The sequence below is a fragment of the Equus caballus genome, chromosome 20 (assembly GCF_041296265.1).
Source record: "Equus caballus isolate H_3958 breed thoroughbred chromosome 20, TB-T2T, whole genome shotgun sequence".
NCBI lineage: Eukaryota > Metazoa > Chordata > Mammalia > Perissodactyla > Equidae > Equus > Equus caballus.
The window spans coordinates 21,486,273-22,062,988 of NC_091703.1; the positions used below are offsets into that span (position 1 = coordinate 21,486,273).

Below are 576,716 nucleotides of genomic sequence, written 5' to 3' on the forward strand. Positions count from 1 at the left end.
CTCGTATTATGCTTCAAATCTACGTGGCCCGGGCAAACACTCGTTTTCTGCTTGTTCTCATGAGAAAGTTGAGAGGAAAGGAAAAATGAGTTGGCATTGGTAGGAAGTGCTAACTCAAGGTGCTGGTCGCTGGTTAGAAGGGGAGCGAAAGTGGTTAATATTTATTAGAAACGCAGGGTGCTTATCTCTTAGGTTAAGTAAAAATAAATCTTAGATTTCATTTTACCCCAGAATCCTACTTTGATATTTTACAAGTAAGAAATCCTTCCATATATTATTTTTCAATACAACCCCCAAAAGGGAAGTTAGTTCCAATACCACTTCATCAGCCCAAAAGGATCAAGTACGAGTGAAGTTTGTCTGCTTGATTGAGAAGTAAATTAGCCTCGGGTGGAGGATTCCTTTCCATAAAGGGTGGAAGCGAAAAGCCTGGGGCCTTTCAGCTGACAAAGGCCAATAACAACAGATTTCCCAGGGTTTCTTCCCTGTCTGCTAAAGCAACGAAGACAGGGTTTTTTCCCTCTTTATTTTATTTGAACTGAACACTTGTCAGGTCAGACCAGTTCCTACAATCATACTTTCTATAACCGAGGCAAGGCAAAATCTAGCAAATCAGTGCAAATCCAGATTTGTTAAACTAATTTTCCTTCAGCTTTTTTCCCTTCTCTGCCATAGGAATGTATTAAGCAATAGGACAGAATCTTATTTCCCTCTAAACCCCATACCATTTCATGGCTGTGAGTTTTATGTTGGGCAGGTGTGTGAGAGCAGGAGAAAAGAAATGAGTTAGCAAATATTACATCTCAAATAGAATTCTATTATTTAGTGGGAAATAAATAAAATATTTACCTTAATTCACAATTTGAAATGTCTAACATCATTGCTCCTAAAGACAATTAGTCTATTATTCTGAAACAGGATTTTTTTTTCTTTGCAAAATTATCTTGGTTTACTGTTAATATGGCTTAAAGAGTAGCATTAAGAATTACTTCATGTACTGCAAAGCCAGCAGAGGGAACACTGAGTTCTGATTTAGTAGGGGCCACCAAATATCTGGTATTTGGGGAAAAAATGTCAGTAATGGAGAAGTGGTTACGAAGCATACGAAGTTAGGTAGTGAGAACACAGAAATCTTTTCTCGTTATTTGGTATTCAGAGGCCTAATACATTCCAGCCTGCACGTACTTAGTTGGTGAGGAGGCTGACTTTAATCAAAGGCCATTTGTCACATGGTTTCTTACATTTTAAGAGCACTACTGACACAGAAGAACAAACCTACTTCAGAAGTCTAAGCATTCATATAGACTATAATAATCTTATAAAGTCAGTGGAAATTACTAATACCATATTTCTTCAATTCTAAGAAGTTTTTCTTGTCATTTTCAACATCTCTGAACTAGGGAGATGTCTTACAATCAGGGGGATGTCACTGTTTCATTGGCAGTTTTTCTTCCTGAGTGACATGTAACAATGGTGTGTCTTAAAATCTATTTGATTTGTTGAAATACAGAAAATACATCTAACAATAGAAATAGGCCAGTGGCTATTTTTTTAGTACACACTTTTAAAAATCTGTGCTTTAAGCACAAACAAAATTACCATGACTTCTTTGATTAACTTCCACTTTTCCCCTATCATATTCAGTGGTGGAAGCATAAATGGCTTTTAGAAATATAATCAATTATATTGATACTCAGCTTGACTGAATTATCACAAACTACACCCTCAAATCATTAGTTGGTATAACTCCCAAAATAAATATAGTATTTATGTTTTTTTATTCTAGTGAAAATATTGATTTTATAAATAATAGACCTCTTAAGAGCAATTTTTATGTCAGATTGAGACACTGAGGGGTGTGTTCTGCTGTTTCAGTTCCAAGAAAATAAAATGCATGATAACACACCCAACTCTGTTATAGGCAAAAAGGGGGTCTGTGGGTTTTTTGTTTGTTTGTTTTTAAGATTTGTTTCCCCTTCTAAAAGAAAAAGTATATAACTTGGGTAGCTAATGGTCAAAAAATATTTGCTTTTACCCACAAAAACTTTCTGGCTTGTGGTTGATCCTTGGAGATCCAGTCAGATGTCTCCAATGAGTGCTCTTTCCAGTAAAATTCTAAATCTGACAACCTGGGCCTCTCGCCAGCCTACATACTTTAAACGTTTGACAAGATAAATAGAAATCTACTGCGTAGCACTAGCCTGATATGAATGGAAAGCTGACTTTATGTTGGGTTGGCCCTACCGAAGCACCTATCATTGGCCTATAGAAAGTTTACTAGTTATGGTGTTAGGGAAGAGCAATTTTTACTCGAATTCTGATTTTCACACCTTGGAACAAAGGTAATTTTTGTGGCCAAATTAACGTGTATTCTGACTACCTAGACACCTTTTTCTTTGCCACATTCTTCATCATGCTCTTCACAAAATTCCTATCTTTAAAAATCATTGGGACAACAGGGCTGGCACTACCATCCCACGATGGTTCACATCCAAGATCTGTGATAATTTTTTCACATCAGTGGCCATCCTCAATTTGAGTCTCTTGAACAACATGCTGCTTCTTCTAGAAGGAGTGCCTGGCATTTGAATTATCAAGGGAAAGATAATAGCATTCATTGAGGGCTTAATATACATTAAACTCACTGAACCCTCACAGGAACCCTATTTAAGTAGCTCCTGGTGTTCCCATATCACAGATGAGGAAAACCCCAGGGTTACAAAACCAGGAAGGACTAGCAGCCAGGGCTAATATAAACCAGAGCTTCCATTCTCCTCTGCTCCCGATTACCACCTCCTTCTACAGTTTTTTTTGCCTTAGCCTTTTAGTTCCATTTGATTCAAGTAACAAATATACAGAAGAAAATATACATAAAGGAAAGGAGGAGGAGGGTTTTGAGGGGAGAAGGATGGAGAGTGAAGCAATCTTTAATTCTGAAAACGTGGGAAACAAATATTTAGAGGGTCCAATCGATTCCCATCCTTTACCCACATCATCCTATACAAAACTCTATGGAAATTCTCCCATTGAGTTAATTATGGAACACACTGCCTAATGTGTTCCAGTGGAAAGCTCCTCTGTTTGGGCTATCCAGGATTTACAGGGGAGTTTAAATCATGAAATAACCATAGTTAACCCCTGTTTGGTTAGGAGAGCAAGTAATTATTGCAAAAATTCCTCTTCTCTGCCTTCCACAAACAGCACAAAAATTGCTCTGAAGGGATTTGCACAATACATCAACATCTGTGCTGTACCTAGAGTTGTTAAAATAATTGTGATGACAGGTGTCTAGGTACCACTTTCTTAATGGTTTTCAATATCCACTGATTTACTGTTGTGGCTTTCCCTCCCCCTTTTACATCCTTGGCTTTATGAAGGAGCCGAGGAACAGATTTTGCACCAGAGGCTGATTCTTTATTCCAATACTGAAAAGAACTAATAAAAATAATCACTTGGCTTTTAAGCAGAAAGCTTCCATTTACAGTATTTCACCCATACCCCCCCCTTCCAAGCCCCTTGTTATCTAACATAATGGTTAGAATACATTTCCGTCTCTCCCCTTAATAATTTCATGCATTAACATCCTCTTCACACCACACACACACACCCGCGCGCGCACGCACACACACACACAGCAAAAGGAAAAAAGAGGCAGCAGAAATCTCAGCTGTACTCCTAGCCCTTTTAAAAAGTTTGCTCTGTAAATTGGAATGAGGTCAGACATGGAGCTTCTCATTGCACGCGGAGATTATTATTGCATCGGGTTCCAAGCCAATGGGAAGCCCGGGGGAGGGGCTTGGCACGAGGAAGCGTTGGTTACAGCGGCTGATTGGCCGCGGCCAAGACTGTGGAAGGATAAAGAGGCGCGAGGCGGCATTGGGGTCTGCTCTAAGCTGCAGCAAGAGAAACAGTGTGTGAGGGGAAGCGGCCTGCTTCGCTCCCGGGTCGCTAGTTCTTGCACGCTCTTTAAGACTCTGCATTGGAGGAACTCTGCCATTACGAGCTCCCTTCTTGCAGAAGGGAGGGGAAAACATACATTTATTCATGCCAGTCTGTTGCATGAAGGCTTTTTGGCTTCCTACCTTGCAACAAAATAATTGCACAAACTCCTTAGTACCGATTCCGCCCACAGAGAGTCCTGGAGCCAGAGTCTTTTTTGCTTTGCATTGTAGCAAAGGGACTAAGTGATAGAGACTATGTCGCTTTCCTGAGCTCCTGAGAGCGCTGGTGAACTGGAATCAACTGCTTCAGGGGAAGAAAAAAAAAAAAAAAAAGACTTGCCTGGGAGGCGGCGAGAAACTTGCTTTGGAAGCTCAGCAAGCAGCATTCAAGAAACTCCTCTCCACTTCAACACGGTGACCAGACTCAGCCGAGAGACAGAGCAAACTACGGAACGGTGAGAGAGAGAGAGAGAGAGAAAGAGAGCGAGCGAGAGGGAGGGAGAGACTCTCCAGCCTGGGAACTATAACTCCTCTGCAAGAGGCGGAGTACTCCTTGCCCGCATCTTTTGGAGACTTTTCTCTCGTCGCCCGCCTCCGCCCCGGCGAGGAGTGGAGGGGCCCGCTGGGCCGCCGCGCGCGTCCTCCCGCCCGGCGTGTACTTGGCCCGGGGAACCCGGAGGGCCCGGCGATCGCGCCGCGGCCGCCGCGAGGGTGTGAGCGCGCGTGGGCGCCCGCCGAGCCGGGGCCATGGTGCAGCAAACCAACAACGCCGAGAACACGGAAGCGCTGCTGGCCGGCGAGAGCTCGGACTCGGGCGCCGGCCTCGAGCTGGGCATCGCCTCCTCCCCCACGCCCGGCTCCACCGCCTCCACGGGCGGCAAGGCCGACGACCCGAGCTGGTGCAAGACGCCGAGCGGGCACATCAAGCGGCCCATGAACGCCTTCATGGTGTGGTCGCAGATCGAGCGGCGCAAGATCATGGAGCAGTCGCCCGACATGCACAACGCCGAGATCTCCAAGCGGCTGGGCAAACGCTGGAAGCTGCTCAAAGACAGCGACAAGATCCCTTTCATTCGGGAGGCGGAGCGGCTGCGCCTCAAGCACATGGCTGACTACCCCGACTACAAGTACCGGCCCAGGAAGAAGGTGAAGTCCGGCAACGCCAACGCCAGCTCCTCGGCCGCCGCCCCCAAGCCGGGGGAGAAGGGCGACAAGGTCGGTGGCAGCGGCGGGGGCGGCCACGGGGGCGGCGGCGGCGGCGGGAGCAGCAGCGCGGGGGGAGGAGGCGGCGGCGCGAGCGGCGGCGGCGCCAACTCCAAACCGGCGCAGAAAAAGAGCTGCGGCTCCAAGGCGGCGGGCGGCGCGGGCGGCGGGCTCAGCAAACCGCACGCCAAGCTCATCCTGGCGGGCGGCGGCGGCGGGAAAGCGGCGGCCGGCGCCGCCTCCTCGTCCTTCGGGGCCGAGCAGGCGGGGGCCGCCGCCCTGCTGCCCCTGGGCGCCGCCGCCGCCGCCGCCGACCACCACGCGCTGTACAAGGCGCGGACTCCCGGCGCCTCGGCCTCGGCCTCCACCGCGGCCGCGGCCTCCGCCGCCCTCGCCGCCCCGGGCAAGCACCTGGCCGAGAAGAAGGTGAAGCGCGTCTACCTGTTCGGCGGCCTGGGCGCATCGTCGTCGCCCGTCGGCGGTGTGGGCGCGAGCGCTGACCCCAGCGACCCCCTGGGCTTGTACGAGGACGGCGGCGCGGGCTGCTCGCCGGACGGGCCGAGCCTGAGTGGCCGCAGCAGCGCCGCCTCGTCGCCGGCCGCCGGCCGCTCGCCCGCCGATCACCGCAGCTACGCCAGCCTGCGCGCCGCCTCGCCCGCCCCGTCCAGCGCGCCCTCACACGCGTCCTCCTCGGCCTCGTCCCACTCGTCGTCGTCGTCCTCCTCCTCGGGCTCCTCGTCCTCCGATGATGAGTTCGAAGACGACCTGCTCGACCTGAACCCCAGCTCAAACTTTGAGAGCATGTCCCTGGGCAGTTTCAGCTCATCGTCGGCGCTGGACCGGGACCTGGATTTTAACTTCGAGCCCGGCTCCGGCTCGCACTTCGAGTTCCCGGACTACTGCACGCCCGAGGTGAGCGAGATGATCTCGGGAGACTGGCTCGAGTCCAGCATCTCCAACCTGGTCTTCACCTACTGATGGGCGCGCGGGCTGGGAGAAGAGGGCCAGGGGGTGGGGGCAAGAGAGGAAAAACAAAAAAGTGGACAGAGAGAGAGTGGAAAGAGAAAAGGGAAAATGAAAAAAAAAAAAGAAAAGGAAAAAAAAAAGTGAGCAGAGCCGGCTTGGGCCGCATCCCGGGCGTCGGAGAGGAGCGCAGTGGCGCGTTTGCATCCGCGCTCCCATCCCCCCACCTCCCCGGCCGCGGGGACGCGGGGACGCGGGGGAGGCAGCGGTAGACGGGGGCGACCTTTCATTGTTGTTACTGGTGGTGGTGTTGATGGCGAAAAAGCGACTTCGAGTTTCCTCCCCTTTGCTTGAAGAGAGCCCCCCCCACCCCCGTTTTCCAACGAGCTTCCGGACTTGTCTGCACCCCCAGCAAGAAGCCGAGCTGGTAATTTTCTAGAGACTGAAGGAATCTCGTTCCTCTCTCATCGCCCCCTTGGTGTTTTTGTTTTGTTTTATTTTATTTCTTTTCTTGGTCAAGAGAGAAGGAAGGAAGAAAAAAAAAATCCAACGCGCCCCTGGGGATTTTGTTCTCAGCACCCCCGTCCTCCCCCGCTTTTTTTTCCCCCGAAGAAGACTGAAGGCTCCGGGGAGTGGAGTGTGACCGACGGCAGAGGTTTGGGGGTCGTGCAGGTTCGAGCGCCGGGACTGAGAGACTCCACGCTGGTGAATTCCCCATTTGGGGTTTTTTTTTTTTCTTTTACTTTTTCTTCCCTTTTTTTTTTTTTTTTTTTTTTCTTTCTTTCTGGCTCCTGCAGCCGGAGGAGGAGATGTTGAGTGACCGGCGCTAGGAAATGACCTGAGAACCTAGTTGGAAGCCACACCAGCGAGGGCGAGGGGCGGGGGAGAGAAGGACACGAACTGGCCTGGAAGGGGCTCCTAATAAAACTGAAATGGATTTGCACGTTCGGGAGAAGGTGGCGGCGACTCCGGGGCCTCCACCTCCTGCAGATATGAAATCAGTGAGGTGCGACTTCACAGGCCCGCAGGCGTGGAGGAGAGGAGACTTTGATGTGGTACCGGGGCAGTGGAGGGCGAGTGGTTTCGGGGAAAAAAAAAAAAAGATTTTTTTCTTCTCTTAATCGGAATCGTGATGGTGTTGGATTATTTCACTGGTGGGGTTAATATAGCATGTTATCCTGTCTATCTTTTAAAGATTTCTGTATAAGACTGTTGAGCAGTTTTTAAAATAGTGTAGGATAATATAAAAAGCAGATAGATGGCGCTATGTTTGATTCCTACAAACAAAATTATCACCAGCTTTTTTTCATTCTTAACTCTTTAAGGGATTCAAACGCAACTCAAATCTGTGCTGGACTTTAAAAAACAATTCAGGACCAAATTTTTTCTCAGTGTGTATGTGTTTATTCCTTATAGGTGTAAATGAGAAGACGTGTTTTTTTCCCCTCACCGATGCTCCATCCTCGTATTTTTTTTCCTTGTAAATGTAATCAGATGCCATTTTATATGTGGACGTATTTATACTGGCCAAACATTTTTTTTCTTACTTTGTCCCTGTTTTTCTTTCCTTTCTTTTGCTTTTTTTTTCTTTTTTTCTGCTTCCTTCCTTTCTTCCTTCCTTCTGTTATCTTCTTTATCTTTATTTTCTTTTTTTTTTTTTTTTTGGTAGTTGTTGTTACCCACGCCATTTTACGTCTCCTTCACTGAAGGGCTAGAGTTTTAACTTTTAATTTTTTATATTTAAATGTAGACTTTTGACACTTTTAAAAAACAAAAAAAGACAAGAGAGATGAAAACGTTTGATTATTTTCTCAGTGTATTTTTGTAAAAAATATATAAAGGGGGTGTTAATCGGTGTAAATCGCTGTTTGGATTTCCTGATTTTTATAATAGGGCGGCTGGTTAATATCTCACAGTTTAAAAAATCAGCCCCTAATTTCTCCATGTTTACACTTCAATCTGCAGGCTTCTTAAAGTGACAGTATCCCTTAATCTGCCACCAGTGTCCACCCTTCGACCCCAGTCTTATAAACAGGGGAGGGAATTAGCCAAACACTGTATGCTTTTAAGACAGACAAATTTTTTAAACAAAATACTATCCTGTCCAGAGGCTTTAAAACTGGTGCATTTACAGCAAAAAGGGATCCTGTAGCTTTAATTTGTAAACCACATCTTTTTTGCACTTTTTTTATAAGCAAAAACGTGCCGTTTAAACCACTGGATCTATCTAAATGCCGATTTGAGTTCGCGACACTATGTACTGCGTTTTTCATTCTTGTATTTGACTATTTAATCCTTTCTACTTGTCGCTAAATATAATTGTTTTAGTCTTATGGCATGACGATAGCATATGTGTTCAGGTTTATAGCTGTTGTGTTTAAAGATTGAAAAAAGTGGAAAACATCTTTGTACATTTAAGTCTGTATTATAATAAGCAAAAAGATTGTGTGTATGTATGTTTAATATAACATGACAGGCACTAGGACGTCTGCCTTTTAAGGCAGTTCCGTTAAGGGTTTTTGTTTTTAAACTTTTTTTTGCCATCCATCCTGTGCAATATGCCGTGTAGAATATTTGTCTTAAAATTGAAGGCCACAAAAACAATGTTTGGGGGAGGAAAAAAAGAAAAAATCATGCCAGCTAATCATGTCAAGTTCACTGCCTGTCAGATTGTTGATATATACCTTCTGTAAATAACTTTTTTTGAGAAGGAAATAAAATCAGCTGGAACTGAACCCTAAATCTTGACTTTTGTCATTATTATGCCCGAAGCTTGACATTGGGAGTGCCCTACCTGAGTAGAAACTACACCATCTGCCTTAGCTTTGAAACGAGTCAGTTCTTAGAGGAGCCTGTTACTTGCCATCTTCTTGGGGAGTGCTAAGTTCCTCTCCGCCAGATTTGGCAGGCCCTGACCCTGAAATGATGGCGTCAGCTGAATGTGTGTCAACTCTACACGCTTTCTAGGAATTTTCTGAGTTTACCATATTTAAATAAATGCCCTTTGTCTTCAATTTTTGGGGGAGGGGCAACGTGCACAAAATTCCTTACAGATGAAACTGGCTGGCTCATCTGTTTTTTAACTTGATGTTCCTGAAGCAGCTTTCTCTTTGAGTTGGCCGTCGTGAACCACCTAGCAGTGGCTAGAATTGTTTTCTCCGGATTAAGAACAAATGAGCCTGTGAAATTGTCAGTATATAGTGGAGAAGGCCATTACCAATTAGGAAGTGTAAAAGTTGAATAAATTTTTTGCTCAAAAGCAGAAAGGTGTACGTGATGTTAAAATCTTGGTTTTGTGCCATGCCCAGCATGGTTATTCATGTAAGTAAAATTGGACAAAAGGAATGGCCTGGAGAAGTTGCCTGGGCGAGGGCTAAGAGGAAAGCTCTCCCACCCCCTCCCGCTCTGTGAGCACATGTTCAGCTAGTGGAGACTGACACGTTTTATAAGCATCAGGTACAACAGCATTATGGAAACCTGCATGCAAGGAGAAAAAGTACTTTGGATTTCCTGAGGCCCATTAGTATTTGGTTTGGAGCCTGCCACTTAGCACTATTTCCTGTTTATGTTGAGGATTAATAATTGCCATTAACTAACAAAACCCGCCTTCGCTTTCCAAATGTTTGTTAATTAAAAATGTGTGCTTTATATGTCTGCTGCATTTTCAGCACAGGAGAGGAGGGGTTAATAAACAGAAGTGTTTGGAAATAACCCTTTAATCATGGAGATTGCTTGTAGGTAAGGGGTTATCCTTCATCCTGAAATGTACAGCTGGAAGAAGAGATTTTTGGAGCTTATAGTCCAAAACAAGCAATTTTTTTGTTCAATGAAAAGCAATAATTCTCCCCTCGAAAATAATATAACTATGGTGTTTGAGGATCGTTTAGTCTTTTAAAGATGATTCGAGCTAGTAGTTTACAAATTTTTCTTTCATGTGTTCTGCTAATATATTTAGTTGTAGGTGCATTTGTGTTCTACAATTGTAATATCTTTTTTAAAGATCTTAAAGCAACATGGTGTCTTAAGTCTCTTCAAAAACCTTTGCAGTAGAAAGAAGTATACAGTGCTTAAATTTAATTTTTGTTCATTGTAGTGATAATATTGTTTAGTTTTTTCAGATCCAAAGTATCAGAACTTTGACATAAATGAAGGCTATGTAATGCATTTTTTAAAATTTATTTTGTAGGGTTCTATTAGAACTATGGTTATTTTCCTTTGAAGGATGCTTTAAATATTTTCTTCAAGAACTTTGATAACGTTGCTTTAAAAATAAAAGCTTAATATGTGTGTCCTTCCTCATAGGTGATAGAGTAAATTAAGAAACATTTTTGTGCTTTCCTCTGAATCAGTTTTCATTCATAAGGAATACTTGTGTGTTAGGGGGTACAAGGCATAATAAATCTGAGAAACCAAACAATTTAGTATGACTTTTTCTTTCAGATAATCTGAATTATTTTTTTCCTATTGATCCAAATTTTCTTTTAAGAATATCAAGCAATTTTTCTTGAAACACACTGCTTCCGGCCCTGGGCTCCATCAGAAACATGAATCAGTACTACTTGCTTAAGCGAGTTTTGTCAATTGCTAGTTGAATACCTGTAGTGCCAAGAAAAAATAAAAGAGCATGTGGTGAGCTGAGTGCCTCAAAGGGCTTCCTGGATTTGTGCTCACCCTGCTGTGGGGGGCAGGGGTGCTGGAGGCATTAAGGGATTCTGAGGAAAGTGAGAAAGAGGGTTGAGAAGTAGTCATCCAACCTTTTACCAAGTATTTCCTGTTTAGAGGGTACCCACGAATTAGAAAACGTGGTTTGTGGAATGCTAGGGGTCAGAATGTTTACTCATAAATTTAAAACAATTTAAGGATCCCAAGGAGATATTTGGAAAGATCTGTATGTCCAGAAAAACTGACACCTGCTAGGAATACAAATCCATTTTCCCCATTTGGATTTCTCAGGTGGAAGTATGTATGCTTTTATTTTTCTTTCTGGTGGTTTTTATTTTATGCCCTTCTTTCTTCCTTTGAGGCCTATACAATACCTCTCAACCATTTTTCCTAAGGTTTACTCCTGCCTCTGTTCATCCTGGGAAATTATCTCCATCCACGTTTCTCGATCTCCGCTCTGGCTCTCATCTGAAAGCTAAAGTGGAGGGGCGTCTACAAGGTCTGCGTGGTGTTTCAGCCGGGGCTGAAATCTACCAGATTCCCCTTGGCCCAGGATAAAAAGTGCAAAATTCACATACTGCCATTCAAGGCCTTGCGCAAAATGCTTTTCACCCACCTTTGCAGTGCTCCAAAACTCCAGTAGCCAAACTGGGCTCTCCCATTAGAATGGGATTCTTGGAGGACAGGAACTAGGCCTTTAAATATTTCTTGTATCCCCAAATTTGCCTTCCCTGGTTCCTTGCATGTAATAAATGCTTAATTCTTGTTTGTTGACTTGACATTTACATTGTTTCAATGGAGCCTTAAGAGCTTCCAAAATGCTTTTGCATCTGATAGCTGCCTGCTGGAGCAGCTGTGGTAGCAGGGGCCCTGGACTTAGTGAAAACCTGCGTTGGAATGCTGGCTCTGAGACCAACTAGCTGAAGGACCTTGGTGGTCAAATTTCTTAGCCTCTTTAAGCGTCACTGTTGTAAACCGTTAAATAGAAAGAATGCAATGTAACATAAAGCTATTGTGAGAATCAAGTGAAATCACACACATAGCACACCTGGCATAATGCCTGGCTCCTGTATGGGCTCATTAAATGCTAGTCCCTCACCTTAGGGCTGTTATAAAAAGATAACATGTACAAGCCTAGTCCCGTGCCAGCAACATAGAAGACATTAAATTCTTAAAAATAAATCTCTAATCAGCGTCTCCCCATCTGGTACGTGAACCTCCGCCACCACCCCCACATCAGGATTATCTGAAAATTCTTGTTAAGGGCAGAAATTATAAAGATTATCAGACTCTAGGGGTGGGGTCCTTATAAGCCCCCCATATCTTTCCCATACTCACTAAAGTTTGAGGATCGCTGCCCCCACAGGATTTTAGCATATTCTCCCAGTCAATATGCAGCAAGGGGTTATCACTCCCTTTTGTTACATGGTGAAATTGAGTTGAGAGTGGTTCAGTGACTGAGGTCACGAGGTCAGAAGTGAGAAGGCACTGGAACCCCATCTCTTGAGCCCTCCTTCTGATTTCCATAAATAGATGTCTTAACTGCTTCAGTAATAGCGGAAAAAGCTTAACCAAGGCCTTAGGCCTGTAGACCAGGATTGGCACTGACTTCCCCAAAGCTCCGACTCCCTATCCATTTCCCAAGGACGCCTTCCTACCATCCTGGTTGAAAGAGTCTAAATGATCAGCTGGGTTGAATATTTATATCTAGTCCAGTTCAACAAATGTGCTCAGATAAAAGATGAACTCAGGGACTGAGTTTTGGAAAAAGTAACTGAGGCAGGAGAGCATAGAAACAGTATAAATATAGTGAGTGGAACATCTGCTTGGTTGTCTAAAAGGCAGAGATTCTAGCAAGTGAGAAAATTGGAAATTATTCAGACAGCACACGCAGCCTTTATAGAGAGTGCTACAACCTACCCATTATATCCTAATGAGATTGACCGTTGGCTACAGTTAACTTGAAGGGTTTTATGGTTTCCTGCAAGTGTTGTTTTCCTTCTCAATGTTAAAAGAAGAAGAAAAAAAAAAGCTTCGCATCGCCAAACGGTATTTCCCAGGGGGCTGTTTGGCCAGGCTGCTGCCTTTGGGTTTGTGCCTTAGTTAACAATGCACCTCCACGTGTGTATGTGAGTGGATACAGGTGATAGTAAATTTAGCCCATTTTATTTTCTTCTGACAGTTTCCATCCAGGGCAACTGGTTTATGGAGTATCGACAAACAGGCCAGGCACCTTCATGGAGGGCCTTCCTTAACCCTGCAGATTTTTTCTTTAAGGACAAAATTGTAACTGAAATTTGGGCACCAGTAAACAAAACTGCTTTGCATCACACATAAGACATTCAAATGATGTTCCATTTGAGTTTGGATTTTTTTTTAAGGGTAGGACATAAGAAACAAATGACATATCATATTTATCATCATTTAGCCTACTCGATTCTGAAGATGTTTTCCCAAATACATAATTCTTTGGACGAGTCTTTAAACACATAACGAATGTGCTGTTTCCTGACAATCTGCAGTTGAAAGGCAGGAGGCAAATGAAAACACTGTCTATTATCCTCAGTAGGCGCGTTGGGTAGTGAATGCCCGGGCGTGCCGCCTGATGATTGGCTGAAGTGGATGGTGCATGTAACTGCTTTTACAAGAGCTCAGCAGCCAAACCCTGTTTAACGATCAATTAGCCCCCCTTGTATGTGTAGTTAATTGCCACTCTCTTAGTAGAGCTTGTCCTAACTTCCCCCCTCCGACACCTAAAACCTGTGAAAATAGTCTCTTCTGGAACTCATGACCTTCAGTCTTGGCCTCTGCTTTCTCCCTCCCCTTTCCCACACTCCCGATGTGGACCTTTTATCTCACTTGTTTGCCAGTCCCCTGAGACTTTGAATAATTTATTTGAAGTTCCTGGGAAGTTGTGGGGCTGTAGCCTCAAAACACATTGCGCTTTGTTCCTCCCCCCACCCCGGGCAGAAGTAGATCCAGAAGCCTGTCTTTGAAAGACCTGGTGCTGAGGACATTTGGGAATTGGCTAACAGTTTTAATTTAATTTTGGATGAACACCCAATGAATCCAAGAGTCCGAGGGGAAAAAGAAAAACTGGGACGGGGGAGGAAGGTGTTGCTGAAGGTGAAAAGCACTTTGCATTTCTCAGATAGTGTCACCTAAAGACTAGCGCCAAATGGCCTCTCAAGATGCTAATAGGTGTTCTGTGAACAAAGAGCCTGTGGTCAAGTAAGTTAAAGAAACGCTGGTCAAGAAGATGTCCAATTTTTATTGTGGTAGCAATGTATTTTTATATGTGCAAACGTGTGAGAGTTTTTCTTGAGTGGCTCCTAGAAGTGGAATTGCTAGGTCTGCGTGTTAGAAACCTAGACTTGTGACAGAGTTCCTACCCTGGAGTGGGTTAGGTGTAAAGTGGGTGTTGGGGAGAAGAATTAGTGATAGGTCTAAGTGCCCTAAGATTACAAATTAAACTAAACTTTGGAACACTCATTTAACCCCCCAGGAAAGGGTAAAGAGAGTATTTTAGCATGTCAGTAGGGACATCTGCAAATCATTCTGAGATGATTTTTCTGTCCCAAGTCTCTGATAACATACCAAAAAACAGGACAATTGCAGAAATAGCCTTGACTGCCACATGGTGACAAAATGTATGGATTTTAGCACTCCAGAAATGAACATGAGGGCTAAGATCAACTCTCTTTGGTCCTTTTCTACTATGAGAACTCACCACACCGATTCCCATTACTGTGGTATTGGTTTTACTCTTGTTACTCTGTGATTGCAAGAAACAGAGACTCAAGTAACCTGAAATCAGGGAGCTTTATTGCAAAAATGCATGACTATAAGGGAACTAGAAATTTCATGAGCATTCTGGGAGAAATATCATTCAAGATCCACAGTTCTAGTGAGCTGGTTAATTGGTTGCCAATCAAGACCGTGCAGATATTAATATTGATTAGGTGTTCTCTTGGTTTTCCTCTGTGTCTTGACTTTCTCCCAATACCAAATTCTTGATTATTTTCTCCATATTTTACCCTTAAGATTCCCTTTTAAGACAGAACTTTGCGTACCCACCTACTTCATCAATCAATTGCCGGGCAAGAAATTGGTGGCTTCTGGGTTATATGCCCACTTCTGGGGCACTCACTGAGTACCTACTCACAGATTAGTTGAGTGTATTCTTCACTTTCCCATCCCTGTCTTTTGCCTTTGCTCCTGGGGTCTGAAAGCCCTCCTACTTCCTCTTGCATTCTTTCTTTGACCTCCCTGTCCTCCGAGAGGGCAAGCCCAAGGTCCATGGAACGTCTATGCTTCCTCCTCTACAATCCACAATATCATCACTCAAAACAGTTTAGCTTTTATCTATTTAATATACTGAATTTTTTCCTATCCCCCTTATTTTGGCAGTAAGGCCTAGAGATATAAACAGCAGGGATTAAGTAAGAGAGTGCCTAATATTGTGGGCCAGACGAAGCCCCAATCATCCAGAGCAGAACTGACCCTAGCGTAATCAATATTCTCCTCCTCACCCCAACCTCCAAGTCCAAATAAGCAGAAGACTGGAGAAAGGGAAGGAAGTCAAAGAGTCTTGAAACATCCTTGAAGGGAGCAGAGCAGATCCTCGCCCCGTTCCAAAACCAAGCGATGAGAGTGTTCTGAGGGATTCTCCAAGAGATTAGGGTGCCTATCAGAAGGGGAGATCGGCATTCTGTTGGGTCATCTGCTTAGGCAGCTGAGTTGTTCTGTTGGAAAGAGAAAGAGGGAGAGAGAGGAGGGCTGGAGGGAGTTTGTTTACTATCTGCCTTCTACCATTTGACACAGAAAGGATGAGTTTCCGCGGGTCAAGTGCGTTGAAGTAGGAATCCAGAAGGCTGTGGGGAGTACTTTGGGAAGCAGAAATTATAGTGGTAAGGAAGAATTCGAGCTGGAGACCTCCAAGACAGGGCGAACGAGGCAATCAGAAGAACTCACATATGTGCCGTTGGGAAAACCAGCATTTTGATGCCCGCCTGTCAGAAGGCCATCAGCGACTAGTAGGTATTTGCTGGAGAATCAACACAAGGGGACAGAGAACTTGCTCCGTCCCCCAACACACTGGAGGAGCTAAGCTTTGGAGCGGCATGGGGAGAAAGTATGTTTCCGCTCCAAGCTACTCCAAGTTTCAGGGTAAATTTTAAAACTGTGTTGACTTTTTAACATTTCAAAGTGACCAGAAAGTTATGGACTCATACCACAAGGTCATTAGATGCTCTGTTTTGTTTTTCTCCTGTACCACGATGTCAATCTTATCACACTATATTCAACTGGTGGAACATCCATGTGGCAAAGTGGCCAAAGATCTTTTGGGAGGAGCATAAGGCTACTTTATGTATGAGTAAAAAAGGGACTCCATCCTATCTAGTCATCATAAAGCCCAAGATTCACGACTCCCTTTCTTTCTTTAGACGGATATGCTCAGAGAAAATCCACATGTAAACACACAACCAGAACAGTTCCTCTTTCATCTATTTTACATAAAAAATTTTGCTTAAAAAAATGAAAAAAGGGGCTGGCCCCGTGGCCGAGTGGTTAAGTTCGAGCGCTCCGCTGCAGGCGGTCCAGTGTTTTGTTGGTTCGAATCCTGGGCGCGGACATGGCACTGCTCATCAAACCACGCTGAGGCAGCGTCCCACATGCCACAACTAGAAGGACCCACAACGAAGAATATACAACTATGTACTGGGGGGCTTTGGGGAGAAAAAGGAAAAAAATAAAAATCTTTAAAAAAAAAAATGAAAAAAAATTCCCACTCGTTTAGGATGTGATCAGAGAGCCGCTGATCATAGAATTTAAATTTTGTAGATTACAAAGAAACTTTAGAGGCCCTTTGACCCATTTCCCTAGATTGACTATATCAAATCTCCCAACCCTCAAGTAACCTTGGAAAGCAGTCCATGCTCCCAAATTAACTATTATTATCAAAATTGTTATTAAGATCCCTGTCCCCTCAAAACAAAATAAAACCCAGTGTCTTTCCTTTGGGACTACTGGTAGGTAGGTGTTAAAAGAACATCAATAGGATTGAAACTTTTTAATGCAATGATTCTCAGTGTCAACTACTAGACATATTTACATTTTAAAAAGAAGATGCTAGTTGAGTTCAATAAAGCTGTTCATTTGTGGAAGGGTGGGTAGTTTGGCAAAATGAAGTGAGAACACTTAGGAAATGTAGGAGGAGCGTTCTTGAGGTGTAGATTAGTAATTGGTCGCCATTTTGGCAGGCTGGCTGGTAGCAGGCCTTGGGAATCTGACGCAGGGTGGATTCCTCTAAACTGTTTCAACTTCTTCCAGTTAATTCCCCTTCCAAACCCACATGTTCTCTAAAGAGTGGGAGGGTGTTGAGGGCGGTGTTCAAATGTTGCAGGTTCAAATACCTATTGCTAACAAAATTGGCTTAAAGACCTTCTCAGTAAACCACAAGCATTTTATGAATGAAACCTAGCCCCAAATATTTAGGGAGTAGAGAAATCCAAGATGTGCCCATCTGTAAGAAGACAGACTTTGCAGACTAGAGCTGCCCATTGTTTTCCCCTTTTTGCTCCCATTAACAGAGGGCTTAATGGTGGAACATTTTCAAGCAAACGTGACAAAAGAAAATTGAAACTGTTCGTTTCTAGTTCTCCCTAACATAAGTGGCTGGAGCCCACTGTGGTTTTCGAACCTGTACACACACACCGTACAGTCAGGGGAGGCCCTCCTCCCAGAGCATTTCCCACCTCTTGGTTCCTGCTTGGCTCCGGGCCTTGGGAGGGAGCTCTTTCTCTCTATCTCTGTGACATCTCAGATTCAACTTGGTCCATCTGGAAGTAATATTACCCAAGAGTTTATACCCTGAGCCCAGCTCTCCACAAGTGACTACATGTTTCCTGAAACCAACCATTGGCAGCTGTTACATAGGCATTTTCTGCTTTTTAGATACCTATAATTACACCAATTATGCCAATCATTGATGTTTATAAAGGATTTAAAATTCTACACACCCAGAAGAGTCTATCAGAAAGCAGCATCTGAGACAGAGTGACACCCCACAGAGGGGCCTATTCGGCCATCGCAGTTGCTGCTGAGAGCCCCTTAAATTGAGCATCAGCAGAATAAGTGAGGCATCTTATGAGCCTATAAGTCTTAGGCAAGTTAATCCTGTCACTGAAATAAAATTCTGTTTGGTTAAGCACCACAGAACTCAGTCTGACTTTTATTTTCAAAGGAAGAACAATGTGCCTGAGTTAATGAAATTAGATTTTTTTTAACTCGAAGCCTGTGAACCACATCATAAGGATGAGAGGTTGGCATTCCTCTGTCCCAGGCTCCACCTTGAGATACAATAAAAGAGTGGACGAGGACCATCCAGTCAGCATGCTGATCCGGAGAGCAAAGAGCTGTCCTGGCAGTGCCAGGCTGAGCCCTACTGGAGCCTGAGGCAAAGGGAAAAATTGGGTACTACTGATTCCGTACTTAAAATTTTGATACTTTGTTCATCATGGATTATTTTTTGTGTTAATTTTGCTTTTTTAAACATATTGCTTTAAGGTAAGATTTATCTTGATTACTGAGTTTTTTTGGCTCCCCCTTAAATTTTGCGCCCAGGATGAGTGCCTCACCTGCCTCACCCCAGCCCTGGTCCTGGATTCCCGGGTACAAGTTTGGTGCATGGTTTGCCAGCTCAGTGACTGGTCCTTATATCTGAGTCCTTTTTATATGCCTGCATTTTATGTATTTGCCATTTGCCCAGCAGCTGGCTGGGCAGAATTTAAGTATTTTTCGTTGAGTTCCTGAAATATTAGAACAATTAGCCTGAATTGTTAGCATGTTTAAGGATTGTCTAGGGTACTTGTTAAAAATGTGGCTTTCCAGTCTTTATGCCCAGAAACTTGGATTTACTGTGCCAAGGTGGAATTTGGATCTCTGCGTATTTGTGCTTTTAAATAGAAATATTTCTGACGCTGGTGGCTTACACACCACACTTGAGAAATTCATTGCAGATATGTTTAAAAGCCTCTATTTCAGTATATAAATGTCGAATCATTATGTTGTACACCTGAAACTAATATTGTATGTCAACCATACTTCAATAAAAAATTAATCAATTAATTAATTTTTAAAAATAAATAAGTAGAAGTCTCTATTTTAGGGGATAGTTATATTTTGCGGGTTATACCCTGTTCCACTAGGGGCAAAGGGGATTATGGAAGAAGGGCAGCTGCCTATGGAATAGCCCGGAAGAGTAATAATAACAAAGTTGCTCTCCAAGCCAGCCCTGTAAGGATCAAAGACCCAGAGTCAGAAACTCCTGTTATAAAAGGCTGGTGGCAATCTCCAGCAGGTAGGATTTTTCTGATAATTCAGCAGACAGCAAATAAAACAACACATGTGTAAGCACTTGATAGCTAAAAGCAGCTCTCAGATGGGAGGAGTTGTTATTACATTTATTCATTGTTTTCAGAGACACTTCAGATGTTCCACAGAACGTTATATCCCTGTATAAATCCCCATTCAGCCGAATTCTCTAAATTTAATAGGATTATCCCCTCATGGAATGCTTGCACAGTATTTCTCAAATTGAGGTCTGAGGACCACCTATTTATTATGCAATTCACAGATAAAAAATGTTATCTGGAGCTCCCCAAAAATGCTTCGACGGCCTCAGGCACTTGCGGAAAGTCACAGCGTTATCTCAATCAAGATGGGAGGAACTTAATAAGAACGGAAGCTGACCCAGTTACTATGGGCAGGTTCTGTCTACTGCCCCTAGTCCTTACGGAGCTGGCAGTGACTTTAGCACAATCAACAGAGGCAGAATATGAACTGGGGAAGTAGCACACCAGGAACAGAGCGCTTGAGCACTACACTATCGCTAGCAGTGCTAAAGCTCATGCTCCTGTAAGCTCAAGTCTCTTCCTGTCCAGGCTAACATTCCCACCCAGCTGCATCAATGTTTCTTCCCTGGACAGCTTTTCAGTGACCCCCCATCTCGGTTCTCTGTTGGACATTTCATATTTGTGAATGGCCTTCAAAGGCTGGGGAGCCCACCACTCAGCATAGAGCCTACATGTGTCTGGCAAGTCCCAAACCTTCCTAAAGTCGCCCCATCTTCTTAAGGTTGGTCATTCTTCCGCAGTTTTAGAGCTTCCTGCCCTCCACAGGGTGGACTTTCTCTTATGTGGCTTGCCAGGCCTCAACATCCTTATCTGCTGCTTGTGGGACCCACCATTTATCCCACTAGAATTTTATTTTATAGTGGTTTTGGCCGGCATCGAATGATTTTGATCCTTTTTCTTCACTGGTTGAAGAAGCGTTGACCTCTCCAACTTGATTCCATTTTACTGGCCCATGCTGGTTTTTGGGTGAGGCATGCTCTGTGTTTGGGATTTTCTGTTATCTTTCTGGAACAAGATTGGCCCAGGGCAGCTGGTTAGGCGAGTCCTACAATGAGGGAAAAGGAACTCAGAGCTTCCTGTGAAAGGCAGGCAGCTTAAGAGGTTTCCGCCCCAGCCTGCTGTGTGCTCTGCCACAGAGAAGGGGCTTCTAGTTCTGGTCGTTTCTGCTTGACTTCTTCAGCAGAGGGAGAGCTTTTTAACCGCCTGACTTTTTTGGGGGGCGGGAGGGAGGTGGGGAGCAGGGAGTACACGGGCCCGGATGAGTGGTGTCGGGGAGGTTGGAAAGAAAGCCAAGTCTAGGAATTATCAGAAAGGTATGGATGGATTTCTTAATTTTATCTTTGGAAATTAACAGGGTGAAATTAAAGGGCAAATCTAGCTTCTCTGCTCACATTGTCTACACACGCATGCACACCCACACTCTCACACACATGCACACACATGCACTCACTCAGCCCCTTACATCATCCTGTTTCTACCACCGTTCTCTGGTTGCATTGCCAGAAGAGGAAGGTGATATTCTGAAAGACATTTGATCCATCTAATGGAAGAGGAAGAAAACAGGGAGATGAGATCAGGAGAATTTCTGGGAAAGTGTGAAACACAAGGGACAAAAGAGTGAGTCATCAGGCCAGAAGCAATCGTGAGAGATCATCTGGCTCAGTGCTTCCCAGTATTTTTAGGGATATTTGTAAATTTCTAAATTGGTTAACAATTACTTGCTTTGCTGCAATAGGGGGTGGGAGTGGTGTATTTAGTTAGTTATTTACCTCTGACAATGAACGTTTGTGTAGAGATTGAGGTAGGGCATTATATTTTGGCTTAGGCATCTGAAATGAGCCTTTGAAAAAAATATATCAGATTGATAATGAAAAGGAGAAACAAAGGTAAAATAAGGTGGCAAACACTGGTTCCCCTTTTTCCTTGTTGTAGCTTCCCTTTCCAACTGTTGTGGCTGAAAAGGGCAGATACTCAATTCCCAGCCTCCTTTGTGGCCAGAAACTGCCATGTGTCCCACAAGGTGACCTTAGGGAAAGGCTGCAGGGGAAGGTGGGTGTCTGAGAATGATTTTCCTGCCGGATAATGGGTGAGAGGCCTTTGATGAGTGCCTGTTCCTGTTTCCTTCCTGTTTGGTGCAGCTGCAGTGGCTTATCCTGTGCCTGTGAGGGAAAGCCCGAGAGAACCATGGAGATCTGACCCAGAGCCAAGACATGGTGGACTGTGGAACCAGTTCAAGAACAGCCCCACTGAACTTGTTGTTACATGCGGGAAACAACTTTATGTTGACCAAGCCACTTACATTTTTTATTTATTTACTTTTTTGAGCAAGACCAGCCATGAGCCAACATCTGCCGCCAATCCTCCTCTTTTTGCTGAGGAAGATTGGCCCTGAGCTAACATCTGTGCCCACCTTCCTCTATTTTATATGTGGGACGCCTGCCACAGCATGGCTTGATGAGCAGTGTGAGGGCCACACCTGGGATCTGAACCAGTGAACCCAGGGCCGCTAAAGCAGAGCTCTCGAACTTAATCGCTATGCCACCAGCCAGCCCCTGACCAAGCCACTTTTAGTCCAGTGGTCTGTTACTTGCAAACACAAGCTTACCTAATAAAGACCATTTTCATGCAGTTATTGATTGGCTTGCTCAAAAGCAAGTAAAATTACTACTAAATTATTACCACCACTAATGGTGTCAACAATAAAATTTCTTAAGCACTTTATATACTTGTGCTTTATATTTGTTTCATTGGCCCTGAGCTAACATCTGTGCCCACTTTCCTCTATTTTACATGTGGGACGCCTGCCACAGCATGGCTTGATGAGCAGTGTGAGGGCCCTTTGAGATTGTTGTTATTGTCCCCATTTTATAGATAAGAAAATAATGTCCAGGGGCCGGCCCAGTAGCGCAGTGGTTAAGTGCGCACGTTCCATCCGATTCGGCCGCCTGGGGTTCACTGGTTCAGATCCTGGGTGCTGACATGGCACCACTCGGCAAGCCATGCTGTGGTAGGCGTCCCACATATAAAGTAGAGGAGGATGGGTGTGGATGTTAGCTCAGGGCCAGTCTTCCTCAGCAGAAAGAGGAGGATTGGCAGCAGATATTAGCTCAGGGCTAATCTTTCTCAAAAAAGAAAAGAAAAGAAAAGAATGTCCAGAAAGTTCAAGTAATTTGCTCCAAGTCTAATAAGAAGTAGAACTGAACCTAGGCAGTGTAATTCCACAACTGACCCTCTTTTCCATTAGGCATAAGACAAAAATTTAAAATATGGCATATTTTTAAGGTAATTTTTGGAATGTGGTTAGTTATGTGTGTTGTTCATACCTAATAGCATTCACTTCACCATCACATTTACATTGATCAACATGTCCATTTTTACAATTATTTTGAATAGCAATTTAATTAAAATTCATTTGCAAGATTTTTCAATATCTGAAGTAATAAAAGTGCCAGGAATGAACTCACAAAACAAAAGGCACTTTTGAAGAATCATCAACTCTCGGGTTTGAAGGAGATTTGGAGAATGTCATGTGACTTTGTGAAATGTGCTGAAATCAGAAGTTACCTTAAATATAATATCCATATCTACCAGATTAATAGCCCCTATTTTAAAAAGAAAGAAAGAAAGAAACCAGCACACAGTGATTTTATTAAATTTAGTTTGACACCATGGGATTGCTGAATTATTTTCTCAATGATCACCATTGGTCAAACAGAATGAAAATCTTGAATTTTTCTGGAGTCAGTGTAAAGCACTTTGGCTTGAGGTTAATCTTACTCCTTCCCTTCCCTCTCGAAAAAGAAGGATGTTTAGGGGCCCGCACAGTGGTGCAGCGGTTAAGTTTGCACATTCCGCTTTGGCGGCCCTGGATTTACCAGTTCGGATCCTGGGTGTGCACCTACGAACTGCTTGGCAACCATGCTGTGGTAGGCATCCCGTATATAAAGTAGAGGAAGATGGTCACAGATGTTAGCTCAGGGCCAGTCTTCCTCAGAAAAAAGAGCAGGATTGGCAGATGTTAGCTCAGGGCTAATCTTTCACAAAAAGAAGGATGTCTGCCTTCCTCTGCCTGTTGCCATGATTACGTGAAGATGCCCTCGTGTCATCTATAAGCCTTTTAGGTCTCTGGGAGGTACTGCTCTGGGGCCCCAGAGCCTCAAGCCCAGGTAGACAAGCAGGGCGAACTCTCACTAACACCCGCATTTGGGTCCCTGGTTGCTCTCAGCCCCTGCGCTTCTCTTTCTAGAGTAAAGTCTCTTGATGGTGAAGTTGGAAAAAGAATGGAAGGGAAATCGTTCTGAGTTGTCTCTAGGTCGAGCGATGGGCCCGTCCCTGTCTTTTTGTGCTTCACTTCTGAGCCACAGGCCTTTCTGCTTTCAGGGATATGCTTCCGAGGCCTCTGGGCGTAAAACTTTCTGAAGCTGTTTCAGGTCGGTGCCCTTCTCTCGTCCTCCTTGGTCGTGTCCCTGCTTTCATCTTCAGCTCGTGCCCTTTTAAAATCTGAGCACAGGCAGAGCTTCGCATGCAGCTTGCTTGCAGCCGCCTGTGCCTTTTCTTCCTCACGTAAGTTCCAATAACACAGTCACAAATGATTCCAATTTTGAGAGTCCTCTGTTCTCTTTCACTGTTTCTCATTTTCAATTTTACCTATCTGTGAATATTTCGAAATCCACTTTCCAAAACTCTGAAAGAGTATGTTGGACTCTACTTGGCTTTTCCTTTCTCTGTGGGATAATTATTGTTCGGTGGGTCTCCTTCCCACCCGCTCCCCACGTTTCTTGTCATTTCCACTGTACCGTACTAAAGAATTATTTTCCTGACCAGAATTAAGACCAGAAAGAGCAACCAAATTCCACTTTAGAAGGAAAATTCTAATTTATTCAAATTCCAGTGTAGAAGGGAAATTCACCTATTTTAAAATTAATTAAAATCTCTAAACGGAGGGAAAAAGCTATTCTTTATTCTTTTTTGTGTGTGTGTGAGAAAGATTAGCCCTGAGCTAACATCTGTTGCCAATCTTCCTCTTTTTGCTTGAGGAAGATTGTCCCTGAGCTAACGTCTGTGCCAGTCTTCCTCTCTTTTATGTGGGGTGCCACCACAGCGTGGCTTGATGAGCGTTGCTAGGTCCACCTCCGGATCTGAGCCTGCAAATGCAGCTGCCGAAGCAGAGCACAAGAACTCAGCCACTATGCCACCAGGCCACCCCCTATTCTTTATTCTTAAGTCAATTCTATATTCACCTCCTTACAGAAGTTAATATAACATATTCCTCTTAGGGTATTACAATTTACAATGGAGGATCAAAAATCATGCATAGTTGTGTTGATTTAATTAAAATATTTTGAAATACATTTTTTTCTATTTTTTTCTTCTTTTAAAATTCCATGGACACAAAACTTTAAAACTTGATGTGTCTTATTATTAGCTATAACTGATTCTCTTAAAAATGCCATAACTTAATTGCACTGTGGCCAAAAATCATGGTTTTTTTTAAGAATCCTAAATTGATTGTTTCCTGCTAATTTTTTTTTTAAATGAAGGCTGTTTTCAACCATAATTTTTTATCAAAATAGCTTTTGCTACTTTTGTGTTGGAACAGAGTAGCCGTTTCCAGACTTTTTCTTTTTTTTTTTGGTGAGAAAGATTGGGCCTGAGCTGATATCTGTGGCCAATATTCCTCTTTTTGCTTAAGGAAGATTGTTACTGAGCTGACATCTGTGCCCATCTTCCTCTATTTTGTATGTGGGATGCCACCACAGCATGGCTTCATGAGCAATATGTAAGTCCACACCTGGGATCCAAACTAGCGAACCCCCAGCTGCCAAAGTGGAGCATACGAACTATGCCACCAGGCCAACACCTGGACTTTTAAGAAAGATCCATTTTGACCAAATGATACATCTAAATGGTGTGACTGAAACCTCCTTTGTTAAGTTATAAATTAAATTCTTACTCTTCAAGAACCAAATGTACAGTCTTGCAGTGTATAACGTACTCTGTGTGTGTGCGTGTAAAATCAGTTATCTTGATTGAAAGGAAACACACACCCTATCTAAAAATGGCTTTAATTATTAGGGTCACTATCTCATCCAACAAACCATCAAGTGAGCAGTTGCCAGTTGATTGAACAGCTCCACTGTGTCGTCAGGGACCCGTACTCCTTCCTTCTTACTGCTCTGCAATCACTGGACCAAATTGATGGAGGAGCGAGGAGGGAGAGTCTCTCCTCTTGTCTGTCCTCTTTCTCTCTGTTCTCTCTCTCTCTCCAGGGAGGAAAAAGTTCCCTAAAAACACCGCTGACACACACATACGTATTTTTTAGGTCTTATGTACATGTATTTACGATATTATTGAAATTTACAAACATAGTCTACAATTTTAGTAGTGTCATAGAACATGATTAAGGCAAGAACAGTTAATTCTACTTGCCCTCATTATTTAAAAAATTAGATAAGTAAGCTGAGAAAGAAGAAGAAATCTTTGAAACAACACAGGAGGTGAGGATCATTATTACTCTGATTTATGCACGTGTGTTGATAAATCACATTCTCTGAAAGAAAACTCTACCAGTAACAAGCTAATATAATACGATTAACTCTGTATTAGGCGTTAATTCTAACCTCCAGCACCAATATTTAAAAAACAGTTAATTCTCTTAAAATAATTTTCTAAGATGGACTTACATATGGAAGATAACAGAACACTTCAGGACTTAGCTTTAAATGAGTCCCTGTGCTGTGTCTGCAAATTATCAGGATTGAAATCATGTCCTAGATTTCTTCTAAGCGTTTTCCGTATATTCAAACTATGTTAACTGGTTTGAGTTAACCATAACTTTTGCGTGTAAGCCCGGCTTCAGCCTGACACTGCAGCAAACCCATTTTACAGATGGGCCTGTTGGTACGTGAAAGTGAATAGATTATGAAAGCTGTGATTAAGGAAAGGGCATGGACAAGGACTTTGTTTATTTAATTGCCAACTGAATGAAAGTGCTTGAAAACGTTGAAACTTTATAATTGGCACAAAGCCCTGAGCAAATAAGAGTTATGGATGATTTCTTTGTTTCACTCAGGAAATTCTATCAGATGAGAACTTTAGTCTTGCTTCCATTCCCACACGCCACTGACCCAGCTCTCACCTTGGGAGTCAATGTCGTCTTTGTTGCTAAGTCCATTGTGTGCCCTTGAATCTTGGTCTGACTGGCCCTCCCTGAAGTATGGGACACTGCTCATCACGCTCTCCTGGAAGCTCTCCTCCTTCAGCTTGTATGACACCAGATTCTCCCGGATTTGTGTTGCTCCATGTCTGCTTCTCTTGGGCTCTTCTGCTGTTGACCACGCCTTACATATTGGTGGTCTATGGCTCTATCTTTTACTCCCCCTCACTCCTCTGGTGAGTAAGAGCATCCAGCTAACATGCTCGTATTACTTCCATGGCTTTAAAAAGGATATGCAAACTGTTGGCTCACGGACTCTGTGTTTAAGTGCCCTGGCCTCTCTCCTGCACTGCAGCCCCACTAGACAGCTCCATGCTGGATGTCTCACATCGATTTCAAACTCACGCGTCTAGACATGAACTGCTGGGCTTCCCCTCAAGACTGCTCTTTCTCTAAGGATCGCTCTTTCTGATGGATGACCCTACTGTCAACTCACTGGTGCAGGTTGTTAAAGGGGACACTTTTCATTCTTTCTTCAGCTTTCTTTCCCCCTCTATCCAGGGATTTACTAAATCTTCTCCACTCTGCCTTCTCAAGGTCTCTGGAATTTACCTTTCAACTCCATTCCTGCTGCCACTGCTGTAGAGAAGGACCTTGTCATTTTCTAGCCTTGGATGTTGTGGCAGCCATTTAACTGTTCTCCAATCTAGTCTTACTGTGCTTCAGTCTGTTCATCACACTGTCCCTAGCATGATCTATTTAAAACGTAAGTCCATTCATTTCACTCCCCTGGTTGAAATGCTTTAATGCCTCTGCATCACCTTCCGAGGGTTCAAATGCTGTAGCCTGGCTTGTAGTACTCCTGGGAACTGGTCGTGATTTAGCTTCCTGGTGTCATTTATTCCCTCCCGTCCTTCCTCCTTTACTCCCAACCTCTGTAGTGTGCACTCCAGCAGCACTAAAATATTTTGGCCATTTCTTAATATATGCTTACTGAATGCAGCACGAATGGGGCAAATAGTTAAGATACTAAATAAGTTCAGTAATTTTTTTAGAGAAAAAGGAAAAAATGAAAGATACTTGCAAATGACTGTTCGAGGTATATTTTGGTAGGGAAGATGGATATTTTGATTATAATAGAAACATTATTTTGCTTTTTTGTTTGTTTAATTGAAGACTCTTTGTTGAGGGGAAATGACCTGGACGTTGGTGGCAAACAAGTTTGTCTTTAAACATCAGCCAAGGCTTCTCTAGTTATTTGCTCTTGGATGAGTTACTTAGACTTTGGAAACTCATTTTCCTCATCTGCAAAATGAGGATTATATTCACCTGAGAAGTGTGTTGTGAAGGTTTAAGAGACTTAGATAAAAAGTGTCTGCATATGGTAAGTGTTCAGTAAATATTGATTATCTTTCCCTTCTTTGAGTAGTTTATTAGCCTAATAGGTTAACAGATGAAGTCATTTTCAGATGAGGGAAACACATCATTTGGCCTTCAGATAATATAAATTTATAGAATCTAAATATATGAAAATTAAGTCTAGTTCAATTCTTTAATTATGGTCACTCTACAAATTATGGAATAAACTCATTTTATAGTAATTAATATTATATAAATTATCTTTTTGTGTAATAATATACAAGCGTGTACAATTTTCCTGATTATCTATTCTAATAACTAGTCTATTATATTGACTAGTACATTAACAAAAGTGGCCTCATTTCACTCCTTTCTTGAAAGTATTTTTAAATATACTAAATAATGTATAAGTGTGCAGAGTTAAAATAAGTCCAAATGATAATCCATGTATTGAAAATTCCTATGTGGCAAGTCATACTTTTTATAATTTATTTCTTTGCTATTGCAAATGGCATAAAGCACTACTCGCAATTCTGGAGAATAAATCACATTAATGTGGAAAACTGGATTAAAAGGGACACTATAATTCAGATAGTTACTAAAATAAATTTTCAGATAAAAGAGCCAAATCTAGGCAGTAAATTGGGCAATTTAACATTTTTTAAGTATTCTACAAACATTCAAAATGGCTTTTTAAAGTTTTCCTCAAGTCAACTCTGTCCTTTTTTAGGGTAAATAATGGCTTGATTTGAAAGTCTTGGCACAGGGACTAAGGCTTGTATGCCTAATCCCCCTCAGTTTATGGGTTCTTTCACCCACGGATCTCTAGCAGGTTAAACTGGCTACATACTGGCTTCTTTTCACAAGGTATGAGCAATTACTTTAAATTGCTCGGGTTTATTAAGTGGAATCCAGAACAGCTCCTATGCCTACCTGACGTTTAGTTAACGGGCATGATGGTACCTCCAGAAGATTAATGGAACTTTGATAAAGGGGTAGTTTAATTGGTGAAGTAGCACATCTGGATTTCATTGGGAAAGGGGTGAAAAGAATCCATGTATCTGAATGCAATTTAATGTAATTACATTGTAATTTTGGTTCTTGCCAAAAGGCAATGTGCCATTTGAAGTGTGAACTTGAGGATAATTCATATAAGTAATTGAAATCTATCAACAAATATCGAGTACCTACTGTGTTTAAGGCTCTTGGTTAAGTATTAGAACAAATACAAAGACACATAGGACTTAGTATCTATTCTCAAGAAATATGCAGCATAGTAAAGAAATTAATTGAGCAGTGGGTATACATGCATGACAATGTCTTGGACGCTTCTATCTATTTTGATTTTATATTTTAGTAATCGAGTTTTCACTGATCTCTTTGTGTAGGGCATTACATTGGTGACACCAAGAAGTGTTAAATGTGATTTATTATTTCACTTAGAATTTGCTTAGGGAAATAGGGCATTGAAGTGAAAAGAAATAAGTGAAAGGCAGCATATGATAAGGTCAAATATTAATAACCCTTATATTTGCATAACGCTTTAAAAGTGCTTTCATATATGTCCTATATTAAAATTATTCTTCTTGGTCCTACTTTCCCCTTAAGCTACAGATCTACCTCCCCTTTTTCAGTCATTGTCTCTCAGGTTGCCTGAAAGTGTAATTTGTACTCATGTCCCTGCTCCTTCGCTTTTCTTTAACCTCTCCATCCACTGTAATACAATTTTGCCTTTCCGAAGCTTTTCTCCCATTAGTCAAATTTAATGACCTCTTTCAGTTCTCTTACCACTGGATCTCTCTGTCATGGTTGACACCAGAAACTAGTCTCTCATTTTTGAAACCCTCTGCTCCTCTGACTTCTCTGATACCACCTTCTGCTGCTTCTCCTTTGTGTCTTTCAGATGAGCTGGAAGGAACTGCCTAGTGCCGTCTTCTCCAAAGTGGTAGGTATGCCCTGGTAACCCCTGAGATGATCAGATGACTTTACAGTATATGGTACAGAGGTGGGGGTAGCTGCCCAGGGAGACCTCGAAGGAAAGGGGAGGAAAAGTAGAGTTGCACAATGAGAGTTTTAGGAAAATAAGAATGGAGACAGGAGAAGGTAGAGGTTTCTCTGTCTGACACCAGGGCTTCAATGGCGGCCCCTTGGCATACCCTCAAACACCAGCTCCAGACCCTCCTCTCCGGTTGCTCTGAGAATCTGTATCTTGAGTAGACTGATATCTAGGGCTTGAGGAAGGCCCAGGCTATACCAAGGCCCAACAGTGGGAGTTTGGGATTAAGTGGCTAGGGAAGATGGGGAGCTGTGCATTGGGTTTCAATTCAGCAGTAGCCAAAAGAAAGAATGGGGTGACAAGTAGCTCTGGAACCAGACCTTGAGCTTAAATTTGGCTCTGCCACTAACTAGCTATGAAACCAGAGGAAACTTGCTCATACCAAAACCAAGGTGTCTTTCCTGCTTCTTCTCCCTCACCCTGAATCTTCCCCCTACACAGCAAGTCCAATTGACTCTATCCCCAAATCCATCCCCTTCTCTCCACTACCACTCTGGTCCAGGCTGCCATCACTTCTTGCTAGGCCAAAATACAAGCTTTTAATTTAGTGTCTCTTCTTTCTTTGGCCTTTATACATTATTCTTCACACAACACCCTGAAGGATATTTTTGAAATGGAATCAGATTATGTCGCTCCCCTAATTAAAACCCTTCAACCTGGCTCTGTGGTGCAATGGATAGTGCATTGGACTTCTAGACAAAACCCTTCAAATGTTTTCCATTGCAGAGGAAAACTTCCAAACTCCTCAACATAGGCTTTATGCGACATTGACTATAGTGTTCCCATCGCTCAGTAGATTCTAGCCATATATTCTTTGTTTTCCCTGAACATGCCAAGTTTATTCTTATCTTAAGGGCTTTGCAATAGCTGTTTCTTATGTCTAGAATGCTCCTTCCCAGTCTTCATAAGGCCAATTCCTTCTCTTCATTCAGATCTCGATTCAAATGTCCCTTCTCAGACAAGACTTCCTTACCCAACCCCTGCTCCTCTCTCCACTTCCCTCCCTCCCCCAACACATCTCTGGTACATAACTTACTTTCTTCATAGCTTATCACTATCAGAAATTATCTTGTTTTTTCTCTTCTCTCCCTCCAACCATCACTAGGACACAAATAACCTGTGTCTCTTCTGTTTGTCTCTGCTATCTCAATGCATAGAATGATGCCTGGCACACAGTAAGCAGTCAAATATTTGTTGACTATTGAAAGAATGAGGTTAGTATATCTCTTTGAGCCCAGAGTTTCTATTGATGGAAAATTAAGTGAGATTTTATAAATACCACACATATATATGATATATAATATCATTTAATATATAATATATAATCTAATTTCATATATCTATTCTAAAATCTCGTTATATATAATATATACATAAACTAAGATTATATAACATACAGATGCCAGATCTATATCTGTATCTATTTCTAACTGGCACTTAGCAACATGCCTGGCCCGTATTAAGAGCGAAATAAATGGGAGATGTTATATTTTCCATGCAAAAGATGTGAAAACTCAGGATCCTGGGAGCAAATTCTGAAACTTACATTCATTCTGCTGACAATGTTTATTGATATACTTGTAGTTTCCTCACAAATTTCAGCTGAAGAACTTGCCGAAAACATTTTCAAAATTATGAAGAGGCACTTGACAACAGATTTACACAAAAGTGTTCTCTGATGGTAATGATTCAGGGAAAAGAAACACTTTTGTAAATCACTTTTCTGGATTTTACCAAATAATGATCCATTCAGAAGATTTGGGAGTTCTCTTCAGAAGGCCACTGGGAAAAATGAAATTTGTTGAACAGATACCTACATCACTTTGAGTAGGAATTAATTCTCAGTATCCTACCTTTCCTGAGGCTGTTAAATATCTTTTGGATATTCTAGTCATTTTTGTCTTGAACTAGAAACATTGAGCTGAATATTCATTTTCAATTGATTGTTAAGAATAAAATGTTTTTTAAAGCCCCAGTTACATCAATGAACATATCATCCAGATAGAAAGTCAACAAGGAAACAGTGATCTTAAATGAAACACTACACCAGATGGACTTAATAGATATATATAGAACATTCCATCCCAAAACAGCAGAATACACATTCTTCTCAAGAGCACATGGAACATTCTCACAGATAGACCATATATTGGGAAACAAGGCAAACCTTAATAAATTGAAGAAGATTGAAATCATATCAAGCATCTTTTCCAACCACAGTGCTTTGAAAATAGAGATCAACTACAAGAAAAAATCTGAGAAAGTCACAAATACACGGCAACTAAACAACATGCTACTGAACAACCATTGGATCAATGAAGAAATCAAGGGAGCGTTCAAAAAATACCTGGAGACAAATGAAAATGAAAACACAATATACCAACTCTTATGGGATGCAGCAAAAGTAGTACTAAGAGGGAAATTTATAGCAATACAGGCTTACCTCAAGCAATAAGAAAAATCACAAATAAGTAATTTTTTTTTTGAGGAAGATTAGCCTTGAGCTAACTACTGCCAATCCTCCTCTTTTTGCTGAGGAAGACTGGCCCTGAGCTAACATCTGTGCCCATCTTCCTCTACTTTATACGTGGGATGCCTACCACAGCATGGCTTTTGCCAAGCGGTGCCATGTCCACACCCGGAATCTGAGCCTGTGAACCCTGGGTTGCCAAGAAGCAGAATGTGTGAACTTAACCCCTGTGCCACCAGGCCGGCCCCTAAATGCTGAAGTTTTAAAAATTTACTCTCAGTTTCAGAACTGACTTCATTGCATTGTGGTAACAGTTCATAGACTGACAGTTGTTCCAGGGACCACATTTTGAGTAACTTTGGCTTAGAGAAAGGGTCCAGACTGGAGAAAGGTCAGTATTTAAGGGTAGAACAGAGGAAGGGTGATTGCAGTGTCTCCTTTTTTCAAATTCTTACTTCCAGATACTACTAATTCCTATCATTTTTTCCTCTCCATTCCTATTGCCTTAGTTCAAGCCCTCCCTTATGAACTGAGTATAAATGTATTATTTTGTAAAACTGTTTTCTCTCATCAAGTTGTTAAAAAAAAATAGGAGGCCTATAAACGTTTACTAAGAAATCATCTGATGACTGTTGAAGATATTGTCCTGTATATACTTCAAAATCTCTTAGAAGATGGATCTGTGAAAATTTTCCTTTGGAATTTGGTACCAGGAAAATATTTTCTTGTTAAGAATTGATATGCTTCCTCCTGTTCCTTCAATCAGACAATGAGGGTTACATAACACATCCTGTGACATACCTCACAGCGTTTTTTGCCAGGAAAATCAGGCATAGATTTAATATAAAATCAAGAGAATTATTCTGGTAGTCAGGATTCTTTTTCCTTTTACATAGGTTTTAGTTTTCTATTGTATGAATCCCCAAACTCAGAAAAGAAATAGCCATTGGAAAATTAAGGATATGATTACTTTTTCAGTATTTTATTTCTATCCAAGTAAAGGTGAAAGAAGTTAAATCTTAAGAAAACCAAAGAATAAATAGACAGTGAACCTTAAATAACCCACTATTCTTCCTATTTTTGCATATTTCTGAGGTCTTCTAAAAGTTCTAGATAAAGCCTACAGAGCTAGAGATTTGAGTGTTTGTTTTTTTAAATTGTGTCTATTTCATTGGCATGGAATTTAACTTGTCCTCTGAGGTTGAAACAGTTAACAAGAGGCTTCATGATAGAGCTGGTTCTGCATGTATTTTCCGGTTGCAGTTGGTAGGCAGGCTGTTGGAAGTGGACCTAGATTTGCTCAGGATATGAAGAAGGCATGATTCATCTATTTTGAAAGGGCTGTCTGTCCCAGTTCCGGGAGAGATGCCGTTGTTTGCCTGCTCCCCTAAGGAGGAAGGCAGACACGAAGTGGATTGTATGACACCACGATTACTAGTCTTAGATAAGGAGTTGAAACTGCAGCGTCAACCTAAGGGCATCCAAGCAGAAGTGCTGGGGAACGGGATTGGAAATACCCAGAAACAAAGTCCTTGCCTAAACTCAGTGGAAACCTGTGTTCCTCCAGGTACATTCCTTTGTTTTGTTTTGTTTTCCCAAATGAGTTTAACTCCCCACACACTCTTGGGCAGGTCCAACAGCTCTTTAGCTTTTCAGTATTTTCTTTGTACCAGCTGGTCAGGAAGAGATATCATTCCAGGGCTATCTTGTATGGTGGTGGGGGAGGAACCAGTGAATTGAAGGTGAATTAGGGTGTCAACAGGGTTGGAGCTGTGAGATGATATACTCCATGATAAAGTGTAGAAAAGGAAGAAATATCATGGTTTTGGTGGCAATGATGGGTTTACTGGAATTTGAACTGAGATTTGAATTTTTCACTCGTTGTGAACACTGACTTGGAGTCAGGAGCACATTACAACATCAATTTCATCATTCTTTATTCGTGATTGGGGTCTAGGAAGTCCTTACTGTGCTACTCAGTTGACTTAGCGCAGAAGAGATGAGAGGGAAAACAGATTTCTGAGATATTTACACTAGGAAAAAGTGCTGACTGCTTGCTCATCTAACAAACAACAGTAATGCATGTAAGACATTTATAGAAAAAGTTATTCACAGATCATCAATAGGCATTATATTACATGTGAGTCAATGCTGCATGGAATGTCCATTTTTATTGGGAAGAGCTTTAGTACAGAAACTGTGACTAAATCAGTGGTTTACCTGTGAAGGAGGAATGGGATAACTTCTAGTAGCTGCCTTTAGTGGAAGAAATTCTTTTCCAGCTGTGTTAGGAATGTTCTGGAATAGAGCTGCAACAACATGCCAAGAAGTCTTGGCTAATAGACGAAACATTCTGTTACATATTACAAAAACTATGAGAAAAAGCAATGGGCTTATTGATGTATCAATATTCTTTGTTGCAAAGAACAACAACAACAAAACAAAATACAATCCAACCTTGGCAGAGAAGTTAAGCAAAGTATAAATAGAAAAGGGCATGGTAGTTATATTAGTAAGTGATCAGATTTCACAAATAAGAGGAACACATCTTATGGACTAGAATATCTCCCATACTTTGGCAATAATCTGAAAAGCACTTCATTTAAATACTTGCTGTAACTCCAGAATATTTATATTACCAAACTTCATTTGACTAGAGTTGATGCTTCTACTGTTATAATCTAATTTTATAGAATTATGAGATTTGAGTGCTTAAAATTAGCAAGAAAATAATAATAGTCCCGTCTGACCATAATGAGAACTTTTTGTAATTCATATTAATATCCTTCACTTATTCTACATTCAAACTAAACAATTCCTGTGGGGTTCACTTTTTAAGATAACCAATTTATACCTTGACATTAGCTTGACCGCACAGGTATTCTAGTGTAATATTTAGTCATTGAGAAATTAGAAGTCCCAGAAGAAATTGTTTTCTTTTTTCATATTTCATGTTCTCTATAGACAGTTTTCCACTCAGATGAAATACTTCCAAAGCATAAGAGAAAGTAAGAACTTTCTTTATAAATGAATTCCAGTGTTTCCAGTGAAACTTTTTACACACTTCAAAACTTTTCCTTTTCGTGGCAGGCATGTAGCCTAGGATTGGAGTATATAAGTAATCAACCTCACAACCAGTAGGAATCAGATTGCAAACGTTTTTGATATTCACTTGACAAATTTTTTTCTAGAATCTTCTGCTGCTACAGCAACATGGTTTTCTAGACCCTTAATATCTTCATAAAATTGCTGGAACCCCTATTCCATGTCCCTTACTAAATAATGCATCAAATTTTTGACTTCTTGGAGGACTTAGGTTATCATGGTCTGGTCCTGGGCTCCTCTTTCTGCTGACTTACTTTAGATTTGAAACTGTCCGTTCTTATGTTTTCCCTGGTCTGCTTTATGGTGCGCCAGATAGAGAACACATTTCTTTTTCTTTTTTTTTAAGTTCTACTAAAAGAAGAAAATCACTCCCAGGCATTACCTTGTGTAAAAGTTTTTTTTTTTTTTTTTTTTTTTTTTTTTAAAGATTGGCTCCTGAGCTAACAACTGTTGCCAGTCTTCCTTTTTTTTTTTTTCTCCCCAAATCCCCCCAGTATATAGTTGTATATTTTAGTTGTGGGTCCTTTTAGTTATGGCATGTGGGACACTGCCTCACCTTGGCCTGATGAGTGGTGCCATGTCCGTGCCCAGGATCCGAACCGGCAAAACCCTGGGCCGCAGAAGCGGAGCGCGCAAACTTAATCACTCGGCCACGGGGCTCAGCCCCCTGAGAAGTTTTTGCTGAATATTTTGTGACTGGCAGAGAGACTTAATCAAGAAAGTGCAAATGTCTTAGAATGGAATGTTAAGAACACCTGGTCTCTGGGCCCGCCCCGTGGCCTGGCCGAGTGGTTAAGTTCACACCTCCGCTTCTGCGGCCCTGGGTTTCACAGGTTCGGATCTTGGGCACAGACATGGCACCACTCATCAGGCCATGCTGAGGCGGCGTCACACAAAACACAACCAGAGGGACCTACAACTAGAATATACAACTATATACTGTGTGGCTTTGGGGAGAAGAAGAAGAAGAGAAAAGAAAAAGATTGGCAACAGATGTTAGCTCAGGTGCCAATCTTTCAAAAAAAAAAGCTATGCTTTTAATTTAAAAAAAAAAACAAAAAAGACCGCCTGCTCCAAAGATCCTTTGACTCCTTCTAGATATGGGGTTTGGCCTCAAGCAATATTGCTGGCCCTTCCTTTTCCCTTTCTTCAGTCTCATTTTCTCAGACCAGAATACTCTATTTCAAACACAGAAGTGTTAAGCTACCTTTTCCATTGCCTGGGGTTGTGTTGACCCCAGCCCTGCCTCCCCACTAGGAGTTTAGCAACACACCTTCCTAAACAAAGACAGGGCCTTCCCTACAGCCATTCATCCTCTTGTATTAACAGTAGTAGATGCCAAGATCAAATTCCACGCCCTCTGATTTATTTATTTTTCATTGTTTGATGTAGGATTTCCAGTACAATGTTGAAAAGAAACTGTGAAATCAGCATCTCATCTTTTTTTCTGATAATTGGGAAAAAGCTTCTGACCTTTCACCATTAGGTATGACGTTAGCTACAGTTTTTGTTCTTTTAAGATGCCCTCTATTATATCAAGGAAGGGCCGAGCCATTCCCAGTGTGCGAAATTATTTATCATGACTGAATCTAGAATATTGGCAATCGTTTTCTTGAAATTATTAAGAAGATCTGATAACTATTCCCCTTTAACTTATTATTTTGTTAAATAACTTTAATAGATTTTTCTAATACTCCTGTACCTTTGGGGTACACCACACTGTTTATGATGTGTCACTTTTTAAAAGACAGTGGTAAATTAAGTCTTCTAATATTTCATTAGGGTTTGGGTCTATGTTAATAAATGAGATTAAACTATAGTTTTCCTTTCATACATTGTCCATTTTCAATTTTGGTATTAAGGCAATACTAGTTTCAGAAAATGAAGTGGAGAACTTGCTCACTTTTTCCAATTCTGGAATAGTTTAAGAAAGATAGGGCTTATCTTTTTTTTTAATTTAGTAAAAACTCACTATAAAATCATTTGACTCTAATGACTCTTTTTATTTTCCCTGAGGAAGATTTGCCCTGAGCTAACATCTGTGCCAATCTTCATCTATTCTGTATGTGGGTTGCCACCATGGCATGGCTGACAAATGTTGTAGGTCTGGGCCCAGGATCCAAACTCAAGAACCCGGACCACTGCAGCAGAGTGTGCCAAACTTAACACTGTGCCCCAGGACCAGCCCTCTGATGCCTTTTTGTGGATAGATTTATGTTTAGTGATTTATTTTTTTAAAATGATACAGGTAAATTTAGATTTTTACTTTTTTCTTGATGCAATTTTGACATTTTGTGTTTTTAAATGATTTTAAATTTTATATTTTCAAATTCATTGGAAGAAAGTTGTTCCTAATATTTTCTCGTGATAAACATAAGACATATATAGATACATATAAATATCCTATCTTCTCTCTTTTTTCTCAGTGTCAATAGAGTCGAGATTTTTCTATGTTGATCATCTCTGTAATGTCTTTGTTTTCCATTGTATTAATTTCTCTCTCTTTTTTTTTTTTACAGAGGTAAACAATTTTTCTGGTACCATTTGTGGCAAAGACTTTTCTTTCCCTATTTAATTGTTTTGATGCCTTGGTGGCTCTAAGTGCAGATCTTTCTCTGGATTTTTTATTTTCTTCCATTTATCTGGTTGTCTGTCTTTACATTAATCCTACAGTCTTGATTACCATAGCTTTAGAGTCAGTCTTGAAATCAGAGAGCGTAAGTTCTGCCTTTAACATTTAACATTCATATTTTACTTAAAATCTGCTTATTTACATTTATCAACCCATAGAACTTGCTCTGCTAACTCTTGCTATTTGAATCTTGCTCCTTCCATCAAGTAACATTTCCTTGTTATTAAAAGTTGGTGAGTGGCTAACTCTCAAGGTCTTTGTAGGTCTGAAATGTCTTTATGTTGGCCTCACTCTCGAATGATGGTTAAACTAAGTATAGAATTCTATGTTATTTTCACTGAGCACTTTGATCATGTTATTGTAGCATCCTTTGGCTATGTTTTTTGCCAATGAGAAGTTTGCTATTCCTCTTGTTGTCATTCCTTTTCATGTACATGTGTGTATATTTCTAGCATTCTCTCTGGGTGTATTAATACTTTTCTTTTGGTTTTCTCAGTTTCCTTATGTTGTATCTGGACTTATTTTTATTTATCTTGAGGACTTGATTCTTTAATCTGTTCATTCATGTCTTTAATCAACACTAATTCTCAGGAACTTATAAGCATTTATTTATATAAATATATAATTACATAGAAAATATATTAATACATTTATAAATATACAATTTATATACATAAATTGCCTCTCCCATTTTCTCTTTATGCTTTCTTCCTGAAAATTATTTAATGTATGGTTGTTCTTCTCATCCTAGCCTCTAAATCTTTTAATTTCTCTTTCATATATTTTATCTTTATCTTCCTGTTTCATTCCAGGATATTTCCTTTGATCTCTTTCTTCCAGCTTACAATGTCTACCTTTAGCTGTGTTCCAGTCGCTCCTTAATTCAGTGTAGTGTCATTGACCACCCATCTCCCTGGGACCTTTCAGTGTTTTTTGGCTGACTTCCAACTGCCAATATTGGATTTTTTTTTCTGGAATAGCAGGCTGAAATTGTTGGAAAATAAACACCCTTTCCACCAGCCCACTTAAAATGCCTCTCAAGAGTGCTAAATAATTATCCAACTCTCTTGTCCCTCAGGTGGGATAATTCTCAGACTTGTCTTTTGCACCACACCTTAGTGGTTTTCCATGTAATTGAGCTTGAGTAGCCCACTGTGAAAGCTGGCTTAACAGCATGCCCTTAACTGGCTGCCTTTCCCTCCCCGTATCACTTTCCTACTTTCCTGTCGTTCTGTGTACTTCTCTAATAAACTACTAGCTCTTGCATTCTTGTCTAAGAGTTAGCTTCTGGGAGAATTCAGACTAATGCATCCAACCATAATCTTTCATTTTTAAAAGTTCTGTATGATTATTTTTCAAATCAGCCTATTCTTTTCTTACTGTTCTATTTGCTCTTTATGGTTTCAGTTCCTTCTTTTATCATTTTATTTGAGACACACTAGATTTATAGTATGTTTTTATTTGTGAGCTCATGTTCAGCAAGGAGTGCATTGTTTGTGGGAGTCCAGTGTGTGTGGTTTGTGAGCATCTGGAAAGAGTGCTTGTGATTGCTTATGCCACAGTCCCAAGGTTTTCAATGATTTGGCTGGCACTCATTTTATGTTAATTTCTCAGCTTGGAATTCCTGCCTCATATGGAATTGAATGTTTGGGTTTCACATGTTGATGTCCTAACCCCAATGCGATGATATTTGGAAGTAGTGTCTTTGGGAGATGATTACATCATGAGGGTGGAGCCCTCATGACTGGGATTAGTGCCCTTATAAGAAAAGACACGAGAGCTTGCTTTCTCACTCTTTCTCTGCCATGTGGCACACAGAGAGAAGTTGGCCACCTGTAAACCAGAAAGCAGGTCCTTACCAGACACTGAACTTAATCTTGGACTTCCCAGCCTCCAGACCTGGGAGAAATAAATGTTTGTTGTTTGAGCCACCCAAACAACTGTTTTTGTTATAGCAGCCTAAAATGACTAAGACAATGGGTAATAGAAATGTGAACTCTATCCACATATCGTGCAGTCTTGGCGTTTTAGTTTCTCATAAGACATTTGGATGCACCAGACCTGTAGGCTGGTGAAAAACTTCTCTACTGTGTCCCTTGGTGGGAGGGTGGACTGTCACTGGCTCCTCTTTCACATATGGGTGGCTATATGCAAGGATCTCAGCTATAGCTACAGTATTGCACGGCAAAGATCGGGTGTGTCGTAGCACAAAAAGGCCCTATTGACTAGGGTCTCAGTGGTGTCTGCTGCTCCTCTGAGTCTCTCTGTCCTTAAGTTATGTTTTTCTTACTCTGTTTGAAGTTCTCTCTTTCTCTCTGGCACTTTGGAGCTTCCCTTTTGTTCTTTCACCTGTGTGTGTGTGTGTGTGTGTGTGTATGTGTGTGTGTGTGTATGTGTGTGTGTGTGTGTGTGTGTGTGTGTGTGTATGTGTGTTTGTGTATGTGTGTGTGTATGTGTGTTTGTGTATGTGTGTGTGTGTATGTGTGTGTGTATGTGTGTGTGTGTGTGTGTGTGTGTATGTGTGTGTGTGTGTGTAAGGTTTCTGTTGGTAATGGTGATGAGAGAGGAAGGTCCACGTCAGCTCAGTCCCCTGTCGGCCATGTGTTGGAATTTTGAAAGCACCTCTTTGAACAGGTTGCCCATCGCAGGTACTGCAGAGTGATTTCCATGGTGTCTTGTGCAGGGTGACTGCGTATTCCACTGAGCTGTGAAAGGCTGCCATGCAGACATAGATGTTTGGATTATAATGAGGGGGAAAAAAGAATGTGTTTAAAATCTTATAATTTTTTTAAAAATTCTTTTGAAGACTGGCCCTGAGCTAACATCTGTGCCCGTCCTCCTCTACTTTATATGTGGGACACCTGCCACAGCATGGCTTGACAAGCACTGCGTAGGTCTGCACCCGGGATCCAAACTGGTGAACCCTGGGCTGCCAAAGCAGAATGTGCAAACTTAACTGCTGCGCCACCAGGCCCGGGCCCTAAAACATATATGTTTTCAAAACTCAAAACTCACATTTCTTAACATACTTTATGCCCCACATTCTACACTATACTCTATGTGCTAATATTATTTTGTATCACCAGCGTCTTTTTGAAGCCAGCGTATCTAAATTATGACAGTGTTATTCCTCTGGAACAGATCGGGTCCCAGGCCGTCCTGTGGATAAGTCTTCCGTTATAAATTCCAGAGACTCAGGGATTGTTTCAACCTAGAATCTGTGAGTTGTTGATCAGCCATATTGAAGTAAATCTTGAAAAACGCCAACACAGGGTGTAGAACAAAATTAAATGTTAGTAAATGGTATCATTTGCTAGAATGGGGCAGTTGAAATACGTCAAGCCTGAGGATAGAGGCGAAGCAACATATATGAGTGGTACTTAATTGGAGTCTCTCAGATCACTTCCAAATTTTCTAATTCATCATCCATTCCTCTAACTTGCCTACATTTTTTATCACACAGATTGCAGTCTGGAGCTCAAAGTTCAACTGCCCATTTCACAGAAAAGAAAAAGATTGACTAGCGTCCTGTTGGTTTATACTTTACAATGGTTTTAGTGATCTCAGTATATAAAGGAAAAATAGATGGGAATTCAAGTGAGTTCTATCTGGGTTTGAATTCTAGTTTTTCTCCTTACTAAGCTGTGAGCTCGAACAAATTGTTTAGCCTCTTTAAGAAACGGGCCTGATTGATAATGCCTACCTTTCTGGGCTAATGTAAGAATTAAATGAACTCATGAACAGTAAGAAAGCACAATTGTCTGGCACGTAATAAGTTCATAAACACTTTTCTTGTCTCATTTTTTCAACATAGTTCTTAGCTTTTTTATACATTTAGATATTATTATAAAATCTGTCCAAAAGAAGAATTTTATTCTGAATTTATTTCAGCAAACCTTTACTAGGTACCTATTATCTGTTAGCACATGCTACACAAGAGTAAATATACAGGTTCTCAAGGATTAGACTGTGCCTGAAATTGATTTGTCACTATTTAATGTATTAGCCTTCATAAATGAACTTGTGTTTCAAGTGGATTTGTATTGATTTCCCCATAGTGTTTCACTTTGTCCTCTATGTGACCCAGGTCATGTGCACTTCAGAGTGGACAGGACCGAAGTCACAGCAGAGTCTCACTATGGCGAGAGCAAGCCCAGGGCCTGCCTGAGGTGCTGGTGGTCAAGGACATGAGATTTGCTTCCTAGCAGGGTACACTGATGGGCCAAGCTAAGGAGTGAATTCTGATGCTACATTCTCTCTTCTGTCCAAAAAATCAAGGCAAGCAAACAACATTTTTTAAGTTGAGGTATTAAAAAAAAATTACTAGCCTAGGACAAAAATAACTCATTACCTGGATAAAAAGCAACTTTTCAAGGAAGGGAAAATGAGAAGCCTGTAGGAAAGGAAGTTTAAACCAGTACATGATGGGTAAAAATGTCATGTGTGTGGCCAAAGACCGATAGATGGAACCTTCAAAAGTAGAAGTTGAATGGAGAGTTATTGTTTAATAGGTACAGAGTTTCTCATTGGGATGATGAAAAAATTCTGAAAATGGATAGTGGTGATGGTTGCACGATCACGTGAATGTATCTAATGCCGTTGAATTTTGTATACTTGAAAATGGTTAAAATGAGGGGCTGACCTGGTGGCGTAGTGGTTAAGTTCATACATTCCACTTCCGCAGCCCAGGGTCTGCCAGTTCAGATCCCGGTAGTGGACCCATGCACCACTTATCAAGCCATGCTGTGGCAGGCGTCTCATATATAAAGTAGAGGAAGATGGGCACCAAAGTTAGCTCAGGGCCAATCTTCCTCAGCAAAAAGAGGAGGATTGGCAGCAGATGTTAGCTCAGGGCTAATCTTTCTCAAAAAAAAAAAAAGGTTAAAATGATAAATTTTATGTTATCTCTGTTTTACCACCATAATAAGTAAATAAATAAAAAGCACAAGGGAGATACATTCCTCCTCCCCCCAAAAAAGTGGATGTTGGCTGGTTGAATCTGGAGGTTCTCTAGGAAAACATCTCACTTCCTTATTTCTAAGGCTAAAATGCTAAGGAACTGTACTTCTGTTTTTTAACTTGTGAACTTGCACATGGATATATATTTATGCTTCCTGTGACCTGCTCTACTTAAGAGAAGTCGGAAGCTTTCTATATAAAGTATTATTATGTAGAGGTGATAATAATGTGTTTTCTGACTCAAAGCCATTCTCTAATAATCATGTAGCACTTCATATTTCTCAAAGTGCTTTTATATCTATTCGCTCAATTGATCTACAGAACTCAGAATTACCTTTGTTTTACGAATTTGAGAGAATGGAAACGCAAAGACGTGAAGGCCTCATTATGGTCTCCGTATGAACAGGAGTAGAACCTGTGTCTCCTGGGTCCTGAGTTAACATTCTTTAGATACATGACATTCAGACTTTCATTTTACAAGCATGGCACTAAACCTTTCGGGTAAAACATGAAAACAGCCATCAATCACATGAATGTGTGCTTTCTCTGGAAGTAAGCAGTGATAATAAGTATGACCAAAACCAAGATAATTGAAAATTTTACTCCCTATCCAAATGTTTTGGCATCATAGAGTCATACCTTGAATATAAAAAGAATTTAATACAGAGGTTCGCCTGGTGGCACAGCAGTTGGGTTCGAGGGTTCCATCTTGGCGGCCTGGGGTTTGCCGGTTTGGATCCTGAGCGCGGACCTATGCATCACTTGTCAAGCCATGCTGTGTCAGGTGTCCCATGTATAAAGTAGAGGAAGGTGGGCACGGATGTTAGCTCAGGGCCAGTCTTCCTCAGCAAAAAGAGGAGGATTGGTGGCAGATGTTAGCTCAGGGCTAATCTTCCTCAAAACAAACACAAAAACAAACAACAACAGAAAAGAATTTAATGCCATGACTAGAAGGACCTGCAACTAAGATATACAACTATGTATGGGGGGGGGGCGGGGGGGAGACAAAGCAGAAAAAAAAAAGTTTAATACAAATGTTGGATCAAACTAATTTTAAAACAGGCCATATTTGCGTTATATCTAGCAAAGGCAAAAGGATAGTCTGACAAACTAGGTACCATTGGGTTAATCAGTCATAAATCACCTTTACTTAAACTTATCACCTTATCAGGGCATTCAATTTCCATACTTGTAAAAAGAGACAGAAAATTACTTATGCCCTGATTCATGTGCTACATTTTACATAAATGTAAAGATAAAACTGAATTTTTGAAATAACTTTGTTGGGTAGAAAAACTACATTAATAAAGCAGAGACAAGATTACACACACTAACACATTCACCTTCTCACCTTGAGTAAGGTGCTAGAGAAGAGCAGCAAATTGGGCTTTACCTTTCTGAGGACTGAAGCAAAGAGCGAACTTGCTTAATAACCAGATTTATCTAGAAGATTAAAGCCAAACTATAAATAAAACACTTTTTCTGAACCTAAAACCTGAGAAATATTTCTCCCATAGATTCACATAAAGAGGACATGGTAGGGGGCCGGCCCTGTGGCGTAGTGGTTAAGTTTGCGCGCTCTGCTCGGGCAGCCCTGAGTTCACAGGTTCTGATCCCAGGCTTGGACTTAGCACCACTCATCAGGCTACAATGTGGCAGCATCTCATATAAAGTAGAGGAAGATTGGCGGAGATGTTAGCTCAGGGACAGTCTTCCTCAAGCAAGAGGAAGATTGATAACAGGTGTTAGCTCAGGGTCAATCTTCTCCACATACACACACACACAGAAAGGACATGGTATGATATACTGAAAAATGTCCTTGCCAACATCACTACAATAGACACAAAAATAGCTTTCAGGTCTCTGGGTCTTTGATATCCTTCGGTAGAGGCCAGTGGCATAACACCAAGGCACATTCTACAAGGGTTCACTGAGAATCTGGGTTCCGAAGTCTCAAATTCACATGTAGTAAAAATAATAGAAATATAATACTATTTGAGCTCAAACTCAAAGTATATCTAAAATGCTTAAAACATATATCTTCCCGAACTTCATCAAATCCCAAGTGTATGCAGATTAAATACTAGTATATATCAGAAACAGTAAGGGAGGGGAGTGGGAAAGAAGCAATAGTCTTACCGATTAAAGCATTACACAGTGGGTGGGACATTCTTGTGAGCAGATTACCCTTAGACAGATATGCTTTGGAGAAAAAGGTTATAATGGATTGGATGGCAGTATAATTCAGTGGATAAGTAAGCAGGTGAAATATGAAGGTAATTAGATAATGAATTGATATCAAAGGAGAGGGAGATTTTTAATGTCCTTTCTCAGGGCTCTCATCAGGACATATTAATCCCTTATGAAATCAATGATTTAGTCGAAGGTGCAGAATTTGTGATTGGTGGATCCATCATATTAGATCTAAGTGCCAAAAAAAAAAAGGAACCTTGACAGATTGGAGTGATAATTCTAGCAAGACCAACGTCAACAGAAATGAAATAAGGTCATATATTTTTCATATGGTAGAAGGGGAAATACTGCCTTGATATTTTTCCCAACCTTCCTATGTCATTGTTCCAAGTAAACAAACATTGTGTGCCTGTTGTGTGCCCGGCACTGTGCTAGGACCTAAAAATGCAATGATCAATGAGGCACATGATCTAGTAGGGAAGACGTGTATAAACAATGCCAGATGCATGTAAGTGTTGGAATAGAGATGTGAATCAGGTAAACAGTTGTATGAAGCATGGGGAGTGTTCAGTTCCTTGAGTGCTGAAGATCAAGGAAGGCTCCAATGAGAAGGAGAACCCAAGTTAAAGAATAGATATGCTTAGGCCTGAAGGAGGGCTGGAGGGTAGGGATGGCACAGACAGAGAAAGGCACAGGAGAGGCATGTTCAGAGAGCTGTAAGTTATTTAGTATGGATGGAGATATATATGTGTGAGCAGGGTGGATGGTAAGAAATGATGTAAGTGAGGTAGAAAAGGCCAGATCACAAAGGAAACTGAGTTTGGACTCTGGCAATGGAGGGAGCCATTAGTAATTTTCTTAAGGAAATAAATAATGTGATCACAATGGCATTTTTATAAAGGTCACAATGGGAACCGTGCTTCAAATTGCTTGGACATGGTGCAAGGGTGATAATGGAAGAGGAGACCAGTTTGGAGACTGTATTAGTGTGCTTGGGCTGCCCTAACAAATTAACACAGACTGACTGGCCGTCTTTTTTTTTTTTTTTTTAAGATTGGCACCTGGGCTAACAAGTGTGGCCAATCTTTTTTTTTTTTTTCTGCTTTATCTCCCCCAACCCCCCCTGTACACAGTTGTATATCTTAGTTGCAGGTCCTTCTAGTTGTGGGATGTGGGACGCCGCCTCAACGTGGCCTGACGAGCGGTGCCATGTCCGTGCCCAGGATCTGAACCCTGGGCCGCTGCAGCGGAGTGCGCGAACTTAACCACTCGGCCACGGAGCCTGCCCCTAGACTGGCCGTCTTAAACAACAGAACGTGTATTATCTCACAGTTCTGGAGGCCGTGATTCCTAGATTAGGGGGCTGGCTGATTCCATTTCTGGTGAAGATTCTCTCCCTGGCTTGCAGATTTAGCCTCTTTCCCACTGTGTCCTCCCATGGCCTTTCCTCTGTGCCTGCACCGAGAAAGAGAGAGCAAGAGGCCTCTTCTGTCTCTTCTTATAAGAACACTAATCCTGTCCAATCAGGACCCCACCCTTATGACCTCATTCAACCTTGATTACTGCCTTAGAGGTCCCGTCCCCAAATAAATTCACACTGGGAGTTATAGCTTCAATGTATGAATTTTGAGGTGACACAAACATTCGGTCCATAACAGATACTAGCACAGTTGTTCAGTTAAAAGATGATAAGGGAGGCTGGCCCAGTGTTACAACAGTTAAGTATGCACGTTCCTCTTTGACCGCCCAGGGTTCATGGTTCGGATCCTGGGTGCTGACCTATGCACCGCTTGGCAAGCCATGCTGTGGCAGGCATCCCACATATAAAGTAGAGGAAGATGGGCACGGATGTTAGCTCAGGGCCAGTCTTCCTCAGCAAAAAAGAGGACTGGCAGCAGATGTTAGCTCAGGGCTAATTTTCCGTAAAAAAAAAAAAAAAAGAAAGAAAGAAACTACCTTAAAAAAAAAAAAAAAGATGATGAGGGCCTGAACTGAGTAGTGCCATGGGGCAGGAGGGGAGGGATGTCAGAGATGCTAAGGAAATAAGATCGACAGTTCTTTGTGACTGTTTAGGTGTTTAGATGTGGAATGAAGGGAGAGGGGAAAAACATCGGGTAACTCACATTTTTTGTTGTCCTTCCCTTTATCAGTGTGTTAGAGTTCTCCAGAGAAACAGAACCAATAGAATATCCTATTGAATCTGCTTCTCTGGAGGACCCCGATATATATATGTATATATAGGATTTCTCCTGGCACTACTCGGCCTCCACAATCACCTGAGCCAGTTGATCTGCCCACTGCAAGCTGGAGAGCCAAGAAAGCTGGTTGTGTAATTCAGTTTGTATCCAAAGTCCTGAGAGCCAGGAGTGCTTATGTCTGAGGGCAGGAGAAGATGGATGTCCCAGCTCAGCAGAGAGCAAATTCTCTTTTCCTCTGCCTTTTGGTTCTACTCAGCGCTCAGCTGATTGGGTGATGCCCACCCACACTGGTGAGCGCCATCTGCTTCATTCAGTCTGCCTATTCAAATGCGAAGCTCTTCCGGAATCACCCTCACAGAGACATTTGGAAATTATGCTGACCAGCTATCTGGGCATCCTTTAGCCCAGTCGGGTTGACACAGAAGCAGCCATCACAACTGGCTAGATGATAGCATTGCTAAGAAGAATGATCGTGGGGGAGAGTTTCTGACTTTGAGGAAAAGCTGGTAAAATCAGTTTAAGATATAAGTGTGAGGTATCTGTGGGACTTGGAGGGGGAAACCTCGGTGAGCAGTTGGATTTATAGGTGTTTGGTTCAAGGAAGAACCATCTGGGCTGGAGGTACAAGGATGGGGGTCATCAGCACCCAGGGCCATAGTGGATAGTCAGCAGGATAGGCAGGTGTAGACCAAGAAGAGAAGAGAACCAAGGATTAATTCTTGGGAAGAAACTGGGCACATAGGTACCAAAAACCCTTGCTAGAACTCTTTATTTTAACTTTGAAGAAAAACATACAAATACTTTTGGTTTCATAATTTATATTTTTCCACATCAGACTCTCACCTTATTCTTAGTAATTTTGTGAGCACATCCCCACCTTTATTGCTGACTCAAAGTGATATTTTTGCTAATAAATGAGAGAATCCTCTGGAAGGTGCTGTAACGAGTAAAAGATTGTACTTAGCTGTAAATTTAACCTCTGTAACTCCAGCTGCAGAACGAAGCCATTTATTACAGGGAAAAATTGCTGGCTCTGAAGGAGAAGACGAATCGTTGCCTCTTTGCTCTAGTTTAAATAGGATGATGGCTCCAGCATAGTTCCTTAAAGAGGGGAGTCTGTTCTGTGGAGGCCACTGGCAGCCTTTTATGAGGCAACTGTGATCCGGGCTGTTATGGGGACCAAGTGGTTCCTCTTGCAGTGAGAGGAGGGCTCTTATCAGAGTTCATGCCTGTGCTCCGGATCTAGGGATCTGGCCTCAGCCCTTTTTATGAGGGCTAAGCTTGCCAGCAAATAAAAAGCAAACTAAATAAATAATGAGAGAAGAAAATACTACAAAACTGAAGGAAATCTCTTATGAGCTAGCAGAAACTGAAATGAAAAATGAGTATTGAAACTGAGTGTACGGAGCCTACTATCCTAAAGCAGGTGCTGACTCATGCACAGTTAAAAGATGGCTTCTTCCAAATCATGATGGAGAAAGTATAATCAGTGTTACTATTGACGTACAGGGCAATCAAATAGAAAGCATGGGATGGAAAGCAGGTGGCTGGGGAAAAAGCTACCTTGTGTATCCCTTATGATTTTAATTGCATCTATTAGTGATAGGCTTCCTGGATGAAGTCAAAGCTATAATAAAAATGTCTCTCTGAGAAACTTCTCTGACTAGGATGACCTTGATTTTTTTTTTTTTTTAAGCCTAGAGGAGAAAGTCTAATAATACCTTTCTTCACAAAGCAAAATATTCATCAGTTCTATTCTTGTTTAAGGCTGTTATCATCTCAAATAAGTATTTCCACAGGAAATGAAAAACAATGGCAAAGTTACATGAATTTTGAAGCATAAACATATTGCAAAATTGAAAGAAAACAGGTAAGACCGTTTCCATTAAATTGCACTGCTTTGGGGCTAAAGATTTTACCTAAGTTAGATATAAGGGATAAGTGCTAAGAAATAGAAAATTAGGAATTAAAACCAAAAATTATGCCATCTGACACAGAACAGGATGAGATTTTTTCCTGGAGTTAAAGATATTGCTGTTACATAATCATGTTAGCCTGAAGGCCTGCTTGATACATAGAATCGTCCAAGAACATGAGTTGTAATTAGAAGTTGTGATGCACATTTTATGTTAAAACGTACCACCCACCTAATTAATGCAGAAGGTTTCACAGAAAGCCCTATAACGGATGGAACCCTGATTCCACAGGGAAGCATGTATTATAACAGCACAAATGGAGGAAGGGTTAGGTGACAGCAACTGGGTGAGCAAAAGCAGAATATGCAAAGGTGCTGGGGAGAGAAGAAAATAAACCTCAATAGAGGACGTTTAAATTTGTTTTTAAAAAATATTATGCTGTTTTAGAATATTCTAGAATAATGGCTTGGAAATGATCCTTGGTTCAGAGGGAAAGAAAGAAAGGAGTTGCAATGCGTGAAGAAATGCCAGCAGAGGCTGATGCATTGTCTTGGAGAGATGGAGAGTGGAATTTGTCAGGATGTCTCTTGTACTAATGCGGAAAAGTGCTGCATGCAACACACGTGGAGATTCAGTGACAAGAGATTTAGACCAGTGTGTTCCTAACCATCAGGTAACGTATTTCCCTCAAAATTATCCTTCAGAAAAGGAGTTTGCCTGGGGGCCAGCCCGGTGGCGCAGTGGTTAAGTGCCCAGGTTCTGCTTTGGCAGCCTGGAGTGCACCGGTTCGGATCCTGGGTGCAGACATGGCACCACTCAGTAATCCATGCTGTGGTAGGTGTCCCACATATAAAGTAGAGGAAGATGGGCATGGATGTTAGTTCAAGGCCAGTCTTCCTCAGCAAAGAGAGAGAGGCAGTAGCTAGCTCAGAGCTAATCTTCCTTAAAAAAAACAAAATTAAAAAAAAAAAGAAAAGGAGTTTGCCTTACACAAAAGTCTTTATGATATAAACTTTCAATTTCTCAATTATTTTATTTGGAACAACAAATTGTACTTAGGAAGCCCCATTAGCCTCAATCTCTGGGCCGCAAGTTTTGAATGCTTATGGAGGTCACCTACTGGACTAGAAATAAAGGAGACTAAAAATATTTTATACAGACAATTGTTTTTTAATAATTTATTTCCTAGGGATATGATTTCATAATCACCAAGCTTTGCTATCTCTGTAAACAAATCTTTTAAAGATAAAGCAAGTGTCATGTTGTGGCTAGCTCAACTAGTCATCCATAGGAAGGATGAATAATTTTGCTAATGTTATGTGAATGACTACTTGTGAGTTGGGATAAAATTTCCAATGTCCGTATCATGTGCTCAAGAAGAGCTAGGTTTTAAACAATTTAAATAGAAATAAAGATGATGAGCTCTGATGAAGGGATCTAAATGAATAATAATGGTTATAGGACTGACAAAGATGTGTGTGAAGGGAAAATAAAATTGTTTCATGAACTGTGAACGGCAAAAAAAAGAAAAATATTTCTAAATTATTATTTCTAAATTTATTAAAGTGACTAGAACTGTCTAACCATATTAAATAAGTGGATATATGATCTAAAAGTGTGTATATTGAAGTTGGCTAAAAAACTTTTTTTTTTTTTGAGGAAAATTAGCTCTGAGCTAACATCTGCTGCCAATCCTCCTCTTTCTGCTGAGGAAGACTGGCCCTGAGCTAACATCCGTGCCCATCTTCCTCCACTTTATATGTGGGACGCCTGCCACGGCATGGCTTGCCAAACAGTGCCATGTCCGCACCTGGGATCAGAACCGGTAAACCCTGGGCCACCGAAGTGGAATGTGGGAACTTAACAGCTGTGCCACTGGGCGTGCCCTGAAAAACTTTTTAAACAATCTTCTTATTGGGAAAATGGGGAATTACTTGTATTATTCAGTCACATACAGTACGTGGAGCAGAAAGAGTTTCTCAAACGCCATTGTAGCCTGGATGCAATACTCTTCAGTCCAATACACTGGACAATACATTAGATTCCTTGCTCTTTCTGAACCTTCTGATGGTCTCCTGTCGCCTGTATATATTGATATAAAGACTGGAACACTTGATTTGGAAATCTAGTTTCTGGTATAACTTCTATCGTACAATGGTCGCGAGAGTTTAGGTAGCTTTTGTTCTCAATGTCCGTCATCCTTAAGGAAGAGTATTTACTGAGGTTCCACACTTTGATATCCGATAAGAAAAGCTGAGCATCAAAATGAAATTTACCATCTACCGTTTTACTACTTTAACGTTCTTTACACCTATTAGAAATAATAAGCACTCAGTACACGACAGCTGTTTTATTATTGTTAGCTTTACATGCTAAGCACTTTCCAGTGTTGATGACATTTTGTCCACGCAATGCCATGATGCCGGCAGTGTTATGTTATTTTACACGTGGGAACTGAGGTCAAACAGGTGAAGTAACTTGGTCACAGTCACACAGCTCGTGAGTGGCAGAGCCAGGTGATACAAACCAAGCTGAGGATTCCAAAACACATTCTTGATGAGAAATTCCACTCCCTCCTGAAAGGGTAGAGGTGTGCGATGGGACTATTGAGGGAGGACACTTAACCCAACTTGGGGCTTCTAGAAGGACATCCAAGAGGAGCTGATGGTGTCAGAAGGAGCTGAAAGGTGAGTAAGAATGAGAAATAGGAAAAAGTAAGATAAATGTCTTCAGAAAGAACAGCCTAAGAGCATGGAAGCCTGAGACAGCATTGCTACAAGCGGTTTAGGACTATCAGAGTGTGCATTGTGAGTCAGACTGATGGGAAATACAGACTGAGAGGGGGGAGGAGGCCTTATGGGAAGGACCTTAGATGCTAACTGTGGAGCTTGGATTTTACCCCAGAAAATGGCAATAATTAGAAATAATAACAGTAGCAACAACGAGTACAAGCAAAACCGATAATCCACAGGGCTTAGAAATAAAACAGGATTTCAATTTTCCAGATGTATTTTGGGAAAGGAAAAAGATGGGCTGTTAGCTATTCTTAACAACGTTTTTTACAAGAGATTGATTATTGCTTGGATATTGAGAAAGTGAAAAACATTTCAGAGCAAGCAAGTCTCTTTGGTAATGTTTCTGACCAGGGAAATTGTTAGGCAAACTATGAAGTATTTGAAATTGAATGGTAGCCAATATTTGGTGTAGCGTCTGGATTCAGGACTTTAATTTAGCATCTCATTCAATCCACAGAATAACCCCATGAAGTAGGTGAGGACTTCTCAGTTTTATTAGGTAAATAAAACCAATAAAACTTCACCAAAGGTGAAGTGACTTGTCCAAAGAAATCTAGTTTAAAAGGTAGTAAGATAAAGACTCACTGAGCTGACAGTGTTGGATAAAGGGGCCCTAAAAGTTGGTAAGCCAATGACAAAGATTAGGGAGAGTTAACTGTCTGTGGGCAGAGGCAAAAATGAAGTGTATCAGATTCAACAAAATCCTATCCTCTTCCTGGTAATTTGTTGGTAGGCTTTTTTTGTTGTTCTTTTGTTCTTTGCGAAAGATTAGCCCTGAGCTAATATCTGCTGCCTCTTTTGCTGAGGAAGACTGGCCCTGAGCTAACATCCGTGCCCATCTTCCTCCACTTTATAGGTGGGATGCCTACCACAGGATGGCTTGCCAAGCGGTGCCATGTCCACACCTGGGATCCAAACCGTCGAACCCCGGGCCACCAAGTAGAACGTGCGAACTTAACTGCTGTGCCACCGGGCCGGCCCCCTTTTTTTTTTTAACAAGAAGATAAACTAATCTTTCATAAAGACAGCGATTTACCCAGCACAGTACCATTAAACTTGAAGTCTGGCTAGAAAATACTGTGGGAAGCTCACATGAGCAACTGTATAAACTTTCCAAGATCTAAAATCCATAAGGAAATCAAAGGTGAAACTCTGCAAAGATAAAGGACTGAGCATCTGAACAAGTGAGCATCAACCAAGTTATGCTGTGATTACAAACAACCCTAAAATCTCAGCAGCTTAAGACAAGAAAGGGTTATTTTTTGCTCACACAAAATGACCACTGAGGTTTGTCTGGGGGCTCCCTCAGGTACCCAGGCTAAATCAGGACCCTATCCAGCACTGTAGCAAATGGAAAGAAAGGGAGTACAGGAAATCACACACTGCCTTTTGAAGCTTCCACCTGAAAGAAACACATATAATTTCTGCTCCATGTTATTGGCGAGAACAAATCACATGGCCGCATCTGATTCAAGGGGAGTGGGGAATTACATTCCTACCACGTGCCCTGAGGGAGAACAACAAAAATCTGGTATACAGCATTAAGGCCTACCACAGGAAGAACTTAAGAAAAACAGCAGTGAAAGCAACCTAAGAAAGAAAGTTCTGGAACTAGGGATGGCTTTATGGACTTATAATTATGCAGATACTTGATGACTTATTCATAATGGTGGCTAAGAGGAGAGTAAGATTTAATATCTAATTTCATAAAAAGTGTTGCAATTGTTGGCCAATTTATGCTGGGAGATGTTTGCTGAAAAACTCCATGGGATGTCTCACTGGAAATATTACTCACTAGGTCACATGGAGACATAGTTTGGGATGCGTTTATCATCCTCCTTCACTCTCACTGGAGGCTCAATCAAAGCCTTCTGTGTTACTGCTAGCTCATTTTTTTAAAAGGTGATTCTAATAGAATTTCCTGTTGCGTTGCTTTCTGCTCGCATTAGACTTAAGGAACTTCTTTTCTTATGAAACTATGTATAAACATTTCACGCACAAGATACCATTCTACATATCGCCACTTCTATACTTTATTCAGTAAACATCTAATTTTAAGCTATTACAAAGAAAATGAACTAGATAAACACCTTTCATTACCGAAATAACCTCTTTTCCGGGGAAAATCCGATCATGTCGCTTCATTCTCCAAATAGAACGGATTCCTCCCTTTAGAAAGCACATAGACAAGCGGTCTCTTAGGTTGAGTTGCCCCAGAAGCTGACCCTGAGACCAGGACTGAGGGCAGACACTGTAGTCTGTATGGGTAGTGATACGGAGGAAGGAGAATAAGACGGGTAAGGAAGGAAGCTAACATAGGGTGCCTTAAAGAGCAAGTTACTGCTGTGGGCAACTGACTCAAAGTTGGGGGCCCCTGGGAGACAGTGAGGAACACAGCTCATATAGTCCTAGCTGCAGTGGGGAAGCTGGGATATTTTTAAACTGATTCCCATCCTTGATTTCTTGAGGGCTATTCTGACGGACGCTAACCGCCTGGCACTTCTAGGCTGCAGGCCTGCACTGGCAAAGTAGGGTTCAGGGAAAGCCCTTGAACAGAGAAGCAGAGAGGGGAGACTTGCAGGAAGATGCCCGCTGGCCTGCCAGTGGGAAGGACAGAGGGGTGGAGCCCCAAATGGAGTTCCAGCACTGTTAGTACAGAGAGCATACTTCGTTTCTAAGCCCATTTGCTCTGATATATCCGTCTTTGAGCCTAGATGTTAATTAATTTTTTTAACATTAAAAAATATGGTAGGCCAGCCCGGTGGCGCAGGGGTTACGTTCGCAGGTTCCACTTTGGGGGCCAGGGTTCGCTGGCTCAGATCCCAGGTGCGGACATGGCACCACTTGGCAAGCCATGCTGGGTAGGCCTCCCACCTATAAAGTGGAGGAAGATGGGCACGGATGTTAGCTCAGGGCCAGTCTTCCTCAGCAAAAAGGAGGAGGATTGGCAGCAGATGTTAGCTCAGGGCTAATCTTCCTCAAAAAAAAAAAAAAGGTGGCATCTGAGAAAAAATGGCATCCTTTTACAAGGTAGCCACAGCTAGGTCATACAGAGTGGCCCAAGAGTGAAGCTTGGGGAGCTCTGACTAGTTAAGGACCAAGATTTTTGGGAGAAATCCCTTTGTTCCAAGCAGGCTGGGAAAGGGAGCTACCTCAAACAGCTGTGATAGGAGTGTTTCATAACGCAGAGGGAAAGCCTCCTTAAAGCCATATTGACTTTTCAGCTCGCAAACAGGCCTTACTCCTCATTCCTTGAGAGAAGAGAGAAACAAGCTGGACGTATTTTCAGAGGTTTGGGAATGTTTTAATAGATTCGACTAGAACGCTATAACAATAAGCGGAGCATTGGGTATTATTTAGAAGTTATCAACTCATTTGATTTACCCTATAACACGAGTATTTTCCAGAGGCAGTAGAACAGAATTGTCTGGCAGTGCTAACTTTTCCCTATTTTCCAAGCAGATCCCTGAGGATAGCAGAAAGTAAAGGTTTGTCTGGGGGAGGGTAGACTTCTCCTAAAAAGAGAATTCTGGAAGTCATCATAATTAAACAAAGAGGAAAATGTGCCAGACAGGAGTGGGTGGGGGCTGTTTTCTCTTTTGGTTGGTGGTGGTGCGTTCAAGATCCTTAACCTAAGATGAGGCTTCTGAGCCTCCAGCAGGCGAGCAGCTGCCCCAGAGACCCAGGGCTCCAGGAGGAGGCGGCGCAGGTGGCCAGGCTCCCCGCAGGTGAGGAGGTCGATGCGCCAGGAGGCCGGCCGGACCTGGCCCCCGGTCCTGACTCTGCGGCCTCGTTGGCATCGGAGGGCGGGATGGGGCGCGCACGAACCCGGCTCGACGGGCGCGGCTCACCCGGGCGCTCGTTCCTGCGCCCTCGGCCTCACGCGCAGTCCCGGCCGCCGCCCTCCGCCTGCCCAACGCCCGCTTCTCTCTTTGCACCTCGTCCCTTCGACCCACTGCCCCGCCCTGCACGCGTCCAAACTAAAGAAAAGCGTTTCGTTCTCTTAGAGAGCCCGGGAAGGCGTGTGCTCTTCTCGCCCTTGCACCGTGGGTCGCCCCGCGCGCGGGCTGGGACCGGCGGCGCAAGGAGTGGCGCTTATCGTCCGGAAGGGGACGGGGAAGAGGGCATCTCTGGTCCCGGGATGCGATTGTCCTCATTTCTTCTTCTCTTCCCCGCGCCGCGCGCGCTAACTCTGGGGGAAGTTGGTTGCAAAGTTTCCGAGAGCTACGTGGGCTCGTGCAAGCGCGGCACAGGGCGGGGTGCGGACGCCGGGAGGCGAGGACAGAAGCGCTCCTCGCGGCGTCTTTGTTCTGCTCTGGGGGAGAGACCCGGCACGGAGTCGCCGGGCCAGTACGGGGACCGCCAGCCGCGACATTCCGGACTCAGCAGGGGCTCTTTGCTCCTTCCCCATCTCCTTCCTCAGACATCCCCCCACCCCCAACCCAACCCCGACACTGCTCTCAAGTCCCCAAGCCTCCTTCTACGCCATCCGTTTACCCCCAAACTTCACCTCAAAGATCCCAAGTCTGGGATGAGCAAAGAAAGAGGATAGAGGTGAAGGTGCGCGACAGGCCGGATACCTCCTGTCGGGTGGGAGTTTGCTTTGGAATGTTTGGGGTTTTCTTTCCTTTGCCCTAGAAACTGCTTCCCCATGCGGGCCCCCGTTCTCTCCCATTTCCCCCACCTCTCGGCTTTCCTCCTCTTTAATTCTAGTGAGATCCAGAAGGAAAATGAACGCTGCTGTGAGTCACTCAGAGAGCTAATGCTGTGGCCCGCAGTTAGGATGAGGGTCTGGGGTAGGGGGAGGTGAGGATGGAGTCCCTAATTCTTAAGGTTAAGGAACGACTGGTAAAGGACCTGGAGAAGGTTCCTGGTCCGAGACACCTGATTTGCCCAAGTCAAGGCAGTGGGGGGAGGGACGGAAAGAGGGGATGCTTGGCTTGTCCAGCCGCACCAGGGGGTAGAGGATGGGGAGGCGGCCAGGGACCCAGAGTCAGATCTTTGGGGCGAGGACAAGGCAGTGGTGTGGAGAAGGGAACGAGTGAGGAGAGCTTAGCTCCAGGGTCAGAGGGAGCGCACTCATCCAGAGCCTTGCCGTCGCGGTTTGAGGTTGGGGAAGTCCGGGGTCTGAGCGGTGGGCGCGATGCTCGAGGTGGGAATCTGCCCTCGGAGACCTGGACCGAGTAGCGCAGCGCCTGCTGCAACAGGTAGCCCCGAGGGGTGAAGGCCCAGGCTGGACCCCGAGCTGGGCTTTGTCCCGCGGATTAGAGGGCTCTCCCAAGGGACCGCGTGAGTGGGGATGGGCGGGGGAAGAGAGTTTTGTAACACTTGAAGCCCCTTTGAGTTGTTGTGGCGCGTAGAGTCAAGGGGAGTGAATCCGAGAGGAGGAACGAGGATGGAGAGCCCAGGGTGCGCCCCACCTCTGATTGTGTAAGCGCCTTTATCTTCTGGGGTTGACCCCCTACCCTTCGCATTTTGTCTCTTGGGATGATGAGAAACTGACAGAAACTCGATGCCAAAGTGGATTGTTCACACTGATTGGCAGGGAAAGTGCAGACAAAGAGGTGCATCTCCCGGAAACAATGATTTTGGAGATTCCCCCGCGTAGACGTGTGCGCGTTGGGGAGTGGGGCGGTAAAAGGGTGGTGGGTGTGGAGGGGACCGGGACAGGCATCTCCTGGGGAAAGTTTCGAGTGAGGCAGTGGGAGGAGAGGGTCGGGGCAGAGTTGCGATGAACTGGGGATTGAGCAGCCCCGGCTCGCCTCCGAGGTTCCCGAGCCGGGCGGGAGATGCGGGGAGAGGGAGGGGGCGGGGAGGGGAGGGGAGGGAGAGAGGAAGAAGGGGTGAGAGGGAGAAACCTGCCGCCGCTCGCCGCCTCTTTGTCTGCTCCGGGACTTGGAACAAAAGGGGGAACTCTGATGAACTCTCTCTCCTCCCCTCTCCCCCGGACGCCCGCCCGGGTATCTCCCTCTCCCAACTTTGCCGCCGCGACTTTCTCCGCTGTCAGGCCACACAAAAGTGTCCTAGCGCCTCGCAGACTGCAACGAGGGGCATGTCTCTTAAAAGTGCGACGAAGTGGAGAAGAAGGTGAGTGGGGATTGTTGTCTTGTTTACCTCTCTCCCCCTTAACTCGCCCCGCTCCCCGCCCTTCGGAGGACGGAGTAGTCCGGGGGCGAAGTTTGGCTGGTAAGTTGTGCCTCCTTTCCCTCCCTGTTCCCTTCTCTTTTGTTCTTTAACGAACTTGCATAGATTGTTTTATTTGTTTATTTGTAACAGGCAAAAGCCAAGCAGGCATTTCTCTCAAGTGCCTCATTATATGAGGAGCCGGGGGGATGGGAGAAGGGTCTCTCAAGGGGGCATTGCCTCACTTTCTCCCAAATGCGCGCATACCGCAGGAAAACGTGCTGAAAGGGATGGGGACACGTCCAGGCTCACCCCCACCCCAGCCCTGACTTTGGTCATGCAAAGAAAGGGATATGGAGGTGGGGGTCGTTTCCTCGCCGTCTTATAACTTAACTGCGGAGCGCTCTGCAGATCCAATGCACAATACCAAAAGCTGCAACAATAGAATGCAGAAGAGGTTTGGGTTGTAAGGGATTGGACTCTTGTGTTTGTGGTCAAGGGGGTTAGAGCAAACAGGTAAGACTTCAGAAAGTTTTCTTTGAGGCTGGGGTAGGGTGGAGGAAGCCACAGGTTCCCGACTGTCAGAGATGCAGGGATGGAGAGATGGGGCCTGGACCACTAGTTAGAGTCGGCCATCCCGTCCGCCCCTTTCAGTTTCATGACCCACCCAGAATAACCTAAGCTGTCCTTGCGATCCATCATCACTTCTCTCGCTTTACCCTCTCCTCTTCATTTCAATGTGTTTGAATAGAAAAGAGAATGTGAGTCCCAGAAGCTTCTCAGACTCAGGAGTCCGCCCCGCCTTTTGTGTTTTAACCTTTTGTTTCTATCTGCCACGCCCGCCCAAAAGAGGGATGGCTGTTGCTGCTTCTGCGGGGTGGAGAGGCAGCGCAGTTCCCTCCGTGTTTATGGGCCAAGGGAGACTCCCTAACTTTGTTCCCCAAGTAGCTTCACTTCGCAGTTTCTAGATTGGTTCTTGCTCTTATGAGGCGACCACTCCACGACTAGTAAATATCTCCACTTTATATGAAATTTCTTTCAGCTCTTTTCCACTTTACCACGAAAGTTGTTTCTCCGTCCTGTCACTTGGTTATTGAAAGACAATTAGGGACAGAAGTTGGAAGTTCGTTGAAAGTGGGCAAATGTAGGATGTTTAGCTGTTAGGATGTGTTTAAATATTAAGAATGTCTGGAACAGGCTTCTTGAATTCAACAATGCAAATGTAGGTCATTATTTTCAGGTATGTTCTATGGGATCAGTCCAAATACCAAGGTAATTTATCACAGTCTCTTCTTTTTTCTTCTGTCTCCCCTGGAGAGCTAGAGGCATTCCTCACACCCTTGGACTTAAATGAAACATCAAACTGAATGTATTGCTAGTAACTGGAGGAATCATCCAAACACAGTCTATTTCAACTTCTTAAAGTTATGATTTTATACAGTAGTAGCCATTATTTAGAATTTGCAGCTAGAAATGATTCAAGTACCAGAACTATATAGTTTTGAATTTTCATGTCAAAGACAAATATATTAATGCTATGGTTACCTTTCTTTAGAAACTTTAGAATGACTTGGAAGTTAACATTCATTAATTTCAATTGTATAGGTATAATTATTATTATCAGCATCTAGAAAGCGTCGTGCGGTGCGTTGACCTTCGCCATACTGCATTGTTCTTACTGGATCTTTCTATCAGTGAACATTATGGAAGTACCAGTGCAACATCAAGTCATTCCTGGATGAAAAGTTATCAGACTTGTTCTTTTGGAGTTACTTAAAAGTTAAAATGTCAGGATTTTTGATGATGCCTTCTCTAAATGGATTACTACAATTTGATCACTGGGAATTCTCCGCCTTAAAGAAGGTATGTTTCTTTTTAAATAGACTACAAGCACTTCTTTTGGGGGCTGGTGCTTATGCCATTAGAGAATTGTCTAGTTGTTTTGACCTGTTGCCTGATCAAAGTGATTTATGACTTTGGATTTCCTTGTTTTGAACTGGTTTTTGTAGGTTCATTTTCATTTGGAATGATGATTTGGGTACTTCTGATGAAGTTTTCTTAATTTTACAAAGTGTCCTTCAACATCAGCACATGTAATGAATGTGGATTGTGTAGTCACTAAGGAAAGTTATGGAACAATAATGGGTCCAATAAATGTCCTATTTTATTTATGATTGATTTTGTTTTTAAATATCGCAGTGATTCTTTCTATACTAGCAGAACTTTCATGGTTTGCATTTTTTTTTTCACTTTTGACATTTTATTTTGGTAAACGAAATCCACAAGTGGCCAGAAATAAATGAATTCCTAATAACTGGAAGTCAATATAAAGTACAAGTTCTAGCAGAATGAAAACTTGACTATTTAATAACAAGAGAGGCTGTAAATTTACTTAATCTTTATGGTATACATCAAGTTTTTATGGTGGTCATTAAGAGTCTTATATTCCTTCTTTTAAGTCTTACAATTCAGTTTTGTTCATCTCTGTGAGAAAGCAGTTAAAAGTTCACATAAATACTGTTGGTAATATAAAAAGTATTTTGATACCGTATTTACTTTCCTTTTTAAGCAGTTGTTTGCCATGAAAAGTGAGCGTTTTCTTTGTTTAAAATAGATTGCTTTAAAATGACTTAAGTTGTAGGATTTGATCCTCAAAATGATTCAAGTTCAGGGTGGTTTTAATCCTAGAGTTGGAGGATATCGTTGATATATCACTGTAATTGAGAAATGTTAAGGTCTGGTCAAAGAAGATAATTGGGAATTGCAAATGTTTTTATCCTGCTATAAGCAAAATATTATGATTTGCTTCTTTCTAGTTGTATAAACTTAGACAAGCTACTTAACTTTCCTGGACTTTAATTTATCATCTATAAAATGAAGGTTTGGTTAAAGAAACTAAGAAATCTTTTAGCGTGAAGACTTTGTGATTTGTTGATTGTTCTTCTAATTAAGGTGCATCCTCTCTTGTGAAGTTTATGTTTGAATTGTTGAACAATAGAGTTAGTGACATGGAAACCTTCATGTGTATTAATAACCGTGATTTTGTATGAATGTTAGCTCAGGGAACATTAGTTCAGGAAACATGCTTTAAATTTTCTGTAAAGTATACTTTCGGCCGAGTGTCCTGTATGGAAATGTCAGATTTCCTCGAATGTTTTCAACAAAAGTTTATCTGCCGGAATATTTTTGAGGGGGTAGAGAGTGCCGTATTATTTTCCAAGTGTTTTACCTACAAATGTCTGAAGTGAATATGTTTGAATTTGTCCTGATGGCCACCCAGAGTTGGGCTCAGAGGTTTAGAAACAGACTTTGACGTGAAACTGACCTGAATTTGAATCCCAGACCAGGCAAAGACTCATGGTGGTACCTTGGCCAGGTTACTTGATTTTCTTGCGTCTTTGTTTCCTCAATTGTAAGTGGGGATCATAACACTTATCCCATTGGGTTGTTGTAGGAAATATATTTTTAAAAAGCATATACATAAGAAAAAGCATAACAGAGTGCTAAGCATCTCTAAACATGTAATGAAAGTACTACTTTTACTGTTTACAATGAATTAGTGATGTTTTGATACTTCCAACTTTCTTCGTTGACTGCCTTACAAGTTTCAAGCCACATTAACCAAAAACGTTCACTTTGGATAGAAGTTTTCACATATTTAAATACATTTTTTTGCTAAAAATGTGTTCTATTCAATTCTTTTATCCAATTAAGTGTGGATTAATTCACTTTGACAAACATTTATTGAGTCTTACTATGTGTAAGCATGTTGCCGAAGGTCATGGCTTCTTCTTGGAACATGTGGCCCTTCCATTTCCTTACAGAAAGTTCTATAAATTGAGACAATAGCAAGTTTCTAGAATTGATTTACTCAAATTCTCTGTTTTCAGTGCTATCAGTGATGACTAGACAGATATAGTTTTAAAAATTTTGTTCATTCACTTTGTAGCTATGATATAGAGTGATGGTTCAGTGGTTTCTTGATGAAGACATCAAGAACTATAGCACATTTTCTGATGTTAGTTTTTATAGAATGGTCTTTATTTAAGTAAAAAACTTACAGTTAGTATAAAGAACACTTAGAAAAATACCATATCATTGTGAAATGAAGTTTAACGTCTTGGATTTTCATTTTCGAGATCTGTAATTTAGCAAGATACATTGTCTTCTCTGAGTTATTATTTAGTTTGAGGAAGATTATATTCATTTACCCTTAGGAAATTTCTGATGGGAATGTGAAGGTATTGCTTCTTCTCATTTGTAATTTACCAGCAGATAGTTGCCTAGAAATGATAATGTTAAGAAGAAAAGTATGGAATAAATCACTATTAAAATGGGGGAAGATTTTTTCAGATATATCTAAAACTTTCTATTTGTAGACAACATTTTTTTAATCAGTAGATTATATATCATTAGTATAGCAACTACTAATAGAATAATTTATAGTTACAGAGTTTAAAATGATAAATTCCTTTAAATTTTTCTATATGATGTTAATTCTTAAAATATAACCAAATATATTTAATAACTTTACTAAAAGTATCAAGTGTTATACTCTGGGTTATTTAAAACTGTTCGTTGATGTAGATTAGCTTGAATAACTGAAACCAGAACGATTACCAAGGTATTCACAATAAACTTACATGGGAAGAAATCTACATATTAAGCTGTGCCTTCTAAAAGTGGTGAATGTAATACGTAGTAAACATCTTATAAGTAAATAAAAAACATTTATTTAACTTTGAACTTTATACTAAGTCTAGAAGGTGATCACCTGAGTATTTTGACTATGATGTCTGCTTATTTATTTGCTATGAGTTTCTTTAGGTATATAAGGTGCTCCCAGATTTACTTGGATTTCTTCTTTGGCCTCAAATTTGCTGATTTTTAAATGCCAGTCATTTCTAAGAACTTCAATGGTATTTCTGCCCATTATTGTTGAAGATACAGGTGTTTAGAAATATATTTATCATGAAACTATGAGGCCTACTTTGTTCGTTCACTCCTTCTTCACTCATTCTTTTAAGTAATGTTTATTTTAGTGCCTTCTGCGTGCCAGACATTGTTCTAAACACTAAGGATACAAAGGAAATAAAAACCCCTGCACTCTTGGAGCCTTTACTAGTGACAGTAAAATATATGTTAAAAGGTGGCAACTTTTATGGAGAAAAATCAACCAGGAAAAGAAGATAGGGAATAGGAGGGAAGGGGGTTGCAATTTTCAATGGGATGGCCAGGGATGCCCTCATGGAGAAGGTGACATTGGAGGAATGATATGAAGGAAGTGAAGGAGTGAGCTATGCAATATTGGGTGGAAGAGCATTCATGCAAAGGCATGGCAAGTGCTTGGTGTATCCAGAGAAAGCAAGGAAGGCATAGTGGCTGGAGTGGAGTGGGTAAAGGGGCCAGTGGTAGGAGATGAGGCTGGAGAGGAAATAGGAACATGGTGAGCAGATCACATGGATCCTTAATGGCCATTGTGAGGACTTGGGACTTTTCAGTGAGGGAGATGGGATACCATTGAAGAAAGAGTTTTAAACAATGATTGATCTGATATAACCAATGTAACAGGATGACTCTGGGGTGGGTTGAGACCAGATAAAAGGTCTGCAATGGAGGAAGCTGGGAGACCATTTAGGAAACTATTTCAGGTATCAAGTGAGAGGTGATGGCTTGGACAAGGGTAAAAGTAGCATGGAGGTAGGAAGAAGGGCTTGAATTCTGAAGACGTTTTCCTGGCGGATATTTTGGTGGAACGCATAGGAAATAGGAGAGAAAGAGTTTTTGACCTGAGCACCTGAATGGCCCGAATGCCCATTAACTGAGAGAAAGTGTGGGCTTGGGGTAGGGGAGATCAGGAGCTCAGCTTGGACAGGTTAATTTTAAGATACTTTTTAAGCATCTAGGCAGTTTGATCCACAAGTCTGGTTTTCAGGGAAGAAATCTAGAGGTACAAATTTGTGAGTTGAGAGAAATTAGATGCTATTTAAAGCCATGAGACTGGATGAGATCCCCAAGGGAGTGAGTATAGACAGAAAAAGAGGTCTACATGCTGAGCCTTGGGGCCCTCCAGATTGGGAAGTGGGGGAGATGAGAAGGGGCTGCCACTGGGGCGGAAGCCCAGTAATGAGAGTGTGTCCAGGAGAAGACAAGCTCATCTGTGTCATGAACTGCTGAGAGATTGAGAAGATGACAGTTGAGAGTAGACCTTTGGGTTTAGGCATTTGGGTCATCAGTGCTCATTGGTAGTCTTGGCTAGAGCAGTTTTGGTAAATGGTGAGAGATCACATCTTTTTCTTAATTTGTGTGGTCCATTACATACCTTTAAAAAAATCTTATCTCTTCTAACTAAAATTTGTCGGTACTTATTTTTTTGAGGAAGATTAGCCCTGAGCTAACATCTGCTGCCAATCCTCCTCTTTTTGCTGAGGAAGACTGGCCCTGAGCTAACATCCATGCCCATCTTCCTCTACTTTATAGGTGGGAGGCCTATCACAGCATGGCTTGCCAAGTGGTGCCATGTCCACACCTGGGATCCGAACCGGGGAACCCCAGGCCGCCGAAGCAGAATGTGGAAACTTAACTGCTGTGCTACTGGGCCGGCCCCAAAATTTGTCAATACTTTATAATTGATAAAATGCTTTCACGTATGTTACCTTAGTTAAGTCTCATAGTAGTCTTAGTGAGATGGGATGATAACATCTATGTTTATCTTACAGAAGAAGACATTGAGATTCAGAAGTTAAGTGATTTGCCCACAGTCACCCAAGTATAAGAGAGAACTGTCTTTGAACTTCGAACTCCTTGCTATTCACAATAGGGGAGATAGTAGTGATAAAAAAATTCCACTATAATGTGACAGAGGTGCTAACAGTGGGATGTACAAAGTATAGAATTAAATCAGGAGAGGGAATGATTATCTTTTGGGGTCAGAGAAGACTTTCCTGAGTTGGGATTTGAAAGACGCATAGTATTTTAGCATGGAGTCAAAGGGAGGAACATTCTAGGCTTGGAAAATATGCTATGCAAAAACATGGAGGGATGAAACATGGGATGATAACTGGAGTGTATTTGAGATGCTTAAGCTATTTGGTTCATGCTAAACATGAAGGAGAGTGGATGAGAGGCTGGAGTGATAACAGGTGCTAGTTTAAGCTTGGATTGAAATATGGTTTTAAAAACAACTACTGGGGCCGGCCCCATGGCTGAGTGGTTAAGCTTGCACGCTCCACTTCGGTGGCCCAGGGTTTTGCCGGTTCGAATCCTGGGCGTGGACATGGCACGGCTCATCAAGCCATGCTGAGGCGGCGTCCCACATGCCACAACTGGAAGTACCCACAACTAAAAATATACAACTATGTACCGGGGGAGTTTGGGGAGAAAAAGGAAAAATAAAATCTTTAAAAAAACAAAACAAAACAAAACAAAAACAACTACTAGGTGCCATCTTAAAGGTACCTCATGTCACATTAGATAGTTCTGTGCACCCTAGTTAGAAATGCCTGAACATATATACGTCACAACAAATGCATTGTCTTAGTCACTTTGGGCTGCTGTAACCAACCATAGACCGGGTAGCTTATAGACAACAGAAATTTGTTTCTGACAGTTCTGGAGGCTGAGCAGTCCGAGATCAAGGCACTGGCAGATTCAGTGTCTGGCGAGGGTTGGCTTCCTGATCCATAGATGGCTGTCTTCTTGCTGTGTCCTCACATGGTGGAAAGGGAAGGGAGCTCTCAGGGAGCTCTTTTCTAAGGGCACTAGTCCCATTCGCTAGTCCCATTCGCTGTCTTCACTCTCATGACCTAATCACTGCCCAAAGGCCCAGCCCCAAATACTGTCACATTGGGGATTAGGTTTCAACATCTGAATTTTGGGGGGATACAAGCATTCAGTCTATAGCAGGCATATTTTCAAAATTCTATTCTTCTTTCAAAATTAAATGTATATGTGACTCATATACCACTGAAGAGGCTCTGGTGACTCTGTTTCTAGTCTGTGTCAATCAGGATGCTTTTGGCTTCAACTACGAAAATACTTAACCAGAAGTGGCTTTTTAGTAAGGATTTTTATTTTACGTTTTGGTTTTCACATTAAAGAAATTTGGAGTAGGACTATCCAGGACTGGCTAATTTGGCCACTCAGCAGTGTCATAGTTCTTGATTAGCAGACTTTCTCCTTCTGGTCCCGAGATAGCTCCTGTGGCTTCAAGCATTATGTCCCCATTTGGGAACCTAAGATAGGAAGGGTTGAATTCTTGCCATTCGTGTATATATATATATTATATTTTAAGTGTGCCCTCGTCAATGATTTTTTTTGGTAAATGTGCAGCACTGTGCACACATTACTGTTTTTAGAACTTCTTATCACTCTTAAAATACCCCCGTGCCCATTTGCAGTCAATTTCTGTTCCCACCCACTGGTCTCACACAGCCACTAATGTACTTTCTTTCTGTCTATAGATTTGCCTTTTCTGGACATTTCACACATAAATGGAATTATACGATTAGTGGTCCTTTTGTCTGGCTTCTTTCATTTACTGTCAAGTTGTTGGGGTTCAGCCATGTTGTAGCATGCATCGGTAGCTCATTCTTTTTATTGCTGAGAGGTGTTCCACTGTATGGATGTACCAGATTTTGTTTTTCTGTTCACCAAATGATAGACATGTGGGTTGTTTCCATTTTTTGGCTCTCATGAATAATGCTGCTATGAACATTTATGCGTAAATTTTTGTGTATATTATGTTTTCATTTCTCTTGGGTGGGTAGGTAGGAGTTGAATTGCTGCATTGCATGCTAAATTTCTATTAAACTTTTTAAGAAACTGCCAAATTGTTTTCCAAAGTGGTGATACCATCTTACAGGTTTGAGCGTTCCACCAGCGATGTATGAAGGTTCAATTTCTCCACATCCTGGCCTTTTATAGCTTTTTAAGAGTGAGGAAAACTTTCAAGGAAGTCCACGAGAAGATTTCCCAGGGTAGCTACAGAAACCCATGACAAAAACTAGTCACTAACAAGGGGAATGTGATTACTCTGAGAGGCTTAGACTGATCAACTAGTACTCTGGGCCTGGGAAGGGGCCCGTAATGCCAACTGGTGCCAGGTGTCAGAACAAAATGGAAGGGGCGTGATTCTTGCATAGGTAACCAACAGAGTCAGCCGTATGTCCGTGTGTCAGGTTAAGGACGTATTATTGATTTAAACATAAAAAGTAGAGCCAAGTGCTGTGTTTATATAACAGTTATGATTTAAAAGGTAGCCGCAAACTTGAACAGAAATAATCCATTCTATTAGAATTCAGGTTATTCTCTGCTTATCACATTAAGAATTTCTGAAAATTAACCTGTCCAAACTAATAGCAAAACAAGAAGCGCCCTGGTGAGTGACTCTGGGCAGTTGCTAAGCCCCAGCATTCCTTTCCTATGAAGCACCGTGCGACTTTTTTGGCATCCCAGTAACAGTTTTTTATAATCTTGGTTAAGTGTAAGTTAACAGCCACCAAATCCTTGGCTTAGGATCTAGAAAGATATTTAGACTATGTTAAGGGTTGGACACTTGGCAGCAACTTGAAAAAAATTATTTGAGCTTGGATGGGGAAAGAAAAGAAAGCAAGACTATATTTTCATAGCCCTACCTTATTTTTTATGAACTCTTTTAAAATATTTTTTTATTGTGAGGTATAACATACATAAGAGGTAAACCAACTATACGTGTAGGATATTGATGCTGCTCTCTGTGGCAAAATCCAGAACATGTGGGTCATCATGTTTATTTCAGTGGAATGATGGACTTTCAAGTGATTCCTGCTTAAAAGTTCCTGAAAATCTGAAGCAAACATTTTGGTAATTAGAACGCATCAATAAATAATTCTGATAATGTAGGCATAGCTGCAGAGAATTGTGGGAGGGAATTATGTTTGAAATTGACTTCTATGACACTCGTGCTCTTGAAATTATTTTCTGGTTTCTTTCTTCAAATCTTAGAGTAGGTACCAGTATAAACTATGATACCAAGAACTTGGTAATTATAGTTTTAATACTAACATTTTGAATTATACTGTGACTTTAAAAAAATCCAAACAACTCTGGTAGTTCTCTCTTTATTTTGCAGATGAAGAAAGCAAAGAAGAGAAATGTAAGTTTCTTAATTATGGGTCTTACTCGCTATGAAGTATACATTTTAAAATTTATAGTTCAGTGTTCTATTTCTCGAAGTCATAACTATCACAGAAAACTCAGACATTTGTGCAGCTGTATCTTATACATCCTCTTGTTTGAGTCTCGCTCGAATCCTATGTTGTAGTCCTTAGTAACATTCTCATTTTACAGGTGAAGAAATTGGGGTTCAGAGAACATTCTAGCCCAATTAATCAAACTAGTAGATGGAAAAATGCGAATCTAATTAATTAGGGACCAGCACTGTAAATGAGGACAAGAGAGAATATCCCCTCGAGAAGTCCTATTCAACTTGATAATGTTTCACACTGATGTGATTGACTCTTATTCTGCAAATACTGTGAATGTATTTTGAGACCCAAACATTAATCAGGCTTAAAAAGAGGACAATCTGCTTGCTGGTGTTTTTATATTCCTGAGCGATTGTGTTGCCAGCAGCAGTGGAGAAGCCAGCGTGATGGTAAAACTAGTCAGTGTTCAAGAGCTTTACCTGTCAGATTTTAGTGGGATGGTGTCATTATCTGTAATGAACTTCCCAAAGATGATACATAACAATATTCATAGGATCCCAGTTCTGTAGCAAAAGAAAAATGGTTTTTGCATCATCTTTTCATCTCCTTTCTTCTTCAAGTCAGACGTCCAAGGGACAGCTTTGGGCAGGCTTACAATTCTAAACACCCTGAATAGAAGACCTCCCAATGGCTACACCTTGCTTTGTGCCTGAGCTTAGGTCTCTATGTCTCTTCTCTCGTATATATGACAAGGGACTCTGCAATGACATCTCTTTTTATTTTTTGGGGAAGATTAGCCCTGAGCTAACATCTGCTGCCAATCCTCCTCTTTTTGCTGAGGAAGACTGGCCCTGAGCTAACATCCATGCCCATCTTCCTCTACTTTATATGTGGGATGCCTGCCACAGCATGGCTTGCCAAATGATGCCACGTCTGCACCCGGGATCTGAACTGGTGAACCCCGGGATCTGAGCTGGTGAACCCCGGGCCCCTGAAGCGGAATGTGTGCGCTTAACTGCTGCGCCACCAGGCCGGCCCCTGACATCTCCTTGTTCGTAGTTCTAGTCCTGTACTGGGCTGTCTCCTTCGGCGGGCAGCTGCTCTGGACTGTGATGAGCCTCTAGGGACCCTTCTTGTCCTTTTCAATGGGCCTAGGCCTGGTCCATGCCTTCCATGCCCCGTCCCAGGATTGGTCTTACTAGCCTTCTGGATATTACCGCTCTGATACGGGGATAGAATCTCTTCTCTAAAAGCTTAGAGCAGAACTGAGCCAAGCTGTACATGCTTCGCTTCCTTTCCCCTGGGTCTGGGTAAACCCTGTTTGAGCCACACCTTCCGATGGTGTGAGTGTCTTTAGTTGGGAGACTTCCTAAGCCCCTGCTTTTCAATATTGGCCTGGGAGGAAGAAGAAAACTTGAACCGTCCTCAATACTCCACACCAGAAGTTCCATTGCCTACACTTTTTGTGGTCCTGTTTTGTGTCCTTGAGGCTCATTTTGGCCTCATCCTGCATCTTCACAGCTCCTGTTTGTGTTGAAGGGGTGAACCTTAGATACTAGAATGCATTAGAATGTATAACTGAGACACTTTTACATTCTTTCATTGGGATGCAGGGAAGATATAGAAGAAAGTTGTCTGAAAACTCAGGAAACCCAAGGGTGGGTGGTTATCAGCTCTCTGTCCTTGGGGGTGACCCCATGTTTCTATTCCTCGTTCTGTTTTGCCCCCACCGCAAATTGACATTCTGGAGAGCTGCCCTTTCCCTTTTGCTCCCTTCCTCTGGAAATACATCACATGGCAGTAGCACACCAAGGATGCTAGTTCCCAATGGTGGATCAGTGTGGAATGGAGAGCCCATTAGGGGTTGGCACAATTATTTATGTGACTACCTTGCTGAAATACTTCTTACTGTATTTGGCCTCAGTGATTAGAATAAAGAGGTGGTGACATAACAACAAATTACTAGCATATGTTTTCCGCTTCTTTTTATTTTTTGCAGATTAGTATAGTCCCAAGAATAAATAAAATTCACTATTGTCACCCTGTCTTTGGGTAAATAAACCTTGGTTCTGTCGTAATAAATTTTTAGCATTTGTCTCAGCGTGGGAATTTGGGTGAAAGTTCATGGAATGTTTTTCTTCAGAAATTTCTGTTGAATTCTGCTGGACTCTGAAGCCAAATTCAAAATTCTCACTTGACTATGATGATTAAACTACTAGACCTAAATGTATTGTGTAGGTTTCTAGCCAAATGGCTGTAAGAGTATATTGGAGATACAAGCAAACAAGAGCAAGAAGCATCACGTTACCCTTATCGTAACTCCAAGGCCTGGCTCTGGCGGGGCTTCCTCTGTTCCCAGGCTTTGTGTGTTTTGTCACTGGCCTAAACTCTGCCTGGTCCTATGCTGCTACTGCTTCTTGTCCTCGGTTCTTACCTTCTTTCTACCTCAATCCTCAGCACTGGCCAGTTTCAGTGGATCCTGGCTAACCCCATGGTCTCAGGTTCTGCCTCCTGTTCTTATGAAATAATTTTGGATGCTAACATGATGCTAAAAAAAAAAGTCATCCAACGTATTTCCATAATCTGAACTCTTCATTTACCATCGCTTCTGCCCTTCTCCAGGGCATTGCATTTATTCGGATGCCAAAAATGACATCCGTGAAGCATGGTGAAATACAGCACCTCTCAATCATCTAGGAAGGATTAAGCCGTGCTGAGTACCATTTTTGTGTCAAAGGTATTTTCGTGTTCTGATTCTTTGAAAACTGGTGATAGTTAAATAATATATGTGGTGATTCTTTATTAACCAGACTATTTGGTGAATCCACATAAGGAATTGTGACGAACTAAGTAAAACAGGTTAGCCTTGCTGGGAGACCTTCTGCAGTGATGAATAAGAAGAGTAGGGCGTTTTATTTTGAGTTGCTTAAACCCAGAATGAGCAATATTTAATTCTGGGCCTAATTTATAAGCAGCTGTTGATTGCAACTCTGTTGTTCGTAAAATTGAATGCTTCGGAGAGGGTAACTAGACGCCTGGGTGCAGGGAAGGAGGGAGAATTTTAATGGTATCCTTTCGTGTATCTTCTAAATTTTGAACTATGTGACTGTATTTTTACCCAGTCCTAACAGGAGCATGAAAGGAAAGAAGGAAGGAAGGGAGGGAGGAAATAAACTGTTAATTATAGGAAACAATACACCAATTAAGTAATATTTCTCTGTCATATGCTTATATAAAGCGCTTTGCAGAGCTCTCAGGAGATAAAAGCATATAGTAAAAGGAACTCTTCAGAGATTCCTATATGCTGGTCTTCAGGGATATGATTTCTAAACCTGTCAACAACCCCATGAAGTAGGCATTGTTTCCACATTTTGCAAGTGAGGAAGTGGAAGGTGTTGATGGTAGAGCTGGGAGTTGGACCCAGGAGTGTCTGACTCCAAACACTTGTCATGCTGCCTATCTCAGTCAGCTTGGGCTGCTGTCACAAAATACTGCAGACAGTGTGGCTTAAACAACAAATACTTGTTTCACACCGTTCTGGAGACTGAAAGTCCAGTATCAAGGTGTGGGCAGATTCCGTGTAAGGTAAGGGCCCTCTTCCTGGTTTGCGGACAGCTCCCTTCTTGCTGTATCCTCACTTGGTGGAGAGAGAGCTCTGGTCTCCCCATTCCCTTGTAAGAGCATCAGTCGCATCATGGGGGCTCCACCCTCATGACCTCATTCAAACCCAGTTACCTCCCAAAGGCCCTACCTCCAAATGCCATCACATCGAGATTAGGGCTTCAACATATGAATTTTGGGGGAGACACATTCAGGACAGTACTGCCTCTCCAAGAAAGATGTGGCCTAAGGGATCTGTAAATATTCTGTAGCATCAACTCACTGATCAGAACTGGCCCTGAGCCAAATCGTCATGTAGGGGAAATTTGACTGCTACTGTCTACACTTCCCATCCTCTCTATCAGCTTTTCTCCCTGTGCTGTGTTCTTTCCTTCCCTTTGTCCTCTTCCCTTTTCTTGGTCATCCAGAGCAATTGAGTCTCTCAAGATGTTATTCCATCCGTCCATCCATCCATCCATCCATCCACCCACCCATCCATCATGCATCCACTCATTCAAATGTCATTGAGTACCTATTATGTGTCAGGACTGGACTAGGTACTGGGGATACAAAGTTAAGCAAAACTGGACATGGTTCCTGCCATCACGTAGCTTAAGAGGAAAAGAGGCATCTGTATATTAAGAAGGTTTGGGGAACGCTATACTCTATGTGTAGGTCCCTTTTGGAGGCTCACTAGGCCTCTACGTAAACACCCTGAGATGTCTGGTGGTTAGAGTTTCACTTTTTCTTTTTGGTGAGGAAGATTGGCCCTGAGCTAACATCTGTTGCCAATCTTCCTCATTTTGCTTGAAGAAGAGCAGGCCTGAGCTAACATCTATGCCGTTATTCCTCTATTTTGTATATGGGTTGCTGCCACAGCATGGCTTGATGAGTGGTGTAGGTCCGGGCCTGAGATCCGAGCCCGCAAACCTGAGCTGCCTAAGTGGAATGTGCCAAACTTAACCACTATGCCACTGGGCTGGCCCCTCACATTTTTTTTTTTTAATTTCTTGAATATGGAGTCATGATCCCCTCTGGTTTTTTATTTTGTTTGTTTTTGTCTTTTAAAACTCGCAGACCATTCATTAACAAAACTCCACAGAAGTAATCTTTTGACAAACATGTACTTTGGAAACAATGACTCTGAAGGTTTCTTTCATGAAGACTCAGTCACTTCACAATTTAATGTATAATCCACTACAAAATAATATCTGAATTTAAGTGGTGGGCTTTAGTCCAAAGAAGAAATGTGAGGAATTTTAGGCACTGTGACGTGTCCTGTAGTGTAATAATTTGGGGCAGCAGAAACCTTTCTGTGTCTCTGAGGTCACAGAAGGCAGTTGCTCACCACAGCTGTGAAAAGACTGGCCCCAAGACAGACAACAACAACAATAAAAACGAGAGCCAGCCCTGATGGCCTAGTGGTTAAGTGGCACTCTCACTGCTTCAGCGGCCTGGGGTTGTTTCCCAGTTGTGGAAACAAACTACCCATCTGTCAGTGGCCATGCTGTGGCAGCGGCTCACATAGAAGAACTAGAAGAACCTACAACTAGGATGTACAACCACGCACCAGGGCTTTGGGGAAGGGAAAAAAAAGAGGAAGATTGGCAACAGATGTTAGCTTACGGTGAGTCTTTCCCTGCAAAACAATAACAACAACAAAAAACAAAAATAGCAATGAAAAAACTTTACAAGATCATAATGGGGTGGAACAGAAACCCAGAGGAGTGCCGTAAAATAAAGATGATGTACGCAGGAGAGCATGAAGAGCAGCCAGAAGGACAAAAACTGTAGGGCTGAGAGTGGCCCTGCAGAAGCTCACAAAATCATTAGAGAACAGCTGAGAGAAGATAAGCAGAGCCTCGTCCCCTCCGAGGGGAACCATCCCAGTTTAGGCAACATGGACCGCATTCCCTAAACTCAGGCAGAAAGTTTTTTGATGCTACACAGTTTAGCGCCTACTTAGGCTGCTTTGCTGGGTTTTCAGTCATTTCAGTTCCATTGATGGTAGCGCTGTCTCCCCATAGAGGCCGGGTGGCTGTGGGCTGGATAATGGCCCCCCAAAGAGATCAGGTCCTAATATCTGGAAACTGTAAGTGTTACCATATAAGGAAGATGGTCTTTGTGGATGTGATGAAGTTAAGCATCTTGACGTGCAGAGATTATCCTGGGTTCTCTGGGTGGGCCCTAAATCCACTCACCAGTGTCCTTATAAGAGAGAGGCAGAAGGAGAGCATCCCCACAGATGACAGCAGAAGGTGATGTGAAGACGATGGCAGAGATCGGAGTGATGGGGCCACATGCCAAGGAATGCGAGCAGCCACTGCAAGGTAGAAGAGACAAGGAGCAGACTCTTTCCCAGAGTCTCAGAAGGGAACGTGGCCCTGTCTACACCTTGATTTTGGATATTTGGCTTCCAGAATCTTTTTTTTTTTTTTTGCTGAGGAAGCCTGGCCCTGAGCTAACATCCGTGCCCATCTTGCTCCACTTTATATGTGGGACGCCTGCCACAGCATGGCTGGCCAAGCAGTGCCATGTCTGCACCTGGGATCCCAACCGGCGAACCCTGGGCCACCGAGAAGCAGAACATGCGCACTTATCCTCTGCGCCACCGGGCTGGCCCCTTCCAGAATCTTGAGAGAATAAATTGCTTTTGTTTTAGGCCATGGAGTTTGTGAAAATTTGTTACAACAGCTCTAGGACGCCAATACAGGTTGTAAACTCTCTGAGGGCTGGGCAGTCTCCTCTCTGCACTTGACTTCTACTCAGAGTTCTGTACGTAACAGGCACTCAAATACTCGAGTACTTGAACTGACTTCTTCACTGGTTCAGAATTCAGAGCCTGAAGACTTGTATTTAAAATTTTATTGGAAGAGAAGTGAGACCAGCAAGATCTGAGTATTCATTTGCAAAAGAAGAAATTAATGCCCCTGAGGCTTAGTTTTTTATGGGTTTATTGCATCTTGAAGCTTGGATTTACATTGCCTTTTAATGGAGCAGTTCCTTTGCTAGGCTGGAATATTAATAACACCACCAAGAAGACTTCATCTAGCAGAACAAGAAAAGCGAGTCTTTCCAGGCAATGGTTTGATGTCTTAATTAGATAACTACCTTGGTGCTTGCTTTCTCTTCTTTTGCACTGACTATATCTAAACGACAGTGTTCTGGGATTTCTGGATCAAACACAAAATGTCTTCTGCTCAAGTCTTCCATGAAATGTAATTTTGAAACTATGAGCTTGGTTCTTACTCAAGCAGAACCCTGAGTGTATTTACTGGAACTTCAGCGAAATGGGAACCGCAGTATCATGTTCTTGGGGAAATATAAACAGTTTGTTTTTGCAGTTTCTTTTCTTTTCTGTCATTCTGCAGAAAAGAATCTGGAATCTTGGCCCAGTAGACTGGCCTGGTGGTGAATATTATTCTTGCCAATATTATGGCATTTCTTATGGGCATTTTGTTTTTCTTCTAGGATCGCAGTTACGTGTAAAGCTAAGTAGGAGTTAAAATAAATTGCTAGAACATTTTACCAAATATTATGAAACTAATGGCAAAGGAAAGGGAAATTACGTACCATACAGCATTGTGGCCACTGTGTTGATTTTGTTTTTGTTGTTTATATGGAGCATAGGTAGTGGTTTCTTTCCAGATTTGCTGTGAGATTTTTTTTTAAGCATTCTTGATGCCACATAGAAATATGAATACACTATGAGACTGCAAGCTTTTGCAGATATTTACAGTAGTACAGCTAAAGTGAAATCGCAGATATTCCCCATCTTGGCTGTGCAGGTGGGTGGGGTGAGGATTAGGTTTGGAAAAGACCATTTTCCCCATTGAATTGAACTTGTATTTGCACGATTACCTTTTCTTCTGATTCAGGTTGAATTGACATCAGGCAGTTTTAACTTTAAGTCAACCCACCTTACATGTCCAATTAAAGAAATCCTTGCATTTTTGTTGGCAACATCCCCTTCTCTCTCTGCCATGTTTTTTTAAGATTTTATTTTTCCTTTTTCTCCTCAAAGCCTGCTGTACATAGTTGTGTATTTTTAGTTGTGGGTCCTTCCAGTTGTGGCATGTGGGATGCTGCCCCAGCATGGCCTGATGAGCAGTGCCATGTCCACACCCAGGATCCGAACCAGGGAAACCCTGGGCGGCCGAAGTGGAGCAGGCGAACTCAATCACCTGGCCACGGGGCCGGTCCCCCTGCCATGTTTTAAATATGCTCCAAATATGGAGTTTTTACTACTAATAGCTACAGCCTTATCACCAAAGTATTAAGCGGTGTGATTGGGACTTTGCCTAAAAGCTTCCTTATGAAATTCCCTAGAGACGGGCGCATGTTCCAGACGTTGCATTATTTTCCTTGGGACATAGCAGTTGGTCAATAAATAATTATTTGACCAAATGAATTAATGATTGAATAATGATTAAAATGCACAAGTTTTTGTGTCAGCAGAGCCTTAACCAACAATTGAGGTGTCCTGGGCTTACATATCAACCTTGTAACTCATATGTGGTGAAGATGAGCACAGAAGAGTGTTCTTAACAGTTTAGCCAATGCTGTCCAAGAGAAATATAATGTAAGCCGCAAATGTCAGCCATGTAATTGAAAATTTTCTAACAGCCATATTAAAAAAGGAAAAAGAAACAAATGAAATAACTTTTAGTAATATATTTTAACTTAATATATTGAAAATGTAATTTCACCATGTAATCAAAATAAAAATTATTGAGATATTTTACAGTCTTTAGTCTTTGCAATCCTGTGTGTATTTTGTACTTATAGTACATCTCAATTTGGCCTAGCCTTATTTCAAGTACTTAAAAGCCACATATTGCTTGTGGCTACCATATTGGATGGCGCATGTTTGCACCATCTGGAGGCTCCTATTTTAAGTAATTATTCTTGCTAACTAGATGTAAAATTCGGATTTTATAAACTATTGAGTGGGATACGTGTAGAGTCCTGTCAATGAACTGATACAAAAATTGTATCAGCTGTGGAACCGAAACAAAATTTACAAAATAAAAGAAAATCATCATTTAGAGATGGTATAAAATATGTAATGCCCTCTAAACTTTACGATCCGTGGCCAGGCTTCCAGTGCTATGAAATTTGGATTTTCTCCTCTGCTATTGTGGGGCAAGTTACTTATCGTCTCTTAAGCCTTAGCTTCCTCTTCTGTAAAATGGGGTTAATATTTCCCTCAAGGTGTAGCGATAGCATTTGCAAAGGGTTTAATGCCAAAGCACTGAGTACTCATTGTTAGCTGGAATTAGTATTTATTTAGTATTTCCTTTTGCACATGAAACTTCGGAGAAAAATAGGTGATTTCTCTCCAATATATGGCAAAGTCAACTCCCCATGTAGCAAGAACTTGATGTGATTATTTGATGAAAATGAGATAATTGACACTTTGTTTAAATCAGTTCAACATGGGCTGCTCCAGGTAGCTCCTGTACAGGGGGCTGTGGAGGATGCCAAGAAAATACCAGACTGTATTTCCAGTAGGTAGGAACACTTGGGAGCCCTTAGTTAACTTTCTTGAGCTATTGAACTGAATTTGGAGACTCCATTATGCATTTCCAGTAAACATACACCAATATCAAGCCAAAACCTGTTATCTAGTGGGGAAAGGTAATCCTGGTAGAGAATTGATTACAGATACATCTAGACTGTTCCTTCTACATAAGGCCTATTTCTCCCTTTGCTCTTTACTGATTTTATAAATTTTTGGAATATGAAATTTATGATAGGAAAATGTTTTTAGCCATTGTTTGTTTACCTTGCTTTGGGTAAAGGTGAAACAAATAAAAAGAAGTCACTGGAGATATTAGCTAAAATTTCTTTTAGAATCTTACCAGAGCTCATCTAAGCTTGGTCAAGTACTTGTTTTCTTGTTTTTAAATGATATAAATATGTTTGGAGTATAGGACTTCCTCTGGCACTTACTAAGAGTTTTTGTATGACTTTGGGACCTTTATTTGGGTGTAGTCGTTGATTCCAATTCTAAGTAGGATGACCTTCATTGCAAAGGGTAGGTGATCCCCAGAGGTCTGTTCTTGGGAATCTACAGTCAGTTTGCTATTGTTGATTGACTAATAATTAAGCAGTCTTCTGATCTTCCTTTAATTGTGGAAAGACACTCATCAAAGGGAGAATTTATAATTTCAACAATATTGACCAACCGTGACAGACTTAGGGAGATTGTGACTATTGAGGCTGGTGTTGATTAAGATTCTTCTATTTTCAATTTTTTAAAAAGCGTTTGGTTAGTATCCAACCTTGACCCTCACGCAATTGGATTTTGGAAAAGAATGGTTAACTCTGTGGTTGAAAACACGTTACAGGGCCGCTCCCGCCCGTAGCAGGAGACCGGGTTTGGACTAGCAGAGTAGAGACGTTATTCATTGATCGATGAATGTTTTGGAGCATCAGCTCTACACCACCTTCTCGAAGGGAAGGAGAGGAGGGTTCTGATGGCATGTGAAGGAGGTGGGGGTGGGGTGCGGGGTGTCTGCACGTCAGCACTTGAAGCAGGGGCAGTTGGAGCATGCGCACATCTTCCCTTCTTGCACTCGGCGCCTTTTGCACAGGTTTCCTTTTGCGCATGGCACCCCATCTCCATTTTGGACCTTTCTGGTTTGGCCTGGTCTGTGGTTTAGCCGTCTGGCAATATTATGCCTTGGTTCCTATAAGCGTGCACAACTTAAAGCATTAGACAGGAAAACATTTTTAAAGACTTCTGTGGGTGCCAAACAACTCTAAAATGTCTTAGTAAAAGCAACATACCTTTGCTAAATATTGTATTTTTCCAATAAATACATAAATATGCTTTTTTTGCTTTTCGTATGTAAATTGAAAAAATATACGCAAAAATACACAAAACTTGCCCTTGCATTTTTTCTGTTGCACAACATGGATAACTGTAATAGTGGAAAAACGGCAATTCTTAGCGTTTCTTGTAAAATGTTGCTGTTAAAATAGTTGATTACTAATGGTGGTGACTCTAGATTACTATGAATGCAGTGGTTTGGCTTTTTTTTCTCTGAATCATTGGCTGTAAAAACTATCTATTTGGCTTGTTTTTGATTAGGTGGAAGTTGGCAAGCCTAATGTATTTTCTTTGAGGGCAGTCAGTCTGGGGTCCCTCTTGCATTTGACTTCTTTTCTGATCTTTTCTTTGACATAGCCCACCTTAACGGAAATGTTGGAAACTCTTCTCTAAGAGAGATTTTGTGCTTCCCTTTATCCGGTGTAGAATGCTCACAGAGAGGGAACCATCTCTGCAGAACTTCTGGAACGAATTGTATCCCTGTGGTATTGAAGGCGTGCATGAGATAGGTGCACATTTTCCCTCCTGTGGAAATAAGATAATCACTCTGCAGTTTTCTTACGAGTCAGGAAGCAGTTACAAAGCTCGAGATAGCATATCCAACTTCAGAAAAATGAGGTAGTTTATTTGGGGGGAAAAGAAGAAGAAAAGAGCGGGTGACTTGAAAATAGAAACGTTTGTTTTTCTGTTTCTGCATTCAGATCTCGTTTCTCTTTTATTTTGTTTGTAAAGAAACATAGGTGTGAACCACTTCATCTTGTGATTGTGCTTTTTAAAACCTTTGTTTCAGCTTTGTTATGACAATGGTTGAGAAGAGAAGCCTCTCGTAGTCAAAAGAGCCAAGAGGCAGGTCTAGCTGATATTTTTCAAACCTAGGAAATATTTATTACATGAAATATTGCTCAGCTGATGGGTTAGCAGGAAATCCTGGGATAAGATAATTTCCTTCATGATAATAATAAACTATCTCAATTACTTTTCTAGAGGGCTTTTTGTTTTCATTTTCTGATTACTGATGCTGGATTCACTTTTTATATTAAATGATGATGTTGAATACTAACGTTTCTTTTCTAACTTAGGGATAGTTAGTTTATTTCATGAGTTAACAGAGTTCCGTTGTCAACAATAACTGTGAGTGTAGAGCCCTGGATGTCAGTCTTTATTGAGCTAATAAAATTTTATATACTTGCTCTTAAAAACTTGGTTTGAAGGCCTTGACAGTAGGGTGGATAAATTTATTTAACACAGATATCAAATATCTTTCTTTGAAATGAGGCAAGGGCCGATTTACTTAGTGGCTATGATCTGTGAAAGCATTTAAGTTGATGTTTTTTAACATTGCTTGACACTCTCAGAGATGGTTCTTTCTGGAACATGTCCTTGGATTCCGAGAGATGTGAGAAGGGTTCCTTCTACCAAAGTTGAGTTTTTCCCAAGGAGTAAGTTACAAGGCTTGAGAAAAGCCTTGCCCTACTGTTCAGACGGTGCTCCCTACTTGCCTTTATGATTCAAGTGGTCATCCGTGGGAAAGTGGGATCGGTTTAAGGAGTATTTTCTATTGGTTGAATTGAAATTTCCCTGAAAGGCTTGATTCCTCTACAATTTATGACGGAAGAATTGGTCAGGTACCCACATTTTTGAGCACCAGAGACTTAGGGTAACATAGCTTAACAAATGTTGAATACTCTATAAATATTATGTGTATTCTGATATGCTAAGGTTTTCATAGTTACCACTGCATGCAGAAAAAGTAAAGCAATCAATCTGTATTAATTATTAGAGTTTCTTGCAGGCGTGGAAGAACCACTGAAAGGCATGGTATTGCCTTCAGGCAGATCCTGCCTTCTAGAAGACAGCTCTTAGCCCCCTAATACTGTTGTCATCTGGTTTAGACAATCTGTGTTCCTGAAATAGAAATTCTGTACCAGGAGCGCTGGATTAATTTTGATTACTGTTTGGTCATACATAATTTAATTTTGTATTTAATTAAAAAAACCCACATTGCTAAAGTTAAGTCTATGCAAGTATCCAGAATAACATGGTGATGTTATCCCTACCCTTCCCTTTCAAGAAAGGACAATATGGGTGTGGGCTATAGGCCAGTGTTTGAAAGTAATTGTGTGTACATTAACTGCTTCAAACACTGAAAGCTTTTATCCCTCAGGCAATTCGGATTCTTCTGGGTTATACTGCGTGGTCTCTAGGAATGTCTGATATCCTCTAATTCTGCAGATGGTGGCCACTGAATATTAAAAGTATATGCCTGCAAACATTTTAAAATGCTGCTGTGTAGACTCCTCTTTTGTCAATGCAACCTGAGTGTGTGGACCCACAAGTGTCCCCCGTTCATTACAGGGCTTGACATTTCTAGGACTAACCCAGGAAGAGTCCCTTGTGACTCACTTCCTCCCATGCTGAAATGCCACGCTTCTGTTTTATAGCACTAAAGATCAAGCCCAACAGAGGAATCCCTGTTCTCAGCACCAGTATTTTTTGCCTCCATCAACTTGCTGATACAGCATTTGTATAATAAAAATGGACCTCTGCACCTCTTTAAAGTGCTTTAAATTTAGACAAATTTACGTTTTATCAAAAGGTTAATCCTGACAAATTATTGTAAATTATTTCTGGAAGGTCTCCTACGGGTGCAGTTGAATTAATTCTGTACTATGCATAGCCAGATGTATATTTTAGGAAAGATTTACTGCATTTTCTGTGGTTAAAAGAACTAGGAGACAAGTGATGCTCACAGTGGGAGCGGGATCTTTGCCCTACTGTACAGATAAATGACGTTCATGAAAGGTTAAGTTAGAGCTTTAATGTTCCTCATTGCAACACCCTACTTTCTAGTGACATCCATTCTTTTTTTCTGTCTTTGTGACTTTTTTCCCTTTTTGTTTTCTTTTTTTAGTGGGAAGGTAAAACCCCTATTCATTTATCTTCTGGGAAGAAGTATTCTTTGTGTTTTCATTACAGGTATTTCACTTACCCATTGTTTCTAGAAGCAGGAGGACTTTTTCATTTTTTTGGTTCCTGGGTTCCAGATACAGAAAGGATGAAACCAAAGTGGACCTTGAAAGAGGGATATAAATTAGCCTTTCAAACAAAGTAGTAAGCATATACCTGTAGGAGATGGCTTGATAAATGGAACAGATAAATTAAGTAGGTGCACACCCTACCTTAGAGCAGCTTACGCTCTGAGACCCATACACATGACAGGGTGGAACAGCATCTCCTGAATAAGTGCATTGATGTTTCCGAACTTTCCGAAATGAATGGTGTATTAGTTTGCTAGTAAGGGCTGCCGTATCTAAGTACTGCAGACTAGGTGGCTGAAATGACACAAATTTATTTTCTCATAGTTCTGGAGGCTGGAAGTCCAAGATCAGGGTGTCGGTAGGGTTGGTTCCTTCTGAGGGCTATGAGGGAAGGGTCTGTTCCAGGCCTCTCTCCTTGGCTTGTAGATGGATGTCTTCTCCCTGTGTCTCTTCACGTTGTGTTCTCTCTGTGGATGTCTGTGTCCAAATGTCCTTTTCTTTTAAAGACATCAGTCATACTGGGTCAGGGCCCATCCTAATGACCCTTTTAACTTAATTACCTCTTTAAAGACCCTGTCTCCAAACACAGTCGCGTTCTGAGTTAGGACTTCAACATGAATTTTGAGGGGACATGATAACAAATGGTTGCCCTTACTGCTTGATACTAACACTCATACTTCTTTTCTCATTTCTCTTGTTCTTTCAAGTATCTAAGGAGTCAGAATTTTAAATGTTTTGAAGTTTCTCTTAGATCATTCTGTGCTAATGATCTGGAAATTGCTCTCAGAGTTTCTCAGCAAATTTTGAAGTTCTATTAGAGCCCTCATCAATGGGTCAAATTTGATGACTTCTCATTTCTTATTTTCTGGTAGTCATTGGTCTGGTATTGAGTAAAACAGTGAATAAAAATAGGAAAAAGAGGGGCTGGCCCTGTGGCTGAGTGGTTAAGTTTGCGCGCTCCGCTGCAGGCGGCCCAGTGTTTCATTGGTTCGAATCCTGGGCACTGACATGGCACTGCTCATCAAACCACGCTGAGGCAGCGTCCTACATGCCACACCTGGAAGGACCCACAATGAAGAGTATATGACTATGTACTGGGGGGCTTTGGGGAGAAAAAGGAAAAAATAAAATCTTTAAAAAAAAATAGGAAAAAGAAAACGTTTGAAGGAGAAAATTTTGGATCAGTCCGTATAAAGAACATCATCATCATCAAACGTTTATTGAATACCTGCCATATGAGCTATTTGAGATAGTTCTGAGGCCAATGGAGTGATTTATTTGTATGTCTGCTGAGTTAAGAATTCTTGGGAGAAAAAGAAGTCGTGAAAATATCATCTCTTGGGTATATTCTTTTCATAAACTTTTTATTAAATATAATATACATAAAAAAGCACACCAGTCTTATGTGTATAATTCAAAGAATCATCACAAAGTGAACTCTTTTTTTTTTGTATGCTTTTTGATGAGGAAGATTGGCCCTGAGCTAACATCTATTGTCAGTCTTCCTCTTTATTTTTCCTCCCCAAAACCCCAGCACCTAGTTGTATAGCCTAGTTCTAAGTCCTTCGAGGAGTTCTATGTGGGGCGCCGCCTCAGCATGGCTTGACGAGTGCTTTGTAGGTCTGTGCCCAGGATCTGAACTGACAAACCCCAGGCCGCCAAGGTGGAGCACACAAACTTAACTGCTACACCACTGTGCCGGCCCCATGAACTCTTTAAGTTAAGAATGTTGATAGCTCCCTTTCTGTTTTTCTCAATTACTGTTCCGTCTGAGGATAACTACTGTCAAGACTTTTATTATCATAGTTTTATGCTGTTTTCTCTTAATAGAAATGCAGTCTTACACTTTGTACGCTATTGCATTTGGCTGCTTTTGCTCAACATTTTGTTGGTGAGAGTCAGCCGTGTTGCTGAGTGTAGCGGTAGTTTCTTTTTTTTTTTCAATTATTTTATTGAGGTCATATTGGTTTACAAGATTGTGTAAACAATGGTTTCTTTATTCTCACTGCTGTACAGATTTCCATTGATTGAATGTGCCACACCATGTTTATCCTTTCTACTGTTGGTGGACATTTGGGTCATTTCCAGGTTTTGACTGTCACCAGTAGTTCTGCTATGAACATTCGTGTAAATGTGTCTTGTTGAACACGTGTGCATTCTTTTGTAGGATGAAGTTGCTGGGTTCCAGGGCATATATTAACCTTTGGTAGATACCATCAAACAGTTTTCTAAAAGCTCTTATACCAGTTTACACTTCCACCAGTAGTATAGGAGAGTTCTGGTTGTTACCACAGCTTTGTTAGTACTCGATACTATCGTAAGTTTTTAGATTTTAGCCGTTCTCTTGGGTGAGTAGTGGAATCTCATTGTGATTTTATTTTAAATTTCCCTGATGACCAATGAGTTTGAAAATCTTTTCATCTGTTTTGATCATTCAAATATCTTCATTTGTGAAGCTGTTTAAAGTAATCAGGGCCGGCAAACCATCCCTCACAGTTCCCCAAAACTCTTCTAAGCCTTAAGTAGATAAATAACGGATTGATCTTTCTGCACATTTTGGTTCCTTATTGCTAGGGTGAAGGGGTTGGTTTGCATGGGGCAGTCTAGGTGTATACTATTAACGGAATCCTCATTCGCTTTTGGAAGGGTCCCAGTTTGACAATAAATTTATGGTCACCCTATTTGTATCTATCATCTCTTCTCCATTATTTAAAGCTCTTCTATCTGAAATCACTTGTTTATTTATTCTATCTTTGCTGACCTCTTAACTCTATGCCAGGTTGTGGGATAAGCACTGAGGAATAAAGACACGTAAGATACCCCTGCCCTTAATATCCTAAGTATTGTGGAAGAAGTAAATTACAGAAGAACTCTTTTATCTGCTTTAATCATAGCTCAACATTCCAATGGAGCTAGATTTCTGCAAGAAGAATATCTGTGTTAATGATTTGTTATACCCAATAGCTTGTGTTAAGGATTTACAATATGTTTTATGCTACTAATAGTGACTTAGCAGTTACTATATTTGTTCTGAATCACAGAGAAAATTCATTGTGTTTTCCTCTAGCTTTGTGAAGGCAATAGTTTAAAAAATATCCCTGTTGGCACTCTATTTGTCTCAAGATCTTAACCTGTGTTGTATATGTATGACCAGAGAATTCTGTCATCAGTAGTTTCATAGAACTCATGTTGTGGGCACTATCCTTAAACCTTTGAGTTATGATAAGAGAAACTTGTCTTAATGAGTTGAACTAAATGTCTTTTTTAAAAAGTCATTCTGGTCCCAAGACCTCTTTCAGTTGGATCCAGCTGTGTTAAAAAGCAGTCTGATACAGCCTCACACCCAGCAGAGAGTACTGCTTTGATTTAAATGTGACCTGTTGTCACATCTGCCCAGGTGCTCAGCTCACTCTGTGCTCAGTCCCCTGCGTGACTGAACCATAAACACTCTCTTGGAATTGGCTGTTTGCTTGTCCATCACCTGAATTAGACTGTAATCAACCCCAAATTCCCAGCAGCTGGCATGATGCCCAATGCAGGTTAGCTGTTCTGGTCAGTAAATGCCTTTTGAATGAAGGAGGATAAGCAAAAAACATTGGAACCCAAAGTTTTCTCATTCATTCTTTCTTTCCACATGTAATTACCGAGAAACTGTCATGTGCCTGGTCCAGGGCTAGGTACTGGGGCTTGGTCAATGTGGCCCAAAACAGACACACCAACTGCTCCAATAGGCTTAGAGTTGGGGGGTGAGGAGCAGGCAATAACTAAGGAAGAAGGCAAGATAGTGTTTAGTTACAAGTGGAGATGAGTGCTTTGAGGCAAAGGAGCACGTGACAAATAAGCCTGAACGAGGCTTCCCAAGAAGGTGGCACTTGAGATCTGGAGGATGAACAGGAATTAACGAGAGCTAGGAGGTGGGGCCCATGGGAAAGCATCTCAGGCTCAGTGAATGGCCTGTGCAAAGGCTCTGTGGTAGGAGGGAACAGTATGTGCTGGACCATAGAGGTTTCCAGAAAAGATAAACCTGGGAGACAGGCTGCGGTTAGACTATTCATGGTCTGGAAGGCTTCATTGAGATGCTGTTCTTTAAGAGCAATGGTTTTGCCTTTTAAAGATTGTGTGGTAAGGTATAAAAGTGCTGTGATCAGATTTGCACTTTAAAAGGATCACCCTGTGGGGGCTGGCCCCGTGGCCGAGTGGTTAAGTTCGCGCGCTCCGCTGCAGGCGGCCCAGTGTTTCGTTAGTTCGAATCCTGGGCGCGGACATGGCACTGCTCATCAGACCACGCTGAGGCAGCGTCCCACATGCCACAACTAGAAGAACCCACAAGGAAGAATACACAACTATGTACCGGGGGGCTTTGGGGAGAAAAAGGAAAAAATAAAATCTTTAAAAAAAAAAAATAAATAAATAAATAAAAAAAAAATAAAAAAAAAAAAAAAAAAAAAAGGATCACCCTGTGTTAGGAACTAGCTCATTATTTTGCAAATGTAAATAAAGGGAAAGAATCAAATATTTATCCTGACTTTGTTGTATAATTTATATCACAAAGCAACTGAATAGTACATGAAGAGAAGTTTCTCTATGGAACTGTTTCAGCTAACACGTGAACAGGAGTGGTAGGATACCACCATTTTGCAATCCTGAATGAATTATGTGTCTAGGCAATAATTATCAATAGCTTATAACATTACAAAAAAGAGATACGAGCAGATTTTATATGATTCCTGGAAGTATATAATACCAGTATTTGGTAGACTTGTTGAAAAATCAAACCTGGATCTGACCAAGCTTCTAGACCTGCCTGGCATCTTTTCAGAAAACATGAAGGATAGAGGAATATGCTACCCATGTCACCGTGGAGATACAATAAGTAAAATCCAGATCTGGGAACTCGACAGCACAAACAACCCGGATTATTTCAACAAAGAAATTGTAAGGAGGAAAAAAGAGAGATGGAGGGGAACCTATATATTAAAAGGTTTGTGTAAACGTATAGATCCTATTTTGGATTTCGATCTGAACACACAACCGTAAAACAAAACAAAAAACGTTGATGAGACAATTGGGACAATTTGAACACTGGTTGGATATTTGATGACATTAAGGGATTATTGTGAATTATTCTTGTGTAATAACGTTATTTTGTTTATGTTTAAAGAACAACGGAAAGAATCCCCATCTTTTAGAGACACATACTGAAATATTAATGAAAAGAATGATGTGATGTCTGGGATTTGCTTCTTAGGGGGAATAAAACTGGATGAATGTTGAAGCTGGGTGATGGGTCAATGGGAGCTCATTTTACTTTTCTTTCTACTTTTGCTTATGCTCCATGTTTTGGAAAAAAAGAGAGATCACCCTGGGTTTGACTTTTCTCCTCACCCCCAAAATCTTCAGTATGTTCCACTTGAAATTTTATCAGCTGTTCATATTTTAATGTATTAATATATTAAAATATTTTGATTTTAACATCTTGATAGATTGGTATGTTTTAATGCCCATTAGAATGACTAATCTTTTGGAAAATTAATACTGTTGATTGTGGAAAACTTGGAAATTTAGGAGAAACCCAGTGAAGACGATAAATAACATTGATAATCCCATTACCCTGGAGAGAGCTATAGTTAATAATTTTGGGTATCTGGTCTCATTAAGGATGCATACATATTGAATATAACTTTAACCATAAAATTATTAGGTTACACTATGAGTTCCTTGGTTTTTTTCACAGTCCATTGTGAAGATTTTCCCCAAGGCATTAGGGATTTTTTTTATAAACAAATTTTAGTGGCCATTTAGTATTACATCATATAGACATTATTGGCAAAATTTATTTAATTAGCTCTCTCTTGTTGAACATTTAGGGGTTTTTTTGTTTCTTAAAATTTTTACTGTGTAAATGATGCTGTAGTGAATAGCCTTATAGATATAACTGTGCACACTCTGATCATTTCCTTAGAGTAAATTCTTATAATTGAAGAGCTGGGTCAATGAGCATACATTTTTATAGCAATTGATACATAGCCCTTCAAAATGTTGACACTGATTTGCACTCCCACAAGCTATGTATGTGAATGCTTGTTTTTTCTGTGCCCTCATCAACTCTGAATATTTTCTATAATTTTTTTTGGCCAGTTTATTGATGAAAAATGATATTAAATTGCTTTAATTTGCATTTCTCTGATTTACCATTGAACTTGAACATTTTTTCCTGTTTATTTCTACGTTAGTCTTTCAGTTACCAGACATGTTCTTTGTACATTTTTCTATTTGGGCATTCATTTTATTATTGATTACTCATATTCTTTGAATATTAAGCACAGTATCACTTTGTTAGTCATGTTATAATAATTTTCCCTACGTGTTTTTAAATTCAGCATATGGACTTTTCTGGTATAGACTTTTCATATTTTTATATGCTCAGCTTGAGTAATCTTTTTGTTCATGGATTCTCTCTTTTGTATTATAAAGTCCTTTTCCATTTCAAAACTGCTGTATTTGCCTTTTTCCCCCTATTGTTTCACTTCTTTTACATTTGACTCTAATTCACACAGACCTTATTTTGCTATATTGTTCAGAATAGGGATCTAACATTATTTTTCTAGTAGTGACCAATTTTCCCGGAAATCGAACAATTCTTCTCTCTGATGTGAATTACTCCCTCTCTCATATGTTAAGATCTTTTCTCTGTGGGTTTTCTATGCTCTTTCAATGCCATGCTACCTAATCTTGTGCCAGAATAACAGTGTTTTAAGCCTTGCAACTTCATGGATTGTTTTAATATATAGCATCAGTACTCTTTTTTTTCACTTTTATTCCATTAAAAAGAAATGTCTTGGCTTTTCCCCTACATTGAATCTTCCAGATGGCTTTCTCACTCTTGTTAAGGTGTAATAAGAATTTTCTTGTGATTTTGAATGGGTGACATTTAACCTATTTAGGAGAGATTTGATATTTTTACATTATTCATTTTCTCATCCAGTAATTAATCATGTATCACCTTTTAACGATATTCTTTTATGTTTTTCAGATAAAGTTTTGTATAGGCCCTGCATCTTTCTTGTTAATTCCTAGACATTTTATGCTTGGTGATGTTATTGTGATTGGGATCACTAAAATGGAACAGTGTTATTGAGAGAGAATTTACATACCATTTTTTGGCTTACTTTCAAAGCTGATCTAACTACTAGGCACAAAGCATATATACTACCTTACTGTTACTTTTGGTTTTATTTTGCCTTTTTAAAGGTGATTCTGCCCACCTACCGTTGCATAGTGTTTTTCGAGACAGGAAGCAGGATTATGTAATTTTTTTTTAAAAGATTTTATTTTTTCTTTTTCTCCCCAAAGCCCCCCGGTACATAGCTGTGTATTTTTAGTTGTGGGTCCCTCTAGTTGTGGCATGTGGGATGCCGCCTCAGCATGGCTTGATGAGCAGTGCCGTGTCTGCGCCCAGGATCCGAACCTGGGAAACGCTGGGTCGCCCAAGTGGAGCGCACGAACTTAACCACTTGGCCATGGGGCAGGTCCCTTATGTAATTTGTGGATCTCTGAATTAGGTGTAAGAAATATTAAACTCTGGACTCTGCTTTGTCATCAACTGGCTGTGTGATCTTAGGCAAGTTACTTAACATTTCTGGACTTCGTTTTTCTCTAAGGTTCTTTCTACCTCTGTAATTCTGAATATATAATAGGCCCTCAAAATATTTCAGCCTCACAATTTGCGTTCTAGAGAGAGGGTGGTCAGAAGTGAAATGGTAGCAAATGAAATGTTACAGATGTGAAACTTTGAAATACGTTCCTGCTCTTTCTGGTGTAGGCTCAGTTTGGCGTTTTAATTGCTCAGAACGTTGGCTCTGTGTCTTAGTCCATCAAGCGTGATTAAGAATAAAGCATGACCTCACTCTGAAGGGATGTGCCACTCCTCTATTTTAGATGCTAGTTCCAACACTTCTGAGAGGGGAGAACACATTTTTATTTTAAGCTTTATTTTTATAACAAGTGACCCAACTTTAGTATTTTGAACCTGGTCGCGTTTTCACACAGGCTGTTTCCTTTCTACGGACGCAAGAAAACAGTTCACTTAAATTGAAATCTGAAATGCTTATTGATTATGGAAAAAAGTGGAAAATTAATGACTGTGGGAATCCATGCCACAGTCAAATTGGGCAGGGAGTCTGCTCCTGGGGGGGTGCTCAGGATTACACACTTGTCAGTTGTTCTTCAGTTTCTATCACTGAATGAATATCTGACAACACTGTGTTCTCAGAAGTAACTGAACTTGCAGAAATAGCTCATGAAGTCATTTTCTATTTAAATGGCCTGCACTTTTTCGAATAAATACTCTTTAACTAGGACGATATTAATATATGTCTTTGACAGCAACTGCATTGAGAAGACAGCCTTTGCAAAACACTTTTGTCACCCATCCAAGTACGGGTCTTTTATGGCAGATTGTTGTGTATCTGAAGGAGCTATTGTGTCAACAATGAGCATCATAATGAGTCTAAAAATCTGACTCAATGGGACAAATGTATTTTAATGGCATGCATTTTACTTTAAAAGGATGTACCAAAATAGAGTGAGAGTCTGAAAGCAGGGCATTATTTTATAATGAAAGACTAATATATGGGTAGTTTCAGCTAAAGTAAAATGTAACTGGGAATGAAAATCGACTTAGGGGGGATAGAATCACTCTCATCAGCAAACCACAAATGCTATAGGAGAGTCGTCTGCAGCGGTACCGGAGTGAAGATTAAAAGGGGTACCAACACCTAGGAGCATCCTTTACTGACGTTCGCCCCAGTGAGATGCGGGATTAAGTGGGGCGTAAGACTCCCTCCTACGACACTCAAGACACCTAAACAGCTTATTCTGGCCTTGCAAAATCACATCTACTAAAATGCCACACCAGCAGTCCTGGAATCACTTGTTTCTTTCACTGCTAAAATTTTACTTATTAAGCATGCTGTAATATTGCAGGAGAAAGAGAGGAGTTTGGAGATTGAGATAAATTTTCTAACATGTTTAGGATCATGCATCAAGGGTATGTTTTTAGAATTGGGGACCAAACTTGCATGTAAAAGGTGGATGTTATATAATAATAATTTTCTTTGGTGTTGACATCACTCTACTTCTGGAATTGATTTTAATGACTGTGTTTTATTTGTGTTTTTGATAAGAAGCTTTGCATTTTATGGGAGTATAGGGTAGTATAATTTCTATATCTGTATTTTTCAATTTATTGGAATCCCTACCCCAAGATTATGGAAACCCTGTTTGTGTGTACTTGTATACCAAAAAATTAGGCATGTGGTGTTAACCTGGGGATTATTTTTTTATTACTGTCTGTGATGATCCACATGGTTTTTTTGTATTACATCTGCTGGCTAAAAACAGCAGCAACTCTATTCCATCAGAGGCCTTTTAGGAGACAGAACCCCTCTGGCAAGATAGAATAGAGGAAACCGAAAGAAGAACGTGAGTACTACAGTGTCACTTAAGATATTTATTTTCTGGGCGGGGTTTCCTGTTGACTCCGAGTCCCGGTTTAGGTCCCTGACTATCTCCTCTTTTGTGCTGAGACTGCTGCAGTGTTGTTGAGGTTTCTTTTGCAAATTGCTTACTTCACAAATGCTGGCTATGATTCTTTTCTCCTCCCTTTAGAAGCCTCCTTTTAGCTACTGGTAGCCTTGCATAAGGCAGGGGTGCCTTTTTAGAAATACTGTGTGATTTGCAACCTGGGAACAGATAAATAACTACAAGAATTAGAATAAGCTTATTAGAATAATTCTAATAAGAATTAGAGTAAGTGAGCACGGCCATCGTGGATACATAGACTTATTTGCATAGTGGTCTCCAGAGGAAAGTGCTTTACCCTGAAATGCAATGCTGGGGGCCCTTTGGCATGAAGCATCTACATAGTTTACACTTTTAATATGGAACAGGAGCTGAATGGTGGTGAGCTACACACTTATTTCCCAGTCTTCTTGGTTGAGGAGAATGTGATCCACCTTGAATAGAGTAATATGGTCCAGCTACTTTGGTGCAAGAGGTACATGCTCTTAGAGTGCTGCTATCACTCCAACCATGTTATAAACTATTTAAGAAAATGCACTGTGTCCTCTCTACCTCTGCATTATCTTGAAACAGTGCCTTCCATTGCAGCTCACATGCCTGTGGCTGAATGAATTGAGCAGACACTCAAATGCTTGTGGGATGAGGGAAAAAAATGAAAGAACCATTCCCTCCATTCCAAGTTCCTGAACTCTTTGCTCATCTGTGTTCTGTTATTTCCTCCCATTGAAAAGAACCCTGGAATATACAGATGATACAAAGAAGACATTCTTGTCAATTGGCACAAGAGAAAGAAGGGCAGAGGTTAAAGAGAGAACAGGGAAAGTCAAGCTTTGGGGCTGAAGAGGCGTCCCCAGGCTGGTAAGGTGGATGGGGAGCTCTCTAGCAGGGCATGCCCCCATCAGGGTGGGGGCTGGCCTGGGAGGTCATGTCTAGTTCCATGCAAAGTCCCAGCTTCTCTTGACAGAATTCCAGACCATATTTCAATGAACAGAAGGGAGTCTTTTGTTCTTTGGCAGATACATTCCAGAGTGTAGCATGGAGAGGTCAGACTTGTGAATGATGGAGGGGTCCTTTTAAGGAGAAAGCATCTTTGTTGTAAATGGAATGGGGCAAGGGTGAAAAGGTGAGACGAGGCAGATGTTGAGTTTTTTTAATTTTAATTTTGATTTTTTCCTTCCCAAAGCCCCAGTGCATGGTTGTATATTCTAGTTGTAGGTCCTTCTTGTTCTTCTATGTGAGCTGCCGCCACAGCATGGCTACTGACACATGGGTGGTGTGGTTCCATGACTGGCAACCGAACCTGGGCCACCAAAGCAGAGCATGCCTAACTTTAGCCACTAGGCCATCAGGGCTGGTTCTAGATGTCCTATTTTGTGTACTGAGTATCCCACTATTATAAACATCACTGGCATATAGTGAGCGGTTAATACCTAGTTGTTGAGTGAATGCCTGATGACAATCTTTGAGACATTATTTGCTAGTTTCACTAAAAAAGTATTAGACTTTTTCCGCATTATCTGGAGTACCTCACTAGAGAGAGAAAATTCTCTTTCCAGAGTGAAGCTTACCTCCAGAAAAGAGTCTGTCTTATAGAAAATGTACTGAAGTCACTTTCCATACTTGGCATTTTCTTTTTGCACTTAAATGAATTTCAGAGTGCCTTTAGAAGCTGCTGGTAAAGAGGATTCTAGCAGGGTGAACGAAAGGCTGGCGGTGCCCATGTCTAGGTTAGACGAGGATAGAAAAGTGCTCTAGTCATAGTCTAAAACTATAACTCTCCTCAGTTAAAACTACTTATTAGCACCAGAAACTCTTTTCTATATTTTAAAAATATGGAAACCTATAATTTGCCACACTAAATTTGCTTGTGTTGATATTGGCATCAGTTAATCTCTTTTTCCAGTACATTGCACACCGACACATTTGTAGCCCAGGATGATGGCAGAGGCAGTATTTCCAGCCTGGAGACATAATAAAGAGAGGAAGTGCTCCTTCAGGAAGACCATGGGTAACACCTGCTCCAGCAGTTCCTTTGGAATCTTCTGTCTTTACCTCTTCAGTTGTTCAACCTTAAATAAATTTGTTCAACAACAGAGATCTGAGCACGTTATGGTAAAATTGGAGGCAGGACAATGGGAAACATTTATTCACAATTCAGCAGACATTGATGGAGCCCCAGTTATGTGTTCGACACTCTCTTGGGTTTGGGGGTTGGGGGTATAAATAAGGCAGCCACCCTCCCCTTAGGGTGCTCGCAAAACTGACTTCTTCTTCTCCAAGGGAAGTAAGCTTATGAAAAGACACTAAATTTACAAATTACTTGTTTTTTGCCAGTCTCTGTGTTACGCACTTACTCCACTTACAGCTTAGAACAACCCTGTGAGAAAGATCGTATAGACGTGGAAACTCCGCCTTTGAGGGTTTGGGTAAGCTGCCCAAGGGCCCACAGCTAGAGTCAAAATTAGCCCAGGTCACTTTGACTCTAACAGATGCTCTTTGGTCCAAACCAGCTTGCCTCCATCAGCATTTCCTATACGATGCTGGTGGAATCGATCATGCCGTGCTCTAAGAGAGGGGAAGAGCTGAAATGGCAGAATTTTAAAATTCTGTAAAACAAAAATCCAGCCCTACCACCGTTTCCTGCTTCTTCCTTGAATGGTTGGATACGTACTTGCCTGGGCCAGGATGCTCTCTCTTCATGTAGGGCCTGCTTGGAAAAAAAAAAATCTTTGTTTTCTTGAGTCTTTGGTCAACCGTCAGTAATTTTTCATAAATACTAACAATTAGCCTTGTGTCAAGAAAGGATACTTCTTTTATTCTGGGAAGAAAACCTTGAAACTTAAAGCTAAGTTTTCTTTAAATCATTAAAAAGAAATGAGCTAATTTTCAGTAATCATACTTCCTAAAGGTATTGCTTTTCTTTTAAGAATTCCAAGTTTGATGTCATCTCGATTTCTTGCATTTTTCTAATGCAGTGTGTAGCTATAAGCTTTGATAAATTGCATGTTTTGACAAATTAATGAAATGGCAAGAATCACTAGCAGAAAACATGTACCAAGAGAGTATTTCCTATTTCTGCTACTTTCCAGATGTGTCTAAAGTCTTCATCCCCCATCTTTGGGTGCAAAGTTAGAGAACAGAGGGCTGCTTCATTTATAATGTAGTAATACTTCTGTGCCTTCCCCTCGAGGGCATGGCATTCTATGTTTAATGTTAGTTACTCCTTTAAATATACACTATTTTATTTAAGCGTTTAAAAAATTGTGGCTCCATTGTACACTTTGATTGTTTCATTGGCAATAAAAAGGAAACCGTCTTGCTCGCACACAATTGCAAGACACAGTTGAGTATGTGTATTATTGCAGAACAGAATGGATTCAGCACATAAGTTTTTAGCTGCAACATACTCTAGAATGTGGAATTCCCTTATGATTGAAAGGACGTGGAATATTCTTTTGAGGACTGCCTCACATATTTAATGTATAGCTTGTTTTGTCTAGGGACTGCTGCTCGGAACTCTGCCATCTGTAGTGGGTGGCAACGAAATCTCAGTCTTGAAGAATTCATCTGTTAATTTTCTTTCTTTCTCTGACTTGATGACACCATTGTGGTTACTTCTCCTCCCTCCCCAATCAATAGCATCTCATTTTCCATTATTACGTCTTAAGTATATTGCCGTGGTTGCAAGCTGTTACATTTTCATTTTGGAAATGTGATGGCTGGAAAAATCCGTCTGGAAAAAGTAGTAGGAATTCAAGTTCTCCAAATGGGGTGGTCTTTCAGATGAATTAGTGCTTCGATGGAGGAGCAGCTCCACCTGCCTTCTCAGTGTTCGTTTACCCAGCCATGTCATGATTTTATAGAGGAAGACTCTGCAGTTTGGGGATGAAGTCACCTGCCCACGTGGGTTGGATGGAGCTCCCAGAGTCTTGGGTCCTGACTCGACTCTTCCCTTTTGCTTCTTTTAAACTTTACATTTGGAAGAATATCAAAAGATTTTAGAAGCAGAGTCTTATTTCTATTTGGATATCAGGAAAGATGTGTTTGACCATCAATAAAAATCATCTAGAATGTTTTAGGCTGTTCTTCTTGACCTAAATGTTGGAGTGGCAGGCCTTATACAAGGACTGGACTTGAGGTCCCAAATTGGTCTTTTGGCACATGGGACAATTCTGGAGGGTAACTTCCTATGTTTCTGTGGGCTGGTATTTTTAATGCATTGGTTGATCTCAATGGACATGACTTTTTTTGGGGGGGGGATGGAGGGATGTTCTTGTCTTTTACCAATGCATTTCAAATTTAGAAAAAAAAGAATAGCCCGTGTTTGAAAGGTTGTGTGGGAACCTTTCTTGGGAAGAAATGGAAATGTTGGGGCCGGCCTGGTGGTGCAGCGATTAAGTGCGCATGTTCCACTTCGGTGGCCTGGGGTTCACTGGTTCGGATCTGGGTGTGACATGGCACTGCTTGTCAAGCCATGCTGTGGCAGGTGTCCCACATATAAAGTGGAGGAAGATGGGCCCGGATGTTAGCTCAGGGCCACTCTTCCTCAGCAAAAAGGAGGAGGATTGGCAGCAGATGTTAGCTCAGGGCTAATCTTCCTCAAAAAAAAAAAAAAAGTAAAAGAAATGAAAATGTTTAAGGAATGTCTCCTAAATTGGAGGAAGAGTGTGGTTTAGGATTGCTTTGGACTCATGGGATTGTGCGAATTTGGGGTTGGACGGCAGCTGAATCTAGTCTGGCAATGCCAATGAGGAAACCCACCATGGGGACCACTTTCTGCATAATGGTTTGGGCTCTGGGTGTTGGTGGGGGGCTGGGCAGAGGGTGTGCTGAGCTTCTCCTTCCTCTCATATTCCCACTGGCCTCCATCTTGGGGCCAATGGAAGGTAGTGGTGGCTCTGGGCTGGTGCACATAGTGGAGAGGAATGGAAACAATTCAGCTCTTGGGCCACTAACTGCATTCTTTCAGGGAGGTGTGTCTGTGCGGTTTGAGTTAAAATGCAAATCAGAGTTTACTTCCTTTTACAAGATGCAATATTATGCTCCCTTTCACAACAAAGAAAACTCCTTAGGTGGAGCTTTTGCCCCAAAGCAATGGATTGAACTGATTTTAGTGGTAAGAATAGGGCCAATCTTGTAGACATCCATTATTTCTTTCTCTCTCTCTTCCTCCCTTGCCCCACCCTCTTCAAGTCTATTCTATTAACCTATTGATTTTGCCTTCCATGTGTTTTCTTGTGGGTTTCCACCCCTAGGACGCTCCCAGGGCTTTCTCATTGTGTAACCCAAAACCACGCCCCTTACCCTTCCGGCTTATCCTGACTACTCCTGTTGAACTGTCTTAAAAATCCTCCCCAGGCCTGTGGCCTTAGGCAGTTACCTCATCTCTCAGTACCTCCAGTGTCTGTAAAATGAGCCTAATCATGGTACTTACCTCTTGGGTCCTTGTGGGTTTTAGATGCGTTAATGTATGTAAAGCACTTCAAAACAGGCCAGGCACACACAGTAGGAGCTTTACCAGTGTTCGCCATTTTTGTTGTTATTGTTCCTGCTCGTTTCCCCACCCACACAACTGAAGAACTCTCACGTGACTGGCGTCAGTTACGGGGCATTGCCCACCGTGGCCTGCAGTGGCCTCCCTTGCTCTGCACCTTCCCTGCCTTCTCCTACCCGCTGTGAGGCCCTCCTCCCTCTTTGAACTGCTCCATCTTGAGTTCTTTCCTGTCACCTTCCTTCCTGCATGGCTGGAATTAATCCCCAACCAGTGTCACCATCTTCTGGATTTAAACTACTCACCTCGCCACTTTTCTTCTCCCTCTCTTGCCTCCTGGTCTTCTACCCATTCTTCCCTCTCTTTCTTTCACCTTTTTCTTTCACCTTCCACCTCCCCACACACCTACTCCTGTATTTTATTATTGAAACAGCTTAAACTATGGGAGGAAGGGCTCACTTTATTGTATTCTTAGAGGTCTAGCACATAGCAAGAGTGTGTGATCAGAAAGACTGGAAATTACCATCAGCAAGAATAGCAGGCTGAAAGGACCCTAAAGGCATGTCACCCAGACAGGTGTGTAAAGCAGAGGGAGACAAAATTCATGAAAACCAAGTTGCTTAGCATAGTTCAATGGCAGAGAGGCAATAGTTAGAGCAAGAGGATAAACAGAGGCATTTAAGGTGAAAATCTGCAGCCCTTAGATTTTGCCTAATGATGTCAATAGAGACTTCCTCTTCATTTTAGAGGAAAACCATATTCTGAATTCTAGAAACTTGTACCTAGTTCTTTTGACATGTGCACGTGTATATGTAAGTGTGCCTAGATGCACACTCATATTTTAAAATAGATTAACTTACTATGAACTTGCCACATTTAAATAGTGTATATTGTTAACCTTAGGGAGATATTTTAATGCCACATATTTAAATGTTCTTGTGAAACAAAATACATCATTTTTGAGTAAGCTTTTTTCCTTTGTGGCTTTTCAATTCACTTTGCTCCAATTTCCCTGTAAATCTTGCTAATAATGAAGGTGAATTAAACAAGGCCCTGGCATTCTGATAGATTTGTTCAAGATCTGGTTCACAGCTTTTGTCTTCAAGTGGTTTTGTGTGATAAAGCCTTACCTGCTTAAAAAAAATTTTTTTTTCACCTCATCTCATCATTGACGAGACATTGAGGCTTGCAGTTGCCTAATATCCAGATTTGAAAATGTGAAAAATAAGGCTACAGTAGCATTCCCTTTTAACACGTTGGGTAATATTGCTTTCTTTTTGAAGTGAGCGGAGGCCTCACCAGGAAGGGTGGGTATTTCTCTGTGACGCCCGGAGAGAGTTGCTAGGGTCCAAGAACAGAGCCTTAGAAATCAGCTTGCTGGCCTCCTCAGATACTATGAGAGGGCTCGGGGTAAACACTCGTCTTCCCCTTTTCCAGCTGTCACCTTCCTTTCTGCCTGCAATGCCCATTGATGTTGAGTTGGTGAGAGTGGATAAATAATTTATATCACAGTATCAGCTGCGTCAGAAACCCGTAAAGATTTCTTTAAGGGTTTTGAGCTAAAATCTTTCTGAATTAAGCCCTAAATTATTAATCATGTGAAACTAGGGTATGTTTCTTGCCTGTGGTGTGTATGCTGCTATATTTTTGAAACTGAATGATTTGTGTATCCCGTTACCACTTGTTCCTCTTTTTTGGTCTAATGCAGACAGCATGGAGGAAATGGAACGTTCTAGGCATTTTTACAACCACTGCTAGATGTCTCATGGCTCTGGTGCATTCAGTACACAAAATAAAAGTAGTTAGTCTCTTGGTCCTCAGTTTTCTAATCTATAAAATCAGTAGATGCATTGAAGATTCTTTATAGGTTTAAATTCTGTAATTCTTTCTCTTAGAACTTGTGTGGGATTTATAATATTTACAGAAACTGAAGTTTAAGCCGCTACAAAGAGGCAGAAATCTGGTTATCAGTCACAGGGTTGTTTTTTCAGCCTAGTTCCTGCCAATTCAAGTCTTGTTATAACCACAATGTGGCAAGATATGATGTCCCATTATTATTTCTTTCACTTGAGACTGCTTCAGCTAGACAGATCTATCATAGCAGTTGTTGCACTCGCGAGTTTTCCCATATCCATCAGAAGAAGAAAATCCATCACACTTTTGACTACTTTTTCCTCTCCAAGAAAATGATCTTTAAGAGAATGACATGTAATATAGACTTTACTATTCTTAAGGCATTGGAGAAACTGCATCTGAAATAAAATCAATACATGATGCAGTAGTTTATTTACATTTAAAATATTGAATGGCAAAGCATTTTATCAAAGGCTTTAGGACCAAATACATACCCCAGACTTACGTAAAATAAAAGGATAGAATGTAGTAGAAATACGGGTGTAGCTGCTGTGTATAATACCTAGTTGTGGTTCAGTTACTCTCTATATATCAGCTACACTAACAGAATGAGGTAGATTCATGAGAAGTTAAGAAATGTGGACGTTAGGGGGGCCTGCCAGGTTGTGCAGCGGTTAAGTTCTCACGTTCCATTTTGGCGGCCCGGGGTTTGCCGGTTTGGATCCCGGGTGTGGACATGGCACCGCTTGTCAAGCCATGCTGTGATAGGCGTCCCACGTATAAAGTAGAGGAAGATGGGCATGGATGTTAGCTCAGGGCCAGTCTTCCTCAGCAAAAAGAGGAGGATTGGCAGCAGATGTTAGCTCAGGGCTAATCTTCCTCAAAAAAAAAAAAAAAAAAGAAAGAAATTTGGACGTTAGGGTTGGTATGTTTAGAGATTTGGTGGGTTTTTTTTTTAAGCTCCATCCCATAATCTCAATTTAAGTTATAATGATGGTTACCAGGCAATTTACAGGAACAAAAGCACAGTCTTACCCTTCATATTTCTAGTTTCATTTTGAACTCTTTTTTTTTGTACGTATAGGTATAAATTATGTGCGGCTCTTGTGTCTTTTTAGAGATTTCCTTTTTTTAAAAAAATGTTCTGTAGCAGTTTATATAGCATGGAAATTACTGGTCCTTAAAATTTAACATAATTGGCCAATAAAACCAAATAGCCACTTAGTCTTTTTGTTGGTGTAAATTACTTTATACATTTCTTAATTTCTTCCATGTTATCATTTTACTTTTGAGAACTGAAATCTGTACAACAATCAGTTTCATTAAGATTTTAAAATTTTACTGAATCGTTTTGCAATATTATGTGTATTAAATCATTATATTGTACATCTTAAGTTTACAGTGTTGTGTGTTAATATATCTCAATAAATGTGGAAAAAATAAATAAAATTTTACCATGAAATTATATATTAGATATTCTTAATTAATAAAATTTTAAACACAGTTTTGTTTTTTTTTTTGTGAGGAAGATTGATCCTGAGCTAACATCTATGCCAATCTTCCTCTATTTTGTATGTGGGACACCACCACACATGCTTTGATGAGTGGTGTGCAGGTCTGCACCCAGGATCCAAACCCACAAACCCTAGGCTGCTGAAGTGGAGCACGCGAACTCAACCACTATGCCACCAGGTCAGCCCCCATAATTTTATTTGTGTTTTCTAGTTTTCTAATTTTCTTAGGTGTGTATAGTCTTCCCCCACAAAATCCAGTTTATGGATTCATTTATTTATTCTAATCCTTTTTGGTTTCCCATTTACTTTTTGATGTGATCTTTAATCTTTCGTTCTCCTCTAGCTTTCCTGTTGTTTTCCAGTGGCCGCCATTCTGACATAAGGTGGGATCACATTCACTGGTCCACTTGATGTCCACTGGCTTGTAGCCCTGCCCTGGGAACACAAGGCCCTTACCCTCCTCCATGGTGCTCTTTCTCTTTCATTCTCCTGAGGAAGGGTGTAAGAACTCACAGGGTTTTATGTCTGCCTGGCTGCTTTTTGCACATCCACTATCGCCTGCCTTCAGCTATAGGTGCCGTCGCTGCCCATGGTCTCATGGTCTCCAGCTGCCATCACTGTGTTGGCTTCAAAAAGGGGCTGCTCTCCCTTTCACCACTTCAGTCAAGCTTGGAAATAGATGCTTCCCATAGTTCCTCAAAAATTTCTAAATCGAGCCTACATTTAACATGACTTTATTAAAGTTTAGGGTCATGGGAGAGAATTATAGCACAGAGAATAACTTACAACTAGCCACGAGATATGATTATTTTGGGGATTCATAGGCTCAGGTCATCCACAAGGCTTGATTTTGGGGTTGATGTGTCCCCAGACTCAGCTGCCTTCCATGGGGGTGGAAGCCAGTATTCGCCACCTTTCGTGGACACCTGTGAGTGAATCCAGACCCCTGAAAAAGTCTGGGCCAAAGTCTTAATTCTAGTGAGAATTAAGAATCTTTTTCTAGAGAAAAAAGGAGTTTCTCCCTCAGCCTAAATTTATTTCTCCTTTCATGATCTACGTCTTCTAAGCATGACTGATGGAAAGAATACTCATTTCCATCAAAAGGTATGTCACAGTTACCCGGAGTATTATTAGCATAACCTACAGCTCCAGCCAGTCAACTACATAATACAGCGGTCCATATGTTTTTACCTTCGTGTACACAAACTTTGAGTGATCTGTGTACCCCATGAAGCTGTGCGTAAAATTTTGTGAGTATGTGCCTTCGTTCTGGGGAGCAGAACCACAACCTTCATTACCTTGTTAAATGTAATGGTCTTGCATCTCCCCAGAAGGTCAAGAACCACTTCAATAGTCCAACATCCAGTCACTGCTTCAAGTCTGGATAATTAGGTAGGACATCCGCAGTTTCAGCTAAGTAGGGCTTCAATTATAGCCCTTCCTCCATCAGCACATAAGGATCTTCTCTCCAGACATCTGTGTCTGTTTCTGATTTCCTACAAACAATTGCTTAAAGGCAGATATCTCTACAGAATAGTTTGTAGGAACCATATGTCCAACCATTCTTGGACAAGAAGCACTGCTCCGGACTTACAGAGTCTGCAGTTCTGTCTAGTCTTTACAGCCACGGCCTTGTATTAATCTCCATTTCATAAGAGGTCTTTGCAGAAACTACCTATTTGGCTGGTCTTCCCAGGACAAAGACGTGGTCTCCTACAGAGGACTACTGAGGGATAGGATTTTGGAGATCTTAAAGTCAAGATTTAGCTAGGTCTGAATTCTTATAACCACGTGTACTTCCTTCTCCCAGCAGTCTTTGCAAGATGGAAACTTCTGGGAGGTACCTGTCCTACGACTAGGAGCCCAGTGGAGCAATGATGGCAGCCGGAAGGTTTTCTCTCTCCTGCTGTGTCTTGCTTCAGATATGTCGTCTTGTGTCCTGTGACACTTGGAACTCAGGCATCTATCCTGGCTTGATGTGGGAATCCCCACTTCCCTCACAGTTCCCTTGGACTCTGGCAAAGTCCCTCTTTTCTGAAATTGCAGTGCAGCTTGATCTGCATTACAATGAGCCCAGTTTATGACGCCTGGCAATGCATTTACTACGCGCTGTTTCTCTTTTTGTGTGTGGGACTCCTTTGCTCTTCTAAGCAATGCATGGCTGTTCATTCCAGTCTGGGCTTAGGGTTAGGTGTAGGAGTGAGATAAAGTCATTTGCAATAGGATTATAGCTTTGAAAATTGGGGACCAAGGCAAAATTGTCACCAGGCCTACTGTGATAAAAAGAATGTTCAAGGAAGGTTTTTTACAGGGCCTCTCATCCCGCCTCTGCCATCCACCTTAAACATAACATTTTAGTTTGAAATAACTTTTGCCTTTATCTGCTCTTTTTCTATCTTGTGTGGCTCTCCTGGTAAAGGTGGGTTCTGGGGCTTCAAAAACAATCCTCTGGATTGTTTCTAATAGTATTATTAGGTGTGGAAAAAGGAAACCCGAGGGATGGGAATTTGGGTCACCAACCTGGCAGGCTGTTCATTTTCTCAGGATAATGTAGCCATTGATGAAGGTTAGGGACGATGTCTCACTTCCGTCCCTCACCTTGTAGCTCAAGAAGCAGATTGCAAAATGCTGTTTCTGAATTCAGCCACAGCCAGTGGAAGGGGAGAAGATTTTTCCAGATTCTGATCGTGCCTGCTTCCTGTCTTTGTTCCCTGTGATAAGATTTCTCCCTCTATTGGTGTGTTTTCATAAGTACTTTATAGGAAGCTGGGAGTGAAAAGTCTCAGACACTGTACTGTTATATCATTTCACCTCAAATTCTGAAATTTTTATAAAGGATGATTTCACAGATTTACAATTTGTGATCATTTAGACATTGATAGGGAATTCTAACCAATTTAAAATAATGTCTTTCCTACTGACTTTAAGAGTTTGAAATTTAACATAAAGGACGTATAAAATTAGGAAGTGCCCAAAAGAGTTTAAGATTAAAGAATCTCTCAGTTTAACATTAACTTTTAAGTGTCTCAGTTGTTTTATTGTAAAGGATTTGCTAGTCCTCTTTAGTGTTATGAAATGTTCCATTTTGAACTGGATTAAAATAATTATTTTACAGCAGTATTAACACCTTAGTTTAAAACACAGAGTATGTAAAGAAATGTTGTTTCATGATAATCTAATTACATAGTCTCCCCTCACCTGTTTACTTTAAATTAGTAGCATTGTAATCTATGTTCCAAAAGAGGAGACAGTTTGCAGAGTTTGCAGGGCTAGGTGGCAATTCTGCCCCCAGCTCTTGTGGCTGGTGAGGTTTCCACTAACTGCTGAGATAGCTCCAGGTGGCAGGACCAGCGCTGTGCTCAACACTGCAGCCAGAGGCTGAGTCTGTGTTGCTTTAACATTTCACCAATTGGGCCTGTGCTATTTATCTTTGTTGCAGTGGGTCTTTTTTTCTTCCCCTGAGGAAGATTGGCCCTGAGCTAACGTCTATGCCCATCTTCCTCTATTTTGTATGTGGGATGCTGCCACAGCATGGCTTGATGAGTGGTGCATAGGTCCACTCCTGGGATCTGAACCTGTGAAGCCTGGGCCACTGAAGCAGAGTGTGCCAACTTAACCACTGCACCACTGGGCTGGCCCCTGCAATGATCTTTTTCATGGTGTTTTTCTGAGCTGTTTGTGCCTAGCTTTGACCCTTTAGATTCTTCTTTCCCATCTCCCTGGCATCCTTTCGTGTATAGTTGTTTTTCATATTCTTTCTTTCTTTTTTTTTTTAATAATTTTATTTTATTTTTTTAAGATTTTATTTTTTTCCCTTTTCTCCCCAAAGTCCCCTGGTACATAGTTGTATATTCTTCATTGTGGGTCCTTCTAGTTGTGGCATGTGGGACGCTGCCTCAGCGTGGTTTGATGAGCAGTGCCATGTCCGCGCCCAGGATTCAAACCAACGGAACACTGGGCCGCCTGCAGCGGAGCCCGTGAACTTAACCACTCGGCCACGGGGCCAGCCCCTTGTATTCTTTCTTTTCCTTGAATACATAGAGGATGGTGTCTCAGGTTGCAATAACAAAATATCATAGACTAGGTGGCTTGCACAACAGAAATTTATTTCTCACGGTTCTGGAGGCTGGGAAATCCAAGATCAAGGTATGGGCAGATTTGATGTCTGATAAGGGCCTGCTTCGTGGTTCATAGACGGCTGTCTTCTCCCATGGTGGAAGGAGCTCGCTGGGGTTTCCTATAATTTTGAGGGCACTAATGCATTGATGAGGAATGTCATGCACCCTCATGACATAATCATCTCCCAAAGGCCCCACCTCCTAATACCATCACATTGGGGGATTAAGTTTCAACATATGAATTTTGAGGCGAGACAAACATTCTGTCTATAGCAGATGGGCTACTATATTGTGTTATTAGACCTCTCTGACGAAGCTCAGACTAGTGCAAAGAGTCAGAGAGCTAGCACCAAACGGGGACTTCGATGTCATCCACTTGTACCCAGTCATTTCACAAACGCAAAGACTGAGGCCTAGAAAGTTTTGGTGATTTCTACCAGGTAACGCAGCTGGTGGTAACAGGGCTGGGACTCCTGGGAATTGCTTTCACTAAGTATGACACCGAACCGTGTCTCCCTTCTTCCACTCTGAGTTTTTTCTTTGTCTGGATGTGTAATCATGCGTGGATTCATGTGGCCCATCTAAGCGCACCAAGCAGGAACGTTCACCCTCTCTATAAGTTTATGAGCTATAATATGGATTCTTGTTTGTCTTTTGTGGGTTTTTCTTATTTTTAATACACGTGTTGCAGCATACATTGGGAGTCTGTTGAACATTTTCACATGTAAACTAGTGAATAATTCATATTGTGAATATTCATATTCACTAGTACAAGTGCCATTCCTGTGCCTTATGGTGTACAAACCATAGGAGTTTGAGGGCTTGCCAACCAACGTACCAGTAACTTTATTTTGAAATTTGTTTTGTTTGGAGTTAACAAAAGGTAAAAACAATAAATGGCCCTTTCTGAAAGCTTGGCTAAGGTCCCAGAATTTGCACACGCCTTTGCAATATGCTCATACTATATAGCACATCTGGTATCTTCAGCCTGTTTTCTTGGCTTCTTCAACTGACCAAGTTACAGACTAAAGGAAGAGGACTCTTTTCTACTACTAGGGGGTTGTATCATGGTAAATATTTTTTAATAATTTAAGAAAACTATGGTAAAATACACATAACATAAAATTTACCATCGTAACCATTTTTAAGTGTAGAGTTCAGTGGCAGTAGCTTTAGTCACTTTGTCGTCAGCCATCGCCGCTATCCATCTCCAGATCTCTTTTCATCTTGCAAAACCGAAACTCTGGTGGCAGAATATTTTGTATATACAAATAAATCTATAAAGCTGAAATAGGGAATTCTTATGGTAGAAGGCGCAATAGTGACATATCACTAATTTGATTTGTAGTCTCCATTTCTTTGACATTTCACCATCTTCAACTAACATTTATATGGTGTTTTATTATAAATATTCTCACTTAATATTCAAAACTCATGCAACGTAGACATTAATATTGCATTTTATAAATGAAGAAATTCAAGTGGTCATAGAGGAGAGGTTATGAAGGAGTCAGAATTACAGTTTCGTACTGGTGCCCTTAAATCCTTTCTGTTGCTGTTTTTCCACTTCAAAAGACTCTGACTAATATTTTCTTTCTTTATTTATCTATCCTCTCTCTTTATTGGGGGGGAAGGGGTAGGTGTTGAGAAGGTGGATTCTGGAGTTTTCTTTTAAATGATGGGTCTTGCCCTAACAATAGACAGTCTTGTTCGTGACCTTGGGCGTCTCATCCGATCAGGGATGATTATGCTTCGCCTAAACACTTAGTAGATGCGGCAGATGTCTGTTCAAATATTACTTTAAAAAATGCCTGGAATTGTATTGAAATTGCCTCCATTATTCACTAATTAAATTGTAGATTGCTTCTCCTGGGGATTCTGCACTGGGCTGAGTTTCTTCAATTGTTTGCTTTGGACAATGACAAAATAAATCTTTTGCATTGTAGCTTAGTGAAAAATCCTGCTGAATGGGCTAAATAAGTCCATAGTCATCCTCTGACAGACTTATCTTTTTGAAAAAAACAATCGATTCTATTTTTTTGGCAAGACAAGGCATGGGCAGATAGTGAGCTTTTCTTTGTCTTTATTTGCGTATTTGGTTTCTGGTGCTTAAAATACCTAGAGGGGTCTCAGATACAATGGAGGCCCCTGTGTTCTATTGAACGTGTCAGCTCCCTTGGTCTGCGTGGCTTTTACCAAGGACAGCACAATGGAACTCAGATATTTGAAAACCACGTGTGTTTCTCACATGGCTGCCACAATTTAAATCTTGAATCAGTCTTTTCAAGAGGTTAGATGTAGCAACCAGTTTGCCCCCAGGCCTTCGTCTGCTGTCCTTATCAGTGGTTGTTGCCTTGCTATAGTGTTTACAGAACATTCTCCCCTGTGCTATTTTCATTTACAGAGTGGGGAAGAAAAAAGAAAACTGGGAGAAAGAATGAGCCAGAAGAGTCTGATATTCCTCCAGACCAGGGGCTTGTCACAATATGCCCTTGATATTTTTGAACAAGAATACTTGCTTGCTCTTAAACTGTAAATTATTTCCATTCCCCTAAAAAAATGCACAGCAATTTCATGCTAATGTTCACTCCTATCCACAGATATTTAAGACTTTGCTATCAGAATACAGAAATAGCTGACAATTGTGGGCACTGGCTTTGGGGTAGCCAGTGTCTCTGCTAAGCCTTTCATATAGATTATCAGATTTAATTACAACCTGGCGAAGAAGGTGGTTTTTGCCCCATTTTACAGATGAGGAACGTGAGGTTCAGAGAGGTTGCTCAAAGGTCACACCAATAATAAATGGCAGATCTGGGATTATGTCCATTCTGTGATATAAATGCTCAGGATTTTGAAAAAGCAACATTTTTAATTTTTGTTTTGTTTTTTCAGTAAGGAAGATTCGCCCTGAGCTAGCATCCACTGCCGGTCTTCCTCTTTTTCTTTTGTATGTGAGCCATCACCACAGCATGGCCGCTGGCAGCTGGGTAGTGTAGGTCTGTGACTAGGAACCGAACCCGGGCTGCTGAAGCGGAGCGCCCTGAACATAACCACTAGCCACCAGAGCTGGCTTGCAACATTAGTTTTTACAGGCTTGTCACTGATATTAATGTTCTTTAGGCTTGAGAACCCATGTGGGAGCAACTCAAGCATATGGATGTTAAAGACAATCTTTGGTAAAATGTTAAGGATGTAGTTCCTCTCAACCATGTGCTACCCCTGGCAGAATGGAAGTGGGAGCTGTAGAGCTACCACAATATTGGATGGGAAACAGTGCTTTTCCAATCAAGTGCCTCCGAGTGACCCTAGACAGTTGGTGAGAAAGAGTTTGTCACTAACGTAAGTAATCAGAAAGAAGTGTCGGATATGTTTGAAACAACCCAGAGATTCCCATGTGGAGCTGTTGAGAAGAGCTCAAGGAGTGTGAAGAAAGGAAAGTTGATTGGTGTCCAGGATAAAATAAGGGCCGCATCTTAGCACCACAGATGGAAACTACAGCAGCAAATAATAGAGAACCAGAAGAGAGACATTTCCATCTGCCTTTCTTCAGAAAAAGATGTGGAAGAAGTAGAGAATGAGAGCAAATAAGTCACCCCTGGTTACGTCAGAGCAAAATGCAGGACAGATTGAAAATGGACTCTTCACATACATATTCCTGTTTTGATACACCCTGTGCCATACAAATTGTGTTGGAGGTAAAGACCTATTTTAGCCTTATATATTTAATTTATTTAAAAAACCTAAACGTTTCTTTTCACAGGATATCATACCACTTCATTGTTAGGTGTAAATTCTCCTAGTTAATTTTTGGAGTGAAATGTAGCTTTTTGTTCTTAATGTCGTTAGTTTTAAGAGATTGTATGACAGACACACTCATGTTGTTCTCTAGCTGTGTTGTAGTATTTGAGAAACGCTGAGGTTGTTGAGTAACCTTTTATAGGGGAGTGATGAAATTCAAGACTGTAGGGTTGTTTATAGGTTACTAGGAACAAAATGTTGCTCCTTATTTCTGAATGTCAAGTCACCGTGACCTACTGTTTTTTTTTTTTTGCTTATCTTTTCCATGATTCAAGTTTTTCAGGCATAAATCATTTGGGGGCTTTTTCCCTTTTTCTTTGCTACCTCTTCTCCTAGCATCTCTGTTCTGGTACTCGCCTGCTAACGTGGATCTTTTAATCATAGTTTAAATGAAGACGCATGGGAAAAGATCTTGACGTATTTCATTAGACAAATGGATATTGTGTCATATTTGTATACAAAAATATTTTCTTCACTGAAACTAGTAGGATTTCGTTTATTTAGGAGTGTGTGTGTGTGTTTCACAGGCCCCTATGAGAATTTCTTGAAAGCAATGGAACTTTGCCCCAAGAAAAAATCCATATATTCACGTGCACATAAGATTTTTTCGTACAGTTTCAAATGGTGGATTCATCCCTGAACTCCTGGCTATGAATCCTTTGTTCTGAAATATCAGAAGTCATTTTGAATATACTTGGCTTTGAGCACTGACTATTTGTGTGGTCCCCAGAGAAAGGTAGCCTTTTGAGGTTGAGTGAGACTCAAGAGCAGATTTGGACATTTCTAGATTTCAAGCAAATGCACTCTGGTACACACTATATAAGGTAGAGAGAGAACTTGAGTTTGCGAGTGTGTATCATGGGGATGTTGGATTGGTGAGAAATGGGACCAGAGAAATATTAGAAAGCATAATTAGTGGCTTAGTTTTTTAAATTTTAACTTGAAACATACACTGAAGAAGAAGATTTACAATAACAAGTGTAATGAAGACAAATAAAAGTAAATACAGCTACATTAGACCTTGAGAATGAAGGAGAGAGATCCTTGAAGGCAGGGGCAGTGTCCCAGTAATGTAGGTCCGGGGAGCTCCTATGTGTGAGTAAATGATTGGCTCTGGAAGTGGACGAGGCCAGTCCTCATGAGATATGTTCTGGGAGGAGATGCGTTTTGCGTCAGAGCTTCATCTTGAAGCTTACTGAATTTAAACTATTTTTCCCCAAGACGTCTCAACCGTAAGCCGTCTAGCCTTGGAGGAAGACCCGGAAGAGCTGTGAGACCTCCCTACCCTCCTTTCCCCTCCCGGTGGGGGCACCTTCACTCTCCAGCTTCTGAATCGCTGTTGAAAGAAATACAGCTAAACAAACCGTGCAAACCTGGGCCTACAAGAGCCAAGATCGTCATCTTAGACCACACTTACCGTCCTACTAGCAATGTGTAATCAAAGGCCACAAAACAAAAAACTTGTCTTCATCCTCCTCCAACAATCCTTCAGTTATACCACTCACATGACAGCTATAAATAATGCCTTATAGTTGTCTTAGTTCGTTTACCAGACTGGAAAGCTCTTAAATTAAGGTCAGGGATCTTTTCTAACACAACTCAGTTGTCCTTTACTACCAAGGCAAGCCAAGCATATTGCTGGTATTTAGCAAATAGTTGCTGAGCAAATATTAAAAAGGCCGGACAGCTAGTGTCACTTAAAATCTCTAAACATTCTCTTTTGAATTGCTTTCAACTCCTGATCAAGTTGGAAGAACAGTTCAAGGTTATGTTGTCAGAGGCTGAGCCATTTGCTTGTCATCGTGACAATTAGTCTGGTAACTTAGCCTGAATCTACATAGCAAGTAAATCGTAGTACTTGCATTTTGGTTTTCTCTAGATGTTTATGATGCATAGAATCGTGATGGATGGAGTTACAGTCGTATTCTGATCATTTTATTGCATGGCCTCAGTTGCAGGCAGAGATGAAGCAGGTTCAGTCATTAAATAACCGTTCATTGACTACCATGTGCTAGGTTTTATTTTATATACCAAAGATATAAACATGAATAAGATGTGGTGTCTGCTTATAAGCAGCTCTCAGCTTGGTAGGGGAGAGGATACCTGAGTAGTAATTGCAGTATCTAATGTGTTAAGAGGTAAGGAAACGGACAGAGGAGGGACTAATTGATTCTGCTTAGGGATGGGGAGAGTGCCAGGCACAAGGAGAGGGTAAGGAATGAGACTAGAATGGTGACATTCCAAGCAAAGGGAAGAGCCTGTGCAGAGCACAGAGGAAGGTGTGGAGATCCGTGGGTAGTATGCCTGGAGTATAGGACGCAAGGGCCGGGAATGGCTGGGGATGGCATGGAGATGTGGTGTGTAGAGACTCTACAAGGGTTGTTAATCCCCCCAGACAGAGTGGCTTGGATTTTCTCCTGTAAGCATTGGGTGTTTTTGAAGGGGTGAAGGCAGATTCTGACTACCAGTTTTTTTTCTAGTAAATATCTACACCCAGATCTCAGTTCTTGCCTGGGGGAGATAGTAAATACGGACCAAAAGTGGCCCGAGGAGCTATTTCATCACATTCCAGCAAATTATCAGGGAAGCTTAAACAAAATTCAGTATAGGGCCGGGTGACGGCCAAAATAGCACAGAATCATTGGAGAAAGATCCTCTACGATATAGCTTTCTTTATTTGTTTGTTTAGAATTAAGAGAACTAGGGGTGAACTTGGAGAGTTTCTCATTTTAGCATTTTGACTTGGGGTTCCGAGCAAGACTAATGGTGTCCTCAGTGTTGTCCTTTCTAAACTGGCTTTATGTAGGGCTGACGTCAGAAGAGTGGTGGCCAGTGGTGTAAATAAAAATAGGAACAACAGCAAACAATTAGAATACTGAATCTGGGTCACCTTGCGCTTGGTGAGGTAAGAAAACTACTTAGACTCAGCACCTGTATGACCTGCATAACTGGATTTACATGTTCTGGCCCCCTCTTCAGTGGCTGACCAGTAGTTTTAATTAAAAAACCCTCCACTTCATCATATACCTAGTAGCATTGTCTCCCCATTCGTTCCTTTATCCAGTAACAAATATTTATTAAACACCTACTAAATGCTCCTCTTGTTGGTTAAATTTCAGGAAACTTTTAAAAGAGAGACCCTCTTTGCAGCCCATTTCTAGAAAAACACTTGCCATGGAGACTTCCGGGACTGTTTGAGTGAAGACTTCATCAATCAATATTTATTTGAACACTTAACGAAGAGCCAGGCCCTCTGCTAGGCTCTGGCTTTGGGAATTTGATGCCGAACTCTACATGGCTCAGCCATTGTCTTCATGGAGCATCCATTCTAGGGGGATATAGACAAATAGGAATAGCAGTGGAGTGTTGTATGAGAAATGCTCTGACAGGGTAAACACAGGGCGCCACAGGAGAGTCTAGGTGGGTTATCTATCCCAGACTTAGACGAAAGACTTCTTGAAGAAAGTGGTGTCTAAGCAGAGACTTGATGAAGAGCAAGAGTAAGTCAAAGGAAGGGAGTGAGGGAAGATGGCACAGGGTGGGTGTTACAGGCGTTCACAGGAGTATGTGCCAAAGCCCAAGGTGAGTGTCTTCGTGTTAAAAATGAAAGGCAGTTTAACCTGGCTGAATTGTGGAGTGTGAGGTGGAAGCAGAGAAGTTGGGCTGGGGCATTGTGCAGAGCCTCAACACGCTTTGACCTCCCTTCAGGGGTTCGGAATTCATTTTAATATCCGTAGGAGACTTGCTTCCTAGAAAGATCAGACTGGCTGGTGTGTGAAGAATGGATTGGGTGAGGCAGACTTGAAGGCAGATCAGTGAGGAGGTTTCTGCTGTAATCTGGCTGGGAGCTAACAGCAGCCCTAACTAGGGGAGTGGCTGTAGGAATGCAGGAAAATGGCTGGCGTCGGAAGATATTTAGGAGGTGGATTCTAAATGGGACATGGCAACTGACTGGAGGTGGGGGTCTTGGGCAGCTGGTAAGAAGAGGATGCTCTTCCTTTGGTTGGAAAACACAACCCTTATCTATGGAGGTGGCATTATTTTCAGTGTAATCCAAAAAGTATTAAAATAAACTGTTTGGTCTAAGAAATCTTTATAGCTCTGCTAGGTCAGCCAGTATATAGATGTGTCCGAGAGGGGAAAGGAGCAAATTGAGAAGGGGGAACACATTCCACTTTTGATTTTTCTCTCCCTGCTTTCGAATTTCAAGGCCAGTGGCATATGCCTCATTGGTTCGAGGGAGACCGTGATCCTGTAGTCTTTTTCATTGTCAGAGAACCAGAGAGATGTAAATTTCCTTGGAGAAGGTGATTTTTTGCAGCCTTTGAATAAAAGCACTTCTAGTTCCACCTTTAGCTGAAAATCAATGATGTCTGGTGTTTATCAGAAGCCACTCAACACTCTTATGTCCAGGTCACCAGCACTCATATTTTATGCCTGTCACTTTGAGCCAAATAATCTCCAATGGTCCCCAACTGTTAGGGTCTCAAGCCTTTCTGTTCTCTTGGATCTTCAGATATTTTTAATTAAAAAAAAAAAAAATCTCTTCTAGAAAAGTATGTTTGATTTATTGCTGAATTAATAGGTTTTTCTCCTTTTGAACATGTCATCCAAGTCATTAATGAAAAAATGTAGTCTATGATGCTGCAGAACTTGTCCTTTTTATTTTAATATGTTTTAGATAGAAAATATCAAAATCGTCTGCACTTGGCTAAAAGATCATATAGCTGGAATTTTAATTTGATTATCTTTCCCAATTTCCGAGGCTTTCATAGGCAAGTACTTTGTCTGAACAGCTGTGCTCCTGCAAATCTCAGTAACAAATGAACCAGGAATGATTTTGTGTAGCAAGTCAGATGAAAGAAACTTCCTAAGGAAGACAGATAATTAAAAGAATGAAGAAAGAAAAACTAGCAAAAATTTGAGCAACTATTTTTTTTAAATAAAGCAATTTGCTCTAATAATTCTTTTCTAACACTAATCTTAAAATATGCTGTCATTAATAGAGAAAGCTCCTTATTTCCTTTTAGATTTTAATATTGGGTGGAAATAAAATTGAAACTAAAGTCAGCAGGAAAGGAGAAATGCTAAAAACTGAGAAGCATAAAAATAAGAATGGAGCAGTGTAGTCAACTTCTATTATCTGTCATTTTCTGTCATCTATATGTGTGTTATCCTTCTGCTGGGATGGGGGATGGAAGGGGAGAGGGAGGGACTGTGAAATATGGCTGCCGCCAACCACAAAAAGATCAAATTAACATGTGAAAAGATATTTGAAAGAGCTGTGGGATAGAAAGGCTTCTGGCTTTCAACATCTTACCTACTGGATGGATTTGAAAGCATAAAATAAAGCTAAACTAAATTCAGGGGAACATTGATTCACCCAACTGAGTAAACAACTTGCTGAATTTGCTAATCTAATTAATCAAACTCTATTTCTCCTTTCCAAAGTAGATTCACAGGCAGTAAGATAAATTAAATCAACTTTTTTTCCCCCCCTACTTGCTAAAAATAAGCTTTCTTTCCCTGGGTGAATCAGTCATTTAAATTCCCAAGGCTGTACTCCCGCGGTCCACTGGCAGGAAGCAATTGTTTGGACGTAAAATCGTTTCTTTGCAGATTGCAGAGTCTGGGTTCTGAGTATCATCTCTTAGCTCTACCACCTAAACTGATGAATAAAATAAATGTTAACTGAAGTTATTTTTAGAAATAAATGGCCAGTGGATGACGTTGATTTGCAGATACTGGGGCCTGTGACTTATATTTGGATCTTTTATGAAGCTTACAACTAGAATGATGGTAGGAAATAATGGCTTTGGGAAGAAATCCTGGAAAATTAAGGATATTTAAAGTTTGAAAACTATTGTAATGGTGAAAATTTAGACACTGAAATAGTAATACTGTTCAGTTCAGTAGTCTGTAGATCTGGTACTTAATGTCGAGTTTACCTAACTTTAAACCGCTAGAGTCAGATTTAGTTTTGGATTGCACGTAAATACATAGAATAATTTTATACGTACACACATTCACATAAATACAATATACAAAGAAAAGTGAAGAACAGTAAAGAGGGAAGAAAATGAATCAAAAGATTGCAAAGTGGTGAATGAAATCTTTGTGCAAATAAGGCAAAATATAATATAAGGATATCCTAGAAAACAAGTTAAGTGTGAGTCAAGACTGTATCACTAGGTTTTCCATGTTTTAAAAGCACAGTACAAGGATGCAGAAATAGGAGGACTGCACATTGGAACTGAGAAAGCAAACACTGTTTATATTAAAGTTCTGCTCACACTTGCTGCCTTTCCTTGCCTTTGTCATGAGTGGGCACACTTCCAAGGAAGAATCTAAATGCAAAGTGCTTCCAGCTGACTTCTTACTGCCTCTAATCTTAGTCACCTTTCTGGTGCCCTTACCTTGAGGATCAAAGAATCTCCAGGATTGCCCTTCTCCACATTTCCTTTCCTGATGGACCTATTCCCATTCTTTCCAGTCTTGTTCACCCTAGGACATTACGCTCAAAACTCATTTACATGCTCAACTAATCTGAATGAAAACGTAAAGGAAGATCAGGGCATGATCAAATTAAGTTCTTAAGATACTTGAGGAGTTGGGTATCAGTTTAATGGATGAAACAGTTCTTGGAACTGCTTCTCTTGTGACGTAAGTCTTAGTATTGCTGTCATTTCTTAACGCTCTCTTCTACTTCCATTTCCAAGTGTTGGCTCAACGTTGTCTTGTCACTTACAGACTACATATTTTGCTTTCTGGAAACTCATGCCCACCTCTTTGAATTTGGGTCTGAGTTGCTTTCCTCACAGTCTGACTGGGAGAGTTGTTAAACATGACAGTGCCCTTCTGAGGTGAGCTGTGAAATGTCATGTAAGTTATTATTATTTTTTACTAGATGTGATGGATTTCCATGTGTAGTAGGGATGGCTTAGGCAAATCTCTAAAGTTTGCTTCTAAACCCTGTGAATCCCAGAGCTGTTGCTGTTGGGCATTGCAGTATGGCCTACCTCAATTAGTGAAGGCAAAGTAGTCATTTTATTTAATATTTTAAATGTACCATCTCCATACTGTTCTGTGGGCAGATATACTGAGGATTAAATGAAACATTTCAAACTTGGTTATCATGGATTTGGCTGCATAGATGGCCAGACTAGATTGGTTTCTAAGAATTCATTTTGTAATTTATCAAATTATTCCTAACATCCCAGTTGGGAGAATGATTTGGCCAGATGCAAGTGAGGAAGATAAACATTACCTTGTTTTAATTGTGACAGCCGAGTCATCCTTAAATATGCAGCACTTTTCCCGTGACATCTTCCCCAACCCCCTACCCACTGCTCAGCCATTAGTTACTATCTGAGTTGATCCATGTGAAGCATTAAGTATGAGGTCTTAGGACCATAGGACCACATAAGCGTGCTGACAAATGTTAGCTATCGCTATTATTATTTTAATATTTATAATAAAAATATTTTTTATATTTATACTTATTTTTATTTTATAACAAAAATTTATTTTTATGTCCTCTATGCTCTTTTGTGACAATCTGTACATCATACATGCATTCAAGCAGCCATCAAAAATGTATTTCTTGCCTACTGTATTTCAGGCACTGGCACTCGATGCTAGTGATACAGGGATGACTAAGACAAAGTCTCTTTCCTTCTGAAAAAGTTGGTTCACCTGTTATAATAATGTATTATGCTGTAGTATATTTATTTATGTCTTCCAGATTGTGAGTACATTTAAGGTCAAAACCATGGGAGCTAAAAAATTCATGTCAACTCACCCTAAAATAGTTTAGAATTAGAAAGATAAATCACAAAGTACTTTGCATTGGTAAAACTACTGTTATTTAAAAAATAATTTTTTTTTTTTTTGAGGAAGATTCGCCCTGAGCTAACATCTGCCACCAATCCTCCTCTTCTTGCTGAGGAAGACTGGCCCTGAGCTAACATCCGTGCCCATCGTCCTCTATTTTATATGTCGGACACCTGTCACTGCATGGCTTGCCAAGCAGTACTAGGTCCACACCTGGGATCTGAACTGGTGAACCCCAGGCTGCTGAAGCGAAACGTTCAAACTTAACTGCTGTGCCACTGGGCTGGGCCTATTTCTAAATTTTTATTAGCACTTAGAACAGTATCTGACATATAGAAAACTTTTAATAAACCCAACTATTATTGTCAGGTCATTTATTTTCAGTGTTTCTCTCTGAATGACTTTTCATTGACAACTACTATTTAGTGATGAGGCCCAGAAACGATAGCATGGTCATGCTAAAAGTTCGACCGTTGCTGAGTTTTTTCCCCTCTGTTTTATTGAGATATAATTGACATATAACATTGTACAAGTTTAAGGTATACAACATAATGATTTGATATTTGTACATATTGTGAAATGATTACCACTGTAAGTTTAGTTAACATCCGTCACCTCACATAGTTACAAACGTTTTTCTTGTGACAAACTACTTTTAAAATACTCTATTCACTTCTGGACACATGAGGAATACTGACAACTGCAACACACTGACATTCCTATTTATCGGTTAGGAGACTGTAGTATAGCGGTAACAAGTATTGTGATCCCCACCACAATTACTCCCTACTAACAATACCTAGCGCTGTTTAGAGCTCCCTCATCTCTTGACTCGTTTGAACCTTAGAAGACTTCTATGAGATATGGAGCGCAGCAGATTCTTCTGTGTTTTATGGATGTGGGCAGCCTTCCCAGGTAATAGAAGTAATTTCCCTAAGATCATGTAAGTCAGTCTAGCACAGCGGCTCAAACGCAAGTTTCTTCAGTGCAAATTTAGTGTGTCCACCACTAGACCTTTATGGCTGGGATGTTACGTGGATGGTTGAAGAACATGGGATTATTTCAACGTGGAAAAGAAAAGATGTGTGGGAAAGATGATCGCTGTCTTTAAAGGTTTGAAAGCCTACCCAGCCTCGCTGGGTAATAATTAGTCTTACTCTGAAACTTCTCAGGGTAAAACTTTGAATGTCTGTTGCTTCTGTCTCCTTTTGTATTGGCTCAATAAAGAAGTTTTTTTCTGATATGCAGGGCCAGAGATGAGCAGGCTCTACCATGCCCTTGTGCCCTGGCCTCCCACCTATTTGCCTCATTTCATTAAGTTCTTCCCCACTCCGTTCATGACTCATTGGTCTTCTCTTCTGCCTTCACCTTTGCATTGCTAGGCCGTCTGCCTAGAATGCCATTTCTCTCCCCGCCCCCGTATTTCTTGGTTGAATCTCATGCATCCCTTAGGACTCAGTCGTAATGTTGCTCACCCAGAGAACACTTCCCCGAAAGAATGAATGTTGTGGGACAACCTCGCTAAATGAGTTGGAGTCCCTAATTGCTAGCAACAGAAATGGACCCTAAGCAGGAATGAAACTTATTGAAAGGGTATTGCAAAGTTCTTGGGAGGGCTGAAGAACTAGGCACATAGGTAAGTTTTCAGGAACAGTGTCCAAAACCTTGCCAGAGAACTAGCCTAAAAGTACTTGCTGCCACCTGTGCTGCACCATTGAGCACTAGATGCTGTGGTTTGCACTAGGAAATCTGCTTTGGTGTACCTGCTGCCAGGAGTAGTGCTGTTCTGCCCTGGGAACTCCTCCTTGCAGCCAGTGTTGGCCCCTAAGCTGGTCACTTCTGTTGCCATCCTGACTAGTAGAAGCAAATCAAATCCAAACCAGTAGGTAGCGTCTGTCCTCAAGTTGCTCAGATGTGAATCTCAGTTTTGCCAGGTGACTCTAATGGGTGGTGCCTAAGTCACCCTAGCTGCAAAGGAAGCTGGAGAACTGAGTTTTTTATGTTCTATATTGGGAAAGTGGTTCTCAAAAAGCCCAAATTACCCAGCTACATGAGGGCATTCAAAAGGTGCTGGCCTGCCGGAAACACAACAAACATCTTCTATGCTGAGACCTAAGTTCTCATCTATATTGTAGACCAATGATACCTACCTCACAGGATTGTTGTAAGGATTAAGTAAGGTAATTTATGTGAAACTGCTTAATAAACTGTCTAGAGATATATAAATATAAAATATTATTATTCTTTTACTATGATTTATATCTTTGGCCAAAGCATAAAGTCAAGTGCTTACCTACGTTGATTAATTTCCAATTCACTTTAGAGGTCCTTAAAATACGAAGGATATTCTACTTCCCCAAAAGGCATTTTAAGTGTTCGGGAGAAATTGAAAAAACAAACTAGTTCTTACATCAAAGAGCTACTCTTATAAATTTATATCATCGCCTTATTTTTATTTTTTAATGGAAACATACAAAATGATGCCAAGCAGAGAAACTGTAGTTTTAAAAATTTGTGTGGGTTTTCAGCTACTTTTGACTCATTTCTGAATTTTAAGTCTTTGCTCTAATCTAGTTTGTACTCTGCTTTCACCATGAATACGGCCCTCTTGTTCCAAAACAGACAATGGCCTTATTCAACCCTCAATGCTCTCTACATTTGGTTTTTCTGCTGTGGCCCTTCGGTGACTCTATTAGAGGGATTATTATCTTAGAAAAAATGTAGACGTGACAGCTGAGTTTTTAGCAGAAGTAACAGCAGTTGTGTAAAAGAGGGTGTTAACGTAAATGGTTGTAGCAGTCGCCAAATTTGCATTAACGCTGACGGAGTGGGAATTATGCACACAGTCAGGGAATGATTCTGGCCTTCAGAGGTAAACTTCCTCAGAGGAGAGGTCAATATCAGTGTAATTTCAGAGGACAAAGAACCCTGCAGGGCTGTTTTCCCATTTGAGAGAAATATTTCTTTGTATAACATATCAGAATTTCGAGTTATGCTACTTGATTAGCTTTCCTTTTTTGTAAATATTAAATTAAAATAATATATCGCTAGAGAAAGTAAACTAGTGTCCCAGCTTTGTAATGCTGAATATTGGGTTATAATTCTCGGAGTGTTCGATTTCTGCCATCTTAAAGTTCTATTTTATTCAAGAACGGGCAGAATTCCGAGATAAATGTTTTGAGACACCTTACCTAAGTGGTGCTTTTGTAGTAGATTGAACTGCCTCCTGGATTTCCACATTTCTCGTGTGAATTTGGAGGAATTTCCTCTCAATATCTTCTTCTTCCTCCACATCTCCTCAACCCTCTTTTCCTCCTCCACACCCATGCACGCATGCACTCACTCATTTATGCTTAGCCTAAAGTAGACATTTGTTTCAGGACTTTGCAAGTCTGGAAACCTTACACTGTGTTTTGGTAAAGGTCTTAGCTTGGAAGTGGAGGCTGCCTTGTAAATAGCCTGCAGTAAATAGTGTGCACTGGGGTCAAGAGAGCGCTCTAGTAAATAGTAAATTTTGGCGATGCAAAATTTATTTTGCGTATCTGATATGGATAAGTATTTGTGTGATCTGTGAATATTTTCCAGCTATAAAAATTCTAATTTCATCTCTTGAAATACATACCGTGCTTCAGGGGGCTGTTGGTTGGGAAAAGGGGAGGAGATAGGTTGAGGAGCACATGGAATCTTCTGTGCTGAAGCTTTAGCTTTAATTGGTGATGTTGAAAGTAACTTGAAACCTCCCTTAGTCTGCAAAGGAGTTCTCAGGTGACTGTGTGGGTGTATTGTGATTGCATTTTATTGTATTGACTCACTAAATTCTTAGATTACGCTCTACCATGTGATATTGAGGAACCATAAAATTCTTCGGGAACCTGCTCAGTAGTGACTTGTAAAGAATTATCTTGTTAATAAACTCAGCATCATTTAGAATTCAAGTTTAATTAAAATGGAAAAGTAAATGATTATGTAAAGATTTTTCCTCATTTAAGCTTATATCCTTTTATCGTCTCTTTGCCTTTTCTCTAAATTCAAAGGTAGATTTTATTTTAAACCCATCTTTTGCAAGGTGAATTTTTACAGACTCTTGTAAAACCCGTGCTGTTGTTAGCTTTTGATTTAAAGATTTTTTTTCTTTTTAATTAGAAAGGTTGAGAGGAAGTTCTGAAGTAGAGTCTGAGGGAGGTAAAAATGAAAAGCAGATCTGTGTTATCCAGGGATTTCAGTTTTTAAGGATGCTGTTTAAAGATAATGATTGTTTATGGACACTTTAAAGATGTTTTCTCATAAGAGTTGCCAGATAACAGATTAGTTATCTGAGAGTGGTTTGAAAGGCCTTTTGAAATTGCCTAGGTGACAATACCACCTTATGGTACTTATAAAGCTCCTTTGAAGTTGGCTTTTTATATTGGAAAACCAGAAAATATTTTTCTTTTCTTCTTTTATTAAACAGAAAGTAATACATGGACCCCAGGTTTAGTAAAATGCTGTAGAAGAAAGACACTGGTTATTTTTGTGATGGTCTTGATTTTTTTCATTTTTCAGCCTTCATAGATTATAGGATTTTTCTGAACTCAGATTCTTCCCATAATGTGTATGCTGCCTTTTGTAAATACATAGTTACCAAGTGCACCCTGTCAGGCCTCAAAATTTGAGGACCTCTTCCCTTTTCCCACCTTTGTTTCTTCCTCAGACATTGTTTGGTGCAAAGTCTGTTGTGCTGCTCCAGCTTGGTTGTTAAGAGAGCTCTGGATGGAGATAAACGTTGTAGGGCATGGGACATTCCTGCACAACCTTTGTTAGACACAGTCACACTAAAAGAACAGAGTAAATGGAATGGGCTGTCAGGGGTCAAGGCTAGAAACTCGCAGAGGCTGATCCTGCTGTTGGGTTCGCGGGCGTTTATGGGAGCCCTCTTCAGTCCAAGCTTCTCTGAGCTCACAAAGGCGGTTCACGGTCCAATGCTTTGCAAAAGCTATTTGAGCAGGCGCTTTTCTTCCCAACTAGCTTTTAAGTGCTCCTGGGGCCCTCAAGCCTATTCACTTAGGCCTCTCAGATTATGAATACATAAACCGTAATGATTTTGGAGTCCTAAAGGAAGACATGCTAACTAGAACATCATCAAAACATGATTCCACTAATCGAATGAACAAATACATTTTAAAGTGTCACGGATTCACTCCATTCTAGTAGTGAGTATATTGGTAAGTTTTCGCAACACTTGAAGAATATTTATTCTGCTGTAGCGTTGATGGGGTGATTGATATTGATTCTAAATTTGCATTCAAATAGTGGAACCGGTCTTGTATGATAGACATCACTTCTGAGAGCAGGAGCAATGATTGTAGTTTTTATGGTTTGACAAAATATACAATACAAGGCATTTGATGCATACGCAAATAGGTGATTTCAAGCCTATTGGAGCTTCCATCTTCCCAAATTCAGAAATTATGTAGTTTATGAAGTGAATTCTACCCCTTTTCAGCTTTGTCTTTCCAAATAAAAATTGTTATTATGATTATTATAAACATATTGAGTCTCTTATTATATTTTAAATACTTCAGTTGTTTTAGGCAATGCTTGATATAACCTGAATCCAATTCTAAATTCCTTTGTGAGAAAATAGAAACAAGCATATGAAATTTGTTATAATAGGATTTAACCTGTAGTGTTCTGATTCTTGCTCTTCCCTTCAATTTTTATTACGTTTTTAATTGCCCACCGGATGATTTATTTTAGAATTGGCCTACTTTTTTTTTTTGGCTTCAGTGCCTGTGGGCAAATGTAAATTTGCAGCTGAATTAGCAAACCAGGGATCTCTGAATAAGTTAATAACTACAGTGGGGAATCAAGTAACTGTTGTCTCTCCTTTTCTAGATTGGCTGTGTATGTAGGTGGCAGAGCTAGGACTAGAGATAAGAGGGTTTATGGGGACATGAGTGACCTCGCATTGTTTTCTTAAAATAAAAGGAATGTATGTTTATTGTAGAAAATACAGACAAGTAAAAAGAAAGGAAAATTCATTATTCTTCCCTTAGCGATAGTTAACGTGAACATTTTGATATTGTTTATTTGTCTTTTACTTTTCTGAAATATTTTACGTGTAAAAAGTGTACATATATTTCTGTAATAAAGAAGAATAAAATACCTACCTGTGTATCCGCCATCCAGCTTCATAGAACAGTATTCATCTTCTTTCATCCCCCGTCATGCCTCGTCGCTTGTGCCCCAGATGAATTTTTTTCCTTTTCAGTTAAAATTTGTCTTTCAAAATAAAAAATGTTCTTATTGTGATTATTACACACACACTTTGTCTCCATGTATTTTAAATAATTCAGTATCCTAGATTGTGTTTATCATTTTCTTGTGTTCATTCCTATTTTCACCACACGTGTCCCCATATAATAATCGCTTTATTTCGTATGTTTTAACTGTTTAAATAAGTGGAATCGTACCACATTTCTTCTATTGCAACTTACTTTTTTCGATTAACATTATATGTTTTGTGATGTGCGTGGCGGTAGTACATTTATTTTTACTACTGTGTAGTATTACTTTGTTTGAGTGTACTACCATAGCTCTATTTCATGTCAGTGGTCCTTTGGGTTTTAGTTGTATAGCAGATTCTATCAGAGCCACCCACAACCCTTGGATCTTTCTTGGCACTCTCACCAACTTTCAGATTCTGTTATCTGCATCTATGCCTGCGGCCTCTTCCTTGGCTCCAGCTGTGGAAAGCTGTTTGGCCAATGCACAGGGCAGCCGGCTAGAGCTGCCCAGTGGAGCAGCTCCCAAACAATGACTCCTGAGCGTTGGGGTGTAAATACCTCAGCTCCCTCAGATGATTCCAGTTCTCGTCATTTCCCCATGAGATGATATGCCAGTCACCCATATAGTGACTGGTTTAAGAATATACCCTTTACTGACTGTCTTTCCTTCCATGTGTTACTCCACATTTCTACCAGTTTTCCTGTTTATTTTTCCTTCTAAGGGACCTTAATGCTTACCTCAGGGTCTGCTTCTGAGAGACGCTAAACTAAGACAGGTTTTTACGGTTTTGGTAATTGCACATAGCGTTGCTGTGGACGTTCTTGAACATGTGTCTTGGTTCACAGAGCAAGTGTTTCTCTGGGCTATATTCCCAAGGAGAATGACTGGTTGTAGGGTATGCATATATTCAACATTGTTAGATGATGCCAATTGCTTTCCGAAGAGTGCTCATGAGTAGTGAATAAATATTCCTATTATGTAACATCCTTGCTAACTTACCATTGGTATTATGGTGAGCATAAAGTAGTTTCTCATGGTTTTAATTTGCATTCCTGAATAGTTAATGAGATTGTGCATCTTTACATATATTCTTGGCCATTTGTTTTTCCTCTTCTGTAAAACACGTTTGTATCTTTTGTCACTTTTGCTATTGGCCTGTAATTTTTTTTGCAGGAGCTCTTTATGTATTCTAGGTACTGGTATTTATGTGCTGTAAAGTTTGTGGCTTGTCAGGTCACTTTCTTATAAACATCTTTTTTTTTGAGGAAGATTAGCCTTGAGCTAACATCTGTGCACATCTTCCTCTCTTTTATATGTGGGACATCTGCCACAGCATGGCTTCATAAGCAGTGTTAGGTCCCTGCCTGGGATCCAAACTGGCGAACTCCAGGCTGCTGAAGCAGAGTGCAAGAACTTAATTGCCATGCCGCTGTGCTGGCCCCAACTTATGAACGCTTTTGATGAACAAACTTATTAATTTAAAGTAAATGAATTCAGATTGGAGTGTTGTCTTTCACGATTAAGCATGATGTTATTTGTAGGTTTCCTTAGATGCTCTTTTAATTCGAATGTGTAGATCATTTGTATTTCATATAATTATCAGTATGATTTGGTTTAAATCTACCATCTTATTTTTAAATTTTTATATATTTATTTTCTGTTTTCTTATTTTCTTTCTCCTTCCGACCCTTCTTCTTCCTTCTCTTTCCTTCTCCTCTGCTTCTTCTTTTCTTGGTGTATTTAATACTTCATCCATAGAAGCAGAAATCCAATACTTTAAAATTTTAACAGCATTTCTATCATGTGGACAATTGAAGGATTCCCTTCTATCCTGGAATTGCCAGCTCTATAGTGGATATCTGGGATAAAGTGTTTCTGATAGAATGGGTTTGGATATCGCTGATACAGTGAAAAATATGGAGTGTGAATTTGTGATATTGAGCTACATTCATTGGGTGACATTGTTTGTCTGTAAGGTGGCTCTTGAAATGCCGGAGAACCAGAGAAATACGCTAGAAAACATCAAATAATTGAACACAATACTTACCTTGGAAGACCGAGTGAGACAGATGATGGGCAGTACGTAAAGAGCGGAATTTAAAGAGACATCTGTGTGGCTCGTCAGGTCCATCCAAAATCCTGTGCAGGAGACCCAACGCCATGGCTCACTTCATTCGTCAATGAAGGCAGGCTCCTTGCTCAACTTTTCTCTATTAATCTGCCAATAAGTTCAGCAAAACGCTCTTTATTTTTTAAAAATGTAATTAAAACGACCCGAGAAAGCTTCATCAGTCACCCGAAGTCTTGCTTTTTTTAAACAGCTTGGTGGAGAGGAGTTTTCACAGTGTTTATAAAATGAGGTTGGGTGAGGTCACTGAAGTGGTGTTTGTTTTTCCTGTAGCTATTTCAGTGGCAGTTTGTACGGCTTGATATGCTTTGTTTGGGAATGTGCGATACCATGAAGCATACAATTTTTTGGTCTGTACTTCCTGAAGCCAGATCTTACTCTGTGTATAGATAGTGGGGTATTTAATAGTTCCTGTGATTTTAATAATAGAATTCTAATGTGTGAGACCTGAAATAGGTCTTTAGACATCATCCAACTCCCTCACTTTACAGAAAAAGAAATGGGCGTGGAGGAATTAAAGAACCCATTTCAGTCATACCAACTAGGAAATTTAGGTAGATCATGTGAAGTAGAGATTCACCCCCAAAATGTATTAGAGGTTGGTTACTGATTTGACAAAACTATTCACAAAAATTTTTCTTTTTACTACCAGTTCTCTTAATTCAGAAAGTGACTAAAGTTTCCAGAATGAGGAAGACAGGCTAAATTTCAGGAGAATGTCTATTTCTCAAGAGACACACTCAGTAGAAAGTGGTGGGAAGGGGGTTGGGGTCGTAAATCTAAGCTTAGGAATATTATCTTCAATCTCATAATATTCTGAAGGGCAGATCTCATGGATGTATGTCTTGGGTAGTCTTGTGAGGGTTTGCTTAAGAAAGAGGGGTAGCTTAAAAGTGGTAAATTTTATATTATGCATAGTTTACCACAGGAAAAAAGAAACGAAACGCAAATTTTAAAAAAGTGGGCTGTGTTGGGGTCAGCCTAGTGGCATACTGGTTAAGTTCGTACACTCTGCTTTGGCTGCCTGGGGTTCATGGGTTTGGATCCTGGGTGCAGACCTACACACCACTTATCAAGCTGTGCTGTGGTGGTGTCTCACGTACAAAATAAGGGAAGGTTGGCACAGATGTTAGCTCAGTGACAATCTTCCTCAAGCAAAAAGAGGAAGATTGGCAACAGATGTTAGCTCAGGGCCAATCTTCCTCACCCAAAAAACCACAAAACAAAACCAGGAGGCTGTGAATTCACACCATTTTTTCTAGTTTTTTGGGTAAGAGAGAAGGTCAGTTCTAATGTGTATAATTTCTGTGACTTTCCTGAGGGCCACCACCAACTCTTGAGGATGACAGGTCTCTTTTTTGAAGGTAGAGCTGAGGAAATCATCAACCAAAGTTGTGAAAATAAAAATTGGTCTGCCTGCTGGAGGCTACCCAACCCTCTTCTTCTTTCTGCCATGTCAAATGACCTCATTCCTTTGCTCTGGCCGTGCTACTCTGAGTGACTCATGATTCCACACAGGCTTGAAAGGATGCTGTTTATTCAGTATCTGTTATGTGTGAGGCAAGGTGCTAGAAATTGCAAATACATTATCACAGTTATACAACACAATCGTGTGCTGGAGGTAGTATTGTTCCTATTTAATTTACAGGAAATGTGAGGCTCTGAGAGGTAAAATAAACTATCCAAGCTCACACAGGTAGCAATTTAGAGTTAGAATTCAGCCCTAGGTCTCTGTTGTTGTAAGTTCTTGATCTTTTCACTATAACGTAATTGCTTCAAATTTCTTATCCCATCCAAGTTAAGTGGAGGCAAGAATTTAGTACCTCAGACTTAGTATATATTTTTGCAGGGCTAATAAGTATAAGAAATAGGATTTTGTTTGGCGTGAAGTGAGTATTTCATTCATTCATTAGATTTTTAATGAGAGTCCACTTTGTGAGGTTAGGTCTGAATAAGACAGACAGGGTCCCTGCTTGCAGGGGAAAATAAATTATTCCATAGCTGTGTGAGCCCACTTCATCTGTAGGCAAAAATTTGTTTGAAACCTAATTAAGGACAAAAGTAGTGCTTTTAACTATTTCTCTGCTACTTTAGTTACTACCAGCTGTCGTCTGGTTTAGCAAGAGCAAAACAGACTAATTCAGCAATATGTCTTTCTTTGGAGAACTCCAAAAATATGTATATTAAAAATAAACGCAGAGGCCAGCCCAGTGGTGGTTAAGTTTGTGTGCTCTGCTTCTGTCACCGATGAAGATGGATGGTACTATTTTCGATAATAAAAAGTAATAATTGAAGGGCTGGCCCCATGGCCTAATGGTTCAGTTTGGTGCACTTTGCTTTGGCGGCCTGGGTTCAGTTCCTGGGCACAGACCTACGCCACTCATTTGTGGCCATGCTGTGGTGGTGACCCACATACAAAATAGAGAAAGATTGGCACAGATGTTAGCTCAGGGCAGATCTTCTCAGGGAAAAAAAAAATTGAGAAAAATATCAGATGCTACTCTGCAGAGATTTAAAATAGGGCGGTATGGGGGCCTGCACTGTGGTCAAGTGGTTAAGTTTGTGTGCTCTGCTTGGGCAGCCCAGGGTTTCTCCCGTTCAGATCCTGGGTGTGGACATGGCACCGCTCATTAGGCCATGCTGAGGCAGCATCCCACATAGCACAACCGGAGGCACTCACAACTAGAATATACAGCTATGTACTGGGGGGCTTTGGGGAGAAGAAGAAAAAAAAAAATAAATAGAATAGGGCGATGTGGGGATGCTGGGGTGGGTGCTGCTGACTGGCAGGTTGGTGAGGGGTCTCTGAGAGGCCTCATCTAAGCTGAGGCCTGAATTACAAGATGGAGCCTCTCCTGTGAAGATCAGGAGGAAGGACATTTGAGGTGGGGGCAACAGGCAGAGCAGAGGCCTCAAGACAGGAGGGATTTGGGGTGAGGAACCCCAAGACAGCCAGCGTGACTGCCGAGGAGAGGGAGGTGGGGGGGCAGGTGCAGGTCGGGTCACTAGGGCCCAGTAGGGGTGAGGGGGAAGGATTTGATTCAGAGTGCGCCAGAAGATGCAGGGGTGATCACGATGTCCGTGCTCCTAAAGGTCAGGTTAGGGGCTGTCCGTGAAGCCGTGAGGAGCTGTAGCAGTGTCCTGGTCCCAGGAGCTATTTATGAAGTGTACCTCGGAAAATTCAGTTCTTCCCAGTTCCACGCTGGCACAAGTCTTTCCTCACCATGTGATGCCCTTCTTTGCTTTTCCGACAAATGCCTGGCCAGGAAGTCTTTGCCTTGTCAGAAGTACTTGATCCTGACCCTTGCCTTGTTCTGCACTTCCCGAACACCCTTGCTACTGTGTTCCTGCAGTGATTCTTGGGATATTTCTCTGTCAATGTTATACCAGTTTTTAATTTTCCCAATCACACTTCTTAAATGTAGGGGTCGTTTTTGCTTCCTTATTCGCTCTCAGTGTCCTAGACACAGTAGCTCATAGATGTGTTGAATGACAGTGAGCTTTTGCGTTCTGGTGCTGTGACCATGATGAATGAGAGCCAAATAGGAATGGATCATGGCATAAGAGTTGACTGAGTGGTGGGGAAGGGGGAAGAGGGTAGTACTACCAGGATGAAAGTTAGCTACATGCCCAGGTCTGAGTTTTTTTAAAACCAGGAATAGCATTGTCTGCCAGGAAACCAAGGGCTGAGCCAGAAAAACCTTTAAGGTCTTTGAGAATTCTTAGTACCTATGGCTTTACGATGGTCATAGAGCAGTTTAGCTGGCTCAAACCCTTGGGGAATGTGGCAAAGTAAACATAAAAGTCTAGATTTTAGTACCTTTTGGCGTGTCAGTAACTCAGAACTGCTTCTTTGAGCATTTGATGCCCCGTTAACCAATAATTTCTTTCGTCTGGTTACCTAGATTCTCTTTAACCCCTGGCTGGGTAAGCTTTTAGTAAATGCATTACATTCAGCCGCTTCCTTCTATTTAGAAGCATTGACTGAGGAGGATGGAATTGGTGAGTTTTTAAATTTCAGAGAACACAGTTTGTATGTTGTATTTGTCAACCATCCTTCAGCATATTTGGTGAAGATGGGCAAATTAAATTTGCCTTTTCCAATATCCTTTGAATTTTTAATGAGCTGCTATATGTCTTGTCATTTTTTTCTCCCCATAGCTCTTGTTTTCAGCGTAACTGTGACCTATAATGCTTTTTTCTACCAAAGTAATTTATTTCTTTTACTTTGCAAGATGGCTTCTCTTTTTCTGTGTGCAAGTTCCCGATTTAGTACAATATAGGGTGGATAAGACACTTCTTTTTTTTTAACTGAAAAGCTATGGAATCTGGTATATCCAGTGATAAAACTGTGACATCGTTATCTAAGCAGGAACATGTTACCACAAAGACACGGGTTTTTTTCCTTTGGAAAAGTTTTCAAATATGTCCCTCCTTTAAAAATCACCATTGTGTTATCCAAATGTGAGGATGAGTGATTTTTCAGAAAGAAAAAATGTGTTCCAAATAGATCTTAGTTGATTTCTTTAATCATAAATTATATTACGGGCCTTAAAAAAAAACCAAAACAAGGTGAAGGTTTTTACTAAACGTTGTATGAAAATACAATTACAAGCTACTGTGTCAGTTAGGAATTAGAGGTGCTTAGACTCGTGGATTAGTCCCTAGCTCTGTGCACACACTAAGTCCGAATGCTAAATTTCATTTTAAACATAATTAAGGGCAGACGTAGACCTTCTCACCACTGAACTGCTGGCTTTTGACAGCATCAGCTGTGGTTGAGTTTAGCAGGATCAGATAATAGACTAATTTAGCAAAAGATTGATTGTTTTTGAGAACCCTAAAAGTACAGGTAGTAAGAAATATTTTACTCTGGTCAAAGTTTTCTCCGTTTACACGAACACTCTAATGTGGTTCTGCAAAACATCTTGGTTGGTTTTACCTTGGTTTTAAACCCCAGAAGAAAAAGTCCAGTCCCTACTAAAGCCAGGATGAACTAGTTGATGAGTTAAGTGTCTTTGTAAACAGCCCCACGCTTTAGAGATTAAGAACACAGCAGTGTCAGCTGTGTGATCGGCATAGCTTGGGATCCTGGACTAGACAGGAAATTGTCACTTTCTCTTTGTCCAGCTGTCTGCCATATGCCACCTATTGAACACAGTGGTTTATGTTGAGAAAACATGAATAATTCAGTGCCAGATACAGCTCCAATGCCTGGAAATTCAACTATATATACAGGTCCTAATAGTAACTTCATAATTACGTGAGAAGATCAAATTAACATATTAACCCTATGTGCATGAAGATAGAGCCATTTAGAATTTCATTTATTAATAACGTGATAATTTTATGAAAATATTGCATCTTTGACAAAGAAAAGCGTATACATCTGTCATTAAATTGATCGACATGCAAACTCAGTATATGGGGTTTTTATAGAATTCTGAGGGTCAGTGTCTGAGTGATTGGTGACTTTGCAGCAAACGCATACAAAAAAGTCACATCTGGACTTAGGATTTTTTTAATTTGAGGATCTAAGGGAGACTATTTAAAAGGAGGTTGCGTGGTGCTAAATTAAGCCTCATTTTTATAATACGCATTCTCATATTCTTGATAGGAACATTGTATATTGCCAACATGTCTCTTATTGCACATTCATTTACGTCATCTCTTTTTTGTTTTGGTGAGGAAGATTGGCCTTGAGCTAACATCTGTTGCCAGTCTTCCTCTTTTTGCTTAAGGAAGATTGTTGCTGTACTGTCTGTGCCAGTCTTCCTCTATTTTGTATGTAGGACTCCACCACAGCATGGCTTGATGAGCTGTGTGCAGGTCTGCGCCTGGGATCCAAACCAGTGAACCCCGGGCCGTCAAAGCGGAGTGCACATACTTAACCACTACGCAACCAGGCTGGCTCCATTTACATCATATCTTTATCTGTTAGTCTGTACTCCCAGAATGTAGCTGTTGACTTACTTCTTAGGTTTTAGTTAAGATCTCTTCATATAGTATCCTCATTGCACAGCTTTGAAAAAGTTGGAACCTGCCCCCCTCACCACCCTCTGTCAAGATTTCTTTGAATTTCCAGGGATCTTCTTGCCATTTCTTGTTTTTAGCTCCTTTTCCAACTGAACTCTTAATCTCATTCATATCTTCCCCTACCTAACTGTCCCATCGGTCTGCACAGACTCAAACATGAGCTTCAGGCTCTTTTTCATGATTTTCACACACAAAAAAATCACACAGTGCATTATGAGTGTGGAGATTTTAATGAAAATTTGGTGATACTAAGAGAGTTCAGAATCATAGTCATACCAGTAATTTCAAACTTATAGTAAACAGCCCTGTTCTTGAATATCTTACTGGTCATCCTTTCTCCATAGACTACAGGATTTTGCAAATTGTTGATTCCTCTCTCTCTCTCCTCTTTCTTCTGATCTCTCTCCATTCTTCTCAAATTTCCATAAGATTTTTACAGAGAGTGAGGTTTAGCTATGCTTTATCCTTTCTCTCTTGTCTCCCCTGGCCCTCGAGTGGCTCATAAAGATATTTTTTCTTTCTAAATGGAATTCCTTCCCAAAGAGAGACTCTGGAATCAGCTGTTATAATAATACTTATTTTCCCCACAACAAATACAATTGTTATGCAGAATATTGCCAAATTCTGAGCCCACTTGCTATCTTTCTCCCTGTGTTTTTCTAATATGTAGCGTATCTGTGGCTTTTTTTGTTTACTGTTACAGCAGGCATTGATTCCTTGGACCATCTGTGCCAAGGCAGAAAGGCACTGGTACTCACCACCCCAGGGGCAAAGGAGGAGAGTCACCCTGGTCGCTTCTCTTGCTTTTCCGCTTTATGGCACGCGTAAAATGTCTGTAAGGCACACATGTAGGAGTGAATGGGTAAGGTTGCACGCAGCCACAGATGACTGGCCCAGAGCCTCCAGCTGTTCTCAGGGCTCTGGCCACCCAGCCACCCCAGGACTGAGGAGATCAATATGGAAGCACATCTGTAAATGTCACATGGCCACCTGTTGGGAAGCTCTGGAAGACCGTAGCCTCACTCAAGCCAAGGAAAACCAAAGCAGCTCCTCATCTGCTTGGGCCAGAAGTCCCTCTTTGGGATTTGTGATACTTTACAGAGCAATATAGTTCTTTTATACATAGTTAAATATATATTGCATTGAGTTGTATTACCTTCAACTGTGGAACTGTAAAAATACAGAACCAAAAGTCTCCCCTACAATGTTAGTATTACTGGATTATATTTGATTGTTTTATTTCCAAATGTACTATATTAAGATGCAACATATAACTATCGTTTGCGTTTATTGTTATTTTAACATTCTAATCATTGCTTCTTTTAATTACCTGGATAATTCAAGGGGGCTTTGGAACATCTGTGGGAAAATCACCTGAAGACATGAATGGTTAATTCCAAAGCTCGTTTTCAAAAGGCACAGTGCACAGCCATTCATTTTTTCATTCAGTCATTCATTCAAGAAGTGTTGGCTGATTGCCTGGTGTGTGGTAAGGAGAGAAAGGAAAAAAGTATGTCACCGTTGCTCCTTCCAGGAACTGTGGCACCTGGAGCTGAATGGAGAGACAGTTCTTGGATATTTGAAGCATTAAAGTTATAGATAAAAGAGTTTATCGTTAAGTGCCAAAATAATAGATAACAACAATCAGTGAAACAGGAAGTCCTCAAAAAGGATGATCAGGGTGAAAGCGCATTGTTAGGGAGTAGGGTATAATTTAAGCTGGTCCTTGAAAGATGAGTAGGATTCAGAATAGCTGGAAGTGAGTTAGCACGAAAACTTTGGATTCCGGCAGAGTACAGCTTAGTATAAGAAAGGGCTTGTTTTAAAAAAAAAATATCTCCCAGAAGATAGGTAAATGTTGGAACTAAGGGTTTTTTTAAAGTAAAATTTGATTTATTTTAATGAAAGAGAAGATGAAATCAGGAAGAAATGATCAAGGATGTTGGCATAATTCTAGTGTAAAACGATCCAGCATAATTTATTCACTAAATATTGGCAAAGGATTGTGTGTTAGCTGTTCAGATGGGTGGTTATTGTTTCGGTAATGAAGAATAAGTGTCTCAAAATTGTTGCCTACTAAGAGAGCAAAAATAGGAATAATATGCATTTTTAAGACCCTGTAAATATTTTCTTTGTTCATAGCCAACACCTTTATTGGTGGGAAACACTTCTGCTATTTTTGTGGCAATTTATCTTGTTAGACATGCTGTAAGTACAGATTGATGACAAGAGAAGTAAGGGTTGTCCATTCCTCTTCTCACCTCAACTTAGAGGAACCTGCTTCGAGGTCATTTCCCTTTTCTCCTCAGGATTGCTTTAGGGCCTGCAATAGAAATGACATAAAACTGTGATTTTTGAGTTCCTTTGGGCCAGGGAGCCAGGACTATCTTAAATCCCTAGAAAGAAGCATGACTAAATTCTTGTTGGTTCTTTCTTGAATGTGCTACTCTGAATAAATTCTTCTCATGAGTTTTGAAAATTAGTCAGTATGGGAAAGTTGCCCAAGAATTTTAGTGCAGAGGGGCCAGAAAGGGAAAAAAAACACAGAAAAGCCTAGCTATTTTACTTTCGTTCTTTTAATCAATAGAATAAATCAAAAATGGAGAGGATTTTTTTGCCAGTTGGAAAAAAATGGACTCATACCTGCTAAGCAGGTTAAAGTTGTTTGTAAAGGCTTGCAATCTGAAACTTTAAGTTGTTCATACAAGAACCAGTTATTCAATTTATAAAGCAGCCACTTAAAGCATTCATTCATTCATTGATTCGTTCGCTCTTTAAATGTTTTACACCTGCTTACCAGGTAAGGTACCCTGTATGTGGGGGGGGAGGGGTGGTCATACTTCTTCTTGTGCCACTTATATTTTTTTCCCATGTCCATGTACTGTGAGCATCTTTCCAAGCCAAAACATCCAGATCTTCCTCATTCTTATCAATGGCATCACAGTATTTGATGGAACGGAATGGATATATCATAATTTATTCAAGGAGTTTCCTTTGAAAAAATGCAGCAAAACGTATCAGTTCTCGTAATTAAATTAGAGTTAGAGAGGGCATTTAATATTTGATTTATTTGATTTATTTAAAGAATGCTGCAAGCCCTAAGGGGTCTGTGTGTGCGAATTAGATATGGCATGTAACATTTTTCAAATAGGAAATCTGAAGCTAAAATCACCCCTAAAGGACAAAATAATTCTGTCTTTACAGGTCCACAAAGAGCGTCAAGACAAAGCATTATATGGGCTGTGCTAAAGTCTTCTGCAGCTTGGCTGGCCTCCATTCTCTTTAAGGAGGAATCTGCCTTTGATTGCTCTGTCGCCCTTCATCTCTGTGCATATTCAATCATGGCGGGGCTTTTGCTCCCTAACAGCTCTTCATACTCACGGAGGGACCCCCTCCCTCCTTAGCCTCTCTGAGTGGGCAGGCATCCTGCTTATCTTTGGGTGTCCTCAAGATCTATGGAAGCCTGCCCACTAGGGCATCTTCTATTGAAGACGTATTTTGCTGTTTTATTGCGAGTAGAATCAGAGCCACTGTTCTATAAGGTTTGGTTCAAGACATGGTCCCGTTTTCAGAGAACATTCGATCCTTGCTTTCTTCCACCGCTGAACATCTTGATATTTTGGTCTGCCTGAATCTAAGGATACCAATTTATTTTACCTACATGGATCAAAAAGTTCAAATTCACTTATTCAAATCTACGTAAACATCATTATATAAAAGTAATTTGAAGGTTGTTTTTCAAGTGAAAAAGAACAATATATCATATCTTTATTTTCTGCCCCAAAGTTGAAATGAGTAAGTGTTTTAACAAAATGGATTTATTAGGAAATCAAATGCGAGCATTGCCAAGAAGGAAATGTGGTGTGTATTATCTCTTTAGGAGTTTACCAAAGATAGTCCTTTTGTAATTTGAGAAATAAAGCCTTCCAGAGATATACAGACTTAATTTTACCTTTTGAATTATTTTAGTGGGAGAAGGTTCTTTTTTGTTTAAAACTCAGGCGAAATCTGATCCTTTTGTGTCTGAAGTCCATTTGGCTTCATTTTGTTGGACATCACTGAACAATACAGTGCAACCTTGTACAGAATGACTCTTGTTCCTTAAAAAAATTAAAATGGGTCACTGAGAAGATAAAAAATTTAATTTCTTTTAAATAGAAGAACCTGAGAAACTGTGAAGTGCTTACCCAAAGTGAGATATTTCCATGCATTTGTAGCTAAGTAATTTAGAGTAGATTGGTTTATTTCTAAATGTAAAATGAATCCCCACCAAGATGTACGTGTGAAAATAATGAAAAATTATAAGCCATGCCCATAGACAAGAGTCAGCAAAAACAGATTGTGGAAAGACTCTGGAGCTAATCTTAGTCATGATAGACAGTGGAGAAAATTTGAGGGTTGTGTACACTCAGAAAAACCCTGTGTGGACAACAGTTCATAATAAGGCAGCCTGATGGAAAGCATTTGTCTTAATATTATCTTATAGCACTTAGAGGTATATCTTATACCTGCACGTGTCTCAGAGAAACTCTAGCCTCACAGCAATTTTGGTTCAGCTCACACAATGTCCTTTTGTTTTCCTGAGGCATACTCATTGCACAAGGATGATGCAACTGATTACAGAATCAGTTAATTTGAAAGAGATACAGCATAAGTCCTGTGAATCATGAAATGTTTTTATTACTTTTTTTAGATGCTCATTTCCTTTAGTCATGGTCCTGTGGGAAACTTAAGCAATAATGTAATTTTGATTTTCTTTCCTTGCCCATGAGAAAGCAATCTTCAATTTATTGTTTTTATTTAGTAAATTCTGGTGTTTTTAAGGATGTGTTGTTCATGCGTTGATAATTTATCAAGCACCTACTAAGTGTCTAGCATCAAATTAGGTATTAAGCTGACATTATTGTCCTTTCTTTCAAATTGTCTTAGTTACTAATTAAAAAGAAATGGATATTAAGGTGGATTAGGATGGAGATTTTTGTTTTCTTTACCAGTTGTTTGCTGATTATATTAATGTGGACTAAACAGTTAGTTTTTGCTGTCCCTATGCCATCCACCCTTCAGACTTTTAAAGGTCCTACTGCAGATTTAAAATTAATAGATCCCTCAGTACAGCCTAAACTCATGGATTGGTGGCACTTCAGAAGAGTGTTGGCTTCTAATGAGCAGCCCAGATTTGTATGGCAGTGTCATTTTCAGAGATAGACTCAGAGTTGGGATTTAATTTTGCACTGAAAATCTGCTTTGAAACTTTGCCCCAGGCCGGCTCCGCCCTTATCCCCGGGTCGCGTCAGAATTATCGCTTTTTCTCTGCTTGGGATTCATAAAGGTAAGAAGGGCAAGCTTGGTCTGTTTTGCATGCAGCTGTTTTTACATTATCTTTTACCTTCCATGTGAAATCACTTTTCCCCTCTTACTCCACCTGCCTTGAAGAGACAGGACAAGCAGAGGGAATGTGAAGATGAATTCAAGGGCGGCAATAAAATCCTTAGCCACCAGATTTTTTTGCGTGAAGTTACAAGTTCATAGTAACTGCTCAACATTCAAACTTGAATGGAGAAGCCAGTCTTGATTCTTCAGTAGTGTGATCAGTCAATTAAGCTTGTATTAGGCATCTTGTCTTAATATTTCCCTTCTCTCAGCTTCTCCTCAACCCCAGAGATCACGTCTCTGCATGTGTCAAACTTCCTTTTCTCTCCTTGTATTTCATTCTTCCGGGATCTGTAAAGTGTCCAAGTTCTCAGAGCTCACTTAAAAATGGATCGAGTCCAGAGGGACCAGTGCCGACTTCTCATTCATCTATCAGAGTTCCAAATTTACAGGCTTGTACCTACCAAGAGAGGTGAGAGAGGAGGAAAAAGAGAGTGAGGTCTCCATCTCCAGGAAGGGAGGCGTTGCCTCTGTTTGTGGCAGGACTGTTCCCTTCAGGTTCGCTCTCTCCAAGGTGAATCCTGAGCTGAGCTGTACAGGGCTGAATCAGCTGGAATCCAGAGGAGTGAGACAAGAGTTTGGCTAGGACCCTGTGACTTAGCTTTGTGGTCAAGGAAGAATATGTAAATTCACTGATTTCCCAGGCATTTCAGCCCTAAAGGAAGAGGATTAGGGCAATCCAAGAGTCTTGACCTTACTGTGAGGCTGAATTATAACTAGAGCCTGTTTTAACGAGCACAGCTTGAGTTTCATACTTGAAATAAAGCTTGAATCAAAATACTCTCCACTCTTCCCATATTCTGATGGGAAATTTATTAAATGTTAAAGTCTAATCTGAAAGCAAACATAGCTTTAAATAAAACCTTGCAATGTCATTTAACAGTGTTTATAACTTGAATGACGAGTGTCTGGGTCTAATAACCCAGATAGGAAAAGGAATTCCACGGCCCTCCTTCCCAATCGGGACCTGTCTGGGAGCGTTTATTTGTACTGAGTTTTCCAGTCTGAAAGTCTGTGTCATTGTTTAGATTCTGCCTGAATAAACAGGCAGAACGATAAACTTCCTCTTCAGGTGAGGTTTGTATCTTTGAACCAGACCATAGCCTCTAAGCCATGGCTTTCCTGTCCAGAGGCTGCATCGTCAGGTCTGCAGATGTTTTGGGGAGGTCCTACTGTGTGCCCAGACTTGTCCTGTGTACTCATAGGCATAATGATGATGACAATGATACACAGCCCCTAACGAAGTTATAGTCATTTGGGGAAAGTGAATCGGACACACGTGAAATAAGATGCTCATTTAGGAAAATCCTCAAGTAAATATAGTCAAATGGCATGATGTCACATGTCAAATTCAGCTCAAGCAGATATTATGCACTTAGTAATCAGGAAGAGGAAAAAAGAGTGTTGGCTTAGTTATTGGAGGAAGGTTTGATGAAATAAATTGGATTTGATAGGGTCTGTGCAGAATGTGTTCAATTTGGGGTGCCAGATTTTAAAAGAGTAACCAGTAAAATTAGCCTAGAGCGTCCCATTTGGGTACCATGCATGGCTTACGAGCGTGCTAGGCATCCACCCCCACAGTCCTGGCTGGGACCTGAACCTAGGGTCTGAGTCGGCCCTGCCCCAAACCCTTATTTATTTTTCCGATTTGCTGTGCAGATATTATCATTTCTCTGTGTGCATGACATGAATAATATTAGGCAGCACTGAATTAGAGGGTGTTTTGGATGGAAAAACTTCTAGAAACCAGGTCCCATGAGGAATAGTTGAAGGGCCTTGGCAAATGAGCTTGGAGCTATGAAGATTATGGACAAACATAACAGTGGTTTTCAAACATTGCAAAGACCATTTTGTTCCAGAACAAGGTGATTTGTTATAGATCAATCTAGGGTGCAGAATTGGGCCTATTGGGTGGATGTACCAGTGAGCATACAAGAGTTCAGCTCAAATAAGAGTTTTCTCACAGTTAAAATGTCTGACAGAGCCCTGTTTGTCAGAACGGTGAATTCCTCATCCGGAAGGTGTGAAGGAGAAGTTGGATGTCTATATGGCTGGCTGTGTAGATAGGTGGCAGGGTTGGACTAAGGGACTCCAAGATTGCTTTTAACTCTAATATCTTGATCCCTGGGTGTGTATTTAGGAAACCCAGGCAAATAGAAAGCATGGCGGCTTTCTAGGCAGAGTTCACTATAGCATGGACAAACATGTCAAGGGAACAAGGAGAACTGGAGATGTCCCTGGTCAGCTGTGTGATGACAAATGACGAAAGCATGAGATCGATGGTAGAGAACTTTAAATATTCTGATAGTCAATGGGGAACCATCTTGCTTCCTGTCCTGTGGTAGGATATGATAAAACCATATCCTTTGAGAAAGCTTTGCTTTCTATCCTGTCCTAGAGGCATGTAGGTCAGTAAGAGAGAGAGAAAGGGAGGGAGAGAGGGAGAGAGAGAGAGAGATTGATTGATTTGATTGATTACACTTAGGGAGAACACCCGGGAACTTTCCCCAGTTCTCCATCACCTTACGTATGCTATGGTGACGGTAATGGAAACAGAGAAAAAGGGGCGAAAGCAGAATTACTGGAAGGACGAATATGGGATTCCTTGAAAATGGCTCTGAAACAGGATTCTCCAAATTATTAATTGGAAGTTATGTGGCTGATTTTTTAGATCAGCAGAGCACAATCAAGTGTTTACATTTTGGTCCGCCATTCAAGCTGACCAGTGACCTGAGACAAGTCATTAAAATTCCTCGTGTTCTAATTCCCTGGTCAGGTCATCCTAGCAAGAGAGAATAGTTACAAAACATTCCGATTCCTGGATGAAAGGTTCCTTGTTATAATCATATCATGCTACAATTATTCTTGTTATTGGGGCTATTATTCTCAGTTGCAACAATGATGCAAATTTATATTTCCTACCTTAGGGATATTTTTGTCTTGCAGCTGGATTCTGAAAGTGGCTTTCCTGTGAGATGTTCTTTGAAAGACTGGCACATCTTTCAAATATTTGTTTTAATATTGGTTCATCGAGGGAATGTGAGTATTATGTAATATTGAAGATTATCACTCCTATTTCCCCCCCTCAATCTAGTATCTAGAATATATTGAAAATCCTTCAGCCTCATCTATTTACAAGAAACCGTAATGATTTAGATTGGTGCTTTCCTGGGATACCGATTTTTTTTTTCTGTGGAATTCTCTGAACAGGGCCTTCCTGAAAAGAATACATTAAGACTGTCAGAATGATTCTATTCAGCACAGTAAGCTTTGCAGAAGCCCTTTGTTGAGGAAAAAAATGCATTATTCTGAAAGTCCTTCTGATCTTCAGGAAAACTGAAAATATCAAATGTTCCTCCAGCATTTGAGCTGCCCTACAGGAAAATCTCAGAAATTTTTATTTTCTGGATTAAAATCATTCAGAGCGTGTGGTATTTTGAAACATGAGAAGAGAAATGTTTTGAGGTAAAATTAACTTTTAACATATGCATTTACAGAGAGGAAGACTCTCTGTGCCCTTGAAGAGAAGAAACCCTACTGCCCCCCTTTCTCGTTTCCATTTAATATTTTTTGCACTTGACCATTTCGCTGGGTGAAGTGATGTGTCTGGCATAATGATCCTGGGAAATAATTACTTAATGTGTGTCAGGAAGACAGGGTTCAGATATTTATTGAGCTCTGGTCGGCTGTGTCCTGAACAAGACCGCGCTATTTCAGGATTGCAGAAACAACTCCAATGCATTGGAAAAAGAAGAAAGGAAGGCATTCCTTAGAAAGAGTTGGTTTCATGGTTTCGAAATCCATTTCGTGCTTGCACTGGCCAACGGTGCTTGAGTGAGAGAGCACTCACTTTGATTTACAGGGGCTTGTAAAATGTGCTGCTCTCTGTACCCAAAGCCACAGACCTGCTGTTAATAGGACACACACCCGGAGTTTTTCTGGTGGTAAAATTTATAAAACCAAACAATGAGCTCTTCAGGAAGTTCCTCAAAGATGGGACGGAGTCTGTTAACTTTCATTTGTTCAATGTCTACCACGGGGCCACATGTTGGCAAGCCTTCACAAATGTCTTTGTTGTTCCCGAGGATGAGTGAAACTGGGACTAGAGTGAGGAGCAGAGGGGTTTGCCTCCCGTGATAGATAGGAGGCGAGCTCACAAACGGGGAGGAAAAAGATAGATGGGCAGGTCAAGGACAAATTTTGGCAGACGCTACTGCTGTTCTTCAAGAAAAAGGAAAAATGGCTCAGATTATCTTGCAGGAGTGTCCTGGCCTTCTGCTGGAAAGCTTGTCCCTGCTTTGAAGGTGTCTGAGCTCCCTGTCATTGGAGGGCAAAAGGTCGTTTGCAGCTGAATTCTGTCTTGGCGTTGCTGCCTGCCTTCCCTGCGGAATCTTTTCTTTCAGTCCCTCCCCCTTCCTTCCCATCCTCTCTCCCTTTCTTCCTTCCTCAACTACTTCTTTAGAGATCCCACTCTTTTCCTCCCTGTGTTTGGAGACCATTTCAGGGGCCGGTGGAAGGACTTCAAATCAGCATTTTCATATGTGAGAAAGTTGAGGCTTGCTCATGTACAGAGAGGGAAAACCTATATTTTCTAATGTGCATATTGCATTTTCTCACACATATTGCAGAAGAGCATGTCACTAGGCCACCCTATCTATAGATTGAATAGAAACTTTAGAAGTATTGCAGTTTATTATTATTGTTTAAAATGTGTTCACTGAAAGCGATTTTGTTGAGAAAATTTCTCGGTTTGGGGAAAAAGATGGAGAGGAGAATCCAGGATGCAATTGTGATATTGTTGAGTTATTCTTGAAGTAGCAAGAAAAATGAAGAAAAAGGTTTCTCAGTCTATTGGAGCTGAACTGAAATTCTACCCTGCACAAATGTGCTTGTGAAAAGTTTAATTTGGAATTGAAAAACCTATATGTTGCTAAATTAATAGTTAATCTAATCCTAGTTTTAGCAGAAAAGATGGCTTATAATGAAAGGAAGAAAAGATAGACAAAGTATATACTTTGTTATACTTTAAAAAAGATTTTGCGTGCCTGGGGCTGGCCCAGTGGTATAGTGGTTAAATTCACACGCTCTGCTTTGGCAGCCTGGGGTTCGTGGGTTGGGATCCCAGGTGCAGGTCTGTGAACCCCTCATTGGGCCATGCTGTGGCAGCATCCCACATACAAAATAGAGGACAATTGGCACAGATGTTAGCTCAGGGCTGATCTTCCTCACCAAAAAAAAAAGTGACTCAATATTCCAGCTTGCCCAGGACACTCCCACCGTATACCTGCTGTCCTGGCATAATTATGAAAAGCACCCCTTTCACTCTCTGGGTTTGTTCCTGAGTTACCTCGGGTATTAGTGGAGAGAGGCAGGTTCAGCTGGGTTGTTACTTTAAACCCAATACTGTTGTGTTGGGAAGAGAAACCACTGTTGTGAGTAACTGAGTACCAAGGGGTCTGTATTAATAGGTTTCTGATCTGGGAAGTGGATATCACTTACTCATTTAATAGATATTCATTCACTTCCTATTTGGTGTCAGATACAGTTGTAGGTACTGGGAATATAGAAGTGAAGAAGACAAAGTCACTGGCCTACAGAAGCTTATGTTTTGGCAGGAGAGATTGGCAATAATGAAAAAGATGGTATAATTTAGTGTCAGGTAACAATAAATGCTGTAAAGAAATAAAGCAGAGTGTGGGGATAAAGGGCTGTTACCAGAAGTGCTGTTTTAGATAGGGTGACAAGGGACAACTTCCAATGAAGCGACATTAGATCCCACCCAGCAGGGAAGGCCTCCTCAAATCCCCTCAGGTGCTCCTAGAGTATCCTGGAACCTTACAAGGAAAGGACAGTGATTAGCACAATGCTATGACAATTAGTTTTATGTGTGTTGTCTTCAGTTGCTATGAACTTGCTTTCCACATCTTATCTCCAGTCCCAACAATCCATCACCATGGATTTTCTAACTGGTGTATTACCCACATCACGTTTCCAGTCAGTGTAAAAGTTCTAAGAGGTGTGGAGAGAGGTGGGCATTTTTGAACATGGTGCAGCATTGCTCCAGCTTGTTTCCTGGGCTGTGTCCTGTCCATCCTGTGGCTCTGTAGGGAGGCATTCTGGGAAATTCTTCCGATGGCCCAGGTCCTCGTTTGGAGCTTCCTGCCATCTGAGAGGTTTGCCACATTTCCTGAACCTTAGAGAGTGAAGGGAGATGGGCTCCTCTATCCAAAACCTTCAGACATAAGTGTTTGCCAAGTGCTTTGCAATCTGCCTTTCCATAATTCCTCTCATTATCTCTGTGATGGGATTTATCATGCCGGGACTGCACTTGAGTGAATAAATGGAGGGACAGATGGAGGTGGCAGAATGGAGGCGAAGAGCAAGAAATGACATTGAGCTGTGAGCTCTTCACAGGGATGGTCCGTCTCTGGGCTTCCTGTGGGGACAAGCATGTGATTGGCACATGGTATTAGTTTTCAGTCAAAACTGTGGCAGGAATAATCTACACAAGGTGAAGGTGAGCTGCTGCTTGTCTGAAAAGTGTTGAATACAATTATACTTTAAATTAAGAGATCCTGCCGTTGAAGGGAATACTGTTTCAAATCCTTTTGCATGGCAAATTTCCTTGATGTGGATTTCATAAAGAATTTTGAAGAAATTGCGTTTAAAAATTTTTAGTAAATAAAGGAAGCATGAGTGGTGAGGCGGCCATTATATGGTGGGTCAGTACGCTCTGCACTAGGGTTTGAATTGCTGACAACATTTTGGATGCTGTAGCTGATTGCTGCTTTGTCTGTCCCTGTGTCCAGCCAGCCAGCCAGCCAGCCAGCCGCTCACCCACCTGCCCATTCAAGTTGGTCATGCAGGAAGAGCTTCTATTACTAGTAGTGTGATTACTCATCTCACGTGGACTCACTTTTCTTTTCTATAGAATAATGGATTTGTCTAGATTATTTAATGGGGCACGTTAATTCTAGAATTCAGAGGTTCTCATAGTTTGGTTACGTTTAAGGCGTTGGGAAGAATACAAACATGGATAAACACGGGTCCTGTCTCCAAAGAGCACACAGTCTGGTACGTGTGCTGACATACGGAGGGATGGCAATAATATAATTAGAGAGTGACCAGGAACTAATCACAGCTCCGTGAAGTTGGGAGAATTGAGAGACGGGGGTGATTATTTCTGGCTGCAGGTGTTAAGGAGGGCTTGGGTGGGGGGAACGTGGCATGGATGTTAGAGGGGAGGGAAGTAACACTTACTAAATTGATGAGCTTCAGTTGATTATTTTCCTCGTCTCATTTAAGGTTCACAACAGTAAGATAGGCTTTATTATCCCCATTGAGCAGATGAAGAAACTGAGGCAGGGAATGAGATTAAGGGACTTGCCCACAGCCACCAGGCTGGTTAGCGGCAGAGCTGTGATCCAGGAGGAGGTCTGTGAACACCATTTCATCCTTCTGTCTTAAAGGTTGAGTCAGTAGAGAGATGAGGATGGCAGGACGTTTGGGTGAATAAAAGACCATCGGAGCTGGCATGTGTAGGCAGAAGTGCCCTGCAGCCCTGAGAAACAGCAGGGACCGGGGCATGGAGCACCGTGTGCTCAAATGGTAACGGTAGAAACCGAGCCTGGGAAGACAGCTCAGGGGCTGACAGGAGAGGCTCCCTCACGTCTGGCTACAGGATCTCGTCTGTATTTGGTCCAACTGGAGATTTGGTGCAGGGACCCGACGTGATTAGAGGATGTTTATGACTGTAAGACCTCCTTAGGATTCTAAAGTACTTTCATGCCGCTAAGCTCTTCAGTGTGATGCGGAGGAAACTCCCTCCCCCAGTGTCTCCTGCAGGCTAAGCCCTTGAGCACTTTCATCCAGGGGTTTTTGTCCTAAAGAACACCCGGGCCCTGGCTCCACCGTCCTGCCATTCTGAACATCGGCACTTTACAAATCCCTGCTCCGTTCTTGGGATTTTGAGAAGCAAACTCTTTAATCTCCCCCCTCTCTGCTCTTCCCTTGATTTTAACCTATTTTCTGCTGTTTCAAGACTTCCTTTGCTCAATAAATGAATCATTAGATGTTCTTTGGCTTTGCTTGTGAAAAATATACCATAATCTTTAGATTCAAAGAGTGTAATAACTACACTAGAAAAATACATCCTAGTTACATGATGAATTCCTCCTTTTCCTTTTTATGCATGGTATCCTGGGGTGGCCTGCTGGAGAAAAAAATACTATTTGATTCTCCCTGGGTGGTCAGACAGGACTTGTAAAGACTCTTGTTTGTTTTGTGTTAAGGCTTCAAAGGCACCCAGGCTTCCTTACATAAAGATGTACTAAGAAAATAGGGATTTTTTTGAAGTTGCTATGTATAAAGGGAAATTCAGAGCAACCGTCTTCCTTTGGAACTACAAGCTAATGTGATTAGAGGGTCCCTTTTCACCAGGCATCTTTGTTGTTTCTATCCCTGGTCATTACCACCAGTCTTAGGGGGAAATTTGTGCTTACAAAACCCATCTCCACCTGTGTTTTCTTTAAATCATCACACCAACGTGTACTTTAATTTTAAAAACCACATTTATTGTGCATATTTAGATTTTTTTAAGAACTAAGAAATCTGAGTGGAGTGTGTATGTGTGTGTGTGTATATAATTCCGAACACTCTGGAAAGGTGTGCTGTGCTATTTCAGGCCACGTGCTCTGCTCATTCCAATTAGTAAGGCCCTCCTGCTGTTGTGTGGGAGTAAAGTTTGGATTGGGGTTAGGGCTGGCTAAACGTAGGATACTTTTTAATGCTGTCTTTGCAGAGCTTCCTCATTAGCACCTTGAGGTCAGTGGGAACTGGGAAGCTGGTGTCCTGTGCACAGTTGGTATTTTCTGCTGTGCATGGTGTGTGTCAGCCATTTTATTTACTCGCGCTTATTTTCTCCATTTCATAAAATTAATTGTACTTAATGGGGGAGGTTGATAGTGCTGAATTATTTTAAGCCTGGAGGGAGCAGAGCAGCTGTGTCCTAGATCAGACCACTGATCTATCTAATAGGTTGTCTTGCCACCTTGATTCACTGGACGAATGTGCATAGCCAATTATGTGAATCCCTGTATGGAGAGAAATATGACCTTGAGCCCCGAGAACAAGATAGTCGCTTTATGCAATGTGTTCACCCACTGAAGCTGCTTCGCTGACTTGGCCTAACAGAACGTGGTATATTTCTAATTCCTAGAAAATTATTTCTCCTTAAAGAAAAAAAATAGCCACTATGTGAAATAGTGGAATCTTTTATGACTTGTCAAGAACTTTGCTTTTGGAACCAGGTACTTAGAAAGTAAGAAGTTTGGGGGTATAGCTTCTAAAAATTTTAAAGGAGAGCAAAACCTCCAAGCTTCTTCCTTGTATTCAGACATAATCTGCTGTTATAAACTGTTTTTTTTTTTTTTTTTTTAGGAAGATTAGCCCTGAGCTAACTACTGCCAATCCTCCTCTTTTTGCTGGGGAAGACTGGCCCTGAGCTAACATCCTTGCCCATCTTCCTCCACTTTATATGTGGGATGCCTGCCACAGCATGGCATGCCAAGTGGTGCCATGTCCGCACCCGGGATCCGAACCAGCGAACCCTGGGCCACCGAGTATCGGAACATGCAAACTTAACTGCTGCGCTACTGGGCCGCTCCCTAAACTGTTTTTTTAAAGCGAAGAATATTAGAGAAAGGAAAATATAAATTTTTAAGTAAACACATTAGAAATGTTATAAGCTAATTTTGCTGGGTATTCTGTCGGGCAATTATTTTGTAATCAAATATGTTTTCCCAAAATATCAGATTTTTTAAAAAGATAAGTCTGGGCTCAGAAAACAAATGTAACCCTTGTTATAATCCTTCATGTCTTTTTAAGTCTTGGAGTCAAAGTTCACCTTGGCTTTGACCTGACTGCCAGCAACAGGATGACGCTCAGTAAATGGCCCATGGTGTGGCGGGAGGACTTCTCCCTCGGGGGTCACCTGGCTCCCGGTCTTGATCTATGGCTCTGCTCCTTCTAGTTCCATGACCTTGGGCAAGTGACTGCACATCCTCAGCCACCGTGGCTTGTCCGTAGCCTTCTGTTGTACCAAGACTAGCCTTACAAAAGGCTTTTAGAGGTTAAAGGAAATAAGTGATAGAAAATAACTGTCTAGGATCTGGCATATATATTCGTGTTCGCTCCCTTTCTTTTCTTCGGATTGCATCCCAGGGCTAGTGTTTTTTCAATGTAGTAATATACTGTCAGCTTTGGGAGTCACTATGGAGAACATCTAAAACCCTTCATTTTCCACGTAATGAAATCTAGACCCGGCAAGGGAGAGGGACCTGCTCGCAGTGCCCTGGAATGGCAGCAGCAGAGCTGGTACTAAAACGGTGCCTCAGTGGAGGCTTCCAGTTTTACTCTGGGTAGGAGGGGAGCTTAGCATTCTGTACTGAGTCCCTGGCCTGGCTCCAGCGCAGTCACACCCAAGACTAGTCTTTTTTTTTCCTCCCCAAAGCCTCAGTACACAGTTGTGTATCCTAGTTGTAAGTCATTCTTGTTCTATATGAGACGCCACCACCACATGGCTTGATGAGTGGTGTGTAGGTCTGAGCCCAGTATCCGAACTGGTGAACCCCGGGCCACCAAAGTGGAGCATGTGAACTTAACCACTTGGCCAGTGGGCCGGCCAGCTGCCCAAGTCTAGTCTTAAGGGTATAGTTTAATCAACAATTAACTTTCCGCATTTTCCTCTAGGAACCTTCAGTAGACAGAAATGAGCACTGAAACCTTACTCTGCTGTGTCCTCCTTGCATTTAGTCTTCCAACTTTTGACTCAGTTTCCCTTTCTCTCCTAGTACTCTCAGGTGACCACAGAAGTGTTAACACCCAGCGTGTTCAGGTAAGAGACTTTCTGGATGGGGAAGATTTCCAGAGAAAGGATTGTATTGACTCTCTATGGCTACAGTCTGTCACTTCCTCTTTTCTGGGCTGCCCCAAAGATCCTAAAGGCCACTGCTCCCTGGGGTCTTCTCCATTTTGCTTTTGTTTTAGTTTCTTGTTCATGTTGTTATTTCATCATATTTTGGGTTTTGTTTTCATGTATTCGTACATGCATGTTGTAATGATATAAAACATGCATGGGGATGGGAAGTCCTACCTTCAGGACAGGGGTTGCCCGTGTGCTGGGAGGAGGGAGTCTGCGTGTGCGGCAGTTGTCAACTCTATCTGTAGTGTTTTAAAATTTTTTTCGATGTGTATCTCTTAAAGATAAGAACTCGTTGTTTCTTAAAACATAAATACAATACTATTTTCACCCCTAAAACAACGATTAACAATAATTCCTTTACATCAAATATTTAGTCAATGTTCAATATTCCCATTGTAGAGACAGATACTATGAAAACAAATCTCTTAGGGAAGTAATTTACAAAACGATGATTGTCGTTACCGCTGCTGATGGCATATTTGAAAGTTGTTGAGAGAGATCCCAAGAGTTCTCATCACAGGGAAAAAACATTTGTTTTTCTCTTTTTCTTTTTTTGGGTACCTATATGAGATGATGGATGCTAACTAAACTTCTTGTGGTAATCATTACATAGTGTAAGTCAGATCATTTTGCTGTACACCTTAAACTTACATGGTGCTGTATGTTAATTATATCTCAATAAAACTGGGGGGAAAATAAAAAAAATAAGAATCTCTTTTGGGTATTTCGAATGTTTGGAGGTGCCGGAAGTTTAGAGCAGTGGTTCTCCAGGTGTGGTCCTGAGACCAGCAGCGTTGCATCACCTGGAAACTTGTTTGAAATGCAAATAGTTGGACTCTACCTCAGATGGACTGAATCAGAGACTCTGGGCGGGGCTCGGGGGTGGGGGGGGGGGCGTGTGTAACAAGCCCTCAGGTGATTCTAATGCATGGTGGAATTAAGAGAACCGCTGGTCTAAAGGAAACCAAAATTTGATGCCCTCTACCCACCCTGTTTTACATTTGTCTTTGTGTTTAACACAGCAACACATCCCAAGACACTCAAAATACGTCAGATGGTGCACTCACGCCTGGATCACTGTGATATCATAAGCAATATGCATTTTGGTCTTTGTCCTTGGCTCCTGGCTAGAGCTCCTAACACCCTTGTTATTTCCTAAGAGCAATTGCGAGCATCTTTTGTTCTAGTGTGTGGTTAATGTCCCCAGCTCCTGAAACAGCTCTGGAGGGATAAAGGTGAAAGGGCCAGCCTTGATATTCAAAACAAGCCCCTTTCAACCACACCTGAGGTTTTGTTAATGAGGTGATTTTTGGAAAGCCCCTAAATATGGAGGCTGGTTGCCAAGGGAACCTCCTGGTTAGAGAACTGGCACTTTTAGCCCAACGCCCTGGCCTCCAGGGAGGGGAGAGGGGCTGGAGTTTGAGTTAATCAGCAGTGGCCAGCGATTTAATCAGTGATTTGATCATGCCTACGTAATGAAGCTACCGTAAAAACCTTATAAGAAGGGGTTTGGAGAGATCCTGACTTGAATATGTGGCGGTACTGGGAGGTTGGCACGTCTGGAGAGAGATGGAAGCTCCACGCATCTTGCCCTATGCATCTCTTCCATCTGGCTGTTCTTGTGTTGTATCCTTTATAATAAAACGGTAATCTGGTAAGTGATCTGTTTTTCTATGTTCTGTGAGCTGTTCTCGTAAATAAACCCCTGATTTGTAGCCAGTTGGTCAGAAGTGCAGTTGGCAACCCGGACTTGCAGTTGGCATCTGAAGTGGGGAGCAATCATGTGGGACTGAGCCCCTAACTAGTGAGGTCTGTGTTAACTTTAGGCAGTGTCAGAACGGAATTAAATTGTAGGACACCCACTCCACTCAATGTCTGTCAAGAATTGGAGGATTGCTTAGTGTGCAAAACCCCCACACATTTGCTGTCAGAAGTGGTGTGTGAGTAGAGTAAAACAGAGTTTGTGCTTTTTAATCACAGAATCACTTTCATTGCTTTCTGCTTCCTGTCCCGAGGCTGCTTCCCCCTCTAGGTGTGGAGAGCATGAGTCGCCTGCTCCCACCTTAAGGAGTGTGCGTGGTGGCAGCGGCTGGAAGTAATGACCAGGACTTTCTGAGACAGGCCAGACTGAGTGAAATTAGAGGTCTAATTTCTTTGATACAGTGGATTTGATAGAGAAACTAGTTTCTTTTTCAAAGAGCATACTTCTAAAGCTGTGGTTCTCAACTATACGCCGCACAGTGGAATCACCTGGAAGGTTTTAAACAACACTGGTCACCTGGCCTGACCCTAAGAGATTCCAGTTTCTAACTGAGTAGGGTTAGGGGCGAGGTGAGTGGGGTGTGTCCCAGCATCAGCGTGGCTTCAAGGCCCTCCAGGTGATTCTAGTTGCCGTCATGGCTCAGAACCATAGTAAAGACTTGTGTTTGGTTTGGGGTTCAGATGAGAAAGAAGATGAAAATATCCTGCATGAATGCTCTCTTGGGGGTCTTTCCACTCTCATGAGTAGGTGCTTTTCAAACCGGGGTTCTTAAATTTGAAGCGACCTGATTTGGGGGGGGGGGTTCCGCCATTTCTTGTTTTTTTGTTAGTTGTTTTGTTTTCATCTGGTGCTGACCCATTGCACAATATTTCTGGCCAGTTGGCTCTAGATAAGGAGATTTGACTATGGCTTGTCTACTCATCTATATGTGTGTTTGGAGAATGTGTTTCTATAGCATGCAAATGACACCCCTCTCACTTCTGTAGTGCTCTTGATGGAAGGGGCTATATAGGTTCAGGACAGGAACTCAGACTGATACGACATTTTGCAGTGTGAGGCATTTTAATTTTTCTAAGACTTATCAATGGGACCAGAGCCTTTCCCGCAGTCCTGAAATTATGGAGAGGAAAGATTGAGTTGTCTGTCTTGGTTGAGTGTTGAAATAGTCCATGGAAAAAGGAAAGGGAAACGGGTTCTACCACTGATTTTCTTGGCAGGGTTTATCACTTTTCCCTTCCCCAAGTTTCTGGCAAGTGCGATTAGAAAGAGACTTGCAGGGTTTGCTCACACCAGCTTCCCAAGACATCTTTTGCTTGCTCGCTGCTGACTAGCAGTAGTTAATTTGCTATCTCGCGTACGTGTTATCCAAAAATCACAGAACTCATTAGAAATAAACAGCATGAACTTGGTCGGTCACATTTGGAGGATTAGCCAGATGTAAATCAGAGTTGTGCTTGGGAGGTTGGTGTGCTTCATTTAAAAATAAATAGAACTCTAGCCTTGAGTAGAAACAGATTTTTTTTTTTTTTTTAATATCTTACTGGAAAACAAATTTTATTTTTCCAACAAAAAATATGGGGAGGAGGTAAGCTTTTCTTGACGCCAGTGCTTATTTCATTTCTTGCCTTTCTCCTTGCTGATGGCAGATGTGGCAGAAGTAAAGACCTGATTTCATTTTCCAAAATGGGGGAAAAAAATTAATTCAGGGATTTATTTATTCTTGATTGACAGCAGACGTTTAAAACCGGTCGACTATTTAATGTGACTTTTAGAAAAATAAATGTACATCTATGTATTTCTCCAACCATTTGGTGGACTCATCACGACACAGCTTATTGAGGTGTCGGCCTTGAGGATTTCTGATTTAGACTTTTTCAAAAAATGTTTCTCCCTAAGAGAAATTGAAAGAGCTCTTTTTCATGTGATTATGCTATATGATTTATGTGATTAGAAAATTTCTGTTTTCTGTTGACATGCAAGCTGGCTGCCAGCATTACCAAATATTCACATGCCACCTGTTTTTAATTCCAGCAAAACTTATAATCAGAATGAGGTAAAAAATACCTTAGCTTTGAAGAATCAAAAATAATTCAAATCTGTTGAAACTTTTTGTGTTTATCCTTCCAGATCGTACCAAATTGGATGAGTACGCAATGCCAAGGGGTTGATGCTACCAAGCGGGGATTCTGTTTCGTGCAGACACGTGAATTGAGTTAAAGATCTGCTCGAGACGTTCATCCTGGTTTCTAGCGCTCCCCAAATTTAGCGATTATATATCATACTACCTTAAATGACTATTTGTAACCTGCCATCGTAAAACATCTGCTTTATGAAAACCAGGACAGGACTTTCAGCTGTCCTGTCCGTCTTTCTGCCCATGAAATCATTCATTCATTCATCCATTCATTTTCTATTCCTCTTCAATGCTGAGATCAAATTTACAATGGATACCTCTACTGTTTTCTAGGGACAAAGATAATTTGCCCAGTTAGCTTTTTTTAATTTTTAATTTTTTTTTGAGTCCATAGTAGTTTACATCTTTGTGACATTTCACCTGTACATTATTTCTTGTCTGTCACCATATACGTGTTCTGCTTCACCCCCTGTGCGCATCCCCCACCCCCTTCCCCTGATAACCACTGAACTGTTTTCTTTGTCCGTGTGTTTATCTTCCACATGAGTGAAATGGTCAGGTGTTTGTCTTTCTCTGTCTGGCTTATTTCACTTAGTATAATACCCTCCAGGTCCATCCATGTTGTTGCAAAAGGGTTGATTTTGTCTTTTTTATGGCTGAGTAGTATTCCATTGTATATATATATACCACATCTTCTTTATCTAATCATCAGTTGATGGGCACTTGGATTTCTTCCATGTCTTGGTTATTGTGAATAGTGCTGCAGTGAAATAGGGGTACGTATGTTACTTTGGATGTTGCCCAGTTAGCTTTTATTGAGTGTTTGAGAAGACATCAATGGTCAGATCTGGAGCAGATTGAACTTTCAGAATTCACGGCTGAAGTGCTCCTTTTTGAAATCTCTGTCACTGAAGGTGGGTCATGAGCGATGTGGAAGTAATGGAAAATATTTCACTGATCTTCCTTACTTCCGAAGAACTGCTCTCCCCTTGCAAGCTCTTGCATAACAAGGCACTATAAAATTTCAGTAAGGCAGACTGCAGGGAAGGGTAGAGAGAGACAAAATGAAGTACCAGCAGCAAACAGTCCCATCTGTATTCACGTCATGTCCATTCGACCTGAGAAACGGATGTTGAAGTGGCAGGACCAGACTGCCTCTTCGTTCCTGTGATCTAATTAAATGTATTTTCACTTAAAAAGGATAACAATGTTAGATCTTAATGGGATTAACCTAACTGAAATTTATTAGGCTTTGCTTTGACAGTAAAGATTATGGATGGCTCAAGTTCCATTTTGAGATTGTAGCTTGGATCCTGTAATTTTCGCTCTTGCCTCTCTGCTGAAGATACCCGAGTTGTCAAACAAAACGTGTGTGTGTTGTATGACTGTGACTTGGAATACAAGTAGAGTTTGAATATTTTTCCCTTTAATTTTCTGCGAGGATTAACGTTTACTCTTTTCATACTAAAGTGAAGTCTCTAGCTAAAACAAAGGTAAGACTTTTTAAAAAAAGACAATTAACGCAGTGTTTCTAAGTGTTTCTTAGAGTTTCTCTTGCCCAGAATTATCTAGATGAACTCTTTAGTCCAAGTTCACTCATAACTACCTGCTCCTTCTTTTCTTTTGTGTATGTTGCGGGAGCTCAATAATATATATGTTTTTAATTGCAAAACACACATAAATTTACCATTTTAACCATGTGAAGTGTACAGTTCAGTGGCATTAAGTACTCGTGTTACTGTGCAGCCATCACCACCATCCACCTCCAGAACTTTTTCATCTTCTCAAATTGAAACTGTGTCCCCATTAAACACTAACTCCCCATTTTCCCTCTCCCTAGGCCCTGGCCATCACTGTGCTACTTTGTGTTTCTATGAATTTGACTACTCTAGATAACTCAGATAGGTGGAAGCATTCAGTGTTCGTCTTTTTTTGACTGGCTTATTTCACTTAGCATAACATTCTCAAGGTTTATTCATGTGGGAGCATGTATCAGAATTTCCTTCCTTGTTAAGTACTGAATAATACTCCATTGTATGGATATACCACATTTTGTTTATCCGTTCATTTGTCAGTGGCATGAATGGATTTCTTAGACCTTTTGGCTATCGCGAATAATGCTACTAAGGACATGGGGGTTATAGATACCTGTTTGAATCCCTCAATATTTTTGAATTGCTTCCCCCTGAGAAGTGTCTTTCTGATTATTTGATACATCCTGGTGCTGATTTTGAGACTTATTTAGTGTCTTAAAATATTATTTATAACAAAGTCTTTTATATAGCATAATTGGCATTAGTATGTTGGGTGTGGATTATGAAGGTCCCCAAAAGCATATGGGACAGGTAAACAAACACATGGCAGTGAAAACCCTCTTAGAACACACCTGACCTGATATCATGGCCCACTTTCACTGGTAGAGACCCTCTGAGATAGATCTTTATAATAAATCAGACTTAAAAAAAAGTCTACGTTTTAGAGTCTTCATTAAAAAGAAATGTTGCGCCTGACATCTGGAAAAATCAAACTGTAAAAGCGACTTGCAGAATTCGCATCCTCTGGTTAACTCAGATCCTCAAAACAGAAGATGATTTGAGGTCTGGGATGTGTATCTCCTTCTCAGAGAGTCAGGCTTCTCTTTTGGAAAGGAGAGTGACAGCTCCTAACAGCTGGCACATACCACCAGAAGATATACATCCTATCCTCACCTTCTTGATGTTTTCGATTTTTTCTCTATCTTCTAGAACCACCTTGAGATTATAATTAGGTACGGTAAGCTTAACAAGACAGAGACCAGCTCCTTCTTGTAGTTAATATTATTTATTGAGCATGTAGCATATGTCAGCGTTAGTATGCTATTATTAGCTAACATTTATTCAGCTGTCATGTATTGGGCACTGTTCTAAGCTCTTTATATGTGTCGTAATTTATTTCATTTTCCCAGCATCTCAGTGTGTTTGATACCAGCATAACTTCATTTCACAAATCAGGAAAACGAGACAAAGGAGTTAACAAGGACACAGTTAGGAATTGGTGGAGTCAGGCCCTGAGTGCAGTGTGTGGCTTCAGACCATGGATCTGTGACTGCTGTGCCATTTACGATTGGTCTAACTTATGAGCTGTGTGGGCAACGTTCTGTGGAGGACAAATTCTTTTTGAGGAGAATAACAGCTTTTAAAGTTAAAAGTTCTGTTTCTGTCTAGAAACCCATGCTGTATTAAATGATCATGGAGTAGTTTAGAAGTTCACTAAAGGACCAAGATTTCTTTTGAATACAGTGCGCTTTATTTCACTTTTAAAAGTAAACATGTCACCCCATGGCCTAGTGGTTAAGTTCAACGTGCTCCACTTTGGGGGCCTGGGTTCAGTTTCTGGGAGCTGACCTGTACCACTTGTCTGAGGCCGTGCTGTGGTGGCGACCCACATACAAAATAGAGGCAGATTGGCACAGATATTAGCTCGGGGAAAATGTTCCTCAAGTGAAAAGAGGAAGATTGGTGATAGATGTTAGCTCAGGGTGAACCTTCATCAGCAAATAAATAAATTAATTAATTTTAAAAAGTAAACACATTTCATAGAAAAAGAAATTTAAAAAGGCCATGCTTTGGAATTTTTAAAAAGAATTTGACTTAGTTTTATAGAAGGTGTAATTAGGGGCTGGCCTGGTGGCATAGCGGTTAAGTGTGCACATTCCACTTCGGCGGCCTGGGGTTCGCATCCTGGGTGTGGACATGGCACCGCTTGGCAAGCCATGCTGTGGTAGGTGTCCCACATATAAAGTAGGGGAAGATGGGCATGGATGTTAGCTCAGGGCCAGTCTTCCTCAGCAAAAAGAGGAGGATTGGCAGTGGTTAGCTCAGGACAAATCTTCCTTAAAAAAAAAAGTGTAATTACTCCTATGAATTTATATTTTGCAGAGAATTTACTAGAAGTGTTAGGAATCAGCCTCAATCAGAAATTTGGTATTAGAAGTTTGTAAGGAATATCTACTTGTGACCATTTATAATTAAGAGAGGTTCCTCTTAATATAAGATATTGGGGCTTTCTAAAGTATTTGTAGCCACTTTGGTTTACAAACATCTATGTACCATTGCTTATATCTGTTAGCAAGTAAATATGAGTCTTTTGAATGAGAGGTCTTGATTTTACTGTAGGCTCATGGTGAGGTTTAAAGAGTTCATTACAGCTGAAGTAACATTAGTTGAGCAATAGTCATAATTGCCAGGCATTTTGATAGATGCTGGCGATTTAAAGGCAGTTAAGAAATAATTGTTGTTTTTAAGGTATGCTTAACTTAGTATGAGATACAGAAGTAAGACGGGAGAATTATTTATTCTGTTGAGGAAAGAGGTTTGGGGAGAACTGGGTAGGAGCTTGGTTTCGAGGGTTGAATAGGAGTTTTCCATGCAGACAAAGTAGGGTGAGGGAGGGTGAGTGGCTTCAGGCAGAGGGAAAACTATGTTCAAAGGCACTAAGAAGCAGCGTGGTATGTTCAGCAAACCTTAAATAGGAAGGGAGTTGATTATTGTGTAAAGACCATGGGTGTAGCAAAATTTTTTTGTTTTGTTTTTTCAATATATTTCCAATTCTCCTCCTTCTGCTGTGCTTTTTAATCTCCATTTTTTTAATGCTTTTTTTGGGTAAGGAAGATTGGCCCTGAGCCAACATCTGTGGCCGTTCTTCCTCCTTCCTCCCCCCTCCAAAGCCCCAGTACATAGTTATATATCCTAGTTGCAAGTCAGTCTAGCTCTTCTATGTGGGATGCTACCACAGCATGGCCTGATGAGCGGTGTGTAGGTCCATGCCCAGGATCCGAACTGGCGATCCCCGGGCTGCTGAAGCAGAGTGCGTGAACTTAACCCCTCGGCCATGGGGCTGGCCCTAGACAAAAGTTTTTAAAGCTACCCTTGAGTCTTGCTTTTACCCTCTGTAAAAAGAGATAGCAGCCACTTTGGTTTCTGTTTTGAGGATTAAAAATAATGTATGTAAATTGTTCAGTAAAGAACCTGACGTATAGGTTTCTACGTGGATATTATTTATTATGTTACTAACATTTTTTCACTTTTGTCTTTTTATTGTTTTGGTTAATATTTCATTTCATGGTTCAAAATGCAAAAAGTATAAAAAATCTCCCATCTTGCTGCCTCCTCTATCAAGTTCCTCCTTTTCAGCCCCCACAGGAAACCACTGTTCTTATTTTCTTATGTCTCCCTCCATAGTCCCTTTATGTTCTGCAAGGAAATGTGGGTACCAAGTTGGTACTTCCTGCTTTTACACAAAAGGTAGCATATTATATACATTGTGCAATACCTTCCTTTTTGTCACTTAACTGTACATCTTAGAGATCTTTCCATATCAGTTTATAGGGAGCTTCCTTATCCTTTTTTTTTTTTAAGTACTACTTTTATTTTGATATAGCTTGACTCATGAATTGCAATAACAGAACTCCCCTGTGTCCTTCCCCCAGCTTCCCTCAATGATAATGTTACCTAAGTATAGAACAATGTCAAAACCAGGAAATTGACATTGGTCCAGTCCTATTAACTCAGGTAGAGACCGTATCTGGAATTGACCCGTTTTTACGTGAATTTTTTTGGGGGGGAGGGAGGTGAATATTCCTATGAAATTTTATCATCCTTGTATATTCAGGTAACCATCACCACACTCAGGGTACAGAACTGTTCCTCGCCACAAAGAATTCCCTTTGGCTGCTACTTCTTAATGGTCGCACCCTTTCTCCAGTCCTAACTACTGGCAACTCTGATTAATCCACATTTCATGTGTGCAGACTTTATGAAAACTCAGCCATATATTATACCTTCCTCAAGGGTAGGAAACCTATTTTCAATTTTGTTTTTTTATTCCCTCCAGGCCTGAACACTTAATGGGTACTTAATAATGACTTGTTGGAGCACAAGAGTGAAAACCAAAACAAAGCCAAGCCAAACAGAAAATTCAGAGTTGGAAAACAGATGAGTCAGGAAAATTTGCTTTACCAAAGAACAAAGTTCAGACTTTCTTAAATGGGAACTCCTCAATGTGAATTAAGTGATAATTTATCATTTCTTTCTGGACTCAGTCAATGTGAAAGTGCTAATGATCAGAAACATAGCTTTTCGAAACTATTCCTTGTCACTTTGCAAGCATTTTTATTTTTTTTAGCCTGAAATTCTGCATTTCTTTTTTTTTTTTCTAGAAGATTGGCAACAGACGTTAGTACAGGGCCAATCTTCCTCTTTTTTTTTTTTTCCTCTCACCAAAGCCCCAGTACATAGTTGTATATCCTAGATCTAAGGCATTCTAGTTCTTCTGTTTGGGATGCTGCCACAGCATGGCTTGATGAGTGATGTGTAGGTCTGTGCTCAGGACCCGAACCTGCGAACCCCGGGCCACTGAAGCAGAGTGCGCAAACTTAACCGCTATGCCACCTGGCTGGCCCCAGCATTTTCATTTTTATAAGTGTTTTTCCCTTTAAAGACCTGTCATAGTGGTATGATAAGGTTTATTATCCCTAGTTGACAGAGGAGAAAACCGAGGCTGTGAGAGGGAAGAAAGCTAACAGTTATTGAGATTAATGGGACATTTCATTTAGTCCTTCCAACAACCCTGAGCTTGACATTGCTGTTCTCATTTTACAGAAGAGAACATGGGTGCTCAGAGGTCCATCTCTGGTTAGTTTATTTTGGAGGCAAGATTCCAAACGCCACACTCTCCCCACTGCTCTGTAATGAATGCTTTACTTAGGTTAAAAGTCAAAAGAGAATTCAGATTCCCTTTTTTTAAATGGTGATGCGAGTGGTATTTCAGTACATTACTCACTTATAAAAGATACTGTAATAGTTTCTAGAAATGGTTAAGAACTTTGGAATCAGCCATCCTTCTGTCTAAATCCCAGCTCCGTCATCCTCTAGCTTGGCTGACCGTGGCCATGTTGCTTTATTTATTGAAGCTTTAGTACTCATCTAGTCATTCCTCCATTGGGTTGAGGGAGTTAAATGAAATAAAATATACAAAGCAAGGAGCACGACGCCTGGTACGTACGAATTATTTAGTAAAAGCAGCTGTTATTACATCTGAGTCTTCATTGCATGGACTTCCCACTTTTAATAGAAACTTTAAGTAAATGCTAAGACCGTGTTATGTGCAAAACAACCTACTCTTGATGGAATTAATGTAGCTACACAGTGATTTAATTTTTTAAACTTATTTAGAATGTCGTTTGGCCTAGGCAAGTTTCTTCATTTATCATTCAAGTATTTTCAAATCTAAGGCTGCCATTTTTTCCCCAAAGTTCTTGATTTTTGGTCTGTGAATGGGTACACTTTCCAGAATGAAGCCTTTGTATTCATAATGTAACACAACTTTTTGTGGTTTACATCCTTCTAAGATTCTGGTAATCTTATCCCTATATATATCCACAGACATATTTATTACCTGAGAAACAGTCAAGCGGAGAGGCAGGCAGCTGATATGGATGGGTGTGGTGAGGGGGTGAGGGCTGCTGGTTGTATACAGCTTTTGTAACAATAAAAGATAATTGAGTGCAATCAACAGCACTGCCGTTGCAGTCACATCCTTGGAATTGTTCAGGGAATGTGTTTAGCTCTGCTTAGCTGGATGTTTGTTTGTTTAGGGCGAAACTGACGTCGAGGTATCTGTGAGAAGCCTTTGTATCACGGTGACAGACTGCAGAGAGCTCTTTCCTGTGTTACAGATTGCTAGGAAATTGGATAGGACCTCCTGAGAAATGCTATCCCACGCCTTCCCTCAAGAGAAGTCTGTGACATACATTAGAAAGGCGGTGGGGGTGGGGTGGAGAGCCAGTGGCTCCGCCGGAGTGAGCTGCAATTCCCATATGGTGTGTAATGTCTTCTCTACTTAGGGACGCTCTGCGCATAGCAACATGGAGTATACTTGGCACACCGTGGAAAATGTACTAATGTTCCCTTGAGAGCCTCTTGGACCTCTCCAGAAAAAAAATGATGATAAAGGAGAGCTTGCTTGACAGTTCCCATCAAAAGTCTAAATGATATATTTTAATACTGAATTAGTGAGGTTGAAATCAGATGGGGATAGAACAGTGGTTCTCAACTCTAGATGTATGTTAGCGGGTTTTTTTTTTTTTAACCTTCCGTATGATTCTACCCTCCGGCGGGGGTTAAGAGTCACTGGGACAAAGAGAAATGACAAAAGGGAAGGAAAAAACCTCCCAAAACCCACCCTACATTGGATGGATGGGTGTCCATATTTCTCAGGGACGCCACTGGCCTCTCCCATTGGCTGAAATTTCTTTCTCATTCTGAAAATGGGTCCGCCGGGGGGGATGTCCCGTTGACTGTGGCCTCGCCAACTGCATTTCCTCGTGTGTGGGATGCAACTGCTCCCCTTGTCTCTGGAGTGAGGAGCGTGATGTTTCCCTACTTATCCTTGGAACCCCTATTTAAAGCCTCAGGCCTCAGACAGGAATGTATGGTCCATTCTATGGGTTATTGTGTTTAAATCTTAATAATTTGTCTCTTCCATATAAGAGCAATAACTGCACAGCGTGGACAGAAACCCCGTGAGGAAACCATGTGTTTCACATTTACTCCGAATAAGTCATTCCCTCTCTTGAGCTCTCGAAGGTCATAATTTGGAAATCATTCTTTTCCTGTGAAAACCGGAAAGCTCATTTTTTTCCCTGTTCTTTTGATAGGAGCTGTAATAAAAGTTCCCATAGGCAAGGGCTTTTGATTTGATAGGATGCAGTGGCTGTCTTTTGAGGGAAGTCCTGGAAAATGCATTGCTGCTTTTTTTTTTTTTTTTTTCTCTCAGTTGCATGTGTCTTTTCTCCTCTGAGCTTCATGTCCAAGCATGATGTCCCCCATATGTCTTCGGGACATCCCAGGTCCTTTTGCAAATGGACACTACAGAAGAAACAAAAACTGGTTGGAGTGCATAAAGGATCTTTCAGGAACGTCCTAAAGGGGCTGTTTGAGAGGCACTAAATTCTAAAGTATTTGCTGACATTTATGGTCCAGCTTCAAATTATTAAATGTCCTTCTGATCACGTGATGCCATGTTTTGCATGGTGTGACATATCTGTCCTCTTTTAAATGCGTAGGAATTGGCCACACTCTCATTTCGCTGGTGGGTTTGCAGAAGCCTTATCGCAGGACAGCCAGAATGATTGATGAGTGCTTTTCAGGTAGAGAAATGCTGCCAGCTGGGTGTGTATTTTTTCTTACCTAGAGTTTTGCTTCTTAATTTTCTGTTTCAGTTGAGAATAATCCCTTTTCGTGCTAGTAGCCATAATCATATTATAAGAGACTTGAAAATTGTCATTTCCCAGTAGTATTTCTCACAGTGTAAGCATTTTTATTTAATGTAAGATTGCTTTCCTATTTTTTTTTTCCTACGCTGTGGGAGATACAGACCAACATTTAGATTTCCTAGTTTTAATTGGAAGAACTCAGGTCACGTTGTGGTCAAGTGAAGTTAGAGTGATGAGGGGAATCTGGACTCCATCTGAAATGGCAGCAATATGAGATGTGATGTACCTTGGCAGTTTTTAAAAAGTAAGGCAAATTGTGCCTGAGAATCTGATGGCTTTGGTAAATATGGGATCTAGTGAGGCAGTATTCATTTCTGCCTCTCCCCCTGTATTCATTTGATCCTGTTTGTTTTTTTCTGTCTTCTGAAATGTACTCTAGAGACAGCCATTCTTGAAAGAACCGCATGCCTCTCCCTGGCTGGACAGGCCCAGAGAGGGAGATAAGCAAGCCATTCGTAGATACTTATTTTCAAGTTCGTTCTTGCAAGAAGGCCAAGAGGGTAGAGGGTAGCTCTGTCTCTGGAAATGTAAACATGTAGCTGTACTTTTTTTGCAAACCTGAAACTACATTTGAATGTAGTAAATTCTTAGGTTACTCTGAGCTGTGGAGCAAATGCCCTGGGGTCCTTTAATAATAGTATTTAACTTTGTATGTCTAGAACTGGTTTCATCTCACCCTTCTCTCCTGAAGTATTTGGAGTGGTACATTCTTCACAGGAGAACTTGTATCTTTTCTGGGCTTAGGATGTAAATTCTTTCATTGGGTCCTTCCCCATTCGATACTAGGTATTTAAGAAGTTCTCGGCGTGTTGGGAGAATGTGATATTGCTCAACTAATTATTTGGTTGTGCTGTTTGGATTTATAGATCTTGCAGATAACTGTAAATAGTTTGTGGTCAGATATAGGCAGAGTGAATCACTATTTTAAACTAACAAAAATAGTGACTTTAAATGGAGGTTTCTGATTGGCTGCCTAAGGCTGTTACAGCTATGTCAATAATTTTAGAAAAGATGAATCACAAGTATTATTCATTTTTATTTAGCAGTTTAATCCTATGGATAAGCAGTATTGGACATTCCAAGCAGGAATCTTGTGGCTTGTCCCATAAAGGCCAGGTGACTCCACCTCTACAGGAAGACATGGAAACACGTAGTACTCGCCTCTTTTGGAATCTGTGTGTGTGTGTGTGTGTGTGTGTGTGTGTTTTGTCTTTCTTTTTTGGGTTTGTGTCTCCTGATGCTTTAGAGGCTCATTGAGATACAAGAATGTTATATTCTGGTTTCTTTGCAGAAAGACAGCAGAGTTCATATTAAGTTAAGAAGTATTCTTGCTTGGTTGCAGATAATTCCTTACAGGTGATGGTGGAGGTGAGGGAACATTAACCAGGGCAGGGAAAGGAGGAGTGGATGTGTGTGGAGAGATATATTTCCTGTTTCCCACAACTGGATTCAGTTCTACCATCAAAACTAAAGTTAATCGGTTTTCTTCCTGGGATGGTCCATTTGACTGACAAACCCTCAATCAGATGTTAAATCCCACTGCCTAGGCCTTAGATTGGGGAATGAAAGTTCATAATATTTGGGTGTTTCCAACTGTCACCTGATTCTCTCCTGTCCACAACCTCCATTTATGCTCAGATCGTCATGGAAATGGAGAGGGAAGAGTCAGAAGAAAAGATCAGATTTTCAATTTCTATTTTACTAATTAGGAATTAGTAGTTGGCTTAATTAGATTTTACCTTATTCTCTCAATTTGAAGAAAAACACAGGGTGTGTGTAGAAGTTATAAACAAATAGTGTGACCTAAATTGTAGCAAGGGTACGTGACATCTATTTGAGACTAGGTGTATTTTAAAAATACAATTTTTGTAGCAACAATTGTGATGTTAATTATATATTTTTACTAGGCTGAAACTGTAAAAATGTTATTTTATGCCTTTCAAAGAAATATATATTTTTTTTAAATTTGTAGAATTCAGATGGGCCTTCAAGGCAATTAATGTGAGTTAGGTTCTATCAAATGTGCATCTAGAGATGTTTGATAACTTTAGTGCCCATGATACCCCAACTCACGCTACGTTTTTAAAATCAGTGATGGGCAACATGTTATAACATTGATCTTAGATGAATGCTACCTAAACCTGGTATATATATATTTTTTCCCAGCAGTTAACTGAGCCATGACATCAACATCAGTTCACATCACTTTGGTTACAGTTCAGTCATTTTGAGAAAGGTTTCAGAGCCTTTTTAAATGAAAAGTTCATGTAAACATACCATCTCCCCTAATATTGAACCATTTCATACCAGGAATGTCAGTTTTGAAGCTAAAAGACTGTTCCACAGTAATTCCCACGGCATTAAAAAAGAATCAGTTTACGAAAAAGAACTAAAAAACTCTGAAGAATTGAAAAAAAAAAAAAAGGGGGGGGCCAACTGGGTACTAAGGAGCAATTTGGGATTATGTTGATCCTCCCAGGCTGGCAGTCTCCGGGCAGCAGAGTTCACACAGCTGGATCAGAGTTCCACCCTGTAGTTTCTCTTTCCACTTGGACAGAAATGGAGGTGTTGGGCCTATAATCTGGTCCTTGCCCAAAGCCAAGTTAGTGTTATGCAGTGTTTCTGTTTTGAACACATTTGTCCTTATTTTCCCTTTTCTCTGTTTGCCCACTAGAAGGGAAAAAAATCATCAGAGGTACTGCTGGGGTGGAGCCACACTGATTGCAATGCCCCAGAGTTTTCTAGGTTAACAAATTAGAGCTTTTCAGCCGGCTGAGTAGGGGTGGGCTGCAGCTGCTCTGTCCTGCCTTTCTCGAGTTCCCTTCCCACTGCAGAAGAGAAAGGAGAAGCCTGGTTGCTGAGCTTGGAGGACATGCTAGTTGGGGAGCATGAGGACAGTTGACAGCCGCTGTGTCTTTTTGTGGGGAGAGGATTTACAGTGTATTCTTGGACCGTGTGGGATGAAAAATCCCCACCTTTTTAGTTGGCTACTTTTGTGACATTGCTGTGTGTGCCTCCGAGCTCGGCAGTCCTGGGCTGGAGAGGATGGTGTGGATTAAGATTCGGGTGAGGATGGATGGGGAGGAGGTTGCAGCCTCTTGGGCTCCATCAGAAGTGGAGTCAGCATCCAGGGAGGCCGAGACAAACCCTTTGGCCGGTGTCCTTAAGCTCTCCGGGTGAATTAGAAAGGATCTTGGTCAATTGTGTGGGAGTTGAGAAAACAATGAGCCAGCTTGATTTGCCTTGGAGGAATAAAATTTCTCATGCTGCCTCCTCCTGCTTCTCTCTGCTGGGGGTGTGGAAGAAGCAGCGAGGGGAAGTGGGAGGTTTTCTGCTGGAGTTTATTGAAAAAACAGCTGCCCTATTCTATCCATTTCCCTCCCTCGCTAACCTTCGTCGCGCCCCATCCTTTCTGTGGCAGGATATAACTATGCTGTAAACTTTGGCAGTGGTGAAGCATGTTAATACATTTTGAAACAAGAACTTTTTTTGGCATGGAGCTGTTAGGTTAAAGCTGGAAGAAAAAGGATAAATAAAATTTGATATAGTCATTCTAGAAATGGTTTGTATTTGTCCAGAAGAGAGTCAGAGTTCAGTGGGTTTGTGTCTAAAAGAGCCAAACTGAGATAAGGTAACGAGCCAGTATTCCAAACTGGCAAGTGCGTGCCAGAACTTGAAAGGAGGTTTGCAGCTCCGCCTTTATTATCATAACCTCTTGAACAGAATATGCCATTTGAAACGACAGTAAATGCTGCTCAGTGGATAAGTTTATGACCTAGTTTTTAACCAAGAGCACTTCTGAGATTGAACGGTGCAGAGAAGAGCAAAGGAGCTTGGTCACCATTGGCGAGAAGTTCTGTGCAAATCAGGAGCTGGGGGCTAATTAGAACCCCGAGACATTAAGGAGCAGCTGTTTGATGGTGTGAACTTTTGCACAGAGGTTTTCAAGAGGCTAATTCTCCTTGGAAGTCTGTTTGCAAAGTGGTTCTTTCCTGGCGGTTGCTTCATTCTTCTTCGCAGGCCTATTTTCACTGAGTGGGAGCGTTTTGTGCCAAACCTAGCAATGACCTTATGGCGCCCGGAGCTGCCGCAGAGCCTGACCCAGCACTGAATGTGGAGGGAGGGTCTTTTTTCAGCTCTGTTGGCTCTGGGGTCGGCCCACACCGCAGAGCTGCAGTTGAGGAACAGAAAGGAAGGGGGATGTCCACAGAATGTTTCTTCTGCCTTTCCCTCTCGTAAACTGCATGCTCAGCCCCCTCGTCCCTCCTGCCTTCTCTGAACTCGTACACTCACTACCCGTCCCCTTCTGCATTCTGTTAAATCTGAACTCACTTTCTTGTTCCATCCATTTAACATGGGAGAAGATGTTTTTCAGGGGAGATTTTGAGAAATGAATTGAAGTGTGTCTAAAGTTCACCAATGGTGTAGATCTTAGGGTATGGTTAGCACATTTTTGCAGCCCCCTCGCCCCCCAGTTCTTCCTTTGTCTTTTCCTGCCTCCCTCCTTCCTTCACAGTTGTTTCTCTTTCTATCCTCCCACTTGCATTTGCTTTTACAGTGGAACTACTAAAGTAAACATACTTAGACATGTTTTAGAAAGTAAAATCCCTCTCTAAAATGTACCATTAAGGGCACCATGCAGAGTCTGGGATCCATGAGAAATTGTAGGCTTAAAAGGGCCAAAGTTAACATCAATTATTAATTCTTAATAAAAGTTACTTAAGTGATTAAGATTACAGAATACACTTTTCCTATCGCACTTCTTTTTTGCACATCTTATAGGCAAAAGATATACCTTTTCAAAGATATATACGCACACAGTTTTATCTTGTATCATTCAGATGCATGAAATCTCCAAGCAAAAAGCTCTTTAAATGGGAAAAATATGACAACAGCCCTATCATACACCCATAGAGAAATACTTATATAAGTGAAAGTGTATGAGCGAATATTAAACATTAAAGCTGTTGAGGCATTTTATGTACATCTAAGTTTAATTTACATTAGAAAATGTAAAAGGAATATAAGATTGTATATACAATATTATCTATGTAAAAATACACTTTTGAATGTTGGGAAGAAACCATACCAGAACATTAATAGTAGTTCAGTTTTGCACAAGGAGCTAGCAAATCTTTTACAATTAGAACACCTACCTTTTGCTGGCATACTTTAATGAATAAGCATGAGAATGGCTCTTTTTGTGTCTTTTTTTTCTGATACGGTTCAGATGAGAGACTAATTGTAAAACTTCAAAAAAGTTATTGTTGGAAAGCCTTGCAAATATGAATCCACTTAAATCTTATGTGTGACTCACACCATTTGGGACAAGCCTGGGGTGGATGAGCTACGCCCAGATCTCTAGGAAGAGGACAGAACATTCCTTACCTTCCGTGGTAGGCTCCCATCCTTCTCCTCCGTGCTCACTTGATTCGTTTTCTTTGGCTACAAGCCTATGTTCTTCCTCCCAGTTCACACCATGTTTGTTTTTTCCTTCTGGGATCTTGCCCGCCCTCCCTCTTTTTTGTTGTTACCGTGCATTCCCTTTCCACCATGGTGGAGATGATCCCTAAATTACTTTATTGAGAATGACTCATAATCAGGGAGCAACAAGTCGCCATTAAAGCTAATAGTGCTTCTTAGGGACCCCATCTGTGGCAATAAAATTTGCAACTAGGCATGAGCAATTTCAATTTGCAACACAGTGTTTTAATTGTTCAGAGATGTCTATAAAAGTATAGTGTGGCAAATTAAAATTGCTTAGGAACTGCTGAGATTTTTCTGACCAAAAAGGGTGCTCCCTAGAAAGCACTTTTCGGCGTGGACACGCAAGTGTTGGCTCAAGCATTTGCGGTCTGAGATGGTCAAGCTGTACTTGACATGCGCGTTTCTCAAACTGCCGGCTTTCATCTTGTTTGAGAGAATATTTAAGCCAGAAGTAGCACCACCCAGGTTGGTGAATTGAGTAGAGCCTTTCGTTATTGATGCATTTTAGCCTTGAACCCAGCCTCTTGACATACCACCTAAGGAAAATGAAATGAAAACTTTTTGAATGAATTCTCCCCATCCCCCCACTTGTAATCCTAAAAACGTGCATATTAGAAATTAGAATCTTATGATGATAGTCTTCCCCATCCCCCCACTTGTAATCCTAAAAACGTGCATATTAGAAATTAGAATCTTATGATGAAAATCTCTCTGCTTTTTCTGTTTTCCCAATTTCCAAAGGTTAAGGTTGAGGGGGAAGTCACCAGGTTGTCATGCTTTTCACTCATAACATGCAGTGGTACAAATTTTCGAGTAGATACTCCTATTTCTTGCCTATGTCTACACTGCTTTCCTTCTTCCTCATCTTTCTTGGTATCACCCCCCAACTTAGCCTCTTCCTAAATCCTTTCAAGGGTGAATGTCAGATATCTGAGATTATTGCTCACTTGTAATGCCTTTCGTTAGGAGTACTGCTTTGTAAGGATGAAATGCTGTAACAAAGACCATCACTAGTTAAGCTTGGACATATCAATTATACCCCAAATATTTGCCCTTAGTGGGTAATCAGTGAATGTTTTAGGCTGAATAAAAACATTCTGGGTAGAACCTACAGTACTTTATACCTAGAAGGGAATTTAAGAAGCACTGAATTGTTAACTAGATGAATTGCATAGATAACCATCCTCTGAAACCTAACAGAAGTAGCTGGTTGGGGAGTGAGTTTTGGAGCCACTCTGCCTCATTCTGTAGATTGTGCGTGGCATATAAACACACTATGGTATATATATTTGGGGGTGGGGGGGAGGGGTAATACTGTCTGTCTGAAATGAAAATGTAAAATGGGAAGGAGACATTAAGACTAACCTTTGTTATCGCTAGTAATTCTCATGTAGAAACACAGCTTAGAGAATCTATGATGGAAGCATCGCAACCTCTGCACCCACAGAGAACAGATTGCTAGAGGAGGTAGTGAACTACACACTTTGAAATCAAACTTCCTAAGCTCCAACCTTGGCCCTGTGAGTTGCTGACCTTTCTGTCCCTTAGTTGCGTCATCTGTAAAATGGGGATACCTCATAGAGTTGTAAATTCTCGACTCTGAAGGCAGTCCGGGTAACTCATGCCTGGCTGAGCTTTGGATCTTGGAGCTGGCCTGTTGACCTGGAGGAATACCAGAGACCATTCCTTGATCCAAGGTTCGGTCTTTCCACTGTCTGTCTTGGACCAGTCATTTTAACCTCTCTGACTTCAGGGCCTTCCCTTGTGGAAAGAAATGATGGTGCTCTGTGATCCTTTCCCTTAAACCTCTCTGACCCAAACCATAGGCTGCAGCTGGCTCTGTGGAGGTTATGGGATTCCTTGTGACGAATGCCAACACCTGGAGGTCAGCTAGTGCCATTTCTCCATCCCAGGTCGCTCTTGATACATGACCTCCCTGTGGAACGAGTGAGGTGGGTGTATAGGGGCACACTGGGTGTCTTTGCTGTGTTGAGCGCTTGTCCTTAACTGCCACCATTAACAACCCAGACAGTGATGGGCAGTCTGTTAACTTCCTTGGTTCCAAATCGCCCTCTTCCTTCTTGTATTCTCCTTGTGTGACTTTATTACTTGCAAAACACAGATGAGATTTCTGGAGGAAAAACAATTCATTGTAACATAAAAAAAAAAAAAAAAAAAAAGGCACTCAGACGGCTGTTTGTGCTTGTTTTACAGCAGGAGAATCTAGCCCCCTCCCTGATCCTTCTTTCCGGTCCCCTGTGGGCCCTTGAACCTGCTCTTTCCTCAGACTCCCCCAGGTTGGACTTAATTATGAACACCAGTGTTGGAGGGTTCGGAGTGGGTCTGCATGCTCAAGCAGGGCAGAGGACAAAGCTCAGTCTGTCCCCTCTTTCTGGGTCTGAAGGGCAGCCCTGGAGCAATGCACCTTACGTTCGAGCTGCGTGTGAGCTCTGCTTAGTTTCTGGGGAAAGTCACTGTTCGTGAGGACACAGAAAAGAGAAACTTACTTGTGTCTACCCAGTTTGTCTTGATCTTTCCATAGGCACCATTCTCCTGTCACATCTTGACGTGCCGGTGACAAGGTAATTGAACTTGAGGATTTCCTCAATCCACCTGAATTCTAGCCCCTTCTTTCAGATCCGATTTTCTAACTTAAAAACCACAGCAGAGGTTTACACTTCTTTGGGAAGGAATTACAATGATATCGTTGATGTTTAGGATCTTGTTTGAATCTGTATCTGTATCTGAGGGCTGGTTTCCTTTCAAAAAGGAAGATCCTATATTTTTTTCTCAAACTTTTACTCCAGTACCTGAGACTAGTGACTTAGGCATAGTTGATGGTCAGTGTGTCAAATGAATAAACACCTTCCCTAAATTTTGTCTCACCCTCTATTTTATACCCTTTGCCATCACCATAATTCTTGAAAATTTGAATTTGCTCTTTTTTTTTGCACATGACACATTTTCTCTTGGTCACGTTGCACACATTCGTCCCTCTGCCTAGGCTGCCCTCCTTCCCTGTCCAGTAATTGATATTTGCTGTTACTGACAAAGTCTGCCTCGAAACCTCAACCTTCCAATAAGCCTTCAGTGAGTGGCCCCCTCTACCTAGTCATCTTCTTCACTTCTTACCTCCGTCATCGACAGACACTACGAGACGGACTTATTTTTTTGGGGCACCCGGAAGCCCGAGTTTATCCTTAGATAATGAGTGTGCCTTTCTATGATGGAAGAATCGGGAGTGTGGAGCTTGAGTGTGTGTGAGAAGGGACAGCTCGTCCTTTCTGGATGGAACACCCCTGGGCTGCCAGATTAAAGTATGTTAATGTCGTGTTGGTGGCCATCCTGACTCTCTGCTAGCATTCATGGACTCACGTGTACCTGAGATGAGGCTCATTTCAAGATGACTCTTTCACAGCCCTTCGCTCTTCTCTGACACCAGTCATTAAGAGATTAGGTTTCTTGAAATATCAGCATTTGTTGGCCCCCTGGCTGAATAAAGCTCTGCAGCCTGAGGAGGGAAGGGATTGTGGAGTAGATCTTCGGCAGTGAAGAAACGCTGAGTTTTAAAAATAAACATTCATAGTGCAATGCACTCTCTTACCTACTGTGAACAGGCATATGCCTTTCAAAAACTTAATTGCAGTCAAGGCCATTTAGAGGGTTTGTGGAGAGGGAGGAGTTAGGCTGGGGGAAACTGACTTATTTCTCATCCTAGTTGGTAACCATCACACGGCATCATTGGAATATGCCAATGCTGATTGTATCTAAACCTCTTCTGTGGAAGGAACTGCTCAGATTACTTCAAGACTTAGACAGTTTTTGGATCCATGTTTTTAGAGCGGAAGGTTGCAGGATTCTTCGTGAAGCAGGCTGTTCTCTGGCTGTTCAGCCACAGAGACTGCTAGACTACAAAATACAGTTTGTGGTACTGAAGTGCCTACTAATATCAGGAGGAGGAATGAAATGAGGCTGAGGTTTCAAACTGGTAGTAACATCTAGAAGCACACTGTGTGAAAATAACTGTAGAAAGGGGAGGACGTGACCGCTTATGTCATCCTGAGTGGGGTTGTTAGAACCTGAAACTGGCACGTCTAGTTTTGTTTGGTGGATAGAATAAAATCCTGCATTTATGGTATTTTTATGCCCTTTTATTAAAAAAAATTCTTAGTATAGGGGACAGGAGAAGAGGGCAAAGTTGTGTATCTGAGGGCCATCTCCAAATCCATCTGCTTGCTTAGTGAATTGGGTACTATTTAGTGAAGCTGGGTAGTACTGCGTTAACTCAAATGATTCGGCTGGTTCTGTTGACTAGAGAAAGAATAAAACTTTCTATTTGACTCTCTGGTAGCCTACTGAGTCTTGCAGCTTGCCGCCAGCTCTGGGAACCCAGTAAAATTGATGGTCAAGCAAAATAAAAGATGAAAGTTCAATTCCTCGCAGTCTGAGTGGGAAAATCGGGAAGCTGTACTTGGCCTTTGGGTTGAAGTTGCGCGTGCCTGATCCCATGTGTGCTGATTCTTCTGTTAGCACCTGTTTTCCTTTTATTACTGATATTGAACTTACTAATAAATCCACGAGCTTTCTGCTCATCTTTTGGGTCTTTGTAATAGACATGTTTTCAGAACACATCATTATCTTCTTCCTACCTCTTTCTTGACCTTTGCCTGAGAAACTGCTCTTCTAGGTGCAACTTCTGATTTTCATTTCCTCTAGTTTTTCTTTCTCTTCATTTTGTTGCTTAACCCCACTTCTTTCCCTACAGATGAAGCTAAAATCTTATATATTTTAATATTTTTAACAGATAGTGTGAAACAATCCAAAATTTGTGGCTGAACTATTTTAAGAGTTGCGTATATTTCAGTCATTCCTTCATTTCATTGAGTAGTTAAGAATATACATTTTCTTCATATTTTTGGTGATAGAGCTCATGACCACAAATTGACAGTGAAGTATATGTTGCCACTCTCAGACTGATTTAACCTAAAATGGGAACTAGTGATGGAGCCTGAACCATGAGCAAAATTTAAGACCAAAATGAATACTAGGCACTAGATGTTTCTAGCATTATCTTCTCTGTGAATTGTTGGTAGGGTCAAGGAATAATTTTCATCAGCGTCTTGACTTGTCTGGCCAATTAAGCAGACATGTCTCTGCAGTGTAAACCTGTTAAGGGAAAAGGGTTGGTCTTACTGGGTATAACTGTAATTAAGAACAGCCCACCACTCCTCTTGTAACTTTACCAAAATAAATAAGTATCCCAAATAGAGCAAAATCATGGTTAAGCGAAGCAAAACCTGTAACTCTCACTACAGGCCAAATGATACTACATCTTAATCAATATTTGGATTTCATAGAATTTTTTTTTTCATTTGTGGGATCTGAGACTCATTTGAAGTAACCTTGGCAGAAGCATATTAGCTACTCAGAGCTATAAAGGATATTTTGAGCTGGAATATAAAAAGCACATGTAATAATTAATATAAAAGCACCAGAAAGTGCCCGAGGTCAGTACTTGCTACGTCTATATTGCATGTAAACAAAGTATCAGCCAAAATTACTTTCAGAGGGCCCTCATTACATCTGTTTTAATTTAATTTAGTCTGATTTAATGATACTTTTTATATGAATTTGCTTCAAGGTTATTCTGTTGATTGCAATTTCCTTTCTCTGAGAAAAATGTATACGAGATGGATAATTGTAAACTTTTTTTACCCATTTAGTTTGTTGACTATGGATACGTCAAAGGCATGGATGTTATCTTCTTGCATAGAATCTTCAACTGAAAGAATGTAAAGCTAACAGATCTAAAGCCAGTAATCTAAGCTTAATTTCAATTTATGATTTTTTAATATAAAATTTACATACAATGAAATGCATGAGTCTTACTGGTATGTTAGAGTTTTGATAAATGCATGCGCTTGTGTAACTTGGCCTCCTGTCAAGATCTAGAATGTTACTATTGCCCCAGCTAGTTCTTTCCTGCTCCTTCCAAGTCACTCCCTGCCTCACTGTATCAGTAGGCAACCACTGTTCTGGGTTTCATTTTCTTCATAAATTAGATTTGCCTCTTACAGCTTCATGCAAATGAAGTCTCACAATATGCGCTGTTCTCTTTAAGCCTTCTTTCACTCATAAACTTCATTTTAATGAATAGTTTTCACAGTATGTATAATGGAAGCCAGTTATGATAAGCAATTGTGTAGGAATAAAGCAAACAAGAGTGGTCTTGTTTCAAAGAAGAAAGCAAAACGAATATATTATTTTGAGATGGCTAAGGTAGCAAATACTACTTATTGATCTATTTTTTAAGGAAATTTTAATTTAGATTCACATGCGGTTGTAAGAAAGAATACAGCCCTTACCCAGTTTCCCCCAATGGTAACAGTTGGCAAAACTGTAGTACAATATCATAACTTAATATCGTCATTGCAATCTGCCAATCTTAGATTTCCACAGTTTTGCTTGTACTCATGTATGTGTGTTTGCGTGTATTTCTTCTAGATAATTTTATCACATGTGTAGGTTTGTGTGTCTTCCACCCCAGTAAAGATGCTGGGCAGTTCCAACAAGACAAAGATCCCTCTTGTTGCTCTTTCATAGCTATACCCAGTTCCCTCCTACCACTCCCTTCCTATTCCATAGCCCCTGGAAACCACTAATTGGTTCTCCATTTCTAAAAAAAAAACTTTATATAAATAGAATAATATAGTTTATAACATTTGAGTCTGGCTTTTTTACTCACCTTAACTCCTTAGAGATTCATCCAAATAGTTGCATGTGTCAATAGTTCGTTTCTTTTTATTGCGGGATAGTATTCTGTCCTGTGTGTGTACCACAGTTCATTTAACCATTCACGTCTTCAAGGACATCTGGGCTGTTTCCAGTTTAGGGCTGTTATGAACGAAGATGCTTTGAACATCTGTGTACAAGTTTTTGTGTGAACATAAGTTTTCATTTCTCTGGGATAAATGCCCAAGAGTGAAATTGCTGGGTCATATGGTAGTTGCATGTTTAGTTTTTGCTTTTTTAAGATTTTATTTTTTCCTTTTTCTCCCCAAAGCCCCCCGGTACATAGTTGTATATTCTTCGTTGTGGGTCCTTCCAGTTGTGGCATGTGGGACGCTGCCTCAGCGTGGTCTGATGAGTAGTGCCATGTCCGCGCCCAGGATTCGAACCAACGAAACACTGGGCCGCCTGCAGCGGAGGGCGCGAACTTAACCACTCGGCCACGGGGCCAGCCCCTTTTTTTTTTTTTTTTTTTTTAAGATTTTATTTTTTCACATGTTTAGTTTTAAAAGAAATGGCCAAACCATTTTCCAGATTAGGTGTACCATTTTACACTCCTACCAGCAATGCATGAGTGATCTAGTTTCCCTGCATCCTCGCCAGCATTTGGTGTTGCTGTTTTTTGTTTTCATCGTTCTGGTAGATGTGAAGTGCTATCTTGTTATATTTAACTTGCATTTCTCTGATAGCTGGTGATGAACATGTTTTCATGTGCTTATTTGCCATCCATATAGTCTGTTTATGAAATGTCTATTCGTGCCTTTTACCCATTTTCTAATTGAAGTTTAAAAAAACCAACTGTGCTTATAAGACAGATTAAACAAAACATAGCCCAACTAGCTTTCAGGAACATTTAAGAAAAATATCCCAAGAAATATGTCGCCTGGCTTCAGAGATGCTCTTAGTAGCTAGCTACATAGATAAATAAATTGAATCGCCTAATGGATGTAAATGGATGTTTTGCAACCAATGGGTGAAAAGAAGAATTGTCGAATTGTCGGGGTGGCTGCCACAATTCTGTCCACAGCTTGGGCTTCCAATCACTTCCACATTCCCAGGTTCTGTGCTCTTTCCTTCGTCCACCCCAGACCTTCTGTTCTCTTTTCCTTTTCTCTATGACAAGCCTGAGTGACAGATCCACCCCCTTGACTAGTTTAAGGAATTCATCAATATGCTTCACAATTAAACAGGTCTTGGGGACCATGTTCTGTTTTTCAGTAGAACTTGGACATTTGAGATCATCTATCTTTGCATAGTTCGTACTGTTTGCTTCTATCACTCTAAAAGTAGGACAATGTGTCAGAGTTATCTTGATGGAAGGGTAAGAAAGAAGCAGTCTAGAGACAGAGCGGAAAACTTTTTCCGGTGTACATGGTGATGGATTTACTGTAGAGCGACATATAGGGGTCATTGGAACATTTCCTTAGATGATGCATTTCTGACCAAGTAATAAGGAAGAAAAGAGAAAAGAGCCCTGAAGGCTTAGAGACAAAAGGACCTGGATTTGTGACCTTGTTCTCCCCTTACTGACTAGTGACATTGGGCAGATGACTTAACCTGTCTGAGCCTCCGCTTAATTATTTGTGAAAATGGATAATAATTCCCACACTGCTTCCACAATGAGTTATAAGGATCAAGTAGGATAATATAGTGCATTTGCAAGTGATAAAGCCATACAAAATGTAAGTTGCTATTATGTTTATAATGATTATACTCTTCCTCCCCGCAACTAAACTAGACAGAAACACAACCTGAAAGAGAAGCATTTTCAGGGAATGGGGTCAAATTATCGCTATAAGTTTCCTAAGGGGAGAAAAAAGCCCTAAGCATTATTATCTTCTTAGATGTGATTTTAATTTTGTTTGGTAAGCAAGAAACTGCTGAAAGAATTAATCAGCCAGCAATAATTACACTTCAGTTAGGCCGTGATATGGCCACTGAGCGAAGCTACTAAGAGATTGGACGTGGAGTTTCTTTAGGAGAATTCTGATCTTACCCATTTAAATTCTGCTTTTAAAGCTGTGTTGTGAATCAACTTGCCAGCCGAAGCCTTACCTGGGGTCATATTTCCCCCCACTGTTGTCTTTAATCATCAGCTAGATTAGCCTTGTGGTAAAGAAGCCAGCAGACCCAAGTTTGTACAAGGAGTATTGTTAACTGTGTGTGACCTTGGACGAAAGATTAGATCTTTCTTTATCCATAATATAGATCAAATGAAATTGTTAATTGATGGTGTAGGCGGCAAATTATCTGGACATCTGCCTTTGGATAGTAACTTTGAAGAGTTTTAGAGACGGGAGACACAGGGTAGTTAGTATCCCGGGCTATGAATTGAGAAGTTCAGAGGAAAGGTTGATGAGGGTCAGCTCAGCAGCAAAATTATTTTATTCTAAAATTGTCCTTGGTAACAACTAGCTTAGGATTCGATGAAACCATGAGCCAGCTCGCATGTATGCAATTCTTTGCCCCAGATCTTCATCTGGGCAATTTACTTTTGTGATTTAAGATAATTAAAAGGTCTCGAGGCTGTTGTGAGGAGATTAATGTATGTGAAAATGCCTTGGGAATTGTAATGCGCTGTGCAAACTTTGTCAGTTGTAGAGGCGATGGTGGAGGGGGTCATAGTAAGAGAAGTAGTGCTATGAGAAGAGGAGGTATTTATCAAGCTTGAAAACCTGTCTAAGAATATTTCCAGTTATTGGATAGTGTTGGAAAAAAGATTTTTAAACTTTCCTTCTAGACTCCATATGTATCACCACCCTACTTTTGGAACACACAGCCAAGAATTGAATCAGTCTCCTTTACATTTTAACAATTCAGTTGTAGATGGTGACATTTATAAAATTGTCCCTTACATCTGGGAGACCCAATGCAGTCACTTTCAGAGAGCGCAAGGGGGAGAATCTTAACTTAATGGAAACCCAGCCAATGATTAGATTAGGTGACAGGAAGGGGGTCAAATGGATTATGGAAAGATGAGGAAGGAAGTGAATGGAGTCATTATGCTTTTAGTTACAGTATATTTTTACAATTGATTCTGTGGGTGGTATATTGTTTAATTCATTACAGCTTTTAAGGAGCACTTTCAGATTAAAAGCACGAATGATTGAAGCTTTAACCAGACTCTAATCCCAGTTACTAGACAGCGATGACTTTTTAAATGTCCTTTAATCTGAAAGAGATTATGGTTTTCCTGTAGCATCAGACTCTTCAAATATTTATTTCCTTTCACATACGAGGATTTATTTCACTCTTTGCAAACTTCTAAGGCAGTTGCTTCCTGCCTTTTAATATAGGATATTGGTGTCTTTCAAAATGTGCATGTTTTAAGTGAGAATTACAGTAGTAATGTGTTTGAAGCTTGTCCTTCTTTTATTAAGAATAAAGAATAGTATCTGATCAAATTGCAATGATATAAAATCTTATTACTTATGTTGGTTACTTGCATCTGGTGGTATGATCAGTTAGGATATGTGGTTCTTGCCCTGAAAAAGAGAACTCTAAAGGAATTTATTCAACAATGGCTTTTCTTGGACTTCTTGTTTTTTCTTTTATAACAGATTTGTAAATAAATGCAGCCCTCTACATGTAAGTCAGACTTAGGAAAGATCTTGGTCAGCTCAGTGCATAGGGCCAGATAAAGGGCACACCCCTCTTTCTTTCCTCTCTTTGCTTCCTGGCTTCTGGAGCCCTCTAGCCTCTTCTGTTTTCTTCCTTTCCTTCGTTAAAATTCCTAGATATTCATTAAGTCACGTGCATATCAGCATCCTTCAGCTTTTCATACTGACCAATGATTGCTGGTGACACTGGGGGGTGGAGATCATATTATTCTTGGTGTTGGATTTAGTCAACATTTGACTTAAAGGCTTCAGAGGAGCTTTCTCTGTCCACCCTAACGTGTGAAATAGCAATATTGTCCCCCGCAATCCTGTGTCCCTTTCTATACCCCTTACTCCATCTTGTTTTCCTTCATGGCACTTAACACTCTCTGACATTATAGTAACTATTTGCTGACTGGTTTACTGTCCCTGTGTCTACTAGAATGTAAGCACTATATGGCAGGGACTTTGAATTTTCAGACTAGAACTGTGCTGGGCATATGCACAAGTATTTGTTGACTCGATTAGTTAATGTGATCTCATGAAACGCAAGCCACCAAAGAGAGAAATTCTCCCACTGTGTAAGTTCTATCAGGTTCTAAGCTTGGGATCTTTGCAACTGTGCTTCTCTCTTTCCGGCTTCTAATACTTTTGTTGCCCTGGAGGAGAGCCTCCTAAAGAACACTGCTTTAGGAGGAAGGCAGGCCAATGAGTATGGGTGTCAGGTTATCAAGTAAATATTGGCACAACCTCAGTCTGTGATTGGGAATGTTGATTTTGTCCAAATGTGTATTTGGTCTGACCTTGGAGTTAGAGTTACTTACGAAGTTGCATAAATGGTAATGAATGTTTATAATGTGGGCTATAAGCTGAAAGCACTTAAAATATAAATATTTAAGGCATATGTTAGAAAATAACCAGAGCGTTTCAGCTATTTTGGATTGTGGAGGGAAATTGCCTGATTTATTGACAAGAGCTGGAAATTTGGAGTCCTGGGTTCTATTTCCATTCCTGTTTTTGACAGCACTTCACAAATGTCTGTTTCATAAATGTTTAATAGGACAGTATTAATCCCTTAAAATAATACCTTTATGTCACTTAGACTTTTTTGTGCTCCATTTACTTCAGCTCTGTTGATATTTTGTTAGTCTGTTCTTCAGGTTTTTCTCTTTTTTAAAAATCTGTTAAGGTCTCTACTTTAGTGTGAGAGAGAGTGTGTGTGTGTGTGTGTGTGTGTGTGAAGAATGTGATTATATCTTATCAGTGCCTCATTAGTACATTTTTCTACCTCACATTTGTATAAGGTTCACCTGAAAAAACTTATGTGGTGTTTAAAATATAAAATAGTATAACCGTGCCTAATGTAGCAAGTGTAATTTACAAAGAACAAAAATAAAGACGAAGTGGACCGATTTTGATGGCGATGGGGAATGGTATTTCAAATGTCCAAGAGGAGGGCCTCATTCTCCGAAGCAAAGAAAGCAAAGAGGCTGGACCTCGATAAATCTTGAAAGAAGGCAACTAGGCACAAGCCAGGTGCCCTGTTTAAAGAAACCCCTTTTACCACCATTAGTGTTATCAGGGCTTTTATGTCAGACTTCTTTCTGTCTGTGATGTGTTTGGTGAATTTTTAACTGAACAGGCTCTACAGTTGGAGCAATGGAATAGACTATAAACAACAGCTAAACCGCTTCAGAATTCCAAAGGCCTGACTCAACTCTGTCTCTCACTTGGTGCTTTCATTCTCTGCCCTCACCTCTCTTGCTCGGGTTTCTCGACGGGTGGTCCTGGGACCACCGGCATCTGATCACTTGTGGCACTTGATAAAAGTGCTCCTTCCTGGCTTCAGCTGTAGACCTGCCGAATCAGAGCCCACTGGGGAAGCATTTTGAAATCATTTTTAACAAGCACCTCTCAGAGGATTCTCAGACACATTTAAGAAAACCACTCACATACTCCTCATTTAGTGCCGTCCCTCATCTCGAGGTAGCACTTGATTTTTAAAACTTCTTCTGGACCATATTATGCTGTCAATGGAGGGGAGAAAACTGAGATATGAAGAAAGACCTCTTCTTCTCTTCTGGATCCAGTTTCTTAATAAAATTTGTAGGAGGAACTGAGAACCCATCTGCTCATTTCTTCAGTGGGCCTGTTCCTTAGTGGGATATCCTATATCTAACATATTGATGTGTATTTGCAAGGAAAAACCTCTGCAGGTATGAACGAGAAATTGTATGAGCTCAGCGACATCATGCTCCTTGGCACACATACCCTCTTCAGCGAGGATGTCGCCTGTGTGACCAGGCCAGATGCGTTCAGTATTCAGGGTGGGTTGGGGCTGAAATTTCAGTTCTTTGGGAGATTGAGGGCTTTTTAAACATGATTGATGTGGAATCATCTCTCACAAAGCAATCTACGGTGGGTCTTGGGAGAGGGTTCGGAGTAGAAAATACCACTCGAGGTTCTAAAATGGCATATATGCGCTCACACTCTTTGTGATATTTGTTTAACGAAGAATCTCTATAATGGTCTTGGTTTCCTAGTGTGTGAAATACAGCCCATCGAATGTAAGAGTACAGTCTGCCCGAGACTTTCCGCAGGGGAACACGCTTTTAAACGAATCAGTAAGGAATTCTAGAGGTTTCAACTAATCACGGAAAAACTGAGTTTCGTTGTCTTGCGTTAGGCACCTGTGATGAAAGGAAAAAAGCAGTTTCGTCGATTTATTTCTCAAAGAAGCTTGGTGTGTGCAGCTTCCATTACATCACTCATAAAGGGAGTTTGTGTGGGAACTTTGCAAGTCAAATTCTCTGCATGATGTGATGGAGAGAGTGATTAAGATCCTGAACTTTCCCTGTGTTCTTACCCTTAACCATCGCCAATTTGTGGGAGATTTAGAAGTCGAAGCACGGTATGGAGAATTAATTTATTTGATACAGACAGATGGCTAGGTCATGAAAAGTTTTTGAACTGCTTTAATAAACTGCTATTTTAGATCAAGTGGTGGTGTTGGGTTTTTTTTTTCTTTTTTTTTTTAAATAAAGGACTTGAAGAGACCCAGGGAAGAGTCAAGGAATGCTTTTTTCACTGTGACAAGACATACGAACTGAAAACTGTACGGCAAGTTGAACAGCATGGCTAAGCTGTTTGAAGAATTGTGAAGTGGATTCAAACTGGGCTTGCCTGTTGGGCATATGGAAGCTGGTGGCTGCACTCATTTCTCATCTCGGAACTTATCTAAGAGATGTGGACTCAGGGAAGTCACAATTTTAGGAGGGACTAACAGATTTTTAAAAATTTTAAAATTTTGTTGAGGTCATAGTAGTTTATAACATTGTGAAATTTCAGTTGTACCTTGCTATTTGTTTATCACCATATATGTGTGCCCCTTTACCCCTTATGCCCACTCTCCAATGCCCTTCCCCTCGGGTAGCGGTTAATCTCACAGATTTTCTTGAGAACCAGTCCTGACTTAAATTCCTGCACCTGCACTTGGAATAACCCTCTTTGAGTTCCAGCTCAAAATTTTGCTTCTTTCCCTATTTTGTAGGCTTGTGGAAAGGTTTTGATTAGACAGTATTTATAAGCCCCCATCTAGTTTCTGGTGCATAGTAAGTACTGGGCAAAATGAGGTTCCCCTCTCATCCATCCCCACCCCTGCCTTGATTGAAAAAATAAACGTGTTAGTGGAGAAGAAGGAAGAATTCTAGAGATGGTAAAGCACTGTTGCCGCCCGTGGCTTTCTAACGTTTTTTCCTTCTACCAGTTTTTACCAGACATAACCCCGAAGTGTCCTTTTCCTGTTTAACAGTATATGCCGTTGTGTGGGAGAGCCAGCTCTCCAGGAGTTCCTTACCCCATAGATGGTACCATTGAGCAGATTAATCCATGAATATTCTTGCTCTCCAAGTTTGGAAGTGGGGATAATGAGGCAGAGGACACGGTCACTAAGAGACAGAACTTATGCCCGTTGTATGCAGGACCGATTAAGAACAAGGACATAGAGGTATGATGGGAGTCTTTTCATTTCCAGGAAACCAAGAACCAAAAAGCCACTTGTAACCTCAGACACTTCAGAGCAGGCCTATAGTTGGATTTTGTTTCCACCTCCTTACTCTGTAGGGTTTTTTTTTTTTTTTTTTTGATTATAGGTTGAGTGAGGAGCCAGGTTATAGAGGTTTCCTGGGCCACCTGTCTATTGAGGATTTACCCAGGTGCCGGGTGTTGGAGAGCTAGCCCTGCTTGATCTGGTGTGAAGAATAAATAGACAGTTGCACAATTGATAGGAGCCGTGGAGGTCCTAGTAAATGCAGAGCACTCATTAGGGGAAAAAAAAAATACGTCAGCTTTAGATGTTTTGACTTTTGCTTTTATTGCTTGGTCTTTTTTGAGAGGCACAGCTTGACTTAAGATTAGCCAAAGCAGCATCTTAATTGAACGAGTAACAGCTATTGGGACAACCAAATATAATTAACTTTGATGTTTTCGAATTCCTTTTCCATTCTTTGGTTTGCCTGTGCTTTGATCCTTAACGATGTGTGCACAATGAATTGCACGGGAAGAGAAATATCTGTGTTCATATTAAATATTACCAGATCATTCTTTTCACTGAGTGCCAGGCACTTTTACCTCATGGTGAGGTGGGTTGGTAAGGAACACACCGTACTCCGGTGAATATGTTTTCAGTTGAAATAACAGCCAGGAACATCACAAGTTCAGGGTCAGAATAAACTCTCTACCATGGCCTAGACAAATATTTGTGATGGTAGGAAATAGAGTAGGGTATGGAGATAGACTTAAAAGATAATTACTAAGTAAAAATAAATTTATGTCAATCTTGAAGCAAGCTCACTATCTGCTTATCTGGATATAATTTTGCCTGTGATATTCCTGACTTGGGGAATAGTTGGAAATTGACTAGGTGTTCATCTTTTTGCAACTTCCTTTTATTTTCCTTATTATTGCAAATTTGAAGTTTATATAAAAAATGTAATTTATTACTAAGGAATCAGAAGATAGGTATTGTGGCTCCCTGGTCACTTGTTGTGTCACTTTAGGAAAGTCACTTAACTTTCCTGAACCTCGATTTTTCTTGTCTGTAAAATGGGTATGCCTACTTAATGGATCGCTGGGGCATCAAATGAGATAAATATATGTGGCAATGCCTTGGAAACCTTAGAATTCTTTATAAATAGGATTCTATAATTATACATAGAGAAAGGCAGCCCAGACTAAGCAGAAGAGCCTGCATACTGCCTGTCAAGGTCTACTCGTTTATCTCACAAATACATGCTTGCTAAGAAAAGTTCCCTCCCCTAGGTGTCTGCCCCTTGTGTTAGCCTCCCTTCACCTGTCTCAGCACTGTATCTGTTATTTTATCTGGATAGCCTTTAGGTGACAGACTCACGGTTTTATGGAGTATTTGGACAAACTGAAAATTATTGCTGGTTCAGACAAGCCATGGTCAGTTAGAAGAAGCAAATACAACTTTCTTTTTCTTTCTGTCTTTTCCTTTTTCTTTCTTTCCCCTTCCTCTTTGCAACATATGTACTAAAATTTTGGTATATCAGCCCAGATATTTAGGTCAAATTGTTGGCACAGGAATTTGGACCCATTTTATCCAGAAAATGACATTTATTTTTTATTTTCAAGATAGACAAGCCTACTTATAAACGTGTCTAATCATTTTTTGCATCTGAGGCTTAAGAACTTGAATAATTATCAGTATGTTTATTTTGACCTTGGGCCCATTTATGTATGTGGAAATCAGATTCTCCTGAAACTTGGCTTGCATTTTTATATTTTTTGGGATCATCCCCTCACGGGCGGGGGGGGGGGGGGGGGTGGGTGGTTAGTTTAGGAAGGTGATTTGAAGCAATTGCTTCCGTCAGGTTTGCATGATTGCTTCATTGCATACATGTTCACTCATTTCTCAGCTGAAAATTATTAACCCATCACAGAGAAGACACAATCCTTTGCAGTAAGTGTGTGCTACGTATTATATTAGTGTGCTGACATTTAGAAATGCTCATCCTCCTTGTTGCCTTAGATGTATTTTGTTGTTTTGCTCTTTGTGGCGTCAAATTTACACTTGTCCTTTTCTCTTAGAGACAAGTTGCGGGAAGGAAAAGACAAGATCATAACATTAAGATTGAATGTGTTTCTCAATCTTCACGTCCTTAACTGGTTTCTTTGATGCGTTTGAGTTTGCTATAAAATGATAGGGGAGGAAGGAAGGCAACCAGTGATAATCAAAGGAGAAGAAAGATCAGGGTAGGACTCGGTGACATTTGAGGCTAAGTTTTGGAGCCGTTGCAAGAGTTATTGCTGCCTGTGACTGTTTGGCCTGGCTACGTGTCAGAGCCATTAACTTCAGAATAACAGAGCCTTTAAGAGAATGTACTCTTTTAGAAAACTCCTCATTAATTTAATTTATGGAAGGAGAGAGGAGTTAGGGAGCAAACAGCTAGAAGCAAGGGGTTTCAACAGTGCTTGGAATTTAGGTTAAGGAAAAAAAAATACAAAAGCTGTGAATGCTGGATCACGTGAAATTTTAAGACTCCCCAGCTCTGCCTGGTGGTCTCAGGGGCCTGTCCTGTCTGAGATGGAATTGCCTCCTCGGTGATAGCTTTTGGAGCTCAATCCCTAACATGGATCCCAGCCGGGAAATCTTCAACTCTAATTAAGTTCTGGCTTGTTTTGATTCTCTTCCAGCCTTGTGGTTGAATAGCTTTGTGTATATAGTCTTTTACTAACAACTTTTCCCACAGGCAGGAAAACGTACCTCTGCCCTGTTGATCCTTACCTGAAAGGCTCCAGCCACCGTCTCGTAGGATAGTGGCTGTGTTGTGTACATGCCTCTTCCCTCCAGTCCCCTGCATGGCTTTTACCATATTTGGGAAATGGAAGGAACAAGGCTGTCATTACTAATAGAAGATGGGGAAAAGACAGTGGTGTCTGGGTCTACATGGCCATGGGAACATTCCAGGCTTAGCCATTCCTCTTTCTCTTGGATGTCTTTTGCCTGCCCCCCAGGGTCCCACCCCTTCCAGGATAGAAGAGGTAGGGTAAGCTGGGTGGAGACAGAATCTAAACTATTAATTAAATCATTCAAAAATATTTGCTGAGCCTACCTACTATTTGCCATGTGCTAAGATCCAAAGGAAGGAAGACTGTCATCATGCCAAGTCATTGCAAGGCAATGATGTTGTTGCCATGGCACTATGAATACAGCACCATGACAGCAGAGGGAAATGAGCCCAGTGTGTGTCCTGGGGAGGTCAAGGGAAACCGTATTGAGGAAGTGGCGTTTTGGCTGAGAATGAAAGAGTACATACACATTTGCGAGGTTTTGGGACTGAAAGTGGAGTGTCTGAGTGGAAGGAATACCAGAGAAAGTGATATGGGGGAATGAAGAGAGATGTCTACAAATAGTTCACTATTTCTGTAAAAGTCATTCGTTCATTCAACACACATTTATTGTGCACCTACTTTGTATCAAGTGCTGTGCTGGGCACTAGGAGCAAAACTGGTGAACAAGCCAGATATTCAGTAGAATTTTATGAAGGATTGGATGTGAGAGGAGGTCTCAAGATATCTGACATTACAGCTGGATTGATGTTGGTCCATTTACTGAGGTCCGAGGAGGAGCAAGGATGGTCATGCTATGGGTGGCAGTTGAACCAATTTGACTAAGCCCCTTCGTCGTATCTAAGGGAGATGTTTAATGGTGGTTAGAGTTACAGCTTTGGAGTGAAGAGCAGAGGTCTGGGTGGGAGATACAAATTTGACGAGGTAAAAGTACAAAGATAGTAATTGAAACTGTGTTTGGGATTGACTAGAGAAAGAGCAGAGACTAAGAAAGGAAGAAAGCCTATGGACAGGCTCGCTGAACCACATTTCATAGCCAGGTAGAGGAGATGAGTTGCAAAGGATACTAAGAGTAAGGAATGAGAGATGTGGTAAGCAAGTTGGGAGAATGTCTTGTTGTAAAAGCTAAAGAAAGAGAACATTGAGAAGGAGAGACTACTGCAGCCAGAAAATGAGGAAAGCCAAATGTTGACCGGAGGCAGAGACATGAAGCTTGCTGTCACTTTAGTTAGAGTTGTTGAGCTAAACTGAATTCCTTGTGGAAGACTCTGGAATCCGTATTATAAGTCGTCTCCCCTCCCCACCGTAGACATGATTCTCATCCCACTAACATTTGAGAACTCACTCCCATAGACAGGGGAAAACCTTTAAGAATTTAGAGAAATAGAGGAACCGAAGCAGGTTTTTGGGTTAAAAATAATATCCTGATGGGATTTAGAAGGCAGGTTGAAGGAACTTGGGACTCAGGACCCGTAAGGTTTCTTTTGTAATGCTCTAGAAAAAGAAGTTCGATGGAACGTGTAGACATGGAAGAGAGGAGCTCTTAAAAGGTAAAGTGATGCAATGTAGTGATTACATATGGGGAACAAAAGAATAAAAGAGGGATAAACTATGATTAGAGATGGTTTCCGGCTGGGTGGATGGTGGGATCATTGATAAAGCTGAGGAATTCAGGAGGGTAGGTGGCTAGGCTGGTTTCTGGTTTGGGCATGCTTTTCTGCCTTACCTGTAAGTGGGGATTTGAGTTATATACATGTGTGATTTAGTTTAGGAGAGCAGTCTTCCTAGAAATTAGAATGAGGGAATCGTTTCTCTACAGGTGGTAGCTCAAGCTGTTGGAGCGGTGGAGATTGTCCCCCAGGGAGTGCATGAAACTTTCCTTAAAGTATATATATGTATATGGGCTTGTTTTTCTCCCTCTTTCTAAGCAAATCTTACTTCCAGAATATTCAAGGCTCCTTTTAGGTGTGGCAGTTTTGATTATTGAAGACAGAATGACTTGAAAAATCAGATAAAGGGAATATAGTTACATCGTTGCTGAATAAGCTTAATTGGGGTGTAGCGTGGGAACCCGTAAACCTTCTGATACACAACATGCCTCTTGTTTTACTGCTTAGTCCAGCCTTGGGACCAAGAATGGGTCCGGAAGAGACTAATAACGTGGTTTATGACGTGGTAGGGAAGGTTATCCTGAAAACAGCTGCCTGTCTACAAAATCAGTGTGGTTCATAGAAATTGCATGTATAAGATCTATTAATCATGAAGATCCGCAAACCAGTTGATTTTTTTTTTTTTTAATTTGGCTTTGCATTTTCTTTCCTCTTAAGAATACACATCCAGGGCTGGCCCGGTGGCGCAGCGGTTAAGTTCGCACGTTCCACTTCTCGGTAGCCTGGGGTTCGCTGGTTCGAATCCCAGATGGGGACATGGCGCCGCTTGGCAAAAGCCATGCTGTGGTAGGCGTCCCACATATAAAGTAGAAGATGGGTACGGATGTTAGCTCAGGGCCAGGCTTCCTCAGCAAAAAGAGGACTGGAAGTAGTTAGCTCAGGGCTAATCTTCCTCAAAAAAAAAAAACAAAAAAAAAAAACAAAAAAAACATATCCTCTAGCTTTTGAAATGATGATAATTAGGGTTGAGGTAGCTTCAGTAAGGAGATTTTAGCTTTGTTATCTAAGTCATTTCCCATGCAATTCCTTCCTTTTCACTTATTCACATTTGAACTTACAAATAAGATGTAAAGTTAAACAAATAGACTGTCTTTAGCCACTGACCTCTGCATGTCAGAAATCAGAGCTTTCTCTTTTGCCCTCCTCTTTCTCTTTACCATTATGAGAAATGGCAGTGTAAATTTATTCCGTATGTGAAATCTATGTATTTCTCTTCTTAGAATTTAACAAATGGGGCAAGTTCTTTTAAAAAAGTTTTAGTCTACACTAAATACCTTTAGTTAGAAGTCCAAGATCTCTAGGTTTTGACTGCTGGTTAGTTTTCACTTTTACAGTTTAAAATCAGAGTCCCAGGCTCTGGGGACTGACTTCCTAGGGGAGAGTCAACATATTTCAAAGCATTTTTGCAGTGCCAGCTGTGGCTAATGTGTCAGCATTTCCATCATCGTAATTCCCAACATTCGAGGCTTTCTAACGAGACTGTTTCACCACAAACTGAAGCTTGTATGTAAGAGTTGAGCCTGAAGCAAACTTTTTCTTTAAAAAAAGAAATGCAGTTTCTCTAGAAAGCCACTAATAAGGAAGCGAGGCTAGTGATTATTGTTGTTAGGTACCCAAACTGCTTGGTTTACTTAATACTGCAGGGACCTTAGTCTGTAATATAAACCAATCACTCCAGGAGTTTGGGAAAAAGACTATAAATGTGAGTGATATTTAATTTTGAAGAGTGTCTGAACAATTGAAAACATTTTCTTCTCAATTTAAGAGTCATTTTGAAGACTTGTTTATCTGACTGCCCTGTGGGGGAACAAGAATGCTTGGGGCTCATATAAGAAACTCAGTAGTAATACACAGATGCTTAGGATGTCAAGCAAGCCTCTTTCCCCCCAACCTGGGAGCAAGAGCAGTGACATACGAATCAAGGAGGGCGCTGTGCAGCTTGGGTCTGCCAGAGAGTTCGAACTATCTTGATTCAATAATGTGTTTTCATTGCTAGGTAAACTTGATCCTGAAGGACCGTTGTAGGGAGAGCCAGCTACCTTGAGGGTTTTTTTTTTTTTCCCTTCGGTAATGATGATGGATTTCTGTGGATGCACCTCCATGCTCTGGCCTCCCTCGTGACCACTGAAAGCATATGCAAGATGCTAATTTGAATTAAGCACAAAATCTATGGCCCTGGAACAGAAACAGTGTGACTCACATACGGATGAACCCATGACTCTGGTCTCTCTAACTCTCCAGGCTTAAATCACCTAAATCACTTAGCCCGTGGGTTAGTGGGAAAGCTAAAGATAGCCTTGGGTGAGTCAAGTCCTGCCAGCTTTCTCCTGTCTCCACTGTGTTGTCCATAGACATTCATTCCATTTTTCTTCTTCTCTTTACCTCGCATTGACTCTTCTTATTTTCTTCATCTTCATTTCTTCTTCTTGGTGATCTTCTCTTCCCTCTTCCTTACTCCAAATATTTAGACTTGTGAACTCTTTGTAGAGATCCTTCTAAGTACTAGGTGATGAGCTCAATGTTTTCACATATATTTATTACAGAATTCTAGCGGATGGACTCAAACTTATTGATATTGAAATGATATACATATATATTTCTATGTATACATATATATACATATATAGTGTATGTGTACTGTTAAAAGATAAACTGAGGCATATTAAAATTTTTGAGTTTATTTGAGCAAAAATCGATTTGAATCAGGCAGCATCCAGTCTAGCGGATAGAAACGCATTCTGAAGAGCTGTAGAGAATGAAAGATTTTTATAGTCAGAAGGGAGCAGGAACAAGGAAGTTATACTAGGCAAAAAGCAGGTTGGTTATTGCAAGCTTCCTTTCCTTTAGGGGATGGCAGGGGTTTGTCAGGCAGATTACCTAACTAATGCTGATGAGGTGATTCCTCATTGACTGGTTTAAGAGTCCATTTCTGGGAGAGCTGAAACTGTGATTTGAGTCTCATTTTGGTGTTGTAGGTCTTGGCGTAAGCGACTCCATATTGGGCTTGTCTTGTTTTTCTAATAGTATATATATTTAAAATCTGACTCCGGATAAATAACATACCAGTTATGCTGTTTAGGTTACAGGGTTGCAAAACACTTGAATGAATTAGAAAAAGATGTCCCTTCTGGCTCCAGGGACAAGCAGGTGAGGGCTGGCTGTGCGTCCCCTTTTACCCCCTTGGTAAGCACGATTCGGTAGGGCAGAGCTTCCACAGCCCTATGTCATTAAGTAGTATTAATCCTCTTTCCAATGTATGAGTTTTTCTCTATTACTCAAAATGTGACCCCCATTTTACAAAAAGTGTCACAAATACTTAAGGGATAATGAAGTATTATTATAATGCAAAATTCTTTCATTATATATAGGAGGATGTATCTGAATTTTTGGATTGTTAGAATAGGCGAATGGACTGAGGAATTACTTGTGCAGATATCTCTCTGGCTGTTCATATTATAATGGGATGATTTACAGGCAAGGATTAGCAGGCCTCTGAGTATGACCTGTAGTTATGTTTTCCTCCCTCAGCAATGCAGAAGATAAATTCCAAGCATAGACATCTTGTTTTGTACTGAATAGCTAAGTACTATGAATGCCAGGGGTAGGCCCCTTAGATTCCTAAAGTGTGATGGTTGTCAATTGGAATTATATGCCTGGATAAATAAGTATCTTAGTAATTGTTGTATGTTTTTATAAAATTCGTATCCTAGTTTTCTCTCCAAATCCAGTGGCTTAACTATAATTAGATAAAAGGTAAGAACTAAAGAATCCAGTAAATAGGGAAACCAAGAGGGCTGCTTTAGGACATTGAACTTAGGGACCCTGTGTTAGGAAATGGGCTTTATACCATCACTGTGCTTGGTCCTTTTCTGTACTCATTCATTTTCTGTCTTTCTCATGTGTGTGGAAAACTTGACCCGTAATGTTGATTTAACTGTATCCTCCTTTAATCTCAACTATATCGATGTTGTCAACACTATGCTGATATAGCATTTTAACTGGGAATGTAGGAGAATATGCTATGGATCTGCTGCTCCCCACATGAGACCCTATTTTTGCATGGAAACTAAATCACATGAAATGAGAGCCAACCATTCAGATGAAATGTTTATAAGAACTGACTTAGTCAAATTGCTCATTCTGTTTATAATCGCCTGTCTTGGAGCATATTGTTCCAGAATGAAAAGTTAACTCTGAAGTTCTGTCTTTTTCCTTTGAAAACGATTGAGTAGTTCTTCAGCTCTGTGATTTACTTCCTGTTTTGGGGGACAGGACTTTGGATAAATGGTAAGGCACAAATGTGTCTACCCTACAAGCTTTGCAAGTGGGTCAAGTTTCCATTGTTTATCCAAGGAACAGGGAATAGAGTTGCCTCTTGTCAAATAAAGAATCTTCTTAGGAACAGAAGGCTATGCTTTAGTGATGGTTTTATCCATATAATCTTTCTATTCAGAGACCTTGGCTTTACTTTTTTATAAAATTGCCTTTCAGTCTTCTCTATGTGTAAAAATGACTAACAAATGATCATGCGTTGTGAATAACAGGAGGGATTCAGGGGCCGGCTCCGTGGCCGAGTGGTTAAGTTCGCGCGTTCCACTGCGGTGGCCCAGGGTTCGGATCTTGGGCGCGGACATGGCACTGCTCGTAAGGCCATGTTGAGGCGGCGTCCCACATCCCACAACTAGAAGGACCTGCAACTAGGATATACAACTGTGTACAGGGGGGGTTTGGGGAGATAAAGCAGAAAAAAAGAAAGGAAGAAAAGAAAAAAAAGATTGGCAACAGTTGTTAGCCCAGGTGCCAATCTTTAAAAAAAAAAAAAAAAAAGTGATTCATAGGAACTGAAATGTGTCTCCCCTACTCCCACCCCCCAAATTGCCAAGGCATCTAAAAATGGGTCTTTTAAATGACATTTAAAGTTTTTCTTTCCTGAAACCTCAAACCTATCTTAATTTGTGTTGTCTACTTCAAATACGTAATGGAAATAATACCCATATTTGATTTGAACATTTATTTGTCCCAAACAGTTGTCTTTTCCCATTGGTCGTGATTATAGGAAATTTTACTTGAGGTGGAGGAGGGGCGAGAAGATGGTTGTTCTTAATGGCATGATTCTCATATTTTGGGAATATTTCTTCCACATACATGCTTTCTTTTCCTAAACTTCCTCTCATGAATTTCGGAAGCAGATACCATGGTTCTGTGTTCCGTAAAGGGATTACATAAAAAGAAAACATAAAAGTGGGTTGATTTGAATGAAAAGACAAAAGCTAGAGTGAGATGAAGAGTAAGAAAGATACTTCATGAGATAGCTTACATACCCAACTGCTTGGTAATATGGAGAAAAGAAGTCCTAGTAAAGATGGCAGAGGAAGCAGATACTGTGATACATAAACAGATATGCGGGCTTTCTGCACTTTTTATAAATAACAAGAATCTTGGCCGGGGTTCATCTGTGACTGCTGGATCAGCTCATTAAACAATTAATCTCCAAATATTCTTAAGACTTAGGAGGTAGTCTAAATGTGTAGCTCTTGGAATCAGAATTGGGGTCCAAATTCACCCTGCCATTTCCAACTTTAATGAGTGTGTGTTGTGAATGTGTGTTAGATTGGAGTTAGAGATCCTAAGAAATAGAAGCAACAGCCTTAGCTTTGAAGAGCTGGGGAAAGGATCAGGGTTATGAGCATGGAACATCGAGTAAGAAGGCACGATTATAACAAATGAAATAGGTGTTTTTTACTTATGATGCCTCACTCAATGCTTCTCACACCCGATCACATTGGTCACACCTTTGCTGTACACACATGATGTCACTGGTATATCTAGGCCTCCACATGCTTACCAGCACTGTACCCTGAGCCGAGGCTAATTCTGTCATCATGATTAGCTACATGTGGGTAAGGTATCTATGACAATTAAAAAAAAAAAATCCACAATTGGCTTTTTCCTGTTGCCAGCCAGCCACTGTCTGCCGTTGGTAGTTGGATTGTGCTGAGGGAATATGAAATTTAAAATTATTCTAAACTAAACTTAATTAGGGAGGGAAATTAGTTGCCAACTTACCACCCCCATATAATACAACTAAAACCAAATGTAAATGATTTTCGGATGATCCAAATTAGTTTTCTCTTCTGCCAACTACCATGGAGCACCAAGATTAGAGTAGAAACAAGGGCTTCTAATGGGTAGGTTTTGGAACGGATTCCATTTGCCTTAGAAAAGGGCGTTGGGAAAAATGCCCTTTAGAGACATTTACTTAAATATTTATTTTTGGATTTATGATACCAGCAGCATACTTAATGGCCTTTTAATCTGTTCATTTTCTGTTGAGGCCTCAGGTTTTCGTGTCTTACTTTTGATTTTGCCTTTGTGAATTTTTATAACTTTGAAAATGACAACACCCATCCTTAGCATAGGGGACAAAAGGAACTTTTTTTTTTTACCCCCTTTGTGTTTTTTTTAAAATGAGGCATTTAAAACTTTTTTTTTTTCATTTTACCCCCTTCGCCTAAGACCCCAATGACCTAAGGATTCAGAGGTCTTAGGTCAGATTCCTTTCTTCTTTGCTTCACACGTAACTGTCTTTTCCTTATATTGTGATCTTTCTGATTTGTATGGGGACTCTGCAAGTAGAAGAGTGGGTGTGGGTTGTGTGCAAATATATAAGCTTTAAGATGTGGCAGCAAGAATCTTGATGCTTTGGCTTAGATGGGTGCGGTAAGAGACATTAAATGATTCTGATTACATGCCCCCAAATAGGGAGGACCCCAAATCCTCTTCTGCTTCCCCCTTCGAATCTACTTAGTACTCTACTCTTGAACCATGTTAATCCTGAAAAGGGTCAGGCTGCAGTCCCTTGATCTGCGTGTTTTTATTTGCACGTTGTTTGCATGTTTTTGGCATCTGGGACTTGCAGACATTGCTTGTAGACATTAAATTTGTTCTGAGCAGATTAGTTTTTTTCCTCCTTGTACATTGGTAAGTCTGTGGGAAAGGAACATCAGCTCAAGATCTGTCACTCTGGCTCTAGGCCAGCATGCCAAATTCTGTCATCTTTGCTGCATGGCCAAGCATCTTTATTACATGTTATAATTCTGGTTTTGGGCTCAATCCAGCAATCTTGATACATCAGATGGTTGGGGTGTGGAAAGGAAAAAGGGCTATATTCATCTCTAGACGGAGTTTTGGGAGAAGTGTGCGAGCAGGATGCACGTCGCAGGGATTTTTCATGGGTGCCGTAAACATCTTCTGTGTGCTGCCTAGAATTTGAATTGCATTATCAATTTCTGTTCATGCAGACTGCTGATTTTAGACGGGAGACAAATTTGGGCCGTGCTCCTGTTCTGGCCACCACATCTCCCAGCAGCTCAGCAATTAGCATCAGCCTTGAGAACAGTGTCACCATCATAGAGATGCAGATTTTGCCCCCATTGCCCTGTTCCTGGGGTCTCGGGGTGTCACTCAGCCTCCATCTGTCTCGGGGATTGGGAAGCTGAACTCCTGAACTGTTCTGTCTACACTGGCCTAGGATTAACCATATCAGGGCTAGCTTCTCTCCTTCCTTTCTTCAAAATTGCTTTAGAGGGGGAGGAAGTGGTGGGAGTAGATAATAGTTTAAAAAAAAAATAGGAGGAGAAAAATGATTGCATCAATTCTTGAGTAGAGCCCTGAGACCTTTGACCCTGTCTTTTGCATATAGTCTCTCCTTCCTGCTTTTAGGGGTTTTGCAGATGAAGCCTCGGCTTTGATTTGCCAGCGAAGGACTGTTCTGAAGCTCCAGAGTGCATTCAGCAGCTTTACAGGAAGCAGTGACACAAGGTTCCAGCCACTCTCCCCCGCCTTCCACTTATTGTCTTGGGATTGTCAGAAAACAGGCCGGGATGAGGAGGAAGAGAGACTGTGAAGTTTTTTGTTTTTTTTTTTTTTTTTATGCAGTTTGGCTGCTGAATGAAAGCAGGCACTTTATTTAGAAGTGAGTAGGGAGGGAAATGCAGCTTAGGGTTGACACCCTTCTGGTGCTTATCCATAAATATGAAATGGTGTTAGAACACCAGACACCAGAGAGCTTTCTGATTGGCTGTTGGTGATGTCATCTTGTCATTAATACTGTGCTCAGAAAATAAACTGATCCGCCTGTTTTCTTTCTTTTCTTTCTCGCTGAAATGTATAAAATCCATTTTGTAATCTAAAATGAGGCACTTCAGTCAGGGCCCTCCAAAAGAATTATTGTATTTCTCATGTGTTCACAGTGATCTTGGCCTTCACTTGAGCTCTGCCATCATCACAAGGATGCAGCCTGTTTGGTCTTATTGCTTAAAAGTAAGGCAGATGCTTTTTAACACCTGGGCACCAACAGTTGACATTTACCCACATTAAGTGCTAATGCAGTAGATAAGAGTTTCTTCCTGTCAGCCTTTAAATGTCCTCCTATGCTCAGAGTCAAGGTTGGCACTTTTGAGTCTGGCCGGGATGTGGGTAGGTAATGAAAAGTGCTTTCTTTATTATTTTTTCAAATCCTAAGTTTATTTCTCTACCTTTGATAACTCTGTAGTCAGATGCAAACAGGCCTGCTTTTCCACTTAATGCATGGTCCTCTAATCTCATGATGGTGTTCCAGCAGGATCACACTTTGGCTGTCCAGGCTGTGTGTGTGTGTGTGTGTGTGTGTGTGTGTGTGTGTCTGTGTGTGTGTATGTAAACTCCAAAGGCATCCTTGCTACTCAGGATTGAAATTCTCGGGAGAAGAGCCACTGCCTAGCAACTCTGACCCCTGCATTGATTTGTGGTCCCTGGAGGTCGGGGAGGGTTTGACAACCCTCCGTCCCTGCTGGTTCACTCTGAATGAAGGAGGCATCCTGAGTTTCGATTAACCATTGGGAAACATTTTGTATACATGCAGCTCTGTGTACTTTCTTTAAATGAAATACAGAACTGTCTTTTTGAGGCAAAGTCGTTATTCTAGCAAAATTTCTTATCTTACCCCTTTTTATAATTTTGAACTTTGCTTTGAATAGCCATTTAATGATGTCCTCCTTTGTCAATGTACTCTTGGGTGCAGTCTCCTAATTTTATGTACGAATGTTCTGTAAATTCATCCCTCTTCCCCAGAAGCTTTTTTGACAGTGAAAGTACATCTAAGAGTTTACTCCATCACTGATGAAATGGCTGCCCAAGGTTGCTTTATGCATGCTGTGGACATATAATTTAGATTAGCAAAATGCCTAGCAAGCAGGTGTAACTGATTTCTGCTATGCAGATGTCTCTCTCGTTACAGGAGATGCCACATTACTTTCCAAAGTTTTCCCTTGGTTTTAGCAAGGTTAGCAACCATAGATTTAGCAGCCTTTGGGGTCAGAGGGAAAAGAGACAATGAGTCCCATTCTTTCTTATGAGCCCTAATGAGTCATAGAGATAGTCTGTTTTCCAGGTTGGAGCTCTGTCTCTGACAGGCTTTAATTATCTGTGAGCCGAACAAGAAGTGATATAAACATGCAAAAGCCTTTCAGGAACAGCTCTTTGAAGGAGATGAATCACCCAAGTCGGTGTCCTGCTCAGCCCTTTGCGAGGGGCCGGCTCCCTCTCCTCAGTTGCCACTTGATCATGTGACAGCTGTTTGCAGACTAAAGGAAAGAAGCAATCATTCACCAGCAGGAAACTTAATCCTGGGCAGGTGCAGTTTGAGTAACGACTCTGGGCCTGAAGGTCAGCACGGTTGCAAAGACCTAAGCTTTTGCAGATGGTCTGAGTGGGAGGAGCATCCATACCCCTTCTCCCATCTGCAGCCCCCAGACGGTCCTCTCCTCCGGGATAGGGCAACCATTTCTCCAGATACTGCTGAACTTTTGAACTCCAGTACAGTGCAGTATTAGCATGTTTGTTTATAGGTTTCAGATAAAGCCATAGCGGATTGTAAGGAAACAGTAGACAGATCCATTTTCCTTTTCCTCCAGTGATGTTAGCGATCTAATTAGAAGTCAGTGTTTTAGCAGCTTCCTCTGTATGTGCTTTGGGTTCTTTTTTCTCTAAAAGTCACTTATGGACATGAACAAAAGCCGGATGTTGCACTAGAGCTTTTGAACAAGTGCTCTGTGTTAGATATGTCTGGGGTTTACAGACCACGCTTTCCTCTGCACAGGCTAAATGAGATCCTGTTCAGTGTTATGACTTCTTGTTTTCGTTGTTATTTTCACTCTTTAAAACTGTCCCTCTGCCATTTTATTTCATATCCATCACTAATGGCCGCTTTTTCTATTTATATTGCTTGGAACTAATTGAGATTCCAGGTGCACAGGCGTGTCACACCAAGGGCTTAAGTACATGGAAAACCGTAACAATAGTTCAGTAAAAGACAATCAGCAGTCACTTTTTTTTTTTGAGGAAAGATTAGCCCTGAGCTACATCTGCTGCCAGTCCTCTTGTTGCTGAGGAATACTGGCCCTGAGCTAACATCTGTGCCCATCTTCCTCTATTTCACATGTGGGACACCTGCCACAGCATGGCTTGATAAGCGGTGCATAGGTCCGTGCCTGGGATCTGAACCCTGGGCTACCGAAGTGGAGCACACAATCTTAACCGCTATGCCACTGGGCCAGCCCCTAGCAGTCGCCTTTTGAGCAGGGAGCAAAAAATCAAATAATAGTTAAGTATGGACTGCAGAAAATATCAAATATATAAATTTGTAGGGATAAGAGTCTAGCATTTTCTCAAGTGCAACTTGAATTATTTAAAACTGATTTTTGGGGGAGAGTATAAAATACTTGCTGAACTAATCCACTTCTCTGAAAGCTCTCTCATTTCTTGTGGCTTGGCGACTGAAACTTTGAAATCCACAATTATACTGTATAGATGAGCCCTGTTCTATATTTAGTATATAATCTCCATGCTCAGGGGCTGCATATGGCCATGAGCACCCACTTAAGAGCTAAAAAAGTAAGTTACCGCCCACTTTGTCCTGAATTAGAATCATACATAATTGCTCTATGCTTTAAAAATCTTCCTTGGAGGAAAGAGTTCAAGATCAAATTAGTGGGCAGTCCTTTATAGGAAGCCAAGTGTCACTTGGCCCTTGGAAGAAGCTAAGTAAAAACTTGTTGTTGAACAAATAAAATAAATGAAGCAATGACATCCCTGGAAGAATTCACACCTGTCATTGCTTAATCAGAAGTTGACCTGGTGAGTCAGAAAGCTCTAGAATCATTCTAGAAGGAAACGCCCATCATGAAATGGGCATAGAATATCTAGAAGCAGTCACTGACAGGCTAGGCTACTAGAACTGGTAAAAATGGAAAATATGCAAAGTCCGGTGGTTTCCACACTTGGCTGTTCATCAGAGTCGTCTTGTGACTTCTTAAACGAAACCCACCAGTTCCCGACGTAACCTCCAGAATCTCTCATGCACAGCTGGGCAACCACTGCCTTTGTCCATAGATCAGAAATGCTCAGGGTGAGAAGCGGCTCTGGGTGTGGAGGGTATTCAGGGAGAGCGTAAACCGGAGAGATGGCAAGCTTCTGTCAACACACAGCAAAGGAATTACACCAGTTTTTTTGGGTTGTTTTTAAACTGATTCAGCAAACATTTATTGAGCATAACACATCTCCTCATATATTGTGATAAAAGTACACAAAACGAAACTCATTCCTGCTGATGGGCTCACAGACTTCTTGAACAGAATAACAATGCTACTTGTGCTCAGAAGTTCATCATACATGGGACAGTTACTATTGGAACGGAGAGGAAGTATAAACAACAGTTGAATTTGAAGTCTTTACGGGGAGGTGATATTTAAACTGGCATTCTGAAAGACGAGTAGGGTTTTTTTCAGGAGTAGGAGGGCTAAAGGGGAGATGAGAAAGATGAAAGAGCATGCGCAAAGACCAGGAAGTAAGAAGGAGCCTGGCGTGTGTGGGGAATAGTGAAGGCAAAGGGTGACTGGGGGCAAGAGCCATGCCTGTTGCCAATACCTTTGTTTGCTGGACTGGGGTGTTTGGGGTTTTAACCTATGAACAACACTCCCCCAGAAGGAGAGGGAGAGAAGCATGGGTTTTGTCTCCAACAGAATGGAAGCCCTCTGAGGGTGGGGAAACTTACCTTCCAGGGGTTATTCTTATTCTTGGTAGCATGTAGTAGGCACTAATGACTACTCTGAGTAATTAAAAGATGTTTAATATATGCCTCACTAAGCAGAAGAATCAGTTTTCTCTGAGAATGCTTGTGTGCCTTATTTTTTTCCTTTTAATAAAAGCAAAAATAAATTAGGGGGATAAAAAATAATTAAGAGCAATCTGCTAGCTCTCTTCACTTTCTTCCCCTTGATAATTCTTTCATTCTTTTCATATCTCACTGTTGGATGACTTTCTCTCTGGACCCCACCCTCCTCCGATAACATCAAAGTGAGCATAGTCCACGGAATTGAGAGAGTTTAGAACTAGCCTCTTTTTCTTCACACAGCTCCCAAGATGGAGCCACAGGGATATGGAAATGGAAGGAGTTTAAACATTTGTGATCCCTGTTCACGCCATCTTTAACCCTGAGAGGCCTTCACAGACTACTTAAGATGTAAAATGGTCCATATCCATAGGCTAGAGGTGCTGTTTCTAAGAGCTTTCTTTGTGTTTATTTTTATTGCACGTTTGTTTGCATCTCTGCAGAATATTCATGAGATCGAAAAGGAATGTGTTTTTTCTCCTTTTAGGATGCCAAATCCAGGTGGGGAGTAATGATCTTGATGAATTCTAGCATTTGTCAATTTGAAAATGTTCAGGGAAAATAAATGAGAGAGAGGATGAATTTGTTTGTATGCTATCGTTCAGTGATTCAAAGCTGCAGACGTTTCTTACTATACTTTTGAAGTTAAGGAATGGACCTAAATAATAGACAACCGTCCAACATGAAACATGGTCCAGCTTGAGGGATTTTCTTGGGTTTTTTGATAATTCATTGTTTTCTAGTTTGCCTTTGTCTTTGATCAGTTATTCCTCTGACAAAAATCTGGTCAGGTTATTGCTTTCCTCTTTTCCCTAAGCTTATATTGTAGGGTTGGGAATTATTTCTCTTTTTTTCCCTTTCTCTTGCTAATTTTGTTAGTTGCAAATACATAAGCTAAGAATTTACCTAGACCTAGATAGCTTAAATATATCTGTCAGTTGTAAATCTGCTTTCGTTTTTCCTTCAAATGTTTTCAATTTTCTTCTTAAACTTATTCAGAGTAAAGAATTTTAATATAAATTAAAAGATAATACCTGTTAAATCTCACATTGGGCTCAAGCTTATCTTTGCTTGGTAAAACGCTATCAATGCTTTGAATTAATAGCTAAGTGATATTGTGGATGTGGTGAGGTGTTTAAAAATCCTAGAGTGTAAACTATTTTCAAGAGTCCTCAAGTCCTTCAGAAGTCTCCATTTCCATAGTAGCACTTGATATGGTAATTATATATGATTCTCCTGTGTTCATTAAAATATGAGCCTCAGGCTCCATCAATTTGATGGCTTCTCACAGGTTGAAAGTCATGAAATTGCTTTACTTTAAAAAACCTAGTTCAGTACTTTCACTGATTCAGATGAGCTTTCTCTCCACTCTTCTCCCAAGTAGGTAACGAGAATTATTATTTTTTTAAGTACCTCTGAGAAAATGAGGGTGGTCCAGCCATGTTGGGGAGAAGAAGATGTGTGTTATCTTGAAAGGTGAATGTGTTTTTTATTGCCTTGGCCCTGAAAGACCCGCAGTTTCAAAGGCATGCTAATCCTTTGTCTCTTAGTTCCTGTGGTCAACATCTGTCTCTGTGTTGCCAGAAAGGATAGATTTTTTTCCCCTAAAACCAAAATAGAAGTTTCTGTCATCTCAAAAAGACAGATTTGCTTTTTTAATGGGGGGAAAAAGAGTTTAAAAAGTCCACACAATAGTCAAAAGATGGAAGCAACCCAGGTGTCCATCAACAAAATGTGGTATGCACAGAGTGGAATATTATTCAGCCTTAAAAAGGAAAGAAATTCTGGCACATGCTACACATGGATGAACCTTAAGAACAGTATGCTAAATGAAATAAGGCTAGTCACAAAAGAACAAGTGTTATATGATTCCACTTAAATGAAGTACCTGGAGTAGTAATTCATAGAGACAGTAGACTGGTGGTTGCCGGGGGCTGGGGTTGGGGAATGGGAAGTTAATGTTAAACGGGTACAGAGTTTGTTTTGTAGAATGAAAGAATTCTGTGACTGGATGGTGGTGATGGTAGCACAGCAGTGTGAATGTATATCATGCCACTGAATGAATGGTATGCTTAAAACTTACCACAATTAAAATTGAGAAAAACTACAACAAAGGGGAAAAAACGCTAATACTATTTTAAAACTCACAAGTTATAATAATGTAAAACGAATCTGTCATTTTAGCTAATTTTCAATGTTTATACGTGCAACATAAGTTACAAATATGTTTAATATTACACCAACATCTTAAAAAATGTACACGATTTTTGATAAATTATTACATTTAATGCGAAAAAAAAAACCACCCCAAGTCCAATTAGATTTTCTAATTTGTGGTACTTGTATGTCTTGTGTACAGACATTTTTCTCACTTGCATTTCTGATACAAGAGCTAAAGTTGCTGTTTTCTTTTTTGAATTTGGAATTCCTGGAACACTTGAAATTAGATACATGTTCAGAAAGAAAGGATTGAACTAAGTGAGTGCTAAAGTTAATATGCATGTGAAGTACCTGATGATTTGTTAAGGTGCGTGTTCTGATTTGGTGGGTCTGGGGTGGGATCTGAGATTCTGCATTTCTAACAAACTCTGCCTCCAGAGGAACTTGGAAGCCTTTGGATGGTTCTGCTTTCCCCATGGCTAGTTGAGGATCCTGCCTTCACTCGCCACTCCTCAGTCTGCTTTCTAGCTTCCAGGATGTCGTTGCTATTGTCATCCTGGTCTATTGTCCTTGTGGATTTCTGCATTTTAAAAATTTTAATGGATTATAATATGAAAGGAAGTGAGGTAGTGTTCATCTTTAACAGGAAGTTTCTGATCCCCTTTTCTCGTGGCTGTGTATTTGTTGCTGGGAGATAGTTGACTAATTTTGTAGGATCATCAACATATATCGGCACTCCCCTCTGACCAAAAGTTCATTTGCACATATACTTACTGAGGACCAAGTGTGTGCTGGGTATCGTGCTTGTCCTCAGAGTTGATATACTGTGGCTCCTACCTTAAGGAAACTAGTTGGATAGACATTAACCCACAGATGGAGGGAGGGGAGCTCAGGTGGCGTTCTTGATCAGGCGTGTTCTTACAATCTATCTCATGTTGTAGGTGATGGAAAGCTGCTTCTGTAGAACCAACCCTATCACTGTACCTCTCTAGTAAAGCCATGACCCCAGATCACCCTCCTTTGTTTTCCACCCTCATTTATGCAATGATTGAAGTGAAAGGAATCACTCTCTTATTCCCAGTTTCAAGCAATAGAATATGCTTGGTTCTTGTGTTCTGTTTCTGTAAATTGTGTCCATGTTGCTCCATCACTGATATTTCAGACAGAATTGTTTTGTAATGAGGCAATGTTGGGAGGAAAGTAAACATGTTCTTATAGCATTGTGTGGAAGGCAGAATTCTATTGCCCGCAAGATCCCTTCCCTGACCCCTACCGCATATGCCCCCGGAATAATCCCTGGGCCTGTGAATACAATGGATTTCAGTTAACCTTAAGATGGGGAGATTATCCAGGGAAACCTGACCTAATCACGTCAGCTCTTTAAAAGCAGAGTTCTGTCTTGCTGACTGAAGAGAGCATACGTGTTCAGTGCACTTTGCTAGCTTGAAAATGGAGGGAGCCATGTGCCAAGGCATGCAGGCATTCTAGAAGATGCCTGCCAACAAGGAAATGGGATCTCAGTCCTATAACCGTGAGGTACAGAATTTTGCCAACGATAAGAATAAGCTTGGAAGTGGGATTTTTTTTCTAGAACCTCTAGGTGAGAACTCAGTCCAGCAAACACCTAGATTTCAGCCTTGTGATATGCTGAACAGAGAACCCAGCCATGATGTGCTGGATTTCTAAAGAACTGTGAGCTAATGAATGCTTGTTGTTGAAGCCACTAAGTTTGTAGTAGTTTGTTACGCAGGAATAGAAAACTCATATACGTTGCATAATAGTGTGCAAATGCATTCAAACAGGAGTGTACAAGCGGCAGCATGAAAACAAGCTAATGCTGTTTAGCCAGCTGGACAAAGAAAGTCCAGCTACCTTACACATAATGGAAGTAAAAAATGTCACTGATCCATAGGAAGAATCGAAGAGTGGAAAGAGCTTAGATTTGGAGAGAGGAAACCTGAGCAAGTCTTGGCTCTTCTACTTCCTAGCTGAGGCTAGTCACTTACTTCTCTGGGCCTCATCTATAAAACAGAGGTTGACCAGATGGCATCGCATCACAATGTAACCACTGGTTTTATTTACCAAACAATGTACTCACCTCATTTCCATAACTTCCCTTAATCCAGCCTGGCCCTGACCCACGAGGTATAGAATGAGGGGTGTCTGCTACATGGCTTTTTTGGTAGTTTTTTTTTTAAAAAGCAGCTAAAATTTTCCAGGTTTTTCTTAAGGACCGGTCAAAAATAGTTCCCATGTCAGAACAGTAATAATCTGATGCTTGCACCAAAAAACTACGTCAAAATCTATTACTTGGGGGGCCGGCCTGGTGGCATAGTGGTTAAGTTTGCGCACTCTACTTCAGCAGCCTAGGGCTTGCAGGTTCGCATCCTGGGCGTTGACCTATACACTGCTCAGCAAGCCATGTGGTGGTGTTGCCCCACATAGAAGAACTCCAAGGACTTACATCTGGGATATACAGCTGTGTATTGGGGCTTTGGGGAGAAAATAAAAAAACAGGAAGATTGGCAACAGATGTTAGCTCAAGGCCAATCTTCCTCACCTAAAAAAGCATACCTTAAAAAAAAAAAGCGTGTGTGTATATATGTGTGTATATATATAATGTATATATATATATTCTTTTTACTTGGAAAAAATGATGTCTAAGATCTATTGCAGTTCTAACAAAGTCAATATCCACGAACAGCTTTCATATCCTTAAAATCCAGAGATTCGTTTTTTGTATATTTAAAATATACTAGAAATTGATCTTTAAAATCTATTTTTGAAACCTAGAAGTATTTCTCTGCTTGAAACACCTGTTCATCAGAAATCCTTCTTAGTGTGTTTCTGCAGCCTTTTGGGATAGGCACATAGTCCTTTATTGTGGGTCACTGTGTGTGAACCTGGTCCCTTGACCTCAAAGTTGTTTGTATATCCATGTCTGTGTGTTTAAGTGCTGGGGTTTTAAAGGACATAGTTGTCTCGAGCTCCAGGTTGCTAGTCTTTCTCCTGTGAGTTGATTCTTCCGTAAGCTTAAGGCTCTTGTTCACATTGCAAAATAAAAGTTTGCAGAAAATTAAGGATACTCGAGTCACAGTATTTCAGGAATATGATGATATTTCAAAGGGAAAATGCTAATTATGGAGAGTTTTCTTTCCCCAACACCTGGAGCTTCTTTCCCTGCTATCACCTAGCTGCTGATTTTCATAAACAGGACTGTGAAAGGGGAAGAAAAATACCCAAGCGCTCAACCACCAGGAAGATGATGGAAAGTATCTGTCAGTGATTACAAAGGGAGAAAAGGAGCACGTTTTCAACCATTTCCCAGCCTGCAGGCAGCCTCTAGGAATGTCTTCGAGTGTGGAAAACAAAGCTGTTTACATGGCTGTATTTAAAAACAAGACCTTCTGAGTTGTTCTCCTACCTACGAAGGCCAGAGGCGAAAATCCCTCGGTCATGTGGTCATGGCTCCGTCACCGACATTAACAAAGCCCTTCCGTCACCCAAGGAGTGTCCCCTCCCTTTGTCCACATCCCCCCATCGGAGCAGATCTGTGATGTGAGATGTTTCCCCCTCCATCACTTCTAGTTTTGCCCCAGCCGTGCCAGTCCTCAACTGACATTTGGCTTGAGAATATAACTTTTGTGGAGCTATTGTCTCTTTCATCATTTTTAAACAACACCAGAGGGTGGTAGGGAGCGGAAAGGGAATCACAGCTGCCACATGAGCAGACGCCTCTTTGAGAGTGTGCGCAAAGAGTGATATTCTGGGAACGGTGACTAATTTTTCTTCCTTGTCTATTCTTCACCATTAGTAGAAGTGACATATTTTTTGACAGTGATTCAGGGACCAAAACCTCAGGAGTCTCATAGTCTTCCATATTTTTGAGAATGCTGTCTTGTGAATATACACCATGACGCTCATTAACCATTACTGCCATTCCATCCCAGTGAAACGACCCCAATGTTCTATGTTTGTAGGGTTACAGCAGAGTCCTTCTTTGGATTTGTAGTTTGATAAGCATTTTGCAAACAGTTAAGCTCTGTGCAAATTAAGCTTCAAGCATTCTTTCAACAATTTTTTTATTAAGCATTTGTAGTTTACTTTTAATTTTCATAATCTTCGTATCTGTGATGTTTTGTTTTTGTTTTTGTTTGCCAAGTAAGATTAGCCCTGAGCTAACATCTGTGCCAATCTTCCTTCACTTTATATGTGGGTCACCACCACAGCATGGCTGATGAGTGGTGTAGGTCTGTGCCTGGGATCTGAACCTGCAAACCTGGGCTGCCAAGGCAGAGCGCACCAAACTTAACCACTGTGCCACAGAGCCGGCCCCTTTGTATGTGTGTTTTATAAAATTGAAGGGACTGCCAGTCAGTGAACGTGGTTTTGTCTCAGAATGCTTGTGTATTTGACTCTGTGCAAAAGTCCTGGTGCCCATGGTAAATTAATGCAGCCAACCTTATTTTATGGGTTGCCTACCCTTCCATTTTACCAAATTCTAGACTTTTTAAACTATAGCTCTAATCTTCCAAGCAGCAGCATTGCACCAGCATACCATCTTCAAAGGTCCTGGCCCTTCAAAGTGTTGAGTTTGGGAGAAGACCTGGTATCTTCCAGACACAATGGGAATGCTTCCTTTCTGAGGTGTTGATTGTTTGTTTACTGGAACTGTGATTTCACCTGAGATCTTAGGTTTGAATACTGGTTTCCCCAATGCTAGGCAAATTATTTCACTTCTGGAGGCCTCAGTTTGCTTATGTGGGAAGTGGGTATAATAACAGCTGCCTCACAGTGTCTTGTGGTTATTGAATTGTAAAATGACCTGTCAAGTACTTGACACCAAGCCAGGTACTCACTGGGCAACATGTAGCTGTCTCTTCAAGTTTGCTTTTTAAATATGAAACATTATTTTATCAATGTTTACTTACTCTCTTGTGGATAACAACAAAATAATACCAAATTATATTTTATATAATGATTTTAAGTGTATAATTTAAGCATTGGTGCTCCTAGGACATACATTTACAGAGTATTTGCCTTCCCTCATCTTCCTGATAATGTCCCTAAGAGTTACTTGGGGCAAGTCATGAAAAATAAACCCAAGGAACGGCTCAGCAAAGGCATGAAAGCCTGCCAGGCCTTGGGGTAGAGAACTGTGCTCCAGATGTTTCTTGTTGGGCAGCTTCCCCACCTCTGTAGGAGGGTGCGCGGTGTCCCCTATGCCAGCTAGGATTTTGACTTTCTTGGCTATTGTTCAAGCTGTGAAGCCACATATAATGCAGTTACTGAGCAGATCAACATGTTCTTTTTTCCTTAAAAAGGAAAGCTGCACCTAAAATGTGGATGCTGGCTGCTAGCAGTGGCTTTGGGAGTGTCTGAGGTCAGGGCTGCTGTGGCAATGAAGTGTCCGTGTGTCGATTTTAGTTCAGTCCCTTGCTCCAGACAGGCCCTGTCCTTTAGCCTGGCATTGTGTGTGGTCTTGCCTTGGCTTCATCCTCTGCGTGATGACCGAGCCAGGATCTCGCCACTGCCAGCACCCACCCTGTGGCCATGCAGGAGGGCTCCTTTTGAGACCTTGGGCGGAGTCTAAGAACTCCCGCAACCTACCATTCCCTATCACATTTTGCTTCAGGTCTCTTTTTGCTGCTGGCCAAGTCATTTAATTTTTCTTCTTCTTTTTTCCTTTAAAGATGCATAATCTCACTGGGTCCAATGTTCTAGTAATCTCCTTTTTCCTGGGTGCCTTGTTTTGTGTATAAACAGCTCAGATCTTGTCCTGCTGCTTCCTCTTCTTTTCTCCACTTCCCATCCCTCGTGGTCCATGGGCAGGTACCAGGAAGGCTGGTGCTGGTATGTGGATTGTCAGGTTCAGGGGCGCGTAGGAGGCAAGGCCTAGTCTAACTCACTCTTATTCTTTCCTCTTGATTTCCTTGTGTTCTTGCACCACAGGATAAGAACTCAAAAGGTAGAAAGTGAGAAATCTGTTGGACTGTAGGGGTGGATGTTCACTAGCATAGAAGCCAGAACACTTGCTCCGAGTGCCCACTCTATTTGCTAGTTGGAAGACTCTTAACAAGTAAGTTGACCTTTTCGAAGCTTCAATTTCCTCATTTTTATAATGGACATAATTTCTATCTTCTCTCTGGGGCTGCTGGGAAAATCAAATGAGATAAAGTGTATGTAAGAACTTCTCAAGTTATGGAGTGATTAACCAACTTCTCTGAGGCAAAATGCTAAGTGCCATGGGAGAACTAGCTCGCCAAAATAGTGAGAAAAAGTGCAGGATTTAAGGGGAGAAGACCTGGGATTGAGTTCCAAATGTGGCACTGACTAGCCCTGTGACTTTCAGTAAATTACTTACCTCCTAGAGGTTTACTTTCGTCATTTTAAAAATAGAGACAGTAACGTGGAGCGTAGTGTGATGACGTATTATATATCAAAAATTATGTGTGGTTCAAATGTTGGCTGTTTCATTATTCTCAAATTGTTGAGTGTAGTGATTCAGAGAAATAATTGTCGAATATATCTAGCAATACTGTACTGTGGAATCCTGGGAAACCAGGAAGTATTTCCTGTGATCCGGGTTGCAATTAATGTACAGTAAGGGGCCTATTTTGGAATCTAGAAGTTAACAGAGGACACCGGCCAAGTTCCTTTAGCTTCCACAGAGATAATGGTTCTCTCAGTTAATTCAGCGTATTCTTTTCCTTTATCTCAAGTTCCTAAAAAAATAAAAATTTGCTATCTCTTTTTTTTTTTTTTTTTTTTTTGAGGAAGATTAGCCCTGAGCTAACATCAGCTGCCAATCCTCCTCTTTTTGCTGAGGAAGACTGGCCCTGAGCTAACACCCGTGCCCACCTTCCTCTACTTAATATGTGGGACGCCTACCACAGCATGGCCTGCCAAGTGGTGCCATGTCCGCACCTGGGATCCGAACCTGCGAACCCCGGGCCGCCTAAGTGGAACGTGCCAACTTAATCGCTGCACCACCGGGCCAGCCCCATAATAGTTTTGCTATTTCATTCCTCCTTATATTCAGCAAACCTAATTGGATACCTGTGATATGACTTTTAAACCCCTTGGTATCTTAATGTTCATATCTTTAAAAGGGAGATAAAAATATTTGTCTTAGTAGGTGGAGTTGTTGTAAAGGCAAAGTGAGATAATTGAAGGATAGAGTTTTGAAAACTTGAAAGCTAACAAATATTATTGCCATTATTTCAGTATATTTTGAACCAAACATAAAGCTTTTGTCCAAAAGTACTTTGTTTAGGACCGGCTAAAAAACACTAAAAATAACCCCAAAACAAAACTAAAATGCATTGGGATCACTCATTTTTAAATGATTTCAAGTTGAAGATTTGGTTCATCATGGTGGCCTTGAATTTCATAGTTCGCAATAATATGAAATACGTTTGAAGTAATCTCTCTAAATAAGAAATAAGTTTTAATACTGAATCTTTATATATAGAATAACATAGGAAAATTTATACTTTCCCAACTAGAAACATAAAGAAATCAACAAAAATGCAATTTTAAGGAGTAGTCAGATAAACACATATCAACGTCTGCTAAGTCAAATGGACAGATACCAAATAAAAATTTGATTAAGAATTAAGGGATATTTTGTACCCTACTGAGAATTGACCTTTTCAGATATACAAGACGTATTTCCAAGGATTCATCATATCGTCGTTCCTACTATTTTTAAATGGATAATTTGGTAATTCTATACCCTTAAGTTGTGTGTCATAGCGGAGTTAGACTTTTCTACTGTCTTAGAATAGGTGCTTTGGGCTCTAGCTGAAACAGGAAGCTTTGAAAACCTCACAGTCGGATGAGAGCCATGACCATTTGAGGCCAGACACCTCCTCAAAGAGCTTACTGAGAGAAAGCAAAACTGATCCTTCTGCAGCCAGTCACCACCCGCTACCCTCACCCCCAGTGTTTTCTAGTCTGAGTAGAACATTGGGGAAGGGGGCAGAAGAGGAAGGCTCATCAGCTTTAAACCAGAAGTGAGAGGGAGAATTCCAAGAGACTCGCCCATAGAGATTGGGGGTGCCTGAAAGGAGGCAAGACTGGTACTGAATTTCCTGGTTGAATATCTGCTCAGGCGGACTTGCCTGTCTGCCCTGTGCTTATCTGGGTTGGGGAGGAGAGAACCAGTGAGGCACAACAGGAGGAGAGGCTGCCAGTGGAGCAGCTCACGTATCCCCTGCTTAGCTTGGCAAGGATATGGGAGTTCTCCAAGGGTAAAATGAACACTGCAAACTATAGCTGGTCTTGAGCCACCATGCTAGACTGTCCCTAAGAGGCTGGCTTCTGGTAAGGGGATTCAGGGGTGGATGGAAGAGGCTGAACCAGAGCTGGGGTCAGATCTACATCAGAGAAGCTGTGGAGTGAGGAGTCCCCTAGGACCCTTGGGAGAAGTCCCACGCCAGGCCAGCCAGCATTAGCTAGAGAAGCGATCATGGCCAGTCATTCAGGGAGGTGTTTGCCTTTCTTTTGCTCCCAGATGCTTGCACAAGGAGGATGTGCTGGACCCCAGGGGAGGGAGGAGGGGAACAAGTAAGAGAGTAGGTCCAAGCCCTCCCCGTTTACACTCCAGGTCACAGCTTTTGGCGTTAGGGCAAGGGCTTGCATAAAAGCCACCATTGAACTTGAGAATAAAAATTTAAATTTAGGGGCTGGCCTGGTGGCTGTGTGGTTAAGTTCATGCTCTGCTTTGGTGGCCCAGGCTTCGTGGGTTCAGATCCTGGGTGTGAACGTATACACTGCTTGTCAAGCTATGCTGTGGTGCTGTCCCACATAGAAGAACTAGAATGACTTACAACTAGGATATACAACTATTGACTGGGGCTTTGGGGAGAAAAAAAAAAAAGAAAAAAAAGAAAGAGGAAGATTGGCAACAGATGTTAGGTCAGGGCCAGTCTTCCTTACCCAAAAGCAAACGTTTGAAAAATGAAATGGTCTGCACACACACACACACACACACACACATTCTTTAAACAAAAATTTAAATTGTCTGGGTTTTAATAACCAAAGTTACCCCCCAAATTCTGGGATCTGCCCAAGATGTCATTAAAGATGTTAAAGGGATTTAAAAATAACACTTGGTAGCTCTGGTGTGAGTAAAGTAATGTCATTTCCTGTTAATTTCCCTCTGAGGTGTAATAATACATCCAGTTTCACAAATTCTCTCCCTTTATGTCATTGTGATATCAGATATTCGTTCCAATATCCAAATTCATCCCAGTCATGTTGCCATTAAGGGTTTAACCTCCAGGAATTTTATTACAAAATTTGTAGCCCTTCTTTGTTGTGTATGATGTGACATGTTTTTGAGAATTAGAAGATGACTCAAGGCACAAGATGTTTGCTTAAGTGAATTATTTGTGAAAATTCAATGACATCTTCATACATGAATGGAAATGTCTTCATTTTAAGGATTGGGTTTCCGTTGTCAATAGTGTGTTGGACAGAGCCCTGAGACACATACAGGATTCTAGACAAAATAATACAGAGAGATGTACATATCTATTGAGTTGAAGGGGCCTCTGTGCTCCCTATTTGCTTAAAGAAGACAGTGAGCATCATGTCAACACAGCTTAATAACAAGCTACCTCATAAAGGGAGTAACAGATCCAACATGTCTTTCCTAATGTTTTCCAGAGTCAGTGAATGACTTGAGAAGTGGATCTCGGATTTCATGTATCAGCACCATAGGTTTTATCTTTTATATAATCCTTTTTTTCTGTTACTGTCAAGATTTTAAAGGAGGATTATGGTTTGAGTTAAAGAGGGCAGGCAATTCAGGCATGCCACACAAAGTTGTTAAATCTCAAGGCTTGAGATTTCTTGGCTCCTTTTAAGTTTTGGAAGCAGGGCACTCCTAGGGAATGCTATTAGGAATTGGCATCGTGGAGAAAATGTAGCTTTTGGGCAGTGAGCTTTTGAAGCCGAGAGGAGATAATAGGTTGGTGAACGTGCAGGGGGAAGTTGCTACAGGTTTAGAAAATAAAGGCAGTGAGGAGGTGATAGTCCTGTGCAGACCATCACTGTGCAGACTCTTACTGTAATAGTTCTTTAGCGGGACCAAGTGGTTCTCCAGATCGAGCTCAATTTTCCACTGAGTGCATTTTCTGAGTTTTCACAAAGCCTGGGGACCCTCTTGTGGAGTGTCTGTCTCTTTGTGCACTGATTGCTAGGGCTGTGCTATCATTTTGGCCAACTGCCCATTTCTTTTAGGTCTGAAAGGAATAGTTTAATTTAATTCAGATTTTACAGATTTAGAGCTTGGAAAAAAATAAAAAGGTATCTTCAGTGGCTCTTTTTCTTTCTCTACTTCATCCTGTTAGAAGTCCTGTATCCAGTGGATAAATCAGAATACAATTACGCAGAGCAGCAAACACATCGGTTGTGAAGGTAGAGAGGGAGGAAAGAGCCATCCCATCTCTGCTCTCCTCAGCGGGACGTTCAGATCTGGGTGTTGGCAGAATAAGACACGAGTAAGAGAGTGAGAGAGAGTGGAAGTAGTACTGTGAGAGTTATCTTAGGGAACACATTGTGGGACGGTTTTCCCCCACTCCAGAGAGGAAAGGGCTCCATGGAAGCGTTGGAACGCCTCAGAAGGCCCCACCTCAGGCTTTGTGCAGACTAATGTTGTTATTGCTTAAGAGGCATTGAGTCATCTTGTTAAATGTCATCTGTAACACGGAGATGGACTTATTCCTTGCCCCAAAGCTACTGGGAGCCTAGTTAAGAAGACATGTAACACACACACAGGTACCTACACCACAAAAGAGCTGTGGTGATGTCATTCAATTAAGTGGCTTGCCAGTTGGAATGAAGTTGCCTTGCTGGGAGTCCTCTGCCAGAGGGTTACATCTGCTGAGGAGAAATTTGAAATTTCATGGGAGCGCAGTGCATCCCTAGCAACGTTTGGGGCTGGTACGCATCATCCTGCATTTTGAGGGAGACTCGATTCTTGTTACAGAGCAGCAGAGAGTTCATGGTTCTGACCCTCCAGGCCCGTTAGTGTGAGGGGGTTTTGTTGTGTTTGTTTAGATGATGTTTTGTTGGGATCCTAAGACTGCTTGAGTAGGTGCATGGCTAATTCCACTGTATTAAATCTCCTTAGAAGCCCATGAATGTGCTGGCCGAAAAATCCTGGAGGCTCCCTCTCCCAGTTATGGGGGGCACATATAAATGGCTTTGAGTTTCAGTTTCCATGTCAGTTGGAATTCTGTGCTAGAAGAGAGCATCTGCTCTTTATTTTACAGTTGAGGAAATTTAGTCCCAGAGAGGGAGCGATTTGCCGCTTCCCCTGAGATGAGCCGACAGAGTCCATACAAAAATCTAGGTCTTCTGATCCAGCCCAGTGCCTTTCCCGGGGTGTCACACTGTGTCCCTCATTATCTTGAGATTTGCTGGAGCCACAGGACTGCATAATGGTTGTGCATATGTGGATTTTAGTGCTACAGCTGAATTAACTCATCATGTCAGTCTAAGTCCTGAGCCCGTTTCCGCAACACGTGGTAAATCATCACTCCTGTGGTCTCAGAGCGGGGTGCCTGGAGGATATCATGATCTTCCGGAACAGTCCTTTCTGCTGCAGCCTCTGGGTGCACTTCTCCTCTGTCTCTACTTGTCTGGAGTCTTCCTCTTTGAGGCAGGGACTGAGGGGGTGGAGCCTGGCGATGCACGTGTGAAGGCATGTAGCCCCAAGCTGAGCCCAGTTTGAGCCCATGGAGCGCTATTAATTTTGACTCAATATATTTTTGAAAATCCAGGGTGTAGTTTTAAAGTGGATTTAGTTCCATTTTAAAAACACTTGTTGGACATCCTCTGAGCCTGAGGAGGAGAGGGTATTGCTCAGGCCTCAGGTGATGAGCATTCCCTTGTGCTTTCTTCGGGCTAGAACTTCCCTTTTGAAATCGCTTTGCCCTTCAAACTCCTGACAGCTCTTACATTATTGATTGGCAGATTTTGTGCAATGGATGTTATTGATAAGGAACTGAATTTAAAGCTTGCAGTTATATAATGTGATTACTTAAGGGGACTTTGACCGTTTTAGGCCAGGACTACAGTCAAATAAGTGCCGGGCTCTGCCTGCCGGATTGGTAGTTTTCCAGTTGCGATGGATCACCCGCCGTATGTGCTTACTCTTAGCCACAGTGCGAAATGTATCAAGATAATTAGCTGGATTTAAGGATCCAAATAGCAGCTGTGGAAAATTATTTCTTTTCACTTGAAGTGCACTAGCTCATGTCACTTGAGTCATGCTGGCCTCATTCACAACTCCTCCTAATTTTGTGCCCTGATCCATTCTTAGAGGGGAAAAAAGTTCCATTTCCTAACTTTTCAAGGGGCCAACCAAAGTTTGCTTTAGTTGTTTTTCTGTAACTGTGCCTGACTTCTCAAAGCCCTTTTCAGGAGAACAGTCCACTCAGTTTGGCTGCCCCAGGCATTTTAGCTTCAGGTGTTGGTGGTGTGGATTTTTCTGTCTTGGTCCTTCTGATACAGCCTCTAGGGTTCGGCATTTCCTTCTCTGCTCCCTCCCTCCCAGGTACTGGCTGCTCATTTGGCTTTATTGCCTATTAGAGGGATGGGCAGGTGGGAATTACAACACCTTTGCCTCTGGTTTGGTCTTCTTCCCCTTGAGGGCTGGTATTAAAGAGGAGGATGGGAAGGCAGAGCAAGCCAAAGGGGTGATTGCTCATTGCTTTAGGCCGATGTTAAGAGGCATTGCAAGAAGGGTAAATGAAAGCAGCCTTCCTCTTTGTCCCTGCAGACTCCTTTCCTCCTTGTTACTGCCTCAGGCCCTTAGCTCCCCTCCCACCTAGGTTCTACCTATGACCAGCATTTATTACCTCAGGTATATAAGGAATTAAAAAAAATGTTTCTGTAGGTTGGACTGGAAACCTAATCACTATTTATGATACTGTTACTATGAGAAGCTGTATCCTGAGTGCCAAATAAATTGCAAACATTCCTTAGGAATATGAACCATCTGCACATTTAGGTAAGTAAATGTATGCTTTGTTTCTGGGTCTTTTGTACTTTGTTTTGGCATCTAGAGTTGTGACAGAAAGTTTTGAAGATATCAGAAAGGCTAAAAGCATATTCTTTTCTGGCATTAAATCTCATTTGGTACTTCCACATGCTTCTAAGATCTCCGCATTTTCCTTTTGGCGAGTATCTTTCAAGAAGATCATGGTTTGGTCTTTGGATAATTCTGTTTTCAGAATACAGCATATAGCTGGGGATTTGCTTTTAAAGTACTATACAGAGTTTTCTCATTTTAAAGTACTTTTTTTTTTTGGCCTTGGCTGACTTCACTAAATACTGTAAACTCAAGAGGCGCTCCATGGTTGCAGATCTGGTATTGATTATCATTAATTCTTTCCTTTATGACTTTGCCACTTAAATACACATTTAGAAACAAACCAAATAAACATGAACTAGTATAACTAGATTTTTGACTTGGGTGGTCCAGTGAGTTTCAACATGTGTTTAGCTTTGAAAGGTGGTTATAAAAACATTACATGTTTAACCAACCCATTAAATGATTGCAATAGATTTAAAACAATTTTTAAATGTATTAATTCAGATATCTTGAGAAAGAAACCTTGGATTATTTATAATTTATTGCTATAGAAAACAACTGAAAAGGTAAATTTTTGCACATATAGGTGTTTGGTATCTGTATTTCAGTTTGGCTGGTGAAACCTGATTGACTGGTTTCTAACTGTGTGACTTTGGGCAAGTCATTTACTCTCTGGGCTTTGTTCTCCTCATTTGTGACAGAGAGGATATGCTGCTTGGTTCCCAGGTACTCTCTCACTTTTGAAATGCTGGGACACTGCAATTCCGTGAATTTAAAAGAGTCATATGAAACAGAAAGTATACTATTTACTCTGCAATAGAAGTCAGGAGGTGGCAAGTTGGAATGATCAATAAAAGTCTAAAAATAGCATACAATCCTGAGCCTTCTTTAAAAAGTCACTCTTTATTGCCCTATTTATTGAACTGTGCATATGGTTGGGAAAATAGATGGAGCATCTGGAAAAAATATTAAAAAAATATTTATGGGCGGAGACTAGGCCTCAGCACCTTAAATATGTTGTGTTACAGCTTGTGGTGATACTGCCATTAAATGCAACGCCAACTGCATGAATCAGCCCCATAGGATCATTTTGGATTTGGCCCAGGGATGTTTTGGTGGTTTCTGGATTGTGTTATAAATGAGAGCTTCTAGAGTGTATCTTTTACAGGTTAGCATTTTGCATACGTCTCCTCCAGACAGAAGTTTTTTTCTTTTGTCTTTGTTTCTCTTTCACGTCTTTTTGTGATCGTATTTGCTCTCCCCCTCTAGTGATCCATTTCCCCACATTACAGGAAGAGTGTCTTTGGGGGTAATTAGTTGTCCTAAGTTATTTCCATTAAGGGGTCTTAAATGGTTTCCTTGAGTAAGAATTGGGGATTAGATGGTGATCTCGAAGACCATTCTAGAGAAGGTGGTTATGTAAAGAACAAATATTTTAAATATTTTTTTAAAAAGGCAGTTTAACCTAGAAGTTTTCAAAATCAGACATGGGCTGTTATTTAAATCTGGTTCTTGCAACCAGAGCCTGGGGCAAACTATTTTGATTTGTCACAGAGGCGGCCTTTGGGCAAATGCTAATAGCACACAAGGAAGGGTGACCACAGTGTTTCATTTAGGTTCCTTTGATCACTCTTAAATGGTTTTTAATATTACACACCAACACTTTATCTGAAACCAGAATGTTTCTCTAACTGTGGCCATCGTTCTTCCCCTCTCTCTGAACCTGGAATGGAAGATTGGCTGTGTTGTCAATTCTCATGTAAGCAACTCGAAGAAAAGCTGTGGCTGTAAGCTCTTAGGAACTTTTCTTCCCATTTGTGCCAGGATGGTGAGAGAGGGCGGAGATCCTACGCTTTTAGTATCCCAGGACCCTCCCCAGTGCCTGGAGTATAGTGGGGGTTTCCTGTTGGGTTTCTTGTTGGATTGTGGGGTCTGAGGACCCTGTAGGAATCTTCCTTTGGAATCTGTATAAATCAGAAAAAGTTGAATTAGGGAAGGCAGAGAATAAAATGAACCTTGGCCCTTTTGTCCTATCTTCAGAAATGAGGGTTGTTTTTTTTTTTCCCCTTACAACAAGTGTAATCATGTGTTTTTTTATTTTTTCACTTAAGATTCTGATAGTTTACAACCTTGTGAAATTTCAGTTGTACATTATTGTCACTCATGTTGTAGGTGCACCACTTCACCCTTTGTGCCCGCCCCCCAACCCCCCATGTATATATATTTTTTTAACTCTGTAAATGCAGATTGTGTTCAAGTTGGTGCTTTAATGTTCACACTTGGTAATAGTTGATGAGAGAATTACAAAAAATAAAAACATGGAAACTACTTTTCAGTAATAGGCTAGTGAAGTATGATTAAATTCTTAGAAATCAAAGGAGGAGGCAAAATTCAAGATGTTGTAGGTGTCTCGCTAGGATCGTGAGTTGCTTAAGGTGGGAGAGAGTCTGGCCACACCTACTCTGAGTACCTTTTTGTGATGACAGGGCTGTTTAAGAAACGTGGAGGTATCACCATCTCCACTTAGAACTCGGTTGTGTAGGTTGCCTTCTGTGAGTTCTCTGGCCATGATTTTGTTATTAGCTTGCCATCCTCTTGCTTGACTTGATATTTTTAGGCTTCTCAAGGATTTATCATTCTCCCATCTATGCATCCTGCCTTCTGCCCATTCCACTCGCTGCTTCTATAATGAAACTGATGTTAGAGACACATGTCTGTGCAGTCATTTCTGTGTGCTCAGTGCCTTGAGTGCTTAGAGGCAGAGCTGGTGTTTGTCAGTTGGTGGTTTAGACAAGTTACAGGTAAAACACTACGAAAGCCTCTGTCTAGATTCTTATCTCTTGCTCCAGCAGAATCAGACAGAGAGAAATGAAGTTGAATGTTGGGTAGTTGAGTGTTTGTTTAAAAAAGGCGATGCTGGTGTTTAGAACAACTCAAGCCGTAAAACAGAATAGGGCCTGAAGGTGGGGGAAAGACATTGGAAAGCTTTACATTAAAAGCCTAATGTGTGAAGTTAGGCCTAGTAAAATCTTGCTGTTTCTGAAAGCCCAAAACAAGCCATTGTGGGATGCAAAAAGTTTCATTCTCTAAATCAAATAAAATGAAATCTTCAGTGCACCTAAGTTCCCAGGATGGGCTAGTATAGGCATAATAGACGGGGAACATCTTATTTTAAATGTTTCCATTTGTTTTCTGTGTTGGGTTTGTTTTATAATATCTAGCTAAGAAGTCTAAAGGCTGAGGAAAGGTCTGTTGTTAATACAGCATGTTTCTTTGATATGGAAAAGTTAAAGGGGATCTGAGTGATTGTGTGACTTATTTTTAGACAGTACAGAGCCACCCTTGGGAGGAAGAGGAGTGAGGAGGAGAAGATGTGTCCAGAGCCAGGTAGCCTGGAGTTACCTATAATTGCCTGAAGCTCGGAAAGACTGGAAGGAGGAATTCATGCAACTCATGCAAACTTATGCAAACCTGTCCTTCAAATTATGCCAAAATGGCCATGTCGGATCTGTGAACCCTGCAGCCTACTTCTTAACAAGCCCCTAGTTTTACAAGGAAAATGATCTGGGTTGGAGGAATTATTCATTACATTGTAGCCCACAAATTCTTCCTTACTACCATTTAGCCCAATTTAAACTCTAAGTGGAGAAACTGATATCTAAGCAAGAGTAAGAAGATGAAGTCACTTATCTTGAAATTTCTTTAAACCTTTAATTATTGTAAGCAAAAAATCTAGTTTCTTTGCAGTTTGTAGTGAGGTCTTAGTTCTGTGGCTGTTAGTTTTTTGTGTATCAGATTGAGTCATCGTTTGACTTGAAGATCTAGAATAACATACCATATACCAAGAAATGATTACAGTAGTTGGTCTTGACACACACAAAATCGTATTTACAAAATTAGTTAGAAGATTTTTTTATTTAGTTAACTACAGCAAGCTTGAAATAAGTCTGTGTGACCCACTGGCCCTTTGACCAGGATTGACACCCTCCTGCGTTGATGGAGCTCTTGGTCTCATCTAACCAAGTGGTATTACCGGCTGACTACTGGACTCACAGTTATCCCCATTCCTCAGTGAAAGAAACTACATATATATCTATATTTAAATTTTTTTTTTTTTTGTGAGGAAGATTGGCCCTGTGCTCACATCTATTGCCAATCTTCCTCTTTTTGCTTGAGGAAGATTGTCCCTAAGCTGACATCTGTGCCAGTCTTCCTCTATTTCCTATGTGGGACCTCACCTCAGCATGGCTTGATGAGTGGTGTGTAGGTCTGCTCTCAGGATCTGAACCTACAAACCCTGGGCCACCGAAGTGGAGGGTGTGAACTTAACCACTACCCCACCGGGCTGGCCCTGAAAGAAACTATCTTGACACATAATAGGCACTTAGAAAATATTTGATAGGCAGCCGAAAGTGGGTGGCAGCATTTATGGGTGAATCCGAAGTAGACAGTGAGCAATGCTGAGTTTTTATTCACCAGCCCAAGTTACACTGCCAGCCTCACACAATATGATCCTGGTAGGAGGGCTGCTGGCGCTTACTATTCTTTTGCAGACTCAGCTTAGGGGGACATTGCACCCGAATTTGAATCTTGATCCATGTTGTCCTTCCCCATTGTCCCTGCTTTGAAGGCTTTCATTGTCTGAGGAAAGTTATCCTGGCCTTGTTACCCAATTCTGGCAAAGGATCAACGGATAAGCCTCAGGCCCAGAAGATCTCAGACGACGTCACTGGTATCAGGACACTGATTACGTGCAAGCAATCCCCACACTAAGAGCTTTAAAAATGAGATTTTTCTTTGAAATTTAAAAGAAAGTGGAATCAAAATGTGCTTGCTTTTCAACATAGATTGATTAGCTGGCATGGAGAGAAGGCCAGCCTTTGAAATGTATAGGCATCGCGTTGCAGGCCTGACCCGGCTGACCCTGCTGGATTAGTAATGGTCTACGCAGCCTGCTCTGTCAGCACGTCTGGCAGGGCAGGCACAGATGGTGCCAGTTGGAGAAAATCACTGTTGAATCCTGCGCTGCAGCCTTGCCTGGGCCTTGCAGCCTCGGGAGGAGGAGCGGAGATGGGGTTGTTTACAGACGCGGTCCTGCCCAGCACGTAGGACTAGAGCTGCGAGGATGTTAGGGTGCGTTTAGGGATGTGTTTGCTGATTCTGACTTTCTTCTCGTGGCTGGGGCCTTCCTGTGCCGTTGAGCAGCTGGGATTTTTAAAAGGGTCTGTGGCCTTGGGGTTGTTCTGAAAGGGAATTTGAAACTAGAACTGGTCTCATTCCAAGGAGTCGAGCAATGCAATACTTGTTTTCCTAGAGTCAATCAGCCTAAGGAAAATGCAAGTAGGCTGGAATGGGGGGAGGAGGAGTCTCTTAACCCGGGGTAAAAAGGATTTTCTTATAGAAAGCAGCATGCGTGACCCTGTCCTTCCAGCTGCCATCAGTTTCAGGGTTGTCAAGTGGTACCCGGAGAGTTTATAATCAACATTCCTTGTGGGGGGGTCAGTCCTAGAAAGGGTGACTCTGCTCCCCAAAGATAGGAAAGGAGAGGACCTCACTGATGTTTACCATTGACTGAAACGGTCTCTCGGCAAAATTGAACTGAAACTGTAAGCCTGCTCTTCCAAATTAGACATTTTATTCTCTGAAAATTCTACGTGGACTTGCATTGAAAGCCCAGTGTTAAGGAACTGTATCCTCCTAAAATGCCTTCATCTGAGCTGTATTTCAGTGGGTTGAGGATGCTGAACAGCAGATGTCCGGGTGTCTCTAGTTGCGGAGAGTCATTGGGTCTGTCGGTGGACTTTCACCATTGGTGACATTATTTTGTATTCTCCTGCCACAGCTATGTTCTTTAAGTCTCCAGCCAGATTAGTTCTGGCTTTGCCACTCGTTACTGTTTAATTGACGTGTTGGCCTCCTTTTGGGTTGTTTTATGAAATATGTTGATTCATTATTGAAGAATTTTCCTTGGAGATCCTGCTTTGTGAAATGTGAGCTCTTTATTTAAGCTGTTGCTTCAGAAAAGTTTACAGTCGCTTCATAAAGGGAATTTTTTTTTTCTCTAAAGATATAAGGAAACAGATCCTTGTTCAATGCATGCTAGTGCTTTTGAAATTGGGATATAAGGGCATGGCCTAAAGGGAGAGCTCAGAGAATGAAAAGGGCATTTGCTAAACTCACACAGTGGGCACACACTGAAATACAGCATCACTTGCTAGAGTCTGGAAGAGAGAGATACTCAGAAAGCATGCTTAAATCTGACAGAAGGATATCTCTTCTTGGTTAATAGAGCGTAGCATAGGCAGGATAGCTTTATTGACTAGATGTGAAGCAGGAGAAGAGAGAAGTCAAGGACAACTCCCAAGGGTGAGGTGGGAGAAAGTGGTGGATGATGAAATGCACTGGCAAGAGCAACATGAAGAGTTCAATGGTAAGCAGTTTGTCCTTGAAATGTCCATTAGGTCCTCGGATATCTGGGTCAGGATTTGAGCAAAGAGGGCTGCTGTCGAGAGAGAAATTTGGGAGTTGTTGACACATAGCTGGTCTTGAAGCCACAGTAGTGAATGAGATTGTATAGACCACTGAGAGAAATGGAGGAGGGTGGGGGCGGGGAAGGAAATTCAGCAGAGAACTAAAAGCAAACTATGATTCTCCTCCCACTTGGGTATTTGAACAACGATGTGTGTTTGCCTGGAGAAGACAAATGGCAAAAATTACTTCGTAATTGATTGTCAGGATGGTGCTTGTATATTTGATAGGGAAATCATAATAGTCTTTAGACATGTAGAAATAAATTCTTGAAAATAACCCTGAAATAGAATTTTGGAGTGCTTTGGTCCATTTCACAGATGCTCTACTGTTTGAAGTAGATGCCAAAACAAACAAGAAGACAGATAGCTGAGAGTTTGTAGTACGTGAAGCAAGCATCTGCTAGTTTATTTAGTAGTGGGAGCAGGAAGAGCAGAGGGACAAGAGGGCAGCAAGAAGCCAAGAATAAAACCTGGTCAAGAGGCCACATCTACCCAGCTTGGCAGACAGGCCTAGCGGCTTTGGTAATTATACTGGTGCCTGCTGTATATGTGCCTTTTCCACTGAGTTTAAAAAAGGCTTTCCTCTAACTACCGGGTCTCCCAGAAGTTGGGCCACTTTTGCCCTTGGTGGTTTTTTCCTGTGGAATCTTTGCTGTGTCTGTGCTCCATGCTGTGTCTGCTGACTCCGTGGTAATACTCTTGGCCCTGCTCTTGCACACAGCTCCTGTCTCTCATCTCCTCCTGCCTGAGCTCATAGAAGGTTTGTGAGGACATGCCCTTCTGGAAGAGCCCAGCAGAAACCACATGACTGCATGGCTAGACTGGCACACGTGGACTTGACCAAAGCCTGTGTTTTTCTATTTTTCTCTCCCTCCCTCCCCCTCCCTTTTTCTCTCTTAGTACTTTTGGCATAAATAATATGTAACTGACTCAAATCGATAGAAATTTCACGGCAAAGCTTGTAACTAGTGGTGAGAGCTCATTGACACTTAAACTTCCTGTGGATTAATACTTTTATTTGGAATGGAACTCCCTGTTTACACCTACATTTGCCACCAATTCCATTTTAAGTATTCTAATTCTGGGAATGACATAGGAATAGAATATACCCCAAAACTTTAGGGAGATGAATCCCAAAGAGAATTCTGTACTTTTCCCTATGAATACCTCCACTATATATAATCCCAGAATAAAGATCCAAGAAACTTGCATTTTCATCCATAGCTGGGGTTTTGCTTCTCTTGCTTTCTGGGAAAGGATAACCATAAACACTAGCTAATAGTGCATTTTGACCCTCTGTTATTTGTACTATGCTGTAGAAGGGGACACAGTACCTTGAGACTAAGATATCCTAAATATTTGCAGTTGGAAGTACTTCTGGCATTTGTCGAAGTTTTGGTTCTTGTTTTAAAACCCCATTCTGTTGTTCATAAATTGGTTTTCTCTTTTTTGCCCCAGTCAGTGTTTTTCTTTTAAAACTATTCTTCCACAGCCTCCTTTTCTATAAATATTAGGCAATGATAAAAGTTAAGCTCAGCCTTTTTTTCCCCTCCTGCCTGTCATGTGCTGGGTACGATGTTACCTTCTGGAACTCAAAGATGAGTAAAAAACAGTCTCTGTCTTCAAGGAGCTAAATCTAGTGGTGACAGGTGCAGACCCACATAGGTGGTTTTAGTACATTGTGGTTAGGGCTGTGGAAGTGTCCAACTAATTCATTCTTGGTGGGGGCTGGAATCGAGGCGCTTTTGGGGAAAAGACTGTCCCTGGATATTAAAGAATGAGGTGGAGTTAATCTAATCTGGGAAGAGTGGCATGTTTTCTAGTCAGCGGGGTGTTCAGAGTTTTAAACATGGGATAGGCAGATAACTACAATTGTCCTGTATTGGCAGGTTCTAAGGCAGAAGGATAGTATGGTGGGAGGCAAGGCTCAAGAGCAAAGCTGAGGTCAGGTCTTGACCTAGGGGTCGTATGTGATTGGTGATGTGGGTATGATAGATTACTCTTCCAACGGTGTGGAGGATGGATGGAATTTGGAAATGGGAAGAGACTGGCAGTAGGGAATCCAGCTGGGTGGGTGGTGCAAAACAGGATGAAGACCTAAATTAAGGCAGGGACATTGAAGAATGTCAGGGGGAGAGGGATAGGAGAAATATTTGGAGATGAAATTGGCAGGACTTGTGATGGTTGTGATGCGCTGGTTGTGGTGTGATGTGTGTGTGGGATGGTGGCAGGTGAGGCAGGGCTCGCCTCTCTGGCTGGAACCGTTGGGTAGATATATCAGCAGCTGGAACCGGGAACAAAAGAAGAACAGGTGGGGATACTGATTGTAGTTTGTATCTTTAACATTTTCTTAAATATTTCTTCAACTTTTAAGCTACACCTAGGTCCATGTTTTACTTCTCCTTTATAGAAGTGGATGTATGTGTTCAAGCCTGGCAGTGATTTTGAAAACTTGGGACTTATAGGAATTACTGTATGTCTAGGCCTTTATGTCTGGAGACATGAATTTAGGAGGATTAGACCTGCCCCATTCTCATGATTTTGAGTATTTTTCACATCGAATCCACTACAAAGCCTGTCAGCCCTGTCTTTGTGGTATGTTCAGTTTCTGATTCCTTCTTACTGTCTACGGCTGCCACCCTTACTGGGTGGCCCGCTCACTCTCTTGCAAGTCTGCTCTCTACATAGCAGCTAAGGTGACCTTTCTAAAACATGCATCAGATTATGCTACTTTCTGCTTCAGCCTCTAAAGACATTTCACCCAGTTCACTGAAAGTGAAAAACAAAACCAAATAAAACCCCAAAGTTTTGCATTGGTTTCCCCAGGATGTGGACTCAGACTCTGAAATTGGCTTGCCCGAGGCTTACTGAAGCGTGCTCTAGGGAACAACCCCCATGAGGGCTGAGGGAAGCAGGACTCGGGAGAGTGAGAGGTTGAGCTGGGCTGCAGTTGTAAGAGAAGGCACAGCTGATCCTACTGTGATCTCTGAAGCTGGGATGACCCTTCAGACCTATCCCTATTACCCTTCACTGACCAGTCACTGGGGTATCCACTCTGGGAAGGCAGCTTCCTTTGTCATGCCATGCCTGCAGAGGTGCTCAGCGGTGAGCCATCAGCAAGCAACACTTCCAGCAGCTGGACGCCTAAGTGTCTTGGTCCTGAAAGGGTACCTGGATGGTAGACAACAGTATCTACTACATGTGGCCTACAAGACTCTGCATGGTCTGACTACTTCTTCCCACTACCTCTGTGACCTCGTGTGCTGCTGTTTTCTCCTTTGCTCACTGTACTGTAGCCATATTGTCCTTCTTGCAAATATTCCTTGAACATGTCCAAGCAAACATTGTTCTGTTTCAGGGCTTCCACTCTTGGAATCTGATGGACTGGCCCCTTATTTCCTTTCAGTCTGTTCATATGTCCCCTTATTATGGAGGCCTTCCTCACTGGTTGATTTACTGTAGTATACCTTGCCCCCAAGCTCTGTCTCCTTACTCTGCTTTTCTTTGTGAATGTATATGCCTATGACATGATACACATTTAGTTGGTTGCCTGTCTCTCATGGGAATGTAAGCTCCCATGAGGTAGGGACTGCTTACCTTCCGTGTGCTTTTCAATTGTGTATCTTCAAGCGCTTGAAAGTTCTTCTTGGAGGAGATATCCTGTAAAGTTGTGCTTTTCTTTAGGAGAAGTGGCCCTTCAAAAATTTAAAAGTGCAAATGAAATATCAATTCAGTGGTAGTTGATATTGTGGGCTGATTATTGTAGATCTCTTTTTATATAGGTAAATTCACCTAGAACATTTTACATGTAATGAGGTTTACAAGAAAGACTTTCCACATACCCCAGTTTTCAGGACCACGTGTATTGTGTGAAATAAAATAAACCTATTGAAATTTTTAAGGGCATACTAGATTGTCATTACAATAGAATCTTACATTGGACAAGCTTCAAATGAAATAAATACGTATTTATCTGAGGCAGAAATTATGCTATTATCATTAATAATTCAGAAGAGTTTTCAATGAAGCATTAACAACATCATTGCCTTTGGCAGTGATCTGACTGCTTGAGCTTATAGGAGTATCGAATTATTTTTCTCAATGAAGGTAAAATTAAAACCCAGATAACCAGAACTCAAAAATCCCCTCTTTTAATGAACATATGCTCTCTCTGAGCATCTGTTTTAGGAGAAGCAGATATGAGAGTAAAACATATCATGGGTTTAAATTTAACTGTCCTTTCCCGGGTATAGCCTGAGATCTGTGTACATTTGGCTCTGTATTCTATGACAACATCGTTTACAGTTCAGTACATTAAAAATTCTGGTTCAAAAACTTGATCTTGCACTACTTGAAAATTCTTTATCATCAAAGAAAGATTCAATTATGTTCATTACATGGAAACATGAACTAATTAATGCATTTCCTAAAGATTTCAGTGATAATGACAGATTGGCTTCCTTTTACTGAGTGGGAGATTTAATTGGAGAATCTGTACTGTCCCTGCTCACTTTGACTCCCCCGCCCACCAATCAGAAGGCCATAAAGAGTTTTCTGGTTAATCTTTAGTGAATCAGAAACTCAGTTTATCAAAACACTCCATTCAACCTAGAAGTCTAACTAATAACATGTTTAGCGCATGTGCTTTTGGTCAAAGAATCTTTATAGCATTCAGTGATTGTGGACATGAGAATGAGTCTTTTTCATTTCCTAGAGCAATAGTTGATGCTTCTGCATTGCAAGTAAACAGAGTAAATCCTTGGGCTCCCAGAAGTGTTGAAGTACTTTTATTACTTGGCATGCGTCCTTCATTTTGTGTGTGTGTGTGTGCGTGCAAAAAAACAATAAAGATGGTCTTCCTCTTGGAGATTGTATCTACATTTTTCATTTTATTTTTTTGCTAGGGAAATGTATTTGCATTCAGCCCACTTCCGAGTAGACCAATATCGCTCTTGGTACTTTACATTCACCCCTAATTTTTTTTATAAAAAGGCACTTTCCCACCTCAGAGACTAATTATTAAAATCGTATGATTTGCCAGAAAAACATGACTCAGTAGTGGTATTTGAGCAACAAATCAATGAGCAAATATTGATGCAACACACATGCCACATGAGCATGACACCATCTGGGGTTCTGTACGTGATTTCTACGGGAAGACAGAGCATCTTTGCCTTTAAATGGCTCAAAATCTAATTAATAGGAGACGGAGAAGAAAAAGCAGAAAAATTTAATTAAAGCTCTTAAGCCAGTTTTCACAGTTGCTAGTGTAGTGGTATCATCATTCATTCCTTCACCGAGTATTTGCTGAGTGCTCTGCTGTTTGTCAGGAGGTGTGCTGTGGACTGGGGATGCATGGGGAATGTGACACAATCCTGGTCCTCTAGGAGCTTACTGATGGGGTTTATTATCTTTGACCATATACTTAGTAAGAAGAAATGATCATCTTCAGTAATCCAGAAATGAGTGAGGTAATTATCTAGAATACTTATGGGTAAATTGTCTGGAAGTTCTACTATCTTGCTATTGCAGAAAGAGTCCTCTTCGTTACTAGTAATGGGTGGATTTCCCTATGAGCCTTTAGATTGTGGGGTATTTGTGTGTGTGAGAGAGAGAGAGAGAGGGAGGGAATGAGGGAGGGAGAGAGGGAGGGAGGGAGGGAATAGGGCAGTGTTGGGAGGAGAGAAGCATGTTGGGTTTGGGAGTTCTGTATATTTCCTATTCCATTTTCAACCTGTATCTTTTTTTTGTAGATAGGATGATGTAGTTAGAAAGAGTATAACTATTGATGTTGGAGTTCATAGTTCTGGTTTTAAGTTTGACTTTGCAGCTTAGCAGCTGCATGAAATTAGGCGAGTAACATAAACTCCTTGTGCCTCCACTTATACATCTGTAGCGAAAAGATAGTAAGAAACTCTAACCGATCCACTTCATGTGTTATTCGAGGGTTGAGATGAGTCAATATATGTAAAACAGAAGGATTTTGAAAATTATGAATATTCCACATGCATTAGTTGTTATTAGTATTGGATGGTGTGGAAGATTGTTCCTCTGGAAACACCCCTTCCCACCTGGGATTTCAGTTTGTAAAGATAATTGTGGCTGCCTCTATGGCTATGCTATAGTCTGTGGGCTTAGCAGTGTGATGGAAATGTCAGGGCCTCATCTCATGCCTTTGAGATTGATCATTGATAGAGGAAAATGAATAGGCCATCTGATAATTCCAGGCCCCTAAATTTCATTTGCAGCCAGGCTTGGCCTTCACAATTTGCACGAATTATGTAAAAGCAGACCATGTGCATGGCTTTTGTTTGTTTGTTTCCCCGAGAAAATTTCTAAGCTATCAAGAAGAACTGTTGTTGGCTCTCCAGTGTTCATCCGTTGATCCATTCAGACGTCACTTGAAGGTAAGCTCAGTGAAGGCTGGCATTTTCATGGTTTGTTCACTGCTGTAATCCCAGTGCCCAGGGCAGGGTCTAGTCAATAACGGATGCCCAATGGATTTTTCTTAAATTATTAACTCTGTTGGAGACCTGTTGTGTTTTAGGAACTTGGCAAGACATTTAGACATACTGGGAAAGTAAATCTAGAGTCCATGACCTTAAGGACTTCATCATCTAGCAGGGAGAAAGAAAAATAAACGGGAAGTGACAATTTGTAACAAGTGCTCCAGTAGAGGAGTTGGGGCAGGATAGTGGGTAGAAAGACTTCGTGGATGTGGCGGTGACAAGTAGTTTCCATATAATGTGTTGTTCTTCAAGAGTGGGGCCAGTGGGCTTGTTTAGCTCCCTGTTCAGGGAGTAGGAGGATTCATTGTCTGTAGAAAATTGAAAAGCAAAAGTAAAACTGACTCAGAGTCATCTGATGTTTTATTACTAGGCGGGGTGGGGGGTGGGGGGGGCGCCATTTTAAAGTAAGACTGTGATAAAATACTCTTTCCCCCAGGACCACTTCAGGGCCTGCTCCCACCCATCCCCACTTACCCCTTGGTGCGCCTCAGCTTTCTCTGGATGGAGTCTGTCCCTTTGAGATACTTGAGCTTCAGAGACAATTGTTTCCCTGGGAGTATGGCCTTCTGACTTGGTAATGATAATTTTACACATGTGCTCTATAAAAAAAAAAATGAGAAAAGCTTAACTTTGAATACACGCATTATTCAAGACAACTCCAGTAAAAAAGATAATATGTTTTCCATAACTCTCAGAAGTCTAGGAAGTCTTTTCTTTCTCATTCATTTAAAGCAACGTGATCTTTTTTAAAAAAAAAAAAAACAAAAAACAAAACTGTTTAATCTGAAAAATGAATAATTCCTTGGGTCAACCTCATGTACCGTCACATTTCTTTTATCAAAAAATGACCTTTCATTTGTTGAAAAAGTTTTTATCAAAAATCATTTTTGGGGGGGCTGGCCCCGTGGCCGAGTGGTTAAGTTCTCGCGCTCTGCTGCAGGCTGCCCAGTGTTTCTTTGGTTCGAATCCTGGGCACGGACATGGCACTGCTCATCAAACCACACTGAGGCAGCGTCCCACATGCCACAACTAGAAGGACCCACAATGAAGAATATACAACTATGTACCAGGGGGCTTTGGGGAGAAAAAGGAAAAAAATAAAATCTTTAAAAAAAAAATTATTTTTGGAATTCCACCATTTTTGTTTTGAATGTGCTATTTTGATCTGTCTGTTGGTTATGGTTATGTTTTTTTCCCCTAGACTTAAAAAAAAAATCAATCCCTTTCTTGTACCAGCCAACCGCCTCCCCAAATTCATAACTCAGTGATTATCATTCTCTGAATTTTTATCTTCTCAGTACTGTGTCATATTTTGGAAGTTGTCCATATAACAGGCTAATAAGGATGTGTTGCTGCCTCACTGGGTTTTTTTTGGATATAGGAATGAGGTGGGAAATTAGTCTCAATATCTAAAACAAATAAATAAAAAACCATTTGAAGAAAGCTCTGAATTCCCTAGGATAGATTTTGTTCCTTGAGGCAGTCACTTTTCAAATGGTACCTAATGCTGTGTGGATAGCCATACCCACCAAAGTAGCTTATTTACCCCACAGGATCCCCACCATTGATTTTTGTAGAGTAAATCATAACAGCTTATTAACAGTCCATTATGCTGAGCGTGGAACTGATAGGAGAACATCTGTGGCGTCAGATCAGAAGTAGACTTGAGAATGTCCTATTCAACAAAGGATGAAGTGGAAAACATTTATAAAGGCCAGTTGGTAAAGCGAAGACTTTAAGGGAAGGTAACAAAGAACAGAACCGCCATTGTGTAACTTTCTAGTCAGTGGGGTATTACGGGGAATTTAATCTATAGCTAACCCAATTTACTCTTCATTCACCAACATTTAGCTGACTGGAGCATTCGCACACCTTTTGAGCTTCCTCTAATTTTCTCTTATTAGGGTTTCAAGTATTTAAGTCAATTAATTGAATTAGAATTAACTCCATTAATGGAATGCAGGAAAATTTTTTGAGTGTTCTAATCTCATTTAATGCTTCTCTATTGGGGTGAGACCCTCTGAGGGCAGAAATGCCGGTTGCGATACAACAATGGGAAAGTGGCAGGATCCTGTGGAAATTCCTACAAAATAGCTTGATGTCTCTCTGACATAGTGAGAACCACACAGTAAGTACAATGGAGACTTTTTCCTACTGCTTTAGCTGCTGTGGGGAGCCCATGTTAGACCCTGAACCGGCCTTGGAATGAAGGGGGCAGTTGAATCGTTTGGAAACTTTTCTCAACAAAAACTGGCAGAATATGCTAGGGAAAGTGGTTTATGTCAGGATTTAGGATTTAGTTATTAAGGTTAATACAAGAATAATGTTATATAAGGATTAAATTAAACAAGTCTTTGCCAAGGTTTACTGTGTGCCTAATGTTGTGCTTGGCATTGAGAGGTGGAGGGTCAGTAAAACAGAATCCTTACCTTCAGGTGACAGCTCCAGAGGACCTGTGTCCTGAAGGATCTAGAACCTATTCCAAGTCTCAGAAGAACCCTGTGGATGTGTTAAATTAGTTTAAATCTTGCTTAACTAGCTATGCAGTCATCGATTAGCCATTGGGGAAGAAAATCTGTTCCTTAAGAACATGATAAGGAAGGAGTAGTCAGATAACTAGGCGGGAAGGATTATCAGGAGGAAATGGTGTCTAAAAAACTAAGGGAAGAGAGAATTTCCAGAAAGAAAGGGTGGGTCTGCTGTATCACTGGCCACTGAGAATCTAAGTAAGATAAGGTCACAAAACTTAATAGCAGTGATGTGGAGGTAATTGGGGACCCCTGGGAGAGCTTTTAGTGGGAGGGGAAAGCTTGCTGCAGAGGGCTGATGAGGGAAGGCAGGAAGTAGAGGCAGCTTCTTAGAAGAAGATTGTTCTGACGGAGAACGGCTTGTGTGTGTATGTGTGAGAGAGAGAGGTAAAGGAGGTGACATAAGAATCAGGCACCATCAGTGTCATCGATTTGTAATGATGTGATCTTGGACAAATTATTTAATCACTCTGGGCCTCAATTTCCTTGTATGTAAACCAAAGGCTGATACCAGTGGCCACTCCTTCAGAGAATTAAGAGTTAGCACCATTATGCTAAGTAGATTCTTATTAGATCAATACCTTAAGAGAGCTACAGTGAAAATGCAATGGTAATTTAGAAGAGAGAACAGTTACTCCTAGTTGACGGGCTAAATATATTTCTCATTCTTTTTTCCCTATTTTCTATTGTGATCAAACACATAAAGTTTACCATTTTAACTATCTCTAAGTGTACAGTTCAGTAGTATTAAGTACATTCATGTGGTTGTGGAACCAATCTCCAGAACTTTTTCGTCTTGCAAAACTGAAACTCTGTACCTATTAAACAATAACTCCCCATTTCCTCCTTTGGGAACGACCTGACAACCACTATTCTACTTTCTATTTCTCAGAGCTTGACTGCTCCAGATACCTCATATGAGTGGAATCATACAGTAGTTGTCTTTTTGTGACCAGCTTATTTCACTTAGCGTGATGTCTTCAAGCTTCATCCATGTTGTAGGATGTGTCAATTTCCTTCCTTTTTGAGGGCTGAATAATAGTTCATTGTATGGATATACCAGATTTTGTATGTATCCATTCTTCTGTTGATGGGTATTTCGGTTACTTCCACCTTTTGACTACTGTGAATAACGGTGCTGTGAACATGGGGGCACAGATCTCTATTCTTTCTTTGAAACAAGTGATGATCACTGTTTCTTTCCTGTTCAGTGTGTGTGAGTCATGGCTGGTCCAAGGCCAGGTGCAAGAGTGGATCATGCAGGGGAGGTGGGGTGGCTGGCTTGAGAGATCCAGAAGACCCTTGATAGAAGGAAGCAGAGCTCAAGAGACAAAAAAGCATTTTTCCTTTCACTCTTAAGAAGTACAATTCCCCAGAGTGCTGGGCTTGTCATATTATCTTCCAGTAGAGAAGGGAAGGGCCCATCTTCAGTTCCTTTTTTAAACTTAAGTTTAAAGCTTTTTTTTTAAACTTAAGCTTAAAGCTTTTTAAAACTTAAGTTGGCAGAGGACCTCAGGTGTGTCTCCCATTGTGTTGAGCTATAAAAACATTTTTCTTTACAATGTATTTTTTCTTGTGTCATGAGGAGCAATAATCAGTTACCTTGTAGATAAGTGAAGAGGATATTACAGAAGTTCTGCTGTGAGTTACCTGCAAAACTGTGGTTCTCCAGCAGCTGGGAGAAGGGTGTGCCTAGTCACTTCCTGGTGGTCTCTAAGTCTCTGTCTTATTGAAGTCTTACTGCTTTTCCCCCTAGGAAATGACATAAGAAGAAGAGAAAAAATGGATGCTGTGTCTTGTGGTTGTCTTCACAGAACTTTTAGAAATGTGGCTGTGTTCAAGCCTCTAGGGGAAAAAAACCCCTATAAATATGTATACCCTGGGGCCATCTCCGTGGCCGAGTGGTTAAGTTCGCGCACTCCGCTGCGGTGGCCCAGGGTTCGGATCCTGGGCGCGAACATGGCACCGTTCATCAGGCCACGTTGAGTTGGCGTCCCACATCCCACAACTAGAAGCACCTGCAACTAAGATATACAACTGTGTGTGTGTGGGGGGGCGGTTGGGGGAGATAAAGCAGGAAAAAAAAAAAAAGATTGGCAACAGTTGTTAGCTCAGGTGCCAATCTTTAAAAGAAAAAAAAAAATATATGTATACCCTGACCATCTCCAGAGAAGGGAATTCCTTACCTGACCCAGGGTAGAGAATCCTAGCAAGATAGAGTTGATGCTCTAGGAGTTGCTTTAGATCTGAGCGTAGCTCATCTACCAGGGAGAATGGTGATCCCAGAGACTATGGCCGTGTCAGAATTTACTCTTCAGGGGCTGGCCTGGTGGTGCAGTGGTTAAGTTCGCATGTTCCACTTCTGTGGCCTGGGGTTCACGGGTTTGGATCCTGGGTGCCGACCTACCCACTGCTAGGCAAGCCATGCTGTGGTGGTGTCCTGCATACAAAGTAGAGGAAGATGGGCATGGATGTTAGCTCAGGGCCAGTCTTCCTCAACAAAAAGAGGAGGATTGGCAGCAGTTAGCTCAGGGCTAATCTTCCTCAAAAAAAAAAAAAAAAATCAGTATTTTCTATGCCCTATTTAATGGCCGTAATGGATGTTTTTTCCCCTACCTGGATGCTAACTTTGTGACCTGCTGTCTCCCCACTTCCATCCCCCATTTACATAGGTTGAGACCCCCCCCCCCCCCCCCCCCCCCGCCGCTCTCCTTCTTCCACTCTAGTTTCTGAGGGTTTCCTGCCACACCTTCACGTCTCCTTCCCTGGTTATCTTCTACCCCATGTCACATGCCAACTCCTTTGAACTGTTGTTTTACCCGGACCTTGTTTCATTTAGGTGTAGCATTAGATGTGTAAAGAAGTGACAATCTGCTGAATGATGTAAAGGCTGCGGGACATTTCTGCCCCACCTGTGCCGGAGCTCAGCCTTATCAGAGTCTTTGTCCCATTCTCTGGGGAAACTGGAGCTCTCTGTGCTGAAGGGAAATTGCTTCCTGTGAGCGTTGGGGGCTCCTCTTTGGGAGAACTTGACCACTGAGCACAGAAGCATGATCTTCAGGATGTTACCTAGGCTTCTCATTTAAAATGGGGCAGGAGCCTTCTCATCTACTGCCCAGGCTTCTGTCATTTTAATATCGAAAGGTTAAAATGCCATGTGGACATGCCATAAGATCTCCATCTGCTCTGGTTGAACTTACGCACAACCTAACCTTCCAGTTCTGATTGGATGTCATCCCACTCCAAAAGCTAATGTTTTAGTGTTTTGATAGGCTTGGAAATGTTGGTCTGAAGCCTAAATAGAAGTGACTTTTTCAGAATAGCAATTGTGAGGAACAACAGGCCCTGGGGGAGGAAGCCTAGACTCAGAATCAATAGACCAGGATTTTTTTCCCTTGCTCCAATGCCTCCGCTCTCTGAGTAAGCAGAGCAACACTTTCCTTCAATACAAACATTTTTGGTGAATGGAGATTTAAAAAGATTTTTGCCTGCCTTTACTTAGGTAGGGGATTTTATTTCTTAGTCCTGGAATTTTATGAAAGAATGGAAGAGAAGAAAGTGAGAAAACAGAGCGAGTAGGAAGAAGACATGTCAGTGGTTATAGGCAAAGGGTTGGCAGGTACCCAGGGTGTAGAGAGAGAGGGCAGAATTCCAAGCAAGACGAGGAGGCAAGACTTTGCTCTTTCTTCAGCCAATGTATGTTGGTTTTTACCTGATGGTGCAGATTATGAGAAATCTTGAGATACCATCAGATACAGGAAACTAAGTCTCAACATTTTTCACTTCAAAGTGGACTAAAATTGTGTGTGTTCTCGTAGGCTTTCCCTTCACGTATTCCTCCTATTTCCTCAGTCTTCCTACTGCCTTTGGTGGCCAGTGTCCCCTGGTTGTAAGCTTTTCTCCTTAAAACTTTTCCTCCACTCCCCACTCCTACTGAGGTTTGCCTGTTCAATTCGTTATGCCCTTCGCGTCTCGGTCACTGTATACCTATATGAAACAAATTTATGCTAAGGGATTGATAGCTACTTTTTTTAAATAAATTTTTTTTTTTTTTTGAGGAAGATTAGCCCTGAGCTAACATCTGCTGCCAATCCTCCTCTCTTTTTGCTGAAGAAGACTGGCCCTGAGCCAACATCTCTTCCCATCCTCCTCTACTTCACATGTGGGACCCTACCACAGCATGGCTTGCCAACTGGTGCCATGTCCGCACCCAGAATCCGAACGGGTGAACCCTGGGCCACCAAAGTGGGACGTGCACGCTTAACCACTGTGCCACTGGACCGGGCCCTTAAAATAAATTTTTTTATTGGGATATAATTGACATAATGTTAGTTTCAAGTGTATAACAGAATGATTTGATATTTGCGATATAGCTAGGTATTTTAGCAAGGGGATTTGATACCTAAAGACACTAAGCTACCGTGGGAAATTGGGTATTCTGACAAGCAGCCCAGGAAAGATTGTCTTGCAGTAGTAGGGCCTCTCGATGCTGCAGAAATCTTGTAGGTATACACTTAGTGAGCCAGGTTGGTGGCTCTGGCCATACTTAAATCCGTTCAAGGTTGTAAAAATATTTTTTAAAATGCAAGGTTTTCTGTTACTCAATTTTAGAGGTTTGCATTCAAAATGAAAGCTGGAAAAGGCCAACACTGGTCTTGTTCTAAAGATATTTTTTTGAGTTGATGTATGTATGATTTGTTGTCTCTTGGAGTGAGAAAAGGTAAATATAAGCTCTGAAGCTGTGCTTCTCACAGGCAAGAAAGGCTTGGCCCAGTGACTTGCTAGGATGCTTGAGACTGGCTGTGTGTTTATGTTCTCAGGTTAATTGGTTGTTTAGCTGGCCTTCATTTGGGGCTGAGTACCTCAAGCTATTTTACCTAAACTGCCTGATTTTTGAGTAGTGGTTGTGACCATTTATTGAAACACGCTAAGAAGAAATCTAGCTTGCATAAGAAGAAAAGACAAATGAAAGGGTTATTAGAATTATTAGAAAACACGATTTCCTTTTTGACTTTTTCCAGAGAAAAATCAAGAGGAGACTTTGTTTGTCTCCTGCACCAAGTGCTTTGTCTCTTCCCAGCTGGTCAGGTTCTCTTTATGTGGCATTTAGGCCTCAAGTTTGTGTGAGTCAACAAATGGACAACAGCAAATGTTCAGCCGTCTTCTTGGTGTCAAGCCTAGCAAATTGGCAAATTATGTGAACACACCAAATGCATAAACAAGTTTGCATGAGCCAAGTATTCCAAATGAAGACAGCAGCTGCCAGTTATGTCCTTAAGAATGGATATGTCCCTCCTGGTCTTCTTAATCTGTTGTTGTCCTATGTTGGGAAATGTCACCTGTAAGACTGACAGACTTAAGGCTCTAGGATAACTGATTGGTTCTATGAACTTTTCAGCTCCAAGAGCTTCTTGTTAACCGACCAGAGATGGAGAGACATATTTATGCTTCCCTGTTACTTCTTGAGTTATTTACAACATCAGTAGTGGGCTGAAATTTTTTAGGGGGGACATTGATACAAAGTACTCATCAGTAAACCGTGATAATTTTCAGAAGTTCCCTTCAGCTTGTAAACTCTATTCATATTGGTAACTGGAGTACAAAACACTTAGACTAGCACTTGTTTTGTAGTTTGAGCTTAACTGAGCCTAAGCTATACCCTCGGGGTCGTGGAAAGAATCCAGTCCCGCCTCTGCTCCTTCATAACCCCAGTCCTTTTTAGTGTCTGTACAGTGTCTTCCTACCCCTTTCCCAACTTGCCTTTAAAATGTTGACGTTAGAAAGATGGTTTTGTAGTTTGGAGGATTGTTACTGTCTAATTGAAGTTGAATATCTGTGGCTCTTTATTCAGTGCCAAACCTAATATGGGAAACATTTACTGGTAAATCAATAGAACCAGCTTTGTATCTTACTACCATCAATCAAATGGCAGGTAGAAAGGACGTCAGACCTAGTTGGTTCTTGAACTGCTTTTGATCAAAAGAAGTTGGTAAACTACTTGGTCTGTGGATCTTTTCTGTGATTCCACAGTGTCAGGAGAACATTTCCATGGATATTTTATTTATATAGAGAAAGAAAACCTAAATCTCAAACCACCGTTTATAAAACCCACAAACTCCTGGGCCATCATTTTGGTTGCAGGCCCTGAGTTCCTTGCTGGTTGTGTTCTGTGTGGTGGGTGAACGTGTGTCTGATGGGGGTGCGTTTTAAAGACAACGTAGATTTCAGGATATAATTTAGTGACGTTTTGCCAAGCACACTCCTCGCTACGCATGTCTCTTCGGGTATTTTACTATTTTAACAATATTCAGTTATCTCTTAGCCTACTTGAGGCAGGGCCTTACAATTTCGTGACGGTCTGAAACATACATAATAGATCAATATATGTGTCTGATTTTGACGTTGGCTATTCTTGGTTAACTTTAGTACTATTTTTGGACGGCGTAGATGAATCAGTGTGTATTTAACAAGTGAGCTGACTAAATGACTTATGCCCTGCCCCAATTTTAAGTTTTTTCTATCGAAATCTAGCATCTAACTACTACTTTTAAATCTCTGCTTTTTAATTTTGGATACCAAATATGGCAGAGTTAGTCAGGTGGCCAAGTAGACTTTTCCTGACCTTGAATGTGGTTTACTGGCATTACATTAAAAAAAAAAAAAAAGTCAGTATTTGCTGTCTTAGGATAGCATAAGCCCCTGAGATTTTTCCTAAGATCATTTTTAAAGTCTGATGTGCAGCTGTCTGACATCTACATTTTTAGCTAAAAGGAGTCTTCCTTGCGATCGTATTTAAGTGCCCCTGGAATGCAATGGAGGGATAGTTTGCTGTGGGTTAATCTGTGGATACTTCATATCTGACAGGCACCAGCATCTGTGGTTTATATTGCATTGTTCTTTAGGTCTAGAAATAACATTCTCCTAAGCCTGATGATAGTCAGGGGAATGTTTACTAAGATTGGTTTTCTTCCATTTGCACGGTTTTAAAGCTGGAGGTAAAACATAACACAAGTGTGATTAAAAAAAAAAAAAAATCTGTCATTCAAAAAGTATTCATGGTACTAGTAATGTGGAGGGAACCCCAGCAACTCAGTTTTGTAATGGAATGTTCATCAAGAGGTACTTCTTTTGTGTGGTTACGTATTGTATCCATGTGCTTTAATATGGATGCCAGATACTGGTTAACACAGGCTTATTGGGAAAGTATATTTTTGCACGCATATACATTCAGGCATTATTATTAGTGTTTTTCTAAAGCACAACCACAAACTCAAAGGAGATGCTTTTGTTTTGATATAATGTTAATGGAGTCTGGATAAGTGAGTTCTTTGTTAAAAGTTGAACAGATCACAGTTCATTTATATGCAGTCAAAGAGCTTTTGGCCCTACAATGTAGGGCATATAATCTTATTAGAAAGCCCTTTAAAATCAATAAAACAACCTTAAATGTGTGGTAGCATTGAGTTCATTCTTTAAAAAAAAAAAAAATCTATTTTTCAATTACATTACTCTTTTTAAAATGTACTACAAAGCTTTTTATTTAAAAAATGCCTTTATCCTATGTATGTACGCACTGCTGTCAAAAATATGTGTCATTCTTTGTCCTACAAATCCCTGTTCTCAGCCATTTCAGAGCCTAATCCTTGGGGCGGCCATTTTGCTGAAAAGCAGTTAAATAAGCAGTCTGTCAGCCCGGCCTGGTCCTTGATGAAAGAGTGTCATAATACATTTCTTTGCCTTATGTGAACTCCAGCTCCAAACTTTTGAATGAAATAAAGTCAGAGAGTCAAATATGAAAAATAAATCTTGCAGACAGCGCTCATTAGCATCCACTCATCAATCTCAGATCTAGGAGCTGGGCCACCCTTTTACTGTTATCATACTGATGCTGAGCTGATTTCAAATTTGATGAAACACGCTGGCCGTTGCGAAAGGCAACTGATAATAATGGTGCAAACTCAACAGAAAAGTTTGGTAAAATCTTCAGGAGGTGTTTTCTCTTATGTGGCCTTGTTCTGTTGCCTGCTGGCTTCTGCTTGGCAAGAGGGAGGTGTCGGTCCTCACCGCCTCAGCTAGCAAGATTTTAATGTGCTTAAAAGTATTGAGCACGCGCTTTTGTTACTGCCTCTTCCCAAGAAGGCCAATAAATGGAAGCGGTGCAGTTGTGCATTGCCTAGGAAAACCCTCCCAAACTTATAAAATTCACGTAAATCTGAAAATAATTTGCATTTTTTTGTAGTCAAAAGAAGGCTGTCAACTCTTGAAAATGTCTTTTCCTCTTTCTCTTGAAGATGTAGTAAAAAAAAAAAATGGGTACATAATCTTAGAAAATGGGTAACCTCAAATAGTTTTCTTTAGGATTGATGGTATATTTTGAATCTTAACTACTTCTATGTAAAGTTAAATGAGAGCTTTTATATAGTTAGGTGGCATCTTAAAACGTATGATTGGTCCTGTTTCTGCCCTGCCGAGTTTGAGAGGAAAGTCAGCCTAACTATAGGGCCAATTCCACTAATTAAAGTCATGCCCAAGTGAGTTAACATGATTTAGTTGTTTGGTTTTAATAGAGCTTAGAAAGGGTACTGAGTCCTGAAATGTTCTGTTTGGAAAGCTGTGCTCTATAAAATTTGCCTTGAACATGGCCGATGACTCTTAATTAGAATGATATACTTGCTGTTGTGATGTCTATTTGAGAAGAAACAACACTGGTGTCCCTGAGTAGTATTATTTTTAATGTATGAAGATACCTTTCTGTGGGCTTGGCACTTCTGAGTGCCTGTCTTCTCTGTTCTGTTTCAGGTGTGAATCATGGTGACACAGTGAAAGACGGTGATTTACTGCCTTGGGGGGGCATGCGTTTGTATGATTAAGGGATGTAAGTGCAGGACTCCAAGATTTACTTCCTTCCTGTTCCAGCGGGGATAGCTGAGGAGAGTGAGTAATGGGATAATTTATAACACCGCAGGCCCGTCGTCAAGAGACCTCTAGTCAAAACAGGAAGATAAAACTCAGAAGATTTCAGCTGGGAGAGAACAACTTTTGATGCTATCTGGACAACCTCTTGATTGCAAGTAGTAGGTCTTTGGAAATTTTCTGTTTTATTTTTTCAAAGAGGTGTCCGTTGAGAAGGTTAGTGTGTCAATATTGGTTAAATTATATAGATACTCTCTTAAATTTTATACATCTTTCCTCCATGATTTTTACTTCTTAACATTCTTATGTTGTTGGAACATCAGAGAAGCTTAGTGGCCTAATTTTAGAAGCCAGGTTCTTTTTATGAGGTCAAGGTGTTATTGAGTGTTAGGAGTATAATGACAAATTCAGCAACCTTTTTTTTTTGGAGCTTACCAAAAGCTACTAGGCTATGTTTCTTAGAATCTTTCATTTTCATTTATATGTACTGTATTCCAGTTTTGAGGTGATGGAATTGGAGTGGGGGGGGTTGGTGAATAAAGAGTTTCTTTCCCAACTCTGTGTGTGTGTGTGTGTGTGTGCGTGTGTCTGCGTGCGTGTGCATGTGTGTGTGTGTGCGCGCGCGTATGCTCAGGGCAAAAGGGTTTAACTGGCCTCGGAAAGAGCTTTATGCAGGGATTTCTTTATATTGCAAGCAAAATAGGAGAACTCAAATGGGACATTTGATAGTGTTCAAATGGTTTGTTTCATCACCAGTGGCTCTAGATACAGGCTTCTGTGCTTTTGTGTTCATATTTTTTAGAAATGCCAGATACAGCATTTAGAACAAATGTCCTCCTAAAATTAAGGTATATCATCACTTTGGAATTGCTTATTATTCAGAAGTTTCAGGAACTACTTAATGCAATGGGACCTCTGACTTGTTATTGTTGGTGACCTTAGATTCATGAGAATTGAATACCACACGTGATATTTATATGTTAAAAATACCAGTTTTGCCTTTCACTTTGGAATGTCTTAGTGGTTGGCAGTAGACTCCTTATATTAGAGATCATGAAGATAAAATGGGAATGGTTCCAAGCTCTTCCTTTTCTCCCATCTGCCCTAGGTGACTAAGACATTCCCATAAATAACTGGTACCCTTTTGAACTGACCTTCAGGTTCACGCGATGTAAATATTGATGGCCTTGACATTTCTTGGTATGTGCACAGTTCAGGAGGTGCAATATCTCCAGATAACTGAAAACAGGTGGACAGGTGGGTAGACAGCCATGGGCTCTCCCTGATCCCCATAATTCAGAGGGGCCCCTGTCATACCCTGTTTCTGGACTTTGTGCAGGGAGAATGTCTCATAGGCAAAGTAATCTACCAGTTGAGGTCCTCTAGGCATTTCTATAGCCAAATCTTTCTGGATTGGATCCATGTCAGTCTGGCCTTATAATAAGATGTTTTCTAGGGCAAATAGTCAGTTATTTTTTGCCCCTTCCAAATTAAGGACTCCAGTACCACTACAAGGGTGGTATAGTATAATAGCTAAGCGCTTGGACGCTGAAGCCAGAGTTCCCGGGTTCAAGTCCTGGTTCTACCACTGACTAGCTATGTGGCCGTAGGCAACTTATTTCACCTCCCTCGGCCTTCCTTTCCACAGCTATAAAATGGGGATAATCATCATCATAATTTGCTAGATTTAATGAGAACTATCTAATTGTGATTAGCCCTTTAGTAAAGATTTCTTAAACGTTACTCTTTAATAAGCTTTCAGGTATCCTGTGCTTATGGAAACTAACCTACAAAGCTTAAGAAAATCGATCTATTTGGAGGTTCACATTCCTGGAGGATCTATTCGCTTGTAGGGAAATCATATATTGGAAAAAAATGAGAATAGAGCACTGACTTTGCAAGAACAGCTTAAGTTGTCTTTTGCTACTGATTTTAAGGTAATTTTTCTGGCTTTATGTAATGTGTGTATTAGAAATGGGAATATCAGAAGACCGGCTTCGTTGTATTGTCAAGCGTTATTGGTAACCTTAATTTATGCACCCATCGCGCTGCAGTTTTAGTTCATAACTACCCCCTACAGGGATTATTATAGCATTCAAGGGGATGGATTTACTGCATTCTGTTTTGGGTACCTTTTTCACTAAGAGGCATGTGCACCGTGAGATGGTACTTACCCATCTGTCTGTTGAAGGGTTTGTATGTATATTACCTGATCACTTAGGTGCACCCCCGAGAGAAGAGGGGGTTTAAAATGGAGAAGGAAGAGGAAAAATTGAAAAGAAAATAACATGACGGAAATAGCAGAAGCCTCTTTGCAAAGAATACCCAAACTGTTCTTAAAAGCAGACTTAATAGCCAGTAGCAAAACCATTCACTATTGTCTTTAAGAAACAAAGCTCAATCCACCAAGTTGAAACTGAAGTGCAAATCTGGACATTTTCCAGGGAAGTCAAGCCATGCAGCCTTCTAGATCTCAAGTTCAAGCGAAAAAAAAATCCAATTTACAAAGTAACTTCTTGCATTGATTGCGAGCTGTCAGTGTTTGATGGGTAGATCCTGGAACATTAACTGATTAAATTCTTCAATGCTGTGCGGTCATAATTATGGCCTCTGCAGTTCTGAGCTTCTAAATTTGTGTATTGACCCATGGGACATTCAGTCAACGAGGAGTGGAGAGCAGAGTGGAACATTCTGATCTTTCCTAAAGAGAACCAGGAGTAAGACGTTGAATTCAATTGAAATATTATTTATTGATTGCCTGTGCTTTATTCTACCTAATAAGCTATGCTATCTGTTAAAAATACCCCATCTGCCTAATTCTCCTTTTCCAGTTACACCAGATGCAAAAATACTCTGCGCTGGTGGAGAGGGGAGATTTCAAGTGTACTTCACACCGCTGGGTTCCCTGCTAACTATTCTTTGTGCTGTGGGCGCTTGCATTTTCCAATTCCACTTGGATGATAAGATGAAGTGTTTTTTCCCCACGTTCAGCTTTCAGTCGTCTTAATTTTTTCTCTGGGCAGCACCCCCCGACCCCCCGGGAACATGTGTTTTCACAGAGCTCTTTCATCCATATGCTAAGAGTGGGATCTGGCCTCCCATGATTTTTTGTTTCTCCTCACATTTGAAAACCTGTGGGCTAATGACGTTGTGAGAATTTTGGTGGCACTGTGCTGCAGAGATCAGCTTCATTTTATAGATGAAGAAACTGAGAACAAGACAGGTGAAGAAATTTGACCATGACGTTCAGCCAGCATCAGGACAATACCTAAAATCAGTGCAGTTTTGGCTTTTCCTTAAGGCATACTGGGAGGGAGATATGTACTAGGGTGCTGGGCTCTGTCATGGTTAATGGCTTGAGGTGAACTGACTGAGGAGCAAGTGAAGAAGGGTCTGAAGATAGGACAAGGAGATAGGGTTTGTCTGAGGTTGTAATAAAGGGATGCCCTTTGGTTAGGAAGCATGAATTGTTCGGTATAAGACAACGGGAAGAGATTAAAAGCACAATGAAGATCAGATATTTTGTAGTAGTTTGCCTCCTGTTGAAACCTTGGAACAAGGAATATTGATTCACCTTCAGGTAATTTAGGGTAATGGAGTATGGACAATTTCTGTTTCCTTCTTGCTGCCTTTGGTCCCTACTGCCTTTTGTTTTGCTAAAAGAGAAAGCAAGTGAAATGCTTTTCAGATCTGATAACTAGTGTTCTCAAGTGAAACCTCTGGCCCTGATCCTGAGATGACGTCACACCATCTGATACTAGTTGGGTTTATGTCTCTGTGTCAACCAAAATGCAAGGCATGTTGCCATGATTCCTTTTCAGCTGTTTATCAGGTCGATTGGAATGGCTCTTTGGTCAGTCGTATACTTTATATTATCATTCAGAAGCATCGCCCATCCAAGGGTGTATGTGTATCTTTTGTTTTTTGATGGATAGTTTTAAATTTCGTGTAGGAAAGATGACTTGTAGTTGTAACTGGTATTATGACTTTGGCCTTATTATGCTCACTCATATTCTTAAATCCACGCCTGTCTGGGCAATTCTGAGGCCTGGTGTTTTGGTTTCCTGGAATCTCTTCTCATCATTGTTTGAGGAACCTCTAGGAAGGACCTTCTTTTATAGGAAGACTTAGTCAAATTAGCCAATGCTGATGCTTTGTACAATCAAAGCAATAAGTATGTGTTAAGTATATGTTTCTGAGAATAACGTTCATGGATAATGACTAATGGTTATTAAGTGCTTATTGTGTGCCGTGCACCATTCTCAGGGCCTTGCAAATCTTCACAGCAACCCTATGCAGTTCGTGGTATTATTAACTCATTTTACAGACAAGGGAATGAGGAACAGAAATGAACAGAGAAGACATGTACAGTCTCAAGGAGCTTACGGTAGAGTTAGAAAATTAATACGTTCGTTCACAAATTGAATGCCTACTAGCCTACTACATGTGACCTGAAGTGTGAAAATTTACTTCCTGTGCTTGTCACGTGGAGCTTGCAATTGAATGGAGGAATATTTATGAAAACCAGCCTCAAAAATGTGTTAGTAGAGGTGAGGAGGATTCCAAGGACAGCATGCTGATAGTCACTTGGATTGCCTTCCAGTTGACCTCCTGGAATCATGTTGGAAACCTAGGGAGATTTAACTGTGTTAAAAGTGAAAGCAGAAGCTCAAGAGAACTGATTCGCCAAAATCTGTGTGCCACCTTGAATATGAATATGAAGTGATACCAGTAACTCTATTAGGAATGGGATTGGCAGCAACATGATGAAGTGGCTTGGGCAACTGGGGGAGGTGACATTGGTCAACAACGATGGTTGGTTAGTATCAGTTAAATTAGTACCTTGGGCATTAGCACTCATGGCATTGGTTGTCACTGGCAGGTATCACTGGACGGGGACTGAGCAGGAGAGGAGGACAGTGGTAGAAATTTGTGATGGCTGAGAAGATGTTCATGAACTTACCATTCATCTCCTGGGGAGTCCATGATGTTTGCTCATGGTGGTGAGGATGCCTGGGATAGGAAGGAAGAGTACTGGCAATTACAGAGAAAGAAAATGCTAGAAACAATTCTGCTCTTCAGTTTGGGGTATGTGTTGGGATATGAATTCCATAAAGTGCCATTTAGCAGGTATTTGTTTTGGTCACATCACTATGCCTCAGTCCTGTTTGGAAAATGGTAATAGTAATAGAATTAACCTCATTGGGTTTGTTTAAAGCTTAAATAAGTGAATAGAAGTAAAGAGCTAATAGTGGTAGCTCTGATGATGGTGGTGAAGAAATAATAGTAATCAATCTTGTAGATTCAAGAATATCAGCAATAAACCCCTCCACTAGAATTCAGGGGAGGTTTTTCCTCAAGGAGACTTACATCTTGTTGGGGGAGACACAATTGTAAAAGTAATTAACTCTTTTTTTTTTTTTTTTTTTTGAGGAAGATTAGCCCTGAGCTAACATCTGCCCCCCAATCCTCCTCTTTTTGCTGAGGAAGATTGGCCCTGAGCTAACATCCATGCCTATCTTCCTCTATTTTATGTGTGGGACACCTGCCGCAGCATGGCTTGATAAACGGTGCCATGTCTGCACCCGGGATCCAAATCAGCGAACTCCGTGCCGCCGAAGCGGAGCGCGTGAACTTAACTGCTGCGTCACCAAGCCAGCCCAAAAAGTAATTAACTCCTATCTATCCCTTCCTATGCAACCCAAGCTTACCTTTACTAACTCTTCTTGTGCATCTTATTTTCTCTAGCCACGCCAGACAACCCAAGTGACCCAGATTAGGTTTTCTTATATCTTGGTACATTTGCATAAGCCATTCTCATCAGCCTAAAATTCCTTTCTTCTTTTATCTGCCTGTTGAAATAGACATCCTCTCTGCAAAGTCTTTCTTTCCTGCTCCAGCTCCTCAGTTCAGCTTCCATTGCATTGCCCTTGTGCCTTGTACATACCTGTTGGAAATTTGTTTTACTTGTGCATTCCTCCATTAGATGGTGAATTCCCCAGGAGAAATTTATATAGATTTTCACATTTCAGATTCTGTGTAGTTTGGCTTATTGAATGAATGAATGATCATTTTTCTAACTCCACTGTAACATCTTTGAGACTGTATGTATGTATTAATTTTTCTGAGCCTCAGTTTCCACATCTGTGAAATGGGTTACATATAAACACCAAAAGCAGTGGTTAGCATACTATAAGCACTCACTAAGTGTTGGTTATTGTTGACTTTCAGATAATGTTTTCAACACAGATTTGTTTGTTTTGATTATATTAAGGTAACTGCAGTGGCTACTTTATATGTTTTCTTCTTCCTGAACTCCAAGGGCTTTCCTCCCTACTCTCAGAGGTACTTCCCTGGGGTCATTTACCTCCCACTAAAAGCAAATAAAGCTAATCTCCTTGGCTTGAAATCGATTCCACCCAGACTAGAGAGAATATGCTGATCGCCTTTGCTAAGTGCCTTTTGGCCAAAAGTGTAAAAGCTTGGTTTTCTTTGGGGGAAAAAGAATGGAAATTCCTGTCTTAAAATTTGTGATTATGAAATTTGCATTTTGAAAGGTAACAGTATCTCAAATTTAATGATAAGCTATTTGCAGGGGATTGAGCATAAATTTTTGCTGGCCCTTTTGGTTGAGAGAACTAAAGGAAAGCGTAGATTTTTGTGACAGTATTTAATTCTTTTACATTCATTTTAATTTCTTTAAAAATAGTGCAAATCTTTTTGTCCCCCCATCTCAGTGGCATGTTTTTGTGGATGTTTAAGGCCATTCATTTTCAAAAAAGCGGAGACTGTTTTAAAGAACGGTCCTTAAGGCTGTCAGCCTGCCTCAGTTTCTTCGTCAGTGAGTCCAACTCTGACCACCTGCACACCTCCCTGGGGCGTTTGGGTGAATGGCTCCGAGCTTGTAAAGTACTTTGAATTTCTTGGATGAAAGTCTCCCGGTAAGTACAGGTCTTAGGAAGGTATTATATGTGGGCTTTCTAAACTGCCGCGGCCTGTCTTGCAAGAACTCTAATGCACTTCTGGGTTTAGGGTTGTAAAAAGATGTATGTTGAGAAGCCTCAGGCTGCATCTTGTGAGGTTCATGAGGCACGTGTCGCTGCTTGCTCACCTCTAGCATAGATTCTGTCTACACTACAGGTAGCTACAAGCATGCACATGTAGAGCGACCATTCGGACTTACAATCGCCTGCGTTTGGCTCCTGTAGTGTGAGGAGAAAGGCCAGGATGTTAGGAGAGCAGATGGGCTGTGTGTTCCTGGCCCTGTGGCCTCACCTCTCTCGTGCCTCCGGGGTTGCTGTAACACACACAATTGCTTTGAAGCGGTGGAGTTGAGGGGTTGGGGGTTTTCTCTGGGAAGTGACACTGAGATTGCAGACAACTAGATTTGAGTTCTGGCTCTTCCAGTTACTGACCTTGTGCCCTTAGGCAAGCTGGTTAAGGATGCTGAGCCTTAGTTTCTCTTATACAGCCCTTGATTCCTTGCGGTGCCCAGGACTAGAGTGCAAATGCGAGTCCACAGATTATATATCTAAATATTTAGAAGTTATAAGTTAAGCTAAAAAACTGTCAAAATACATTCAGATATTCTCCTACTCTGACAAATATGCCTTCATAACAGCCTTGGAGGCCAGGTTTGAATTTTGAGTTTCCAGATTCTTCAGAGTTCCATGCTTGAGCAGGTAGCATAAGCAGAAGCGTGGGCCTAGGGCGCATGCCTGTGGACAGCTGAGTCTGTATGTCCGTGCTCTGTCCACACGCCATCCTGTGGCATCAGGGCTACATATTGAAGAGTGGGTTGCCCTTGGGAGACTGTCTGGGGGAAAAATCAGCACAGGCCCTGTGAGTGAGCTTCGACTGTGTGAACAGGAAACTGCAGAGTTCTGGTACCTGGAACATGATCCAGAAGGGGATTTCGGGCTCCTGATGGGCATGTGCTTTTGGCCATGGACCCCTGGGCATGCCAGGGCAGAGGGCCCTCTTGCGTGGAACTAAGGATGGTTCTTCGTACGGGACTGGAATGAGCATTTGTTGCAAAATACGTATGATTGGGCATTTATGAAGTGTTAATATCAAAGAAAAGACCTGTTTTTCTAGCAGAAAGGTTTCAGCCTTCAGTTCAGCCCTAATCATATCCATGTTTAGCAATGATGAGAGTGAGAGCTATTTTCTACCAGGCAGGGTGATGCGTTTATGTTCCTTCTATGTCCAAGACCTAGCACAATACTCTGTTTTCACTTAGCATTTAATTCATTCGTGTGATGACACCAGTGAAATAAATATTTGCCACCTCTTCTTTCCTAAGCATTATCCTAGGCATGCTGGTAATGGCAGTGAGTAGAAACAACTTCCTGGTGGCGGAAACAGAAAATAACAAGGATAAATATGTGCAATGTGTGGCTTACTCTCCATTCATTTGTTCCATAGATATATAAAAAATATGCCCAGGGCTAGACACTTGGCCTCCCCCAAAGAGAGAGAGGAAGAGAAGAGTGATCACAAAACAAGAGTTTGGTGTTATTAATTTATGTGAAGCGCTGTTCACTGCAGGAAATACTCTTCCCCTTTGGAACTGATGTTCTGGAATTCTTTTTCATTTCAATTCTTCAAATGTTTATTCATTCTCCAATGTATTTAATTCATTGTCCTAGGCTCTGTGAGAGGTTAGACATATTAGATACAACTTTAGTCCTTAAGAACGTAGAATCTACTGGAGTTAGTATGTGGGAATTTTAGAGTAGTTCTTGGCATGTGAGAAGCACTTTGAAGGTGAACAATTTTTACTTATCTGCCTAGGTCCCTGTCAACAGAGTGAACTGCTCGTCTCCTTTCCTTTCAACTCCTGTCTCCTTCAGTGAGGTAGGGAGAAGTCTTGTCTGAACCAAGTCGCACAGTGGGTGTGTCCTGAAAGAATTCTTTTCAACGCCCTGGAATGCTGTCCTTGGGGTTCAGCCGACTTCTCTCAATGGGGACTCATACATCAAGAGGGCACTGGTATAATTACCTCAGCTACTGTGAAGCTGCTGAAAAGCTCTTGCTGAATCTGGGTGTAAATTTATGGTGAAATTGAACAAAGGAAAAGTTACCTCCTTCTTTTCCTTTCCTCCCTTCAACTTGAATTGCATTTTAAAAGTCCTTCTGTTAGGATAAATAGATGTTATTTGATCTACTTTTAAAGGGCCTATCCTGGGTTGGGATATGTAAATAGCTTCCTGAAGCAAATGAGATGCTTTGGCTGTGCACACCCCTCTGTGGTGGCCATCATCTTCTAGTTCTTGGTTTTGATAATTAAAAATAAAATAAAACAGCTAGAAAGAAAAGTATAAAAATTATGGTGAGCTGTCATTTTGACAGTCTGGGACTTCTTACTCAGTTGATAAAAGGGTCAGGCAACCTTCAAGTATTTGTCCCAGTCAGTCAGTCTCCATGGTTGACTCCTATAAATAGGATTCTTCTGTCATTTACTAGAATCTTTTTGCAGATGTAGCTTTAATTTTTGCATCTGAGCTACAAAAGGTGAGGAACTTTCTCTGTTAAAGAAGAAATTCAGGAGGTGGTGGTAGGAGACTGAGTAGAAAGAAGATCAGTAAATCCAGTTTTATGATTTTTCTTATTAAAAAAGTGATTTTTAAAAATCGAAAGCAGTACATTTGGGATCCATATTTTATCCTTGAGGAAAGACTCCATTTGTGCGTAACCATTTTTTTTCAGAAACTGTGGTGCTGGTTGCAGTTCTATTTCTAACTAGTTGTATGGTCCTGGGCAAGTTTCTCAGCAGATCTGGCTCCTCTCTGTGAAAGGAATGTTCTGCTTTTTGGTACCCAGGATTTCTTCCAGGTTTAAAGTTTAGTGATGAAATAGAGTAACAGACTAGCCATTGAAGCTACATAGTGTTTCGTAACCCTGGCTAAGTATTTATAATTATTGAAGAAGCTTTTTTTTTTTTTAATTCATATGCCTGGCTTCTACCAGTATTCTGGTTTAGTCATTCTAGAGTGGGGTTTTGGGCTGCGTACTTTTAATAAAATTTCCCCAGAGACTCTTCTGATGTACACCAAGTCTTGAGAATGACCAATTTGCTGTCTGATTCTAAAATGGGGAGGGAGGTATGAGTCCTGGAGAGTTGAAGAAAGCTGTGGAATTTTTCCTGAGAAAACTGTCTATGTACACAAATTTTAAAACTGTAACTAGAGGGTGTTCATGCATTGCTTGCATGTAATAAATCTTGAGTTAAGAGTCGCTGATTGGGAAGTTGTTTCTAGGACTCTCTTTTCATGAACTTCTACTAATGAAATATATAATGCCGCATATGGTGGAATTACAGTGACCACCGATGTGTCGGGTAGGAAATTCCATGGAGAGCCAGAGACACAGGAATTTATGTTGTTGAAACTAGGAAATAGTGGAAATAGGGGATTTTTCAAAAAGTTTTGCACTGGCCTTGTTTACCGAGATCTGACCTTTCTGATAAGTTTCATGACTTCTTTGGAATGCGAAGTTGGGGATACTAATATTTGCCACCAGGCAATATTTATTTAGTGATGTGAGAACCTAGGGCATTAGTTGACTGCAAGTGTGATTATTAACAGGACCCAGGAAAATGCTACCAGAAATAATGGCACCTTTGTTATCACAGTGATTTTTTTTTTTTTTTTTTTTTGCCAATAGAGCTGAAGGAAAAGTGATATTTGTTATCAAATCAGGCAGGGAATTTACAAATGATAACAAGTTAGAGAGGCTGCATTCTTTCTAGTATCTCACTCTCGTAGTCACAAATATCTTTCTCCCATGGAAAGATAAAAACACTTGACCAGGGCCATAAATTTGCCCTGTCTTTTATCACCAGGGCCTTCGGAAGTCTGCGAAAAGCCTTGACCTCCTCCTGCTCTTCTTTTATTGAAATGATGCTTATTGAGTGGTGATAGTTTTAGAAGGGGAGAGGAGAATCAGTAAATAAATCTGCAAAATTCCCCAGGAAAACATTGTGGCCTTCTGGAGGGCAGAAATGTATATTTTTTGTTATGGTGGTGGTGGTGGTGATGGTGTCCCCCCAACCCCACCCGCTTACATAAGAGCTTTGCGCACAGAAGTAGATGTGAGTTGGATTGGCTAAGAGTAAGCATTAAACAAAACCCAACTTTTCAGTGTTTTCTAACGGGATTTCTGCTTTTTCCTGTTGATAAGCCTGGGCTTGGTTGCTGCTCACTAGTTAGCCAGGGGTACAGCCATTGCTGGCCTCACTTTATAACCTGGCAGGATTAGGGTCTGCGGTGAGGGAAATGGAATGATTGAGAAGAATTTAACTTCTTTATTTCGAAAGAGCTTAAATGATATTTTATGGCCCCCTCTGAACTATAGAATACTTAGTGGACTGGGTATTTCCATGTGTCTTCTGAGCTTAGCTTCTTTTTGAGGAGGAGGATCAGCCCTGAGCTAACATCTGCTGCCAATCCTCTTCTTTTTGCTGAGGAAGACTGGCCCTGAGCTAACATCTGTGCCCATCTTCCTCTACTTTATGTGTGGGACGCCTACCACGGCATGGCTTGCCAAACGGTGCCATGTCCGCACCCGGGATCCGAACTGGCGAACCCTGGGCTGCCGAAGTGGAACGTGTCAACTTAACCGCTGCACCACCGGGCCTGCCCCTGAGCTTAGCTTTTGAAGTGCCAGACCTGGATACGCAAGTTACTCTCGCTGTCCAGAGTCGGAAGTGTTATTTCTGTGGGTCAGTAGAAGTCTATAGTTCGGTCCAGGGGACGGTATAACTAGGCTTGGTTCTGCTTGTCTCCAGTCCAAGCTTCTTGTTGCTCTGTAGTTGACCTGAAGCTAGCAGCTGATATGACATCATCTTGGGTGTTGCTGGCACATTTTTCTTTTCTCAGTAGATCTGCACTAAATTATTTTTCCTTTTCAAAACACACAGACTTTTGGCTTGCTTTGCATACCCTATAGGTATGTCTGGCTGTTTCTGATGAGTGAGGTATTGTCCTCCTCTTTATTTCCTTCCAAGGAAGTGTCTGTTGACACAATATACTTTTCAATCATCTTTATTATAGAGCATCTGAAAAACCTTTAGGGTGTCAGGAGAGCCCCCCCAGAGCAACTTCTCAGCCCCTGAAAGACCTGCCTAACCAGATGCCAGCAGTTCATATTTCTGTATTTCTAGAGATTTCTCTGGTGATAATGAGAGACCTCACAGAATATGAAAACATTTTGTTTAGAAGTACATGTTAGGAGAAGCGAGCAGCAGTCTCCAGGTGTTGTTTTCCCTGAGTACATCAATCTTGTCAGGACTGCAGTACCACGCAGGATCCCTGTGCTTAATGGATAAATGACGATGCAAAGCTCAGGGCAGCCTGGGGTATTTGGGGCTCCCAGACCCTGTGTTCTTTTCCATTTCCTGGCCCCTCAGGATCTTGTACAATACTTTGCTATCAAAGGTTTCTGCTGAGAAGGCTATTAATAATTTCAATTTCAGATGCTTTCTTAGCATTGGTTTTTCTAGATTCTGGCAGTGGGATTGAATACCTTCCTGGAGCCTTGGCCAAGTGTCTCTCCTACCTTATATTGGTTCTTGAGCAGCTAAAATTTGGTGGAGGCTTCCTGTAGTCTCCCCCTCCACCTCACTCCTTATGCTGGGAGTTTTGCATACATAGAGGGAAGCTAGTTGGACTTAGATGACCCAGAATAATCATAAATGAGGACACCTTCTTCTTCTTCTTCTTTTTTTTTTTTTTTGAGGAAGATTAGCCCTGAGCTAACATCTGCTGCCAATCCTCCTCTTTTTGCTGAGGAAGACTGGCCCTGAGCCAACATCCATGCCCATCTTCCTCCACTTTATATGTGGGACGCCTACCACAGCATGGCTTGCCAAATGATGCCGTGTCCACACCCGGGATCAGAACCGGTAAACCCTGGGCCGCCGAAGTGGAATGTGTGAACTTAACCACTGCACCACCGGGCTGGCCCCAACTTTGGGGTTTTGATTAGAACTTGAGTAGAAGAGCATTGCTGACTTTGCGTTCTGTTTCATCAGCAGTTGGAATCCTACCCAGGCTGGAGTGGGCAGGCCTGTTTCTACTGCCCTTCCAGACGGGGAGTTCAGTGTTGATGGAAGAACATTGCATAATTATTGGCGTTTACGATGATTGTTTTAGAACAGTGGTTTACAAACTTTTTGAAACAAGGAAACTTTATGTATCGTAAAACCTTAAATCAGTTTTCAATCAGTGCTCCTTTGCCAAGGAAACAATTATTATAATATGATAATGATAAGAATAGATTTTCCATGTTTGATTTCCTGTATATCCAGAGACTTCAAGAATTCGTATAAATCACCGACTCCTAAACCTTTGCCTCGGGCCTCTTGATTCTCCTAAAATCCACATTCCTGTTTCACAATACTGCCTTTAAATCTCCATCTAGTTATCTAGGAGATGCATCACATTAAACATGAACGTGTTCAAAGCTAATCCGTTATCTTCTTTACCTAGTTTTTTTCTCATGTATTCTCTATCTTTAGAATGTCTCCAAAGTTAGGAGCTGGGATTCACCCTTGACTCCTCTTCCTCTCAGCCAGCTGGGTCACTAAGTCTTTTCTATTTTATCTGCTAAATATCCCTGGACTCATTCCTCCCCTCTCTGTTTCCACAGCTACCATTTCAGTTCAGTCTCTTATGATCTCTTGCTAGACGACAGCAATAGATGCTACCTTTCTCCAGAGTTAGATAGTTAAGGAAATTTCTGATCCCTTCTCTCCCCTGCCTCAAATCCTCCAGGGTGTACAAGACCTGTCCCAAACTGGTCCCTCTAAGTCCTTCTCCCACCTTAGCCCTCCTCATTCTGTGCTTAAAGTGCCCTAAGTTCTGACATTGTGGAGGAATAATCCTTTTTCATATTGTGTGTGTGCACAGACTTATCATTCTCTGAGTTCCTCCTCTTCTTACTTCCTCCTGCGGACTGTCCTACCTACTCAAAAACCCGGCCCAAATGGCTTCTGTGTGAAGCCTCTCTCAATATTCCTTTGTCTGTGGTCCCTTTGTTATAGCAAATATCACGTTGAATTGTTTGTGTATGTCTCCCCACTGAACTAGGTATTTCCTAAGAGTGGTGACTGCATGATGTCTGGCACCTGACAGTTAATAAATATTTACTGAATGAATGGAAGCTGAGGATGGAGGCTATGAGTGTTAGACTTTCTTTTTTCTTTTTATGTGGATCATTGTAAAACTGCATATTTTCTGTCTTTTAATGATGCTCATGCTATTTACTTTTTGCGTATTTTCCTTTTGCCTTTAAAATAACTATGTTGCTACTATTGGAGGTGAGAGTGTAATCTGAAATGCGAAAATTCAGAAACACCGGCATAATCCACACGTAAAAGATTAAAATATGTCATAAGCAACTCCTTCATTTGACACATTTGACAGAATATCTCAACTCTGACCTATGTCCTTATTAAGTCAAACCGTATCTCCTTTAGATTAGAAAGTCTCCTAGGGGCCGGCCCCATGGCTGAGTGGTTGGGTTCACATGCTCTGTGTCGGCGGCCCAGGGTTTCACTGGTTCCAATACTGGGTGTGGACCTGGCATAGCTCATCAGGCCATGTTCAGGTGCCATCCCACATGGCAGAACTAGAAGGACCTACAACTACAATATACAACTATGTACTGTGGGGCTTTGAGGAGGAGGAGGAGGAAAAAAAGGAAGATTGGTAACAGATGGTAGCTCAGGTGCCAATCTTTAAGGGAAAGAAAAAGCCTGTTACCTGTTTAAAATGTCTAAATGTCATTCCCATTTCAGGAAGGGAGATCCTTTCCATCATGGAATATCTACACTTATCTCAGAGTAAGAGGAGGCTGGATAAACTGGATCAGATCAAGCGGACAGAATTCTCAGCTTTGATGTGGATGTTTTATAGCACTAGACTCTTTAAATGGATATTGCTGTTAATAACAAATTGCTAGATGATTAACAGAAATCTAAGGTGAAAGGGATCCTACTGACAATAGTTTTTTTTAGTGACTTAGGAGCAACTAATTGAGGAACAGTCATTCATTTGATAGGAGCTTACAGTTCCAGAGAACGGTTCCAGTGGATCCTTAATACTCCACGCCAATATTGGCAGTATTGCAGTGGCATAGAGGAGGTGTAACTTATGATTTCCAAATCACTAATTCTAGAGCCTTAACCTCTCTCCTGATTTTTAATGCGCAATGGACTTAATTAGATATAATTAAAAAATTTTCAAATTTTATAATATATATATAAATAAAACTAAGAATGTCCATATTAAATTTTAATTTCCAAATATTTGGAGATTTTCCTGTTACTGATTTCTAGTTTAATTTTGCATTATGGTCTGAGAATATGCATTGTATGATTGCAATCTTTTAAAATTGGTTGAGGTTCTTTTTATGGCCCAAGTTATGGTTTATCTTGTTGAATGTTTCTTTTACTCTTGAAAAGAATGTGTGTTTTGTTGATGTTGGATGGAGTGTCAGCTAGATCCATCTAGTTGATATGCTGTTTCAGTCTTTGGTATCGTTATTGATTTTCTGTCTACTAGTTCTAACTATTACTGAGAGAGGAGTGTTGAAGTCTCCAACTATAATTGTGGGTTTATTTACTTTTCCTTTCATTTTTGTCAGCTTTGCATTGTGTAGTTTAAGCTCTGTTGCTAGGTGCATATACATATATGGTTGTTATATCTTCTTGGTGAATCAATTCTTTTATCATTATGAGATAGTCCATCTTTATCCCTGGTAATTTTCTCTGCTCTGAAGTCTACTTTGTCTGATATTAATATAGCCATTCACTCCAGTTTTCTTTTTTACTTAAAAATTCATTTTTATTTTGAGATAATTGTAGATTCACAGTCAGTTGTAGGAGTGATTCTATAGAATTTCCCCTGATGGTAACAGCTTACAGGCTATATAATACAATATCACAACCAGGAAATTGATTTTGATACAAATCACTGATCTTATTCAGATTTCTCCAGTTTTGTGTTACTTGAGTATGTATTTGGTTAAATGTAATTTTATCACCTGTGTAGGTTTGTGTATTTACCACCACAGCAAAGATAGAGAGCAGTTACATCACCACGAGGATCCTTCCTGTTGCCCTTTTATAACCATACTCACTTCTTCTCTCCCTGCCCCTAATCCCATAGCAACCACTAATCTGTTATCCATTTCTGTAATTGTCACTTCAAGAATGTTACATAAAAGAATCATAGAGCATATAACCTTTTGGGATTGGCTTTCTTCCGTTCAGCATACTTCCCTGGAGATTCATCCAATCTTTCGTTTGTATCAATAGTTTGTTCAGTTTTATTGCTGAGATAAGAAACTAAACATGGTTTAGTGGCTTACCAGAGTGGCTGTATCATTTTATAGTTTCACCAGCAATGTATGAATGATCCAGTTTCTCTATATTCTTTCTAGAATTTGATGTTTTCACTATGTTTTATCCTAATCATTCTGATAGGTGTGTAGTGATATCTTATTTTGGTTTTAATTTGAATGATGCTGAAGGTCTTTGCATGTGCACATCCTCTTCGGTGAAATGTCTCTTCATATCTTTTGCCCATTATGTAATTGGATTGTTTGGTTTTCCAGCTTTCTTTTAATTTTTGTTTGCGTTATGTATTTTTCATCCTTTTACTTTTAACCTACCTATGTAAATGTATTGGAGGTGAATTTCTCATAGATAACATATAGTTGAGTCATTTTTAAAATCTAATCTGACAATCTCTGACTTTTAGTTATTGTGTTTAGACCATTTACGTTTAGTATAATTATGGACATGTTTGGATTAGGTCCACCATTCCATTATTTCTTTTACTTTCCCTATTTTTTTTCCTCTCTCTTGCTTTTTCTGTCATATTTTGGGTTATTTGAACATTTTTAGTATTCCATGTTAATTAATTGTGATTTTGACAGTATCTCTTTTATATAGCTTTTTCAATGTTGCCCCATTTATTACAGAACACATATTTAACTTTTTAATTTAAATTATAAATTTAAAATTTATATATTATCACTTTATTTAGACCATAGAACCTTTATCCTACAGGTCCCTTTACACTTCCTCTTTGATGCCATTGTTGTCCTATCTGTAACATCTACATGGATTAAAAATCCCATCAGGCACTTTTTGCTTTCAACCATCAAACACATTTTAAAGAGCTCAAGAGGAGAATAGTCTGTTATATTTATCCAGATGCTTATCGTTTCTCTTATTCTTCCTTTGTTCATGTGGTTCATGTTTCCTTCTAGTATCTCTTTCCTTTTTTCCGAAGAACTTCCTTTAGTAATTCTTTTTAGAGCAGTTCTGCTATGAATTTTTAAAGTTGCCTTTCATCTGAGAATGTCTTTATTTCACTTTTATTACTGATAGATGTTTTTGCTGGATATAAAATCTGAGATTACAGTTCTTTAAAAATTTTGTGCGACTTCCTTCTTTCTAGCCTCAGTGGTTTGTATGAGATATCCACAATCATTCTAATTATTGTTTCCCTATATGTAACATATCATTTTTACTCTGGCTACTTTGAAGATTATTGCTTTCTCTTTTTTAAAATTGTGGCAAAATACACATACTATAGAATTGACCATTTTAACCACTTTAAAGGGTACAGTTCAGTAGTTAGTTACAGTGACAATGTTGTGCAGTCATCATCACTCTGTTGTTCCAGAACTTTTTCATCACCCCTAATGGAGTATCTTTAACAGTTTGTCTTAGCATAAATTTCTTTGGGTTTACTGTTTGAGGTTTGCTCAGATTCTTGAATCTGGAGGTTTATCTTTTGCCATGATTGGCCAATTTTCCACTCTTGTTTCTTCAAATATATTTTTAGCACATGTTTTTCCCCTATGCCCTTCAGGGACTTAGATGACATGAATGTTAGACCTTCTGTTATTAAATCACATGTCTCTGAAGCTCTGTTTTCCTCAACCTTTTTTTCTCTGTTCAGGTTAGATAATTCTTATTGATTTATCTTCAAGTCCACTGACTCTTTCATCTGCCATCTCTTCTCTTGGGTCTATCTAGTGAATTTTTAATTATGATTATTATCATTTCCAGTTCCAGGATTTCCGTTTGTTTCTTCCTTATATTTTCTGTTTCTTTGCTGAGACATTTTATTTTAACATTTGTTTCAAGAATGTTCATGATTGGTCAAACATTTATATAATAGCTGCCTTAAAGTGTTGGTCTCATAATTTCAACATCTGTATCATGTCGGCATTGGCGTTTGTTGACTATCTTTTTCCTGTGCGAGTTGAAATTCTCATGGTTCTTGGTACGTTGAGTAATTTTGGAATCTATTTTGGATATTTAGAAGATTACATTATGAGACTCTGGGTTGTGTTTAAATCCTGTGAAGAATGTTTTTCTTTCTTTCTTTCTTTTTTTTTTTAAAGCAGGCAGTTGACTTGGTTAGATTCAGGCTGCAAATTCCCACCTCACTTCAGGGGGCTATTATTTCAGTATCAGTTTACTTCTCAAAGTCATTGTAGTACTCTGGTTCTGTTCTGGGTTTGCACCACCCAGTGGTCACTATGACCTGTGCGGTGGACTGTCTGTTAGTTCAGTTCTCAAAGTCTTTGGTGTGCTAATTACAATCCAGTTCACACAGTTTTGCCTTGGTGATGATCCCTGGAATTCATAAAAAATGTTTTTGGGTTACTTCCCTGAGCATCTCCCTCTCTGCACTCTCTGGCACATTGCAGTTCTTTAGAGTTCGCCTTTTCAGTTCTCTAGGCTCTGCTGTGTGCTTCCCTGTTTGGGCCTTTGTTTGGGCCCAGGCAGCAGGAGGACACAGAATAAAAAAAGCAACAGGGGTTGCCCTCAGCCTCTTGTGATCACCTCCACCAAATGGATAGAGAGATTCCTCTCCCTCAGAGTTTTCACACTTGCTGACCTCCATTATTGGTTACTGCCAAGGAATTGCCTGGGGGCAAGGGCATGGGAAAACTGGCAAAAGAAGGAAGAAACAAAGAACAAAATTGGGGGATTTCCATACTCCCGTGAGTGTTAGGAGTCCCCTTTTTTGTTCCATGAGCCAGAATTAGAGGGCTTCTAGAACTTTCTCCTTCTCTACCACAGTGCTGATTTCTAGGGTTCTGGCTATATTAAGTTCAGGCCAAAGGCTACTGCTGGAAAATAAATGATAAACCCACTGCCTGTTTGTTGTACTTCAGAGTCCAGTGGTCTTCTGTGATTTTCCTGCTGCTATTTACTTTTCAGAGTTTTCAGATAGCTGCTGTAAGTCACCCGTCCATGTTTTATAGTTCTCGTCAATGGAAGAGGTGGGTGAAGTAAGCTTACGCCATCTTACCCAGAACCAGAAGTCTGACCTAATCTGTACTGATTTGTGAACAAGAGAGGGGATGGCTTTTTTCTCTCCCACACTAAAGCAGTCATGCATGTAAATTGTGAGGACTGTATTAATTTCTGTACTGTTCATGAGTCCTACATGGTCTTAGGTAATCTAAATTATTGTGAAATATAGTTAGGTTTTTGTCTATATAGGAATATAGGAATTTAGCTAAGGGGACAAAATTGAAAAGACATATGTGTGCATATATATGCTCACTGAGTCCCACATAGTGATAATTTTGACAAGCTTAATTAAAACCAGGCTAATCCTAGGCTGGCCCTGTGGCCGAGTGGTTAAGTTCGTGCATTCCACTCCGGAGGCCCAGGGTTTCGCCAGTTCGGATCCTGGGCATGGACCTAGTGCCACTCATCAAGCCATGCTGAGGTGGTGTCCCACATAGCAGAGCCAGAAGGACCTATAACTAGAATATATACAACTGTGTTCTGGGGGGCTTTGGGGAGAAGAAGGAAAAGAAAATTCAGGCTAATCCTTCAATGATTATATGACTGTCTTCAACTCAAGGAGCAGCATGCTGTACTTAATATGCCATTCCTATTTAAAGGATAAACGTCAGTAATCCAAGAGAGTACTCACCTCTGTCAAATGTTTAAGATGAAAACTTTAATTTTTCTACTTCAGCATGTTCCATATTCTTGGCAGTTAACGGAGAGGAAAATCATAATAATGGTAAAAAAAAAAAAAGCTAAAAGGAGTTAGTGGTAGAGATAGGAAACTATATTTTGTGTAATAAAATTTAGCCTGTTTCTAAAAGGGATCAAAGAGGAAATTCTGCTGCTTTGTGACTCTCAGTCATGGGTCAGTGAAGGAAACAGAACTTATTTATGTATTTCAAACTGAGAAGGATTTAATAGAGGGAATTGGGTTACAGTTGTTAAAAGGACTGGAGGAGCAAATCTGGATGAGAGACTGCAGGAAACTGATTGCAGCTGTCAGAGTGCGTGCTTGTCTGTCCCAACACTGCCCACTCAGTCCCCACAGGACACCATGGCCCGATGCTCCTTCCAGTGCTGGAGCTGTGTTGTAGGACTCTGCACAAATCTGCTGCTGTTTTTCCTGCCAGAGTCAAAGGCAAATGGATTCTGCTACTTCTGGTTTCATCCAAGCGCCTCTCATTGAAAGAACCTCAAGCTGGAATCTTGCTAGCAAAGGAATCTGAGAAATGGAGTTTCTAGGCTTCAAGCCCCTGTGATAGGATTAGAACTTCGAAAAATAGGGATGGTACTAATTAACCTAAATGTTTAGTTCACTGACATGTTTGAATTTGTTTTTATCATATACTGTGTTGTCTGGTGAACAAGATTCTAAGCTGCTTGAGGGTAGGAATCCGTTTCATATTCTTTATAATTCCACAGAGCATAGCACAGAGCCATGTGCTTGCTTAGTGTTCTTTGTAAATAATGGTGACCATAACATTAACATGCCTTCAAATGAAAGACTGATGTCATTTACCTCCAGTTGGTTTCAGAGCCATCAACTAAAGAATGTGGGACCTTCTCCTTTCTAGTCCCTGGGGCAAAAGCCAGAGAAACGTAAGACTATATTCCATGGGATTCCTGGGCTAGGTCATCAGTTTATCACATAATCTACATTTTTAAAGAACAAAATTGTCTTTTTTACAAGAGGAAGGCTTTGGAGGCACAAGTATATACAGATAGGTCAATCAGTAGTTACCCCAGTGACCTCTCATCTCCTGTTCAGGCATTGTTTTGTGCATTTCCTATTTAGTGAGACAGAGGGGAAATTTCTCACTCACCTTCCCAGTTGTAGTGGAAAAAGATCAAAGCATTCTGCAGTAAAAAAACAACAACAACAACAACAACAAAACCCCACAAAACTCTTATTTTTTTCTAGTCTAACAAATAAATTTAAAAAAATTTTAAAACAAAAGTCACATAAAACCTGGCTACTTAAAGACTGTAGAGATTTTGGCATATTTCCATCTGGCCTGTTTTCAGTCTTTTTCTTTTATGGTTAGTTTGTGTAGATTATTAAAACTTGATGGGATTTTTTATTGCTGTGTAATATTATTTCATTAGTTAGATATACCATCATGTACATTTCCTCATTGTTGAACACTCCTTTTTTGTCCTTATAAATAATGCTGCGTGACATATTATGGTGCCTAAAATTTCTCTTCTTTGTCGTTTCTTTGAGATAAAGTTCTAGAAGCAGAGGGACTGGGGTCAAGTAAATCAAGCATTTGTTTTCCTTTATATTTTAAGTTATTTTTCTTTAAAGTGTAATGTACATGCAGAAAAGTATACAAATCATACGTGGTACAGCTCAATGAATATTACAAATTCTCTCACAAAGGCAGGACCTGAATCATTGCCAGCACCTGAGAGACCGTCCTTATGCCTTCCCTTGGATTCGTTTTGCCAGATTTTGAACCATGTATAGATGGAATATCATTGTATTCCTTTGAGTTTGGCTTTGTTTTTTCCACTCAATATCATGTTTGAGAGGTTCAAAGATATTACCACATTTATTTTGGTCACCATATAAAATGCCATTAGATGAATCTAGACTTTGCATTTCCTGTTAATGGACATAGGTTGTTTCCGGTTTTTGGTATTATGAATAATGATGGTGTGAACATTTTTGTACAAAGCTTTTGATAATGTGTGTGTGCAGGTTTGTTAGATAGACACACACCCACACAAAAACTCATGCTCTAGGAGCAAAATTGCTGGGTTGTGAGGTTTTCATATATTCAATTTGAATAGGCGTTGCCAAACAGCTTTTGAAGGTAATTGTACCTTTTTATGCTAAAAGTGTATGAAGTTTCCCGTTGCTCCACACCCTCATCAGCATTTGGCATCGTCAGACTTTGTCGTCTTAGTCATTCTAGTGGGTGTGTAGTATATCATCATGGTTTTAATTTGCATTTTCCTCTAATGGCTAATGAACTTGACCACCTTTTCTTACGCTTAGTGGACATTTGAATTCCCTCTTTTTGAAGAACTTACTCAAATTTATTGCCAATTTTTATTGAATTGTATTATTTTTTGACTTCTAAGAGTTCTTTGTATACTTTGGAAATGAGCCCTTTGATAGTTATGTGTGTTATAAATATCTTTGCCCACTCTGTGGTTTGCCTTTTTGCTCTCATAATGGCATCTTTTGATGAAGAGGAGGTATTAATATTAATATTCTCAAATTCATCAGTCTTTTCCTTTATGACTAATGTCATTTGTCTTCTGTTTAAGAAGTTTTTTTCTTTCTCCAAATCATGGAGATATTCTCCTGCATTGTTCTCTGGAAACTTTATTGTTTGAAATAATTATGTAGATCTACAATCCGCCTGGAATTGACTTTAAGTATGCTGTGAAATAAAAGACCACTTTTCTTGTTTTTTTTTTTTTTCCCCCAGATGGATATGAAAATTGAACCAGCCATTTGCTGAAAATACCATGCTTTCCCAAATGCCCTGCAGGGCCACTTCCATCATAAATCAGCTTCCCGTGTCTCTGGGCTCCTCCTCATCTCCTAGTACAGCCTGATGCTGTTTATGACTGACTTCTCTTTAGGCTGGATTTCGCCTTTGCTTTTCTTCCCCTCTTGCTGGACTCCATACACTGATTATCTTTGCAATCTATTATTGTAATATTTTAGTTGGAATACCAGTACCTACCTCTCAGAGCAAAAATAGGCAGTGTTACCACTTCTACCTGATCTCGTTATGAACTTGGCATTCAGGTTATGTCTCCATATGTGTCAAAATGACTAACAAAGCAGACTTCCTTAGCGTTCCCAAGAAGCTTGTGTGCCGTGATTCACTTTCGCTATTCATTATGTATATGTTGACTTAAATAATTTCAAGCCTCCATTTTTACCTATTAGTTATTTCTTCCTTCCCCTAAAATTTTCATCAGAGCTACCTGAAAGAAGAAAGATGGACTAATTTAATATGGTTTTGCCTTCCCATTACCTGTTTCGACTCTTCATTTGGTAAAGGCAGTTTACAATCAGTAAAATTATCAAAAGTAAAAGAGGTGGGAAAGGTGTGAGGAGCTGGTGGGGAAAAGGAGCAGAGGATTTGACTAATCCCCAAAGTAATTAACCTCTTCTTAAATAATCTGGAGCCAGCTTTGAGAGTGGATTAAGAGTGCTAAGGGGGGTTTATTTTAGGAAATTGACTTTAAAATTATTCATTTTCCGTGGCTATGTTTGTATTCTCTAATTTCGCCTTTGGAAACCTTCACAGTGTGTCTCTCACAAGCCAACATTAGCGCTCCGTTTCTTCTCATATCCTGAGATGAACTTGCAGAAAAGTAAAGCTTCATCAAAAAATTGTCCTGAGTTTGCTACATTTAAAAAATAATTAGGAACAATAAAAATAAAGAAGGATAAACATTGCACATAGTGCTTTCAAAAGAAGCAATAACATCTTTTAAGTCTGAACTAGTCGGCCAGTGTGCATGTATATTTTTGCTAAAGGTTAACTAAATTGTTTAGACATCTCTAATGGTTGGACATCCGTTTGATGTATTCAGCTGATTAATGTGCTTGATTGCTGGAGAAAATTCCTTTAATTACTTCTTATGAACTGAGAGTGGCTAATTTTGTGAAACAAAGTTGCTGTACGCAGTTCTTGGCAACCCAGGGAGTTAACAAATAGCAGTCTATACAAGAAAAAGAGCTCTTGATTGTTGGAAATGCAGTGGAACTTAATTCTCTAACTGCTGTTGGAATAACACTCGCTATTATGAAGCCATTTTTCCCTTTATTTGCTTCTACAATCATAGAGCAATGCTATGAGGACAGGAATATTATGTGTTTAGAAAGAGGCAAGCAGAGGCTCAGGGATTTCAAGGACTTGGGTCCAAAGGCATTCAAGTAGAAGCTGGCAATAATAACAGCTGTTTGTTGAGTGCTTACTGCTTCCTGAGAACTTTTCTAAGTGCTTTATGCACATTAAATTTTTAAATCTTCACATTAGTCCTATTAGGGAGTTACTATTATTATCCCTATTTTATCCATGGGGATGTTGAGGCACGGAGAAGCTGAGTAACATAGCCAAGATCCTGGTAAGTGCAGAGGTGGATGTAAATTGAGCCTGGGCTATACCACTGTACTGTCCTGCCTAGGGCTTGAACCCATGTTTTTAACCTCAAGTTCAGGGCTCTTAACTGCTTCACAACAGTGCCCTGTAGTCATATAATATAGCTGATGATGGTGGATATGGATTGAGATACCCAACTCCTCAGTCATGGGTCCTCAGTTGGAATTATAATTCCTGAGTCAGAATCGCTGTTTCTGCTCAGTGCCCAGCCTTGTGGTAGGGATTGAAATGTCCATTGAGTTTGATCTGAATTCAAATCTGGTTTGGTTTTCTCCCATCTCGTCTTTGTTTTTGCTGTTTACCCATGCAATCCCCTTGCTGCGCATTAGACACCGTCTCACCCTCTCTGTGTGATTACTCATGTGTCCCTCATCACTGCTCTCCCTGTCACCATCCATTCAGCCAGAAGTGCCCACCTCATGCTGTATCTGTGACATTGAGATACTCATGGCCTTTCTGCTTGCCCCATAATTCATGGTCCCTGTTGCGCATTTCCACGTAGACTTCTCCTATATTCAGTAATGCTTGTGTGTGTGATGTTGTGTTGTGTTCCCAAACCCTAGATTTCAGGCTGCCCAGTGACGACTTTATGTGTTTTCACATGTTCAATGAGTCGGTAACGGGAATCTTGATTCTGTTCCATGTCTAATTGTCAGTCCCTTCATTGTGTTAGCTCTTCCCAATGACCGAGACTTTATAAAGAATCTTGTAACCTTATTGGGTATGTTCCCCCGATTTTTGGATCTTGAACATTTTCTTAATTACTCTTGGCCTTTTGGTTCTCCAGGTAAGGTTTAGGATTGGCTTGTCATATTCCACAAAACAGCATGTTGTTATTTTTGTTGGCATTGCATTTAACTTGTAGATTATTTCAGGGAGAATTGAGATTGTTTTTCAATTTTGAAACTACTCATTCATGAGCACAATATCTGTCTCTGCTTACTGTAGTTTTCCTTTATTTTTAACACCTTGATCTTATACATCTTTTCTTTTTAAATTTCTTTCTGGGAACCTTATACTAGTTATTGCTATTATGAACGGACTCATTTTTCTATTACATTTTCTGAATGATTTTAATGATTTATAGGAATGCTTCTAATTTTTTATGTTCAATTTGTACCCAGGGGCTTTGTTAAATTTTTCTTAATTCTATTGGATCTTTTATGTAGACAACATAGAATTTTTCATTTCCAATTATTCACCCATTCCATTATTATTATTTTATTTCATTTCATTAGTTAGGATTTTTAGTACAAGGTTGAATAAAAGCAGTTATAGGAGACATTCTTGTCTTTTTCCTGATTTTAATGTTTTATCAATAATTATGATTTTAACCCTGGTTTTTTATATTAAAATTGTAAACAAAATATAGTGAAAGATATTTTAAAAAATCAACTATAAATCTAACTGTTGGTCTTGGAAAATTTCCAACCTTTAATGGTAAAAGCGATTATATTGTTTCGTTCTCCCTTTTCTCAAAATTTTCATAGCTATATCTATCCCCATATATACACATTCACATACATATTACAAAATAAATAGAATCTTTATATTAATCTTTGCCTGTTTCTTCACTTAACAATAGATCAAGGATAATTTTGTATCTTAACATTTATAGAATTACTTCATTCTTTGCAGTGGCTTATATACCTTGCGTGGGTACATCTAACAATTTCCCTGTTAATACACATTTAGGATTCTTTCTTCTTTCCTTCCTTTCCTACTTTCTTCCGTCTCTGCCTCCCCCCTCCACCTCTCCCCTCCCCCTGCGTCTTTCTTCCGTGACTGCAAACAATGCTGAAATATGGATTTGTATTATGTCTTGAGGACATGTTCCTAAAAGTGCAGTCTCTGGGTAAAAGGACAGGCACGTACTTCGTAAACTTTGTATTTTGGGAAATTTGAAGCGTGTACTAAAGAAGGAAGAATACTATTGTGAAGCCTCGTGTGCGCGTCACGCAGCTGTGATCAATGAATGGTCATTCCAGTTTCGTGCATACTTGTTCCCACTCCCCTCCTGCAAGTGGGTTATTCAGAAGCAAATCACACATACCACATCATTTCATTCTTGGATATTTCAGTGTGTGTCTCAAACATATAAAGTCTTGAGCTGGCCCTGATGGCCTAGTGGATAAAGTTTGGCATGCTCTGCTTCAGAGGCCTGGGTTTGGTTCCTGGGTATGGAAGCAAACCAGTTGTCTATCAGTAGCCATGCTTTGGCAGCACCTCACATAGGAGAACTAGAAAGACTTACAACTAGAATATACAGCTGTATACTGGGGCTTTGGGGAGGGGAAAGAAGAAAAAAAGAGGAAGACTCTCAACAGATGTTTGCTCAGGGTGAATCTTTCTCAGCCAAAAAATATATATATAAAGTCTGGTTTTTTGGTTTTTTTTTGGTGAGGAGGATTGGCTCTGAGCTAACATCAATGCCAATCCTCCTGTATTTTATGTGGGATGCTGCCACAGCATGGCTTGATGAGTGGTGCTAGGTCCACGCCCGGGATCCAAACCTGCGAACCCCAGGCCGCCGAAGTGGAACGCAAGAACTTAACCACTATGCCACTGGGCTGGCCCCCCATAAGATCTGTTTTTAGAAATGTAAACAGGGTACCATTATCATATCTGAGAGATTAACTAATTTTTTTAATACCAACTAATATTCTGTCAGTGTTTGAATTTCTCTGATTGTCTCAATTCTTTTTCACACTGTTCTTCTTTGACTTTGGATCCAAATAGTCTGTACATTGCTGTTGGCTGGTATGTCATTTAGGTTTCTATAAATCTTCACTTTTCCCTTGCAATTCATTTGTTGAAGAAAACGTGCTGTAGAATTTTCCATTGTTTGGATTTGCTAAATGCGTCATGTTCCTTGTTCTCTGTATATGTCTTATAAATTGATAGTTAGGTCTTGAGCTGAACTGTCCAATAAAATAGCCACATATGACTATTTTAAGCTAATTAAATTAAAATTTCAATATGTCAGTTGCACTAGCCACTTTTCAAGTGTTTAATAGTCATGTGTGGTTAGTGGCTACCATATTGGACAACACAGATAGGAAGTATTTCCTTTTATCACAGAAGGTTCTGTTGGACGGCACTGGTCTAGAGATTTGCTGGGAATTAGGTGAGTGTTTTTGGCAAGAATTATCGATGATGTTGTGTTCTTCTATCAGGAGGCTCTGTGACTAGTGATGTCTAATTGTCTTTCTTTTTATCACTGAAGCAGCCATTGATCTTTACCCAGATGCATTATTTCATTAGGGTTTCCAAACTGATGATGATCTAATGCCTCAATTATTAGCTGTGATACTCTGATAAAGAGAAACTATAGAGCTATGTAATCTTAACTTTTACTGGCATAAATAGTTCAACTCCATTGATTTTTAATTTCTGCTATATCTGCTATGTGCTTTTTATCATTCCTGGTATTGTTGGTGCCTTCTCTTTTTTCCTTTCATCAGCCTTGCTAGAGGGCTATATATTTTGATAATAGTGTAAAAAAAAGAAAAAAAAAAGGGCGGTGGGCCTGGCCTGGTGGTGTAGTGGTTAAGTTCGTGTGCTCTGTCTTGGCGGCCCAGGGTTCATGGGTTTGGATCCTGGGTGTGGACGTACACGTTGCTCATTGGGCTATGCTGTGGCAACATCCCACATGCAGAGTAGAGGAAGACTGGCACAGATGTTAGTTCAGGGACAATCTTCCTCACCAAGAAACCAAACCAAAACGAAAACCAAAAAACTTTTGTCTTATCGATCACCTCTATTTTTTTATATTTGTTTCTTTTTTCCTTCCTTCTACTCTCTTTCTGAATATTATTTTCTTTTTCATCCTTAGATAGATAATTATTTGATTACTTTCCATTCTTCTCTTTGTATGTAAAGATTTAAGTATCTTTTTTTTTTTTTTTTGAGGAAGATTAGCTCTGATCTAACTGCTGCCAATCCTCCTCTTTTTGTTGAGGAAGACTGGCCCTGAGCTAACATCCATGCCCATCTTCCTCTACTTTATATGTGGGATGCCTACTACAGCATGGCATGCCAAGCAGTACCATGTCTGCACCCGGGATCTGAACAGGCGAACCCCAAGCTGTGGAAGCGGAACGTGGGAACTTAACCGCTGCACCACCAGGCCGGCCCCTAAGTATCTTTTTATTTCCTATTTTAATCAAACTTTGAGAACAAGTTCTACATAACATGAGTTCTTTGAAACTTTATTGAGACGTAATTTATGATTTAGTACGGAATCAGTTTTAGTAACTGTTTTATATGTATTTGAAAGGAATGGATATAGTCTACTTGCTGGCTACAGGTTTCTAAATGTATTTGTGGGATACTTAATTTTGTTTAATTCTTGACATCATTACTAACATTTTACTTCTTGAGTAACAGTGTTTGACAAAGGCGTCTTAAAATCTCCCATTAGAATTTTGAACTTGACAAGCTCTCCTCAAAATTCTGTTAGTTTTTGCTTTTTGTTTTTAAGGCTATATTATTTCATGAACACAAGCATATGTTGGTTACATGTTCTTGGATTATTTCTTTTATGTGGAGTTGCTCTTTAACTCTTTTTGCTTTAAATTCTACTTTTCTCTAGTATTGACATTATAACACAGCCTTACTTAGTATTTGCCTGGTATTTCTTTTCTGTTTTCTTGGTGAGGAAGATTGGCCCTGAGCTAACATCCTTGCCAGTCTTTCTCTACTTTGTATGTGGGATGCTGCCACAGCATGGCTTGACATAGGTCCAAACTCTTGAACCCTGAGCTGCTGAAGCGGAGCATGCGAACTTAACCACTATGCCACGGGGACTGCCCCCTGGTATATGTTTTCTAATCCTTTGTATTTAGTCTTTCTTGAAGTGTTGCTTTGGGTTTCTCTCTTTCAAGCCTCCACCACATTCTCTTTTAGTAGGTCCATTTTATGAGTTTACTCTTATTGTGATTACGTATTTTGATTTATTTCTACCCTGTTACAGCTTATTTAGTCATTTTACTTACCAGTGTTTCTCTTAGGTGCTTTTTTTTCATTTCCTGATATGGTTCCATAAAACTTCCTCTAATTATTTCTTCCCTCTGCAGGATGGGAAGGCACAGATGAAATTTGTAATGTTTTTCAGTGATTACTTTTAAGTGTTTAATATCCTATGTTTTATATAACCATAAATTTTTCTAATAAAATCTATAGTTGTTCAGTATATTTACCCTCCTGACTATGAAAAGGACTTGAGCATGGCTTAACTATCTGTTAAACAGCGCCCCTCATCTTGTTTTGGTTGCCTAGACTTTTAACTTTACCCTTTTTAACTTAAAATATTGATTATTACTTTCTCGGCCAATCAAATTTACTGATATTTTGCCAATTTCTTTGCTTGTTGTTTCTGATATTCCCAGACTTTTTTTTTTTAATCCCTTGGCTTCATTTTTTATTTTACTGAAGTATATATCATTTAATATTTGCTTTTGTTTTTTGTTTGCCATCATTTTTCTTAGGTCTCGTTTTTTTCCTTTTCCTAAAAGACAAAGAATACACACAGATGCACACACATTATATATGGTTGTTATGAAGCAGAGTATTAAATGAACACCAGTTAATTCACCACAGGTATTTCCAAGGCAGTTCCGTTCACCTGTGTGTAACCCCATACTTCCTCCTCAGAGGAAACTGCTAGTCTGAATTTGGTGTTTTTCATTCTTTTGCCTTTAAGAATACACATATTGGGTTTTTAAAAATAGGCTTAATAGATTTAGATTTGCTTATATTTGAGCTTCCTGAAAATATTACCACATTGTGGGTAGTTTCTTGTGACTTTCTCTTTATTCAAAATCATGTTTCTAAGATTCATTAGTGTTACCTGTAGCAGCAATTTTCTACTGTAGCTCTGACTGATATTACATTGTGTGTGTGTACTACAATATATTTATCCATTCTTCTGTTCCTGAACTTTTGTATTTCCATTTTTTGCTATCAGCAGCAGTGCAGTTATGAATACTCTTGTACCTGTCAACTCATGGCATGCATTCAAGAGTTTCTCTAGGGCATACACCTTGGGGTGAAACTACCTGGTTGCGGACTGTGTCATCAGACATCAAGCTCACAACTGCCACTGGCTTAGACAGCTCAGGATTCCAGCATCCTGTGCCTTAGCTCTTCTTGCTAGTTGACATTTCTGGTCTGTTTCTGGTCCATGAAGATGTTTCTGATTTTGTTTCTTGGAACTTCTCTTTTGATCTTTGCAGTGGGTTTGGAACAATGGGATGTGTCACTTGTGAACGTAAGGCACCATCGTGATACGAAGTCACCATCATTTTCTTCTTTAAATGTTTAGTGGTCAGAATGGAGATGCTTCCTGCAAATAGTTATGTGCCACATAGTGACATTTAGGTCAGTGATGGACCACATAGTTGACAACGATCCCATAAGATTAGTACAGTATAGCCTAGATGTGTGGTAGGGTGTACCATCTAGATTTGTGTAAGGACTGTAGGGGAGGAAGAAATTTTCCTCTACCCTTTGAGGTTCTTCTGGTTGGTCTAAGAATTAAATTGACCTTAAGCAGGTTAACAGGAGAAAAGGAAACAAAAGTTTAGTAACATGTATACATGGGAGAAACTCAGGAAAACAAGTAACTCACCAAAATGGCTGAAGCCCTCACCTTAAATGCCACCGTCAGCTGAAGACAAAAGACATTGAGGGTAGGGAGAGTCAGGGACTTCAAAGGGAAGGAAAGCAATTCACAGGTAGGTGAAAAGGAGCAAATGTTTGGAAAAGAAGTATTTGTTTCACCTCACAGAAACAGAAGAACACAGAGGGGAGCCCAACAGATAGATTTTTCTAGGTTCTCCCTGTCTGTCACCTAGTTCCTGTTATGCTAAGGTGATAGCTTGCTTCCTGAGACAGATTTTTTGTTTGATTTTTTCTAACTCTTTTAATATATAATATATATTATATGATAGTTTTATAACATTGTGAAATTTCAGTTGTATGTTATTATTTGTTGGTTACAGTACATATGTGCCCCTTTACCCCTTATGCCCATCCCTAACCCCCTTCCCCTCTGATAACCACTAATCTGTTCTCTTTGTCCATGTATTTGTTTATCTTCCACATATGAGTGAAATCATATGGTGTTTGTCTTTCTCTGTATGGCCTATCTCACTTAACGTAATACCCTCAAGATCCACCCATGTTGTTGCAAATGGGATGATTTTGTCTTTTTTATGGCTGAGTAGTATTCCGTTGTGTACATATACCACGTCTTCTTTATCCATTCATCCATTGATGGGCACTTGGGTTGCTTCCACGATGAGATAGGTATTTTTAATCTGAATTCTCTTAGGCAGTTAAGGGGGAGATAATAAAAACTTTCCGAGTCTTTTGTTCCTTAAGAATTATCAGCCTGAAACAATCTTCATGTTAAAGAGACACATTTTGGGGTTGCGAATTTTGTTCCCCTTGTGAGTCTATGGTTTAACACTACAACGAAATCACCTGACAGTGCTTTTCTCAGACTATATTCCATGTCATTGAGCAACACGTGACTATATAAGGTTGAATCCTTCACGTGACGAAGTAGCTATAGTTTTCATAAACTGTGTTTTTGTCTGTGAGTTATGAAGAGAGGCAGCTTTACTGTTCTGAGTTTAATATTTATCAGTGTTGTTCAGCTGAGGATGATTTTTCCCCAGGACATTTGCCAATGTCTGGAGACATTTTTGATGGTCATGAACAGGAAGTGTTGAAGATACTACTTGCATCTAGTGTCTAGAGGTCATGGATGCTGCTAGGCATCCGACTGGACAGCCCCCTACAACAAAGAAATATTTGGTGCAATATGTCAGAGGTGCTAGGGGTATAGGAAGTTGATCAGTCGTTGTGTTCTGAAAGAACCAACACTAAAATTCAAGGGATCCACAACATTTTTTGCTTTTTCTTCTCATGCCACATTTTTGGAAATGTGCATTTGGAATGACCAGGTAATAAAGCTAATAAATTCGTTGTATAATTTCTATAAAGTGTTCAATTAGCGTGAAATGAAAGACTAATGAACAAGAAATAACATGTGCTGATCTGCTCAGTTATGTGGAAAAAGCTAGGTTTAATTTCTATTTATATCTGTAAATAGAATTCTATGAATGTTGGTGGGCATTCTTCCTGTCCTAAGCCTTTTAGGACTAGCGCTCTTCCCAACTAGCGCTCATCTCAACTTGTGATCAGTAACGAGAGAGAGAAATTCCCATACATATGAGGAACAGCGGAAGGAGAATTTGGTCCATGGGTTTCACTGAATTTTGGACAAAAAACAGGACACATCTCCCACTACTTAATTGGCCCCAGCTCAGCAATGGGGCTACCCAATAAATGCAGATGAACAGGAACCTCCAAAGTCTAATTTGCTTCCTCTCTGTTGCAGGTCTCTCCCAGTCCACCAACTGCTGAAACTTGAGTGTGGGCTCTGACAAAGGGAGTGAGGGAGGGGAATGGAGAAGGAAAAGGCAGATAACAGCAGAATGTAATCAGCATTTTATTACCGTCCTCAGGAAGCAGGAATAGGGAAAAAAAAGTAGGTTGGAGCAAGGAAAGTTAATTATGTGAGGTTATTTGACAGGAAATTACTAAATACAAACAGACAGAAGAAACACATTTTAAAGCAGGGTAGGAAATCTCAAGTTACTTCAACTGTGTGTATTCAAAACCCCCAAAGCAAATTCTGAAAATAGCAGTTTAAACAAAAGCTATCTTATCTGATAAAAGTATTTCAAACACAAAGGGAAATTTATATATTGGGCAGGCAATCTTAAAATAAACCGATTTTGTTGATAGCACTGCAAATTTAATTGTGGGAAAACCCCCTCCGATGTCTGAATTTATCTTGTAAATGTTTTGAATTTATTCTGAATCTGGCATTTCAATTCTATAAAGGTGTGTCTCTGTGTGTGTGTCACCCTGGAAAAATATATGTGTGTGAAATAAGATGAGAAGTACCTATTTGTTTGCTGCTTTTCAGTATTTCAGAATTTTTTGTGAGTTCAGTGTTACTGGTATTTTCAGAAGATCGTTAAATTAGTAAGGCACGAAGAACCGAGAAAGTGCTATCTGAAACATTTTCAGAGGTCTTATATTTTAAATATTTTAATTCTGTAACTGATGAATCTAATGTCACTTGTTGCGTTGTAATAATTGGGAAAGTTTGCAGAATTTTTGTAAATTAGACAAACATTTCGTCGTGTTTTTCTTTAAAAGACTAAGTGATTAAGGAGCGGGGCCTTTTCCTACTCTTAATTATTTCTGGTTCTCTAATGGCCTGCTGCTGAGCAGTCATTGTTTCAGACTTAGAAAGGAATGCTTAAAGTGGCTGTTGAATATTCTGGCCCTTTTAATTAAGGCTGCCATTCTCCCCTCTCCTCCACGAAATACACACATACATATAAATATGTATACGGACATATTTATATATGGCCTTTCCAAGGAAAAGGAGAAGAAAGTTTATTTTCTAGCTCTCCATAGTGGGATTCTCCAAGGATCTTTTTAATAGTTGAGATACTTAAGAATCATGTCATGTAAATGCAAAAGTGCACGGTCTGTGGATAAAGTTACACATTCCACGTTAGTTCAAAGAAAAAGCAATATTTTGAAAACATAAAAGGAGCTCAAAGTCTGCATTCCTCTGAAAAGGCCAACACCTGTGGAAGGAATGCAGGTTGTTTCCACTTGACCTTCAACTGTGGAGCTGCGTAAGCTGCTTAGATATGATGGTGGTCCAGCAGGGGCACCTCCCTATATAGCCGAGTCTCCCAGGCAGCACCTGTCCTGTCTCGTTGTCAGGAAGGGAAAAGATGGCAACAGTCAGGAATAGTCAGAGTGCCTCCTAACCTTTGCTTTGAAGAGCTTGCTTTGTATCCCATTAAGTCACCTGGTGATGGATGAGTGGATGTAGATAATATGAAATAACCCATAACCTCTCTAGGCAATCAGGCTTACATTTCGCAAGTCCTGGGAAACCCCGGGCAGACAGTATTAGTACACTTAGGCTGAGTCCTCTGTGAGTAGTAGATGAAGATAAAGGCTTCATTGATGTTCCAGACAGATTCTCATCATGCATAAATAATTCCTTAGGACGGAATTAGCTGCCTTGAGTGATGCTTCTATTCCTTTAGGGTACTCACATTAGTTCAGCAGTCTATTGTGGTGTCTCAAGGACTAAATGTGCAATTCAACATTGGGAAGAAATATACACATAGAACATTCTTTTTGAACAGGGGATTTATTGGTCCATACAATTTTTGATGGGAAAGGATGGAAATCTGGCTCATTTGTCATTGATTCATTAATTCTTTATCCGTTTATTCAACAGATATTTCTTAATTGCCTACTCTATGCCAGGAACTGTTGTCAAGGCTGGGAATACAATGTTGACTCATAGCTGACATTGTCCCCACTTCTCAGAACACTTAGTTCTCCATGGTGTGGTCATGCCTCCTCAACAGTCTAGCTTTATGATCTTGGGCAAGTGACAATTTATCATCTCGACCTCAGTTTCTTTGTATAAATTAAATATTTTTCTCAGATGGCCCATAAGATCCTGTTCAGTGCTAATATTTTCTGGATGTATACTTTTGTTGTTAAATATTTTTATCCCTGTGACTTAGCTTGGTCCCCTAGAGGGTGACTGAATTAGTGGTGCTGAGTGGATCAGCTGAGAGGGTTATATTCAGATCAGCATTATTGATTTGATGTCCACATGGACCAGTTACCGTTCCTGAGTTTATATCATCTTTGTATCTTCCAGCTGTTTGGCTGGCTCATGTCTGTGTGCAGTTTCCTAAAATGTAGTTGTTTTAAAGGGAGAGCGTGGATTTCCACCGACGCTGGAAACATTTCAACACTTCTGACGCATGGTCTTTAAACACAAAAGATCGTTGGCATAGGTGTTTCTTTGCTGAGACACTAACCCAGGGTAACCGAGTTATTTCTAGCTCAGATTCAGTGCTAGCTGACAGCACTGTGCCTGGGATAGGCTTATGGAAATTTGGATCTTCCACAATTTATATTAGTAATGTTGATGAACTCAACCACTAATTACATCATCTGGTTTTGTAAATAAAGTTTTATTGGAACACAGCCATGTCCACTCATTTATTTATTGTCTATGGCTGCTTTGGGGCTACAAGGGGACAATTGAGTAGGTGGCACAAAGTCTTGTATGGCCTGGAAAACCAAAAATATTTACTATCTGGCCCTTAATAGGAAAAAGTTGGCTGATGTCTGGATGATAGCATGTACTTGTAGAATTTAAAGCCTCAAATGATAGATTTTAAGCTTGTGGGGGACCACAATGTACTTTTTTTCAGGAAACATAGTTTATATGCCTTTTTTCCAATATGCTTATAAGAAATGAACCTTGTTAATTTGTAACTTTTCAATTACTTGATAACTATATACCCCACAATTTTTACTCTTTTGGAGGGCTTTTCGTTTCCATGGACTGGATCTGTAAGTGTTCTTATCTGCTTTAAGAGCTGGGAACCCTAAGTTATTCCCGAAGCGTTTTATTCTGTTATATAATTGGTCGTCTGGAGCCTTACATCCTGGCACATTTCAGCTGTGAGCAGAAAGTAGACAAAATTTCAGAGATGTGTAAGCACTTGGAGACGTGTTTATAATCCTCTCCCACTGTTTCCCTGTGTTTGTCATTATGGAGCTTTAGGGCTGATGTGTCTGGCCGACAGACATGCTGAAGTCAAAATTAGAGAAAGCTGGATCAGTTGCGATTCTGGCCATTCATCCAGGGAGCTAGGCCCAAGGTAGTGAGCTTAAAGGCGATTTTACAAAACTAGGAAAGCTGAGTACTGTGAGTGTCAGAGAGGCCAAGTGTACCACGTGGAGGAAACCCGGAGATTGCTCTTCAGCATCTTCTCAGGGGCTCAGAATGAGTTTGCGAAGACACAGCAATCTCATTTTAATAGGGTTTAAAGGTGAGGAATAAAGCTCCTTAGGAAATGTTTACTACAACAGAATACATTACATTATGGGGAAAATAAGTTTTGGGATCAAGCAGGGCAGCTTTTATGGGTTCAAATTTGCCTTCTATGACTAGTCCTAACACATAATAATTTCTGAATAAATATTGGTTTATTTAATATACGAGCTCTTTGGTATTTGAAGTCAACCAATGAAATATTTGATTTTCACGATGCGGTCTATACGGAAGTCGAAATATAATGTACACCTGAAATTTATGTAATGTTATAAACCAGTGTGATCTCAGTGAAAAAGTCAGAAATATTAAATTCTTCATTATATACTAAGCTAAAGTATTAAATACTTGTATAGGGCCAGCCCAGTGGCACAGCGGTTAAGTGAGCACATTCCGCTTCGGGGGCTGATTTGCTGGTTCGGATCCCAGGTGTGGACATGGCACTGCTTGTCAAGCCATGCTGTGGTAGGCATCCCACATATAAAGTAGAGGAAGATGGGCACGGATGTTAGCTCAGGGCCAGTCTCCCTCAGCAAAACGAGGAGGATTGGCAGCAGTTAGCTCAAGGCTAATCTTCCTCAAAAAAAAAAAGAACGACAAAATAAATAAATAAATACTTGTATAGGAAGAAGAAAAATTTGCTTTTGACTTGAGGCTTCATGTTGACAGCCAGATTACTGGAAATTCTTAGTTTACTTCGTCCACATTTATTGAGTGCTTACTAAATAACATACATTTCCTGCTCTCTTGGGTCTTACATTCTATTGGGAGTCACTGATAGGTTAACAAATACCTTCCTAAAAAGGTGGTAAATGCCCCAGTAAGGCATGCACATGGGCCCTAAGAACATGATGGAGGGGAGGCCTATTTGGAGGTGGGGAGTGTGTGGGTACAGGGTAATTCCGAGAGTGGTCCCAGAGGAGGAGAATGCTGACCCATCCCTAGGGATATCCTTTTCCTTTAGAAGGGGAGTCTGGGTAAAGCACGGATACAGGCCCCTGAGGACAGGTGTTGGGGCAGAAGCTTAGACAAGATACTGGGGAATCCCTCACACACCATGGTCTAACTTCGCCCACTTCAGTTTCTCCCTCTGCCTGGTCCTGTCTGAGAGAAGGGACATGTGCCAAGGACCCCGGTTGTGTAAGGCAAACAGCTTCCACGCTGGGAGTGAGACAGATGAGGTCATGCAGTTTTGGGGAACACACCCCGGTACAGCTAGATCAGCAGTGCACCACACGGACCCCCGGGCCAGAGGTGCGTCCCCTCCCTCCTCCGAACGTGGCCCTGCTCTCCCTGATGGCTTCTGCGCCTTTCCCTGGCATTTCACAAAATCCCATTCCTCCCTCCCAGGAGATTTTATAATTAAGTGAGATAAATAAAGGCAGGAAATCTGTAATAAAGTACTAACTTCCATGTATGCCAGATTAAAAAAAAAATCCCAGCCCACAAAGTTACACAGTCTGGTGGGAAGAGATCAAAGGGCAGCCGTGTGATTCCCGGGCAGTCCACATCCTGTTCCTTCGGAGCGGGGACGAGTCAGAGGAGGAAGTGGCGCGCGGCGGTGCGAGCCTGTGCCGTTCTCAGGGCTGCGGTCTCAGCTCCCAGGCTCCAGGAGTGTGCCTGGGAGCATGGGAATGATAAGCACACATCTGCCTGTGTTCACAAACACGGCTCCGGGAGGCGCGGTTTTAAATTACCACTCCTACCACGGGCGAACCTCCCCCGTAATCCTGTAAAGATGTCACGTCCCAATAGACCTTGGAGCGGGAGACCCGTCAGTGCCAACCCCTATCAAATAGCCGGAGCGCCTGAGGGTTGGGTTGCAACAGGAATACCCTCATCTTGATTGCATTGTTTCTCCTCTCCCTAAAAGGGTGCGATTGGGTTTGGAGGTGGGAGGAGAGTCGGCAATGGAGTTGCTGACACCATGTAAGGAAAACCTCCGAGGCTGCGATTCCCATTTGGAGGGCTAAGCAAAAAGGCCAGCAGACAAGCCCGCCACTGTTCAGTAATCCTCCTCGCTTCTGCTGGCGGATCGTGCGCAGGCGGACGGGCAGCTGCTGCGTGGAGGGGCCGGTGCTGTTCTGGGGAGGGGAAGCTGAGGGTGGCTTTGCTGTGCTGAGGAATGGTGACCTGTAGGTGCAAGCAGGCCAGGCGGCTGCAGCCTTGACTGGGGGCGCGTGGAGACCCCTCCCGGGCCAGGCTGTCGGCACTCAATGTACACAGGGGATATATGCTTCCTCTCCAGCCTTTCAATGCTTCTGTAGATATACTTAGCAGCGACAATGCTGGTTTGGGAATTTCCCTGGGATGGGCCCGGACTTGTTTCCAAAATAACACCTTTCAGAGCATGCAGAGACTTTTAGAAATCAGATAATTGTGTGATATTTATAAAATGAATTACATTGTGCTAACAAAGCCTGGGCAGCTGTTTCTGATGCTGAAGTAAATAACACCTTATGATTCATTAGGGTTGCGGGGTGGCGGGGGGAGCCTTTTTTAAAAGTTGCTACTTTCTGGCTGAGACTTTGCAAAAAATGTAGACAGCTCAGAAAGGAGGTAATACAGTTTGAAGGTAAAATGTTTATGTCCGGGTGTGCATGGCACGGTTAAGTTGTATTTCATTCATAAAGCACTTAGTGAGCATTTAAAATATGCTTATCTGTGTGTGGAGAGACACAAAGATGAGACTTTCTTGCTCCTGTCCTCCGTGAATTCTCACTCTAGTGAGGGAGGCAGATATATAAACAGATAATTGCAATACACTGAGCTAAGTGCTAACAGAAGGATGAAAGAAAGGCTATAATGGTATGAGGCATGTATCCATTTACTGTGCAAATGGAGAGGAGGGAACAGCTTCACAGAGGAAGTGACATTTGAGCAGTACAATAGGCCCTCTGTATGGTGCTGAGGGCCGACTAAGGGACTTGAGCATCAGCGAATTTTAGTATCTGAGAGGGTCCTGGAACCAATCCCACATGGATACCAAAAGACAGCTGTATTTGATGGAAGAGGAGTTATCTTGAAAGCAGAGAAGGATGTTGCCTTTTTTCTGGCTCCTCTTATTCACCAGCCTGCACCTACCCCAGGGCCTTTGCATATTCATTTCCCCCTGCCTAGAAAGCTTCTCCCATCTCTCTTCTCTGGGTCCATCCTTTAGATCCCAAATCCCAAGTTACTTCCTTAGGTAAGCCTTTAGATCTCAAATCCTGTGTCACTTTCTTCGGTAAGCCTGACTTGTCTAAATCAAATCTTTTCTGTTAGCAATGTTCATTCATCAAGTACTTCTCCACTTATCACAGCTGCACTTCTACATTATTTGCATGATTATTTGAATGGTATCTATTTTTCCTACTAAGCAGAGACTGTCTGTTTTTGTTCAACTTTGTTTCTTTACTAAATAAACATTTGTTGAATGCATTAAATGAAGAGCATTCCAGGGGTGAAAAAATATTGTGTGTTCAGCGAACGGCAAGTAGCTAGGTATGTTGGATCTTGGGATATGTGAATTGGGGAAGGCAGAAGATTAAGCTGCTTAAGGTACTTTGAGACTCTAAGCTTCTGTTTATGTACTAGTTCAGTTAATATTTTTAAGTAGAAGGAGACATTTCAAATATCTGCCCCTTAATTATATTATCAGTATCAGATGGCTTAAGTAAAAGATGAAGGGTTAAAATTAAAAGTTTTTTGTATGTGGTTTTGGCACTTAAATAAACTTTTTTTTTTTTGAGGAAGATTAGCCCTGAGCTAACATCAGCTATGAAGCCGCCTCTTTTTTGCTAAGGAAGATGGGCCCTGAGCTAACATCCATGCCCATATTCCTCCACTTTATATGTGAGATGCCTGCCACAGCATGGCTTGCTAAGTAGTGCATAGGTCTGCACCCGGGATCCGAACCGGTGAAGCCCGGGCCACTGAAGCAGAACGTGTGAACTTAACCCCTGTGCCACTGGGCTGGCCCCTAAATAGATATATTTTTTAAAAAAATTGTGATTAACGTATATAACATACAGACAAATATACAACATGTAATTGTATACCTGGATGAATCATCACAAGGTAAACGTACGTGTAATGCCTACGCAAGTCAAGAAATAGGTACACGTCCTGGAGTCTGAATTGTAAAAATTGGTATGTGGACTGTGTCAGAAGTGGAAGGATGAGATAGAAGATTCTGTGCCAGACTCTAAGAAAGGGAAGCTTTCTGGAGAAGAGAGGAGAGGGATTCTCATAATGCTTCCAGGTTCACTCATGAACTAAAGAAAGAAGTGTGAGAGGAGCACCAGCCCCGCCATCTCTCGTGCATCCCCAGGGAGGGCTGGAGAGAGCAGGATGGAGGGTGAGCTGAGCTGCAGAGGAGCGTGAGGGCTTTTTCAAAGAAACATTGACTTCTGTCTATTTCCTCACCAGGAGCACTGCTTTCTTAGCACCCTGATTGGTGTGGAGCCGAGGGGCTGAGTTCAGACGTGTGACACCAGCATTCTGTAGGGAGCAGTGTTGACTTAACCAGCTTCCAGCACACATCCCAGGGTCACCTGTACCATGGTGGTGCTGGAATACCTGCGTCTGAATACTCTGTCACTTACTAGCTGGGTGTCCTCTAGTCACTTTTAGTTAATTTCTGTGTCTCACTTTCCTTATTTCTTACAAGGGGATAATAATGTAATCTACCTCATAGAGTCGTGAAATTTGGTGCATTCGTATATGCAAAATGCTTACAACACAACTTAGCCTATTCAGCACTTGATAAAAAAGAAGGGCTCTCTAGTTGAAAAGATCTTCTTGTTTTTGCCATATAATAATGTGGGTATCCCCAGTGGGCTACCAAAGTAATTGGATGACTTTTGAGAGACAAGATAGGAGAGTCAGTATTGTCACCTTGCTAGAGGAAAAAGGATGTGGGAAAGGAGCAACTGCCTCTGTAATACTACCAAACAGGATAAGATTTTCTAGATGAGCGCTTCATATGAAAAATGGTGGAGGCATAGATATGGGTGGAATACATCTAAGGAAGAATGCATGTGGAAAGGAAATATCAATTTGATCTTCAAGGTTATAAACCAACACTTGTGTGTAGTTGTGGGTAAGAACGGGGGCAGGTAGCAAGAATGATCTGTGAGGAAAATCACTGTAAAAGACATGCCCAAAACTCCTAAAAGAAATATCAGGGGGAGGAGATGAGTATTTATGACCCAGGTGTCTAAACTGAGTGCAGGGAATGGCTTAGAGAATAAGAGAATTTGAAATTGGTCTAGAGAGGTAAACACAATGGTGTAGATAGCGCTGAAATACAGAGGTACTCATTCTTGGATAGGGGAGTGGAAAGACAGTAGATAGAAAGTAAGAGTATGTACATGTATGTATGTTTGTACAGATATATCCACCATATCAGATACTATGTTCAGAGATTTCCATTTATTATTTAGGTCCGTTCTGAAAACAATCCTGAGAACTCAATATTATTAGCCCCATTTCACAGATGTGGAAACTAAGCCTGAGAACGTATCTTAGCAACACGTTTAACAACACACAGACATTTCACAGTAGAACTGGGCATTAGAGCTGAGGATGACTGACTTTATTTTATATTTTTTGGCAAAGGAGATTTGTTTTTTTATTTTTTTTATTGAGGTAACATTGGTTTATAACATTATATAGATTTCCAGTATACATGATCATATTTCTGTTCCTGTGTAGATCACATCATGTCCACCACCCAAAGACTAATTACAATGCATCACCACACACATGTGCCTTGCCACCCCTTTCGCCCTCCTCCCTCCCCTTTTCCCTTCTGGTATCCACCAATCTAATCTCTGCATTAATGTATTTGTTGTTGTTGCTGTCTTTATCTTCTATTTATGAGTGAGATCATATAGTATTTGACTTTTTCCCTCTGACTTATTTTGCTTAGCATAATACCCTTGAGGTCAGTCCATGTTACCGCAGATGGCAAGATGTCATCTTTTTTTATGGCTGAGTAGTATTCATTGTATATATACCACATCTTCTTTACCCATTCATCCCTTGATGGACACTTAGGTTGTTTCAGAGTCTTGGCTGAAGAATGCTGCAGTGAATGTAGGGGTGTGTATATCTTTACGCATTTGTGTTTTCATGATCTTTGGATAAATACTCAGCAGTGGATAGCTGACTGTGTGGTAGTTCTATTAATTTTTTGAGGACTCTTCATACTGTTTTCCATAGTGGCTGTACCAGTTTGCAGTCCCATCAGCAGTGTATGAGGGTTCCCTTTCTCCACATCCTCTCCAACACTTGTTATTTCTTGGTAATTGTAGCCATTCTGAGGGGCACGAGGTGATATCTTATTGTAGTTTTGATTTGCATTTCCCTTATAATTAGTGATGTTGAACATCTTTTCATGTGCCTGTTGGCCATCTGTATATCTTCTTTGGAAACATGTCTGTTCAGATCTTTTTACCCATTTTTTAATAGGGTTGTTAGGTTTTTTGTTGTTGAGATGTGTGAGTTCTTTATATATTTTGGATAGTAACCCATTATCAGACATATGGTTGGCAAATATATTCTCCCAATTGTTAGGTTGTCCTTTCATTTTGTTGATGGTTTCCTTTGTTGTACAGAAGCTTTTTAGTTTGATATAGTCTCATTTGTTTATTTTTTTCTATTGTTTCCCTTGCCTGGTTGGACATGGTACTTGAAAATATGCTGCTAAGACTGATGTCGAAGAGCATACTGCCTATGTTTTCTTCTAGTAGTTTTATGCTTTCAGATCTTACATTCAAGTCTTTAATTTTTTCTTTTATGTGAAAGATTTGCTCTGAGCTAATATCTGTTGCCAGTCTTCCTCTGTGTGAACCATCGCCACAACATAGCTACTGACAGATGAGTGGTGTGGTTCTATGCCCGGGAACTGAACCCAGGCCACTGACACAGGGTGCGCTGAAATTTAACCACTAGGTCATCAGGGCTGGCTCTAAGGATGACTGACTTTAAACCCAAGACTTTCTGTTCTACTACATAGGTTCTTTTATTTATTAAGGGGATACACACTTATATTTTAAGAAAATCTATAAACATAAAAGTAGAATCCCTGAGAACAGCATTTGGGGAAGAATAAAAGGGCCAGTGATCTTACGGTGGTCATATACCAAAGAGTGCCAAGTCAGATGGAGGAGTTTTTGTATCATGTTTTCTAAAGCTTGAGCTACCAAATTAATGTAGTAAGATGAGACAAGGGAGGTGAGACTTCAAATGTCTGGACCTTTGCTGTGAATTTCTTTTTTGCTACAAACAGCATGTAGTAAAATCTAGACTTGCTTTTTGAACAGTTTTGTCCCCAGAACGTTAAGTAAATAATCAAGGAAACTAGAGTACAAAGTTTAATTTAACAAATAAAGAAAATTCCAGTTTTGGGGGGAATTGGCAGAAACCTGGGCAAAAGTAATATTATTTCAAAGCTCAGAATGAAGGGAAAGAAGAATTGGTACAATTTCACCTATACCTCAGATGCTGAATGGCTAAGAGGTTTTCTATCGAATGCCAGTTCTCATTGGGTGTAGCTCTTCCCTGTAGTGTTTTCTTGTGAAGTCTTTTAGGTTTAAGAGCATATTCAGGCTGAATAGGAAAAGTCAGTTTCTGTGGGTGTTTGGATGAAGATGGCTTCCTATGTGCCAAAGCTGTCCTAGCCTTTAAGAACAAGATTTAACCTAAAGAATACATTTGAAATATATCAAGCTTTCTATCAGCTAAAATATTGAGGTATTTTTTAAAATATTATTATCAGGGTTTTTTCATGCAATGCTTATGCAGTTCATTTTTATAATCTTAAATGAAGGATTTTCTGTGTGTCTCTATTAAACTCCATGATGTGAGTGGGGGCCCATTGCTCCCTCTTGTCAAGATTTAATTCATGGATATTTATGGAAAGGCTCTGGTGTGCAGAACATGGCGCTAAATGACGTAGGGTGATCACCAATGATGAGTCTCAGGGAGATTGTGGTGTAGCGATGAGTTCAAAAAAACCGACAACAATAAGCCAGCGAGAGAAGGATAATCTGTGTATGACTCCACTCATATGAGGAATTTAAAACTATGGACCAAGAACAGTTTAGTGGATACCAGGGGAAAGGTGGGGTGGGGGGTGGGCACAAAGGGTGAAGTGGTGCACCTACAACATGACTGACAAACATTAATGTACAATTGAAATTTCACAAGATTGTAACCTATCAATAACTCAATAAAAAAAAATAAAAAAAAAACCCAACAACAAACAAATGGCCTAGGTGTTCTACGAGTTTTTCCTGTTAAAAGAAGGATAGACTATATCCAGTTGTGTGCAGTCAGGAAGGATCACTGGACAACCTCTCCACTGGGAAGACAATGGGTACAATCAGCTTTTCTGCCCTAGAAACTATCACAGTGCTGGGTACAAAACTGACAAAAATAGGCACTTAATAGGCAATCAATAAATGTTTGTTAGAGGAGCTTAAACTTGGTCTTGAAGGAAGGACAGAGATTTTGATGGTTTGGAAATGACTGGGTGGGAATGCAAGGGATTCAAAGGGAAAGTGTCGGTAAATATATCTCCAAATCATTAAGAATTTTTCAGTGAAAGTGAATTGGTTACTTTTTGTGGTATAAGGGAGCATGTTTTTGAATTTTAAATATTACTTAACATATTTACATTTCCATATTTTATGTATTTATGTTCTATTAATGCTATTCAAGTCATTGACACAAATATTGAACAGGACAGATGAAGCAGCAACCTAAAGATGTTCTTCCATCTTTAGATCTTCAGTCTGATAATTCAGGTCTACTTAAAAATGTTCAGTGGGGATAATTGTACAACAAGCTTTCATCTGGGTTATTATTTTCCTTCTGCCTAAGAGCTCCCTTTAGAATTTCTTCAGTTCAGGTATTCTGGTGATAAGATTGCTCAGATTTTATTTAAATGACTTTATATTGCCTTTGTTTTTGAAGGACATTCTCACTGGGTATAGAATTCTTGGAAATTACTTTCTGTCAGTGCATTAAAGATAGGATTTCTGATATTGTGTCTTCTAGCTACCGTGATTCCATTGAGAGTCTGTCTTATTTTTGCCATTTGAAAATACTGTCTATCCCTGTTAAACCCCTCACCCCCCACAGCTTTAATAGTATTCACTTTCTCTTTGTCTTTCAGCAATTTTAAGATGTCATTTTTGTCTTTGGTTTTCAGCAGTTTTGCTCTCATCGTCTAGGTGTGAGTTTCTCTTGTGTTTACCTAACTCAAGATTCATAGCACTTCTTGAATCTGTGGCTTGATTTCTTTCATCAATTTTGGGAAATTCTCAGCTGTTATTGCTTTAGATACTGCCTTTACCCCATCCTCTCCTCTCTTCTGGGATTCTAATTGCATGTATATTACACTGGGTTTCATATGTTGCTTTCCCTTTTTCTCTCCATGCTCTAATCTGCATATTTCCCCCTGGTGTAGCATCCATTTCACTTTTCTCTCTTCAGCTATATATGATATGCTGTGAAACTCATATTGAATATTTTCATACCAGTGGTTATATTTTAAATAAGATATCCTTAGATTCATTTTACACTGAAACTCTATAGTTTACTGTCTGATTTATTAAACATACTAATCAGTTATTCTAAAGTCATCTTCTGATAACTATAATATCTGAATTCCCTGTGGGTCTCTGTCCTCTGTTTCCTTTCTCTTGATTTTGCTTAGTTCTTATTTTTCTCAGCGCGATGACTTCTGATGAATCCTGGGCATTGTGTATTAAAAGTACAGTGATAATATTAGCTGTGGGTGATGTTATTTTCCTCTGAAGATATTTACTTTTCTTCTGGGAGGCAGGCAGGGTAAGGACAGAGCACTTCGATACGGCCAGAGATTGAATGGTTGCAGAGGTGGCCCTTAGTTCTTGTGAGGTAGCCCTTAGCCCTTGGCAAGGCTGTGCAGTTTCTGGTTTACTCCTTTGGTTTAGCACTTGGGAATCCCAACGGAAGGTCTGGGTTGTTACCAGGGCTCCTTTTCCTTAGCAGGCAATGAACACCAATTTATGCTTGCCCAGCTCTATGAGACTGAAGTCAGCCCTGTGCAGCTTCTTAGTCTCTTGACTGTGATAGAATCAGCACATGGGTTAAAGAGGAGGCAAATACTGGGCTCCCTGCTCTCCACAGTCATGACCCTTAAGTCTTTGTGCCTTGCTCATCCTTTAATGCCTTCAAGCAGAGGCTATGTTAACAGTTCCCCTCCTCTGGTTATTTAGTTCTCTATTGGGAAGATTGGTCTGATCTAATCTAGTCCATTATATTGAGGTAGAAGTTGAAGTATGTTTTCTTTTCTTGGTGAGGAAGACTGTTGCTGAGCTAACATCCATGCCCATCTTCCTCTGTTTTTTTAATGTGGGATGCTGCCACAGCATGGCTTGACAAGCTATGCTAGTGCGAACCCTAGGCTGCCAAAGCAGAGTGCGTGAACTTAACCACTACGCCATCAGGCCAGCCCCTTGAAGTACTTCTTTAAGATGTTTTGATACCTTGGCACTATGTTTCAATAATTTCAAATGCCAGTTTGCTGTTAACCTGCTTCCTTTTGTTTATCAGAAGTTTTTGATCATTATTCGAAATTTTTTCTATGGCTCTAATAAACACCACAATGTCGTACCTTTGCATTTAAAGATAGAGTATAAATTTTACTTATATTATTTCATTTAATCCTCGCAACAGCCATACAATGTCAAACATTACAATTAAGTTCTCTGTGGAGACTTATCTGCAGTTGTAATTACTGAATAAATTGGGTCTGTATTCGTTTATGTCTAGTGAGTGAAATGAATATTCTGCAAAATATGGAAGTGATCATTTTGCTTGGATACACTGAGAGGACGGTGGTTCTCCCTTTAAAGATGAGAGGAGAGGAAATATTAGGAGAATTTAAGTTTTGGCAGGGTCAGTAACGAGTAGAGAAAGTTGGTACTGAATTGTGTTCCCAGAAGGGAGAGTTACTATGTCAGAGTGAAATTGTTATTGGACATTTTAAGGATGGGAAGAGGGAAGGAGAAGAAGACAGGGCGGTCTTAGGGGAGACCCTAAAAGTAGAAGCAGTTCTCTTCCCCCTTCCTATCCCCTCTCATCCCCCCAACTCCTCCTATTTATTGGGGGCTTAGAAAGTGCCAGGCACTGTGCTATCTTTGTATAAATATTCTTATTTAATCTTTAATCCTATAAGACGGTTACTATTATGGTCCCATTTTATAGCCTTGTCCATTTGTCAGGCAATGAAGTCATCCCCTGAAACGGAGCAAAGTGGTGAAACATAAAGTTGATTATGAGATCGGTGCAGATTATAAGGATCCTAGAGCTGAGTCTGAATGAGTGCTTCAGAATTTTAACCTGTGGACAACTGGCCGAGCACAGTGGAATTTTCGGAGGCTCATGTAGGCAGGAGAGTGCCGGCTGGCTGGAGTCGGGTTGGGAGGTGGAGAGAGGAGATTATAAGGGGACGAATGTTGGGGGCTAGTTCAGTAGCGCACTTTGCATACTAAAGTCCTCTACTGGAGTGGAACCAGCAGCAAGAGAAAGGTGAGGCTGGTGTGAGATTTCAAAGCTAGAAAGGTCAGGCCTTGGTGACTGTGAAGATGTGAAAGGCAAAAGAGAGGATGTCAGAAGGAAAGTTTCAAGCCTGGGGACAGACGACTCCCTCCCTGCTCTTTCCTGCATCTGTCCTTCCTGCACCACTCTCCTAACTCACTGGGTGACCACCTCCTGTCCTTCAAGACTCTATTCAAAGTTTCTTAGCCAGGCCTTTCCTGCCACTCCTCTCTCTTCCTCTTCCCACCCTGGGAGGTGGCCCTTCCTTCCTATTTCAGCTTTCTATTAAAGGTGTACTTCCACTATACTAGTGTGATTCTTTTATTCCCTACCCCCCAACTCTCCTTTCTTCTTTGCTCTTTTCTTTAAAAAAATTTTTTTTGTTTTTACATATATACTTAGCATGACATTAAGCTTTTTTGGCTGCAGGAACTGTGATTTCTTTAGGATTTTATTGCTGTTACTTAACACTATGTCTGACATCTATTATATGCTGGATAAGTGAATAAATAAATGGGAAATCATGGTGCTAGTGCCAGAAATAGGTATAAATAAACAAAGCTCACAGCAACACAGAATGGAAGTCAACTGTAATTGATTTGTCAAGTGGTGTTCCTCCTTTTTGCATTTTTACAAAAGATTCTACATGGCTTTCAGTATATTTCACCTATGAGCACTCCACTGAATAATAGTCAACTCCACAAACTGTGTATTTTGAGACAATAAGAACCAAGAAAAAGAAAATCACCAAAATAATGTGACACTGTAATATTATTGATGGGTTCTTCTATTCCCTAGGTTAACTTCCATTTCTTTTGACAATAAAGTTTACCACTTGTCGTTCAAATTTCTGCTGGATAAAGGTTCCGACGAAGTATAAAATGCCCAAATATTGGCCAGTAGAAGGAGGGAAAGGAAACACTTTCCAGAATGAGTCATTTGCTTCATGGGGTTGAATGTAATAAAGTCCTAGGGAATCACTGCCGGTTCTGGAAAGCAGACAAAATGGGATTGCTCAGAGCATGGAATTTAAGAGAGAAACTGTGGAACGAAGGTGTAACAAAATTCATTAATTTCGATCTAGACTGAGAATTTTTATAGGAGGAAAGAAATGCCATTAAAAACAACTTGCCACCTTGTCTCAAATCCAGCATTATGTGCTGAAAAGTTATGGCGCTGTGGTCATTAGCTGGCAGGCGAGGTTTCCCAGCAGGTTCGTCTGGTGGCAGGAAAATCACACAGCCATAATTGCAGCATTTTTAGCCATCTCTTGAAGGAGATTCTCATTCTCGGCTCTGTGTTGAGTTATTCGTCTCTCTCTAATAATGCAGGAAGCTTACCATGTGCTTAGTAATTTTTAAGCTCCTGGGACCAGGCTGGAATTGATTTCATTTGCAGTTTGCCCAGTGACAAGCACCCTTTTGAAGAAAAATACAGTCACGTGCTGCGTAACAATGTTTTGGTCAATAACGGACTGCATAATGCAATGGTGGTCCAATGGGATTAGTACCATAAAACCTGGGTGTATAGTAGGCTATACCGTCTAGGTTTGTGCAAGATACATTCTGATTGTCACACAAGGACAAAATTGCCCAACAACACATTTCCTAGAATGTATCCCCTTCGTTAAGTGACACATGAGTGTATTCACTATAATTTTTATTAGTTCATGACCGATTATAAATCAAAGTTATGAAAAGCGTTTAAGCAGCTTTCCCCAATCCCTGGGATTCATAGCTCTCGGAGTTATCATTTGAACAAAGGTGGTAGCTGGACCCCAGTGCTACTCTGGGATGGTGGGCTTATGGAAACTTAGCCTTTCTCTTCCATCTCTCTTTAAAATGTGATCTTGTTATAAGACAAGAGAGAGAAGACTTTTCAGTTTAAATCCCTTCTTTTCCCTTAGGTAGGGCTCTGAATTTTAGATTTCAGGGATGAATAGGTAACCCCAGTGAGTGATTTGAGACTACAGTACATAAAAATGTGTCAATAGTTCAGGATGACTGATAGCTCATCTTGTAACCAAAGCCACCTGCAATTTTTTATAGTCCTGCAGCATGAGCCATCTTGAACAGATAATCAATTCTATTGCACAAACAGTCACTTCTGTTCACCAAGAAGGCCTGCTTTCTCTCGCCAAGCAGGACTATAAAAAAATCCAAATTATCAAAGCTTCTGAAATACTGGGAGCATTTGTAAAACTAGCCTTTTGCATCTCCTCTCTATACCTTGCCGCTCTCATCTGTTACGAGTTAAAGAGCAGTGAGACCATTTATGCTGCTATAACACTAATCTGTGTTATAGTGAGAACTTCAATGACATGTTCATATGCATATATGCAGACACACACTCATGCGCACGAATATTTTAGTAAAAAAGTATCATTTCTTACCAAGTTTTTGCCTAGAATATTTGTTTTCTTTTTTTTTTGTGAGAAGGATTGACCCTGAGCAAACGTCCATCGCCAGTCTTCCTCTTTTTGCTTGAGGAAGATTGTCACTGAGCTAACATCTGTGCCAATCTTCCTCTGTTTAATGTGGGATGCTGCCACAGCGTGGCTTGACGAGCTATGCTAGGTCTGCACCTGGGATCCAAACCTGTGAACCCCACACTGCCAAAGCAGACCACATGAACCCAACACTATGCCACCTGGCTGGCCCCCCAGAATTTTGATCTTTAAATAAATTTTCTCCTAATCCTTTATTTTTCTTTTCAAGTATCATATTGCATTGCCGTAACAGCCTATCGACAGCAAGAATTCATTTTTCCTCAGCTACTTTCTGCATTGCATTGAATTAAAAATTGTTAGTTTGAATTTGAAATCTGAATTTCATGAGATAGTCACTAAAAATATCCTTGCGAATTAAAGTTTTTGATTAAAGCAGGTGATGTACAGATAAACAGTTCATATATTTTTCCTCGTCCCTTGAAACGCCATTATACTGCAGAATTCGTGGCACTAGGTTTCTTACTCGCTTCTTCAATGCGGTATACACAATGTCATATTTGCCATGAAATAGTTAACAGTATTCAAATAGAAATTAAGTCATTCGGTTATTCCACAAATATCCGTTGAGCTTTGAATAGGTGACAGGCCCTGGCTTTAGGTGTTAGGGCTGAGGATGCAGTGTTGAACCGGATGGTTCAGGTCCCATCCCCAGGAACTGACATTTAAAAATTTAGGTCATCACTTAGGTCTAATGGCTCCACGTCTAAAATTCTCTTTGTAGTAGTTGGGCCACTAAAATAATGACTTTAAAGGAACCCCTAAAATCTTAGGATTTCACAAAGAAGGGAAAAAATCAGTAATGAATGATTCTGGCTTTTTAGTCATAAAAGAATATTTTCCTTTCTGAATTTCAACTTGAGACATGGTTGTTAGTGGTTAAACCCAGACACTTTGGTAGTGGAGAACAAAGTCAAATCCAATGGGTCGTATCCTGTCCAGTTTGTAGCAGAGCTTAGAAACCATAAAGAACTCTCTTATTTAGAATTCTCTGACAAATTCCAGGTTGAAAGTCAGCTTGGGGGCACAGTTTTTTTTCCTTCATATTATCTGGCCCCTAAAAGGACCCTTCGATGACCTAGCTAACTGCTGTCACATTCTGAACTCAAGTCACCGTTTTCAGGTGCCATGATAGACTAATTGTGCTTCAGTTTCCTGGTCCCTGCTGCCTTTTCAGTGCATCTGTAAGGTCAAATTGATTAACAATACTAAGATATTATTTGGCTTTTTCATCCTCTGTCTCTCGCAATTGCATAGTTAAGTTTTTCAGTGTACGTTTGGAACCTCTGCATAACTCAGTGAATCAATATTTCCTATCTGATCGATGATTGCTGTTACAAACGGTGCAGGGGTAAAGATCACGTGCTAAATCAGAGGATTTTAACAGGGCATGAAAAGTTCACTGATAGGGGTTCAGATTCCTATAGAAACCACCAGTTGTTAAGTTTTGGTGTAGTATCAGGGAAATAATATCCAAAATTATCTGAAAAGGCTGTTACATTATTCCTCTGTTTTCCAACTACATATCTGTGTGAGAATGGGTTTTCTTATATACTTCAACCAAAATAAGATATTGCAACAGATTGAATGGAATAGATAGGAGACTCCAGCTGTCTTCTGTTAAACTAGACATGAAAAATTTGGCAACAATGTAAAACAATGCCATTATTCTTGCTACATTTTTGGGGAAAATCTGATTGTTTATAAAAATTTATCATTTACGTTAACGGTACTGGGTGTTTTGATTGTTTTAGTGAATTAATAAATATTAAACATTAGTTTTTGTTTGTAACATGGTGAATATTGATAGATATAACCTACATAAGAGAAAGCTCTTTAGAGTCCTTGGTCTTTTTTTTTGTGAGGAAGATTGGCCCTGAGCTAACATCTCTGCCAGTCTTCCTCTATTTTGTGTGTGGGAAGCCGCCACAGCACAGCTTCCTGAGCGGTTTGTAGGTCTGGGCCTGGGATCTGCACCTGCGAACGCTTGCCCTCTGAAGCCGAGTGCATGAACTTAACCACTACACCACTGGGCCGGCCCCCTCCGTCATTTTTAAGATTCAAAAGGGGTCTTGATATTAACCAATTTAAGAGCCACTGATCTAAAGGAATGAGTTAGCAACTCAAGTGTAGAGTGAGAATTTGTAGCAGTTACATTCCCTTGGATCCAGGATCTGCTCCTAGTTCTCATTTTGAAGCAGTGTCAGGACGTTTAGATAGTCTCCTGAATGGTTTGGGGCTTTCCATTCTGTGTGTGATTACAGAGGTTGAAGACAGAAAGCCTGTACAGTAATTTAGTCAATAGAGTTCATTTTTAATCTCCAATCTCTTGTGTCCCAAAGTCATGAAATCCTCTAGGACCACTTAAGAGTTTCAGACTACAGCTACTGAAGATGGAGCATTTTACGAGGGCTTCGTGACATTTATTCTTGGAGATGCAGCTCGCAGCTCCGCATGCTAAAAGAAAATCAAAACTGCGTGTCTGAAACATCTCCATCATCCATTTGGAAGTGAAGAATTCTGCCTGCTCTCCTTCCATCCTTGCAGGAAGCTACACCCAGCTCGCTGCTCAGTCTGGACTTGTTCTCAAGGTCACCTATGTAATTTTTTTCAAAGCCTCACTGTCCTTAGTATTCTCAGAGATAATAGCACCGGGCCCATCAGTCATCATTTCCTCATCCTCAATTTTCCTTTTCGCTTCCTGCAATTTTAATCCCAAGCCCCTGCAATTCCTTTCCATGGAGGCTTAAGTGGCCCCATTTACAGCCAATTTTCGGCTAATATTTGATGCATTCTTTTAAAATAAACCAAATAGTCCTCACTCTGCAGGCTTTGTACCGTTGGACTTAATAAAATCAAAGACTTGATAGTGGGCTTTAAACTGATGTGTTTTTTTTGTTTGTTTGTTTCATGATTTTTAAAGAAAAATAGAGACCTTTAGAAATAGGAGGTAGATATTTGTTCCTGATGGGTCAATTTCAGAATCTGGGGCTGTCATTAATAAAGGGAAAGAAATCGCTCTTTCATCTGTGTTGCGCGTTGCACCAATTCTTATAGAGGAGAGAGAGGGGAGGGGAGATGGGTAAAGAAACCATAGATTTTTCTGGGGGCTGTTTCCTTCTAACCTTCTTTGGGGATGCCTTATCTCTGGCCCCTTCTGTAAGCTGATCCAGCTCATGTCGGCCTGACACATGAACCATGCAAAGCTTCTTTTTAAAGAGATTTTAATTCCTGCTTGACAGGCTAGGCTGAAGCCCATGAGTGACAATAGATGTTTTTTTTTTTTTTAAACAAGAGTGAAAGCCACAGTGCACCTGGTTTTCCATAACACAAGACATACTTTTTTTTTTCTAGAAAAGAAAAAAAAAAAAAACAGTTTAAAAAAAGCTAAATCTTAAGTAATAAGACAGCTGAGTTTGCTAGGCGTCATGTCTTAAGAAAAGAGTGCCACCATTTTTGGCCTGCCTGAAGGCTGTTTTTGTCCCTAATCTGTTTTAAATCTTTTAAGGGTTTTATCATTTTTTTCCGCCTTTCCATAAAATTAACTCATTTCTTTAATATATTTTTTATCCTAGTCTGAAATTTCATCCTTAATTATCCCCCACGTGGAGAAGTATCAAAGTATCACGTATCATAAGATAAATGACGTTTTTGGACCCAAGATATTTGGGTAAACTGACCATGTCCAATGTCTTGAGGGGAAAAGCTAGAAACTGGGATCATCCTTAAGGATTGCATGAGTCCAAATCTAGAAAAACAGTGAAATGATTTAGGAGTTGCCTGAATGTCGTCTTTGCAGATATAAAATGAGCTCCGTTTTATTTATGACCATAGCAAATTTCAAACAGCTTTCATTTCCCCTGGTATTATGCATTGCAAGCCGTGGTAAGGTCTGAAAGTAATAATGAAAGCTCTGATAATGGACTTAGTGCTGGTGGCGCCATGACAAGGCTGGTGACGAGAGGGGAGCTGTCATCTATTAACTGAACACTGGGTGCCAGGCCTCCTCTTCAGGACTCTACGTACTTTTTTCTCTAATTTGCATATCAGCTCTCAGAACTGGTTGTTGTCATCTCTGTTTTACAGATGACAAACAGGAGAAACTAGGACACCAAAAGTTGGAATGACCTGCTTCATATGATGCTCGTGTAAGCTTGGTGCCAGAGCTGGTACCATGTTGCACAAAGTTGGTTTAATCAGCTTTTTGACGGCACCTCCCTATTTACATCAAGGGAAGAAGAGCCACTTTAACTGTATAGCACAGCCCCATTTACATAATATTTTCACAGCACTATCTTGAGCCTTGCAGTATACTTATGAGGTAGGTGGTCTTATTATCCCCGTTCTGCATTTCTTCCTATCCGTGATACTGTGGTGATTGATGCTAATTATGATGACTGGGAGGAATTGTAGAATACTAAAGTAAGGAACGGTTTCTGGTTACGTGAACTATGTTTATAGCATTTGAGTAAGTGTTTTATTAATGTTCCTGTGGAAGAGATTGTTCTCTTCTCGTTATTTAAAATAGAGTTGTGAGCCTGGCCCCGTGGCCGAGTGGTTAAGTTTGTGTGCTCTGCTTTGGTGGCCCAGGGTTTCGCTGGTTTGGATTCTGGGCGTGGACCTACTACCGCTCGTCAAGCCATGCTGAGGTGGCGTCCCACACAGCAGAACCAGAAGGACCTACACTAGAATATACAACTATATACTGGGGGGCCTTAGGGAGAAGAAGGAAAAAACAAAATAGACTTGCTACGTTCGTGGGTATAAGTTTTTCTCAGGGCTGGCAGCACTGGCTGTTTCTCAGTGGACATGTTTTCAAACTGTATGCTAGTTTCTTGGAAAACATTTCAAAAGTAGCTTACCGTGCAGGAAAGTCAGGAACCGAAGGGTGAGACTGTGCTTTGCTACTAATTAGTTCTGTGACTTTGAGCAAGGCCTGTGACCTTTCTGGGCCCCACTTTCCCCATCTTAACTATATAAGGGGTTGGGGTGTTCAGTAAAGATTTCCTAGAATTTCTTTTATGTGTTTTGAAAAAGTTAGTGACAGCTGGTTCTTGAAATTTTTATTACTCAGTAATATAATACTTATTATATGTCAGTTATTTTCATTGTAAATATGCAAACAATTGTGTGACTTACACACATTGAAAAACAGATGGGGGGCCATTGGAGGACAACGTTGAACTTCATTATCTGCTATGTCTAGGGGATGAGGGGCTGTGTTGATGTATTTAGTGTTAGGGCCTGGATTGTGTTTTTATCATGTGTGGATTATCAAAGCTCAAAATTTGGTCTTGCTTGCTTGCCTGCGTCCTTCCTTCCTTAATAATTTAGTCAAAAAGCCATTAAGTGAGACTGCGCAGGGATGTCCAACAGGCAAGTATATTGAAGATAATGGGAGACAGACTCTTATGTCAGAGGAGAAAGCTACAAATATAAAAAAGGAAAGCTAGGGAATGAGTCCTGTGCTGTAGGTTGGAATTTGAGTTATCAGTGTGAACTCACAGATTTCAATATGTAGAAATTACATATGTAGAAATAAATATAATGTAAAGTATATGCATATATATGAATATGTACATATACATACGTACACACATGCACAACACACCCATTTCCTAACCTTGCTCACTGAGAGGGCCACGATACTGTGACAGCCAAGTGAATATGAGCACGCGTATTGTCCAGATCTTAGTTTCTAAATACCAGTCTTTGCTAAAAGGAACCAGAGATCTTTGAAAAAATGTCTGATTCTAGGGCTAGGGCAGGGAAGGTACCAAATTAGTGCCTTTTATTTTTGAGGAAGATTAGCCCTGAGCTAATATCTGCCACCAATCCTCCTCTTTTTGCTGAGGAAGACTGGCTCTGAGCTAACATCCGTGCCCATCTTCCTCTACTTTATATGTGGGATGCCTGCCACAGCATGGCTTGACAAATGACGCCTGGGTCCGCACCCGGGATCCGAACCAGTGAATCCCAGGCCACCAAAGCAGAAAATGCAAACTTAACCGCTGCGCCACCGGGCTGGCCCCTCAAATGAGCTTTGAATATCTTGTTGTGCCAGAAAATACAGAAGTTCTCAAAGCATGTTGGGAAGATACCAGAAGAACACAGCAGCCAGCTTGAAAGGATCCCATTAGGCAAACCTAGGACAACTTGAGCATCAAGATAATAATGAGAGTTACTGATTATATCCCACTGAACAACCTAGGGATTCACAGGTTCATACTGATATAAATAAGTGCGTAAGTGGGGAGAAGAGAAAGGTCTTCCTTAAAATAGAATGCTGTCTGATAAATAGAAAAAAGGCTAAGATTAGAAAGATGGCAGTTTGGCAATTGTGCTAAGAATTCAGGTAAGAAACATCAATGGATGTTAAAAGTAGTGAGTGAAAGTTGGATGAGGATCAGGATATTTAGATCACCTCGACATATCTGTCCACAAATCCTTATTAATTATAAAGGGCAGAACTGAACTCTCCTGGAGAGACTTGAAGGTTTGACCTTTCTCAAGTGATCAAAGTTACCATCACCATTGATGGCACAAACTCACATCACCTGTCACTTGATGGGATGCAGTGAGAACACAGCATCATTTCCCAAAAATGTAACCCTTGAATCTTCCCATGAGAAAACCTCACTAATCCCAGTTTAGGGGCATTCTACAAAATAATTAACCAGCCATCTTTAATAATTGAAGGGTGATGAAGGTCAAAGAGGAGCTGGGTACCGCTCCAGACTGCAGGAGACCGAAGAGAGGGGACAGCTCAGTACAAAGTGTGATCCTGGAATGGGTTCTTTGGCTAGAAAGAACGTTATTGGGGCAGTTGGCCCAATGTGAATGGGGTTTCTTGGTGAAGGGTATATAGGAGTTCCTTCAACAGTTCAGACTTTTCTTCTGCTTTGAAATGTTTTTGATATAAAGATTAAAAGAAATTATTAATACAGAAATGCTTAGCGTATAGTTTTTACTTTGTTGTACAAAGTTAAAAGGAATAGTTTCTGAATTCTATTTTATTTGTGATTTGCCTAAGAATCTTAGAGGCTATCATCATTTTGATCAGACTTTTAGTTTTGAATTTTTGTGAAGTTGTATGGAGAAGAATATAGTTTCACGAAATCAGGCCTTTTCTGGACACGTGGTAAGGTTTATGTACCTGCACAAATTCACTCAAATTTGACTGAGAGGAGAATCAGAAACTTAGAGTTTCTTAGAGTCAACACTATGAATATCATGATGATGGTGAGGCGTTTTAGATTAACGGGATTATGAGTGGGTGTTCTAGAGTCAGACTGCCTCGGCTTAAATCCCACCTCTGCCACTTACCGGCTGTGTGACATTAAGCAAATGAACTAACCTCTCTGTTTCTCGTCCTGTCAGTAACTTAGCTAGTAATGTACCTATGTTATGGAGTTATTGTGACGACTGTGTGATTAGTACCAGTGAAGTGCTTAGGAGGGTATTTAGGGTAGAGTAAATGCTGTGTAAGGGCTTTGTTGTTGTTATTGCTACTGTTGCCTCCACTCCACATCGTATATAGATATAGATAGTAGTGTAGATACATAGTAGTATAGATACTACTCCACAGTATCTATAATTTATGTAAAGACTAGTGAAGCTGGGTAAAAGAAATTCTATTTGGTAGTTGGAAATTTGATCCCTCCTCACAACCTGATGATAGGAAGACAGTAATGCCATTGATTTTGAATACTACCCTGTGTACCGATCCTTTTCTATGCTTCTCTTATCCCCAAAGCCAGCCCCTACCCTTAGCACCTCTTAGGATTTCTTTACTGTTTTATAAGGGGAGAGGCACGCGTTTTACATGTTCAGGAAGAACAGTGGAACTGAAGACAGAATCAATGCAAAATACAAGGGAAACAAGACTGGAGGATCAGAGAATCAAGATCCAAAGAAAAATGTTTACTTTGGCAGAAATATCTAGGAAATGTATTGACTGCGGGTCTGATTTCAAGTTCACATACTGAATCTCAACATGTTTACATATTTACAGATGTAAGTAAATTGATGCACCAGAAGGGGCTAGGAAACACTGGATATCCCCGAATGGAGGGGGCTGTGCTGCCAGTCTGTGTTGTCCGTGGGGGACTCGGCATATCCTTCCACCTGAAGCGGGCGCTCAAGGACTCCCTGTCCCCAAAGGGCTTCCGGTCAAGCTCACGACATACCACACATAATACTTAGAGAACATTCAGCCTTAAGTATTTTTATTTATTTATACTCTGCTCTTTTCCTAAAAGGGTTTGAGGAAACAAATCCAATTGTGTATTACCCAAATAAGTACTAAATTATCCAGGATAGACCAGCATTATGAAAGTGCAAAATGAAAGAAGAGCCCAATTGGCAGAGTGAGAGGAGAGAGAGATTTCAACCAGCGCCTAGAGGAATGGGTGATGAGTGACAAATCAGAGGAAGGAAATAGATTGGCAATGGAAGACGCGAAGGGCTTCATAGAATGGATGTTTTCTTTTTTCATTGCTATGGAATTTCAGAACTGGAAGCACATTTGTGGTTGATTAGCAAACTGAGTCATGGGAGAGCTTGAGAAACATCTCAACATATAGCACATTAGTTGCAGCTCTGTTAAGAGACCCAGGTTCCCTCTCCTTGACAAGGTGTCTTTTCTTTATATCATCCTGACTATGATATTTTGAATTTCGGATGGCAATTGGATATTTTGAGAAACACTAGCAATTGAATGGGAATAAATAACCTAGAATTCCTCATACCATCTAACCTTTATGAGTCTTTCATGCAGTTGAGTACCTGGACGAATGTCTAGGCAGTCTGTGTGGTAATTAAGAACTCAGAACCCAGAGGCAAAATCCTTGGGTTTGAATCCTGGCTCTGCTATTCACGAGCTGCTCCATTTTCTTCATCTGTCAAATACTGTTGGGATAAGAAACTAATGAGGTTATATAGAAAAAAATATCTGCAACATAGGAAGCTTTCAAAAAATGCTAACTGGTATCTGTCTAATGAATAGAAATCAGAAACTTTAGTACTTTTTGAAGACTTGATGTATTTACATGATTCAGTAGCAACCATACATATTTCTTTCACACCGCGTTCTAATAAATCGTTGACTTTTGTCCACAGGTAAAATCATCTGTTGGAGTTATTCCATTATCCTCATCCTGTGGAGATCTTGATTTGGAAATTCTTGACAAAATCTACAGTGTCTGACTTACTATCAATGTTACCAACTGAAGGTAAAAGCTAATTTTATTCATTTAAATAGGAATTACTAACTATTGAAGCATGGAAATTAAAAATGATTGATGTGTCTTGAGATCTAGAACACATCAAATAGACTTCTGATATCTTAATGTTGAAAAAAATTATGAAAACCAATAAAATTGCAATGAATAAGGAAAAAACTTGTTTTCCCTTTAGGTTATGAAAAGCGTCATAAAAATCATCTTCATATCAATTTTTGAGTTCTGCAATACCTAGTTGTTGAAATAATATTGTAAAATAAGAGGAAATGACAAATGCCAAGAAGCAGCTTGCTATGGGACTGAAGCAACTGATAAAGCAAATAGGAAAGACTAAAAAAGGATTCAGACATTGCTGAAAACAGCAGGAGGTGAGCTTTGAGCCCCTCACACTCTAGTCGAAGGATCCAGAAGGTTTGACAGAGGAGAAAATATCTTCTGAGACCTCCTGTTCATTTTGTGCCTAAGTATGTTGTTTTGTAGTTAAACCTGGATGTTGATTAAACAAACAAACAAAAAAGTGTGGGAAACTTCCAATAATCAGCTTATTTTCCAGTCATTTCTCTCTCCTGTTCTCTGTAGAGGTTGTTCTAACCTTCCTTCCTTCCTTCATTTCCAACTTCCTACCCTGCCAACTTGCCGAAGAGAGACTTGAGACATCAACTCCCTCCCCTTCTGTCTCCACGCCCACCCAATTAAACTGCACTTACCCTCCGTGTCTTTGCCGTGAATGGGAGCCAAGCCACTCCCTCAGTCGCACTCATGCCTTCTTCCCATGCTCCAGAACCCACATCAGTACCCACTTCTCTTTACCATCTACCATTCCTGCTGCTTTCCCTTCATTCTGACCCCTTAATTCTGTTTTTCACCTGCTCACTCTTAAATCTTTTTTTCTGTCTTTTTGATTGAGATATAACTCATATGTCTTAAAATTCTCCATTTCGACCTATATAATTTAGGACTCTAGTATATTTACAAAGTGGCAAAACTATCACGGTGATCTAATTCCAGAATATTATTGTCGCCACAGAAACCAACCCCATCATACCCATTAGCAGTCTCTCTCCATTCCCCCTCCCCCCAGCCCCTGGCAGCTGCTAATCTGCCTTCTGTCTGCATGAATCTGATTATTCTGAAAATTTCATATAAATGGAACCATACAATCTTTGGCCTTTTGTGTCTGGCTTCTTTCACTTAGCATCATGTTTTTAAAGGTTTATCTGTGTTCATACATTTTTTTTAAGCATGTATCAATACTGCATTCTTCTTTCATGACTAAATTGTATTCGCTTTTGGAATGTACCACTTTTTATTTATCCATTTGTCAATTGATGGACATTTGAGTTGTTTCCACATTTTGCCTATTTTGAATAATACTGCTGTATATATTTGTGTACAAGTTTGTGTGGACATATGTTTTCAGTTCTCTTGGGTATACATCTAGGAGTGAAAATTGCTGGCTCGTAGGGTAATTCTATGCTTAACATTTTAAGCAACTGTCAAAATGTTTTTCAAAGTGCCTGCACCAGTTTATATTCCCACCAGTGAGATACGAGGGTTCCGATTTTTCCAGATCCCTCCCCAACACTTGTTACTATCAGTCTTTTTTATTACAGCCATCCTAGTGGATGCAAAGTGGTTACTTATGTTTTAGTCTCTTTCGGACATCTTATTTCTCAGAAACTCTCCTGAACATCCCCAATGCCTGCCCTCTTCGGATTGTGTTAAAAATGCCTCCTCTATATTTCCATAGCATCCTGTGCTTATCCTTGTAACATCCCTCATCACACTGAATTACAATTGTCTGTTAACTTTATCTCCTCCGTTAGAGTGTGAACGTGTTAGAGAGGGTACTAAAATGTCATTTCCTACGGTATCTCCCAGGATTAATACATGATGCCTGACACCATTTGCTCCTGTCTTTTTTGTAGGGGGAGGGGAAGGTGGATAGGAGACTTGTAGATTAGTATTCATAGTATTATTACCTGAGCCCCTGAACATCAGAATGGAAATCCTCATTGGTACTATTTGTTAGCTGATACTTAGTGGTCTGAGAAAGAAGCCAAGATTTTTTCAGCTTATATGTTTGGTTTTCTAGAATATTACTTTTTCTTTACTATTGTACTAATGCAATCTAGTCCCTCGGTTTACCAAGAAGTTGGAAGGAAAGAGCTAAGGATACCATACAATGTCACCATTAGGAGCAAACCGTTGAGTGACTTTAAAAATAAAAATCAACTAGCCATTTTTACTTGGACCTTTTTGGAAAATGTAACTGATGGAGAACTGTTTCTTTTTCAAAATATTACCAGTTACATATACTGGACTAAAAAAAATTCCAAATGTGGATGGAAGTCAAGGGAAGTGTCATGACATTGTGCACCTTCAAAACTAAAGGTCGGTCCCGATGGTGCTGAATTACAAGTATCGGAAATCTGAGGTTCCTTAGCACCAGGGTTGAACAGATGGGGATCAGGGCTGGGGAACAAAAGCTGAAAGTAGAATTAAACCTAATTAAAGACTTAAAAAAAGTTTGAATTAAAAAGTACATCCAACTTAGAGGTTGACTCATACTAAGTTATAACACCCTGTGTATAAGTACAGATTAAAGGACATTTTTAGTTAGTTCTTTTGAGCATTTCTCTCCAAAAATCTATTTGTCTTTAGAGTCGATATTTAGATAATTTTGTTTCTGGTTATTTATGATCCCATAAAGATTTGTTTTAGTGTTTGAGATTTTTCTTAGTTGAAATAAGGTTATGCTTGGACTAGATAGCCATTCCCTTATTTGATAATGTTTTCAGTGCATTCTTAGAAACTCTGTCCAGCTTCTTTGCTGTGATTTTTGTATGCTGCTGGAGTGAAGAGGAAATGGGGGAGGGAAAGAGGGAGACATAAATGTAAGTTGGACCCAGATCAGTGAGATAGCATCAAACGAGGCCAAAATGAAGTTGGCAGATGCTCTTCTCATGTTTCCCACTCGACTGCACACATATTGTTACTTGGAATACCACTTGCATTTCTTTCATACTTCTAAGATTTTTCTTCAGCTTCGCTAACAAACTTTAACTTCAAATAGGAGCCAGGAATGAACATTGAGTTTTTTTTTTTAACGTGTGAATGTGCTTAAAATGGATATTTTGCTATTAAGGTTTAGTTAGTAAATAATATAGGAGATGCTTTTTAAGATAGAAATGACAGTGTGGAGCCGCAAAGATAGAGCAAGGTGTATCATCTTAGAGGTAGCTAGATCTGAGTTTGAATCCTCATTTTACCACTGAATACTTTCATGACTTCTGAAAATTAGTTTGTCTGGCTTTCCTTATATATGTAAAATGGGCATATTAATTTTTACTTTATAACATTGCTGTGATAGTAAATGAATTTAATGACACAGAAGGTGCTCAATAAATGGTTTGTCTTATATACTGGAAAAATGTGGCTCAATAATTCTTAGGAAAAAAAGTAAATTTTGTCGAACATTCTCTTTAATGTTAGCTAGACATTTTATTCTCATGATGTTCACTTTAGATATAAATGGTAAGTCTGTTTCCCTGGTTCCTGTATATAAACATGGTAGACAAAGATAAAAAAGGAAAAACCTTGAGTGTGGGAGTACTGGATAGTACTTATATTTTTGTATAGACAAAATAGTATGGTACCATGTGGTAATACGTAGTTAATGAAAGTTTATTGAAGTTGAATGGGAGTGGAAGAGATTCAATATTACTTTATTTCTTGTGGTATTTAGGTCACTGCAGACAGCTGAGAATTAGCCTTTTAAAATATATATATATCTCCCCAAAGGAAGAGGAGGCTAGGTAACCTTCCAAAAAGTTCATTCCTATTATTAAAATAAAAACAACAAAACTTTTTATTTTAAAATAATTTTAGGTTGCAAAACAATGCAAAAATAAGAGTTCCCATGTACCCTTCCCCCCCAGGATAATATCTCAGTAACTGTAGTACAGTGATCAAAACCAGGAGATTGTCATTGGTAGTTTACACCTCCAGAGCTCAACCCATTCTAGTCTGTTTAAATGGAGGAAATTCTTTTCTGTGTCTCACTTAATTGATTTTCATTTAAGTATACTTTTTGAGAGTCAGTAAGCTTAATGAAAAGACATTTTGAAGTGAGAATGCCTTGGGTTAGATCTTGGCTCTGCCACTTACTTATTCCTGTGTGCCCCTGAGGACTTTTCTTAGCATCAATGATGGTCTGTTTCTTCGTCTATAAAAGGTATCATTTTATATAAAAGGTCTGCAAGAGATACCATTTACCTTGCAGAATTATTGTAAGGATTAGCAATAGTGAATTTTAAAGAGCCTTTTCAGTAAATGGTAGCTTCCAGTACTCCTGTTCTCTTGCTCTATTTTCATCAGACTTGCAAGTAGCTTGTCATTTTCTTTAATGTGGTATGTGTTTTTTTGCACTTTGTGAACACCTATGAGTTAAGGATCAGTAACTGGCAAATATACTACAAATTCGTGCTTCTTGTGTGTTCATCTCTTTTTAATGCACCTGCTATAGCCTCTTGGCTTTGCTCCCTTTCCTCCATCTTACCTGCACAGTCAGCTCTTCTCTCTCTTTTTATGCCCGATAGGCCACAAGTCATTCCTCTGCTCGTATGAACTGTATTGCTTCTCCAGGTGCGTTTTGTCCTGTGGATTCCATGGAGCCTAGTTATTTTTAGATTTTTGTTTGTTTTATTTTAAATAACATCTCTTCTAACTTAATTCTGTTTGATAAGTAGTTGATTATAGCCTGCTTCAAGCCCAAGCTCCTAGAGCCAGCCGCAGGACATCCCTACACAAGTTGCCCTCCAGGGAACGTTGATTCCAGGGCTGTGATGGGGCTTTAGAACGCTGCTGCCTCCATGGCTGCAGAGAGGGATGAGGTGTTCTATTTCTAAACCTGTCGACACATTCTCGTCTCTCTACTTGGGTGGAGCTGCAAAGGTAGAAACACAGTTCTGTGCTCCACTCTTTATTGTGCTTTTTAACTTCATTTAGCCTAGAGTTGTCTAATCCTATTTAAATACTTTAAAATGACTATTTTAGTATTGGCCCTGGAAAGGTGCTTTCTGGGAATACCTTCTGGTATAAGACCCTAAAGCTGCCCTCAAAAGACAATTCTCAGTTGATCTGGAATAGAAATCTTGACTTTTCATTTTTTATTGAGCTGCAGGTTGGGAAGAGCCGATGGTCTCTTCTGCAGCATCTCCTTCTCCTTTGACTTAGCTTCCTGCTCTCTGGGAGTCTGTGTACCCACTCCCGTTTCCAAGCTTTTTGTTTTATTATTTTGATCCTTAGAGTTTCTACTCTTTTCATATATTCTAACTTTCTTTTCTTAGATCTGCTTGTTATTCAAATGTGTTTAAGGAATGTTTAAAAATGTTGCTTTCTGTTTTAAAATATCCCTTTAGGCTTTAGCAAGTGGCATATCATTTCCGGCTTTAGTTTTGGCCTTAGTCCGACAAGCCCGGGCTGAAGTAGGGGTGAAAAGTTCACTCTCCGGAAGTGCTGCTTGGATCCGAGTCACGTGGGGAGGAGCGGCCCAGCCTCACGGGAATTCCCTGAGGACACAGGGCTCTGGGAGAAGGCAGCCCAGGAAGGGGGCTTTTTCTCAGTTCTGCCTTTGGTGCTTGAATTTTTAATGAACGAGTGGCACTATTCTTCTTATTCCAGGAACTCACTGTAATACCTTTATTATTGCCTGGATCCGTGTTTTAAAATTGAAAGTTGTAACCCATCAGTAGGTTATACAATCCGTTTAGTAGATAGAGATCAGCATGAAAAAAAGGAAACACAAAATAGAAACAGAATGCATGCATATAATAAGAATGTGTTACTTTGTAAGACTTTTGTTTGATGATACGTATATACAAACACATATAAACATATTTTCATAGGGCCCTGCTTGTGTTTATGCATGTTGTCATTCCCTTCTATCTCCAATCTTTTTCATTCAAGAACCCAATCTTTCAAAGTATATGTGCTTGTCAATGATTGCATTCTTATGAAATACACAGCTTTGTATTTTGAATTTATTGTACCTGCATTTTAATTTATGATTGTGTGTTATATGTTCAATTTTGTTTATTTTCTCCACTCAGCATTATTTTTTAAGGTCCATCAATATTGCTATGTATGCATTTAACCTATTGCTTGCAAATGCTCATAGTGTGTTACAGTGTAGAGCACATTTTACTTACTTTCTCTCCCAGGGATGGACACCATGTTGTCTTCATCTTATCTCACCATGAGCAAGGCTCCTGTGAACAGCCTAAGACATGCCCCCTACTGGGAAATACCAAGGGTCATTTATTGGGATCTAGACGCAGAGTAGCATTGCTGGCCATAGGGCATATGTGTACAGTTCAGGTACTGTACACAGTATCATGTCTCATTACTCATTCAGAATGATTCACCAGTCCACATTCCCACCAGCAGTATGGGTTTCTCTATACCCACATTCCCACCAATCCTTAGCATTATTAACTTTTCTGATTTTCCCTGTTTCTGTCTTGTGGGTGTAAAATGGTGTCTTTGTGTTTAATTTTGCTTTTATGTGATTACTGATGAACTCAATCATTTGTCTCTTTATATGCTTACTATTTGTTTGGATTTTTCTCTTTCAGTAAATTCCCCTTCAAATTTATTGCACATTGGTCCACTGGAAGTTTTTGTATTTTTCCTATTGATTTACAGAAGTTCTTTGTATATTCCAGATGGTCCCTGGCTTGTTCTAGACATGACAAGTATTTTCCTAGGCTGTGATTTTTCTGTTAACTTTGTCCAGTGTGTTCTTTTGGTGAACAGAAATCTTAATTTTGGTGTGATTCAGTTCCTCAGTATTTTACTTTGGGGGCTTTGTGAAATAAATTGTCCCTGTCCCTTTGTTATAAAATTTATTTTTTATTATCTGTTTTATTAACTTTATTGTTTTATCTTTCACATTTAGGTCTTTAATCCATCTGGAGTCCTTATGTGTGTAGGGTGGTAGGAAGGAATCCATTTGTATTTTTCCATGTCGTGATTCTCTTTCCTCAACAAGTTGGTGTCACCTTTCTGCCTCATTAGCCTCTTTGTTCTTAACCGTGGTTCATGCTGTTTTGTTATTGTAGCTTGGTAGTATATTTGAATCTCTAGCAGACTAAGTCCTGCTTATTGCCCTATTTTTTTTCACAGTGGACTCAGGTATCTGTGAACTTTGTTTTTCCGTATGAATTTTGAAAAATATCAAGTTTCTCAAAATATACCTGAAATTTTGATTTGGAATGTATTGAATTTATAAATTAGAAGAACTCACATCTTTTTAATAAGTTGTTTCATCTAGGAGCTTTCAGTGTTTCTCCATTTACTCCATCATCATCTATGTACCTATTACAGTTCAAATTATAAACGTTATTACAGTTCAAGTTATTCTCCTTAGAGATATAGGTGTTCTTGTTGACACTTGGAGCCAACAGAAGATGAAGACAAATAATACAAATAATCCATAAAATGATTCTAAAGTAGTTGTAGAAATTGAGGATTTAGCAGTGGTTAAGGTAATAATATCCTTTGACCATGGATTATTCATGCAAGGAGAAATCTTAAAGATAATCTCAGATACCCTAACGTACTATAAATATAGATAACTAGTTCCCAGTGAGGTCAAATGACTCACTCAAGATTACAGAGTTAGACAGTGAGAGAACCTCAGGTTTAACTCCTAGTCAATTACTTTTGCCAACAAACCACGCCTATAATAGCCATATACCTCTGCATCTTGGTATTTAGTACGTTTTTACCCCCCTCCTGGAAGAGTTAATGTTATGGTTTGCTTATGCTTCAGAGAAATCAGCTTCTTAGCTTCCTGACATTCACGGAAAGAAGATCTCCTAAGATAGAAAAGGAGCTGCTTTAGCAGCATATTGTTTTCTTATGACTAATAGTGTGAGTTGGCATTTGGGGCATTTTTAGTAATTATGTCCCTGCATTTGAGCTGTGATTGATAGAGACTTTAAAAGAGATACACAGTGGTACTTGCATGAACTAATGGTCACACATTAGCACGTTAATGAAGTGTTAGGGTGCTAAGCATGGCCAGTGCGCTGAAGCCGGAGAGATGATCTGTCCTCACTGCTGTGTCAGCCAGACTACACGGTCCCAGTGGAGGCCGGGCTCAGATTGACTGACAGGGCCTTATTCATCATTGACACCCGCTTTCTTTCTCTCCCCACGTGCTTGTTGAAACTTGGTTTTTGCTGTCTTTAACCCATCTAATTTTTCCCCAAATAAGTTGGTTTGGGGACAGAAATGAGTGCTCTTCTTTTCGTTAGACAGACAGCAGAACTCATAAGGGAGTAATTACAAGACTAATTCCTCTGTTTTAATGACATCAATTGAATAACGTTAAAAAGTCAAAGCCCACATGATTTCAAGGCATTTTAACTCAGTGCATTTGAATCTCAATAACATGTCATTTTGCTGGGAGTTTGTCTGTGTAGTAGGGCCATTAACTTAAAACACTAAATTCTCTGTGTGTGTGTTTCTGGGGCTGGTCATGTTGGTGGGTGGCAGAGAAATTCTTGCATGTTTCCTGAAGGTTGGCGAGATGTCAGTCTGTTCTTGTAGCCAACATAGACACTACTCTCCCACGTAGGAAACCATAGAAATCCTGCTGAACTCCCATATGGCTGAGTGCTTCCAGAGCCATGTCTTCAGGCTCAGCCTTTCTTGGGAATTGCAGTTTCTTACTTCCACTCACCTGTCAGGACTTCTTTACCCGGCTGTTCCTTGCCTACCTGCGCCCATCAGCTCAACCCATTGAAAACCAAGATCATTGTGTTTGGCTGAAATCGGGGCCTCCCTTGGAGTCCTCATTCTCAGGTTAGCAGCACTCACCCAGCTTGTAGGCTCATCTCTCCCCGTGCCTCGTCCTCCAAGCCCTCATCACTACCTACTGTGTAGTGTCACTCGTGTGTGCCTTTCTTCCACTCCTGCCACTGTCTCTTTAGCTCAGGTCTCATCACTCACATCTGCAGGCCTGGGCTTTTGCTCAGTGTCTTTTTACCAAACTACCTTGGCAAGCTCCTGGTCCAAAACTTCCCTGGACTCTGGTGTTGGATGTGACCATTTATTGTTTATTCTCCTTGGGCAACTTACTTAACTTTTATGGACCTATTTTTTTAATCCACTAATTGTGAGCAGTAACAGCTTGAAGAACTGTTTTGAATATTAAGGAGGTAATGAATGCCAGATGCCAAACATAAGTGTCTGGCATGTGATGGGTGCTCCTCTCGTACTGCCCTCCTTGATTTCTTTCAACAGTGATTTCTTTCTTTTCCAGACAGACAACAAGCTCCTTCATGCTTGTGTCCCCAAAGCTCCTTTTCTCCTCAGTTCAGATTTACCTTCCCTGATCACTCCAATTCAAAACAGCTTTGCCCAGTCCTGCTCTATCACTGTCCAGCCCATCGCTTTTATATTTTGGTCTTTTAAAATCTCTTTCTTTGACATTCTCTTGCATTTATTTGCATCACTTTTGCTGGCTGTCCTTTTCCCCCACTTCTGTGCTAGGATGTGAGCTCTATAAAAAGCAAAGGCTGTGTCTGTCTGCTTTGCTACTACAGTCCCAAATGAATGAGGAAGGCTGAGATATCCTTTTAAGGCTTATGAGTCAGAACTCAGCCCTCACACACACAGACAGCAAGCCCTTAAGCCATTCAGAATACACAGCAGCTGCCACAGGAAGAGGATGGAGAATAGCCTTCTAAAGATGAAGACACAGGGGATGAGAATTTACCTTGATGGGCTTTTGTGTTTTATTCCCGGAAGAATCACCCTCAGGGTAGTAATTATGGGGAAATATCTGAGTAACTCTATGAAATTAAGTTTTTCTTTTAGTTGGATCAGGATAAACTTTCCTGTGGCTGCCCCATTCCTGATATTGGATATCCTTCAGCCTTGCCCCTGACCCCACACAGGCCTCAGCCTGCTTTGTCCATTACCAGGACCTTAATCCTTATTTATGACCGTACTGCAGGCCACTTGATCCTGCTTTTAGTGACCGCAGATTCAGCTTTGCTAAAGGCTTGGCCATCTCCTGGCCCATGTCCCTCCCCAGCCTAGTTCCTTAGGTTCCATGTAACCCTAAAAAGGCCTACACCATCGCTGTCTGTGGTTTTCCCGTTTGGTGGACAAATGATAAGCATGTGCTTTGTATACTGTGTGTGGCGCTCCCATTTCGATTCTAGTGTATGACGCCAGAGTGGACCATAGCACACTGACCCTGCACACTGTGTAGGCAAAAACTGGACTCCATGTCTCCATGACTTCTCCTTGTACCCTTACCTTCACATTTCCTTGCCTCTGAGTCTTCCCAGCCCACCGCTGTGTGTGTAGTGCTCTGCTGCTGAGAAAAGTTCAGGGCTTCCCCAGCTGTGGTAGGATAAGCTTGAGCTTCTTAGGCTGATGTTCAAGGCTTGCCCAATCTGGATTGCCCTTAGTTTCCACTCATGATCCCTAAGTAAATACTTTGCCCTGCCTTACCCAGGCCCACCAGATACATTTGGACTGCGGTATTTCGGCTTTGCCACAGCTGCATCCCTGGCTGGAAGGATCCTCCTGTTCGTTCGTGCGTATTCAAGTCTGAGCTGTTCATGGTTGAATTCCTGGCTGCTCCAAGAAATGTCTCCACTTGTTTCAGTTAAAACTTAGCCCTCCTTCCGTTGAGGTGCTCGTTCTTTTCTGCAGACCCTTCATTTGGTGGTCCGCTTCTGCTTCTTACAGCGCCGCTCATCTCACTGTGAGTATGTTGGGCCTCCCACTCAGTTTGAAAGCCCCTTAAGGGAAGGGATTTGGTTTTCTTCCTTCTTAAAAATGTGTTGTAAATATTTTAACTGTTTTCGAATATTGCTGAAGATGATATTAATGTTTGCCATTTTTCTGGGCACTATCTTTCACATATTGTGCTGGATGTTTTACATGTATTATCTCATTTATTTTTCCAATTACTCCGTGATATAAAATATGTATTTTATAAGAGAAAACTGAAATTTATTTCATTCACCTAATAGTTGAGGGAGTCTAGTTTCAAAGATGTGTCTGATTTTAAAGCTTGTGTTCTTTCCACCATTCTGTGATGGTGACCCAAAGTGGTATCTTAATTGAAATTTGGGAATAGATACCAGAAAAGGAGAATGAGAATTGTAATGTGATCTGAGTACTCTGGAACCTGTTACCAAAGAGAAGAGATAGTAAAGACTGGGCAAGACTCAAAGTCTGACAGTGAGACTAACACACACACATGAAATTCTTTTTTTGAGGAAGCCCTGAGCTAGCGTCTGCTGCCAATCCTCTTTTTTTTTTGCTGAGGAAGACTGGCCCTGAGCTAACATCCATGCACATCTTGCTCTGCTTTATACACACATAAAATTCTTTATGTAAAAGTAGTTTTCATTCTTGTTTCCCCATCAGAAGATAAATGGGCAGCCCTTGTTCAATTGAATCAGGTAATGGGAAACGCTGACCAATAAATAATATCATTGACAATATCTGAAATGTATTTTAGCCAGTGGTTTTCAAGATTCCCTTAAACTTTTCACTAGAGATGTTTACAAGTTAGAAAATTATTGTTTTTTGACTTTTTTCTTCAATACTTTCTTGGGAGCCATCTTGTTAGTAGAAGGGACGTTGGCTTTACCAAAGTCAGTGTGGTTTTAGGTTTCTATTGAATACAAGAGGAGAGGGATCGGAGTGTAATTTCTAAATAATTTGTTGGGAAACTGAAGCAATAAAATCCCAGCCTTTGAATTTGTCTTTAACATCAAGCAGGTTATATAGCCTTCTGTATTCTTCCCTTGTGCTTTGTGTAAAGGTATGCGTTCTTCTATATGTTCATCCAAATGATTGATCTAGGCCAGTCACTTATGTCCTAAGAAAAAAGTATGTTAAAAAGTTTAAAAAAGTTAAGTCTACCCTTAATAATAACTATGATTGGTATTCATTTTTTTTGTATGCACGTTATCATTTGCTATAATTTAATTATTGCTGTCATCACTTAAAAAGTTCCAGTAGGTGAACACCAGGTTCGCAGAACCACTGAGCTCTAAGTAAATATTGATGTCAACATTCTATGACAAGAAGAGGATGGGAATAGAATTTATCAGAAATTTGGGACAAGCAATTTTTCCTCCCAGTGCCCAGGTTCCAAAAAACAAAATTAGAGGATTAGACGAGATGCTCTCTAGGGTCTCTTCAGCTTAAAATGTTTCAGAATCTATGACTTTATATCCACTTCTTGCCTCATTAATCTCTCCTCCAAGAGAAAACCTAATGTCTGGCAACATCTGAGGAAATAGAAACAGCGAGTTTATGAGCGTTGGAAAGCCTGTTGGAATGAAGTGGTTCTTTCCTTCCCTCTGTGTTAAGACAGCAGTGTTTCGAACATCAGGGAATGAACAGGAGGCATCAAAGGGACTCCTAGTCCTATGTGATTAAGAAGTTTGAAAAATCCCCCAAAAACCTGGATGATAGGATTTTACCTGTCCAGACATGGCCAAAAATGAGTTGGAACTGCCGTGGTGACTGTCCCAGAGATTTTGTAACTTGAAATACCCAAAGACAATCTTATTATTGTAATATGACTACTAAAGTACACATTTGTTTTCTATGTGCAGCGGCGTTCTATCCAGGATTGACTCAATGTTAAGTCAGTAGTAGTATTCTCGTTTTTCAGATAAGAAAACTGAGGTTTAGCAGATGTGACTTCCCCGTGGACACACTGATAGACTGGTGGAGCCACGATCCAGTTGTGTCTGACCACTGATCCCAGTTGGTTGCCACTGTGCTCATTTCTATCAATATCAGATATTCTGCCTGAAGTATTATTTTCAGGCTCGAGATCCAGCACTCTGCTTCCGTAGTTAGCTGTGTATACTGTGTGTGCTGAAACTCACCACCAGATCTTTTCTGGTGTTATGACTTAAGTAAATGTCGAATAATAACGAAGGCACACTTCTATAGGAAGTGTGAAAACACTGTTTACACCTGACAAAGTCAACTCACTGTTATGTCTCTCAGGGTACGAGAATGCCAATTGTAAAGTGCTAGACAAAGGCCTTTTCTATCATCTTCTCATTCTTAAAATTAGGGACAAACAATACCAATAGAAGGAAATGAATGTTTTTTTAGTTGTACTTTTCTTTCCTAAAATACTTGCGGAGCAGCCTGACTACCAATTTTACAACAATTCATTGCCCCCCCCCTTTTTTTTTTTTAACAGATCCTAATATTGGATGAAAAAATACAAGTCTTAAAAAAATCAAATGACGCGATATTTTTAAGTACAGGCATTGGTTTTTTTTTAGATTGATGACTTCTATTAGTTTTTACCTTGGTTCCTAAGGTAGCTGCCTCAGAGGTGCTGAGAGCCCATTACAGGTTTGGCCTGTTGAAACTGAATGATAATTCCCAGTTGCAAAACTATTCTTCTCTTCTGGATTTTTTGAATCAGGGCTCAAGTGATGAATTTTTTTCCTACCATTTGAGCCTTCTAGAGCCGTGCTATCCAATATGGCAGTTACTATCCACATGTGGCTATTTAAATTTAAAATAAATTGATTAACATGAAATAAAACTGAAAAGTTCCTCAGTCACAATAGCCACATTTCAAATGCTTAGTAACCATGCATTGCTAGGGACTACAGGCTGGAAAGTAGAGATATAGGGCGTTTCTATAATTGCCAAAAGTTCTATTGGAAAGCAATGATCTAGGGTCATTTTAATGATTTTTTTAAAGACTTTGCTTTTTTAATGATTTTTAAAATTAGGACTATTTTTTAGAGCAGTTTAAAGTTCACAGCAAAGTTGAGGGGAAGGTACAGAGATTGCCCGTCTACCTCTCCACACTTGCATTATCTCCCCCATTATCCACGTCTCCCATTAGCATGGTATGTTTGTTCCAATTGATGAACCTACACTGACACATCATCACCACCCAAAGTCTGTGGTTGACATTACAGTTCATTCTTGACTTTGTATGTTTTACGGGTTTGGACAAATGTATAAGGATATACATCCATCATTATGGTATCCAGAGTATTTTCACTGCCCTAAAAATCCTCTGCATTCCACCTGTTCCTCCTTTTCCACCTCCCCAACCCCTGGCAACCACTAATCTTTTTAGTGTTTCCATAGATTCAGCTTTTCCAGGGTGTCATCGAGTTAGTGTCATATGGTAGTTAGCCATTTCAGATTGGCTTTTTTTCCTTAGTAATATGCATTTAAGTTTCCTCCATTTAAAGTTTCCTCCATGAAGTCTTTTGGCTTCATAACTCAGTTCTTTTTAGCACTGGATAATATTCCATTGTCTGAACGTACCACAGTTTCTTTGTTTACCTACTGAGGGACATCTTGGTTGCTTCCAAGTTTTGGCAATTATGAAGAAAGCTGCTATAAACATTCTTGTGTAGGCTTTTATGTGGACAAAAGTGTTCAAGTCGTTTGGGTAACTGCCAAGAAGAATGACTGCAGACCGTATGGTAAGACAATGTTTAGCTTTGTAAGAAACTGCCAAACTGTCTTCTAAAGTGGCTGTACCATTTTACATTCCTACCAGCAATAAATGAGAGTTCCTGTTGTTCCACATCCTTGTCGGCATTTGGTGATGTCAGTGTTCCTGATTTTGGCCATTTTGATAGACGTGGAGTGGTATTTCATTGTTTTACTTTGCATTTCCTTGATGACATATGATGTGAAGCATCTTTTTATATGCTTATTTGCCATTCATATATCTTCTTTGGTGAGGTATCTGTTAAGATCTTTGGTCCATTTTTTAATCAGGTTGCTTTCTTTTTCCCAATTATTTTATTGAAGTCGTATTGGCTTATAATACTGTATAAGTTTCAGGTGTACATTATTCATTATTGTTTTTCAGTTTCTATATAGACTGTATTATGTTCACCACCAATAATCTAGTTTTTGTCTGTCACCATGCTTATGTTCCTCTTGACCCCTTTTGCCCTCCGCCTACCAAATTTTCCTCTGGTAACCGCTAATCTGTTCTCCTTATCTATCTCTTTATCTTCCACATATGAGTGAAATCATACGGTATTTGTCTTTCTCTGATTTATTTCACTTAGCATAATACCATCAAGGTCCATCCATATGGTTTCAAATGGCATGATTTTGTCTTTTTTTATGGCTGAGTGGTATTCCATTGTGTGTGTGTATATACATATAATATTATATATGTACTATATATTATATTATACATTATAATATATAAATATAATATATGTTAACATATTATAAATATATATTTATATAAATATATATAAATTATAAACATAATAATGTATAATATAATGATGTGATATATATATAAAATATATATACACCACATCTTCTTTACCATTCATTTGTTGATGGGCACCTAGGTTGCTTCTATGCCTTGGCTATTGTGAATAATGCTGCAGTGAACATAGGGGTGCATTTACCTTTTTGAATTATTGATTTCATGTTCTTTGGATAAACACCCAGTAGTGGAATACCTGAATCATAAGATATTTCCATTTTTAATTTTTTGCAAAATCGCCATACTGTTTTGCAGAGAGGCAGCATCAGGTTGCTTTCTGATTGCTGAGTTTTAAGGCTCTTTGTATATGTTGGAAGATACTTCTTTACCAGACGTGCCTCTTGCAAACGTTTTCTCCCAGTCCGTGACTTGTCTTCTCCCTCTATTGACATTGTTTTTCACAGAGCAAAAGTTTTTAATTTTAATGAAGTCCAGCTTATCAATTCTTTCTTTCATGGATTGTGCCTTCAGTGTTGTATCTAAAAAGTCATTGCCGTACCAGAGGTCATCTAGATTTTCTGCTGTGTTATCTTCTAGGAGTTGTACAGTGTTGCGTTTTACATTTAGGTCTGTGATCTACTTGGAGTTAATTTTTGTGTGGGTGTAAGGTCTGTGTCTAGATTAATTTTTTTGCATGTGGATGTCCAGTTGTTCCAGTGCCCTTTGTTGAAAAAACTATCCTTGCTGCCTTGTATTGCCTTTGCTCCTTTGTCAAAGATCAATTGACTATATTTATGTGGGTCTATTTCTGGGCTCTCTATTCCATTCCATTGATCTGTTTGTCTGTTCTTTTGCCAATACCACACTGCCTTGATGACTGTAGCTTTATAGTAAGTCTAGAAATTGGGTAGTGATGATATGCTTTAATAACCTGTTTATTTGGATTAAAATATTACAAATTGGGTTATTGCCAAAAAGCTAGCCTGATCTGATAGCCAGAAGAGGTTCTGGTCTGCGTGCTGTGCTCTGGAAACTCTGGGCAATATTTCTAATTCCACATAGGCAGCTATGGACTGTGTTGTTTGCTTTAGTGTATGTAACAGCATTGGCCACTGTAATTTTACTTTGTGTCAGAATCTGTATCCTAAATAACTGTAATTTTATTAAATACATTGTGCTTCTGGTTTCGGTTGGTTCTTTCTTTGGTGAGTGGACCTTGTAAGGAACAGCCACAGACTCAAACTAATTCGGTATAAAATCCTAACACAAGAAGTCTTAAGTTACAGAACTACTTGTTTAAGTTCGTTTTGTAGTCAGGCGATTGTCCTACAGAAATTCACCCTGGAAGGCCGCAGGGAGTTCAGCAGACTGTCTGGTGGCTGTCTGTCCAAGTTCCTTGAGGCAAAGAAAAGAGACAACGGATCCTTGTTCTTTGCCAGCTCTATTGAATGTATTCAGTCCCCAATTTTGAATAATTTGTTTAACTAGAGATATTTTGCACAGTGAATAAAATTTCTTGGGTATGAAATTTAATTCTTAGGGTATCTTCCGAATAATCTTAACACTTTCCAGATCTTTGTATCTACCGCCCAGCTATGGGTAGGTGTCCAAATGTCTTTACTAGTTGAGAAAAAAAAACTCTACTCTGCATTTCTGATTTTTCATCCCTAGTAACCGCTGGGAAGTGTAGAAAATATGCATCTAAAAAAAGATACAGAAGATGATTGGTTTTTGTGTTTTTCTTGATCTTGCTCCCTCCAAGCATCCAACATTTGACCAATTTTCTCAGCTGATTCTTATGTTTCTCGCTTATTGATTAACTAGCAGAGGAATGTATAAAAGATAATTCACAAACTGCACAATTAGCTCAATGGTAATAAAAAATGACTAGACAAGGCACACCTCCAAGGGCTTATGTGAAATTAAATATAAACTTGGAGAAGAATTTTGTTTTCAACTAGCACTAGTTGTTCTTAAAAATCTTTTTGTGATTGTAAACATCTTCACTTAAAATTGGTTGCAGTAAGTTAGCTTAATATGAAATTTTTACTTTGCTGAGATGCTCTGATTCTGTCCTTTTTTTTTTTTTTTTTTAACCAGACCCCACGCATATTATAAGGGTGTAGGAACTGTCACTCACCCCATGGGCCCTAGCAAGTGCCCTCTTTTATGAGATCTATTTATGGAGAAGACCAAAGCAGGAGTGAGTGGGTGGGTTGGTTCCTCGAGTGATAAAATCTTAGCTTCCTGTGTTCTCGAGCTTACCAAGGGTGTCAGCTGTTCCTCATCCTTCCGCATTCTATCCAATTCAAACCTGGTCAGGTTAAAACTTAGAAAGCTTCTCTAGTTAATCAAGGGTGCCTGCCAAAAGGTTGATGCAGGAGATGGCTTCACTACATATACTATCCTAAAAATGTTCTTAAATTGTAATCCTACCTGCTGTGTTGCCATGCTTGAAATTGGCTTTTCTGAAAGTGGCAAATTGTTCAGGTTGCATTTGTTTTATAGGCCAGTTTGGTTTTAAGTAACTCAAAGAATTTAGTTAGTATAGTTGTCTCTATTCACCTTTCTCCTTTTATAAATGATTTACCTAGACTTGCATAGCAACTGAGCAACCCTTCTCTAATAAAAGGGCCAAAAATGTTTATTTTGCAATATGGTGCTCCTTTAAACTTTCTTGGTTTGCTTTGTTTAGAGGCTCAGAACAGAAATATAAAATGGGTGACACTAGGTCTCAAAGGAGCAGTGGCCTATGGCGAAGCTGGGGTGCTTTCTTAACGTAAGGGGTTATGGGAGTGACTGAAGGGAGAGAGGCAAGCACAATATGGACTGTATATTCCTAGCACTGTCAAAATTCTAGTTTTGGCAGGCACCCTTGATTGACTAGAGAATTTTGACAAAATTCATTCTGTGTGAAAGGAAGCTGTGAGTATATATGAAGGGTGAAAAAAAGGAGATTGTGGAAAGTTCGGCTTTGAAAACTCACAGTGCTTTGTTCTTGGTCTCTGCTTGGTATTCTGGATTTCAGAGAAAAGAGTAGGTATTTGTATTTTCCATTTCTATTTAACTTGATTTTCTAATCTTTCTTATTTGGCCAGCAGCTTTCTGAGAGCATATTGTACACGTGTTCTGATGCTGTTTGAAGGCCCTCTGAGAGACAAGACTTGATTAAAAGCTCTCAGTTCTGCTGAAGTGGGTGGCCAGAGAACTGGGACCGAACAGTTGCCATACACCCATTGAACTTTTGTCATTTATAAATTATTTTCCATGCCATCTGGAGCAAGAATGGTGCCATGGTTTAGAGAAACTCTTTGTGGGGTGCATGCATATCCAGTTCTTATATAATTTGCTTATTACCACAGTCAACTGAAGTTTTCAAATCTTTATTTACTTGGAGGCTTAAGATGGGAGTAAATATGAATGATTTCTTTAAATGTCATGTTAAAGACACTACCTCCACCCCAACCAACATTTTCCCCTCCCTCTCTCCCTTTTAGTGACTACATCCTGCCTGCTTTCAGCTCCAGTGGAAAAGACATTAATCCCAGAGTCTCCATGAGGTTTCCTGTTTGATGACATAATCAGAAAATCCTCCTCACATTGCCTTGGGGTTGCTGTGTGGATGTTATGTTGTCTTGGTGGGTGTAACTCAGCCATCGAAAAAATCAGCACAGGCCATAAACTCAGAGACTGAAATGCATTAATATCATGTTAAAAGAAATAAAGCTGTGGGCATATCTGCAGCACTTGTAGGGAATTTCATTAATCTGCAGATTCTGGTTGGCATTGAATGCACTGGCTGGTGACTCCCATGCATATGGCATGAGCTGGTGCAATGCCGCTAGCAGGAGGTATTTGAACTGCTCCAGCGTAAGCTGTTAGACTACATCTCATGGAAAAATACCACAACCTCTTGACTACTAAACTTTAGTAGTGTTGATTTCAATTAGTTCCCCCCATCCTCCACCCCCAGTCCTTCCCACCAAGCCTGTTTACTTAATGAGTTTTGCCTTTGGTTGTTGATCACAGGAAGCTAGGACAAAGAAAACTACTGGGAAGAGTCAGAAATAGAAGATGGGGATATTTTTTAAATGGAAAGAAAGCAAAAGATGGCATCGGACGTGTCAAGTGGTTTGTAAATGTTCTGAAGTTAAGATATCGTCAGACGAAAACTTTGGTAGATGTGAATTTGTAGGATAGGGGAAACTGCGATGTAAAAGTTGAACCAAGAATATGATACTTGGGTGCCAAAGGGCATGCACAGTTACGCAAGTTTAGAAGTTATTGGCACAAGCCATTGAACATATCCTTAAATATGGGTTTTTCCTTTGCTATTTGGCGAATTTTTCATGTTTTTTGTTGTTGTTTTGGTAGGCTGCCATAACCTTTCATTTGGTTGACTTGGATTGAGTTATCTTCTGCCCTTGGATCTTGGAAGTCCAAGGTCGATTGGCATTTTGTCAGGGTAAGAACAAGGAACAGGCCCCTTAGCAGGATTTACATGTTCTAGATGCAAGCTGCCTCCATGATTCTTCCTCCTGTTGACGTACCAGACTCTCGTGTCTAATTCAGGGGAGGCTGGTAGCAGAAAGAGAAAAGTGCTGCCTGATGGAGTTTCATCAGAAGAAGTAAAAGAAGAAGGAGAAGCCTTTTGCCCCAGTGGGTTGAAAGCCTTGGGAAGATGTTGTCTCCATTTCTGCCTTCTATCAGAGATGTCATTGGGTTTTCCATCTTATATTCTAAGTAACAATATACCTTCCACAGGTGCTACCATGGGTTAGGGAATCTAGACTAGACAACATTAGAATGAAAAAATTTATATTCTTTTATGGCTCTTGTGAACATTTTTGAAGTTTATAAATCACTACTGAATGAGCTCTAAAACTTCGAATTCTGGATGTCAGGTTCTATGATGTGTTTTCTTGTACAATGCTATAGTGGCTACATGCCCAACCTGTGAGCATTTACTCTCAAAATAGGTTCATTTAGCCATCATCTGCCTTGTACTAGAGTAATGGTACAGGCAGGGTGGGAAAGGATCTTAAGTGTTACATCTGATGGCTTAATCACTTTTCCTACTGATAAAATTACTTCCAAATCTTATCTGAGCCCAGATTGAGTACATTTGATGACAAAAAGTCCACTAAATTTTGAAGTCCATTCAGTCTTTGGGTACCACGTCCTTGGTATTGGTCAGAAATCTGATTGTTTCCATCTTTGGTGACTTTGTACTGGACCCATGTAGCTAAACTGAAACTATAATTCCCAGAAGCCCCTTCTCACAAAATTCCCTTGTGCGGTTCTGGGTTAGGCTTCTGCACAAGAGAAATATGTGCAAAGTTTCAGAGGTGCAAATGAAGGAGCAACCAGTTTGCATGCTCTGAAGATCAGTGTTAGGAGCCAGGCACTGTGCAGCTTACACTTGTTGTCATTCGTCTCTGGCCTCCTGTACTGGTATGGGGCTGTGCTTGGGTCTCTCCTCTTCTATCTCCTGTGTCATCTCCTACATTGGCTTCTTCAAGTCCTAGAACAAGAGTGTCCAGCTCTGTGGTGAAGGCACCACCCTCTCCTGCAGGTCCACCTCATCATCCATGTTAGAATTGGTGAGAGACATGGGTCCCAATTTTTCCTTGCTCACCCCCACTTCACATCCAGCTCCCTTCTCAATTGCCTGCCTTCTTGAACTATAGCAATTCCAGACCAACAGACACAGCTCCTACAATTGCATAAGATTTAATTCCTTTCATAAATTCCTTATTTTATATCACCCATAGTGATGTATATCACTTCCTGATCAAACTCTGACTAATAAACTATTGTTCCATTTCTTCCCTCTGGTGGTGCACACAGTCTAACATGTGACATATATCTGAAGACAACTATTGGTCTCCTCTTTTTCCTATCCACAGTTGCCTTTTCTCTAGTTTAACACCTATAATTCCTTCAAGTATTCTTCATTTGACATGATTTCCTATCCCCTCATCATCCTGAAAACTCTTTTCTTGTTATCCTCTACCCTTCTTACAGTCTACCCAAAATGTTACCCAGGTGGGTTATCAGCAGATAGAAGGAGTGACTCTGATCCTTTTTACTCCAGATATATAATTGACTTGGTTGGATTAGCAGGTTTACCATCTCACAAATCTCATTGAGCTGAATGCTTTAGAATATCCACGTGACAAAATGGTACCCATACGGACACACTGGGACTGTATTTGATGTCATTTCTCAGATAGTTCCGCTCACTTCTGCATGTCAAGATCTTCTTGGATCCTGCATCTATAGTTGTTCCCTGTCCCAGTTTTTGGTCAAAATGTGGAGTCAAAAGACTTGAGGTGAAATCTCGGCTCTGCTGTTTTCTAGCTTTGTTACTTGAAATGAGTAGTTTAACCACCGTGTCTCACTTTCCTCTCTGAAAAATGGGAACTAAAATGTTTTAACTCCTTTATCGAATAGTAGTGAATGCACAGAGTAATAGTGCATGTAAAGGTGTTTGGGGTAAAAATAACCCACCACACAAATCTTAGTTTTTCTTTCGCAGTCTCAAAATATGATAAATATTCTTTCTTTGGCTTCATCCAGGTCATTGGTTACAAAAAAAAAGTAAGGCAGAAGCACCAAGGACAAAACCCTATCTCTAGGGACCCTCCCTAGATGGCATTGATTGGGTGTTGATGCCATTTTGGCTCAACTGTTTGTTGGTCTAACAAAGTGCCCCAGCATTCACCCCATATTTTTACATCTTGTCCTTTAAGTTGCCGTGAAAGTATTTGTCAGAGTCCTTACTCAAGTCCAAGTATATTTTGTCAGATGTATTTCCCTGATCTGCCAGGCAACTAGCCTTGTCCGAGAAGGAAATGAGGTTTGTCTTGTCCCTATTGAACCCAAACTGAGTGCCAGGGTTGTTGCTTTCTTTTCTGAGTAGTCACAAACCATTCCTTTAACGATTTGCCAAGAATGTTGTCCAGGATCAACAGTAAGTGCCCTGGTGGTGTGTGGGATTGGGATTCTCTCTTTTTGTTTCCCTTTCCTGTCTTTTTGAAAGTGGGAACTTTATTTTCCTCATCTCCAGTCTTCTGGCACCAATTCTGTTTCCCCATCAGTATTTACAAGAAGGGAAATTCAAGAGCAATTAACATTTGTTGGAGTCCGGGTTGCATTCACATTGCCTTTCTGGTAGATCAGCTTGTTTTTGCTGAGGGCGTGCTAAATGCATAGCAGTTAAAATCCATGTAATCAGGAGATCTTAGAAATGTATTCCTATGTATTAGAAATGCATTTTAAAGTCTAATTGTTCCTTTCAGTTCCCTTGTGAAAGTGAAACCAACAATATAAAAAGCTAATATATCATTAAGGACATTGTAATAACACAATTTTATTGTTGGAAAAATGCTGGATTTTTTTGTTTTTTAAGAAGAGCCTGAGAGAAGCCCATTAAATGGAATTTTTACTTTGCCCAATTAGTTTAATATGGACATGGACAGATGAGAAAGTGATTTGCTCTTAAGGTTTTATTCCACACAATAATACTAATAAAACTAGCTATTTAGCAATTAACTATTATAGTCTCTGCTGTATATCAGACATTTTACTTTTATTACCTCACTTAGTACAATTCCTCGGCAAGGTAGGGGTTTGTACATTTTGGAAATGAGAAAACTGAGACTCAGACAACTTAAGTAAAATGCTTAATAAGTGCCAAGCAGGACTTTGAATTTAGATCATCTGATTGCAGAGCTGCAAGTTTTCCATTACACCACAATATAACTTTAAACAGCATTTTCCATTTGACTTTTAAATTTTTTGCTTATTTAATATTATGATGACCATGCTGAGTGACCTTTAACTTAGGCCGTGTCAGTGGGAATTGCTTTAATAAAGCTGTGGTAGATTAAGTTGAGTGATTGTTGAGTTGGACTGCTTTATAAATTTTAGATTAAAGAAATTTACCAATGGAAAAGAGGTACCTTTATCAATTGCTGGTCATAAGTGGAGATTTTGCTGTTTTTTTTTTATTATTATTACAAATCAGTTAATGGTTCTATCCTCTAACACCTCGTCAATCACTGCGTAGAAGTTTCCATTGATAAGGCTACCTCACCAAAAGAAATCAATTCTCCTTTGTCATTTTGACAGGAATTAGCTGTAAAGGTGGATTAATCCAGAATGCAATAGGGAAATACCTGCAGGCTAAGGCCAAAACCTAATTTTGTAAAATCAAAATTGTCATAAGAACGTTTCAGGATCGATGATTACAAAAGGCTTGCCCCTTGTTCCCGTAGTAAGGATTAATTTGCCTCTCCAACATAAGTGTTGAAAACTACTTTTGTTTTTTCATTTCTCCCCTCCAGTCCCATTGCCAGATGCTGTAGAAAGGCTTGAGATAGTGTGGGCTCTGTTTCCCAAGGCTTGCTTTGGAATTTAAACCATTTTAATAGGGAACTGTATAAGAAAATCTAGTGTAATGCCTGAAAAATGTACAGTTGCAGATCTGCATGGAGCTGTTTGCTGGCTCTGATACAAGATTTCTGTAAGAGTGGTCCAAAAGAATCTTTGGAAAGAAGAATTTTCATTAACACAGGCTCACCAGAGGAATGTTTGAAGCAGTGCAAGCACCGTCAAACCAACAGCTCTATGCATACAGTGTTCCTAACAGCACGTTGGAATGCAACAACCCCAGAAGCTGCATCTCTGGAGTCTTATTTTAAAAGGTGATTGCAAAAATGTCAGTAGTTACCATGATTATGGTTAAAATTAGAGCATGCTATTTCCATAGTACTTATGGAAATTCACTTTTAAAGAAGTTTAAAAATTAGATGTTAAAAATCCTCTCTACTTAGCTATGTGGTATAAAGTATTTAGGAAACATTTATGTTTCTTCTAGTTCATTTTTTTTTCCCCAGGCTGAAAAATTTGAAACCATTTTAGTTCCTTCCTTTGAGGATATTGCCTAACTTTTTGATTTATATAACTTTTGTAGGTCAAGTTCTTGACTAGAAATCCATCTAAATAAGGTTTACTTCTGAATCCTGGTGTTAAAATAGTTTTGGGGGAACTGGACATGACCAAATGGTTTTCCCTAATGTAAGACAGTGAGCACTGAATGGTTGTTTTTTCGTTTAAAAAAATTTGTCACTATTTTAGGTTGCCATAATTTGTAGAAATTTGAAAGTAGTTTTGTATGCTTTTTTCTCCTGTAATATATTTGGAAACCTTTGAAGAAAAGGTTTACATTTTTATTGTATACTGTAGTCCTCCCTTATCCACGGGGGATGCATTCCAAGACCCCTAGTGGATGCCTGAAACCGTGGACAGTACTGAATCCTATATATACTATGTTTTTTCTTATACATACATACCTAAGATAAAGTTTAATTTATAAATTAGACACAGAGATTAACAACAGTAACTTTTCTTGGGCATATCCAAATTGCCAGCGTCACCACTTTTGCTCTCTGGGACCCCTATTACATAAAATAAGGGTTACTTGAACACAAGCCCTGTGATAATGCGACAGTCAATCTGATAACCAAGATGGCTCGTAAGTGACTAATGGGCGGATAGTGTATATAGTGTGGATAAGCTGGACGAAGGGATGATTCACATCCCGGGCAGGATGGGAGCAGGACAGTGCAAGATTTCATCACACTACTCAGAATAGCACACAATTTAAAATTTATGTGTCATTTATTTCTGGAATTTTCTGTTTAACATTTGTGGACCACGGTTGACTGCAGGTAACCCAAAACTGCAGAAAGCAAAACCGTGGATAAGGGGGCACTACTGTATAACTTTTATCTATAAACCTTGATGCTGGACAGTCTCTCTGGATATTTCTTAAGGAAATCCCAAATACCAGGTCAGTTCAATTTGCCATGGGATAAGTTTTAAGATAATTTCTTGATCTCTTGGTATCTCTTAATACTTGACTGCTAGAGTAAGTGATTAATATTTGGTTTAGAAATTCTATGGGATGTTTAAAAAAATGGTATAACTCTAATATATGATTACTATTTTCAGACTCTTTTAGTCAATACTTTGGGTAAAAAAGAATACTCATGTCCCTAAAAATGAAAGCTTTGTCCATTTTCCACAAGTAGTAATCAAATTTTCACCTAATTAAAAAAAAAATTGTTTTTAGCTTGCTTCTACTTGTTTAAGCAATCCTATAAGTGACTGATGTCTTGAGTCACCTTAGCCACAGGGAATGCAGCCATGTTAAATTATGCTGTTCTTAACTTTATTATTTTAATGCCAAATGTGAGACCATATGCTGAGCCATCAAACAAGTCTCTGTAATTTAAAAGGGATTGATTCATAGAAAGTATATTCTTTGACAATAACAAAATTAAATCAGAAGTTAATAACAGAAAGCCATCTAGAAATTACCCTCACATTTAGAAATTGAACAACATACTTCTAAATAACCCATAGGTCACAGAAGAATATATTTTGAAATGATGATAATGCATATCCAGTATATCAAAGTCTGTGAGAGATGCAGCTAAAGGACTAATTCGAGGGAAATTTGTTGCTTTAAATGATTGTTAGAGAAAAAAGTAATGTCTTAAACATGCAAATATAGTTGGTAAAACTATTAAGAAATGCAAAACAAAAATGAAAAGAGTAGTTGCCACTAAGGGAAGAGGGTTGTGATCTGGAAGGGACCCACAGAGGGGCTGCAAATGTTCAGTTTGTTTCATTGACATGGAATATGGGTGTCTGTTGTGGGTTGAATTATGTTTCCCCCAAATTCATGTGTTGAAATCTCAACTCCTAGTACTCCAGAATATAACCTTATTTGGAGATAAGTTCTTTAAGGAGGTGATTAAGTTAAAATGAGGCTGTTAGAGTGGGCCCTTATCCAATCTGACTCATGGCCTTCGAGAAGAGCAATTTGGACACACAAAAAAGATGACAGGGAAGCAAAGCCAAGAGGATCCATGTGAAAGAGGCAGCAAGAGGGTGACCGGGTGACCATCTACAAGTCAAGAAGAGAAGCTTTGAAAGAAGCCGAACCTGCCAGCACCTTGATCTTGGACTTCCGGATTCCAGAGCTGTGAGAAAATAAGTTTTGTTGTTTAAGACACCCAGTCTAGGGTACTCTGTGATGGCAGCCCTCGCTGACTAATAGAGTGTCCATATTTTTAAAAAGTTCTTCATTCTTACATGTCTTAAATATTTTTATATCTATTCAATATTTTATGTCAATTATAAATCAATAGTAATATCATATGAAGTCAAAGTGTCCTTCTGTGTCAGACAATGGTAATGACGTTTTCAGGACTCTGGTTTCAATGTTTAAACTTATGGGAGTTGCTGTGTGTACATATCGCTTGTGGTAATTTTACATATCTCAAATTTGTGAGGGTAAATGAGAAAATCTAGGTAAAGCTCTCGTAACACGTGCCTGGCACAATCCATGTTAGCTGTTATTATTATTAAGACTATCATTTATTATTATGTTTGTTTCTTTGCAGTTTAGTTTTCTTCTGTGGTATAGGCTCCAAAATAAATCTCACATAATAGATCTTGGGAAAAGGTTGGTGAGTTAAATTTGTTGAGAATATAGCTGTTACCTGCTGGGCTGAGGTTAAAATATTTGGGTGCAAGATTGTGAGTTTCCTCTTGGGGACGGCCGCGTCACTGTTGTGCCTCCAGCTGGAGCACGGTTCTCTGTCTTTTGGGATTGGGCAGCAGCCGCAACAGATAATAAGAGACAAATTTCTCATTTCAGGGCTACTTCTGCGTTAGGCACCGCATCTGTACTTTTTCCAGAGGAAGTCAGGGAAAGGAAGAGAAGGGAGGGGCTCGTGCTTTGGAGCTACTTAGACCTGGGTTTGTGGACCCGAGTGGCACACGGGATGTGGGTGTGCACATGCACACACGTATGTGCTTAACATGAGGCAAATATAAATTGTTATTTGCTCTGGGAATAACACCGATAGTCAAAATGCCGTTGAATGAAGGATGAAAAGAAGTCTACGTGGAGTGTGCTGTTGTTAGAGAGCAATGGGAATTAAACAATTTCTCCCTAAAAACTCTCCCCCTAAATAAATCTCACTCTTGTTCTCCTTCCCTTACTCTCTCTCCTCCTTGCTGGCTGGCTGGTTGGCTTTCCTTCTCTCTGTCTCTCTCTCTCTTTTCCCATCATGCTTGAGATTCTAGTTAAAACCTTACTCTTTGGATTAAAGACATTGTGACCCCTTCAAGAGTTCATTTTTAAATGATGAATATTCTTGGAAAGTAAGACGGCTCCACATGAGGGATTGACTCATTGTATTGCTTTCCCATATGGTAGCTGGACTGAGAGTAAGGATGGAGGAGTGTAGCTGGAGAGTTGTCCATCAATTGGGCTGTGGAGTCTTCTGTCCAGAGCATATATTTTTAGGGACTTCGGTTCTCCACCAGACCATCATAACTTTGTGTTTTCATTTTGATAATAATAATAATAAACTGATATAAACACATTCTGAATCATCTGAATGGTAATGTTATGACAGGGTCATCCCATTAAACTTCAGCACCTGTGTTTACATTTGTGCCTGCCTCTCAGTCATAGTCTTTGTTTCTGGCTAATGATTGATTTATAAGTGATGAGTTTATACCAAGTTTAGGCTGGATGACATCCTTTTCTGATATAGGTCGAATAGAAGAAGTGGTGGGAGAATTGAGCCATACTGCTGTCCAGACTAACATAAGCACTCTTAGCTCCAAAGAATTTTGGCTGTAGCATCAGTGCCATAGTCAGGCAGCAAGTGACAAATTAGTTGTTGCCAAACCTAATCTATTGCAGTCAACTAATACTGTTAAATGAATTCATGTTGGTTTTGTAGCTTTTCATGAATTTTTCTTAAAAATTTATTTCGGTTTTATAGTTCTGTAGGAGTTACAAGCTTAAGGAACTTAAGGAGTTTATTCATAGTTGTGTTTGTGAACGTATTTTGAAAATCTAATAAAATAATTTAGGTCAATACTGGGAGAATGAGTAGACTTTTGTAGATTTCTTAAGTTTAAGAAATTCTGGTCTGGTGTGTAGCAGAGAAAGTCAGGATGGGGGTGAGTGCTGTAATGAGGGATGCTGGGGGACACGTGGGAGGGGGCACTTAGGGTGAGAAATTGGACATTTGGGAATGAAGAGAATTCAGTAGGTTGTTTTGTAGTTGTCTTGGATGAATACAGGGGAAGTCGAAAAGGATTTCAGAAAGTTCCCCCAAACCTGATCGACTTCACATTTTGAATTACAGCTGACACTCGGGGGGAGCCATTAAATAGTGAAAGACCTATCCCAGCCAAACCCGACATCTCTCTTCTGGATTATTTCAAAAACAAATGCATTTCTAAAGCGATTCATTATGAAAATTGAGGTCAGTGACCTTTATAAAGCAAGGTGAAGTGGTTTTGGACCCTTTCCATTTTGCTACTGGCGGGTCCACAGGCCAAATTTGGGGTCTTACACTTGCACAGAGAGCAAATGGAGTCAGCAACAGTTAAGACAGAGGGTAAGCCTGTAGCCGGCGAGGGCTGGCTCCCATTGCCCGCATAGTTGATGGAGCCTCATGCGGGTGCTGAATTCCTGTGTTTAAACTACTGTTGAGATAAGATTACTTTATTTTTTATGTCCTTTGCAGTTCTTCATTAACTAATCCCATTTTTAGATGGGTTCAAAGATGAATCAGCTTTATATTAAATTCCTAGAAAGGAAGTTGTGTTCTTAGATCCTCCCGTGGTTGACACATATTTGCAGGAGAGGAACTTTGCAGGACGTGTGTTTGCAGGAGGGCTAAATGACCTTATAGTCTCTTTTAATTTAACAGAAGTGTGACCCTAAGTCTAAATAAAAATGCCAAGGTCTTTTTAAAGTAAACATAGGTTGGAAAGTTAACATATTGCTGATTATCTCTATGAAATATTACTACATAGAAATAACAATGACAGCACAAAACAGAACATGGGGTTTTATGACTTCTGGGCCTTTTGGCATGTTAGCATAACTAGCTAAGCACGTATCCTGCAAAACTCAGGCATTTTTATCATATTAAGAATGTGTTAATTAGACCCAAATAAAATTTTAGAGTCTTTTTGTTAAATAATAGAATTACCACTAGATTTTGTTAGAGAAGATGTAAAATTGCATGTTTTTATGTTTATAAATATTTATATTTCATTACATATAGCATTATATATAATGAGAAACTTATGTTTTATATATTACATATAGAATGAGAAACTATCTTTTAGGGAGCTGGCCTGGTGGCATAGTGGTTAAGTTCACGCGCTCTGTTGTGATGGCCCAGGGTTCGCCAGTTTGGTTCCTGGGTGCAGACCTACATACTGCTCGTCAAGCCGTGCTGTGGCGGCATCCCACGTAGAGGAGTAGAGGAACTAGAAGGACTTACAGCTAGGATATACAACTATGTACTGGGGCTTTTGGGAGGGGAAAAAAAAAGGAGAAAGATTGGCAACAGATGTTAGCTCAGGGCCAATCTTCCTCACGGAAAAAAAAACCCTTTAAAATAAAAACAAAATAAAGAATGAGAAACTTTCCAATATATGCTGTAATACAAAACTGTTTTCATTTTGTGTGCTTACCACTTAATTTGTTGTGTTCCTATACCCTGTGGAGGGGAGGAGTACAGTGAGTGGAAAGCAAGTCTTTCCACCTTCAGAGATGGAGGGGACCATATTCTCAAGGAGAGTGTCGACTTCAAGCTGATTTGAAGCTGGCTTGAGTTCTCAGCTTATGCTCTGTCACTTCTACTTTCTATCAGCAACAAACGCCAAAAAGCAGTCCTTCTCAAAGGAAGTTAGCAGGGTGGGAAGAAAAGGGAGGAATGAGACTTGACTTTTAGAAAGAGTGACAGTACTGAAAATTTATATGTGAAAGAACTACACCAAAATTAAGTCACCTACTGAAAAGGTAAAAAGATATCTTAGAAGACATGAAAGAAAGATGAGGTCCAAAGATAAAAACAAAAATGATGTTGAGTGTGAGATAAAGGAAAAGATTAAGAAATAGAGATGGGAACGAAAGAACAAATAAATAATAACTGGAAATAGTACCAAGTAGATTTAAGTTGCAGAGCTTTCCTCAAATGACACCTATTAAGACTTTGTTAAACTCACATTTATTTGATAATGAAAGAACTTCTGAGTGTTCTTTTAAGAGTTTTTCAGCTATAATAAGATGAAAATATTTGCTCCTTCTTTTTTCCATAAAGTATTTATTAACGTGTTAAATGAAATGAAAGAACCATTAAAGCCTAGATTTTTCTTTTGAAACTTTTTCCTTCGATCAAGCAAAGAGAGAAAAATATTAATATCTTTCACGTTCATAGTGACTCTACATAGAATGACCTGTTCCTGTTGTATATGATGCTAAAACCATGTGCACATAAAAACATGGTAAATATGTGCAAATGAATGACAATGTAACTCAAACGTGCAACTTCCACAGCTATGCCAGTAACAGAATTATAATTTAGATTGCTTTATGGATTTCCCTGTGACGATGATTGTTTGTCTAAAGTTGTAATTTTACCTCCCCTGCAGGACGTGAGTAGGACTTAGGGACTGTAAATAATTATTACTAATGAACGCCCACAGCAAGCCTTTTCTGTTCCTCTTGGAATAAGTAATCCACACAACAGTACGGAATAGCATTAAAGGGAGCAGGATAGAGGATTGTGTCTGTGCTCATTTAGTCACTGCAGTAGCAGCCTTCAGGATAAGTCTACTTAGATCACAGGGATGTAATAAGGCTAATATGTATCACATGCTTTCTGGGTCCTAAGCAGTGTTGTAAGCATGTCTCAGATGTTATCACATTGAAACTTCACCACCCAGTGGAGTGGAGATTATTTTATCCACATTGGTCAGATGAGGAAACTCAGAGAAGAAATTTGCCCCCGTCAGATATCTAGGACGAAGTGGAGCCAGGATTTGAATCAGGACCACTTGCTCCAGGGCTTTTAATCAATCCTCTACTGCTTCCCGAGGGCAAGTTTGGATGCTCCCTACTCTAAGCCCCAGAACAATAATTCTGATTCTGGAATTACATAATGAACTGCTTTTGTAGGTTCTCAGCCATCCTGTACTCACTGTATATTAATTATTCTTTTCACCTGGTTAAGAAAGTGTAATATTGACTTTTAGGCTAGCCATCTTCCTGTCTGAGTGGTTTTTCAGATGTCATCCTGGTAAATATGTATTGTGTTCTCTCCAGGTCTATTATCCAGTTACTTTGAAGTCTGGAATTCTTTGTGAATACTCTGCACCTTCAGACTTCTGTGAACTTTCTTAATTTAATTTGCCAAAATCAGATACTCCTAGGTGTGAACTTATTTCCTCCATAGAGATGGATATGCCATATGGTTGCGGTTGTCTTTAGATAGGCTGGTGTCATCTGAAGGTCCCCTGAAAAGAGGAGAGTCACATGCGTGTCCTGGAGAGGGGATAAAATCAGACTTGTGCACATACAGGCATACATCGTTTTATTGAGCTTTGCAGATATTTCGTTTTTTTACAAATTGAAGGTTTGTGGCACCACTGCATTGAGCAAGTCTATGGGCGTCATTTTTCCGACAGCGTTTGCTCACTTTGTGTCTCTGTCACATTGTGGTAATTTCACAATATCACAAACTTTTTCATTATTATTATATTTGTTGTGATCTGTGATCTTTGATGTTATTATTGTAATTGTTTTGGGGTGCCATGAACCACACCCGTATAAGATGGTGAACTGAATCAGTAAATGTTTGTGTGTTCTGACTGCTCCATTGGCCTGCTTTGCCCACATCTCTCTCCCTCTTCTCAGGCCTCCCTATTCTCTGAGACACAACAATATTGAAATTATGCTAATTAATAACCCTACCATGGACTCTAAGTTTTCAAGTGAAAGGAAGAGTCTCTCGTTTCTCACTTTAAATCAAAACTAGAAATGATTAAGCTTAGTGAGGAAGGCATGTCAAAAGCTGAGACAGGACAAAAGCGAGGCCTCTTGTACCAAACATCCAGGCTGTGAATGTAAAGGAAAAGTTCTTGAAGGAAATTAAAAGTGCTACTCCAGTGAACACAAGAGTGATAAGAAAGTGAAACAGCCTTATTGCTGATATGGAGAAAGTTTCAATGGTCTGGATAGAAGATCAAACCAGCCACAACATTCCCTTACACCAAAGCCTAATCTAGAGCAAGGCCCTAACTCTCTTCAATTCTGTGAAGGCTGAGAGAGGTGAGGAAGCTGCAGAAGAAAAGCTTGAAGCTAGCAGAGGTTGGTTCACAAGGTTTGAGAAAGGAAGCTGTCTCCCTAACATAAAAGTGCAAGGTGAAGCAGCAAGTGCTGATGCAGAAGCTTCAGAAAGTTCTCCAGAAGATCTAGCTAAGGTCATTGATGAAGGGGCCACACGAAACAACAGATGTTTAATGTAGACACAACAGGCTTCTATTGGAAGGAGATGCCATCTAGGACTTTCATAGTTAGAGAGGAGAAGTCAGTGCCTGGCTTCAAAGCTTCAAAGGACAGACTGACTCTCTTGTTAGAGGCTAATGCAGCTGGTGACTTTAAGTTGAAGCCAGTGCTCACTTATCATTCCAAAAAACCCTAGGGATTTTAATCCTTAAGAATTAGCTAAATCTGCTCCTCCTGTGCTCTATAAATGGAACAACAAAGCCTAGATGACAGCACATCTGTTTACAACACAATTTAGTGAATGTTTTAAGCCCACCGTTGAGACCTACTGCTCAGGAGAAAAGATTTCTTTCAAAATATTGCTGTGCATTGACAATGCACCCGGTCATCAAAGAGCTCTGATGGAGATGTGTGAGATGGATGTTGTTTTCATGCTTGCTAACACAGCATCCATTCTGCAGCCCATGGATCAGGGACTAATTTTGACTTTCGAGTCTTATTATTTAAGAAATGCATTTTGTAAGGCTGAAGCTGCCATCGACAGTAATTCTTCTGATGGATCTGGGCAAAGTCAATTGAAAGCCATCTGGAAGGGGTTCACCATTCTAGATACCGTTGAGAACATCCATGGTTCATGGGAAGAGGTCAAAATATGAGCCTTAACAGGAGTTTGGAAGAAGTTGATTCCAGTTCTCACGGATGACTTTGAGAAGTTCAAGGCTTCAGTTCAGGAAGGAACTGCAGATGTGGTGGAAATAGCGCGAGAACTAGAATTCGAAGTGGAGCCTGAAGATGTGACTGAATTGCTGCCATCTCATGATGAAACTTCAGTGGATGAGGAGTTGCTTCTTATGGATCAGCAAAGAGAGTGGTTTCTTGAGGTGAAATCTAGGGACCATTCTGTGAAGATTGTTGACATGACAACAAAGGATTTAGAATATTGCATCCCCTTAGTTGACAAAGCAGCAGCAGGGTTTGAGAGGATTGACTTCAGTTTTGAAAGAAGTTCTACTGTGGGTAAAATGCTATCAAACAGCATCGCATGCTACAGAGAAGTTGTTCAGGAAAGGAAGAGTCAATCAATGTGGCACACTTTATTTTCTAATTTTAAAACATTGCTGCAGCCACCCCACCCTTCAGCAACCACCACCCTGTCAGTCAGCAACCGTCAACATGGATGCAAGACCCTCCACCAGCAAAAAGATTCTCTCTCGCTGAAGGCTCAAATGATAGTTAACATTTTTAAGCAGTAAAGTATTTATTTATTTGGCTGAGGAAAGTTTGCCCTGAGCTAACATCTCTTGCCAATCTTTTTTTTTTTTTTTCGCTTGAGGAAGATTTGCCCTGAGCTAACATCTATGCCAGTCTTCTATTTTGTATGTGGGACACCGCTGCAGCATGGCTTGATGAACAGTCTGTGGGTCTGCACATAGGATCTGAACCCACGAACCCTGGGCTGCAGAAGTGAAGTGTGCAAAATTAACTGCTATGCCACTGGGCTGGCCCCACCCAGTATTTTTTAATTAAGATATATACACTATATTTTTAGACATAATGCTATTGCATCCTTAACAAACTACAGTATAGTGTAAACATAACTTTTATATATGCTCTGGAAAACTAAAAAATTCGTGTAACTCAGTTTATTGCCTATTTGCTTTATTGTGGTAGCCTGGAAATGAACCTGAACTATCTCCCAGGTATGCCCGTACTGCATAAGCATATCTGAAGTTACAAATTTTGACGTACAGAGTAAGAGGTGGATTCTGTGATTACAGAAGGTATGGAAATCCCAATGCTACTCCCTTTTCTAAATGTCTGAGCATGTGCCGTGTATATTAAGTCGTTCTTAAGGAATCAACAAAGGAATCCTTTGAGATGTCGATTTGTAGACCTCACTTGATTGTGTCCTTTTGGTAATTTCTAAACTAGGCCAAAAGATTTTCTAGAGAATATCAATATGCCTAATTATTAAGTGTTTTGAGTCATTTTACTGTGTCTGTCATTTAATTCTGAAAACCATGTGTGGCACGGCAACATCATTTGAGTGGCTACTGGCATGAGTTTTCTAATCCATGAAGATTTAAGTATAGAGTATCTGCTCTGTTGGAACAAAATACTGTGTATTAGATATTGTAGTAAAAACTTAGAGCTTAGAACCTAACCTATTCTCAGACAGTCCTTGGGTAGTTGGAGGACCAGACATATGCACAGGAAATAGAGATTTGTAGTACGGACAGTAGGTGAGTCCCAGACAAGCGTCATTTTATTTGGGGTGGCCTTTAGGGGAAAGGAAAGACGACATCATGTGTGGGAGACGTACGAGGTAGGATTTTATCTCAAGTGTTAAGGAATTAAATTGAACAAAATGATTGAAGGTAGAAATTCCAGCATGGGGAATGGTCTGAACAAAACAGTGGAGCAAATGCCTGTTGAGGAGGTGGGGAAGGAGATGGACTTGACTGGAGGAAAGACTTTTTATGGAGGAAACTGGGGTAAGAGATCTACATTGCTCATCAAAGTTGTGAAAATATGTTGTTGATGAGGATTAAGGGTAATTTGGGGTCAGACGGTTAAGTCTTTATTGCTAAGCTCAAGGGTGTAGAGCAACATTTTCCAAACTGCATTCTACGCAGCCCTGGTGTCTCATGAAGTGTTTTGTGAAAATGCATTCTATGATCAAATAAGTGTAGGCAAGACTTCACAAAGTTCCTCTGGACTTCTCCGTCTTGAGTTTACTAATATGTACTGTGCATTTCCAAGAATGATAGCATGCCGTGTGTCTCACACTTTGAGCTCAGAGTCTTTGTTTCCCAGAATACCCATCAACAGCTACCCTGGATGCTAGTTTTCTGTTTTATGATGTTTGGAAAAACAGGCTTAGAGTGTTCTGTGTAGGATGAGGCATTAGGAAACATTTCTGAAGAGGGCAATAATAAGAAAATATGATTTTAAGTTTTATACTGCTTACATCTGCCTCTAGTTTTTTATTCTCGTAGGCATAGATCTAAGCAGCTAAGATTTTGGAAGTACAGAGAAATCCTAAAGTTTCATGGAATGCCAACGTCACTTATAGGAAGTAATTTCAAGGTATTTTTCGAATTTATTTGGTTATTTAAATGCTGAGCTTCTGGCTTCTGTTATTCTCACTATTGACGCTGAATTTTAAAGAGTTTTTCCTTGTTGATCCAGCTACGTTAGCATTACGTTGGGCATTGGGTACTGTTGGGGGAGTGAGGGAGAGAGAAACATGGCCACCCACGTTTCCTATAACATTCTCCACACCACCATGGTGTTGACGGAAGGATTCACTAGGACCTCATGTAATGGATAAGGACTGAATATCCTCGTGTAATGGATAATGGTGGGGCTGAGGCTGTTTCCAGTCTCTGGCAGCTGTTGATAAAGCTTTTAATGCTGTTTCTAGCACCCTCCTTCTGAAACTCCATTCTGACGATTTGGCCCAGTAGAACCATAATGACATGTGTGTTCTGTGTTGTCAACTCTGGATTATCATAGGATCATGGAAGATTGAATCCAAAGTTATTCCTCTTCTACTCATATTTGAAATAGAATCACATGGAAAATTGCATTTCATCAATAAATCCTTGGTTGCTTTCTTCTCTACCTTTTAATAGTTATGTTTAGGAGCGTTTCCGCCTCTAAATTTTGAAATAAAGTAGCAAATAAGTACGTCTTAGATAAAATTAGCCAAATGAGAACAATTGACGCAGAGAAATGTTAGGAGAATCAAAAAATACAATTAATTTGATTGTTGGTTGTGAACGCCTTCAATTAAAATCTATTCTTCATAAATACAGGTTGAAACATCAGTTTTTAATGAACGTTGTGATGCTTACCAAGGATCGTGTGCCAGATGCTTGTATAATTCTTGTAAACTCAGATTTAGACTGCAATCAGGGAAAATGGGAGAAAAGAGTAAGTGTAAAATAAATCCTTCAGTATCTTAAGAACAGTACTGCATTTAGTCCAAACTCTACTTTAAAAAGTAGCCAAAGGGGGCCAGCCCAGTTGCACAGTGGTTAAGTGTGCACGTTCCACTTCAGTGGCCCAGGGTTCGGTGGTTGGGATCTTGGGTGTGGACATGGCACCGCTTGGCAAGCCATGCTGTGGTAGGCGTCCCACATATAAAGTAGAGGAAGATGGGCACGGATGTTAGCTCAGGGCCAGTCTTCCTCAGCAGAAAGAGGAGGAGTGGCAGCAGATGTTAGCTCAGGGCTAATCTTCCTAAAAAAAAAAAAAAAGTAGCTAAAGCTGAGTCTTTCAGGAGAATCGATTTTTTCAGGACTGAATGCTTCCAGCTTGCCTTTTAGTATGGCCCGTTCCATTTTCCTATCACCCTAAATGGTCAAGAGTTCCTCTGCATCCAAGTGGAATCTTTAAAATTTAAACTATGCTCAGAAAGTGTCTGTGCACGTGCGCACGTGTGTATATGTTGCTATTTTCCTTTGGTTTGTTTGTATCTGGTCCTCTTGGAGATTTTTGAAATAATCAAAAAACGCTTATGTCATAGACAATGTTTACTGTCTTTAAACAATAGTTTACTTTTTGTTTTTAAATGGGAGACGTGGTGTTGGAGCGTGTATTTGACAAACAGGATAGACAGCATGAGCTTGAGTATGGGACTGGAATCCTACTGATTAGATTCAAGTCTTGGCTCCACCACGTACCAAGGATGTAATTTTGGGTCACTTAGCTTCTCTGTGCCTTGGTTTCTCCTTATATAAAATGCCGTTGGTGATAATAGTACCAACTGCTTATGGTTTTTGTGCATATTTAAGAGCTTAGAACAGTACTAGATATGTAATCAGTATTAAATAAATGTGGGCCATTATTGCTAAATAAACTAGAACAAATAAATGGTAGACATTATTTTTAGATTTTATTCTTTGAAAAAATGATTTCTCTCTTACTTTTGGTGGGTTACTGCAGGAGGGGGTGGAAATGAGACAGGAGGGCAGTGTAAAGTTTTTTATTTGTAGTAGGATCGCTGAGACATTTTTAACTGGAAGATAAGGCTTAATGGTTAAATGTGTTTATGTATATGCAGAAACCATATCATTTCCCCCCCAATTAATGACAAGCTCCAGAACCCTCTGTCTGTCTGTGCAGCTGTGGAAATGACTCCTAGCTTTGTGTTCTCTGCCAGAAGCTTGACAACAACCCAAGAGAATATTTGGTTTTCCTTCCAAGTTTGAGAACCTTCTGTGGCTCTTTGACACTGAAGCTCTCAGTGTGTAGGGTCCTGAGAAACCATACACATGTATGTCAGTGGTTGTTATTGCAGTTGTCAATGGCAAGCGGAGACAGGCACTAAAAATACCAGACCCTCCGTACCTGTTGGAGACATTGTTTGTTTTTTCTTTTTTGTCATGGTGTTATGTGATTAAAATGAAGTTATTAGTTAACCATAACTTATTCACATAGTTAAATTCCATAGACTTCTATTTAATGTCATTACGGAGCATAAAATTGACAGTTTGATATTTTAGGATGGCTCTTGCTTGTTAGATGTTTGTCTTTGAAATATTTCGAGAATTATGTTCCCTGTATAAGTTCAACCTTACCTCTGAAGTACTTCCAAGTTCTTTGGTTTAGAATTTTTCCTCATAGTTTGCCACTAAAATCAGAAGCTGTGATGTGTGTTTGAGACATTCCAAAATCTTTTCATCCCGTAGCCTCTGAATTCTTTCTCTGAAGGGTTTCTCTAAGCCTATATTTATTATTTCAACTTCCTTCCAGAGTGATGACTTCTTACCCTCCGTCTTCAGTCTACGGGGCTCGCATTGACTCTGATCCCTACAGAAGATATTTCATCTGGGTTATACCATCAAATTCAGAATCATTTCTCAAACTACGTCCACCTTCTTCCTTCCCAGTGCCTTATTTGTTGATACCCTTACCCTTCTGATTACTGAGGTGTAATCCCAGGTAATTTTTAACCTTTCCCAATTCCTTATCTTCTTTATTCACGCAGTTACTGAAACTTTTAAATTCTTTATTAGTTCTCTTTTTTCCCAGCCATCTCTCTTTCAGCTTTTTCCTTCTACCCTGGTCGGGAACTCATAGCTTCATGCTCAGATAGCAGTAACAGCCTCCTGACTAGTCTCTAAGACACAGGAATTCTGTTCTCTCTTCCCCACGTAGCTTTCTGGTTAAAGCCCGTATTGTCTCTTTCTCTCCTGATTTAAGACTTACAGTGCTTCTGAGTAAAGCTTGGCCTCAGTCAGCTCGTCATCACTTGGGCCAACCACCAGTTGCTCTTAACATCTTCTACTCTACAGCAAGAATTTACTTTTTATGCTTAGTGTCATAACTTCTATCACATCGGAGTCATTCTGAACTTTTATCGTTCCAATCCTTTGGAATCTCCTTCACCCATATTTTCACTCATGTATCTTTTGCCCATTCCTTATGAGCTTCAGCTCGTGTCTTCCCACTCTCCTTCATATATACCCCTCGCTTCAAGGCTCATAACCCTTATTTTCTCTCTCTCATTTCTTGCCTTGTATGAATACTTAACCGTTACCTGCACATTTTTTATATTTCCATTTTATGTTTTCCATGTTTATATTTCTGTATTTTGTATTTTCCATTTAATCGGTTTTCACTCCCTAAGGGCAAATATTATTACTTACATTTACATTTCCCCTCAGTATGGTTTATATACTAGGCACTAAATTTAAAAAAAGTAGAATGAGTCCATGGTCAAAACTTGGGGGACTCAACATATGCACCGCACTGCTATGGATCAGATGAGTTTTTTTGTTGTTGTTTTAAAGATATGCTTTTTTTGTGTGTGTGAGGAAGATTGGCTCTGAGCTACCATCTGTTGCCAATCTCCCTCTTTTTTTTTTCCTCTCCAAACCTCCAGTACATAGCTGTATATCCTAGTTGTAAGTTCTTCTAGTTCTTCTATGTGGGATGCTGCCACACCATGGCTTGATGAGCAGTGTGTAGGTCTGTGCCCAGGATCCAAACCAGTGAACCCTGGGCCACCAAAGTGGAGTGCACGAACTTAACCACTACACCACCAGGCCAGCCCCAGAACCTTATTTATCTTAACATACACAATTGCTTGAGGATAGGGATTATATCACAGTCCTTTGCGTTATACCTTGCTGCCTTCCCATGCTGTCACCCCTACCAGACTATCTAGTCTGGAATTTCATGTACTTGGATGTCTGTTTCCTTACTTAGGTTAGGAAAATTTTCAGCTATTATTTTTTCAAATATATTTTCTGCCCCTTTGTCTCTCTCTTCTCCTTCTGGGACACCTATAATACAAATGTTAGTGCACTTGATTTTGTCCCAGAGTTCCCTTAGACTGTTCTCATTCTGTCTAATGCTTTTTTCTTTTTTCTGTTCAGCTTGGGTAATTTCCTCTAGTCTTTCTTCCAGTTCACTGGTCTGTTTTTCTGTATCCTCTACTCTGCTATTGAGTCCCTCTAGTGAATTTTTCATTTCCAGTATTCTTCATTTATGATTGGTTCTTTTTTATATTTTCCAATTCTTTGTTGATGCGCTCACTGTGTTCATCCAGTCTTCTTCCAATATCTGTGAGCATCTTTATGAGTTTTTGTTTGAACTCTTTGTTGGGTAGGTCGCTTATTTCTGTTCCATTTAGTCCTTTTTCTGGGGTTTTGTCCTGTTCCCTTGCTTGGAATGTATTCTTTTCTCTCCTCGTTATGCCTCTTTCTCTGTGCTTATTTCTATGTATTAGGTGATACAGCTATGTCTCCTGATCTTGGAGAAGTGGCCTTAAGTAAGAGATGCCTTTTGAGGCCCAGCAGTGTGCTTCCCTCTCGTCACCAATCCAAATGATCTAGGAGTGACCCCTTTTTGGGCTACTTATGTCCTTCTGTTGTGGCAGGGTTTCTCTTAATGCAGGTACCCAGAGAGTCTAGTCTTTCCTTCCCTGGCCAGCTGAGTATAAATCTGGTTTGGGGAGCCTCAGCACCATTGGCTACAAGGTCTAACAGCACACTCTTGTCGCAGTTTTCCTTTTAGTTGGGTAGGTAGCCAGTGTAGCTGGTTGCTAGGCTCAGGGTCTTACATTTGCGATAGGCCTCAGGCCTACAAGGCTGTTGTCAGTTCTCTTAGGAGTGCAGCTGAGTGGGGCTGGCCCTAGGCATGGGAGCACTCAATTGTTTCAGGTTTTGGAAGATGGAGCTGATCCTTTTATGGCTATTCATGAAGCACAGGTCTTCTGCTGCTGATAAGCCTCACCCCCCCACAGGGCCACACACACAGTCAACACAGTCTGGTCTGAACACTCTTTGCTGCCCTCTGGAGTGTACCCCAATGCCCCACTGCAGAGGCCCCCTCCTCTCCACCAATGGCTCCCACAGTTCACGTGGTCCTCACACAGGCCCTGGCCCACAGAGGTAGACACACTCACCTGCCTGTAGAGGATCAAGGCACCCAGTCAATGCAGGGCGACAAGTAGCCTAAGGGCTTGCTATTGGGTGTGGCCAGTCCCTAGGGTGGGCTGCCTGCCCTGGCTGAACTGGATTAAATCTGTGCTCTAGTGGGTGTGGCAGACCCCTGAGCTAACAGGCCAGGGGAAGAACTTCAATGGCGTCTGTTTGTCTGTGTCAGCACACCTGAACTAGGTGATAACAATGGCCACTACCAATGTCTCGGTCTCCAGAGAGGTCTCTCCTCTCACCGAGATGCACCCAGAGCCTACCAGGTGAGGCTCTTTTCACCAAAGGACCCTCAGCCTTCTTTCTGGTGATTTTAGGTTGCTGAGACAGGTGAGTTTGTGCGTGGGCCCTTTAAGACCCAGGTCTTTTTGGCTTTCATCTGATAGCTTTTCTGGGGGTATCCCTGCTGCAGTTAACAGCCAGCAAAGCCAGATAGTAAGACCGCCGTCTCAGTTGTGCTGAGTCTGAAGGATGCTTATAGCAGTATCGGCCCCGCTCTGGACCTCACTCCTCCAGGGAGGGCTGTGTACCTTAGGGTGTCTCCCGCCTGGCTGGCTGAGAAACTCCGCTGCTCCTGAAGGTGGCTTTTTTCTCTCCAGAAGGAATTTCTACCTCTTCTGCCTTAGTCAGGACTGTCCCTTGTTGTGGGGGTTCTTTTTATCCAGTTTTCAGTTTTCTATCCAGGGTAATTTTCCCAAAAATAGTTGTAACCTCTTGTGTTCATGGGAGGAGATGAGTTCAGAGTCTGCCTATGCAGCCATGTTGACAAGATCTCTCTCTACTCTGGATTTGCAGATGTTCCTCTCTCTAAGCCATTTCCACGTTTTAGCTAGCACCAGTCATCATAGATCACATGCTAGATGGGGTAGCTGCTTGCATCTTGCCATAGAGCACTGAACACCTGAGCATTTTGGTGAAGAGGAATATAGAATCTATAGCTGTAGGGCACAAATGAGTCTTTTTTTGCATCTGATTAACATACATTTTCTTCCTCATGTAAATCTGTGTCTTTATTAATATTTTTCCTCATCTCTTTTCCCAGGTGGTCCATATTAGTGAACATACTGTTTTTTTTTCTCTTCGTAGGATCTGCATTGACTGCTCCAGCAGTGGCTAACTTGATGTCCTCTGCAAATTTAAAAAGCGTGCCACCTTTTCCATCATCGGGTCATCCCTGAGGTCATCACGGAACATCCTTCTCAACTGTCCATGATCCGTGGGTAGCTGTTCTCTGTTGTCCATTTCACCAGATGTCCTCAAAACTAACAGACAGAAAAGGGAAATGGTTAATGGTAGGTCCTTTTTTTCTTCTTCTTAGAAAATTTCTAATTTGCTTTTAAGTGCTGCCAAAGCAAGATTTTTCTTATGAGTGGGTGGGATGAGTATAGTTCAAAAATATTGTTCTTAGGATATGAACGTTTCAGGAATCTTTTTTGGATCCCTTTCATAGTGATGGATCAGGAAGAAGAAGATGAAAGAGCCCATTACAGATAACTTTTTCAAACATTCAAACAGTTCTGACATTCTAAATTTCAAATCCTAGCGTTCCACTGGCTTCTGGCTGTCACCCCTAGCATGACCTACCCATACCTTAAGCCAGAGACAAACTCATTCTGTCTGCTCTACTCTTTCTCATTTGAGTTTTGTATTTCAAAGGTTGGTGTTGTCATTTACCTTCTGCCCCTATGCCCTACCAATTACTCATTCCCTATTCTAATCACTTGCCATGTCCTCCAAATATTTTTCTAGTCCCTCACCATTTTCCATTCTTATGTCTGGCCTCGATCATCTCCAACCTTGGCTGATTCATTCACCTTCTTACTGGGCTATACAGTCTACTGTGGATACCTTACCCTGCCCCCACCCATCTGAAATGGATCCCATTGAGTTATTTCCCTTATTGACTAAAGAGCACATTTCAAGCTTTTTAGCATTTCATGCCCCATCTGTCTCATTTCCATAATCTCACATCTAGATCCACTGATGTCCTTGATTTGATGGTCGAGTCATGATCTAGTTCCTGAGTTAGTCCCAATCAAGCCAGTGTGCATGGAAATGTTTGCCATCCCTTCTTGCCTCTTCCAGGATATCCAATGGACACTTGAAATTAAGCAGCTATCCTAGACCAGAAATTTGGTGGCCCATTGATGACCTCTGAGTTCCTGTATCTCTCCAATTGCCCCTACTGCTATTCAGAGCCAGCTTCCTTTCCCCATGTGTCATGATTTGGTGGCCGTGATTTGCATTTCTTCCACCCATCTTGTATTGGCCTAGTCTGGGCTTTTACCTGGGTCCCATGACCTAAATTTTGACCAGTTTCTCAGTTTAGTAATGTAGCCTTCCTCTGAGGCTTCAGCCTGGACTTCAACTTTTTCGTGATAGTTGAAGTGCCTTCCATCTGAGTTATTCTCATCAAGACTGGTGATCGTGATGGCGAAGAGCATGTGGGGGATGACTCTTTGCTCACTGTGTGTTAGTTTCCTATCACTACTGTGACAAATTGCCACAATCTTCGTAGCTTAAAACAACAGAAATTTAGGTGTTCACAGGACCACACTCCTGCCAAAGGCCTGGGGGAGAATCTGTTCCTTGTCTTTTCCAGCTCCTGGTGCCTGCTGACATTCCTTGGCTTGTGGCTGCATCACTCCAGTCTCTACCTCCATGGTCACCTTGCCTTTTCCTCTTCTCTCTCTAGTCAAATCTCCTCCTGCCTCACTCTTATTAGCATGGTGCTGACTGCATTTAGGACTCAACTGGATAATCCAGAATGATCTCCCCGTCTCAAGATCCTTCATTTAATTGCATCTGCAGAGTCTTTGCCATAGGAGGTAACATTTACAAATTCCCAGGATTTGCCTTTGGAGGCCATTATTTGGAATACTGTGCTGTGTTTTGCCCACCTAATATGGGCCTGCTCCTTCTCCTGGCAACCCTGGTCCTGACCATTCCTGAGTCATGGTTAAGCTTGCCAAGCCCTTTGGCTTCTCTGCCTCCTGATCCACCTCCCCCACACCTAGAGAATTGGCCTCAGCCATGCTCTCAGTTTCCCTGGAGTCTGTCTCATGCTGGGGGCCAGCACCACCTCCCCTGCTCCAGTCCATTGTGCCTCGGTCTTATACCTATATTGAGTAGTTATAGAAATTGTCAAGTTCCTTTTCAAAAATATGTTGTGAACTGCCTCCCTCTCTCCCACAAAGACCTTGAAATTCAGGCCCTCCCAGATTGTCTCTGTGGTGCTTCACTTAACTAGGACGTATCTAGACATGCCGTGGGCTGTGGGCTGCTGTTTACTTATCTAGGATGCCCTTTCCCCGTCTTCTGTATTTGGTGACGTGTTGTTCGTTTTGGAAGGTTCTGTTCAAGGGTCAGATTCTCTGAAACTCTCCTGAACCCCTCCCTTCTCTCCCATTCCATGAGGAATTCATTTCTTCTTCCCTCTATTCTTCCTCAGCACTCTGTTTATACTTGTTTCCAGCTCTTACCACATTCTATTCTACTTTATTGTGTCTCTACCTCCTCCGAGCTAGACTTTGAGGTTTGTGAAAGCCAGGAATAGGATATTACTCATCTTTTTTATTTTAACCTGACATGTGACCCACAGTAAGTGCTTGATATAATCATATATAAAATAATATGTTTAATTCAAATTTCAAACTTTTCATACTTCAGAATATCTCTGGGTATATAAATATTTAATACGCTTCTCCCAATTTCCTTATGAACCCCAAAGTAGTTGTTTTCTTTAGGTGGCTATGTACAGGCCATTTTGGCTTTTGTTCCAGTACAAATTGATGAAAAATACTCTATGTATTCTCTGCATAAATTTTATTCAGTGTGAGGGGATCATTACACTTACCTGCCTAGGAAACCAATTTACTTTAATGTGAGATTTTACTAAACCTGAAAAACTACCAGAGTAATGTTGTCACTTGTCTTCTTGTAGATCAAGACCTTGAAGCAAAGAATTTGGAATTTTACCTGTCAGAATTGCGTTCTTTCGAGTTATTGGCGATCTGTCAAAACAGGACTGTTTTTTTCCCTCTCCCTGGATGTTTTTTCTTGTCTGAGTAGATCTGAATTTCAGAGTTCTTTCCTCCCCCTTTTCATTGGAAGGTGAGGACAGAATTGCCCCCCGCCTCCCTGATCGTCAGTGTTGTGCCCTGTGAGGTGTCTGCCATGTTGCATTGCTGGTGTCCATTTCCTATTTCTAGATCCTTGAGCCTCTTAGGAGTTTTGTAGAAGGTGCTGGTATTTTATTACATTGCATGTCTTCTGTTCATGAGGAACTCACAGGGCTTTGAGGATTTTCCTTTTTGATATCTAATCTTCTAGCAGCTCTCTGAGGTAGGGTGGCGTGAAGTGTTATCTCCATTTTGCAGTTATAACAGAGGCAGGGCACAACTTGATGTAGGCCCTACAGCACATCAAGGGCCGAATGGAAGATGTCTCTCCAGTCTTTCAACTTCTCTTTCAGTGATCTAGATGCCAGATGACTTCATTTTAATTTTGTGTGTGTGTGTGTGTGTGTGTGTAAGGAAGATTGGCTCTGAGCTAACATCTGTGCCAATCTTTCTCTATTTTATATGTGGGATGCCACCACAGCATGGTTTGATGAGCGGTGTGTGGGTCTTCGCCCAGGATCTGAACCCATGAACCCCGGCTGTTGAAGTGGAACATGCAAACTTAACCACGATGCTACTGGGCCGGCCCCTTAATTTTAATTTTTAACATCTATACTCATTTTGATTTTGCATGAACTATTATTGTCAGCACTCATGGTAACCAGTGCTGCAATTTTAGTATTAATTTTTCTATCTTTTGTATCCCTTCTCATTTGTGACACACATACTCACTTGTGTGTTACGATCAAAAATTTTATATTCTTTCAAAAGAATCTATACACAAAACTGGGTTCTGCAAAGGGGTTATTTGGTCTGGGGACTACATGCAAATATATGAGACTTCTGCATTATCAACTTATCTGATACCTTTTTTTTTTTTGGAGGAAGATTGGCCCTGAGCTAACATCTGTGCCCATCTTCCTCCACTTTGTATGTGGGATGCTTACCGCAGCATGGCTTGATAAAGCAGTGCCATGTCCGCACCCGGGATCCGAACCTGCGAACCCCAGGGTGCCCAAGCGGAATCTGTGAACTTAACCACTGCCCCACTGGGCGGCTGCTTATCTGATACTTTATGACTAACTTTCTTGTCAGTCAAACATACCATATAGATATTAGCTGTAGATGGGAAAAACATTTAAAAATATAACCTGTGACAACCTGGAAATGTAAGAAATACTATAACATTGGACAGCAGGTAGTCATTAATAAGTGAAATAATTGTTTTTTCTTTAGATTATTCTTCCATGCAAGTGACAGTGTCCCCAAAGTGAGCTCATACTGTAACTTTCATATACTTTTCCTAAAATGTTAAGATGATTTTTTTCACTCAGAGGACAGTTAATACATTTGCAGTAAAATTTTAAATTCAAAAAAATGTAAGTTGATCAAACAGAGTTGCCTGAGTCTTGAAAGGGACTGTCTCAAAGAGCTCTGTGTCTGCGGTGAGGGTGGGTGGCAAGGCTTCTTTCTTCTTTCTGACCGAATTTGGAATGTCCCTCTCTTTGGCCAAGTGGCATTAATTAGACTGTTGCTCCTAGAGCACTAAGAACTGCCTGTCAGGGAAATTTCCCCAGTTTCTGCGTTCTCGGAGGCACCGTTTCAGTTTATGGCTGTGGGTTGGTGGTGAGGCAGGCTCTGACACAGCTGCCTTCGGAATCAGCCTCGAGACCTCCGTGTGATTTTCCTAAGCCCCGGGAGGGGATTTAGAGCACCTGGTGGGGAGATGCAACTTGCCACCCTCCACTCTGTCAGCCTCTCCTCCCACCCCCTTGCGCTTCTAAGCACCACCCAGCTGCACTGTTTTTGCCCTGAAACCATTTGGAGCGGCTGGAATGGAGGCCACCCAGAGTTTCTCTGAGCAGCTGTGGCTGCAGGTCTCCGCTTGGCCAGAGCACGGAAGGTTCTCACTTATCTGCACTGAACACGGGTGGCCATGATCCCTTAGGATAATGCAATTTCTCACTGTCTGGGGGTGGAAGCGTATTGTTTGAATACGCTTTCCAGCTTGTTGTTTGAAGTAGTTTTGTAAGGCTTCCGGCTTTTGCTGACTCACAGACACACACACAGAAAAATTCCCTCCTTCTTCCCCTCCTCCACTTCTCCCCTTCTCTCACTAAAAGGCTTTTGAAATGACTAAGAAGATAACAAATCTCCTGGCCAGGGGCTAACAGCTTAAATAGTAAGTAGATGGAACTGCTTACACAGGTCCACAGAGCCTGGAAAACTTCATCTAGTCGTTTTAGTTCCTTGCTAACTCTTTTCCCTTTTCTGTTCCTGTCTTCCCTCTAAACATTCTGGGCTGAGCCACAAGCCTCAATGTGGCTCGCATATGATGGCAGAGGCCTGCTTCACCCTGGGGGACTTTTGCAGATGAGAACAAGTTGAAGGATGCCGTTTTTGTTTGCCTGGAAGAAAATTGCCATTTCTAATGAACATTTTGTGAAGAAGGCTTCTTCACTTAACTCTCTCCCTTGTGCTGAACTGTAATTAAAAGGAATGAAGAACTTGATTCCCGGTGCGTGCACCTGGGCTCTCTGTGGAGTCTGTCTTAGTAATATGCCGGGACCGTGGACTGGCAGCTGATGGATTTCGAAAGCAGAAAATCAAGCTTCTTTACAATAGAAGCTTATAGCTTTAGAAACCGCATGGAGAGAAGTACTATAATTTTGCAAGATTTGGCAGGCATCAATGACCCAGTAGCCACAGTGACAGAGGCTGAAAACGTAGAAAGTCAGCTTTCCTTCTTAATTACTTTTAAACTTTGTTAGCACATTTTCAAGGTCAAACAACAGTTTCAATACTTCATTGTAGTGATATTTTTTTCTTGTGATAAAATCATGTTCTTAGGTTGTTTTAGCATCAAATAAACCTTTTTACAATTGGGGGAAAATTGAAAGAGTGTGTACACAGCATTCCTACCTGGTAGCATGTGTAAACTTTTTGTAATTAGCAACATGTACTGGAAAATTCCAAATATATTAGGTGGCCTATTTTGCGCCGGTCACTACTTGCCCAACTTCGAAAGTCACTTAACTGATAACATACACCTTTCTCAATGATATTTTAGACTGATATCAAGATGCAAAAATAATCTCAGTCCTTTATTGTATGAAAATCCTGTCAAAGGGCCAGAGAACAAAATTTTCTCATGTTTTACAGCACAGCTCCCCAGAGCCCCTGGGTTAATTTGTTCTTAAAAACTTCCAAAAGGGATTCAGTTCTTTAGCTCCCCATCAGTGTCTGGACTGTCTTAAAGCAAGTTGCAGCCTGATGCAGACACTCTGTCAGTTTCTAGGCAATGGAAAGTTCTGGAAAGTAGGTCATTTTCCCCCGTGGTAGGTGTGGTAGTTTGAGATGGTGTGTGTGTGTGTGTGTGTGTGGTGTTTGTGTTGACATATACATATATTGCTCCTAGTACAAAAATCAGGAAGCTTTCCATTTCCCTAAGGCTTGTCTGCAGTGCTTGTGCCTGGAATGTAGACTATGGTAAATAGAGGCGGTCTCTGTCTGGAAATGCTGGTCATCTTTGCTTGAGTTAGATCTCTTGTTCCAGGCCTGAAGGGATAAAGACAGGGTATTTTCCAGCTTGCCTTGGAGCCCCTGAGCCTTTACAGGTTGACAGAGGTAGCTGCCTTCCTCTGTGTGTAGAATCTTGCCTCCAGCCCCCCACAGTGTGGGCAGAGGGAGGTGGGAGATAAATTATTCAGCCTCTGTTAAATGTCAGGCACTGTGTTGGGTGCTGGACATACATTTCACTGAATCTATACCACAACCTTGGAAAGGAAGTATTTTTTATAAATGAGGCAATGTAGAGCTTTGGAGCTCAGACGTTGGAGCCGGACTGGCAGGATTTGAAGCATAACTTTGCCACCTTCAATGTATGTGACTGCTCAGTGCCTCAGTTTCCCTATTTGTAAAGCAGGGATAATAACAGAACCAACCTCAACTGTTTGTTATTGGGATTAAATAAATTGAGAATTGTAAAGTGCTTAGAAGAGTACCTCCATACAGTACTACATAAAAGTGTTAAAGGGAATAGGAACAGAGGTTAATTAACTTGCCCAGTTTGTGTAAGGATGTAGCTGGAACAAGATTTGATCTTGGATCTGTTGGCTTGAAAAAGGTGATTTTTTTTCACCTCAGTAGCCATCAGGCTTATTTCTTTTCTTCCTATTAGAGTTTGAATTGGTGTCCTGAGTCCGTTTTCTTTATTCCTCCCCATCTTGACCAACGGGCGTGGGTTTGTGGTCCCTCTGTCACTCTGGTTTTCCCTTTTGCTTGCTCTTGTAGAGACATCCTAGGGCCCATGACTCAGAGCTTAAACATTTGAGTCTGTCCACGAAGGCAGGTAATAACAACGCCTTTCTCCAAAAGACTTTGGGGTTGAACTGGCCAGTTGCATGGTCAATCTTTTAGGATGGAATTAATGATCCTTTGTTGTTTCTTATTGTTATTTTACATGTTGCTTCTTTTCCTCCCTCAAAAACAGAAGCATCTTGCAAGCAGATTCTGTGTCATATGCTTCGCATTGTACTCGCCCCAAGCAGTCGACTCTGCTGGGTATGTAAGTAGCAACTGATGGGTATTTGAATTGGGGAAGGAGAGCACCATATTTAATGGCTTTTTCCTGTCTCTAAGCATAAAATGCCATGGGACAGCATTTTTCCTTTTCATAGTGGCAAGATCAAGAGTTTATAGTCTGGGTTTCGGGAGCTTTCACATGTCCTTTGCTTCGTCTGGCAATTTCTGCTGGGATTTTTGGTTCGAAGCTTGTCTCCCTCTATCTTAGGTGTCCAAATATTGTGGAATTGGCTTAAACCTGTGTATCTCACGCCAACTTTCCTTCTTTACACTCTCTTAAGAAATGCTGCTAAAGATGGAGAAGATATTTACACAGTCGTTAGGTGTAACGATGAGGAACATAACATTTGGTCTCCAGTAAGGAAAATAGAGAAGAGATTTGATTACTTTTGCTTGAGTCCCACCTAACTCACCTACACATATCCAGTTTGTTTTGGACAGGAGTTTTCAATAATGTTAAAACTTATGTAAACTGCAGTGGGGTTTTTCACTAAGGATGCAGGGTCTTTAAGGCAAGACAACACTATTAATAGAATGTGGATGTGTGTGGTTTATTTTTGTTTTCAAAATGGAAATGTTTCTTTGGGGTTTTGGCATGCTCTTTGATATGTTGAAAGATGAGAAAACATCATTCGAGAAACTCAGCACTTATACCATATTAGGAAATTTACAGTGCCTCGGATTTCACATTTAATGTTTTAATTGCCTGGTTTGGTAATAGAAAAATTTCAAGCTTCTCTCTTTTATTTAGAGTTACCACCACTTTCACCCCCCTCTCCAGTGGTGGGCTGTTGCCAGCTTCTACTTCCTGCCCCAGCCCCAGCGTGAATGGAGCGTTTGCCCTGAGAAAGTTGTTCACCATATGTCATTTTAAATGAATGTCATGTTGACTTCTGACATACTGGTTTTTCGTTTTTTGTGATACCACACATGCAGTTGTTTCCTACGGTGCTTGTAAATATCCTCAAAGTGCAACTAAAATTGAGTTTTATGTTTGAAACTTCTAAGTTGTCTTTGAATAGAGGGTGCTACTCAGAACATTATATAAAGTACAGAAGAAATCAAAGAAAACTCTGCATCTTGGTCTGGGGGCAGTATTTAAGAGGCATGCCTCCACATTATAAAAGACAGACAGGCACATAGACACACACACAGATGGAGAGAGAGAGAGATGGAGAAGGGGGGAGGGAGAGAGGAAGAGAGATGGAGGGAGAGACATGGAGATGGAAATGGGGAGAGAGAGACACACATAGAGGGAAATAGCGAGAAGAGCGGAGAAGAGAAGAAAGAGAGTTGGGTTGAATATTCTGTGGAGTTTAGGCCTTCTGGAAAAATCAAGACCCAAAATAAAGTTGACATTTACTTTTCTTATAAATACCTTTTTATGAGAAAACAATGATAAAAGGACTTCTAAAAGTTATTTCTTGTGGACAATAAAATGTGGAGGGAACAATCCTGTACATCATCTTTAGTGTCACACACACTCGCAAGATTTAGAAGGGAAATGTGCTTTTCTCTGGAGAATGGAGGCCGTCTCACCAGGCAGCTGAGAGTGGGGATTATGTTCACTTTCCATGGACAGCTCTCTTGAAATATTTCCAATTAAAATGTTTATTTCATTTTTCCATATCCAAATATAATTTTAATTATATAGTAATCAATGCATGTTGTAGAAAATTTGAAAAATACATAAAAACCTCCAGAAGAAAATAAAAATAACCTATAATTATATAACCCAGAGAGAATCTGGATATATTTCCTTTTACTATTTATTTCTATGTACTTATGTCTATAGGCATTTTTATATAAGTGGGATCTCACTGTGTAAACATTTTGAGTTCTGACTTTCTTCCTGTAACAATAAAATAAACATGATATTTAATGGTCAGATTGTAATTCTTGATCACAGTTTATTTCACAAGTTCCTTATGGATTTTCTGCTGTAGCAGTTGGGTCAGTGGCAGTGATGGCGGTTTATCGGGTTAGGTTAGCGATGCAGGAAAGAGCATGGAGAACTGGATGCTCAGCAAAATGTCATTGATTGATCACTTTGCTGGTACTTCTCCCCTCTTGTCCCCGTTTCTTCTATCTTATTGTTGGTTTTCTTCATCAGGATAAAGAATCACTTGGTATACTCATTTTGGAAACCATGTTCCCCACTGGCCCCCCTCTCTCTGACACATTATCCTGTGCCCTTGTCATGCTGTGTCACATTCAGCTACCACAGAAGCTTGAAGTCTTCTGAAACTGAGTTGCTAGCTAGTTTTCTCCTATCAGCTCTCACTGGATATTTTTGTTTGCTTGGTAGCCTAATTAGTGTTATTTTCTAACTCTTAACATGCTTCCTACCTCTCACCTTCTCTCCTAAATCCCCACATTTTATGACCCAGACCAGGCTCTTCTGATTATGTGAGATCCTCCCCACATTTTAGAAAGGGGACCTGGCATATTTGTTTGAAGAATTTAGAGAGAAAGCGCTGAATAGTGAAATATGGGCCCTTAGTGCACCAGGAGATCAGGAGGAGAGAGAGAGAGATGTGAGCTGGTTACTCAAGAAAGGCTTTACAGATGGGGGTGAGATTTATTATGGATGTTAAAGGATGAGGTAGGATTTATATGGGGCACTGGGAACAAGAGGGTATTAACGATTGGAACAACAATAAGCAAAGGCCCCAAAACTAGTAGTAGTCATGGTAGTATTTAGTGGAAATGAACATGATAGATAAGCGGAAAGCTGAAGGTAATAAGAATGGCTAGGCCCAAAATGGGCAAGAAGGGGACGTAATTATCTCCCAGGAAGAAGTCAGTCTATGCTATCTGTATGTGGAAGCCCACCATGAATTTCTATAGCCCTTGCTAGACCTGTTATCTGCTTTTCTTCTTCAGATTCCTGACTGGTGCTGCTTCTGCAGTAATTATGTCACCTCTTTTTTCTCTCTTATTTATCCTCCTCCTGGAAATGCCATGATATACAGACTTATTAAAATTTTCATGAAGAGTTTCCCAAATACTATCTCATTTGATGCTTAAAATAATCTTGGGCAGGTGTTGTTACACCAATTTAAAAGTAGGATATGAGGTTCACTGGGGTTAAATAACTCTTCTGAAGCCCTGAGACTAACAAGCAGGAGAACCGGACCCGGAGGCTGGGGCCCAGATGTGGTCGGTGCTCTTTGTGGTCAGTCATGCCATGCCTGCCATTTAGGCCCGCTCTATTCATTCGTGTGTTCATTCACTCATTTGTTAAGTTTTGGTAAATCTCGATTGACCACCTCCTCTGTGCTGGGCCCCAAGTTAAGACAAAGGTGAGCAAGGCACACTTCTTGTTCCCCCTTCCCATTGGATGGGGTCGTAGCCGCGAAGCTGGCAGTTCATGTCTTAGATGGCGATGGTGTGACAGGGAACCCATGAGTGCTGTGGCTGCGCCTGGAAGGACTTTCAGACTGAAATTGTGCCAGGGACTAAGACTTCCTGGAGGAAGTGATGCCTGAAAGGAGGTATTGGGGAAGGGTTAAGTGTTCTTGGCAGGGATCAGTAACATGAAGGGCCAAAGGTGAGAGTGGGTAATGGTGAATTTGGGAAATTAAAAATTGTTGAATTTGCCTGGGATGTGGAATGCAAATTGGAGAATGGCAGAAGATGAAACTAAAGAGGTAGGTAGAGGCCAAATCCTCTGTGATTTTGGAAACCACGATTTGAGATTTGGACTTCTCAGAGCACAATGAAGAACCATTTGAAAGGTTTGGAGCCTGAGTGACATGATCAACGTTGAAGTACAGAAAGATTTCTCTCATGCAGTGGGAAGAGTGATCTGCTAAAACAGAGATATTAGCAGAGGTGACATAAGGGAATTCACTCTTCTTCATTCTCTGGAGTAGTGATCTGAAGGAATTTAAAGGCCTTTTCTAGAGCCAAGCTAAACAAGATGGAGAGTGGAGAAGTGGAGTTTGTTGTCTTACGTGATTTAGATCTGAATACACAAGAACTTGTTCCAGTTCTTTTTAACATCTGTGAGTCTCAAGTTAAGAAAATGGTTTAAAAAAGCCATAATGTCAACGTACACCTGGCATCGAGTACCTTTTTCCAGCTAGATAACCAAGGCCAACTTTGATTTCATTAAAATTGTATATGTTTTTTTTTTTTTTTTGGTCTCCAACTCATGGGTCTCAAAAAGCGAGCTTTAAACAAAATATTTTCCTACAAGTTTAGAATAATGTTAGAGTATCTCTCTACAGGAAATAGAATAAAAGTCCAGAAAACACAAAATGCAGCTCAGGAGCTTTTCATTCTGAACTAGGTTCACAAATCAGAGTACATTTCAAGGCAAAGCGAAGGAGCTTGGTGGAAATGGAGGTGCTTCTGTCAGGCAGCGGGGGTCAAGTCAGTCAATATAGTGAAATTTTTTGACTAAGAGCTGCTTTTCTTTTATGTAAAGAAAACACTTGTACTCCTTTCTACATTTTTCTCATAAGCAACTCCCTTTAGAGAATACCTCTTTAATTTGTCCCTCCTTTTCTCCCCAAAAAAGAGAGAGGATAGATTATCCCAAGGAGCTGGTGGGAAGGAATTAAGAGCAGAGGGTGGGGGAAGGAGCCCATGAGGACCTAGGTCCTTACGGTCACTGGAGAGCGTCCCTCAGGTGGCCTGTTGTTTCTATTACCTTGGTAGAAAGAGTATGTGACTCCCCGTCTGCCTTGCAGTCTCGTTGCCATGGAAACTTCCATTCCACACACCTGATTCACACATCACGCTTGGCTGAGTCCAGACAGAGGTCACAGACTGGCATTTGCCCTTTGTTTCCCCTTGTTGTGTTTTCCAGGCACTTAAAAAGGGATCCAGAGGGATGAGAAGAGTGGGCAGTGTCGTGTGTGTGGGAAAACTCTGTTGTCAGGCATAGAAGTTTGGGAGGTTCAGAAAATAATACCTGTAAAGGGAAGAGCAGAGCAAATGGAAAAGTCTGTATGTAGTTTGAAGCTTCTTGTGGAAGGAAAGGCTTTGATCTTATGATACGTCTGAAAGTGATTGTTTTGGATTTCTGGGTGAGATAGGAAACGAGTAGAAGAGATTCAGGAAGTGTTGCCCCATAGTGGATTTTCTGTCCTGTTTTCACCAAATTGCCCGATAATCTGACTTCCATGGTGTACACGTTAGGACTGTAATCTGGATTTAGGCAAACCACCAATTACAGCTGGGTATTCGGAATCAATTAGTCTGATGATACTTCCTGCACCGTGGCTTGACTTTTATATAAAGTATAATATTTTGGAAAGCACAAATAATTCTGATGAAATTATCATCCATTAAGGGTCAGTACACTTGCTGGATTGTATTTCTGTATTCCTTCTGATTTTTTTTTTCCCCTCTCCTGTAACTCCTTTAATATATAACTTAGAGAAAAGGACCCTGTAGGAGAGCAGATTATTAACCTTATCCTCCAAGCGGAATTTCTCTCGCATAGGTTGAGTCATTTTCTTTTGATTCTTGTTTATGAGGCTGAGTATTAGAGATTAAAAAAAAAAAGACTTTGAAATTGACAAAGGAATCAGCCGTCCTAAAACATCGGGTTTCCAACTTTGTGTGTGATGTAGTTAGGTATTACTCACGTTTGTCCCTGGAGTTGGCCAGCCGGTACCTGCTCGGCCTCACCCTCGCTAACTCTCCTGCTTCCTCTAATTCGTTAGTGTTCCTCCTGTTTAGATGGCCTCAGTTTACACGGTGTACCCTCATTGTCAACAGTCGGGAGCTCTGGTTTGGAGTCTATCAGACCTGAGTGAAAAAAATCTCATCTCCCTTGTATTCTTGGACAGATGATTTTGTTAACCTTAGTTTCCGTGTATGTGAAATGGTGTTAATCATCTAAGGTTGCTGTCAAAAATATTGGAATTTTTTTTTGGTGAGGAAGATTGGCCCTGAGCTAAGCTCTGTTACCAATCTTTCTCTTTTTTGCCTGCGGGAGACTGTCACTGAGCGAACATCTGTGCCGTGTCTTCCTCTACCTTCCACGTGGGACGCCACCACAGCGTGGCCTGACAAGCGGTGCTGGGTTCGTGCCTGGGATCCGAACCTGTGAACACTGGGCTGCCAAAGTGGAGCACATAAACTTAACCACTACACCACCAGGCTGACCCCAAGAATATTGTAATTTTTAAAGTGCTTTACACAGTGCCTGCTCCATGACATGTATTGTTATTAGCTTGCTAGATCATTGAAGAAATAATTTATAGCATCTGAAAGAACATTCTCACCATTAGTATTGCTAATTTTTTGTCTTTGTTACTGACTTTGGCACAAGTGAAGATAGTTGCAGGCTAAGAATATGAATGGCAGGTGGAAAGAGATAATTCTTACCAAAAATAGAGCGTGGACACACACACTCTTCCTCTCATTTCTGTGTGCACGCTCGGGCTGATTTTTGAATCTCATTGCTGGGTCAAGCAGCAAAATGAAAAGGTGGTACACTTATTGGAAGACAAAATGCTGTCCTAGAAATCATCTCGTTTAGAAAGCAGTGATGGTCTGTCAACATTTCAAGGCAGTTGTGGGGGGATATATGTAAATTCCCGTTTGGATGATCCAAGGGCTGGTCTAATCTTCCTGCCCCCTCTGGCTTCTCACCCCCTTACCCTTCCTCTCTGGCCACGTTTTCTTTCTTTTTTTCTGTTGCGGTAAAATATACGTAACACAAAATATATCATCTTAACCATTTTTTTTTTTTTTGAGGAAGATTAGCCCTGAGCTAACATCTGCTACCAATCCTCCTCTTTTTGCTGAGGAAGACTGGCCCTGAGCTAACATCTGTGCCCATCTTCCTCTACTTTATATGTGGGAGCCTACCACAGCATGGCTTGCCAAGTGGTGCCATGTCTACACCCAGGATCCAAACCGGGGAACCCCGAGCTGCCAAAGTGGAACGTGCACACTTACCTGCTGAGCCACTGGGCCGGCCCCTGACCATTTTTTAAGTGCACAGTTCAGGGACATTAAGTACATTCACAATGTTGTGCAACCATCACCACCATCTGTCTCCAGAACTTCTTCCTCTTCCCAGACTGAAACCCTCTGCTTATAAGACAATAACTCCCTATTCCCTTTTCCCCCTGGTTTTTGTACCCACCCTTTTACTTTCTGTCTCTATGAATTTGACTGCCCTAGAGACTTCATGTTAGTGGAGTCATGCACTATTTGCCCTTTTGTGACTAGCTTATTTCATTTAGCAGAATGTCTTCAGGGTTCATTTATGTTGTAACCTACGTTTGAATTTCATTCCTTTTTAAGGCTAAATAATATTCCATTGATGTATATACCTCATTTTGTTTATCCATTCATCCATCGATGGGCATTTGGGTTGTTTCCCCCATTTGGCTGTTGTGAATAATGCTGCTGTAAACTTTAGGCTACAAATATCTGTTGGGGCACTTTTTCTTCTTTTCTTATGTTAAAAGATCCTGGGTCAGCATCTCCATTGTGGATTCTTCAGTAGCAGTAAAATGGATTATGCCGTGCATTTTTTTCTTTTTTGTTTTTATTGGAGTAAAAACCACAACATAAAATTTACCATCTTAACCATTTTTACGTGTATGGTTTAGTAATGTTAAGTATTTACATTGTTGTGCAATAGATCTTCAAATGTTTTCATCTTGCAAAACTGAAATGCTTTACCTATTGAACGACTCCCCGTTCTCCTCTGCCCCAGCCCCTGGCAATCACCGTTCTCCTTTCTGTTTTGATTGCTTTAGTCACCTCATATAAGTGGACTTATACGGTATTTGCCCTTTTGTGAATGGCGTATTTCACTTGGCATAATGTCCTCTAGATTCATCCATTCTGTAACATTATGGCAGATTTTTCTTTTTTAAGGCTGAATAATTTTCCATTGTAGGTGTGTACCACATTTTGTTTATTCATTCATCTCCTGATGGACATTTGTGTTGCTTCCACCTCTTGGCTGTTGTAAATAATGCTACAGTGAACATGGGTGTGCAAATGTCTCTTTGAGATCCTGCTTTCAGTTCTTTGGGATATATGCCCAGCAGTGGAATTGCTGAATCATATGGTAGTCCTCTTCTTCTTTTTTTTTTTTTAAAGATTTTATTTTTCCTTTTTCTCCACAAAGCCCCCCTGGTACATAGTTGTGTATTTTTAGTTGCAGGTCCTTCTAGTTGTGGCATGTGGGATGCCGCCTCAGCATGGCTTGATGAGTGGTGCCATGTCTGTGCCGAGGATTCCAACTGGCGAGACCCTGGGCTGCCGAAGCAGAGCACGTGAACTTAACCACTCGGACACAGGGCCAGCCCCGGGTAGTCCTATTTTTAATTTTTTGAGGAACCTCCATACTGTTTTCCATAGCAGCTGCACCATTTACATTCCCACCAACAGCGCATGAGGGTTCCAATTTCTCCACATCCTCGCCAACACTCGTTATTGTATTTCTTTATTTTTTAAAGATTGGCCCCTGAGCTAACATCTGTTGCCAATCTTTTTTTTTTTTTTTGCTTTTTCTTCTTCTCTCCAAAGCCCCCCAGTACATAGTTGTATCTTCTAGTTGTAGTCCTTCTGGTTGTGTTATGTGGGACGCCACCTCAGCGTGGTCTGATGAGTGGTGCCATGTCTGCGCCCAGGATCTGATATGGCGAAACCCTGGGCCGCCAAAGTGGAGTGCACGAACTTAACCACTCGGCCACAGGGCCGGCCCCTGGTATTTTTATCTTTTTTATAGTGGCCATCCTGATGCGTGTGATGTGATGTCTCATAGTGGTTTTGATTTGCAATGAATTTTCTCAAAACAGTCTCAAATAATGTATTAAATGCAAACAGTTAGACTGAGAGAATAATTACCTTTAGGATGAGGAAAGGTTTGGAAAACTGTGAGGTTCCCAGATTATTTTTTTTCTCCTTCTGACAGTTCCTTGCAGCGTGTGTGCTTGGTCTTCTGCTCGAGGTCCCCACCGGAGGACTGAAGGTTGAGTTGGCCTCAGTGGTGTGGCCTGGCCAAGAGGCTGTTGCCCTCTCATCCTTTTGGAGTCCTGGGTGATTTAGTAAGCATTTTCTCAACAGCAGATGACTCAAAATGAAATGTAGCTCCAGATACAAAAGTTATTTCGGAAAACAACGATGCCTCACTCCTTTTTAACCATTTCTGTTGACTGTTTATATGTTGATTTAAAAATATTAATGCTGATCTGAAGTCAACCTTCTTTCATTTATTCATTCAACAGTAGTAGTGGACAGAGAACCATGCTGTCTAATAAAAATATAATGCAAGCCACGTATGTGACTTTAAATTTTCTAGTAGCCACGTGGGAAACAAAAGTGAAGAAAGAAAGGTGAAATTAATTTTAACAATACATTTTACTGAATCTGGTATATCCAAAATATTGTATTTCAATATGTAATGAATATAAAAAATTGATGAGATAGTCTACTTTATTTTTCATACTAAGTCTTTGTAATCGGCTGTGCATTTTGTACTTACAGCGCTTCTTAATTTGGGTTGGCCCTATTTCAGGTGCTCAAGAGCCATACGTGTCTCGTGGCCACCTTATTAGGCAGTGCAGACCTAGCATATTTAGCCAAGGACTTGAAATCCGGAAAGGGCCAGCCCTCTGCTCTGCCTAGTGGGCAAGATACATCAATAAAGTGCTAATGACGGTGTTGAGTGCTCTGGGAGGAGGTGTGCATGGAGGGTTATAGAAGTCCAGAAGACGGGCTCCCTGGAGCCGACCTGGATTGTTCTGCCCCTACTAGACCTCATTCCTTTGAACTAGTCTTCTGTGGGGAGGGCACTGAGCTGGAGTTTGGCATGGGCCCCAGTCCATCAGACATTAACTTTTTGCCTCGTGTCAAGAGAGCCGCTGGCAAGTTTGCATTTAATGACAGGCTCTGCTCTGGCCCTGGGTCTGTGAGCTGGGATTTCAGCACCACAGCCTCACTGCTCTGTGGCCTGCCTTTCACTCCCACAGGCAGAATTGCTCTCCTGTCCTCTTGGGGATTCCCCCCAGCCAGGTGCACCCTGCTCCCCACTTGGGATACAGCATCTAGGCGAAGATTGAAAGTCTGGTGCTGAGAGAAGGAAAGGAAGAAAACATTTTGATTTTTTTTCTTTTTCCAGACACCCTTCCATTTGCCTCTGGGAAGCAACACCAAGAGTTCTGGTTGTTAGCGGAAAGGTCACTGTCATCGGATGGGCTTCCCTGGGTCCTCCCTGGGTCCACCCTGCCCCCACCCTGACCGCCCTCCGTGCCCAGCTTCTCAGGGAGATGGAGGTACCTAGTGAGGCTGGCAGGGCTCCCGCAGTGAGGCAAGCCTGTGCATCTCCCCAGGCTTCCTGCGTGGGGAAGGGTGGTGGAGATGTGTTTACAGATAGCCAGCCAGGAAGCACAGGGGAAGAGGAGGAGCTGTTTCCACTTCTCCTCCCACCTCCTTTTGGCTTTCTCTTCTGGCATTGCCTAAGGCCAAAAAAGGGATGGGAGTTTGGCAAAGTGAAAGTATCTCATTGTATTTCCCTCCCCCTCAGTCTCATCTCCCTCCTAAGGAAGCCAGGCTGGATTTTTTTTCATATACAGGTCACTTAACACTCAGGGATCCAGAATTCTTTTCCTTCTGCTGATGTGGAAGAGGCTTGGAAATACGTTTCTTTCCAGGAGATGAGTGATACGGCAGAAAGACAGGGTCAGCTGAGGCCAAGGGACTTGAGCCAGAGTCTTACCAAACTCTTACAGGCAGCATTGTGACTGCTGGGCATGCTGTGCTGATGGACAAGGGGAGGCCTTTGGGCTCCACACTGTCTGGATTCCTTCATAGATAGGTGGAGTCAAGGACGATGGAGAGGCTAGCTTGAGTCCAGCTCTTCTGAAGACTCTACGGATAAATGTCGACCTGTTAAAAGATGGAATTATTAATATTGCCAGCCTAGTTTAAGGCTTTGCTTCCGATATCACCTAATCTCGTTTAATCATATTTTAAACTTTACACTATTAATGTAGATTTCTTTGGGAATTCTATACACCTCCCACTCTTAGGAATCAGGTGCACAGTGTAAAGATCGCAAGAATCTAAATAATTACCTAAATTAAAGAAGAGGCCAAAGTGAAACTATTTGTTCTTCCAGGAAAATAAAAGAGATAAAATGAGAACAACTGATCTTCTCATTAGTCCATACTCACAGATCTCTTAAAGCTCAAAGTTGGCTTTTTTTTTTAAAAGGTTTTTTTTTTCTTTTTTTTTAAGATTGGCACCTGGGCTAACAACTGTTGCCAATCTTTTTTTTTTTTTCTGCTTTATCTCCCCAAACCCCACCTGTACACAGTTGTATATCTTAGTCGCAGGTCCTTCTAGTTGTGGGGTGTGGGACACCGCCTCAACGTGGCCTGACGGGCGGTGCCATGTCCGCCCCCAGGATCCGAACTCTGGGCCGCCGCAGCGGAGCAAGCGAACTTAACCACTCAGCCATGGAGCCGGCCCCTGGCTTTCTAATGCACAGTAGCACATAGGATTTTTATTGCCAAGAGATGTTAAATTAAGGGGTTAACTCTAGGAAATGAAAACTGATTAAGAAAATGGAAAAGGCCACGCTCTATGAATGTTGCACGCAAGTGTGCATTTTGTACTGGAGTCATGAAAGAGGATCACTATTCCTGCTGTGGCCTAGGATCAGAGGCATTTTAGTAATGAAAATATTTTGCACTTTTCTTAGTTTTACTAGACAGGCTGAGTGTTAGTTCGAGTCCCTTCCACAGGTCAGTAGACCAGACTGGACGCTGGCTGTGGTTACATCCCAGGCTGCGATCAGGCACCGTGAGTGACGGCCAGTGCAGCAAGATTATTGGCTCTGGGTTTGAATCCTGGCTCCACTACTAATTAGCTCTGTGTGGCTTACTCAACCTCTCTTAACCCCATTTGTTTTCAGTAAAATTGGAATTATAAATACATACTTATGGAGCTTATCCATGTAAAGTACTTAGTCCATAGTGCCTGACAAATATCAAATTATGAGGACAAATTAATTGTTATTAATACTTCAGCAGAAAATGCTGTGTTTAATTGGTAATAAACAGCTGTCCTTGTTTATTTCTGTTGGTAGCAAAGCAGTACATTGTTTGGTTAACACTCGCTTGGCCTCTTTGAAAAATTCGTGAATTATGGATAGTTTTTCTTTGCAGCCTTACGTGTGTGTGTGTGTGTTTGGAAGGCCAATAATTACCCCTTGCAGATGGAGCTGCCCAAACACGGTCTTTCCCATGGCGACTGAAAAAACAAAAGCCCCCCTCCAAAAGTTAGAGCTTACATAATTGCCATCACTGGACTAGGAGGAGTGTGGAGATCATGAAGATTTTTGTGGCTTTTGGTTTTCTTTTGGTTGAAGGTGTTGGGGGAAGACACAGAGGTCCCACTGAGTAACTGAGCAGGATGCTGTTGCTTGCTTTGAGTGAGTAAATTGGTCAAAGTACAAGTGAGAGGGGAAGTTGAGGTTTAATGAAGAAGGGTCATTATTAACGTTTTCATGGTTTTAGCAGTTTAAAGTTGGGAGTTTAGGTAAGGTTATTGGTTGTGGGGAAAGCAGCCCACAGACGTTCAGACGTGGTTGAAGTTCAGTCTCTCAGTCCTCTTTTTTTGTTTTTTGTTTTTTTTAGTGAAGGAAGATTGGGCCTGAGCTACCATCTGTCGCCAGTCTCCCTCTTTTTGCTTGAGGAAGGTTGTTCCTGAACTAACATCTGTGCCAGTCCTCCATTTTAAATGTGGCACCCCACCACAGCATGACTTGATGAGTGGTGTGTAGGTCCGAACCCTCAAACCCCGGGCTGCCAAAGCAGAGTGCACGAACTCAACCACTAGGGCCACCATATGCCACTGGCCAATCCCTCTTAGTCTTCATTTTAATCTGAAAATAGGGAACCAAGGCTTCTGAACAACACAGCAGAGGGATTGCGTCATAACTTTAAGGGTGAATGCTAATTATTGCATGTGCACAATGGCACAAGATTCAAAAAGTTATATCCTTCTTTTCAAATCCCGATTATCTACAGATTGCTTTTCTTGGGAGGAGAAAGAATGTTACTATTTTAGATTAGTAACCCTTGTTTCAAAAGGATTTACATTAATTTCCCCAAAGCCTAGGTGGAACCAAAAATATTAGCTTTCAGTGAACAAGCGGTGTCTTTTCCTGACATCCACTAATCGCACTTGCATACATTCTCTTTGTATCCCTTGTATAAAGATTAACATACAAGGCTTCATTTATCTGATTGAAAGACAGCGTTCCCTTTTCCTGTGGAGATTTGACCCTGTTGATTCTAGAACAAAGATAGATAAAATTATTAGCCTCCCCCCCCACCTCCGATGTAAAGTTAAGTCCACATTTTGTTTTATTTCTAAAAATTGATTATTTTTCCCTCCAAACTCCTAAGAGATAATATAAAGCCAATTCTACATTATCAATAATAATTTGGGGGTAGGAAGAGCCCAGAGTTGAAATTGGTAAACGCTCCTAAAACCCAACCTTCAAAAACAACTTCTGCTCAGCTCTTTAAACGTAAGCAAAGGATAGAAGAATGAGAGAGAATGTATTACCTTCAGAGAGTGCCCATGGTATGGGATGCTTGGAGTCAGGAACTCTGGATTAGAAACCATCCTCTTCCAGTTACCTCGTGAGCACTGGGAAATTTTTGCAACTTCTCTGAGTTCTCCTGTCATCATTTGTCAAATGGAGATATGTCCAATACTTGTTTTTTTGTGGTGGTTCTATTAGATGAGATATGATATATGCGACAGTTCATATTCTGTTAGACACTCTCCATGTCTCTCTTTGTCTCACCTGGTAGAGGGTAGAGGGAGGGGCACACAACCAGAAGTCTGAGTCAATGTTTTATATCATTCACCCAAAATTATCAGGAGTAGACTGTAGACCAACAATCTGCATTGTCTCACCTCCATCAGCTATCATCGCCCTAGGCCTAAGAGCTGTTGTTGGTAAGGCAAAAATCAATAAAAGCAAGATCCGTATCCATATCCTCCTTGTTCACCCCTCCCATCCATGATGGCCAGCTGTGGGTATTTACCTAGTTCTGACCTGGGAGGCTAAAGAAGTGAATTTTCTTTATCCTTTCTGGGAATCCTGTATCACCAGTTTCAATCTTCATAAGTTGTGAGAGCTGGGAATTTCTTTCTTCCCAATACTGGCCATTTTTACATTGAGAGCCTGGGGAACAAAATTTAAAGCGTTGGAGGGGAAAATGGATCAGTGGCAGTTTCCTTTCACCTGGGAGCTCATGGCTTTTGCAATATCTCTGCTCCAAGTTTCTGTTCTCCCTCATTCTACCTGGAACTTAGGTAAAGAAAATCCATCTCTACCTTTCATCATCCTTGCCTTTTTCTAGTCTAGCAGGAGTAACTTTTCTTACAGAGTTGCCTAACTTTTTTTTTTTTTAACGTTCTCTTTGTTGATGAGCGGGATGAACATCTCTTGCTTTCTCAACTGGTTTTGGTCCAAACCAGTATTGGAGAGTCGCCTTTTCAGTGTGTGCATTGATGCCTCTCCCTTCAGGCTCTACACTCCATTGCAACAGCCAGTGCCCTCAGCTCTCCTAGAGCTTGTCCCTGGTTTAGCCCTAAGCAATACTCTGTGGTACCGAGACCTTTGATGAATTCTGAACACGAGTTATTAACACCCAACCCTGAGAAAGCAGTGAATTAGGGATCTGATTAAAAATGATAGACATGGTATAAAAATACACTCTAGTGACATAATAAAAAGAAATAGTCAGGAGTCAAGATTGAAGATCTAGCCTTGGTTTTGCCCCTAACTAGAATTGTAAAGGTGGCAGAGTAGCTTAATTTTTATGGACCTCATATCCAAATATAAAATTATTTCATATTTCAATTTATGAAATAAGATTCTAGGCTGAATTATCAAGACTCTTCTCAGCATTACGATTCTGTTTTTTTTTTTTTAAGATTTTATTTTTTCCTTTTTCTCCCCAAAGCCCCCCAGTACATAGTTGTATATTCTTCACTGTGGGTCCTTCTAGTTGTGGCATGTGGGATGCCGCCTCAGCGTGGTTTGATGAGCAGTGCCATGTCCGCGCCCAGGATTCGAACCAACTAAACACTGGGCTGCCTGCAGCGGAGCGCGCGAACTTAACCACTCTACCACAGGGCCAGCCCCATGATTCTGTTTTTTTAAGTGCAGTACTTCTGATTATAGTTTAGTTGTTTTATGAAGGATTACAATGTTTGTGTTTTATGTTGCTTATAGAATAGCACATTTCTCAAGATTGGTCATTTGCATTAACATGCTCCACGCTCAAAGCGCGTTGGAGATAGAATATAGTTTTCTGTGACCCTGACTAGTGTGCCCCACCCAGTGTGGGAAGTGGTCAAGGCCAGTTATCTCATAAAAGCAACTGAAGAAACTGAAGTCGATATGACTTGGTGTCATGCCTGTTACCGAGTTTTTGGAAAGTAGACTCTGTATAACTAAAAAGTCTGCTAAACTGAGTTCAAGACTAGAAATTGCTTTTGGAATCACTCCTTTTGGAAGCTTTCAAAATGGAATCATCAGATCAGAATTTATTTAGGTATTCTCTGAAGACAGGAGAATTTTAATGGACCTTTTAGAGATGGAATCTCAGCTTTGGCCGGTGCTCACATGCTTCTCTTTAACATAAACCTCTGTTGATAGTTTATAGATTCTTCTTGGGAAAAATGTAGAAAAAATATCCGGGTGCTTATGAAAGCCAACAAAACGATAGTTGTAATGTGGATGTATTCACTTGGGAAGCTTTATATGAAAGCCTGTTCTTCAGAAAGATGTACAGACAATGAACCAGCCTGTCCTCGTTCTTGTTTTAAAATAAACATATTTGTAGACTTGTAGTTGGCTCCTGATGAACTGTTCATGGAGCCATTTAAGGCATGAGCTTTGCATTGATGTTGAATCAACTGAGTAAAAGCTGCTTATAACCTAGTATACCTTTCCAACATAAACACTATCTCCCTTTTTTTTTTTTTAAAGATTGGCACCTGAGCTAAATCTGTTGCCAATCTTCTTTCTTCTTCTTCTTCTTCTTCTCCCCAAAGCCCCCAGTACATAGTTGTATATTCTAGCTGTAGATCCTTCTAGTTGTGCTATGTGGGATGCCACCTCAGCATGGCCTGATGAGCCGTGCTAGGTCCGTGCTCAGGATCCAAACCAGCAAAACCCTGGGCCGCCAAAGCGGAGCGTGTGAACTTAACTGCTTGGCCGTGGGGCCAGCCCCTAACCACTATCTCTTAAGTGAATCATTTTTATATTAGTTTATATATAACATCATGTGGGGCCTTTTCCTTTTCTTTCTGTCTCTTCTGGATTGCTAGCTGGGTATTCATAGCTTCTGATGGTGGTGTCTAGGTTATCTTTTTACATTCCCGATTGGCATACATATCTTTTACATTCCAAATTGGCATAAGCCAGAGTTATTTTGCCCTTGTCAAAAGATAGCACTTACTACGGTATCATAACCAGGGCTGCCAGTGAGTGAGTATTTTTAAAAGCTGTTTCAATTTTCTGCCTATGTATACAAGTATACCCTTTAAATGAATAAGTGTTTTTTACTCATGCATATCTTACCCTTCATTATTGTCCTCCACCTGAAATCGTTTGTTTCTGTACAGCATGTCATGGAGCTTGGTTGTCTATGAATATATCTTATGTTGACTATATCTAAGAGGATAAGGAGTGCTATACATTTTTTCTAGGAAGATTAAAATTGTAAATATCAGTATGACTATATTTCATTCTTCTTTTGTTCTCTCTCCTTTTTTAAATAGACTTTAGTTTTTAGAGAAGTTTTAGGTTCACAGCAAAATTGAGAGGAAGGTACAGAGATTTCTCATATACCTCCTGCCACTGTACATGCATAGCCTCCCCGATTTTCAGCATCCGCCACCAAAGTGGTACCCTTATTACAACTGACGAGCCTACACTGACACATCATTATCACCCAAAGTCCATAGTTTACATTAGGGTTCACTCCTGGTGTTGTACATTTGTGGGTATAGGCACGTGTATGCTGACATGGATCCATCGTTATGGATTCATACAGAGTATTTTCATGGCCCTCTAAGTTCCCTGTGCTCCATAATCATTCCTCCCCACCTTCCCAAACCCAGGCAGCCACTAATCTTTGTAATGTCTCCATAGTTTTGCCTTTTCCAGAATTTCATAGAGTTGGAATCATACAGTATTTAATCTTTTCCTATTGGCTTTTTTACACTTCGTAATATGCACTTAAGTTTCCTCCATGTCTTTTCATGGCTTCCTAGCTCATTTCTTTTTAGTGCTGAATAGTAGTCCATTGTCTGGATGTACCACAATTTCTTTATCCATCCTCTTGCTGAAGGACGTCTTGGTTGCTTTCTGGTTTTGACAATTATGAATAAAGCTGCTCTAAACATGCATGTGCAGGTTTTTGTGTGGACATAAGTTTTCAACTCCGTTAGGTGAATACCAAGGAGCACAACTGCTGTATGATAAGAGAATGTTTAGTTTTATAAGAAACTACCAAACTGCCTATACCATTTTGCATTCCCACCAGCAAGAGTTTAGAGTTTCTCTTGCTCCACATCCTTGTCGGCATTTAGTGTTTTTAGTGTTCCACATTTTGACCATTCTAGTGGGTGTGTAGTGGTATCTTTATTATTATTTTAATTTGTATTTCCCTGATGACATATGATGAGGAGCATCTTTTCACCTGCTTATTTACCATTTGTGTATCTTCTTTGATGGATGTCTGTTAAGGTCTTTGGCCCACTTTTTAATTGGGTTATTTTCTTATTCCTGAGTTTTAAGGGTTCTTTGTATATTTTGGATATACAACGTGTTCTATCAGATATCTTTTGCAAATATTTTTCTCTGATTTGTGACCTGTCTTCTCTTTCTCTTGATAGTGTCTTTTTTCTGTCTCTTTTTTGGTGAGGAAGATTGGCCCTGAATTAACATCTGTGCCAATCTTCCTCTATTTTGCATGTGGGACAGCACCACAGCATGGCTTGATGAGCAGTGTGTAGGTCCACACCTGGGATCCAAACCCATGAACCCCCAGCCACCAAAGTGGAGTGTGTGAACTTAACCATACACCACTGGGCTGGCCCCAACAGTGTCTTTTACAGACCAGAAATTTTTAATTTTTATGAAGTGCAGCTTATCAATTATTTCTTTAGTGGATTGTGCTTTTGTTGTTGTGTTTAAAAAGTCATTGCCTTACCAAGTTCATCTAGATTTTCTCCTATGTTAGCTTCTAGGATTTGTATAGTTCTGTGTTTTACATTTAAGTCTGTGGCCCATTTTGAGAAATTTTTGTGAAAGGTGTGTGGTCTTTGTCCAGGTTCAATTTTCTTTTTGCATGTGGATGTCCACTTGTTCTAGCACCACTTGTTGAAAAACCTGCCCTTGCTCCATTGTATTGCCTTTGCTCCTTTGTCAAAGATCAGTTGACTATATTTATGGGTCTGTTTCTGAGCTGTCTGTTCTGTTGATCTGTTTGTCTGTTCTTTTGCGAGTACCACAACTATCTTGATTACTGTAGCTTTCTAATAAGTCTTGAATTTGGGTAGTGTTAATCTCCCTCTTTTGTTCTTCTCCTTCCATATTCTTGGCTATTCTGAGTTATTTCATTTTTTTTTTTTAATGCATTTAGTGGATTTCACAGAAGCTGACCTTGGATTTTCATAATATAGGAAAATGGTTGTTGGAGGCAAAGTCTGGATATAGGAGATAGAAATGATAAATATGATGTATCCTAGAAATTTTGGAAAGTTGGGAAGAGTGACTTGTTGACCAACTCTTTGTTGAACAATGTATCTGAAGCTGTTAATCAAAGAGGTCAGCATCTGACCAGAAAGCATTGTTACAGGGAGAAATGTTTCAATTCTTTTTTTAAATTGTATCTATCTGTAATAGGTAACATTTCTGTTCCTCTTGAACATGTTATTTTCCTAGTAAACAGTTTCAGTGGCTCTTTACACCTTTTGAATACAGTCACGTATCACTTAACCATGGGAATACATTCTGAGAAATGCATTGTTAGGCGATTTTGTTATTGTGTGAACATCCTAGAGTGTACTTACACAGACCTAGATGGTATGGGCTACTACACATCTAGGCTGTATGGTACTAATCTTACGGGGCTACTGTCATATATGTGATTTGTTGTTGCCCAAAACATCGTTATGTGATGCATGACTGTAAAAAGCAAACTCTCAAGGACCATCGCTAGTAGACTCCAATCTGGTCTTCTAATGGTGCCCTCCACAGCTCTCGTTTGTGAGTGTGTATTCTCAGAGGAGGCATGGTTTGATGGGGAAAGGGAAATGCTGGATTTAGAAAACTCTGGGCTCAAATCCCCATGCTGCGTTTATTAGCTGTGCCAACTTGGTCAAATCACATCATCCTTCCGAATCTTAGTCTTCTAAAGGCTAAAAGAAAAAAAGGAAGAATCTATTGAATACATTGACTTGTGTTTTCATTTCTAATACTCTGTAAGTAAATATCATATAGGGTCAGGAATTTAGATCTATTCCTTGAACTACTTACTGTGGCTAATTTGGATTTGCAGTATATGAACTTAGGATATTTGGAGTTTAAGAAATACTCTCTTCCTTTGTCATCTAATTAGGTGGTAAATTCTTCTTTTCCTATTATCTAATATCAAAACACTTTGGCCACAAACAAAGATAATTTTAATGTTAGATTTGGGACACAAATAAGCTATTTAAAAGTTAATTTTAGAAAAGGCCATACACAAATCTCTTTGAAGTTTATGTCCAATCTTTAATTTTATGTGTTGCTCAGTTATGAAGGGGAGAGAGAACATAAAATCTGGTTTTTATTGGATTACTTACATGCTCAGTATTATATATTTTTTGGTCTTATCTAATCCTGCAGAAATATCTCGAAGGATATATAATTCGGTGTTCTCAGATACTGCTCACCATCTATTTCAAAGTGAAAAATGAGCATCATGTTATACGTTGATTTCCCTTTGTCTGCTAAGTCCAAACTCAGGGGAGAGAGGTCACTGTTTTTTCTCTTTACAGTTAACTTGATACTAGCATTGCGTTTTTCATAGTTGGCTTTTTTTGCATGGTTTTGTGGTGACTGTTCACTCCTTCTTAGTCCCCTCATGTACTTACTCCAGCAGATATTCTTTTTTTTTGGTGAGGAAGATTGGCCCTGAGCTAACATCTGTTGCCAATCTTCCTCTTTTTTTTTTTTTCCTCCCCAAAGCCCCAGTACATAGTTGTATATCCTAGTTGTAAGTCATTCTAGTTCTTCTATGTGGGATGCCACCACAGCATGGCTTGATGAGCAGTGTGTAGGTCCCTGCCCAGGATCCAAACCAGTGAACCCAAGGCTGCCAAAGCAGAGTGTGCGAACTTAACCATTCGGCCGTGGGACTGGCCCCCTGCAACAGATATTCTTGACTCAAGGAAATAGGGAACACATTCATTAGGAAGATTAGGTTGGGGTTTTTCGGGGAAAAAAAGTTGTTTTCTTTAGAATTTTTTTTTCTTTCAGACCTGATCCAATGTGCAAGGGAGAGAAAGTAGTAAGAGTTTTAGAAAACTGTTGTGTGAATCCCAGAAAGTTCACAGATTTAGATAGAAACTGAGAGGAATAAAAATTTGTCAATTGCATGGATCATCTGCGTATTAGATGCTTTCATATACATCACCTAAATTTTGTCAGAAGCATTAGCTCTGGTGAAGATGATTGTGACAGTAACTAATCTCACTGGACAGGTAAGGCAGCGGGCTCAGGGAGGCAAGCGACCTGGCTCCGAACGTATTGCTAGTAAGCATCATAGTGTTTTCCTTATTTATTCGGTTGTATGTGGCTCAAAAAGGTGGTGTTTTTTTGTGCAATCACATGGGTTTTAGTAGTAAAACCAATACTACAACTGTATTTCCTTTCAAAACCTTCAACAATTTCATGCCCTGTAGATGCCCTAAAATAGTAATATTTTAGGATGAGCTTTTTATACTGCTATCTGTGCCATATGCTCAAAATGGCAGTGATTTTGTGGTGGAGACCTGCTCAGGAAGAGCATTTTGTCATCTTCTGTGATGTTCTATTAAAGCAATCATTTAAAAGCCAAGGCCATACGCAGATGACCCTATAACAATAACTGTATTATTTGATGCTTAACATGTGCCACATAGGTGTCTATTTGCTTCACCTCTATTAACTTTTTTGCTCTGTGCAATGCTCCTGTGGGGTGGGCACCATTATTTTTTCATTTACAGCTGCCGAGGCTGAGGCACAGTAGGATTCATAACTTGCCGTGTTCCCAAAGTTTGTGGGTACAAATCCAAGTAATGTAGCTCCACAGCCGCTCTGCAGTGCTGCCTCTTGGCCTGATGAGCCAGCAACTGTGGCTCCCTGAGAACCTGGACTTGGCCTCAGTGGACTTAGGCAGTTGTTTCTTGTGTGTGTATTTCCAAGCCTGTCATATTTTGTCATTAATTATAAGCAGCGCACGCTTTTTAGGACAGTAGTTGTAAACTTTAAGTCAAGGCATAGAGAGTGGGAGAGGATTAAGTTGTTTGGAACGGTTCGGAAACGCTCTGTGGACACCCTTTCAGGAAATCAGAGTTTGAGCTTGGCATAGGGACCCGGAATTTTTGGAGAGAGTGGGCGAGTTTGTGTCTTTGCACATAGGTGTCCCTGCATCCTCTTAGTCTTCAGCTGGAACCACTCAGTGATGGAAAAACAAATCTCATGAAAGATGAAAGAGTCAAATTAAAGGAAATACTGCATAGGTTTCAAAGGCCTAGAGTTTCCTAGCTATAATTTATCATGTCCACTGTCCTTGTGACAATTTACATGGAATTGTTTCTCTTTTTCTGTTTGGGAATATATTTTCCTTGATATTTAAAAATATCCTGTCTTTAGAATCCTTTTAAGTGTAATGATCAGAGGGTCAAAATATGCAAGCTCTTTCTACCCTTTTTTCTTTTAGTCTTTGGGATAATATTTCTCTGGCACACTTAATGCAATGGCTGTTTATTGAACACCTACTATATACCAGAGCCTCTGCTAGACCCTGGGGACAAAAGATAGACGAGCTGCTGAATCTGTTTTGAAGGCGTTTTTGGATTCTGGTGGGAGAAAGGGTCGTGTACTCAGCTAGTCACAATGCAATTTGAGAAGTGCTTCATTAGCAGAATGGAAAGTTCTGTCAGGGCACAAAGGAGGAAGGAAGTAAGCCCTCCTGTGGTCATGAGCAGACAGTTGAGCTAGATCTATGAATAGTAGGCTTGGGTAGGTGAAGGTGAGCAGGGAGGGTGTAGGAGATGAGAGTACCCCAAAGCCTGGGACACCCAAAGGACAGGAATAACTAGCATCTCACAGCTAGAAGACTGAACATTGTAACCAGCTTAGTTTACTTATGAAGGAAATGCCACCAACCCTCAGGGCTCAGGGATCTCCCGTGCCAGTCTTCATTTATTACTGGGTAAAACTGGACTGCTGCTTGTTACTTTTGTTTGTGTGTATATGTGTGTCTATGTGTGTGTGTGAGTGTGTGTTTTACTTTTTCTGGTTAACTTGAAAGATTTCATTAGATGTAGGTGTTTTTCACATCAGGCTTTAATCATCCTGAGGGAGTAGGGGAAATCTAAGCTGCCTACTATGACACAGTGGAATGTAAGGTTTTCTGCCGTTTGTTTCTATGGCATTTTCGTATTTATTTTCCTCAGGAAATTAGATTTTTCTGCTACGCCTTTAGAATATGTCTCTTTGATCACTACCTAAATGCCCGATTGCCGGTTCTCTTGGCCTCTTTGTGAGCCATACTGGATAAGGATGGCGTGTCGGTGAGGGCAGCTCCTCCGTTTGTACCTTAAATTTGCTAATTTGGAGTTTTATATCAAGACAGCAAAATACTCATGTTTAAATAACTTACAATTCCTGGGAAACTCATAAAATTGCCTGACGCAGTGTTAAATAGTTTGTGCTTCTAAGAAACTTTGCAGATGGCTAAGAGAAGTAGGAGGGGTGTTTTATATGTTTTGACTTACTGTCTCCTCAATTACATTATTTAAAATTCAGCAGACTTCTCCGTGGTCATCAGGGAAGTGAATAATTTTCCTGCATAAATCACAGATTCCACAAACTACAGGAGGATTGTCATTGACGGGCATCCACAGACAGTTTGTTTATATTCTCAAAGAGGACTCACAGAAACGTAGTGTTCACTGTATCTATTCAGAAAAATATATTCTTTTTTGTGTGTGTGAGAAAGATTAGCCCTGAGCTAATATCTGTTGCTGGTCTTGCTCTTTTTGCTTGAGGAAGATGGTCCCTGAGCTAACATCCTTGCCAATCTTCCCCTATTGTATACGTGGGTGCTGCCACAGCATGGCTTGATGAACGGTGTGTAGGTCCGTGCCCAGGATCTGAACCTACAAACCCTGGGCCGCCGAAGTGGAGCACATGAACCTAACCGCTACGCCAGTGGGCTGACTCCAAGAAAAATATGTCCTTAAATAAAATTTCCCTGCCAGTGGTTGCTATAGTCAAGTAACTTGATTCTGACTATTAACTTTGCTTAGTAAACTAGCCGCGTGTCCCAAACATGATTGTGTAAGACAAAAGAGCATGGTGCTAAAACTTTATAAGAAAATGATGTAGAAAATAAATAAATAGTGACCAGCCCAGTGGCACAGCGGTTAAGTTCGCACATTCTGCTTCGGCGGCCTGGGGTTCGCCGGTTCGGATCCCAGGTGCGGACCTACGCACTGCTTGTCAAGCCATGCTGTGGCAGGCATCCCATGTAGAAAGTAGGGGAAGATGGGCATGGATGTTAGCTCAGGGCCAGTCTTCCTAAGCAAAAAGAGGAGGATTGGCAGCAGATGTTAGCTCAGGGCTAATCTTCCTCAAAAAGAAAAAAATAAAAATAAAAACATGCATACACACACACACACACACACACACACACACACACACACACGTGTAATTGATTACACTGTTTACAACGTTCTCATTCAGGGAAACCAGAAGATGCTTTGGAGGTGCTATGATCAATTTTGTATTTTTTCCAGAAAAATTCACTTGAGGAGAAAATACATTCTTGGTGTCCAATAAAAATCCATATTTTGGTATATAGTTCATTTTGTGATTTAAATTTTTATGATTTATTCAATAAATCTAACAAGGTAGTATTGGATAATGAGTGAATTTAGTTTCATAAGTAAACAGAAGTGTATGAATGATCTACCATTTTGCAAAATGAACTACTGAATTGTGCATTTGGATATGGTTTTTGTGAGCCTTATTTTTCTCCTTTCTTCTGGTCTTCTAGCCCTGTCCATACATCCTTTCTTCTCACTCTAACTTCCTTTGATCAGAGGAAAGCATTTTGAGGAAAGAAATCTTCAGGAGTTTTAATATAATTACATTAAGGATGAGAGTTCTGTTCAACATAACATCATTGGCTAATTTAGTAATTTCTAGAATTCTGCCCAGACTTGAAAATACTTTCAATGCCCATTGCTGAATACTGCTGCTTTCTGCATGTTTTCCTTCTGGGATTGAAATGGACAGGATTTTGGTTTTTTAATACATTCCAGAGGGTATAAGTATATTGGCTGGTAAAGGTTTCCTTAATTGACCTGGTTACGGTAAAAATGATCCCGTCCCTCTGCTCTTAATTTTTTCTGCTTTTTAAAACCGGAGATGAATAACCTGCTATTATCTCCATCACACTGGTGAGAGATTCTGTCAACAGTGGTTACAAAAGCAGCTTTAAGGTTAGATCTAGGGAGTGGCTAGGATGGTCACAAAACTGGATCCATGTTTTTCTTTTAAGTTACACATGGACAATTTCATAAATGAAGGTACCAAATTTGTATGCTATATTCTGTTCACTTAAGAGGGAATATGTAGCCAAAAAAAGTCTGTTCCAATAAGATTTCCTTTGGAATGTTTTCTTCTACTCTGAGGACACAGGCCTTTCCCCAGTCCGTTTTCCCTGCTCCCAGGACCTGTGTATGGTGAGCATTCAATAGGCAGTGAATGAATTCCTTTGTCATCGTGTCTCTCTTTTGTCGGGTGGAAGTCTCCACTGGAACAATAGCTGGTGGATGGTCTGCACTGGGGAGGCTGGGCTCGACTTCAAAAGCGATTTCCCCATCCTGACAGGGCAGGACACGTTCTCCTCAGGCTGGGAAGTCTTAGCTCTCCCCTTGTTAAAGACTGCACCTCCCTTTTGGTTTTTTGCTTCCCAGTTGAGGCCAAGTGTGACTGCCAAGAGGGATCCAGAAAAGCCAAAGAGCCCAAGCATATCAGGCCTTCCTGTAGCCTGCCACACACACTTAAAACCCCTAGGAAACGAGTGAGGATCCGTGGGAAGAAGGGAGCCAACCAGGTGAGCAGCCACATCAGTCTGACGGCTAAAGCAGCAGGAAAGGATTGTTGGCAGTTCTGTTTATTTGGCAAGATGGGGATATGACCTGAGCTTACACTAAATTACCTCACAGCAAATTATTTTTTACCAAGCACCGTAAATGTTTGGATGGCTCCACTGAGCTCTTGGGCAGAGGACAGACGAATACATCAAAGACTGCTTATAAGTTTTCAGGTCTCATTGTGGGGCTTGTCTCTCGTCTTTCAGGAAAGAGTTAAATCCCAGCTTTCTTCCCCCCTCAGGTGAGGTTCTTTTGTTCAAAGCCAGTATGAGAGCTTTAACATAGAGTCTTCTGGGTTTTCTGGTATGTGTGTGTGGGTGTGTGTCTCTCTGCAAGAGGTGGCCAGGGCCGTTTTTCCGCTTTATAAGTTGAATTTTTTTTTTTTTTTGCTGTCTTTGGATCCATATGTTTTATTTTTACTTTTTTTAGTGGGGAAGATTGGCCCTGAGCTAACATCTGATGCTCATCTTCCTCTCATGGCTTGAGGAAGATTGCCTCTGAGCTAACATCTGTGCCAGTCTTCCTCTATTTTGTATGTGGGATACCACCACAGCATGGCTTGACGAGTGGTTTGCAAGTCCGAGCCTGGGATCTGAACCCGTGAACTCCAGGCTGCTGAAGCAGAGCATGTGAACTTCACCACCACGCCACCAGCCGGACCCTGGGTCCATATGTTTCGAAACTACTTTCTGGGTGAATTGAATTAGATGAGTTATTTTGTGTGTGTGTCTGTGTTTGTTTTTTTTTACATTTTAGTAATGAAATCACTGGTTGGAGACTTAGGCAAAGTTTGGTGTATAATAGGATTTACCAGGGTTCCATCGTGATTCTAATTTTATTTTGAACTTCTGTCCCTCACCTTCCTTTTTGTTTCTGTTAAATGTTACTATTAAGTGGAGAAGAAGGTATTTTAATGGCAGCAAGATGTCATTTAGAATTAAACATCCTTCTGCCCTACTGCTCCTAAAAACCATAGAGAGTATCCACAGGAGGGAGTTTCACCCTTGAAACAGCTCTCAGGCTGGGTTTTGCAACCTCCTCACTATTGACATTTCCAGCTAGATAATTCTGTCTTGTAGGGGGCTTTCCTGTGTATTGTAGAATTTAGCAGCACCCCTGGCCTCTACCTGCTAATTGCCAGTAGCACCCCGTTCCCCCAGCGTGCGACGAAAAAAGTACCATGGAGGACAAAATTGCCCCCAGCTGGGAACCACTGCTCTAGGGATAAATGTGACTAAGGAAAAGAAGGTAAAGAAAATAGTGAAGATGCAGAGTAAGGGGGGGCTATTGTTTTTGTTTTTAAATATATTAGTTGTGTATTCCAAAGAAAGTAAATCCTTAGGAGATAGAGCCTGCCAGTAGAATTCCCACTTAACCACCAATAATCTATCCCTTATTGGCTGGAATTTGGTTTGGATTAATACTACAGTTGCAACTCACTTAGAACAAGTATTGATTTTTGGTGCTCTCATTGTCCACTAAAGAACTTCCAGATGTTTATATAACGTGCAAACTTTCTGTGAAGATCCCTGTTCCCTGGGTGCTTTCATAGTGCAGGTTTATTGGGGGGAAAGATGGTGTGGTTGGAGAACAAGATTCAAATGCAGCTCATGTCAGACTTTAATAACTGAATGCATGCATTGAATGAAGAGACATGCCCATTCTATACAGTAATTCAGCAGCTTAATGAATGGGAGGTCAGATACAGGATTTAAAGACAGGTTTCAGTGAATTCACCGTCTTGTACAGGACTAGAAATTGTCCAGAATATTGCATTCTTCCTGTTGAGGATTGCAATTCGTTTTCTCTGTTCTCCTTCTCCTTCCAAACTTACTTCTACAGTAGAATGCTTGAGCTGCCAGACAAGTAGGATCTTGTCTCTACTGCGATTTGACATTAAATGTCCTGTTGTCTTTCAGATTTTCTTTATTTCCTCTCTATTCTCTCTTCACATGAATGTACATGTTAGCCAGGCACATTCTTTTCTTCTCTTTCTGGTTTTCCATCCATCCTGCCCTTGTTTTCTTCCCTTTTCTCTGACTATAGAAAGTGTCAAGTGGCCTTGCTGGCATCATCTTAGCTTTTCTGAACTGTGTTACCCAGAGACTTCCATTTATTATGCTTCGAGCACTCTCTTTAATGCTATATCTCTCTGAGGGACGGTTAATGATCTTTGCAGCAAATGAAGGTGAACTGTAGCCACATTATTGTTATAATACAGCCAACTGTATGGAACAGATTGGGCTGAGTTTTGAACAGCTGGGGCTGGCAGAGTGAGTCCCGACTCCTCTCGGAAGAGTTCCAGAACTGCCAAATCATCAAACTTGAAGGGGAAAGAGGGACAAGAAAGGTTATGAGATAGTGGTTCCTGCGGGTGCTTTTTGCCTTTGTGGTCTACCTTTCTGAGATTTTCACTGGTTTGTAGATCAGGCAAAGGCTGGACTAATTGAACCCAGGGGCTGCTGTCACTGCTATTGGACCTGCCTGCTTAGTGGCTGTGATGGTATTTACTGTTCTTTTGCAGCTATTGAATGTGTGTTAAGATAGATGCTACTCTTATTAAAACTTGCGCTTCTCTTCAGTCCGTTGAAACTGTTCGTAGTTTTAAGGAGAGTTTTGATTTGCAAAGTGTATGGAACTGTAATATAAATTAATAAGGGCTGCATTGAAACTTTTGGACTTGGACTATCGTGTGGCTTCCGGGTGGGTATATAAATGGGATTCAATGCGGTGTAGGGTGGCTATGGTCTAGTTAGTGGCCTGCAGAGCCTGATTCAGCCTTCACATGTGTTGTATTTGCCCATACAAGGAAGGATGTGTGTGTATTTAAAGAACTAGCTGCCAGTATTTAAAGATCTGGTTGATTTTTCCAGAGAAGCCAGATCTCATTTCCCTAGCACTGCGGTCTCCCATGGGAAATACCAGCTGAGTCTCAGTTACAGCTGCCCCATATGTGTCCTGAGTGGGTACAGCAGGGGCTTCGCTGCCCACTAGAGTCCTCACCTCACACCCTCACAGCTACTTCTTGATTGGCCCCTGTAGGAGAAGTTCAGGAGAGAACAGATAGAGGCTTTGGGATGGGGAGGAACTGAGTTTGAATCCTAGCTTCACCACCAGCTCTGCCAATTTGGGCAAATTACTTACTTTTCTGAGTGTTTTTCTTCATGTGCAAGATGGCATATGGTTCCTTACTTCTTATGGTGGCTGCAAAGTGTATTAAGTGAATAGCATATTCGACAGCCCTGAAACAGAGCTGTGTATGTGTGTCATAGGATTGCTACACATGTTAGCCATTGCTGTAATTTTCACGTGCTGTGTATCATGGGTGAATGGATACCAATTCTTTAGAGTCACATTGACCATGTTATAAAATCAGATAAACACCTCTACTACTCAGGACAATGAGGGGATTATGTACTTGGGCTTCCCATATTTCTGTTTTTGTCTTGTAATATAAAATTTACAGTGTCTCTAAGGGAATAATACAGTAGAAACTGAGCTCTTAAGGGTGGCACTGTCTAATGAGAGAAAAATCTTGAAATTTAGGTCACATTAGGTAGACCCTTGGTTTCGTTTTGACTGGGTTATGACTTTGTAATTTTGGATCTAAACTCTTGAAGTTTCTGTCTCCCCATCCTTGTCCCAATTATATTCAAAATCAAGTTGATAGTCACCCTGAGGACTGAAGACACTCAGAATCTTCATGGAAGGAAAGGTACAGAAATGAGAAAACTAAATCAATTAATATATTTTCTTAAAAGTGGGAATTAAATTTAGTTTTTGTTAGGCTTGCAGTGTATGGAAGGCAGCGTTTTATCACCACTTTGTGCTCCCAGAATCTTGAAAATTTCAAAGGATTTTTTTCTACATTATTACATTCCTTTGGCATTTTTCTAATGCCTGACCTTTGACATTTATCAGAAGGTTCCAGCACACATTTGGCTGCCACACTAGGTTGAGGGCAGGGGCTTCCTGGTTATTATATATGTGGTTGAGAAATACAGGGTTTTCCGCCTATTTTTCTACTTCCTGCAAAGATGGGTTTCCTTTAGATGTGGATATTTCCCTTAAATGCATACTCTTGTCTCAAAATGGTAAAAGATAACAGTACAATAATTTCCTCTTACGCTTTGTGAAGGTGTTTGGAAAACTCGCATGGGTTCCAGTGGAGGCTTCTTAAAAAGAAGGCGACAAGGTGGCTAGACAATGTCAAGACGGTTCTGGGACCAGTGGGAGAAAACAGATGTCAACGTGACAAGGGATTTGGGGTTATCTCAGTTATAGAGTTCAGAAATCAAATGCTGTGGTGGTGTAACCAGTTATGTTTTCAAGTGTTGTCTTAAACCCACCTTGGATGAATGAATGTCATTATTAGGAGAGAACGTCCTGGAACAGAAGACGTGAGAGGAGAAAACATTATTTTTAGAGCCCTATTTTTAAAAAATTTATGAATGGAAGCATAAGTCTGCCTCTGGATCTTGAAATTGGCCCAAACCCAGATCTGGTTCCAGGTGACGACTCAGGATCCCTCCTTGTTCCCCGCCTCCACCTGACACTGTTGAGGGAGGAGGTCAGGAGAAAGAGGGAAGGAGACGAGAGGAGGGTGTGGCTGAAAATGAGAGGATGAAAAAAATGATGATTCTCTGTACTTTATAAACGTTTTGTCCAAATCACCAAAAGTATTTTGGCATGTTTAAATGTGAGGAAATATTTAGGTTGATCCATATGAAATTGTCTTTATTTCAATTATACAAAAATGACAATTTTACTTAGTTCAATCAAATACAATTATTGTAGTTTTGCTGGAACCTCTACAGGTCCTCTGACTGCGTGTATGGAGTGGTTTGAAAAGCTAGGAGTGTTTTGGTATTCAATTGGTGAATTTTTTTGCATATCCTTTGCTAGATTATACAGGTATTTTCTATTTGGATTTTCCTTGTTATCAGTTTTTTCTAAAGTTAGAGTTATTGCCTCAAATCTCATAGTACAGGAGACTGAAAGGAGAGCACAGTGTGAGAGTGAGTGAATCCATTGGAGTCTTGCCAGAACATTCATCTGGGGGTCTGCATGGCAGACTGGGTTTGGCTGTGGGATACCGGAGATCCAAAATCAGTTTTTTTCATGTTTGTTTCAAAAATAAGAAATGGCTGTGAAAAGATGAACAACCATCCGCGTGGACATGATTTATTGCAACCTGCTCTTAGTTGGGATAGACTGAACCTTGTTGCAAGTTGTCAAGTTTGCTCACGTGGGCGTTTTTTCCCCTATTTTTGTGGGTCAGAATGCTTCCATGAATACTGTTGTAGTTTGGGCAAGTAACAAACTCGCTTAGTCAAGAAAAATTAAAAGTCTCTAAGGAGGCCTGGAGGTAGTCCAATCAATGGTCCTCTGATGGTGGTGGTTGGGGTAGTGGGGTCTGTGTGTGTGTGTGTGTGTGTGTGTGTGTGTGTGTGTGTGTGATTCATGGCAGGAGGTTTGTTCAGAGTGAAAGAGACAGATGCTTCCTTCGCTTGCTTGTTTCCTGGTTTCAAAGCCTCTTTTTTTGTTGTTTTATTTTAAGGTTGAGTGCCCCTGTTGGTCTATCATGGAGGGCGAGGAGAGCCTACAGGCGCATGCGCCCACCTCTGTAACTTGCTGTTCCTTGTGTCATATCAAGTGGAAGTGCGAAGCACCACAAACTGCTTTGAGCAGAGCCCACTTCCCTTCACCCACAGAGAACGTGAAGCAGTTATACCAACATCAATCAAGGAAAACCCACAGGCTGAACTCACACCGTTGAAGCAGGTGCGTGAGTGAGCATTCTCCAACAGGCGCACGTGATTGAGGTGTACCTTGGCGTCTTGCCCATAGATGTCAGTTATGATGATTGTGTGGGGCTGCCCCCTCCTCGCAGAGCTAAGACAAGCCCCTCCTCCTTGTGAGACAGAGCAATTGTAGCTGATGGCATCCCAGTAGCTGATTTACTGAGACTAAGGGGGAAAATGCAAGGTGTAATGTCTATATGTGTGGGTACCTATATGTCAATCAAATATATATCTGCATATGTATAAATGTGTGTACATACATATATGTACATACATGTGTGTGCGTGCATGCACACATACACATACCAATTTAAAGCAAAACTTAAGTGGGCCCTGAGATAATGAGAGAATATGAACTTCTAAGTTGTTAAGTGTCTGTAAGATGAGGTGCTAGTAAAAAAAAGGCAAAATAAAAACCCCAAGCGTGTCTCATCTTAAGTTGAACCATTTTGATGTGTGTTGAGTTTTAGGAAATTTCTCCAAAAGTTTTGAGCAATCTTAAAAAAAAAGATGGGAACAGTTAACACTAGGACTTCAATATACGTTGTACCTTTTTAGTAGTTATTAGTTGCTCAAAGATGCTTGTCCATGATACTGACTATGAGTCTCCCTTCAAGCTGATGCTTCAAAATATTATGCATATTATTTGTATTTAAATATATGAACAGTCACTCTCTAAGCAGTGTAAAGTCAAACAAGATACAATTTTTAACTATCAAAACTGGCTATGTTTGAGAATAATTATAAAATTCAGTGTCACTGTAGGTTTGGAAAAAACATACTACTTGGGGGAAAATGTTTTATACTATCTGGAGATTATTTTGCAACATATAAGGTCAAAAGCCACAAAATCTGCTTATTCATATTTCTGGCAATACAGCTTCTAGGCAGATTTGTTCTAAGACTATGATCAAACATGTGTAAAATGATTTTATTACAAGAACACTTTATCACAAACTTACTTTTCATTTATTTTATTATAAATGTCTAAAGAGTATTAGGGTGGTCAAATAAATTACAGTAGAAATGTACAATAAAATACCAAATGAGGCATTAAAATAATGTCATTTTTCTATGATCCTATTTTTAAAAAATACCTGTGTTGCCTGCATACATGAATGTGCAGGCATTGGAAATAGTTTGGGAGATTATATAGAAACCTAAAAGTTGTTATTTCTAGGTGACTTGAGAGTAATTGCATGTCTTTATTTTGCCTGTCTGTTCTTAACAACTTTCTAATACTCATATGAATTACCTATTATTAAATATAACAAAAGGCAATCATGGAGATAGCATCTTAAATGTAAAAGTTATCTAGAAATATTTGTGAAGACCAGTAAAGGAGAAAGCTTTTCTTTTTTTCCGTAGATAACTGTTCAGCAGAAGATGTCAAACACTATCAATTGATTAGTTCAACAATATATGTGTGCCAGGCACTGTATGAGGCTCTGCTGTGTTGCTGTGTGCTTTTCACATGGCAAATGGCTGATGGAGTTCTATTTGCTATGCTGATTAATATGACTTTACTAACAAAGTTAGTAACACTAGTATGAAAATTCGAATATGGACATGTACATATTAAGATGAAACCGTGACCTTTGGCTTCATTTTCACATGTGTGTTTTGTCTGCTCTCTACTGGGTCACATGGTTAAACTTTTCCGACCATGTGGACAGTTGGCAATTTCAGACATCTGGAGAGCCAAGAGCAGATACAAAAATCACTGGGAAAACTTGACACCGTTCATGAACACTTTAAAGGACACTAAAAAGGCTTATCGGCAAGTGCTTTGAAAAATCTGACCTCTCCTTATTTTGCGGGTTTTTGGCTTTGAAATTCAATCTGAGTTTAATGTTCAGCAGGTGTCCTTTGAGGAGTTAGGACAGGATTTCAAGGGTGGGAGTTTAGTGTGATGAATTCAGTGTTTGTCATCTAGAATGTTGAGACTGTGGAGGATATAAGTAGGAGGTTTAGACTAGGGATGTCTGACTAGAGGGGGCTCAGGATTCGGACAGACTTGAGCTACTCATCTCGAAGTTTAAATGCTTCTCTGAGCTCCCACGAATATCCCCAAAGGGCAGTCTTCTTCTGAGGCCCAGGCTCTATCTGACTGCAATGATCCTAGAAGTATAACTTTCCATGTGGCCTCTCAACCCTTTGACCTCTCATTCTGGTATGAGATTAGAAATTTAAAAATTTCAACTTGAGCTACCCAGGGCTCCAAAATGAAAAGATTTTTCATGAGTTCAGCTATAAAGATAGCAAAATTCTTGAAGAAGGGTTTGTTTTGGACGAGTATCAATTTGCCAATTTGCTCTGTGTGTGTGTGTGTGTGTGTGTGTGTGTGTGTGTGTGTGTGTGTGTCTGGGGGATTGATTCTGGCTTCTTGAACTTTCTTCATTTCTTTCCCATTGGTGAAGGGAAGAAATTAAACTTGGTATCTGCTTCTATTTCCATTGTCCAATGAATCAGGAGAGTTAGCTCCATCTGTTACTCCACTGCTGTTTTGCTGTGATATTGTGGGAAAATTTGTCATATTCACTTCCTCCTTTTTGTCTCGATCCTTCTCTCATGTTAAAACAGATACGGTGCCGTGAACTGATTGTCTTGGGATAATGTGAAATATAAAGGGAAGAGTTTTAGCTATTCCTGAGATGAGCTCAGAGTGAGAAAATCAATGATTCAAGGAATCACTTGCCTTTAAAAAAAACCCCACTTGTAAATAGAACAAGATTGAAAAAACTGTGTTTTTAGGCAGGCTAATCTAATCACACAAAAGGAAGCCTGTTTTCTTACTTGCTGGATCACTTCCATTTTATATTCTCACAGGGAACAATATATTAAGTACAGTATTTAGAAATATTTGTTGAATCCTACTGTCTGATTTTGGCAGATCTCAGGGAAAGAAAGAATATGTCTTGGACGACTCGAACCTTCTTGGGAGGATGTTAGAGTTTTCCCAGAGAGGCTGGCTTCACTTTGTGGGAAACACTGGTTTGGTAGATAACACTGTTAGAATTTACATTTCAGAGGGCATTGAGTTTTCTTGAGATTTTTGGAGCAGCCACAGTGGATCTTGTCTCTCTCAGAATCTGTAGAAACCCAAAGTGAACGCTAGTCTTTCCTTATGAGGATGTTGTCATTTCCTTTTGAAGGGCACCCTAGCTTGTCACCCCCTCATCCTGTTACAGCAGCAGGCTGAGCTCACCAGCACCGAAATATCCAGCATCAGAAGAGAAGATGTGGGTGGTGACAAGGGAGAGTGGTGGAAGGATAGGGCCTTATGGAGGGAAGTGGCCACCGGCCAATGCTTTTTTCTTTTATGGACTATTGAAGCGTCAACATTTTGGCAAAATCTTAAGCTAATTTTGTTTAAATGTGATCATCACATGGCACTGACTGGGTAATTGAAATGTGTGATGAAAATAAAGATGAAATATTTAGAAATAATGTTATGGTCCCTTTCTTTAAAAGTGTGTGGTAAAATAAAAGTGCGTTATTATGAAGAACGTAAATGAAATAAATACTTTAAGTTTCTCAGCATGTATCTGGCATAAGGTCATTTTAATAGATCTTATGCAAGGGCTTATCTTACAGCTCTATTCCACTGGTTGCTTAAGGCGCAGTAGACATATCTGAGCAAGTTCTTTGCTCTTTAGCTTGTAACTTTGGATGCCATTTAACCTATAATTTTTTATCTCTAGAGTGGAGGTAAGAGCATCATCCTCAGAGAGTCTTTTTAAATAAATTTTATTTTAGAATAGCTTTAAATTAACCAAAAAGTTGCAAAGATTGGAAGAGTGTCTTCATATGTCCTTCACCTACTTTCCCTTATTGTTAGCATGTTACCTCACTATGGTGTGTTTGTTAAAACTAGGAACCAACATCTGTCCTTTATTGTTAACTAAACTCTACAGTGTATTTCGATTTCACTAGTTTTGCCCTAATGTCCTTTCTCTGTTTCGGGATCTCATCCTGGATGCTATCTCTCCTTAGACTCCTCTGATCTGTGACAGTTTCTCAGACTTGTTTTTGGTGACCTTGACAGTTTTGAGGAGTACGGGTCAGTGTTTTGTAGCATGTCCCTCATTTGGGATTTGTCTGATATTTTTCTCAGGATTAGCCTGGGTTATGGGTTTTTGAGAGGAAGACCAGGGAGGGGAATCACCATTCTGAACACATCATACCAAGGGTATATGCTATCAGCATGGCTTATCACTACTGATGTTGACCTGCATCAACTGGATGAGGTCATACTTGCCAGGCCTCTCCACTGTAGAGTTACTCATTTTTCCCCTTTTTCATACTGTCCTCTTTGGAAGGAAGTCACTAGGCACAGCACGTAGGATTGTTTTAAGGTTTAAGTGAGACAATAAAGCTCTTAGCACAGAATCTGTGCTTAGAAAGCGTTCACTAAATGTCGGTTATTATTGTAGTTATAGTATTTCACGAGTCCCCTTCAATAGCTAGAAGCCAGGACTCTTTAGAGCTGCTTCCTCATGGTTATTTAGTTCTCAGTCTTTCATTGATGTTGACCCAAAAATAGAAAATAAGAGTGCTCACAAACCTTTTAAATGAGATGACTGTACCCCAAGACAATCTAAGATGAAGAGCTATGAATTCACTCAGGCTTTACCGCTGAAAGTCTACGCTAAACTGGGGTCATCAGCGTCTGGTCCTGTTTCACTGGAACGTGTCCGTGATCGAGGAAGAGCGTGGAGGTGAGGGTGTCCTGGCTAGTCTTGGCCATGACCGGGACAAAGAAAGCAGTTGAGGAGCTGAGACTGCATTGTGGTGAGATCTATTTTTCTTGATCAGAGTTGATAGTTTTCAGGTAGAATTTAAGAGTTCGTCTTAGAATAAACTGTCTTCGGCACTTCTCTGTAAAACGAGGGCCTTGTTCTGCAACCCGAAATGCTTGAAAACCCATGTAATTGTTGCTAGAGTAGTTTGCCGAGCCTGGATAATAGAGCTTGGAGTCCTGTGTAACCATGTCTGTTGGAATAAATAAGAACAGCTGGTCTCTTGTACAGATACTGTTTGGCATGAATTTTTTATTTAAGTCTCTCCATGTATCTAGTAAACAGTAAGCAGTATTCTAACATTACAAAAAGCCTCCCCAGTCTCCTTCCAATAAATTTCCTTCACTCGTTCCCATTTAAAAGTTCAGGGGGTAGGGCAAGGTTAATGTACCAGAGAAGGAATTCTAGGAAAGTTATTTCTGAGCTAGAGAAAATAAGGTTCCTCTTCTATGTATTCTTTCCCATTTGACCTTGGGCTTCTCTCTTAGATAACACATTTTTTGGACTGTTTCTTGGGAAAGCAAGATTTATGCAGACATTCTTTTGCTGTTCTGTATGTACTAAGTGAAGAGAGACTTACTCATATGAAAATGGAATACTCTGTCCTCAAGTACTTAATGGGGAGAAAATTTGCATCTGCCTTAAGGGGAGGTGAGTGATAAAATAATCTCTTGGTCCTCTTTAAATGACTAGCAAGCAAAGGCTCTCCATATATCTGTATGAATTTCTGTCTCACCAAGCTTACTTGAGACTGAGCACCCTTCTCTTGTCCTATAGAGACCCTGGGAAGCACCTGAAGAACATAGATGGCATCATTCATTCACTTCTTCTGTTATCTTTGTTTCTAAGAGCAGAAAGAAATTTCTTAACCTGCCAAATTAACCCTGGGGTCCAAAGGAGTAAAGACTGTCATGGGCACATTGTCCAATCTCTCTCTCATTCTTTTGTCAAGCAGACACTGAGTTCTCTGTCCTGGGGGCTAGCAATATAAGTAAAAATAAGATGGGATCTAGGCACCTCGAGAATCAAGTTAAAGTCTTTATGGGCTCTCCAAAGTTTTTTGTTTTTTTAAACTTTTGTAAGACTCCAGTGGTCATCAAGGATGCTCACAAATGTATCGATTGCTCTCCTTGGGGACACTTAGTATAGTTGCACTTTCTAGCCCCCTTTGAGGTTAGGCAAGACCATGTAAATGGCTTTAGTCCATGAAACTTCAGCAGAGGTCACATATGTTACTTCCCAGATAAAGCTTTAAGAGTCACTGTGGGATTTGCTTCATCCCCTTCCACCCTCCTTAGTGGAAATACCCGTTGAGATGGAGCCCGCACAGTCTGATCTCTGATGGTCCTGGATGGAAAGATCTCCTGGCCTGGGTTGGACGTGTAGTATGAGTAAGAAGTAAGCTTTGGTTATTACAAGTCACTAGGGTTTGAGGGTAGAGCGGGTAGAGTGTTGCTGCAGCATTATCAACCTGTCCTGACTAATGGAGTCAGCGTTATCTTTTTAGAGTTGCAGAATTAAGGCCTAGATGTTTGGGCTGTGGAGGGGATGTTCACAGTGCTGATGGCGGCAGTGGTGGGAGATCTCTACACATGGTAGTTAGTTACCATTACACAAAAACTGGGTGTCATTTCTTAGAGATATGACCTACAATTCAGTACAGTTAAATCTCTTTGGGAGATTACATCCCTTCTGACCCTGTGTATGTATACTTTTCAACGAATATCTTTACATAATGGAGAATAATTCTAAAGATGGAAAATTCAAAGTTTACGCACTCTTGCTGTCTCTCTTGCTGTCTTACACACACACACACACACACACACACACATACAGACATACACATACACATTAACTTACTCTCCCAAGAGTCACATGAGAGATTTTAATGCCAAACTACTGATTGAGTGCCAAGAAGAATTTCTTGGGTGGACATAATGCTTAATTTATATTTAGGGAATTTCCACTGCTAAATCACAGAGCTTGTGAAATTTGAAAAGAATAGAGGAGGAGGGAGTGTAGAAGGGGGAAAAAAATAAAGGGGGGTGCCTGGGGATGTGGTTGACAATATTCCTTTTAATTGAAAGCCACCTGAAGGCTCCAGTTGAATAATAAAGTAATTCCCATATGGTTTCCGTTCTTTCAATGTTAGAACCTCAGACATGCAATCTACTTTTAGCCTTGGCTTCTGCTTCCCTCTTTGTCAGGCTGAGAATGCTTCCCGTCTGCTTGCTGATAGGAAATGTAAGCAAAGCCCCCTCCTCTGGGGGATAGTTCCCAGGCTGTACTTTCTACTTAGACAAGTTGGCTCACTTGGCAGAGAGGACCACTCCTCCAGGGTGCTCTTGACTCTTGGATCGACAGGGCCAGCCAGTGCGACCACTCTGAAGGTGATTTCATGCTTAATTAGTGAGAGAACCTCTTCAGAGCCACTTTTGTTCTTCCCTCCCTTACAATTCTGTTTACAGTAAACTTTTCCCCCAAAGGAAAAACTCATTATTCATTTGGGTTTAGTTTTCCCTTGAAGTTTTTGTAACCCTCAGAATCTTGAGAAGGACAAATATTCAGTAAATCCTGAAACTTGAATATACTTATTTTCAGTTACTGGTGCTTTCATTACTAAACTTTTCCTCTTTTCCTTATCCTGTATGTTTACTTTCCCTCGTGTTAATATGAGTTCATGATATACGCAGGAAGTTGATGAAAAAACATGGTGAGAAGCAGTTTTCAGTTTGATGCTTACTCTAATCCTGCTGAAAGATGTGAACGGACATCCCCCTCCCCTCCTCTCCCCTCCTCCTTCCTTCCCCTTCTCTCTTTTCTCCTATTTTTTTTTCTTTTTTGGTGTCAATGTAAAAGCTACTTCATTTCAAATGTTAATGAAAAAACTGTAGTTTTCTTTTGAGAGAAACTTAGAGAAAGAGATATATATGTATCTATTTAAATTTGAATCTGAAGTTGTCCATCTTATTTTTCAAATAGGTTGAATTATGACTGAGGACTGGAAATCCGTTATGACCGTGTACTCTAAGTTGTGTGTAACTGTTCTGATCTGAATTTATCAACTCCTAGACTAATATCATTAAAATGCCATGAAATAACTTGGTTGTGGCTCCTAAAGAAGCTGTCTGGGAAGTCAGAAGACAGGAATTTTGATCCTGCTTCATTCTGATGGTGTCGCTATTGAACTTCTGTGCCTGTTTGTCCATTTCAGAAATGAGATTAGTGGTGCTCACCTTTCCACTCTTCATGGAGTTGCAAAATGGTTTCTTTACACAAGGACAATCAATATATACATAAAGTGGCCTGAATATTTAGAAGAAAAGTCCTACAAAAGTGTAGGTAGATGAAAGTAAAGGAAGACCATTTTATGTTGAAAAACAAAAGAGTTTGAAAAGAAGTGGGGTTACCAGTTCTTTGAGTTGACTGGACAGTACTGAGTGTTTTGAGAACTGTTCACTTTCCACCAAAGCCAGCATTTGAAGGAAGACCCTCCGGCAGTCATTGCATTGGTTAGTTTGCTCTTGATTTGGGATGAGAAAGTTCATGGTAAGCAAAGAGGCACTCTAAAGATGAGCTCATGCCAGAATGGGCCTTCAGGATGCTCAGAAATCACTTGTGGGGTATACTATTAGGATGCAAATAATCTTATCTGGCCTATAAATTAAATGCCAGAGTTTCTGTCTGCTGTACTATGTATACTCAAGTAGTACTTCATGTGTTTCTAGAAATGCCTTCTATAAACGAGACAAATATATAGCATGTGTTTCTTTTTTCTTTGCTTCACTTTTAATATCAATTACTAATATAGTGACTTTGAATCAAATGTAAAACAGAAAATCAAACACAATCCCAACACCGATCCCAATTGACATACATGTTTCTGTGTCCTTTCCTCAATACCAAATTTTAATGCATGTATCACTTTTTGAGAAAACTCTGTTTCGGGTTTCCTTGGATAGCTTTACCGTGGTATATTTAAAAATCTACTTCATGAGGTGAAGAGAAAGGCACCTTATCTGTTTCTCTAGCTCTCTGTGCACTTCTACTTTCCAACATGTGTAAACTGCACCTTTGTTTTCACATTCCCGAAGTTGTTAGCAAGTCTAATCTGTAACTGTTATGAGGTCTCCCATGATATGGATTCACGTTGATGCTAAAAATTGAAAAGTACTAACCAGTGTTCATGCTGTATCTACGCAAGTAATGTTCATTACAGAGTCAATCAAGATGCTCTGATAACATTCTTGGCCAATTTCATGACCCCTGTCCCTCTCTATGAAAGGGGTCAAATGCAAAGGGTCAAATGAAGACTCCTTATTTTATCAATTTATTGAAACCATACAACCTTCAGTTTGCTTCAAACCTGGCTTATAACCTTCTTATACGATTTTTAACCCTGAAGTGTTTGATCTTTGTTTTTTCTTGCTCGGAGAAGAAACACAAGCCTTTAAAAAAAAAATCATTTTTTTCCAAGGTTCAGTGTTGTTTTCTCCCGTTAAACTTTCGGGATCTTTGAATCTTGGTGTTCTCAAATTTCATAATGATGTTTGGGTCTTATTAGTTCTGACTGGTACTTGGAGTAATCTGGAAACTACATCTCCTGTTGGCCCTGGGACGTTTTCTTTTATTATTTTGAAGTGTTTTCCTGGTTTTCTGCTGTTCTTTCTTAAAGGAGCTCCTGTCAGTCAGATGTTGGATCCCCTGAGTGATCCTCAGAGTCTCTTGTCTTTCTTTCACATTTTTCATCTTCCTTTCTTTGTCCTTATGTTGTGGAGATTTTGACTCTATCTTCTAACTCTTTCCTTAGTGTTTTTAGCAATCAAATTTTTTAATTTCCGAGAACTCATTCTTCTTTCATTCTTTTTGGCTTTTTGTTTGTTTGTTTTTTGGTGAGGAAGATTGGCCCTGAGCTAACATCTGTTGTTACCAATCTTCCTTTTTTTTTTCGCCTGAGGAAGATTAGCCCTGAGCTAACATGTGTGCCAGTCTTCCTCTATTTTGTACATGGGATGCCTCCACAGCATGGCTGATGAGTGGAGTAGGTCTGTGCCCGGGATCTGAACCCAGGAACCCGGGCCACCAAAGTGGAGCATTGTGGAACTTTAACTACTTGGCCACAGGGCCAGCTCCTGGCCTGTATTTTGAAATACATTAAAACAATGGTAAGGGCTGGCCCCATGGCCGAGGGGTTAAGTTCATGTGCTCTTCTTCCGTGGCCCAGGGTTCACCCATTAGGATCCTGGGCATGGACCAACACACCACTCTTCAAGCTGTGCTATGGCAGCATCCCATATGGAAGAACTAGAATGACTTACAACTAGGGTATACAACTATGTACTGGGGCTTTGGGGAGGGGAAAGAAGAAAAAAAGAGGAAGACTCACAACGGATATTAGCTCAGGGCCAATCTTCCTCACCAAAAAGCATACTTAAAAAAACAAAAGAGGGACAAGCGTTGTGGCCGAGTGGTTAAGTTCATGCACTCCGCTTCAGTAGCCCAGAGTTTCGCTGGTTCGGATCCTGGGCATGACTTGGCACCGCTCTTCAAGCCATGCTGGGGTGGCGTCCCACATAGAACAACCAGAGGCACTCACAAGTAGAATATACAACTGTGTACTGGGGGGCTTTGGGGAGAAGAAGAAAGACAAAAAAAGAAGATTGGCAACAGTTGTTAGCTCAGGTGCCGATCTTTAAAAGACCAAAACAAAGCTAAAGAAATAAAAAAAAATACAAAACAAAAACAATGGTATAAAGCACTAGCATTCTGCCAGGAATTCATCTATTATAAAGGTCTACATTATAAAGTCAGAATTTCCTAAGAGTATTTGAAGAGACATCTAGAATTACCCTCCAGTTTCATAATCTGAACACTTAGGAAAAGAACATCATTTGCTCATTGGCCGTCTGATTTGACTTGTCCCTTTCTAATAATGAGTACTGAACAGCTGCAGTATACAGAGAGACAGAGAATATGCAGTTGCTGCCCTCCAGGAGTTTATGGTCCAGGTGAAAGAAAAGACACAAGCAGAAGCATCATAAGAATGAAAAAAATGACAAATTATGCAGTATGGAGTTTTAAGCCAGATAATTTTTTTTTAATTAACATGAACCCTTTTGTACATACAACTTTTTTCTATATTTTGGATTTTTTGTTTATTGAGATGTGGAAAGTCAAAGTGTTGGATGAAGACTATTGCTTTTGATACATATGTCCATATTCCTTTTAAAAAGGGCCACCCATCAGCTACCACAAGATCAAATTCACCAAAATCTAACCAGCAATGGGTGTTGTAATGTTTTTTAAAGTTGTGAGTAACTTAAGTGTGAAATGTGGCATTTTATTATTTTAGCTTGAATTACTTAATTACTGTTAGGCTACTTTTATCACTCATTGACGTTTATGTATAAATCATAGTATATCTATATGTAAAAGATATTTTTTCCCTTTACTTCCTTCTTCCTCTTCCTCATTTTCTACCTCATCTCCTCATTCCTTCTTCCACTTCTTCAGTCATACTCTTGTAATACTGAGGTAAGAATGTATTCAGTCCAAATTGTGTCTGCATATCTTCTATACATCTTCTACTTAGTATTATGATGACATGAGATTATTTCCTGAAGAAGCAGTTGGATGTATATTACTTACACTATTGATTAGAGACAAAAAAATATTGGTTTTATTAATAATATTAAGGCCACCTGTTCTTACATGGCAAGAAATGTAAATGCGGTTTTTGTTGCATTCGGACTCAAATTGGAGAACCGAAGACATTTGTTTATAGTCTTGAAGTTTTCCTGAACAGTAATTTCCATGACTTGCTGAAAGGCTGTCTTGATGGGGAATGAGAGACCCACGTTTGAGGACTTGCATTTTTAACCTGGCATCAGAGCGAGATTTAATCGAATCAGCTTGTCACGGTGTTACTTCTGTTTTGAAAGCTCTCTACAAAAATATGCAAAGTCTGAAAATTTCATTCAAAGAGAACAATAATTGGGCCTACTTACTATATCTAAGTTCCCATCCTAAGATTGTTTTTTAGTTTTGAAATTTGGCTGTCAGTATATTTGGACTCAAGAAAACTCAAGAAGAAATATTGTACCATTTAGAATTAGTCATCCTGTTTGTCAGCTTCTCATCAATGAAAAGTTTCATTTTGGGGGTGAACTAATTCTGAAAATATAAATGCATATTGCTTGTATTCAAAGGGTTTTTAGGATGAGGAACCAGACTGTAGTTATAGTAGGATTATTACTCTGTTGTTGTTGAATATTGGTAGTTGCATATTATGCTATAATACTTACATTTTTATCATACTTAAATTTCACATTTAGAAGATAAATATACCTTCCTCTGACATGATAGTTATCTTAAGCTTGTTGGTAATTAACATTTAAATACTTTGCTGATGTTCAAAGCCCAAGGTGAAGGTATTGTCTTGGATATAATGCTGTTGGTTCTTTAGCACCATCTGGCAGGAGGCCTGTGGTACAGACAATAAGAATCATGGAGACAATTTTAATTCAGTTTGAGTTTTTAAAGAAAAATAGAATTATTTGTTCAGGTACTATATAAATGTGGGTAAATCTATTTCTATAGTAATCTTTAGATTTCTTTGATTAAAGCAATCAATACAATATAGAACCTCAAAACTTTGTATAAACATGTTTCTGTACTACATGTCACTTTGTCACAGTATTAGGATGATATTGATAACTTGCGCAATTGCTTTTTTTCGTGATTGATGGTAATAAATGACAATGATTTATCATTCCACTTTTCAGGTGGGCTCAAATGATGATAAACAACTAAACCATTCAACAGGAAAGCGAACTTCTCTGTTCTCCCAGAAGCATGTGTCTAAATATTAGCAATGGGGAGTGAAGAAGAGGAAGGAAAATCCTGTAAGGACTGTTCTGGGAGCATTTCTTACGGTCAGAACTGAATGAAGAGCTCATTTTCATGCCTGGTTCTCTATCTGCACTGTCAGCAGCACTAGTTATCTGGATCTTTATCAGGTTACTACTGCTGATGTCTACCTTTTCATTTATCTTGCTTGCCATTCAATTAAAAAAAAAAGACAAAGGACTAAGGCGAGGCTAGGAGTACAGCTGAGAATGGATGTCTCTTCATTAGTATATGAGTCAATCACATGGCCTGTGACGTCTGCGATGGGGCTGAGTCTTTTAATTTTACCAAGCCAGATTCCCAGTTCTTGCTTTTCCAATTTTTTTCTAACATTTTGAAATTATAAAAATGCTGAAAACTCTGAGGCCCATTTCTAGAAATTGGTCACTTTCAAATTGTGTTCTAAATAGTCTTAAGTACAAAGATGCCCCTGATGCCGTGGAGGATTCGAGGTAAGAGAAGGGGAAGGGAACATCTCTGTGGGCTTCTCAGAAAGAGAAGACTTCAACCAGGTCTTCTAAATTGCATATTGGAGTTCTCTAAAATTCCTTTTAGGAAAAATAGCTGCTGAGCAAACTTTGAAAACCATTGGTCTAGGCCACCATATTCTGAGCCACCTTCCTTCTTCTGGTACCCCAGCATGAATAACTGTTTTGCTCCCGTCCTGTACAACACATGTCCAAAAAGCATTTTGATAGTAGTCATAGCTGGAGCTGACTGCTTTCCTCAGACCATTATGCTTCCCCTAAGATTGTAAATGTCTCTGCTACTGAGTAGGTGAATGGTTAGGTTGATAGAGGACTGCATGAGGATAGACGAGGAGGAAAGACAGGTGGGCATACGGTTGTTTCCATTTGTCTATTCCTTAATGTCTGAGCATGTATTTTTTAATTTGATTATATTTTGCGCCATTTAGGGCAAGAATCACATCTTGCCCACATTTCACTATCTCATATGCAGTTACAATATTAATGAACTCTCTACTCACTCTTTTATGCATATATGGGCCAGGCACCATTCTAGATGCTAAAGATACAACAGTAAGAAAACAAAAATACCTGACCTCATGGAGCTTCTTTCTAGTCAGAGGAAAAATAGTGCACATAGAAGTGAAATATACAGTGAGTTGGTTAATGACAAGTGCTATGCAGAAATATAAAGCAGGAAAGGGAAGGAGGCGGCCATATTATATCCAGTGGTTACTAACATATGCACAGGACCTGAAGGAGAGGAGGACGGGAGCTCGTAGATCTGTAGGGTAAGAGTCTTTTAGGTTGGGGGAGGAATAAGGTTTGATGCAAGAGTTTGTTCGGTATAGTCTAGGAGCAGCAAGTTGCTGATTGCTGTGAAGTAGGAGGTCTCTGGCTTTTGTTCTCTTTTACTCTAAGTAAGGTGAAAAGTCACTGGAGAATTCTAAGCAGAGGAAAGACATCTGATTTAAAAGGACCACTCTTATTTTAGTGTTGACCATAGACTTTTGTTTTTTTTTGTTTTAGTGCAAAACCAGCCATGGACGATATATAAACAAATGGCCATGCCTGTGTTCTAATAAAACTTTCTCTAAAAAAAGGGGTGGTGGCTAAATTTGGCTTACATGTCATAGTTTGCCAGTCACTGAAATAGACTATCAGCCAAGCCGTTTTGAATTGTGACTATGAGGGGCTGATGATTGTGTCCGTATCACTTACCACCTATACCCCAGCCAATACCGGCTACTATCAATTGATCATCTTTATGCACATCTGCCATCTGCACGACTCATTTGTTTTCACCTCAAAGTCAAGATATAATTTAATAATTTTATAAATAAAATAAAAGTCTATTAAAAAGACTTGTTGAGCCATCCTGATGGCCTAGCAGTTAAAGTTCAGCATGCTCCACTTCGGCAGCCCGGGTTCGGTTCCTGGGCGCGGAACCACACCGCTCATCTGTCGGTAGCCATGCTGTCGCAGTGGCTCACATAGAAGAACCAGAAGATCTTACAACTCTACAAACCTAGGGGCAGGGAGGGAGAAAAAGGGAAGATTGGCAACAGATGTTAGCTTGAGGAGAATCTTCCCCTTCAAAAAAAATTAAATAAATAAAAACTTATCTACTAAAAGCAAAGTTAGCAGTACATAGGTTCTGTGTATCAAGGTTTCTATACCACTTTGAGGAATGAGATATCCAGGACAAGGACTGTTCTGTAGTATTTCCTTGTGGTAATTGTCCTGAGCCCTGCTTGCTCTGAGACCTTTCTTCCCTACTCTCTCTTCTCATTGATCCAGGCCCGTGCTGTCAAAGAGAAATGTAATGTGCACCTCAAAACCAAACCACATCAAGAAGTTTAAAATTTCTAGTAGCCACGTAAAAAATGTACAGACAAACAAGTGAAGTGAGTATTAATAATGTTTTATTTAAGCCATTATGGCCACAATATTATCATTTTAATGTGTAATCACTATGGAAATTACTGAGATATTTTACATTCTTTATTTCATATGAAGTCTTCAAATTCTGATGTGTATTTTATGATTTGGACTAGTCGCGTGCCGAGCACTCCATTGCCACATGTGGCCTGTGGGTGCCTTGTATTGGGTAGTGCAGGAATGTATGTATTAGAGAAGGTTCAGAACTTGGCCTTCTCAGCTGACACATGTTCTCCTGTAAAAGCACTAACAAGACTGATTGCCTAGTAATAATTTTTAAGCTAATCTGTGAAATTAATTTACTTTTTTCTTGAGAGATTATAGATAGGGACCGCTTTAGAAATGCTGGGATCCAGGTCCTTATGGCTGGCCTTAGGTTGGTCAGCAGTGGTTAACAGCAAAGTATGATATTAGGAGGACTTCTAATATTCAGTGTATTTCTCTTTTCCTGAGTCTTTCTCCACTTAAGTTTTTCATATACTTAAATAAATGATTATAAACATAAAAATGGTAAAAGTCAACTCTTGGCCACCTCCAACCCCCCACTCCTACTTCCCAACTCAACAACTTATTCCAAGGTCACTTGGTAAGACTTTAGAACTGCGTGGACTATGCCTTCTCCCCCTTGAGGAGAATCTTCTATGTGTCCTGTCAGTTATTTCAACATGAAATACAGCCATTTGTCACTTAACAATGGGGATACGTCTGAGAAATGCATCATTAGGTGATTTTGTTGTTGTGCAAGCATCATAGAGTATAATTACATGAACCTGGGTGCTATAGCCTACTGCAAACCTAGGCTACATAGTACTAATCTACGGGACCACAGGTGTGTACCATCGTGGACCAAAATGTCGTTATGTGGTACATGACAGTAGAACTCAGAGGTGGAGACTGGTGAAGGCCCAACTTGTAAATACAGCTTAGTAATATTCATTTTGCACAATTTAAATATGTGCACATTTACTTATCTATAACTGGTTCTTCCCCACCCCCCATGGTAAAGTTATCTGGAATTTGCATAAGAATCAAATTGTTTTATGTAAACTGCAGAAACACCTAAATTTTAAAATTATTTTAAATAAACATATGAGAACAAAGAATTTGGGAGTTTAGGGAAACAGCAGAAAGGCTATAAATAAAGACGTACAGAGCTTTTTGACTGAAAATTCTGAGATAGTGAGAAACTTGCAGCACCATGACAGGCTCCTCCTACAGCCTGTGACACCAGGAAAAGTGTCATCCTTCCTCGCTTTGCCAAAGACCACCATTTTGGCTTTATCACCTTGAGGGTTCCCAGCCATTGTGAAGTGCCAGCAGTGGGGGTGGGAGAGGTGGGGGAGTACATGGGAATTCTCAGAGAAAGAATTTGCCGTAGAATCTGATGAAGGAGGTAACAATAAGAGCTAGGAAAATTTGACTTATCAGAGTTTCTGTAACCACATCTTATTTTACAATGGGGTAAGGCCTTGGGTATCTTTGAGGTATGTACAAAGCAGTTAGATTTGGCTCAATTAGTTATTTTCAGGCACAACCAGGCAATTGAAATAGTAACTGTGAGTTATAAAGGGGCCATTCGTTTTCCAAGTCTTTGTGGATTTGTAGATCCAGTCTTAGTCATTAACGTTGATCCTAAGCCAAGTAATTTCAATTTCTTTAAGGGAAGGAGTTTGGCAGATGTTGATAGATGTGGACACCTGCTTTTTGGAATTTCTTAAACTAGAATGTTGAATCCAGTAAAAAGAAAAAAAAATCAGTATTATTTATATTCTTAGAACAGCTCCCACTGACTCTTAGATCTCACCTCTTCCGGCTAGGCATTGTTTTAAAATGCTTTATGTAGAACTCATTCTCATAACAACCGTGCAAGGCAGGTATTGCCCTTTTCCCTGCTGTATAGTGGAGGAAACCGATTCCACAAAGATTTCATAACTTGCCCAAGGTCACACAGCTAATAAGGGGTGAGGCTGGGCTTTGAGTGCACACAGCCTGACTCCCCAGTTCCTGCTCTTAATCACCACACTAAGTAAACATCCACGTGCATGATAAATGGATGTCTGAAAACTATTTTACAAATCAACTAACATTAAACGCTGTAAGAGCTTGAAATCTAATGCAGTCCTCCAGTGAAACCTCATCGAAAGGGATTACGCAGGATCATTATTAGCTTAAAACTTTGTAGTTTTTAAGTACAGATTTTGAGACTATGAGGCTCACCTAAAATAGAAGTCATCTATAGAATAAAAATGTCTTTGAGCTGCTCAAGAAATGTGTACTAAATAAATTAATAAAGGACTAGAATATTACATGGCAGTGTACTTGGTCTAACGTAGAGTTCATGGTTAAGCATTGACTCTTCACCTCAATCTTGCTTTTAGCTTTTCAAGCCACTCTGACGCTGCCCGTAGACACGCCCATTTGATAGATGAGAAATTCAGGCAGAGAAAGACCTGCAGAAATCATCCAAAACATTCTTTCCTTGCTCCTGTTCTCACTCTCTGAACATCCTCGCAGTCCCCATGTTGATCCTGCCTTCACCCCCTGGGCTCATTTTTCTCATAGTCTTTCCAGTGTTTGAAACTCAGTTTTCCCTAACTCACTCCTGACTTTGGGCATTCCTCACACCCTCACAATCACTTGCTCTCTGGGTAGGAGCCTTTACTGTGAATCCTGCCCCCAGAAACCCATCCCCCATCTGTCTTCTTGGACTATTTCCTGAACCCAAATGTGCTAGTGTAGTGTCTTGTTCAGAATTCCTTTTTCTTAGAGATCTCTCTGGAGGATTATGTGGGCTAATGGCTCCCCACCCACTTGACATTTTGCCCATTACATTATATGTTTCTTCCAAGGAACAAAAATATAACTCTCTTTCTCTGACAGCATGGGAGACATTCTCTTGCTGTTGCTCTCCAGGAAAATTCTCATAATCTAACTAGGCAAACCCTTGCTGAAAAATTAGACCAAATGGCATTTGTAAACTCCAAGGAAAGCATTTTTCTTCTCTGAAGTCTTCCCTAGCTGGAAGTGTTAGAAACTTGACATAAACTGATAGCAGTTAGGTTTATGGAAAAAATGAGAAGCTGTCAACAGCTGGATGCACTGTCAAAACTGAACCCTGTCAACCTAATTTTTTCCCTAGCCCTCTATGCTGAGAGACGTGCAGCATTCTTAATTCACATTTATGAGATGAATGAGGAAAATGAATGGATAAAGTTTAGTTGCTAAAAGAAAGAGTAGCTGGCTAGCTCTTTTTTTTTTCTTCTTTGGTAAGTTCAAGTAAAGGAAATAATATTAGAAAAATGTATATTGGGATCATGTGCATTTATCCCCTTTCTCGCAGTTTTCACACACAACAAAATCAACGCATTGGGGTCAGCCTCGTGGCCGAGTGGTTAAGTTTGAGTGCTCTGCTTCGGCAGCCCAGGGTTTCACAGGTTCGGATCCTGGGCCCGGACATGGCACTGCTCATTAGGCCATGTTGAGGTGGCGTCCCACATGCCACAACTAAAAATAAAAAATATACAACTATATACTGGGGGCATTGGGGGAGAAAAAGCAGAAAAAAAAAATCAATGCACAGTTAGTCTGTATGCCTGATCCCACTGGTGTGTGTGGTTTTTTTTTTGACTCATGATCTAAACCTCTCAGGCAATGAAATGTCCCATCTTAAGAAACAAATACAATCTACCTCTTTTGGTTATTCAGGGAACTATAAAGACTCTAAAGATCTGTGGTGTTTATTTGTTTTCAGTGTCAGATGAAATAAAAATGTTAGACCTTTTTTTTTTGGCAATTCATGCTGCACAAATGTGATTTTCTGTGTAAGTTTTTATATCCTAATTGGCACTTCACTGTTTAATGCGTTGTAAATAGGCTTCTCGTGCCCTTTATATGAGAATGAGCATAGCCAGTGACTTATTTAACATGCTTGCATGCTCTAGGTAAACACAATCACGTAATAAGATGTCGAAAGAAAAATGGGATGGAGTGAATGTGTTCTGATATAGGGTCGATATTAAATGTAACTAACTTCGTTGTCTAATGTGTCTTCTTTCTTTTAAGAATTACATTAGTGGGATGTCTGAAATTGGACTTTAAACCTACTACATTTTAAAGAAATAACCTCTTTCATGTCTTGAAAAAGTAACTATGACCAGTAGTACCCCTTGCTCATTTTATGAGTGCCATATATATTTTATTTTATTTTGAGTGCCATATACTAAAGAGGTTTCTTACATTATATTTATTTGTACAACTTACAATCTACTGTGACTTTCTAGGTAGATTCTTTCTGTGTCCAGGACACAGTGATTATTCAAAGACAGTTGTGGCCCAGATGGTTTGGTGAATTCTATCAAACAATTAAGGAAGAAATAACACCAATCTTATGCCAAATTTTTCAGAAAATAGAGGATATGGAAACATATTTTGTGTAACTATCATAATCCTGATGCCAAAAAGAAAATTTTTTTAAAGTTGGGACCTTAACAAAATATTAAGAAATAACATGTAGCAATGCATAAAAATCACAAATATATCACAACTAAGTTGTATTTATCCCCAGAATGCAAAGTTAAATATTGGAAAATTATGTAATTCACCAAAACCACAGAATAGAGGAGAAAAAAACGTATGATGATTTAAATAAATGCAGAAAAATCATTTGACGAAATGGACATTCATTTGTAATAAAAACTTGAAGCAAAGTAGGAATGGAGGGAACTTTAATCTGATGAGGTGAATCTATGAAAAATCTACAGCTAAATCACACTTAATGGTGAAATGCTGAACATTATCACCCTAAGATTAATAACTAAGCAGAATATCCACTCTCACCTCTTTTAGTTATTATTGTTCTGGAGGTCCTAGCTAGTGCACTAAGAGAAAGAAAAGAAATATAGATTGAAAAGGGAGCAGTAAAATTGTTTGTAGACGACATGGTTGATGGCACACAATATCCTAAGAATCTATAAAACAGCTGTGAGGACTAATAAATGAGTTTAGCAAGGTTGCAGGATATAGTGTCAATATACAAACAAATGTATTTTTACATGCTAGTACAAAGAATTGGAAATTTTAAAAAAAATTCTGCTTACAATAGGTTAAACATAAAATACTTAGAAATAATTTTAGCAAAATACATGAACACATCTACACTGAAAACTATAAAATATTGCTGAAAGTAATTAAAGAAGACCTAAATATATAGGAAAAGATGGCGTTTTTATTGATTAGAAATCTCAGCGATGTTGAAATATCAATTATTTCCAGATTGATCTATAGATTCGTTGTTATCCCAACCAGAGTCCCACCAGGTGTTTGCTTTAGAATCAGACAAGCTGATTCTAAAACTTATGTGGAAATGCACTGGACCTCAAATATCCAAAGCAACCTTGAAAAAAGAAGAATGAATTCTGACTTCATGACTTACTGTAAAGCTACAGACATCAAGACTTTGTGATACCTGTAGAAAAAGAAACAGGTCAATGGAACAGAATTGAGCCCAGAAATAGACCCATACTGATACAGACCCCCACTTACACGCTTATATTGATTTCCAGTATAGGTGCCAAAGCAGTCCAAAGGTGAGAGGAAATTTTTAGAAAACAATGCCATAAAAAACTGGAACATCAACCTCTGCCTTTGTGTTACATCGTCACGTGCTGCATAACAGTGGTTCAGTCAGTGGCGAACTGTGCTTATGACCGTGGCCCTGTGAGATTAGTACCATGTAGCCTGGGTGTATAGTACGCTGTACCATTTAGGTTTGTGTAAGTGCACGCTAAGATGTTCACGCAATGACAAAATCCCCTAAGGACACATTTCTTAGAACATGTCCCCATCGTTAAGTGGCGCATGACTGTACAGGTGTATACATTTGTCGAAACTTTTTGAATGGTATATTTCAAATTTATGTATTTGCCTAGGTTAATTTTGCTTATAAAACACTAAAGATTTTGAAGTCTATCTCGTGCATGGTGAATTGTTTAGGGATAAAATATATTGATATTTGTGACTATGAAATGGATCAAAAAATAAAATGGATTTATTAAGGGGGAGAGGGATGGAAAGATGCATAGGTGTCTGATAAAAAGCAAATAGAATCAAATGTTAATTATAGAACCTAGGTGGAGGGAAAATGGTTTTTCATTGTTTTATTCTCCTAACTTTTCTGTACATATTTGTATTGCACGACATTTCATTGTAAAATGTTGGGAGAGAAGGCTATTTTTCTCTAACCTTCAAGGGTAGAAATGATCCTGTTTTACAGGTGAAGGCATTGAAATCAATTCTTCACAATCTGAAGTTGTTAAACCACAGAACTGGTATTAAAATTTGGGTGGCTCTCTCCTATAATCCACATTCTTCCTGTGTTGCTGCATCACTTGCCAAGTCCACACACCCAGGGCCCATTAGTTAAAATAGGAAGTGGGCATGAAACCTCAGCTTAGCTTTGGACCACTGTGACTTTGAACCCCAGTTTGTTTTTTTTGTTTTTTTTTTTTTTTTTGAGGAAGATTAGCCCTGAGCTAACATCTGCTGCCAATCCTCCTCTTTTTACTGAGGAAGACTGGCCCTGAGCTAACATCCGTGCCCATCTTCTTCTACTTTATATGTGGGATGCCTGCCACAGCATGGCTTGCCAAGCAGTGCCGTGTCCGCACCTGGGATCCGAACTGGTGAACCCCAGGCCGCCGAAGCAGAACGTGTGGACTTAACCACTGCGCCACCAGGCCGGCCCCTGAACCCCAGTTTTTTAATAAACTGACTTTTTTTAACAAAAAATATTCTTGAGGGAAGAGATGCTAGTAGTCAGGTTATTGAGCACACCTTTACTAAATATCCAGAAAAGAGAATTACTGAGATGACATCAGCTATAAAATAAGGCTGTTTTCTCAAAGAATTATTTTTGCTTCTAAGCTTATGTACTGGGAATTTTAGATACAGAAATAAAATTCCAAGTATTTTGGAATCATAAACCCATGCCTTTCTGCATTTTTTTTTCCTTCCTTCACTCAAGCAGAAATTCAGCAGAGTCTTGCAGTCGAAGAGCACGTCTCGTGTTCATAAGGCCGCCACAGGCCGGCTTACTGAGCAGTGTGTGGCAGTGGAAGGAATGTGGTGCTGGATGTGCAGCCACTGGGACTTTAATCCCTGGTCTGACCTTAACCGGTCCTGTGACTTTGTACAACTCCCTTAACCTCCCTCAGGGCCATCCTTTGATCCTGCTTTCCTTATTAGAGTGGGGATAAAAACAAAGCGAATTTCAAAGTTGAAAGAGAGTTAAAAGATAATCAAGCCCAACCTGCTCATTTTATTGGTGAGAAAAATCAAGCCTAGTGATTTGCTCAAGGTAACAGAGCTAGACAGAAGCAAAACTGTGCCTTGAAACAGTCTTCCTGACTCAGAGATTAGTGTAATGCCCCATCACGATTACGTCCATTCGATAGCTGTGAAAGCACCCCAAGGATAAACGCACCTTAGAAATAAAGTGTTGTTATTGATATTTCTTTGTTAAGATACATGTAAATATTGTATGCATATTTTTACTTAGATAATGTAAGTCTTCTGGATTATAAGATGTATACTAAGGTTTTATGTTAAATCTATAACTATAAAGCCATGTGTAGGTAACCATCTATCTTAGGGAAGTGGTCCCTTTGGTAAAATTCATCATTTTTGTTAATTCTCTGATCACTATACTAGAGCTTTTTATGGATTATTCTTAAGTGTAATATTCAATATATGTAATAAATTACTAGTTTCAGTGTTTCAGTTGGTGTTCCACTGGGACCTGGTTGAAAGTGTATAAAGCAACACTGCGCAGTGTTGCATTTTGAAATAATACAACTTTTGCAACAGTATAACTAAATATAATGGCATCTTTTCAAATATATTATTTTCTTTTTATCCTTAAAAAGCCAAAAACCATTTTGAGGTAAAACACGCTAAATGAAATTTCTTTAAGCCAAATGTATATGGGCAGCTTTTTAATTTTGGGTTGTATTTGTGTTTTGTAGACTTTATGCAAGAGCATTGCATATTTTTTAAACATCTTTATTGAGGTATAATTGAAGTACAATAAACTGTGCATACCTAAATACAATTTGATCAATTTTGACATATTTATCTACTGGTAAAACCATCACCACAATCAAGATAAAGAATATTTTCATCATCCCCGAAACTTTCCTTGGAGCTCTTTTGCAATCCTCGCCTCCTTCCAGCCATGTCCCCAGGCAACCATTGGCTTGCTTTTTCCCTAGTATAAATTAGTTTCCATCTTCTAGAATTTTATATAAATAGAATCATAAGTATATACTTTTTTTGGGTCTGACTTCTTCACTCAGCACATTTTTGAGACTCATCTATGTTATTGTGTGTATAAGAATTTTTTCTTTTTCCCCCTTGCCCTGTAATGTTCATTATGTGGTTGAATATGCCATAATTTGCTTATCTATTCATCTGTTGGACATTCGGGATAATTTCCAGTTAATGGCTATTACAAACCAAGTTGGCAAATCTTTGTGTTCGTGTGTTTTTTCATGGGTAAATGCCTAGAAACTGGAATGGCCGCGGTATGTGATGTGTGTATGCTTAACATTTTATAAAGCTGAAGAAGAGTTTTCCAAAGTGGTTACCCCATGGTATATTCTCACCATCAGTGAATGAGAGGTCTGGTTCCTCAAAATCCTTGTCAGAACTTGGTCTGGTCAGTCTTTTTAGTTTTAGCCAATCTAAAGGATGTGTGGTGTCATTTCATTGTGTATTTAACTCACTTTCCTCTGAGGACTAATGATTCTTGCACCTTTTCATGTGCTTTTGGCCATTTGCCTATCTTCTTTTGTGAAGTCTGTGCAAACCTTTTGTTAATTTTCTCTTTTAAAAATGGATTATTTCTTACTATTGAACTGCAGGAGTTCTTTTTATAAGATTTTGAAAACAAGTCTTTCATCTGATGTTCTGTTAAGAAAATGTTCTTCCTGAATATGGCTCATCTTTCTTTCTCTTTTTTTTTTTTTTGGTTGTATTTTTCCAAGAACAAAAGTTTTGAATTTTGATGAAGTCTGATTTATCAATTTTAGTTTTCATGTTTTGTATTTCTTGTGTGCATTCTATCTACAAAAACTGCCTACCGTGAGATTACAAGTATTTTTTCCTATGTTTTCTTTTAGAAGTTTTATTGTTTTAGGTTGTACATTTAGGTCTGTGATCCATTTTGAGTCAATTTTTGTGTTGAGTGTGAGGACAGTCTTGTACTTTTTTCCCCTTAATTTTGATTTCCAGTTGATCCAGCATCATTTGTTGAAAGGACTTTCTTTTCCCCATTGAATTGCCTTGACACAGTTGTGAAAAATCAGTTGACCCTATACGTGTGGATCTATTTCTGAACACTCTATATTTTGTTCTGTACATCTATACCTTTATCTTTTTGCCAATAACCTACATTCCTGGGGTTTATAGTAAATCTTGAAATTAGCTTTATGGTAAATCTTGAAATTAGGTGAGGCAAATTCTTCAGCTTTTAACTATTTAGGTCCTTTGTATTTCCAGATTAATTTTAGAATCATGTTGTCAATTTCTACAAAGGAAAACCTGGTAGATTTTGTTTGGAATTATACTGAGTCTATAGATCAGTTTGGGGAAAATTACCATCCATGGATAGGGTACATCTCTCCATTTATTTATGTATTCTTTAATATAGCAATGTTTTGTAGTTTTTAGTATAGAGGTATTGGATATCTTTTCTTGGATTTATTCATTGGTATTCTTTTTTCCCCCTGCTGTAAAAAGGATTATAAAAAATTCGTTTTCAACTTTTTGCCACTAATATATCAGTATAGAATTACTTTTTTTTGTATTTATCAGCACCTGCTATTGCTGAATCTTTAATTAGTATGTGTAGATTTTTATGGAGTCCTTGGTATTTTCTAGCTAAACAATCATATCATATACAAATATTGGCAGTTCTACTTCTTTTTTGACTGTTATTCATTCATTTTTTTCCTTGCGTTAGTGCCATGGCTAAGACTTGCAATAAAATATTGAATGAGTGTATTGAAAGCAGATGTTCTTAACTTGGTCCTTATCTCATGGGGAGAAGCTCAGGTCTTCCACTAAGTGTTATATTAGCTCTTCGTTTTTCCTAGATGCTCTTTGTCAGTTTAAAGGTGTTCTCCACTATTCGTAATCTGCTCAATTTTTTTTTCGTTTAAATCATGGAGTGTTGAATTTTGTTAAATGCTTTTCTTTTTTGCCTTTATTGAAATGATCATATGTTTTTTATCCTTTTTTCTATTAATATAGTAAAAGACATTGATTTCTGCATGTTAAACCAACCTTGCATTCCTAGGAAAAGCTCCCTCGGTTATGATATTGTTATCAAATGTAATTTAATCATATATATATATGTATAAAACATTTGTTAAGGATTTTTACATCTATATGAGGGATATTGAAGTATTTTCTTCTTTTTACAATATCTTTTTTAGATTTTGGCATTAGTGTTCTGCTGGCCTTATAAAACCAAGTTGGGCAGGGATCCCAAATTCTTCATTTTTTGAAGATATTTATGTAAGATAAGCGACTTGAGAGTTTGCCAGGATTCACCAGTAAAAACATTTTGGCCTCGGGTTTTCTTTTAGAGAAGGTATTTGATAATTTAATTTCATATATATATATTCCAGTTTTCTATTTTCTTTATGTCAGTTTTGGTAAATTGTATTTTTCAAGAAGTTTGTCAGTTTCATGTAGTTGTCACATATTTTAGTGTAATGTTGTTATGTTATCTTACCATCCTTTTAAAGTTTGTTGGGTCTGTGTTTTTCATTCCTGATAGTCATTTGTGTCCTCTCTCATTTTCTTGAACATTCCAGCCAGGGCTTTGTCAATTTTGTTGATCCTTCCAAATAACTAGCTATTAGATTTTGTTTGTTTTATTTTTCACTCATATTTGCTCTTTACTGTTTTCTTCCTTCTACTTACTTTGAGGTTAATTTGTTCATTTTTTCAGATTTTATGATGGAAACTTAGGTCATTAATTTTATATCTTTCTTCTTTGCTAATACAGCATTTAAAGTTATGTGTTTCTCTCAAAGCCCTTCTTTAGCTTCATCCCACAGCTTTTAGTATGTTGTATTTTTGTTGTTATGCAGTTCAAAGTAATTTCTTATTATCTTGTGGATTTGTCTTTTATTCATGAATTATTTTGAAGTGTATTATTTAATTTACAGATATTTGGTGTTTTTCTAGATATGTTTTAATTTAACTATGTCATGATCAGAGCATACATTCTGTATGATTTTGATTATTTTTAATACTGAGACTTTGTTAATGAACCAGAGCATGGTCTATCTTGGTGAATGTACCATGCATATTTGAAAATAAATGTGTATTCTCAAGTTGTTAGATGCATTCTATAAACGTTAATTAGACCAAGGTAGTCTGTTTTTGACATCTTTGATATCTTTGCTGACCTTTTTTTAAGGAGGGGAATCTAGTTTTTCTGTGAGTTACTCAGAGTGGGGTATTAAAATCTCTTATCAGGAGTGTGGACTTAGTTATTTCTTCCCTTAATACTGTCAATATTTGTTTTAAATCTTTTTAGGATCTATTAATTAGGTACATTGACATCGATAATTGTCTGTATGGTGAATTGCCTCTGTTATAATTTGAAATACAGGCATACTTCATTTTATTATGCCTTGCTTTATTTCACTTTGCAGATATTGCATTTTTTTTGCAGTTCCTCCACCAGCAAAAAGATTTTGACTTGCTGAAGGCTCAGATGATGGTTAGCATTTTTGAGCAATAAAATATTTTTTAGTTAAGGTATGTGCATTGTTTTTTTAAGACATAATGCTATTGCACGCTTAATAGACTACAGTATAGCATAAACATAACTTTCATATGCACTGGCAAACCAAAATATTCATGTGACTCACTTTATTTCAATATTCACTTTATTGCAGTGGTCTGGAACTGAACCCAAAATATCTCCGAGACATTCCTGATTCCTTTTAATCTCTGGAAATACTCTTTGTCTTGCAATTTGTTGTCTGATAGTAAAGTTTCGTTTCATGCTTACTAACCGCATAATCTGTATTTTTCCGTTCATTACTGTAAACATATTTTCTTTTTTTTTCTGTCTTCTTTTCCAAAGCCCCCCCGTACATAGTTGTATATTCTAGTGTAGGTCCTTCTAGGTCTGCTATGTGGGATGCCACCTCAGCATGGCTTGATGAGTAGGTTCTAGGTCCGTGTCCAGGATCCAAACGGGCGAAACCCGGGGCCACCAAAGCAGAGGGCGCAAACTTAACCACTCAGCTGTGGGGCTGGCCCCCTAAACCTATTTTCTTTATATGTAAAGTGTTTCTCGTACAGCTAATATATAGTGGTTTGTGTTTTTATATCCACTCTGCCAGTCTTTGCCATTGAATTAAAGTCTTTAGACTATGGTTGAATTTAGGTTCATCAGTAAATTATTTTCTGTTTATCTTCTCTATTTTTGGATTCTCACTTCCCATTCTCCTGCCATCTTTTAGATTATTTGCATATTTTTTCATATTCTATTTTATCTAATGTGTATATACTGTCTAAATCTCTTTGTATTTTGTTTTAGTGTTTTCTCAAGGAATTACATTAAATACCAAATATTTCCGTCTATGAAGTTTGATACCGTACCACTTCACAAAAAATGTAGGAAAGTTTCATGATATAAATTATCCCCCGCTAACCCTTATGTTATAGCTTTCATATCTATTATATCTACATACATTGAAAATCCCACCAGTTAATAAAATAATTTTTGTTTTAAGTAGTTATACGTATTTTAGAGAACCTATAAAAGAAAAATAATCTTTTCCATTATGCAAGAATTTACCATTTCTGTTGCTCTTCTTTCATTCCTGAAGATCCCTGGTTCCCTCTGGTGTCATTTTCCTTCAGTGTGCAGAACTTCCATTACCATATCTTATATATCAAGTCTCCTGGGGATGAATTATCTTATTTTTCCTTTATCTGAATATGCACTTCTTTCACTTTCTGTAGAATATTTTCACTAGTTATAGAATTCTGGGTTGACATTTCTTTTGGTCCGTAAAGATGTTGTTCTGCCATTGTGCCTCCACGGTTTCTGATGACAAATCTGTGTGTAATGGGCCATATAGATCTAGCTCTTTTCAATAATTCTTTCTTTATAAGTATTTTTCACCAGTTTGACTATGATGGGTCTGGGTGTCGTTTTCTTTGTTCTTGTGGATCACTGAGCTTCTTGAACTATAGATTAATGTATTTAACTAAATTTGGAAAACATTTGGGCATTGTTTATTAAAACAATTTCTTTTCTCAAAAACTGCATGATCTCACTTATATGTGAAATCTAAAAAAGTTGACTACTTAGAAGCAGAGAGTAGATAGTTGCCAGGGATAGGGAGGTGGGGGGAAATGGGGTGATGGTGGTCAAAGGGTACAAATTTGCAGTTATGTACCATAAATAAGTCTAGAGATCTAATGTACAGTATGATAACTATAGTTAGTAATACTATACTGAATACTGGAAATTTGCTACGAGAGTAGTGACTTTTAGAAATCATTTCACTATGCATATGTACACCAAATCATCATGTTGCATACTTTAAAATAATACAATTTTTACTAAAAAATTTTCTTTCTCAATCTCTTTCTCCTCTCCTTCTGGTATTCCAATTACATATGGTAGATATTTGGAAATTGTCCCACAGATCTCTGAGGTTCATTTCATCTATTTCATTCTGTTTTTCAGATTGAATCATTTGGGTTGATCTATCTCCAAGTTCTGGATTCTTTCTTGCGTTATTTCCATACTGCTATTGAATTCATCCAGTGAATTTTTCATTTTCAATTCCTGTATTTTTTGCTTCCAAACATTTCGTTTCTTCTTTATTGTTCATTTTTCTCTGTTGAGAAATTCCTGTATTTTTCTTTATTTCAAGAGTGCTTTCATTTACTCATGGAGCATAGTTATAATAGCTGCTTAAATGTCTGATTACTCCATCACCTCGATCATCTCATGGTTTTTTTTTTTTTTTCCCTTAAGACTTGACCATGTTTTCCTACTTTTTTGTATGTTGAGTGGTTTTGGATTGCACTCTGGGTGCTGTGAATATTCTGTTGTGTAGTGTCTATCCTAATATTCCTATTATAACTATCTGGAGGATGATGATGTTTATTTTAGTAGGCAATTAAGCCACTTAGATTCAGACTGTAAATTGTATTTCACCTCCTTTGGAAAGTGGTTCGGATCTCAGTTCTCTAAGCCTTTTCTATATTGGTTTGTGTCTCTGGGACATGTGTAATTCAGGATTAGAATGAGACTTGTACATAAGGCTCAAATCTCCATAGCTCCTAAAAGCCTTTGATAACCTTATTTGGTGCCTTTCCATGCATGTAAGGTGATGCTTGTTTATTCACAGAATTAAGGGATCCTTTTCTCTCACTTATCTCTGGGATTCTCCCCAAACTCTCTGGCCTGTGGGAGTCCTTATTTCTGGTTCCTCTTCCCAAAAAAAGAGAATTTATCTCAGAGTTTATCTGCTTGTGCAGCTGTCATTGCTCACCATTTTGCAACTGGGGTTTTACCTTTGGGTTCATACTGCAGGAGAAAAAAACAAAAAGAAATATGGGAAACATCACAATGCAGGTCATTTTTCAAATTTTGACTCTTTTCCAGAAGCTGCATGCTTTTGAGGTCCTCAGGTGGTTGAGATTATATATATACACACACACTCATGCTCTGCTTAACAATGGAGATACATTCTGACAAATGAGTCATTAGGTGATTTTGTTGTTGTGTGAATATTGTAGAATCTACTTACACAAACCTAGATAGTATAGCCACTACAGACCTAGGCTGTACACTACTAATCTTATGGGACCACCATTGTATATGTGGTCTGGCATTGACTAAAACATCAATATGTGGCACATGACCAAATATATATAATTTAAAGATTTTAGTTGTAATCAGAGTGAAGAATGGGTGACAGTGGGCTTACCCCACCATGACTGAACCAGAACCCCTATTGAATTTTTTTCCCCAGAAATAATTAACTGTATGTTAAGGTATAGAATCTTTCTTTTAAAATTGGCCAAACCGTTGTGACAAAGTTCTCTTCATTGTGAGTTGCGCAGAGAAGAGCAGAAATGATTGTTAAATTGTGTGCCTTAGAAACACACACATAGACAAGCAATTTGAGAAAATAGCTGCTATGAAACTTTAGATTCCACATTCCAACTATTCTTTGCATTTATCATTGTTTCAAGGGCATAGAAGGCAATACTATGTTTTCCCTCTCCACTGGGTTATTAATGATAAAATTGATTATATATGTGAAGTGCTTGGAGCCATCAGAATCAAGCTGTATATAAATTAAAGTGGTATTAATATTATAATGCACAACTAATCCTTGGATATTATTAAAGCTCCTTAGGACCAATTCTTTGTGGTGGTTTAAATATCTTTTAGTTAAGAATATATTTAAGAATAAAGAATTAACATTGGTGACAATATTTCCTGTTGTGAAATGCATATAGTAGGTCAGTGACAACTTCCTTATGAAGGTGAGTTTATATAATGATTAAATGTAAAAATCAAAGGGTAAATTACTGTATCTGAATGATGTACATTTTGAAAATAGTACAGTGTTCCTTTTCTGTTTATTTCTCAGAATAATCGGAGGCTCATGTGAATTGTGTATTGTGTATTTCTACTTGTTATTTTCGTAGGGATTAAGTAACTCTTAGGAAACGAAGAATAAGGGCAGCAAGGCCATTTCATGTAACAATGAAGTCAAGTTGTTTTTTAAAAAATAAAGGATGTATGGACATGTGATAAAGCATAAGATTTTCCATATGCTTTAGATACCCTTCTGACCCTGACTTGGATTAAGTTATTTAAATAGGGCTCAGATAAGGAGCACATTGCAGTTCAAGTGAAAGAATTTCCTAATGGGTGTTTTCCGAGCATTTATTATTCTTGTTTGCCCCTTGAAATTGTGGGTACGAAAATATAAATTCTCGAATTTATATTATTATTTGTAAAATGGTGCACTTTCTAGACATTTTGTTATATGTCAACAAGAATTTGAAAATTACTTACCTGATTAAGCTCTATTTTCTTGTATCAAATTACCTCAATATTTTGCATTAAAAAATTGAGATATAATTTGCATTCAGTAAGATGTGCACAGATCTTATGTGTAAAGCTCAATGGCTTTTCACAAATACACTTTTTATATATGTAATCCAGATGAAGATATAGAACGTTCCTATTATCTGTGAAACTTTGTTCATATCCCTTTCCTTTCAATAGCCCCCATGCTCAGCTGGAGTTAATCACTTTTTTTTTTTTTTCTGCTGAGAAAGATTGGCCCTGAGCTAACATCTGTGCCAGACTTCGTCTATTTTGTATGTGGGTGGCTGCCACAGCATGGCTGCTGCCAAGTGTAGGTACGTGCCTGGGAACCTAACACAGGCCGCCAAAGTGGAGCACTCCAAACTTAACCACTAAGTCATGGGGCTGGCCCCCGTGTGGTTAATCGCTTTTGACTTTTGTCAGCACATATTAGTTGCCTGTTCTTAAACTTTGTATAAATAGAATCATACAGTGTGTACTCTTTTACATAGTGTTTTGAGACCCGTGTAGCGTATGTATTGGGAGACCTTTCATTTCCATTGTTCAGGAGTATTTAGTATTATCAATAGGCCCCAGTTTGCTTATCCATTTTTCTCTTGCTGGCTTGCTGCCATTTTTGAGCTATTGTAAATAAAATCACTTAGAAATTTCTCGTACACCACTTTTTGTGGCTATAGTTCACATTTCTCATATTATTTAAGTTCATTATAAACTATTTTGATTATAGCAATTTGTTGAATTTTTTTTTCATGTCAACTTTTAGATGATATTATGCTATAAAAAGAAGAAATGGTCCTAAGATATAAAAGTTATAATAAAAATTTTAACTTTTTAAAAAGATGGTTCTTGCTTTTTCAAAACATAGATTATCCATATTTGGTTCTCTTGTACAAACTAAAGAAAAATTAAACTTTGTAAATCTACTAAAAACATATGGAAATTAAAACATACTACATAAATGAAATTTTGCCTTTTCCAAACAACTTGTATGAGTATTTCACCCCTCAAAGACCAACCACATGGTTCTCTCTCTTTTCTCCTGTATGCTATTTCACTATACTATATAAGAAACAACTTACGTATCCATCTCCTGAGGAGACCATAAGCTCCTGGGACACAAAGACTTTCTGTGTCACACTCCTTGCTCGTCTTCTATCGCTAGCATCTAGCACTTTGCCTGGCACATCGTAAGTACACATTGTATGTTATGTGCACTGAATAACTGCCTTTTGTCTAGGGTGTTTATTTGCCTTACAAAAGTCATTTTTGCTATGGAAACATAACACACACTTCATTTTAGCTCAGGAGTTTGCTATTCCCTTTATGTCTGAAGTCCTTTGTTTATTACACGAGCTGACTTATCCCAGTTTCCTGTTTATAGAGAGTAGGCTTTTGATGAAAATGCGCACTACCAAAAACCTATAAAAGATTTCTGTTTTGTTCGCTTGATAACGTTATGTTAAACTTCACTGATGTGTCATTGAGAAAAATAACTTCATGTGAAGACATTCTATATATATATATGCACACACACACGTACATATATATACACATATATTCTTAACTCCTCTTTGCTCCTAGGGTATGGAGTATTTAGTGCACTATATACTTATTGCATAGAATACAAACATCATTTTCTTTATCTTTTTTTAACATTGGCAAAAGACAATATCTCTTTTGCACAATTAAAAGACCTCAAAATTATGCATGATTTTCATTACTACTGGGATTTCTATGTTGAATAAAGGTCATTATTCTAATCACCTCAGACCTCTTGTTTTTTCCTCCTAATAGATCTTTGCAGTGCCCATCTGTCTATGGTTCATGGTATAACTTTTTGATAAAGGCAGGATGGCAGATGGACAGCAGGTGGGAGTTTTGCCCTGCCTCTTGGTTCAGATCCTGGCCCAGGCAGAAACTGTCAGGAACTGTCAGTTTGTCCTCACAGCTTGTGGGCTCCAGTCCTGTGTTTGGCATCCCAGCCAAGGGTCTGAACTGTTGCAAAGCTGGACCAGCTATTGGTCATTATGACTAGTTAATGGTTAGAGACTCACAATGAGGGTGGGGACACCCAGTGGGTCTGTAAAAACACTTGGGAGGAAATGTCCATTCTATTTCACTATGTCCTGCATCCTCAAGACCCCAGAGTCACCTTGTTCTCAAGATCAAAGTTGCATAATTTGGAAAATACTATTGTCATTCTAGGTATTTACATATTGTTAAAATATCTCAGTTTCCCAAAAGTCTTTCTTTCTGTATAAAAATCACACAAGGAAGCAAGTGAGAAATAGAGACAGACAGACAGTGACTTGATCCTTAAACCAAATGTTTTTGTCTAAATTGTTGGATAACTTGTCATCTTCTGGAATTCCTAAGGGTACTGCATGATTAAAACTTGGACTAATGATAACATTTTCAATGCAGTAACTATAACTCCTCCTACCAAAGTATTGAAAGACAGTTCATGAGATTGCCAGTCTTTACAAGAGGAAAGAAAGAGTCTTCTTTTTTTTTTTTTTTTATTCTGAACTATGGGCACGTACTCTCTTTTTTTGTATGTGCATAAATTTTCAGCTTCACAAGCGACTCTCTTTTAGATAGAAACCAGATTGGAGTAAACAGATGAGGCCGGGTAAATCCTCCTAATGGAGGGTAAGCCTTGGCAGTGACTATGAAGAAAAGGCAATAGTGAGTCAAATCTTATGCTGAGCTAAGAGTTTTTTTCTGACTTGTGTAGTTTCTTCAGACATAAAGGTTCACAGAGGTCATACCGTGCCTTTTCCTCAGCCGAGCAGAGTCCCAATTTTGATTAGTAACACAGGAGAGGTCATGTAAGGAATATGTGTCCACGGATATTTAAATAATTGTCCACCATAAGTATAGAAAACTGTCACCCTCTCCCTCCCAGCCATCCCGAACTTATCATTCAGTATTAAAGGAGACCCTTAGAATACTCCATTGCTTCCTTGTACTCTGAATTAAATTGAAATGTTCTGCCCTGCTGGTTAATAGTATTTCTGTTCATAAAACATATTATGACTAGATTATGACATTACGACACGTAATAATACAAATTGTTGATGTTTGAATATTTTCTTGCGTTCTGGGAGTCGACTTCCTGCTACATATGTGTAACAAATTATGTTGTTCCAAATTATATCAATAATATTGGGTTGTTATACTCAAATTGTGTTTGCATTAGTTCGAGATTCCTTCGATCTAATTTAGACATCTGGGGTGTTAACCACCATAGGACACTTTAAAACTTAGATTATAAGAAATTGCTGGGCAATCATTTATCTAAACCTTGAGTAATCTGTGCGTTATAAAATGAATATACATTGTATTCCATGTTCCATCAGATATTTTTCTTTTCAATTTTATTCTTTCATAATTTAATAAATATATTTAAGTTTTGCAAAACTCTGTGCGTATATCCTCGGGTGAGATTGTGTGTGTGTGTGTGTGTGTGTGTAATTATCCATCAGATTATATATTTGACGGGTGACCAAAGTACCTTCCTTTTGGAACCTTGCACTCTATCTGGGGCTTCTTTGAAACCAACTCATTTATTCTTTCCTTTAAAAAGAATCTTGAAGTAGAAAAAAACTTGTCACAGAGTTGCCCAGCGTGGCCTAAAGGACTGTGTTACACCCCTGCCAGCTATAAATGTACTTGAACGTGGATCTTGCTAACATGATTTCAGGTGAGGTGTGGACAGGATCTAATTAGTTATAAATCTGTAAATGCTTGAACAGAGGCTTAGCTGGAAATTCTCCATGTGACTGGTACTACGGCAACACTCTAATCCCAGAAAGCTGTCTTATCATGAATTCCCATTAGCCACGGAGTTAAGGCAAAGTCGTGAACTTGAGGAAACTAAGCAATCTCTGTGACTTAGCCAGTTAGCTAGAAGCTCCACCTTGCCAGTGCTGTCTGCTTTCCCCAGTCTTGTTCTTGCTTTGGGGAGGCAGCTTTAGATGAAAGGTTACAGCAATGAGCTGTTCTACAGAAAATTTGAAGCTGTCTTACACTGAACGTCTTCCATACACAGTTAATTTCTTGTATTTAATCATCCTTTAGATAGTATAGAGCTTATGGGTTTCAAAGTTCTTTAGCCATGCTTTATCTCTTTTGATTTTTAAAAAACGCCGTTAGGCAAGCAGAGAAGAAACTCAAAAATATCAAGAAAACAATCAAAGTTCAGCATGCAATTTGATTAATTATTGCCTTTTGGTATTGGATTATATAGTGGCAAACTAAAAAAGTCCTTACCTGCAAAAAAACTTACATTCAAATAGGCAATGCAAACGATAAACAGATGAGCATATGCTAGAAAGTCAAATTTTAATAAATGTTATCACAAATACTAAAGCAGGCAAAATTGTCAGGGAGAGGGGGTTTCTACTTTATGTAGGGTGGTCAGAGAAAGTCTCTGATTGTGTGTGCATGTATATATTTCACATTTAGCTTTTTTACTGAGATACAATTTACAGATTAAGACTCGCACAAATCTTAAGCATCCAGTTTGATGAGTTTTAATAAGTGTAACCTGCACCTCTATCAATATGTAGAACCATTTCTATTACCAGAAAAAGATCGCTCCTGCCCTTTTCCAGTCAGTCCTGTCATCATCACTTTGAGGCAACCTCTGGTCTGCCTCTTTCACCATAGATCAGTTTTGCCTGTTCTGGAACTTTGTATAAGTGGAATCATGCAATAGGCACTCTTTTGTGTCTGGATTCTTTCTTCCTCTTAAGATTTTTGGTGCTCTTCCATGTTATTGCTCTATTGTGAGCCTTTATATTGTGTTCTGTTGTCTGGACATAACTGCGATGTGTTGAGCCATTGTCCTGCTGATGGATATTTAGATTGTTTCCGGTCTGGGGCCATTATAAATAAAGCTGTTAGGCACATTTTTGTATCAGATTTTTATGTATATGTGTTTACATTTCTCTCAGGTAAATACTAAAGGGTAGGTGTTGAACTTTATAACTAATTTGCCTACCAGTTTACGAAGAGGTTGTACCGTTTTACCCTCCTACCAGCAATGTAAGAGAGTTCTGCTTTTGTCACATCTTCATCGACCCTGGGTGTTGTCAGTCTTTTAAATTTTATCCATTTAAATGGGTATATAATGGTGTCTCATGTGGTTTTGATTTGCATTTCCATATGACTAATGAGGGTGAACACTATTTCATGTGCTTATTGGCTATTTATACGTGTTCATTTGTGAAGTGCATGTTCAAGTCCTTTGCCCATATTTTATTGTATTTATTTTATTTTTTTGAGGAAGATTAGCCCTGGGCTAACTACTGCCAATCCTCCTCTTTTTTGCTAAGGAAGACTGGCCCTGAGCGAACATCTATGCCCATCTTCCTCTGCTTTATACGTGGGATGCCTGCCACAGCATGGCTTTTACCAAGCAGTGCCTTGTCTGCACCCTGGATCCGAACTGGTGAACCCTGGGCCACCGAGAAGCGGAACATGCGAACTTAACCTCTGTGCCACCGGGCTGGCCATTTTGCCCATATTTTAAATTGAGTTATCTTTTTATTATTGAATTGTATGAGTTAGATAGAAGTCCTTTGTCAGATATATATCTTGCGAATATTTTCTCCCAGTCTGTAGCTTTACCTACTCATTTTCTTAATGATGTCTTTCAAAGGGCAAACATTTTAATTTTGATGAAGTCCACTTTATAATTTTTTCTTTAATTGTCAATATTTTCTTCTACTCCCTGAGAAATTTTTCCTTCCCCAAGATAACAAAGATATTCTCTTATGTTTTCCTCCAAAAATTTTATAGTTTAGTTTTGATGTTTAGATCTATGATAGTCTACAATACATTTTTGTGTATAGTGTGAGGTATGGGTAAAAAGTTCATTTTTTTCCCCAAATAAATAGCCAATTCTTCTGACATTTCTGGTTGAGAAGATTTTCCTTTATCGATAGAAATACTTTGGAGCCTTGGTTGAAAAATCAATATTTTGGGCTTCTATTTAGGATGTATAAAGATGAAAAGAGCAATGTTCCCACCCTCACAACAACAACAAAATGGTAGAAGATTTGCAAATACATAACTTTTCTTGAACCCATAAGAGAGCTGAGGTCCCAAGGAAACCAACTAACCTGAAATCTAAGGAAGGACAAGTGCTTCTAAGCAGCAATGAGGTGTAAGCACTGGCTTACTGGAGCCAGACGTGTAAGGACACTGGTATAAAGAATTCAACTAAAATTTTTAACAAATTGCAAGAAGCCAAGTATGCAATAGCAAGAGAAGATAAAACCCCTGGGATTGTAGACACAAAGGGAATTTTCAGTCATTCCAGGGGAATGTTGGCGAAGAGCAACAAACTCTTGTCCTTAGGGTACTGGTGAAAGCTCATTGCAGCTGGAAGAGGATAGAGAATAAAACCCCTTTATTCCTGGGTGAAGGGCAGGAATGCATCGCAGGCCCAGACCTACAGGAAGGAGTGGAGCAGGACCCATGAGAAGGTTCCATTTCTAAGACCCAGGGACTCAGTGTCTGCCCAATTAACCAGAGCATCAGAGAACACACCAACTCCCACAACCTGGCCAACAAGGGCGAGTGACTAATGCTAGTATGATTCCCAATTTACAGATGGAAAACTAAGGATGAAGAAATTAAAGGAGTTGCCCAAAAATCTCACAGCCAGTAAATGGAAAAGCTGAGATTTGAGCCAAGATAATCTGGCTCCAAAGTCCTCATAACCACTGTGCATTACTGCAGAGGCAAGAGAGTTGGGATGTGGAGAGAAATAAGGCAATTCTGAACAGTAGGATGTTCCAGAATAGAGGGAAGTGCTTGAGGAAACATATGGTTTTAAGAAAGGGGTGCGGTCCACAAGGCCAAATTTAACAGAGCTGTTAAACCAGGTGAGGGACGAAAAGTGTCCATTGGACTCAGCAATTTAGAAAATAGTCTGTAAATTTAGCAGTAAGTAGTTTCACTAGAATGGTAAAGATTGAAACCGCAATCTATTGGATTCAGAAATAATATGGAGTGAAGAAGATGGATCAGTAAAACTATCCCACTTGCCCCAAATTTTGGATAAGAAGAGAAGGATTGGTGCATAGGTAGTGAGTGTCATGGGAACAGGAGTGGTTTTTAGGGATACAAGTGATTTGAATTTGTTCATGACAAAGGGAAGAAGACAGAATGGGAAAGTTTGTCATAAGAAAGAAAAATAGAGTTACAGTGGTGTAAGGAGGTTTGTTGATGTGTCTGGAATATGTATTAAGGGGGTTTTCTGAAAGTACAAATACCCTTACATGCAATCCTAAAAGATATAAAATTTGTACAGTTTCAGTATATTCGTATGTCAGATAAAACATCTATACTTAGAGATGTATATGTTAATCTCACATATGTCTTCCTTGTAATTTTGTTTCTTTGAATGAGCTAGCCAGGACAAAGTTGTTGCATCTTCGCTGGTATGTATTGATATGCACTCTGGAAGAATACAGCTTTTTGGTAATGGCGCAATAAACGACTGTCACTCTAATATGGTAATATGTAATAGACACCATAACTCATCTTCCATCTTACTTGACATAATAGAAAGTGGCTTGAAAAAAGAGAGCCCAAAGAACCAAACTGAAATTCCAGGAAGCACAAGTTTTAGGATTTCTACTATTACAGTGATGTCTTTGAAGGCAAGAACTGTGTAAACTTTCATGTCTTTATCACCATTCCTAGTGTAGTAGGTGCCTCAAAATGTCAAATCTATTGAAAGGGAGGATGCATTTATGTAAGTCTGTTACCAACATTTTAAAGCATATGGCTATTTAAACATTTTTTTATTCTACATTTGACCACTGGTAGAACCTCTAAAAATCCTGGAATTTCAACTACAGTCATGAAGTTTCAGCTGACTTGAGAGATTTAGTTATGATAGCCATTTACCTTGGTCAATCTAGAAGGCATTCCGCCTGGCACAAACGCTGGAAACATTCTTCTCTTATGCTTCTAAAGCCTCGACTGTGTCGGTAAGATCATATAGTCAGGTCCATTTCCATAATATCCATCTTATTCTAAATATTCACTCCTTCCAATAATACAAATGCAGTACATTTATTGTTTCTTAAAATGCATTTTTTACTCTAAACATATGAGATGGGTTTATTTATATCTATATCTTAAATATTAACACATATTAATGAAAAAGTAAAGTTTTTATTTGGAAATTGAATTGACATTGGGAACTTTAGGTTGGCTGTCGCAGTGGGTCACATGGAAGAACTTGGCCAAGTTTATCAGCCATATTTGGCCTAGTTTTCTGCATATGTTTGCCAGATGCAAAAGTCAGTTTATTGCTTGAGGGCACAGAAACCTGGAGGAAAGACTGGGAAATTGTGCCATTTAATCCACTGGGTGTCTTTCTTTTTGCTTAGATTTTGCCTAGAGAGGTCTGATTGTACCGGTAGAATGTAAATAGGAGAATGAGGCTTCTCTTTGCCTTTCATAGCTGCAGAGTGTTATAGATGGCTCTTGTCAAGCATTTTTGGGAGCACAGCTGTAAAAAAAAAAAAATTAAAAGTATGAGCTTTATGGTAAAATTATAGTTCTAGGTATAAATGATTAAACAAATGAGTGAATTAACAAACACATTCTTTTTATTTAGGGGGTCTCAATTCCCTGCAGAATTTATCACTTAAAATGGAACACCATGAAAATATTTGTATTCATATGAAGTTAGTCCCATATGTAACACATTTCAGAATTTTTGACAAATCAATCTCACAATTAAAGGTCATATATTTATAGCTGATTCCAACCCCAAAATGAATAGAGATGTCAAAGCGTTGAGCATATTGGTTGTTTACACATGAATAAGCAAGATGGCAGAAATTATTTTCCAGCAGATCTGGGTTTTTTGCCTTCGCCTGTTTTTGATAGTTCTTCGACTTGCAATTTTCAGAGAATATTTTCTCGTATTTATATTAGCATAATTAGCATATGTATAATTCCATAGTGGTATATGTCAATGCTCCGCCTTGGCACAGAGGAAGAATGGGTGTGGGTTTTTATTTCCCTTGCTAAAATAACTTTAGACTATTTAGTAGTTAGGGGATAATTGTAGTTTTTCTTTTTAATTGGAATTAATAGTTTTAAGTGATGGCAGTGGCCTATTGAGTTCATTTTTAAGTCAAGGATCTTAATATTCCTGGGCAGGTGTTTGAGTTTCAGGATTTGGAAGAACAGAATTCTGACACATTTGTTACGTTTTTCCCTTGACCACCTTGGGCATTTGAATAACATAGTCACTTTTTAGCTATCAAAGGAAATCTTGTATTATTCTCATAAAACCGTCACATAACCAGACACCTGAACACTAACTCAAGGTCATGACCTACCTCCAGAAGGAGTCTTCCTGTAACGATTCTCAGATAGCTGGAAAATGTCATCTTTGAGGAAAATGTTTTAATGAAGTTTACCAAATTTATTTTTTAATGCTGCTTGTGTGTGCATAGCCAACTGCAGATGCTCCAGAGAGGAGCTCTTTGTGGCGCCTTGAGACTGTTGAAACATGAAATGGCCAGTGATAAATAGGCAAGAAGTGGAGATGCGTGGCTCTCAGGTCTTCCGAGTCACTGTATATTCTACATTTCTCTTTCCCTTTGTGGTTTACAGATTTATCGAGAAGCATTTTCTTTTTTTTTTTTTTTTTAAAGATTTTATTTTTTCCTTTTTCTCCCCAAAGCCCCCGGGTACATAGTTGTGTATTCTTCGTTGTGGGTTCCTCTAGTTGTGGCATGTGGGACGCTGCCTCAGCGTGGTCTGACGAGCAGTGCCATGTCCGCGCCCAGGATTCGAACCGACGAAACACTGGGCCGCCTGCAGCGGAGCGCGCGAACTTAACCACTCGGCCACGGGGCCAGCCCCTCGAGAAGCATTTTCTACTGTCTAAGTAATTCCTTGCATCCCAAAATTTGTAATGAAACTTCTACCTGTAGAATTAGTGTGAAATTCTAGTAAACATTTGAGGCATGGAAAAAATTGATTTGGAAACCCTGAAAGTCATGATATTAAAATCATACAGCGCTGGACTTGCGCAGGGGTATTATAATTACATTGGTCTGTCTTCCCCCCTATATTGAGATTTAACTAAGAGCAGGAACAATTACCTTTAAGATTTCCAATCTCTAACACAATATTTGGTATATTGGGAGTGTTCAGTAGATACTAGTTGAATGAGGAAAATGGTGAATGAAGAAGTTTAATGACTCATCAGGATTTCTCTCTTTTGTAATCTTCCCTGAAGTCATGTGGTTTTTTGCTTAGGTAAGTGGCAGGAATTCATGTCCATATATTCCCTCTTGGATTGATTGACATTGTCAAGGAACTTTTATATTAGTAGTAAAAAGAACACTGGTATTATAATACAAGTACTTAAGTTTAAATTTTGTCTTCACTGCTCACGTGCTGTGCCTCACTGCAAAAATTATTTATTTTCCCTGAGTCTTCATTTCTTCATCTATAAAGTGGGTTAATAACATCTACTCCATGTGATTGTTATTTCACGAAGTTATCTTTCTTCTTTTATTCAAGGAGCTCTTGAAATCTCCCCTAATCTTAAACCGCCTAGCTTATGTGGTAAGGATAAAATTTTGAAATATTTAATGAGGCTTTTCAAAAGTTCCCTGTAAATCTTGTTACCCTGCAACTGCCACATTCATGGAATCAATGGCCTTTATTGCTTTAGGCGTGGGGCAAATGCAGTCTAGATTCTAGAACAAATGTGTCATTGTGCAGTTGTCAGAGAAGTTCTTATACAAGCCCAGATTTGTTGAAAATGCTAAAGCTTCCATTTATTGAGAAGAAAGCCTGAGAATCTAAGACTAGAGCTTTTAAAAGTGAGACCCAACTACATAGGAAGGGAAGCCCCCCACCCTGCCCCCAGTATTGCAGAATGATGCTTGATGAGAGATGGAGGATGTGGGCGGAAAGCAAGGCGATTTAAAAAGTAAACAAGAAGGTTGAGGAGGGAGATGAGAGCAAAGGAAGCTGTGTCAGCTTTCCCCTCTGGAACCCCAGGGAAATGCCTCTTGGGAATCTCTAAACCACCTTGGCATGGGCAGTAGAGTTGAAAAGTGGTCTGTTGAGAAAAGGCCATTTTACTCACCTCTCCTCCAGGTACCTGATGTCTTAGAATTGGCCCAGACGTTCTGGTGGGGCGGAGATAATGAACTGAGCTTCTAAGTGGGAATCAACACACCTCACAGGAGTCCCAGTATCACAGATCAAGGGGCAGCTGTGGCAGAGGCTTCAGGGTGCCCCTCTCCACCTGGGGTCCTGGCAGTGGATGCAGCCAAGTCTCTGAGATGAAGAGTCTGGTTGATCAGGGGAGAGGGCCAGAAGCAATCATTGTCCCATGTCTCTATTGAGAGGACCACCCCGGAAACTTCAGAACCAGATATCATGGAGGTAGGGACCAGAGCCCAGACACCAGGCCGGATTAGCTCTGCCTTACTCAGGATGTAGCAGCCCACCCAGGAAGGGCCATCTCTGAAGCAGACATTCCGCCCCCGCCACCACATAGTACATAAACTTCTTCTTGGGGAGATGCCAGGATGTCAGGAGAAGGGGGAAGGGAGAGCAAAACCAGAAAGACTAAACATTTTCCCCAAATTGACTATTTTCTAAAGAACCTCAGTTATACCAAATGAACAAGCTTTAAATTTTTATTTTGCTTCATTACCACCAAGTGTGAATGAAGACTTTTGAGCAAGATGAAGTCAATTATGTGATGGGATAAACAATTTTTGAAAAAATTAGTTTTTGCCCATCTGTGTTATAATGAGTAAATTTCAAATCCACCACACTAGTCTGCCTTCCTCTTTGTTTATAACTTACGTATGTATAGCGTTCTCAGTTACAATTTTTGTGTTTGTAACATTTTGTGATGTGCAGAATGCTTTCACATATACCCTCTCATCTGTTTCCTACCATAACACACTGAGGTAATGTCCATATTATTATGCTTATGTTTCAGGTGAGGAAATTGAAGATTTGTCCAAGAGCAGAAAGCTGATGAGAGAGAGAAAGAAGAAAGAGACCAGCTTACAGCTCAAGTCCTCTTTCTATGCTCTGGAATCACCATAAATGCTACTCGCTTGGACCTCGTTTTGTTTCTTTCTGGAACTCTGTACTCTGTTTGCAATGGTATGGTTAGTTGTTAGGACCGCTTATGTGTATTTTTTTTTTAATTTAGAGAAATATTGCTGCAAAGCTTTTCCAGGATGTATTTAAAAAGGAGGTATCCTCTGGTTATCTAGCATTCAACTGATTCTTTCAATTTGGTTGGTTTAGTCAAAGTTTGAGTAGAAGAGTCTGTCTAGGTAATGGTTTTTGAGGACACTTGGGCAAAACAAAAAAAAATAGCCTATGGAAAACTCATTCTGATCATTTCATACCTAGGAAAAATGCAGAGAACAATAAAAATGAGTCAATATTTTATAAATTCAAGGCCAGTATTCTATGTCAATGTCAATGGTGTATGAGTTCCAGAGGATTTGTGTCACTATTAAATTACAAATGATTTGCTCTTATTTGAGGTGTAGTAGATTTAGCCGTATAATGGATGGAAACAAACAGAATACAAAGGATAGAGAGCAAACCTATTTTGTAAGGCAATTGCAAGCCTCTTATGAGCTTCAGTACAAAGGAATAGAGACCATCTCATCTCTTTGCTATTCATTCATCTTTAGCATTAGTGAACTCATGGCTTGTATTCTTGACCTTGACCTAGAGCCCTGAAGCGCTTCCTGTCTTTGCCCTGCTTCAGCAGGTACATTTCAGGAGAGTGAGCATGTATTACCTATCTGTAACCCAGATCTCAGGTAGATGGGTGCTATTAGAACTGGGAGAGAGCTGTCATTTGATGTTCAAGGATTTCCCACTTTTGTATATGTTTGCATACTGTATGTTACCTTTCATTTTAAGCTTTTTATTCTCACTATTCAAGCTAGTTGAATTTGTTGAGCTATTGTTCATAATTGTAGAAATAGATCTGTAGAGCTTTCTTCAATGACCATTTTCACTGCTAATGTATTTTGTAACCAGCCAGGTTTATGGAAAACCCAGTTTTCATGTTTTTCTGAGAGGTACATGTCAAAGAAGGTTTTTCATTCCTTGCTTAGCAATTTTTAGTTTCCACCAGAGTTCAGTGGACCATACAGTATGTATGGACCAAACATCCCACCAGTTACACAACTTACTCTTACTATTTAAGCAGCTTCTTTTAGGGGATTGAGAGAGCATGTTGGCCCTTTTATATAACTTATTTTCGAAGTCAGATCAAATTCGCCATTAGAGTGTTGTGAATTCACATCTTAAATTCTTTTGGAATTCTTTTTATATTCATATTTTTAGAGTCGTCACACCAAGCAGAATTTTTCCAGGCCATCTCTACTGATCACCACTGATGAAAGAGGGTGAGATGAGCAAACCCATGTTTTTTGTTTGTTTTTTCCACTTTTATTGAGAAATTATTGACATACATCACTGTATAAGTTAAGCATATAGCATGATGGTTTGATTTACATATATTGTGAAATGATTACCACAATGGATTCAGCTAACGCTCATCTTCTCATATAGATACAATAAAATGAAAAGAAAGTTGCCAGCCCTGTGGCGTAGCAATTACGTTTGCGTGCTCTGCTTCGGTGGGCTGGGATTCACTGCTTCGGATCCCGGGCATGGACCTACAAACTGCTTGTCAAGCCATGCTGTGGCAGGTGTCCCACATATAAAATAGAGGAAGATGGGCACAGATGTTAGCCCAGGGCTCATTTTCCTAAAAAAAATTAAATAAATAAAATGTAGAAAAGGACAAATTTTTTTTCCTCGTGATGAGAACTCAGGATTCATTAACAACTTTCTTGTATATAATACAGCAGTGTTAGCTATAGTCATCATGATGTACATTACATATGAAGGACTTATTTGTCTTATAACTGGAACTTTGTATTCTTTGATCACCTTCCTCCACTTCCCCCTCCCCCTACACTCTGCCTCTGGTAATCATGAGTCTGATCTCTTTTTCTATGAGTTTGGTTTGGTTTGGTTTGGTCTTTTAGATTCCGCGTATAAGTGAGATCATCCAATACCTGTCTTTCCCTGTCTAATTTATTTCACTTAGCATGATGCCCTCAAGGTCCATCCAGGTTGTCACAAATAGTAGGATTTCCTTGTTTTTTTTATGGGTGAATAGTATTCCACTGTATATATATACCAAAACTTCTTTATCCATTCATCCATCAATGGACACTTAAGTTGTTTCCATTTTCTTGGCTATTGTAAATAATGTTGCTGTAGACATGAGGGTGCATGTATCTTTTCGAGGTAGTGTTTTTGTTTCCTTTCAAACCCCATGTTTTTGTATGCCTATGATGGTGAGCCTCTTTGCTACCCACTTTATGTTGATCATTATTTGATACAGTGGACAGTAAATTAAAATATGCTCAAGTTAAATAAATTAAATCACCTTACCATCACTTTAGAAAAATGACAACACAACAGGTATACAATTTAAAATGACTTGTTGGAATATTTTTAGCTAGATTGGGAGAATATTTCTACTGAGAAGCCCATTTGATTTATCAAAATTTTCCATATTATTTGTTAATGAATTCAATGTTCTTAATATCCACAGCTCATTTTTTCCCTACTGATATTGGCTCCATGGTGTAGCATATAAATATAATGAAAAATATCCCTTCCTGTATTAAAAATTGAAAAAAATACCTCCATTGAATTCACATGGAGTTATATAGCTTGAGTTATAGCTAGGGCAACGACGTAAGAGAGGTGTTGAAACATTATAAAAGAGGATGCACTGGGACGTGTAGTAATAATGTGCTTACAGTGAGCCTAATCTTGCCATTATTTTTAGATGAGAGTTTTCTTTTTTATCTTTTATGTGTTTTACATGCAATTATTTTTTCTGTTGGTTCTCCCATTTCCGCTTAGCTCTTCCAATGTTATCTTTTTTCTCCGTTTTTTTAAATATAAAAATGGTATTAACTGGAAAGTGTAAATAGCTTTGAGCCATTTAAGTTGGGAGGGAGAGAGAATTTGCCAGGCCTCAAATATCTCCACATCTGAATCTAGAACATAGCACATATTGATATGAGTTCTCCAATTCATGTCTATTTGGAGTATTGTGCACACATTTCAGCAAATTTTGGCAAAAGCCGTGTCCTCTGATGAGGAAGTGACTGTCCTCTTCTTGTGTCATTTCCCAGCCCTGAAGTCTTGTTTACACCAAGCTCCTTTGTTAAGGATTCAACATAAAGGTCTTTGATACTGTCGAGCCCATCCCTGACTCATTATTAGCCGACACTTTGTGTCTGGCTGGCAGTTTTTCCATGAGTGGTAAGGTCAGCCTCATGCGATATTACACAACCTCCCCCATTCCTTGTGCGTCACTGAGAACCAAGTGACTCTTCACAGTGAAAAACAAGATCTTGGAGTAGGATAGAAAGATGACCAATCTCCAAACAAAGCAAACCAATGTTCAGCCTAGAAGGATTCTCTTTTGTTTATTATGCATCTTACTGATTCTCTGTGAACAGCTTTCTCTTGCTAAAGTACTCTTTAAAATTTGTCTTTCCCATAGGTAATCATCATCTATAATTGTGATTTCTCTCCTTAATTCATAAGGTTATGGAACAGCTGAAGGCAATTCAGGATCAGCACAGTGTAGTGAAGAGAATATTGAGTCAGCTAACCTTCCATCCAGGTGCCCATTGGAAGGACCCTTAGCTTCTTTTTGTCTGTGACCTCACCTGGACAGTGGCAATAAGCATTTACCTCACAGGGTTGATGCATATTTAGTGTGTAAAGAATAGCTTTGTATACTGTAAAAAACTATTCAATTGAAAATGGGCTACTATGCTTTTAAGAGCCAGAAGAGTTTGCTCTCATCATTTTAGAGACGGTCAGGTTATTGGAACCTTTTAGAAATTGTAGCATAATGTTGTAGAAGGAGTGATTTGATAAATATTGGCTTAAACTGATGGGATTTTCAATAGCCCAATTGCACCATTTTTTTATTACTTTGCCTCTGTAAGGCTATCATGCTATATTGGAAAATCTTCTTCCTTTAACCATGAAATTAAAAATAGAACTGGGTTTGAGTTCACTGCTACTCCTTCAGTGACTTATGGGCAATGTATTTTGAGTAATGTGTTCCTTCCAATTGTTTCAGCTCTGTTACCCATCCTCCTTGCTCCGTCCTTTCTTCACTGCTTGGAAAGAAGCCATGGGGAATTTCCTTTGACTCCTCTCTGCCTGGTTTTTGATGGACACACACACAAAGGTTTTTTTTTTTAATTGCCTTTTTGAGAAGCAGGTGTCTAATTCTAATTCAGAGAAAATGTAACATATATTTTAAACCTGGTGGTGGATGCACCAATTAAGGAACCTATAAATCAAGTTGAACTTTGGAGCCGACATGATTGTTGGGGCTTGCCATCTTCGTAATGAAAGTCTTTGCCATTATAATCTCACTTGGCAAAGAATAAGTTGTCCCCTGGGAGATGCCTTGCCAAATCTTCATCCATAATTCTGAACTGATTCCAAGCCAGCCTGTTATCTGAAAACGACTTCACATCCCTTCTTTATGGTCTATGCCCTTAACCTCAAGGATTCAGTTTGTGAACATTGAAACAGCCAGAGACTACAGAAGAGTTCCTTTTTAAAAATTATGGTCATTAAGGTGTAATGCCATATGGACTCAAGGGGTGGCAAAGATGCTGAGCAGCTTCTTGTTCGTTAAGACTGAAATATTTATATGAGCAGGAATAACAGTATATTTTAGAATCTGTGTGGTATGAAATTGAGCACCAATGCAGTTAGATAATATTGACAGCACCTATTGTAATTATGTAAATAACATCAGGTTCAGCTCTCCTTTATCTTTCCTTTCCACGTGCATGTGTAAGGAGCAGGCTAGAAAGTGAGCAAATGCTGGGCAGGAGTGCTTGGCTATTTATTTACCTGAAAGAGTAGCCTGAAGCTTACATTCCCCAGAGTTATTTTTTCCTCTAAATTAAGCAAGTCCAGTGGATTGCACAGAAGGGACATACAAATATGTGTTTATTTAGAGGAATGCTTGGTGATAAAGCATCCACATGAGAACGCAGTAGGTCCATTTGAGTTTTTCCATTTCAGAGCTGTGTGTTTGGATCCCACTTGACTAATACCAATGCTTTTTTTGGTTACCTTTCAAACAGATAATTTTAAATTGTGCTCCATAGGGATGTTTTCTGTGTCTAGCTGCCTATCAATCTTTCCATCTCAATGCAGACGTATTTGATTAGTGTATTTAAAGTAATAAAGATGTCAACAGTAGTCTCACCTTGATTGATGCTAATTATAAGTCTTTAATGGTTCCTCTGCTTTGGCCACTATCCTCGCAGATTGTGATTTTTATGGTGAAAATAGTGCCCTGCTGTCCAAAGGCTGAATCATAAATTCTGGTCTATCTTTCTTTAATGTTTCTGCATGCAGTGGTATAATGCCAGTAACATACATTATCTTTGTTCGTTAAAAGCAAGCAGTGACTTTCATCGGGGTGATTAATTCATTTATGAGGAGTTTGAAGAATCCTTGTTGGGATCACAGCAGAGGTTATGATGATTATGCTTGCTGGGCATTAGAATTAGCAGCAGCGTTACACAGGCTGTCTGAAAATAATTGAGGATTTTCATGCAGTCCCTGTTTAACACATTAATGTTGTAAATTAGACTATCACTGCAATGGTAAAAAGACCTAGGTTTTGCAACCCGAAGATGCTATCACTATGTGGCTGTCACACCAATGAAACTGAAAGCAAGTTAAATTATCTGAGGGCTTTCCTTCTTTAGAACAAACAGTCTGGTTAAACAGATTTGGGGTCACTCAATTTGAAATATCGGTTGATGAAAATGTCGTTTCCACTGGGGTTTTTCAGGCTGAATTTTCACAGTGCTAATGTATGTTTAGTCTTTAATCTCCTTACTCTCAAGCGCAGAGAGAGTTTTAAATGAGAGTAAATGTGCCCAGTCCTATATAATTTATAGGACTTTCAAGGTATGGATAATTTGCTTATGTAAATATGCCCATATATCCCACACAATAGTACTTCTCTGAAATGCCATATCTTATTGAAGAGAAACTGAACATAAATTAAAAGGATGCTTTACTATTTTATAAGGGAAGTTTACCTTCACATCAAGTACAACACCTAATTCCTTGCACATAGTAGACATTTTAAAATAGTGTTTTAATGTTATTCAAGAAGAAACTGATAACTTTAAAAAAGGTTGTTTTTGAACTAATATTAGTATGCACCTGTTTTCTCCTATGTTTAATTTTACTGTTTTCTATGCATATAAGCGAAGCCAGATGGAACTTCAATCTACTACAATCTCAAACTTGAGACATGTTTATACCTCTTTGCTTTCCACTAATTTTATATTCACTTCTAATGATAATATCCTACTATCATATTCTCTACCAGCTCTAGCTTCTTATATGTAGACAAATCTGCTCCTTAACTTCTAGGAAGGAGAAAATCCTTTTTGAATTTTTGAACCATACGTACTTTTAAATAAGGAAATGCCAAACTGCATTATAGGAAGACAGTTATTCCCCAAGCGGGGACAGCTTAGAGAAAGAAACCACAAACCTCAGAGGCCAATCTTGGGAGAGTCGTCTTCTTATAATTGCGTGTATTTAACATTTCTGGAGGTGGCTGTAGTTATAGCTTGGATGGTAATAAGATCTACCCAATGTATTTCTTTGGTTGGACATTTGACAATATGTGCCAAGCTGCATAGTGTTTTGTAGGAGGCCTCTCAATTTGCAAACACTAGACGGGAGGCTCTTTAACATGTACTTTGGGTTTTTACAATGATGACTTACTGCAAAGTCTTTTTATCTTGCCATCATATAGTTTAAGGTGGTTGAAATATGCATTTTCATAGGTCCTGGTGTGTTCTGATCGATTATGATTATCATCAGTGAGCCTATGTACATCTCTTTACCAGGTTGACAGCATGAAAAAATGTAGACACAGAGTGTATAAGCTCTACCACAGGGAACTTTTTATTTGTGGAGTTTCACTCAGACGCTGCAAATGTGGATGGGCCAGAAAGGGATGTTAGGAAACTTGGAAGGATGAGCAAGGCCAGAATTAATTGAACAAAGATTGATTGGGGAGGAAGCCGGGTATGAGAACCTAAATGAGTATGAGAGGTGATCCATATGGCGATTAATTCCCTGTGAAGTCAGTACATACCCCTAGTTTGTCCACTCTTTCCACTATTGTAGTGCTCCACTTATTATGGATGGTGAATCTCATTAGAATAACCAGAGAGAGACTCTTCCGTGGGTGCCAAGAATCAGTGGATGCCTTGGAGATCGAGGCCTTTAGAATTACAGTGTGCGTGATTCTGCAAAGAGAAATGCAAACCGCTTGATCAAAGGAGGTGTTAGTTGTGTTGCTTTGTCTCTCGCTATGTGATTATTTCCTTTTGTAGTTTTGATAAATTAACATTGGCTCATGTATTCAACAGGAATATTTTTTTAAGCTGTTTTTTTTGTCTTAAGCCCCACGGCTTCTGTTTTAAAATGCAGGTTAATTCTCAGAGGCTTTCAAAAGCATTTCTGCATGATGCTGCTAATTAAGATAAGGTTATCATTTTAAGTTATACCAGGAATGCAATTAGAGCTTCTAGTGAGAACTGTAGCAATCAATTTTATACAAATTATTCAGACCTGGTAAGGTAGAATACAGTTTTAATAGGACAAGTGTGCATACTGTGATTTGTTAGATATAATATGAATTCAAATGACACCTGAACACAGCATCTATAACCCATTATGGCTGAAGTCACTGGGAATCCAGTTCAACAGCTTTTCATCAGAAGAGATTTAATAATGTGTCTTCCATTCCTCATTTTTCAATGGCCATTCTTTTGGATTTGAGATGGATTTTTGTTTTCAGATTTGAATGGTTTTAGACATGAGAAAGTCATCTGTGGAATACAAAGCAAAGATTACCTAGCCCTCTCGTTTATCTAGACTGATGCATGCTGTACAGAAGTCTGCCGGTCCTGCTTGCTTTTCTTCCCTTGTGTGGTTTGCAGAGCCAGGTGACCAACTGACAGTGTAATTAACTAATTTTTCTGCGTTGTCCTCTGCTGAAGAGTATTGGATGTTGGATAAGAAAGTTACGTGTCTTATCTGCCAACTGTCAGTAATCACTTATTCATTAAATGGATACCTGTTTTCTAAGGATGTATGAGGATGGCAGAGTTGAATAGCTCCTGAGGAGGGTGTGTATGTTTTCCTCCTCAGACCCTGCAGGTCATCCGCAGGACTCTGCATTAGGGCATATAAATAAAGTCCAGCACTTCTGGGCTCCCTTTTCTTGGACGTCGTAAAAGTATTTGGAAGACCTTTTCTTTTCTCCTGCTTAGTTTTTATTCTCACTTGACACGTCAGCTCTTCTACATTTTGCTATGTGCTTAAATTCCTCAAACTGCAGCTGTTCATTCAATGTGTGTTTATTGAGTTTTGGTGTGTGCCATGCGTTGTGCTAGATGTTTGGCATATGATGGTGTGAACCAGATAACGAAATAGTATCTATAATATGGGCCTGCCTTTCCCATCTCCAACATTAACCACATAACATACCCTCTCAGCACGTGTGACCTTTCCTTATAATTTACAGAGAAGATAAATACTATCTAGTGCAATCTCCTCCATCTTCTCTCTCCTCCATATTGACTATTATCTACAGCTGAAAAGTTTTTTCTTTCTGTTCTCTCTCTTAGAAAATATTCATCCTCCATAAAATGAACCTGATTAATTTTAAGAAGTGACTGAATTAATTTCCCTCCTCTCTTCTTTATCTCAATCTTTCTCACACCTCCGCTCCTTCCCTTCAACCAAAAAGCATGCTTCATTTTTGCCCCTAACTTATCCATCAAGAACAAATAAAAATCTGTTGCCTTACCTCTGTTCCTCATTCAAACTTCCTAGTCGCCAGTTTTCTTGAAAGTGTGTCCTCTTAGGTTCTGATGCTTCTTCCTCATTCCCTCATCTTATTACATACAACAGCCTGGCTTCTGGACCAGCAAATGTGCAGACCAGTGAACACCGATGGCCTATGTTTAATTCTCATTCCACGTAACCACTTAATAACATTTGGTATTGCTGCCTATTTCCTACTTCTGGAAATTTGCAACCTTCTTGGATCCATGATGTCATTCTCTCCTGGCTTCCCATCTAACTGTCTGATTATTCATCCTCAATTTCCTTTGCTGAACTGTCATTCTTTGCCAGTGTTTTTAGTGACAGTGCCCCTCAGGATTTCAGCTTTAGTTTTCTTTACTTACTCTGTGTTAGGAGATTCTTAAAACAAGAGTCTTCAAAGGCGAACTGTGAACGCCCTACAATCATAGTCTACATTTATGGTATCGTTTTGGGCATGACCATCTTTCTGAGAAAAGGATTCATAGCTTTTATGCAATTTTCAAAGGCCCCAAAGACTGAAAACTGGTTAAAACCTATCTTCTTGACTTCTTGCAAGCATCTTCTGTGGCATTCCCTTCCAGACCACTCCTGTTTCTATGCTGTATTTTTTTCTCAGGCATTGGTATCGCTTTTGACTGACCTAGGTTCTTAAAATATCCTCCTTCCACATTTAGTTATATATCAAATTGTCTCAATTATGATTCACAAATATAATTGGACTATCACAATTTTGTCTTAATTAGATTCTCTGTCAACCTCTTTCTCACCACTCTAGTCCAACTTGGGTAATATTTCCAGAAATATCTTTTGATATATCCTAAAATAAAAAACCTGCTCATACCACCCTTCCCTTCTTAATATTCTTCAGTAGATTCCTTCCCTTCTCTCATACAGGTTAAATACCCAGTCACTTGGATTATAGAAGCCTTCAATGGAATTTCCCTTACTTATAAGAGTCCTTTGAACCCTTTGCAATTCCCCAAAAGTTATGGTGCTATTTTCTCTCTCTACAATGAACCCCTCTCTGGTCCACATGGGTGATTTCTGTTTATCTTTCAAGATCCAACTGGGCCCTTACCCTGTCAATGAAGTCTTCCCTGGCCCCAGCGAGAGTTAGGCATGGCTTCCCCATCGTCCTTAAGTCTGTTGTTGCATTGGACTACTCTGTATGTTAACTTTTTTTTTTAAATGCTTCTCCCGAACAACATGAGGGGCTAGGGAGTTGGAGGCCAACTGTCTTATCTGAGCATCCTCAGTGCCCAGCACAGTGCATCAAGACATGCTTTCTGAGGGACCACAAGCTCTCAACTTCAACTGAGCATGAAGGTTTCAAAGACACTGTGGACCATTTTCTGCCTCAAACAAACAAATCCATCTTTTCCAATTCCCTTTTTGAGAGAGACTCCAACTCCTGTGATTAAAAATAGTCATCAGCTTTGAATTTCCCAGCATGCTGCATTCTGCACAAATGCTCATCATATGTAAAATATGTTGTAATTTGTATTATAATGTTATACACTAGGAGAGAGGCTTGTATATTGTTTATGAAACAAGATGAACAACAGATATAAGCACAAAATATATTTTCTCTGATAGGGCTTTTAAAAGAAAGGTAAATTCTGAGTATACTGACAGCAGCTTTCAGGTAGTTGATATGTAACTTCCTTAAGATTCAGTGAAAATTTGGTATTTTGAGACTTTCCAGCAACTTTGCATATTATACGGGGGAGACCCTCCCTCCCCCCCACACCCCCCCCAGGACCTTATTCCCCTTCTTGCCAAAGGTTGAGACACTCATCAGACCCAAGCAATTGATATCTCTGTGCCTTAAATTTCATAGTGCCACCCTTTAATAAAAATGATGGATCTTTTCCTTTTTGCTGAGATTTGATAGGTAATTTATTAACATTGTGTGTCCTAGGGAAATATACTTTTCCTTCTATTACTATCTTAGTAATATTTTTTGCTAATGAGAAAACTGGATCACAGAGAAGTTAAGTTACTTTCCATGGCATTTTTTTCAGAGAATCGTGTTATATCATTAAAAGTTACAAAAATTTCTCCTAGAAAAAAATTGTGGTGCTTAATAATCTGTATTAATAGTTTATCCTAAGTCAACCTGGTAAATAGTTTCTAGATAACGTGAAGCCATCACAAAGTTAGAGCATCTTGTCACCGTCCAATCCATCAAGCTATCGTTGCAGTTTCATTTTGCCTCCTGTATCTGTGTAGAGAAAGAAGTCAAAGATTCTTATTCAGATTTTTATGAAAAATCTAAAAGGGAAGCAAGATGAAAATAGGAATAGAAAGAGTTAATTTTCTTTCTGTTGTCTGTCTCTTTCTTCCTGAAGCCTCTTAAAATATGAAGGGAACTCTTTGGTTATGTTAGGTAAATTAATTGGGTGATAGGCATTCTGGTTTTTTTGGTTACCTTTTCTGAATAGTAAAGACTTCTTTTTCCCTTTAGATGATTTAATATTTGGGCTTGAATAAAGAGAATGTAAATCTAAATGACTGTCTTTTGCTGGAAGCTTTGCTCCAACTTCCTTTCATTCTACAAAAAGTCCTGTTATGAAGCATCTACATCAAAATTCTGCCTCTCTGCCTTGTCACCAACAACTCAGACTTGGTCCTGAGTCTATTCTTTACTCTCTGAAGCTGATTTGACTTATGTTAGTTTTGGCCACTCTATATGTATTTTCTTTTCTAAAAGAACGGAGCCTAGTTTTATGAATGCTGCAAGCTGGATTTTTCTCTTTTTTTCCTGGAAGGATTTTTGAAGGCTTGAACCATTGTTTCCTGGAGTATGTTAGAGTATAGGGACTTCTCGAGATTTCTGACCATGTCCATGAAACTCTTGCTTATTCTAGATAATTGAGTATCACGTGCTATAATTTAAAGGATGTTTTATGAGCATTCATTAATCCTCTCCCTTGCAGGGGCTGATTGGCACATATAAGAAGCTGTGGACATGAACTAATGGGAACATTCCTTTTAACACTGCTTTGTTACAAGACAGATTAATCAAGGCCCCCCACTACCATCATGAAAATCAGCCTTCTTCTCTGGATGCAGAGTACTATTCCCTCTGTTCCTCTTAGATTCCTGTTCGTGGCGTTTGATACCTCCTAGATTTCTGCCCACAGCTCTCCTGTGGATTTTCAGGATCTTTTCTGCCTTCGTGATGTTGATGACTAGATTATAGACAGAGCCAGCCACTTGCTTGCTGCTTTCCAGAACAGGGCCTATATACCTTATTTATCCATTTTTCTGCCCTGTTGAGTCCTGATTCAGCAATGATAATCTTAGAAGATTGAAGCTTGATTCTTTAAGTAATATCTGTGCAAAAGTATTTCCTTTTGAGTTGGAATTCCTATAGATCAGTTCAAAGGTGCTACCACCTGGTGCCATATTAGTTCTTTGAAGACATTTAAACAATGTTAGGAATACATAGGTGTGATGAGAAAGTACATCCAAGTAATTTGGATACAAGATTGTAGGTTAAGAGTTAAATTGAATAAATCCCTACAAAATGGATGTGATTTATTATGAGTAATATTTAACCAAAAATTTTTTATAAATATATGACTCAGGAGGTTACAAAGCCCCTAGATTCTAATCAAGGTGGTCTTTGGGAAAAATCTGAGAGGCAGAACTGGAAAATAGTTACAATTTGCTAATCAGCAACATAATCAGAGTATTGTATCCTATTTTGAGAAAGAATGTACACATATAACCAGGTTAGTGACTCAGAAAGTATAGAAAAGGAAAGTCACAAAGGCAAATGTTGTTGCTGCCCCTTTAAGCATAGTCTGGTGGAGAGAAATTCCTAAATAAAGGACTGAATATTACCAGAAAAACTACTGATAAATTGAGCATCTATTATGTGCTAGGAATGTGCTAAAAGCTTTATGTATACTGTTCTCATAATCTTCAAAATGACTTTTGAGCTACCCTTGCATTTTGAAGTGTCCACGTTTTATAGATCCGGAAAATAAAGCTCATACAGGTTCAGGGATTAACCCAGGTAATTTGCTTATTACCAAGCATTTCAGTTACAGAGCTGGCATTTGAACTCAGATTCAAGGGCTGCTTAAGCCCACAGTATCACCAACTGTGCTATATGACTTTCTTGTACCAACACTATGTCTCACAAGTAAAAGAAACTTCCTAAGATCCTCTAAGTACTCACATAACACACACAGTCATGTAGCCATCAAGACAATCAAGTCATAGAAGAGCTCCTTGCCCCCCAAAATTCCTTCATGCCAGTTTGAAAACAATTCCTGCTCCCACGCCAAGCCCCTGGCAGCCATTGGTCTGTTTTCTGGTCCACATTTTTTGGTAAGGTTCACCAACCTGTAGCTGTTGCTTGTCTGGAATGAACATAGACATTGGTCAGATTGACAGGAACATCTGGTTGAATTGATAGTTGCACGTCTCGTAAATTAATAGATTGACATTCTGATTAGAATTTGGCTATCTATGTTGCTTGCTTAGTAGGAGAGAATTCATTGACATGCTACGTACAGGCATGCATCTGCTTAAAAATATTATTTTTTGATAAAGTAATAAAATGGCATGTGTGTATGTTTCTGTATTTGTGGGAGGGGTGAATATGAGTCTGGATCTAAAAATATAGCTAAATATAAAAGATCAAGATGCCTGAAACACTCCAACATCTTCTTTAAATATGATTCAAGTTTATATTGGTAACCAAAAGGAGAATCACAGTGAAACAAATATCCAGAATCATTGAGTTTCAGAGGGCTTTTTCCTTCAGTAAGTGTTTTGAACGCACTTCATTCATCCAACAACTATTTCTTGAACATCTTTACCAGGCTAGAGACGCGATGATGAAGTGGGGCATTGGAGGGGGGTAGCCCATTCTCAGTCAAAAGGGCAGCATGTGTGCAGTACCTGAAGTGAGAAGCACATGGCATATCGAGTTACGGAAGAAGGCAGAGAGAGCCAAAGGAAGATGGGGAAGCCAACGTGAGAATGGCTGAGAGCAAACTGGAGAAGAAGGCAGGCGCTGGGTCTATTACTAGTTTCCTGACATGTATTATGAAGAGTTCATTTCACTCTCTGGCTCTGCCTGAACATGCGTGAATAGATTTGTTTTGTATCTATCCCATCTTGACTGCTGAAGAAGCTTATGCTATTGACGTACCCCTTTCTCTCACATGTACTCAACTACTCCATTTCAACTGGATCTTTTCCATTAACTTTAAAACTTGATTAAAGCTCTCTCATCTTATAAACAACCAACCCTTCCTTGACTCCATGTTCCCCTACAGGTATTGTTTTCTTTTCTCCCCTTTATGGCCAGATTTGTCGAAAGCGTTTCTCTGCCTTCGTTTCCTTACCTTCCAGTCACCCCTCTCCAGTTTAGATTCCATCTTCATCACTCCATCAAAACAGCTTTTTTCCTAAGTTTACAATGATCTTCTGTTGTCAGTCCCATAGTCCCCTTCTTAGTAAACTTCTTAATAGCATTAAAATATGTATAGAGAGAGAGAGAGAGAGAGAGTGTCCTTTTGAATGCTAACTCCTCTTGGCTTCTAGAGTTTTTTAGTCTCCTCCTTTTCTTCATATTTCTGGCAATACATTCTCATTCTCCTCTGCATTTAATCAGTTATTAAACATTGGTGACCTCAAAATCCCTCTTCTGTTTTACCCCTTACTGCCTCCAAATGTAGTCTCATCCCCTTCCTTGGCTTATTATGAGAGGTGACTTAGCATGACAAGTAAAACTAAAAGCAGTGGGGACAGAGTGCCTGGATTTATATCCCAGCTGTGTGTTGAAGGCGAGGAGCTTAACTTCTAACAGTTTCGTTATATGTTAAATAAGGAGAATTATAATATCTGCCTCATCTAGTTTTGAGGATAAAATAAGTTCACGTGTGTTTTAAAGTGCTTAATGCAACGTCTGGCAAATAGTAGAGGCCCCTTGAATGTTTAGCTGTAGTTAGAATTTGTGAATGAAACCCGAATTTATATCATCTACATACATGTATGTTCAGTTGCATAGAAACATCACTTTCAGCTCTAAAGACACCTCAGAGTCAATGTATCCAAGATCAAATGTACAGTATTCTGGTGCTTCATCCCCAGAAAAGAAAACTCTGGTCACTCCTAGTGTTTCCTGCCCAGTGAGTAGCTCAACCCCCCATCACTTGCACAAGCCAGAAGAATAGATCCTGTCCCCCATGATCCTTCTTTTCTCTCGTTTCCAACTTATCATCAAGCCCTGTCAAGTTGACCCACTAAATTTCTATTAAAAACTTTCATTTCTCAACATTTTTACTGCCATCACCTTAGCTAGACATACCATCATCTATCTTGAGTACCACAGAAAGAAGTCTCTCCGTTTTCATTCTGTCTATTCATTGACCCCAGTAAATTCTCTGCCCTTTTGCCAGATCCCGCCTGTTGATCTCCTTGCTTCATACCTTTCCATGGCTTTCCATTACTCTTAGGATAATGACCAAAGTCCTTGGCATGGTCTCCCAGCCCCAGCCTCTGAGGACTTTCCAGCCCATCTCCCATCCGTTGTGCTGCTCCCTGTGCTCCAGGCCACTTTCAACTGCTTACGTACACTCTGCCTTCCCCTACCAGAGACTTTTGTGCGTGTTCTTTCCCATGCTGGAAAGCTCTACCTTCTCTTGCCCTGTTTGCTAATAAACTTTTATGCATCTGGTAATCTCAGCTCAAACATCACTTCTTCAGGAAAGCCCTCCCTGACCGCCTGGTCTACATCAGATAACTGTGTTATAAGCTCCCCCAAACTATATTCTTTTCCTTCAGAGAATGTGCCTCAATTTTTCATTGTAGTTTAGTGTTTGGGGGCTCCCCAAGACCACCCTCAGGTGCAGTGATTCACCTGAAGGACTCAAAGAACTCAAGAAAGCTGTTATACTCATTGTTATGGTGTGTTACAGGGAAAGGATACAGATTAAAATCCGCAAAGGGAAAAGGTGCATAGGGGGAGTCCACAAGAGGCCAGGCAGAAGCTTCCAATTGTCCGCTCCCAGGAGAGTTGCACGTGCAGCACTGAATTCTCTCGGCAATGATGTGTGACAGCCAAGGGTTGCCAACCAGGGAAGCTCTCCTGACCCTTGGTGTCCAGAACTTTTATTAGGGGTCAGTCATGTAGGCATGTGGCGCCTTAGCTACTCAGTCTCCAGCCCCCCAGAGGTCAAATTGATACTATGTGGACCAAAGCTTCAGGCATCCAAAACCTGGTGTTCATCATAAATCCCATTGTTAGTATAAATTACCCGGTGTGGGCCAAGCCCTCAGGCTTACAAAGTCACGTGTATCTGGTAGGATATTCCAAAGACTGAGAGGTCATCTCCCAAGTGCCAGGCCAATGGCCACTCCTGAAGGTTTGGGGAATGCGCAGGGTTTGAACAGCCCAGGCTGCTGCTGAGTTATTCCTTTCCTGCCCAGGTTTCAATAATCCTATTACTTGATTAATGTCTATCTTCCCAACAGACTATGTGAGAGCAAAACCTGTAACTGTTTTTACTCAGGGTAATATAGCCAGCCTTTATTGTTGTTGCTGACCAATAGCAGGTGCTCTGTAAATATTTGTTGAATGAATGAATAAAATCTACTTTTTACTGTCTTTCTTTCTTTCCAGTCTATACTCTGTTCTATGTCTTTCTGTCCCAACTGCTTCCAGGTACTCTTTCTTTATATGGAGTCTTGTCACACATTTTATGCCTAAAGTTGCTTTGTGCTAATGAATGATGTGTAGTAAGTACTTAGAATGTTTACTATACTCCTATAGCTCCTAATTATATTTCTATACCTCCAAGTATTACACTATCTTTTAAACAATTTTAGAAGGCAAATGTTTTTCACAATTACACCTGAAATATATGTAGTCAGTATATTGGATTGTGTGATACCCATTTACGTCATCAAAGTTATTTCTAAGAGCATCTGTCTTAAGGATTTCAGTGACCAAGTCATGCTTAACCTTGAAGCCAGTAACTCGATATTGAATTTTATCCTGGCTGTATCAGAAGTAAAGGGGGAAGTCCCCTGGAACGAGAAGGGTATGTCCTCATTTTATCTGTAAGACAGAATGGTAGAAACATCCTCCTGATGATCCTTGGCATCTTAATCTTCAAGGTGTATATGACATCCAGGCACTTTGCTCCACCCAAAATCTCTTTGCTCAGCCGGGAGACAAAAAGGTAGCAGGCCCATTTCGGCCATGAATTTGAATAAGTCTCTTTTCCAAATTTATTTATTGTGGTACCATTGGATTATAGCCCACACTATAAAATAAATATTCATGAATCTATACTAATATTAAAAAGTGCTTGAATAAATCAATAAATAGGAGAGAAGAGAGAATTTTCCCTTGCAGAAGAATTCGAAATAATTTATGTAGATATTCTGCCCACAAGTAGATGGGATGTAATTCCCCACTCCTTAGTGTGGCTGCATGTAGTGACTTCCTTCCAAAGCGCACAGCATGGGGAAGTGGGGTGGAGTGAGGAGGAAGAATAACTTTGCTGTGAGAACCTTGCCAAACAGCCAGGCGATCAAGGTTCACAACAGTATGAGACATGTTGATGGTACGTACCCTTAATATACTGCGATGAGAATGGCAGTGCCACTTCATCTCTGTGCTTTTCCTCCACAAACCCCATAACCCATAAGGAAAACATCAGACCAACTGAAATTGAAGGGCAATCTACACAATACCTGAGCAATACTCAAGATCATCGAAAACAAGGAAAGTCTAAGAAACCTGTAACCAAGAGGCACCTAAGGACACGTGACAAATGCAATGGGATGTCCTGAATGAGATCCTAGAACACAGAAAGGACATTAGGTAAAAACTAAGGAAATCTGAGTAAAGTATGGGCTTTAGTTAATACTGCTTCAATTATTCATTGTGACAAATGTAAGATGTTAATAATAGGGAGTACTGGGAAGTTTCTGTACTCTGTTTTCAATTTTTCTATATAAAATTATTCTAAAATTTAAAAAATATTAAAAATTTTCTATTTGATAAAGTGTTTCAATTTAATCTCAATGTTTAATGAAACTTGCTTATCAGCTTTGCTCGATCAAGAATTACCTCAAGTTGGAGTTACTCAGGTTTTTCACTGTGATTGTCATAAGGTGAGTTTTTCTACAACAGGCACAGAAACCATTACATCATTGTTTAATTTGGTAGGAATAATTCAATTTTTGTGATTATGAATTTCTCAAGATTCTTTGAGAAACTAGAAAGGTTCTAAGATGTTATGAGTCACAGAGTATATCCAGTTTAGAAGTAACAGGACAAAGCCATTAAATTAGCTAAATAATTTGGCATAAAATCAAAAACAGTATTTTTGAGAGCATGAGTCCAGACAATGTGTCTGTAAGACAGACTTTACAAACTTAGTTTGATTAATTTTTGTTTTTCTGAGGATATGATTCTTTTCTGTAATTATCATTTTGTTTTCCCTGACAGGCTATCTAGTACTGGCCGCCCTAAGCTCCCTGTGAATTGAGTTATTCTCAATAATACTCTGTATTATGAAGGCATGATTTGAGTGGCTGTCCACTATGATCTGGTTAATTTGGAGCTTTACATAAAACAGGTGGTTCTTCCATCTCATCAACATTTCTTATTATCTAGAATTCACCATCCTTTTGTCTATGGCCCATCGTCCTTAGTCCATCACAGATGTGTCTCTGTCCTGTAGTTTGCCCCAGTTTATCTGGCTTGTCATTTGCATCTTGGTCGTTTTTCTTAGATAATCCACGTTCCCTTGCTTTCAGACCTTATCAGCGCTCCTGCTATGTGGTTATGTGTTTACTTACACTCTGATTAATTCCCAAAAGGCTTTGCAGCAGCTAATTTCATTTGTGTGGCTCTGAGATGACCCAGGCAACTCTGACTCCCATCAGAGATGGCATTTACTTTTAGTGGGCGCAGGACTGGGGCCCCTCCCCAAAGAGCGAGTGGCTCGGCTCCGTCATCCATGATGCCAAGGATCACAGGCTGCTCAAAGGTGCCATTCCTGGGGACCCAGATGCCTGGGGTTTGGTCCTTTTTGCTCAGACCCCATTATTGACCTTTGTTCATTTAGATGGTGCTTTAAACTTGAACTATTGCACTAGATCTAATCTCAAGAGCACAAGCTTCAGAGTAAAAATAGAGCAATGTGAATCTTGCCTCAGTGGTTTGTTAGCTTTCTTCTTGACGTTACTTAATCTCTGAGGCTTAGTTTCTTCATCTGTAAAATGAGAATAGTAATAGTGGACTTGCAGAGTTGTTATAAAAGTTAGATAACATGTTTCTAAAGCTCGATTCTGTATCATGGATGCTTATGTATACTCCCTGTCATCACTATGATTATTTGATTTGGTTTATCTGCCTCACCTTCTCCTCCTCCAGCCCCTTCTAGCTGGCTCTTTACTGCTCCCAGCCGTGTCTCAGCCCCACGTGTTGATTGATACATTCACATGTTTTTCCAGTTGCTCTTGGTGGTATGAGCAAACTTGTCAACTTCTGTGCCCTGCTTTAATTTTCCTTGAAACTTTGTAGGATGTTATTTGAATAGTTCCCACTAGTGTGAGCATGTCATTAGAAATGTTCTATTTTCTTCCTTGCATTTTGCTGTCTGTTGTTTTTATAATAACGTGAAGAGGGGGGCCGACTCAAGAGTGGGATCTGCCTTGGATTTGTACTTGCTGTGTTTGAGGTCAGGTGGGAGAGGAGAGAAAGAAGGAAGAGATTGGAGGCAGAGGAAGGGACTCTGGTGCAAGAACTCTGGAGCCTGACTGCCTGAATTGGCAGCCTGGCTCCCCCACTGTTAGCTGTGTGGCCTTGGTCAAGTTACTTAACATCTCTGTTGCTGCCATTCCCTCATCTGTAAAGTGGGGATAAGATAGTGCCTAGCTCATAGGTTTCCATGTGAGGATTAAATGTAGGGTGCTCAGAGCACGCTCAGAGCACTGCCAAGCATGTATTAAATAATAATTAAAGGGTTCAAGATGATTAGAATTACTCTTTTCCCAAGGTTGTTCACCACCTTTGCTACTTTAGATAATCTTTCTGATAGATGTGGCTTGTTACAGCCTCGGTGACTTCAAAGTAAGAAGATCATCTTTATGTTTTTAGTGTACCCAGACAAATAAAAGTTTAACCTTTCAAAGTAGTCATTCCAAGAGGTGCTACACTTGTGTTGATAGATGAACATTTTTGAATAATTATTTTAAAAATTTCTTTAGGTTCTGCAAAAAAATTACTCTTTTGAATATCCTCAGTAATAACAACCCTTTGCCTTTCTAGTTAGATTATTGAAAATTAGAGGCAACTTTATAAATTTAAATGAATGATCTGTGTTGACAATCGCTCTCCTATATATTCGTATGATTTCATAAATTTGTATAATTACAAAACAATTATATAAATTTGTATAATTACATAAATTGCATAACTATAAGCTTAATAAAATATATACACATTATATCTGTCTACATATAAAATGTGTGTACTTGAGAGGGAAAGAACCAGTATTTAATGTGAACTGAATTATATTCATGAAGAAAAAGTCAGTCATTGAGCCACAGTTCACTTAAAAAAAATCATACACACTATCTCTCGTGATCTAGAATCTTTTTTAAAGCGTAATTGAGTTTTTGACCTGGTGGGACGAATTCTACATAAACCATGCATTCAGTCAAACGAAGGAAAAATAAACATCTTTTGTCTCTCTGATTCTGGCAGTCTTTTCTTCCCTTCCATATTTTTACATTCTTAAAGATACCATAACGCTGTGGGACCTATGGAAAAGGCCATCAAATGCAGCGGGGTTGTGCTCCAATGAGATGCCCTATCTAACGGAAAGTCTCCAGAAGACTCCTCTCTCCTCTCTTGCTTGAGAAAGCTGCACTGCTTTGGCAGCCAAGGATATATCTGTACACATTTGGCATCCTAAACATGGCCAATTCAATGACTTTAAAGTTTCCTCTAAAAGTCTGCCTCACTCCGTGAATGGAGATGTGGTCATTTGTGCTAATTGCATTTTAGAGTATTGTATCAGTGACAATAAACTAATGTTTACAACTTTTGTTCATATCAAATACCATTAGGCACTTGATTATGTAACAGTTTGCTACCTAGATATATTTTGCAAGTACCCAAAAACATCGGTCTGTCTCCGCAGCGCTGCCTGTGTCCAGACTGCATGCTTGTCGCACAGCCGCGGCTTCTCCTTCTGGTTCACTGGTGCGCCGCAGGCCCTCACTACTTAAGCCCAGAGTCTTAGCTGGAGAACTGTCTGCTGACTCCCAGACACTGATTTGAGACTGAGACGATATTATCGCATGAGGTGTCTACGATGAAGCTCATAAGAACGAGATAATTGAGGAGACAATGTGACTTGTGGATCTCCAGGATCATGGACAGCTACGTGTTGAAAACAGAAGACCTTAAAATCCACAAAAGTCTCTGAAACGTAAGCAGAGAGTATTAGAGCTGGACACTCAGAGACCTGCTTGCTTTACAGAGGATGATGCTGAGGCCAGAACAGCGAAGAGACATGCACAGAGAAAGTCCGGGCCAAAACTGGGCTCTGATTTCCAGAAAATCAAGTCCACCTTTCCAATTTTTTAGTTTTTTTGATCTAAGGGAAAAATTGCATAGTCTAATAACATACTTAGCAAAAAGTTCAACTATTGTGCTCTGTCAGGTTAATGTTGGGAGGGTTTGATGTGTCTCAGCATCTCATCGTGGAGTTAATTTTACTCCAGCGCAAGATCTCAAGGTGAGCTGGGCTTCTGTTGTGACCATAGGCCGTCATTCCCTCCCTCCTAAGAATGTGAATAGTATTCCCATTGTGGGAACTGCTGATTGACACCAAGCAACTCTGTTGTCATGGCTGTAGTGAAAAAAATGGGAAAGAAACGATATCTTTTCAACCTAAAGGTTCTCTCTGGTTAGTTAATTACAGACATTTTCAGAAGACATTTGGATGATGAGAAAGCGATGATATCACATTATGACATTTATTTCATCCCTTACCCCAAGAATCTCAATAATTGGTTCACCTATTCAAACTGTTATTTTATCAGAGGGTAAAGATTCCAGGACCCCCAGTTGGACTTACCTCATTTATCTAATTGGCATATTCTTTTAAAAACAACTCTGGGCATATGAACTTTTTGATTCATGCATATGCCATTCACTTGTTTCGAGACAGTTTAATGTAAAACTTATCTAATTCCAATGAATGTCTTTAGAAAACTTTAGTCGAGGGTTAATATTTATGCCATTGTATTAAAAAATAGATTTTAGAAAGTAAGATTCCATGTAAACATAAACTGTTTGAATGCTGAGCAGCTCATGGTGCATATTGTCAAGGTTGTCACTTTGCAGCTGAGGAAAGCAAGGTTTGGATAAAGATAAGTGGCGCACCGATGGTCATCTAGCAAATAAAAAGATAGTTCCTGGGGCCTGCCCAGTGGCATAGTGGTTAAGTTCACGTGCGCTGCTTCAGCAGCCTGTGGTTCATGGGTTCGGATCCCGGGCATGGACCTACACACCACTCATCAAGCCACGCTGTGGCAGCATCCCACATACAAAATGGAGGAAGATTGGTACAAGTGTTAGCTCAGCAACAGTCTTCCTTAAGCAAAAAGAGGAAGATTGACAACAGATGTTATCTCAGGGCCAATCTTCCTCAGCAAAAAAAGTTCTTGGCAAAATGGGTACCAGACCCAGAGCTCTTGATTTCCAATCCAGTATTCTTCCTACTAGGCCAGGCTATTTTACCTAATCAGAGGGATTTCATTCAATGCAGTGCTGCTATGATATAGGAAAAACAGGTTTCCTCATTGCCTTCTAACAACTCCTATCCTGAGTGTTCCATCTTCCCATGGAAGAGACAAGTGTATTTGCAAATGCATTCTTGATTCCTTCAAGGATGGTGGATTTTCCTCTTTATTTACACTTTGAATACCATATAATCTGATCATACAAGGCAGCCAAAAACAACAACAGAACAACAATGGTCAAATAATTGCGTGAAGTCACTATCCGATGATGGCAGGGATGCGATTCAGGTGGAACGCATATGAACAAAGGCACAGGTGAGCCCAAGGTGTCGCCAATGTGATGTGCCCCCCAGGAAAGCAAAGGCAGGTTATTGGCACCAACTGAGGTCTGGTCTCAGAATGAGGGAGGTGAGAGTACCGTGGACTCTGTATGGCCACACTGTGGGACCTCGTGTTCTGTTTTGTGTGACATGTCATTCAAAGAGCTCCCGCTCACCTGGGATGTATCATAGGCTGGGAAATGGGATGTTGAATAGAGTAGACATCAGAGAGTAGTGACTAAAGAAACTGCAAATACTTTGTGCAGAGAAGAAATATCTGAGTGGGTGAGGACAGATTCCCTTGAATATTTGAAGGACTGTCATGTGGAAAACGTACTAGACTTGAGCTCCCAAACTGCTAAATTGAGGGCTGATGAACAAGCCACAGTGGGCCTCTCACAATCATAGAATCGGACCTGTTGGCTCAGGACTTTTAAATAATCGGGCTATTGCATTCATACGATGGAATGGCCTGTCTCCCTCTCAGGGCGCTGTGTTTTCAGCCATTGGAGGGGTTCCCTCTGAACCCCAATGGTTGCATGGAGGAGATATTTTAAAGGGCAGCATTCACAATTCAGATTTGCGGTTGGACCAGATGACCTTTAAGGCGCTTTCCAGCACCTGGGGTTTTATGATTCTATTTCTATTATGCAGCGATGCTGGGTATGTGTCACATTGTTTGAACCAAACACTGAGACTGGACAGGAGCACCGTTTGGAATGTTGATGGTGCTCGCGTCTATTTTGTGTTTCAATTTCTGGAAGCGGTCTTTGTCTTTGAGGCAGTTTGGTCCCTGACCTTCTGTAACATTTGGAGCCCAGCCACACTGTCTTTGTTTACTGTAAAGAGCATGGAAAAACTGACTTCCTGACAGTGCTCGGCAAAGTGTAAGGTCAAACCACTCACAGGTGAACAAACACAGTCCTTCCACCTTAAAATTGCCATTTGGCCCCTGAAAAATGGACCAGAGCAATAATACTGGGTAACAGAAAGAAGGGAAATCAGTGCTCTGCCAGCAGGCAGCAATTAGTTACTTTGTCAGTCTGCTTTGTGAAGAGCTAATCTTAATTCAGCATCCATTTTGGGGAAGCTGGAAAACATGGCATGCGTTTTGAAGTCCTCTAGCAACCTACGAAATAAGCTTATAGACCCTTCCTTTCTCTACATCGTCATCACTGTCCTTAATATTTCCCAGGATTGCCAAGATAAAGCATAGCCTTCTTATTCACGTAAGGGACTTTAGAGTCAACTCATTGAATATTCATGTCATCCAAGCTATTTCTTTTATGGTAAGACCTCAAAGTGGCCTTTTATGGGTTGGCTTCCTTACGAGAAGGCATATCCATTTTTTACTAACCTCTGCTATTCTTTACTGTCATCACAAGCAATAGGTTCCCTTTGTCGAAGGAAGGGAAGTGTCTTCCTGGGTAACGGTATTGTAAGCTCTTTAAGGGCCTAGACAGTGCCTCATTCATTTCATCCCCCTCCCATAATGCTTAATACACACCATCTTACAATAGCACATCTGCATAACACACTTGTATGTCACTGAATTAAATAGTGATTTTGCTCACATATTTACCCATGTACTCAATCACTTATTTGTGATATCGCAGTTTTCTTCTTAATATTTAAAGGTTAATTATTAGAATTGATCTAAAGTGATGTAAGTGGAAATATTCCCAAAATAATTCCACATTTTTTTTTCCCATCAAGAATGCAGGAATGAATTTGCCTTTGGCAGTATATTTTTTCTTTCTCTTTTTTTTTGGTCTCTAATGTAAGCAGGCTCTTGAAATGTCCCATTGCTCTGGAACTCCACTTAGAGATGATATACTAGCCTTTTACTAAAATATATCTGGGTATTAAAAGCCCAATTCTTTACTGCTGATGAGAAAGATTATTAACACTTTTTTTTTCCAGCTATAATATGAGGCAATAACACCCCTTTTTACTTCCAGACCCAGAGGCAGTATGTCATATTAACCTTCATTAACTGCCTAAGAAATGAGGTATGCTCATTAATTTAGGATTCTGGTTAGCTAAAATTGTGTGAGAAGACTGATAAACTTCTGTGGTTTCTCTCTTTGCTATACATAAAAAAATAAAAGAATGGTGAAGTATGTTAGCATACTTATTTCATTGCCTTGGTGAGTGTGGCGTTCAGCTCAGGGGCCAGACCTGGATGAAATGTGTCTGCAAGTGGTGGGCAAAGATTGAGGTGGCTGGAGCCGAGCGGAGCAAGCATCACCTGATCTAAATAGGCTTGAAGAGTAGCATCTGTGGTGTGTGGTGGGAGAAAGCAGATAGCATCGAAAGTCTGGGCCAAAGGTGGAAAGAGAAAATGAATTCTATTTCTATGCATATAATTTCATGATGGACCCTTCCCCCTATGAAATACTAAATTCTCTATAGAGTTTTTCGTTATATGTAGCATTGCTTTTAATTGTCCCATTGCTACCTCCATTACTTTCATTTACTCATTCATCATTTTAAAAAAATGTATCAAGCGTTCTGCTAGCTACTGGAGAAACAGAGATTAATGACATGATTCCTAAGCTCGAGGAATGGCTTTCTTTCTTTATCCAGGCTTAAAAAAAATGTGCAATCAACTTTGCTATCCTCATTCTCCCCACCCCCCAGGAATACCTCAGTAATGTCGTTTCTTTCTTCATAGACCCTCCAGAATCCATCTCGATTTTTCTTCTGCTACTACCACAGTTCAGGCACCATCCCCTTTTAGTCAGGCTATTGCAGGAGCCTCTGTACTACTTTCCGTATATCCAATCTCCCTTCTCCCCCTGTCAATCTGAGCCATGGCTACCACACTCATTCTCCCACAACTTAGTTGTTCCCATGGCTTATTTTGAGGGCAGATGCCTTTGCCTTAGAATGCTGCTCTCATCGATCTAGTCCACCTTCTATAAAACGAATACCCTACTTGAACCAAATTGTTCCCTTCATGTACCTTCAGGCATAGTTATGTAGTCTCACCTCTCTGGTTTCCCTCCCACTGGTTTTCCATCTCCAAGGCAGTACAGCATGGTGGTTAAGAAGATGTGCTCACGGGCCAAAGTGCTTTACTACTGACTTGCTGTGTGGGCTTGGGCAAGTTATTTAACCTCTCCTTTGTGCTTCTCTTCTGCATCATTGAAAAGAGCTTATTAAAGCAATACTTCCCTCCTAGGATTATTAAGATGAAGTGGCTTCACATATGTAAAATGCTTAGAAGAGACCGTGGCACAGAATAAGTGCTAGTGTTTTGCTATTATTATGACCCAAACCCCATCCCCGCCTGGCCAGATACTTTGTAGCTCATTGCCAATCCCAGGGTTCTTTGGGGAGCTTTCCCAATATTTAGGTAGAAGTAATCTTTCCCCTCGCAGCCCTTCTATGGCTCTACTTATCCAACACTCATTGAGCAGGCAGATTTAGAGCTATTTATTATTCCTGTGGGAAATAAAACTTGGCTAGCTAGCAATTCAAGATAGTAAATGGTTAGTGCCAATAGGAAAAGTAGCAAAGCTCCCGTAGATTATACACTCTCTGAGGGCAGGGACACTGCCTCATTTGTCTTTGTTTCCCTTCAGTGCTTTATGCCTGATTATGAACAACAGTAAGCCCGAATTATTTTTTTTTTCTGATTCAATGGATGATGTATTCAGAGGATCAGGAATAGACATTTAAATAGATAATGTACAATCAGATACTAATCGGGTGTCTTTACTGGTAGCATATGAAGGTGAAGAAATAAGGAGCCATCCTCAGTTTTGGCCAGAGCGTTGTTCAGACCATCTGGACAGGGACTCTGGACATCATGAATGTAGCATTTAGTAGGATTAGTTTGGTGGTAGGCTGCCAAATGGACTGGAACAAAAAGAGGGAGACTGGAGAGAAGATTGTTGAATGTGAGAGCATGAGTGCCTGAGCTTAGACTCTAGAAATGGGGAATGGAGAGGAAATCTTAAGTTCCACATTAATTTGTAAGGAAAGAATCCACAGGACTTGGGAATTCTCTATGAGGATGATGGCGAGGAGGCTGAAAAAGTGACAGCTGGGTTTCTTCCTTGGATAATTTTGGAGTATCCAAATTGGGACAAGGTTGGCTTCAAAGGAACATACACATGTGCAGTTACTAGACAATGAGCTCCATGATGGCAGAAACCATGCCCGTCTTGCTCACCACCGCTGGTTCCCCAGTGTCTAGAACAGTCCCGGACACACTCACACAATGGGAAGCTGATAAGTGCATCTTGAATGAATGAATTGCCACTTACCTTGATATCTACGCAGTCCAATAAGGCAAGTATAGACAATTCTCACCCCCTGTTTAACAATTCTCTGGTTCTAGTTAGCTGGCATGATCAATTTTTCTGAAAAGGCTTACCTCACATCATGGGCTGGATGTCCCAAATAGGCAGTTTATTTAATTCCAGGATGAGTGACGGAATCTACAAGACCCTGAGGCCATCTCTCTCCTACATGCCTTAATGTAAATAGTAAAACATAGTTGGCAGAGCAGAGAGGTGCTCCAGAAAGCAATTGTTTGCTCTCGCCCCGCTGAGAAGTAGCAATATCTGTGTGGCTTAAGGGCTCTAGCTGCAGCCACGTACAGCGTTAGAAAAATAGCACTACCATTTGCCAGCGTGAGATGCCAAACTGCAAATAAGAGGCATGTCAATTCAACGAAGCAGAAACCTTTCGCTTGTTTTTAACGATGACTTGTAGGAGAACTTTATTGTTATGTGTTTGTATGCCTTTAAATAAGAAATTGCATCTTTTGAAAATAATGAAACCCGTCTCGTCCTTTTTCCCTACGAAGAAACAAGCTTTTCCCACTTGGGTGAATATTGCCTGCGCCACTCGCGGAAGAAAGGGAGCGGTCTTGGCAAGCATCTTATTAGTCTAAAAATAAATTATTCAGAATGCAGGTTCGGATACAGATTGCAGGGAGAGGTAATAGAATTGGTTTCCCAAGCCCGATCATGCTCTGCAGACATGGTGTGTGCTTTTCAGGAATCCACTTAAGTGGAATCAGCTTTGACTAATACAAACTAGAAATAATATTGCTGCCATCCAGCTAATGTCGGTGGTACAGCATCCTCCAAATGTCTTCAAGTATCCGTGGTCTCTTTAGTTGATGCCAGTGTGCGTATATAAAAGTATATATGCATTCACACGCATTTCTTCCGAGAGACATTCTTTTCATTGTTCTTTTAAGGAAATTTCTTCCTGGCAGCGTCAGAGGGGCATGTCTCACTTGAGATTTGTCTCCCTCCTGCTCCCCCCTGCCTCAGCGAAATAGTTGACCACATCAGCAGCCGACTCCAGTTGTCATGTGGTTTCTCATGTGACGCCGGGTCTGCAGCCCTTTGGAGCAACAGCCTTTGTGACTCGGCACTCATGGACAGTAGCGTTTGGGGACAGAAGAGATTTTGGAGGGGGCGGGGAGGCCAATAAACCGAGAAACGTCAGAAATAAAAGTCGCATCAAGTGCTCTGATCTATGTATTTTTTTTTCTGAAATTTGATTTTAACTCTTGCTTTTTTTATGGTTTGTGTCTGTTTTTTCCACCCCCGCAGGCGCCGAGCTGCGCTGTTTTGTGTTTCTTTCTTTCTTTCTTTCTTTTTTTTTTTTTTAATTCTGAAGCCAGACCGTCTTGCCTCGCAGTTCCAGGGCTGCATCGCTGTGGGCACGCCAAGCTTCCCCCTGGTTACCTGAGCTGCTGCTGCTGCTGTCTCCCCGCCTCGGCTTCGCCATGGTGCATCCGAACCCGGAGTCATTGGGCTGCGCAGTGCGGAAGGAGGACCTGCTCATGGAGCTCTGGCCAGGGCCCCCTCGCCGCTGGATGAGGGGACCTGGAGGACGGGGTGAAGCTGCAGAGGACCCGGGGTGGGACGGATAGAAAGGACGCCAAGGACCGGGGAAAGGGAACTTAGGAATACCATCCATCCAATGCCCACGGATCCTCCGCCGGGCAAGGGCAACAGCAGCCCGTGCCATGTGCACCCAGCTCGGGCTGCCCCAGGGAATAGTCTGGGGGGAAAACCCATGCCGAGATGTGGTGGCATTTCACCTGAGAGTGGAGCTGAAGATGGATTAACCAGGTATCTGACGTATCTACCTGAGGAGGCAGAGTTGGAGAAAGGCAGAGTGAGGGAGCGCATGGAAAGAAAGAGGACGTGCCGGATACCGTTTGCCGCTCGCTCTGCATTCTCATTCTAGGGAGGATGGCATAATTTATAACCTAGTACATGGATGGAGGAACTGTAAATTGTAGTCTGGATGTCCCCGGTGCTGTCAAGGAAGAAACTGATGGGCTCGGTGACTGTACCAGTGTCCCCAGAGAAAATAGCAGCCTGGCAGCATGGATTTAAATGCATGTGCATGCATGTAGAGACATGAAAAGAAGAGATTTTCGACCATTTTACACAGGAAGTCTGTCACTTCGCTGGATGGGGCTTGATTGCATCTTGTATTTTCAGCTTCAGCTCAACACCCATTTCCTGACTAGCTAGAGAGCATGGCCAAAGCAGCTGCATGCAGAATTTTCTTGTTAATGTGAAAGCAAGCCCCCTCAGCTTTAACTCCTTGAAGTTCTGAGTGCTCTGTGCTTTGCTAGGACCGATTGTGGGGTTTTGTTTTCTTCTTCTTCTACAAATCCCTGTAAACACAGCTGTATTCAGTACGGTGAAAAATTCCATCCTGTAAATAGAAATCTGATCAATTTAATCAAAATAAATGTATCCCAGATGACTTTGAGACCAGCTGGCTACCACAGGCTTCAGATGCTAAATGCTCAATGGAGATGAAGGCAGTGTTATATTTACATGTTTTAGAATTCCAGGATCAGCCTATAATTTAAAAAAGGAATCCTTTTCTAAGGAAGAGAGGTGGGCCTACCAGCTCACAGCTAGATGGTTAGGTTCAGGTGTCGATGCTGCTCAGGCGATTTGGGAGTTGGCGGTGTTACGTTTCGAAAGGGGCCATGTGGCAGAGTCTGGCCACAGTCGACGCGTGTAGAGAAAGTGCGCGTCTAACTTGCTGTCTGGAGAGGCGAGTGCCCTCAGACTAGCCTCTGGTGAGGGTTGGGGAGGCACTTGAGGCACGTTTTGGATTCAAATGAGTGAGCTGTGGTGTTCCAACCCCAGCTTGGGAGAGTCATCTCAAACCTGGGGATGAGGAGCTTTCCCAGTTGTCATGGGGAGCTCTTCTGGGACGCCCGTCTGGCCTTCCCACTGTTTGTTACTATTTCTACAAAGGCTGCTCTGTGTGTTGGATTATGTTTGGCCAGCTGTTGACGCATTCCTGCGGGTGGGGCTGGGTGGGGATCTTGTTACTGTACTTCCAAACTGTAGATCTGTGTGCATGAGGCGTAGGGAGGCAATGGAAAGAAAGCAAGTGGGAGAGTCTGATCACTCTTCCTGCTTTCTCCAGATAGTCCTAGAGCGAATCCAGAAAGGCTTAAAGAGAAGGGAAGAGGGAATCATGGGGGTGGGGGGTGAGGGAAAGAGAATGAAACTGAGCAAGCACATAGAAAAAGACTTAGAACTTCAAAGCTGCATAGACAAGCAGAATGTCAGCAGCTTGTAATTAGCGGTTCATGGTTGCGTCAGTGACGGTATCCTTCCAAGAATAACTATGTGATGTGTGCCACAAAGTGAAGAAGATAGTCATAACTAAGTTATCAAACCCAGTTCAAACAAGGGCAAATGGATTAGGGAATGTTCTATATTTGTAAATCAAATACCGATGGATTACACGTAGAAGACGCTGAATTCTGCATAAATGAAGGTTGAATTATCAATTTGTCAGGGGGGATATGTTCATTAAATGAAACTGTGAACACGTACAGATGCAGATTAATCGTGCAAGAAAATATCAGGGCAAACCCCATCCATAATTTTCCCAAATAGCCCAAGACAGCATTGCCAATCTCCTCTCTCTACATCCACACATAATTTTTGCTTGCTTGCTTTTGTGCATTAAAATGGGGAGGAGTCAAAAGTGACATTCAAATAGATATGGTCAATTGAATTCTAAAATTCCGATTTTAGAATTCAAAAACGACTATGGGGTTCTGATTTTTGTTGCTAGCCCTTAGTTTAAACCTTGGAGGAGCCTTGGTTGTCTTAAAGCTAAACAGAAGGTTGTCAATAACCCCATGGGAAGTCAAGGCACCACAGTGGTTGAGATGCGAAGGCCACGTTCACTTCCCTCCCTTGTCTTGTGCTTGGAGATTCTGGTGCGCCTACAGCCAGCTGATTGGTTGGTAGGCTGAGGATGTTTACTCTTATTTGTTTGCAATGCTCCTCCACAGCATTCATTTTGTGTTTGTATTTGTGTTCACGCTGCACAATTACTCCTGACCCGCTTTGTTTCTCTGCCCGAAGAGAAGTCAATTTTAGTTCAGCTCCGTGCTTTTGGCTTCCTGGGTAATACGCGCATATGTATTGCATTACCCATGTATGCATTTCCCTTTTTAATGTGGATTAGGGAAAATCGTAGGCAGGGAAAGCTGTGTATATTAAATCAATAGCTTTTTGAATCACATGTAATATAATTTAAAGATACTTACTTTGAGGTTGCCAAAGCTGACATTGTCTGAGCCCGTTTAATTTACATCTTCGATTTAGTCAAGAAGCGGAACCTGCCAGATCAGAATAGCGTATTCTGTGCACCCAACAGGGTGGAAGACATTATTTTGTTTGTGTTAGTTCAAACAGCTGGTCATTAATGCAGTCCCCATTTCTAGGGTGAAGTGCTGGTGGACATGAATGGCTGCCTGATTAATGCTGCCCCTCCGAGGGTCCTTCACCCAGCAGTCATGCTCACAGCAGAATAATGTAGCATGATGTGATTGCTCTCTAACAGGGTAGTATGTCATTGTGTCACCAAGCAATTGAGGTTATTATGGGGCAGGGCAGACAGACGGGACAGTGGGGTTAGTAGACCGTAGCATTTTTAGAAATACAGGCCTGACCTACTTAGAGTTATTCTCTCTGGCTGGCAGCTGCCTGGTACATCAAGTCTCCTGATAGGCTGAGGCTGTTGCTAGGAGGACTTAGCATGAATTTTTCCACACACAGACTCAGTGACTGAATGATAAAAGCTGACTGGAATTAAAGAGATTTGGTTTAGTATTATACAGTTTTATCTGCCTCGTTTTTCTTTCTCAAGTGCAGAGAAAGGGTGCAAAATACAGATTTTGTTTCCATTTGTTCTTTGACCTTCTTATTTCCCCCCTCTTAAGAGGCACGAGGGGAGGCGAGCAGGACAGTTATGAAATTTTGGTTAATCTCTTACTGTTGGGGTCACTGAAACGATGTTGTGAATTGCAAGATATTTAAGCTTAAAGACTGCTGGGAATGATGAACAGAAGATTAGATTATTTTTCCTCTTCTGTGCGCTAAGCTGTTTTGAAGTTGGGCATGCATCTTTCATGCAGTGTATATTTAAACTCTCTTTCCCTTTTGGGCTTGAACAAAACATTTATATAAATTCTTTTCTATCCAAACAGATTGAAGCTTGCAATCTCTGGCTTGTTTAAAATAAGATGGTAAGGATTCCAGATTTAGACGGGAAAAATATATATACCCTTTTTTTATTACAAAATATTTTTTTTCTGGGCTATTTTGGGTTTGGCTCATTTTTCAAAAGCCCAGCCTGATGTTTATACTCATGGATGAAACTGAACTGCTCCCACCCTACCCTCTTGGCTTCACAATTTACAAAGACATAGGTTTTGCTCCAGAAGAAAGAATATCTGCAGAATTTATCTGGAGGTTGTTTTTCCTCATTGCTGACATATGCACTGCATGTAGAGAGCTCACATGATCAGTTTTATAAGATGACCCATTTTTTTTCTACTCTTGTATTCTCCAAGTGTCTGTGTGTGAATTTTAATAGATTTGTTTTTCTAGAGGTGGATTTTTAATGGGCCTTTTAAGGTAATCTGAAAATCCCATCAGGAGAAAAATAAAAGCAATGTGTAGTCAAGGATACTTTGATTTTTCTTTTTTTAATGACATGTTATCTATGCTTAAACCTCAGTGTCCCTCTGTTACCTTTTTGAAGGTAATCATTATCCTGCCTTTTTGATATGAAATGAATTTTTTGAAGAACATGCTATAATATTACAAGCAAACAAGAAGCTTGGCTACATAAGGGAAAGAAATAATATAGATTCTTGTAAACTTGTAACATTGGATTTCTTGGCCACATGACAAAGGACAAGAGAAAATTTAGATGTGGATTTTTCTTTCTATTTAGGTTTTTTAAAATATTCAGAACTATTTAGAAATACATGTTTTCAAACAATGATTTCCACTTACACCAGGGACCATAGTCAAAACAAAAAAAATGCTCTGGTGATCGTAAAGTCAAGAAATCCATCAATCTTTTTCTTTTCTTGACCCACCAGTGTTTATGTTTCCGCATATAAATATAGCTTATCAAGCTAAAATAGAGTGTATTTTCTGATGGTGTAATTGATATTTCATACCCTTACTGGCTTTGAGAATCCCCAAAATAACACTTATTGTAAAGGTTTCCAACCACATTAACAATCTTTCTTAACTAAATAAAATGTCAATTTATACTTTTTGAATAAAAGATTACCTTGGTGTGCTGCTCCTTCCAAAATAAAGCAATTTCATTTATTATTTTAGCAAATGAACATTTAACTCTTCTATGCCACTTACTTTGCTTAAGTCAATGGGCCATCTTTTAAATATTGAAGTTCAAAGTTATAGAAATAAATGTCACTTTAAAATCACATAGGGGAAAATGTTAGCATAAGTTCATTACCATTTGTTAAAGGACAAATGCCTACTTTGTATGTAAAATACGGCCTTGTCCAGGTGCCCAGTCAAATCAAATGTTTATCGAATGATTAATAATAAATTGGTCACACTCAGATTGTTCAATATAAGTCTTATTTGGTTGTTTACGTTGGTGAGAATTTTTCATTGTTTTGGTTTTCAGCCTTTACTGGAGAGGTAAATGGTAGGTGGGTCAAAAACAAAAACAAAACAAGCATGTTTTAAAATGTCATTGGGCCCGGCCAGGTGGTATAGCGGTTAAGTTTGTGCACTCTGCTTTGGCGGCCTGGGGTTCACCGGTTCAGATTCTGGGCATGGACCTACACACGGCTCATCAAGCTGTGGGAGGCATGTCACATATAAAATAGAGGAAGATGGGCTCAGATGTTAGCTCAGGGCTAATCTTCCTCAAAAACAAAACAAAACAAAACAAGTCATCTATGGTGCCTTAGTCATAGTTGAACTTGACTTCTAGATATTCACTTTGACAATGTATGTCCATGGTATTAATTTCATCCACTGCCATTGATCAGAAAGCCAAAGGAGTAATCACATTCAGTCATTGCATCAATCATTTATTCATTAGGTAAGTATTTTCTGCTCAGACATGAGGCTAGCTTCTCCGTTATAAGGTTCAACATGGACCAATGAGTTTGGGGGATGTTCCCCCAAAAGGGGAAATAGCAGTTGGTTGTTGTGGGGCACAGTTAGTTAGATCTTAAGTTAAATAGTTTCCCTTTCTGTGTTCTAATACCTAATGTTATGTAATCCTTATAACTTGGGTGCAGAGCTGGATATAATAACGTTAGATGCTTGGAGAAGGTTCACTCTCTCGATCTCACAAGTAAGCTACATCTCTTCCAAACCGTCTCAACACTTTTATAATAGTGAAGATTTAACAAGAAGCCGGAATGTGTCTTTTGTGAAGTCATGAAAGCATATTGTAACACAGAGATTTTCAACATCACTATTTAAACAATTAATGGTCTTTCATATAATTAAATGTATTTTAAGTCTTTAAATACTTTTAAGTGCCCAAGCCATACACTACCTGGAACTGTATGTGTCACTAAAGGTTTTTGTTTTGTTTCCTCTTCCTTTCCTTTAATCTCCTTCCACTCCTTCAAGCATGATGCTTGAGTAGGTGCCTGTGAGTTTCCCAAGCAAGGACTGAACAAACCGTATCCTTGCTTTTCACTCTTCTGATCACCTCTGTAACAATGTGAATTTAGACTCGTCTGACTCCCTCAGGGTCGTGCCTTCCAGGCTTCTGTTTCTCCAAGAGTCTCTAACCTTTTCTGTGTCTATGTGCCAGGTGCATAGATGTTGCTTCACAAACATTAGTTGATTAATGAATGAATAAATTAGTGAATTAATGAGTATCCAGAAGACAAATTCTACAGAAAGATAAAGAAGTCTTCCAGCTGCAGACTTGTCAGTGGTATAGGGCAGGCAAACTTTTTAATAAAGGGCCAGACTGTAAATATTTCAGCCTTTGTGGGCCATAGGGTCTCTGTCGCAACCACTCAGCTCAGTTGGTGTAGTGAGAAAGCAGTCATAGAGAATATGTAAATGAATGACTGTGCTTGTGTTCCAATAAAACTTTATTTATAAAAACAGACGGGCCAGCCCCGGTGGCCTAGTGGTTAAGTTTGGCGTGTTCTGCTTTGGTGGCCCAGGTTCAGTTCTTTGGGGGAGCGGGGTACCTACACCACTCATCTGTCAGTAACCATGCTGTGGTGGCAGCTCACATACAAAAAGAGGAAGACTGGCAGCAGAGGTTAGTTCAGGGCAAATCTTCCTCAGGATAAAAAAAAAATTCAACAGAAGTAAAAACAGGCAACGGGCTGGATTTGGCCTGTGGTCTGTAGTTTGCTGACCCTGGTGTAATGATTTTGAGGGTATGATTACCCAGGACATGTATACTATGGAAGGTCAATGTATTAAAAAAGGAGGAGGATTTTTAAACAATTCAATACGAATTAAGACAAAGGGGCAAATATTTATTTGAGATGAAAACTCATTGCTAATCAACTACATTTTACACCCTTAGTGATGACACAGATGGAACAGCTGATTTTAAAATTCAAAGATGAAAGCAGGGATTGTTACTCTGTCTTAAAATATAATGCTATTATATTGTTCAATACAAGAAAGAATGGAAAAATTTACTTTTCAAAATAATCCTTCTAACGCTAGTTATAAAGAGGAAGCTCACCTCTGTTTGGAGAGCTGGCACAGCATTCAAAATGTGCAAGACAGTACATCTAGAAGCATTGCCACTAGATCATGCTATTGTTTGCAGATTCTTTGAATGAATTTAAAATACTATGTTATTTCAACCACCTCAGTCAGATCTTTTCTTTTTCCCGTCTCCCCAGTCCCTTCTTCATTAGATAGTAATTAACCTGCAGTATTAGAAGTTCCGCACTGTCCCTTTTCATCTTTTCTCTTGTCCCAGTGCAACTTCTTTCTTTTCTTTCTCGTCTGTTATGTAGCATCCATGTTGACGTTGGTCACTGGTGTTGGAAGCAGAGAGCAAGTGCGTGTAGTGAGTGATCTAAAAGCTGGAGCCTGGGTGTTAGGCAAGACTGTTTTAAATCTTACCCCGGGCACCTACCAGCTGGGTGACCTAAGCCCCTTTCATTAAATTCCCTAGGCTTGAACATCCTCTTTCATAAAATAAAGATAATGATGGTGCCTACCTCCCAGTAGTTTTGTGAGGGTGAAATGAGATCATGATCAGAAAACCCTCCTCGCACTTTGTAAGTGTTCAATAAAATTTGACTGCTGCTGCTGCGGCTTTTACTACTGCTCTTGCTTTTATAATTGGGAGTTACTCTGCAGACAAAGAAGTGTGTGATCTGGCATTAGGCTTTGAGATCTTGGTGGCATCATTATGGGTAACTCTCCTTAATGTGAGGAGTCACCTCTTTATTTATTTTGAGGAATCAGGTATCAGAAGTCCTCCAAAGCAGAGAGAGAAGCCGAGAACAGGTCTAGAGGTATCCAAAGTATTTCAAGGAATTGTGTGCTCGCTGTTTCATCTCCTTTTTTTTTTTTTTAATCGACTGGGTGTGTTTTAGCATATTTTCTTCTAGGAATGTCCTAGAGGCAGAGTGTGTTTTTTGTTTGTTTAAAGTTAAGGCCAAAGACTGATGGAACACAGAAAACTGCTAGTCTACCCCAAAGCTACAATTTCCTTTTCGGAAAATTATGCTCAAGGCTTATCTCCTACGGAAAATTAATCCTGATTAAATGGCTTAGGAGCAACACATGTCCACAAACGTTCCTTAGTCTTAAGCTGATTTTGTGTCAAATGATTTTTTTTAAAGAGCATTTGTTGTTTATCACTGCCTGGCTAACTTCTCTGTCCCTTCCAGGCTTCTCTTCCATAATCATGTTCCCCTTGAAGCCTTTTCTGGCCCCTAAGCATGAGCTAGGTTATTCTCTTGTCCTCTTGTGTGAGCACTCCTGAGGTCCTCAAGCAAAACACTCATTAAACTGTTATTCTCCCTTTCCACCTCTTGGATCATTCCTGTTGGGCTGTAAGTAGAAGACGGGAGAACGGTGTCTTTCTTTAAGGGATACTCCCAGCAACTGGTAGAATGATGGGTGCGTGCTAAGTGCTCAGTAAATATTTGGGAAACAAATGACTGTCAGGGGCTTCTCCATTCTGTATATTCTAATAATTCATGTTCAATAAGTCACTTGGAATTTTGCTATACTGGTAGTAGTAAGTAGACATGAGTGGTGAAATTCATGAGTTAATCTCTCTCAATAGAACATCACCTAAAAATGAAGGGTCCTATCCACACAGTTATGGAATTAGCAAATGAGAAAATACATGCATTGTTTTACTTTCTTCTGAGATCGGAACCAACTAATTAGACATTTTTATTAATTAGATTAGACATTTTAGACACAGTGAAGATGAGAAACGAAATTTTTTAAAGAAGCAAAAATGGGAATTATTATAAGGCAAGCATTTTGTACAAAAGGATGATCATTCTTCTTTTGTGGCAATTTCATAAAGCATGTATCTTATTCCAGAGGGAGACATATTGTTAGTTCTCACAGACCATTGAGAAGCTTATTAAATGAAAAGTGTTCAGGAAACATCAATTGAATTTGATATTTTGGCTTGTCTTTATATTTTTCTTTAATAAAAAAAAATCCTTTCATTCTCTATCCACCCAGAAAAATGTTACTTTGATGCTTTTATGGACCTTTTCCTAACCCACAAGAGTAAAATGTATTAATAACAGAGAGGTGTAGACGCAGGAGGGGTGGGGGTGAATTGAATGTGTCTGTCTCTGGGATTTTTCCCTGGCTGCTGCTAGTGGCCACAAATGGCCGTGTACCCCGGGAAGAGTGAATGCACCAGCATGGGAGTGAGAGTCTTTTTGTGTTTCCTGCCAATTATTAGGTGGGATTGAATATTTTGAAAGAAGCCAGTATATAAAAATTGGCATTTGACTAGTGCCTTATAGAAGTGATCTTTTCCCCCCTGTTTTCCTTTCAAATGTGTTTGATATTCTGACATTAGACCCTGCCTACCTCTCTTGCTCTCAGAGGTAGACATCAGTCTTACAAAAGATGCTCAATAGATATGAGGCGGACAACATTGCGTTTGCTATATTTTTTCCTTCTTTAGCTGCTATGGATTTATATGTATTTCCTTGTTCTGTTACAGAACACCTTCTTGTTTTTTTCCAGGACCATAGTAATCAAAGTTCATGCCACAAAGGCTTTTTGGTTTAGGTTTCTAGTTGTAAGAATGAGGAATGCCAATATTTTTTTCTAAGAATGACCTCTGGTACATTTAATTTATTATATTTTCAGAATGCAAGGCAGAACAGAATTTGGAATTTTATTAAGGGAATCTCTTTGCATTTCCTTTCTGGAAAAATATTCTGTAGAATTTTGCCTTTCACTTTGTTTCAACAGAAACGCAGCAGTAGCAGAAGTGATGTTTGGCATTCATTAATCTTTACTAGAATCTGAGGGCTCTTAATTAAAGAATTAAGGAAGCTCTGGGGCTTTTCAGGCAACACATATACATATAGAAAGAAAGAGTCGGGACCAGCCCGGTGGTGCAACAGTTACGTTCGCACGTTCTGCTTCTCGGGCGGCCCGGGGTTTGCCGGTTCGGATCCCGGGTGCGGACATGGCACTGCTTGGCAAAAAGCCATGCTGTGGTAGGCGTGCCACGTATAAACTAGAGGAAGTTGGGCATGGATGTTAGCTCAGGGCCAGTCTTCCTCAGCAAAAAGAGGAGGATTGGCAGTAGTTAGCTCAGGGCTAATCTTCCTCAAACAAAAAAAGAGAAAGAGTCTTATAACAAAATATTAATCACTTAAAGGTAGTTCAAGTGAAGCCCAGCAAAAGGGGTTTGAACAACTGCATCCTTTCCATCAATTTTCCGTGTTGCTAATTGCTGGGAATAAGGAGTAGGAGGCTGGGCTTCATTCTGGGGGCGCATGGGAAGGATAGATAACTATGAAATCCTCGAGAGGAAATACTGATGGGATGCTGTGCAATAGAAATATATATGTCTCAGAAACCTTTAGAGTTCTTAGGAACCACTTTAGTGTCCAGGACCCTACTGTATTGCCACGACTGTCTTTAGAACCATTGTACTCACCTCTGCCTTCTTAACCACACGTACGGGTAGAACAGTAAACATGGATTAAGGTCTATATTTTTAGAGGGCTGCTTTTTTTTTCCATGAAGAAGATTAGCCCTGAGTTAACATCCACCTCCACCTCTAATCCTCCTCTTTTTGCTGAGGAAGATTGTTGGCTCTGAGCCAACATCCATGCCCCCTCTTCCTCTGTTTTACATGTGGGATGCCTGCCACAGCATGGCTTGATGAGCAGTGCATAGGTCCGCGCCTGGGATCTAAACTGGTGAACCCTGGTCGCCAAAGTGAAGTGCACAAACTTAACTGCTATGCCACCAGGCTGCCCCCAGAGCTGCCTTTTTTAAGATCACTTTTTAATATAAAAGGTTGACGTAGTTGTATTATATACTCAATCCTTAAAGGAGCGTTAGATTAGTTTCCTTTAGATTTATATATTGGACTATAAAATCTGTGGGGGTAAGTATGATCAATTTCGCTCACCATTACCTGGCTCAGAGAAGGTGCTCTCTATGTATCTACTGAATGAATGGAAAGCAGTGGGAGCAGTATTAACATATTTTAAACCAAAATTTCCAATGTAAACAGTTAGCTTTCAGTTCAAAATGTCAAAAAACTTCTAGTCATGCAACATTGTTATGTCATCCATTTCCCACTTTTATTTAAGTAAAAGGAAATGTCCTCAAGAAAAGTGTAATTTTAACCATGCTATTGCTTCGTGTGATGCTTACTCTTATAGGAGGCTCTTAGAGAAAAACTGTTATGGTAGAGATTGCATGAGATTTCATTTTTTTTCTTTATAAAAGATTCAGTATTATTTGACCAATCCTTTGAAGTATTCATAAAGAGAACAAGTGGCAGCATACTTTTTCCTTTTAAGTAGAAGACTAACTTAGAAAGGTTATTATTGTATAATCATTTGTCTAGCAGGAATTAGAATAAGTATCTTAGAACTGGAAGAGACCTTAGAAATAATCTAATCCTCCCACTGCCAGTCATTTTGCAGATAAGGAGATTGGGTCATGGAGAGGTTAAGAGATTTGCTCAAGGTCACATAGCTAGTTTTTACCAGAGCTCATTATTTTTTCTCCCCTTGGTTCCAAAGTTGTGTGTGTTCTGCAACCCTGCTACACCTTAGGCCTCATTCCTTGACTCCAGAACGAGTCTGCAATTTTTTTGAAGTCATTTGTGCTTGTTCATGCAGAAGATATGTATTACTAAGAACTCATGTAGGAAAAGTATGGGGAAATACTGGTGTAATGCTGCGCGTAGAAATCCATATATAGTAGGCTTGAGTGTGGTCACGTTCAACACGTTGTAACCGGAAGTTACAAAACTAGAAATGCAGATTAACAACCTGGATCTGCCACCAACTAGCTGTATGAGCTTAGATGGATCATTCATCTCTCTCTCTCTCAGGACCAGTTTGTTTTTTTTTTTTTTTTGGAGGAAGATTGGCCCTGAGCTAACATCCGTGCCCATCTTCCTTTACTTTATACATGGGACACCTGCCACAGCATGGCTTAACAAGTGGTAACATGTCCGCACCCGCAATCCAAACCAGTGAACCCCGGGCCACCAAAGCAGAATGTGCACACTTAACCGCTGTGCCATGGGGCCAGCCCCTCTCGGGACCAGTTTTGTACAGTGAGAGGATAGTAGTTTGATAATTGCTTGAGGTTTCCTCTAGTTCCCTTCCTCTAACAGTCTATCAATGCCCAGAAAAAGGGATCCTATGTTTTTGAAGCTGTGACCCAAGTATCTCTTTAGTCAAGTATGGTCTAAGGACTCTGTCATGAATTAGACAAAGTCTGTTTCCAAGTAGAATAAGACGTGACACAGTTAAAGTTATACCATAAGGAACTATTGCCCTGGTGGTGTTCCTCATATTAAAGGAAGAGAAGAATCCTAGGTCTGAAATTCTACCACATTTGTACTTGTTTTTAATCTCTGAAACATAAGAGTATATATGGTTCCCTTGAATCTGTGTTTATAGTTGGACAGCATTAGATGAAAACGAAAAATAAATACATAGCAAAAGCACAATGTGTCAGTGTGCTATCCAATATGGTAGCCGCTAGTCCCATATATCTAGTGAGTTCTTGAAATGTGGCTAGTGTGAATTGATTGGTATCATAAGGATAAAATACACTCTAGATTTTGAAGATTTAGCACAAGAAGAAGAATGGAAAATATATCTTTTATTAATGTTAATATTGATTACATGTTAGGTGATAATATTTTGGATATATTGGAGTAAAATGTTAAAATTAATTTCCTCTTATTTTACATTTTTAAATGTGGCTTCTAGAAAATTTAAAATTTATATGTGTTTCACATTATATTTCTATTAACAGTGCCCTTCTATGCTATAGCTTGCCTACTTTTAAGTAGAGAATAACCCTTTATGTCTCAGAAGCCTTGTGACTGCCAGAGTGGATAGGGAATACTCAGAGTGTGTGAGGGAGCATGGAAAGGATAGATGACTGTGAGATGTTTGAGAGGACTGAGCATCCCACAGCAGGAGCAGAGGCTTCCTTCCAGAAATTGCTAGCTGTGCTCCCACATTCATATTTTAATGCCAATGTGCTTACTTGAAATGTTCCTAAGTGACCTAGAGATGGGTGTGGCCAGCTAGCAATTCACAATCAATCAACGGATTGAGATCAATTTCCAAGGCCCCTCTAATCTCCACAGTGCCAGATGTCTTGGCTTTTCAAAGATTTTTCCTTTTCTAATGCAGCTTGTTGGCTTCCAGTAGATTCAGTCTGAAGTCCTTACAATGCCAAAAGGCATAATTGCCCATAGGATTCATGATAATACGGAAATTATAGAATTTGGAATAGAATAGATGGAATAGATACCCTAAAGGATCATAAAGGGCTTCTTATAACTTTGCCAGTAATAGCAAAACATTTGAGCAATAACAATTGTAAACTTGTGGGATAACCAGCACCATCATGAACAAGCTGTAGGGCTCTTTGAAAACAGTATTGAATTTAAGTTTTGAGAGAGAATGAATAGAGCACTGATTATGTTAGTGTTCAGCGTGTTGCAATATTGCTTTAAACTGGGAAAGCGTGACTGCTTACTTAACGTTCGAATAATTAGACTGAGCTCTTAGAGCCTTTTCCTATATGATTGAAAGTTCACTGCAGTCTTAGAGTTAAAATGGACATTTAGTGACAAGGAAACAGAGGTGCAGCTATGGTAGGGCTGGACCTGGGGCCTACATCTCTTGATCTTGAGTCAAGTACTGTTTCCATGTTACCTTGGAAAAATGCTTCCTTAAAGCTACTGTTAATTATTTATTTTTAAAAAATCACATTACTAAAACATAAAATCATTTAGCTCCCTAAATCCTCTTGACAACTTGTTTCTTAATCTGCGGCAAGATCTATCCAGAACCCTCAACCATCTAGGAAACTATTTGTTTATAAACAAACAAGTATGGAAATAACTGAAAAGAGCCAAATACTCTTTGAAAACGCTAAAGGGACATCTCATTTGCTGACTAAAAGAAAGGAATAGTTTCCTTGACCAACTAATAGTAATTCTTGAGGTCAGGGCCTCTTGAAACAGAAAACAAGCATCAAAGGAAAAGGAAAGGCAAATTTTGCTTTACCTAATGACTAGGTAGGGTCCTACGGACTGCTACCTCTGCCAGAAAATAGCTATAAATCCTGGATAGAACACAAAAACACAGCTACTTGAAAGCACTAGAGAGTAAATGAAAGTAGGCAGAGTCTAATAGAGGAGTCTTCTTGAAGGAGGAGAATTGAATGGAGTTATTGCCTGTTTTCATGAGTTTTAATCTTTAGACGTGGCATGCAGGGCAAGAGGGTGCTGGTGAAGGAATCTGCAGTCATTCTAGACAGAGAACCAGAAAATGGAATCTGAGAAAATCTCAGTCAGCAGAGATAAGAGGAAATCCCAGAAAGGAAAGAGCTACAAGCAAGATTCCCACAGTCTGTCTCTCTACATATCTGGCTTACCCCAATTCACACATATGTGGATCAAATCCAAAACATCTCAGCAAAAGGTAAAATAGCTGAATTGGGATGAGAGCTGTCATCCAAAACTCAAAATTTGCAGTTCTTAGTTGAGGCAAGATAATTGTAAGCTGAAACAAAAGGAGCGACACTCATAGGAGAAAAATAACAGAATCCAGAGTCTCTGGATCTTACCATTCATAACGTCCAGGGTACAACCCAAAATTACATGACATACAAATAATCTGGACAATGGAGTGTATTCTCAGGAGAAAAGAACGTTAACTGATATAAACAGCAAGAAGACACAGATGTCGGAAGTGACAGACAACATTTAAAACAGCTATCACAACCATCTGCTTTAAAGTAAATAGAACATATGCATCGTGAATAAAGAGATAGAAAACTCTGCACAAAAATAGAAATATAAATAATGAAAATTCTAGAGCTGAAAAATGCGAAATCTGGAAAAAATTTACTTGATAGACCAATATCTGATGAGAATTGACAAAGGAAAAAGTAAGTGAACTTTAAGATAGATTAATAGGGGGCTGGCCCAGTGGTGCAGTGGTTAAGTTCGCATGTTCCACTTCGATAGCCCAGGGCTCGCCGGTTCGGATCCTGGGTGTGGACACGGCCTGCTTGGCAACCCATGCTGTGGCAGGCATCCCACATATAAACTAGAGAAAGATGGGCATGGATGTTAGCTCAGGGCTAATCTTCCTCAAAAAAAAAAAAAAAAAAGATAGATTAATAGTAATTATTCAATGTAAAGAACAGAGAGAAGAACAGATTGAAATAACAGTGAATAGGACTTCTGAGATTTGTTAGATAATATTGTGTGGTTTAACTTACATGGACTTGGAACCCCAGAAATAGAAGAGAGAAACAATGGAACAGAATAAAGGATACTTAGTGGCATCTCTGGCCTCTGTCCCCTAGTTGTACTTCCCCAGCTCCCCCAGTTGTGATAACCAAAAATGTCTACACACATTGTCAAATGTCCCCTGGGGACCAAAATCACCCATGGCTAAAAAACCATTGATATATATACAATATAACAATTTTAATGACAGTATCTATGTATTCTTTGGCTAGTGCAAATCATTTAATCATTTTCTTGATGCTTCAAGTTTCTTATATGTGTGTTTATGTGTGTGTATGAAAATTAAAATAGAATTCTAAAAACAATTCAGATAATTCAAAAAATGCACAAAAGGTAAGGTAAACAACAAAAAATATAATTGACAAATAAGAAACAAATAAATACAAACCCAATCATGTAAATAATTAAATTAAATATTATTGGGGTAAATATTCTAACTAAAATAAGAGGATTATCAAATGGATTAAAAGAGAGGCAAAATGTAATTATATGCTGTTTATGCAGTCATATAGTTTAAATACAAGAGATGTCTGCAAAACATGCATTTATTTCGATTATAAAGACATAGTTATGGGGCTGGCCTCATGGCCGAGTGGTTAAATTTGCACATCCTGCTTTGGTGGCCCAGGGGTTTGCTGGTTTGGATTCTGGGCGTGGACATAGTACTGCTCGTCAAGCCATGCTGTGGTGGCATCCCACATAGCAGAACCAGAAGGACCTACAACTAGAATATACAACTATGTAGTGGGGGGCTTTGGGGAGAAGAAGAACAAAGAAGATTGGCAACAGATGTTAGCTCAGGGCCAATCTTTAAAAAAAAAAAAGACATAGGTTGAAAGTAAATAGACGGAAAATGTATCATAGAAACAGAAAAGAGAAAAAGGCGAGAATGACAGATAAATTAAATTTCAAGAATAAAGTATTGCCAGACATAGACAGAAACATTTCCAAATGATATAAGGGTCCATTCATCAAGATTACATAACAATATGTATGCATCTAATAACAGAGCTTCTAAATACATTTCTCCCTTTGTTACCGAAAACGAAGTGTGTTCCCTCCTGGCAAGTTAAATCAGACTTTCCACCAGAAGTACTTGTCTCACAAAGTAAAGTATATTTGCGGCAAATAGGGGACCACGAGGAATCATTTCCAGAGTCATGGTGTCCTTGAACAAAGGAAAGCAGGGACATTTATTTCAGATGGGGAATGAATATTCAAAAGGGAGAGGTGGGTATTCGCTTGCGCAGGCTCAGTTGGAAACCCTGCTTCCACATCCACTGCAGGTTAAGGGAATAAGGCATAAACTCCTCCTGGAGAGATCTTAGCATTAAAAATAAGGCAAAGGTCATAGGTGTAGCTCTGTGGTGAGGCTTGGTCTGGTTCAGGGAGTTTGGTGATTGCATCTCCTTAACATAACAAAAGGAAAAAGAACAATTTGGAAAAACAGTTAAAATATCCAAACCCACCTTGAGTTCCTCGGGGTAACTAGTCAGTGATACATTTCCCTCTGAAAATATAAAATTTATCAGTGTCAAAGAGGGAAATATATAGTGCCACCACGTTGGAGATTTGAACACCATTCTTTCAGCAACTGATATTACAACTACACAAAAAAATCAGCAAGGGAAATTGAAGGTCAGATACCCATATCAACGAATTTGACTTAAATGCTATTTATAGAGCACTATACCTAACAACTGTAGCTTACATATTCTATTCAAATGCACATAATGTGTTCTCCAGGACAGATGATTTGCTAGGCCATAATGATGAGGATTTTTAGGCCGCTTAATTTTAAAATGGCTTATGATGAGGATTTTTAGGCTGGTTAGTTTTAAAACTACAGATGAGATTCAGGCTCCAAGGAGTGGAATTTGTTTGCCCCTTTGTTGGGAAACATTTACATTTCTAAGGGAAACCTCTATCTGTGAAGATGCCTCCCTCTCTGTGCCAGGAAGAAGGGGGAATGGTCTTATCTCTAGAAGCTCTTAATGTGGAAGGCAAGAACTTAAGTTGGTTGCTGTCTGGCAATCTCATGTAACTGATTTAGGGTGGTGGCTTCTGACCTTTACTTAATCCGATTTGATTCTTGTCTAAAAGTCATGGGATCACCCAACGACCAGACCCCACCTGCACTGATACCATTTTAACTTTTTTTCATGTTCTTTCCTTTGTCTTCGTAAAGAGATGACTCACATACCTATGCCTTAAATTTAGCCCTAACCCTCAACTCTGGGCAGCAGCAGAAGCTCTGACTGCCTGTGGGTCCTGTCCCCACGCACCAGCTCTGCCTGCCCATGGGTCCTGTCCCCATGCCAGCGGGGGCAGCAGCAGAAGCTCTGACTGCCCGTGGGTCCTGTCCCCACGCACCAGCTCTGCCTGCCCATGGGTCCTGTCCCCATGTCAGCGGGGGCAGCAACAGGAGCTCTGCCTGCCCGTGGGTCCTGTCCCCATGCCAGCGGGGGCAGCAGCAGGAGCTCTGCCTGCCCATGGGTCCGGTCCCCATGCCAGTGTGGGCAGCAGAAGCGGCAGCAGCAGAAGCTCTGACTGCCCATGGGTCCTGTCCCCATGCTATTTCACACTATTCTCTAAATAAAAGAGCACTACCGCCAGATCTTGAGAGTCTAAGAAATCTTTCTTTCAACTCCTCGGCTCACCGACCCCGCATCATTTCAACAAATTTGCTATATTTTTAAAATATTAAAATCATACAGAGTATGACATAATGGAAATAAATTAAAAATTAATAACAATAAGAGAACAAACAATAGCTCAAGTATTTTAAAATTAAACACGCACCTTTTAACAAGCTATAGGTCAAAAAAACACAAAGGAAATGAGAAAATATTTTAACTGAATGATAATTGATGAGGATTTTTAGGCTGCTTAATTTTAAAACGGTTTATGATGAGGATTTTTAGGCTGGTTACTTTTAAAACTGCAGATGAGAAGCAGGCTCTGAGGACTGGAATTTTGCTTGCCCTTTAGAGACATTTGCGTTTGTGAAGGAAGGGGGGATGACCTTGTAGGGACCTGAAATTGGCCACCCCAGGATATGTCTCTTTGGCATCAGGATTGTTTTGGGCTGATTGCTTTCGATAAACTGGGACAGGGAAGGAGGCTCTGGGGAATGGAACTTGCCCTTGTTGGGACACATTTACATTTGTAAGGTAAATCTCTACCTGTAAAAGGTGCCTCCCTCTCTGTACCAGGAAGAAGAGAGATGACCTTATCTCTAGAAACTCTTAATGGGGAAGGCAAGAACTTAAGTTGGTTGCTGTCTGGCAATCTCATGTAACTGGTTTAGGGTGGTGGTGTCTAACCTTTCTAACCTTTACTTAATCCGATTTGATTCTTGTCTAAAAGTCATGGGATCACCCAATGACCAGACCCCACCTGCACTGATACCATTTTAACTTTTTTTCATGTTCTTTCCTTTGTCTTGTAAAGAGATGAATCATATACCTATGCCTTAAATTTAGCCCTAACCCTCAACTCGGGGCAGCAGCAGGAGCTCTGACTGCCCGTGGGTCTTGTCCCCACGCACCAGCTCTGCCTGCCCATGGGTCCTGTCCCCAAGCCAGCGGGGGCAGCAGAGGCAGCAGCAGAAGCTCTGACTGCCCATGGGTCCTGTCCCCATGCTACACTATTCTCTAAATAAAAGAACACTATTGCCAGATCTTAAGAGTCTAAGAAATCTTTCTTTCGACTCCTCGGCTCACCGACCCCGCATCAATAATATAAATATATCATGATTTAAAGCAGAGCTTCGAAATTGATAGTTTAAAAATGCTTATATTATTGTGACATAATAAGAAATATATATTTGGTCTCTTCCCCCCACTCTTGACACAAAGTTTCCGAAACCCTTGTCGTTTCCTGAGTGATGGGGGCACTAGAAGCAATTTTTGTTAAAAGATTTGGTCTTAGTCCTTAGTTCCTAACATGAGAGCTTCTAAGACCCTTGGAATCTCTGGAGTGATAACAGTGTCTCTTTGTATACTAATAAGATGACTGATGGCTAAGGTCTCAAAGAAGCTTGAGGATGGGGCTTGTTGCCAGAAGAACCAACCAGAGGCTAGAGGGTTGGAACTGTCAGCCCCACTCTCTGAACTCTGGGGAGGGTAGAGGGGCTGGAGATTACCTTAATCATCAATAACCAATGACTTAATCAATCATGTCTACCTAATGAAGACTCCATAAGAAACCCTAAACAATGGGATTTGGGGATCTTCCAGGTTGATGAACACAGGCAGGTGCTGGAAGGATGGCACACCCAGCGAGTGCATGGAAACTGTGCACCTACCCCATCCCCATCGCCAACCCTAAGCACTTTTTCCATTTGCCTGTTCCTGAGTTGTAGCCTTTATAATAAACCTGTAACAGCAAATGAAGAGCTTTCCTGAGTTCTCTGAGCAAGTCTAGCAAATTATTGAACCTGAGGAGAGGGTTGTGGGAACCCCTGATTTATAGGCAGTTGGTCAGAAGTATAGGTTACAACCTGGCACTGTGATTGGTGTCTGAAGTGGGAGGGACGGCAGTCTTATGGGACTGAATCCTTAACCCGTGGGGTCTGTGCTAGTGCTGGGTGGTTGGTGTCATAATTGAATTTTAGGACACCCATTTGGTGTCTGGAAAGTTGGAGAATTGCTTAAAATAGGGGAAAACCTCACACGTTTGCTGTCAGAAGTGTGTGAGTAAAAAAAAATAGTTTTTCTTTTTAATTGGACAAGAATTTCTAAAACTCAGTGATTTAAGTTCTCACTGTGAAAAGTTAGACAATTAAGAGCAAATTAAACCTCTAGTAAGGAGAAAAAAGGGAAATTATAAAGAAAAAAATTGAAATCACTGAAATAGAAAGTGGAAAAAAATAGTAAAGAAAATAAAATAAACCAAAAGCTCATTTTTTTTGTGAAAACTAAAATAAAATTGATTAACCTATACCTAGACTGATGAATAAAATATGAGAAAAGAAACAAATTGCCAATATTAGGAATGAGAAAGACACATCATTACAGGTCCTATAGATATAAAAGATGGATAAATTTGACAACCAGGATGAAATGGGCAGATTCATTGAAAGACAGGATTTATGAGAACTGACCTAGAAGAAATAGGAAACTTGAATAGATCTATATCAATAAAAGAAATTCAATTGTTAATTAAAAACTTCCCAACAAAGAAAACTAGAGGCTTCACTGGCTTTGCTGTTAAATTCTATTAAAGACATAAGAAATGAATCACACAAATCTTACACCAATGTTTTCAGGAAACAGAGGAGGTGACTTTCTCTTTCAATAAAGAAAGAGTAACAACCTGAAACAAATAATAAAATGGAGCTGATTTTTTTTTAGGGAGGTCTAAAAAACAAGTACTTTCTAGAATATTATTGTCCAATATAATTTTATGCAATGATGAAAATGTCTCCTTACTGTCCAAAACAGTAGCCACCAGCTACATGTGGCTATCGAACATTTGAGATGTGGCTAGCAGGTCTATGGAATTGGTTTTTAAATTTAGCTTAATTTTAATTAAATTTAAATAGCCACATGTGACTAGTAGCTATCATATTGGAACAGCTCTAGAATACATAAATTTGAAGCATCAAGGAGATGATTCAATTATTTTCAATAGCCAGAGTATATATAGTTATAGTCATTAAAATTATTAAAATGAAAAATAAACACTTAACATGCTAAATTTCATGTGAGTAAATCATTTACCCATAATCCCCTTGTACCCAGCTATTCTCATTACTGGGAAGGTACTAGGCAAATTAGTTTTTTTCTTTCTGTTTTTTCTTTTTTTTTTTTTAATTGAGGTTATCATAGTTTACAACATTGTGGAATTTCAGTTGTATGTTATTATTTGTCAGTCATCTTATAGGTGCACCTCTTCACCCTTTGTGCCCACCCCCCACTCCCCCATCCCCTGGGAACCACTAATGTGTTCTCTTTGTCCATGTGTTTGTTTATCTTCCACATAGGAGTGGAATTGTACAGTTTGTCTTTCTCTATCTGGCTTATTTCACTTAACATAAAACCCTCAAGGTCCATCCACGTTGTTGTGAATGGGATGATTTTATCATTTTTTATGGCTGAATAGTATTCCATTGTATATATATATATATATATATATATATATATATATACTGTATCTACTTTATCCAATCATCAGTCAATGGGCACTTAGGTTGCTTCCATAACTTGGCTATTGTAAATAATGCTGTAATGAACATAGGGGCACATGAGTCTCTTTTAATTGCTGATTTCAAGTTCTTTACATAGATACCCAGTAGTGGGATAGCTGGATCATATGGTATTTCTATTTTTAGTCTTTTGGGAAATCTCCATACTGTTTTCCATATTGGCTGCACCAGTTTGCATTCCCACCAACAGTGTATGAGAGTTCCTTTTTCTCCACAACCTCTCCAACATTTGTTATTTTTGTTTTGGTTATTATATAGGCAAATTAGTTTTGACTCAATTAAATGTTATGAAATAAAAATAATTTTTGGATAAGATATTTGACAATTTTAGTTGAACAAGAAATACAAATAGTTCAGAAAGAATATTTCACATTAAATCTCGAAGACTGTGGAGAGCACTCTCTCTGCTTCTGTAAAGCTAAACACAAACCCTCTGCTGTTTTGAAGCTTCTCTCTGACTTGATTATAAACGATTTCATTCTTCTGCTATTTCTAACTCTGTAGCAGTGGTTAAAACCCTGTGGAAGGGAAAAGAAAGTTAGAAAGGGTAGGAAGACCCAAGTAATGCTCAAAACTGGGAGGAGGAATAAGACAATGCTTTCCTCTGTATTCTCTTTGACCCTTTTTTAGGGCTGTGGCTTATTGTAACAGCAAAATATGTGACCTTGAGCCACTTATTTAACGTGTCTGGAGCCACAGTTTCTTTACCTATAAAATAAAGTTTATACCGTCTACATCTCAGTAATGATTGTGAATACTAGAAGAGAAACATATTGTAACATCTCACGCAATGCTTGTCACACAGTCAAGTCTTGTGAAGTTAATCTTCCTTCAATAACTTTTCCCCTGATTCTTTCTCCTGAGCTGAAACAGGACTATCTTGGAAAAGACCATGAAAACAAAAATCGGATGGCCTAACAGCAGAGAAGTTTCTAGTTGCATTAAATTTAAGAGATTTCACAAAGAAGTTACAAACAAACAAACAAAAATTATTAAATGCCCATTTTGTGGTTGGCTCCCTGAGGAAACTAATAAAAACAACAATCATAATAATAATGACTAAAAGATATTCAGCAGTTATTCTTCCCTGTCATTGTTTGAAGCAGATTACATGCTTTGTATCTTTTACTTCTCACAAAACCCCAATGTGGTAGTTAGTATTATTATCTCCATTTGACAGATGGGGACATATAAAGCTTCAACGATTTAAGTAACCCACCCACAGTCACATCATTATTTTTAGTGCACGAGTGATTTGAACTCAGTACATTGGCCTATTTCTGTCTCTCTTTTTTATTTTATTTATTTATTTATTTATTTTTAAGAAGATTAGCCCTGAGCTAACATCTGCTGCCAACCCTCCTCTTTTTGCTGAGGAAGAGTGGCCCTGAGCTAACATGTGTGCCCATCTTCCTCTACTTTATATGTGGGATGCCTGCCACAGCATGGGTTGCCAAGTGGTGCCATGTCCACACTGGGGATCTGAACCAGCGAACCCTGAGCGCTGAAGTGGAACATGAAAACTTAACCCCTGTGCCACTGGGCCGGTCCCAGCTTTCTTTTTTTTTAAAATTGGGGTCATATTTATAACATTGTGAAATTTCAGTTGTACATTATTATTTGTCAGTCATCATATAAATGTGCCCCTTCACCCTTGTGCCCACCCCCAAACCTGCTTCCCCCTGGTAACCACTAAACTGTTGTCTTTGTCCACGTGTGTGTTTATCTTCCACATATGAGTGAAGCCATAGGGTGTTTGTCTTTCTCTGTCTGGCTTATTTCACTTAACATAATACCCTCAAGGTCCATCCATGTTGTTGCGAATGGGATGATTTTGTCTTTTTTACAGCTGAGTAGTATTCCATTGTGTATGTGTGTGTATATATATATATATATACACCACATCTTTATCCAATCATCAGTCAATGGGCGCTTGGGTTGCTTCTACATCTTGGCTATTGTGAATAATGCTGCAATGAACATAGGGGTGCATAAGTCTTTTGAATTGTTGTTTTCGAGTTCTTTAGATAAATACCCAATAGTGGGACAGCTGGGTCAAATGGTATTTCTATTTTTAACTTTTTGAGAAATCTCCATACTGTTTTCCATAGTGGCTGCATCAGTTTGTATTCCTACCAGCAGTGCATGAGGGTTCCCTTTTCTCCACAACTTCTCCAACATTTATTTTTTGTCTTAGTACTGATAACCATTCTAACAGGTGTAAGGTGATATCTCATTGTAGTCTTGATTTGCATTTGTATATTTGTATATCTTCTTTGGAAAAATGTTTGTTCATATCCTCTGCCCACTTTTTGACTGAGTTGTTTGTTCTTTTGTAGTTCAGTTGTGTGAGTTCTTTATATATTGTGGAGATTAACCCCTTGTTGGATATATAGTTTGCAAATATTTGCTCCCAGTTGGTGGGTTGTCTTTTCATTTTGATCCTGGTTTCCTTTGCCTTGCTGAAGCTCTTTAGTCTGATGAGGTCCCACTTGTTTGTTTTTTCTTTTGTTTCATTGGCCCTATTTCTTAACCAGACTACTTGTTTAGAAGATAAATATCAGCCATCAAAAATCTCCTCTGTCTCATCCAGAAGGGAAGTTTACAACTTGAAACAATTAGTTCCAAGCAATTTCAAAGTAGTGGGAGACCAATGTGACCTTGAATAATCTGAGAAGGTTTTATTTTTAAAATAAATAAATGACAAATAGGTCTTGAGTTGCCTTTTTATAACGTTGGTCTAATTTCAACAAGAAAGCTCAAGTAGGGAGAGCTTTCATGATAGGAATGTAAACATAGTTTGAATCCCTTCCCCCAGGTGAAATAAGCATGTTAGACTAGAGTATTAGAAATAGGATTAGAGGCAGAGAATGAAGGAGGATCATGAAAGGCCTCAAAAGCCAATTCAAAATTGTTTTGTCTCATAGTAGTAGGTCCTAGATCAGTGACCTGTAAAATTTGGATCTTGACCCCTTAGTAGGTTGTGAAATTAATGTATTTGGATCACAACCAATATATTTTTTAATTAAATGTGTAGAATAAAGTAGAATGGAAAATATCAAAATGTCTTGCAGTTAATTAGGGTCTTTGTGAAATATTTGTTTTAGTTATATACAGTCAATTTTCATTATTCATGATAGTTATATTCTATAGAGTCGGTGAAAACAATGGATTAGTGAATATGGAACCATTGCTTCTAAGGGAAATACAGGGTTACGTTCCTACGAGCCTCTGGTTACAAGATTTTCATCAACTGGTCAGTACATAACCTCGTTTTATGTGTGTTTCTGTTAAAGACACCTTATTTAATATATATTGTTGATTCATTAACATTGAACTCACGGCCAACAACACTATCATTTGTGCCTGAACAAAGTTTATCTAACACATGTATTTTCTCCGTTAGACACATCACAGCTGTCTTGTGCTTAGGAACACTGGTTTGCACTTCAGCACTATGCTTGGGGGCCATTTTAAACAGCAAAATCACCAACAAAAAGCACAAAAATGCAGAAAATGTGGCATTGAATAGACTGGGAAAAGGACGCTTGTTTACAGTACGAGAGCTGAAACAAGAAGGCAGAGCATTGCCTTGTTCCACCTTGGCTGGGAACGAGGGCATCAGGAGACTAAAACTTTTCGTTGCTCTGCACATGTCTGTGAATGACATGTGCTGTGAGTATTGATTTTGGGGTTATAAGTCAATTTTAGCAAGTAGATGAATTTGCAAACACGGAATCTGTGAATAATAAGGATCCACTGTATGTGTATAGGCACACAAATATGTTTATTAGGTCGCAATGTAAAATGTATTTCTCAAGAAAAATAATGTTTTTTGAGAAATATTGTCCTAGATAATCAGAGTACTGAGGCATGACATGGTGAACAGTGTTTTAAGATGTATCCAGTATTGATATGCAGAATGGGGGTAAGAGGCAAAGAGACTAACTAGATTAATTAGAAGGCTCTTAGTTAGTAGTCTAACCCCATAAAGTAATGAGGCAAAAAGTGGGGATGGGGAATAGGATTGGAAATTAAACCAAGAAAAAAAATTTGATAAATTGTTTACAAATTGAATATATGAAGGAAGAAAAGAACGTCAATCATTACCCTGAAGATTTCTGGTCTAGGAATTGGAAGAGTGGTGAGTATGGTGAGGTATGTGGTATAAGGAAGAAATGGCACTTGGGATGCTGGTGGAATCCAGTTTGAGTCTTGGCTCTCTGACTAATAGCCAAGTCACAAAGCCTTATGCTTTATCTTTCAAATAATGCCATTTGAAGTTCACGGTAATTATTACAATTAAATGAGATGATATATTCATATATGATGCTCATAGAGTACGTTAACATCCAGGATATAATAACTGCTATATAAATGAGTGATCTGTTTGTGTATTATGTGTACATTTATATATAAATATATATACACATATGTCCACATATATATAATACATGCAAAATATACTATAGTTTCACATGAAGAAATAGTGGGACATCTAAGAAGAGGTGCTCATCAAGCTATTGAAAATAGGAGACTACAATAAAGCTGGAGACCAGGATTAGAGATTTATTCATCAAAGACAAAGAAAGAAGCAACAGAAAAATTGACAGAACAAGGAGTAAAACATTGTGTACAAACAGAATCGTATGACTCAATAATCCATATATGTTACCTTATAAAAGCATGTATTATAAAATAAATTTATAATATACCTTTACAACTTTGTAATGTGTTAGATAATGTATTAAACAAAACTTAATGTATACTATAATATGATGGATTATGTTTATAATCCATATACTATATAATAGCGACAATTTTCAAAGCTCTAGAGCATAAGAGATACACAATAAAATTGCCTGACAAAATGTCAGCTTTGAGAATGCAGTAGGATCTCACAACCAGCCACACTCACCAGTGTCAATTTTTACCATATCGGTGAAGCTTAGAATTGCTAGGAAAGGGAAACTTCTGATTGGTGGATTACCAAATATGCAGGCTTTTACTGTAATTTGTTCTACAGGCTAAAGTAGAATTGTCAAAACACTGCAGGCAACAGTATAGATTTTAAGGCTTTAGTATCATACTATCTCCCATAGTAATAAATGTAATTCAAACACAGAAAAATACTCTTCTCTCATTTTGTCTTTTCTTTTTGATAAGAGATGAATAGATCCACTTGAGAAATGATTATATTGACTACTGTAGTTTAAGGGTTTTTTAGCACTACAAAACTGGCAAGAAGTGGCAAACAGTTAAGTCCAAATAGACCGATGAAGTGTGATATTTTCTCTGCAACATAATAGAACAGAGTGTACAGTATTGAGTTATTTCCCAACGAATTACGTCCCTCTTGCATCCTTTACAAACAGTCTTCATTAATATTAATCATGACTAATTGTAATTACAGCTTGCCTGGGAATAATGGGAATTACATTTTGACAAATTTTGCCTCACAGAGACTTTCTTGTTTTCTGCAGCCTGGTCATTGCACAGTCTGATAGCTTTCAAAGAACAAGCCAAATTGTCAAACGCTGTCAGTGTGTAATGTCATGTTCGATCTGGAGCTGAAAAGTGTGGCCTCAGGTTTCTGGCCTGTGTTTTATGTTGCAGAAGCACAGAATTGTTAAACAATCTGGGGACACCGAAGGCAGCAAATATGCAATAAAACCTCCTATGTGGTTCAGTGCTGCAGAACCAGAGAGACCAATAAACTTCGGTCTGCTCGCGCATTGGCCGCTGACTTATCTGTAGGAACGCCAATCACAACAAATGTAAAGAAGAACACATAGAACTTTTTAAAAATAAACTTCGGGAAATAGTTTTAAAGTCTTTTTTTTTCCTCCATGTTTCAGCTAAAGTTCAAAGTGTTCCTAAAATGTTCTGTTGGAAACAATGAGAATGGAAAAAGCTCTATTTTCCATTTTCTCCCTCATTTCTGGGCTTTCAGATTGGCCTTTTATTAACCCTGAACTTGTAGTGTTTTAATTAAGGACTTCATTGTTAGAGTATAAAAACATAAACTTAAGATTTCTCACGACAACATACTTTATTTATGGTCTTACAACAACCTTGTTTTTTATGCTGTTGGTATATTACCATTGTATCTTGAAGTTTCTTTTGAAGCTGCCAAAAAATCCCAGAAGCTTAAAGAAGGAGAGACAATATCTTCAGTCACTTTCTTTTTTCCTTGATGAAATGATTTATCTCTGAAACCTGTACTCAATTCAATATGTGGGACTTACGAGTACGTTTCTTGTTTGAAAATGTCATTTATTTAGATAAAATGAAGAGTAATTGTATTGAAAATAAGACAGATAACTTTTAAAAAAGAATTTTTATCTGTCTCTGCCAAGAATTTTATATGTATTTTGCTCACATCAGGAAATGGGATAACTTTTTCTTTCTTTTTTTTTGAGGAAGATTAGCCCTGAGCTAACATCTGCCTCCAATCTTCCTCGTTTTGCTGAGGAAGATTGGCCCTGAGCGAACGTCTGTGCCCATCTTCCTCTATTTTACATGTGGGACGCCTGCCACAGCATGGCTTGATAAGTAGTGTGTAGGTCGACTCCCAGGATCTGAACCGGTGAACACTGGGCCGCCAAAGTGGAGTGTGCAAACTTAACCGCTGAGCCACCAGGCTGGCCCAAAATGGGGATAATTTTGACACCTTTCACTTTATTTTAGAAAGTGCTTATGCTTTGTCTTATAAGGAAGGTAAAAAAGGTAAGCATACTAACTGTTCATCACTAAAATTAATTTACATTGAGGTCAGATGTTAATGGAATTCTCCTCTCTTCCTCTTTCTAACTCTGAAATTCAGTCCTAAATCCACGATGCGAGGCTGAGCAAGGCTGGCATTGGCAACAGGGAGAAGACGGGAGTTGTGGTAGCTCAGAGCAGGGTGTCATGCCCAAGGGGGTGAGTGGGCCTTAATAGGAGGGCAGCCCGACAAGGGGTGTCAGACCCTCATCAGGCTGAGGAGGATGCTCGGGTGTGGGGACAGCCTGGTATGAAGTTTTGGAGCCCAAGCAGGGTGAAGAGGATGTCTACATGTGTAGTGGCTTGAAATGTGGGCACCAAATAGGTATGTCCAAGTCCTAACTCCTGGTACCAAACTTGTGTTAGTTTCCCAGGGCTGCTGTAACAAATTGCCCCAAACTTGGTGGGCTAAAACAAAGGAAACGCATTCTTTCACAGTTCTGGAGGCCAGAAGGCTGAAATCAAGGTGCCTGCAGAGTTGTTTCCTTCTGGAGGCTCTAAGGGAGAAACTATCCCAGGCATCTCTTCCAGCTTCTCATGGCCATCGGCATTCCCGTGACATTCCTTGGCTTATAGATATAGCACTCCAGTCACTGCCTCTGTCTATAGATGGCCCTCTCTCTTGTGTTGCCCTGTGTCATCTCCTTTTGTGTCTCTTCTGAGGATACTCGTTATTGGATTTAAGGCCCTGTCTAATCCAGGATGATCTCATCTCGAGATCCTTACCTTAGTTACATCTGCAAAGACCCTTATTCCAAATGAGGTCACATCCTAAGTTTTGGTATGGAATATATTTGGGTGGGTCACTATTCAACCCACTACTACATGGCAGGAGGTAGCACAGCTTGTGAGGCTGGAGATCAAGAGGAGTGAGAAGGACATCCCTGTGGGGGGCACCGGTGCAGGTATCAAAACCCAGGCAGGATAGGAGAGCATCTATGCAGGAGGTGGTCTGGCTCAGGGTGTCAGATGCAGAGTAGGGTGAAGAGGGCATCTGCATGGGGGAGGTGGGGTGCATGAAATATAGTGGACTGGTCAAATACGCAAATATATTGAGGGTAATGGAAGCCAAATTTCTCACTGTCAGAGAAGTTATAAACACGGAAAAGGAGAAAATATTGGAATTCAAGGTATTGCTGTGAACTCATGATTTTTTAAAATTAAATATAGACAGAGTAACACATGGAGATGTAAATATGTGTAAGTTGATGTGTATGTGTGTATTCACTAGCTCTGTCCATTGAAGGGACCTGGGAACAGGACACTGTGATAACAATGAGCACGCTTAGCACCCATATCTTGGCTTCTAATTATCAGTCTTTGTTAGAGGAAAAGAGAGTTCCTAGGAAAAATGGCTAATTTCAGAGTTTTGATAGAGGAAGTACATTATGAACCTGGAGCATCTTGTGCCTGAAAGGATGGAAGTTCTCAAAGAATGTTGGGAACATGTCAAAAGGACTCAGAAGTTTATCGTGAGGAGGCTCCCATAGGCCAAATTGGGAATAATTTGAGCATAAAAATAAAAACAGTAATGTATTACAACCTATTAAATGCAAAACTGTAAGTCCATAGTGATCGCAGTAAATGAATAAATTGAGAATTTGATGAATGGGATATTAAGATACTTTCAAATATCTCCCCACAAAATACTCACGTGACGGAGGGGAAATTGAGTAACTTTTGAGTGGAAAATCCTGGCAGACACCATGTTAAGCAAGTGATCAGAGCGAACCTCATCAGTGATGCATACATCAAAACAGTTTTCAAAACCTATTAAAAAACGTCAAAGGTTGTGAAAGTCAAGGGAAGGCTAAGGAACTGTTCCAGGCTGAAGTCGTCTAGAAAGACATGATAACTCATTGCAATGTGTGATTCTGAGCTGGACCCATGATTTCAACAATTGGCGAAACTTGAATGGGGTGTGAAAATTAGATGAAGTATGTAAACACTTCAACATATGAATTGATTAGGAAATACATAGAGCTGAGTATGCACTCCTTCATTTTAGCTGTGTTGATGATGATGATGAAGAAAATGAAACTGAAGGACCACATGAAAAATATATCTGGCATCTATCTACTCAATATCCTGGAATTCTGGAACAGGAATGTTTTGGATTTGTACGTAGAAAACGTTCCCTCAGGTCTAATTGAGTTAAATGGAGAGGTGAATTTAAGTTATATTCTTTTCAGCCAACAGAGTAATAAAAAGCACTTTGCCAGGTAACTCAACACTTGGGACCCAGGAATTGTAAAATTAAATTGTTTCCAAGGAAGTGAAAAATTCATTCTTCTTCCAGTACCCAAAGAAGAGAAGTGAATATGAGAAAGAGAGTTTGAAGTGTCCCAACATTGGAGTATTGGGAGCAATTCATTGAGCTATGGAGTTGGAAGAGATAACGCTAAGTATGCCAAGATCCTTTTCTAAAGCCAGTTTGGAAGAACTAATCCTTCAATCTACTTTTCAAGGGAAAAACAAATCCCAGTGTAGTATTAGTACTTCTATGTAGATCTTTGCTCGTGTTTTCCAAAGTTTAGAGCTCAAAGCGTGTTGTCATTTGTGTTCAGGGAGGTCGTATGGGTCCTCACTTATTCATGTTGCAATGGTATGCTGTGGATTCTGCACATCCATAGGCCGTTGTGTCAGCAGCCCCAACCTAAGGCAGCACAACCTCAATGAAGAAGTATGTAGAGAAAATGTTTCCATATGGCCACAAAGTCATTGTCCTAAAGCTATGCTGTATGGTCTCAAGTTGTCATTGTGTGGATTTAACCCTTTTAACATGTAATCCTCAACATGTTTGGTTATCTGATTTTCCAGAGCTCTTCATATAAGAAACAATAAATCATTGGTATAACCTGGATGGTGAGAGAGTTGATATATGGGAGAGAGATGACAGAAGCAGAGAGGAAGTCAAAGCTGGCAGCCTGACAGATAGGAAGGAAACAAACAATGAAAATGCAGACACAGAAGTGTGTCACTTCACAGTACTGTACAGAAGAGGGAAGAGAGGTTAAGAGAGCGCTAGACGAAGATTCTTAAGATCAGAGTTCTAGTCTTACCATTAGCTATGGGAGACCCTGAGGGAGTTCCACAGTCAAATTCCCTCTCTTTATATCTACAAAATGGGGACAATAGTAACATCCATGACCATCTCACACAATTTTAGTAAGGAACAATTTTATAGTAAGGTGTCATTGTCTTACATCTTGATAATGCTGATCGTTATTTAAATCATACTTAAATATGTTAATTAATTTCTTCTTAAGACTACAGAGAAGTCTATGACAAATTTGTGAAGGGTTTATATGAAAAATAGTGAAGTTAAAACACAGAAACTATGATGCTCTAAGTGGTGAATCCTAGATATGTGAAAATTCATATAGCTGATGGTTTAGGATTTTTGGTTGCAAGTGACAGAAACCCAACTAAAGGTAGGTGAAACACATACCTGAGAAATCTGTGATATGGTTCAGGGCTCAGAAATGGAAAAATGCTGGGACTGGCTCATATTTCATCGGTTGTCTTTATTCCCAGTCTCTTTGCATATGGTGACAAGGATGATTACCTACAAATAAATTTCTCATTTTTATAAAAGATCATTTCAAGCCATTCTAGAGAAGCATTAAAAGCTACTTAGGGTATACTGGGAGAATTATTTTTGTTTTCCCTCGTTCGTGATGAGTGGAGCACTGGGCTGTAGAATAATGTCCTGGAGTGCAGGAGTTGGTATAGAATGACCAGAGGGTGATTCTGGTCTGCAGCCTGTTTTTGTAAGCTTTATAGGAACACAGCCACAGACGTTCCTTTACATATTGTCTATGGCTTCTTTCAGGCTACAGTGGCAGAGTTGAATAATTGTGACCGAGACATTACTATCCAGTCCTTTACAGAAAAATTTGCTGAACCCTGCTCTGGAGGAATGTGTGTTTCTAGTCTTAGCAATAAACTTGGACTTTTGTTTTCTCATCTTTACAATGATGCTTGCAGACTAGATGATCCTTAAGACTCCTTTTTGGATGCCACTGTTTATCCTCTGACGACTCTTTGGCTCTGATCCTAATGCTGCTGAAAGCACCATTTAATGCCCTGGAATTCCCTTCCCTCTTCTGCTAAACTCATGCCTCTTCACACAGTTAAAATCCTGTTCAACCTTAGACGTCTCCAAAGTCATCTTCCTAAATTAATAAGAGCTGGATTCAAAATTATCCATTACATCATACACACTATCGTTGAAAAGAGCATCTCTTTTATGCATTGTGTATTTGAGCAGCCACTCAGCTTCCCAGGTAGCAAGGGAAGATTCTTCCATAGCATATGTTATCTATGTGGGGGTTAGAAGCTCTTCTTTACCATGGAGAGTGATAAAAGGGAGGCTTGGGATGAAATGGTATCAAAAGGATGCAATAAAGAATCATGGAAAGTGAGAACTAGCACAAGGCCTCGACGATTCAATCACCCAATTGTTTCTTTTAAAAATGAGAAAAATGACTCCTGGTCAGCTTTCATGTTCTTTAATGACTTTTGGCAGTGCTTCAATATTTGGGTTTAAAAGTCTCAAGCTATGGGTTTTAAAAGCTTCAAGTAATGAAATTATAAAAATAAAGTGAAAACATGTTAGAGACGCAAATCTCTGAGCCAGCTTCCTTGTCTTCCTTCTTGGCTCTTCCGTTGGGGTTGTTTGTAGTTTCTCAAATCAGGCAGTCCTTTGATTTTTATTACTTGCTTACTAATGGCGTTCACCGTTGGTCGCAATAGTAATGGGATCATCTCTATGTATATGACCTTGAGGAATGTCTAATTATGTAACTAGAGAAAGGACAGTGGCATTTGCTAATTGTGTAGTCCTATAGCAGTTGACACAGGAGAATATAGTTAATATTCTGTACCTTTTGTGTTTGTGCAGGGGCTGAGGGATTAATATATTTTGCACGTTATCCTAATTGCCGGCCTTTTGGGGAATGCTATGTGTATTTATGTTGTAATGGCAGCATTTCTGTTTTTATGCAGGGCTGGATGTAAGTGTTGTTCATTTTTGCATAATACTGGCAAAACTACTTAATGGTAGAGAAATCGGAGCTTGACTCCAGGCATTTTATTTCACTTCAAGTATACCCTAGTATTTTAAAGCATAAATATTCAACTATCTTCAACAACCGGAGAACAAAAATAAATATTTTAAGAAGAAAAAAAGTGTGTCATGACAAGCTGTAACTTGATAAAGGAAGACAAGGCATGGTCTCTATAGACCAAGAGAAAAATGGGGCCTCAGATATACTTATACTAAAGGAATGTTATGAATGTAAAAAGCAGCTTGTCAAAAACCCCACCAAACTTATGTCATTGCAAGACTAATGCTTCTTAGTAAAAAAAAAAAAAAAAAAAAGATATAAATCGGTTTTACTTGTCTCCATTTAATATTTATTAGCCTTATTTTTTATAATTATATTGCCTGAGGGGTTTAACTTCAAGTTCAACAGGATGACTGTAACAGTTTTAAACAAGGGAAACGTGCAAACTGGAAGTAAATGAAAACAAAATAGTGAGACTTGTCTAACGGATATAGATCTCAGTAAACCACTCAGGTGTGCAAGAAATGCAACTTATTTTTCTACCTTTAAACCTCATTTTGCTTTTGAGACTCTGGTCCCTGGATCTTAATTTCACTCAATGCAAGGGTGCTTCCCTTTTCCCAAGGGTTGCACTGAAGTTTGAGGGGATGACAGAAGCTAAGGCATTAGCGGCTTGGGGTTGGGAGGGGGTTTGCTCTGTGTGGCATCAAACAGCTGTGCTGGTTTCCCTCTATGCTGGCGTTTATCCAGGCTGGCCTAGATGAGATGTCTTTTTTTTTTTACATTGGATCCTTCATTCATTCTTTTCTACCATAGGGTTTCTTTAGTTCTGACTCATTCTCAAGTGTTCTCAGGCCTCTTTTGGTCACATGCAGAATTTTCTATTTCTTCTTCACCATGCTGATCCAGGGGATGCTCTGGGGGGCTTGTGGAGACCCTCGTTGCCTAAATATACTTTACAGATATTTCTTTTCTGGAGTCTTCCCACATTCCCAGAGCTAAAAGAGTGTAAATCCTCTTTCCTCTTAGATCTCCCAAATACCCAGATCTAACCAGCTATTTCTCCCAGGCCCACAGAGTTTAAACAACCTTGCTTCTCCAATCTTCCCTCCTTCTCTGTGGGGAAACTTCATCTAGTTTGGGAGTAACATGGCCTGGCTTTCCCTATTGAGTATACTCTCAAGACTATTGCTTATTATTTGAGATATTTCTACCTCTCCTTGAGGACGAAGCTGTTAAAACAACAGCTGATTCCCTTTATCTTTTTCTTTTAGCCTTCTGTTGGGTTATGCCTTCTCTAAAGCAACAAATTAAAAAATCCTTTAACTGAATAAAATAGGGCAAGGATCAAGGAGTTCAAGCTAGTATTTCAAAATATTATCCTGCCATAAATAAAACTCTGGTTTATATTAAAATGGTGGAGTTACAGGTGATTGAAATGCCACCACATCTGTTGCTGCCCATTCTCTTGGCTTTCCAGATGACAGAAGAGGAGTACCATATAGATAGAATTATGGGGCAACATCGTGATTGGAGAGATTCTAAAAGTCCTATTGATTGTCTTTCTGGGCTGTTAACTAGACTCAATTCCTTGGGGATAGCACCAACTCATTTTTAAGGTCTAGAATCAATTGCAAATATGTGGATTTCCTGTATTAGTTTATTACCAACTGATAGCTGGGCCCCAGTGGCATGACAGGAATGGTGGGTATAGACTAGGGAGTAGAAGTCCCATGTTCACGTTCTGACTCTGTCACTAATTAATTCCGAAATTGTATATTTAGTAATTGCCTCCTTCATATCTCATTTAAAAATATGTAATAAAGAAGTAGATTGATTTTCAAGACTTGTATTCTATTTTTATTTTAAATCAAATATATACCACATTGGGTGAGTTCGGGGCATAAGAAAAGATGAAGGAAAGTTCTGGACCCTGGAAATCTAGGGAATTGAGGTTACTGGAAGATATCTTGGGTAACTAGAACCCCAATGCAGGGAAAAGTTAGGAGATTAAATGAAATGCTCTTTGGCACAGAAACATTCCTTACTTAGCATTTTCTTAAAGCTGAACATGCCCACATTTTTAGCTCAGCCAGGCTGAACTGTTCGACTCAGTTTATATTCCTGATATAAAACTCTACCAGTAAAAGCTGTGGTTTTGCTGTTATAGATACATATTGTAAAGTATGCCCATGGATTATAGAAAACCCATACAGAATATCTGGTCCCAAAGGAGTTGTATTTGTATTTTACGGCAACTTTTTATTTTCACAGGTCAGTTTAATAGAAATTTCTTAGGCGTTTTAAAAGATGGCCTTAAAATGTGCAGGTGGGGAGAATGAGAACATTTGACCTCTTTCCATTACATTGAATTGCTCTTTATGTTTAAACTTTTGACAGAGAGAAGGAGAGAATATCCTTATTAGGTAATGAGTACCCATTGAAAGGACAGAGTATTACGTTTCATCTTCCTTCTTCCCATGCCTGTTTTAAGGATTTGCGAGCAAAGTGCTCTGAGACCCCTAGAGTTAAGAGGCTGGAGACAGGTAGTTTTGATGATATTTTAAGGGGCACTCAATAATGTGTGTAGTCTGAGTGGTGAAGCTTAATTAGCTTCAATTAAATCCAAAACACACTGCACAGCTATTGTGTGTCTGGCACTGTGATGTGTGCCCAAGTGGCATAAAGGAGAAGTATGAGCATTGAATCCTGGAGATGAAAAGAAACTTAGAGCGACTGGTTTCCTGGCTGCTGGAGTTTTTACCATCAAGGACCCCTTTCATTATTTTCATTCTTCCATGCATTCCCTTGAAATATTTGGTTGTCCAGACCACATTCATGAATGTGATGTTATTTATATATTAAAGAGGGTACTTCTGCCAATCAAGGCTTGAGATCAGCATACAATAACCAGGTTCCACACTGGATGCACTGATTTCAATCAAAAGCAAAGACATTTGATGATATTTTTGCTCTGTCGTTTTCTGCCTTAACAGAGGTAAAGGTCGACGGGTGTAATTTCTGCTCACTGTATAATCCAACACACAGTTAACTAGTCACTAGCGCCATCTTTTAAGTTGTCGATCACTGTCAGCCCCTCATGCAGAGAAGCAGTGTGGTACGATGAAAAGATCACTATATTTAGACTCAAAAGTCTTGGATTTGAGTCCTGGCTCAACTCTCTATTCTATGAACCTGTTCAACGGAGATGGTGACCATCCTATCTCCCTTTCAGGTTGTTTGGAGTGGCAAATGAGAAACCAACTTCTTGAAAATCATAAAAAGCTACTCAATGGTAAGACTCCTCTTATAGGCTGAATTATGTCCCCCAAAAGTCCTACCCCCCACGGTACCTCAGAATGTGACTATTTTGGAGATAGGGTCTTTGAAAAGATAAATAAGTTAAAATGAGGTCATGAAGGTGGGCCCTAATCCAATATGACTGGTGCCATTGTAAGAAGAGGAAATTTGAACCTGTACGCAGAGGGACGACCGTGTGAAGACAGAAGGAGAAGACGACCATCTGCAAGGCAAGAAGAGGGGCCACAGAGGAAACCAACCCTGCCGATGCCTTGATATTCGACTTTTAGCCGCTAGAACTGTGAAAAAATACATTGCTGCTGTTTAAGCCAACCAGTCTTTGATTCTTTGTTATTATAGCTCCAGCAAATGAATGCAACACATTTTAGTACTATGCTTTTTACACGTGCAGCGTTTGGGAGCCAAAGAACTCAAATGCTTTGTGGCATCTGCTCTTGAAGAGTTCTTATGTTGCAGGGTGTGATGAAACATACACATGGAAAATAAATAGCATGCAACTAAGTGCCCAAATTAGTAATAATTACGCTTGGTGCCATCAGCATGTAGGAACCTTGTATTTCCACTTTCCATCTGAGTGGCTTTGCCAACCTTCGTTTCTTTACCCAATACTAAGCTGATGGTTTCATATTTCATGCTTCATGCTTTCAGAAGAGGGAAACAAATACTATACTCTAGGAACTAAGCCAGATATTTTAAATATATTTTTTAAAGGTTTAAGCCTCACAATAACATTGAAGCTATTATTAGTCCCATTTCCCAGGTGAGAAAACAAGGTCAAAGAGATGAAAGCTGGCAATAGTGGGGCTGGTATTCCAACCCTGTTCTGCCTAAAACTAAACCCTGTGTTCTTTCCACTGGGCAGCTGGCTTTTGTCTTAATTCTTATTTTGTGACAAGGATATGTAGTCCAGTAAGGATTATATACAATAGAAGGGGCCTAGAGAGGCCCTTTAAGGTGCCTTTTGGATTGGTGAATCTGAAATAGTTTCAACCACCTTTCACATCGGCAGCTCCTATTTCGGCATAGGAGAATGAAGGCTGGGAGTGAGCCAGACAGCCTGAACATATGGGCTAGTTGAGGGAATATGATTCACCCCAGAGTATGTGAGGTGTGGGATGACTGGCCTGTCACAACATCAGTACCGCCACACTTCATAACTCCTGCGGAAGGAATTGAGGAGCTTATGGTTTGCAGACAGCGTGCCTCACTTGCTAACTTTGGCTCTATAATGTCAGTGCTTGGGCTTTCTGTCACATCATCTTCCAAACTGGCTCTTTACCCTGTGTCCTGATTTCTGCGAATGGCATCATTTCTCCTGTTCTTCGAGTCTGGAAACCTTGCAGTCATTCTCCCATGTCTCTTCTTTCCCCTTTGCTCTTCCACAGACTGTTTCCTATCTGTGAAATCACCAAGCCTGGACCATTTTTCATTCTTGGTGCTGTTTCATAGAGTTGCTACGAACTCTGCCTGGGTCCTCAATCGCATTCCTGTGGCATTTGGATTAAGCAGCTTTGTCTACATGAATGGTCTGATTTCAGTTGAAGGTTCTATATGCCATCTACTCCCCAAACAGACCCTGGGCTTCCAAATTTGTGCTCTGTACCTAACTATCCAACATGAGACAAACTTCAGTTTCCTGTCTCAGATACCACCTCCTCCGTGGAGCCCTCCTGAGCTGTCTGGAAGTCTTCTCTCCTCTGAGCTTTCATAGCATTACTGCTTTATAACTCTCTTAAGGCATGAATTTTATGCTGCCCTTTTTAAGTGATAAATTTTTAAACTCATGTCTGTGTTTTTGATAAATACAAAAAAAATCTCATCCTTTTCTTAAGTACTCCTTGAAATTTCAAAATGTACTAAATATTGTGATTTTAAAAAGATCATGCAAATGACAGTGTTGAGTATTTTTTTCTTAGAATATGCATGCTCCTCTTGAGACTCTGGTCTACTTTCTGCCCACTCCACCTTCTTTCCAATGCCCCCTGTTGACGTTACTAACACAAATGTCTGATCTTAGACCTTGGATGATGGGGGCTCTGCCTTCTACTTCTCCCATTTCTCCTAATATCTAATGTATAGTTATTGTTCAATAAGTGTTAATTTTGGATAATAATAGAGAAAACTGGGTGAGGCTTAGAAAATCCAACACATATAAAAACTACACAGTAACTAGGCACTGAACTATAGTTGACCAAATAAGCTGAACTGTCAAGAACTTGCTTAAGGCACACATGGGTTTATGGCTGTGAGACTGGAAAACATGGCTGTTTCTTACACCACAGAGGGAAGAGCAAAGAAGGTCATGCATGCCACAGAGGCAGAGCTCCTAGACATGTTTCCCTCTTTTCTTTCTGTGTGCTGATTTTTATTCTGGCAAACAGAAACAGCACTAGAAAACTGGCATCTCATTTGTCTTTATAAACAGAATTACTTGAATGGCCTTGCAATCAGGGCCTCTGTGGGGTGCTCACCACCTCAGTTTGAGGGAGCAGCATTATATCTAAGTCTTAGCAGAGTGGAAACCCTAAACAATAGCTCACCCCATTGGTTGCCATTCACATGAGAGATCTCTAGTAGTAAAAAACAGACTCCAGTGTTCAAGGCCACACTGCTAGAATCAATCCTTTACCCATTTGTTTGGGTGGTTTGAGGCTAAATAAATAGAGAAATAATTTAAATGGGAGAAAGCTATGTACTTTCGATATCATCTTAAAAATTAGTATCTAGAGCCAGCCCTGATGGCCTAGCAGTTAAAGTTCAGTTTGCTCCACTTTGGTGGCCCGAGTTCAGTTCCCAGTCGCGGGACCACACACTTGTCTGTCTGTAGCTGTGCTGTGGTGGTGGCTTACATAGAAGAACTACAAGGACCTGCAACTAAAATATACAGCTATCTACTGGGGCTTTGGGTAGGAAAAATTTTTTAAAAAGAGGAAGATTGGCAACAGATATTAGCTCAGAGCAAATCTTTCTCTAGCAAAAAACAAAAAATTAATATCTATAGGGACAAAGTAGATAAGTGGTTAACAAAGGTTTGGGAAGGAAATAGGGAGTAATTGTGAATGGCATAACATTTCTTTTTAGGATAATTGAAATGTTATAAAATTAGATTGATGATGGTTGTACAGTTCTGTAAATATGCTAAAATGCATTGAATTATAGACTTAAAATGGGTGAATTTTATTTTATTTAAAATACAACTCAATAAAACTAAAAAGATGAGTATCTCCTATAATAGAATGCTATGAAATAAGAGAAACAGTGTGCCATCTGGGGCCCTCTCTGCATGTTGGATCCATCGTTAGGCAGGTATGTGACCAGGGCCAATTCTGATGCCCACATTTGTAGGATGATGCCCAAGATGTTGCTCAGATATCAACCCTGATGGGCAAGTGTTCATCCACCGACAGCAGGCGTCAGAAGATGATGCAATTTTCTGCTGTTAGTATGATTACACTGACTTAAGTTTTTAATTTTCTTGTTGTTTTTTGGTTTTTCCACCTTCTTAGCTACTAAAGCAGGAACATCTGTGTTTTTCAGTTGCCGTTTCAAAAGGTAATAAGGAGAGTTTGGTCGATTCCTCTTGTCTGGATCCTTTAGATTATCAACACCTCTCACTGACTTAACCAAACACAAACCTGAAACCACACTGGAAGGATCATAAAAGAACTGGAATATGTGTCTGCTCTGGACTGAATTGTGTCTCCCCAAAATTCACATGTTGGAGCCCTGACTCCCCACTATGACTGTATCTGGAGATAGGGTCTTTAGGAGGTAATTAAGGTTAAACGAGGTCATAAAGTGGGACCCTAATCTGATAGGTCTGTGGCCTTATGAGAAGAGGAAGAAAGAAAGTTCTCTCTCTCAGTCTCCCCTCCCCCTTCCATGAGAAGACACAGTGAGAAGGAAAGTGAGAAAGAGCCCGGAAAAGAGCTCTCACCAGAAACCAAATCAGCTGCACTTTGATCTTGGCCTTCCAAGCCTCCAGAACTGGGGGAAATAAATTTTTATTTTTTAAGGCATCCAGTCTGTGATATTTTGTTATGGTAACCCGAGATGACTCATACAGTGTTCTTCCAGAAAAAGAACTATGCTTATGTGTTGAGGGTGTTAATTTCTCCATAGTAATAGATGTTGTGAAATATTCAAGGCATTTTGCTATTGTTACAGAAACAAGGACAGGATCGTTTTTCTTTTGTTTTCGACCATCTCTCTCCCAACCTCCCTTGGGTTTTTCTTATTCATATAACAATAGTAGGATAGATTGCTCACAGCAGAAAGCATACATTTAATATAATTTTTAGTAAAATTTCTTAGAAATTTGTGTTCAAACAGTCTCCCTGGCCAGACTGAGTATCTGAGTTCATCCTTGTCCCTGTACCTCCACACACTCAATCACTAAATAGGATTTGATTTTCCTTCCTATATGTTTCTTGAATCTGTTCCCTCCTCTCTTTCCTTATTCCCTGTACCATTACTCATGTCAACATCATTTCTCATATGGGCTATTATAATTACCTCTAAAATCTCCTTTGGCTATATCTTTGCATGTCAATGACTTTCAGTAGCCTATGGAAATATAATCTACTTCCAGTGTCTCTCATGCTCCATCCCTTGCTAGGTCCTCAGCCCCATTTCTACTCATTGCTCTTTTACTAATCTCCAATATTGCTGTTCAAGTTGTGGTGCTGGAACACAGTATGCTGTTTCATTCCTCTGTGTCCTTGAAAGGCCTTTTTTGTTCCTGAAATGTCTTCACTCCTGTATGCCCTCATCCATTTTTCTTTATGGCTTAAATAATATTATGGCCAGGGTAAACTTACATAATTTATAATTTAGTATATAATTTTTAGACTGGGATATTTTTGAGAGTAAAATAGGCACTCATTAATTATTACTCCAGAAACAGGCATAAGCTGATATTATTTTAGGTAAATAGGGTAAACGATGATCTTATTTCTAGTTAAAACTTTATGCTCTACCTCCTTTAGGAATCCATCAATAACATTCCAGAACTCCACTTTTGTTTCCACTTGACACTGTTCGCACCTTTAGTATAATGTATTAAAATAATCCTTGTATGTTCTGGCTCCTCAACCTGATTTGAAAGTGGAGAGAAAGGGGGAATTGGATTTTTCTCATCTTTTAAGGGTCAGCACTTAGCTGAAGATCCTAGAGCTCAGAGAACCATAATAAGGTAAACCCTATATTTACTGCTACTTTTCCTAAAAAAGATCATGCTAATTTGCAAGTAGCAGCTGAGAATTTGCCAAGCTGTGCAGAACTCCAGCAGGCTTACAAGGCTGAGGAGACTAAAAGGGAAGTTCAGGGTCTCCCAATATAGAATGCCTTAGGAGACTCTCCAGATTTGGGGTTGGGACCTCAAAAAAGTTGCACACTGGGAAGAGAGTTGGAAAGAAAATAGAAAATCAGTCTTAATTCACAAAGTAGCTGATCAATTTAAATTCAGACTTAAATCAGCAAAATGCTTATCAAATAAAAAGTGATCTGCTTCTGACTTAAGTGATTGGCAGAAGCAAAATTATATCCAAACATAGAAAAATATCATCTAGAGCCTCAAATCATCTCCCCAAGTTTTACATACAAGGCCTGGCATATAATCAAAAATAACCAGGCACACAGAGTACTAGATAAATTGAACAAAAATGAGAAGAAATAACAATAAAAATAAACTCACAAGCCATCCGGAGATAGCAGTTATCAGAGATAAACTTTAAAATATCTCTGGTTAAAATACTCAAGACATTATGTACTAAAATAAAGGATAATAGCTGAGAATGGAAATATATTTAAAAAATAAAATCGCTGAAATCAAGATATGAATATATGGGTTTAGCAACAGATTGGATATGGCTAAAAAGAGCATTGAAACTACAGGTCTATTGCTGTTCTTTTTTCTTTTTCCTGACAGTAAGTCAGAAGAAAATATTAATACTAAGGCCTGAAGGGAGAAAAAGGATAAAAATATGGAAAAGAAGAGATATATGGAAAACAGTGAATTAGGCTAACATACATATAATTCAAATTTTAGAAGGGGAGAAGAAAGGAAATAGTAAAAAAAACAAAGAAAATTGGAAGAGATGTTTGAGAATTAGACAAAATGGATGAAACATATCAAGCTACAGATCCAAAAAGGCTTATGAAACAAACGTCGAAAAAATATAAGTAAAACCAATCTAGGCACATCATAATGAAATGCCGAAACTAAAGACGAAGAACCGTCAAAGGGTCTGGAGTGGACTTCTGGTACCAGCCATAAATGAGTACCTTGCATCACACCAACACTTTTCCCAAACACAACAGTAGAAGGTAGACAGAATACATTCAAAAAAGTTCAAAGTCATTGGAGTGCAGTTAATTCAGCCAGGGCTCAAGGCGCTGCAATCCCTGATTGATGGGAAGACGTTAAAGTGGCTTCAAAGTCACGCTGACCTTTTCCTCGAGGGCATTGGTCAGATCAGCAGCGTTGGGGAAATAGTGTATGAGCTGAAAACAACAGTCTCCCTGGCCTGAGAAGACAGGCTGTAACTTGGGGCCACCCAAATGGCTAGGATGTGAAGGCCAAAATCCTGGAGAGGAAAAAACTGCAGAGAAGTCAGAGAAAATTTTGCACCTGAGACATTAGCTGATGTCTAAGTTGCATGTGTACGGAGTAAAATTCCAAAAACCATGCTGAAAGCAGCAGGAAAGGTTTGAGCAGTTCTAACTGTTGAGAGACATATTGGAGTCCAGGGTGTGACAAAGTGGATGGACTCTGATAACTACCCAAACTCTTAGTTGAGACTTAAGACAGGCCACTTCCTAGGAGTAAGGGGCAGCCCAAAGCATAAGGAAAAACCTATAATATAGACCAGGCCTGGGGCTGGCCCCGTGGCCGAGTGGTTGAGTTTGCGCTCTCCGCTGCAGGCGGCCCAGTGTTTCGGTGGTTCGGGTCCTGGGCGCGGACATGGCACTGCTCATCAGACCACGCTGGGGCAGCGTCCCACATGCCACAACTAGAAGAACCCACAACGAAGAATATACAACTATGTACCGGGGGACTTTGGGGAGAAAAAGGAAATAATAAAATCTTACAAAAAAAAAAAAAAAAGTGCACTTAGAAAGCAAAAACGTCAACATTTAAAAAAAAAAAAAAAAAATATAGACCAGGCCTGACAAAGCATAAAACAAACCTTTGACATGGTCAAGGTGACGTGACTGATACTCTCTCTGCCTGCCAGAGGAAAATTTTCTCTCTTTAGATGAAGAGGTCATCAGTTAGAGCCTCTACATTTTTCACTCACAGGGCCTATTATTAATAATAATAATAAAAATTAATGCATAGTAAGTAACATGACCAAATGACTGAAAACCAAGAGAAAAAATGACAATAGAAACTGACCCCAAAGTGATTCAGAAATTGGGGTTATCAGACAGTGTTGTTAAAATAATTATGAATAGTACGCTTAAGAAAATAGAAAAATGGAGGATTTAAGCAGAGATTTGAAATCTATAAGAGAATCAAACTGAAAATTGGAACTGAAAAATATAACTGAAATTAAGAATTTAGTAGATTGCTTCCATTGATTAGGCAGAGCAAAACAAAGGATTAATGAACAGGAAGACATGTCAATACATGTCAATATCAAATGACGGTATTGAAACAGTGAGGTGAAAAATGGAAAATATAGAAAAATCTGGAAACATATGAAACTGGAGCAATATTTACATAAATACTGAACAAGAATTTTCAAAACTAACAAAAGTCTTCAAAACACATTTTCAAGATACTCCATGAACTCCAAACAGGAGTATCTATACTTAGGAGGAACTACACCTAAATGCATCATAGTCAAATTAATTTAAAAAAAAACAAAGAGGAGAGTGAAAAACAGTGGAATAAAGAGTTACCTTAAAAGGATCAACAATAATCCTGATGGATCACTTTTCATCAGAAATCACGGGAGTCAGGCGATTGTAGAATAATACCTTTAAATTATGGAAAGAAAATTATCTGCCAACCTAGAATCCAATAACCAGTGAAAATACCCTTTGAATGTGAGAGCAAAATGAAAACACTTTCACACAAACGAGAGGTGAGAATCTTTCACCATCACGAGTGAACTATGAGAAGTCTGAACTCTTTATAAAGTAGGATGTTGATCCCAGGAGGAAGCACAGAGAAACGGAAAGAAAAGTGAATCAGGGGCCAGCCCCATGGCTGAGTGGTTAAGTTCACGTGCTCCGCTGCGGTGGCCCAGGGTTTCGCTGGTTCAGATCCTGGGCGCGGACATGGCACCGTTTGTCAGGCCACATTGAGGCGGTGTCCATATGCCACAACTAGAAGGACCTGCAACTAAGATATACAACTATGTACCAGGGGGGATTTGGGGAGATAAAGCAGAAAAAACAAAAAAAAGAAAAGTGAATCATAAAAAATGGAATAATAAAACATTAATATAAATAATAAAAATTAAAATCTCCGATTAATCCAAAAGAAGGCAAGAAGGTTAAATAATGGAACAAATAATAGATAAAACAAATGACAAAATGGTAGATTTAAACCAAATGTATTAGTAATTAAAAGTAAATTGATTAGGACTTGGGCCTTTGGCATAGTGGTTAAGTTTGGTGCACTCTGCTTTGGCGGCCAAGGTTCGTGGATTCGTATCCCAGGTGTGGACCTACACTGCTTGTCAAGCCATGCTGTGGCAGTGACCCATATGCAAAAATAGAGGAAGACTGGCCCAGATGTTAGCTCAGGGCCAATCTTCTTCACCAGAAAAAAAGTAAATGGATTGAATTTTCCAATGGTAAGGCACAATTCTCAGACTAGGATAAAACAATAAAATTTGATTATATGCTATTTACATGGAAAAAATTTAATAACTTTGTTTATTAAAGCCATAAAAATAACTTAATTTAGTCTGAATTTATTTTTTAAAGTTTTGAGGCTATCAAGTCGTGTTTTATTTTCTGAAATCTCTCAAGTAGTATATTTAAATTTCTGATAATCTTAAATAGGTACAGTTCTTATATTAGTATGCTTATAACTCTAGTCAAGTTTACATATGACTGAAGTAAACTCTGTTCAAAGCAGTACTTTTTTGAAATTTGTTAAAGCTAATTATTAAACACATATAATTATTTCAATGAAATTTGCTGCACCAATTGACTCTTCCTCTCACAAACGATTTCTCTCTGGCATGCGATGCTGTTTGATAATGTTACCCACAGTAGAACTTCTTTCAAAATTAGAACCAATCCTCTCAAACTTTGCCACTGCTTTATCAACTAAGTTTATGTAACATATTAAGGCCTTTGTTGTCATTTCAACAATTTTTATAGCATCTTCACCAGGAGTAGATCTCATCTCAAGAAACCACTTTCTTTTTATTTATTTATTTATTATTGGTATTTTTTTTTTTGGTGAGGAAGATTGGCCCTAAGCCCACATCTGTGCCAATCTTCCTTTATTTTATATGTGGAATGCCACCACAGCATGGCTTGATGAGTGGTGCTATGTCCATGCATGGGATCCGAACCTGCAAACCCCGGGCTGCTGAAGCAGAGCACATGAACTTAGCCACTATGCCACCGGGCTGGCCCCAAGAAACCACTTTCTTTTTTCCTCCATAAGAAGCCACTCTTCATTAAAGTTTTGTCATGAGATTTCAACAATTCAGTCACATGTTTAGGCTCCATTTCTAATTCTAGTTCTCTTGCTACTTCCACCACATCTGCAGTTGCTTCCTCCACTGAAGTCTTGAACCCCTCAAAGTCATCCATGAGGGTTGGAATCAACTTCTTCCAAACTCCTGTTAATGCTGATACTTTTACCTCTTCCCACGAATCACAGATGTTCTTAATGGCATCTAGAGTGGTGAATCCTTTCCGGAAGGTTTTCAATTTACTTTGCACAGATCCGTGAGAAGAATCAGTACTCTATGGCAGCCATAGCCTTATAAAATGTATTTATTAAAAAATAAGACTCAAAAGTCAAAATTATGCCTTGATTCATGGACTGCAGAATGGATGTTGTGTTGGCAGTCACGAAAACAACATTAATCTCATCGTGCATCTCCACAAGAGCTGTTGGGTGACCAGGTGCAGTGGCAATGAGCAGTAATATTTTGAAAGGAATGTTTTTTTCTGAGCAGTAGGTCTCAACTGTGGGCTTACAATATTCAGTAAACCATGTTGTAAACAGATGTGCTGTCATCCAGGCTTTGTTGTTCCGTTTATAGAGCACAGGAGGAGTAGATTTAGCATAATTCTTAAGGATTAAAATCCCTAGGACTTTTGGAATGGTAAACGAGCACTGGCTTCAATTTAAAGTCACCAACTGCATTAGCCTCTAACAAGAGAGTCAGCCTGTCTTTTAAAGCTTAGAAGCCAGGCATTGACTTCTCTCTAGCTGTGAAAGTCCTAGATGGCTCATCTTCCAATAACAGATTGTTCTGTCTACACTGAAAAATCTGTTGCTTAGTGTGGCCCCTTCATCAATGACCTTAGCTAGAGCTTCTGGAGAACTTGCTGCAGCTTCCGCATCAGCACTTGCTGCTTCACCTTGCTCTTTTATGTTATGGAGAGGCTTCCTTTCTCAAACCTTGTGAACCAACCTCTGCTAGCTTCAAGCTTTTCTTCTGCAGCTTCCTCATTTCTCTCAGCCTTCACAGAATTGAAGAGAGTTAGGGCCTTGCTCTGGGTTAGGGTTTGGCTGAAGGGAGTGTTGTGGCTGGTTTGGTCTTCTGTCCAGACCATTGAAACTGTCTCCATATCAGCAATAAGGCTGTTTCGCTTTCTTATCACTTGTGTGTTCACTGGAGTAGCACTTTTAATTTCCCTCAAGAACTTTTCCTTGGCATTCACAACTTGGTTAACTGTTTGGCACAAGAGGCCTCGCTTTTGTCCTATCTCAGCTTTTGACTTGCCTTCCTTGCTAAGCTTAATCATTTCTAGCTTTTGAAGTGAGAGACGTGCGACTCTTCCTTTCCTTGAACACTTAGAGGCCATTGTAGGGTTATTAACTGGCCTAATTTCAATATCGCTGTGTCTCACGGAATAAGGAAGCCCAAGGAGAGGGAGAGAGATGAGGAAACGGCCAGTTGGTGGAGCAGTCAGAACACACACAACATTTATCTATTAAGTTTGCCATCTTATATGGGCGTGTTCGTGGAACCTTGAAACAATTACAATGGTGACATCTAAGATCACTGATCACAGGTCACCATAACAAATATAACAATAATGAAAAAGTTTGAAATATTGTGAGAATTACCAAAATGCGACACAGAGACCGAAATGGGCAAATGCTGTTGGGAAAATGGTGCAATAGACGCTAAATGCAGGGTTGCCACACACCTTCAATTTGTAAAAAATGCATTCTCTGTGAAGTGGAATAAAGTGAAGTGCAATAGAGCGAGGTATGCCTGTACTGTTAAGCAATCACCCTACTTCTGGTACCAATTTCTTTATCCTGGTTCAAATTTCTTTATTTTTCAGATTTGCTCCCATAACAACTACCATAAAATCTCATTAATTTACAACAGCAAACATTTATTTCTTGCTCTCATTATATTTTGGCAGCTAGTGAATCAGCAGCTGGATCTCTGCTCCACATGTCTTCACATTCTGAGATGCACATAGAAGGAACAACCTATATAATATATTTTCTGTCTACACTGCAGCTCCATAATATACATTCTTTCTACATTTCTTATGGTAGAGGGAAAGAACAACAGGGCTACCAGAAGAAGCCAGTGTGACTTCAAGCTTCTGCTTGGATGTGGCTCACGTTATGTTGTCTCCTATGCCTTTGGCCAAAGCAAGTCACATGGCCAAGCCTTGCAATGATATGGGGAAGTATACTCCACTTCTATAGGGGCACTACAAGTCACATAGCAATTGGATGATTTATACTTCTATAATGAAGAGGGGTGCAAATAACAGAGGACAATAATATACCAAAGACACCAAGGCCAACTGTGTCCAAGAAACTTGATCAATTTGATGAAATGACTTACTCATGCACTGAGATGCCTATATTTCCTGCCAAACAGACTAAATGGAAAACTAGATTTCTAATTAAAATAAGAAGAGGCATCTCAGAAAGTTTTCTTTATTTTAGAGCAGTTGATTTATTATGATGTGCATTATTAGATTTGCTATTACCAGTGTGTTAGTTATATGTACATTTTGTATTTATTATACATTATATATATTCTATATTATTTTATATTTATTAAGTACTTACTATGTGCCAGGCACAGTGGTAAGCCTTTTCCTGACTTTATTTATTTAAACCTAATAATAGCCCTGAGATGTAACTATTTCCAATTTGTTTCTCTTCCAATTTGTAGATGAGAATATGAAAGGACAGAAGAGTTAAACAACTTGCCCGAAGTCACAGATTCCTGCTTACTCACTGGATTTTCTTTTTCCATTTTGCTTTTTCATGGAACACAGAAATTCTGTGAACTCCTTCATCCATCCTCTATTTGGCCATTGCAAGAATGGCAACTTACCACTTCATGAAGTAGTTTATTCTAATTTAAGATAGCTCAAATTACCAGGAAAAAAAATTTGAGTCTTTAATTAGCTTCCCCTGCTATTTTTTCCAGTTGGCCCTGGTTTCATCTGAGGGAGGTAAACATAGAAAATAATCTAGCGAATCTTCCTTCAAATAGTAGAAACATCTAAGTTTTGTCTTTTCCATTTTAAAAATAAATAGTTTCTTCAACAATTCTTACATGACATGGATTACAGATTTCTCCCAACTTGGTTGCCTTTCTCTTGGACTATCAAACTCTTTTAACTGTGGGACAAGAACTGGTGACAATACAACATATATGCATGTTTTTGCTAAATTTGCAAGCTTTGAGGGTTTCTATTCAACTGAAAGATCTCGGAACATTAGAGTACTTGATGTTTCAGAAAATAAATGGCTATATCCTGCTGAAGGACCAATTTGGCTGTTTTTACTGAGGATTCAGCATCGGTCGCTAATATTTTGTGGAATCCTGGCCTGAAACTCTGTTATCTCAAAGATAAGAAAGGATGAAAGGTGACTGACGGTTCCCCCGGCTTGCTTTGGTAAGTTTACGTGCTCACACAGAACATTAATTGTTTAGGTTTAACTTCATGGCCCCAGACAAACACCTGCACGCTTATGTTTGGCGCTCCACTTCTGTTTGTAAAATCCCAAAGCAGATGTGAACTCTAAACAAGCCAACTTCTCAGCCTCTCCTGCAAATAACACCCACAGCAAATAATACTGTCTTCAGTTGTACTTGAAAATCTCAGCTCAGCTGCTCTTTTCTTTGTAGAGCTGTTAGAAGATCTTCTTATTTAAAAACGCTAAGCTTTAAAATGAATAGTAAATTCCTCTCTTACCATTTGGTAGGTCTCTTCCTACTGATGATATAAGTTAGAGAATTTGCCATTTAAAAAGCTTATTTGGGGACCGGCCCGGTGGCACAGCGGTTAAATTCGCATGTTCTGCTTTAGCGGCCTGGGTTCGAAAGTTTGGATTCCTGGTGTGGACCTGCGCACTGCGTGGGATGCCATACTGTGGTAGGCGTCCCCATATAAAGTAGAGGAAGATGGGAATGGATGTGGGCTCAGGGCCAGTCTTCCTCAGCAAAAAGAGGAGGATTGGTGGCAGATGTTAGCTCAGGGCTGGTCTTACTGAAAAAAAAAAAATATATATATATATAAAAAAATAAAATAAAAAAATAAAAACCCTATTTGTCTTGTTCTATGTAACAAGTAGGTCAGGATGGGGGCATTTTAACATGACTAAACTAGTGACGAATACTGTGTGGTAAATGGGCTAATTACGTTAGGAAGGTGGAAGTCATCCTATACATTTCCCAGGGCTTTGAAAGATTCGAGTGCAATATTTATCTCAGTCTTGCAGGAATTTGAATAAGGAAAACAAAGCCCAGAAAATCCAGTACTGTTTTCTGCCTTTGGATGCCACCTCTTTGTGTATTTTGTTGTTGTATTTGGGGAGCCAATCGTGAACTTGTTCCAGGAATCAGAGTCCCTAAGCAATCAGATTCACCTGGAAGTTTTGTTAAGGCACAGTTTGCTGGGCCCCATTCCCAGAGTTTCTGATTCAGAAGATCTGGGGTGGGGCCCAAGAATCTGCCTTTCCAACAAGTTCACAGGCGATGCTGATGCTCCTGGACAGACGACCCAACATTTAGAACCAGTGGTGTAGGGAACCTTTTAAAGGAACGTGTCTAGCTGAGGAATTGAAGCCTCCTTCAGGTATTTGACAATGTGATTCATTTAGCCAATTGATTAATGTACTTGGAGAGCTCTCCTCTGAGTTAGAATGCTGATTCAGCATAAAACACACAAAATAAATCCCAGCAACAGTTAATTCAGTAGTGTGGGGGTGGTGCTGGAGTTGGAGATTATTCAATTTGCCACATGTGGAACAAAGTAGAGCAAGGGACTATTTGGTTGAATGGAGTCATTTTTCAGCCTTTTAAAAATGTTTTAAAATTCCTTTCTATCTTCTTCTTCTTTTTTTTTTTTGGTGATGAAAATTGGCCTTGAGCTAACATCCGTTGCCAATCTTTCTCTTTTTGCTTGAGGAAGATTGTCCCTGAGCTAACATCTGTGCCAACCTTCTTCTATTTTGTTTGTGGGATGCTACCACAGCATGGCTTGATGAGTGGTGTGTAGGTCCACATCTGGGACCTGGACCTGTGAACCCTGGGCCACCAAAGCAGATGGCGTGAAATTAATCACTATGCCACCAGGCTGGCCCTCTATCATTTTTTATGAGAGGTATGAGGAAATGCCATTTGGGCACAGCTTTATTCATAATCTTCCCAGAAGGGAGACTCAGATTTTGAAAATGTCCACAATGATTACTTTTCTGAATGAAGGAGGTATTTTGGGACATTTTCGAATAACCAGGAAACGGATGTTAACATATGGCTACAACCATAGGGCAAGGGTTAAGGTTAGTATCTCATTGGCTGCGTTAACAATTTGACACCCATATTTGTCATTAACAATCTTAAAACCATGCATAGTGTTTTGGCACCTTGATTTAGGGAAACAATCTATTTGAATGCAGGATATTTATTGATTTATCTATTAAATTTTAAAGGTCTTGTCTGATATTAAATTACTATGCAAGCTTTATTTGGTTAGAATTTCCTAGTAATCTTTTTCCATTCTCGTATTTCAATTTTTGTATGCGTATCATTGTGTAGCTCTTGAAACAGCATTGAGTGGTTTTAAAAAAAATCTAGTGTGTAAATCCCTATCTTTCAATAAGCAAGTTTTATCCTTTACATTTATTGTGATTATTGCTACATTGATCTTTCTTCTGCCATCTGATTTTATGTTTTCTATTTACCATGGTTTTTTTTTTTGCTTCTTTTTTCTGAAATTAATTTCTGTCTGTTATTGGAAAATTGAGGGGTCTTTCTTCTATTTTCCCTTATACTAGTTTAGAAGTTATTCATTCTACTTAATTTCTTTTCGTGGATGTCTTAAATATTTAATATACATGCCTAACAGAGTATAAATTTAATATAAATTTTGATCTATACAATGATCTTAGGATCTTTAACTCCAAACTACCCCCATTTCTTGTTTGGTGATTTTAATCTATTATCTATTCTCCTCTGCTCTTGTTTTTAAATACCTCTTATAAATTAGTCCTTAATATTAATATAATTCTTGTTTATACTTAATGTTTATTTAGATTTGCCCCAAATTTTATTTCTTTTGCTTCTTAAAACTGCCACATGCTGTGAAAAGTCTGAGATTCTGCCCTCCTTACAAGCTAACAAGATAGCATATGGTTTCATGGATGCTGACAGAAGACATGAGTCTCCTGGGTCAGAGACACGGGATTTTATTACTCATGGTAATAGCAGTAGCCTCAACGTTTCACCATTTTTCTGATGGTTCCTTTTGTACTCAAAGTCCTACAGAGGCAATTCTCTAATTCCTTGGTATGTTTTAGGTGTGGGCTATGATTGATTTTATTTGTCCTCCTTGGTGATCTTATGCTTATATCAGAGTATGTGAAAATACTAAAATTTAAGCAATTTCTATTATGCTATGGGAACTCGAAATATTTTTTCATTTTTTTAAGGGAATCTGTGGATATGTACTTTATCAAAGCCATCACAATCAGATTTTATCCTCCTTACTGTTACTTAAGTGGTAAGCTCAAAAGTATGGCAGATACTACTAACAATAGCCCTGAAGCAAAAGTTGGAAAAATGGTCTAAAAATTTCTGAACATGTCATTCCAAGTTCAATAAAAATGCCTTAGAGTAATTTTTGTTTTGGACTAACATGTCATGATAGAGTTGAACAAGCAGTAGATTAACATCTGAATACCAATTTTAAATTATGGTTTTATCTTATATTAACAGAGTAATTGTGATTAAGTAACTAGGCCTAGTTTGGTCTTGTTTTCCTCATCAGTAAAATAATTCTCCTCTTGGGGCCAGCCTAGTGGCACAGTGGTAACATTCACACATTCTGCTTTGGTGGCCTGGGATCCGCCAGTTCTGATCCCGGTGCGGACGTGGCACTGTTCATCAAGCCATGCCGTGGCAGGCGTCGCACATATAAAGTAGGGGAAGATGGGCACAGATGTTAGCTTGGGGCCAGTCTTCCTCAGCAAAAAGAGGAGGATTGACAGCAGATGTTAGCTCAAGGCTGATCTTCCTAAAAGAAATACAAATAAAAAATAATTCTCCTCTTACTACCGCCATCACTAAAGATAAAAACATTTAAAATATTGCTACTTGTGCTAGGTAGAATGGTGGTCCCCCAAAGATATCTACATCCTAATCCCTGTGAATTTGTTAGCTTATTTCGCAGAGGGGCCTTTGCAAATGTGACTAAATTAAGAATCTTAAAGTGAGGGAGATTATCCTGGATGAGCTGGGGGGATGGGCAATGTAATCACAAGGATCCTCGTGAATGAAGAGGGATCCAGGAGATGTGATGACAGAAGCAGAGTTAGAGTGATGCAGCATGAGAAAGACTTGACTATACATTGCTTGCTGGATTTGAAGATGGAAGGGGCCATGAGCCAAGGGACACAAATGGTCTCTAGAAGCTGGAAAAGGCAAGGAAACAGATTCTCTTAGAGCCTCCAGGAGGAATGGAGCCCTGCCAACTTCTTGCTTTTAGCCTAGTAAGACCTATTTTGGACTACTGACCTCCAAAAATGTAATATAATAAATCTGTGTTATTTTAAGCCATTAAATTTGTTGTAATTTGTTACAACAGCAATAGGAAATGAATATACTATTTCATTACATTATTATGATGATTTAAAAACTTAATTGATAAGGAGAAAGTGCTTTGAAAACTGAAGTACCATAAATGTAAAATTATTATTAATAAAATTAAAGTTGGGTTCTAACAACTCTAATTAGAAGGATGAGGTCTGTTTCAAACAAAATCTAGATTAGAAATGGGCTTGTGGGTCTCTGCCATTTTCATCAACTTTAATAGGGCTCCTCCCAAAGTGAATTAACAGAACCATTAAAAGCAGCTCCACTGGGACCAATCCGAAATTAATTTTTCAGTGTGATCTCCACAACATTCTCTAAACCATAAATTAAAAGGAAGCAATAATTCTTCTCTGTGTAATGCAACTGCTTGACTTGGAGGTCCATTGGTTTAGCACACAGGCAGCCTTAGAATAAAACAATATTTTCAGGTCGAAAAACTTTAGGTGAAGGAAAAATCTGTTATATACGTCATAGCCCATTGTAGGGTAATCCTGGTTTTAAACATTATTTTTTAAATTTCTAGCATACAAACAGACAGAGAAAACATTTTGCAGCAGTACCAGGCTCAAGAAAGAATTGGCTTTGTCCTCCCTCTCACCTGCCTCCTCCCTTCCCCAAATGTTAACCCCTATTTGTTACCACTATTTAACCCTTATGAGAAAATATAATGACACTCTTTATTGGCAACAGACTATAAAATAACCCAATTGGTACAAATGGTTAGAGATTATCCCTTTTTACTAGTAGTTTCCTCCTTTGTGCAACTGAAAACTATTTTATCTTCAGGAACAATGATATTTGAAATTTACTTCAACCCCTATGTTTGGTTTAATCTATTCACACATAGACCATTAAGTAGAAAAATGATTAATTGGCTAAAAACTTCACTGTAATTTCAGATATCTTTTTGTCAAATTAGAAAGAACGTACTTCTGTATCCTCAAAGTTATTAGTTTGTCCTTGCAGTGATTTTCAAAAGCATATTGATTGTTGAAATTAAAACAAATTTGTCTATTACAGGCATAACCTTGGTTTCAAACAGATTCTGATAAAGCTGTCCAGTCCAGCACAAAGGAAGGCTGTGGTTTGGCTAGTGGACATTGTGGGGACACACACTCCATAATTTCACTCTTGACCTTCAATGAGAAAATGTTCCTTTTGAATTAATTCCTGAACAAAATTATTTTAATCTAGCAATTAAATAACAAAAACCTCCCGGGGAAATTTGAGCCTCTAGACTTCTGGGAATTGTAGTCGGCTCCAAAAGTAAAGAAGCTTAAGTGATGCTAAGATGAACATGAAGTTCCGCCTCCGGGGATTGAAGAGTGCCAGGGAAATATGGGTTTTATTTGTAAGGAATTCTCTTTGGGCCCAAACTTAAAACGGTAGGGTGCGGCATGCATTTCAGCAGCACAATTTGAACAGGACAGATGATGAACAGAATTTTGGTTTCCTTTGGTTTGCTGCAGCAGTGTTTAGTTTCTTGGACTTTGTCCAATATAACTAAATATAGATTGTGTTTTTGCATTTGTCACTCTGGTTCTAAACTGCACCAGCTGTTGCAAAAAGTGAATTGGCACCTGCTTGTTCGAGGCATTTGACTTCCCATCGATGGCCTTGGACACCTCTCTAGAAGAACACTGTCCCCTCTGACCATTGGGTTAATCCCACTCTACTAAAAAACTTCAGGCTTTCCAGGGCCCAGAGGTAGCACTCCTGGCTCCCAGCAGCAGCTTCCTTTACTGCGTAGCTGCTCTCACCGTAAAACCAGCTGAGAACAAGGATGCCTCTGTGGAAGCAGCCTTGTATGGCCTCAGGGAATGTTGCTCTGTTTATTCAGACTTCATCTCCCCAAATTCTGTACTTCCTCCAGATATGGTGTAGCGTCCAAGATGGTCTGTTCTGATTCTGCCACCTTCCTTTTCCTTCTCAAACCACAGCAGAAGTTTCCCTCTCCAGTGTACCCTGAGTTTGGAAGACCTTGCTTCTAGGTTTCCATATTGATGGGGGGATAGTGACAAGGCTTTGCTTTCCAATGTCACCATGTGTCAGCCAACTGGCCCTGAACCCGACAAAGTAAGATCTCTTATGCGAGTGTTTTCCACCTACCTGATTGTTCCTCTTTCCAAGTGACCACCACACAGTGACCAAGCTAGGCTCCGTGTAAGGCAGCCTCTGCTCATTTCAGCCGGGTATTTATGTATTTACGCTCACAAATGCTTTTTATCCTAATCATTCTTCTTCATTTTCAGCTCAAGAAATGTGGCTATACCAAATTGCAACACTGCTCATCCCACTTTCTAGAAGACTTCGGTCTCTGGTTCCTACCAAGAGTTTATATTCTGTACAGCTGATTCAGGCAGTAACTTCCATCCAAGGAAGGGTCTATTTTCTTATTCCTTCTCTTCCTTTTATGCCCAATATGGGGCTTAGAAGTGAGCCTATCTTTTAGCAGCATCCCTTGGTTTGTTTAAGCTACAATATTTTGCTCCATCAATTTACAAAACTTCAATATGAGATTGATGGATTTGCTTTCTGGATTGTTATATGCTACTAGAATGGAAGGACGGGAAGGATAGATAAATAGACCACACGACCTTACGCCACCTATGCCAGCTGAAAAATTAATGGAAATATCCCCGACTGCCTTCTCTTGGCCTAGGGCTCTAGATTCTGATTCACTAGTTCTAGGTGGGACCCGAGGTTCTGCATTTCTAATAAACTCTGGGGGATACCCATGCTGCTGTTCCTCCAACTGCACTTTGAATGAGAAGGTTCCAAGTGGGATCTGAGTATTCAGCTTTTGAATTTCCGTTTTAAATATGTAATTGATTCTTGTAAACTTTTTTGTTCTTGTTGAAATGCATAGCAGTAAATTTGCAATCAGTATTGGAATGTTTAGGAGAATGTGAAATTTGCTATCTGCGTAAGTTTAATTTATTTAAACTTTAAAGATTTGCTCAGAATGTGGAAAGATTTTGCTTGTGAAGATCGTAAATTTACCCAATCAGCCATATGAAGTAGGGTATTTTAATTTATAAGTGCAGTTTGAAAATTTTAAGGGGATTTAATTAACTAAGTTTTTAAATGAGACTGGTTGTTTTAAGGAGAATTTAGTTTAACTTGAGTTTATCAACACTAATCAAAGCTCCCTCTAAAAGTTGTGCTATTTTATGTAACATTTAGTAGATTTATAAACAGCTGAGAAGATTTACAAGTTGAATTTTTGCAAATAGTGTTTCAATTTTTTTACTTTAATAAACAGACATAAACTTAAAACACATATAACTCTAAATAGCTCTTTTTATGTAAAAAGGGGCCCTTGGCTAAAACTCACCTTGACACTACTGACAATTTGCCCCACTCTGGCCCATGTCTTTGAAAATGCTTAATTTGCTCTGCATTGCCATGGCTTCTCTTTTGAACTTTGTTCTGTCTCGGGTGGACATCTGGGAGTACTTTCTACTTTACTCAGGGCACCCAGCTCACTCCTGAGCGGTTGGGGCTTTGTCATTGATTCCTGGGGCTTTCTACACAGTTGCCCCTACTGGACTGCCTGGAAGCCCTCCCACAGGTGATTTCTCTTCTCTTTCTTTCCACCCCTCATGGTTTCCCAAAGACTCCTCTGACTTTTAAATCTCTTTACTCTTTCTTCTTCCTCCCACCACGCCCCACTCAGGGACCTACTTCCTTTCGTCCTTCATCCTTTGGTCCAGGTTCAGTTCCATCTGGTCTTCCGTTGTGAAGATAGCAGGGAATTTAGATCCATGGGGGTAGAGAACGGGATTAAGGAAGGCAAAACATCTACCTGATGATAAGAATTTAAATTTTTTATTAAACTAAAAATATTCTCTGACTCTTTTCTGTGAATCGAGTAGCATTCCAAAATGATGCCCTTCCCAGCTTGATATTGACCTGGCTTCCAAATAAGGAAGCATAAGTACAAACCTTGGGGAATAGATGGAGTGGGGTATATAATCCTGCAGCATCTAGATAGAGCCCTCCTATCTGACATTCTAATAGAGCAAATCATAATTCTCCTTTACCTTTTCTTTCTACATATCAATTCCTGAATTCTCTAACCTGTCCCTCGCTCTCAAAAAGATGGCCTCTTGACTAAGTCATTTTTTAAGACTTTATTTTTTTAGAGCAGTTTTAGCTTCACAGCAAATTTGAGAGGAAGGTAGAGAGATTTCCCGTATATCCCTTCCCCCTACACGTGCATAGCCTCCACCCATATTTACATCCCCCACAGAGTGGTACATTTGTTACAAGTGGTGAACCTACACTGACACATCGTTATCACCAAACGTCTATAGTTTACTTTATGGTTCGCTCTTGGTATTACACAGTCTATGGGTTTGGACAAATGTATAATGGCATGTGTCCATCGTTATAGTATCGTATAGAATGGTTTCACTGCCATAAAAATCCTCTATGCTCTGCCTATTCGCCCCTTCCTCTTCCAACCGCTGGCAACCACTGATATTTTTAGTTTCTCCACAGCTTTGCCTTTTCCAAAATGTCGTGCAGTTGGAATCGTACAGTATGTAACCTTTCCAAATTGGCTTCTTTCACTTAGTAATGTGCATTAAAGGTTCCCCCATGTCTTTTCATGGCTTTTTTAAAAAGCATATTATCTCATCCCCAGGTGACTGTGTTCTGGAATCAACAGGCTCCCTAAAACCTGATATCTGGGATGCTCGTTAAGTTGAGGCCCTTCTCCCCACCCCTCTAGCCTGTGCATAACTTTCTAGTTTCCTGGTTTGCCTTTCAATTTCCTGCTGGAACCGGAGCCCTGTCCTGGACCTTACAATGATTAGCAGCTTATCTTTGAAAGCCCCAGCACCAGGTTGATGGATCATGTCTTGGAAATTTCAATAGTTGGATACTCCACATCTGCTTTTAACCAATTAACCTGCTAGATTGGAGACATATGATCTGCCTGCATGGTTAGTATAGAGATTTGTGGTCTTATGTTCCCAGCACCTGGACACTACCTCCTGGATGTAAGTATCAGCCCTGATTGAAACCTAAGGTCCCTATCTTTTTGAACTCTATTATTTCAACTGCTGGTTTTACCTTTGGGGGTGAGTCATGCCACCTGGTTAGTTTCCCCAACTCTAGACCCTTCCATTCCCTGCTGTCAGTACTCTTCCTGCGGCCCTGCTGTGCTCCCAGTGTGCAGAGAGCCCATGTGAGTTATAGCCTTGCACATCCGCAGTTCAATTATAATTGATGTTCATGGGCATGTCTCGAAGTCACTACAGGAGCTAAAGGTGCCTTCTAAATCATCAAGGAAAGAATAAATTATGTTCAGTAAAATTTTATTGTTCCCATATTTTCACTCTTTAAAACCTAGTAATCCTCATAGGAAATATGGTTAGCTCTGTATTAATCAGATTCATCAACAGTCCATTCCTGAATAGCTTAAAATTTACTGCCTTAGGAAAGATCCAGATGATTGACTATTTCATTCCATATCCAGATATTTGACATCATGTACACAGATTTCAGATAGAGTTTAGTATAGCAGGAAGGTAATTTCTAGCACATGAGCCCTCAGCTCCTTGGCCATTTATGCCACCAGTCTCTACTATCTGCTGATTGTTTTGTTTCAAGTCATTGACATCTGCAGCCTTCTGTGTCAACTCTTCACTCTTTGAAGAACTAAGCACCTCGTTCACCACCTCTCCCTCAAATGTTACCTTCATGATGATTCTTAAGGATGAAATGTCCACGTTGTGGCAGCCAGAAGTGCTCACTAAATACGCTGTGTTATCCTAAACTTGGTGCACATGACTGGTTCTAGCTGATGAAATGGTGAGTGGAAATGATGAGTATCATTTCTGAGCTGAGGCATTTAAGTACCAATGTGCTATCTCCATTTTCTTGCTTTTCTTTCGGCAGGAAATGGAAAAGTCCTTTTAGTGACTACAGATGCCACATGTTGAGATGCAGAGCTAAAAATGGAAAGCTGTCTGACTCTCTAAATCACTCAATGGAGACAGCAGCCTTGGAAAGTCCCTGAGATACAGCTCTGCATGCATTAGAAATATGGCAGTTTCTTTGTTACTACTGAAACATTGGGATTATTTGTTACTGCAGTATAGCATTACCTATACATGTAGTCGATCCTTTCAATACCCTGGACTCTTAATTCCTTGACCTCTTTTCCTCCAGTGATCTTGACTTTCATCTTCTCAGCTATCCATTCCTTGCTTATATCTTGGTTGCTGCCAATAACCGTACCCTTTGCACAAACTAAACATTAGGTACCCTACTCTCCAAAGACTATCCTCTGTATTTTCAACTTCTGCTAGTATACAAATTTCAATAACTCCTCAAAACCCTAGTTTTTTTAATTCCCCAACCACGACTTATATCCTCGTTTCCTTCTGTACCCAGCGTATATTCCATAGTTGACCTGTACACAAACCCTTCAGTACTTTACCCTCTCTCCCTTCTTGGCAGAACCCCAGTTTAGGTTAAATGTGACTTTCTTGAAACACATTCATGTTTGTGTGAACAGGCAAGTGGATAGCACTGAATGAAAATTATTATTATTATTTAATTATTCCTGTTCTATTTTCCAAGTCTTTTTACTCTCACACCATCTTGGATGAGCATTTAATGTCTTCTCTTCTCTCCTCAATTTCCCATCACTTTTTCTCCCTTTTCATTCTCAGCTGATGACTTTCTTCTTATTTTATTGAGAAAATCTGAGCCATCTGAAAAGCACTTCCACACACTTGAACTACCAAATCTACCAACCCACGCACCTCTTTGTCCATCTATTCTGCTAGCCCACCTTTTCCTTCAGAAGAACTGTCCTTGCTCCTGAGGATAATCCCATTATTTGTACACTAGATCCTGTTCTCTCTGCCTACTCAAGGTTATTCATCCTGCAATTGTTTCTCTTTTCTCTTGAATTATAAATTTCTCCTTCTTTACTAAATCATTCCATCAGCATAAAAACATGGTCTGATATCTCTTATCTTAGAAAGACAGGAAAACTCCACATCACTGTAGACACTCCTGCAGCTGTTGCACCATTTCTCAGCCCCCCTTTTACAGCTCAACCTATCTAATGGGCGATCTACCTGTCCTTTACTCCATTTCCTCCTGAACTCTTTCCAATTAAAGTTTTATACATATCATACTAACAACAGTTATCGTCAGGCTCTCCAGTCTCTACATTATCAAGTTCAAAAACCAATTCTGCATTTTCATCTTACTTTATCATTTGCCATAGTTGGTCACTTCACCCACACTGAAATACTTTGTTTACTTGGATTCCAGGACATCACTTTCTTGGTTTCTTCTACCTCATTTCCCTCTCAGTTTCTCTTGCTTCTTGTCTTCTAGACTCTGTGCCATGTTGGCGTGATATGGGGCTCAATTTTCATGCCTTTTCTTTCCTCTGCCCTGACTCCCAGTCCGTCTCTTTTGATTCCATGACTTTAAATAGTATTTATACACTGACTACTCCCCAATATGTCTCCACCCCAGACTTGATATTCAAACTCCAGAGTAGATGACAATTGTGGAAAAACTCAACATAAAGAATACAAAGTAATGCTGGACTTTCTTTTTGCTTTTCAAGCTATAAATTGAAGTGCAGGAAGACAACTTTTGTCACACAAACTATAAAGTGAGTGCCTAAAACATTTTAGTAATTCCATTTGAGTTTTTAAAGTGTTCAAATACTCTGAGAGATGGAGAGAGACCAATTATACTCATAATTAATTCCAAAACATTAAGATTAAACTTAGGTGAGCTTGTTTCATTTCTTCCATCAGAAACTAGGGTCAAGTTAGCTTTTTCTGATGGTACTTTATATGCTCAATACGTTTTCATTTCTCTATCTGAACATCGATACAATCATCACTCTTCTTTCTCTTTTTTGCCAAACTTTCTGCACAGCTCTAGAGGAATGCCAACAAAAAGTGTGAAATACATGAGTCAGTAGTTTTGAGACAGATTACAATTGAAGTAATTAGATTGTTACTTAAATAATTAAGGTCAGGCACAGTACATTAAGTTTAAAACTTGGACTCCTGAATAGAAATTTTGAAAAATTTATGTTGGCTCTTACTCTCCAATGAATTTTAAACTTTATTTATTGGTTTCCCATTGAAAAACTCATGTAAAAAGAGAAAATCTTTCAAAATTATAATAGCCCTGAAAATCAGTGAATACGATCTATAATCACCCAAAATATTGGAAGTATTTGTAATAATCACATTTGTATGGGTCTCTTGCAACATAGCGCGAAGAGCACTGGACTAGAAATCTTGGTACCTGCCATCAGATAGTGGCTTTGAAGGAGTTGCTTTCCTGTGGACTTGAGCTGTCTGATCTAAAAACTGATGAGGTTGATCTTAATGGTCTGTAAATGTTCTTTTACATAGTTACATCCTATAGCTTGTTTTTTCCCCTCTATCTTTACAAAGATGGATGAGATTGAATGGTTACTAACACCTTCCTTTTTTTGGGTTATGTTATAAACTCTGCATGCTTGCGCATTTGACTTCTCCTACTTCTGGTGGAAAACAAGCCCTGCCCTCATGTTCTCTGAGGTGGAGTTGATATTTTCTCAGTCTATTATCCCTCTGGTTTTACTAGGATGTGCAATCCCCTCTTTTGGAAATTGCTCCTCTCCCTTCCCAGACGTGTAATTCTCTTGGTTCTTCCATGTCCTTAAATAATCCGTCTCCTCTTTCATAGTGGTTATGAAATCAAGCTGCTCCAACCCTGGGAGACTTTTCTCCTGGTCATGCATGATTGGTTCCAGAGTCAGGCATGCGACTAAACTGGGACATCAAAATTTTTCCTATAATTGTTCAAACTGGAGATGAGGGAAAAGGCATTTCCTCACTTGTGATGAAGTTGGGAAATAGGAAGCAGGTGGCTTCACATTCGTTTGTCCCCTGCTATGTGGAGAAAGCAGGTCTGAGAGAATGATGCAACGCAATGAGAAGCCAGCAAGGCAAGAGATGAGAGAGATGGCTCTGGGGGTGTTTGAGTCTGTGGCCACTGAATCACTCTACTTCCTGCATTACATGAGCCTTCCAATAAATTCCAGTTTTTGCCGAAGTTAGTCTGAGTTTAGGTTTCTGTCTGTTGCAACCAAGATTAATTACTGACTTTTACTTTCATACCCAGTCAGATATGGAAATTTGTGGTGGAAGAAGTAGTCATTTTTTTTCTTTTTTCTTTTCTCCACTCTCCCACACACCTTTTTAAGCTATCAAAATAATTGAGGACATATGGAAGGATTCTGGTATGAATTAGTATCAGTCACATTCAAAAATGGCTTAATTTCATTCTTGTCCATTCCATGCCTTTCCCCCCTTCTTCTGGTAGTAGCCCTTGGCTCCCTGGCCCCAGGAATGAGGACTTGACCTAGGATGCCATAATCGTGTTCTTTATGGCTCTGAGCACAGTGATTAGTCCAAGTGAGCACATAAGCCAAGCCAGACCAACGAGGGCCTTTTCCTGGATTTTTTCATATTGAACCAGAATAGATGTCTCAGACTCTTGAGCCACGGAATTGCTATCATATGAGTCTGATGTGTCCATGGCTGTGTTGTCCACACACAAGGTTGAAAAAGTGCGTGGGAAAGAATTAAGCTGATAAGCAGCAAAAGACAGAAATTTTGGAAAGGAAGATTCTTAATGCTGTGGAACTTCTGGTTCCAGTTATCTCCAGCTAGAGACCAATTGCCACAATTGGGTTCTTCAGCAGCAGATGCTCACATGGGGTTTGGCATAATGGGTATGGGAATTCTAGCTCTTAATAGAGATGTGTAGGCCACTTCTTCAGGCTCCCAAGTTGCAGAGCACTCTGGGGTTCAAAATTTTGAGGGGCCTTTGCCCAGATGACCCCGGCCCAAATGAAAAGATCCCATTATCCCAACCAGGTCCTGATCCTTATCCAACTGCCAGCTTTGGTTGGGGATTTTCCTTCTCTGGAGTTTGGTTGTTCTGACTGTTAAGCCAGATTCTAGTCTAGTTTTTTCTTTGCTCCTGTTGCAGGAAATGGAGTCTTCTTGTGAGGGACCACAGAAGCCCTCTGGCTTTCATACTTGGTTTTCATCGTGTGTTAATCACCCGCACTTCTTCATTAATATTTCCAGAAGTGTGATTTTCAAAGGAGGTCCCAGTACCAGTAGCAACAGCATCACCTTGGAACTTGTTAAAAATATAAATTCTTTGGCCCCACCTCAGATCTTCTTAATCAGAAAAATTGGAGGCACTCAGAAATCTGTGTTTCACCCAGTCCACTGGGTTATTTTGAGACATGCTAAAGTTTGAGAACCACAATTTTAGAATATCGATATCACTTAGCAGTAGCCATTGTATAACATTGCCCTCTTAGTTACGGCATCCCAGCATCTCTTAAATGCCTGATACATCAGACCAGCTAGTGCATTCCTTCTTCCTAGGATACCATCCTAATTCAATACTATTGCCAGTTTTATCAATTGGACCTCCACCTTGTACCAGGAACTGTCTGGGCTCTACCTACCCACTGAGGGCTTTTTACTAAGGCTAAAGTTAGAATTCTACCATTTGCCACTCAATGAATCCTGACTAATAGACCTAAAACACTTAACTGTACCTATTGGGAATGTATTTTTTATTAACATTATGAATCATAATCATTTAGTGGTACGCAATCATATAGTGCATTGTTGCCTACCATGTGCTTTCATATGATCATAACAATACAGCAGAGAGAGGAGGGGCAAGACCAATTCTATTGTGGATGCATGTGGCTCTCTATGTCTTTGGATCATATTTAGTTTTTCCTTTATTATGAAATGAAACATAATAATATGAAATAAGGTAGAGACTTCTGGTTGTTCGCAGTTGTGTGAGATGCTCTCATTCTTTTATTGCCTTTAATTGAAACTTGCTTCCGTCGTCTCAGGAGGACTGAAAAGATAAAGACCTGTCCCCTGACTACCTCAGAGGCCTTTTCTGCAGGATGCGCTGTCACTAGGATGACACGATCCATCCACAAAGCATATGACAATATTCAATGACGATATTCCTCACATTCTCTCTGGGTGTATGTGCAGTTTCCAAATGACACACTTGATCCTATCATTTTGGCAGTACTCACCTTCAATACCAATCACTGCTCTCAACTAACTGTGATTTCCATTGCTTGTTAAGACACAGGAGGAGATTTCTCCATTGCGTGGTTTCTGTATTTCGCATCTACATTCTTCATCTCCAGGTCTTTAAAACTGAAATTAGCAGTCTTTACTCTTGTAGATAGTTTGGTTGTAGATATTTCAACCAATCAACTGGAAAACATTTTCTTAAACACTTAATATGAGGCTGGTATTAAGTTAGAGATTATGGCAGAGAAAAGAAAATGTATAAGATGTGATCTAAGACTAAAAATTACTATCTGCCTAGATGAGTCTATTAGACTAGTTTCCCTAGGTTCTTGCTTGAGCAATGGAGGTGATGCTCTCAGGAGAACCCTGGAAGGGAGGGAGGGAAACAGGACAGGACAGGGGGAAAAGCTAGGCAAGAGTGTGGTTTCAGAAATAATCTAGCCTCCAATTATTCTCATTGCAGAACCCCGGAAAGTGCATCATACAACAGAGTTTGTTCTACACAGACAAGAGGGGACCGAGCTGTTTTACCCTTTGCACTAGTCAGTCATTGGCTAAGGGTTGCCTCCAGGCAAAGGTGGCATAACTCCCCAGAAGTCTTCAGTGGAGTTGATTGCCATCAGCCAAGGGCAATCTTCTGGAGAAGTTTGCAGGTAAGAACCTTTAGCAGCCAACAACTGCAGCAGCTTGGCAGTGGGTGCACAAGCCTGGTAAAGGGGAATTGGGCAGGGCACCAACAGCATCTTCTCTATGAAAAATAGTTCTTGTAATTATAATAATAATGATAGTGATGTTAATCATAGCAAACAATTGTATAGTGCTTCATATATGTCACATACCATTTGAGTGTTTCACAGCTATTGACTCATTTAATCGTCACAACACCCGTGCAAGGTAGGTAATATTATTACCCCCATTTTACAAATAACATAAATTGTCGCAATCTTGGAAAGTATGGAAGCAAATTGGAAATAATGTAGGAAGCAAGGGCCAGTAAAACTCAGGCACAGTGGAAAATGTAATCCAGGCAGTGTGTCTATGGGGAAAAAATAGGCTAGACTTGGTGTTTGTCTGAAAAATGACTTTCCAGATAGATGTGGTTCTGACACAGGTAAGAATAAGGAAGAACATCGCTAATAATGAGGACATCAATGATAACACTCTACTATTCATTAAATATGCTCATCAAAAATCTAATTAAATTTCCGCAATAATCTGGTGAGATGAGTTTTGGATTTTAGAGAAGTAAAGACTAATAATCAGAGTGTTTGTGATCAACTTAATGGCAATCAGGAGAGGTGTCCCAGCTAGGTCTCCAGACCAGATCTTTACTGCCCAGATGGGAATATTTTCAAGCGTTACAACTATACATAGAAAAAATTAAATAAGCTTGAAGAGTATTATTGACTGAATTGTGTCCCCACAAAATTCAGGTGTTGAAGCCTTATCCTCTAGTGGGACTATATTTAGAGATAGGTTCTTTAAAGAGGTAATTAAGGATAAATCAGGTTATAAAGGTGGGGCCCTAATTCAGCATGACTGGGGCCCTTAGTAAAAAAGGAAGAGACATCAGGGATGCACACACAGAGAAAAGGTCATGTGAAGACCACAGCAAGAAGAAGACCATATGCAAGCCAAGGGGAGAGGCCTTAGGAGAAACCAATCTTGCTGACACCTGATCTTGAAATTCTACTCCCCAGAACTTGAGAAAATAAATTTCTGTTGTTAAAGTCATCTAGTTTGTGGTATTTTGTTATGGCAGTGTTAGCCAACTAATACAGAGCCCAGTGTTAGAGAGAACTAGTGACTGAGACAATGTTCACTGAATACAGTGAACACACCCTTGTACTTCAGAATGTAGCTGATCCACACACATAGTTCAACCTAATATACTGACTGCATTAGTTTGCTAGGGCCGCCGTAAGAAAGTACCAGAGATTGGGTACTTCAACAGAAATTAATTTTCTCACAGTTCTGGAGACCACAAGTTCGAGATCAAGGTGTCAGCAGGGTTGGTTTCTCCGGAGGCCTCTTTCCTTGGCTTGCAGATGGCCCTCTTTTCCTTGTATCCTCACCTGGTCTTCTCTCTGTGAGCCCTAATCTCTTCTTACAAGGATACAAGTCATATTAGATGAGAGCCCACCCTAATGACCTCATTCTAATTTAATTACCTCTTTAAAGGCCCAGACTCCAAATACAGTCACATTCTGAGGCAATCAGAGTCAGGACTTCAACATACGAATTTGGAGGGGTGGGTGGCGACACACTTCAGCCTGTAACACTGATCATTTTCGAAAAATTTCAAAGTGCTTTCTAGATGTAATCTGTCTCTCTCCTGAGAGAATTAGCCACAGATGTTTCCTTTTGTAGCAGTTGTCTTTCTTTGTACCAAGTGTCGTTGCCAAGAAATCTACAGCTGATTGAACCAGTGGCTGAATCAGAGGTAGTTGTGAAGAGGCCGGCCTGCTGTGAGAACTCTCGCTGATAGCACTGCTTTCCATGGAGCAGGGAGAGTCAACTCAAACATACCCTTTCTTTTGGTGGGTTGGACTTCATAGCCAATGAAGAGACTGAAGTTAGAAACAGAAGGTAAAGCAGAGACAGAGAGAGGCTGAATCATAGGAACAGCAGAGTGATAGAGCTGGGAGCCATCAATGCCCTCTGTCCTGAAATTTGCCTCTTTGTCCTCAGATCCGTTTTCTAGGATTCCCCTGCATTGATCTGAATCACTAACTTCTGGCTATGTTAAGCAGATGGAAAGTGCTAGTAGGAGATTTGACTGCAGGAAAAAGGGAAAAGCCAGGGTATTTTCCCCACTCTTCCTGTCTTAGTTGGTGTCTCAGGCAGAGGTTGTATTACCTTCACAATTCCAGCTCCACCTGAGGCATCTCCTTCAATAGTCCCAGCTCCCACTTCCCCCCATTCCGTTTCCCCCCAGGTGTGGATTCTAGTAACATGATTTTCTCCCCCTGTCTCACCAGCCCTCAGGGTGGTAGCAGATTATTGCTGTTTTTAATGGGCTCCACCATCTCCTGTTGGGCTTCTCATCTCTTTCGTAATTTGTGAAACCAATTCCTCTGTTAAATTCCTTCTACTTGAAATACCTAAAGTAATTTCTGTTTACCTGACTGGACCACAGTCCATTCTTTTCCAAGGAGATAAATTCTAGAATTGCTGGCAAGACACTATCTATTCTACCCTAAAAAATTATGAATAGCATTCTGTTTCCAATCTTTGGTGTTCATTGCAGAGATAATTTTTGGAGTTTTTTTACTTTCCCATAGGGCCTTACAACATATATCTATCATTTGAGATAGCTTGAGCATATCTCAGATTCTTGCAACCTGAAAGAGTCCAGCATAGCTCAGGCAATGACCTATAGGAGAACAGCACTCTTAGGAAAGAGGCAAACTGTTTAATCAGACTGTCACAGGAAGTTTTAGGATAAGGGCAGATCCTAATAGCAGTCTTCTTATCGTTTACATGGATGTTTATCCCATTTGTCCATTTACCAGCTGGAATTCTTAGACTGGGCCCCAGTGGGAAAGGCATACTCTGAGTGGAATAAGGCTCTATTTTATAGCTACTGTAACATTTATTTAAGATTATGCCCCCTTTTAATTACTCAAACCATGGAGATGATCAAGATTATTTTACAATTATCCACATTCCTATAAGAGCCTCAGAGTTAACTTTTCAGCGTTGTTTCATAAGAACCGTGGAAAAATATAGAAGTGCTGTCTGATCTATTGGGAGGGGGTATATGTAACCTGGGGCCAAGGCAGCTATAATTTTTAAACACCCTATACATGATTCTGATATACATCCAATGCTGAGAAACACTAGTATAAATTGGCAGAATGGTATAATGTCTTTCAACATTTTTTCCCCCCAATAATCATCTTGGCTGTGTGGTAGATTTTCATGCTTTAAGTTGACACATGATATTAAAAGCATATTGGGGAAAATAAATATGATTTGGAATTGTTTCAAATTAAATTCATATGAAGGCATTGTTTTAAATTAGATCCACGTAAAGGAATTTAGCATGTGCTATAGGATATCAGTGGATAGAGCATGGAGCTCAAATCCTAGAACAAAGTCAAGAGGAAGATGTTCATGTAAGAGTCCCAGACTGTTACAGGCCAGAGACAGCAGTCCTGAGTTTTCCAGGTAGTTGCAGAGAGTGCCACTTAGAACCTATCCTCATTAAATCAAATGATGGGGGTTTCCATGTGATAGTCTGGAGTATTGCTCACTGACAGACTTTAAAGTAATGCTTCTCGTAACACGACTCTGCTGGGGACAGCCAGGACAAGCCAAGCCATCTGCTGTACATCATGGTGAAAGGAACCACCAAAATCCTGTGGAACAGAACTACCTTAGAGGCAACCAGAGCTGCGTAGCCGTAGAAGACTGATGAGTAGGAAGAATTGACGAACCTTGCTGGGTGTGAGTGGACAAGAAGAGGAGGGCTGACTCACTGAACAAGAGTCTTAGTTTTGGTTCTCTGTGCTGAGGGGAGACCAGCTTGAGCTAAGCTGCTCTCCGTTTTGGGGAAGTGTGACAAACCTGGAGCAGGGGAGGGATGGGAGTCCTGGTGAGCGGTTGACTTACCCGAAGGACCTGAAAGCTTCTTGCAGACAGCATATTCTAAGGGAATGAGAGAATCAAGAATTAGGAGGCACAAGGCCTTTCCCCTATTTGCCATGACCTTGTGATAATGGTTTTGGGTGGGTTTTCACATCAAGTCAGACCAGTGGCATCTTTGGGGAAAAGGAACAGCCAAGGGATGGTGGAACTGGAGCTTCCGAGTGAGCCGAAGAGGGACCAGCACCAGGCATGTGAGCCTGAGAGTTTTCGCAAGGACTCTGGAGCCTCCTATTTCTTTTTTTTTTGTTTTTGTTTTTGTTTTTTTTTTTGGAGGAAGATTAACCCTCAGCTAACTACTGCCAGTCCTCCTCTTTTTGCTGAGGAAGCCTAGCTCTGAGCTAACATCCGTGCCCATCTTCCTCTAGTTTATACGTGGGACGCCTACCACAGCATGGCTGCCAAACAGTGCCATGTCCGCACCCGGGATCCGAACCAGCGAACCCCGGGCCAACGAGAAGCGGAACGTGCGAACTTAACCGCTGCGCCACCGGGCCGGCCCCTGAAGCCTCCTGTTTCTTAATGTGTTCAGTTTTGTTTGTGTTCTTCTACTTCTAGTTTTCCAATTGATGCTTCTTTCTTACAAAAGGGAAAAGTGCAAAACATGACGTATGTCAGTGTATTTTGCTTAAATGATAACTGATTCAAACAATCTGTGTGATGTTCTTCATTTCAATATTAATGACATCATGGTGATTAAATACATAGATAGTATTTAACTTATGTAGAATAGCTATTTGTGCAGTTATTTTATTAACATTTTCTATTTATGATATAAGGCTAATAACATAAATCGTTTCATGTTGATGAGGAAAATAAGGGAAAGACTGCAGTTTTTCCTTGAACTTTAATGTTTTCAATGAAAGGACCTCAAGGCATATGCTTCTTTGAGATAAAGTACGTTTTGCATCACTGTCTTCCCCTCACATCGTGAGTCTCTACCTTTACCCCATAGGATGTTGGCTTGGAGGCAAGTCTTATCTCTTTCTAACATGCATCCTGCCATGTTATATTTCTTAAATTAAATGGAAACCTTGTTTAAACAGGGCAGAAATATAATGATCATCTCACCTGTTTAAATGATTGCATGAGTATGCTTTGGTCATCGTCATTAAAAATGTGTTTACTTAGCAAGCTCTACTCCTGTATGAATTACTCTAGAACAATTCCCCGCAATAGTTCTTAGGAGATGGAAATATAGTTATGTGTTTACTCCTACATGTATTTTAAGATTCAATGTGGCAGTTTAATAAAATGAAAAAGGAATGGGTTTTGGAGTTAGAGCTTAATTCTAATTCTAGGTTTTCCGTTTACTTCTTGGGTGACCTTGGGCAAGATATATGACCTTGTTAAGGCCTCTGATGCTTCATCTGTAAAATGAGAATAAAATCCATTTCACTAAGTTATATGGAGACAGAGATGTTATATGAAAACACCTGACAAGAAACTTGGCACATAGCGGAAACGTAAACATAACTTTTTGCTTCTTTTAGCATTTTAATTTTTAAAATTCCTCTACTTTTAGAATTCATTGGTAATATTATATTTTATTATATAGAGGGTTAAAGCTGACTTTATTAGGGTCTTCCAAGAGTGAGTCAAATTTGCATTTTCTTAAAATAACAGAGAGTAGAGAAGCTTGAGTGAGAATACAAACGTGGAGCTGGTGAGTCTGGGCAAGTCATCTTCGCTCTGTGATTTTCTTTGCGTTTTTGATCATTCAGCAACACCTTTCCATTTTAATTTAAAATTTTCCAAAAGTTATCAAAATGAACATTTTCTAGTTCCATAGAAAACATTTCAGAATTTATATTCTAGAAAGCGCTAAATGCGTGGCAACCTTCTAAATACTTGCACAAGCAGTTTGACAAGCTCTGTTTGAAGAAAAAGGATCATAAGAAATGGACATCAAAAAAACCTTCATGGGCATGAACTCAAACTGCTTGACTTTTTCAGAATAACCGGTTTACAGTTTTAAAGGGCCTACGTAAAGAGCCCATTCTATAGAGGATCGTAACACTATGATATCACTGCGCTGTCAAGGACAGCTGGGAGGTTGACTAGGGAACAGAAAACACGTTGCTGGTCTTCATTTCCTTCTAAACAAGGGCATATTCCATATTTTGAACAGAATGCCTATCATTTCATAGATCTAAAAAGAAACCAGGTGTAGAAGCAGTGCGATGTGGTAAAAGGATATGAATTTTGGAGTCAGACGTACTCAGCTGAGATCATATGCCAGCTGGACACATTTGAGGAAGTCATTTATCTATCTGTGCCTCGGGATCTGAAAAACGGGCACAGTGCCATCCGGTTTGCTGGCTGGTTGTGAGAATTTAAATGAGATAATGCCAGGTAGAAGTGCCTGGTATATACTAGATTCTCAGGTCACTGTTTTGTTTGTTTTTTTTTTTTTTACTAGTGATATTCTTATTTGTAATTTTAATGGTTCAAACAAACCAATCCTCAGAGGCCAAGGAGGTTTGGAAACCTCACAGAGTTCTCATGAAAAAACCTTTTAAGGACTTTTGTGAAATAATATCATGAACATATGGAATAGATTTCCAACTTGAACAGATTGTGGTCTCAGGATTAAGATTAAAATTATTGACTTTTACCTACTCTGGAAAGTTTGACAGGGGTTCAACACATTTGACCTCTCACAAATCTGACTGAGTTTGCCAACATGGAGGGGCCAGGAAACGTTAGATGAACAAATGTATTGCTTCCAAGCTTTCAGAATTCATCTGATTTAAAGTTCAGGGTTATACATACAGCTGACCTCTCGTGAGATTGATCGTGGAGACGTCTTAATACTGTGGCCATTTTTTCTTCTCTCCTCCATTTACATTTCTGGTGGCACTTCTTGGAGATTAAATCACCAGCTCAGCCAGAGCATTTTCTTCAGCTTTACTCTTTAGCTCATTCCCAAAGCTATGCTACAGTTGGATGAGGTTCAGTTGCTTCTGAGAGACGGTTGTTTGACATTTGGATTCCATTCACATGACTTTATCCTTCATAACTCACAGATGATCATTAATAATAAATGCTGTCATGAGTATGTTGTGTGAAAAGTAATATTTGAGAGGCTGAATTTCTAAGGCAAGACTTATTAGGCTGTAGTAGACATTGAGGTTATAAGGAAACTTACTGCCTCTCTGTATTATGCTCAATCTCTTTCTCATCTTTTTGATGAGGCTTCTCATCTTAATGCAATTGTGTAATAGAATTACAAATTTAGAAAATGTCACAACAGAGTTCATTAGTCCAACTTCCTAATTCTACTGGAAGGATAACTGATAAAAATATTTTATTTGAAAGATGATTTCAAAACATACGTATTGTGTTAAAGATAACAAGACTGTATTAATACATGAAAGGTTGCTTGAGGCTGAGGCCAAATTTAAGAATAGGAAACTAACATGCTCATGTGTCCACTGAAAGCTGAGCAACAGAGAAAAGTATGACTTATTGGAAAACATTTTGGATTTCAACAAATTGAGATTCAACTCTCGGTTTTACTAGTTATGTGACCCAGTTACTTAACTTTACAAAGCTTCAGTATCTTTATCTGATAAATGAAAAGAAGGATATTGCCATACAGGAATTTTGTAGGTATTATAGTAAATATATAAAACATCTAAGGCAGCCTAAAATGTAGTAGCTCCTTAATAAATAATAATTAAGAACACTCATAATAACCAAAAATACATTGTGGATCTGAATCAGTGTGATCCACGAAAACTACACCCTTTGAGAGATGGAAAATGATAGATGATTCTAAATGTCCTACTGCTAGCCCAGAGTTGTAGACCAACCATGGTAAATTTGAATGACTAGAGGTATGGTTTGCTCAGTGTAACAGGATGACGTTAGATAGCATCAAGCAGTCAAGGTCGTGAAGTGGGAGAACATAGTGGCGCATATTGTGAGCTCTGATGCTAGAGGACCTAGGTTTGCATCCCAGGCTTCCACTTCATGTTTGTGTAACTTTGAGCAAATCATTTATTCACTCAAAGCTTCAGTTTCCACATCTGTAAAATGGTGATAATAATAGTATCTCGTGGGGTTGTTGTGAGGATTATGTGAAGCAACTCCTACAAAATACTTAGCCCAATGCCAGGCACCCACTAAGGACTCTCTCTTCCTGTCTCTGTCTGTTTGTCTGTCGCTCTCTCTAAATTGTGGCAAAGTACACATAACAAAATTTACCAACTTAATTATTTTTGAGTGCACTGTTCAGTGGTATTAAATACACTGACAATGTTGTGCAATCATCACTAGAACTCTTTTCATCTTGCAAAACTGAAACTCTGTACCCATTAATAATAACTCCCCAGTCCCCCTCTGCCTAGCCCCTAGAAACCATCATTCTACTTTCTCTATGAATTTAAATTAGCTACTTTAACAATCTTGTGTAAGTGGAATCATACACTATTTGTCCTTTTAGGATTGGCTTATTTCACTTAGCATAATGTCCTCAAAGTTTATTCATGTAGCACGTGTTAGAATTTCTTCCCTTTTAAGGTTGAATAGTATTCCGTTGCATGTATATATCACATTTAGTTTATCCATCCATCTGTTGATGGACACTTGGGTTGCTTCCACTTTTTGGCTATTGTGAATAATGCTGCCATGAACAAAAGTATACAAATATCTTTGAGACTCTGCTTTCAATTCTTTTGAGTATATATCCAGAAGTAGAATTGCTGGATAATATATTGTAAATCTATTTTTAATTTTTTGAGAAACAGCCAAACTTTTTTCTATGTACCATATTACATTCTCACTAACAGTGCACAAGAGTTCCAATTTGTTCATATCCTCACCAACACTTGTTATTTTCTGTTTTCTTTTCTTTTTTTAGTGAGGAAGATTGGCCCTGAGCTAATATTTGTTGTCAATCTTCTTCTTTTTGCTTGAGTAAGATTGTTGCTGAGCTAACATCTGTGGCAATCTTCCTCTGTTTTGTATGTGGGATGCCACTACAGCATGGCTTGATGAGTGGTGTATAGGTCTGGGCCCAGGATTTGGATCTGCCAACCCCTGGCCGCTGAAGCAGAGCATACAAACTTAACCACTATGCCACCAGGCTGGCCCCATTTTTTTTTTCATAGTAGCCATCCTAATAGGAATGAACTGGGTAAATATAATTTTTAAAGGCCAACTTCATATTATTTTATTATGTGCATGATTGTCTTTTTGGACTAAGGCTTAAGATTCCCATTGCCCACAGTCCTGGGCAGTGATCAATCCTGGGACAGTAGATAAGTTAGTTATTAGGATGGGGGAGAGGGGCTTCTTCAACAATAGGTGTGTGTCTGTGGAGTGGAGGAGGCTGAAAAAATCTAAAGCACAGGGAAGATGAGGAAGAAGTGTGGTTATAGGAGGAGATAAGTCAGCTTCTCCTGGCTGTACTAATCCAAGATGAACATACGTGCGTATCTTAATTTAATTAAGGATGTTTTTTTATTATTGCAGGTTTTGGAGCTTTCAGCCTTGGAGATGAGCATGTGAGTAGCCCACTATTGGGAGTTGAGATGGTGATGATGACAAGGAGGTTACCTTGTAGGTTGCAATGAAACCTGGCTGGAGACAACCCATGGTTTCTGAGATTGGGCTTGAGAGACACCTGTTCTCTGGGCAGGGGCAACAAGGAGTCTCCAAGAGGATTGGTGTTAGTGACTCCGGGAATTCTCAAACTGAAGGGGGAAGACACTAGGAAAGAGATGGCCAGACTTCATACTACACTGGGCAAGTATGGGCTCAGAAAGCTCACAGACTGAGCATTTAAAAATGTGGGACTGGCCTGGTGGCGTAGTGGTTAAGTTTGCGTGCTCACTTCGGCGGCCTGTGGTTTGCCAGTTTGGATCCTGGGCGTGGATCTACGTGCTGCTCATCAAGACATGTTGAGGTGGCATCCCACATAGAAGAACCAGAACGACTTACAGCTCGGATATGCAACTATGTACTGGGGCATTGGAGAGAAAAAAGAAGAAAGGAGGAAGATTGGCAACAGATTTTAGCTCAGGGCCAATCTTCCTCACACACACGCACAGAAGTGTTCTCATGGTGGATCTGAAGCTAGGGAACATGGGCAAAATAGCTATATCTATTAATGCACTCCATGCATGTAGATTCATCCAGAAGCTGAGGGCTTAGGAGTGCTGCAGCACTGAATGTGGCAGATCAGCCTTTTCTCTGATTTACTGGGACCACTCTACATGGCCACACGAATGGCAGGAAGCCACTGGGTGCAAAGTTCATTAAAACTTTGCTCCTCAAATTTAGTATTCATCCAGTTCTTAAAGTTGGGGTATAAACATACGTGTTACATTCTAAATGTTGAGAAGTGCATTGAGATAGTCAGAGAATACTGTGATGTATTTGTACGTGTTTCAGAACACTTGAGTTCCAGTCCAGACCCCATGACTTCTACCTGGGAGGCTCTGGGTAAGGCGCAGCCTCTGATCCTCATTTACATCACGGCATAATGATGCCTACTGTAAAGTGCTGATGTGAGGATCAAAAGAATAGTTTTTATTCAATGTATGTATATTAAATACTTGCTTATTTTTCAGGTCTCAATACACACACATATATGTCAGTGCACAATGTGCAACTGATAAACGATATAGTAAAGGGAATAAAATTTGCAGACCTGGGTCCTAGATGATCTGGGTTTACACTTACTGGATAGGTGACCTTGACACTTACTGGACAGGTGACCTTGGTCAAGTTATTTTGCCTTTCTGAGCCTTGGCATCCTCAACCGTAAAACAGTGGTAAATAATAACACTACCCAATAAGGGTGTTGTGAAGATTAAAGGAGTCAAGACAGATGAAACACTTAGAACAGTACCTGCTTCATCTTTAGCATTTAATAAGTGGTAGTACTGGTTGAACTTGAACTCCAACTTTTCGCCTTGTTCATGTTGGGTCTTTTGTTTCGTAGGCTCATTTCTTTACCCTGACTACGTTTGAAACAATTCTCATCCTTCAAGACTTAGCTCAAAAGTTTAAACACAGTATCTTCTATGAAATTCATATTAGATACCCCTCATAATAACAATAAAGAGAATAATAACAGCAATAATGATGATGCTCCAGATCTCTACTGTGTATTGAATGTCTAGTTTGTGCCAGACACTGTGTTAAGCACCTGACATTCATTATCTCATTTAATCCCCATAATTTAACTAAGCAGATTATATAATTTTGAGTGAATATTTATTGAACACCTATTATGCATGAGGCAGCCTGTTGAGTAATAGAAAGACAGGTGAAGGAGGTGGACGAGGTCTCTGTCTTTACCTTGAAAAGTGGATTGGAGCTTATAGTTTGGTAGGTAACACAGACAAATAATCAGACAATTACAGCAGTGTGTGTTTAAAACTGTGATAAAAATACTGAGTGTTGGAGCAAAAATGTAGATAAGCCTAAGATTGAGGTGAATGACATAGGCATTATGATGTAGCGAATTTTCTATTTAATGTTGTCCGGCCGCGTTAACAACAGGTAAGTGAAGCTGCAGATAAAGGGGGACTACTGGACGTGAAGAGAGAGGTGCCTGGCCAGCTCCTAGTTCCTGTGTCCCTTCCGCCATTCCAGCCACAGCCACCTTCTGGCTGCCACCATGAGAGTTCCTGAGTCAGCACTACCCAGCTGAGCCCTCCCTGAATTCCTGGCCCACAAAATCATGAAGCAAATAAATTGGTGTTATGAGCCACTAAGTTTGAGGTGTTTTATTACGCAGCCACAGACATCTGAATGGGAGGGCCCCTAAGCTAGACTTGTGGGGTTGGCATGCTTTCCCCATAGAAATAACATCTAAAATGAGACCCTAAGGATAAACAAGGTTAAAGGGTTGAGTGTGGTAACAATACTCCAGTCAAAGACCCAGCCGGGAGAGAGTGGCACTCAGCCCATGGAACACTGAGGGAATGGTTAGGTGTAGCTGGAGCTTAATGTGCCATGGGGAAGAGAGAGAGTGACAGGCTGGGATTCTGTAATAGTACAAAGCACTTGGACTTTAACTTGAGGGGAATTAGAAGCCATTGAGGGCTTCTAGACAAGCTAGAGACAAGACCAGAGCTGGTTATTTTCTGGTTTGTTCGTTTTAAAGATAATTTGGACCATATTGGGAACAGTAGTTTGGAAGAGGACAAGAGAGGAGGAAACGTGACTCACTAGGAGACTACAGGAGGAGTTCAGGTGAGAGTGGCATGAATTAGCAGGGATAAAAAGGAATGAGCAGGTATTAAGATAGAAGCAACTGAAATTGTGCATGATTGTGTGCAAGGATGAAGTCCTGGATTTTAAAGTGGGTGAGGGTAATGTGATTAGTACTCTGGATTCCAGAGGAAATGGAGCAGATTTGAGCAGAGGCCAGTGGGAAATGAGTTTCACTTGGGGCCATACGGAGTAGGAGGTTCGGATGTCCCACCCGTTCATGTGAACATGGTGTATAGCTCGCTGAGGTCTAAGTTTGGGAGTTAGGAGGCTGTAGATTATCAGTGAAAGATCTGGGAAGGGGTGAGATCATCCAGGGGAAAACTGGAGGGGCAAGAGAGAAGAGCGGATGAAGCAGTGCTGAAGAACAAGAGCTTTTACGTGTTGGGCAGAGCAAGCAGAGTCCCTGAAGGAGATTGGGAAGAGGCAGCCGAAAAGGTGGGAGTAAAACCAAGAGGGTGGGGTCCAGTAAGAAATGAATGAGAATATTTTAAATAGTTGTCCTTGATATCTAAAGCTACCGATCAAGACATGGCCCTGGTTTTGCTTCGTAGGAGGGGGTTGATGACTTTGGCATGAGCAATTTCAGTGCAGGAGAGGGGACAAGTCACATTGCTATGAGGTGAGGAGTAAAGAGGGAGGGTAAGAATGTAATGTCAGAAGGCACAGAGAGTTTCCAGCGGAGTTTGGCTATAAGAGGGAGGAGGAATGGAAAGAAGACAAATATCTAGCAATAGAGTTTATGCCATGATGGGAATGTTCTAAATCTGTGCTGTCCTCTGCGGTTGCCATTAGCCATTTGAAGTGTGACTAGTGCCACTGAGGAAGGGAGTTTTAAATTAAATTAAATTTTAATTAATTTAATTTAAATAACTACACGTGGCTAAGGGTGACCATAGAGGATGGAGCAGAGGGCATAAGACCTATAGAAAGAGAAAGAGATTATTGAGGCATATTGAGGGAGGTTTTTGTTTTTGTTGTTTTTAAGATAGTAGAGACTTGTATAATTTTAAATGCTGGTGAGCATTAGGCAGCAAAGAGGAGTGTTGGAAGTTGCAGGACAGGAGCGGGGGAGTAATAAATTCTCTGTGAGCATGGTAGTGAGGTTGATGGCATCTGAAGCAGAGAAGGATGCACTGCCCTTTCAGAATACACGGGACCATGATTCTATAGGAGGAAAAAGGGAGCATGTTGAGTTTGGACGCTGTTAGTTGTGTAGGCCGGTGCCAGGAAGTTGAGTGGGTGTCTAGCTGATGGATTCCATTTTCTCTGTGGGATGGGAATTGAGGTCAGCTACTGGGAGGAAGGGGAAGAGTAGTAAGTCAGAGGTTTCGAGAGAGTTGAGAAGATGTAAAACAGCTTTGTGGAGAAGACAGAAAGCTGACTAGGGAAATATCTGAAGTTTGTTGAGTAATTCTTAGTTTTTAGATGGGGAAACTGAGACAAAGGGAGGTTATGCAAATTGCTCAATATCTCTGAAATCCAGAGAACAAGTGGGTCTTGAATCTGATTTCAAAGCCTCCCTTCTTAATACTGCCAATAAACTGACCCAACTATGCCTACCTTCTAGCACCTTCTCTGTGCCTCTTTTGATACTTTTCACTTCCATCTTTTATCATATTTGTTCATGTAAAAGCTTTGTTTCTCTTAGTAAATTCCAGGTGTGCAGGATCCATCGTTTAATTTACCCTTGTCTCCCTGTTGTGCTTAGCACAATTCTATGCACGCAGAGAAGGCTCAGTAAATATTTGCTGAGTGAGTGAATGGATGAATAAAGAAAGGAAAGATTCCAGGCTGAGGGAAAGCCCCTTATTCTTACCAGGGTTCACCTTCCTCATTCATATGCATGATTGGCTCCGTTTCTACTTCACATTTCTGGCTGAGGCATAGCTGGAGCCTCTCTCCCTATTATAATGATGGTTTCGAGAGGCTTCATTTAAAATCAAGTGGAGCCATGCAGTGTCAAAAAGAAGGGCTGTTATTTTTGAGAATGTTTTTTCTTTTACAAAATTATTTTCTGTTTAATTTTTTTTGTAGTCCAGACATGGCCGAAAAGCTGACCCTTGGGAGGTTCCTTTTTCCCCAATAGAACTGACATCACAGAGTTCATGCCCTTATCTTTCGTTCTCAAGGATCTAAACAAACATTGGGATTGGCCAGAGCCCTGACCTGGTGGATAACTAAGGCCCCATGCAGTTAAATTCTAACTAAGGTTTTCCCCTGGGACTCAAATTCTATCATTTTGTGCTATATTTACCAATGATGTTACACTTTATCTTTATCTTAGCAAATATTTAATTTGTTGAGAGAAAACATGTCACGAATGCATTACTCATAAGTTTCCATATTTCTCAAAGATGCTGGCAAGTGGCAGGGATGGAACTCCTCCGGTCGTATTAATACAGCTGAAACAAACCAAGTGCCAAACTTTAGTGAATTCACAGGGAAAGAGATGGGTATCGTACAGAGGCTAACAGAAGCATTTTAAGTCATTCGATGAGGCCAGTTGATCAGTCATCAACCCCTCCCTTGCAATGGTCTGCTTAGCTTTGAAATCAAATGGTTTTAAGAAATAAGCTTCTAAGAATCAAGAAAATGTATCTTATCTACTGAAGACATGGGGAGCTCACCTCTTTTTAACCAAGTCCATTCTGCTCTATTCAATTAAATATGTAACCGCCAGTGGAAAAATCTAATGATTGAAATTTTGCATCATCTAATTTTTGCGTTAATGTCCAAGCTTTTCAACCTTTTAAAGTAACTCGACATTGGTGGTTTTGAGACTACTCACCCAGTATTTGAGAAAACTGAAATAGGCTGTTTAAAGAAGAATTTTTATTGATAAGCACCCTTAAAAACTCGTTATTTGTGTTGCAAGCTGGAATCTAACCATAGAAGCCGTTCTCTTGATTCCCCAAGTGACCTCATAAAGGCTTTGGGCTAACTTTCTCCAATTCCAAAGTCCAAAGAAAATAAATTTTATCCAGCTGTTGGGCTTACAGATTCGTGTTGCACTACAAACAAAACAGAATATTTGTTTTTGGAAAATCTTACTACTGTATATAGCTTAAAGTACAGGTTATAGGTGTTTCTTCATTCTCGGCACAGCTTCTCATTTTTAGCCTCCGAAAGCCACTTTCTCACTTCTGAGTCACCAACATTTCTCTGTTTGTCGACAATGCGCATGATTAAAATGATATTTTCATATTTCAATGTAGTTGGAGCTCCTTAAAGCAGAGGGTTGTAAGTGCAAAAAAAAAAAGATATGCGGTTCCCTAATGGCTTATTACCATCACATTTGCAATTCAGATCGGCTCTAAATTGACTGAAATTTTTAAACACATAGCAGGCAGTTTAAACTAATGATTGTCTGGAGGTTCGCATCTGACATGAACTAAGCTTCTGTTCAAAACAAATTGCAAATAATTCCTCCCTTAGAGTCAAAATGTCACTTTTAAAACTCCATGTTATTGCTGGATTTTTGTCAGTTACATACAAAAAAAAAAAGCTGCTTTACAGTCAGTGTTCTGCCTTTGAAAGGACTGAGTGACACCATTTCCCTATTAAAAAAAAATAACGCAACAACACGTATCTCTATATATGGCTCTACATCAGTTTCACTAGGAATCGCCCCCGTCTTCCCCTTCAAAAATCCTAATTGTAAAGTAAAACACCCTTGGGGCAGTGGTAGGCCCAAGTTGCTTAGCAACCCTCAGCAGGTAGCTGGGATTCAGCTGCAGCTGTCCTCATTCTTTCCTAAGAACCTTCTTATTACTGTTTGTGTTAATCTTTAACCAGGCTTTTAAACCACAGTCTTTCTCTCGGGTCTCTTGTTAGATTGCAGGGGCCTACTCCAATGTTGTCCCAGAGGTAATGGTGTTAAGGGTGCCTATTGAATGTTTGAAGAGTGATAAGCGCTGAAAAGGATTAGAATTGCATGTTCCAACTCACCTTATTTTACGTTCTTAAAAAATATCATGAAAATTGGACCCGAAGAGGAACAATGGTTGGTGTTGACACACGGCTCTAAACCTGCTTTTGCTCCCAGCTTGTAAATATGGTGAGGCCGCCTCACTCTAATTGGTCCTTTTAAAAGGCCCACATTCTCCTACAAAGACCACTTAAGGAATTCATTTAGAATTTGTAGATAGCCTTAGACTGATCCCAAAGTCTCTTGATTTAATTACGGGAGAGCTAGGTATGGACGGTAGATGTAAAGACAGATTTAATAGGGGATTGAGGTAATCTGCGTCTTTAAAGAAGTGTTTTCTGCCTCTACTGGGGGTGTTCCTGACAATCCAAAAACTCTGGTCGGACTGGAAGTGGACTGATTCTTCAGGAATAAATCAGTGTTATGTGACAAGTAAGACTCATGTACTTTCAATAGTGTGGAGATTTCTTCTCTTGATTTCCTCTGTTTTGAGGTTTGGATAAATTTCACAGACCACCCACAACTGTTACTAACTAATAAGGATAAGCTCATAAAGCAGTTGAAAATAAGGCCATTTCTACATTCGCATTACACAGCACAAGGCAAAGTGAAGACGGCACAGCTTCCCTGAGGTCTTTTCACTGCTTTTCTCTCAGTAGATTAAAAAAAAAAGTCGTCTTGGATGATTCACTCCCAGGACCTTCATTCTGTGTCATTTAAAAGGAATTCAGGCCTTTTCCCATCATAATTTTTGGTTACAGACCTGGTCCTATTATGCAACATAATATGTGCTTAATAAAACAACGTGGAAACTGGAGAAAGTTCAGAGCATATGAAAGAGATGACATTTTCAGATTTTCTGGACCTTATTGAAGTTAATCTATATAGGCACAATCTTGAAACTTTGGATTAAAAACATACAGACGAAAATAAAAAGTTAGTTTCCTGATTTCTGACTTCCATTGATATTCTCCTTTTGGTTTGAGGCTATTTTGAAAATGTTTTGATTTTAAGTAAGAACCAAGAGGTACAGCTTCCTCCAAAAGGCTGATAGGTGAAAGTGTTCACCATCCACTAGGATATATGTGCGTTAGTTTATTTTTATTCCTCTGATCCCACCAAACATCAAACACAAGGAATGTACCTTAAATTTCTGATGAAAAACTGAGACAGTGAACTTATCCCATTTTTAGACTGCCATGTGTGTGTTACAGGAACATTGAGTTCTTATTGTCCCCCAGGATGGAAATCAAGAGAGACAACAAATGGGAGTAGAAAAGTAAAAGTTGATTAGCTTGTGCACAGGAGAGGCACAAGGGAGCCGGTGCGGAAAGGAAAGGGGCAGGTGACCGGCTCATTAGGGAGTGGGATCTTGGGGCTTTTATTAGGCAAAGCCTGGGGAGGAGTGCCTTGTGATGGCATGTAGAGATGGAGTTGCATTTGTGCCTGCACTGTCACGTAGCATGCTACCTCATGTGATGCATGTATCATTAGCGTGCTAGCTCTCCACTCCTGGGTGTGACTTTTACTATGCTAATGGGGCTAGGGTCAACTTCAGTGGACTCCTGGGTGCTAGGGCGCATGCGTAAGCCCAGGAAAGTCCAGAGGCTGCGGAATGTGGATCTCGGTGGCCTCCATCTGATTCTCCTAACTTGCCAATTGGTTAGGGCCCTTGCGGATGACCCTGTCTCATTTGGCTGGTTCCTGTCTCATTTGGATGCCCTGAAAGTCCCATGATTATCAAATAAATGTCCCCCAGTATATGGTGGTACTCAGATTTCCACTGAGATTAGTTTTGCACTTAGAAGACTAGCTTATTTTTCTTTCCAAGAAACCTTGGTCATACCGTTTAGAAATGATAAACCCTCCCTATAATTTTGATTTGTCTCCTATTTAAACTCCAACCTCTGTCTTTTATCTTTCTCTTGCCCTAAGATACATTTTTTTGTTACATGAATGTTTGCTCAAGTGGGTCATTAAATTCTGAAGACAGCTGTTATTGATTAGGGTTTCGCTAATGAAAATATCTTGGTGAAATCTTCAAGGCAGCTTATAAAAATAAACTCTTTGATGAACTAGAAGGAAATTTAGGAAAAAAAAATCCATCGATAATTGTGTTGATAGATTTTATCCTATCAATCAAAACTTAGTTTGTCAAATAATAATTTGTGAAATGCCAGTAGAGGAGAATACCAATTTAGCAAAGGGTAATTTGAAACAATGTGCCTGTGTCTACACTGTAGAGCCATTTCCATCGTGTTGGGTTTGGCCTTTCTGTGGGCAGTGGGAACATAGGCCCCACAGCTATGGTCAGCAGGCACCATGTTCCTATTGTCTCCGGGCGGCTATCTGTGTCTACATGGGGCAGACAGCTTTGTGGACTGCAAACCTCTTCCCTATTTTTGCTCAGAATCTGTGCCTTCAAAACCAGTAGTCTGCATGCCAGAACTACAACCCCAACTCTGAGGGTCTATCAGATTGAGGTGACCCATTATGGGCCCTGTGGATTCTATTGCAGTTCATTATTGAGGTGTAAACACATTTTAATGTTTTGGGGCCCCCAAAGTTCCTTTTGTTTTGACTTTTGAATCTAGGTATGAATAAAACACCATATATTTATTCCTCATTACTACGTATCCACGTTAAGTGGAGAAGATTCTTAGATTTATTTAGTCCAGGGTCTTTCAACCTTAGCACTATTGATATTTTGGGCATTATTGACATTTGGGGATCAACAATTCTTTGTGGTTGGGGCTGTCAGGTGCATCACAGAATGTTTAGCAGCATCCCTGGCGCCAACCCACTAGATGCCAGCAGCACCTCCCTCCAGCTGTGATAACCAACAATGTCTCCAGGCATTGCCAGATGGCCCCTGAGGGCACAAAATTGCCCCAGTTGAGAACTACTGGTTTAGTCCCTTGCCTTAATATATGGTGTACGCCATCAGTATCACCTCTATAAGCTTGTTAGAGATACAGAATCTTAAGACCCACCCCAGACCCACTGAATAGAAATCTGTGTTTTAACAAGATCCCCCAGTGACTTCATTTGAACATTAATGTGTGGGAAGTGCTGTTTTAGTCCATTCTCTTGAACAGAAGTCTGGGCATATTTATTTCTTAGGCTAAGATAGCAAAATTCCAAGGTTTGAAATGTAATTGTGGCTGAATTCTCAGTCTGCAAGTTGATGTATATATTGGTCAATGTATTTAAAGCAAGGTTAATTGAAATATTTAAGGAAAATAAAAGAGCATTGACTAATCTAAAAATCATTCACCCCCCCAATAATTGCCTTAATGTTTTAGATTTTGACCCACTTCATACTATATGAATATAAGTTAACGATACTTTGGAAATATTTCTGTATCTCCCAAGCTAATCCATAAACAACACTAACAATAACAAATACTATAATTTATCAATACTATAATTTAACAAATACTATTATTTATTATTACTTATAGGTGTTTATTGTGTACTGAGTGCTCTGTTAGGTACTTTAATGGTCACAACAACTCTGTGAGGTATTAACCTCATTTGACAGACGAAGAAGCTAAGACTCAGAGAAATTAACTACCTTTGTCCTGGGCACACATTTCTACAAAGTGAGAGATGCGGCACCCAGGCCCATGGTCTTTCCATTCTACTCTTCTGCTTTTCCTTCTAAGGAGAGAAAAAACGATAATGAACATTTTCTCCAAGCTAATTATGCCTAAACAACATCCACACAGATTCTCAGCCCCAGGAAGGAGCAGGGGGAAAGAATCATTATTTTTCTTTAAAGCCCTCTTTTGTTCTATCTTCTTAGGCAGTCGTCTCATTATACCTTGAGAATGTCCGAGTGTAGCCAACAGCTTGAGGTGAAGAATCACGCTCCCCCGTCAGCGCGCCTTCACCCGGACAGAATTAGCGTTCAGCAGCAACAAAGCTACGCCGTACATCGTAAGAAGCATTTTTGGAAAGGATAGTTTTATCTCTCTTGTTTTTGAGAATTGCCCACTGATTGCTAGGAATATGTGCTGTGAACTGATGATCTAGCCCATGAGTTTGATGAGTAGACACAAACTGAGAAAGAAAACTAAATGTGGTGTTTACATGATTTAATCAGAAACTAATACCTCTGTGACTATTTTTCCTTCATTAGAGAAACCCTCTGCTTTTGCTTCTGATCCTTTCTTCGGCAGAACCTCTTCTACTCTATCACCAACCTATTTTTTTATTCAGCCTATATTCCATCAGACGGTCTTCCCAGCTTCCTTTTATCACCATGGTGACACCATGCGCTTATGCCTTTATTAAAAATTTATCTTAAATAGATCTTCTAGGAACTAGTCTTTTAGGCAATGACAGTTTTTCAGTTTCAAATTCACCATAATGTCCAGATACTGGGAATTTATGTGCAAATATTATTCCACTATTACTATAAAGGGAAATAAAGCAAAATGTTTAAAATTAGATAGCTGCTATTCCTGCTAGCTGCTTACGCAAGGAAAGACATTTTACATGCATTCCATTTTTACTTTCCAAGTGCACTTGGCACACAGTCTTTTTAAAGACCTTATTAAGCTTGAGTTAAATTATATGATCATCTATTATTGGTAAATTCTAAACTTTTTAAACTTAACGGTGCCTTTCCAAGAACATATGCTATGAAAAAAATCAGAAACGCTAACAAAGATTGACATGCATATAATTGGTCTCACATTGTTTATAACAGAAAGCTTAAAAACTATATATATATATACCCAACAGTGGGGGAAGGATTAAATAATAGTATAGCAATATGGTTGAACAATATGCATTTCTTAAGAATGATATTACAAATAATTTTAGTAATGGGGAAAGGATTATAATATGTTAATTGAAAAAAATACAAAATCTATATATATATGACTTCTATCTTTAGAACTATGTCTATAGCTCTTTAGTTAATTCAATATCTTCAGTTATATGTGTATTTTTCTATTTATAAAATTGAAAAAATGCCAAATATTAATAGTGGCTACACCTGGTTGATGAGTTTATGGTTGGTTTTTATCTTTTTAAAGCTTTTCTCTGTTTTCTACAGTTTATTTAATAAACCTAAAATGCTTTTGAAACCAGAAAGAAAAAATGAATATTTAAATGTACAATTAAGTGAATTTCATTCTACCTGGATTGTAGTAATTTGATTAAGCGGTCCCTGGGATTTTGCACATTTTTCTTGTATTCAAAGAGTCTTTTGTTACAGAAAGTACTCTTCACCTGGTACTTTTGTTAAAAAGAGGGTTCCCAGACAATTTCAAGATGAAGGACAGAGACTATTGTCTTCACTACAGATAATGAAAAATGAGTTACAAGGAGAGAGGAACAAAATCAGGGGACATTGTCCCGAGTGTGTATGAATTAAAAACCTAACTTTCCAAAAGGTCAAACCTGGAGTCTACAGACGGCTTTGACAAAATAAAAGTTTTCAGGGATATTTTTCATTATAGTTAAACAAAAATATAATTAAATAAAGCAAAATGCAAGAAGACGCTTTTATGTAAGGATATGATTAACGGGTATTTTTTGGAGAAAAATACTCAAAGGATGGGGCTGGTAGAGTAAGAAAGAGGACAGGATTTGGTCACAAGAAACTTGGCATTCTAGACTTGACTCTACCTTACCAAGACTTGGACAAGACATTTAATCTCTCTTGGCCTTGGTTTCTTCACTTATAAAGGGTTTAATTAGACGCTATCTAAAATCTTTTACAGTTGAGAGTGTGATTTATTCCACTGTTTCACACGCTTTTGTAGCACAGATCAAATTAATGGGAGTTTACATTTGTGAAAGTTGGGTCAAGGTCCTGGCTGATCCTCGACACGAACAACTGTCTGGGCATCTGCGGTGATGATAGAAGTCTTTGGTGGCCAGTCAGCTCTGTTATCCTCTCCAACTAAACGAAGCCAAGCAACATGGAAAGTAAGCCCAAGCACACAAAATCTCTTCTTGACTTCCACCAAACAGTGCTTTTTCATTTGGAACACTATTTCCACATGTGGAAGTATTTCATCTTTTATAAAGTGCTAGTGTAAATTTGTGACAAGAACCGGCAAATGGTGATAATAGCTGTTCTGTTTTATGAATACAAGTATCTGTTAAACATATCTAATATGCACTTTTATATATGAGTGCACATATGAAAAAGACACAAGTAATTGACAAGCAGAGATAAATGTATTAGTTTTTAAAATAGCTTTATCAAAGTATAATTGATATGCAACAAACTGCACGTATCTTAAGTACACAATTTGCTAAGTTTTGATATATGTATATACACATAAGCTCTCACCAAAACCAAATTAATACCCAGAACATCACCCTAAAAATGCTCCTTGTTTCCATTTGTAATTCCTCTGCAAACTCATATGTGGTGCAAAGTATGGATCAAAGTTCTTTTTTTTCTACATTGTGGTTATCCAGTTATTCCAGCACCGTTTGTTTGAAAAACTGCCTTTTCTCCCCCTTGCAACTTTGCTAAAAATCAATTGCTCACACATGAGTGCATTTATTTCTGAAATAACTGGTCTGTTTCATTGGCATACTTATCTCTCTGTATGCCATTACCACGTTGTCTTGATTGCTGTAGTTTTATAATAAGTCTTGGAGTTAATATAGATACTCCAAATTTCTTCTTTTAATTTTTTCAAGATAGTTTTGGATATTTTAGGTCTTTTGGATTTTCACATGAATTTTACAATCAGCTTGTCAATTTCTAGGAAAAGGCCTGCTGATATGTTTATTGGGACTGCATTGAATCTCTAAATCAGTTTAGGGAGAATTGATATCTTAATGATATTGTGTTTTCTGATCTGTGAACACTGTGCATCTCTCCATTTTTTTCTGTTTTCCTTAATTTCTCTCTGCAAAGTTCTGTGTTTTTCAGTGTATAGGTCTTGTTTATCTTTGGTCATATTTATACTTAAATATTTCATATTTTTGGTACTTGTATAAATGAGATTGCTTCTTTCCATTTCAATTTCTGATTATTCATTACTAGTTAATAAAAATACAATTGACTTTTTAGTATTCATCTTGGATTTCATGACCTTGTAAAACAATTTTGAGTTCTAGTAGATTTTTTTGAGTAGACTTCATAGGATTTTCTACATAGAGGATCATGTCATTTGTGAATAATCATAATTTAACTTCTTCCTTTCCAATCTGGATAATTTTTATTTATTTTTTCTTATCTTATTACACTGGCTTAAAACTCCAGTAAAATGATGAGTAGATGTGGTGCAACCAGACATAATTTTCTTGTTCCACATTTTAGGCGAAAAGCACTCAGTATTTCATCCTGGAGTATGATGTTAGCTATACTTTTTTTTGTGTGTGTGAGGAAGATTGGCTCTGAGCTAACATTTGTTGCCAATCTTCCTCTTTTCGCTTGAGGAAGATTGTTGCTGAGCTAACATCTGTGCCAATATTCCTGTATTTTATGTGGGAGGCTGCCACAGTGTGGCTTGACAAGAGGTGCTAGGTCTGTGCCCAGGATCCAAACCTGTGAACCCTGGGCCACTGAAGCAAAGCATGCAAACTTAATCCCTATGCCAAGGGGCCAGCCCCACTATACATTTTTTGTAGCTCCCCATTAATATATTGAAGAAGTTTCCTTCTAGTGCTACTGTCCTAAGAGGTTTTCCTAAAAAAAAACAAATCAGGAATGGATTTGGATTTTGCCAAATGTTTTTTCTGCATCTATTGAGATTGTGTGTGTGTGTTTTAATCAGATAATATGGTGAACGACATTGATTGATTTTTAATGTTAAACTAGACTGATATTCCTGAGGTAAACCCTGCTTGGTTCTGATGCATTATCTTTTATTTAAATATATATTGTTGAATTTGATTTGCTAAAATGTTAAAACATTTTCCGTCTCTGTTCATGAGAAATACTGGTCTGCAGTTATCTCTTCTTGTAATGTGTTTGTCTGAGTTCAGATTCAGAGTAATGCTATCATCATAGAATGGATTGGAAAGTACTACCTGCTCTTCAAATTTCTTGAAGAATTTGTCTAGAATTTGTTTGCTTTCTTTCTTCAGTGTTCGATAAAATTGACCAATGAAGTCATCTAGACATGGAGTTTTCTTTGTGGGAGGATTTTAAATTACAAATTCAATTTCTTATTAGGTACTGTGCTATACAGATTATATATTTTCTCTTGAGTGAGCCTTAGTATTTTGTGTCTCCTGAGGAATTTGTCCCTTTTACCCAACTGTCAGATTTGTAGATATAAGTGTATAAAATTTCTTTAGTAGCTGTTTCAATTATGAATGTATTGCCTCTCAGCTCCAAATCTCCACTTCTTTACCTGTGCTGGAATGATGGAGCTTTCAATATTTTCCTTTGCAGCAAGCATGTGAATAAGCTTTGTCAATAGAAGGCACTGGAGGACACTATGGAGGAGGGACTTTTCTTCCTGGTTCCTGTCGGAGTCAATGCTCTATGTATATTTTACATTTCGAGCAAAGAACACTGGCACCTGGGTTAACGAATGATTAAACAGAACTATAAAGATAGAGACATCTGGAGAGATATACAGATTTATCTCCCCAGAGCCATTCGTTTACATTTGTTTATCTTCTAGGGTGGTGATATAGAGAGGAGAAGAGGGAATCCCCAGAGAGGATTTATTTATATTCTGGAGCAAAGGTCTCTTTAAATGGGAGGATGGCAGGTGTGCCAGCAGCCCTATATTAGCTTCAAGTTTCATCATTTTGGAGTTTCTCTCCTGTGATGCAAAGCTCATTTTTAGGCACAGGGTATATGGGCTCCACGGCATCACACTGCATTTTCATCTGGAACAATTCCCACATGTGGAAATAGTGATGGGATGTAGAAATAGAACATGTGATGCTCCATTGCATCTCCCTGCGGGAGAATTGAGTCATGAGGAAAGGACATAAACTGCTCCACATGTAGAAGGTGTGAAGAAGAGGGTTTATACACACGTACAACATATATTTATGTACACATACACATACACGTACATGTACATATCCATATACATTGTGGCAGGTTGACTTGTCAGCTTATAGATCTGGTAATATTTCAGGTTTTTCACATCGCAGACTTAGTTCCAGTCTGCTGCTATTTTGCCACTTCTTTGCCTTTGCTGCAAGGTTGTCAGCAGTGCACTGCCCCAGCAACACGTCCAGAGCACTCAGTTTCTCAGTAAGCTCCCAGCCCTGGCCACTCCACTCACTGTGGCCCTGCTGACACGGACACCATATGCTCCAGTTGTTGCTCTGCCTTTTTGGTCACGAGGCTCCCAACATTCCAACCTCCTGTGCACCATCTTGACCCGTCTGCACCCCATAGGGTTGTTTCCCACAATCCTCCTGATGCTGACACTGTGTACCCTTGACTGAATGCCACTCTACCAATGAACGTGCTCCCGACACCTTGACTTCTTTTGTGTTCTCATTCACCAGCATTGTTTCACCTGCAACCAGGAGAGGTTTTTCAGTTACTTGTTTATTTTTTCCTGCTTACTCAACACTGGTGGACCAGCTCTGGCTTAGGCAATCTAGCAAATTTCTCTTCCATGTGGTGGGCTGCAAGACCAATTTTCCAATGTGGTCTTCCTTCAGCCTTGAGGAGGGCACCCTCTTTGAATTTGTTCCTCCTTGAGGCCTGTCCCTCAGACTTACATTATTTTTTAGTGTTTTATTTATATCTTTATCAATACCCTTCATTATGGTTAATTATTCTTTTTTTATAGTTAATACAAACTTTATTTATAAAAGACTCTTAAATTAGTTGTACCATGCCATGCACTCACACAGGATACAGGGACCCTTCAGAACTACAGGGAGAAGAACTCACAAACTCGATAGTTAGTTATTTTTTATATCAAAACTTCTCTGTTCAAATTACTGTGTGTTTTCTGTACCCTGATTAGATTCTGACTGCTACGTTACTTATGAAAACAAATTTGTAATCAACATACAATAAACTGCACGTATTTAAAGGGTACAATTTAATACATTTTGACATATGTGTACACCCAAAATATCTAATTAGGATAATAAATATATTCATTAGTCCCAAATGTTCTTCCCGTCAAACGGTACTTTAGGGATCACAGACAAAGAAGTTGAGCTACAGATATGTTTAGTTTGGGTTCATTGGGATCAATTTATGGGACTGATGATCACTTTGATGTACAGTTAAGTCCCTGTTGGTCATCCTGGTTTAGGAAGGGCATCTGGAATTACTTCCACTGCCTACTGCTCTCATTGGCATCTTGATAGTAAGGATGAGGGCCGTGTGAACATATCCTGTTGCACTGACCATGGTCTTATGTGGTTAATGAAGGAAAAATAAAGTTTACAATATGTAAGTATAGAGATCCAGGACTTTGCGGAAAGTTGTCCTAAATTCTGCACTCACATGTACAAAGACTTCATAGAGGTATTCCCAACTTATCAACAACACTTTTAATTAAATTACTAATAATGCATCAAGAAGTAAAGGAATCATTTTGAAACTGTCAATAATACAAAGAAAATAAATTTTGATTAACCATGCTCGAGGAGAGACTAAATTAGCTATCTGATATCTTTACAAAAGAAGCGATCAAAAAGATCGAAGCCAAAAAATGTAGGGAAAACTTGCTGTTGAGGGGGGCCTGTCAGATTATCAATAAAAATGCTTATATTCCTTAAGCTTATAATGTTTGTAGTATTTGTCAGCTTTTACATTTTGAAATCTGTTGTGCTTTATTTTTCACTCCAAATAAATATTTACCTTTATGCCTGATTTTGTATCCATAATTCCGTATTTTTTTTCTTAAAGTGGGAAGCCCAAAATGCTTTGGGTCCCACACAACCTGAGTGTGCTCCTGCCTCTGAGCAGTGTTTTACTCAAACATGTCCCAGCAAACAAGTTACTCAGTGTATGCTATTGTTTATGATATCAGAGACTACGTGGGGATCTTGAAAATACTGATGACGATGATGATGATGACAGTAACGGTAGTGATGGTAATGGCTGTTTCTTTTATTCCTATAGACCAAGCTAAATCTGATAACTCCCTTTGTAGCTTTTTTTGACATACCAAAGATGTCTTCTTTATATCTTCTCGAAATTGTACCTACTACAATTTAAACTTACTTTATCTTGATCTATCATACTGCACAATAACTTCTGGTCGGCATTTACCATATCTTTCTTTATGTAGTCAATGTCTGTGACACTATATTTTATCAACCAAAAATCAGAGCATGCAGCTTTTTCTAGTTTATGTGTTTATGGTTTTATACAGCACGGTGTGTAAAGCCTCGTACAAATATCCGGTTAACTTGTAATTATTTATAATCTTAAATAACTGCCTTTATTATAAAAAGTACATGAAAATCGAGTACATATTTCATATACATATAAAAGTACTGGAAAACATGAAAGTTGTCCTGTAAAACTGAGGACAATGTTGAGTATTTTCAGGTGTGTTTTTTCATTTAAAAGCATTGAAGTCGGTGGTTTCAGCCATATTTTAGGTTCAAGACAAAGGTTAGAAATTTTCTTGTGCAATATGCCTTAATAATTATTCAACACAGCATACGTCAACTCACAACTATGCTTTTATAGTATTCTATTTATTTATATGGCAAATGTATTGTTTTCACATATTTATATTTTGCTTTTATTCTTCATGGTACCTTCCTAGTTTGAAAAGATCCCCTTCATTCTTTTCTCCCTTCATTTGTTTTTTTCCACAGTCAGATTTCTCAATCCCAAGACAAAGAACTCTTTGATAATGGGCTAGAAAAAGGGTTAAAGGATGGTTTAGAACGAATTCAAGAAAGAACAATCGGATTCCCGCCTGGAGAAGGACACAGGAGCTGACTCAGAGGGGGCTGTGGAGCCCGGGGAGGAAATTGTGAGTGCTTGCTCTTGATTGAGTATCATTATTCTCCTGTTGTTTAGGAAGATGATTGTTATAATTAGCAACAAATGTCATGGGCAAGTATAATTTACCTTTCCCTGTAAAAACTGATAGTTTATCTTTTTCAATGCCTTCCTTTACCTACTCACCATGTCACTCTCCCACCTTCCATAACAATCAAAAATATAAAGAATAAAATATATTTGTCTTACAGTATTGCATATCAACGAATACTTACAGCAACACTCTATTAATTTTTAAGAAGTCATTAAATGGCCACTCACCCAAATTTCAGGCTCTTTTAAAATTTAAGTTCCTATAGGGAGAAATTAGAAGTTACACAGTAGTCATCCAGGTGGGGTCTTTAGAGATATTTTAGGACTATTCCTTATTAATCTTATTTCTAAGTGGAGTATAAAGAGAAGGTATTTACTGTGTTGCAAAATGCCATTTAAGTAGAATTTTAATAATCTTTGGATTTTATTGGTAGTTTAATGTTCTCAATTCCGCTTTGAATGTATTATGGTAATTCAACAGAAGTATACAGAAACCTTGAGTTGAATTTTAAAAAGAGAATGCAAAGTACAATATTTTATAAGTCATCATATATTTAATTGTGAAGAATATTTCACCAGCATGTACCCGTACTGGGTATTTACTGTAGTCATAGTTGTTGAATTGCCTTTACATGAAAGTATCTCAAGTACTCTTTTTTAAAAAACGTTTCACTCTTTTTAAAAAATTATTTTAGTGAGGTCGTATTGGCTTATAGCGTTATGTAAATTTCAGGCGCACATTATTTTATATCAGTTTCTGTATAGGCTGCATCATGTTCATCGCCAGCAGTCTAGTTTTTATCCGTCACCATACATATGTGCCCCTTTACCGCTTTTGCCCTCCTCCCACCTCCTTCCCCTTGAGTAACCACTAATCTGTTCTCTTTGTCCATGTGTTTGTTTATCTTCCACATAGGAGTGAAATCACAGTATTTGTCTTTCTCTGTCTGGCTTATTTCAGTTACATAATATCCTCAAGGTCCGTCCATGTTGTCACAAATGGCATGACTTTGTCTTTTTTATGGCTGATTAGTATTCCATTGTATATATACCACATCTCTTTATCCATTCATCCATTGATGGGCACTTGGGTTGCTTCCATTCATCCATTAATTGGCATGGGTTGCTTCCACGTCTTGGCTATTGTGAATAACACTATGATGAACATAGAGGTGCATAAGTCTCTTTGAATTGTTGATTTCATGTTCTTTGGATAAATTTAAATGTTCTACTATCTTGGATTTCACACTATATCTAGATACACAGGCCTCATTGCATATTTTTAAGTAACACAGATATTATATTCAGAATAGTAACTAAATGAAAAAAGTCAATAAAATAAATCAATAAGTAGCTGATAAATCTAGGACAAAGATAACTGTTCCCAAAACTGAGGAGGGATGTGAATAATATCTCACAATGCTGGTTTTTATCTGGTTGCAGCTGCTGCCTAATATTTCTGTCTCTTGTACTACCGTGATTTTAGAATGAGTGGTCAACATCTCATGTCTATGTGTCTACTTTATATTCCTATGGTCTGAATTTATTCTGTATGTCTTCACTGAGACTCTGCTCTCAGTGCATTAATACATTCTTTTAATTGTATATTATGGCCTTTGCTCAGTGTTCGTTCTCCATAATAAGACTGTAGATTTTATTATTTTTGACCATATGCTGCTTCTCAAAACAGTTGGCTTTTGTGGCATTGATTCTGGGTTGTTTCTATCATCCTGACTGCTTCTTATCTTATCACTATTTTTTCCACTTTTCTAAACGTGTGTGTTCCTTAATGCCCATTTCCAGAACATCTGCTCTTTTCCTCCTTCTTTGTAGAGTATCAATTTCTAGGCCTCGACTATCATTTCTCTGTGGACAAGACTATGACAACTAACATTTTTCTGTTTCTTGACTTGTTTTTTTGAATCTTCTAGAGTCAAGGAAAATGAGAGAACTAACAAGATTAAGGATTTTTCTTTTGAATTCATAAAACTGTCTAGTTAGAGAATTGGAACTATGGAAATAATTGGAATAATGGAGATTCTGTTAGTGAAAACAGAATAAAACTGGTGTTTATTTGATTTTTAAATTTTTGCTCTTATTTGAAAGAAGATTCTTTTTCTTTTCAATATACATTTTTATCTTTCATTCTTTGTTTTAGAGGTGGTTCTTGTATTGTTTCATAGATTTTTGCTAAAGGTCAATAAAAAATGTATTATATCCAACTATTTTCAAGTAATTAGTTCAGGTATTAGGCAAAAGTATATAGTTTTCCAGGTGATGGAAAAATGCAATGACTATTTATACCCAAAGCTATGTTAATGGCACTGGGGCAAGTCTATTATTTTAATACCACTTGCTGATTTTGTTGGTAGTGATTACAATAAAATATAATAATATTTTTTATTTATAAAGCGCTTTTAAGCTGTATCCTCAGAGTGCCTGGATCTCAAGTGACACTCAAGATGTCCCTTCCTTTGTATGCTGGTTGATAACTTTGCTTTCTGAGGCCTGATGAATATATTTGCATAAGGTTCATTTTCCTGATTATTGGGGTCTCAAAGACCCAATTTACTGTATGTGCTCAAATTATATATGATTACGCAATAAAGTCTTTTTTTTTTTTTTTTTTTTTTTTGCCATATTGTCCTTGTAAAGGATAGGATTTAAAACAAACAGAAAAACAAAGAAAACTTCTGTGGGAAAGAACTCAACTAGGGTACAAATTAGATTTTTGTGTACCGAATGAAATGTGACTATAAGACAACGGGACTGATTTTTATATATGATTGTGAAATTAGTGTTATGATCTTAAAATCACTCCCTCACTGTTCTTGTCACTATAAAAGAGCAAAGAATATTTTAGTTTGCTGCCTAAAGCTTGGTTTTACTGATGAAGAAAATATTTCTATGCCAGCTCTTATCTATCAGAAGCCATTACATAAAAGAACTCCACTTGCTTCTTAAAAGTTAAAGCTTATTTGCTTAACAGGAATGATTTCTCCCCCAATTTCATTTTGTACACATTTGTTCCCTTTTTCTTCTATATCAGTTTCTATCTTTTCCAAAATGTTTGGGTGATGATTGCTTAGCAATATGTCCATACCCTGGGTAATTCAATACATTTAAACAACATCACGTTCAATAAGAAAAATTACTAATTCCACATGAGCCCTCTGCTCTGTCTCTTCATCTTGTGGATTGCTTATTTTGCTTTTTTAATTTGAAGGGCAATTCCATAAAAACGTGGAATTTTCTTTTGTATCTCATTTTCTGTGATGAAAATATTTACATATCCACATATGGCATTCTACAGATATGGAGACAGTATTTGACAGTATAGAAAATTTTATACCAAATATTTGATAGAAGTAAGAAATATAATCTGAAAATGATAGTAAGAGTAAATATAAGTAGACAAAATTATTATATGTTATCAAATCTTTGCTATAAAAGCATGTTGAGATAGAAAATTGATGTTACTATAAACATTTAAAATATTGCTACATTGGAAATTTTGGGATGGAAATTTAAGAAAGTTATTTGAACATTTTTATTCAAACTATTCCTATTAACCTTATTTAAATATTTCTATTCAAACTATTCCTATTCAAACAATGAGTAAATTAGAGCCCTATAAGTTACCAACTATCCTAAGACTTACAAGAATATCGCCATATTCACATCCTCCTTGAATTCATTCTGCTATGTTCTAGTGGCTGCCAAAACACATAGTAATATTATGATAAATCTATTGAGGGGCATTTTGGGATAACGTAGTTGAAGAAAATTACTTCTGTATGATTTGGGACAAAAAATTAAGATATTAAGAGTAAATACTTTAACAAAAGATCCAAGTTCTATAACAAATGATTTAAGAAGTCCCATATATGCTTATTTAGTTTATATTTGTACTAAAATTTTTTTTGTTTTAAAGATTTTATTTTTTCCTTTTTCTCCCCAAAGCCCCCCGGTACATAGTTGTGTAGTCTTTGTTGTGGGTCCTTCTAGTTGTGGCATGTGGGACGCCACCTCAGCATGGTCCGATGAGCAGTGCCATGTCCTTGCCCAGGACTAGAACCAAGGAAACACTGGGCCGCCTGCAGAGGAGCGCGCGAACTTAACCACTCGGCCACGGGGCCAGCCTCTGTACTAAAATTTTTGAATTTCATTTTATTACACAATTAGACTTTTCTCTTATAGTCTTAGATAAAACAATGACAACAACAAGCAAACCACCCCCCCCCCCCACACACACACAAACCCAACACCTTAAGGGAAATCAATTTAATTTAATTTTTAAACTTTTAAGGATATTTGAGAGTTAGCTCTCATATTCAATTCTGTTCCAAAGCAATAAAAATGTAAGTCCACAATATATTTATTTTCTCCTCCTCCAAATTTTAGACTGATTGGATTATTAGTCATCTGATTAAATATGTACACCAGTTGTGTTTTTTTTTTTAATAACGTGGTCTACTCAATCTTATGTTGTAAGGATGCGTTGTCCATCTGGGAGCTGCAATAATTGGCTGCTTATTCCTGAGGGCCCCTCATATAATTGCTTTTATTGAATTGCTTCTTTAGTGCAATGCCCCAGCCTGCAGTGAGTAATTTTATAGGAAATAGTGTTGTGAAACATGTTGTTGCATTTAGTGTAAGAAAGCTGTTAGGTTAGTTTCATCACCCAGTGCCATCTTTATGAGAACCTGTGGGAGAAGATTCTCTTAGATTTCAGAGATGGCAGTGCTTGTTCTCAGCCACATCTTCCCCCCTCATCCATACTATGACTAATGTACCTGAGTGGGCCACATCAGAATCCTGGGATTCCTGACTCTGTCCCCCAAGGTCCTCCTTGCAATGGATGCCAGAAAATGTGGGGTCCATATGTCACTTTCTTCTAGCAAGGCTCCAGATTTGTAGGCAGCTTGTGTATTCACTTCTGTCCTGACTTCCACTAATTTCTTCTATTGTCATTTTCCCTTGGTTCCATTTTTATGCTCTTCGTTTTTATTTACCCCTTCTTGGTATATCGTATGGATTTTGAAAGCTACATTAAATAATTTATGGAAGTGAGCATGAGAGTTTTGAGAACAGTGAAGTCTTTGACCTTTCATTGTTACAAGTCCTCTGAGTCGAGGGCCCCCTGTGTTCTTTAAGCCGCCCCCACATAGAGTCAGAACACACAAGATTTGCTCTCTGTTCCCTCTACAGCCTTTTTCTGTACTGATAACATCATATTTTACCACCTTCCCCAGGGAGCACATGAAACATAGTTGCTTTTGCTCCTGTTTCTGCATATCACTTGTGCTATACCATTTAAGCATATACATTTTAATATAAAATTTGTCGTCTTGGTAGTATTAGATTCTGTGAGCTTAACGTTTTTGATGACTCATAGTGTCTCTCAGTTTCTTCAGTGATTTAGTAAAAGATATGAACCCTTCTTTGAAATGAACACACTCATTTAATAAAAAAATGAAATGTTTACATAAGTGTTTTGATAGGAGCTGACAGTAAAGCAGAAATTCTGAGAAAGGCTAGTACTAAATATTGTCAGTAAAGTCATTTCTCCCCTGTCTGAAAATACTTCTCACTTAAATGGCATAGCAGAGATTCAATATATCCTGTAAGTAGCTTTAGCATTCATACTTTTGAATGACTAGGATGAATATAGGAAAATCATTTTTATGTTATCATTCGTTCACTTGTTCATTTATTCCTACAGTCAATAAGGACTCTGTACTATTCTAGGTATTGGAGATGCAGTGATGAAAATTCAAAATCCCTGCCCTGGTGGAACTTATATTCTAGTCAGAGAAAGCGGATAATAAACATGTGAATGAATTTATAAACAACTAAATGAGATCATTGCAGTTGGTTGTGGATGCTGTAGAGAAGAGGCGGCTTGTGTAGTGATGACTTTGGTTACAGGGATCAGCACGGGCCAGTGATCTTTGATATGAGACTTGAATGATGAAAAGGAACCAGCCATGCAAAGATGTGGGGAAAGAACCCTCCAGTCAAAGGAAATAACTAGTGCAAAGGATCTTAGACAGGAACCCGTTCACGTGCTCAGTGTCCAGAGAAAAGTCCAGCATGGCTTCTGTGCAGAGATGTCAGAAGCAATGAACTGGAAGGATGAGAGGAAGGCAGAGGGCAGATCAGCTGGGGTCTTTAGCTGTGCATGTCTATCTGTTGGGACCTTGAGAAAGTCATTTAACATGTCTTAGCCTCAGTTTCCTTTTCTCTAAAATGAAGGAAGATGAAAGCTACCTCATAGGCTTGTTTGTGAAGCTTTCATTGTTCATCGATGTTAAGTGTTCGGAAGAATGTCTTGCACTTAATAAGAACTGTATGTGTTATCTATTATTATTATGTATATGCGCATGGTTCAATTACCCCCTAGCTAACAATTTATTGCCCTGATAGCCTTTTTAAAGCTGGAATAAGTCTTGGAAACTGTATCCAATCTTGACATTTTACAGATGAGGTTTTAGCTCATAGAGGTCAAATGACCTACACAAGTTCCCACAACTAGTAAGTAAATGTTTAGATTAGAATCTTGGTCTCTTGACTCCCAAGTCATGAGCTTTCTACTATTAGATGGTGTTGGCTTTTGGTTATCAACCTAACGGTTTAGAATGATTTTCCTTAGTATGTGCCTTATAGGATTATATTTAAAATAGATTACATTTAAAATATATATTAATAGTAGTAGTAAAATAGCATTATTATTAAAATAGAAGCTGAACTTTTCTGTAGACTGAGATAGTTACCATATTGGTAGTGAATTTACAAGCTAATGATTTACTGATAAGTGAAAGATATTTGGAAGTAATTAGAATGTAAAATGAGTCGATTTTGACTAACAGATTAACCACAGATTCAAATATCCCATTAGTAGCTTTAGCATTTACAGTTTTTGAATAAGATGGATATAGGAAAATCATTTTATTATATCATTCATTCATTCATTCAACAACTCCTCTGTGCCCTGTGTGATTCTATATACAGGAGATATAGTGGTGAACAATATGAAGTGCCTGCCCTCATGGAACTTATACTCTAATCAGGGGAAACACATGAAAAAAACGTAATTTCAGGGTGGTCCTGAAAATACTTTACAATTGGGAAACCATGCAATCAGCGATTTGGTTGTCGTTATGATAGAATGTTATCACTAAAGTTGGAATTGCTAACCACACTTTAAATGATTAACGCGCTTAAATAATTAATTTTTAAGCCTCAGTTCTCTAGTCTTAATTCCTACCAATAAACAAATCAATGGGTTACATAAGTTGAAATGCAATTATGCACATGGTTTTATTGAATGGTGGGGTTTAATCTATGGCATAACGAGTTTGCTAAAGCATCACTGTACAAGACTAAAATTATCTTACCCAAAATGTATGATTGGGTGGCTCAGAGTAATTTTAAATTTTAACTTGTCTTTTTCTACAACTTTATAGGTTTTCCTAGGCATAGGAAAATTGGTTCCTGGGATAATATTTTTTTGTTTGCCTTTTTATTGGAAATCTCTTACCTAGGAAAGGTTTTGTTCCAAAAACTCACTCGTAAGCCATTTTGAACTCATTCGCCATAGAAGCAGTGCTTAACATGGTGGTTCACAGAAGTTTATTTCCTCATTCTTGAAGCTGAAAGTTCACACTTACGGTGTTCCCCTGAATTCTGGCTCAGTTTGGTTCGAAAGAGTAGACAGAGGAGGTGCATTTTTCTCCTCCTCGGCACTCAGAACTGGACCCAGTCTATCCTGCGAAGCTGGTAGGACTTCCCTTTTACAGCCTCCTGTCTTCCTTGCTGCATCCTGCCTCACCATTGCACCCTTCTTTTTAGGCCTCCAGGGCTTTTTTTCTGGTAAAAGCTGTGTCTTTATTTTCTGTTTTCCATCTTATCGGAATAATACTAAAGTTGATAATTGAATACAACATGGATTTTAATTTTCAGCATGCCAAACAGGCATTCCACACTGTTGGAATGATTTCTTCTAATTCACATTCAAATACCTGTTTTTAGGGGCCAACAAGTTATTTTCTCAGTTATCTCCCTTTGCTCCCTAACAACACCCTCTGTTCAGCAGCACTGCAGCTGACTGGTGCCCACAGGCTCTTGTTTCTCATTTGGGTTGCTATAGGATCTGAAAATCTATGAGATTTCACTCAAGGCAGGCTTAGTCCTGTAAAAAAAAAAAGGCTGAAAAATTATAGCAATATTATCTGATTAGTTTGGGTTCACCCTGCGGTTGGCATCTGCTTTATTTTCTATATTGTCTTTCTGCACTTCGCTGTCACTTTAGAGAAATATCCTACATGAAATCCTAGCCTAAGCAAAAAGCCAACGGAAGCTGTATGTCCCACACCACTGGAAAGACAGTCCATCGCTGCTGTCTGCCAAAAATAGATGTAGTTTATAGTATGTTCAACTCCATTGCTCATATTTTTTCATTTCCTCTTCCCAGCTGAATAAATGGGGGGAAAAGAAAAAAAAATTACTCCCATAAAAAGTACATTTTTCCCCTCTATGTTCAATTATGGAGGGACATCCATAAACACAGGCATAAAGCCCAGAGGAAAGGAGATATTTCTGAAATGTTGTCTGAGAGTCACTTTAGCTTCCAAATAAAAATTGTTTGAAAATACATTTAGTACATATAAGCAGAAATATTGACATATGGTATGTGATATTTGGCTGAGTTCGTGGATGATGGATGAGCCTGTCTCAAGGAGCTTTGCTGGTAATTGTGTAACCTAGGAAGAGACTGATTGCCAGAAACACAGACATTTAGGGATCTATGGAAGCTTAATGGTCATATAGAGGACTTTATTCGGTAATTAAAGCACAGAGATGTAACTAATACAAGATATGAATAAAATTAATGAGACTTTTTAAAAATAGCTGCACTATTCAGTTTTTGTTTTTGTCATTTCCAAAAGATGCTATTTTCAGGGCCCTAGGTAGCCATGGCAAAAATGTGACCTTTGTCAGTATCTGCAGTTTAATTCTTCCTTCCAGTCTTCTTAGGGTATAGCATTCACTCGTTCATTGCAATTTTACCTCTAAAGCATATGTCCCACGTGCTTATAGCATGTTTAAAGTTATAAGGCACATAGATTTATGTGAGAAACATTCACAGCAGTACATGCTCAAACCTGTATTTACTTGAAAAGTAGAGTTTTGAAGAGAGAGCATGGTTTATTAGAATGCACATTGGATTGAAATTAGGAAACTTAGTTTCTATTTCTACTCTTGCCATCTAGTTTTATGAGTTTAGATAAGTGATTTAATCATTCTTGGATTTATTTATATATCTCTAAAATAGGAGGGTCGACTGGTTAATGTCCAAGGTTCCTTCCTTTTCTAAATATCCAATGAATCCAATTGTGTAATTACCTGGATAAGAAACTTCTTCTTATACCAAGAGTATTGGCTAAAATATCTACAGAATTATCTAGAAAGTAAAGAAAGAATATCTGAACAATTGATTATTTTGTTTACAATTATTTTTACCTGATCCTGTGGTACCTGTGGATGTTTCTATATTTATGATTTTGGAGTCAAGAAAAAAGACATCATATCCTCCTACTGTAGGCACATTAGTGATTGGTCCTTGAAGGGCCATCTTTATCTAGCAGCTCTGTGGCCACCTGTATTATATCTCTGTCAAAAAACAGGGTGGTATACTCACATGAGGAAAATAGGGAGACCTTAATGAGCTTAAGGGGCTAGTTGGAAGTTGTAGTCAGTTAAAAGTAACCTACAAGGAATCACAAAAACTTTTGTGACAGGCAAGAGTAGGAGGATATTAACACCTCTAGGCCTTCAGGGGTAAAAGAAGAGTGTGGACATTGGACTCTGTAGAGAGATTTGTAAGTAGCTGTAGTTGTAAAAGAGGGCCTCTTACCAGAGCTTTGGGCTTCAGTGGAGAAACTTGGCCAGTCCCCAGTAGGAAGGGAGTCATAGGATAGAATAAATATGACTGATTTCTTACTCCACTGACTCTTGGCTCTCTTGCTAGTGTCTACCATTGGCAAAGTTCAAGGAGAAGTCAGAGGCCCAGGGAGCTAGAGGGATGCAGTCTGGTCAGCTCAGCTTCCAAAGGCCCGTAACAATGATGGAAAGGACCAAGAGTGGTTCTGGAGGGGCAAGTAGAGAATGTCAAGTACATCGTTATTTTATGCTATAGAAGTGTTTTCTTCATCCTATAAAAGAGTAGCTGTGTGTGTTTTTGATAGACATTTAGAATGACTCTTGGCATGGTTAACTTTATCAGGAAAAGTCAATTTCTCATTTGACCTAGACTTGGGTATCTCTCACCATATTGCTGTAATGATCATATTCTTATCAGGACTCAAAGTGACTGTATCACTGACTTACTTAAACCCTTTGAATAGACATATAACATGACTAGACCTAGGAGAGGAGCAGAAATAGTTCAAGGGTCTGTTTTTATACATTGCTGGATTTAGTTTGCTGATTTGTGTGTGTAAGAGCGAGAATGTTTAAATCTAAATTTATAAGAGATAATGGTCTGTAGTTTTCTTGTTTTTGTTGCCTTTGTCTTTTGGTATAGGACAATACTGGCCTCATCAAATTAGTTGGGAAGGGTTTTCTTCTCTTCTATTTTCTTGAAGAGATTGTGTAAAATTGATAATAATTCTTCTGTAAATGTTTCGTAGAATTCTCCAGTAAAACTATCTGCGCCTGAAGATCTCTTTTCAGGAGATTTTGTATTATAATTTCAATGTTGTTAAAGGTTATAGGATGGTTTAGATGATCTGATTCTTCTTGGTTGAGTTGTAATATGCGAATTTTGAGAAACTTATCGTTTCTTCTAAGTTGTCAACTTCATGAATGTTAAATTATTTGTAGTATTCTCTTGTTAACTTTTTAAATAACTGTCGGATCTATAGTAATAGCCCCTATTTTATTCCTGATATTGGTGATTTGTGTCTTCTTTCTTTTTCTTTTGTCACTCTTGCTAGAAGTTTATCAATTTTATTGATTTTTTGACAGAACCAGATTTCTGTTTCATTGATTTTTTTCTCTTGTTTTTCTATTTTCAGTTTCATTGACTTCTACTATCATTTTTATTGTTTCCTTCCTTCTTGTGTTGGGTTCACTTTACTCTCCATTTTCTAGTTTCTTGAAGTATGAAATTTTGATTTCAGACTTTTCCTTATTTCTAATATAAAAATTTAGTGTTATAATTTTCTTTCTCAACACCGCTTTAGTTACATCCCACATATTTTGATAGTTGTATTTTCATTTTCAATAAGTTCTGTGTGTTTTTTAATTCTATTGTGATGTCCTTTTTGACCTATGGATCATTTAGAAATGTGTTATTTAATTTACACGTTTAGTTTACACATGTTACTTGTATTTACACATGGGATTTTCTTGTAATCTCTTTAAAAAAATGTTTTTGAAGATTAGCCCTGAGCTAACATCTGTTGCCAATCCTCCTCTTTTTGCTGAGGAAGACTGGCCCTGAGCTAACATCCATGCCCATCTTCCTCTACTTTATATGTGCGATGCCTGCCACACCATGTCTTGACAAGCAGTGCCATGTCCGCACCTGGGATCCGAACTGCCGAACCCCGGGCTGCCAAAGCAGAACATGCGAACTTAACCGCTGTGCCACCAGGCCGACACCTCTTGTAATCTTTATGTTATTGATTTCTGGTTTTTTACATGATGGAGCACACACTCTGTATGATTTTACTACTTTTAAATTTATTGAGCTTTGTTTTGTGGCTCAGGATATAGTCTATCTTGTTGAATGCTCCATGGACGCTTGGAAAAAAATATCTATTTTGCCATGGTTGCATGTAATGTTCTACATGTGTCATTTAGGTCCTGTTTGATTGTGTTGCTCAGTTTGTCTACAACCTTGCTGTTTTTCTATCTAATAGTTCTATTAGTTTCTGAAATGGAGGTGTTGAAGTCCCCAACTATAATTGTGGATTTATTTATTTCTCCTTTCAGCTCTATCAGCTTTTGCTTCAAGTATTTTGAGACTCTGTTGTTTGGTGTGTACATATTTAGGATTATTATGTCCTCCTGCTGGATTTATCCTATGTAATGTCCTTGTCTTCCTCTTTGTCTCTAGAAATTTGCTTTGCTTTGAGTCTACTTTATCATCTATTAATATAGTGACTCCTGCTTTTTTAAAAAAGTTAATTTTTGCATAGTATATCTTTTTCCATCCTTTTACTTTCAATCTATCAATGTCATTATGTTTGAAGTGAGTTTCTTTGAAACAACATATAGTGCCTCATTTTTTTTATTCAATATGCCAGTCTCTGTCTTTTGATTGATATATTTAGACCATTTATATTTCAGTTCATTAATAATACGTTAATGCTTAAGTCTGCCATTTTATTATTTATTTTCTGTTTGTTCTTCTGGTTCTCTGTTTCTCTTTTCTTGACTTCCTGCAGTACTTGAACATTTTTTAGGATTCCACTTTAATTCATTTACAGTGTATCTGAGTATCTCTCTCTGTATTTGCTATATATATCATAGCCTAGTGGAATCAACATTGTGCTACCTTTGGTGACATGTGGAAGCCTCATTTCCATTTAGAGCCTTTCCCACTTTTAAATACCATTCTTGTGAATATTAGATAGTATTATAATTTTTGTTTCAATCATTAAAAATGACTTTAAAACTCACAAGGAAAAGGACAGTTTATTGTATATACTCAGTTCTTTTCATTGTTGTTTCTTTCTTCTTGATGCTCCAAGATTCTTTCTTTTGTTTTTTCCCTTTTCATTTGAAGAATTTCTTTAGCCAATCTTTAAGAGTAGATCTGCTTGTGACAAATTCTTTCAGTTTTTCTTCATCTGAGAATGCTTTTATTTCCCTTCATTCTTGAAGGATAATTTAGCCACATATAGAATTTGTGGTAGACAGTTCTTTTCTTTCAGCAATTGCCACTTCCTTATAGCCCCTAGAACTTCCTAAGAAAAATCCACTGACATTTGAATTGGTCTTCCCTTAAGATAATGCATCATTTCCCCTTGACTGCTTTCAAGATTTTTTCTTTGTCTTTCATTTCTTGAAATTTAATTATGATGTGTCTTGGTGTGGATTTCTTTGGGTTTGTCTTATTTAGAGTTGATGAACTTTTAAAATCTGCTGGTTTGTGCCTTTTTCCAAATTTAGGAAGTTTTCAGTCACTTTTTCTTTAAGTAGTCCTTCAGCCTTATTCTTTCTCTGCTTTTTTTCTGGGGATATAATGAAATGAAAGTTGGATTTTTTTACTGTAGTCCCACAGGTTCCTGAGGCTCTATTCATTTTTTTTTCAGTTTGTATTCTCACTGTTGTTGAGATTGCATGAATTCTATTGATCTGTCCTCAAGTTCATTGATTCTTATCCGCTGTCATCTCCACTCTGTGAGCTTTTTCTGTGCTATTTTATCTTTCATTTATATAATTTCCACTGGGTTATTTTTTTATAACTTCTGTTTCTCTGATAAGAGTTTTTTCATTTGTTTCAAGAGAATTTGTAATTCATCTTGAATTGGCTTTATGATGGCTTCTTTAAAACTCTTGTCAGATAATTACATCTGATTAATTTCAGTGTTGGCCTTTTTTGGTTGTCTTTTCTCATTCAAGTTTTAATTTTCATGGTTCTTGGTATGACAAATCACTTTCAGTTGTTGCCTGGACATTTAATGTTATGTTAGACGACTCTGGGAGTTAAGTCTTTTTCTTTAGCAGAAAGTTACTCCATTTAGACTTTGCATACATTTCCTGGTCTACTTTGTGGGTTGTGGTTCCAAGGACAGTTTAATTTTCCATGTTATTTTGGTCTGTTTGACTTATCTGTTGCTGCTTGGGCTCCTACTGGTCTCTAATGGTGCTGCTTGAGGAGGCAAAAGGGATTTCCCCAGGGTGGGCCACTGGGTGACTATAGGGAAGAGAAGGGAGTCCCTGACCTACAGGGCACAGAGGCTTCTCTAGCCAGAATTATTGTGTTATGATTTCCCTACCAGTGCCCTCCAGCTGCCACAGTGCCTCTGGATGAGGGAGTGGAGTTTCAGGCTCTTGGAGACTAAGAGACTTTCCAGGCTCTGCTGCCTGTATAGCTGAGTCCCTCCTGCTGGTTCCACCCACCTTCCCTCGTGTCCTCAGTGTGGAAGGTAGTTTCAGGCTTGCAGAGGTTTCCCTGGCCAGGTACTTATTCTGACAGGATCTTCCCCTCTGTAGGGGCCAGTGAGTTCCTGGGCTGGGCTGCTTCTTGTGGTGGGATCCCATTACTGGTGCTTTCTAAAGGGAAGTCACAGGCCCATGGGGGAGAGGGGGCTTCCAGAACCAGGCTGCTTGTGTGGTGTCTCTTGCTGGTGCTGCATGGCAGCCTTGGAGTCTCCACTGTTGGAAGGAGAGCACTTCTCCCCATTCATGCCTCTTGCTGATTTTGCCTGACTCAGCTAGTGTTCAGTTGAGTTTGGTCCAGGGGAGGAATGGCCCTACCCAGGCTGTCTTCTAATGCTCGGTTGGGGGTCAGGAAATGCCGGGTCTGGGTCGCCTTCATCTACTGGGTGCTGCTGCATTGCTCCTTCAGTCCTCGGGTCCCAAACCAGGTCACCTTCTTACCAACTATCAGAGATCTCCTTTAGTGGCTTCTTGTTATTTCCAGGATGAGAAGTGGGCACAGATAAATCTATGCCATCTTGTCTGGACCAGAAGTCTAGAGTCTGTTTTAAACCAAGGGAAGACATTTTAATGATGGAAGATGTGGAGGAAAGTGGAAAAGACTCTGTGGCAGGCTGAAGGAGATGGAAGTCGTGGAGCCTTCTCTCTTTGAAGTCATGGGGAGCTGAGAAAGTACTGTAAATGATGTTCATATCCATCTCTGAGTCAGTAAAACTTCTGTTTCATCCAATTTTAAGTCTTTTGTATTAATTCATTAATTCTTTATACAAATGGATTTGTATAATGATAAGCATACTAAATTTTATTTTTGTAGGCCATTGCTCTGCTTTTGGCATGCCTTAGAGATTTAAACCCTTGAGGAAAAGCAATCTATTGTAAAATTTGGATTATTATTTAGCAGTAGATAAATTGATGAAATAATAAAACGGCTAATGGTGATTACTTAATTGAACTTACAAAATTTTATGCATGCATATGAAGAGAGATATTTGCATATAATTTTATTCTCAGCCCCTTGTGGCATACTGAGAGCTTTGATTTAAATTGTGTGTAAAAGAGATTATTTTATTATGATAGTTAAACAACTGCAGTGTAAGTACGTGTGTGTACACAGAATCCATTATTCCAGTGGCCTTAAAAATGGGTGTCCTCATCTCTTTGGGAAGAAAATATTAGCATTTTGATTTCTATTTATTTTTACTTCATTGTCCTTTAATTTAGATTTTGTGTATATTTTAAAATGCCAAAATAGATTAGAATAGCAATACATGTATAACATTTTCAAATTAAATAATTTTGGGCACTGATAGGGTGCTGTAAATTGAAAATAATTTGGAGATTAGTGATTCAAGAAACAGAAGATTGTCAAAATTTGCTGCATAAAAAACTATTTAATTTTGGGGGGTTTACCCCAAAATAATTCATAAAATCTTTCAATTCAACTGAAGAGAGGCAGAATATTCCGAATATTCATGTTTGCATGAGTTTGAAGAACATACATCAGTGTTGGAGCCTCAGAGAAAGAAAAACATTTTGAACTCATTCAGAAGAGAAAGAAATTTAACTGGACAGGACAAAATTTGGACCTGAAATGCAAGAGAGCACGTTTGTATAATTTAACACAGGAAATTCAGCTGTTGCTGCTCTCAATGGCTTCTAATTTGTCTTTTAAAATCACTTCTCTTTCTCCCGCTGTACTCCCTCAACCTTTTACCCTGCTTTACTACTTCTTTTTCCGTAGCTCAGATCACTGGCTAACATACTACAGTTGGTCCTCTGTATCTGCGGGTTCCGCATTCGCGGATTCAACTAACCGCGGATGGTGTACTATGTATACGTTGCTCGGATGTGGAACAGCAATTGGGGGCGGCTAAATGTCTTGAGCATCCGTGGATTTTTGTAACGGCGGGGGTCCTGGAACCAATACCCCGTGGATACTGAGGGACTACTGTATATACTGTATTTGTAGTCTTGCTTATTGTGGTTTGTCTGTCTTTCTCCAGCTAGAATGTATAAGATCCATGAAAGCAAGTATCTGCCTGCTTTGCTGATGGATGTAAACCAAGCCTGGGTAAAGTGGGAATTAACTAAATATTTGTTAAATGACCAATAGCAGAGTGCTTCTAAACTACAAGTTTTAGGATTTAGTGGTTTTCACCAGCTATTGTAGCTAAACTGTTCCACAGTTAATGTTACACAGTTAGGACACTTTTCTGTTTTCTTTCTCGGCATAAACATAAACTACGTTGGAGATAAATTTTTAGACCCAATATACCAGCTAGAACGGACCTTAAAAAAAAACAGTGTTAGTTGATTTGTTTTCTTTATCCAAAATATAAGTATATTCCTTTTTTATTTTTCACTAATTTTAAAATTTTTATTGTTATTTTCTGTTGAGGTATAATGGACATATAACATTATATTAGTTTCAGATGTGCAGCATAATGATTCGATGTTTGTATATATTGTGAAATGATCACCACGATAAGTCAAGCTGACATCCATCACCATACATAGTTACAAATTTTTTTCTTGTGCTGAGAACTTTTAAGATCTACTTTCATAGCAAGTTTCAAATACTCAGTATGTTCCTTTTTTGACTGAGTGCAGTTAGCTGGGACGAGTGGCTCTGAGTCTTAGAATCAAAGAATCACGTTTAAACAGTGGAGTTGAATCAAGCTTCTCAGTGCTAATCACAGAGTCTTCAGTGAAGAAATGCCCCTGAGCAGCCTCACCTGGCTCCATCATGCTGGTATGGCGTGCAAGTGTGGATCTGTTTTTAAAACGTATTTTTTCCACTTGTCCATGCATTACCTTCTAAATGTCTTTCATTGCTTCATTTGTCCTTTCTACCTTTACTGTCCAAATAGGTGATAATTACTGCAGAAGATTTCTACCCAGCAGAGTCATCTCTGGCTGCCTATTGGGCATTTTGGAAAGATGCTGGGGAAGAGTCATTCTCCTATTAGAGTTTTATTTTCAGGGGATTAAAAAGCTTTTAAATTTCAAGAGTCCTTAAGTATGCATATTATCTTAGGAGCGGGCACTGTTTAATTATTTATTTGATTACTGATTAACTGACCATCTGCTGAGAGGAATGGGACAGTAAGCAGTATGACAATGAAGGCACGGTAAACAGGGGTAGATTCAAGAGAAAGGAATGAGAAACTCTTGGAGAAAGTGGACAAATGTTGAAGGGGACCATAACTCATGTTTTGTTTAGGTTTTGTGTAGGGCTGGCGCTGTAAAGTAATGGATTGTTTTCATTTTATTCTTATTCATCACTATACTTTACAATGTATGTCTTAGTTAAGTGTTGAAAGAGCCTAGTGACTTATTACTTGTTATTACTGGCTAGTATAAATACTTTGGTTTTGGTATTTGCTATAGTCTAACAGAGGCTCCTGAGTGTATACATTTCTATGAATTGCTAAAGTAATGTAACATTTTTGGTGATTTCTGGTACAAAGTCAGTGAAATACAGGAAAATTAAGTGCAGATGCATTTGGACAAAGCCTTAATTTATCTCTTCCTCCCTTCTCTCTGACTCTCCCATCGTTTATTTACTCATCTAGTCTCATGTTCTTGAAGGCCTTTTTGACTCTTATGTCTGCCTCATTCCTTCTCTATAGTCAAGGCCTGTTGCTGTCCCTGTGTCCCTCACATCCTTTGCTTCTTTCTGCTTGGCAGAGCCCTCTTTGATTATTATTTTAGAGTGTCATAATAATATTCCAACTTGTTTCTGGATTTCTTCTTTTTCTCTGCTAGTCCCTCACTCCCACAACCCGCCAAACGAGATTAATGTTTCTATTTTCCAATTCTGGACCGATTGCTCTCCTGCACGAAAATTTACTGGTTTTCCATTGCCTGGTAGAATAAATATAAACTCTCCAAATTGTCATAAATTATCCTCCACAATACATAAACAGTCCTTACAAGGTTTTCCCTCTTTATTACCCTATGGTAATGTATTAGCACATACATTTATGGGAGCATAATAATAAGAGATGTTATATGTCTATTAAAATGATGAACGGGTTTTGTGTTTTGGCCCAACTTCATTATTTATTGATACCTTATAATGCTGTATGTATTAACATCTCAGTTCCTCTTGCTCAGAATGTAGGAGATGCCTGCATCATATGATGATTCTAAATGAATTGATAGAGATGCTGTCTTCCTATTTTTTGCGTATCACTATCCTATCAAGCCTTCAAAACTCCATCATGAAGCCATCACAATCATGTCCTTCCCCAAAAACTTCCTTTTTCTCACATCCAGATGTCTCCTAGCTGTCCTTCAAATCATTGTTGCACTTCGTGTAGCATCACCTATTATACTGACTTTTCTCTACCTTATAATATAGTAATTTGCAAGTTTATGTAACCCTTTCTTTCTCCACAACTTGAAAGCAAACTTCTAGGGGGTAGAGATTTTTCTTATCACTGTTTTAATCCTCGTAGTGCCCATAACATGTGATTTCTAATCTATGAGATCGGTGAATTTCAAGGGATTTTGTTTGTTTGTTTCTATTTTGTAACCATTGCTTTTATTCTTGCTATGGCAGGGCCATTTCTTCAAAGGTAACCTTACAAGGAAAACAGTAAAAGGGAAAAAATAGACTCATTCTGTTTGGCAGGGGAGTGATTGTTATATGCCTCCCAAATATCCCCTTTCCAGATACTTCTTGCTGACTCTACAGAACACCTACGGCTCTCTCTATCGTGTCTGAAAACTACAGTATTCAGTTTATATGTCACAGTCAAGCAGGGGGAGGCCTTTTAATATCACCACCTCAGTTGTTTATCTGAAGTCTTAAATTTGTGCTTGGAATAAACTTTCTAAGAGAAGAATACATGAAGATGTATGTGGGCTAGTCGTGAACTTCTGTTTCATACAATTGCATTGTCCATTTATTGTCAAACTTCACCCCTGATAAATACCATCCTCTCTGTTGGAAATATCTAGAAATTGAAGGAAAAGAAGTTGAAGTGGATAACACAATAGAATTAGATGTTTTCAGCAATAAATGACTTAGAAAGAAAGTGCATACAGATTTTTCCCATACTCTCTTGGCTTTTAAAAGAAGAAAGCTGAAATATGAGAAAGCTGACATTTTGCATGCATGCAGGAGCAAGGGGAGAGATGGATAGATTGGTTTGGGGCAGAGTATTCTGTTGTGTTCTGAAAGGTTTGGGTCATCACAGCTAGAGGCAAGAGAAGGACTCAGACAAAAATAACCCTGGCTGTCAGAGGGGAGATTGGTTTTGCTGGACAATGTTCCTATATGTGTGGGAAAGGTTTCTTCGCATAGTGGAAGAAAATTGCATTGAACTGTGATCTCAAGAGGTGCCAAGTTCTGCTCATCTCTAGAGCTATTGCGCATCAATTAGTAAAGACAAAGAATACCCCTGATACAAAGGAAAATTTCAGAAAGGAAACAGAGAAGAGAAAATGGAACGAAAAGGAAAATATGAGATATTGGCTCTTAGGGTATAAAAATTTAGGTCTTCTACAAAAACAGTGTTCTAATAGCATCTCATCGTTTACAACCCAGGTCTTTCTTTCATTTTTCCTCTTCTTATTTTTCTTTTCCTCTCTCTCTCTCTCTTTCTTCCTTCCTCTTCATCCCCCTTCCTCTCTACTTTGTTATTTCATCTCTTTCAGGATGTTGGATGGAATATTTACTTTTATCTGTTGTCTGGGAATTCCTGCTAAGACCCCAAAACTGCTGAAAAACAACCTGGCAATACCACTGCCTTCTAAGAAGAGCCAGCAAAGAGACTGTCTCCCATCCCAGGTCGTTTAGAGGGAGTTGGACAAGCTGAGCTACCCTAATCCAGTCACCTCTGTTCAGTCTCAATAAATGGAAGATGAAATATATGAATAGGGTGTTGTAATTCAGTGGCCTAGTAGGGAATGTTTGTAAGGCTGACTCTCTTAAGATAATTATTGACAGAGATAATTACTCCTTGGTTCTAAAAGACTGACATTTCATTCTTCAGGTTAATATCTGCTTATGAATCCAACTTTCTGATCTACTCTGTGTCTATGTGAACAGGAGGAGAAGAGAATTGTCAAGAGACCCCAGGAAGGGGTCAGAAGCAATCCAGCATTATTTCCACTCAATTCTTTGGAGTGGTAATGATACATGAGTCTCCTGTGGGTCAGCTGGTAGATAGCTGACCTTGAGCCAATTTTCTCCAGTAGGGTGCTAGCAGAGTGGAAGAATTGATTCAGAGCATTTTCCCTGGTAAAAAAACTGTACAGTGGGATGTCCCCACTTGTGAATGTCGTGGAAAGTCATAAGGGTGCCCTGTAAGAGAGATACTTGCCACTCAGGGGAAATTCAAGGTTAGTCCCTGTTGGCAAGGAGAAGGCTACGATAGCATCACATAAGTCAGTGATGTCAGAACTTATCCATCTCTCCTCATTGTAGCAGAGGAATGGAGATCCAGAAGAGGGAGGGGGAAGAAACCTTGCAGAAATCGACCACATCTGCTTTCCCTAAGTCCCTTGAGCCAAAACAGGCGAGAGGAAAACATTAAGTAGGTTGAATATAAGATGGAACTGAAACTTGATTGGACTGGATTTGTTAGACCCAGAGTGACTAGAACATATGGAATGTGTCCAAGATGATGCTCAGGAGACGGGAATTCAATAGAGATTGGTCGAAGACAGCCACTGGAGAAAGATATAGCTATTTCATGTAGGTATCTGCCATGGTCTGAATGTTTGTGTCCCCCCCCAGTTCACGTGTTGAAATTCTAAGCCACCCCGTCTGTGGTATTTTGTTATAGCAGCCCAAACAGACTAAGGCAGTATCCTGACAATTTTAGACTGTTCGGTAAGCCTCATGCTGTTTGGGTGCATCACAGTTTCCTAGTACTTATATTATCTATCATAATACTGTGAAAGTTAGCTGATGGTTCATGGCTTGCTTTCATAAAAACATTCTGAGAATTCAATCTTCTTGGTAATGTGACCAGCATGATTAATAATTGTCTAATTCTTTTATTCTAATAACTTGACCCACAACAATTTACTGTGATTCTAAAGTCAGCTGATAATTGTCTTATTTGTAATGCTAGCTTCTGCTATTTGTGACAAATATTAATGGGAACTTCTCACTGGTAGTGACAGATTTTCTTTTGATTTTCTATTAAATGAAGATAAAAAAAAAAACTTTGACAAATTGCCTTTTTAGATTTTGACATCTCTAAGGAGTGAGTTTTTATTTTTTAAGATGAGACCCATTACACCCAAGCATGCATTAGAAAGCTATAAAACTAAAAGAAGCTTGCTCTGGGATGGATCATTAAGAACCATCTCAGAAATAGATGGAATGGATGTGGGCTTAGCAGTTGCTATCGTAGACGATTCGGCACTTCAGAAGCTTGAGATAATTGTCGATCTTATGTGAATCTCTTCGTAGGCAGTGGAGCAGGTTATAAAAAGCAAAAAGGCGACTGTCCTCGTCAGCCATCTGCAGGGATGGAAGTCCTGACCAGACAGAGTAGACCTCATTTTCTTTGATTCTGGGTTGAACCTAATAACCAAAAAGATAGTGACTTATTATTTGTGTTATTAGTATTTGCTTATCTTTGGTCTCTCTAATGGTTGAATTAAGATGTAGAGATGAGACATGAGTATAGAACTTCTAGACAGAAGCATGGCTTAATGAGCTACTGTAACAGAAATCTGTCATTAGTCTAAAAACTAGAAGAGGAACTCAAGTATAGGTTTTCTCACATGTCTGTGATCACGGATGAAGGGTGTTCATGCAGGAGGAGACAGATGGAGAGCTAGAAAGTTGCTGTTTGAATATAGTAATGAATGTGACCAAGGGACAATGAAGGAACTAGCACCAATTCTCTCACTTGAGGAACTGATTCATTTCCTGAATTTTGTCTCAGATGTGCATTTTGTACTTTGTTTCTTCTGACAGGTCCCCATAATTACATTTTTTTTCTTTGCTTTGAACTGATTCTATTCTCTGTATAGCGTATGTACCAAAGACGTTAGAAACGATGACGATTTTACTTGATGTTTTAAGGTGCAAATAATCTAGCAATTACTATGACTAAAAAGATCTGCTAAAGCAGTCAGGAGACTGTCACACAATCCACCCAGGACAGAGAACACCCAAATTTCTCTGAAGAATATCTGCTTTCTTTTGAGTCTCTGGAGAGGGAGGTACTGGGACAAGTACCTATGAGCAAGCGGGCTGCTGGCAGCAACCCCTCGGTGGTGAGGGATGAGTGATAGGGTGGAAACATACTGTGATAACAAAAGGACTCTGAGCACCATGAGGGAGGAGCATCGTTTGTCTTCACATTCTATCAGCGCCTGCCTGCTGGAAGCCCTGGAGATCTGAGACCGAGTAACCACCTCAGCAGCTAGGAATGTTGACGAGTTTGGAGAACCACTAGGTGCAAATGGGGAATAAGTGTAGACCCTGAGCTGATAAACTAACTATCTCCCGCAGAGTGAGAATATTTTTTAAGCCTGAGATTCCCTATTAGAATTTAAACAGTGTGCGTGTGTGTGTGTGTGTGTGTGTATTTGTTGTCCTGGTTTATGTTTTTCATTTTTGGTGCTTGAGCCCTAAGACAAAATCTGCTGTGCAAGGGACAATGACATGAATAAGAATAAATAAATAAGTAGTAAACAAACAAAAAAAAGAACAGAAAATGAAGTGTTATAGAACAAATGTGGCCTAAGAATGTGGGCTGACGGTAATAAAGACAATAACTTGACAATCTAGGTGTTTATTTCATATGTCCCAAGGTTAAAATGTGCTTTGTGTTGTGTTAGATGTATTCTTCTCCCATGAAAATGACAAAAATGACACATGATAGCATGTACTTTGTACACAATAAGAGAAATATGAAATTGCTCCTGTTATTATTCCTATAGACGTGTTTTTCTTTAGATGATACATTATTTCTGAGAACTTCAGAAAGCTTTTTAGATGTTAACTCACTCCTATTCAAATTGTCCCATCTTAATGGAGATATACATTGCAAATATTAACTCAATTTAAATATGACAAATTATTTGGGGGAGATTAAATACATTGATAGGAGATTTGATTTTGGACCCCAAGTAAAAAAAATTTAGGATAATGCAACTTTCTGTAGATTACAAAATAAAGAACATTCCAGAAAAGATACACCCCTTTCTTTTGGGTACCACTGAAATCAGTGCTTGTGGAAGGTCATTGATGCTGTGGCTTGATCTTTTCAATCTCCTTCCATCCCTGAAAAATACATCCAGCAGAGCAGGCAGCTGGGGGGCCATCTGGGGGGCAACACCATCCAATCTGATTTTCTCTTTTCTCCCTTCCCACTCTCATCCTTTGGTGTGGGGAGAAAAGAGAAAGAACATGAGCTGAATTTCAATAGCAGGTATCCTGGGATACTTTGAGAAAAACATTTCTCCTGCAGAATCTATGCTCTAGTTTTCTTTCTCTTGAAAATATTTTAACCACCTGTCCCCAGGGAGAGGAGGGTCTTTGGTGAATTTGTGTGCAGCAGAGGGAAAGCCACCTCTGTCAAATATCACAGAAGAATCCTAAGATTCACTTACAGTAGGATGGACCACGATGAGTTAGTAAGCTCTTGCTTTATTTGGTAGCAGTCTACAATATAGAACGCTGAAATCTTGTTCTTGCACAGTGAGACATTTCAAAACTCCTTCCTCCCCACGCAGGTCACCTCTTTCATTAATGAGAAAAACAAAGAAACGTCAGGAGGCTGCCCACCTGGCCGACTATCTTCTCCATGCCCTCTAGAAGTCGTCTGTTTTGCTCCTCAATCTCTATGGCTTTTGACAGGATAGCTTCCGGGGCTTCTTGCATACCGCGCACTTCTGAGACGAGGTGATACAGAGGGTCGTTCCAGGAGCGCAAAACTCGGAGGATCAGGTTCAGAAGGTCTTCGTGCTAAGCGACCGTATAAAGCAATCACATTAAAATAAGCAGAATACAATGGGTTTAGTTACATGCGATTTTCGCTTGGAGAGGCTGACCTACAATATCTCTTTGTTATTCCTATGTGTATGCAAAATTTTTCGTAGGTGGTACAAGTTGTAAAAATACAAAATTTAAGCTATGGGCTCAGACTTTGCTAAAATTAAAAGAAAATCTGGCTTATTTAAATGACTACTTTTTCTAATGAGAGTTCTAATTTATAACACGAAGAATTTTGTTTTCCCTCTGAAATCCTACCATCCGTCCACACAGTGAATTCTTTTATATTTGATTGCTTTGCTTGTGCAGGGGAAGAAACCAAGGAGTATTGTGGGAACTCAATATGTGCCTGTAGTACCTGCCTCAGGAAAGATAGATTCCAGGGTCAAGGACAAAAGGCTCAAATCATTTTGACCCAAAGATTCATTCATATTAATGAATCAGATCATTTATGAATGTATTCATTTGTGATTTGTAGTTTACTTTATGATGTTAGAACAAAGAGATGATGATGAAGACATGGCATTCATAAACATACTTTCCTCCATCCATACCAACCCCCATGCTGCTATGAGAGCAGTCTATTTTGCTGACATACGCAGGTGAATAAGATGGCACAAGGCTGTCCTTGGTAACAGCATTGAGGGAATTCACAATGGAGACTTTTGCCCCCTAGTTTACTACTACTAGGATTGCGCATCAAACTCCGAGGGACTGGTCATCTGTGATTTAAAATGCTTGCTTTCTCGATGTCTGTGAACTAGTCTAGTGGTAAAGGAAATGAAGAGTAGAGAAGAATGAAATAGACATTACAATGGAGGCATAATTAGGATGTGAAAGAACAAGCGGTAACGAGGTGTAGACCATATAGTGAATGGCAGTAGAGTTTTGCTAGGGCCATTCATTGTAGCATAACAATTAAGAGTGAGGGTTTTGAATTGGATGAAGCCCAGACTCACTGCTTGCTACCCATGCAACTGGTGCAAATTCCATGGCCTCTCTGAGCCTCGGTTTCCTTATCTTAGTAAGTGTAGTAACAGCACCTTGTGTTACAAGATTTTTTGTGAAGATTAACTACAATAAGGCACAGAAAATGCTTTGTAAAGTGAAAGGCAATATAGTAGCTCACAATAAATTTCAACTCCTCCTCCTTCTCTTCATCTTCTTCCTTCATTTTATTGTCATCATCATCATCATCATCATCATCATTATTTATTTTATTTTTTTTGGTGAGGAAGACTGGCCTTGAGCTAAGATCTGTTGCCAATCTTCCTCTTTTTGCTTGAGGAAGATTGTTCCTGAGCTAACATCCATGGCAATCTTCTTCTATTTTGTATGTAGGATGCTCCCACAGCATGGCTTGACGAGCGGTGTATGGGTCCACACCCAGGGTCCGAACCTGCGAACCCCAGGCTGCCAAAGTGGAGCGTGCGAACTTAACCACTACGCCACCTGGCCAGCCCCCATAATTATCATTAATGAGCTTAGGAAACAGAAAGAGTGCTGGCACTATTAACAAAGTTTTAAAGAGAGAACAAATTGTGTTTATGGGGGGTATATATGTGAAGATGTTTATTTTAAATCATGTTAAGACTGGGTTATGGCAAGGAATAAGAAGGGAGAGATTGTGATAAAAAATTGGAGCTGGGATAAAGGATTGGGGCTTGATATGCAGACTTTGTTGTCCTCAGAACAGAGGTAATAGTTGCAGCTGTGAGAAGCAAAACATGGTATTTTGCAGGACTTGGTTTTGGGAGAAACTTATAGTTAAGGAGTAAGTAGTGGCAGAAGAGTCAGTGAAGAATGAAGAAAGAAGTAGGTATCAGAGACGTAGGAGTAGAATCAGAAAAGCCTTGAAAGTCCAAAAGAGATGGGTCAAATGGTGCAGAGATAAGTGACGTTAGATCCTGCCCGTGTAGGAGAGCACTCGTAATGTGTAACAAGTATGCTTTCATACAGTATAGCATGTGCAATCCTGGGTCCAAGGCATTGGTTACAGTAATGCTGTCTGCACGGACAATTTGTAGACCTGTTATTTATTTTGCTGCTATAATCTGTATTCAGCGTTTGATTTTACTGATAATTCAGTGACTACGTAATGTAATTTCTCTTTGATTGCTTACCCTTCCTCCAAGTTTCTCTGCGTGTGCAATTATCATTATCTGTCACACTGCCTCTAATCATCTCCAGCTCGGTAATGCCAGTGTACTGCCTCAGTTGTTTTGGTGAAAAACCTGGAAAGAAGACTCACATGGATCTGTTGGGCTTGCTCCTTGTCTTCAGGGGTAGAGAGGGAAGAAGTGTGGCAGCTGTTGATGGCCTTGGTAACGAAGCCCCGGCCCTGGGCATACCGTTTGTCCTAGAAGTGATCAAGAAAATTCATTTAAGGTTGTTTGGGCATTGAATAAAAGAGTAAATGAACCCATTACCAGAATATTAACCCATTTGATAGACGTATAACGTTTTTTAAATGAGAGTCAGGTAAAAATCAAAACTAAAGAATTAAGAAAGTCACCCTTTTCTTTCCATTCTCTCTAGAAACCATTAGTTTTTCATCCAATTTTTCTAAATTCCAACCTTTTCCCTTCTTTGCAATTTCCTTGTTTGATTTCATCCCTCCCACAAGTTGCTATTTGGAAAGCAAAAACTAAAAATATCAAAAATACAAAATATTCAATGTTTTATTAAGTATCATCTTTCTTTAGTATTTGAACCAAACATCATAGTGTATATGTACCTATATTTAGCCATTTTTAAAATGTCTTGTTTACTGTAGGTCCCAATTGATATGTTCCCTTACTAGGTGTTATAAGGTTACAAATTTTCTTTGGCTAATCTCTGAATCCACACACCTGTACCATACCATGTTCATCATAGATGCGGAATACAATTTTGTTGATTGTGACAAAATCATGTCAGAAAAGCAGAGCATAAAATTTTAGGAAATATTAAGCAATGGACTGACAATAAGAACAGAAAAAATTAGCTAACACATTGACAGAGAAAAACTAATTTTTAGCAAAAGTTGTGCAAATTTAAAGAGATTATTAGGAAGATTTGGAAGATAAAGGATGGTCAGTCAAAAATGGAGGATGAAAGAAAAACTGAGTAAAAAAGAACTACATGAATATACATTTCTTACAAACATCGAGCCACATTCTTTATGGAGATCTTTGATTCATTGAAGCTCTAATCTACTGTCTGCTCCTTGAGTGACCTAAGAGAGTTAACATACCACTTTCAAAGTACTTTAATTAGAGAATAATTGTTTCCAATTCTAAACTAATCCTTCTTTGGTAGTTCTAAACCTATACACTGCAAATCTTAGAACAATCACGCGTGGCATTTTTGGATTTCTGCAAAGTTATTATTATTTGTTTTCCTGACATGGATTTAGCTTAGTTTAACTTTGTTCGATCTACCTAATTCACTGCAGTACAATTTCCATTTACTGGATGTCTACGCTACGCGAGGTGAAGAATGCATACAGAGACGTAACCTGCAGGTGAGGACAAGAAATCAACATGCTCCTTCTTCCTCAGCCTCACCTTAAAGTGCTTTATGTTGAGTGCTGTTACGGATCAAATGTTTGTTTGCCCCAAATATGTTGGAGCTCCAACACCCAGTGTGCTGTATTTGGAGACAGAGCCTTTATGGAAGTAATTAAGGTAAAATGAGGTCACAGGGTGGAACCCTGATCCAATGGGATTAATGTCTGTAGAAAAAGACACACTAAGAGAACTTTCTCTCTCTCTCTCTTTATCCCCCACCTGCCACGTGAGGACACAGGGAGAGGGCAAGCTGGGAAGAAGAGAGTCCTCACCAGAACCCGACCGTGCTCCCACCCTGATCTCCAACTTCCAGCTCCCAGAACTGTGAGAAAATAAATTTCTGTTGTGAAAGCCACCCAGTCTACGGTATTCTGTTATGGCAGCCCAAGCTCACTAATAAAGGTGCTTAAAAATTTTGGAAAGTTTTAAAAATAAAATAAATTAAAGGAAATTTAAAAAAAATGATTACACTCCTGAAGAATCTTCGAGATTCCACGAAACCGTCCCTTTCTTTTTGTTTTGCATTTTATTAGGTGATGCCTTCTTTTACCTATAAGATGTATTATTTGAAATTTGGCTCATGCAGCTTTCTTGTTTCAAGTGTGGTATTGCCCCGTTATTGACGCGAAGGTTCCTTTCGGGAAGAAGCAAGACGTGTGGTACTTACGAATTCGTTGAACATTTCTGAGGAGAGGTTGTGGATGTAGTGGGACAGGATGACCGCGCGGTCAAACAGTTCTCGGAGGGACACCTGGCAGTTGACAGCCCCACTTGGACAGATGGGAAGGGAGGCCACACTCTTGCACAAGAGTAGATCTGACACCAGCAGCAGCAGGAGCAGGAGCGATCCTGCTTAAATAAAAACACCAGACACTCTGAGATGATCTACTCAGCTGAGGTTATCAAAAGTCATCCTGTCGAGGGAAGCCTTGTCTCTCCCCATTGCCCTCAGCATGATTTGGTACTGTAATAGCTGGGCCGGGGAAGAATCAACACCTTCCACTGTGTAAATTTAGTTGTATAATGATGTTTGCACAGATGTATAGTTTGCGAAGTAGCTTACTCCCTGCATTTTTGTATTGCTCCTAGAAGGGCTTCTGTACTTTGTAAACATTTGGGGCTTAACATAATTCTGAGCCACGGAGTGTAGGTCATTCTCTTAGGATAGTTTAACGTCTTGGGAGTGTCTGCAGATTTTCAGCAGCCGGGATTTCTAGGAGTTCGTAATTTTTTTAACTCTATGTTGACTTATACGTGCATTTTAGACGCGGAAATGGCAAGAACAGCACAGGTGATCTGTTTGTTTTACCATGATAAGGGTAAACATGGGATGGATGGATTGCTGATATTGAGTGTAAAGAGAATTCTAACATAACAATGATACGGTAGCCTAGGTCTGCTGACTCATCTTAATAACCCCATGCATTTGCTTGACACTTTGCCAAAAGCTTTAACATTTTTTTAAAATTTATGTTTCCCAATAATCCTGTGAGATAGAATCAAACTTCATTGCTATTATCAAGTTATGTTGATGAAACAGAAGACAGAAAGATTAAATGATTTGCTGCAAGTCCCATTATTAGCAGGTGGGGGAGGCTGGACGCCAACATTGTCATCTTTTCACTTTGTCGTGTTGCGTCACACGCACCCATGGCCACTCAGTCTGCAGATGTAGAACAGGGACCACATTAGGAGCTGTGATGACCTGGTGCTTGCAGAGGTCATGGCCATTACTTGTAAAGAACAATGCTTTACCTTTAATTGCATCATAACAGTGGCCCTAGGAAGTTGATTTCATCCATTTTTTTTCTGCTCTGTCTATAAAACACCTACTTTAAAAATCTTCCACAATTATCAGAGATGATTTGGTCATCAATTTGCTATCTCAGCAGATGGATGGATATGTACCTCTAACATAGCAATAATTTATGCTTTCAAAAGAAAGAAACAATATATTAAAATTACTTTTTAACCTTAAACTACCCCAAGAGAATATCTGATATAAAAATGTGCTTATCAGGAAACCAAGTTTCTATGGAACCTTCAACAAATGTAATTATAAATGTCCAAGATAAAATTAGGCAAGTGCTAAAGATTTATGTATAAAAAAATATCTAAACCTAAGAGTATCTAAAAAGTTGGTTAGTATAGAATGTAACTAAACAAACTTTTAACTGCAAAATAAAAAAATATCAATGTTGGGAGATGATTCATATAACAGACTTTTAATTTTTTAAAAATATGATCTTTCCAAAAAGTTTATTTTAGGTGCATTCATATAGTCATGTAATATAGCTGAATGGATATTTTATCTACAGGTGTAAATAAAAAATGATAGAGAAATTGGAATATTGGTTCTAGGAAATTCATAACTGGATAAATATTAACTCTGACTCCATTTATCTGTGCGTCTATCATCTGAAGGATTTTCACAGTTTAAGATCAGGTAAAATTGATATATATTTTTGTTCTTCATTTCATAAAATAAATTTTACAGTTGTTAATTTCTTTTTCTTGCACATGTCAACCAAGTAAGCAAAGATGATTAGATACTACTAAGCCTGTTTTTCCTTTTGAAATGTCATTTGGCTTAAACCCAGTTGATGAAATATTATAACAGGCAATCCTGCTATCATTATCTATATTATGGCTTCAGAGTTGAAAGTTTCATCAGGTTGACTCACCTTGGCCAAATTACATAAGAGGCCTGGGAACCAGAAAATGTTAGTTTCTGCCTTCTGGAATTGTGATAAATGGGACCCATAGATACTTGTGATCTTATTCCAGTCCAGGGTTTCCCAACCTTGGCATTATTGGCATTTTGAGCTGAACTATTCCTTGTTCTGGAGGCTGTCCAGTGCATTGTAGTATGTTTGGTAGTATCTCTGAGCTCTACACAGTAGATACCAGTAGCACTCCTCCTCAAATTAAGACGACCACAAACATCTCCAGACATAACCAAATGTCTCTGGAAGAAGGGGGAGTCCCCCATTGGAGACCCACTATTGTATTCTATCATGCCCTTGTACCATTGCTCTTTAGAATAATAATTAGATAGCTCTTCTAAACTCTGTAAACCTGAAACCTCTTCCTAAGAGAATATTAGCTAACATTTTAAATGAATAGCCCCACAGGAGTGTCGATAAAGCCAACAACTCAGTGAGTTGTTGCACATACCTTTCAGTGACGACCTCTTCTTGTCCATGGTGATGATCATTTCGGGAAACACACTTCACCAGAGAAGATCTGGTAGTCCTACAGCTCTCTCTCTCACAGATATTGGCTTTATAAACGTTTGACATCATTATGAATGTATTTAATCAGGCCTGCCTTTCTCTTTTGCCAGTCACCTGTTTCCGTCATTGAGATTACCACCATAATTTCAAACATCAAATGGTATTTTATTTCTTATTCATATTCAGGAAGACACAATGACCAGAAATGAACATTGGAGAAAGGATTTTGATTAATTAGACCAGAAGGAAATGAGAGAAATAATGAAGGCGAGATCTGGAGAAATAACTAGTTTGGGCTAGAGGACCTGTAAAACTATAGAAGTCATTTACTTTAAAATTTACCTTTATTTCTCCGCCATTTCTTGAATATAGTGTTATATTTCACTTGGGCATCTCACATATTATCGAAGGGTATTTTTTTTTCATTCAAATAGCTGGGTAGATGGAGTCAAAATTTCAAAACTTCCACCCTAAATAGCAGGAAATATAGAATAAGGAGTGAGAAAGTAGAATTTTCACTTACCCATTGTACTCTGGTTATATTTCCCTCCTTTTTTCTTCCTTTTACACATTCTGTTTTGTCCTCTTTAAAATGACACGTCTATGTGGTACTTTGTTTTAAAATGTGCATTTTCATTTGTCCCTTTTGATTTTAATATATATGTAAAGTTATATTATCATCCCCAGTTTACAGATTGAAAAACAGAGGCTTGGAGAGATTCAATGTCAAGAGTATAGAAGAAGTAATTAGTCAAGTCAGATGCTGGAAGGATTATTGCTTCAAGAGGAATCGAGAGGGATGTGAAGAAGGTTTGGAAACGAATCACTTCACAAACATTGCTGTGCACCCACATCTAAGATGAACAAGAGATTACCCCTGACCTGAGGGAGTTTATTCTGGGTTTTCAAGGGCACACACACACACACACACACACACTCACACACACACACCCTGCTATGTGATGAAGTGAAACAAAATTCTAGGCAATCATTTCTCCTCTTCTCAAGCACTGGAGTGGATAAATTGTTCTTAACTTATGATCACTTTATTTCTCTGACCTGTGACTCTGGGGCTAAGGTGACAAAAATTCATCTTTCCTGGGCTCAAAAGTTCCATTTGTCTTTTAGAGATTTCCTAAATGAAATGATTATAATGAATAAGAACTAAGTTGTTGACGGCTTTCTCTGATTTTCAAGTCCATGCATCTAAAGCAGCCTGTGACCTTTCATTTCAGTTCTGCCATATGTCTCTTAGAGTAAATTGATGGATGAGGTCATTGAAAAAGTAATCCCTTCCTATGGCATTTCCTTTTTCTACAGTTATTACTGCCGTGTTTGTGCTTTAGCAATTATCTAACTAGGGGCTCTTACGGGGACCTAGTAATCTCAACAAAGATACCAGATTTTGAATCATCTGCATCGTGTGATGATTTATAGTCTCTGCCAATCTACAGCTGGGTCAGGATTCCATACACCCATACTAGTATCCATTTTTACCCCTGGACAGTGACAGTCTGAATTATGAAGACAGCAATGCTGTGTGGTAGAGAAATTAATGCTGCCCTCCGTTCCCCTCCTCTCCCGGAAGCTTAAGAGTAGGAAAATCTGCCATAAGAACTGACAACTTAATCTTAAAATTTAAAGGTGTTGCAAGTTTTGTAGAAAGCCAGGAAAAGAGTAATCGAAGAAAACCTGAGTTGTGTTTATTCAGTGGAGGCCAACTGATTTATTTGCATCCAAAGAGGTATGCGTTTCTCTGTAAAATTTCTTGTGTGCTTCCCTGCCCCACGTTTCCTGTTAATGGGGTGTTGCAATATTTAAATGACGCAAAAGGCATCTCTTATGCAAAAAGTCATAGCTGTCCTATTTTTTCTACCACGCATATCACCCACTTTTCACCTTAATTTTTGTACACGCTCCTTTGCGGGTCTTTCTCTTTATCAGACGCTGCCTCTAATTTAGAGCAATAAAGAAGTTCACTAAGAATGGATTTGTCTGTTTTTATTCACAAAAATTCATTTGTTTGCCATTGTTGGTCTGAGCATTCAGGATTCAACTGAGAGATGATCAATTTCTGTCAAGTAGCTG

At 39.9% G+C, this 576,716-nt stretch overlaps 2 protein-coding genes and 2 long non-coding RNA genes across 9 annotated transcripts; 3 read left to right on the plus strand and 1 right to left on the minus strand.

Moving 5' to 3' along the window:
- Window positions 1–926: 926 nt before the first annotated feature.
- Window positions 927–8,849, plus strand: SOX4 (SRY-box transcription factor 4). Its single transcript, XM_023624515.2, has one exon. The coding sequence runs from the start codon at window positions 4,689–4,691 to the stop codon at window positions 6,120–6,122; it is 1,434 nt and encodes a 477-aa protein (XP_023480283.1). The 5' UTR covers window positions 927–4,688; the 3' UTR covers window positions 6,123–8,849.
- Window positions 8,850–49,010: 40,161 nt separating this feature from the next.
- On the plus strand, window positions 49,011–53,756 carry LOC138919400 (uncharacterized). Its single transcript, XR_011429552.1, has 3 exons — window positions 49,011–49,184; window positions 49,678–49,903; window positions 52,882–53,756. It is a non-coding gene; the product is annotated as an uncharacterized lncRNA (long non-coding RNA).
- Window positions 53,757–57,840: 4,084 nt separating this feature from the next.
- LOC106782324 (uncharacterized) lies at window positions 57,841–421,158 on the plus strand. Of its 5 annotated transcripts, XR_011429554.1 has the most exons (9): window positions 57,841–58,112; window positions 59,754–60,011; window positions 146,713–146,756; window positions 296,078–296,190; window positions 338,426–338,631; window positions 377,048–377,271; window positions 389,878–389,997; window positions 392,269–392,375; window positions 420,603–421,075. It is a non-coding gene; the product is annotated as an uncharacterized lncRNA (long non-coding RNA). The 5 variants fall into 5 exon arrangements; XR_011429555.1 differs by lacking the exon at window positions 377,048–377,271 and having other exon boundaries at window positions 420,603–421,158; XR_002802169.2 differs by lacking the exon at window positions 146,713–146,756 and having other exon boundaries at window positions 389,878–390,027; window positions 420,603–421,158.
- Window positions 421,159–565,077: 143,919 nt separating this feature from the next.
- PRL (prolactin) lies at window positions 565,078–574,706 on the minus strand. 2 transcript variants are annotated; one of them, NM_001081896.3, is given in 5 exon segments: window positions 565,078–565,417; window positions 567,635–567,814; window positions 570,093–570,200; window positions 572,060–572,241; window positions 574,570–574,612. In NM_001081896.3, coding segments are annotated over 5 exon segments (690 nt in total). In that variant the 5' UTR covers window positions 574,598–574,612; the 3' UTR covers window positions 565,078–565,225.
- Between the last annotated feature and the right edge of the window lie 2,010 nt (window positions 574,707–576,716).

Excerpts from the sequence above, each read along its gene's own strand:
- SOX4 (XM_023624515.2), top strand. The coding sequence starts at position 4,689 with ATGGTGCAGCAAACCAACAACGCCGAGAACACGGAAGCGCTGCTGGCC.
- PRL (XM_014734200.2), bottom strand. The coding sequence starts at position 574,609 with ATGATCATCACCATGGACAAGAAGAGGTCGTCACTGAAAG. Across the intron at positions 572,245-574,569 it reads GAAGAGGTCGTCACTGAAAG|CAGGATCGCTCCTGCTCCTG; the intron begins GTATGTGCAACA and ends TTTTTATTTAAG. Across the intron at positions 565,418-567,634 it reads TGGAGAAGATAGTCGGCCAG|GTTCAACCCAGAATCAAAGA; the intron begins GTGGGCAGCCTC and ends TTTGGTTATTAG.